The sequence below is a fragment of the Corvus cornix genome, chromosome 9, assembly GCF_000738735.6.
Source record: "Corvus cornix cornix isolate S_Up_H32 chromosome 9, ASM73873v5, whole genome shotgun sequence".
Lineage (NCBI taxonomy): Eukaryota > Metazoa > Chordata > Aves > Passeriformes > Corvidae > Corvus > Corvus cornix.
The window spans coordinates 20639809-21201390 of NC_046339.1; the positions used below are offsets into that span (position 1 = coordinate 20639809).

At 42.7% G+C, this 561582-nt stretch overlaps 5 protein-coding genes and 1 long non-coding RNA gene across 10 annotated transcripts; 2 read left to right on the forward strand and 4 right to left on the reverse strand.

The window, feature by feature from the left end:
• Positions 1-21264: 21264 nt before the first annotated feature.
• On the forward strand, positions 21265-27746 carry ADIPOQ (adiponectin, C1Q and collagen domain containing). The gene is made up of 3 exons (XM_010405440.3): positions 21265-21677; positions 25293-25512; positions 25939-27746. The coding sequence occupies exons 1-3, from the start codon at positions 21561-21563 to the stop codon at positions 26463-26465; spliced, it is 864 nt and encodes a 287-aa protein (XP_010403742.3). The 5' UTR covers positions 21265-21560; the 3' UTR covers positions 26466-27746.
• A 7054-nt stretch (positions 27747-34800) lies between these two features.
• COPS9 (COP9 signalosome subunit 9) lies at positions 34801-37305 on the reverse strand. The gene is made up of 3 exons (XM_019289467.1): positions 37196-37305; positions 37047-37119; positions 34801-35110 (listed from the first exon to the last, which is right to left on the reverse strand). Exons 1-3 carry the CDS (start codon positions 37256-37258, stop codon positions 35073-35075), a joined length of 174 nt encoding a protein of 57 aa, XP_019145012.1. The 5' UTR covers positions 37259-37305; the 3' UTR covers positions 34801-35072.
• A 298-nt stretch (positions 37306-37603) lies between these two features.
• Positions 37604-44092, reverse strand: OTOS (otospiralin). The gene is made up of 5 exons (XM_010405442.4): positions 42447-44092; positions 40909-40980; positions 40516-40606; positions 40143-40169; positions 37604-38112 (listed from the first exon to the last, which is right to left on the reverse strand). Exons 3-5 carry the CDS (start codon positions 40565-40567, stop codon positions 37928-37930), a joined length of 264 nt encoding a protein of 87 aa, XP_010403744.1. The 5' UTR covers positions 40568-40606; positions 40909-40980; positions 42447-44092; the 3' UTR covers positions 37604-37927.
• A 6349-nt stretch (positions 44093-50441) lies between these two features.
• LOC104693054 (syncytin-1-like) lies at positions 50442-58203 on the reverse strand. Of its 2 annotated transcripts, none has more exons than XM_019289470.3 (2): positions 57898-58203; positions 50442-53288 (listed from the first exon to the last, which is right to left on the reverse strand). In XM_019289470.3, exon 2 carries the CDS (start codon positions 53034-53036, stop codon positions 51891-51893), a length of 1146 nt encoding a protein of 381 aa, XP_019145015.1. In that variant the 5' UTR covers positions 53037-53288; positions 57898-58203; the 3' UTR covers positions 50442-51890. The 2 variants fall into 2 exon arrangements, with proteins under 2 accessions (XP_019145015.1, XP_019145016.1); XM_019289471.3 differs by having other exon boundaries at positions 50442-53301.
• Positions 58204-120595: 62392 nt separating this feature from the next.
• LOC104693055 (glypican-5-like) lies at positions 120596-459420 on the forward strand. 4 transcript variants are annotated; one of them, XM_039556826.1, is made up of 10 exons: positions 120596-120829; positions 144094-144255; positions 196924-197618; positions 230538-230668; positions 234983-235042; positions 236577-236702; positions 312114-312234; positions 364291-364441; positions 450107-450284; positions 450960-451046. In XM_039556826.1, the coding sequence occupies exons 1-9, from the start codon at positions 120664-120666 to the stop codon at positions 450265-450267; spliced, it is 1773 nt and encodes a 590-aa protein (XP_039412760.1). In that variant the 5' UTR covers positions 120596-120663; the 3' UTR covers positions 450268-450284; positions 450960-451046. The 4 variants fall into 4 exon arrangements, with proteins under 4 accessions (XP_039412760.1, XP_039412759.1, XP_039412762.1 ...); XM_039556825.1 differs by lacking the exon at positions 450107-450284 and having other exon boundaries at positions 120599-120829; positions 450960-459420; XM_039556828.1 differs by lacking the exons at positions 144094-144255; positions 450107-450284 and having other exon boundaries at positions 120599-120829; positions 450960-459420.
• A 5547-nt stretch (positions 459421-464967) lies between these two features.
• Positions 464968-466697, reverse strand: LOC120410456. Its single transcript, XR_005602605.1, has 3 exons — positions 466578-466697; positions 466007-466105; positions 464968-465107 (listed from the first exon to the last, which is right to left on the reverse strand). It is a non-coding gene; the product is annotated as an uncharacterized LOC120410456 (long non-coding RNA).
• Positions 466698-561582: the final 94885 nt, after the last annotated feature.

Consider the following 561582-nt stretch of genomic DNA (forward strand, 5'->3'; position numbering starts at 1 on the left):
TAACTTGTCTCCCTAGTCCTCCTTCCTCATTAACCAATGCCAGTTCACTCCACCTGTTCTCACAGGTTATGTTTCCAAGTCCTCCAGTCTTCCTTGCTGCCCATCTCTGGTTCTTCCCCAGTCAGGTTTTATCTTTTGGCATCTATCCTGAAGCCTGCCCTGAGCAGGGGGAAAGTTTTGCATGGTATGTACAAGTGCACTTTTGTCTGTATTCTTCATTTCATTTATTCTTCTCATAGTGGGAGTGTTGTTAGAGGCTTGTGTTCAGCTTGCTGTGCTCTGCCCTGACCAAGGAATTTTTGGTAAGACCAATGCCCTCCAGCCCCTGGCCAGGCTCCTCAGGCAGCAGCAGCAGCCAGACCCCTCCTCAGAGAGGGACACTGAGCAGAGAGGAGCACGATGCCACTTAGCCCTCTTGGCCCCTGCACATGCTTTTCCTCCTGGCCCATTTATGATCCTTGGATTCTTACACAGGCAGGATGAGTATTGTTTTCTGAATCCCCATGGGTGCACTTTCCAGGCAAAAGTGAAGAAAACAAGAGTTAGACCACGGTGTTTCATCCCTTGGCCTGTTCCAGTCTCCTGGGACTAAGCAAGTCCACCAGAGCCTGTGATTCATTATGCCTGTGTTGTATTTCTCTCTTTGGTTGGGACGTTGCTATTCAATAAAAATATGACACATTTAACTATGGCAGAAACAGCACACCCCAGGCAGCAGGAGCAAGGAGAAGGGAGGATGTATAATCCATGCTGGCACACATGCAGCATATACACACAGCAACAATTAGGCAGGTTCAATTGTCTCAGATCGCAGTTGCAGACATTACAAATGCAAGTCTACACACAGCCCAAGCTAAAACAGACACATCCCATCTTTTTGGCTTGAAAATTCTGTGTCACTGAGTTGCCTCCCATAGAAGAAAGCAAAATCTCACTCTGAGCTAGGATTCTGCTTGCAAATGAATGGGTCAGCACAAATCCCAGCAGCCTGTGGGCCATGGTATCTTCTCCAATTCTACCAGCACAAGCACAGAGTTTAGGATGGCACAGCAGCTCATCCTCCCTTCATCTGTCAGAGGAGGGAGAAGGGGCCAGACCCTGAGCCAGGATGTGGCTCACCAGGGATGCCCCTGTGCTCAGCTCCCTGTCAGAGCAGCCCAGGTTTGTCTCTGTGCACAGCCGTGTGGTCAGGGCAGTGAGGAAGGGTGTGAGGCTAAGTACACAGCACATCTTAAACACAGCAGTCACTCTTTGCTCTGCCCAGGCACTGCATTTACCAGGGCCTGGCAGGGTGTTGGATTCTTTGCACAATCCGGCCCCTCCCCAGCAGAATGAGTGAAACCCAGTGTGGCAGGTCACGGCAGCTGGGCCTTTCTCAGATGTGGTTTTTGGTCACGGGGGTTGACCACGTTGCTCCTCTACCTCCGGGGCGCCAGGCCGTGCTCTGGGCACAGCACAACCCCATGTACACTGTTTTATAACCTCCCAGGGCTGTGATTATTATTTTACAGCAGTGGGGCAGAACAGCATGTGCACAGACACAGATAACACAGCCCCACTCACCACCCACTTCCTCCCATGCTGGCACTGGAGGAGGTTGCTCTGGAGCCAGATCATGAGATGCCAATGAGAAAAAAGCACACCGCTCCCTTTGCTGTTATGCTCCACCCAAGGTAAAAATAAACTGCAGGTAGAATTTTCTTTGTTTCCTTCATATGGTCGAGAAGATTCAAGTCCAAACAATGAAGACCTAGAATGATTCCTGCAACCAGTATCCATGATTATGTACATTGCTGATGTCTTCAGCTCTTTGAGAGTATAAAGTGGGGAAGAAAACGGCATTGAGAGTTATTTAGGTAAGAGAAGAAATCATATATTTTTAAGCTTACTAGAATCAGATTACGAGTGACGTTTTTCCCCTCACCCTTGCACATTATCTTGATCACGGTTAGAAAAAGAAAAAGAGGGGGCATGTTAGCCTTTCTACAAAGAAAATAAGGAAATCCTTTTCTGCGGATCATGGAGGTTACACAACAGCAGCAGGGAGAACTTGAGGCCCTTGCTGTTGCCACAGAACCCACTGTCCTCCAAAGACCAATTTGTAGACTGGTTAAGTTCTGAATGTAACTGAAACATCTTTAAATTACTGCCTGAACATCTAAGGTAACGTCCTAATTATGGAAGAAAGTCCAGTGTCACCTACCCTGTGAGCCATATCCCACTAAGGCAGCAGCAGGAGGCAACTGGGATTTCCCAGGCAAAGCTGTTACCAGCAGAAAGGGATGGGGAGTACTAGTAATTTTTCACTAACTCATTTCCTGGAGGTAAGGCTGCTGCATCCACATCAGTGCTCTGGAGGAGGATGTCTTCTTTGGAGCACAGCCAACAGTCTGGGAGGTCAAGAGATGAGCAAGCGAAATTTCCTTGGACAAGAACAGAGTTCCCCAATCCAGGGTCTTGGTCAAGAGGAGCCCTCATGCAGAGTCTTGTTTCTTTCTCCTGGATGCTTTTTTCTTCAGGCTGGCAGGAAGAGTGCAGTTGACTGCAGCCACTCCATGGTCAGTGTTCATTCCTGACAGTCAGCAGAGGCCAGTGCCCATCCTTGAAAAACCCGGCTGCAGAAGAGCTGCCCTTCCTTCTAGAGATGCAGAGTGCAGCTGTCACAGCCAAGACATGACCATCAGCTGTCCCCAGTCAGCCTTCGGTTGAAGACAGTCCCAAAACTTTGCTTACTTTGTGGTAATCCAGCTTCAGACAGCTTTGGATTATCCCCCTGGCCCAGCTCTGAGAGCAGCAGTTTGCTTCTCCACAAAGCCAGCCCATATCTGCCTGACTTTGCACTTAAGTGCAAAGAGCTTTCACAGGCTCTGTTCTCTTGCTCTCTGGGGTCTCTGAAGTGTTTGGGTTTGTGTTTTGGCACTTTTATTTTAATTTTTTTTTTTGGGGGGGGGGGGGGGGGGCGGGTAGAGGTGGAGAAAGGAATGACTGGGGAGGCAACAGCCTTCCCCATGAAGGTGAACTGCACATCCCTGAAATAGTAACACATCAAACCCTTCTTCTCTCCTGTCTCTACTGTAAACCGTCACAGATCAAAGACAGAAGCACATCTGACACGGTCACAGTGCCCTGAAGTTGTGCAGGGTCTTTCTTTTGTTGTCCAGAGGAATATTCTGAACCACAAGTTGCTTTTACAGGAGTATTATAATTTTGTCCCCTGTGAAATGCAAACAATCCACATGGCTCAAAAATCCAATGAACTTAATCTGGGGCTGGCTGAGTTATCCTGTTTGATTGCCATTCTATAGTAATTAGACTGAGAACAATAAACCATTTCATTATAAGGCAGTCCAGAGTCAGACCCTGAAAAAACACTTCAGCCACTCTGGTCAGCACCTGCCATTAGTGGTAACAGAATGTTTTAATGAAAACCAAAAACTCCAACATGAAAACCACTCAATTCAAAGTGCTTTTATTGATGGAATGTAATAAAATAGTTTTCTTACATTTGTTAGGGGAAAAAAACCCCCACCCGAAACACTCAACAAAAGGTTAGTTAATTGGAAAAATAAATTCAAAAAAACATTTTAAAGTAGTTCTCATCAGGACACCCAACTCCTCAGAATCCTGGACAGATGCAACATCTCCTACAGAGATGTTTCTGCCCAGCCCAGAATTAAGCAACAGCGTATCCAGACTCCCTATTTCACAGCCCATCTGGTGTATGTTTGTGGGGAGTTGCAGAATTAGGAGCTTATCTGAGCTGAACTCAGATACAGTAGGTCTAAGAAACCTTTAAAGATGCATCAAAACAGCACACACTGAACAGAGAAAGGTGGCCTTGGCAGAAACCGCCATTTTCAGTGTCATGTGGACCGTGGAGTGTGTTTGTACCCACCATGTGATCCCAATGTACGCAGGGAATGCTTTGGGTTGGGCCAGAGATTCTGGGCTGTGCTTACCAGAGGGTACCACTTCTCACAGTTCCTGCCTGTCCCTGGCAAAGAGAGGCAGCAATGAGGGGCCCTGCACAGGCTCCATCCACACTTCTGCAGGGTGTTCTCATCTGATTGATGGAGTTGTCTGACTCACTACAGCAGGCCTGAAATTAAAGGATGTATTAGGCAAAATTTAAGAAATTATTACTTACCTTCCTTTTTAGTGAACTCATGATAAGCCAACTCATGTCCAAACATATGCCATTCCTGCCTGCTTCTCCAAACTCTACATTACCCCTTCTTTCCTTTAAATCCAGAACTGTGCTTTGAATTGATGAAAGCGCAACATTTCTTCCTGAAGTGATCAGCTACCTGACATTGAGCAATGCTGAGCTGGAAAGGGAATGGCTTTGCACCACCCCTAGCAGGGAGGCAGCAGGATATTTTTGCCATGTATCACTCACATTAAAAGTTTGCAGCTTCCCCTTGGTTCTCCCGGGTATAGTTTTATTGTCATACATGTACCTGCATTCTTAATACACTCTATACCTTCAGATCCTGAACTCATCATCCTGAGATATGCAAAATAAATAACTGCATTTTCATGTCACAAATATGGAAGTTCAGGGACTGATTTTAAAGCCCTTACCCTGTTGATCCACACTCCTGTGGGAAAGAAGCTCCACCCCACAGTCCCAGCAAGATGTTGCTTAACACTGCAATGTGCAGATTCTGCATTTCTAAGATTTCCAGAGAACTGTCTGGGGTAGTGAGAGGTATTTGGGTTCTCATTTTGTGACAGTTCATTGGAAATTCAAGTGTACTTCCTCCTGATTCTGGAGCCTGCTATTCAGGGGATTTTAAAATCAACAAATAAAATTATTTTGCATTCAGTCTTGATGCGGGTTTCCTGAAGGAGTGCAAGAGAAGGTTATTGTAAGCGTGCTGTAAATGCTGATTACAGCATGTCCTGTGCCCATGCTTTGAATCCTTGTTTGAGAAAAGACAATAGGGGAGGCAAGGTATCCAACAGGATGCAGCTATCTGGTGTGCTGACTTTTTAAACTACGTCCAAAATAGGCTTTAAAAGAGCTCACACAGCACCTACTTCAGCAGTGCCTGAAAAGGCACTTTCCAGGAATGACAATGCTTGTGATACTTGGTTGCATTTGTAGCATCACAGCAAAATTTACTCCAAATGAGCCCTGATGTGACAAACTGGGGACTGGGACTGTGCTCACTCTGAGCCACATAGCTTCATGACTTAATAAAATATCTAGAATTTCTTCTACTAGAAGCATAGCATTGAGATTGTCAGGAAAGCTTGTCAGTCCACTACTATAATTTAACATTAAGATGCATTTTTTGGGGGATGATTTCCAAAATACTCTCAGGAGAAATGTCTGTCACTGCTCCAGTGACTGGCCACCACATGACTCCTGTGTGTCAGACCACTCCATGCAGCCACGGTCCTGCTTGCCTCCTGTCACAGGAATGAGACCTAAGCCCACCAACAGCCACCTCCCCCGTGGTGTCCACTGCCTGCATGGTGCCAATTAGGAATGAAAGAGAATTGGCAGTGGATTTACACAAGGCAGAGGCATCCCCCGAGCCAATGGCTGCTCCTTTCCAGCCTCTTCCCAGAAGCAGATGGAATCTAATGTTTGTCTCGATAGCATTTCGATGCTGCAGCATCACCAGCCAGTTTGGGTATTGCGCTGCCCTGGCTGGTGCCGCAGGAGCAGCTCAGCCCTGCTATTCTCCTACACCAGCAAGAACAGGCTCCTCTCTGCTGCCAGGACTGTCCCTCCTGCCCACTGCTCCCAGAAAATTCCCCAGCACTGCCACTTGTATGACAAGGATAATTAAAGTTTTCTCTCTTTAAAATTCACAGCATGCATGCTGTTTTAGAGAAATTGCTGTCCTTCACCATGTTTCCAGTGGACTCACCCAGCAGCACTAATTACTAGGTGACTGCTGGTTTCTCAGTAAAAAATTGGGAAAGAGAAGGTGCAAAAACAAAATAAAAAAGCAGCACATCCAGGTGGATTTTTAGCCTCGCTGTTGGAAGTGTGGCTCCACTAATGCAGCGCATGTGGTGCAGGACAGACCCAGCATTTCTTTTGAAACTTCAGCAGCGTAACTTGTCAAAGTAACCAAAATAAAATATTTGAACTTTAGGTTATACTGGTTACACCTGTGGGCCAGGATCAAAAAACCCCTTCCCACTGTCCTGCAAAATGCAGGTTCTGATGGCCAGGCTACCTGTGCCTTGGTCCTCCCACATCCTTTGTGCTTCCTGGCACCAAGAGGGACCACTCCCCATGCTGGAACAGGATTCAAGGGTCAGAGGAGAGCTCTGGCTCTGGCTGCAGGGGAGTGCTGTGGAACGCTGCTGACGGCAAACCCTGCTCTGCCGGATGTCCACTAGCACCAGGGCACTTATGTTAAAGCCCAGTGTCCCTAAAAGCACCAGAATTACCCTGGGGACCCACAGCCCACTGGAAAGCATGCAGCTGAGGCAAGAGAGAAGTGATGTTTACACTGCTGAAGGAAAACACATACAGGATTCATCTCTGACCTTGAGATTCCAGATAAATAAAGAGTCAGGGCTAATAAAGATGTCACCGGCTGGTAACATATGTACAGGAATTTCAGACAGTGATTTATACTCACTGGTATATTTAATTACAAAAATACAGTAACAAGCCAAGCAATTGGGAGGCAGCACTCCTTCCTCCTAAGGCCACCCTGCCCATGCCATTTGCTCTGGTTTGCTGTGGAAGTGTTTAAGTGAGGCTGTGGGGGTGCCTCCCAAGCATCCATGCAGAACCATCTTAGCTGGTGGCCCTTGACACCTCGCTGCTTTTGTGCAGAGTACTCAAGAAACTCAGGTACAACCTTCCTGCCTTACCCATGGCTGGTGTGGGTACCAGTTCAAAGTGCCTGATACAAAGAGCTCTCCAGCCCACAGGCTTGACCATCCCTTGGCATAGAGGGTTGTGTTCAAAGCACAGCCTGGATGGCACCCACCTGCCCTGCTGTACAGCACAGCTACCTGCCCGCAGCTGGCCGTGCCTGCAAAGCAGCTGCACACCTGGCTTTGAAGCACCAACCCTTTGCTCTCCGTCCCCTCACTTGCAGCTGCCAGTTGAGCTTTGCCGGACCCGTGGCAGGGTGAGGATGTACCCTGTGTCCCTCTCAGCAGCTTTCACACAGAATGGATGCACCTCTTCAGACAGAGGAGGGACCACCTGATGCAGGAGATTTAAATGCAGTGTAGAAAAATCAAACAAAAACACTGTCTCCTCGTGGCACTGACTTAAAACTGTCACCTCCTTCCCAGCTTGACAAGGAATACAGAAACCTCCCACCCTGCACATGTCTAGGTGATTGCCGCTGCTTTCACTTTAATTTCACTGCTTTGCCTCCTTGCAAAACTAAGAGAGAAATTTACAAAGTTGAGGAAAATGGCAAAAATTTTCCATTCCCTGCTTATTTCCTACCCTGCTTCCCTTTCCAGTCTGCTGAAGCACAAATGGTATATCAGAGGAATTGAGCCTGTTCTTAAAACAGTCTCCGTCTCACCCACTGCTTTCTGCAAGACTGACCCCAGTTACTGTCACCTTGAATTTTTATAGTGCCAACAATAACCCTACTCCTCTAGCATCATTTGGGTGTGTAGGATCATATTTCTTCACAGTTGCTATAACTATTTTCTTTCACAAGTTTTAAGTGCTGCCTGCTTTGCCCATGCTTTCTTGATACATTTTATTTTTAATGCCACGACGATTTTGTCTTTCATGCATTTAACACTTTGTTCCTACAGGTATTACAGCAGCCTTCTCCTCTTTCTTTTCCCATATTTCCCACTTCTAACAAGGAACACTTCAGCCCCCATGCCCACACTGTCTTGCAAGGTGCCTTTCTCATATCTCCAACGCTTGGGCTCTTCTTTTACTTGCTCACCATTACATTCTGAACTGCCTGTGACTTGATCCTGTCTCCATGCCACAAAACCTTTCCACATGTTATTTTTATGCCTACCTGGCTGTGATCGTGGCTTTCTGAAGCATTTCTGGAGCTGCAGGCTTCTCAGCAATGCCTTCCCTGCCCCGTGCAGCCTTTTGCCCACACTTTCCCTGCCAGATTGGCTTCACTGCTTTCTCTTAGCCTATTTCAACCTCAGGAAGGTCCCATTTCCACCTCGGCATGGGCAGATCACTGACACCATTTAGGCCAATGACACAGGCCAAACCCCTCTCTGGTGGGGAGCAGTGACTCTCCAGGCTCAGGCACAGGCATGAGCACTTCACGGCCAGCTCAGAAGCTCAGCATCCTGTGAGCTCCTGCTCTCCTTTGTTTCCACAGTTGTACAGCTGATGCAGAGGTACACAAGCTTCAGGCCCTCTCCTCCTGCTTGTGAGGCTGAGATGGCAGCAAAGGCAGCACCATCTCTGCCCTTCCCCAGGGACTTGTGTGGAGACAGCCCCGAGGCAAGGGAAGGGATGGCATGGATTCTATGTCAGCCATCACCCCCATGGCTGTGGTGCCTTTAAGACCTGCTCAGCTGGTCTTAAAGCCACCACCCAGATTTGGGGGCTGCCATTCCAAGGATGATTTATCTCCTGCCAGGGAGGTGGCCTGTGTGTCCAAAAGGCAGAGGGAGGAGAGCAGTGATACGGATCAATGTGCTGCAGGAAATGTCAAAACATGCAGTGTTTTAACAAAGTGTTAAATGCATGAAAGACAAAATCAGTGAACAGAGGCTCCCCACCAACACTCCCAGGATGTCTGCATTAGCACAGGGTCCCCAGGGACAAGGCTTTCCCTCCAAAGGTAGTGCTGTGATTAATTTTCTAATTAAAGGAGGGGGCAGAACATCTGCCCTTGCAGCCTGCCCAGCTCAGAACACAGGAAACACAGCCCTCCGCTCTCCTGCACCCTTCATCACATTTTCTAAGAATTCTTAGTGTCACCAAATCTATTTACTTAGAACTTCCCCGTGCCAGAGAAGATGATCAAATACATTTTTCTTAACACTTAATGAAATAAAAGCTCAGACTAAGCCTGATAACTCCAGTCTCCATGGGCACCCTCCAGGGTGTCCTTCCACCTGCAAAGGCAAAGGCAGCAGACCCACTGCAGGAGTGGTCTGTCCTTCTGGGGGCACAACACCCACTCCCTGGATGCCAGCAGCCTGACATGTGCTACCCCAGCCCAGGCTCTGCCCCTCCACACACCCATCAATGCACATGCGACTGTTCACAGGCACTGTGCTCTCTGCCTGTTCTGGAGCTTTATCCTTCCATCTGTTTGTGCACAGACAAGGCACCAACTGCAAATCCCCAAACCCCATAGCTCTAAACAGGGGTTACCCTTGGCCTCCCTCAGCCCACATCTCTGGCATCTCTTCTTTTCAAGACACAGCTTCAGAATCAGACGTGACCAGAGAACATTACATAATGGGGTGTGAAGGGGAAGCTGTGAACTGAAAAAAGATCCTGCATAAATGAGGTTCAAAAGGAAGACGACTTCTGCATTACCTACAATAACACAGGAAGCAAAGACTCACTGTTAGTTAAGAATAACAAATAACTCTTCACTTTCTCAATAGCCAACCTAACCCTAAAAAAAAGTTTAGCCTCTTACCATTTCCTGTTTCCGTGGTGGCAAGGTGCATCCCCCGCTGACCTCTGGCAGCAGATTTGGCCCTGGCTTACTGCAGGGCTGGTGAAGCCAAATGTCCCCAAGGGGAAGATGTGTGGTCACCAGCCCTTGCCATGCAGCAGAGGGACGAGCACCAGAGCCCACTCCATGTGTCTGGCTGGAAAGAGGGAGCTGGCCTGGACAGCATCGTCCTTGAAGAAGTCGTCAAGATTTACCCAGGCCTGCTTTGAATGTGTTGGCAGAGGGCCACCTGCAGCCACTGTCCCCTTCCCTCACGCACGAGTATTCACTCCCAGGAGCCCAGGGGCAGGGCCAGGCTCTGCACAGATCCCTAAGTATGGAGCTGGAGGAGGAGGCTGAGGTTTGCAGCCCCATCTGCAAGGGGTTGGGATTGCAAATGCCAGAAAGCTCCAGCTGAAAGGTGGTTTGGGTTTAGAGCAGCTGTTGTTATTTCAGCAGCTGCAACCTGAGAGAAACATGCAAATCTTTCCCTACATTATATTAGTGACTTGTCCAAATCACCTTGCAAAGTCTTTCCTAGAGATCACAATGCTGCAGGGGACAAAAGGTGAGGGTCTAAACAGAACAGGGAACAGGTGGGAAAAGCAGGTATGGAATGTGGAAGAGAGTAGCTATAAAATCTAATCTACCTCAGCCTCTCCAAAATACTTGTGGCAGTTGAAAAAGATTCAAGCAAAAACTTCAGCTTTTCAAGGAGGCAAAGGGAGCCTGGAAGGGGAGATGAATAAAAGCCACATTTTTTATTTAATATGTCTAAATCAGAGGCAGGTCTGCTCAAAAGTTAAATGGAGAAGAGTGAGCAGGTTATTGTAGTGTGCCACAGAGATTTTAAAGATACTGAATTCATAGATCAAACTCCAAAAAATGTTGGATTTAAGAGAAACAAAAGGAGCATGAAACTTGTTAAGAAGCTTTTATACACTGCACAAAACCACCCAAATTATACATTCACTTCTGGAGGACAGGGGAATTCTTCACTCAGGCTCAGAAATTAAAAAGAAGAGATTCCCAGAATATTCCTCCTCAAATATAGAAAAGCACAGCTGGAACAGGGCAGCATGCACAGCACAAGAAGGAGTGGGGCTGCATGGCCGGGTGGGAAAGCAGAGCAATATCACAGCAGACCAGCATGGAAACCACAGGAACGTGCCAAAGGGGGCAGAAATAGGAGCTCTGAGGAAATGCTTCCTGCAAAATTCACACCAAGCAAAAAGGCAGGAGACGGTCAGAAGGAGCATGGAGATGGTAGGAATAAAGAGAGGCCAGAGCAGGGCCAGCCTGTAGGCAGAGCTGCCACGTGGGCAAGGTGCCAGATACAACCTGAGGGAACGGTAAAAGTAATCATCTCAGAAAAGTGAGAGAGACAACAGAGTTGGCTCCTTTTCTATGAAAAACAAAAGATGACAACGCTTGCCTGTGTTCAGAGCTAAACAAGTATGCAGAACAGTAATTTCCCTCTGCTCAGTGTAACAGGTTGTATTTGGTGGTGAGGCAGGCAGCAGATGCTTTTCCACACTGGAGGCTTCAGCTGATTTCCTCCAGGGGTAAGAACAACCAACCTCATCCCACCCTAAGATCTCTCTGTACTCTTAGGAAGGCACTGATTTAGGAAATAGCCATTTGGACTGCACCTTGTGCCTCAGCCCTTCCACAGGCAGGAGGGACACCATAAACCTTAGGGTAATATAAGCAATACACTGATGTGCTGATAAGCAATAGAAAAACACAGCCAAAACTTCAGAAGCCTTATGAAAGACTGCTGGTTTAAAACCCAACAGCAGCACCTTAACAACCTCCTTAGAAAACAGAGTAACCTAGAGATGACTGTGGGTAAAGTCCCGTCCTTTGCAAGGAGTCAGCCACAGGCCTCACCTTCAAAACCAGACTTGCTGGGAAAAGAGAGTTTTGCCATGAAATGCAATATCCCAGTCTCTGCTGCAGCTGCACACTCTCTGGCTTCCCTGCATAAAGCAGAGGGGCAGCTACAGGGGACACTCTGGGGAAAGCACATTCCCAATTCAGGAGCAAGAGAGGCTGCAGAGGAACTGGCAGCCCAGACAGAGAGGATGGAGCTGAGCAATACTGAGAGCAAATCACACTAGAGGTTTCCACACTGCCGCTGACTCACCAGGGCTGTGACAGGCGCTGAACCGCCGGGTTTCACTGCCTGCCTCCAGAAGGAAACAGCAGCAGGGTTTCTGTATGAGGCCAGGCCACCATGCAGCAGCCTCAGCATATGCTGGTGGAGAGGAGCTGCAGCTGAGCCAAGTTCCCACCCACACTCCTTTCCTACCTCTTGTCATCAGCGCTTCCTTACCCACCTGTAGCAAACCTCATCATGTGTAAGGTCTCAACCATAGCCCTGTCATTAGCCATACAGGTTGATTTATGCTTCTGACACTAGCAATGGAAAATGTGATTCCAGTGCTGCCAGGTTCATGTCATGCTCAGGACTGGCTGCAAATAACAAACTGAATGTACAGAGGGTGAGGAAAAAGCAATCACTGGCTGAACAGTGCCAGAAACAAGAGTAACAAACTGATGGAGAGAAGCTGGGTAAAGTTATCAGGACAGGGACAGAAGAATATTTCTTCTGGGCAATGCAACATGGCCAATGCTCCTCTTTGGTAAGCATGAATGAAACCTTCCTGCAGGTGACAAAGCTGCCCTGGGAAGCTGGAGAGCCAAAGCTTTGGACCTATATGGCCAAGGAGAACCCTGTCACCTAGGTGAGATAGCAGAAGCCTGTTGGGACAAGTAGAGAACTTTGTGGTTAATTTAATTGTATTTATTCCTCTTCAAAAATCAAGTAAACTCAGTCTTGGAAAAATGCTTTAGCAATGTCCTTGGGGCTACATTTTATCTCTATTTCAGAGCATCAGAAACACTCTGCATTTGGGAGTCATTGCAGTGCAGCCAGAGCATTCTGTCCCAGAGGGAAGGGCTGGTTTAATACCTTACACTCACAATGTTATCAAGGTAGCAAATGCTTTCCAGGATAGTGGCAGGGTCTGCTGGGGAAATGTCATAACATTTTTAATTGAACCATAAAGACACACACTGTGTGAGCAGCAGTCACCAGGGGACACATGCAGAGATGCTGCTTTCCTACTTTCCAGAAAAAAATACAAAAGAATGACCAAGATGTGAAGTCAATTATTTTCAGAGGTATCAGAAAAGGCACCATGCACTGAGGGCAGAGTGGGAGACAAACAGAGTCCAGAAATAAAAGCAAGAGATGACAGAGTCACCGAGCACAAAAGCACCTGGATTATCTCCAGCACGCACACGCTGGTGCTCGCAGGCTCACAAAAACCCCCACGGCAGAGCTGTGAGCAATTACTTCTGGTTCAGCTGGGTACAAATATTTACAGAGAGCAAACCAAGAGACAACAAACAAACAAGCAGTGGGGTTCAGGGGCTGGATTTTGCCCCTCATGCCTCCAGAAACCCAGCAGGGACAGTGATGGCACTGGCGCAGTCTGGTGCTGGTGCCCACTGGGGCAAGTGACACCTGCATTTTTGGAAGACAGATCAGTGCTGCACAGCCATGCGGGGCAGGTGAGGTCTCAGTGCCCACATGCCACCAGCAGTCCCCTCCAAAGACACTGATGGGAAGTTTGCCCTAGGGTTTCCTTGCCGAGAGAGCCAGTGGGATGAAAAGGGCCTGGGGTCAGCAAGCACCGGTGCCCTGCCCTGCCATGGGAAAATGAGGCAATGCCATTCCTGCCTCCAGTCTGCAGCCTTGATCAAGCACAGGAATGGCTTGTGTGATGATAGGAATTAAATTACTTTTTAGCTGAACCACTTGCCCACTGCAGTCCCAGATTGCAGGCCCTGGGGTGTTTCCCATGAAGAATACCTATACCATATCTCATTTGGATTCTCTGAATTTCCTTACTCTTTCCTCTTTGGCTGTGGGGAAAAAAGCCCCTTTCTCACTCCTCTCCTCCTGTCAGACTCTCTCTGATGTCTCCATCTCCATCTATGAGCCAGCTGTGTGCTTCACTGGCAGAGCCTTGTGGATGCAGGCACATGAAAAGGAAAAATCTAAAGTACTGGGGGGAATTTTCCATGAGGCGGCTATGTGTATCATGAGGTGGATATGTGTAGCTGCCTGGAAAAAGAAAGCATCTAAGCTGTTTCTTTTTGTTTTCTCTCTTTGCTATTCAGAGAACCTCTGTGTCATCTGAGCAGAGACACAGCAGGGAGCTGCTGTTTGCTTTGCCAAAGCAATGAGAAGGAATAGTCTTTGTTAAAGACACCACCCTCGTAGGGATTATAAATACAAAAGGAGATGTAATTATCCAGTTGAACCCAATCCACAGAAAACACTGCAGTGAGGAGCAGGAGGAAGGGGAGTGCCTGGCTGTGGGCGATGGGCCAGGCAGGGACATATGAATCACATTAAAAACCTATAAAGGAGCACCAGAAAATGTGTTTTCTATAGAAATACTTTCACTCCCACCTGCCTGTCTAGCTCTACAGCTTTTGCAGGAGGAGACTCCAATGATGCCAAGATGGCAGGATCTGAGCCCAGCACACCAGGGCACCCTGAGGCTCACGGTCAGTGTACCCATCCTGCCAGGGGGGACAGCCAGGTCATGGCAGGAGCAGGAGGCTGTGTGCAATGGCAGGAGAATTCAGGACATCTGGTTTGCCTGTGAGTTCAGTGCCCAGGGGTCCAGTCCCCCAGGACTGCCATGAGAGCACGGAAGCTGTCTCAAGCCCAGATGAGCAGCACTAAGGGTCTCGTGGCTGCTGTGTGCCCGGAGCAAAGGGTCCTCAGCATGCAGCCATGACTGAGCTCCAGCTTAGGGGCACTGGCACAAAACAACACAAGTTTTGTGCATGCATTTGTAAAGGATTTTTAAAACATCAGGTCATAGCTCTGCCCAGGCCAAGCTGCAAGCATGAAGGAGCAAGCTCTCACTAGGCTGCTGACCACAGCCTACCACAGCTAGCACAACAGCCTGAATATGTCTTATCAGTCCTCCAGAGTTCCTCTAGTTCTTCATATCTGCTGGGACAGGGTGTTGAGGCCCCCAGTGTGCTCCCAGCTGCCAGATCTGCTTATCCAGTTCACATGTACACTCCTGGCAGCCACAAGGCAAGGTGCTGCAGATACAAAGGCTGCTGGGTCAGCCGGCTGCCACCCAAGCTGCCAGAATGGCTTTCCAAAGAAAGGTGCTTTCCAAAGCCAGAAACATATAAAATGTTGTGATGGCTGAGGGAACCACCATTGTTTTTCATGTGGAACAGAGGCAAAGTGGAGGCAAAGTCATCTGATTTCAGAAAAAAACCCGTAATTTACTGCCAGTAACAGTGTGGTTTTGACTGCTCAAGTCAGGAGAACAAGCACTTATGAAAATGAATAATTGAAGATACCATAAGCCTTTATTAGTCCTATGGTAAACATAAACGCCTTCTGCAAAACACAAAGAAATGCCCTATCAAAAGTGTCACGGATGTGTCATTCTCTGTGACTTCCCAAAGAGCACTTTGGAATGATTTACGCCCAAAGTAAAAATGCAGAGTAATAATTTTTTAACAGATTTACAGTTTCTTGGTGAAACATGCATCGCTCAGACTGAGCAATTATATTTCACATTATAGACAATGTAAGATTCCTGATGCCTTTAATTAATCACATTCTCATTTCTAAGTGAATAGATTTTGTAGATGAGAGAAACACGCAAACTTATCCCTTAGCACCTCACTGGTGTTTTCAAAGATTATTGAATTTGAGCACAGACCCTCTGTGCAAGCAGGCAGGGAGCAGTTGCCTGATCTGAGCACACAGTGACTCTGTCTCACTGGCAGCGGAATGACAGTCCAGGAGAGTCTTGCACTGGGAAAAGAGCCCCAGACTCCAGCAGGCCAGCGCCAAATCCCCCCCATGCCCTAACGCCACACCCATCATCATCCAAAGGCGGCGAGCAGCTAATGCACGGCAGAGGTTACCGGGCCGGTGGCTCTGGATCGATACCTCAGTGAATGGAAAAACCTTTATGGCCAAAAATTGTTCTGCTGAATTTGCATAATGCACAGCAAAGTGTGATGGGAAGCAGTCATCTCCCCTGCGGGCTCCTGACTTTCACCCCAGTGCTGGGGTGACCACGGACATGGATCGGTGACCACGGACATGGATCTCTCACAAGGCAGCGCTTCCAAACACAGCCGACGAGGGCTGCGGTTTATGGAGCCATGAGGAGCCCTGCCCGTGCCCTCCCTGTGCCCTGCCTGCGCCTTCTCTGTGCCCTCCCAGTGCCCTGCCGGCTCCCTGCCTGCGCCCTCCCTGTGCCTTCTCTGTGCCCTCCCTGCGCCCTCCCTGTGCCCTCCCTGTGCCTTCTCTGTGCCCTCCCTGCGCCCCTCCCTGTGCCCTGCCTGTGCCTTCTCGGTGCCCTCCCTGCGCCCTCCCTGCGCCCTCCCTGCCTGCGCCCTCCCTGTGCCCTGCCTGCGCCTTCTCTGCGCCCTCCCTGTGCCCTGCCTGTGCCTTCTCTGTGCCCTCTCTGCGCCCTGCCTGTGTCTTTTCTGTGCCTTCCCTGCATCCTCCCTGCACCCTCCCTGCGCCCTCACTGTGCCTTTTCTGTGCCTTCCCTGTGCCCTCCCTGTGCCCTCCCTGCGCCCTCCCTGTGCCCTGCCTGCTCGGGGCGGCACTCGGGAGGGCACCAGCACCCACACACCTGCCTGCAGTGAGAGCAACTGTCCTGTTTGCAGTGGGGGATAACGGGGGGAAGGGACAGAGAGAGGGAAAGAAAATCCCCTTGCGAGGAGTCCTAAATCCCAACTGGCTGCTGTGTGGAGGGCTGGGGGTACTCTGAAATGCCAGTAACAGAAGCTCCAGCATCCCACGGCTCCTTGCTGCCTGCACTGGGCCCTAGTGTGGAGCCACCAACTACCCCCAGGCTCTGCCAAACTGCTTGGGGTTTTGCGGCTCCACATGCTCCCTTTGCCATCAGACCCAGAGCAAATAGACTCCTCTGGTTTGTGCAGTTCCCCCAGACACCCCGGCAACACTGTTACCCCAAATCGAGAGCAGTAGGTATGGCGTCTGAAAGAAGAGATATGTCCAGTGATGTGAAGTGCTGACAAGGGGAGATGATGCCATTCCTGTCCCTCAGCAACCAAAACCGAATAAAAATAGGGGACTGGGACCAGACACCTCTTTTAAAAGGACAAAAGCGTGATGTAGACCGGGAAGACCGTGGAAACTGTGCTGGGATTACCCCCACCACATTGTGCAAATGTTGCAAAGCCCCAGACACAACCCAATTTTCCTCTTCCATTTTGTTTGCTGCTGGCTGGGGTCACGGCTCCCTCACCCCTACTGCCCACCCACCGGCAGAGAGAAGTGCCTGGCTGCCCCCGGAGGGTCTTGGGGCTCTCCTCGAGCTCGGTGGCTCTTTGAGGGTGTCCTCGGTCCAGCAGCCTCGGCCAGGCGTGCGGAGCCAGGGCGGTGAGCTCCATCTATTGTCCAAGCCGCGGAGGGGCTGGCTAGGATAACTCCTCTGCGCGAAGGAAATGCGCTTTTCCTTGCCTGAATGACTCAGAAACGCTCTCCTAATAAATAATTCCTGTACTCTGTAAAAATGCGGTCCCGCTGAACGCAAGCGGGCTGCGGGGGGCTGCGTGGTTAGCAGCTGCCAGCTCTCCTTCCTTGCCTGCGCTGAGCCGCTCATTTCAACAGGCAAGTGGCAATCTCATTAAGTACCTCATTAACAGCTCAGCCCGTGGAGCCGGGCTGAAGAGGGCAGCCGGGCAGAGGTGCGCTCCCAGGTGCCTCGTTGGAAAGATGCGATCTCTGCAGGGAGTGAAAGCTGGGGGGGCCGTTTCGGCTGGGGATGTCACAGGGGAGTGACCCGCATACCAAATCACTGAGGTTATTCTGTTCCCTGCCCAATTTCTTCCCAGCTTAGAGTGAGCCCCCAAACGAGACCAGATTGTGCTGAAAGCCGCCAGTACCTTACTCGGCTGGGGGCTGGCGTGGGAGCGGGGGGGAGGTGGATGCAGTCGTGCAGAACCCCCTCCCCGGGCCCTTGGCTGCCTTCCCCTGGCCAGCCTGGGGAGGCCAACGCAGCACCCTGAACTTGCAGTGCAGAAATGAGCACCCTGGGAACAGCTATGACATTCATAAAAGAAGCATTGAGCAGTGTTTACAGGGCTCCGTTTCCTGGACAAATGCATCTCAATGTCCCTTTCGGCATGAGAAATCCTGCTGTGCCAAGATCCCTTGCCGGGAGCCAAGTGGGGATCCCATGAGGCCAGGGAAATTTATTTGCAATCACCAAGAAGAGAAACACGCTGTTGCTCAAGCCTGGCAAGGAGCTGTTCTGTCCAAGCTGCCCATCACAGGGAAGAAAAGAGCCCGTTTGTGCGTGTGAAATGGGCCGAGAAATCGGTAACCCCAGTGCTGAGCAGGAGGCTGGACTCAAGCAAAGGCAGAGTGTGGCAGTGGGTCCTGTGTCCTGCAGCCAGGGCCAGGCTTCCCCCCAGCCCACCAAGTGGGGTGTGTCACCTTCTCCCTGGACCCAAACACTGCCTCAGCATCCCCTGTCCTGTCCCACTCCACCCATTATCCTGTAGCATGTCCTGTCCCACTCCACCCATTATCACACTACCATGGCCTTGGGGAAGCAGCCACCCTGCACAGCCCAGCTGGGCTTTCACATGGCCACAGAAAGCCACTGTCCCCTGCTGCGGGCTGGCACCCACACACTGGCCTTGGGCACTGCTGCCAGATCTGCCTGTCCCTGTACCTGTGCCACCTCCCCACACTCATGTAGGAAAATCCAGGGGGAACATCAGGGCCAGTAACAGGAAAGGCTGTGCCACACGCCATGTCGATGGCCCTTGTGCCTCCCTTCTGGCACTGCTGGGGACATCAATGGCACACGGTGCACCCACCAGCACAGTTGATCCCACAGGATGCAGCTTCATGGGGAGGGGGCTGAGCAGGCCCCAGGGGCACACAGGACCAGGTTGATACCCTCCAGCCTGGCACAGGGAGAGCTCCCAGTAATAATTAGCCACTAGAGGGAAGTACAAGGCTGTACAGGGAAGGGTTTGGGCATTCAAGGATGCCTGGGATCACAGGGAATTGCAGTTTGGTGAGATGGCAGCACAGGCCATTTTACTGCTTTTTCTTTGGAGCTGGCTCCTCAGCACTCGCTGGTGTCTTGCACCCAATGCAGGTGCCCATGAGGCAGTGGCAGGAGCAGGCACAGGTCTGGCTGGCCACAGGAGTGGACTTGGCCTGAGCTGACTTTGTCCGAGCTGCCTGCGGTGCCCTGAAATGGAGCCAGTAGCACCCTTGGCATGGAGACTGCAGACCCTGGCATAGAGGCCGTGGTCCCTCCAGGGTGCACGGCCTCAGACAGCACCAAAATAGCAGGGAGCAGCCTGCCAGGCCGCCTGCCAGACAGCATCAGCGGTTTTGGCCATTTTTAGCAAAGTGGGGAATGTGTGTTGTTTCTGGGACATGCGGTATCCAGGGCCAGGGGGAAGACAAGGGAATGACCTGGCATCCCGGGGGACAGCAAACTGGAGCACAGTGCTCGGGACAGATCCCAGTGGAGGAACCCCAGCTCTGGACGGGAAGAGCAGTCTCAGGAAGGGACAACCAGGGTGATGAGGGTTCCCATGGAACTGGGCTCCACGGTGGTGCTGGTTTGATCCTGTTGGGAGAAGACAGTGGTGGGCAGCTGAGGGCTCCTGCCCCAGCCCCATGGCACAGACCCTGCCAACAGGGCCTGGACAGTCACCAACCGTCCCAACCTCCCTGGCCAAAGCAGCTTTCTACCCCTGAAACAACACCAGCAGGGATCTGACAGAGCATAGCTGATAATGAGCCTCTGCTCTATTTTATTCCTCTTTATAGATGGCTAAATATAACCTTGTGCTTATTTTTAATTCTTACTGAAAGCTGCGAGCCACAATCCATCAAGTCAGTTTTGTGTTTTTCTTATTGGCTGGCTTGCATCAGATCCAAGAGAGGAAACATCCAGGCTCAGCACGAGGCCTGTAGCCAAGTTAGGTACGTGTCCCACACAGGAGAGCTGTTGACCATGGAGCAAAGCAGAGAAGGCATTGCAGGACTTGTGAGCAGCAGCCTTCTCTGTGCCAAAACACCCCCAGTCCATCCAGAGCTGCTGTCCCTGAGCACCGCTGCTGTGGGCACTGCCAGGACAGCCCACATTTGGTGGCAGGTTTTTCTTGTCGCCAGGCAGAGCCAAAGCATTTGATTTGTTTTCCTATCACAAAGCCAGAAGCAACTCCCTGGATTGTACAATATCTCCCTCTGCAGCAGGAACAGGAGCCAGCACCAATCTGCAAACCAAGTGTGCAACGTAACATAACCGCAAGCAAGTGTGCCAGGGGTTGTATCAGCTGGGTGTACCTCCAGAGATAAACTTCCACCTCTCTCCTGGGAGGCCGGGATAATGTCTGGGAAGATGTTTGATGGACCACTGAAAAATTTATCACTGTGGTATTTCCCTGACAACTGAATTGAAAGACCATGAGGTAATTGCAGCACTACCTGTTAAGCACCTTAGGTCCAGTCCTCAACTCCTGGCAGCCTAATAAATATCCCAATCATATATTTCAGGGTTCAAGCCAAAAGTTGGCAGGGGAACCAGCCTTGTCCTGCTCACACCTGGGGCAGGGGCAGCTGAAAACCTCTCACTCCACAGCAAAAGCTGGTCCAATTTCAGTTCCAAGGTCTTGCTCCTCCATTCATTACTCAGGAGACTTCAACGGAAACATTGGCATTGCATGCACACAAATGCACATGGCTCTAGAAAATCACATTTATAACAAAACAGATCCGACTAGATCACTGTCATATTTTACTGGGGTTGCATGAGAGATTAAGTCTCAACATTGCATGGAAAATCCATCATCCAACAAAAACTAAAAATATTCTTCAAATGCTGGACTAAGGGCTTGACCAAAACAAGGCAGGCAGTATGCAGTTGTCCTGTGGCTCCTCCCTTCTGCACCTTCTCCTCAGTCTTAAAAATTCACTCTTGCTGACTCCCAGCACTACATATAAAATGTTACTTATGTGCTCATTTATACATGTTTTTAGTCTCTCCAGATAGCCAGCTCTTGAAAAGAACTCAGCAATTCAGAATACTGCCATGCTGGCATTCACTTGGATGAGTTTCCCCTCTCACAAGCACACCAGCTCCCCATGCCCAGTTGCAACATCGCACATCACAGTTTTTTCCTGGTATGATTTGGGAGCTCAGGTTTGCCAAGGTTCCACCTAGCTAACTTTGAGCTGCCCCAGAGCAGCTGCAGAGGAAAGCGTCTGCTAGCTAAGGTTCAACCTCTGCTTTGGAAGGAGACAGATACAGGGAGAAAGAGACTTTGTTTTGACCTAAAGCCAAAAAGCTCGATAGGTAGAAAGCCATCCTAGGGCGGAAATTACTCCAGTCATTTACAATAGTGCTGGCATTGGGTGCCTTAAAAAGGAACTCTCCCCCAGTGCTGCCCTCCCCCTCAGGCAGCTTTGCCCTTCTTTGGTGTGGCAGCAGCCTCCAGGCAGGAATGGTTCTTGCAGTTAAAAGGAGAAGCCCAAACTTATTCCACAATAATTCATTTACTAACACACTGAAAGCCCCATGTGCGTGCATTACTGCAAGCTGGACACACTTTCTCCACCAGCCACTAACAACATTTCCCAATTTGCAGAGAGCAGCAGCCGGTGCTGGGCAAGCACAGCCCTGGTTGAACAGGCTCTCACACAGGCTCTCCAGGAAACCACTGCTCTTCCAGTTCCCGTCCAATTCCCAAACCCATCTTTTCCCTGTAAGGCCATCTTCACAAGCTATCCCAGTGGATTATATATGTGTTCCAAAACTTAAGTTATGTCCAGGAAAAATTAATGGGAAAACCCAACTTTTAGGTCAGCATGCGCAATAGCAAATGGAAACAGCAGTGTCTGAGCTGACAGCTCCCCGTGCCCTTAGGGATAGCGATGCGATAGCCAGACCTCATTCTCTAAACAGACTGCAGCAAGCCAACCAGGACTCAAAGCAGCTGGTAAGCATGATTTTTTTTTTCCCTCCTTACTAAGTTCAGGAGTTTCTTTTCTTTTGGGCTGAATTGGACAGACTTTTCTGTTTGCAAGAAGTTATCTTTCTCCGAGTTATTCTTGTAATAGCCAGAGAGTATTTTAAACCAAGAATAGCTGATCTCCTTTAGATTCATGCTCCCCTTTTTGGAAACACTATTTAGAGAACAGAACTCCTAAATCAAAAAGTAGTCAGGAACAACAGTGAAAAACGGCATGGCTGTAACAGTAAATACTGCACTGGCACCTTTCAATTCACCTCTTTCCTCAAAGACTCCAGGAATGATTGGGTTTGCCCCAAATCTCCTTGAGTCACGTAAGTTCCTCACCAGAAACCTGCACCACTCACATTTAAGGTGTGAGCCTCTGGAACAAGCTACTCCTGGAACATCAGCAAAAACTATGCTAGGAGAATTACAAAAAGAAAAACGTTTGACATAAGCCAAAGCCCTGGTTAATACCTTTTGAGGGAAATTCTCTAGTGGGAAAACAGATGGATTTTTTGGTCTGTTTTGCACAGAAAGGTGTGGGGGCTGTATATAATTTTTATATAGTGCTATCTGAAATTTAAATTCTGAATCATTACGTAGCCCTTAGGAATGGCATTGTTCTCACAGATGCTACTCTGGTTTCTACTGATAAATGAATAAGCTTCATATAATGCATATGTGCTTTTAATACAGCAGCTGCCAAGGCAATAACTGAAAGCCACCAGCAGTACAGAGTTCATCTATTTCTTGTTCATCTATTTCTTGCCCGAAAGATTTGACTGACATTCAAATATAGCAGATTATTTCATGTTAAACTGATGCTAAGCATCAAATGGAAAACCAAGACAAAATAGGAAAGACCAAGTAAAGGGATGTCACTTCTAAACCAGAGTTTAAGCTCAGATCTAGTAGACACAGCTTAAAACTTGCCCTTTGTAAGACATGCTTATGCCAGAGAACTGCTTGGCTTCTCAAGCACAGAAATCACCTGTGCTTGAGTTAAACTGTAGGGATAGAAGTAGTTTTCTCCTTGCATATTACAGCACTTTTCTCACGAGAAAGGAGAGCACTGCGTGTGATGAGTGTGCACTGATGCTGGGGAGGGCATGGCTCTGAGCCCTCCAGAGCAAACTGGCCAAGCAGCTGCCAGAAAAGCTCCCTGCAGCCCTGCTTTGGGCTCCTCATACCTGCACTGCTTGTGACCGTATAGGAGAGGGTTATTTTGCACCAGAAGACCTGGCTGTGGGGCACACCACTAAAATTGAAATGATATTTGAGTTCTAGGCAGCACACCAGAAAGCAGAACTAACCCCAACAAAATCACCAAAACATGGCTCAAGAAACACAATTTTGAGCAAGATTTTTATGGCTCATCACCATGTTTTAACAGAGTTAGGTGTCCCCAGGCAGCCTGGGCTGATTTGGAGGGGTACATATACGTGCCCCCAGGCAGGGGGGACGAAGATCCCTCTGCTTGGTGCCAACCACTGGGACATGGCAAGGGGGTCATGTCACAGTGTGATCGCTATGCACACCCTTGCTTAGCAAACCAAGCCACTTTTAGGATTTGTAGACATCAGTTTCACTGGTCCACGCTGGTTCATGGACAATCACTACTACATCCCTTGCTGCAAAGGGGCATTTCACTTCCCAAAGCGCAGGGACACAGGAACACTGCCTAAGGCTCAGGCTGTGCTCACTGGACCCCACAGCACACCCTCAGCACCAAAACTGCCCCCAAGCCAGGGCACTGGCCCCATCTCAGAGTGCTGTGTGGCTGCTGGATGGCTGGAGCCTGGCTGGGTGGGCATGGATTTTGGAGTTTTCTGATTTTAGGTGTTAGGCACTGCCCACCAAAGCCATTAGACAGAGCTTTTAAGTTTTTTTTCAAAGCTCCTTCAATATCCTGCAAAAACTGAAATCATGGCAACCTCTTTGTTACTGTTGTGGTTTAACCCAGCTAGCAGCTGAGCCCCACAGAGCCACTCGCTCACCCCTGCTACAGCAGGATGGGAGAGAGAGAATTGCACCGGTAAAAGTGAGAACACTCATGGGTAGAGATAAGAATAATGCAATAATTGAAATAAAATAGTAATAATAACAAAAAGAAATTGTTGTGGAAAGGAAAATAACAAAGAGAGACAAATAAACCCCAAGAAAGTCAAGTGATGCAAATGGAAACAGTTGCTCCTCACAAACTGACTGATGCCCGGCCAGTCCCCGAGCAGCAGCCTGGGGCCAGCCTTACCCCTGCTTTATAGCTGAGCATGATGCCATGGTATGGAACACCCCTCAGGTCAGTCGGGGTCAGCTGTCCTGAAGGTGTTCCCTCCCAACTCCCCGTGCACTCCCAGCCTCCTCACTGGTGGTGTGAGGAGCAGAAAAAGCCTTGATGCTGTGCAAGCACTGCTCAGCAATAAGAAAAACACCCCTGTGTTATCAACCCTGTGTTCAGCACAAATCCAAAGCACAACCCATGCTACCCAAAGAAAATTAACCCTGCCCCAGCTAAAACCAGCACATTCCTTTAGCTTTCTTTGAAGCAATTACACCAGAGCTAGTAAGACATTATTTAAAGTACGACATTTGAATAGCTTGCCTAGGAAAATCAACCCTGCAAAGAAATTGCTCCAAAATATTATTTTTCTTGAAAATTACAGAGGTAAGGGACTCTAATTGCCATGCTGTTGCTCACTTTTTATTGCCTATTATGCCACTTACAATGCTCCTAACAGGATACTCTTACTGTTCCATAGTATAAACCCTGCCCGGGGAGCAGTATCACACAACAATGGTCATTTTAAAATATCTTATGTTCTAAAAACCTGACCCAAAGCCCACCAAGGCCTGGGAGCACAGGACAAAGCCAGGCTGGCTGCAGGGTGCCACCACCCACCTGATTTTGGGCAGCTGCACTAATTGCTCTGACCAGCAAAGCAGCCAGATTAAAGAGAAATACAGTCCTACAATGCCTCAACACTGTGGAATTTGTCTTCCTGTAATCAAAAAACAATTCAGATGGAAAAAACTCCAGTATCATAATTTTATATGGTGGCTCAGAGGAACTGGGAAGCCTGGCTGTCGTTCCTGTTTGTGTTAGGTAAACCCAGATGAGCACGCTGTTTGTGCAGTGACAAACCACCCCTGCCTGGCTTCAAGGCTGTAGAGGGTTTGAGACAGGCTCTGCCAGACCTGTACCTTCCACTGGCTGCTCATTCACCCGGGGAGGAGTCAGGGCTTATTGCGGCTAATTGAGCAGAGCTTTGCAAGGAGATCAGCCACAGATACCCTCGCATTTGCCATGCTCAGTCCTGAAACATCTGTGCCTGTGCACAGAGCCCGTGAATGCTGGAGTAGCTGGTGTTTGCTCCTCTCTGCACTGGATGTGCCCCCAGGGGTCCAGCTTGGCTCATGGAGCTCACACCAGCAGCACGCTGGATGCAGAGAGGCCCTTGGGGCCAGCAGCACTGCTTTCCTTCAGATGTACTGACTCAAACTTCAGTCTTCTGTGCCTCTCTGTTATTTGGGGGGGGAGAGTGTTCACTTTTTTTCCCTATTAACCTTTAAAGTTAACAAAGCCATTGTCCACATCAGGAACCAACAATGAGGGGCCTGGCAGGCTTCCTGCTGTTCTCGTTGCTGCTGATGGCCCCCCACTCCACAGGGGTGGCTGCCCAGGACACCCAGCCTGACCCCAAAATGCCATGTGCCAACTGGATGGGAGGAGCACCGGGCTACCCTGGCCACAACGGGGTCCCTGGCCGGGATGGGAAAGATGGAAGAGATGGACTAAAGGGAGATAAAGGAGATGAAGGTTGGTGAGGAACAGGTGGTATGTTGGTGCTCGAGTCCACAGGCAGCCCCAGCCCCAGTCCCAGTCCCAACAGGTTTCATGTCTGGTGGGTTCATGCCTGATCTTTATCCAGATGGCTTTTGATTATCTCCTGGGGTGGAGATTCCATAACCTAAATCAAACAGTTTGGTGTGGGGTTTGTTTCCCCAGTTAATGATGTTTTTTCTGACATGCTGCTCTCAGCAGCTCTGCACACAGCCAGGGTGGGGGGTGAGCAGGGTTTCCACTTTCTGCCTCAGTGGAACCTCCTGGGGGCTCTTGAAGTCCCTGAGCCTTTCCTCAGCTCCGTGCTGCCAAGCAGGGCTCACGCTACAGCCTCCTCTGCATTTCAGTAGCAGCCACTAACACAGTGCAAACACAGCTCCCAGTCCCCACTCTGTCCTGCAGGTCCAGCAGGTCCCAAAGGTGAACCAGGCCCAGTAGGAAGCCGAGGCTTTCCCGGACCTCCTGGATCTCCTGGAATTCCTGGAACCCCAGGGCAGAAGGGCAAAGATGCTTTTGTCCACCGCTCTGCCTTCAGCGTAGGGCTGACGGAGCGAAGCCCTGCCCCCAACGTCCCCATCCGCTTCAGCAAGATCTTCTACAACGAGCAGGGCCACTACGACCCCAGCACGGGCAAGTTCCTCTGCAACGTCCCTGGCACCTACTACTTCGCCTACCACCTCACGGTCTACCTGTCGGACGTCAAGGTCAGCCTCTACAGGAAGGACAAGGCCGTGATCTTCACCTATGACCAGTTCCAGAACAACAACGTTGACCAAGCGAGTGGCTCTGTCCTGCTGCACCTCAGCTCCGGGGACGAGGTCTGGCTTCAGGTGTATGGGAATGGGGACAAAAACGGTGTCTATGCTGACAACCTCAATGATTCCACTTTCATGGGCTTCCTCCTGTACCCTGACCCAGATAACTACTAAAGTAGGGGGTGCTGCATGGAAAAGGATCAGGTGGCTTAACCCCAGACGTGTCCTGGGGCACTGGCGCTATAGCTATAATGTATTTACCAGAAAACTGCCTTTTACAGGGGCAACGATTGCCAAGGGGGGACCTTTTCTCCTGTGAAATCAGTGAGATTGTACCAGTACTTCCATGGAACCAAGAGCTCACTCCTACCTCTGCTCTTGCTTTCCTGTGGAAACCTCAGCCCAAAGTCAAATATCACTCCTGCCATGTCATGAAAAAGTAACTCTCAATATGGCTTAACCTTCTTTTAAATTTAAAAGTGAGAAGAGAAAAATTGGTTGCATTTAAATATGACATTCTAAATCTCCCCTTTTTAGCCACCTAAATCAATTTAAACCAATTGTAGAAATTTTAGCCAGCATTTTAAAGTTTGAGTAGAAGAGGGAAAATACTACTCACAAAAGTAGAGTGCTCTTGTTTTCAGCTGAACTGATGGCTCATTTTTTTTAACTCCCCCTTGTTAGGGCCTTTGACTTCCACTCCTGGTTTGTTGTCTCCCTTGTTTTAGCCCAGATCTTTGAATATATTCAGGTTATTAACTTCCACTGATTTTAATCCTTTGATTTTCCTTTTATGTTTATCCCCTATTGTTATCCTTAATGCAGACAGCAGGCTGGTTTAGGGCAGGGATCTTCTCTTGTGATTTATCTGAGAAGCCTTATGAGCACTGGTGAGGCCACACAACAAAAGCAGCCCACTGACTGTGTGATTTCAGGGGCCCTGAGGTGACCACAAAGATCCTGTCCCATCTCCCCTCTAAACAGCTCCCAAGTGCACCCAGAAGTTGAGATCTATCAGCTGTGTTTCTACTTTTCCAGGCCCTAAGTGTGCCATAAGCCATGGTTTGCTCACCAGCTAGGCAGAGCTTCAGGTGGTTTTGAAGCTTCCCACGTGGAGTGGGCTCCTGGGATGAACACCCCCAGGCCTGTCCCCGGCTCTGGGCTGAATGCAGAAGATTTTTAAGGCTGGAATTAGTGTCAATCCCATCAAACTGCTCTCCAAGGAGCTTGCTTGACTTTAGCTGAAAGAGGATTTGATGGTTTCTCAGATACATTCAAGAAGACTCCTGCTACTAAGCTTCAGAACAAGCTAACACAGATCAGAGCTAATGCAGTATTACAAGCACAAAACAGCATTAAGAGCTTCAACTGAAATTACTTGCAACATCATTTTCCACACTCCAGTGAATTACCACACTGCAAATAAAAAACAATAAAAAACTCTCTCAATGAGAATGTTTCCACATTTTTGTGTGAGTTGTTGGGAAGAACTTGAAGAAAGGGATTTACTCCTAGCCTCACCAGGCAGCCCAGGAAATTTTATTTTTTTTCCCAGCAAGGTGGGGGCATTATAGGCTGGCAAACACAGGGGTACCCCCCCTTTTGCTTTCTCAAGGAACACTCCACACTCTAACTTTCATCAAAGCTTCAGCATCTCACCACCTTACACTGTATTGCATCCTTTTTGGATAAAATGAGCTCTGGTTTTCAGACTATTTCCCCAGCCAAATATCCCGAATCCAGCCTAAATGGCCATCCAGAGCAGGGGCCTCTGCTGGCCCTGAGGGCTTCAAGCACACTGGATTTAGCAAGGGTGAAACTGATGCTCAATCTGGTCATGCTAAATTCAGAAATCTGGGAAAAACCCTGCTCTTATCGTGGGAATTAATGGGAAAGGAACAGGGCAAAGGTAAAAAAAAAAACCAAAACAAAACATAAATCCATAAATCCATAAACAAAAGGAGATTTTAAAATGCAGCATTTTCTGGATCAAATGCCGTAAGAGGCTTAAATTGAAAGGAGCAAGTCAGAGCTTTTGCACTGTTTCTTTCAATGTTTTCAGATGGATCTTCAGAAGACAGGGAAAATTGAAACAGCCACAGTACTAAGAGGCATTTGGGATAAACGTTAGGAGGCTATACAAGTTTAAAGACTAGTTCAAGAGGGAGCCAAAACAAATTATTGCTTTCTTTGCTGCCATGCAGCAGGAACAAACATGCTTACAGCTCTATCCAGTACACCAGTACTCAGAGGCTTAGACCCTGGGAAAAATTTTAAAGAAAGCCATTAAGGCACTGCTGTTCCGTGTACTGACTCTTCCCCCTTCTCACAGACACAAATACTGAACTGCAGCTTCACCATGATACTCCAGGAGAGTACCTGCATTGCTCATGCATGTCCCAGCCAGGCACCTCAAAACCCAGCAAACACAGCAGCCCAGGCAGCAGGCTGTGAAGAAGGTAAACACCCACGGCATGGCAACAGGGGTCAAAGCCCACCCTTTAGGGAGTGGGACTGTTTTAAGAAGTCTTCCACCTCAAATCTCGGGAAGATTCTTGCTCAGCTGAGACATGCACTTTCCCAGCAGGCACCAGATTCCAGTTTAAGCCACCTTCCATCTCTCCTATAAGGCACATGCTCCCAACAGAGAGCTCACTCCATCAACAAAGCAAGCACAGACACAGGACAGGCAGAGAAGCACCCCCACCTCTGCCCCACTGCAGCCCCACAGCTGCCCTTTTACCTCTGTTCCTGCCTCCTGAGGCTGCCCAGCCCCTGAAGGGGTCTGCATGGGGGTCTCAGCCAGCCAAAACCTGCTGACAAGCTTTGGGAGCAGCAGCTGAGCATGGCCATCAGTCACCCTGGGGAGTCCTTATAGCCCAGCATATCCAAATTCCTGCATGTGGGATGGATACCAAACCTCCACCTCACCAGCTCTGCCATGTCAAGGCCACATGGCCAGGCTGACCGTGGTAGCCCATGGACAGAGAGCTGCAGGGCACCATGCTGGCCTTGGGCTGCTTTCAAGATAGAGCTGCAAATAGGGTTTGGGGGGATAACAAGGTCCTGGCAGATGAGCTCAGGGGAGTTCCTAAGGAATCTGGCCTTTTTCCAGTATGGAGTTGCTGGGGTTTTACTATCCCTCCATGCTTCATAAACCCATGGGAGAGGAAAACCTGGCCAAGAGAGGCACATCTCCAAGTCCCAGGCTGGCTGCTAAGGATCACACTGCATTGAACACACAATTATGTTGTAACAAAAGAGCAAGAACAACACTGACATGCTGAAAGGGCACAGAATCACCTGCTCTCTTAACAAATTTAAGTGTTTTAGTTTGTGATTTTTAATCAATCCTGACAGTAGATGCCTTGTACGAAGTTATGTCTCACTATTTACTGCCTCTCTGGCTGTGGTAGGTTTAAACGGACGCTCTTCCCTTTAGAGGCTAATATACTCTTAGAGCCAGAAAGCAGGAACACTCCCCAATGAAAGATTGAAGTCACTGCACTAACAATCAGAGAGAACTAACATGGAAAGCTGGAGACAGCTGGAGAGACTGGCCAGTCTCATCCAGCAGGGAAACCATCTGTAAAAGCATCCATAGGCCTTTCAAACACAATTATAGGCTGGTCCTAATTGTACTTCAACCCCATGTAATCACTTGTGCCAGTAATTAATTGGAATACAAATAGCAGCTGCACTAAACCATGAAGAGCTACAAGAAAAAGATAAATTGCTTGCAAGACTTGCATTTCTGAAGTATAAACTCACTAGAGGGTTTTCATCATGGAAGCAGGCAGAGGGATTAGGATCAAGTCTGACATGTGGCTAATCAGCTACTCTTCTTCCATACAAGAAATGCCATCAGGTTTAAAGTCTTTGAAATACTGTGGATGAAACCAGAGCATGCCCAGGCTGCCACATGCTTCTATGACTGTATTTGTGCTGGGTGTAGGTACTTGATGAAAAGACTCAGTCTGCCATGGGACTATGAGTCAGCAAACCCACCCTCAGCTCATCCTAGGATGATCAGCCCAGTCCACTGCTCTTTGAGAACACTGTGAGACTTCCTTACATGGAGGTGCAGTTCATTACCCTCCAGCCAGTCCAGGGGGAAAGAAAGGTTTATTCCAAATGAAATGGATGCATTAAATGTCAATATTTATTTCTTCCTGCAGGGATTCCCACCCTCAAGGAAATCTGTGGGATCCCTCCCATAAAGCAGGACAGATTTATGGAGAGGCATCAGGGAGGGAGGCAGAGAGATCACACTTGAAGACAAATCTTTAATTCCCTTCTGGAGTCAGGCAGGGAAGGAGAGGGGGTATGAACCAACACACCCAGCTCCCTCTGAAAATCTGGGCATCTGTGGAAGTGGAGCTCTGCCTAAAGGAGAGGACAGCACAGCTTCTCTGCTCCTTGACAGGGATTTCCAAAGAAGCCATTCTAGATCTGTACCATGTTTTGGCAAGTGTTGTAAGGCCAAGGTGGATCTGTCATCCTGGATGACGTACAACACAGGGAAGGTGATTCCCACACCACAGCACCTGTACCCCAGTGATGCAGAGGCAGCTCCAAAGCAGTAGATCATCAAAAGGCCACAGTGGGACACTGCTCAGCAAGCTGCACTGGAAGTTGAGGCACACCCTGACTCGGAAGCTCTCTGACAGGACAGAGCCACTGTCCTGTGACAGGAGTTGCCTCCGAAGTGTCCTCGCCAAAGCACCCCCAGCTGGGACTCCCTTGGTGGGACAGCTCCTGTCAGCACCAGGGATGCTTTGTCACATTCCCTTGGCAACAGGTATCCCCTTGCCACATCACCCACCTCATACACAACATTCTCAGCTGTGCATCTGTTTATTCACAATATTCAAAATAGAGCCCTTTCTTCCACCAGGCTTTAAGTTAACATGAGTTCATACAAGATTACCTAAGACTTTTTTCATAAATAAGCAAGCATCATTCACAAAATAGTCCTACTTGTGAATTTTAAAAATGTTAAAAGATACTGCTCCTGTCTCCCTCTGTTCTGAACTCCTTATAGCAGCTTGACTAAAAGGTTTGTAATAAGGGTCAGGATTCTAACCCTGCTGCTTGGCAAAGGCCAATGAGCAAATATAAAAGCCAAACTAAAAAAAAAATAAACCTGAAAGAAAAAACATGGAAGCAAATTTTCATGCTCAAAGCCACCCCTGCTGCCAAGGACTGACTTGTATCATGCTTTTCCAAAATATCCCTGATGTGATGCTGGCATTCCAGCCCCATCACCAACAGGGACACGCAGAGAACAGGGCTGCACTATCATCTGCCCAGCATGTTCTTATGTGCTGAAAAACTGCACATTGAGAGCAGGAAGATGCCTGCCAGCTTCTCAACACCCCAGGGAAGCAGGAAGAAGTCCATTTATTCATCTAAATGAATTCCTTCGTTATCAAGAAAAATACCTTCCACTTCAATTATTGAAATAAAATATTAAAGGGAAAACTTTTAATTCCCCGGAAGTAAACTAAGCAAAAAGCCATCAAGGAAAACCCACTATTGCCACATTAGGTCTGAGCTTGCCTGTTCCTGCTCATATGAAGAACAGTGGAGCACTGGATACTGGATAACCTGGAAACCAGCCCAGAAGCAGCACTGCAGAAATATTATACACAGATGACAGCCAGCTTCCTTTAGCATGGCAACTTTCTCTCCCTCACAATGACTGGATTCTTTTCAGCTCAAAACAGATTGCACATTCTTATTTCCAAAGAATGTACTGGGACAGTCTGCAGTTCCCTACAAACAGAACCCTGGCCTGTTGAGAGTCTTGAAGGGAACAGGCTGACATTTAAGTGTTTTGAAGCAATTACTTTTCATCTGTGCTGCACCACTGGCTACACCCTTCTAAGGCATTTTCAGCACTTGGGACCTCATCCTGCCAAGTCTCAGGCAGATCAGCTTTACAGATTGCCAGCTGTCCCACTGCAGTCACTGGGACAATTCACAAATCTATTCAGACTAGAGCCTTTATCTGGATGTTGAAATACCGAGCAGTACCCAGCAGCTTATAACCTAATACACATCAGTCTAAATGTGTGCTTATTGCTGTTAGAACAGCCTTATTCCCTAAGAAACACCTACTATGAGATGTGTCAATCTCAACAAAAGGGACAGGAATCAGAGCTCAATAAGTGAATTGGCCAAGGCAGTCAAATGCCCTGTACATCAATTTTTATTAGAGATTTTGACATCTTGTGATTATTTCCTGACAACAGGCTGATTGCCCAGACTAATTAGAATGAAAGCCTTGACAAATGGTAACACAGAAACAATGTGAAGCTGAAGGGCATTTTGTTCTTCATCTAACACCATTCCAGAAGGGACCCAAACAAATTACAGCTCCTGCTGGAAGTTTAACACACTCAGAGTCCTCTTTAGAGAGATGATGTGATACACACCCTCAGCCTCACTGTGCAGGAGGGAACTTCACACTCCAGACAGCTACAAGATGCATGTTTGGCAATATCCCATCCCAACTCTGCATGTTCCTCCTATTTCATTCCACCCCAGGAGACCCACACAGGTATCAGATTGAAGGCCAAGCTCAGTTAGCAGGAGAGCAGCTGGGAATACCCAAGAAGCCCCAGTAGCTGCAGCCAGAGCAGCATTAGCTGCACACCCAGGCAGTTAATGAGATTCCACAGCTTTCTTCGTTAGGACTTAAACACTTTTAAACACCCACAGACTAGGTTCCCTCCCTACAGACACACATACCATATTTCCCAGGTGCCAGCAGTACTATTTATGCTGCTTTTCTACATGAAACCCTGAGTTTCTGGGAATCTTCACAAAAAGGTATGTTAGCTATACCTACCTAGAATGGATAGTTATATCCTACCAGGATGAAAACTCCTGCTGGACCCAGGAGCATTATTTGCCCTCTACCCTGTTCCTCAGAGAGAGTTCCATGTTTTGATCAGGTGAGATGTTACAAAACTAGAACCACTCACCTTTAGCACCTTCAAACCAATGTTCACTGAGGTTTTAGACATCTTTAAAGGAGAGAACACCATCCATACTGAAGTGTAACTGTTCAAGGTGGGTTTGTATCACAGAATATACCCTGCTGCTGTGATCAAACTTAATGCTCAAGTTTCTTACAGATTAAGAAAGCAAATGGAAAAACAAAGAACTATGGACAAAACGTGGACAAGGATGTTTTCCAAAACCAAGATGACCATAATGAGGAATCAGCAAAAGTAGATAAAAGAACAGAGGAGAGTTGCTTCTTGAATCTTATTTCTTCTTCTGCACCTGCCCAAAATGCTGCCTCCATTTCCTGGCAGCAACTCATTTCTCAAAACCTAGTTTGGAGAAAGCACAGCACCAAAGCCAGAGACAGTCCAAGCACACTTGCCACCACTCAAATTGTTTTACCTTGGTCTCAATGAGGAAAACTGGAAACCCCAGGCTCTCAGCAAAGCAAGCACTAAGAGGGAAAGGACACTGCCTGAGCAAGGCTGTTCCTTCAGGGACACAGCACAGTGTCAGGCACCAAGCAGAGTAAATGTCAGAATGCTGATTTAGAGTACACTGCATGATGAAACACAGGCTGTTCAGATATCCACAGCAACACAATCAAAAAACGCCTAAACCCTACTGGGTTTATTGTGCTTACAGTTTTAAGTTTATTTAAAAATGGTCAGAACAGTTACTGTTAGATTTAAGATTTCCTTTTTTAAGGCAAACTAAAGAAATAAAAATGTGATAGAAGTATGAAAGGGTTTCCCTGCAGGTACAATTTTAGTGTGAAGTGTTTAAAGAAAGATCAGTCACAGTATTATGTTTGCGATCAATTTATGGAATACAGATTGCATTTGAGATTAGACAGGATTACACTCTTGACTCTGAAAAAATATACTAAAAACTCACCTGTTCTTTTCATTCTGAGATCCAGTTTGGTCACTGAAGGGTAAAAATGAAACATTTCTATGTTCTGAAAAACTTATGTCAAAAATCTGAACTAGTATTTCAACAGCCTGATTCATATACACTATACCTCTAAGCACAAATAAGTGCATTAGCATCTGCAGGAGAAGAAAATAATTTTATGTTTCTTTTTCTATAAAGTACAATTTCAAGAATGAAATTATATTTTTAAATCCAAGCATTCCCATGGTCTGGGGTCAGAACATTTCTCTGCTTAATGTATCAAGGTGTAATTACTTTTTGTTTCTGTGTTCCTTAAATTAAAAGTGAAGTACTGATGGTAGCTCTCTGTCTTGAAACAAAAGACAACCCACACTCTTCTCAGTCCAACCAACAAATGAGTTGGACTATTCAGAACAAGCAACCATCTTATCCCAAGACAATCTTTTACAACAAACTTTTCTAGGCAGCAATGTGCCCTACTGCATATCTTTTACGTAATATCCAAAAGGAACAATGATTATTTAATACCAAAATACTCAGTCTAAGGGAGCTCAGAAGACAGCAATATCTACTTTTAAAGTATAAGCCAGAGAGAGAGGGTTTTCTTCAGTATTTTATTCAATAAGCACATCAGCAAATAAAATTTCCAGGAAAATCTACACACCGCTTCGTAGAAATAACAGTGCACAGTTCCCTCCTTAGTTATCTTTAACCATCTGGTTTTCATATTCCCCAAGCAGCTTATACAGGTTTTTTTCCCCCCCTCTGTGATTTTCCCATTTTGATTTAATTTAATAAATAATGGACTGCACAGGCAATCCTAGAGAAAAATCCACATCTCAGCACTGCATAGCTGGGCAACTAAGTTCACTGGATGTCGTCGTCATCAAAGAGATCTTCAAAATCTAGTCAGAAAAATAAGACAAAAATTAACCTCAAGTTTCCATGTTACAAATGCACATACAAGTACAGTACTTCATTACTTGGATTAAGGACAGAAATAAAGGTGAATTCAGTGAATGAGAGTTACTGCACCATCAGTTATTAGAAACGTGCATCAGGGTGAGAAGAGACAGCAAAGGCAGACAGACCCATGCACACAGTCTGTGGCATGGACAAATTAAACTGCTTCACCTGCACAATACAAGCTTTGCAGGTAAATTCACAAAAGCAAAGCTTCAAAGGAAGGACTTTTATAAAGTTATTAAGTATCCATCACAGAGGGGCTCAAGCATGAATCCCAAAGTTCAGAACTGCGCAAGTACTAGCTTTATGCATGCAGCAAGTCTCAGTGTAGACAATCTTGCAGAATTCTGGCTTTTGGTCATAGCATCCAAGCACACCCCCTCAAATTTTGCAGATTAATGAATTGAAATTTGTGTTAAAAACCCCTTCCTTAAAAATATTTGATTGCTTTAAAGGTGCCAATAACATTTCTGTCTCAGAACACATCTCCCACTAGTGAAATGGTTCTAGGCCCCATTGGAAGCACTCTTAACTACTCAGCTTTGCATCTTCTTTGTATACTGAACATAAACTAACAATCTAACTGAATACAAGTCTTTATCCTTACAGAAAGCAGTTTACAAGTACTGTGCAACGAACTGAGGATGAATCTTCATTTAGAAGAGTCCTAAACTACCACTGGAACACAGTGCCACAGCATGATGTTAAAAATATATGGAAATAGCTACTCCTGAATATGCTGGCTCCAACAGAGCTGGGTGTCCCTCACAACTGCTGAGAGTAGAACTGCCTTTTACTCCTGTATTCTAAGTCTTGAGCAAAATGAGAAACATACTTTATTTTGGAATTAACACCAGTTTGTGATATTAACAGTACCACAGCAATCAGATTTAATAACACCTAAAACTCACTGTTGAAATGTCTAAATGTGTTTCTTCAGAAGTGTAAAAACCCCTTTAGCAACTAAGTGCAGAGTGTTGTATATTCTACCCCTAAGTGGCCTGATACGTAGCTCTTCTCTGTAAAAGCAGCTGTAAATACTTACATATAGGCTGAGAGAATTGAGATTGTTCAGCCTGGAAAAGAGAAGCTTCAGGGTGGCCTAACTGTAGCCTTTTAGTACCTGAGGGAGCCTACAAGAAAGACTGAGAGACTATTTACAAGGGCCTGGAGTGACAGCATAAGAGGGAATAGCCTCAAACTGACAGAATGTAGGCTTAGGTATTTGGGAAAAAGCTCTTCCCCGTGAGGGTGGTGAGGCCCTGGCAGAGGCTGCCCAGAGAAGCTGTGGCTCCCTCATCCCTGGAAGTGTTCAAGGACTTGTGGGATGGGGCTTGGAGCAACCTGGGATAGTGGAAAATGTCCCTGCCCGTGGCAGGGGGTGGAACGAGATATCTTTAAGGTCCCTTCCACCCCAGGCCATTCTGTAAGTCTGTGATTCTATATTCATACAGCTGACTTTCAAATGCAGAAAGTATATCAAAAACAACGTTTTACTTCCATTTGGGTACATATGCACGTATACTTTGAGAGTTAATGAACTACCTGTAAACTACTAACACTCAGAGATAAATTTTTAAAGTCCTGCCCACATTTTTACATGTATTTGCACTGTTTAACATAAGCTATTTGTTATGTGAACAGACGAAGGTATTTTTCCTTGTAACGATTAACACGCTAAACCTTCCAGGAGAGGAAAACCCGCATTTTACCGCTCCCACCGGCATCATTTGGCACTGAAGCGTTCTCACACCGCTCCCCAGATATGGTGAGCGACAAGTTTAGCGAGCACCAGGCACCACAGCCACGAGAGAGAAACCAGGCGAGGTTTGCTGAGATACCCCTCCAGCCCCCCCGGAGCAGGGCGGTCCTTACCGTTGAAGAAGTCAGCGTGCACCGCTTTCTCGTTGGCGGCCAGATCCATCAGCAGCCCCGTGCTTCCCCCTGCCTGCGAAAGCAGCCGCTGAGCGCCTCCGCGCCGTGGCGCCACAGCCCCGCCACCGGCACCAGAGCACCCGCCTCACCTCATCCAGGTCCACGTAGGGGCCGGCTCCCTCCGGGAACATCTCGTCCACCGCCGGCTTCATGGCGTCCCCTCCGCGCCGTCACTTCCGCCGCCGGGGCGGAGCCGCGGCCAATGGCCGCCCCCGCCTGGGGCCGCGCCGTTGCCTTGGCGACCAGCCCTGGGGGCCGCCATCTTGCTCCTCACGCCCTGGTCGCCATGGCGACGGTGGGCCCCGCGCCTCTTCAGGCCTGAGTGAGGCGTCACTTTGCAAAGGATGTGGGTGCGACTGACACTGGCGGCCCTTCCAGCCCCCAAGATGAATAATTCCTGTACACACAGAGCGGTAAATAGCTGTCTACACAGAGAGAAGTTTCCCGAGATGAAGCTGAGAGCATCACCTGTAAAAAAACCCCAAAAAACTCCCAAAACCATGCAGCAGAATGGAGGAGTTTATTGTTTCATACAGAAGCATAAATTGTAAAAAAGAGACTAATTTAAAGCCTGAAGTGCTGCATGTAGCTGCAGTGTCATTTAGTGGCTGAAGCACACTCCAGGTACATTTGCTGGCAGTCAGGTATTCACTCAAACACCCTTACAAGAAACGGTAAAAAAGAGACTCATCAAAACCATAAAATGCTGCACATGACCATGGTATCACGAAGCAGCTGAAGGCAGCCCAGGAGCATTCACTGGCAGACAGCTGCTCACCCAAATACCTGGGCAGCAGCGCTGACGAAGCTGAGCGAGGCACTCAATGCTCATGGTCAGGTACGTGGTAGCCAAGGTGGCTCCCAAAAGGGAACTGGGCAAAGAAGGCTCTGGCCATGTCATTGATCCTGTTGTAGGCTCCCAAGGTCCGGAAATATTCCACATATGACCAGAAATCACTGGATGAGAAGGGCCAGTACGGCAAGGCTGCAGCTTCCTGGTAGAGATCTAAAAAACCCAACCAAAATAAAATATTGCAGATTACTATAACATGAAGTGCTTTTGTTGAACTGTTGGGCCTGGAGCCACCATGGTTTAGGGTTGTGAGTTCCCTTTGGGGGCTGCTGTGCTCTTCTGGCAGGAGAGAGGCAAGGAAAGCCATTGACCCCTCTCTCCATGACCCACTCTGCAGAAAATGGAGCCAGTATTCCTTGTTCCAGATGCATCAGGAGTGACAGAGTGGGACAAGATGAGGAGCAGAAATGAAGGGACACATCCACATTTATGCCAATTAAAGAATTCCTCAGGCTGGCTTAATTTCTAGAAGGCTGCTGGTTATTTAAAAGCAAGGAGCGATTGCAATTGAAAGCCATTTTTCCTCATTCCACATAATTTGCTTTGCCCAATATAAACATAGAAGGAATAAGGCACCACCCTCTATGCCATGCCCCTGTAGCTGACTGCACTGCCCACAGAACTTCCAGGGACTGGGACCATCCTTCCCTGATATTGCCTGGAACTGCAGAGTTGTGCCTCTTGTGAGGGGACTGTAGGAAATGAGGTAAGGGGATGGAGAGGAAAGGCTTTGCCACCTGGGAGACAGCTGCTGCATTTGGGCCTGGTCTAGCAATATCAGAATTTGATATAATCATCGAAACAAGATTTGAAATTCAGCAGGAAAACAAAATCAGTTCTGAAAATGCAGGAGCTGACCACCCATGGGCCCAAATATGGGCCAACATAGCAAAGCATATATAAAATATAAACAGCAGCTGAGACCACAGTCACAAATGTCTTTCTTTGCAGCAAAGCTAAACATAGTATTTTATTTTGATTTAAAGCCCATTTAGATAAATGAAAGTTTTCCACTCAGCTTGGAGCCAGGGTCTTTAGTAGGAATTAAGAGCCTTCAACAATCCTGTTGTCAGACTTAAATTTTATGGAGTAAAGTTTGCAGCATCTGCAGAGAGGGACTCACTGTTTATACCAGCTGACCTTAGATTCACTTTGCAGGCTGCTGTTTGGTCCAGTGTGAAAGAAAACAATAATTGCTGGTAATGAGAGCAACAGGACACTGCCTGAACAGTGTTCTAATTCTAGATTGATGCAGGCTGTCCTGACTGACTCAAAAGTTGCCACAAAAATATTTGCTGTACACAAACAGATGATATATTAAAAATATTTTAGAGGCATAAAGAAATAGAATGGAGCATAGGGAAAAAAAGGTTTGAATTATAAGTAATCATATTATTAGACCTTATTCTGTATTTGTCCTGTTCATATCTGTTATAATACTCTCTGCATATTTGTGCACTGGAGATGCTGCTGGCTGTCCTGCTGGTTAACTGAGATGTACACCAGCAACAGCAGTTACTTGGTTATTGCAGATACTTCTCTGCAACTTTGTTGACAATTCTGTCAACAGAGCCAAAGAGAGGTTAAATAATAGAATCATCAGTAAACCAGTATAAACATCATTAGGGTGTTGAGGGTTTTTTAAATCAAAGGCAAACACTAATCCAATGGACTAATCACACAAAGTGACATGAACCACAGGGTAGCTGTGCTAAGGGATTTAGTCCAACATTTCTTTAATTGGTTTTATGGCAATTTGTAAATTTTAATCTTTTTGTCATGAAAGTCGGTATTTCTTGCCAAAAACCAGATATACATACAGCATTACTGTCCAGGACAGACAAAATTCTCAGATGTCCTATACATTTATCAGTCTGGTGCTTTCCAGTTATCATTCTGTACAACAGAATTAGTGACTTGACTGTAATCCCTTTTCATTTTAAGACTGGATATTAGCTCTACTATTATACATTAATATGTCACCAGCTTTTAATAAATTCTAAAGGATTTTTCTTAAATTTGCTATTCTTTTTCCACCAGAACTAATTGAAAGCTTTTCCATAGTCCACTGAGGTTAATAAGCATTCCTACCAAAGTCACTGCTGGGCATCAAGTCTGGGAGTTACAAATTACTCTCCTAATTATTAGCGATACAAAGGAAATAACGACACATTAGGAATTACCATCTCCATCCTGGATGGATCGGGCATCTGTAAACAAAGAGGAAATGCATCAGTACCAGCTCCTACACCAAAAGACTTTCTGTTAACAAAACATTCTCCGTGTATAACTGGAAGCTGACAAGTTCTTTAGTGCCCACATAGGACCCTCTGTGCAGGCAAAGGATTTTTGTTTCTTGAACAGCAGGGCAAGGAATTCCCCGTTTGCAATCAGTCAGTGCTATGAACCAACTTAGTCTGGCTGTTAGTCATAACTCACAGCCTAAACAGTTAGGATTAATATGTGAGCAATACTAAACAGAAGATACTGTATTTGTAACAATATTTCTGGCAGCTTGCAAAATAAACAAGAATATAAATTCAGTAGTAATCTTACCTGTTAGCATGTTCATCAGCATACAGAAGAAAAATAAGCCAGTAAATGTCATCTTGTCTGCAAGATACTGCTTGTGCTTCTGAAAAGTAATCTGTACAATTGAGGATTATTACAAGAGATTAATAATTATGCAAACTCTATTATTTCTTGTTTTAACAGAATAGACTCCAAGATAGATTCTAGTTACTAATTTAGGCATAAAAAAATGCAATTACATTTCTTACAGCTTCTGAAGTACAACACAATATTAAAAGACCATCAGTCCTGAAATGAGTATTGATATTTTGGTTTTAGATGGCATAAATCCAAAAGGTGCCTCTGAATTGACATGAAATTAAGTGTCTTTGGAAATGTTTGATTTTGTGGTTAATTTAATTTCACTTTAGAAATTACCTCTCTCTTTCTCTTCTTTTCTTCTTCTTGCAGCTCTGAGTCAGCTACAAAACTCCAAAAGGATTTCTATTGCTGTAAAATAGCAGTGCTTTGTAAGGAAGGGTGGGGGGGAAACGTCACTGAGTTACTACACCAATCTGATTTTGTCTTCTTCAGGTATTTTAACTGCTCACATCTGCGTTATACTTCAGCACTGCCCATGGAAGACACAGTGGACAGTTTCTGAGAGGAAATCAGAATTAACTTTGGCAATAAAGCTTGTTTTTGAAAGACAAAGGGAGAAAATCCAGAAGCAAATTCAATGATTATTACAGTTGCTGCCCTCCTGATTTTCTTTCTGTCCCTTCAGAAAAACTGATTTTCAAAAATACTACTTGAGCAAATTGCTAAAAGGTTATTGAGTTCCCTCTCCAGCTCAGTCACAAAACCCAGAAATACTTGACACTGCTTTATGTTCTTACTTAGGATCCTTAAAATCTAGAGCTTAAAATGTACACAGGCACCAAGTGCCCACAAAAATCTGTTGGGTTACAGTATGTAAAGAAGGCAGTCCCCGATGACTGCAGCTATGCTGATGGTGCAGGTACCTTCAGAGGGTCAATAAAGTACATTGAAATGCATTTTCACATTGTACTGATTTCCTGGAAAGACTTCTTTCCCACACCAAGCAGGTGCTTTGGGCTCCAGCCTGTGCAGGTTGCTATATGGATCCAGCACTTTGAAAAGCCTGGAGGGGAGACACAGTTTGGAGAACATTCAATTGACACACACATCTTGATTGATTTTCTTTTAGCACGCAACCCCTGATGGCAGCAGGTGTGGTCAAGGACTAAGATGTAGCAGAAAGTGTTCTGTGACTCACAGGGAGATGTGGGGATTTCCATGCTTCTTGAAGATGTGGCAGTTCAGGTCATCTTGCCAAACCTGGCAGCTACTTCCTGATGGCTCCTCTCTTGAGAGGAGCTACTGAGATGCCAGTGCAGAGCTCACTGTGCATGTTCATGCTGTGAGATCTGACTGTACAGATGCTGATCTGAGCTGCACCCGCTTGCTGGGCATTTTCAGTTGCCTTTATGGTCTACAAAATAATTTCTCTGTGTCAGTTCTAGGCACCTGCATTTCCCAACTGCATGTGTGGGCCCCGACATTGGTGCCTTTGCTGTACCACATCCACCCATCTGCCACAGGAGCGCAGAGAAAATCTACGTACTCACAGAGTCCTGGAGCAGAGAGACCCGGGTGAGTGGCCTTGCAGGAGGACCCAGCTTGGCTGGAGTTTGTTCCTATCTACACACAGAGTTGGATAGTTTTGCCAAGAATTAATTCAAGATGTTCTGAGCAAGGGAAAAAAAGGGTGCTTTGTAGCACACTAAGCTGTGCCAACTCTTGTGGAGGCTGAAAAGAAAAATATTATGAAAGAAGAACCTGTTCCATCTTTGAAAGGCTTTAATCCTCCTGCTTAATATATTTTTCCCAGACCTGTAGGAAGGGTCCCTACCTACATGAGCCACATTCTTCCAGCACCTCAGCCCACTCACCTGGGTTGCAGCAGCTGTGGGTGGGAAAAGGCACTTCCCGGCTTGGAGTCCTGTGGTGCATCCATGTACCTGGGCCCACCCACCAGCACTGCCTGCAGAGCCAAACTTTCCCTTTTACTGCCTAGTCCGCATATCCTGCTGAAATAAAAAATCAGAAGCACTGAGGTGTGCTCATATACACACAAAACAGTTATCAGCTGTAACTGAATAATTGCCATAGAGCTACTTTCACACACATCCAAAAGTAGCTTTTTGTTTTGGCAGTTGATAAGGCAGGTATAGTTCCAAGTGGGAGGTGAGATAACATGTTTTGGATGATGACAAAGGAGAATAATGATACTCCTGATGCAGCCACACCCTGCAGCTCTCCCCTTGGAATATTAACAGTGTTGTAGGAGGATGACAGTCCCAGAAGTTATCAGATTTAGGGTCAAACTAGTCACAATATGGTCTGCTACAACACTGGATGATCTCAGGAGGACTTGCATAGTTATTGGGCTGATATACACCTTTACACCTTCTTATTCTTTCTTGTGAAGCTTGGAGTTACCCATTTCCAGAGCTAGAGGGATCACTGATCTGACATTGTGTGGCAGTCTTGTAACAATTACATGCTTGCAACTTAATTCAAATCAAGTTTTTCCACTTGCTAGTGCACATATTGGAGATGCAAATAAATTATCAAGGTTTCCATGCTAAAGCAGATCTAGGAAATTATAAAAAGGATGAGAATTAGCACTGCAAACAACTTGCATTACACAACACAACCTCTTCTATCAACACTTCTGTTGCTGTACATGAGTACTTGTCCCAGCTGGGTCTGTTTTAAACACAACATTGGACCAGAGAAAACTGATGAGTTTGATGAGCTCTCATCAGCTGCTTGAAGGACTGTGCCTGGTGGGTTCAGTGTGCCAAACAGTGCACAGTGTGCTCTCTGGCTAGTCCCAGAAGACATGTTGCTCTGACTTGCACCATTTGTAACACCCTGCAAGCACATTCATTTCATCCCTTCTCTTTTTTTTTCCTTTTCTTTCTCTAGGAGCACTTTCCTTTTTTCAAACTCAACACTGATACACAGGACTCCTTAAACATATGAATCATACAACTCCTTTAACATAAGTGCTTTAGGATAAAGTATAGATTAATAAAAGTTGGGCGTCAGCTGCTATGCTCAACCCAACTGCTTTTGCAAGACAAGAAGCCTAGCCCTGGAATGGGCTATGATGAAAAGTGAATAGGAGATGCTATGCCTAACACTAACTGCTCTTGAAAAAAACCAAACCTGAGTGGACTAGGATAATAAGGGAATGGAATGCGAGCTAATGGGTTTGGCTAACTGCTTGTCTGCAAAACAAGGGCCTAACCCCTACAGGCTAAGCAATAAGGAGGAAGACACATCCCAACTGCCGTTTTAATGACAGATGGAGGAACTGTCACAAAAGGGCAGAAAAATGTAATAGGAGAATAGGAATATAATCAACACACAACTATAAATGAAGTATAACTAATATAGCAACGAAGTGTGTAATAGTAGAATTAAATGTGTATTAGCAAAATAGATGTGATAACATATTAAGAATAGTGTGCTGTGTTTGTAACCCTAAGATAAGGAAACCACAAGTCATCTAAGACCCCTTAGGACTGTAACTTTAGAGGAAGTGACCAAAACAAGGGCAGATGACAAACTTGTAAACGTATAAAAAAAACCTCTGTAAGATCACCATGGCGGACACACACATGGAGGTGTTAACCCCTGTGTGCATTAAAGGTGTGCTTTACTTTACAGTACCTTGCTGTGGAGTAGATTCCTTTGAATCAACACAGAGGGCAATTAAAATAACAATGCTGGATGTCCAGCACAAGTGCTGGCATGGATCAGTTAGCAGAGCCCTCTTCTAATAGCTGCTGCCCTGCAGGCTTCTTCACTGCTGAGCAGTAGTTGGAGATGCCATGGTGCCCGTAAATGCAAATCTTGCTCAGCAGCAGCCACATTTCAGCAGACACTACAGCACTTAGCAGGGCAGCTGCTTAATGAGTTCAGTGTCTTAATTTCTACTTATTTTGGAAATAAATTCACTGTTCTACTCTTTTTCAGAGCTCAAAATGCTGTTAATCCTGCTGACAAGAAGTTATTTGGATTCTCTACTCTAAAGTTTGCATAAAGTTTTTTAGCTAAGGCCATTCACTCATAAAAGCTTTGCTACACAGTAGAAAGGGCTGTTGTTTTTTCCTACCCACCCATCCCAGGAGGATCCAATCAATATGTACTTTCTGTAGATGGCTCTCAAAGCCAGAAAATCCCACACAGAGCTGTGTCAGAGACAGAAATCAATTGGAGCACAGAGGACATTCCCTTGGGAATAGGGGAATGCAATTTGGGCAGCACACTTGTTTGTGTGACTCGATGGGGAGCAGTCCTGGAGCTGCCAGCCTGCCTTCAGATAGGCCTCTCACTAAAGGGCTGTTTTATCCAGAGCCAACCCCCGTGGAGGAATTCAACTCTCCTTGTCAATTAACTTGAAACAAAGATAAAGGAATACATAAAAGCAAGTTTATGGATGCCTTTGTTTTCTCAATAGCTATGTTAGACTAGGTATCACACACACAAAAATCTATAATCCTCCAGGCACTGAAAAAAACCTTGTACATAATTTTAAAAAACCAGAATCTTTCCTGTTTAATCAATAGGCAAAAGCAAATGCATGCAGAGCTCCATAGGAACGTATTTAAAAACTAAATAGGACTTACAGTTGCCTCTGAAGTGCTTTGCCCTTGGACTGAGCAGATAAATGTTCTCCATAGGGCTACAACACTTTTGTACATCAGAAACAACTAATGACAGTGATATATTGACCATCCCTAAAAACAACAAATGTTTGATTATTTCTTCCAGCAATTTGTCCAAATAATACAGGTCAAAAGGAGATTCCTGTGACTAGAATATGATTTGCTCAGAAAGGTGTAAGGACCTCACAGTACCAACAAGCTGAGTAACAAAGTGGCCAGAAGAAGTAAAAGTAAAATTAGGTACCTGTGTAAATTTCTCCCACTTTCAAGACATGTGGTTTCTGACCATTCCCACTCAAACTAGATTTGGAGCTACAAAAGATAGTAGTGGTATAATATTCTTTAATGCTCAGTCACAGAAAAAGACAAATCAAATAAGAAGACAGGAAACAAAACCCATAAGGCATCACTTCGCCATTGTGCCAGTTGGTCCCATTTTGAGTATTGCCTGTGTTTTTGGTCTCACACAACAAAAGGTCATGACTGAACAAGACAAGATACAAAGAACAGCATAAGGGGAATTAGCAGACAAGGACCAGCTGAAGCTGACTGGGACTCCTCAGGCCAGCAAAAGGATGACCTTGATTTCTACTAAGAGATACCAAATTAGTCTGGCAACAGCTTTTTCAAAACAAAAGGTAGTGGGGTTTGATACAGTTAAGCTGTGGAATGTCTTGTCATGATGTATTATCAACTACACAGTGTCCTGGCTGCAGTGTCTGAGGCTGGCCTGGGAGCAGAACTGCACTGCACTTTTGCTCTGTGGCTCACTCCTCTGATACCCTCTGCTGCTGGGCCAGGTGAGCTCCCAGGCTGACCCTGTGCTTGATCTTACAGTCAGTTTTACTGAAATATTACAAATTTCCAGTTCTTGTGAACAGACAGCTTTCCTGACAGCAAGTGGCTTGATCATCCTGGTAATAGTAGCCCTGGAAGCAATTGAAAGGAGACATAGCAGATGGATTTGGATAGTTACAAAACCATTAACAGAATAAGTGCAGCACAATTAGAGAGAGCCCAGTGAAAATGAGCCACTTTCAGATGTCCTAGAGCTAATTGTGAAGGTCAGAGTTACAAACCATAGGGTTAAGGAGTAGTTCTACACTTAATCACTCTTAAGAGCCAAAAAGCAAGTGCATCTGTCCACATGTATTTCAACTAACCATTTTAACCTCTGTCTGAAGAAAGGTTATATTAGTAGATGCAACTGAGCTTCCAGGGGTTTACAGGTAGCAGGCAGTGCCACATGCAGCAGCGGGTAGTGAAAGCAAAGGAGGGGAGCAATTCTACTGGCATTGGGACTAGTGCAGCTTGCCTCCCAAGGAGATGATCCTGCCAGGTATCCCAATGCCACTCCCCAGGAACATCCCAGGTATCCTTAGCTCTCCCCCACTGTGCCTTTCCCTCTCAGGGCAGCACTGCCAGCTCCAAGCACCAGGTTTGGCTTTCTCCAGCGTCCATGCAAGGCTGCTGGCACAACACAAAAGGCTGGTGCTCCTTCTCACCAGTCAAGCAGATGCTCCTGAGCCAGCAAAGAACAGCTGCAGGCTGACTTCTCCCTTCCTGTCACCACTGACACCAACAAATTTTTTCTACCATCCATTTGCAAATTTTCATATGAATGCCAAGAACCTCCCACCCAGCCTGCCACCCAAGTGGGTTAGGATTTGATAACATTTCAAACTATTTTTGCTATAGGCAGTATTAGAGCCAACAAGTCTACTTGGTTTCTTGCATCTTGTTTCCTCAGGAGACACAGCTGGCAATGCCTGTCAGCATCACAGAAGGTATGGGGCAGTGAGGAGCACCTGCTTCCAAGCAATTCTCCTGCAGGGAGAATAAGAGGCAGCAGCAATGGTATTCGAGTAGCAGGACATCCAGGACTTGTACTCTCCCTTCCTGCACACATATTAGGCCTAAGCTTGTCCAAGGCCCCTTTTTGGATAAATTGGTCAGTTCTTTGCTTTAGCCTTACTCAGCTATTCAGCACAGCCACAGATGACTGAACTCAGGAGGGAATCTAATAAACTGGTCACCAAGTAACAGGTTTATTCAAGAACTCTCAAGAGAGGATATATTTTTCCCATTGCCATTAAGGTTAGATGTATCATAGCAATAACCTCCACCATTTTGAAATAAACTCAATTTTTTCAGATTGACTGAATGCTCCAGCTACACTTAAGCTATTAAGCCATCAGCAGCTGTTTATTGTTTTCATTTCACAGAGATGTTTCTTTACATAAAAGTTCATTAAATATTTCATTACCGAAGTTAAAATTTTAGTAGGATAAATAGAAGCTTCTTTACACCCAGAGTCTCTTCTTCCCTTTGATTCATATTCCAAAGCTACTTCAATATCACCAGTTATACCTGTCCACAAGCAGCTCTGCCCTAGGGACAATAAAATTGATTAACCTGATGGATGAAGAGATGAGCTTGATTACAAAAAATCCATCACAAATGTGAGCAAGTTGCCAGTATATTTGATACCAGCAATCAATGAGACCTGTTAGTGGATGTATCATTGCAGCTGTTACCAGACCAAAAACCACATAGGCAGGGAGAAAGTGCTGCACAGTTCCTTGCCATGCTGGTAGCGACCTGGCTATCCAGAAGCAGGGCTTTAGCACAGGGAGACCATCGAACTGTCAAGAGATTGTTTCAGCTGCAAGTGGAGATGTCTACATGTGAAAGACTTCTACCAAGGAGGCAGGTTCAATATATTCATCTGGGTGGTGTGACTGAGGAGTGCAGTCACCCTGCATGCTCCCTGCTGGAGATGCTGCTCAGCACTGCAAGCAGCACCTAACATCCTACCTCCCCTCAGCCTTCCAGCACTTGGTGAAACAAGCTCAACTTGTTAAAGTTTAACGAGCACATTGATGCACTGGAAGGAACAGCTGAGAAGCAGGGAGGATTTGGGAACCCTCTTCTCTGTTTCCTCAAGGTTAGGAAACCCAAGGAACATCACTGTGGGTCAGGAAAGAATGATTCTGTTTCTCCACCTTACAAAGTTCTGCTGTTTTAAAGACTGGCAGGGTGAGGACTATCAGTCACCAACCCAAAATGAAACAGTGGTTACCTTCTGCCCTAGGTTTTCTGGGTAACAGCAGTCAGTACTAACACTGCAATTGGAGAACAAACCCTGCACAGCTCTAGGAGCTTGTAAATTATGGTTACTCAGATTATTGCCTTGTATATTGAAGGCAGAGATTAGCCTTATAAATTAGTGGTCTTACTAAGCTGTACAAGCTACTTTGCAGAGATAATGTTTGAGGTTCTAGTTTGGACTGCTGTGATAAACTCCAGTGCACTTGAACAAGACTGAACCTGTTATAAAGGGTGACCAAATAAATTAATCTCTAAAACAGCATTGCTGACACTCAAATTCCTTGATGCATACAGTTAAACACAGGGAAAGCAGTTCTTGCCTGCAGCATTTATTGCTATGTAGATCATAAATTGATGATCATAGCCCGTATTTGACACACAACTTTGCAGTCAGTTCGCATCTGACCTTGCCTGGCAGCTCAGACTATGACCTGCCTCACCATTCAGTTTAATACCATTTTTGTTACTGTTACTGAAATTCAGCCATATGCACGGGCAGGGCAGCCTTACCAGGGTCCTGGCACGGACTTCATTCATGTGGGACCACACAACTCACATGAAGCGGGGACAGCTGCAGTTGCTGGCGATGCGGGCTCTGCCCGGGACTTCGCGGTTGCACGGGAGGCTCCCCGGTAGGACCGAGCCCAGCCCGGGGCTGCTGTGCGGGGCTCCGGCTCCCTCTGCTGTCCTGGGCCTGTGATCCCCGCTCAGACACCGAGGCTGCTCACACGGGCAGGGGGGCAGACCATGCTCGGATTTAGTACGCTCGCAATTTGAATAAAGTCGGGGTAAAACTTCAGCTGCATCAGGAGATTGATAAAAAGCAGGACCAAAGTCACAAAGGTGAAAACCCCATTTCAGCAGACTACTTTTGTGAACGAAGGCTACATCAGTTTCTTCCTATGCAAAAAGGAACTAGGAGCACCTTACATCCTCTATGCAGACACCACTCACCTTTATAGCAACAAGGGGGGGGGGGGGGGAACAACCACTGCCACATTCCTAAACCCCCTGCTCCCCCCACTTAGGCTCCATCAGCAATTGCAAGAAAGCAGTACTCAACTCAGCCTGCTATGGATTAGGGTCTCAATTATGCAAGCAGGAGCCATAGAACAGAAACACGCATGAGTCCCGCAGAGCCAAAAACTAACATTCCCACAAAAGAGGGTATAGGATTTGTGGCCCTGGGAAGGGCATAAATGCTTCCTGGGACCATGGGCAGGGGCATGGGAGGGGGCTTCAGGTGAAGCTACTTGAGGCCGTTAGGGTATATTAGTGCCCTCAGCTCCTAGCAACATGTTTGTCACTTAAAGGGAAAACTGCTGAAATTTTTGTAAAGAAGATAATGGATGAATTAGGAGAGGAATTATGAGGGCAGTGTTGCTGGCAAAACTCTAAAGCATTCCTTGGTAAACAGATTCAGCTCCTGGTATTGCTCCTGTCTTCCCACGTGACCCTGGAAAACGATGAGGGTACTTACATGTTTATCAATACATTTAATCTACGGTCATGATCATATCTATTTTTAAACCCTTTAAAATGTGTTGAATTTTAAACTCACCTTGACTTGTGGCTTATAGTGTTGGTGGGAGCTTAAGACAGGAATAATAACTAAACCTGCTACCTAGGGACTGAATCAAGGTGATTTCTTTTTGTTGCCCAAGCTTCTATGCCTGTGATCCTTCCCAAGGCAAATGTCTGTGAATTACATTAGAAGGCAAAGCATACAAAATGCTGCAGCTGCCAGGCATGTGGTGGCTTGTCTCACCCAGCACTAGAGCTGGGCAGCACTTGGGACAGTTGATAGAAACTGGGCAGGCACTGTCAGGCCTTCTTGGGAAAGAAGGGCAGGAGTTTGTCCTTTAATGCTTGATTCTTACCAGTGCTTTGATTTTCTTGGTCTGGACAATGTGCACAGTGGTACATCCCAAACCTCCCTTTCCATGAGCACTGTCTTTTTGTGCAAGGCAGCTGGTGCCTGAGTGCTCTGCTCTCCTTTTCCTTCAGTAAAGGTGTGACTCCTGTACAAGCACATGCAAAGCACAGCTGTCAGGAAAGAGTGTTTTAAGTTGCACAAAGAATCACTGACAAAGGTATCAGCAAAAGCAGGTTTAATGTTAAAATGAAAACATGACAAAGTTCATTGACAAGGTTCACTCTACTGCTTACTAGATGGTTAAAGCACACAGAGAAAAATTGGACTAAAACCTAAAATCAGTCAATTTCAAACTAAAATCAAACTAAAATTATCTACCTGGAGGATGGGATAGGAAAAGGGTAAGGATAAGAAAGAATAAGGGAGACCCTCCTGTTGAGTCACAATATTCAGAGTGAACCCCCTTGCCAAACTTAACCCCAGACTTCACCAACAATTTAGGTCCAAAGGTTTTAATAGACTTAACAGCACTTAATCGAGAGTTTAATTTAAACAGTTTAACAAAATATTCTTATAGGACTTACAGTAGCACAGCAATAACTCACTTATAGGCCTAACTTACTTATGACTCTAAAGCATTTAAGAATCTAGCAGAGCAGCATTGACTGTACATTGGCTATAGCACATTCACACCCACACAGACCTACAGGAGGATGTACAAGGTAAATACCTGTGAAAATTCCCCTCCAGTTGGATGTCTTTGCATCTTCTCAATGGGCAAAGGGTTGAACCTTGAGGAGTTGTCATATGTGGCTTAAAGCTCTTTTACAATAGACCATTATCCCTTTCTATGAATCTATTTGACTTACCCAGTAAGTTTTTCCGTTACTGATATGTAGGGGTGGTGCTTTAGCAGGGTAATCTAACTGTAATTTTAATCTACACTGAGGAAATTCTGTAAGAATAGTTTTACAAGTTTTCCTGCTTAGGCCCCCCCTTTGCTCTGTGCAACAAAATAAAAAGCTTCCTTGCCAGTGTGATCTAATTTCTGATGTAACCATTCTCCCAGTCTATGCCACTCCTGATTTAAGGAATCCTCTGGTTTTATCTCCCTAATTTTAGTTAAGTTGTTGCCTAAATTCAGTAGAAAAACTTTCCAAACAATATTAAAATTGATAACATAAGAGCAGTCTTTTAATGAAAGCTTTCAGGTGCGCACATTATACCTATGCACACACACAGCATCAAATTGTCATGATTTTTATAAGTTTAACTAATTAGCATATCTAGCAAGTAAATCCGGCAGGAGAGTGGTTGCCCTGGTAACCCACCCTTCCATCTGCCCCACTGGAGCCCCCCCCAAGGGTTCTTAGCCCTGTATCTTGTTATGCCCATGAAGTATCTTATTATTTTGGCCAAGATGCTGGTAGAAAGCAGGATATTCTTGTTAGAAATTCTTTTTCTTGAAAATAAGACCAAACAGAATTTCAAGAATGTGGCATAAAATGTGAGAAAGACTACTGCTCCAAAGTGTGAGAAAGTCCTAAAAACTATACAGCTGTATGTTAAAAATCTACAAAGCTACAAATACTTAAAAAGCTAAAAATCTTTAGGCATCATTTCTCCTCTTTAGAGACTTGACAAAAAAATTCTATCTTGTCTAGTCTCTACCACTTATATTTAACATTAATCAATAAAGATGACCAGAAGCTACAGCATCGAAACATACACCAAGTCATTATGCAGACACTAACTACAAATACAACTAGTATGAACAGTTGTATTATCCAAATCAGCTTTGGAAACTGTGAAGTAAGTGTATGGTTATTATTTTCAAAGCCCAATGAGTCGTCTTCGAGAGTTACCTGATCTAAAATTTGAGTTTGTTTCCAAATTTCAGCCAAATCTTTTTTAATTCTTCCAGTCTCATCTATATAAGAACAACAACTAGTGTTAATGACTCTACACATGCCCCCTTGTGAGACCAGTAGAAAATCGAGAACCAGTCTGTTTTGCAGAATCACACGAGCCAAACCCCAAACTTCTTCTCGTGAGGCCATGATTGCATCTGAAATTTGATTCTCAGTATGTTCAATAATGGCCGAAATGTTAACAATTGCTTTTTCCAATTCATTTACTTCTAAAGAAGGAATAGGAGCCATAACTGCACTATGGAAAATCATAGGATGCTCAACAAGGGGATTATTGGGTGTTTTTATCCTTCTTACATTAGTCCACCTCCACCCACTTTGTTCTTTGAGGTGATCAAATACTGTTATGTCTGGGATTATAGCCCCAAGGGCACAGGCCCGGTCTTTATCAAGGGGCAAAACTTTCCATGCTTCATTTTTACATATCCAATACCATCCTGAACCCTGTGGGGGAACCATTCTCCAGGGTGTCTGTGCCAATCCTACTATGGCTTTTGGTACCAGCCTTATTTTAGATTCAGTTTTATGACAATACGGAGGGAGAGTGACCTTTCCTGTGACATTAACCACCACGCAGGGAACCTTATAATTTTCTTGATCAGGAATTAAGCTGCTTAGAGTTACAGGTAGGTAGTCCTTAGTGACCTGTTCCCAACTGTTGTTAAGGTTTGTCTCATTCATTAAAACACCAATTAATGGCCAGTTGTTATCCTCATTAATTCTTGGCATTTGAGTACAAATCCAACAACTGTTTTTATGAAGAGCATTGGACACATTTTGGACTAGAGCCGCATGCAAATTTTGGTTCCAAAGCTGAATCATTGTTACCGACTGTGCAGAGAGTAAACATAGAAAAAACAATTTAAACCACATCATCTTCATTTGTATCCGTCTCTGTTTTTCCAGGTGTTCCAGGAGCAGAGGCCCTCTTAACTCTGGAGTAGTCCAGGGTCCTTTGCCAGCGACTCTGACTGTGGTGAGGGTAGTCAGCAGGACCTGGACTGATCCTCTCCACTCAGCTTGCAGAGGGTCACTGTCCCAGCATTTAACATTCACCCGGTCTCCAGGCTGGAACGGATGAGCAGGGGTGTCCAATCCTATGGGTCTGGATAACACGATGAACCTCTGGAGCTTCTGCAATGCGAAACTTAGAGCCATTAAATACTTTTCTAAGTCAATTTTCCCCCTCCTGTGAATTTCTCCCAGCATATGTGGAATTTGATATGACACACCATACAATACTTCAGGGAGTTATGTTGTCCCTCTGCCTCGGTTGTCTGTGGATTCTCAGTAAGGCTATAGGCAAGGCCCGAACCCAGGTCATGGATGTCTCTTGACAAATTTTGCTGATTTGTGTTTTGAGGGTACTATTCATACGTTCAACTTTGCCACTCACCTGGGGTCTGTAAGACATATAGAGATCCCAAACAATTCCCAGAATTTGACTAACCTCCCCCACAATTGTTGCAACAAAGTGTAGCCCTCTGAGGACAACCCCAAAGGAATCCCAAATACTGGAATTATATGATTGAGCACAATTTATACCACTTCTTTTGCTGTGTAGGTACGACAGGGGTAAGCTTCAGGCCATCCACTGGAGGTGTCAACCAACACCAGTATGTGCCCATATCCTTCTTTGCTTGGTAACTCAGCAAAATCTATTTGCCAACAATCTCCAGGAAGGTCTCTGGCCTTTGTCACCCCTAGCACTACTCTTTTGCTCATATCAGGATTGTGTCAATGGCAGATTTCACATTTGCTTACTATAGATTGCACAATTTCGGTCATTCCCCTTCCTATTACTGTCTTCTCCAAATGTTTCAAGAGATTCTCTGTTCCCCAATGGTACCTTCATGTTCCCACAGAGCAATCTCCTGAAGGAGTAGGGATGGGACTACAGCCTGTCCTTTTGGTGTAACAGCCCACCAACTTCTTTGATTTTAGCCTTAAGGGACTCAATTAACTGGTGGTCTCTCTCATACTTTGATCATACTTTGGGGTAAACCCTGACAGATCGATTTCTCTCTGTGGTATTACTGCTAGGATACCCCTTTTGCCATTTCATCCGCAAAGTGGTTTCCTGCTTTGGGAGTCATGTGCCCCTTTTGATGAGCTTTGCAATATATAATAGCCACCTCTGTAGGCTTCCAAATAACTCTGCAGGAGTGCATGGATCTGGTTGGCATGCTTGATTCCACTGCCCTGAGTGGTTAGCAGCCTTCTTTCCTTCTAGATGGCTCCGTTGGTACACACAACACTAAATGCATATTTAGAATCAGTCCATATATTTACTTTCCTTCCTTTGCTTAGTTCTAGAGCTCTCTCAGTGCAATCAGTTCAGCTTTCTGTGATGATACATCTGGTGGCAGTGTTTGCCTTGATTACCTTGTCCTGGGTTGTCACTGCATGTCCTGTCATTTGTTTACCATCCTGCATGAAGCTACTTCTGTCCATATACAATTCCCAGTCTGGATTTTCTAGAGGCACGTCCTTCAGGTCTGGTCTGCTGGAATAGGCCTCTGCTACGATCTGTGAACAGTCATGCTCGGGCAGGGCACACTGCCAGTCAACGGTGAGGACAGAAACATAGCAGGATTGACAACAGATGTTGTTTTTAGAGTAATATTATCCTGTTCCAACAACACAGCCTGGTACTTAAGCATTCAGCTAGGGGACAACCCATGTCCCCCCTTTTGTTCTAGTACAGTTAGTACTGCATGGGGTACATACACTACAGTGTGCTGCCCAAGGGTGAGTTTCTGGGCTTCCTGGACCAATATAACAGTAGCTGCCACAGCTTTCAAACACCCAGGCCACCCTTGGCTAACATTGGCTAGGTGCCCTCAGATCATGAGGGCACTCAGAACCCTAGTATGGGAATTAAAAACATATCAATCACTGGGATCCATATAACCCCATGATCCTACTACAGCAGAAGGGGTTTTTGCAGAGCATGGTACTTACTGTAACCTCTTTCAAACTGGCCCTGACAGAGCAGAGACCTTTAGTATTTGGCTCAACTGCATTTGAAGAGACAAAACAGAGATCTTTTGAATGCAAAAAGGTACTTTTATCTTTAGCCCAAGCAGTGAAACAAGATGAGAAAATACATCAGGAACATCATGTACAAACCAGAGAACCATTTAATTTGCTGGAATCTCTCTTACAGGGAACTTTTCCCCCTGGAAAAAAGTGACACAAAACTCTACAATATGGAAATAGTATGTCTATGTAATGGCAGCTGCAGAAGGAATTAGCTGAAGAACCTACTAAAGTTTACAAATTACAAATTTCTGTAAATGCAAATCCATTACAATATTACAACAACCTTTCAAACCTTCACCAATTTTAGATGCACCTCCCCTTACTAAGGGGATGTCAAGAGAAGACACTTGGTTTACTGATTCCTCAGCAAAAACGGTAAATGATACATGGCAATATGAAGCTCTTGCAGTTCACTCCAGTGATTTTAAATCTTTGCTATACAGGTTGCACACCCAGCTTTTGGGCATCCTGCTGTGTGAATACTGAAACTTGGGCTCCTGTACATAATAGAAATTTTATTATTGACAATGACAATGAGGAATCAGAATGTATGGGCCATTGTTATCTATCCATTGATGAGCGTTGAGCTGCTGGACTGGCAGGCCCAGGTACTGTCCAGATGTTACTCATTTTTTTGATCCCTGATTTTGGGGAGAGAAAGGGTTATTCTGCCTCCCTGAATCTGATGCTGGTGTTGGTGTCTGAGTGTTCAGAGTATATTCTCTCTGATTGTTGTCATCTTGTCTCAGGAATGCATCAATTAGGCTCTGGATAACACCAATAGGCTGTCTCTGAACTGGAGCTTTTGCAATACCTAATGATAATGCCTGATTATATACCTCTTTCTAGCACCTCTGTTTTCTGGATGGATGACCTGTAGGTCCTGGTTCCTGGGAATAGTCAATTTGTCTAAAATTATGACTTTTATTTTCAGTTTTACTGGATAAATCACTCCATCCTATCTCTCGACTGTAATTTATGCTGTCACTCACTAGTGTTGCCCAGGTGGGGATTTCTCTGTGTTCTAAAATTGCAGCAATACTCCCAGCCAATTCTGCATTAAAGGCTGTGTTTCTTTTAATTTCAATTCATTTTGAAGCCAGGTAGGATTTGAGTATGTCAAGGGCTCCCTTAATTAGCAGCTTTAACATTTCATAGGTTACAGGTGCTGTAATGGGAGCATTAATAGGGCAACGCTTACGCACGGCTTGGACACGGGCAGCTTTCGTAACAGTGAAGAGCTCACTCAGAGATTTAATGGGCGTGATCAGAGGCTCTCCTCTCTCCCTCACATCTATTTCACCAGCCCAGTATGCCATCCTGCTTGTGATCAAATGGGGATCATCTGGGGGGTAGGGACCAGAAGTTAAAAAGACAGCAGGACCCCAAAACCCTTTAGCTTCTTTACCACTTGATAGGACTCTGTCTCCTCCAGATCAACAAACTCGCCATAAATATTCAGTTTCAGTTTCACCCGGCTTATGGCTGTAGTGTTCTTGCAAATTTGCTATCTGAATCCGATCAAACAGAAGTTGGCATTTGGTTATGATTTCTTCATCCACCCTGAGGTCCAGTAGTTACCTCTGTTTTTATAATGGATCTGACTTCATACACAGGGGAGTTTGAAGGAGATAAAAGATCATTTTCCCCTGGTATGTTATCACAGGGATCACCCCATATATTTCCATCCCAGTCTTCAGGGGACGCAATTATCTTTCTGATCTGCACAGTGTCAGGAGGATTTGGAGCTCTTTTTCCTTCAGCTTTTGTTTTCCTTTCTTTTCTTCTTGTAACTGTCTCTGCATCTGTTCTATTTCAAGGACAGTAATAGTTCAGTTCTTTTCCTGCTTTCTATTTCAGTTTTCAGCTCTTGTTTCTCTTTAACTTGATTTTTCCTATACTGGCGGGCAGCTTCGGTGCCTAATATTTTACAAATAATTCCTTTGTTTTTTCCAGCCTTTATATGGCCCCTAGCTGCTTCTAGACATTCCTCCACAGCTTCCCAGTCATGCCAATTATTCCAAGCCCATTCATCTGAGAACTTAGGACTTGGACTTATTCCATGCTTTTTAAGTAGTCAGTGACTTAATTTCCCATCCTGCTGACTACAATAATTTGTCACAAATGAGTATTTTAGGTTGCTCAAAGAATCGCTGGCAAAGGTATCAGCAATAGCAGGTTTAATATTAAAGTGAAAATGTGACAAACTTGTTGGCAAGGTTCACTCTACTGCTTACTAGATGGTTAAAGCACACAGAGAAAAAATGGACTAAAACCTAAAATCAATCAATCTGAAATTAAAATTAAACAAAAATTATCTACCTGGAGGATGGGAATGGGAAAAGGGTAAGGATGGGAAAGGGAAGGATAAGAAGGAATAAGGGACACCCTCCTGTTGAGTCACAACGTACAGAGTGAACCTCCTTGCCAAACTTAGCCCTGGACTTCACCAGCAATTTAGGCCTAAAGGTTTTAATAGCATTTAGACTTAACAGCACTTGGTCGAGAGTTTAATCTAAACAATTTAACAAAAGATTCTTATAGGACTTACAATAGCACAACAATAACTCACTTACAGGCCTAACTTAACTTATGTCTCTAAAGCACTGAAGAATCTAGCAGAGCAACATTCATTGTACATTGGCCATAGCACATTCACACCCACACAGACCTACAGGAACATGTGCAAGGTAAATACCTGTGAAAGATTCCCTTGAGTTCAGTGAAGGACTCACACTGGATGTCTTTGCATCTTCTCGGGGTTGAGCCCTTAGGAGTGGGGGTATTAGCCCAGGCTCTGTTGCTGTCCTTTGGTGATGGTCCTCCAGGAGCAGCAATGCTGAGAGCTCTTTTGCTCTGAGGCCCCACTCAGAGAGAGGTGCTGGTCTCAGCCCGCTGCAGTCCAGGAGAGCTCTAGGGTCTGTCTTTGCACCGCTGTTTATATGGCCATGAGGGAGTGGGCTTTAGTCACAGTAATTTTCCATCCTGGCTGCAATTTAGGTCAGCAAGTAAATTTGATAACAAAAATATTGTTTCACTTGGGTTGTTAAGCAGGCAAGAAAACTAAGTTTTCAAGGCTGTTAGTTAAAACCAGGAGCTTGTTAGACAACACAAGTTCCCGGGAGCAGACAGTGTTTCTGATAAGCTCAAGAAGAGCTGAGTCCAAGTGCTGTTTGTCAAGGCCAAGGCCTAACAAACATTTCTGAGATCACAGTGCAGCCCGAGGAGGGGATAGGATGCTGCACCACTACAGCACTTCGACTACTGACAGCTGTGGCATTTCATAGCTTCAGACAGGAGTGCGTGTAAAGGCAGTGACCCACACGGGCCCACCCAGCTCCCCTCTGAGCAGGGCTGCACCTGCACTGTGCTGTTTCCTGCCTCCTCATACCACTGTGCCCTCCCAGCAGCTCCTCAGTGGCCTGGCCCGTGCTGTGGTCCCCATCCACAACCCACCTGCGCTCAGCCTTGGCCTCACCCAGGGGAGCAGGCATGCACTGACACCCCTGTGCTCCCCTCAGCAGCCCCCCAAACTGGGGACTGGTAACAAGTGGTGATTACTGGTTTTGTAGGCTGTCCATGCTCAAGATCCAGCAGAAAGAGGGTCAATAGGGAAAACAAAAAAGGCACATTGGGAGCCCATTTCCAACCATACTTATTAAACGGGGGCATCTGTCACATGTACGTTGGTTAGGCTTGTTTCCTGATTGCTAGCCCAGGGCCTGGGCTGCTCTGTAAACTGTGTGCTTCCCAGTGTTTGTACGTCCCTGCTGGTGTCTCTGCTCATTTCACCACTTCCATCCTGTCCATTAGCAGGTGTGGAAAAAATTCCCCTACACCACAAATTTCTCCTTTTTAGCATAACCAACCTGCTATGTTAGTTTCTGACTCCCACTTAACAAGGTGCCGGAATACCCCTCACCCTTTGTATAAAACGTCCCTGCTCATTATGCAGCTTTCCTTTTGCTTAGCCTAAGGGCAGAGACTTTTTGTTTTCCTCTCCAGTCCCCAGTGTCCTTCCTCCCCTCATTATCGAGAATTCTTGTATGGGAGATAACAAAGTCTCATCACCTTCTCACTGCCTGAGCCAGCACAATTCCTAATCCCTGTCAAACTGTCAGGGAAGCCAGGGCCTGACACACGTAATCCACTCCTGACCTTGCCAAAACACTGCAGACATGATTAACTATCCCCACCACGCGCACCTCCCTCCCCCAGCCCTCCACTCAGTCAGAACGGCCAAAACTGCTCCACAAACTGCTCCCACTCCTGTCCCTTTGCCAGCAGCTCGTAAATGTGAGCCCCATCAGTGCTTTTCACCTTTGCTTTGAGTCAGGCCCACCTCTCTTCCTTTTTCTTGTTCTCACATGCTTTTTAATGCTTTTATCATCATGCTGATGATTAGATGCCCATTTTCATCTACGTGAAACAGGAGGACCCAGCAATACTGACTATAAATCCTTCAACATTAAGTATTTTTCACTCTGTGTGTGTATGTGCGTGAGCTTGTTTGCATGGGGGTTTTTTTTCCTCATCTGGAAGAGGCACAGCTGTTACTTTTGTATCAACTCTGAGGCAGATAATATTTTACATATTACTTATTAAAAAAAAAAGGCGAGTGCGGACACATCAAACTTCTGGAGGCTCACAGGGTTACATTTTAAAGTTTACAGACATCTCCGTATGTAAACTTTGGCTTCATTGTGCACTGCTTTTCTTCTGAAACCCTCAAGATGCTCTGGAGATACAAAGGGCTCAGCCTCCATGGGGCTGCCTCTGACCTTGCTCCAGCACAGCCCTTACTCACATGCTTAACTCTGAAGACAGGCAGAGGGACTTGCTGAAACCGGTGGGCGGCTCATGAGGGGCGAGAAACACAGCCTCTAAGTGCTCTGCTGGACTGGGGCCAGAGCCCAGAGCATGCGAGGATGGAGCCAAAATTAACTCAGGCTCGCTGTGTGCATTGCTGTGAGAGCTGCCTGAAACAGGGAAATACCCTTCTGTGGGAGATTCTGTTATTTGAATTTTTTTTTGCTAAGGACAATGCAAGTGCGTGAGTACAGGCTTTAAATAAAATGAAAGCCTTTCTTAAAGCTTTAAAATAGAAATTATTTAAATGTGCTCCCCCTCCTTCCCATTACCTGCAGCCTTCTCTTCATCCTTAGCAAAAGATTAAAAGAAATAACAGGAGTTGTTACAATGGAAATAACAGGTTTAATGTAAAACCTTTGACCATCGTATCTGAAGTAAGCTAAGATTTTTGTCAACATATAATCCCTTTCAGGCCCTGTGTTTACATCACAAGGAACTTAGAAGATGATTTATGGACAATAAAGAGGACTAAAAGACAGCCTTGTTAAGAGCAGGTGAGACCTTTTTGAGAGTGCATGAGTGTGTAAGGCAGATGGCAGCAAGGGGGAAATGCCCAGGCTTACAGACACAGGAGAGGTGGGCACGGCTGCCAGAACTAGGAGAGAATGCGACCAGCACAATGGGGACCCAAGAGTCTTCCCATTGCAGTGTGGCCATAAATCTTCATTAATTCTGGAAACAGCTCCACAGTGGTCCAAAGCCCGGCAGAAAAGGTGTGGAGTACTTAGCTCTGGGTAACAGGCAGGCAACAGCTATTCCTGACAAGCCCTGCAAAGCAAGTAAGCTAAACACACATTCACGTGCCTGATTGCCCAGGGATGGGGTAGTGGGAGGTTTTAGTTAAATACATGCTTTAATGTCTACGGAATCATGGCTTCTGCCAGGATTTAAGCCAGAATTCTAGATCTCCAATATCTTCACCCTTTGTGACATCAGGTAACTTATCCAGATGATTGGTTTTAAGCCTTCCAACAACTCCATTCATTTCTGTTGGATTGCTCCTGCCTGCCAAACCCCTTGCAGTCAGCTGTGCCAAGCTCCAGCTAGGGAGGCTGGTGAAGATGGCACTAAGAAGGAAAAAAACAAAATCCAAATGAGACCCAGGAGAGCCAGGCTCTATTTGAGTTCTATCACAGCTTTCCTGGGGAACCAGAGGCATTTCATGCTATTGCTCCTAGAGCATTCAATTTGCATCAGTGTATGTGCTGCAAGATGATGAACATGGCCGAAGACTAATAAATTGTTATTAATAATGCAAGGCAAGGACAGAGCCAGCAGGAACCCAGACTGGGTGGGATTACTTTAGACCTCATTCTGATGTGGAGCTCTGTGCTAGCCTGCAGCAACCACACAAGATTATTTTTAAGGTACTTTTGTTTTGCTTTGGGTCAAGGGTTGATGGTGTACTGAGAGGAGTTTCTCTCAAGTTCTGCAAGGGCAAGGGAAAGCAGCCATGAACGTGATAAAAGGCCAGACAAGGACTAAGCCCCTTGCTGGCTTCAAACATAAACACATCCTTATAAAAATAAGGCCATTTCCTTGTAACTGGAGCGTGCAGGAAGTTTGTTTTTATAAGTAGAAAACAGAATCTGTTCTTAATGAGGAACACTTGTCCATGGCCAAACATCTTGTCAACAATGGTAATTCTTTCAAGTTCCTCTGCGCTTGTGACATCCCAAAAGAATTATCTTCTAAGAAATATGATCAAAAAGTCCATAAAACCCAAACAAGGAATTTACTGGACAAGATTCTAAGAGCAGGAAATAGGAAAAAATGAAAGCATGGTTAAAAAAGAAACCTACCATAAATGCTACTGAGCCATAGCAGCAAAAAGTGCTGTATTGATGCTGACATCAATTACTTAGGGAAGGCTGGGAAACCCTTCCCAACAGGAATACATATGTCTTTCATTATCTGGTTCAGCCATTGAGGAAGACTGAACATCCCAGTGACTGCTTGTGTCCTCCTGATGATGATGTGACCAAATTTGGGAAATGTGAAAAACCAGTCTGAATGCATGTCCAGTGCCAAAGGCAGAGAGGAACAGTTAGAGCTTCTGGGCAGGCTTAGGAGCTGTAGTTTTTCATCCTAGAAAGCTGCACACTGAAAGTTCAAAGTACAAGCAGGAACTCAAGGCAAAGAAGGGGCGCAGGGCAGAGCCCCCAGTCTGTGCTGTCATCCCTTCACTCTTCATCCCCTTGAGGAATGATGCAGCTGTCTTGCTGTGCCACCCAGGTGGCCCACATTTTTGGGGCACAGAACATTCACAGCTCACTGTCTGTGTTAGTGAGGTAAATCACAGGGCCTTTTCTAAAGTCTGTGACTTATGGGTGCAGGCTATAGACCAAAAAGAAGAATGTTCTCATCACATGTGTGGGTAAAATTGGTAATGGGCAGAGTAATTTCAGAAATGATTTATATGATTGATTCTCAAGATTCAACATATTGCTCTGCTATTCCCTTAGAAACTCCTTTCCAGGCCTGAACTCTGCATAAGACCTGCAGAAAAAGGGTAATCTCTGATGCCAAACAAGTGGCTGTGTAGAGGTCTCTAGTTTGCTGCCACTGTGTAACTGGTTACATTTGGGGACTGTGCACTAAAGAATTATCACCTTCTTATTTTTGTTACTCCCTCCTATCTCATTCCCTGGAAGGAAGGACAGACAGAAAGCCTGATTATACTGAAGCCAAAACATTTACCATTAACTTTGCCAAGGCCAGGATTTTGCCTACTGTATGGGTCCAGTGCTTAATTCCGTGTCTGTGCGACCTGGCCAAAGCTCCAAGGTACACTTTTATCAACTGAAGCACACCATATGCCATGGTTGTTTGCTGAAGTAATTTAAATTAGCTACATAATGCAATTCAGGGAGGGAAAGAAAATACAGATTGAAGGTTGCAGCAACTTGAATCAGTTCAGCTACAAAAATGACAAATAGCCCCATCTGACTTGGAACTCTTTGAAAAGGGCAGTTCCTTGTATATTACATTGAAACAGGCTCATTATTATTTCATGAGCTAGCTGGCCACGGTGTCACCATGGATAAACAAACACGGGAAAATCACTCTGACCACTTCTCAGAATCTTATGCTGCAAGCCATTTGTGAATGTAAATATTAAGGGTGGGAAAACCTCAAAGTATCTGACCCCTATTTCCAGGATCTGGCATGTTGTGAGAATTGGTTACATAGTGAGAAATTCAAAGCCTTGACAACTTGGCTTCGAAAGTATTTTTTTAATATACATAGTTTTCCTGTCACTGAGTAGGAGAGAGACAAGCCTCTTCTCCAAAGCACAGTTCAGGATTAAAAAGAACCTCTGTAACCATGGGAAATTGTGGGCCAAAATGCTGCTTTGATTTAAATAGTAATAACTGTAATATTAAAATATAGACTAGGCATTTCTATATTTAGTCATCTCCCTGGATCAAGGATGGGACTTATTCCTGTATTTATGCAGAACTTAGACTCATTTCCCTGGTTTCACCTCAATTGCTGTGTTCTGCTTCTCTTTCTTTAAAACTTTATGCTTCACTTTCTTATTCAAATGCTTTGGGGTTTAATACCTGAGTACAAATCAAATCTTTTGTAGCTTTGGTTCTGCTTAAAAAAATTGAGAGCAACAGAGAGTTAAACATTTCATCAGCAACCGGCAATTTGCTCCAGACTTCACCCAATCTGGAGCACGTGTCTATACGGTAAGACCCTCCTGGAAAGGACAATTGACTGGGCTGTACCAGTGGCATGCTCTGCGCATCTCCCTTCTTGGGAAAGGCACTTTTTTTAGCCTGGTCTGTCATCATAGCAAGTAACATGTGCCACAGTCACAGATCCAATCTTGAAACACATTTTGAAAGCTGCCAAACTGTACTGCATTTCCTTGCTTTCCACTGACAGTCCTAGTTGTGCCCTGCCTATGTGGGACACTTGAAGGTCTTATCTGGATGAAAGAATTTTCTATCATCAGTTAGGATATGATCTTGACAGTTATGATCTGACCTTGAGAAGGAAGGAAGGAAGGAAGGAAGGAAGGAAGGAAGGAAGGAAAAGAAAGAGAGAAAAAAAAGGATTTTACATACTTCAGAAACTGATGCATAGAAATATTCATGATTAATAAGCCTTTGCAGAATTGAGAGCACTTGGGGAGATGCACTTTTGAGCATTTCTTCTGATCTGCTGAGCATTTTGGTGTGATATGGACAAGAAATTTGAGACTTCCAGGTGGCTGAAGGCTGTTCATTGAAGGAGACAGCAACCATGTAAATTATAGCTATAGTCCCCTCCAGCTTTCGGATCTAGTGCACTTGCATGGGATGAGCCGGGGAGCAAAAGGGCTGCTCTGCTGCAGCAGAATGCTGAACAGCTGGGACTAGACCATGTTGAGAAAATGGTCAGGTATTGCCCATCACCTAAGCTGTTCTACTGCTCAGGAATATTTTGTAGATGACAATATTCAGGAGTAAATCGAGCCCACACAGGAGCATAGCCATGCACATGCTTTTGTTTTCCAGCCTGTCTGTGCCTTGGGTACTAATGTGTCCAACAGCACAGGAAAGGGCAGGTAGGGCAGATGCTGTTTCATCTGGCTCCAGCACTATACGATGTGTTATCTCAATGATGTCATACACAGCAATCCATGTAGGCAGTGTGGTTTAAATACAAGCTGGAGCCATGAAGCTTGAGTTTCCTCTCGCATACATTGGCTCCATGCTAGCATTGCTTCATCATTTTCAGTGCAAATTCACACTGGTTTAGATCAGCAGCAATGAGATCAGAGAACAATTATCTTCACCAGATGCATACAGTCTCCTTTCTCCTGGATGTGTGTCAGGCAGCAAGCATTTGCCCTGAGCCTCCGAAAATTCCTGTTTCCCAAAGTGGAATATGGTGGCCAAGGCAGGTGCAGAGCAGAGGGCCAAAGCAGACACTTGGAGGGGTCCATTCCCCTTCAGGGAGGCAGATATGGGGACAAATGGAATTAAACTTGCTGCTCCACAATGGCAAAGAAGGAGTCCTGCACAATAAAGCCCCTTGTGAGCTGCTGTCAGTGACCATCAGTCCCAGGAAAGAGCTGCATTTTTACCCTCTGCAAGATTTCACCTTGTGTTGCTGCAGAGACCTTGTGGCTGCCAGGTACCCTCTGCTCTGAGGACACTTTTAAAAGGTCACAGCTGGGCCTTTCTCTTCACCTGCCTTTCCAGAATGTGGTGGGTGTCCAGGACATCCTTACTGGGCTCACCATGCCCAACATTTGCTCTCACTGAATTCAAGCTGGTGGTGAAATATTTTCCCCTTCCACTTTCAGGCAAAAGGCTGGCTGTGACCCAGTTCCCTGTCCGGGAAATGGGGATAGAAAGCACTCTGTTTGTTGGTATGGAGAGAAAATAGCCTTTGAAGCTGGAGCTGTGTTTTAAAGTCTTTCTGGCTGTAATTGACACAACAGGGTCCAGGCCTTGACTGCAATAATTCTCCCCAATCAAATTCAGAGGCTGCATAAATGCAATTTAATAATTAAGCCATGATTTTGGCTCCATTGACACAGCAAGAAAATCGAGATGCCCAACAGATTGTTTGAAACCTGTTAATTTTGCATAATCTCAAAGTGACACATTTTTCTGTACAGGTATCTCAGGAATACGTGTTTTTGCAAGAACATGGCTCAGCATTTCTGTCCCCTGCTACGTTAATTACAACCAACTGGTATCTGAATAATAAAGCAAATTCCCCATAGGATAAAGCTGACATATGAGAGTTTGAATTCAGCTGACCTGGAAATATCTCAGTCATGGATTCTGACAAGCTGCATTGTCAGAATAAGGCAGAGATAACTGTGGCTCGAACTAAAGGGCAAGGAGGACAAGCAACCATAAGATGGTGAGCATGAAAAGAAATAGCCCTCTGTTACAAGAACAGCCCCATTGAAGGATGCTGATTTTAAACAGGAGAAAGAAACCACTCTAGGATGACTCTGGTTATGTATTAGTTCTCCTCTTCTCATGACCCCCAGAGCTGCTCTCTGGGAAGCCTCCTGCTCCCTGATCCCCCAGCTGGGGCTGGAGAAGTCCCAAGGGCAGCCCTTTGCTGCCCTGAGCAGAACAACCCCCCTGGCACATCCCTCCAGGTCTGCCTCTGGCACTGGCAGTGAGCCTCGGAGCACACACAGCTGGGCACCACCGGAGCAAGTCAGAAGCACAGAGCTGTGGGCTCTGTCCAGCTCCAGTGCACTGGGGTGCCAGGACACTGACACTCCCCTGCTCCTCCACAGCACCATACAACTGACAGTGGAGTTTATTCTGGTGATCCTGCCTTGCCTGCTTCCCCCAGAGCAGGCTGAGAACAGAGGCTGTCACCCCTGGATTATACTGAGCCATGGATCTGCTCAAAAGTGTGAACTACCCCCTCCCTTGCTTTGGGATTGTTACTATCTTTGTTTTCATTTATTAAGTCCTCATTAAGACACTGACTGAGGGCAGGTGTGGCTTCAGGTGCAGCTGCTTAAGGTGTCTCCATTCCCACTGATGGCCTCCCCAGGGCTGCTGGGAACACCAGCCCTTAAAACCAAGGGTAGGACAAAAGGGTTTGTTTCTGCTCCTGGTCTCTGCTTTTGGGGCCTCCACTGTGCTGGGTGAGTACTCAGGAGGGGGTTTCCTGAAAGAGAAAGCCTTTGATCCCTGAAGGGCCAGAAGCTTAAACTCTTCCTGTCTTATGGCTTTGATCCCTGTCTATCTGGGATATAAATGGGTATCTTCCACATGCTGATGTTAGTGGAACGAGCAGAACGAAAGGAGGAATTTGTCTGTTGTGTGGGAGTGCTTAAAGGAAAGAATGTTTCTGGGTGTTTCAGAGTTTTCTGTTGAGTCTTTTGTTTTAAAAAGCAACCAAACAAAAAAGAAGATAATTGAATATTGCTGCTACTTGTGGTAACTTCTGCCCTCACTTTATAGAGGGGATATTCTGAGAAACTAGCAAAACTATTCATTAATCACTGTATGATTAACCTAAAGAGGTGGTTCCCTTCGATGCTTTCAGGGCAGCTGGCTTCAGTTCTTGCTGGAGAAAGCTGCCTGAGGGGAGCTGGAGCTGGGGAGGTTAGGAGAGGCTGAAATGAGCACTTAGCATAGGTGTGTGTGTAAACTTGCAGTCCTGGGAAAGTGGGGGGGTTTTAGCCAGGTGGTCATAGCAGACTGTTCCCTAGAGTTAACTGACTGGCATTTTCAATTTAAAATTCCGTGATTAAATTAATTGATGAAAGCTTTTGATTGTGGAAATTTATTTCCTCTAAGAGATTGACAAAGTAGTCATTTTAAGGTCATTTGCCTTCAGTTAGAGGCAAAATAGAAGTATAAGGGTAAATTCATGGATGGAGAAGGGAAGATGAGAGTGCAGAAACCTTAACTAGGCACTAGACCTTTTTACAGAAAAACACTTTTGTGGATAAGTTATGTTCATTGTGAACTGTGTCCTAAAATGATTTCAGTGTATTTTGTAGGTCTAAGGATAGCAAGTACATGCATGTTTACTGTTGCCTACAGAACTAAGTCGTGTTGGTCCAGTGGACACTGGAATGTAAAGGGAGACATCCTTGTAGCTGTGGGCTGCCCTACATGAACACTCAGGGCTGCTCTTTAGGAGGGTCAGTGACTCTGGGCCCTCTCTAAAGAACTACATCTGAGTCTGGGCAAAGGCACTATTGATTTAAGCACCTTGAATGAAAGACAAGGGGTGTGTTTGCAATTAAATTGTAAGAATTTTTGCAGTTGATGACTTTCAATGCTTGACACCTTTTTGTTTAGACATATGAGAGTTAATATAAACCTCATGTACCACCTACTTGCATTCCAGACTGGCTTGATTTCCAGGGTGTGAAAGGGCTCCCTTAGAAGTCATTAAGCTGAGGGACCTAAGTATGGAGACAAATATTTTTTGGTGGGGACTAATGGAGTGACTCTTATTGCAGAAGTCTGCAATAAAAATATGGGAGGTCTGGCATTTTGTGTTCCTAGAATTTGGCAGGCACTCTCCTTCCAATATTTTAACCCTTCATCGAGGTGCGGCCTCTGCAGCTTTCCCATGCTTAATGGATGTTCTCTAATAAGTGTCTCTGGCTGTGCTCATCAAGGCTGGTGGTCCTGAAGCACATGGTGGGGGCTGGTCTCTGAGAAGGAGCAAATCCCCTCTGCTGGGGTCTCTGAGATGGCACCCTCTGCCAGGGGAGGGCCACAGCACTGCTGCTGGGGCTGGTGGCAGCTGGTACTCCCCACCCCTCACCATGGGTGTTCTGTTTGCCCTTTCACCACAAGGTGTGGCTTTCCTATTTCTTTCATTTTTATTCTTCCCTGGATTTCTCTTTGAGAGTGGTATGGTGTGCTGAGGGGAGGGAGGGCCAGATTAAAGGCCAGCTGACTTCAGCTGGATGTTACTTGAAGACAATTCAAATGTTTAAGTTTTCTCAAGTTCTGGCTTGACAGTAATTCCTCCTTGAGGATCATCTGACTGTGCTTGTAGGAGCCTGGAGGCTGCCATGTTCCCCTCAGTCCCTTGGACCTTCTCAGGCCTTGGGCTTGGAGAGAGCTTCACTGTGTTGGAATGCACTGAGGCTTTATTCATGTTCTGGTGTTATTACCTATATTCTGACATAGAGGGATGGGACTTTGAAGATGCTTTTTTGAACTCTGTATTTCAGCTCTTTGTTTGGGGATCAGCCGGCCAAGCAGGGCAGTGAGGCTTCTCTCCCACACACCCCAGCGTAGCTCAGCTGAGCAGACTGAGGAGCCCAGCCATGCTGCTGCTTTGTAGCCCACTGTATTCCCAAACTGGCATTTCTCAGGGAAACTGGGATATGAGGAAAGGCAGCTGTTCTGGCCTAAGGGAAGGTGCAGGAATGATCAGTGTGACTGGGGGACCAAGGGCTAGGGACTGACTGTCTTTGCCCCTGTTCCATTCCAGCCTGTTCAGCTGATAAAACACATTGGTCTCAGGAAAGAAAGAAGGACCTGGCAAGGGGCTAGTTAATACAAAAAGCACCAATGACTGAGCCTGCAATATAAAACACAAGTTAGAAATTGAAAACTTCCCCAAAGCTTGTCCTGTGTACAGTTCCCCATTGCATCATTCTTTCTCTCATCTCTGGCACAGAGCCCTTGGGAGCAGGGCTGTTTTTCCTGGAGCCACCCTGGCAGGGCAAGGTGGTCTTGGGGGCCAAGGCTGTAATGGCTGGGCCTGAGAGTAAGGTGGGTTTGGAGAGAGAAATGCTGCTAAAGCAACTGAGTGAGCTCATGACGAGGTGGCTGTAATGTTTTAAGGTCCTGTGTTCACTGTCTACCATCTTCTGTTTGTACAGCACTTGCCTAGAGGGTCCCCAGCCTGAACCCCTGGAGGTGATGGTGATACCAGGAATCACAGTCCAGCCTGGACTGGAAAACACGAGCAGCAGCTTTGGGCCTGTGTCCTGTGTGCTCACACAGCGCTTCGGAGGAGGAGGTGTAGATAAATACTGGGCATAAACATATGTTGGAGTATTTTTCTCAAGTTTGACTGGAAGCTGGTTAAGTTATGGAACAAGAACTCCTCTTTCAAAACTTCCTTTGCAGCTTCCCCAGCTCTGTGTAACCTGGGGCTGCACTGGTCCTATGTGATTGTTATTATCATATTATTGTCAGCACCTGAACTCAGAGCAGCTTTGATCGTGACAGCAAGCTCAGTTAGTTAATCATGGGTTCCTTGCTAACCCTGAATTCTGTATGTCTCCTCATGACTTTTTATTCATGAGCACATGTGAAGACTATTTTGTGCTAGTGATTGGGACAGAGTCCTTTAATCAACAACTACATGAGAGTGCTCTTGAAAATTCTGACTTGAAGTTTTGCTTGTGATTACTTGTGTTAGTTGTGGGTATAAGACAGAAAATGTGTAGCTGGGGAGCTAATGTGTAATCAATGTTCATATAATTAATACTGAAGGGACTAATAAGTAGGCCAGTTCTAAAATTCTGCTAGTTTAAAAGTAAAGAATTGGAGATACATGTTTGTGTGTTAAACTGACTTCTGTTTATAGACAGGAGGCAAAGGCACTTTGGTGTAAATACTGAAGTTATGTCTCTGTGAGCTGCTCCTGTGCTGTCTTGACCAGGATTGTGCAGGATACCAATCCTGCACAAATATACAGTGAAACTGCAATGCTCTTTATAGTAAACTTCTGTACAGGCTTTCAACCAGAGAATGATTCTGTCTGGGGCAACGTGTGTATTATCTGTTTTGAAATCTATCACTTGCAGCTACATGTCCTAGTAATAGTTAGCTAGTTCAGGGGGTTAACTCCCAATTCCAGGATAAATTATCCACCACTCTTTAAGTCAAATTCAGAGAGAAATTTCTGGATCTTGGGGACTTTATTTGCATTATTTGTTGGTTGAGGAGAAGTTCTAAAATAATTGAAGGGCTTTTTACTAATCAGAAGTGTTTCAGTTTCCTTTTTATAAGGCTAGGAAGCTTGCAATCCAAATTAAACTGTCTGTTCCTCTGGGAAGCAGGAAGCTTGTTTCCCCAAACATGTTACTCTAAGGAAATCTATACCGAGAGAAAAAAGTTATTCTGTCAATACCTTGTGCTCCTCTGCTATAAAATTACATTTTCAGGTGTATGATTTAACTCATTTCCACACGGTGCTGAAAATAGGTTCTGAAATACCCTGAGTGTCACGATCTAGGCAGGATTTACCAGGCTGTGTGGCTGTTGGTGCCAGGAGAGGGCACCAGACATCAGGGACAGCGCCTGTGTCCTGCTCTGTCACCGCAGAGGCAGCTGCCCCTCCTGGTACCTCTGCAGGGAAGGAATAAGCTTCCCTGGGACGGCGGCTTTTTGTGCAGAGTGACTCTGCCTGTGTCCAGTGTTGGTGCTTATGCAGTATGTTAAACTGCCACACCTGGGGTTTGGGCAATCGGTTCTTGTATGGGTTTTGGGAATGGGTATTTGTGTATGAAGGAATGAGCCAACTCTGAGACTTTCCAAGCAATGTAAAGAAATTGCGAGCTGAGCTCTGCCTGCTGAGGGGACCCGTGTCCTACAGAGCCCCGTGGAAATGCCAGGCTGGGACACAGCTGTGCATGAGTGTGGTGCTGTGCACCTGAATCCTCCTCCCTGGACAGAGCCAGCACCTGGGCAGGAGTCCCCCGGGAGCAGAGAAAGGTGACCCAAGATGAATCCCCAGACTCTGGCCTGGGGAGATATCCCTGCCAGTGGCAGTGCTCTCCCACCTTCCTCTCCCTCCTCTATCCTGAGGCTGCCCTTTGTCTGTTGCTTTGCCGTGTTAAAGTGCATGGGAGCTTGGTGGACTTCTGCTGTAATCCAGTCAATGACTTTTTGAATAAAATAGAGTATCTCTTTAGAACCATATGAATAATTTAACTGTAATTCTGATCCTCTATTAATGGAAAATAAATGCCTACAGAGACATGTCACAGTGGAGCCTTAATTACTGTACCTAGAGAATACTTACAGCTGACTTTTCTCCCCACCTATATAGAAACACATTAACAATATTTAGGCTGAAATACAGAATTTGACTGCCCCTCGTTTCCTCTAATTCTTTGGAATGAACTATTAGCTCCTATTATTGGCTACACTTCCACTCTTCAGAAGCATTAACTAATCAGGATTTCATAACATGGTACTCATCCATTTTCTAATTTACTCTGATCCTGTGCTTTATGGATTCTTTGACTCTCTTGACTTCACTGGGAATTGAGGATAGCCAGCTCTTCAAAGAGTTGGCCTCACAGTTAATTTGCATGCTGAAATTGGCATTTATATTAAATTACAAAAAAGGCTGTCTTGGTGAGACCTGTAAAAGTTCCTGCACTGTGAACAGGGCTTTGAATCAGCTGCAGGACTGAGATCTGATTTTGGGAGCTGATGTAAAAACATGTAAAAATACATTTATGTAGACACTCTTATTCAGAGCTTTCAAATTGTAAAACTGATTGCCAACTGCCAAAATTTCCTTTTGGACATGTTTTTCTATTTCTAAATATTTACTTTGAAATCCTATTCTAACCATTACCCTCTTCATGACTTTGGGTGCAACCTGTGTCTTAGCTGCTTGTTTTGCTTCCTGCATAGCCCCTTCCAGACAGGTGTCACAGAGGAGGTCTGAGTATTCCAGAACCTTCCAGAAACTGGTTAGTCATTCCCTTGGGGATGGACAAGGTCATTGACTGCCTGAATAAAACTTCCACCATATTAAACCAAGTCTAGGGAGCAGCCCAGCAGAAGCTGATGAAGGGTGGCTTGAAAATATACTTTTCCTCTCTCTGTTCTTGAGCAGGTGTGGAAATGTGAGTACAGATGCTGGGAGAAAACCCTCTTTGAGCACCTGAAGCTGGGCTGAGACCAGCTGCTGACCAGGCAGGAGCCTCCTGTGCCTGCAAACCTTGACTTTCATGTCCTCAGAGTAAGACTGTCTTTTGCAGTATTTTTGACCCTTTCAAGTAGGGGCACAATATCTAGTAATGCATTTCTGTAAAGGTTTTTGTACCAGAAGGATTACTGTCATAATCTTTGCTTTGCTTTTGTCCAAATTAGGTGATGGAGTTTCAAGTTGTCAGATAATTATTCCCAAAACTAGGAGTATGTATCAGGCTTAATTTTTATTCTTGAAAGCACCAAGCAACTGAAAGGAAAATTCCACCCCACAAACTCTATTTCTGCTAGCTTGGGAGCCAAAAGCAATGATACCATTACCCCAACCCTTGTTGTGAGCATCCTTTTCAGTCTAAAACAGAGGACTGTGCACTTGCCCTCCCATCCTGATATATTAAAGCTGTCTCTGTTTTCTGTCCTTAAACTAACAGGTACTCCCTGACAGCTTCCCTGTCTTGTCCCCTCCCCAGCCTCTTCTGTGGTCTGGAATTTGTGCAGCAGCTTCAGCTAGCAAAGGCTGAGTAACAGCACTTGCCATGAGTCTTCTTGCATGGAGCTAGTAAAATATTCCTGGCCACAAGTTGTATGAAATACTGCACAGCACCTGCAGAAGGGAATTAAGTTACCCCTCCTGAATTGTGGTTCTTCAATTAATCTTTACACTGGGCACATACATCAATAGCACATAGTTCATACAGGGTGCCAACAATGCTAAGAAATGATAAGAAAATTGGGACTGAAGCTGGACTGAATTTTTATAAAGAGGCATAAAGCCAGGCATGAATATTTACTTGTTTTCTTTTGTATTGTACCTGACCTTGGCCCAAGTTTTGAAAGTCTCCATGAGACCTGAGATTGTCTTGTCAAACCCAAACCTCAGCTTTTGCTGAAGAGTTTGAGAAGGACTTTTGTTCCCTGTCACCTGTCTCAATTTTCTGAAACAACTGCTGGTTTCTTTCATAATATTTTCCTGGCTTTTGTTAGCCACAAGATCCTGAAGGCATCAAATGCTAATTCTGTTTCTGGCCCCAGTCTTCATCTTCAGGCTACAGGGCTAAAGTACTGTAGGAGGTGCAAATGTGTGGTACTGCAGGTTCTGGGGGTCTTGGCTGAGTGTAAAACCAGTGTCAGGGAAGAACTGTGGCATTTAATGTTGATAGATACAAGACTGAAAAGGATGTCTGTGTTTAGCAAAGGCTTTGCATTCCCTGCTTAGAGTGCCAAAATTAAGAATCTTTGATTCACCTGTCTGTTTTCCTTACTGCAAGTGCTGGGCAAGAGCCCCTTCTGTCCACTAAGGGTAAGGATGAAAACTGGTGATGCTATTGCGAAGGGGACAGTCACCCCTGGGGTGACACCCTGAGATATCCTGAAAGAAGCAGCCTTGCTCGTAAGTGTAAGGGCTCTCCTCGGTTTTGCTGCCCAGCCCACGAGCTGCTGAAGGACTGGTGCACAGCTTTATCTGGGTCTGCTGTGCTGAGTAAGCTTTGTCTTGACTTTTGGACAGGTTTTAACCTGAAATACTCCAGGTGATTGCCTTATGCAAACTGCCACTTCAGGGTGATAATGGGAATATGCCGAGGAGCTAGGAGGAAGGTAATCAGCAGAGTGCCTTCCCTGTGTGTTTCCAGATTATCTAGGATCACCTCTACTGCTGTTTTAGAGGGCACAGGTTTAGGAGTTCATTATCCATTCCTTAACCTTCCTGCACCAGCAAAGCCTGGTGTTATGAGGAGAGAGCTCAGCAGTTTCTTGCAGGTTAACAGCCAAGTACAAGGGACAAGGGCAGCGCTTGTTCTTACAGGTACCAAATCAAAATAGATGCAACCTGAACTGCAAGGACTGATGTTCCAGTCCCAGTGCAGCTGGCTGCAGCCTTAGCATGAAATCATGTTGTGCCTTCTGCATGTTAGTTTTTGAAGAATATGCGTAACTCATTGGGGTTTGTCTATCCTTTAAATAAACTTTCTGTGCCTTCAGGGTTTGTGGCAGAATTCATTCCTCATTGACTTCATGAAAGCCTCATTGTTAAAATGGCCATATGTTGTCTGATTATCCAGACTACCTATGTAACTCCCACATGTTTTCTTCCAGCCTGGTTGCTTATTACTCTTCCCTCTGCTGGGTAATAATGTCACCTTAATGCCCATATTAATCTTTTTTCCTCTGCAAGTGTTACTGTTCCTATTCTCACTTTTTTTCATGTGAAGTGCCCCATTAAGTCCTTCCTTTCACCATCAAAATCCTTTCTCAAACACTTGGTTTTTTTGCCAGTAATGCTGAATCCATGTTACCTCTTTATGCACAGGTGCAGGTGTGAGGGCATGGGTGTCAAACCATGACTGTCATTGAGAAGCACGAGAACTGCCTCTCTTGCTCTTGGCTGTCCACAGCAGGGCTGTTCCTAGGGCTGCATTCCCACTAGAGGCTTCGTCTCAGTGTGCCTGCTTCATGTCCAGCAAAAGCTCTATTCCCTTGTCTGATGTGCTGTGGCACTGCTGCTGTGCTCCCCAGAACAGCAACAGCCCTGGGAGAGGAGAGAGGGTCACTGATTTCAGTGGCTGGGTCACTGGGGTGCAGGTGGTGCAAAGCAACTGCAGAGCAAGAGCACTTGTGTTGCATGGTTTGGTGTCAAAGTCTCTTGTTTTGACACCAGGAGATTGTCAAAACCTCCACTTTCAAACAGAGTGAGGAAAAGGTGGGGAATGGCTGCTAAAAGAGAAACGTGCAAAGCTGGTGGTTGATATATCTCATGATGCTTCATGGGCACCTGAGAATGTTATCTTTATTGCAAGCTCCCCAGGGGAAGCTGTGACTGAGCTAAATCAGCATCCCTGAAGGCTGTCCTGGCTGACCAGTGCCCAGGTTTTGCCTTGTCGGCACATGATTGCCACTGACCCAGTGCTGCTGTGTGCCAGGAGGGCTCTTCCCCGTCTGTTAGTGCAGGGTGAGTTACTGGGGAGCCACAGCCCAGGAACAGCTGCCTGAAGGCAGGGTCGTGGTGAGGGGCAGCTGGGGCTATTTTCAGATAAATATTGTTTGCGCTGTCACTTTTGTCCTTGAGAGCCTGACTGAGAAGCCAATTTTTCTGCAGTTGGTTGGAAATCACATTGCATCAAACAAATAAATGTTTTGGCTGTGCTTATTGCTATCCTGAGGGGAGGAAAGTCAATTAGGCAGCACTAAAATAAATGTGGAATACTTTGACCAATCTGGCATGAAACAAGAGCTACCCAAGGTATGTCTGAGTGTGCCTCACAAGCGATGTTAGAACACGTAGCACTGAAGGCATCGGCATTCAAGGTGGGGATGGACAGGCTGACACTGAAGTCTGTGCTCATCCAAAGGCAGATTCCAGGTCCAGCACAGGGCAGGCTGCTTTGCCAGTCCAGCTCAGAAGGCAGGCCTGCAGCATGCATGCAGGCTGTCTGCAGGCTTGCTGTAAGAGTATTTTAAGTATGTTGCCCTTGGTTTTAGTTTCATGGATAATTTTAGAAAGCATATGCCTGGGTCTCTAATTTCCAAATTACTGCTGCTGTTCCATGTGTCAGATGGTATCTGTTCTTTTGTGACAAAATTTTCTCATCATCACCAGTGACACTCAATACTTTTGCTCCAATGTTGCTACTTTTAGTTCCTGGGAAAGCTGCAGAGCTTGCTATGCTGACTGATGTGCCCATGGGGAGGCAGTGGGAGCAGAGGCACTTTTGTGTCACCTTTTTGTCACTTTTTTGCCTGTTTTGTTATTTGTTTAATATCTGTACTTCAGCACAGGATACTTAAGGTGTGGTGGAAACATCAAAAGTGTTGAATTTAAACTTTAAAGTTTGCATGTGTATTTTTAGATGTGTGGTGGACAAATGCAACCCGACATATCGGTGTCCTTTAGTTGCTCATAATCTGTGTGCAGATGTTAATTTGAGTTTATCTGTCTCCCTTTCAGCCCCACTTGCATCTTAGTGCTGACACCACCTCTGTTTCCATAGCAACTGGAACATCTGTGTGTGTGTACAGCCCAGGTGACAGTTTGGGCCCCTGGGATGCCCTGTCAGGCAGCAGTGGGCTTGCTGGGAAGCACTGCTTCCACTTGTTCGTGCTGCAGGGGTTTAAAGAAGATTATCTGCACAGTCAGGGATGGAGCTGCACCTTCAGGTAAAGTGGTCTGTTGCCCCTTCTTCTAAACCTCATCAGACTGTAAGTACAGTGGACTAAAACTTTCCAGTTTGCATATCTACATCAAGGCAGATGTTTCTGGGAAGCTTCAGCAACAATGGCACCTGTATTTATATACTGTTCATTTTATAAACTTTTCTTTATAAAGGTTTAAGACTACTGGGCTGCAGACTAAGCTTTCCAGTACAGAATGCTTTGGTTTAATGGCATAGCCTCTGCTTCTGTGGGGAAGAGCAATCCAAACCTGACCAAGGGAGAGGTCTTAACATGCTTTCCAGTCTTGCAGACTGAAATGATTTGGTTTGGTAGCTGCCTCCCAGTTCATCCTGACAATGCCTGAGCTCGGCTCCTAGGGTGCATAGCCATTTCCCCAGAAATGTGCTTTTCCACATCCTTTTCTGTGGCCACATGACACCCAGGAAATAGAGGATGACTGTGGCTGGTCTGCAGAAAGGATAAAAGCTAAATGGAGAGATGGGAAAAGAAAACTAGGAGTGAAGAGTCTCAAAAGTTGGATATGGAAGAGTAGTTAACTTTAAAACAGTTGTGAAACCACACAAAACCAGGTGAAGTGGTGAGATCTCAGAGGGAGCAGGCAGTGTGTGCTGTGGTGGGATAAAGGTTGCCTCGTGAACCTTTGTTGCCCCTTGAGTGCAGGATTAGGGGATGCCATTTCCAGCAGAGTGCTCACCCCTTCCCTGGCTGTGCCCAGGGAGTGACTGGTCCTTCTGCTTCCTGTGCCTCTGAGTGGGCATGAGGTAAGGGGAGTTCAGGGGAAGCTGAGAACTGCAGGGAGAAGAGGTAAGTTATATGTAAGGGGGGTTGGAGCCTTGCCTTTCAAATGTGCTTATCTGTGCCCACCCTGGGAGGGAGTCAGCACCATCTGATATTTTTATGTCCATTATTTCTCAGTCAGTTTTGCTCAGTGCCCAGAGTCCTGGGCTTCCCCTTAAGCCAGTTTTGACTACGTATTGTTCTGTGTCAAGAACCAAATACCATGTCAAGAGTTCTGAAAGCTGCTGTTAGCTGGCTGAGATGAAGGTCTGGAGTGCATTATCTTAGGTGCAGAGTCTGTTTTGCATACACAGTAGAAGCACCTCATCTCCCTCTTTTATTGTGAAAATAATTTGTTTGAAGTGCTTGGATGCAAGAACTGAGCACTGGAAGAAGCCATAAAGAAATAGTTTTTCTTTAGTGCATGCTCTGAGCAGTGTGCAGTAAAGAGGAGCATAAGGGTAAGTACCAGTCACAGGAGATGAGATGTAATATTGCCATTTTTTGTGTCTTGAATAAGATGGGGAACTTCTGGAGAAAAATAAGATGTGATCGCGTAATTAGACTGTATCATCATACAGGCTTTTCAGGAAGCAACACAAAAGCTTAGCAGATCTCTGAACTATTGAACACCTGGCTTTGCAACCTTGCTAAAGTGTTTTTAATATAGATAGGTATGGTATAACACCTCAGACTCAAATAGCTCTAGTTGCTAGGATTGACCTTTTCATTACTGGTTCAGCATCCCAGCACTAGTTAAATGTGTTACTTCTATAAAAAGATTAAAATAGAGTGAAGAAGCAATTTCCAGAAGGATTTTAAGTGCTTGTTGATAGGGACTTCAGTGCTTCTGGAAAATACTTTTCTCCTTTTTGCAAATACCATGATGCGATGTTTTTGTGCTGTAGAATGATTAGGGCAGTTAATTGCACTCATTTAAGAACCTGATGTAAGCCCACACTCATACAAAAGTTTGCTGGAAACTTCTTTTGTTTAATGTCTTGTGATCAGATATGTGAAAAAAAAGCTGTGGAATGTGGGGTGTCCCAGCATGGGCTGTGTTGTTCGGCTGTGCTGATTAGAAGAGGGTTTATGGATGGTTTGTTGCTGAGCACTCTCCCTGTGTACCAGTTACGGATGCTGTAGGAATTTTCTGAGATGGAGTAGAAGGAAGGGGTGGGCTGAGTTGAGAGAACAGGGTCACAGGGAGGTCTGTAGTGTATGTACAATATATAGCAATGGGTCCCTTCTGGGGAAGAAAAGACTCAGTTGATGACTGCATCTCTAGCAACAGTCCTAAGGGAAGAAAATGTTGGATTCTTTGGGTCCTTCCTTGAATAGTCATTATGGTTTGGGGTTGTGAAAACCCTAAAGCTTGAAAGAAGATTGTTGCAAGGTGGAGTTTCCACCTTTGTTTTTTGAAGTGTATTGAGAGTCACATTAAAAAATGTCCAGTGCCTACATATGTGTAGTATGATCCTCCTCATCATTACAGGGAAAAGCTTTTTTAGTAATTTTTCAAAGAAATAAGGTGAGCTGGCAATATTTTAGTTTCAGGAAGCTCATTATTTTCACTGTTTTCCCTTGTTCCCTGTGAAATTCTGTGTTGCAGTCTAGTGCAGGTCTCATTCTCATATTGTGCCCACCATTTTCAGAGACCCCCACTCTTCCCATGCTTTTATATCTCCCTGCTGTTCTTGAGCCAGCATCAGCATCCTGTAACACCCAGGAACGGGATGAGTCTTATCACCTACTCTTTGGTGCTCAATGACACCATCCCTCAGGGTTGTTCCTGGTTTGCTGTGTTCTCCAAGTTCTCCAAACTGCTGCTCTGTTACCTTGAAATAATTGTCTGACTGTAAATGAGGTTACACTGGTGTAGGTCAGGGTTAATTTTGTGAAAGGCTGGAATGCAAAATCATGACGTGCAGACAGGCCTGGTGGTGCTTGTGTAGTCTTACAGTGCTTTGTACCAGCAAGAGCTGTACTGGGCAGAGGGGGCAGGGGTGCCAGCCCAGCTCTTCTCCCCCCCTCCTGATGGAGGGCAAAGGAGATTCCAGCCTCTTACAGGCTCCCCAGGGCAGTGGTGGAGTCACCATGCCTAGAAGTATTCAAAAGGTGTGCAGATGTGGTGCTTGCAGACAGGGTTTAGTCCGTGGCTTAGGCTTGGCGGTGCTTGGTTAACAGTTGGACTTGATTACCTGAAAGGTCTTTTCCAACTTAAATAATTCTGTGATTCTACCTGAGTGAGGACAAGAGGGCTGAGCTGATGAACTTTTCTGTTGTTATGCAGGCTTGCTGTTCTCTAGGTCCTAGATTTGTGATAACAGATTTACTACACAAGAAGTTGATCTGTTTGCAATTCCTTCTTAATTTGGGTTTGCTAAGACAGTCTTGTATAAGCTCATTCTGACTTTGTGGCTATAAATAATGCTTGGCATTGTAGCTGGCATAGGAAGGACATTACAGCAGAAAAGATGTAACATCGGGTTTTCTGCCAATACGTGACTTTTAGGAAAAACAGCAGGAGCAGAACATTCAGCAGCCCTTAATTGTGACTTTAAAAAGTGCAGATGTTGGGAAGAGCCTTTGGAGGAATGTTTTTGTAATAGTTCTGCACAGTATGAGCTGCATCTGAACTACTGAAAACTTTGTGAGTTTGTTTTGTAATCTAGATGCAGTTCTTCATCTTTTACTGCTACCAGTTAGATTTTTATGTCAGTCTGGCACATTTGAAAGCCTTTCAGACCTCTGCTTGGTCTGACCTCCAAAGATGAGTGCTGTGTGCACAGACAAACCCCAAACATCTCACAAGGCTGGGTTGTCCTCTTCTATCCACCAACTGTGAAACCTGGGAATGGGAGAAGAACTGGGCCCTTACCCCACTGGTTTCTTTTCCCAGTGTGAAAAGGCTGGAAAGGGCTTTCTCTAGCTTTGCATTTGGTTCAAAGTTTTCTCCCAGCTGAGGCTCTGCAAAGGCATCCACAGTCTTAGGTTCCTCTTGGAATTCCAGATTTACAGTGGAAGTAGGGCTGTTGTCAGACCAGCTGATCACATCCCTCCTCATTAGGTGCGCAAGTGAGGCTGCTGTGGCCAGCAGGGTCACCTTGGCCACCCGGGGAGATTTGTGGCAGGCAGGGGCTGGAAGGGTGCACAGCTGACAATCCAGCACAAACGCCCAAGAGCTCAGTGTCCCCTCCTAAGGTCCCAGTGCAGGATCTCCCCAGCAAGACTGGCATGGAACAGGGAGAGGGTGATTTTTTTTTTAAAGCCTGGCAGGAATGTGTGATGTAACAGATAGGAGTTGGGGCTTACAGGCTTTAGCATTTACTGGCTAAGAATGTTGCTGGCTGTTTGAGGGAAGTTACATAGGTCACTGAAAACACCATTTTTTGTGCTTGTTTTCTTTGCTGCTACTAATATTTGAAATCCTGGAATTCAAAACAAAATTTTTCCTAGGTTTGGAATTGTCTGTGTGGTGTGAAGCTGACCACCTGGAGAGCAGAAATTCAGTGCATCAACAGAAAGGGGTGTTTCTTTTTTTCAGTGTCATGAATATTTACCAGTCAGCACATCTGACAGGCTTTTAGTAGTAAATATCACTTGAAACCAACTGCTGGAATCCCTGACTGTAATAACATAAGGGAATGAATGGAAAAGGGAATTCACATTCCAAATCCAGAGTAAGTTATTAAAAATAACAAATTTGGAGTAAGACTAGGAACAGGCTTATCAGCACCTGGAGAATGATGAATTTCATGATTGCTAAAAGCTGTTTGTGCTGTTTTAAGTAATGTTAGTGTCTGGCACATGCTGACCTTGGAAGTGGTCAGTGGTCCCAATAAATATTGGGAGGAAGCGGACTCAGTTCCTTGGGTGTAAAAACCTGGGAATCTCAGCCCTGAACAGTTTTGACAGCAATCATATGCTACCTTCTCTGACTTTACTCTCCACTGTCTTATTTTGTTTCCTTCTGTCAACCTCATGTGAAAATTTATGTGCAGAAATGGTAACAGATAATTTCTATGGTTTTTCAATGGGATAACTACAGATCCTATTGGAGAGAAGAAAAGCCTGTCTGAAGGACTGGCTGGGAGGCAGTTCTTGACTTCAGCCCTGGGCTCAGCTCAGGACTTTTTGAGTAATCTGGGGGCAAACTGTTTAATCTGTCTGTTCCCCACCTATAAGCTCAGGCTAATAATGCTTCCTCTAGACACACAGCATGAGGGATCTGGAGGCCTTGATTTAGCTTGGAAAGCCACTGTACTGCAGGAAAAGCAGCAAGACAAGGTTAACAGATGGACCACACTGTTTCTCAAAGAGGCCTTGACAGGGCAGAGCTTTAGCCCATTTTGGGGCAAAGGAGGAATGAAGGCAAGAGCAAATGCAGTCCCATAATCTCCTTTTTTAGCTCTACTCAATTGTGGCATCAACTGTATCTGCTTCACCTTTGCAGCTGGAGGCTCCTGCTTGAGCTAAGCCAAGTCCCACCAGTTTATCACAGAGGAGTTCTTTGAGGTTGCTCTTCTGTCTGTGTGTCAAGGTGATTGCACTGCAGTGCATCCAGCTGAGATAGGCTTCAGGGAATCAAAAAAGTGTGGGAATAACCACTTTAATACCTGCATCTGGTCTTGACCAGTATGTGCTCCAGTTACTGTTCAGTGTCCTGCAGCTACAGCATTTCAGTAAGTTGGAGCCAGCTTGGTCCATGCTTCAAAATGTCAGATGTGCACTTCCAGGTTTGGGAATTATGTACCTAAAAATCTTAATTTTAGGCTGTGGCTTCCTGCACTGGCTGGAAGTGCAGCAGAATGGAAGGAATCCTGCCCCAGGACTCTTACATGCTATGCCAGCCCCGTTTCCTGTAAGGTAGAGATGCAGAATATGATTATGTATTTATATTTTGATAGTGCTAAAGACCCACATGTTCAATGTTTTTGTACTTGGTGCTGTATAAATGTATTGAAAGCAATGATCTCTGCATGAAGAGCTCTTGATCTCAAGACAAGTCAAAATGAGAATAAAACAGGCAACAAAAATTAACTGTCAGGGAAAAAATTAAGGAAACTGTCTTACTTTGATGAGATCAGTAACTGCAATATATTTGGAAATAGCACAGGTTTCCAACCTCCCCCCCTTAAAAACAGCCTGCTTCCCATAGCAAAACAATAACAAGTGTTTGATCTATAATCTCATGCTGCTGTGGATTAGGCATGTCTGCACTGCAAGAGACTAAACAATTTATTCTTACCCAAGCAAGCTTTAAATGAGCTCCTTTGGAGGCCATTAATAAGCAAGTGAGGACACGCAGATGGCTCCTGCTTCTGGGGAGATGTGTGGGGTTTCTGGGGTGAGCTGTGTGCTGCTGTGAGTTACAGCACAGGCAAAGCCAGCACTGCTCTCTCCTCCTGCACCACGAGCACAGCCTGGCCCATCACACAGGGGCTATTGCTGCTGCAGCCCTGGGGTTGAGGGGCTAAAGAGGTGCTTCTGAGATAGCCAAGAAGGCAAACACAATTGAAGAGAAACTTTGGGCTGTGCAAAAATTGAGGGGGGAAGTTGAAAAGCACTGGGATAAATTGGGGATGGAGGCTGGTGAACTGGAAAAGCTGACTTGAGCTTTCCTTGATGCTGTGTGTGGGGGGTCACTGTCAATGTTTGAAAAGGGACACAACAGCCCTGTGGCTTTCCTAAGGAGAACCAGACCCTCTGAACACTTCCTTGCACTGGAAAATGTGGGAGATCAGGCACTGCTACTGAGTTTTTCTGAGTTGTGCTTGCTTGTGGAATTTAATAGCAAGACTACTCCTAGTTAAGATAAAAGTGTGTGTCTGAGAGAATCACTTTAATCCTCACATCCCTTAGTTCTCAGATTGTCTGTGCTTCCTTTGTAGCAATTGACACTCATTATGTCACAAGTGCAAATTGCCACAGCATGTTTTCTGAAGTTTGATGTAATGAGGAAAGAATTCAGATAGCATAAATACCTCATCATTTTGCACTGATTTAGTGGGAACCAACAAAATCAGATGCAGCTTTTCTGTATTAAGTGTACAAACAATCCATGGGATCAAAACCACTGACTTCAGTCGTGTCAGGTTTCATGATTAAGTCCATGTTTCTAGGACAAAAAGCAACACAGTTGAGAATTTCTGTTCTAAAGGGGCATTGCCACAGTGTGCGGTGTCTGACTGGCCCTGAATTGGTTTGGGAAGGGCTGGGCTGTGCTGGGCACTGCCTTGGTGAGCCCCTTGTGTTAAACCACTGTTTCTCTGCATTTGAGTTCAACTGTTTCCCCACCCTGTTTTGTAGGGAGCTGTGTACCAGGAAATCTTTGAGACGTGCTCTTGTCTGCAGGCAGTCAGTACTTTCCCTGGAAGATATTTCCCCGCAGGGGCTGGGGGAGCACATTCTCCAAACACAGATAGGGAAGGGCATGTGGAGGGCAGCTCTGGCTGTGATCAACAGGCCTGAGCTCTTCAGGAGCTGAGCCTTTGTGGGAATCCCTTCTGCGGTGGTCTCCTGCTCGCAGCTCTCCTGTTGATGTGGCAGCTGCATGCGGAAAGGGTACTGGTAATGGAAACCTCTCCCAGTACAAGATACTGCTTAGTTCGAAAGAGCTAGCCCCGAAACAAAGCTTTTATTTCGGTAGTAGTGCTCTGTAATACTAACAGGAGTCACGAGATGGGGCTATTTTAGCTGAATCGCCCCCAGTTCCGTGTCCCGGGCAGTGGGGTGGCAAAGCCCCGTGCCCGGGAGGATGCGCTTGGCTGGGAGGTGAGCCCGCACCTGCGGGATGCGTGTGCCAGTGTCTCGGCAATCCATCACCCGTTTGTGCAGATACAGCTCTGACAGAGGCTTCCCCCCGTGCAGAAGCCCAAAACAGTGTGTAAGCTCGAGACAGGGATTTTCCTTGTCTCTCATTGCCCCTTTGCACAGGGAGCCCCAGGGCACAGATTTCATCCTCAGCACGGTGTGTAGGGCAGGTGAGTTTTCCTAGGGGAGGTCTTTTGGCTCACTTGGCAGAGGTTTCTGAACACACAGCCAGGAAAAGGTTAAAAGCACATTCATTTGGTGTTCAACATCTTTAAACAGTCATATCTTCTCTTTGAAATGTATAAAATGTAGCTTTAAATAAATCTTCATTCTTCTACACTGTGTGTTCTTAGATGCAAACAAGCTGGACTTTCTCCCCAGGTATTGTGTGCCTCTAAAAAAAGGCTGAAATAAGAGATTCCTGTGACCTGAATCACCTAATTTAAGCTCTGTGGGACTCTGCCATCCAATAAGCTCATTGCTCCAGAGCTCAGAAATAATTTTTAAAAATTGCATTAAAATAGCAGATGTTAAAAATACGCAGTTTGTGAGAGGGAAAGCTCCCCTCCCCCAAGGCACTTCTAGAATAATAGATTACATTAATATGACATCTGAGTCTGTGCCTTTGTGCAGCTGAACATCTCATGGTATCTGGACTAAGTGATGATAAGGAAACCAAATTGAATGTGGCTTGGAAGATTTTGTCTGCATCTGTAATTCATCTCCTGATTTCTTTTTCACTATGAGGGGAAAGGCACAGTGAGTGCTGTAACAAGCACCAGGCACTGTAGGTTGGATTTAGCCCTAACATGGATCCTCTGTGGGCAGTGGAGTTGCATGCTGAGAATGTCCCAGGTCCCTGTTATATGTAGATTAACAGCTAATGATGCTAATTGCATTCCCAGTTGAAGTTCAGAATCGGTCAGTGCTGTTTGTTACTAAGTATCAGCTCATTGAAACAAAAAAGTGTGCTATCTGTGAGGCATGTACAGAGATTTTTTAGAGGATATTCTTAAATTGCTTACACTTGATGGATCATGGTCTTTGCCTTGCACAGCTCCTTGCATGAGGAATGAGCTAACATAGAGTTTACCTAGCTACAGGCTTGATGGCCAGAACAGTAGATGTCCAGATATTAGCAGTGCTGCTGGGGGTTTTATATACATATGTGTGTGTGTAAAAAAGTCCTCTAAACTATAGTGCTTCCAAAATAAGTTGGGGTGAGCTTGTAGCTTTGGTTTGTTTTGAAGTATGGTCATTAATCCATACGAGTTGGGCAGCCACAACTTGTCCTCTGTGTATTGAAAATGGAAGAGGAGAACAAGGCTGTCTCTAAAGCTTTTGGAATGTACAGTACTGTATAGAAGGGAGGCTTGGGCGAGAGGAAATGCTGGATTGAAAACAGGAGGAGACTGGAAACTGGATAACTTGCTGTCTTGGCTTATTGCTTGGGACATGGGAATTGCAGGCTTCTGTCATGGGCATGAGTCATGCTGAAGTATGTGTGGTTATAGCAGAAAAAAGATGCAGACGGTTGCAGAAAATAATGTTTATACAATGCTCACTTAAAAATGCATTCTTTCCAGTCATTACATTGCTTGAAGCATTAGGGCTGAGAAACCTGAACAATCTTCAGGGTTTTTTCACAAATATGTATTGATGGCTCCAGATAAACCCGGGGTCTGGGGTTTTTGCAGTTGGCTACTCTTACAAGAAGCTTGATCGCTGCACTTCTGAGGGAGAGCCCACAGAGAAGAACAGATTCCTCCCATTGTGCCAGCCCAGTCCCACTGAAGCCAGTACAGTCATGCCAATGTAAATGAAGGAAGAATTCAACCTGTGGCTCTTTATAGTGCATCTCAGGACATGGGATGTGGCAAAATAAGATGTGCTGCATGGATGCAAGTGAGCCACTTGTATGCCAGTATCCAGAGCACTTCTGCTTCTGTGCTGTAGCACCCAGAAGCTTCTTGAAACAAGTTACTTAGAATGTTTAGAATAGGGGTTAGGGTTACCCCAGTAACTCAGAAGTACAGCATTTTCATTGCACTAATCTACTTTTCCTGTTAAAACATTAGCAAATGAAATGTTGTGTTTTTATAACTTGAAGCACTAGATGTTTTCTGAAGTTCCCCTCTGACTTAATTGCACTGTCAGGGGTAAAATTTCTATCTGTCATAGAAATCTTCCTAAGAAGCCTATTTTAGTCATTCTTTGCTGCATTTATCCACAGCTGCTATGATAACTCCTAAATGAAAGTAAAACTGACACATTTGTGCTGGAAATCTGGGCTGCTCTTGGATGCATGCTAAGGATCAGATGTGTAACAGCTGCTTGGTTTATGGGTTTTTCTAAAGGTGGCTTTTCAGTGAAGTAATGCATAGTTCATCTTTTAGTGTAACTCTGTCACTGCAAAGCTGAATGTCCTCCACTGCAGGAAGAGATTCCATCTTGGAGCTGAGGGTGGGGCAAGGTAGGAACAAAGGCAGTGCATCCAAGTGCAGGTTGTTCCTAAAAGCTGTATTCAGGTTGAGTTAGCAAGTGATTAGTTTTCAAATTTGATTGATTTTTCCCTCTCTAGGGAAGAGTAGGGTATTGTTTGTGGGGTTTGGCTGTAGTCACTGAAGAGCCCAGAGCCCGAACAGCACGAAGCCTGTCTCCCATGAGCACTCAGCCTTCAGAAACTGTTTGGGCAGATGTTTTGGTGCAATGTGTGTGAAAAGCATGAAAATGAGGTGCTTTATAGATTGCCCCTTTGTAGTAGGGCACAGTCCTGACAGACTGGCACTGGTAAAATCACAGGACAGCTAATTGTGAGCTTAATCAAACCTGTCCTTTAGTATGCCATGAAGAGTGGTAGTGACCTCAAAATTCACTTTTGGGATACTGATGTAGATCTACTCTGACCTTAGAATCATGTAAACCTGAGAAAGTTAAATATTGTTAAATATTACCCTTTAAAATGAGGGTGAAGATAATTAATGTGCATGTGCCCAAAAAATGGTTGTCAAACTATGTTCACTAACACATGAACTATGTTACCAGTTGCTGCCTTGTGGTATGGTAACCACTGGAATTACTCATGGACACCTAACTCAACCTGGCACAAAATACTGCATCTTTTCACAGAGAAAAATTCTCCTACTTGTTCCTGTACAGTTTAAAAGATTTAGAATCACATTTCCTTATAATGTTATATATATAGACGGTAGGCTGAGAAGTTATTTCAGTCCTTTAGGATTCTGGTTGTACAGAAAACTATAGTTAAGAAATGAATTACATGCAAAAAAGATCTTGCGAATGTGACAGTAAAATGGCAGTTCTTGAGCACTGGGGTCAAGAAATGAAAATATTCTGGTTTTCATAGTGGCAGTTCTGTGCATGGTAGTTTATATACCAAGGCTGCCCCTGAGATGGGTCTGCTGTGCTGTAATTAGGACTGTAGCACAAGGGCTGCTCAATAAAGAAGGTAATTTAGGTAGCTCATACAAAAGGTGGGAGGAAAGAAGCAAAATAACCTTGTTTTGCAAGTAAGCTCTCTGAAATTGAGCAAGGACCCCCAAGCATAACAATGAGGATCAGAGCCATGTTCCTTCCTTACTGAGGTAGCAATGCTGCAGCCACATTTCAAGTGCTCATCTCTTAGGAATGTTTTCAGATGAACCTCTTGAGGGAAGTTCTCTCTGTGACTTTAGCTAGAAATAAGAATAAATTTAGTGAATGATATGCAGCTGACTTTTTTTTTTACCTGCACTTAGCAACTTGGCTATTCCTCCTGTGAGCTCTTCCCTGATACACTGTAGGGAATGATTTAGAAACTGGACCACCACTTTTGTAGCAATTGCAATAAATCTCATCTGTAGCTTCCAAAACATACCTTCAAGGGCAGTAAACCAACCCTGACGTTAAAGCCAATTACCCCAGTGTACCCAGGACAGGTTACAGGCCAGGAATTAATTGTTTAAAATCACTGATTATTTGTCCAGGCTAAAGTCCCTTTTGGAAGCTTCCCACCAAGTGGTGAGGGTGTATAGCATGCCTTCCTCCACCTGTTCAGGGGACTTGGAAATCAGCAGAGGGGTTTGAACATGTGTGTCAGGCTTGATACCTATGACATTTACTATGTCTGAGCATTTCCTTTTTTTTTTTTTTCCCTAATCCCAAAGTGTGTTTTAATGATGGTCAGTGAGACTGAAGTGCCTCGAACTGTTGAGCTTTGGCTGTCTTAGGCTCCATGTGTGTAATACAAAATGCAGCATTAGGTGAGCACTGAGGATACTCCAACTGCTGCTTGTAATGCCACATGTAAAAAATTAGTAACAAGAGTTAATCTTGAAAAATAATCTAAACAAATAAGGAAATTTCAGTCTTGTATCTGTTACCTATAAATGTTTCATTCTTCTGTTTTATCATATACTTGCTATCAGGCAATGGAATGAGAAAGGGAAGATATCAGACATTGGCTGTGTGAAGTTTCCAGAAATAATAAGATGACTAAAGTAAATATTTTTGCACTCAAGTCTTATCAAAATATCTTCTAATTAGCAGTGCAGGCTAAATTTTCTGAAGTTTTATTGCCAATTATTTATGCAATAAGTAGGACAAAATATTCTTAGGAACTATCAGCTTCTCTATCCTCTCTGTAGGCTTGCATTCTTGCCTCTTTGCATTTTTTTTCTTCTTGCTCCTAGAAACTGGAGGCATTTTCTGAAGTATCCAGAACGAGCTTTAAAAACTAAAGCCAGACTCCCCTAAGGAAAATTCCCACCCTGAATTAGTCCAGCTGCACTTGCTTTAGAAACTCTCTCAGGACACTGTTTTTCTTAGGAAGGTAGGACAATATTGCCAAGGATATTTTCAATCCTTAAAAAAAGATTTACTGTGGCTCCAGTAAGCAAATGCATGGTTACAGCATGGTTACATTTGTCTCAAGGCAAATTGAAGTAAAGGGGACACTGCAAGCATAAAACCAAGAAATATAAAACCTGTTTCTGAAAATGAGTGGTAAAGTGAGAGGGAGTAACTTACAAATTACCAGACAAAGAATAGCTTACAAATTCCAAAGAATCTGAAGTGAAGTGAACACGAAGTAAATATAAATGCAGAAGCTATTGTGTTTTATACCAGGTGAGGAACTTGTCTTGATATCAAATTATTGTGTACTTCGTATGAAAGCAACCAGATGACATTAACCTCTATGATGTTAATAATTTCCTTTGATCTATGGGAGTTCTAAGCTATCAGGAATGTGTTCCCTAAGAAAAGTTTACCATTTTTAGGTAGATTGTCATCCCCAGAGGAATAATGAAATATTATTTTGGAAACACTTCTGTTTTTGTTGTGTTATCAGTGTTGTCAGAGCACCAAAAGAGCTTGCAGCACAACCAACTATCAAATTACCATTAATGTTCCAGTTCAGAGAAGTGCTTCCAGTTCCCTGCCTGCATGCAGGTATCGGTTCTGCTCCAGAACCTGAGAACCTGCTGCTGCCTTGTGGTGAACAAATGCATCTGAGCCTGGAGCTTGAAAGCAAGACTGTGCTGTGACTCCTGGACTCCCTTTGACTCTAAATCCTCAAAAGCCAGGGCAGTTCTCTGCAGAGACATCTACAACCATGCACTAGGGCACAAATACACTGAAGAAAGTGCATAGACCTGTCCTTTGTGTGATTTGATGAATTCCACATCAGTTTCTGCATTATACTGGAGTCTTTAACAAACAGGAGCAAGCTGGAATAGTTGTGAAGCTTTCTGTGATATGATGCTCCTAAGTTGTTAGCACAGCAGGCAACCCCCAAACTGCTCTGGAAGCTGAGAGCTTTATAGATAAAAGGTTTATCAAGGAAGGCTGAAGGCACTGCAACTGTCTCCACTTTTGACTCTTAGCTCTTCACTATTGTTTTTATCTTTATTCTGATGGAGGTGCTTCCTCAAAGTTTGATGCCTTTCTCACTACATACCTACTGACAGTTATCCCACCCTTATGTTACCATCTATTCCCCTGCCACTGTTGATATTTATGTTAGAGGCCTGATATGCCACCAGGAGAATCCAAGGGTTTGGATATGTCAGAAAAAAATGTTTTCTGTCTTGAAATGATAAAGAGGTATTGTAGTTTCTTGGCTTAAAGATCTGACTACCAGGCTTGGCTCTCTCCCAGGATTACAGCATCCTAAATTGGGATCCCACTAAGTCAGGTGGTCTCTGTAAGCCAGATATGTTTCAACCCTTCTGATTCCTTTAATACAGCAACCAGCTCTCAGTATTTGAGAGGGCTTTCAAGATGTGACTCAAACATGCTCCTTTTAAGTTTTTTATTAGTGTGGCTTTTACTGGCTGGTTTCCTGAGAAGAAAATACTGAAGGGGTTTCCCTTTGGTTAGTGAGTGATTTGCTCTTGATACACCTTTAAAACAGATGTTATCTATCAGTAGTAGTGTTAAGCATTTATCTGATAATGACAGTACCTACTTGAATATATGGAAAGTGTCTTAGACCTGTTACGAGACCAGGCTTAGGCCTTCATTTTCAGGTAAATTATCACCATTAAAACACTTAGAAGGGCAGGAGGGTGTGAGGTGGAACCCTGTTCATAAACGTTTTGTAAGTTCAGTTATACTTCAGAATGGATTGAAAATGACTGTGAGGTGTTTCTTATGGGAAACATGAATGATTTTGAGTGTCCCATGGAGAACATAATTTGCTTCCAGTAGGATACCTTTGCTATAAGCCCACCTAGAAGATACCAGGAAGCAGAACATCTAGGTGTGTATACCTTAATAACTGGGCCTGAGCCGTTCTGGAGGTGGGGGGAGAAATGAGCTGGTTTGTGCCCATGCTGAAGAAGTGAGACCACAACAAAACCAGCCCCTTGGAGATGTCCCAGCTGTAGCAATGAACCCAAGATCTCATCAGTTGGGTTGTTTTGTGCCATGTCCAGTGCCTTCCTGCCAAGTCTCTTTCCCCATGGTGGCCTGAGGTTCGTGGCTCTGGCCATGCCCCTTGGAACGAGCCCTGGTGTTACTCTAGGCTTGCACTGGGCAATCCCAGTATTGATCTTCCACATGCTTAGGAAAATGCATTCCCAGGAGTTGCTCTGGTAAAATTTGAAAGGGGAGTTGTGACTAGAAATAAGCTTTGTTTTTCAAAGAGATGAGGATTTTTGTAATTTAGTTGTATGTTTCCTAGTCTTTAAGAATCAGGTACAGACCTCTGGGACTCTGCATATTTCTTTAGAATTGGTTTTTAAGTGTTTGGAGAAAGCTGCCTAATGTACATAGCAATCTCTTGTTGCAATTTCTGTGAGTGACTAAATTGTATGAAGGAGAATCTGAGACAACATTCAGCTGCAAGCTGAGTTATTGCTTAATGCATCTGCTCTGGGTTTTGGGTTATTACTGGGCTCTGTCTGCTGAAAAAGCACGGTTGTTCCCTGTACAACATCACAGGAGAAGCTGGCAAATAAACCTTGTGCCAACCTATTTGATGCAACCAGTTGAGGAGTTGTGTTTATTGAGCAAAAGTTATAAACAAAATTGGGTTCTCCATAATTTTTTCCATCTATTTAATTTCCAAGTTTAGCAGATGCATTTCCTTCAAACATAGAAGGTACCAGATGATAAAATCCTAGTTAAACTCTGAGGAGGTTTTTTATTTTTAGTGCTAGCTTCCTCTAGATCAGTGGAAACAGCACAAATGAGAATGGATGCATAACATCTTCCAACATGTTCATCATCCTTATTCTCCCTCAATGGGAGTTTCTTCCTGTCACTTTATATAACAGCTCCTCACACTGCTGCTTTTTAATGAGTAGCCAAATTGTTGCAGGCAGTAGGCATGTTGCAGTTTCACTCAATGTGAATATTCCCCACCATGCCATTTTGACCTCTTATATTTTGCTAATCAATTAGCTAAATCAAAATGTCATTGGCTGTTCAAATGGGTTTGCTTAAATGTTAGGTCAGACTCTAAACTTGCTCTGTAAAATCCTTGTAGCACAGCTCCTGCACTGCTTTTTGTTGGCCTTTACCTGGCCCAGAGCTGGTCCAGGCTCCGTGGCAGTACGAGGCCTTTTGTTGTGAAGAGCATCCCAGTTACTTGTGTTGCATCTAGTCTCCTATGTTATTTTTGTTCCATCTTGTTTGATAGGTGCTAAAGGTTGATTTAAGAGCTTTTTCCCAGTAACTTTATTACTAATTTACATCTAGTCATAATAATGTGAATGTGTTGGTGTGGTGGCTCCATGAGGTCAGAGCTGGTCTCACTTCATCTCAGAGCTGGAGGGGTCAGCTCTGGTGTCAGCTCCTGACCTGGTTATTGAGGCTGCAAACAAAACACCTGCAGGCATCACTGTGAAGCTGGTGGTGGCATAGTCACCTCCTCATTAAGAGCTGGACTGACATCCCCTGCCTTGTATCTCAGAGGTGGCCACAGAGCCATCACAAGACAACTTTGAATTTAACTTGGAAAGAGAATTGGAGCCTTACTGGGTGTTCTGTGAACTTCCCAGTGCATCCCAGTTAATGACTGTTGTTACAATGAGGCCCAAATTGGGGGAAGCAACTGCCAGTTGGTAGTAACTACATATTTTTCTTTCAACTTGTTGTTGGCAGTGGACAGAGGGGCTTCAGTAAAGATCCAGAGAGTTGAGTGCTTGATTGCCCCACCTATAGTCACATATTTTGTTCCTCTCTGATGACGTGCCTATAATGAGCACAAAGCTTGGTTTCTGTTGGTGTATTGTAGTGATTTTCTGTACGGCTTGTAACTGTTGTTTCATCTGCAAAGGTAATGATTTGGAGTTTTCCCTTTTTTTAAGGTCTCCTTTTTTTAGTAAGGAAGCATATGTAAAGTGTAGAAGCCCAAATAATACAAATGCTCAGAAGCCCTAAGCATAACTTATCTTTCTAGTTACCTCTAGCCTTTCCTTAAAAGGCTTCTGTCTTATTTGGTCACTGACACTGAGATCTGAAAATTCGATTTTTAAGATAGAGTTGTATTCTGGATTCTTACCTGCTTGCCTTAGGATGAATCTGGGTTCCTAACAGAGGAACTGAGTGTCTGCAGATGGTAATCCCACATGAGATCGGTCAAGGCTGTCATATTGCTGATACCTCAACCTGAAAACTGAGTGGATGATGAAAACTTGAAGGGGTTTTTAAGGTAGATGAGCAGCATAGAAACATGAGTCAGCTCTGCCATGTCAGGATGTTAGAAGGAAACTTCATTAAAGCAGGTTTTGGGGGGGAAAGGTCATTGTAGAAAATGGGTGGGAACCAGTGATAAGTTTAGCATCAGTGTTATGAAGAGGATGGAGCAGGCAGAATGTGAGTTGGTACTTTATCATTCCATGGTGTGAATGTGTGAAGAGGCCATGTGACACAAAGTTAGCTTTGCTAATTTTATATCTTGCCTTTTTCTGTAATAAAATGGTTATCTGCTCCTCTGTCCTTGTGCTGATGTTTCTAACCATTTGTTCATTATGTGCTTATTCAGTCTGCACTAATCGTTTCTGTTTTCTTCAAATAATCTTTCTTTATCCATTAGCAAGTTGTTCTCCCTATTTATATTTTGAGTGGTGTTTTACTCAGATTTGTCCCATTAGTTAGCTGATGGCTTTGAGCCAACACATGTAATAGGGGAAGATAAGGAAACAGATTCATAAAGTCATTGGAGCAGCTAAATGTGGGTAAATTCCTACCAGGGATTTGCACAGTTTAACAAAAGAGGCTGTTTTACAGTGAGGCAAATATTAGCATATTCAGGTAGCTTTTGTAAAATCCATTCAGCATATATGCACGTGTGTATATATGTGGAGTCCAGACCTTAGTCATTACTACCCATGCACAGAGTTCATGGCTGTAAGCTATTTATCCTTCTTGTGTCCATACCTGCAGATTGCAGATGTCAGTTTTTATATATAAAAACCTTGGTGTCCAAGTCCTCATGTACAGAAAGCCTTACCTTTGAATTACATCTGTGACAAGATGAGTTTGACCATGACTTGGGGCAAGAAAGAGATTCTGGAAGTTTTATTTATAACACAAACATTACTGTTTCCTTGATCTATGTGAAATAGAGATGTTGACACATACATTTTAAATTGTGGCATTTGCACTGGATTGTGTTTTTGTTCTTTGTCAAATATGTAGTTTCATTTTTGACTTGTAAAAAATAGGCAGTTTTTCTTTCTGTAGCCCATGTAACCTTAGTCTTGTCTGAGATAAAAGAATTTGCTTTTTTTCCCCACCTTGTGGCTCATTGATTGTGCTGGAATTGCACCCAAGATTAATGTCTAAAGTTTGGGGATAGCTGTTTTCTTAAATTGGACTGCTGAACTTGTGGGAAATTTAAACCACTTTTCAGCATGGGAGCCAGCAAAACAATTAACCCATGTGGTAGCATTCAGATTGAGATCACTGACATGATCTCATTCTGCATGCAACTTTGGATGTTTGGATGTCAGCAAGGAGGCTGAAGAGTAGAGGAATAGATTCAGCATCAGAAAGGAGTTAGTTTTCCTCTTGCTGAGGGTTCTGCAGTGTGAAGAATCCTTCAGCTCCTTCCTTTCCCAGTACAAGTTGTGTCACAAAAGCCAGATGTGAGTAACACCAAGCCTGTTCAGAAGCCATCAGCTCATCCTGATATCAGTTGGCACAATTTGTGCTTGATAATCTGCCGACTTGTCAGCTGTGGTATCTTGCTCCAGGAGTGCTTGTTCTGTCTGATTAGCCACATGAAATGGAATTTGTGAGGACAGGACAAAGAGCAATAGGAGTATGTTGTTCTTCTGTTTATTCTCAGTCTTACAGGTCTGATCATAGCTACTTTTAAAAGACCTCCTTCAAGACCTCAACTTGGTGGTGTGCTGAGCATCCAGATATGATCCTAGTTTCTTGGAAGTCATAAATCAGCCTGGATTGGCAGAGAAGTGGAACAATTCTTGCCAACTGAATGGCATTTTAATGCTTCCCATATTTACCTTCCCTGATCTCAGACCTCTATTGCTGGTTCTTAGCCTCTTTTCTTTCTTCAGACACTTTTCTCAGCTGTTCTTGTGGCCATGGTAGTCCCAAGTGGTTTTCCCTGTTAGATGTTTTGTGGATTTATGTCATGATTGCTGCCCATAGCACACGTAGGTACCTTAGAGTTTGGTTTCTGTATTAGATGTTCACTGCTGCAGTTGCAGTCTGAGCAGTCATCTGTGCTGCTTGTTTGTTTTTAATTCTAGTTTTTGTTTCATGAACTTCAGAAATATAAGGATTAGGTGGTATTTGTATCTGACTCTCCAGGCTGACTTGTTAGAGGGAGGTACAGGATACTTTCCTTCTTCATGAGGAAGCCAGACTTGAGGCTGTGCATGCATCAGTGGCCTACCCAGGGGTTAAGGGCTATTTAATGACTTTAAGGCAATCTATCTTCTAATTTCTCCTGAGTGTATGGTATCCCTCACCGGTGGAAGGGATGGAATAACAGGCCTTCTCCTCACGTGCGATCCTGCCAGAGCTGTGCTGGTGCTGCTGGGTCATGTCCATGCTGTGTGTTTGGCGATCTTCACCTGGCACTCAGTACAGCTCTGCTGTGCTCACATTGAGGACCTAACCCTTGCTTTTATCATCTGCCAAAGTGCTGGAGCATAGCTGGTAGCTGTTACAGATGAATCCCTCTCACTTATTTCTTTGGTTGTTAAATTTTATTTACATTAGTCCTACAGGAACAGTGATGAGACCAAGGTCATGGCACATCAACATCTGTTACCTTTCTATCTTGTCCCCTGAAGATCAGATTCATTTGTTGTCTCCCCCACCCTCCTCCAACTGTACAGCTTAAAGCTGGTTTGTGCTGTCAGCAGCTAATTAATAGTATATTTCACTGAGAATAGCAGCCACCCATCTGGGTTGCAGACCCTGTAACCCTGTAGCTGAAGTATTGGAAAATTTTACAGATAGAAAGCAGCTTTGTAAAGCTATCTATTTGGTAAAGAAATGGATAGTATTAGGGCTGCCAGGGAGAGGGTCCACTGCAATGCTTTTTAACTTCAGCAGGTAGCAAAATGAGTGTGTTGAGCAATCAGTAACAGTCCTTGCCTATTCATATGGCTACAGAGTTTGTGAGCAGCTTTTGAAGTTCAGGCTCTTCACAGTGTGCTCCAGTCAGCACAAAGTGCTCTGAATCTCTATTTCGTTCACCCTGACACGCTTGCATAAACCAGAACTCTGAAACTCTTGGATAGTGATACATGTCCCTGCTGTTTTTTGAGATGGGAAGTCATCAGTGTTATTGAGTACAGCCCTCCTGCTGTTGCAGCCACATCACAAGTATGTGCTCCCAGCTTAGTACTAACCCCAGCTTGTTCAGAGCAGCCATGATGCCACGAGCTCAGAGGAGCCTCACCATGCAGGCTTTCACCAGGTTCTGCAGGAGCTGCCCCAGAGTGTTTGAGCCAAGGGCTTCTGCTGAATTTCTACTGCCAGCCACATCCAGTCCACTCAAGCTACAGAAAACTCAACCTGCCTTTGCAGTTTTGTGAGTTCTTGCTCAGCAGCAGGCATGAGGGGGACGTAGTCAGACCCTGAAGACCAGAGCCATCCCATTTCCCCATGTTCAGTGGGGTGCTATAACCAAGGGAGCACTTAGACATGCATTAGACATCATGGCATTCAGAGGCTCTCAGAATGAGTGCAGCAAGGTTATCACAATGTGATTCGATGAAAAAAGACGAACTTTAAACAATCTTTGTTTCATTTGAAAAATTAAACAAAAAATCTTCTATCTACTTATTTTGCACTCTGTTTTTACCTGAAAGTAGCCTGTGCAAGGTACAATGTGGAACTGTTCTTGTAAGTGAAATTAGGACCTATGGAAAGTCCACTCTCTTGATCAAGGGGGCAAGGAATAAGTGCTACATTAAATGGAGAGGCAATTCATGTTTGTCTTGGTTCTTCAGACAACCTCATAGAAACTCAATGCCTTCTTGCTAGAAAAACTGATTGTCTTCTTCACTTCAACCTGTTTTGATGCATTCTAATAGAAAGGATTAATTTGAAAAGACATTCAAAGCCTGCCTGGATGTGTTCCTGTGTCATGTGCTCTAGGCAGGGGGGATGGACTGGATAATCTCCAGAGGTCCCTTCCAACCCTAATGATTCTGTGACCCTGTGAAATAGCTCTATATTTCTGGAAACTCTTTTTAGACAAACTTTGAAAGGGGCTGGATGTCTCAAAAAGTACATTATTTCATCCTTCCATTTGCAGGGCTGAGCATCTTTCTCACACTGGACAGTAACACAGTAACTCAGACATGTAACACAGAGGTTTTATGACCTAAAAGTATGTGGATGGAGGCACTTTATTCCTATTTTTAAATGACCACAGAGGCATAGAGAGACCTTCAGTGTGATGGTCTGCAGCAGAACTAAAAAGCAAGATGAACTTCAACCTGTCCCTGCTCCTAAAGGTTTCAAGTACTTTACACTTAATATTAGATATCCATAGGAGATATTTAGGTATGCAGATGCTGCCTCTGTGAAACACCCTGTGAGCTCTGTCTAGTGCCCTTCTCCAAGCACAAGTCAATCTGCATAGTGTGGCAGCAGTTCAGCCCTAGAGGAAAGTCTGCAGTCAGGCTGCTGATATAACATCTTTTCCTTTCAATAGAAAAGGAGAACACTGTTTCCTAGGGCATAGTGTCCAACATGCTTCATGTATGAACCAATTTGAGAACATAAAACACTTTTTTGTTTAAATTAATCATTAGGACCATTAGTGACTAAACAGTTGTCTCTATTTTGGCAGAAGGGGGGTTGAATTTAGGCTTTCTTGGACAGCTACAGACTTCCTAGAAGCTGGTTTTGTGGGTTATCTTACTGCCACTTATCTTGTGGATGTTATTGATGATCTGAGATGAGTTCAGAGCCCCTTTTGTCTCAGGCACTGTACTCTGAGGGCCAGGAATAGAGCTTGTGCTGCACAGTTTGGTGAGAAAGGAGCAGGGTGATGAGAACTGTTATCTGTCAATCTCAGTTCACAAACAAAGTCCCACAGAACTGAAGGCAGTGATGCTTTGTGATGACACCTGGCTTTCTATAACTCCTAAAATTCCCATTAAGATCTGTATAGATTTGATTTAAAAGGTTTAAACTAAAGCAACACTTTAATGTATGTCATAGCTGAGTATACTCTTCTACCCTTATCTGCTCCTTTATTCTCTCTTTGAAATGGGCCTTCAAGTCTTTTCCTGTGCTCCAAACTGAATGGAGATCTCTGTTATTCCAGGCTTGGATGTTAGTTTTGGTACTTCAGTTTTGTGTCTTGGCAGATATGACTTATATTCTTCAGCTGAAGTAATTGGCAGTGACTGCTAATGGTGATTAACTTCTACTGATGAATTAGAGAATGTCCTACCAAATAACAATTAAAAGGGATTTTTTTCAGATTACTTTAAGGCTCTTTTTTGGGCCATATTGTAAAGGTTCTGTTCATTTAGGATCTTTCTGGGATGAATTTCTGGATCAGTCTTATCTCTTCTGAGCCACAGTTAGACTATGTTGACACTGCCTCTCCAGAGACTCCTCACTTACACAAATGTATTTCTCTCTTTTGGTCTTGCTACTGATTCTTTGCTGCTGAAATTAATTGCAGCTGCTTTGCCTCCTTTCTGAAACTATGATCTGCCTTCCCTTGTGCCATCATTCTAGTGGAAGAAATACTTAAACCACTCAGACTTGTTTTGTTGTGCATCTGCAGCATTTTTATACTTACCACCTCTTACCATGGCACAGCACGAGGGGAAGCTTGGAGTCTTCAATTCTTACTTGATGGGACAAGCTGTATTCTTCCCTTTTGGCTTCAGGCCCTTACCCTGCACTGTGGTTTTGGAACACATTAACTAAGCAGCCATTTTAAGGACCTTCCAGCTACCACAGATTTAAGCCATTTCTCTTTGCTAGCCCTACTGCTTCTTCCTATATGTTTACCTGTGTTCATCCTAATTTTTCTGGTGGAAGGCAGAAAGTAACACAAGTGTGCTGAAAGCTATACTTTCCTTTCTGATAACTCTCCTTTGCTCTGCCTGCTCCTCTGTCCCTTTGACAAAACAAGTGCTTAAAAGACCAGTCTCCAATAGTAGATAAAGACCAGGGTATCTTGGCAATTCTTCACTATCTGCATGTCTTGAGGTGGTGGTGCGAGATTTTTCCAAGGGTTTTTACTTTGCTTCTTATTTGATTTTACTACTTTTTTTCCATGGCGAGTCTTGGATCTGCTGATCATGGGTGACTTTCAGCCCACAAAAACACAGCATGGTGAGCACAATGTACCCTGCTTGACTTTCAACTCATATTTTTGCCCTCCCCACTGTGACACACACACATCTTACTCTTTGCCAAACAAAGAACGTTTTGCACTTAAGATGAAAATAAGTGAAATGGCAATGGCAGAATGCCCAAACTTGCTGTTTCTGCTTTTTGTGCAATAACAGTGCACAGTGGCGTTTTGGCATCTGATGGGAACAATAGCAAAGCTCTGGGCAGGAGAAATGCATGCAGTTAAGTGATCAAAGAGGAAAGAAACTGATTATGTAAACCTGGAACAAATATAAAGGGGATGCTTTTTATTACAAGGTCAAAGTAATTAAATGCTCAGTTAGAATAGCCTTTGTCATTCACTTAAGTAATAGCTACTCACTCAGATTCATCTTCAGTGTCCTCTCTGTCTGCTGCTTTAAGGTGACTTATGAGCAATGAGGCATCTCTTTATTTAAAGCATTTCTGCAAAAGTGGCTGTTGCCAAGTCTTTTGCCTGCAGGTTCTTCCAGCTGTCCTTAGAACACCTTGGTGGCTCCACTGCTGGAGTGTAGAAAGCTCTGGGGTTAGAAGTCCTGATGTGGGCCCCATTCACAAATAGTGACATGCAGGAGTCCACTTCATTCATTTTGGGAGTCTTGCCTTGGAAAAATGGGGAAGCAAAATCTAAATGACAAAACACTGTCACTGAGCTCTGAGTGCTGTGCAGAGCTGTTCCAGGGGCGTGGTGTGGTTGTGTGCTACCCCCTCAGTGTGCCAGGTGTGGTGCTGAGGGCAGTGGGAGCACCAGCTCTCCTCTGGAAAATGGCTGCTTTCCACCCAAGAGGGGCCTTTCCTCTCTGACTGAGGCCTGTGATGGCCAGGGCCGGCCATGAGGCAGGGTCTGAATTCATTTGAGGGGAATATTGCTAGAAATGGGTGCTGCACTTGCATTTCAATCCCCTAGCACGTGTGTGTGGGTATAGATGGGCAGGCAGCCTTCATCTACCACTGCAGTGTGTGGAACTGAACATGTCAGGGGACACTGTACAACCATCCATCCTTCTGTCCACAAGTCTCTTCCATTATTACTTGTCTTATACAGGAACAGATTATTTCCTTCTTGTTTCTGGAGGACTGGCACAAGCCTGTAAAGAAATGGAGTTGAAAGGATTTTGAGTTTGTTGGGGACTGGCCTTTACCAATAAGCTTAGAGACTGAGCTGTACAGAGAAGGGCACTGTCTTCAGAGCTCTCTGAATAACAGAACTGGCTTTCCAAAATAATCTACACAGACAGACTTGAGGAGATAGACTGTCCAAACTCAGGTGTACAAGCATTCCTAACATGCTAACTCAGGTTATGCAGGGCACCCATGCAGTCTTTCTGGGATGATCACATCTTTGGTTCAGTTTATTTCCACCAATATTTCTCATGATTCAAAAATTAAGTACAATGAACTTCAACTGCAGTCTCATTTTTAAAGTTGGAAATTTAAAAAAAAAAAACCCAAAACAATGATTTGAAAAGAACCTCTGTTAAATACTTCAATCTTCAAATGAAAGTTTAGGAAATAATACAGAAAATAAGTGGGTTTGAACTGAAGAAACTTCAGGTTCTGGTTTCTTTTGCAAGCAAAATAATTTGCTAAGATTAGCAAAAGGCTTTCACCAAAACACCATAGCATTTGTTAGAAGTTTCATCATTTACAAGTAAAAACCCTCTTACCCCACTGCAATCCTTTTCAGTGTTTATCTTGAATTTCATGAGGATCTTGCTACCTGAAGTACCAGTAAATCTGAGTTGCTTTTATCTTACATGACAAAACTAAACCACTATCTTAAAACTCCAATGCAATGATCTTCTTCCAATCTACCTTTCAACAGCTTTCTGTTCAAAAGGATATGCTCAGGAAAATGCGTATTTGGGGCCTTTACCAGTTCCATTTGTTGATTTACTTGAGTTTGACTCCTAGCCTATTTTTCTTTTGAAGTTATACCTTTGATTTTTTAAAATTTTTTTTTAAGTCTTGGTTTTTTTTTTTCTTTTCTTTTTTTACTCTTAAGTGTGATCACATTCCTGTCACTTAGAACTTCAGACACTTTCATGAAATTTTTACTCCTGATGACAAAGAGGAAGATGTCAAAACTCCAGAAACATGACTCTGGGAAATTTGGGTTTAATGGAGTTCTTTAGTTTGTCTGATATCCTACTGCTTTTTGACAGGATACCTCTGGCTTTGTACATTAAGAAGCTTTGGTGGTAATAGTGATAAAGAATGGTTTTATCCCTTTTGTAGAGATGAATGGGACTGAGTTTTCCTGGCATGCTCTAATTCTCCCGAGGGCATTACAGTAATCCTCACATTTGTCACTTGTCTGTACTATAGTGGCCTCCTTGGGGGGACCCTGACTGCATTGTGCAGAGTGGGTTTCATGCAGAGGTGATGAATACACAGCTATTCAGCTGGTGAGCAGCATAAGCAGGAGACATAACAGGTGGCCCAGAGTTTGATGTGAGTATGATGCTGATGGGGAAGAGCAGAATTTCCAACCCACCTTCAGAGCAGCCAGTGGAAACTATCTCGATATCATGCAAAAAAATATTGGTGTTAATTTTTTCTGACTTAAGTCTTGCAGAAGGAAGAATCTTTTCTGATTACCTTGGGTTTCAGGTGTGTTAGTTTATAAAAGCAGGGACAAGGACCATGTTCAGTGCTTCTCTCCTTCAGTTAGCTTAGAACAGAGTGTAACAGATACCAGTTACCTGTACTTTCTTGCTTGTTGGTAATCCTGTGGTCTCTGTCCCTGGTTGAACACAGGCTGCATCTCTGCTGCACAGAACCCTCTGATTATCCCACCTTGGAGTATTGCGGGGTCCCACGTTTGTGAGCTGAGCTGGCAGGGTGGGAGCTGCTTTGTCTTCTCCCATCCTTATTCCTTTAACATGGAGTTGCTGCAGGCAGCAGTAGCGTGGTGGGGGGAGGGTGTTCCTAGTGAAGGATCTCTGAGGGCTGTAAGGGTCTGACAAAAATAAAAGTATAAATAGGCACGTGGGTAGGTGACTGCAGTTCACTTTGTCACACCCTGGAAGTGAACCTTTCTCAGGTCACAGGTGAAGTGGATTTCTGAAACTGGCTGCCTTGTGCTTGGTGGCCTCATTGTTGGCTCTCTAAAGAACGGCTGGACCTTGGAAAGGCTTTGCCCAGGGCAGCAGTGTGAGGAGACCAGTGTCCTTCCATACACTGACCTCTAGGCTGGATCCTCCTTGAGGCCAAGCAAGTTTTGCTCCCATAAAGGTTGTGCAGCCCCTGGCAGTGGGGCAAGCAGGAGAGGACTCCCATGGAAGGGGGGTGCACAGGAATTAGATGGGTGAAAGCCAGGTTGAGCAGAGACATGGGATATTTCCACAGCCCCTGGACCCACTCCTCTCTGTAGTGCTAGGTCATGGGGTATCCTGGCACATCCCAACTCTATGCAGGTTTATAACAACCTTGGTGTTTAAAACCAAATTCCTGCAGCATGTATGCCAAATTTTAGCTTGAAGCTCATTTTTACAGCCAAGTTATAAATCTTGAAAGTAAGGATTTGTAATAAAAACACTGGTACAATCTTGAAGCCCAACAGTGCTAGTGGCAGCTGCTGCTGTGGTGCAGTTTGAAAAAAATAATAGTGTGTGGAATAGCTTGTGTTAATTACTCTTAAACCTGTTAGAGTGTTGTGCCTGGCAAACCCTGAGAAGCTCAGCTCTCTGTGACAGGAATGGTGTTTAGTTTGGGGTTTACTTATTTATAAAATGCAAACAAAGAAAAGATTAGACACTTTAATGATTTCATGGTTTAAAATCTCTGTGCTAGAAACAAGCTAATTAAATTCCTGACATCATCAGTTTTATTAGTAAATAGTAACCATGGATGCAGAAGAGTCTTGCATCTCATTACATTCAGCATAGGATTTCAATACAACAGCCATTAGATGTGGTGTGGAAATGGAAAAACAAAGGAAAAGTATGGGACACATTTTTTTTTTTCTCCCATTGATCCAGAACACAGTCCTGGAAGAATATCTGTAATTAACTAGCAGGGCTTTAATGTAGGGCAGTAGGCCATAGGCTTCCTCAAGTGAATTTAGTAAGTGGCAGTACATTGCACAAGATAGAGGAGACAGAATATATAAGAACTACTTGAACTGCAGGAAATCAGTAATTGAACAGTGTAGTTAAAGCAAGTGCGTATTATACACTGACTTATGATGGTGTTTGTGGATGTCTCTATCTCTGGAACAATGTGATCCAGATGAATAAATCATTTACTGCACCTGTCTTAATGTGGTTTAGTAAAAAAAAAAAAAATCTAGATTTACTTGGGTAAGTGGTGACAACACTGCATGTTTAAGCAAGGGTGAATTAGCATGCAGACAGCAAACATGGGCAGAAGGGAAACAGGCTTTCTCATAAAGGAACTGATTAGAATTACTCAATGCCACTCTTTCTTTAACAGGAGATGTACTAGTTAGCACTTCATTTCAATACAAACAACAAACAAATGATGTTCAGTTACCAGGGTTTGGCATAAGACTGGTGTCTTCAAAGGAAGTGAGGCTGATTCAATGCAGTTAGAACAGATTTTGGTTTGGACTGGTGAATAAATTGGTGCACTGAGTCTGAAAGCTGCTGTGAGTGTATTTGTCCACTCTGCAGGCCTGGGGATTTATGCTCAGCCTTGCAAGTAGTAGAAATGGTTCCAAAGCCAGTAACAGGGTCCTCAATGAGCATATATGCAGGTGTCAAACAGACTTTAGTGTTTGTTAGTAAATGAGCTCATCTTATCAACAAAGGTGCATTGCAGATTGATTTGACAATCACATGTGGAAATAATGCAAAACCCACAGCACAACCCTGTTCAGGTATCAGTGACTTATTTTTCATCAGTTTCCAAAGGGAGATTTTCCTTGAAAACAGTGGCACAGGGCTGATCATCTTTCTTGCTGTTTTTCCTAATGGATCTGTCTTGTAAGTTCAGGCACAGTCACAGAGGGACATTCCCTTCTTCCTTAGGACAAGATGAACACTGTGCAGCATTCTGTTAAATGGTAGTGCCCCTTTGCTTGTAAGGAAAATGGGATGATCTGCAGTAGATTGTGACTTGGTAATGAAATTCCCATGACTTTTAATGGGAAGGGTCAGAGGCTGCTCTGTGATTCCTTGCACACAACTCAGTTTTCAAAAGACTGTTTAGGTCTCTCCTGTTGTGTGGGATTCCTTTACTGGTGGATGGAGTCAAAGTACACTTCACGAGCAAGGATGTTTTAGAAACCTAGCAGAGTACAACTTTTTTAATATGAGAAAGGGTTTGCAGAAACTTTGTCATTGTTTAGGAGTGTTTTAACTGTCAGTGAATGGAAGAAAAAGACAAACAGGAAAAAAAAAATCTCTCTGTCAAAGCTACAAACTATATGTTAGGGGATAAAGGGGCCTGCATTGGAAGCTGCTATCAATCAGAGTGTACCTAGCACATAATACTGCTCAGGAGACCTCTTAAACGTGGAACTTTGTGCAATAAATCCATTCCTGCAACATGTTTATTCCTTTATTACATTTGTGGGAAGAGGAGATTTCACTGCATATTCTGTATAGTGATGCATAAAATCCATATTTATAATCCTGCTGTATATATTCCACATGTTTCATCAACAGCATATTAATTTGTTATATGGATTTGTTCTTTTCAGCCAGGCCCTCTTTTAATGAGAAATTTCAGTGTCCTTGGAGAAATTCTGAAAATAAATATTTAGTATTTTTTTTTCTGATTTATTTGTATATCATGGGTTTATGTCATCTTGGTGCCCACAAAAGGACTTACTAAATCTAATGGGGAAATTACATAGCTGTATTGGTATCTTAAAGCATTGTTAAGCTGATTTCATTTGAAATTAATCATTAACACTTGAGAACTGTCTTTTTATAAGCAGAAATTCTGTTCTTTTTCTAACACGTCTTTACTATATCAGAATGCCTTTCATCAACCAATTGGAATAACTCCTCTGAATGGAGGTTTCTTTTCTTATACATTATTTTTGGTTCATTAGCTACAGTGTTTTGTCATCTGGAGAGAGGGTTTGGCTTTAGAAAGGAAAAACTTATTTTGTTTTAACCACAAAAAAAGTGAAAAGAAACAAATAGAAACCAGTGACATTCTCTAAAAATGGGAGATGCTCAAGAATTCCTGCAGAGCATCCAGCCAGAGATACCGATGCTTATTTTTTTTAACTGCAGAAAAATCTGCTTTCTTGTTAAAGTACTAAATAGCAGTAAAATACCATGTTTAGAATGTGAAGTTTGTAGTACCAAGGGTTTTGGCTCTAGTCCAGCTCTGCTTTTGTTGGTATAGACCCTGTTATTCAGCTGGCAGTGCAGTGGATTGATGGCTGAGGCTGGATCTGTTACCGCACAGAGAAATTACCCTCCCAAAGTGATCTGATCCAAATGATTTGCTAGTCAAGAAGTGTTGAGGGGTAAGTACATCCTCCAGGTGCTGCCACAGCTGAGAGAGAACTGTGGTCCTCAGAAGATACAAGGTGTTAGAGCTTGATTATTTTTTTCTCTCTCCATATGAAATACTTTGAGCTGGCTTTGCCTTTAATAGTAAGTTTTATGTTTCTATTTGAAGTTTTACCTCCTCTGGAGATTTGTCCCAACTTGCTGAAATCTTACATTTTATGTGAAATTCCTAGCCTTTTCCAGGTGGAATTCTAAATTAGTGACAGTGCCTTTTTCTGCAGGGTGTCTCCTAACAGAGAGAGGCTCCCTCTGAAGAGGGCAATGCCCTGAAAACAAGAGGCAGCCCTTGGGTGCCCGTTTCTGTCAGCTAATTGCAATTCCACCGATGCCTGGCCATTGCAGAGACCTCCAAGCCCCATGTGCTCTGCCAAAGCTGGGGTTTTTTTCCTTATAGTCAGACAGTAAGGATGAGAGCTTGTTCTGTTGGCTCTGGCAGCTGCAGTGAACTCCACTGTCCTTGCAGCAGGGGAAGTGGGAATGCAGATTTATCCTAGTGTAACAAGGGGCACAGGAGGGAGTCGTTTGTATGATTTTCCTGTTACAGTGAACAGCTGTGGAAGTCCTGATTGCAAATTTCTCTAGATGTTTATCTTTCCTTTGTTATGAAACAAGGACTGGGGAAAAGGTGTCTTTCCAGAAAGGAAATAAAATGAGGAAAAATTATTCTGTGCAGGCAGTTTGACATAAAGAATACCTTTGTTTCAGAAAAAGTGCTACATTCCTATGGAGGAATGTAGCACCTAAAAAGTGCTTCGTGCCTATTTTCTCATGGGTGAACTGAGGTATCTTTCCTAGTAAAAGAAATTCTTCAGTCAGAAGAATTTGGCGTGGGCATGATTGTAGGTCACAGAATTTTTAGCCTGGGGATTAAAAAATACATTTAGATTTTTCAAGAGTTTATAGGAAGGGACTTGAAAGCATGAACTGATCAGGTATCAGGAGGACCTTAAATGCCTCGAAAGAGCATATCTGCCATGAACATCAGTTAGCAGGGTGGATTATCTCCCATTCCTGTTTCCAGCAAGATGTTTCCCTTGAGAACATTTTCAGAATATTTTTTTGGCTGTTCTCCTTTCTTCAAAAGCACTGGTGCTAAGGAGATTAAAAAAAAAAAAAAATCAAAAAACAAGTGCCCCACTGATGAGGTACAGAAAGGAGGATCCCTTCTGGCCACAAGCTTGACATGGTACTGAAAACAGTGGGGAAAATAGAATGAAAAGAAATTTGTCAAGTTCTTGTTGCCAGTTGTGGGAAGGGTTTTCTGTTGCATTGGGAAGAGAGTTTCTTTAAGTCAAATAGCAACCTCTGATGTGTTATTGCTACCAGATGCTCCTAGATGCTGCCAAGTTGGGCAGGTTTCCCTCTTCTATCACCTCTATGTAAGCATCTGCTCTCAGCTCCTCTGAATGAATTTACTGAATGAAGAAAGAAATCCATAGGAAAATTCCTGGTGGTGGAGTGTGGTGTAACTTGAAATAACACTGACCCTGGTTATGACAGGTCAACAAAAATATGAAAAAACCCCTTGAGTTCCTGTCTCCTGTAGTTCAGAGCTCAGTCTTGTAAAGTAGATTGGATATCTTGGAGGTGGGGCTGTCTCAGCTCCTGTGCTGAGCTATGATAGATCGAAACAGGCTTGCCAAAAAGATGTTTTGTTGTCACAGCGTACCTGTGGAGCCCTGTGTGCACAGTGGTAGTGATTCAGATCAGCTAATTAGACAATTAATTACTGCCTTGCTAAGGCAGCCCACACCCATTGCACAGCCACCTCACACTTTTGAGGAATTGCATCAGCTTTTTGCATTTGTTCTGTTTGGAAGAGGGGCTGGAAATTGGCCCAGAGAGAAATCCCAAGTGGCTTAGGGCTGTAAGTGTCAAAGGTAGATACCCCAAAATGTTGGCCCTAGGACAAAGATAAGAGCAGTTGTCTTTCCTCAGGAGGAAATGAAATGTAACAGTCTGCATGAGTCATGCATTTTTAGCCCATCAGCTTTCACTCTATTGCCAGAAAATGTACTAAATACATAAAATTGTGTTTGTCTTAAGTAAAGACATATTTCAAAGCTCTGGCAGTGGAAGTGCTAACACACTGGACTGTCAGTGCTATTGCTCTCCAAGCACCTCACAGTTCCTGCTTGGCTCTTCTTCATGCCTTCCTCCTGCATTTAATAGAAGCATCCTCTGAATATCAGAAAAGAGATGCTCAGCCCTATCTTGAATAGGGTCAAAAAGAGCCAGGTGTCCATTTGCAACAGCTTGGATTTGTTGTCCCCATGTCATCGCCTTTAAAAAGGTCTACTGTCTGTGCCTCTCCTGGACTGAATGTTGCTGTGTATGAGGTTTCTGGATACTTGCAACTCACCAGAGCATTCTCCCCTGCTTTGGTGACAAACCATTTTCTGTGTGACCTCTGTAGCACATGTTCACGAATCCTGTCCAGACTCACAGGGAGCCAATACCTTGTTCTGTGATCACCATTTCCAGGTAAAATCTTCTGAGTACTGATGTGAGTTGGTGAGTATGGCATGGATAATGGAGAAAGGAGAGAACTGGTTGTATCAAACAGCTTGAAAAATTCACTTAGCCAAATAAAACAAAAAGGAAAGACTCATTTTGGGTAGAAAAACATTCCTAGTTAAAACTTGGATCAAACTTTTACTTTCAACTAGCATCTTTGTTGGAGTTATTAACTTGGTGTCTTTTAAATCCAAGCTGCCCTCCAACATCAGATGATACAAAGGAAATTACAAAAGATCGATTTCACACTGTAAAGCTTGACCTTTTTTAAACACAAATCATGCAGGCTCATAGCTGGATGATCATATTGTTTCAAAGAATGTTGCAAAAACAAATGATCTTGCTGAATCATTGTAAATAATTTGAATATTAAAGGTTCTGTACACAGAAAAATAGTGTGCTGCATAAAAACCCCCAGCTACCAGAAGGAATATTAAGGAAGATTGTCAAAGGTCTATTAGGCAACTAAGGCAACTCCCCTTTTTATTCTCACTTTGTGCCCTTGGAAAATATCCCCATAGTGCAAGATGTATTGTTAATTATTGCCTTGCAACAGGCAGGTTCAGGTGGCCATTGATGCAGATGAGCTGCTTGTGAGCTCTTCAGCCTGATGTACTTTGGTTAGCACATCAGGCTAGAACAGTGAAGCTGTGCTCCATGCATCACACACTTACCTAAAAAACAATACACGAGGAATAGGTTTAAGCTCGGAATATTCTTGGTCTTTGCTGGCACAAACAGTGTATAAAGGCTGATTAATAGTGGTTCTATAGAGCCTTATGCCTCTTGCCTCGGGTGCAGATATCAGAGTGTAAAATCTAGCAGAGAGGGCCATGGAATGGATTTGTAATGGTCTCTGAAGGGTCTTTGGCTCCTTAAGCCAGTTAATGGATTGCATGCAGCCATATGCAGCACTTCCATTTCTTATGGCTATAATGGAATAATAGTTTTCATTTAATAACCAACCCAAGTATAATTCAATACAAAGACATATTATATTCCATTTCAGCAAATGAAGCATGCCACAGCTTAAGTGGTATATTGGAGCTAAAAAAACCCCCACTCATACTCTGTTATCCTTCACAACAAAGCTTGCCACATATCAACATTTTTAAGTGCAAATTCTAGTTGTGACTATATACTTAGTATCCAGTTTGTTGATGACTTTTAAGGCTTTATTTTGGATATATCTATGCCTGTATGTCATAGCTTAAAGGGATAAATTCTTGTATGCTGACTTCAGTCATTGAGAAGAGCTGTGGTTAATACACCAGCCTCAGGCTGAGGTTCTCCCAGTGAGCTGGAACTGCTGACTTGGACGGCAAAGATTGTGTAGATCTTTCCTGATGGGTCAGTCTGAAAACAGCAGAAAAGTGGGTGTGTTATCCTTAGGAGCCACAGCATGGCACCAGCCCTTGTCTCTGAGTGCTCAGAGATAAACATGTACAGAGGGCACCAGGCCACAGCAGACCTGTCCCAAAACTCACTGGGGTCACAGGAGTTTTGCACTGGTTTTGAGGAGTCTTGGATCACACGCACGCACAGTTGCCATTAGGTAGAAAATCCTGATTCATTCAACTCTCCAATTGTGTGAAGGACTTGGGGATAACAGGTGTCATGCCTTGGGGCCCACATTTGTCCCAGATTTACTGTGCAGGGCAGAGACCCACTTATAACCAGCCCTGGACTTGGTTTTGAAGAAAGAAAATGAGCTGTGTGGAATAGGTAGTGCTATCACCACTGAGTAATCTGTACTTCAAAGTCAAACAAAGCTTGCCTGTTACTTTGTGAAGTATGGGTGGGATTTATCCTCAATCCTGTCACTAAAAATTGCCTGTAAGGAATCTCGGCAGTCAGTGAGAATAGATGGCTCAGAACCCAGCTATGGCTCTAGGGACCATCACAAATCTCAGGATGTCTCCCAAGTGCTTGATTTGTGCAGATGATGCTCTGATTTAGCAGAAAGTTGCATATAAACTCGTGTCGCCAGCAGCCTCTATTGGCGTCATAGATGTAGAGGCTCGGGAGAGTACATTATTCCAGCAAATGTCAGCATTAATTTATACTTGCTCAGGGCTCATCTGCTTTTTCCTGCAGTCTCTTGCAGAAGAGAGATTAGTCATGTGCATGAAAAATTCAGTGTCCAGCAGAGGAGGCCAGGACCTGCTCAGCATCCTGGAGAGCGGTGTGTGCTGAGGGAGGGATGGCAGCAGCCTGATTCCCAAACAGAGGTGTTGTGTCATTGTTCCACCCTCTGTTAGTGAAACCACCATGAAACTCATGGCATTAAGGAGCTGCAGCGATGTGTCCCCAGATGAGTTGCAATTGAAACTCTGATCTGCTGGCAAGAAGTATGAGTACAGGGAAAAAACTTTAACTGAAATTGGTGGACATTGAGGGTTGTTCCCACAGCAGGACTGGAGTTAAAGGGGTTGAACAGCCCTGTTTTACTTATGTGAAGAACTGCAGCAATTGCTGTGCTACTCATGAGCAAAACCAACTAGGAAAAGTTTGCACTCACACACAAGGTTTAACTGAGCTGTTGCATTCAGGTTCTCTCACTTTGAAATGCACTTTTCAGCTCCAGGATTACTTGTTGCATTAGATCTAGAAGTCACTTTATGATGTGATGTGAAAACAGCAAAAGATGATTTTCAATATTTAAACAAAAGAAACCGGTTGCAGCGGTACATGTAGCATATATCATACATTGAAATATAACCCAGTGTGCTTACTCTTTATTCTTCTGATTTTGTATCACAGTTGCTCAGTTTGCAAAGGTGTTGAGCATTTGCACTAACAATGATCCTACAGAAGAAGTTATGCCAGAGACTTTCCCAATTCTGCTATTCCCAGCTCCTACTCTGAGGGATACCTCTACAAGTCCATTTGCAGTGAATGCACTGGGCAGTTGCTGAACCAAAAAGAAACTGAGCTTCTTGTTTCCAGCCCTGTGGAACCAGGAAGTTTTTCCCAATTTTCTTGAAGTGTGGACTTCCACTCCAGAATTCTCCTATTGGAAATGTTTATCACAAAGTCTTCTGCAGTGAGATCTTTAGCAAGAGTGTTTGTCTAAAACCGACAGCAGTGAATGCCAATTAGAAAAAGCTCTTCACAAAGTGTATTTTTTATGAATAGCATGTTTTAACCAAATCTGCTTCAGACAGCACAGGCAAACTTCCCAGGCATATTTCAACAGTGACTTGTGCCTGTTCTCCTACTGCTGATCCAGTCTCGAGGCAGTCAAGCTGCTGTTGCCTTTCATAATGAAGTGGAGCAGGGATATTGTATGAATCTAACATCTGGAAGTTGGACTTAGTGAAATGTGGTGTTTTTTTCATGTCTATCACTTTGTGCATCCCTCCACTGCAGATTGTACTGGTAAATGATGGTCTGTCTCCATGCCAGCAAATTTTAACACAGTCCTGCCCTACAGCCCAGTGGGTCTCTCTATGCAGATCGTGGATGACTTGTGCTGAGCAGCTTTGCAGAGGCTCTTGTCCAAAAGTGCAAGGCAAGCTGAAGGCTGTCTGCAGAGCCAATTGTCTGTCTCATTTGACCACCACCTGACCTCTGGAGCTGGGCTTGAATAGGAGTCTTGGCAGTTGGGATGGGTTTGGGCAGGATTTGACTTCAGGGAATGAGGCAAGTTTGTGGTTGTTAAATTTAATTTTGAAGGCATGTTCTTAGGCTGGAAAATATAATTACACAGCATCTGGTCCTCTAGAACATATTTTCTATAGCAACAAAAGTTACCTCCAGGACCTACTCCAGCTCCCTACTGGTTACTGGTGCCAGTGATGCTGTGTGCTGACTGGAACATGCTTTGTTTAAGGGCAGGTGCTATGTGGAAAACGTCACCAGGGTTGTTGTTGGATCTATTGGGTTAATTCCCACAACCAAACCACAGGGAAAGGAGTGATTGCCGTACTGTGGCCAGAGCTTCCCATGGAGCCTGTATTGCCACCAGCATCAGGCTTTGCTGGTGGGATGCCAGAAAGCTGACTCTGCCCTAGAAATCTGGTCCTAGCACCCTTTGCAGATGTCAGGTGGGGGAAGTAGGTGAGTTGAAGGTATGTGTGCTGCCACCGGCTGAAGTGAGCAGGTGAGCATGCCATGCTGTGCATCAGTGTGGTGGCAGCCAGCCTGATTTTGTCACAGTTCCAGGAAGGGCTGTGCTTTGTCACTAGATTCAGCCTGTGCCATGAGAAATCCAGAGCACTCTCCTCCTCCTCTGTTTCTCGTACTCCTGACAGACATAGTCCCCTGGTGCTGCTGCAGTCCTGCAGCCCCTCATGCTGGAGGGCAGCTGCAGAAACTTGTGCCTGGCCATGTCTGCCCCTATTTAACCCTGGCACCCTTCACAGCCTCCCCATGAAGGAGGAGGTACTACCATTTTGTGTGATCCAGCACATGGAGACTTCACTCTGGACACACGAAGTTGAATGGGTCCGTGTGCATGTGGGAGCAGCAGCAAGGCTTTTTGGGTGCACGTGTTCTCAGTGAAGAGGTTTATATTGCACCCGTGTGGTAAAGATAACAAATGCTGCCCTACCAGTGCAGCAGTTCTGAGCTATAAAGTTTTGCTACAAAGCTGAGCACATAAACAAATATTCAGAGGACAGAGAGTGGTGTGTCATACATGAAATCCCTATTTGTGCTTGGTCTTTGCATATTAAGTGCTTTAATTAATTAATTTTGAGTTAATTATTTCTAAATTGAATGTTACAATTAACCCATCAGCCCAGGTACAAAAATCCAGTTCCATTATCAGTGTTTTCATTTGTTTAAAGTAGTTTATTAATAGAGTTGCACCCTTCCCAGTTAAAATTTTCCCAGTTAAAAATCACAAACTTGCCCCTTCTCAAACTTCAAACCACCTATACACCATAAGAGTTACCTTTCCTGTGTTTACTGTATACTTTTACAAGTGTTTTGAGGTGTGTTGGATGTATTTTAATACTTTTTGTAGGCGTTTCACTTGCATTTTGATTCCAAGGCCAAAACCCCACCCAGTCTTAATAGCCAGCAGCTATTTTTAGCTACAGACCCATTACTCTGTAGGCAAGTTCCATGGCAACCTGAAGACCTGAATTTTAATGAAAGTATTGTATTCCCTTATCTCAAACTGATACCCCCCCACCCCGACAACGATGAGCCATTGGTGGACAGAGATGATCCATCAAAGGGAAAGCACCAATTGCTTTGGACCGAAGGGGCAGGCTGTGGGCGGACTGGGGGCAGAGCAAAAACTATAAAAAGGACGAAGCCGAGAGGTGGGGTCTCTCCTCTCTTCCCCTCTTGCTCTCTCCAGACTAGCTGTGGGAGACATCGGTGCTGGGCATTAAAAGCCTTACCCCTTTTTAAGGGGCTTTTAGTAATTTTTTTTAAAGTCAGCCCAGCACTGCAAGTTCTTTTTCTCTACCTGAGGTCTAGTGCTGTCTCAGCCAGAAAATCTCAAATCACTGCGCTCCTGGGGCATACCATCTACTGAGCCATAGGATCCCAAATTTTTATATTTTTCTGATTTCTGTAATTTTTCCATTTTTCTGTTTTCAATAAATTAATCTTTTTAAGAGTTGTCTCATTTCTCACGTGGTGGCTGGTGGGAATGGTAATGTGAGATGTCAAAGGAGTTCGTTTATTTTGATAAACTGGTTGATATTCTAAGATGCTTTTTCTCATGTTGATAAAGTGTCAATCTTAGTGAGGAACTTTGCTATTGATGACCTTTCAAGTAAAGTTCCACGGCAGAAAGCAAAGATAAACAACTTGAACAATACAATTAAGGCAAACCCAGAATTCAGTCAATGAGAGACATCAGTTTTAAGTAATCATCCCATGGAAACAGAGCTATTTGAAAATGCGGTGGCATTGCTTACAGTACAGTGGGCAATTAGTTTTAATTAACTTCAAATTCTGACACATAGTTAAAAATCAGCTCTTCTGAGTGCCTAGCTAGAAAAGTGAAAGTTGGGGCATTTTGTTCTGCTAGAAAAAGCTATTACATATATTATAATGATGCTATTCGCACTTGTAATAGAAGTTTTATGTGATCTTTTAAATTTTTTATGAAATAGTAGTTTTGGAAGATGATCTTGTTCCATACCATAAGCTTTTGAGTAAGGCCACTATTTTCTAAGAAGAATAAATTGAAATTTTAGAAGCCGTTTTGAATTCAATAATGATGTCTGTTAACGAAGTCCAACATGTTGTGATCTTCACCTGTCAGGGAGAAAACAGCCAGGAGTTCTTGTAAGGTTACCAGAAATTATAGGCAGCTTTTGATGCATATTTTAAAGTTAAATTCAGCACTTTTAAATGTGATGTGTGTCTGTCACTATGGAAGCCCCAAGTACAAATTTTGTGGGTGGTGAGGGGGTGGCTGATCTGCATTACAACCACTCAGAGAAGCGTGAATGCCCTGTCACAGCCTGAGTCCACGCCTCCCTCTTCCCTGTGTATCCCGTCTGTTGGACTATTCTGGAGAGCAAAAAAAATTACTTTCTACAAATATTCCTTAACAGCTTTTTTTTTTTTTTTTTTTTTTTTGAAGTTCAAAGTTTTAAGAGAATGTGGTACTTGTAAGGGCTGTACCTGGAACCAAGTGGCAGTGCTGGGTGTCTGTACAGTGCCAGCACGTCCCTGCTCTTGGGGTGCCTGTCTGGGTCCCCTCGGGGCCTGCTGTGCCCTGAGGGAAAGGCAAGGCAGAGGAGCTGGGGCTCCAGCTGACCCAGGCTTGGATAACCACACAGCCCTCTGGGGCACTCACTGGGGGTTTGTTGTTCTGTGCCGGGTCATTTTCAGACCTGAACTGTTCCCTGAGGGGTGGATGGGATGTCCCTATATTATCATCCTTAGCACTGGGGGTTTGATGCTGGTATTTGTTGAACCAGCTGTGAGTTCTTGGTATTTGCCATGATATTACCCTTCTGTTGTGAGGAGAAATGTCTGAAATGTGCACAATAAGCTACTGACTTTTTAAACATGAAACTTATTTCCATTATTAGTATTTGACGTATGTGAAACTAGAGCTAGATACTTCCGTTGATGTCATGCAGCCTTTACTCCTTGAGTTATTTTCTTGATTTCCCTTGGGCTGTGAGGCAGCTTCTCACATGAGAAAGTTCAGAACCTTCTTGTGTGTCCCAGTAAATTAATTGTATGCTGAGCCATGCAGGTGAGGGCAAAGAGTATATTCATCTTCTCAGCTGCTCAGTGACCAACATGATTGAGGAAGAATTCAGACAGAAAGAGCTGGTATTACTGAGATGGGAAGACTGATCCCATGCAGTCACCTTCCCATGGTGTTCCACTTATCAGCCCTGGGAGGTGCTGTTTTTCTGAGTCATTAAAATCTGTGCCTTTTCCTCCCTTACATTGCCAGTGAGATTTTGAGATAACTATTTTTCAGGGCATATTTTTTATGACCAAAAGAAAAGCTGCTGTTCTGGGAGTTTAGGCTGATGTTCTCAGCTGATGTCAGAGAACAGACACAGCAGTCTCTGGGGGCCAGGATGGGACTTGGAACAGATCTAGAGAGGGAGAACTCTGATATGCTGTACACGGTGTAATCTCTAAATAAGCACAGCAGGTCTGATCTCTGCGACAGGAGATAAGACAAGGTGCTGAAGGATTTTTGGTCTGATGCAAAATAATTGTTATCATGCTGTTGAAACACTGGAAAAAGATGAAAAAGTGGAAGTATCTTCAGCACTGTCTATAGGATGTTTTCTCCTAACTAGTGGCTGTCCTGGCTTGCTGGCTTGTCACATCAATTGTATTTCTTTCACAGATCTTTGATTGGTTGGTGGTCTAGTAATTTTTTTTCAAAATTAGTGTTACAGTACAGTTAACAGCTGTGCTTTTCAGGTATGATGGATTTTTTTCTGGGAAAAACAAGTACCACAGGCACTTCTAAGTATGCATTTCAATAGGTCTGGTAAAGTGGAAAATATCCATGAAATAGTGAGGCAGCACAGGAATACTGCATTCTAACCATCAAAAAGATCTGCACAGACTTTGTCCGTGTGGAGCACATGCAGCACGGGAAACAATTCATGGTATGGCAGCATGATCATTCTCTTTGTGCTCAGTACTTGGAGGGAAGGAGAAGGGAAGGAAATAGGATCTTTAAACAAAAAAGAGAATTGTAGGCATATACTGGTAATTTTTCTAATAGTTTCATAATGTTCATCATTTAACAGGATGAGAAAATTTTGAGTAAAATTACCAGAAATAATTTCCTACCAGTACTTTTTAGTCTTGGCATATTTATGAATATTTCATGCACAACTTTTTTACTATTAAGATCTATATTTAAAATTTCATACTCAGCTTTAAAGTTTGCTCTGACTTGAAATAGTCTTCAGAAAATAAATTTAACTTTCTTAAAAGAAGAAACACCAGAAAATTATAAAACCCTGAAAAAGGAAACTAGTCTTAATTACAGATGGAGGATTTTGTATTTGTTTTGAGGATGATTAAGTTGTTTTTTAAATGAAAATCAGCATGCCATTTGGGCTCATTCTAGTCACTTAAATAGGTTCCTTAATTTTACTTCTGTCCACTGAGTTCCTCAGGTGCTTCAGTGAAACATGTACCTTGAAAAATTGGACCTCCGAAGATAAAATAAGGCTGTAAAGACTGGATTGCTGGCTTTCCTGGAATGGCTGAGACACAAACAGTAAGGCTTTCCTCTGACAGCCGAATTGGCAAGAGCAGACCTTGTGCCCATTAAGTCCCATTGGTGGAAAGTCCAGTTGGAGATGAGCTTATCTTAAACATAAGGGAATTAGTCCAGCTTCCATTTAAATCACTGGCAAAGCTCCAGCTATATTCAACAAGAGAAGGGCTGAGGCAGGAGGCACACAAAACCCTGCTTCTAGGCTTGATCCCAGCTTTTCTTACACATCCAAAGCTCATGCTGAGTATTGTGGTCACTTTAGCAGGATTAGGCTGAGCGGATTGTTTGGGCAGATTTATATGGCCATTCATTGTAAGAAGCACTGATACAGTTCTCAGTGATGTACGGGTAATAAATATTCATTTGTTAAAATACAAGACACCTGTTGACAAGGTAAACTGTGATTGTTCCAAGCAAATTACTCAAGTGTTGTAGAATGTCATGTACAATAATTGGCTAAACAGTTCTTGTGTTATCTGTAGCCCTGTTCCAGCAAAGCAGCACTCAGGTGTGTGTTTGCCATCAAACACCTGCCTACCTCCCCTCCAGTCAGTCTGACTGCCCTGCTGTATGTGGAGCGTGGGTTTTGGAGAAATGGGGGGTAAATTCCTTGGACTCCACTGTATTATGCCTGTGGTGTGTGTCCCCAGTCCTCTGGGAAGGCAGTGGTGCCCAAACATGACACCAGGTTTGAGGATGACTTCATAGGGAGAGATACCTGTCACTTTTCACTTGGTGGGTTTAAGTAGCAATCTTGGATGCTCATTGGTGCCAGAAGGTTCTCATTTGTCACCAAAGTAGTGTCAGGAGGTGTGACAGTTAACTGTCAGCCCTGGGATCCGAGGGCCGGCATTTGCCTGTGGACTGTGTGTGTGCATGCACATCACCTGGGGCTGCTCAGGTGATAACGACTATCTCATTGTTATGGATATAATCAGTGGCAGAAACGTACACCTGAGCAGTGTGTGGAGGGTCTACTTTTTTTTTTTTTTTTGGAAAAGGGATGAAAAAAAAAAAAATCAAATTCCAGCCTGAAAAATGTAACATGCCATCTTTGTTTAATGCTTCTCAATACAGATATCACAAAACCACAGCAAACATAAATGTTTCCTTATGAAATGAAGTAACTAGTATTACATGTATGGACGTTCCAGTTCACTGAGTTTTCTGCTGGGCACAGGAATAATTCTGGTTCCTTAGCAGGATTTTGAGGTGAGGAGGCGAACTGGAGATGATGTAATGGACTGTCCTCTGCTAACAATACGAGGACCAATTAAAAAATACAAATAAGTGACATAACTTAAAAAGACAGGTGACAAATAGAACACCCATCATATAAAGATGAGGCACTAAAATCATTTTAGAAAAGAACTAGGGATTTGAAGTTGCCACCCATGGAAAACAATAGCAAAAACCCCACTGAATTAAATGCCTCAAGCCCTTGCACAGGACTGATTTGATGCTATTCATAGAATAACGTAGATGCCAAATAATGCTGTTATTTGTCAAGTAAATTATTTGTCAGATCCATCATCCTGCCATTTCTTTTCTGGCAGAACTCCCACTGAAGTCAATGGGGGTATTGTCTGAATAAAGTCTTTTAGGATTGGGCCTGAGGTTAAATAAAATGCAACTAAAGGCAACTTGTTCATCTTCCTTGGGTTCATAAACCCCCATGTTGGACAATAGTTTGGCAGCTGGGGTACTGTGCCTTATGATGCTAATTTGTTCTGTCATTGATGCTGATTATTCCCTCATCTCTTTAGTCTACCTGTTGCCACCTCGATTTGTTAATGTGTGTGTGTGTGTGTGTAACCTCAGCCGTGCTGGCTGTATAGCCCGTCTCAGGGGCTCTGGACTTCCTGGGGGGGTCAGCCCTTTTGGTGTGCTGTCTTGCTCTATGGTGTCCTGGGCTCTTGTGTGACCTTGGAAAACTGCAGGATGAGCCAGGGACTGCAGCTCTAAACTGGGTGAGCAGAGGGCTTTCAAGGTGACTTGTTCTCTACTTTTGAATTAAGAAGCCTGATTATATGGCTGGTCTGTTCTTCCACTTTGTTTTTATCTTTTCGTTTACAAGTTAAATGGTCTACATCAAATTGTTTGAGTTTTTTTTTTTTTTCCTCCAAAAAAAGTGGTAATTAATCTCTTGTTGTCTTGATAGGAACAAAGTTAATAGAAGTAAATTGCTTAAAGGATTTGCGTTTCTAGCTATTAAAATACAACTCAGGCAACTTCAGCATTTGAGTTCTGCCTCTCATTACTACCTATGGGAATGTATAATGGTTAAATTAGCTGCAGGTGGACTCCCCCGCTGCTCCAGAAGCACATTAGAAGCATCTTGAGGGTTGCAAGTAACCTTAAAGAAATCAGACATAATGGCCTCAAACAATAGTCATTCTTGTAGCTGGTAACGTGCTCCATATGCCTGAGAGATACTGTGCAAATGGGACTCTTTTGTGGGAGACTGCTTGGGTCTGGCTTCTCTGGAAATTGAGTGTTTTTGTCAAATGGAAAATATTCATAGGTGTTGAGCGTAGTTCTGTGCTCAGACGCGTGGTAAAGCAGTTGACACTGCTGGGGGGTAGTGGAAAGATCGCAGACCACCTTTCTGAAGGTGGTGTTATCCCCAGGAGGGGGCTATGCCCCCCAAACCATATAGGATGGAATTTCTGCTGGCTTTCGTACAAATGAACAATTTGTATCCGCAGTCGGGTGTATAATGATATGTTTCCTCGGGTGAAGTTTCTGTTCTCTGCAGGGACTGTTGGCTGGAGTTAACACTTGTCTCACGAAGACCCTTCCATATCGTCTGCTAGCAATTTCAGGATCGAAACAAACCGCGCACGAGTGTGCAACCTGCAGTGCTTAGGGGCTTTATACCTCCTGCTCTGTTTGCCCTCTGTACCTTGTTCTTAACAACCCAAGGCCGAGAGTGCGCATTTCCCTTGGTGCTGATCTCCCTTCTTCTGGCACTCCTGGGTGCCTTGCATTGACCTGGATGTGCTGCCTGGGTGCGCAGGGACCGCACCGCAGCGATGCTCAGCGCAAACTTCAGTGCGGGCGTCCCGCGGGGCCGGACGGCAGCGGCGCGCCGCTCCCGCTGCCCCCGAGCGCTCCCGCGGCCGCTGCCCGGCCCCCCGCACCCCCCGCCCTGCCGGGGCTCCCTCCCCGCTCCCGGCCCTGCCCCCGCCGCGATCGGGGGGCGGCGGCGCCCCTCGGGCCCCGCGGGGAGGGGCGGGGAGGAGCGGCGGCGGCCGCTCCCGCCGAGGAGGAGCGCGGGCGGCAGGCGGGGGCAGCGCTGCCGCCGCCGGGACCGGCTGAGGGCCCGCGCCCCTCAGCGTTCGGGCCGCCCGCGGCCGTGGCCGGGGTGCGAGATGGCCGCCGGCGGATGCCGCACGGTGCTGGGGCTGTGGCTGCTGGCGGCGGGGCTGTACGGCGCGGTGGCGGCGGGCAGGTCCCCCAGCTGCCACGAAGTGCGGACGGCGTTCCAGCTGCGGCAGATCGGGCCCCTCAAGCTGGTCCCCGACGTGCCCACGGCCGGTCAGTACCGACCCACCCGCGGGTGGCCGCTCCGCGACGGGAGGGTTGCGGGGGCTCGGGGCTGGGGCGCGGGATCCCGCGGTGCCCCCTCTGGTGCCGCTCTTCGCCCGGCTCCCTCCGACCGGCGCGGCTTGCCCGCGGGCTCGGGGAGCGAAGCGCACTGGGCACGCCGCTGGCTAAAATAACTCAACATTTCCCGGGAAAGGAGAGCGGGAATACTTCTGCGCTTTTACATTGTGCAGGTGTTGCTTATCGGTCGCCACCGCAAGCGCCGGGGTTTTCATCCCCGCGTTTCAGACCTGTGCGGTCCCTTTGCTGAGTACCTGAGGCAGAGCGCTCCTCACAGGGAGGGTCCCTTTCGCAGAAGGCTAGTCAGTAGCCGGATAGTTTGGCAGGCTTGTTTTGCTGACCAGATGTGGGATCCTCTGACGGGTGGTGAATTCACCGCTAAGTTCTGACTTGCGAAGAGTCATCGTGCAGCTTAATTCAGGGGAGCTGTCATAAGGGAAGGCAGAGGTGACACCTTGGAGGGATGCAGCCAACAGAACTTGGCTTTTGCTTAGTTAAGTAGTAAGTCTGCAGCACTTGTGAAAGTTGATGAGCAGAGTGTTGTTCCATTTTGCCTTTTCACAGTTCAGAGACAATGCCTGTCAGCACTGAAAGGGAAAAGTAACACAGAGATAATAAGAATAGCCTCTTTTTTATTGCATATTCTACAACCTTACTCTGGTAAGGGGATGAAATACTTCATAATTAAACTCTCATGAACGTATCATATATTTAGATAATGAAGTCACATTCCTCAGTTTTACATGTTTTCCAATCTAAACAATTCAGTGGATCTGTTTTAAGAAAATGTTTACAGGCATTGGAATAAAAGAAACTGTCAACTTCCTAACGCAATTTCTGGCTACCTCATGCCACTGCAATTGCCTGTAGGTGTGTGGTGGTACAAGTTTCAATTTGGGTTGTTGTTTTATTATTTTTTCTTTTTTTCTTTTTCTTTTTTTTTTTTTTTGAGAGCAGTTCAATTCAAAGCCTGCTGAGTTTGATGGAAAGACTTCTTTTCTTAGATGAGTTTTGGATATGTTCTCTGGCACAGGTTTCTGTCTTGGGGATTAAATTTGATAGGCCATTGGGCTGATCTCTTACGGCTGTAATCGATTGCAGAGTGCTGGTGATCTTCACTTTGCATGAGGTAGTTGAGATGACACAGGGGTGTAGAGTTATCTGTGGAGAAGGAAGTATTTGTCATTTTGTGGCAAGAAGAGATTTGCAGGAATGGCATTTTGAAGCTTGGTTATTACTGTTCTGTGCTGATAGAGGTATCAGATGGTGGTTGTTTTGGAGAGCTAAAAGAGAGGCAAAACAAGGCTTTCCATCCATTTTGATGAATGCTTAACCCTCTCTCCTGAGCTTTTCCTGGGAGAAGTTCCTCCAACTTTAAATCGATTCATTTACATTTTCTATAAAACTTTAGTGCTGTAGAGGAATCTTTCTCAAAAAGTTGTCTGCTTTCAGAAGGAAGGTGTAGATCCTGTGATGCAGCAGAAAATCATAGAATGGTTTGGGTTGGGAGGGACCTTAAAGCTCATTTAGTTCCAACCCTCCTGCTGTGGACAGGTTTCATTGTCTTCTTGTGTCCTATTGAACTTTACTGTTGAATAACAAGCTCTCAGAAAAGAAATGGTGAGAGAGAAGGTGAGGGAGGGTAATACGCTTTTAAATTTTAGCTCATAAAGGTTTCCTTTGAAGAGGGTTGGAGCAGCGCTGAGGACAAGTGGTGCATATTGATCTTCCCTGTTCATTGAGTATTACTCTTGCTCCACCAAAACTTGTGTGCTTTAATCCCTTGCCAGGCAGTACTGCCTCCTGTCTTGTGCCCTCTTTTAATTAAATATTGAAGTGTTTTCTGGCATTTTCATGGGCAGCTGTTATCGGTGAATGTATCTTAATACATATACACATTTCTCCTGACACTGAGGCTTATTTTATTATGTATTTTAATGCCACACGAATGTTGAAGCATGTCCCCTGAAGATGTCAGATGTCAGCTAAAGTGGAGTAGTGGTGGGCAGCTGAGGGTGACACTGGGGAACAGCGTGCTCAGCTGAATGGAGCCCTGAGCGAAGTGCCAGGAGCTTCCTGCCCATGGGGGCCAGACCTGCCCCACCCTGGAGTGCTCCTCAGTCACCTGCATGTTGGTTTTGGCTTATTTTCTCTAAAAAGTGAAACTTTTGCAGTCCTGTTGTCTGTTTACTAGATATTTTCAATCATAAGTGTTGAAAGCCCTTGGCTAATCACCAGCCAGTATTCATAGGCTAATAAAACAAATCTGGCAGAGGTTAAAGTCTTAATGATTATTAGGTCCTTAGACCCTTCAGGAAAACCAGCAGTTCAGTCAAGGAGAGAGGCCCAACCCAGCGCCTGGAGAGGGACCAGCAGACAGACTGTCAGGTGTATATTTTCTGTCTCCTCTTATGGGTGCTGTCCATTTCACCTGAAATAAAATGAAATACTTGGGAGAGTTAGTAGCCTACACCCTCCTGTGGCTTTAGCTGTGGTTGCAGTGCTGAAGCTGTAAGGCGGTGGATCTGGGGTACAGCAGTGGATCCTGGATCCAAGCCTCGTAGGGACTGGTGGACTGGGAGCTGCTTCCCCGTGTGCACCTGTCTGCAGACAGGTTCCTGGGGTTGCTGAGTGGGTGTGAAAGCGGTGTTAGCATGGCCTGAAGTGAGGTGAAGAGTTGCTTTGGGCAGGACCTGCCAGCCTCCTGGATAAAATGTGGTGGCAAGGGAAGGAGGAAGACTCCTAAGGGGGAAAAAAAAAAAAGGCTTTTGTTTTAAGGAGTGCTGTGAATCTGGCAGTAGCCTGCCTGAAAATTGTCACCTGAATGAGCTCTTGGAGATGACCAGGATTTGCTTTCAAATTTCTCTTCCACAGCTTCCCCCAAAAGACATGAGGTATTTTTCTTCTCTGAAGTCTAGTCCACTGATGATTGCAGGGCTAAGGACATGTTTGGTTTTGGGATGAGTAAGATACCGAAAGAGGAGGCATTTTTAAACAGCAGATCTCCTTGGTCTTTCTGTAAGACCCCCTTCTCCTCTAGTGGAATCTGTGCTTCTATCTGATACCCTACTTTTTTTGGAACAAAAGGAATGTTTCAAGGGTAATCTGCTGCAAATAGCAAAGATTGGTCAGGTAAAGGTACTGCTGCCTTGGCTGTGATCCACATGAAGGGTTTTTTGTGCCTTCCACAGACTGAAAAATAAGGTAATATGTTCCTGATCTTGTACTTTGATTATCACAGGCTGAGCTGGGATGTTTTTGTAGGAGCTCCTTGGTTAACATTTTGATGAGGGAGGAATTCTAAGCTGTCTCCAAGGGTGAAGGGCTGTGTTAATCCTGCCAAGGGACTAAGCCTTTGGTTCCAGGGAGTCTAGATAGCTCCAACCTGACGTGTGCTGCCACGTCTGGAATGGCTCCCAGACAGGGGCTGCGTTGGCGATACCCTGCGAGCCCTGGGTTGTGTTACAGCGTCCACCGCGCCCTGGCACGGGCTCTGGGAGGAGTTCCGGATACTCATAGGTTTTTCTGGGGCATGGAACATGGTGGTGCCTGCCTGTCACTGCTTTCCAAGTTCTCGGTAGGAAAACTGAATGAACCCAACTGTAATCTGAGACTTGACTGCATTCAGGCAGTGAATCGTAGCAGAACCAGAATAAAAGTCCTCTTGTGATTCCTTTGGTAATCGTGTGACCACGAGAACATCCTACTCATTTACATATGCTCAGTTTTCCCTCTGGCTTATTGACTACTGTCTGAGCATGCAAAAAACCCCAGTCTGTAAACATATGGTAAGTAGAGAGAGAAGAATTAGGCTGATTTCTGGGAAGCATAGAAAATGTCATTTGTGAAAGAATTTTAAGAACTCTTTACCTTGTAAGTAATCATCTTGTAGAAAACTACCAAAGGTATGATTAGCTTTATCTTGCTGTACTACTGCTTTACAAGGAGCATGGAAGATGCCCAGACTGTGTTCAGGAATTTGCTTCTGAAGGGCAGGTTTTGTTTTACTAAAAGCTGCTTTATTCCCCTATGTCATCCTGTAATCAGCAGGAGTGTTCATTGCTGTGTATATATTGAATATCCCATAGTAGAGCTGGACGTGCATTAACAATTACACATTAAAACTGTTTTACTTTCTGATTAATGACAGGTAAGTCCTAGATTGCCACCAGAAGCCCCTTGCTGCATGTGTGCATGCATTAGACCGGATCTCCTCCCATCTCAGCCTGTGGCACAGCTCCCATGTGTGTTGAGAAAGGAGCATGAACTAGGTACTTATTTTGTATATGTCCAAGAATCTCTATTAAATTGTCCATTTTATTATGAAGTGGGTCGTGCCATACTTTATTTTCCTGTTTCTCTTTTATTATCACTCAGCTTTTTAATTCTGTGTTCCTAATGAGAACACCTTGGTTCCCCTGGTAAAGGTGTAGTGCAGAAAGGCATTTTGCTCACAGCAGCATTCTGTCGATGTCTGCTGTGTGCCAGATGAGACATGGACTTGCTGCACTGGCTCTGGGAACTTTGTCCCATCAGAATGAGAGACTCAAATCCTCTGGTGTGAGCTGCAGTTTGTACTTGGGTATTCTGTCCACACCTGTGTGTGTGGTAGTGTGGGGCTGCCTTCAGTAGGGTGGATGAAGGGTACATCTGGGAGGAAAGATTGCTGGATGAGCATAGTTCTGCTTATGCTTAAGAACTGTATAGGGGTGGTTAAGATTTTTAAAAAGGTGCAAAAAATAGTCCTGTTTCCATGAGGTTCCTGTTTCTTTTTGACAAACCTGATTGTTAACACAAGTTTGAAATGTCCTTGGCATTACCTTGCAGCTTGTTACAGCGGAAGGTGTTTTTCCTGTTACACTTTGTATTTGCTTATTTATGAACACACAGGCTTCTTGGTTATTTATATCACAAAGGGGGTGATATACCTGTTGGAGGGGGGTGGATTGATCCAATGTGAGATGGATTCTGTTCCCATCTTTGTCCCTCTCCGAGTAGCCCAGAGCAGTTGTGCCTCAGTTTCCCTGTCTACGGCTTATATCACAGTATATTACTGCGAGCAGCTTTTATTACTGAACAGCTGCCAGGAAAGGGTGGTAGATCGCAGCCAGAAAAAATATCACTGAGCTATACCTTCACTTCTTCAGGCTGACTTTCACTTAATTTTTTCTTTAAATGAAGGAAAAGGCTAGAAGTTATGTTGGTTTCTGAACTGGAAGCTGAACCTGAAAGCTGTCCTACCTTCAGTTCTCTGATACAGCCTCTGAGCAGTCTGGGGCTGTGGTCTGTACTTGCTGAAATAGCTGTTCTGAGTAGAAGGAAAGCTATGCTTTTGCAGCCTGCAGCTCCTCTGGAGTAAAGGATCCTTCCTTCATTAGTCTTTGGATTTTATAGCACTCTTCAGGCTCAGACTGTCAACAGAAGTGTTAACCTAAAGCTGGTGATGACTGTGGATAAAGGCAAGATCTCGCCAGCAGTAACATCTTTTTTTCCCCTTCTTTTCCCATGTCTTAAATTTCTGTTTGACGCAGGACCAGCTGCCCACTCTGTAATGGCCTCTTGGGAGTAATCTATAGGCAGAAAAAATGTGTTTAAACTTACTTAATGCCTCATAAAGATGGAATTGCTGTTCCACTGCCAGACGGAAACCTGTAGTTTTCGTGTCCATAAGCCCCAAAAAACATTGTCCTTGGTGACTTGCATGAGCATTTGGTCCAGGTGAGAAGAAAAATGACTTAGTTACTCAGATCAGCCTTTCCTGTAAATGTCTTGGGAAGGTATCCAAGAGTCAGCAAAGAACCTACTCTCCCCCAGCGCACAATCTTCTTGTCAGACTGAGTCAAGTATTGCTATAATTCACATGGTCTATTTAGTCTCTGAAAAATCTCTGCTGAAAAGAGTATGTAGCAATTTTTTTTTTTTTAATGGTCAGCTCAAGATCTGGTGATTCTGGTGTTGAACTGGATTTTGGAATGGAAAACAAGCTTAGTAAGAAATGACTCATCCTTAAAATACTGGTGGCTCCCAAGAGCTGCCTCTGTAATACTTTTATGTGCCACTGAAGTTTTGCTACCAGATTGTTATCAGAAAATAATATAAAAATAGTGTTCCCACCCCACCATGCCAGTGTGGCAGGTCTGAGCAGACAGTTCTTAACCAAAGAGCAGTACTGATGAAAAGGCACTAATGTGGTAAGTGGAAACAAAGTTAGCACGATAATCACTATATAAATCAATAAAATAAATATATCAAAATAAGTAAGAGCTTTTATAAGGATAAATCATGGAAAAATGGCATAGCCTGAGGATCTGTAAAAAGCAAGGATATGTGTAAAATGCCCTCTGGGTGGTGAAAGGGTTTTGCTTTTAAACCACGTAAAACTAGAGCTAGAGTTCCAAATATTACAAAGTCTTTGTAATTGAATCTTTGTCCCATGAAAGTATAAAATGTCATAAAGAGGCATATATTTCATAATAGTTCAAATGCATACTCATCACATACCAGTTTAGAGCACAGCTTTTGCTTCTAGGGGAAAATACAAATTTTGGTGGACCAGAGTCAATTCCCAGACAGCAGCCAGGCCTGTGACAAAATTTATACTGAGTGTATTAATCTGTTGATTAGGTATCAGTATTTAAGATGATAGCTTCATCCTCATATCCATGGAGATATATTTAAAGGTATTTGCTTTGTTCACATACAAGTAACTTCTGAGCAGCACCAGTGGATGAAATAAGGCATCTACCTAATATTTACTGGTTTATCCTAAGGATAGAATAAGATAGGGAGGAAAGCCTGTTAAATCTTCTACCCAAGCAGTTAAGATTTAGTGTTTTGAGGCAGTATATTATTTGATGGAAAAACAGAAAATATTTCTGCACAGTGTCTTGTGTTTAGATCCACAGAAATAACCAGAGCCTCAAGCTAAGAGCTGGGTGTGCAGGATTACATAGCACAGACCGAGGGGGACAAGGTTTTTTTCCTGTTTTGTGTCCTTCCTGACCCAGGGTGATCTGTAGATCCAGGTGTGCTGGAGACTGAGCCTGGTCTGGACAGGGAACTGCCTGAGTTGTGCCGTGGAGTAGCCATAGCAGGACTGTGCTAACCTGCTCTGGTACTTTTTTATGGCTGCATTTTGTTCCTTACAACAGCTCAGTATTTTTTATAGCAATGCTGATGGTGATGCAGTGAGCCCTTTGTGTCTGAACTGCTGTAGCTGGTCCACTGGACTATCCTGTAGAAGAACCTAAGGACCATGTTTGCCACCCTATTTTAGGATGTGAAATGAAACTCAGGTGGCTTTGCTAATTCCATACTGAGTCCAGTAGTCTTGTGGTGTTTGATGGCAGGTGAAGCTATACAGCTTAGTGCGGTGGCACCCAGAGGATCCCCTCTGGCTCAACAGTGGTCTCCTGTACAAGGTTCTGCCCAAAGGCTTACCCTGGCAGTCTGACAGATGAGTTTTACAGAGTGCTTGCTTGTCCTGGACCCTCCTGGGGCTCTGTGCCATTCTACAGCACCAAGGAGCTCAGCAGTGTTACACAAATGATTTATGATGGAGCAGTTGCAGCTTTGCTTCTTATGGATGCACACTATGCGTACACTTCCAGGAGAATAAATCTGTTTCAGTCTTTTCAGTACATGAGTCTTAAAGGATGTTTATTAATTACCTTCTTGGTGTATTCATACATGCATGATTAATGTGTAAAGTTTTAACTTGTGAAATTTCATGACACAAGCTGGAAGAATACAGAAAGAAATTAAGACAATGGAGGAATTTTGAGTATCACAGATGATACCATTACATTTATTTTGTGGACTCAAAAGTCTCAGGGGAGTTTCACTGATACGTATCCTCAGATTCTGTCTTGCATTTTGATAGCTAAAATATAGAAATAAAGAGCAAGTGTAGCCAGGCAATTGCATGGGAACCTCAGACCTGTAGAGGACAAAATTATTCCCCTGGAAGTAGTCTTTCCACTCTTTTCTTTTGAAATACGGTTTTCAACCTTTTTTTATATAATTCTGTGCTGTATTCTGCCTTTCTCTGCTCTTACTGAGTTTATATTAATACTGACGGCCAGCATATATATGCACTTAAATTATATATATATATATATGGTTTTTTTTTGGTCTTCTGATGACTCTGCTTCCTTCCTGGGGTCATGGTCTTTCTCTCTGTAGAGTTCTTCCATTGCATGGTGGATGTGAAAGCTGTTCTGGAGGCCATCCTTCTGCAAGGAGCTCCTTCTGACAAAGAGCCCCTGCGCAGACCACCGTCACCTCCTTTAAAAACAAATGAGAGACAAATTTCAGAGAGCTGCACTTGCAAACCTGACAATATCAGCTAGGTCACGGTAGCTTTGTTTGGCAGCTAGTTAAATTGGATAGTTGGGCACATCCCTAGATGTTAATGGTTAAATGTATTCATTGTTCCAACAAGGCCCCTATTCATAAGGGGGCTATTCTGTGCTCGTTATGCATGCATAATTCCCATTAATGCTCCTGGGGGTTAAGGGTGTATAGTGGGGGGGAAAACGAAGCTGATGTTTACACACCCGTGTTTGCACTCAGAGAAGAGGTTTCGTAACACAGGAGAAACTGATTGTGTTTCCACAGATCCCTTAACTTTAAGGAAAACTGTAAATCTTTGGTTTAGAGAGGGAATGAGAGTGGAGGAGAAAGTGACACTTGCATAAGCACCTACTTCCTTGCACACCATACTTTGTCAATGACTAGAAATACTACACCAGTGCTATTATTGTAGAAGCTTTTGAAAGTGACTAAGTGCTTGGAACTTCAGGGTTCTTATTTGGGTATCAAAACAGCGACTCTGAATTTTTAACTTCTGGCAAAAACTTTTGCAAACTTTGACTCACATTAATCAGGGTGATGAGATCTTGCAATTTATTATACGATATGGGTGTTTCCATAGAAAACCTTCAGATTTAAGATTCCTCACTCTTAGGTGCACATCAAAGTCGTGTAAAAGCCATAAAGAAGCTAAGCACTGCATAAGAAAGCCTTTCAAGTTCCAGCAAGTGCTTGAACTACTGAAGGTTTTGAAGTGCTCTAATCTCTGACATGGGTGACGTGCTAGGCTAGCACTTTTTTGTTTTGTCACAAATCATCCATGCACATAGTGCAAAGGGACCCTGACAAAGTCATTTTACTTTTGAAAAGGTCTGCTTTTTTTCCTACCATTATGTCTCCTATTCACATCTACATGTTTGCTTCCACTTTGTTCAGGTCTAAGTAGCAGGGCATTTGCATAGTCTTCCCTTTGTTCTCAGTAAATATGGAGTAAAATGAGCAAGATCCGTGCTGTGAAATTAAAGCTCTACTCTTGAGAGATCTTAAGGGCCAAATCCTCACAAAAGGTGCAGCAACGTAGTGCCAAAGGAGCTGGTGTCCAGGAACAGCTTGCTCTGGGTGTTTATGCTAGGAAATGTGAATAAAGGGAGACTAATCTGTTGAAAACTGGATGTAATTAGAAAAATACACTGCTGAGAGCTGCTGAAAGATTAGAATAACAGAAAATAGTACTGAAATAGACCTGAAGTGATCATCTGGTCCATTCCCTCTACTTGTGGCCAGAATAAACTGTTCAAATCAGTGAGAGAAGATCACAGCCTTTTTAGTCTGTTTGTTCCAGTGCTTAATTACCTTACTGTATAGGTTTTTCCTAATGCAAAACCTAACTCTTCCTTGCTAAAATACAGGCCTTTTGCTTCTTACCCTATCCTGAGGACCTTCCTCTTTGCACTAACACTTAATGTGACAACTGCTCTGGTTTGTTCTGCTCTGAAACAATGCTCTGTGCTTTTGCACTGGTCACAGAGCAATAAGCTTGTTGGTGTAAATGAATCTAGCTTAAATGCACCTGGAATGAAGTGAATTCCAGATGTGGTGACTCATTAAGGATTATAACTTGACTTGGTGTTGGAGCCCTAAGAATAGGTTTCGTCCTCCTTTATAAGTTTGAGTATTGTGAAGAAGGAGCAGACGTAGAGTGTGGGGATATGAAATTCCAGGATCAGGAAGGCAAAACAACAAATTCATAGATTTGCTATGTAGTGGTGGACAGGAGCATGCAGAAAAAGCAGTTTTCAAGTGATCAGACTTTGAGCAGCAGTCGAGTTGCAAGGCTGCTAGTGGGAAACTGCATTGTTGTAGCAAGGCATCACGGAGATGCGTGGAGATGTGGAGCATTTGCTCCTAACTTAAATAAAATATTCACCCTAGATTTTGCTGGTGGTAGGCAGTTCACTATATTGCAGGTGTGTAGGTGAGGTGGCAATTAGGCTACTGAAAACAGAAGACAGTTATCAAAATTTTAAGTCTTGCAAATAGACGTGGGATTTCCAGAGCAAGTCTGAGTATCTCTAATTTTCCCACTCAAGGGAAGCTCTGGTCCTTAACCCTCTGGTTTTCAGTGTTTCACTGTTTTGGGGTGTTAATTCTTGAGCACTGTTTTATTGTTACCAATGTAGGGAAATTATTCTTTGTGGCTGAAAAAGGCTCAAAGTTTGTCTCCAGGTTGATTTGGTCTTGCTCCAGATCCCTATAATCCAGTCCTTTGCTGCCAGCAGTGTAGCCATACCTGGCATGATGCTGTGCCCAAATTCAGATCGTGCTCCACTGCTCCAGGTCAGAGCTCATGTCTTGCCTCCCCAAAGCGCACGTCTGTCTGTCTGCATGGCTGGACTTTACGTGGCTTGTCCTGGGACTCTCTCAGAGGTTGAAATCATGGAATGGTTTGGGTTGGAAGGGATCCTAAAGATCATCTCATTCCAAATCCTACCACAGGCAGGGACACCTTCCCCTAGATGAGGTTGCTCAAAGCCCTGTCTAGCCTGGCTTTGAACACTTCCAAGGATGGAACATCTATAACTTCTCTGGGTAACCTGTGGCAGGGCCTCACCACCCTCACAGCAATTAATTTCTTCCTAATATCTAATCTAAGCCTACTCTGAGTTTGAATCTACTCCTCCTTGTCCTGTCACTCCATGCTCTTGGGAATAGTTCCTCTCCTTTTTTTTTTTTTTTTTTTTTTTTTGTTGTTGTTGTTGTTTTGTCTCAGGTACTGGAAGGCTGTAATTAGATCACCCTGAACCCTTCTCTTCTGCAGGCTGAACAATTCCAATTCACTCAGGCTCTCATTGTAGGAGAGGTGCTCCATCCCTCTAATCAAATGTCAAACCATTATGTCCTGTGTTCCTGCCCCATTGTCCTTCCAGAAGGAAACCTAAAAAAGTGGGAGCTGGAAGGATGGAGTGATGGTTTTAGAAGGAACAGGGGCTTGCTAAGTAATATTTGGGGAACAGCACCCAGAGGTTGATATGGTTGCTCTGTGGTGGTGGTGAAAATATTTCCTCCCTGCAACTCACAACAAGAATCCAGCTTTCAGAAGAGCAGTGTTTCTTCTCTTTTTATATGGGTGGTTAAAAGGAGTGGTGTAATGAATGTGAAGGCAAGAGAACAAAGCATATGTAGAAAAACCACTGGCTTCTCAAAACAGAGTAGGGCTTTTAAAAAAGAAATCGGAAGCACAGCTCTCAGAGAAAGGCTTTCAAACTTCTGCTCAGAGAAGGCTTGACTTTAATCTCCTAATCTTAGTTTTGAAGTTTGGGAAAAATATATCTGTTACCATTGGGAGCAGCCCACAGTTGTATTTGGCTAAAGCATTGTATTTTCAGTTTCAAACTGCAATAATTAAATTTACTCTTTCTAATCTGGTTTGCCTTAGATATGTCAGGAAATATAAACATTTGCATTCCCCAAAAAGCAGCTGTGGTTTGGCTGTACCTGGTTGGGATCTAAAGCTTACTGGGAGCTTCCCCCTTACTGGTAACAGACCTGCTGTGCTCTGTGGCCTTCTCTGATAGAAATAAACCCCAACTGGGATGAAAAGTGTTGGTGTCATTTGTTGGCAGGGCTGTTGGCTTACATGTGGAAAGTTTGTTCTAAGTCACTATCACAGGTGCCAAAACATTAGCTGAGTAGCGAGGGCTGCCTGGGGCCAGCTTGTGTCAGCTTGGCTGCTGTGTCTCCGGTGGCTGCCATCCCCAGCCTGGCTGCCTTGTGAACTGCTGGCCTCTGGCTTTTCCAAAGGGAATTGAGTGGAGCCAGCACTGCCTGCCCGTGTGTCCAGCTGGCTTCAGGCAGCTCTGGGACACGGGGGCTGTGCTGGGCACCCCCAGTGGGAAGCTCTGGAGCTCCATGCTGGTGGGTTCTGAGTGGAATAGCACAAGTGGGAAGGGAAGGATAATCAGTTCAGTGTGCTGTGAAGGTGCCTTGTTGGAGTGATGTCAGGGAAGAAACATGATTTCTTAATTTATATAACAGGTGCAGAGGGTCCAAATCAAAAGCAGGCTCCGGGAAGACCCTGAACATGGCACATAGCAAAGGGCACTGTCCACTAGGAATTGCTTACTTGTCTAAGCAAACTAATGGAAGAAGTCTTCCTCTTTTCCATGTCTGAAACAAAGTGTGGAGCCTAAGGGATTGGCCTAAGGTCAAACATACATTTTAATATTGGCAAATGTAGGAGCCCATCAGAGGTTTCCACTCTGGTTTTTCAAAAGTTATTTGCCTGTGGTCCCAGCTTAAAGGCTTTTAGGACATCTTCCTGCTTCCCCTCAGCCTTCGGGAAGCAGCATCTGTTTCAGAATCCAGTATCCTGGCTCAAGAAATCCCAGAAAGGTACAGTTTTCCTGCTGAACACACTGCTGGGGTCCCGGAGAGGATGGTGGAATGTGTCCTGTGCAGTGAGCTCGGCTGCTTTCCAGCTTAGGGTTATGGCTGGTACCCAGAAGTCAGGGAATGGCCCCTTCAGGTGAGATTTCATTGTGGATGGTCTGCAGTTCTCCAGCTCTTCATTCCTGTCTGCTCCTGGTACAATCAGACCATCCTCCATGCTCTACGCAGACAGAACAGAGCACAGCCAAAACAAATGAGAAAGGGCAGAAGGCCAGTCCCATCCTGAGCACTGCCATGTGCTTAAGGGGAAGTACTGTTGTGGCCCTTAATTTCATGGGGGTTAGATTAACTTTGCTGGTGGGCCCTCACTGCTTTTTAGACCACTGAATGCTGTGACCAACTCCATGATGTGTTTGGGGTTTTAGCTTCTTGACCTTCCATTGGTTTTCATTGAATGCATGCAGCTAAAAATCACAAGCAACTGTCTGAAATCAAATGCAAGTTACTCTAAGGTAATGGAAGTTTTTCTAAATTATAATTCTTTGTAGGTTCATTTTTCTCTTTAATTTTGATTTTTCTTATTAAGGGTGAGTTTTCTCAGGTTTCCTGGCTGTGATCCTTGTTCCAGGATCTGCTTAAGAGTTTGAACCAAAGCTCTCTGGGTACAGAGCTTTGTTAGTCTCAAACTGCTAAATCCCACAGAAGCATGAAGCCCAGTGCTGTGTCTAGCTGTGTTTCATTGTATTTTGTATGACTTCATGCCACTGGGTGTCTCCATTGACATCAGGGGGTGCCGAGCCAAGTTCTCTCTGATGCTGCTTACCTTTCCTCTTCCCTGCGCACGTTGTCTAGCGTGGGAGAAGTCATCTGAGCAATCTAGGTTCAAACTAGACTATCAAAACCAGCCTCCTGGTGCCCTGTGTGTGACCAGTGGGGCTGTCAGCTGGTTCCTCTGCGTGGTTATGCTGAATGAGTGCTCCTCTCCAGTTACTGTCACGTATGTTCTCCCTCTCCTGCTGTGGGATGCCTCCCAATGCTTGTGGGTCCAATTGGTGGCATCAAATTCCAGTTTTAGAGCAGTGACAGCACAGTGGCATTGTCTGCATAGGGAACGAGATGCGGAGACCTCGTGATGCTGTAGTCTTGCTGCAGCCTGTTTTAATTAATTACCGTGTCATGGGTGATGAAGTTGAAGAATTGGCCCTAGTGAGGGATGTCTTGTCTAGTAATCAGTTGCATAGTTCTGGTTCAGCTCTGTAAATGATTGCTCTTCTTTTTGTGTAAATAGTATTAAGAGTGCAGTGTGCTTTTCTTAAAATTCTTGGGTATTTCACCTAGGTTTTTGTAGTTCTCCTCTTTCTTCTCCCTAAAAATAAATTATGAAACTGAGAATGGGATCCTAAAGAAATCTGTTCCAATAATGGTAAAAACTGATCAAAACCAGTCATTTCTCATTCTTAAGTCATGCATAAAAATGAAGTTACAGGCTTGCAGGACAAGCTCATTGAAAGCATTAGGATTTGGGTTGTAAAATTAATACTTAGGCACGATCAGTGTGTATTTTTAAAGAGGAGAAAACAGTTGTCTGAGCACTTGGCTTCATGTATGGCTTTCGCAAAACAGAAGTACTCAAATTTTGGGAGGAAAGGGAGTATTGAGGAGTTGCTTTCCTCTCCTCTTGAATACTGTTCTTGCAGTTTCCCTTTCTGAGGCTGTGGCTCAAATGTCCAACAGTCCTATGGTTCCTTTAGGTTTATATTTGCTTTTGTTTCTTCTAGTCTAACCTTCTTACAAATTTTTTATGTTAGCAGATAAAATGAAGAAGAATAGGAAGAACATTTTATCATGAACCTATCAGTATCTTTGAAATTTTCTGTGCTTTGCCACCTTATATGGATTTTACCACAGCAGGTAAAGCATATTAGGAAGTGGTTCCTATTAAAAAGTTGGTAAAACAGTTGTTAACATCTGAATTATCATTAGGGTTTGAAGTTGAGATGAATGAGGTGATTCACACCTCTCATAAAGAATTTTATGTCCTCCCTGTAGGACTAGATAGGCAGCCTGTGTGATTTGCATTCAGAAGGTGTTTTGTCTCACTGTACTGGGCTAGAGACCTGCTTCTTTCATTTATACACAATTCAGTTTTGTTGTAAATGCAGGGCTCTACATGCCTGTGTTCCGGTTTAGGCTTTCCACCTCTTGTGGTTTCTGTGGCTCATTCTTCAGGTAAGGCAGGGTTCTGTGGCAGTGAAATGCTGTCCCCTCTGGACAGCAGAAATGCAGCTGTTAGTTTATTGTTGTCCTTGGATGATACGGAGTAGGAAGGTTATCACTAGACTCCTCTCAAAAATATTTTACATGTGTTTATGGTTTTTTTTTTTGGTGGTGGAGAAAAAATATGGGATTTGCTGCTTGGAATGTGATGAGACACAGTGAAAGATGAGTCATAATAGACTCTAAATTAATGAAAGTTCTTGTGATTTTTCTCTCTCCTCTGCATTCAGTTATATATGCTGTCCCAGGAAAACAGAGGAAGGAGTTGGCATTGCAGTTAATGTAGAAACCCCCTTGTTGAAGATCCACCGATACCTACCAACCTAGGTTGTTTTATAATGTGCTTTACATACATCAGTCTTCATGCTTTTTTTATCAACTGTAGGAGATAAAAGGATGGATCCTTGAGAGTATAAATCTCTTGAATTTGCATGTACTGTGTAATTAGCAAGCTCTTTAGCAGTCAGAGTCTTGCTGCCTTCCAGATAGATCCACATTCAAAGAATATCTCACTTAGCACTGGGCTCCTGGGAAGTTATTAAATGTAATCAGCGTTAAAGAATTTCACCCATTTAAGGAAGTACCAGGCCTGAAGAAGTGGCCACAGTGCAATCCCTGGGCATGGCAGTCAGTGCTTGCCTGCTGCACCTGCACATGTACCAGGCAAGAGTCTCTTCTCAACTGCTCAGCTGTTAAATTTAAGAGTTTGGAGTGAAATTACTGTAAGGTGGGTTTTGTGCCTTCCTACTGAAATTTTGCTGGTTCTGAGATTAGGGCTGGTAGGGGGGAGGACCGGAGGGAGCGGCTGGTGAACTGTGGGAAGTTACTTGCTCTTTGTTCCTTCAAGAGACGATTTCGAGCAGTAGCATTATGGCCATTTGGCATTGATGCCAAAGATGCGTCTTCCAACACCCTACTGAAAATCAGGCTGTTCTGGGAAACACTGGAAATTCTCTAATTGTAGGTGCTTTGTAGATGTGTTACAGGACTTTTTATTCCTGTGTATGTATGTGTTCCATCCCCTATTCCTCCTGTTTATCAGACTGAAGACCCCTTCCCTGGGAGGTGGCTGCGGCAGTGAGCGAGGGGTTTATGGTCCAGCTGCTCTGCATCACCCACTGCTGTGACAGTCCTGTGGTGGAGACTCCTGCCTTGCTCCCCTCCCGTTTAGACCAGTTAAGGCAAATCACCTGTTAAAAGCAACCTGGCTGAAGGTGCCTGGGGCAGGTGGGGGGGCTGCTCTTGGGATCTGTGCCACAGGTCTGGTAACAGGCATGAGGTGAGGAATAGTGACTGCAGCTGCCTTCTTAGCTCTTTGCCTTCAGCCTCCTGGGTGCAGCCAGACTTTCTAAGGAACAGCCTGGAAAACTGAGGATGAGTGACATGATGAGTTCTCTCCCTGCAACAGCTGCTCCTCCTTGCAGGGAAGCTGTGGCCCATGGGCTGAAAATGTGTCCAGCTGCTCTAGGATGTCCCACAGGTGTGCAAGTAATTGGAGGAAGGCAGGGGGAAGGGTAGCTGAGGGGCCCGGGGAGGAACAATAGAAGGGAATCTTGAGTGAGGAGAGGGACTTTGAGGAGTGAAGGGAGTGCCTGGTTTATGCCTGTGTAGGTTCCAGTGAGTTGGAGGGACATTTGGGTTAGGGAACTCAGATGCTTTTTTTGCTCTTTGGGTCCAGGAACAAGAAAGGTTCTGTGGGGTACAAGCCAAGGTGAAAAACCTACCAGGCAGTGATCTATGGAGTAGAGCAAAAGGTGCTTTGCAAAGGACACCAAAAATCAGCATACAAGAGCAGTGAGAACCAGGCAAGCAGCAGAGTGGGGAAAACTTGAACAAGATGCACCTGTGAACAGGCCTAGGAACATTTCATTGTGCAGATGCTGCCCTTAAGAGCTATATATTTGGAAGAGTTCCTGCTCTGGAAGCTGATCAGGGCCAGTGCCTGATCGTCTCCAGCTGTCCTGCAAGCTGTGGCACTTGATGATGCTGCCAGCTCTCTGGAGTCATGACATTTAGTGCTTCTTGCTGTCCCCCCTCCTGTCCCATTCAAGGCTTTTACCACCCTTAGATTTGCAGGTGTAATTCCAGTGCAATCAAGTGGTCCTTCTATTTTGTGGGGTTTTATACCTTTTTTTTTCTGGGTCTAGTCAGGAGCTCTTGAGCAAATGCAAGCTGTTTGACTTGACAGAATTGGAAGTAGCTCCACTTGCTAGTAGTTACATTAGTAGATTATCTAAGCTGTGCTTGATAAAACTTGAGGTGTGTTTATCTTTTAGCCTTGATTGTTTCAACTGGAATAGCACATCTGGTCATGGCTTTAGTCATGTTTCAGTGTATTTCAGAAGAACAGTGAGAAGGCAAAGTCTACTGATCAAGTTAAACAGTATCTCTGTTAATGTACATTATGAAAGAAGGGATGAGGGGAAAGGAAATTTTCATAACTTCTGTTTTGCAAACTGCACTTGTAAGGTTTCTTGCTGGATATATGCATGTTGTCAAGTTGCATGTAGATGGATGGAACAAATTCAGGCTCTGCTTTCATATTTTATGAGCTTTTTGTTTTCAAGGGACCTTTCAATGTGCTGTTTGTCTGTGTGATCTTTATATTAAAGATGATGATAGGATTATTTTAACAAAATAGAGGAAAGAGATTGGAAAGTTCTTTCTGCCTAGTCAGAAAATGTGTGTGGGAGGGCCTGGCAGGAAGAACCTGATGCAGGAAGAAGAGACACCTCTGTTTGACTTAAACTCTGCTCCCTGGAGCTTACCTGGCTTCTTTGCCTAGCCCAGGGAGCAGAAGGTTTCTTGAATTAGCTGCTATTTTATGTCCCAGAGCACTGTGCACTGGCTTGTTGATTTTTGTGCTAATTCCTGGCACTATTCCAAGCATAGTAACTACCATATTTTACACATTGACAGATCAAACTGTAGCTGTTTGACTATGCACATGTTGAGTTGATGAGTTTAAGATACTTTGCTTGTCTTTCTAGTTGAAAGCATTTTATTACTTGTGGTGGGACTGAGCTTGGTGTAAGGCTGTGCAAGGGGAGCTGTGCTCCCTGCTAGGTGAGGGTGGCCCGTGGGTGAGTTTCTTGACAGCAGTCTTGCAGGTGAAGGTGGTGATGGTTTTTGCACTGCTGAAGCACAAGAGCTACATGCAAAAAGAGCCTACAAGCTTGTGGCAGCCTGCAGTGGCTGGGTTCCCTTTTCTTGATGTGGCTGTGCTAGTGTGGGCTCTGCTCATTCCCCAAGTAGTTGCAGGGGGGGAGCCCTGGTTGGAAATAGCTCCTTTTTCCTTTGATTTGGCCTCCTCCCCTGAATTAGTTTGTGTTTAATTGCTGAATTTTCCTCAAGCTGAGGCAGCAGCTATACTAGACAGATGAGTCTCAAGAAGGATGAAGTGTTGGCTCCTGTTCAGCTGGGCCAGGCACAATGCAAGGTACTTTTGGCACCCTTCTCTGTGTTACTAAGGCATAATCAATCTTGGAGTCTTTGAAGACATTTGTACAACACTAAAATCTTGGGCTTTGGACTAAAGCTTTGTTTGGAAATACTGTTGAAATGTTTGTCAAAATACAAAGGCAAAAACTGTTAGAAGACAGATTGCCCTGAGCTCACCCTCTGATTGTGCTTGCTCAGGACTCTTATGTGCAGTGGAAATTAGAGGCTCAGCTTGTTTGGGGAAAAAAAAAAAATCAGCCTGTCTTTGAAAAAGTTGGTGCAGGTAGATCAGTTAGTGTGTGTTAAAGGTTTGGTTTTCTGGTTTCAGAGTATGGCTTTTACAGTGTGTGCAGCATTTTAAAGACAGAACTATTAAACTACACGGTCAGCTAACAAAATGAATATATATTCAGCTTTTGGAAGAAGTTAATGTTGTTTGCTAAACAGGCCTCTCTGCTTTTGGGAAATGATAGTGAATCAGCTAGTTTTAATGGCCAAAGTATTAGATTTTATTTATACCAAAGTTCAGAATGAAGTCCCAAACTTTTTGATTCAAAACAAAAAGCTCTCCAATCACCACATAACAAAATAGTCCACAGCTGATTTTGATAGAGCTGGCCAGATGGATGTCAGGTAAGGATACATAGTTTTCTGTGCATTTAACACTTAAAAGTAATTTATACTTGTGACAGGGAAGTGTCTGAAGGTGTTGCCTTTGGCATGTATTGAGTGCTTTGGGGTTGCAGAGTAGTTTTCAACAGGGGATCATTGATGCATTCCAAAACACACATGCTTTAGACTCAGGTACTTTTTTTCCTGCACTTCTGAATGTGACTGTTTTTCAAAGTGGAGTAAAATACTTTATCCTGTTTCTTATAATAACAGTAAGGATTTAAAGTCTGTAGTTTTTCCTCACTTTAAAAAATAAGCTGGGCCTCAGTTTTAACCAGTACTCAAGGGAAAAAGACGTGAATGGAAAAATAATGTACATAATCAGGAGAGTAATCCTTACATCTGATCTGAAGAAGAAAATTAATTTGTTTTAGGAATGCTTTTAATAAACTTTTTGGAATTGAAGGCCAGGCATGTAGAGTTGAAAGTGTTCTCTGTCAGTAAGTTAATGCATAAGAAAATGAAATGGAGAGGTGCCTTGGGGTGCAGGTGCTTTGCATCTGTGGCATAAAGTAAGAGTCTAGCAGAGGGCTCCCATCATGGTCAGGGGCTGGAACATGTGGGAATGGAGAGCTGGGTTTGTTCCATTGTAGGAAGATTAAGATTAAGGGAGGCCATACTGCTGTCTTCAGCTACCTTTTGGGAGGAAATAGAGAAAGTGGAGTCAGCTTCTTGTAGGTACATGGCTGTATGCTGAAAAACCACAGATGTGAGATGGAACATGGGAAATTATCTTTAGATAGAAATTTTTAATTTACTTATTTTACTGTGAGTGGAGTCAAATGCTGAAACATGTCCTGAGAAGCTGTGGTGTTGTTGATCTTTGTAGACACTTGAAGCTTGACCGGATGAAGCTCTTAGGTAATTAGACCTGCTTTAAGGGGAAGGTTGAGCTTGAGGTGCCTCCCAAACTAAATTACTAGTTAGGAAATGAGAGGCAGCTTGGGGAAAGCTGGTAAGCAAGTCCTAGAGGGAAATTAGCAGGGTGAAATCCTGAAATGATGCTGTTGGTAACTTCTGTCTTTTGGGAATGGTGCTTTCTAAACTCTGGTGTATTGAATGGCTTTGTTCCTTAAAAAAGGGAGGAGTTTTCCCTTAAGGCTGTGTCCCTATGGCTGGTGGGCAGCACACTCTGAGCAGGGCAGATGGGGTGCTCTGTCTCTGGGGTGCTCAGCCCCTTGGCCACCCCTCTGTCACTGCTTCTCCCCTCTTCCTGTTGGAGAGGGTATTTTTCATTAAGATGAAAGAGATGAGAGAAACTAAAATTAGTATCAGAGTTATTAGAGACATTAAGATATTACTAATGAGTTCTAATTTAATCTCGGCACCCAGGCATGTATAGCACTGAAACCTTTTATTAGGTTTCTATAATTGTGTTACAAGTGATACCCTCAGGCTAATGCTGGAGCAAGTGAAATTGCCAGGCTGTGTGCATGACAGCAGTGACCTGACAGTCCTGTGAGGAGAGTGGGGCTTGCTCTTCGCTGTGCTTTCAATGCTCTGTGTTTTACATCAGGCTCCTTAACTGTCAGGGGCTTAGTGCTGTTTCTGTTTAAGAGTGCCTTCTATGTCATTTTGGCTCTGGACCAACAAATCCTAGCCTTCATGCTCTGGGAGTATTCATCAGGGGAGGTAGCTGGGTGGGGAATCCCAGGAGTGCAGTTCCAGCTGAGATAGCCCTATCCTTAAAGCTTTCTGAAGGAGAAGCAGGTTCCCATGTGTCTCGTTTCAGAGGGGAATGCCAGGTGCAGCTCTGATAGCCATGGATTGCCTCCTTGCCAGGGTCAGTGCAGAGCACCTGAGATTTCAGACCTTTTTTGTTACAGGTCTGAGCTTTGCAAAACCCCATCAAACAAAGCTGTGGAGGGCTGCTGTAAGGAGAAATGTTCCGGGTGTCAGCAGCTTGGCAGTGCAGATGCCGAGCAACATTTACAACCCCTCTGCTCAGACACCTATTTGTGCGTGACTGAGTCGCTCTGCAGTCTGTATTACAATTTCACTCATGCTTTGGTGGTGCCAGCTCAAGAGAAGTGGTCCTTCCCTGACCCCCAGTTCCTTGTGAAAGGACAAACATTTGAGGGGGTGAGCTGGATCAGGGAACCCATCCAAGTTAAAATGAGCCTGGCCAAGAAGCTAATTTCAACCTTGGGACAGCTTCTCTGGCAGCCGGGAGCAGACGAGCGTGCCCAGCCGGTGATGAGCGTGCAGCCCTCCCGCTGCTGCTTTTGGCAGCCTGCTGGCTTCAGCCAGGGCCTTCAGCAGGGTCTGGGGCTTCCCACTGGAGTGGGGAGAGTTTTGTTTCCTATATTTGAAATAAGATTGAAGTGTGAAACAAATCTACCCCCAAAATGGTGTCCTGATTCAGCTCAGTCTGTGACAACTTCGATCTTTGTTTGCAAACTTACATAAAAATGTAGCGAATTGAAATATTTTACTTTGGTTTTGACCTTCTTGACATAAATTAGCTGCACTTTCCAATGAGAGTTGCTATATGCTGGAGCAACATTTTCAAGTCAAATAAGGTGTTTTAGCTAACTCAGTGGTTTTATTTTTTTCCCTGGTGAGGGAGATTTATTGAAGCTCCTCCCTGCAGGCTTGGTCTCAGTGAGCTGGTGACCTGGAGCTGGCTCTGAGCAGAGCCCGGTCCTTTGGGGGTGTTTACTGATTTTTCAGTGTGCGTCCTTGTTTTTCCAGTGTGCATCCCCCCTGTTTTTAATCACTGTCAGTTATGTGGAGCATTGCTGTGCATTAACCTGCAAGGCTGCACTACAAGAGGTAGTGCAGGTGATGGTTCATTAATATTTCCATCCCAAGGCCTGGTCTGGGTTCTCTGCAGTGGCCTGGGTGAGAAATCCTCTGCAGGAATTATGGCCCTTTGGAGAATCGGGTCTGTTTTCATCCATGTGTGCCCTCCAGCCCAACTGGTGCTGTGTGGGGAGGGATTGCCAGTGGTGTTTGCAGTGGTTTAAAACAGAGGCCCGCCTTGGGCACAGAGAGGGCAGTGTGGGGGCATACCAGCTCCAGTTCAAAGGGCACATACAGCCAGTTGTGGAGTGGGACTGGGAAACTTGGCCACCTGTATGGCACTGGCCTTCCTGGGAAAGGCTGTCTCCTTCCCTGGAGCCCGAAGGATGGGATGGAGGTGGACACCTGCAGCCCCTTTCCCCCAGGGCATCTGTTTCTGCCTTGAGGTGGAGGGAAGGAAGCCCCTGACACACTGTCACACTTAATACTGTGTGACTGTTTGGGCTCTGGTATTTATGTGTGCCTCTGGTTTTGGATTTACTTGCTTAATAGTCTCTTGCTTTTTTCCTCCCCTTCTAAAACATGTATTTGTGAAGCGTGAGAAAACACTCATCTGCAGTCTGTACCAGATCCTTTCTGGCACTTGCATATCCTGTGCTGTAGAACAAATAGACCCTGAGTGTGTCCATCACAACTCTGTGATGTAGGTTTCCTTATTGAGGATATTAAACTTGCTGAAACACATACAAAGATGGAATGATTAAAAAAACCCCCCATTCTACAAGAATGAAGCTTTTAATCAACTTTCTCTGTAGTTGCAAGGTGAGAGTGATTGCAGTGCCTTTAATTTTTTTTTTTTTTTGTGAGCTGCCCAGGAGCTCAGATTTTTTAAAGAAGGTTCCCCTAGTGTAAGAGGTGAATAGGTGATTCCTTGAGGCACAATCTGGGTGAGTATTGGATCCTAATTTGAGGCATGGTTAACATTCAAGTTAACACACATTCAAATTTTGATACCCTCAGCACCAGATGTATAGTGGGAATGTTGCCCCTTTGATGGTTCATCTTCATGATGATGATTGTTGTGCTGCCACTGACTGTGTTCAGGTAACTTTTGTGCCCAGTGTTCTTAACAGTGTAAAATAACTTATCAGCTGATAATGTAATGTTACTTAAATTTAGATGAAACAATCACAACTTTGTGTCCTTCTGACAACATCTGAGTTTCACATTGTCATTCCTTGTGGGTTTTGTCTTGTTTCAAAATTTAAAATGTGGTGTTTCTGATGTTAAGAAGCATTACTTCGGTAGTGTAAGTTCAAGCGTTTTCTGATTATTGTGTTTTTCTTGTTTGCTTTAAGAGTCAGATTTACAGATCTGTCAACACAGGGCACCAACATGTTGCACCAAAAAAATGGAAGAAAGCTACCAGGCAGCTGTTCGAAGGGAGAGGACTCAGAGTATCCAGGCACTGAACTTTGAACTGAAGTACATGATTGTTGGTCACATCACAGCTTTTCAAGGTAGGAATTTTTGAGTAGTTTATAACAGTATCCTCTGCAAGCCAGAGGAAAGCTCTTATCTTTGTTTTTCATTCCTCTTGCATCACATGCTGTTGTCACTGCCTTATGGTTTGCTTCCCAGTTCTTTGATGATTGTGCTTTTGGATAAAGGTGATGGCACTTAATCTTGTCTGGTATGTTAAGCATCTTCCTGAATCTAATCAGGAATAGATTGAAGCCAAGACTTTGTTCCTGGGGTTAGTGTGGATTTTTAAAGGCATTTTCAAGTGTCTTTTCAGTGCCTGATGGTCTTGCTTTTTGATACTCTCTTGTGTTGCCACACCATTTGCAGGTGTAGAACGTCGCATGAAGGCGCATTTGTTTGTTGATGCTGAAGAATAAGTGCTCTAACTGAGGTGTCAAATGAGAGCACAGCTCTTGCTTCATGTCTAAGTGCAAGAGTACCTTGCTCTAACAGGCACATATGAGACTATTTAGTTCCTTTGTACAGGTGGTTATGGTACTATTACAAGGAGGAAAATGCTTGGGTATAACTGTGCACTGTAGTGTTGAGCACTGGAGACTTTTCTCCAGAAGGGCATTTAAACATAGGCTGTGAACTTTAAACTTATGAGAGTTGAGTGATTAAATCACTCAATGAGTGATGAATCCTGCTTAGTGACCTCTGTGGGACTAATTACATGCTTAATTTTAACACTCTGCTTTGCCATGTTCAGTGCTGAGCACTCTTACGGAATGGGTTCTGAAATGAAGCCAGTAGTTATTAAAATACCAAGTGTTGGGGCCTGGATGATTAAGCCTATTGTTAGAAGGCAGGTTTTATCAAGTAGTATCTTTTTTTGTCTAGTTTCTCCCATTTGAGTGAAAATACTATAAATAAAAGATGAGACTGACAGTTAATAAGAGACAGCATATTATCTTAAATTGACAATAAGTGATGGTGGAAGTCTGAAAGAGACATGAAGGGACAAGAGAAAAATTTTCTTCTGCTTTTGTTTTTTTTATATCTCTTTCCTTTTTTACCCATGAGTGAGAAATAACATTTTGGTTTATTTTACAATTAATTTTTGAAAATGTTTGATACCCCCTTCATTGAAAAATTGGCTTGGAGGGCACTTCAGAGGAGCACTGTAGTGAAAGGGTGGCTGTTGGCATTGTTAAACGCTGGTTATTCATTCAAGCAATCTTTCAGTATTATGATTGAATAAAGGTAAGGTCAGAATAGATTAACCTACCAGCCCTTTTAGGTCAAGCCAGAGGCTTTATTGTCCATTGCTGATGAAGCCTTTTGATGGAATGAAAGCGGTAGTTAGACATTTCACACAGTTTAAATTTACAAGCATTTTCTGGAAGTGGGTAAATAGGTTGTTTGTTGTGACTTGCTATGGCTGGCCTTCTGTCTGCATTAGGTGGGAACACTTGAAAAATGTAACTTTGCTTGCTTGCATTGGGAGCTGCTTTTGTTCTCTGGTTTTGTCCCAGGTGTCAGTGAAAAGCCTCTCTATCTTGTGCTGGATAAACATTCTGTTGCTAAGAGTGGTGCTGTGCGAGACATTTACAGAGCGAGAAGATTGTTGCATTGAATTAACTCTGTCCTTTTGGTCTGCTTTCATGTGTCGCTATTTTCAATGATAAAGTGAGTGTGCCAACAGCACATTTTACAGCCTGAGAAAAGGAAACCCTGATTTTCGAAGCTTTCAGATGCTGTTTAGATTTCATGTTTCTTGCAGCAGTGAGAACTGACTCAGCCTTTCTGAAAAATAGCACTTTATTCATTTGTATGGGGTGGTGTTTACTTGTACAATTTTCATGCACAATTTACTTTTATATATACACATTTTTAGTACTGTTAGTTTAGTCAAAGCAAAGCAGTAGTTAGCCTTGCTGCCTGCTTCTGGGGAAAGGAAGTCTTAACTGCTTTTTATGCACTTAAAGCAGACAATACCACTAATATTATACCAGTACTAGTGAAATAATTCTCAAGATTACTGTGGTGTAAGAAATGGATTTTCAGTAGTCCATCTCTGAGAACATAGTGGTGGGAGTTGAATTTCATTGGGGAAAAAGAGATCAACTTTTTTGGAAGGGGGAGACACCCAAGGAGAATGTGTTTTTGTTTTTTTGGTTTTTTTTAAGTTCTTATCGCCTTAGATTCTTTCAAAGAAGTCAAAAGGCAGTTATGAGGACATTTAAGTGTCACAAGTATTAATAATAAGGAGCTTTCTCACGTGAGTAGAAGTTTTGATATGTGTTTGGTTAAATATTCCTTCTGTACTGCCTCGGTACTGCTGTTGGCTGTGGATATTTTGGACTTGAAGAGATACTTTCTTGAGTTTTCTTCTTGAAATTGAAAATGTTATTTAGTAGCTTTTCCTACAGCTGAAATAAGACAATTTTCACAAGTGCTGGATTTAGCTGTGCAAAATAATTGGTCTGTAAGACCTGATTAAATATATCGCAGCTGTGGGCAGGCTTGTTTTATTTGGGCTAGTGCCCAATCCATATATATGGGCAGCTTTAGCACTAAGGTTCAGTCCCACTGTATTTCCCCATTTAAAGTTTTCAATATTAACAAGCCAGTCTTTTGCTCAAACACTTTACTAAATCAAACTCTTGTTTTTTGTTGTTTTGTTTTGTTTTGTTTTTTCTTTTTGCTTGAATGTCTGTCTTGAGTGCTGAAAGCACTGATAGGAAGAGGCCCACTGGCATCAACTGCAGGCTGCAAAATGTCCTCCCCATGAGTAACAGGACAGGAGGAAGGGAGAGAGGCAGTAATGAAAGTGCCAACTGGCTGTTTGGGAGGCACAGCCTCAGAATTAGCTCCTGCAGAATCATATAGTGACACAAAATGTTCCAGGTGTCTGACACGTTGAAAGCAAACAGGGCCCTGTGGGAGGGTTTCATGGAAAGCTGATGCATTCCGTTTCTCTTCATGTTCTGGTCCATGGTGTGGCCTCAAGGTTATAACCATGGTTTTAGTCCCTCGACAGATGTGTCACTGCTCCACATGGAATCACAGGCAAGGAGGAGTAAGTGCATGAGATGAGTAAGTGATCCAGGCTGTAATAGGAGCAGTGTAATGGAGGAGAATATGCCTGTTGTAATGATCCTCCCGGTCAGCCTTTGTCTCTTCAGAGCTGGCTTTGTTTTGGAGGCATTTTGGAGCAGGTCACTTTGTCCCATCTAAAGATGTGCCTGCCTTTGTGTTTGCTCCTGTGGCTGCAGCCTGAAATGCCCAGCAGAACTTTTAAATGAATGATGAAACAGGACACTTTCATTTTGTATCTCACTTTCTCCTTTGATGATCCAAAGATTCTCTTTTGAACTTATGTTTTCTTTGTCCCAGTGGTTATTTTAGGCTTGCATGTAAACAAATGTATTGTTTTAGATGGATGTCTTTGTGGTGAGGATACATGTTATTTGGCAGTCATCCATTCCTGTCCCAATTTCCTCATGCAGTCCCTCCACTCCATGGGGACACTTCAAGTAAGGCAACTGCTTCATTGTTAGTGGATTAGGAGCGGTGTGGGTGTGCAGGCTGAAAGTTGCTGTCAGAAGAGGTATCAATAGTCTGACGGGAAAGCTTTGTTGTGGTCAGACAGCAGAGAGAACCTGGCCTCCCTTTTCTGTGTCCTTTATGGAGTGCTAACAGGTGCCACATAAGGACCCACAGACAGCTTGGCTCTGCTCCTGTCATCTTGTGCTGAGGCTAATTTGTGGTAATGAGAATCCAAACACTGTTAATTTATTTGTTCTGCCGATGGTCTTTCCAGAGAGGCAGAACAAGATACTTTTAAACCTACATACTTTTCAGCGACCAAATTAGCTATCAGAGATATGGTGAAAAACTTTGAGCTCAGCAGTTTAAAAAAATGACTGTTCTCTGCACTTGTTTTTGCAGCAGGCAATAGGAGTTGTTCACTTAGCCTCTGAAGGGAAAGCTTCCATGAATGAAAACTTCTTGGTCATAAAGCACTAATTTGTCTTGCTTTTCTGAAATAACATTCATTTGACCTTGAGGGTCAGGTGGTGGTCCCAGTTCCAGTGTTCTCCCAGCTACAGGAGGGAAGATGAGCTTTGGAGCACTGTTCCTCTCACTCCTAACCCAAGGGGGTTTGGCAAAGCTGTGCTTACCTTCTGCTTTATATGGAATGGAAAGATGCTAGTTGGGAAAGCACCTTGCTGCAGTTTCTAATAGCTGCAGTTGCTCAGACGTTGCAGTGCCTGCGTATTGTTTGCCTTGTTGCCATCTGATCCAAGCAGGCAACTGGGAAGGACATGACTGATATGAGATGGAAAGGGAAGCTTGTTGTAGCAGGCATGGAGTCCAGGACTTCTGGTTGTCAGTAAAATGCCTGAAAGTTAATGCCTAGTTGATCCATGAAGTCCTTAAGCTCAAATGTTTTCCTCTGAAAGCCTCCATGGGGAGTGGGGATGACTGGGTGGTTTCAGGGGGTCTTGGGATGGATAGCACTAGTGGGCCCATTAATCAACTGATCCAAACTCTCCCAGACATGAATTATACACTGTGCTGCACTCAGAGCTATATGGAGTCAAAAACATTTTCTATTTTCCTTTGGCTCAGTTGCAGTGTTGCTGATACTTCTTTTTACTGAATTTAGGAATATCAGCTTGAAATAGGGGTGTCTGGTTAATGGTGTTGAAGTGCAGTGACATTTACAAAACAAAGACTTGGCTGTAGAAACGCACTCTGGATTGAAGTAAATTACTACATGAAGTGTAGCCACAATGCTGGAGATGGATGCAGTCCAAAATCAATGAGCTTTTTAAAAAAAAGCCAACCATCACCAGCAGAAACTTGCCAAAACTCACCACCAGTGCTTCTGGTTCCTGTTTTTTACTGCTGGATTATAGAAATGCAGAAGTGTTGTTTTTTGAATAGGTTTTTGTAGTCCTGTACTGCTTGGTCATTTACTCAGACAAATTGTTACCCGCCCCTTTCCACTTGTTTTGTACTCTGCTGACCTTTGAGCTGAAAGTTGGCCAGGATGTAGAATTTGGTTTGGCTCGTGGCAAAAATGATTTCCTACAGGAAGAGAGGCTCCGCTAGAGTGTTTCTGTCCCATTCCTGTCCCAGAGGACCACTGGATCTGCGTTCTCCAGCAGGAGTGAGAGTTGGGGTTACGGATGCAGTCCAAGGCTGGAATATCCCTTCTTAGCTGTGAGCTGCCTGCTGGTGGAACACTGCTGGCTGTGTTTGGGGCTGTAGGTACAAGAAGCCTGTTTTCATCCCTGTGACAAAACCAGCCTTATCTTGGCTGCTGCTGGTCTTAGTTGAAATGTAAACTCAGCACTTTATGGGATACTCTTTGTTTACAGACTTCAAGCACTTTTGGAAAGTACCTCAGTGTGGGTGCATTGGTGCTCCAGATAGGTGAAGGGAGGAACATGGAAGGGAAAATGTGTTTCCTAAAGTGGCACATCATATGCCATAGGATCCTTCTAAAAAAAGTATTTTTGATTTCTAGAGACCTTGAAGGGAAAGGAATTTTGTCTGATTTTAGTCTCCTGAGGTGTTTGCTGCAGGAGTAGGAGATGCTCCTTTTGTCCTTGATCTTGGCACGGTTGGGCTACTTTGCCCTAAGTGAGGACCGGGTCAGTGTTCCGGAGCAGGTGCAGTAGGAGAAAAGGGATGGCTTTCATCAACTCTGTGGGAATAAGATTCCTCCTTTGTATTTTGATGCTGCCTGAAAGTTGGTAAATACAGTGTGCCATCCGTTTGGAGACAGGAGTTCCACTAGCTTGCTATCTTGTGTAAAACAGTTTATGTTGGGTGGAGGCAATGGAAGATGAAGAACTGTCGGGCAGGAGAGGCAGAGTCCATCAGAAATAAATCTCCTGTGTGACCAGGAAACTTAGGTGCCATGGTAGTGAAGCATTACCCTGTGGGTAACCAGAGGTGGTCTTCTGGTTCTGCCACCCAGATTTTATCCCCTCTATTGCCACGTGTTTCCATTGCTGCACACAGGACTGTCAGATCAGGTGAGGCTGCAGGGCCACTTCACGCAGTTGTGGGCAGTAAATGAACAGGGAGATCTATCAGAAATATGAACATGCTTCCCTCTTACCCTGGAGACTGATAATACCAGAGCTTGCCAAGTCTAGGCCAAGATGTACCAGTTATCCAGTGGTGCAGTTATCCATTGTTGGGCTCACTGTCCCTTCATTCTTCTTTCCCCAAGTTATCTTTTGGTTGCCACAACAGAATTGTTAATGTTGACTGTGTGCTGATGGCAGCTTTATTACGCTTCAGGTTTCCTGCTTTGAACACGTTGCCTACTTGTTCCATTGTGTCAATTGATCCTGAAATTTTACCATTACAAATGTATTATTTCCCATAAGTTTTTATCTTCTATATGCCACGTATGATTTTAGAGCCCGGGGCTTTGCTAAGACTTCAGTCTTTGTCTGCATGTGGGCTGATGGAAGGGGGTGTTAAATTCTTTCCTGTAATTGTCCTTTTCTCAGCAAAATAAAAAGTTTGCAATGTCCTGCTCCCTAATGCTCTCACCTTTTATCTTCTGAATATTAAAAGAAAATCTTGGTGGTGGTCCAGGGACTGTGAGTAAATATTAACATTACATTGAGAATGGAGATTATTGAACTCACTGTGCAGCTTGTGTATTCTGTCTCTAAACATTCTGAATGGTGTGAGGTGGCTGAAAGACTACCTGTGATGCTTTGGAATAGCATTGTGTGTACACTTTTGTCAGGATTCTAGATTCAGATTGATGCTTTCATGCTGTATGTTACAAAAGAATCAGTAAGTTTCTTCCTTGGTGTCTTGTATTGTTCCATTTTTCATAGATATTGAAATCAGTGGGATGATTTACTATCCACTAATGAGTTAAGAAATTGGGTTTATTTCTATGTACATACAAGTTTAAAATTAAATGTGGAAAGACCCCAAATAAACTCTCACCTTTAAAATTTTCCTGTAGTGCATATTAAACACAAAATGAGCTTGTGCAGAAGTTAATTCCGGCTTCTCATGTCCTCTGAGACTGTGTGCCTCTAGATTTTTTCCATACTGTTTCATTTCCCATAGGATACATAACAGAAAGCAAGTATCTGATGGGTTTTTATGGTTTTCACTGTTTATTCAAGGTTATTTAAATCGTACTGAAAAGATAATTTCCCTAATCAAACTACTGATCCCATTCTGTGTCTCTTTAATAGTGCCACCCTCCTGCATCTAAAAGACACCTTCCATCTTGTATTTTCCAGTGTAATCCATGCTGCTGGTCACCTGTGATCTAAATATCAGGTCCTGTCACAGGCCAGTAATTCCAGCCTTTTCTCTCAGTATAAAAATTCAGATGGGTACAGTTTTGGCTTCTCCTATGCTCCCTTTCGCATTAGAGATGTGTGAGCTGTAAAGATGCTCTGTGCCTTCACTGCCTTCCTTTACATGCTGTTCTTAAAACTCTCCTTAAGGTCATGGTAAACAAAATACTTGTGAAAGGCCAACCCAAACTCTGATGCATCTGCTGCCTCTTGCACTGACCAGGTTTCTCATGCTTTTGCCCCCTTCTGTCCTTCCTGCCTGTGTATCAGCTGTTGTCTGCCTTGACTCTTACTGGCAGCCCTGAGAGAGGCACCAGGATTTATCCTGGATCTCTACAGCACCTGTGACCCTGGTGTTTCATCAGCATCTCTGACTCCAACAGAATGTAAATAACTGATGATCTTGGTAATTTCTGTGTGCTTCTGATTGCATTAATATATCCCTTGGCTGCTTCTTGTCATTTGGGCAGCTTAAGAAGAAGAAATTACAAGTCTTTAAAAGAATGCAGGAAAAGCCAGAGGAATAATGGAGGAAATAACAAAATTCTGATGGCTTTTTTCCCACTTGATTTGAAAGCATACAAAACCTAGGAAGGACACTTAATTCTAGCCATAGAATGGAAATCGCTGTCCTGCAAACCATATCTAGCAAGGATCATGTCCACATAAGTCTTTATAGGATAACTACAGCTAGGGACTGTATTGTTAATAGTGGGTTTCACCTTAAACATAGGAAAACTCTACATTAAGTCTCACCTATTACACTAAAATGACCTTTTATCCAGTGGCAATCAGCAGTCACACTTGGGAGTCACCAGCACTGTGAGTAGCTTGCTGTTACGAGAGTTCCTGTGCGTTGTATGCAGGTTTGGCTTCTGAAATGGTGCAGTTCTTTCTGAGGAATGCATATGCAGAATGGTGCTTGTGGATAACTGGATAATATTGCCAGAAGCTTATACTGGCAATCATTATATACTTACAAGTGTTGAAGTTTTTGGCTTATTTCTGGAATTGCAATGCTTTGACTGCCAAGCAAAAGTGCTGTATTGTTTAGGTATCTTTGTAACATTCAATTTATTAAATACAGATTTTACAGAACTTTGGCCTGAGGCTTTGAAAGGACAGGATAATTCCATGTGAAGTGCTGAGAGAAATAAACATTAAATACATTTAAAAGGAAACAGCAAATCATCTAGATAAGATATCATCCATTTAGCCTTGATAATCATCATGTAAACTTGCTTCCTGAGCTTGTCTGGCTGTGACTGCCATTTGATGCCTAGAATGTCAGCAATTTGGGGCAGGGACAGTCTCTTCATCATCTATTTATAACTGTTGTTCAGGCAATGTGGGTAGGGCATCTTGGTGCTCCAAGAAGAAATGTAATGAGCGCACACACGTATCATGTGAAGCGTGTATTTGGTTATCTTCTATCCCTGTCCGTATTTCACCTGTTGGTGTTCGTATTTCTTTTTTTTCCTCTTCATTCTTCCCAGTACCTTGTCAGGCTGTTGGCTTTATTTTCAGAGTAGAAAAGCATGGTGGAGCTGTAGCCCAATAAACTAATGGTATGTTAGTGGAGATACAAAACACAAAGATGGCTGGAGACAAAGTGTTCATTCATTTAAAAAAAAAAAAAAATACCAAAAAGCCTGCAAAAGCAAAGTGAGCAAATGAATCTGAGGGCTTGGCTACCTGGTATCTCCTTTAGTGTCCTTTCTTCTGGAGTTACACACTTAATTCACAACAGTGTTGTGAAATTTCTGTCATCTCCTTCCTGTGGACTAGAAGGTGGGTGGTTTTCTCCTGTTATTTCCCTTTTGTTCTCAACGTGGCATTTCCATCAGGTGTCATTACTGCTCAGTCTGATTTCATCAAGTCCCTCAACCCAGTGATTCTGCTGCTGGCTCTGGGAGTGCTTCAGGAAATCTGAAATCAAATTCTTCTCCATGCAATCGAGTCCAAGTTCCTGCTTGCCAAAGTTGGTCTGACATTTTGTGAAAAAAGTGGGTGAAGATCTGAGAAAACAATGTGTTCTGACAAAGTTTTGAGTAAGAGTGTGAGTGTATGAAGATCCTGCACAAAACGTTTTTGGAATAAAATGGTTACTGTCTGTCAGTTTGGGGGTATTTCAATGATAATTCAGCTTTTTATTACACATCCTTCTCTCCCAAAGATGATCAGTTGTTTAAAACTCCTTTTGTTGTTTTATTAGTCCTTTTCATGTGAATTTGAAAACAGGAGAGACATTTTCTTAGGCCAATTCTGGATCCAAAATTGTAGATCTTTTTTGAGCAATAGTGTTGGTACTGCAATATTGTAAATTTTGGGCAGCTCAATAAAAATAGGAGTAAAACCCTTGTAGATAGTTTAGTGCAAAAGGAGTAATTTACAGGAAATTCTTCATTTTCACCATTGCGTTTTCAGACTTAAAAAGAAAATGACTGAGAGTGCAAGGTTAAGAGAGCAGAATTTCAAAGCAAGTATGTTCAGAGGAACACAGAAAATATAAATAGCTCCTTGCCCCAGTGATGGTGGCATTTCAGTTTGCAGTGTGCCAACTGTAGACTTGAGTGGATGAATATTGTACTCAGAAAATTAAATATTTTTTTTAGGTTTACAGATACACACTGCCATTGGGGTTTTTTTTCCCTTGGTTTAGAAGGCAAATGTAGAATGACTTAGATTATTTTGCGTTTTTTAGACAAATTAATGAATCTGTTATGTAGATGTAATCTGTTTTCCTTTTAGAGTAATTTGATTATATGCCTTTTAATAATGCTGTGTACCATAACACATTACTGATCTAAACTGTTAGGTGTGAATAAAGTTTTTCTTTTCAGCCAGTTATTAACAGAAAATGACTTGTTGCTGTTGTGGGGTATTTTATTTATGGGCTGGGGCTGCTTAAGAAGCCCTAAGACACTGTAATAAGAAGCAATTGATGGGTCCCAGGCAGATTGCAGTTCCTGTAACACAGGTGACAGGACTACAGACAGATGGAGGGGGTGTGAAAGCAACAGGCTCATGTTTTTCAGTGTAAGAGCAAGCATTCTGAGTTACATTGGGATTTTTAGGTCAGATTTCAGAATTTGCGTTTGATCTTAGTTTGTAATTTTCTTGGTACTGTGGAATGTCGTGGCTTCCTTGGTCACCCATCAGTTGAGAGCACTGGGGTTGGCAGGCTTGGAGGATACTTTAGTTTAAAAAGAGGTGTACTTGATTTTAAGTGAGCTTATTCATTCATGTTCAAAAGTTTTTAGAATTGTAGCAGACTATGGAAGTAAGGAAAGTAGAACTGCTGTTACGCTTGTTTTGTGATTGTGTGCTGGTGTGTTTCAACCCCCCATAGCACAAATGGACAAGTACATAGGTCAGTCCTTTTTCACCTCTTTGTCACTTCAGCTTTTCCCCCTTTATCCTCCATGCTTTTCCCTTAGGTGTCTCTCTAGGGGAGGAAGAATGTATGTGCAGAGCAGGGAAATCCTTGTTGAATGCTGTCCCTGTACTGACTGGGCACTAGTGTAGGATCCCTGATTTGGAGTTGGACAGGTGCTCTTCCCCATGGCAAGGCTGTCAGAGCTGCTTTGAAGCAGCGCTTGGGCCAGTCCTGTGTACACCAGTGTGGGGAGACTGGCATTTCTAAGGATGCAGGGATGAGGTGACATCAAAGTAGCTGCTGTGCTATAACCATGTAGAGGTGTCTGCTCAAATCCATGGTGTGTGAACATGATTCTCACTGAAACTGACTCCTCCCTATGACTTTTAATGGGCATGGCTTTTCATCTCTCCTCAGAAATATCTGTGAAATGACACATGCAACATACCAGATTTGGAGTTAATGTGGATTCCTGGTCCTGTGCCTTTTTCATGGACATCTGTTTGGATTGCATTTCTATACTTTGGGCCATGCAGATGGAGTGTAAATATTTTGGAAGCAGCTATTGGATTATGCCTTTTATTTGCTATTTTCCTGAGAGTTGGGGTTTACTTGATGAAGTACTGAATCTCTTAATTGTTACCGGCCTTACAAAAAGCTCAAGACATTTTCTGTAAACTCAGATATCTTAGATTTCAGAATTAGGAAGATCTGTGTGGTTATAGAAAAAATCTGCTGCATTATTTCCTATCCATTTCAGTGGGGAAAGGATTGGTGCTGCTACCTAGCAGCTTCCCACTGACCCTCCCACTGTTCTTCAGGCATTGTGTGGAGGAGCTCTTGGCTTTGGTGTGAATCTGAATGAAAGCAGTGTGAGAATAGGACTTGGAAGTAAGGAACTGATGAGTTATGTCTTTCCAGCATACTCCCAGATCTTTCCCGCAGTCTTACAGGCCTATTTACAACAATTGAAGGGTGGTTTTTGTCAGATGTGAGAGGATCCAGCAGCTTTGTCCTGCTGAGAATAACTTCATCTGCTCTGAATCTTTTAATTGGAAAGGGAAAGGCTTGAGGTTGGCTCCGTTCATTTTCCTGTATTGAGACTTTTGTCTTTGTACCATGCTAAAGGTAGAATCTCTGCAGATGTTTGTATTTGGAATGTAAGTATTGATGCAAACCTTCATGGATTCTTAATAGAAAGAAGAGCTTTAACAGTTCTCACACTTTGCCATGACTGTTTTGCAGTTGTGTAGCATCTTTTCTGATTTGTGCTGTGAAATGCTTTTGAGAACTTCCTTTAGCCTGTTTTAGATTGCTGTGGGAAAGAGGTATGTCTGTAGGGGATATAATAATTTCTCTACCTTTTCTATTGCTGTTTTTGTTGGGTTTCATAGTGTTCATTGTAAACAGGTGGCCATGGACAGGAATAGAGGCTTTTTATAACGATACGTTGTATGTCTCTGCTACCAGGATTTTAGAGATGCGTATGTAGAAACATGGAACTTTTAAATCTCTTTTCCTCTTTTAGTTGTGTTCTCAGAAGGCTTCTTTGTGCTATCAGCATTTTCCATATGTGACCAGTGATTCCTGGAATGTTTGATGCCCTGTTCCTCACTGGCACCTTGTGTAGAAGTCACTGCTATGGGAACCACTCCTCATTTCTTCTCTCCATGACCAGGCTTAGCTTGCCCTAGCCCAGCTGCAGAGTCCTGTTTCACCCAACAGTGCTCATATAGCTGGGAAGGCAGTAATTTTGGGTGGACAAACAGCACTCTGAGAAGTACAGCTGTCAAGCAGACAGAAACCAGTTATCTAAGCTAGAACGTCTGTTCTACGTGCATTTAATCACTTCCTCATGTGTTATATCTTCCTTTTTTCTCTTAGTAGTTTTGGGCCAGGTGGTTGTGTGAAAGTCATAACAGAAAATGTGGTCTAATCTCTCTGGAAAACCTTCCCTCTGTTTCTACCCATGCAGGTTGCTCTGAGGAGAAGTTTTGGTGTGTGGCAAAGAGCTGATTTTTTTTTTTTTTTTTCTCCTGTGGACTAGAAGTCAGAAATCAGGGCAATTTTTGCATCTGACTCAGCAGGAAATGATCCAGGTGCCAGTCATATAGGTGTGCAGTTAACATTAGATGTGAGAATTTTTTGTGTTTTAAAGGCACAGAGATGCATAGGTCTCTGAAATGCTCTTAAGAGTCTGCTAAATCTGAGGCACTTCTTTTTGTACAGCGAATGGGGTAAAAACAGGTTATTGGGGTTTGGCAGGACTCACCTCCTGTAGCACACTGCATCCTTCTTTTGTCACTAAACTTGGCAGAAAAGGAGGACGTGGTAGTTGTAAATACGAAGTATGAAATGCTGGAGCACTGCAGATAAAATAATGGCACATGGAATGGGGAGCAGGTTTAAAGGTACAAATATAAAAACGAATTTAAGGAATAGTTTTAATTTTTTTAATGCTTTACACTTCAGAAATACTAACTTCTTCAAGTATAGTCAGCTGGAAAAAAATGGTCAGAAAAAATGAAAGCCACCAAATTGATTGCCAAAAACGTTAACATTTTGGGGGCACTAGCAAATGAGTGGGAAATTAAAGAAACAGCAGACCACCTGCAGGAGGGTGAATCCTTTTAACCCAGACTGCTTTTCTGTGGATTTTTTTGGTTAGTTATGAATATATCCATCTTCATGTATGTAACTAATTTCAGTACCCTTGGGAATAATGAGTGTATCTGTGCCCTGGGAGTAAAGTGAATGTTAGTAATTCAGAAGTGTTTCCTTGAGAAGTTCCTACTGAAGCCACTGCTGTCCTGGAGTCACTGTAAGGATTTATGCACTGCTAAGGTGAGAGTTTTCAGGCATGCAGGTTCTGTCCCTGAGTATGGCACTACTGAGTAGTGCTGGCAGATGTTATTAGGTGGATATAGTACCAGCGAGTGATGAAGTAGCTCTTACCAAGATGAATATTGTTTCTTACCTGAAAACACAGGAATGAGAAAGTCTTCTCTGATTTAAATGTATGTAGCCTTTACAAAACAGAATATAGCATTCACCTTGGCTTTAGTCCAAAAGGAGTTAAAAACCCTGATAATCTTTGCACTGATTTCATTGAGCTTGGGCCCTGCCTCCAAGGATAGAATGAAACTAAAGCTTTTCAATTATGATGCTAAAGAAAAGGGCAGGGTTGTTTCCCCAGTGAGGATTGCTTTATTGGGATGTGCCATGGAATATATTGTTAAGTGGCAAATGAGTGAACTGCAATGGGTACGAGCCAGCTTGAACTCATTACTGAAAATCCTCCTCCTGGCTGCCTGCAAAAATGGATTCCTGAGAGAAGGATCGTTCATGGAGTCTTGCTGGGGGACAGGAGAAAGTCAGGAAGTGCCAAAAGAACATATGAGATACAAAAAATGTTAAGTACTGACATATACATATGCAAAGAGAGGCGAGCACATGCTCTTTTTTATTTGGATTTAATAATTCAACTTATGGAGATTTAGTCCTGCAGAAGAAGTAAATGTATAAAGAACCAAAACCCACTGTAGTTAATTCTTGTTGAAAACAAAATTACTCTTACATGACCTCCTAAGGTTTTAACTTGCATGCTAAATATAGCAGCAAAAATACTCTTTCACCACCACCCCCCTCCAGATTTTAAGACTGTTTATCCCACCTTCCTCACTCTGGCTGCTTCTATATGTGGTGGCAAAATTTGGAAAAGATGGAGGAAGAGGACCAATGCTTTGGTACTCAGATGTGCAGAGTAACTTCTTCAAAGGGTATGAGAGAAGGTTAGGGTTCAAACAAAGCAGAGGTATTTTGTTTCACTGGCTGTACCAATATAGTGGGGAAGGAAAAGGGAATATTTTTCTGTGAGACCTTCAGAGTTCTGTGTCCAGAGTATCAAATCATGTAATAACAGATGCCATCCTTCCCTATTAACCTTTCATTTGCCAGTATCCTCAGTCTGGCTTCCTTACAGCAAAGCTGTTACTGTTCAATACCAAATCTGTTTTGAGGCATTTGTGGCTGTTGTGCAGTAACACACCTGACATCCAACTCATCCAGCCAAGCACACGAGCTCAGGCACACCCAGAGTTTGCTTCTGCAGCAGATGAGTCTGGAGCTGGGGGCATTGATTTAAGGGGGAAGAAAAGTCATCTTATTTCAGTCTGTCCTGCTGGTGGGGAGCTCTTGTGTGCGTGTGGATCCTGAGGGTCAGTCATTCTCTTTCTTGCACACCTTAACCCTGTGCATGTGGCCTTTCACAGCATGAGCCGTCATTTCTTCTGAGTGTACAATTAATTAACTTCAGAGTGGAGGGGAGTTTTTCAATGAGTCGGGTACACTTCAGTTGGAGAACAGGAAATGTCATTTCAGTGGTTTAAATCAGAATTTGTTGTAATTTTTTTCTTTGTAATCTAGACATTGTCTAATGGGCTATGAAGTTTGTCATGTCATTTTTTTTAAAGTGTTCACCAAACTTCCTTCCTTCTTTTTTTTCCTAAGTATGTTCATTAGGTCTAAGCAGCAAGACTAGCCTCAACAATGATTTTACTTTTGCAGAAAGAAATACCCAAGAATTCAAGGACAAATAAAACATGTAGAAAAAGCTATATGAAAAGAAGTACCTGCACATCTACCCACTGTAGGCTTAGAAATAATGTGCTGATGAGTAGCAAAGATAAAATAAGGCTGGGGATGGCACAGCTTCAAGGAAAATGCAAAGAACTAATGAAGATTTCAAAGATTTTTAAGTTATCTCTCTGTCTGAAAACTGATTCTCCTCATGGCTACTTGCAGGTGGAGTAACTTGAGTGAAGGCTTTTGAGTTACACCAGGTGTAACTGGTGTAAATTACAGCAGCATGAGACTCACGGTGATTTATCTTGTGATGGCAGAGGCAAATCTTACCTGAAGATTCCTGATTCTGTAGAGGATGAAACATTCATTTTCCTGTCATCACTCAAGGCAATAGATAGTTTGATCTAATTTTATAATCTGTCTGAACAGAGCCGTTTTGAGGCTATAAACATTATTTAAGGATGTGCTTTCTTGTATTTCTGAAACCATCATCAAGGTCTTTTCCTCAAGCAGACATCTTTTCAATAGGTCTACTTTTGATCTTATTTTATGACTGATTGGCTTTATAGCAAGTTTTAGTGAGTTTTTATTTCAAGATCAATAAAACTGAAATACCAAAAGCAAAGTGCAGGCTTCCAGCCCACTCACTCTTCCCACCACACACTGTGACACACCTTCTGGGATTGCTGTCATATCAGGTGCCACCAGAACATGTGCTGGGTTTGGTGGTGCAGCACAAGGCCCTGTCTAAGCAGAAATCAGAATGGAGCTGATCTGGCCTTTGCATGTTGCTTAAAAATGTGTGTGGTAAGATTACAGGCCTGACAGGATGGAAGCACAGTCAAATGGGAATATACTAATCTGCATTGCTGAAAGTTACAAAACCAGGCACGTCATCCAGTACCTCAGAGTTCTGAGGACTCGGGGTACACTTGCAGTGGGTGAGACTGCTAGATAAGGAGAGGATTAGGGAAGGCAGTTCCCTCTGTTAGTGTGGTATCCAAGCACTTCTCCTGCGTGAAGTGCTGGGGAGCAGCCCCACACGTCTGCACTGAGGCCCGGGAAGAGGCTGCATTGTCTTTCGATGTCCGCTCCTGAGAGAAGGGATGTGCTGTTGCTGCATCAGCATCACTGCCTGCTTGTCCTGACCAAAGATCACTGCAATGTGAACCCAAGATGAGTTTCTGAAGACAATCCCCTTCTCCTGACGAAGATGTCTGCACTGGCACTATCCTGGATGGTGTCTCAGAAGACTTGAAGTTCTTCCAGAGTCTTAAAACAGCCTTCCTTCCTTGGAGGCAGCTGTATGATTGCAAACAGCTACTGCCTCTTGACTCCTAATTGTACAGGCTCCTTTTCTTTAGTGAGTATCTGTGGGTTTATTTTGTGCATCAGAGCAGCCACCTTAAAGCCAGCTTTGCTCTAACACAGCTGTCATTTTTTGTTTTCATGCTTCATGCAGTGCTGTCCAGGCACGTGCCATGAGTGGGGAGTGGGCTTGGTTGGCCACCCCCTCCCTGTGGTGTCTCTCCTCACAGCCTTGTTTGGCTTTCCGTCTCCTGAGAGCATTTCCACACAGTTGTCCAGTTTTCTTTGTGACCCTTCAGTAGTGTCACCGCAGCTGGAGTCATCCTGGGCTGGGCCCAGCCTCAGCAGGGGCAGAGTGCTCCACTTGGTGTCTGCAGCACATCAGCTCAAGATGCTTGGGGTCTTCCAGCTTAGGAGGGCTGTGCTGCACAGTACAGGTTGTCTAAAAAAGAATTTGAACACTCAATATATTGTTGTTCTGTCAAATAAGTTTCTTGATGCCTCAGGACAACTCCTCATTCTCATCTTCTTTCCACAGCCATTTGTTGTGACTTTGCTGACTGCACAAGTCAGGGTCAGCCCTGGATTCATGTGCTTTAAAGATAGACACACACATGCTTAGGTTCTTTATTGGCTTGGGACCAAAGAATGTAGCATTCTGTAGATCAAGCATTTTGATTTTGTGCAAGTTTTATTGGTCTGCCAGGATATGAGTTTCAACAGCCTGAGGGCTCTTGAGTGAAGTAACTCAAGTCTATTTACAGGCTAACCTTTGAATTTCTCAGATTCACATGCATGATAATTTGTTTAAATAAAAAATTGTATATAAAAATGGAATTAAACCTTTATGATGACCTTTAGAGTAATTTGGACACATTCTCATCTTGGCTTGCTATTTAAAACTGATGCAGTTACTGATCCATGATGTGGGAAATGCAACTTTATCTGAAACTGTTCTAAGATTGTGTTGAGCTGTAAGTGACAAAAGGCTTTTTCTTGTTAGTATTTGGATGCTATTTCTGGTTGGTTGTTTTTGTTTCCAGTGTAGCTTATAAGCGTGAGAGCTGTGGATGTCTTCATTCTTTTATCTTCAAATTTGGACTTCATTTAGATTCTGTCTTTGGTTTTATCTCTCATTGTGCTCATTGCATGGGGGGAGGAGGATCTTGACATTTTCGTTATTAAAGTGTTTTACTCTTCAGCTTAAAACCAAAATCTATTAAATATGCATCCTGTATGAAACAAAATTCCAAATATTTTTCATCCCACTTTGTTTTGAGAACCATTTGATGTTGTTGGGTTAAATTGTATTAATTAAAGCATAGATCTACATGTGATGTTTTAGAAGTGGCAGTTATAGAGAAGTAGCATGAAGATCCTTTACAGTGGAAAACCATGTGATAACTTCAGCTCTATGGGGTTTTTTTTGTTTTGTTTTTTAAAACCTTGTAACAGAGAACAAGTCCCAGAATTTATTTCAAAAACATTCTGAGTTAGGACACTGGTCAGTCAACATAAAATTATAGATCGAATTGAAATGTATGGGAGTGTCACACCAAACCATTCTCAGAAGAATAAAAAAAAAAAGTGTGAGAATCACTTATATTCTCTTTAAAGTCTGTTTTGAAAATGTAAGTAGTAATTCTGACACCAGCCAGTCTGAACCCATATAGTCTGTTAACTGAAAAGAGTGTGCCTTGTGATTTCATTTCCACCAGGAGATTGCCACCTGCAACATCTTTACTCTCAAGGCCTGTGCAATGACCTTGTGTGATCTGTTAAATAGCTGGAAAAACACACAGTGATAAAGCACATTAAAATTGGGTAATGTGGACACATAATATTGCTTATAAATTGAGGAACAGAATTCATCAAAACTGTTTGTATATCTTTGGCTGGTGCCAGGGAGAATTCAAAAAAAGTAAAAGCCCTCTTGTTTTTTTGTGGAAAATGAAATCTTTTTCAATCAGCATTCTTGAAGTGTGGCATTCCTTTCTAAAAGAACCCATTCAGCACATCAGAGGGGCTCTGGGAGTTCCCTGCTGTCACTGGGTGGGATTTAGAGTGTTTCTATTTACAATTCATCAACTTGATTCAAATCAGAACCAGACAGAATCTTAGCTCTGTGAATGTTCTTCAGCATCTCTGGCTAAATGCATCTGTTTTACCCTGGAACAGAACCCGTGTGCTTTGCAGTTACACCTGCAGTAGAAAGACTCCTGTTGATAATGTTAGAATTCCAGAATAACAGAGCTAAAAATCCCACCTAGATCAGCATTAGCAGCACTTGGCATTCATTGCATTTTCAAATCCAAATGCTGTTGTTGAGGTATCAAAAGTCACGTGCCTGGTGCCTTGTTAGTGAGAAAACCCAGCCCAAAACATCATAATATGTGCACATGTCAATGTCTCAAACTAACCTTGGATAGCTTCTCATGTAGGCAGCAGAATCTCCTGGTGAAAAATAATGTTTATTAACTACTTTCCCAGTCATGTTATTATTAAATCCATATTGGACATGTTTGCCAGCTGAACAAAATGATTTTGGCTATATGGCATAACAATGAGCTATTCCAAAAAAATTTAAAAGGAAAAGGCAGAAAAAAGCTACTTTTAATAAAAGAAGCCAGATGCTGACTTCATGTATTCTGGGTAAAGAAACCCCATGTAAATTCCATGCTCCTTGTTGATTCCCCTTAGTGAAATTATATCTAGTGTTTTGATCCAGTGCAATTTTTAAGGCACTAGCATCTCTTGGCTCGAGAGGCTCCTTATTCTTTCCAGACCGATAAATCTGTGACTGCTGCACTAGGTTGGTTTTAGTGTTTTTTGCAGTATGGTAACTCATGTTGCCTATTGATGATTTCTTTAGGTTTTTTAGTACCTTCTGACATATTCTCTTCATTCAGTACATCTTCTAATAAAAGAAAGTGATGTCTTTCTTTGTTTTCATAAATTTTGAAGTGTATTTTCAAATAAAACTGTTTAGGTCCCAGGGAGAAAGAGAACATAAGCAATAAGATAGTTATTATAGTACTGTCAAGTTCTAGAGCTTTAAATACAGGTATGACAAGTGTGTGTTATGGCCATGATTTAAATCTGTCAGCAGAGATCTTGTACTGTTCCTGCAGGCTCTGATCTGCAAACACACAGTGTTCTTGACCGGCAGAATTAGAAGCACAAAGGTAAGACCTCAGGAACAGGATTTAGTGCCATGTCTGTTCCTGTTGTTGTCCACTCCAGTCCCAATTTTCAGTTAAAACATGTTCTCCTCTAAACTGGATAAAGTTATTGGATGGCAGTGGACAGAGTTGAGTTTCACACTTTTTTCCTGTGGGATGTCTTGAAATAAAGGTGACAAGGTCATCTAAGGAATGCTCAGAAAGAAATCTGCTCAGAAATGCTCTGGGGAATGTTTTTAGAGCTTTACCTCTCCCAGGTTTTCTATGTGCCATGTCAGTGATTTACATCTTTACTGTAGGTCTTCCAGGTCAAATTCCATGGTAGTGAAAAATTGAGCTTTCCAGCAGCAGAGCAGTTTTTGGCTGTGTTTTCAGTTGTGTATGTAGAGGATAGAGTGTTGGAAGTGCAGTTAGAATTGCATGGAACACTCCAGATTTACTGCATTAGCAAGTGGCTGCTCACAGCAACATTATGGGATAGTGGCTTTCGGGACAGAGGATGGACTGCATGATACTTTGAGTCTTCAGGGAAAGAGGAGGAAATCTCAGGTCTCCCTAGTGAAGCTTTGGATGAAATAGGTGAAACTACATTTCTGAAGGTGAACAGTCAGTGGTAGGTGAGATCTTTTAGAAGAGGAAAAAGTTGCTGAGCAAAGAGGGGCTTGGACTCTGGGAATTGAGGGCATTGCAGTTTGTAGAAGAGGGAAGGATTTTTCTACTGCAGATGTAGAGGATTGTGGAGCAGAAAAAGAAAGGCTGGAAAGATTCAGTGTGTGTGTTAATGATGTCCCTGAAGAGGAAACCAGCAGTAATCCCATTCTCCTCTTTCAGGAGCTTCTTATTCAAGAGTGAGAGCTTCCTGGCAAGGAGATTTTGGAGGAAAGGTGCTGACTTCTGAAGCTTGGGATTTTGATAGGAGTCTAAAGGATTTAGGCTCTTTTTTTTTTAGTAGGAGCAGCTTAGGCAATAGCGTGGTGAATACTCCACCTTGATTTCAAGTGACATAATTTAATTTCATCCTCAGAAGGTAGTTCTGTGCATATGGAGGAGAGAATATTGTCAGGAGCTTGTTTGAGATGTGCAGTGCAGCCCAGAGGTAACAGACAAGCTGATCTATCGAGGCCAAGATACCCTGAACAAAACCAGGGTTTTCTAATGAAGCTTTGTAATGAGAAAGTTTTTGCTTGACTTTGATTTGCATACTGATAATATCACCAAGTCTGGACTGCAGTATTGGTTTTCATGGATCTTGCTTTTTTGCCTTCCTTTTAAGAGGACTCAGCACTTTCTATACAGAAAAAGGAAATCAAGTGCTCCTATTGATAGCATCTCGTGACTCTAAAACGAGGGGCTATCCGTATTGGAAAATGGGCATCTTCAAAATTCTTCTGTGTAGGAGAAGTTATATTGTGGCAGTAATGCTGTAAGCTGTGTTAGTATGGCCAAATGTGTGTGACGATTCAAGGATTTTTCAGTATTCTGTATATCTTGTAGAGCATGACTTACAATGGGCAATATTTTTTAAAAAAGTGAGTTCATTTTTCAATATAATATTTCTTGTTTCTGTAAAACTCAGATGCATGCAGTGGTTCTAAATGGACCAGTACTCCCTGCAGCATGGCCATTTTCCCTGCTCCCAGCCTCCTATATTTCTGTTTTAATAGCCTATAGAAATTGAACTGTTCTCCACTTTGCACATCATTTACTTTATGCAGTGAATCACTCAAAGCAGCAAAACTGAAAAGTAATGAGCCATTCACATGATTTTTACTGAAATTAAGACTTCAATACTGTGCTGTTAGTTTCTTGTGATAGCCAGTTGAATGCTTTTCTGATCAGAACAATAATCTTAAGAATGGAATGTCCAGAGAAGGGAAGGGAGCTGGGGAAGGGTCTGGAGCACCAGGAGCAAATGGGGGAGCTGGAGGGGGCTCAGCCTGAAGAAAAAGAGGCTTGGGGGGACCTTCTTGCTCTTCACAACTCTCTGGGAGGAGGCTGGTGAGCATGTAGTGAGATGGGAATCAGTCTCTTCTCCCACGTAACAAGGGACAAGAGGAAATGGCCTCAAGTTGTGCCAGAGGAGGCTTAGATTGGATATTAGGAAACATTTAGTCGTTGTCAAGCATTGGAGCAGGAATATTTTCATGGGAAGTCATTGAGGGAACAGGAGAGCACGAAGACATTGCCAGTGAGACCAAAGAATTGCTTCAGGCAGGAAGCTGTGGTGGGTGCTTTTTTTAAGAAAAAGATGTAAGAAAAAGGAAACTATCTTAGTCAAAATCACCTTTGCTAAATACTGGAGAGCTTAGTGACAGGTATGAATTATGATTAAAGTAGATACTATTGAAATTAATTCCAGCTTTTGTAATACGGCGGTAGCTTCAGAGGAAGCTTATCTGTAGAAAGCCTTGGATTTAATCTCTAGTGATTGTATGAAGACCTGAGATTTATGTAGAGTAATGCACTCAGGTAAAGTATCTAAACAATCCAGTGTGGTGTAAGTTTTTACTTGTTTTGAATTATGTGCAGAAATTTGGTATTAAAAAAATGTATTCCCCAAATGTCTGTCATGTATGTAGAGAAAGCATGGGCTAAAAGCAATAACAGAAGATTCCCAGGGTCCTGAAAGACCAGAATGTGCTTAATTTAAAGAGCATTTTCATCTGGTCCCAAGAGATTATTTACATTCTCAAAATCAAATGCAAGCTTATATTTATATAATAAAATTAAATACAAACTTACATCTATTTGACATAAGCTAAAGCAAAAATTAAGAGAAATCAGTCTGTCCTGGTACAGTAAACTCAGTGCTCTTTCTCCTTTAAATGATTCAATGCAAGTTGTACATGCAGCTTACTCGAGGGAGACTTGAGTATTTACAGTAGGTCAATAGGAGGTGCTTGTATACTTATGAGTTTGATAAATGGGCATGAATGAACATTCATTCCAGAGTATCTGTTCTTCATAATGCTTACCTGTGAGGCATAGTACAACTGAAGTTCAAACATTCAAGGGATTCCCAGAAAAACAAACACTGCTTTCTCTTCCAAATATTCTCATCACAGTGTTGTTTTCCAACACTGTTGTGTTCCAACACAGCAGATGTTTAACAAAAGGACTGAAAGTGTTACTCTTTGCTAGTGATACTGTGCAAACAACAAGGTCTGTTTGCAAGATCTTGTCTTAAGCCATGTAATTGACTACAAGTCAACACGTGAATGTGTCTAATATCCAGGATTTTTGATGAAAATCCAGCCTTTCAGAAAGACTTCTGTAGAGGTATTACATCCTTGTAATGCTATGCAAGAGAATGTCAGGGCTCAGAGGTCTGAAAGCAGTGCCTGCTTGATTCCAGGCTTGTGGTTCCTTTCTGTTCTGAGCCCATGGCACACTCACAGGGAGCAGTTCTGTTTCCTGTCCCTGGGCTGCTGGTTCTGGTCACTGCCACCTCCACTGGGCTTGCACAGGTGTTTGTGCACGTGGACTGTGAACCTCTTACTAAACTGGCAGAACAGGTGGTTCTCTTGAAGCTGCACAGGGACCTTGGAGGGGGTTGCTGTGGCCTGGGTCTCCTCACAGGCAAACAGAGTGGTTTCCTGAAGCCTTGGTGTAGATGTGCAATGTGCTGGGATGAGTTCCTTGCCAGGAACTTGCTCAGCTCCAAGCAGGTTAAGAATCATCAGTGTGACGAGTGTTCCCTCAGAAGGCTGAGATACCATGGCTGATGTATCTTGAGTTCACCCTATACCGTGCTGTGTGCTGAGTTCTCTGTTCAAAACCTTAATCTGCTGAGGTGGAACAGTTTAAACTAATTTCTCTAATTACTTTTCTAGCATCTAGTTGAGTTTCAGATGTGACCTACGTGAGTTTTTCCTAAGAGGTTTTGGATTCATAAAATCTTCATGTCTCTAATAAAAGACAAGCCAGGAGCCTCATTAATATTATTGCCATGACCACAAGGCAGATTCTCAGGCAAAGCTCACATCCAACAGCCCCTGCTTACTTTGGAGCCAGCATTCTTTCCTGAAATGCTCAGTATGATCATGAAAGGCAGGATACCCCAAGGAGGCTGGTAGGATCTGCAGTCTGTGGTCTTGAGAAATTTCCTAAATCAATATAGTGGGTATGAAAATTTATCTTAAATGTCAAAACTTATCTTAAAAATGCATTTTCATTTCAATTGTGACAGTTTAATCTAAAATATATGGTCAATGACATTTTCCTCAGTGTTTAGAAAATGCACAGGTTTTTCCAGGTAATATTGAAGTAATAATTTTTAAAAGCAGAAGATTTAATGCCACTTTAATGCCTGTAATTTTATCCCAGTTACTGTGTATTCTTATGAAACACACACGCTTTCGTGTGTGGAGGTGAGCAAAATACCTGCTTTTTAACACTTAGGATAAGGGCCTCAATTCTGAATATTGTCAGCTTTTGATTATTCCAGGTGGTAAAAGGATAAGTTTATTACCCAGATAGGACAGATTATTCAAAACACATGTAGCTGAGGTTGTGAGAATATCCATGGAGGATGAAATGGAGAGAAGAAAGGTCAGTGACACTTGCCTTTGGTTCAGAGATCTCTCAGCTTGTACTGACCTGATCAAGTCAGTCTGGCAGCATGGCGACAAAATAAATGCAGCTGTATTGCTTCCAGACATGAACTGTCTTGTGCTGAGTGACCTTGGGTGTCGTTCTACTCCTGGCACGAGGGAGCTGCAACCTTGAGAAGCCACAAAAGGATGATTGAAGACCAGTTTTTTTCTCGTGTAGACGCTTAAAAGCTTTGTGGAGGTACCTCATCATCAGCTGTGGGATGAAATAGAAGTTAGTTCCTTGCAACAGTTGAATGTGATTTCCCAGCCCATCAGTTTCCTAATTAGTCTTTTGCAAAACTTCAAAATAATTTAAAGCAGTAATTTAAAGTTATGTAAGTATCAGTTGCTTGAAATCAGCATTTTGAATTCTTTAAGTATGTGTTCAGACTAGGGCATGCAGCCACTTGAACTGCAGCATTTGGTTTGCACAGTGCCCTGATTCCCAGAGAGTGGGTTAAATTCTGCTTTCCAGGCAGCCTGCAGAGCTGGGGTGCTGCACATGGGCAGGGTGGAATGGGAACATGCATTCCCTTGGTGGAGGAAGTGTGGAGCTGTAACTTCTAACATGTTCTCTCAGCTGGAGTCAACAGCACAGACTGCTGTGCAGGGCCATCACTGCTTCTTTCATCAAGAAGATTTTTAAGTCATGACTTTTAAATACAGTTTTGGGAGAAATACCTGAATTCTTTCAACTTTATGACTGTGCTGATGAGTTTAGTTTGTTTTAGGCCTTTGCTTTTTGCAGTAGAGGTTTGCCAAGGTTAAGTTCTGTATGTGTGGATTAAATTCAGTGCTGTCTTCTCTATTTTGCCCCCTCATAAGAAAATGTGCTCTGGCTTGGCAGTTGTTACTGTCCTGTGTTTCTATCCTATTCTCTCCCTTTCTGCTTCTATATCTCTGTGAATCTCCTGCGTTGTTTTTCTTATTATTTCTGTCCTGTGACAACTCCAGCCCAGCCTATCTGGCATCAGCCCACAGTCCTGTGTTAAAGAGAGGTGGTTCTGTTCATGGTGTTGGTACCCAGACACTGTCACGGGCTCCAGCTTTTCTACTGCAGACCTTGGAGGGGAGCATAAACTCAATGTCTTCAAGCCTTTGTGTCAGGCTGTGTGTAGATGTGATAATTGTGTGCTCTTCAATGTAGGCAAGGTTCTCCTTTATTCCCATGGAGGCTGGGAATGATGCAGAAATGGTTAGATACTGGAAAATAAGGATGATGGCACAAAATCCATATTCACAGGAACCATGTTCCTCTGAAACGTAGTGTTAAGCAAACATAGATTTTGATGAATGTTCAAAATCAGGTGAAATAATTGTGGAATTAGTGTCTTTAGTTGATGCATATCCCATTATTTCTGCTTAAGATGTGATTTGGTGCAGACTATTTGCTTGCAACCTGCTCTCTGTATCCTGTGAACCTGGTACAGGCTTTCATCCTCCTTTCAAACGCCTGTCAGCAGAGCTACATGTCCTGGTGACATTCTGCCCACAAAACGAGCAGCATTTCATTATATTGGTTTTCAAGTAAATGCTGGATATCAGCAATGCCACTAAATGGTACTGCAGGGTGATGTGCCTGGTGTCCTGTTGTGCATGGCATAATGTGACAGTGTTCAGTGAGGAGCCTGAGATGAGCAGGGTGTCACGATGGGAAAGATCACGTAGCTGCTCATGGCATGAGCTCACTGCATGACACGGGTTCATGGGCCACAAAGACATTGTTTCACACAGACCAGCTGTGGTATTTCCTAAACTCTGGATTCTGGCAGTGCCTTGCCAGTTGGGGGGAATAAACCAACCAAAAACCTGACATGAAAACCATGTCATAGTGCACAGTGAGGGGAACAGTGTAGAGCTCAGGAGCTGTGTTTTTCTGGATTCAGCACTGAGGTGTGCAGTTGAGCAATGTGGGTCATGGCCAGAGGTGCCTGAGTTTAAAGGAGGGGACTGCTGAACTGGGTGTCCCCACAAAGTACCTCCTTGTTTCACACCATCACTGGAGTGTGTGGCCAAAAGCCAGCCCCTCATCTGGTGCAGATCAGCCTTGCACCCCAGAAATCAATGCTGCCACTGAGATCTGCTGCCAGGCTCTGAAGCTGCATTCACGTTTTGCCTTGTATTTAGAGAAAAAAAATACCTTTCTATGAAGCATGATCTCGTCATCTTTGCTAAGGCTGCAGCTGAATTAATTGTGTATTATTGATGTAATTAGCTTAACTAGATGATTGGTTTTGTTTATGTTATACTTCAGAAACAGTACAGATGAAAAATATTTTTAAGCTTGGCATGCTTCCAAAACATTTTATTTAACTTTCTCAGCTTTCAAAATCTCCCCCTTTTCTGTCTAAGAACTACTGTTTTTCTGTCTTTAAACCTTTTATTTACAGCCTGCCTTAAGTGTGTGTTAAATTGGGGTCTTTATTACTACTAATGTTGATCTTTCATTGTAAACCCTTAGGAAATCCAAGTTGCATTTTTAACCCTTTTTCAAGCTATCAACATGCAACTCTCTAGACACTTGTGAATGAAACAGTTTTATTAAGTAACTTCTAAGAACTGTTGTAGAACCCTTCAGGTCATTTGTTAAAGATTTGCTGTGTGTGTCATTGGTAATGGGGGAGAGTGATATGATCCTGAGAAATGCTGGAGGAGGAAATTAAAAGTTTATTGTTATGTTAGAAATGGGTCATGTGGAGGTCTAAGATCTGTTTGAAGTAAAGCACTCTGACCAAGGTGGGTTTTTTTTACATAATGAGTGCTTCTTTCAGTTTTTCTCCCTGTTAAGGAGTATATTATCTATAGAAGAGAGAGACTGTATTTACACAATACTGAGATTGCCCAGATAAAACCTGGTAAACATAAGAAATACAAAGAGTAATGGGTTCCCAAAACATTAATTTGGTAGTATTTCACAGCATCTGAACTGTGTTTTATCAGCATTACAACGTGAGCAGGAATATATTGTGCTCTCCTTCAGATATTCAACATTCCTGTTGCTTACCTGGAGCTGGGTGGAGCTACATAACCCTAATCTCAGTGCTATTTAAATATGCTTCTCTGGCATAATCAAACTGTTTAGGTAGTTTATTTTTCATGCTGGGTTGGGATCGATCCTTCAGGACTTGATTTGTGAGCTCTGCCAGGTGTACTGTCAGGAAACAGATTATTAATCTATAAAAGGAACTGGCAACAGTGAAGTCTCCTCTGGAGCAGGGTTTTTCTGAAGGTGTAACCAGCCGTACGGTGATCCCAGTGCTGGAGTGTGTGTCCATAGTCCAGTCCAAGGAGTCCATCCGGTTCGCTCCAGCTCAGATGGACGCAAGGGCGTCACCCTGCAGCAGGATGGGATCCCTTCTGTGGGCTGGCTCAGTGGCTGCCTCACCCACAGCTCTGCAGTTTGGGACTGAGCCATGTGCTCAGGAGGTTGAACAGCCCTGGAGTTCGGGTACACAGTTCTGCCTGGATTCTGGATTACAGCTTTGGCAGTTTAGGATAGTTGACCCTACTTTAATGGTGCTACCAGACAGCTGAGCAGTTGTTCTGATTGAGTCTGGCTCCCATTAATTTACTGAGGACAAGATTTTGTGACAAGTAAAGTTGACATGGGATTAATTATTAAATGTGAAGTTTTTTAAAATGGGCCTAAGGGAATTAAGTGCCTTGTTTCATTAATCAACTTTTAAATAATCCCAACAGAAAAGCCTAGATAATTCTCTTTTCTTAAATTCTCTCAAAACCTATGGATTCAGTTGAAGAATAGCATCTCTGCAAAGGCTTTGCAGATGCTTTTGCTTGACACTCGCTTTACACACAAGGTCTTTGAGTTTGTTCTAATCAAAACATCCAGTTAGATAGCAGGAAATAAAACACCTATTCTATTGTATGCATTTGTACAACTGAAAACAAGAGAAAAATGTGCCTGGGAAAGGAGTAAGTGGTGACAGGCCCCCTCCATACGGAGGGAGCGGAATGATGGGGTCAGGATGAGATGGGTAATGACTCTCATTGCCACACTGATAATGCAAGATGAATGAAGGAAAAATCTAATTCCTAGACTGAAATTAGTGAAGTTAGAGAAGGGTTGGATTTTTCTAAGCTTCATTAAGTGAGGGGAAGAAAGTAGGATGCAAGTGTAAGTAGTGCAATTAAAATGAAAATTTATCAAATGCATGAAGAAGTTCCTGTATCCCCCCATGCAGTGTTGCCAGGTAACTTTTGTGCGCAGTTTGCAGAAGCCATTTTGGTTATTGCGTAATTTGTGTCAGAGCAGTGAATGTCAGTCTGTGATGCTCCCTCTGCTCCTTGCCCGGTTATGGTACCGCAGTGGCCACCACAGGAGCAGACAGGCTGATGCCAGCAGCAGGGCATTCCCTTTTCCAGCTCACTCAGCCTCACCTGGGTCAGCTATTGCCATTTACAGCTCCAGCTTCGTTTCCTGAAGAGATCAGTTCCATTTGCTTCTCACCAGACTCATCACAGGTAATGTTGTGAATCCAGCACTGTTATGAGAAAGAGACAATCCAGTGTGGAGCTGGCTGAGGCAATTCCCCCCACAATTCACTTCCAGTGGATGTGGGTTGTTTTATTGTTGGGTTCTTCCTCCCAGTACTCGTAAGCAGGTCAACCACAGATGGGAGGGAGATACATTTCTTCTTCATGGGTTTCTTGGGGTTAAAGACCCCCTGAAATTGGAGAAACCATCTGGTGTGAGGAGTTGCCCAGCAAATACCAGTAGGTAATGTGAGGATGCCCACTGTACAGTTTTAAAAATCTATGGCTGGGAGATGATTAATTGCAGTTGCCCCCTGTTTCTTAGATAGGTTTTAATGCAAAATTAAAGCCAGCAAACATTGCCAGGTCCCTCACACCAGAATGATTGTTTTCCAAAACAATGTTTTACCATTTTTCATGGAGGACCAAAGAGGGAATGAGGGTTCTTTGCCAAAGAATTACATTTTGTGAAACAATTTACTCACTAGATTGCTCTTCTGGTTTCATAATAAAATTTCAAAACCTTGTAAAGCCTTAAAGTAATTTAATATAGCTTGAAAAGGGGAAGAAAAAGGGTGGAATACTTGAAATAAGTATGGTGAACACTATATACATCCAATTGGATTAATCCAGCTAATCCAGTAGTGATTAGAAAAGATTATGTATTTGTTTGGACCCATTAATGGATTAACCTGGCCAGTTGAGGTTGATCAATTTAGACATTGTTCTTCTAACTGGTCCTTCCTACATCCATAACAGATGGACAATATTCTCCTTAATTAGAACATAGCCTTTTAGTTACCATTTTAAGGTATCAGCTGAGCTTCCTCTAACAGGAAACCATGAAAATTATAGAAGATGTGCTTTTGAAAAATATTAGTGAAATCTTTATCTACTTTCATGAGAATTGAAGTTCTTTTGTGAGAGGTGATTCTTTTTCTGTTGAGGGTGCTTAGAAGTTACACAGGCTCCCTAATTTAGTCTAGTCCTCTCGTGTGGAAAGCACACCAGTTAATGCAATACTAGTATTTCAGTTGTGAGTGCTTGTAAATCTCAGTACTTTAGAGCATCTTCTCTAGTCTTTTGGGTAATAAAACGGTGTTTTTTTGATTGGTTAACCCTTTTCCTCAGAGGCTGTGCTGAGTGCCCTGTTCTTCTCTCTCTGGATCATGTGGTTTCTCTGCAGGCTTCCTCTGCCAGATTCTTGGCTTGGTGTGGCCCCGAGTTGCCCTGACTTCTTTCTTGTCATCCGTGTGATGTTCAGGCCCTTGTCTTTGTTCCTGGTTTTATCACTGCTGCAGACCTTGGCCGTGGCATCCAAGGTTATGAACTCAGTGGGTAAAATTCCTGGAAATGTCCATCACATTGTGTCAGGAGGTGGGGAAGTTAACTGAGCAATGTTTTGAAATATGCTTGTTTCTTTGCAAAGTTTTGTGACCCTAAATGGGTAGATATTTGGTAGCTTGCTTTGAGGTACTGTCCATTTGTAGTTTTGCAGAGGTAATTTCCCTAATGGGATTTTCATCATAGCCTAAAAATAAACTAAAAAAAAAAAAAAAAAAAAAAAAAAAAAAAAAAATCCTTCTTTTATGTGCTTGTTCAACAGCAAGTAACTCCTAGTAGTACCAGTAAGCATTGTGTGCTTACAGGGCACAGTTTTCATTTCCATGACAGTGAACTGACATCCTGGGACCAATTCTTTAAGTCATAACTCTGCTTTTACTCAACCGTCATTCACAAGAGCTTGACTAATTTCAGTTGGGAATCAATGACTGACTGTGCATTAAGTAAAAACTGGCTGAGCACCGCTGGGATTAAACCACTGGGATTAGTAGAAGCTTGTAAATGGCAGTTGTGTCTCATTAACTTGGTAATTTTTAAACATTTCTCACTCCTGACAGTTCTCTAGTGCAGGTGTAGGTTTCTCAGGAGTGAACTTGAATGCATCTGATAATAGACATTTTCTTATTTAAACTTTTGGACTCCTGAAGTGGGTTCATCAGTTCTCTTCTCTTGCCCTCTTTCCAGTGTTCTGTGGATCTATAGGAATTTTTCCTGTAGGCAGATACATCTGGGGAATTTTCATTTGTGCTGTTCTAAGGGATAGAAATCACATGGCATTCCTGGAACATGTTTTCTGTGCAGGAGAGAGCTTTACCTGCCTCCTGTCTCAGATTTTCTACAAGAGAGCAGGGGACAGGATGGGATCAGCAGTTTAATGCAGTGTTTGTCACTGGTATAATCTGACAGCTGCATCATTAGGGCTATCCAAAGTTTTTCTCCCATTTCTGGTTAGGATTTATTACTCTGGGGGCTTTGCTGGCTGCCTCCTGGGTCTCCTGTGTTGTGTGGAGTTTGCGTGTGCCTTACCCCTTCTCCATGGATGCAGTCCCTGTGTTGGTGCCTGTTCTGTCTGAAATAAACTGGTTGTGTTTAAGCTAAATAAGCCAGGCTGCTTTCACTCAAGCAGGTGTCTATTATATTCATGAGAGATAGCCTAGAGTTACAATTCAGATCCCCCAATCTGTTACTTGAATGGTGAGTGCTTTAAACCTCTCAGGTGACACAAAGGAAACCAACTCTTTTCACAAAGGAATTTCAACTTACATATATAAATATGTATTTTTCTGGCATCTGTCAGACTGGCTTAGTGACTTCTAGCCCATCATCTAACTATTTTTAACTGTTGGTTTTTGGTTTTTTTTGGTTTTTTTTTTAATTTGTGCAGGGAGATGCTTATTGAGAGTGTCTTAGGTGATTCTTGTATGCAGGTACAATTTGTGAAGTGTAATGGTTAGAGGTAGGTGAGGTGAAAGCAAACATTCCACAGCCAGCGTGCACCATCCTGCCTGGGGCCTTGGGGTTCTTCCTTGGGATAAATGCTTGAGAGAGGTTGGAGCAGCTGCTGGGAAAGTTCCCCAGCGCAGGCAGCTTGGCCACACAGGACTGGATCCAGGGCTGGATCCACTCAGTGCATCCAGGCAAGTGTTCCTCACTGGTACCATGGCACAGCAGGTGATACCACCCTGTGTCTGTAAAGCATTTGTGCTGCTTGGATGGCAGGCTCCTGTAGAAGGGAGTCATTTCCAGAAATAGGAAAGTGTAAAAGAAGTGATGAATTGTGTTAAGGTTTTTTGTCAAAATATTTTTCAATGAACAGTGGCATTTGAATCAGCATGTGAAAATGTTGTTTTCTGCTTAAGATGTTTATGAACATAAGTGTTTGCAAAGCCAAAATAAATTCTGTTGGATGCTTTGAGCTTTGTCATTGAGGAGGCAGAAATGTTAGTAAGAAATTAAAATAACCAAACAAAAGCCAACACCAGCCACTCAGTTTTCTGAGGAGAAAAAAAAGTAACTGGGATTTCAAAGCTGGTTCAGTTTCACTTGGGATTGGGGAGAAAGGAGATGAACCTTTTGTTACTCCTGGTTTATCAACTAAGGTGAAGTACAAGATCTGTGTAGTGACTTTGATTTCAATTTTTCATTCTCTGCTTTCCTTCCTACTTGCATCTCAAGTGCTGAGGAGGAAATTAAATCCTGAGATTGAAGTAATAACTGAACAACAGTGGATTTGTACAGGAGAAACTATATGACCATAGGGAAAAGAACCTTAATTGAAGCAATGCTGTTTCTAGATTTCTCTGTGATACCTATGATGAATCTTTCCTTTTTCACATTTTGTTTTACTCTGTTATTCTTTTGTGGCAGCAGGTTAATTGCTAGCCTGTCAGTAGAAAAGTATCCCACCTGTCAGGAAGCTGGTGGTAGGGGAATAAGGCTGCAGAAAAAATACAGGAAAGCTCAGAGTACAGTTTCATATCTATACAGTAGCATATTCCAGTTAAATTACAGAATTTTTGGAAGCATTTAAGGAGAATTTGACCTCAGGTTTTATATCTTAAGTCTCTGCTTTTCAGTCCAAATCGTGGTGGTACTCACAAACACTTTCAGTTGTGTGCACGTGGGTACTCCTTTGAGCTCAGTAAGGGTAACTATAAATAAATTAAGGTTGCTCAATTTCTTAAGCAGTTCTTAATGGCTTAATTTCTTAATTGCTTGATAAAGATTGCTTTTTTTATTTTACAGTTTGGGACTGTATAATATAGGTGTTTATAGTAAGCAAACATTGTGAACTCAAAAGTTGTTCATTAACTTTGTGCATAAGACAAACAGCATTGAGTATAAGGGATTTTGCTTCATAGCAGAGGGAGACCTGAGCTGAGAGATGAAAAAGATGTGTTTTACCCCAGTTTTAAGGAAATTCAGACCCTGCTGACCTCGAGGTATAACTTGTGTATCAAAGGAAATACAGAAGGATAATGGAAATGTGTAGGTAAATCAGTGCTGGACCTGTGATGTAGGAACAGCTCTGCAGGCTTTCCTTTCTGCCAGCACAGATAACAGACACCTCGTAAAATGCTCACTTGTATTCACTGTGGCCAGATCAGAATTTCACACTTGCCCTCAAAAAACATCTTTCCTTACGTGGTATTGGAGTCAGATTTCCAGTCAATCAAGTGCAGATGTGGCCATACTGCAGGGAATCTTTGGGAATGCTCCCTTAGGTATTTGCTGCTTTTGGTATACTTGCTTGGCTCTGGATAACGTGAAAGGATCTGTGACCTTATTCCTGTGTAAGAGTATGCTCTCTGAAGAGACAAGTAGTTACAATCAGTTGATTTTAGATGATAGCTTATTCCATGCTGATGCTTGCTCCTCTTTTTAGAGTGTTTTCTATTTAACGATTCATATTTTGGTACTGTTTCTGTGTTCTTGAAAAAACCATTTTTTCAGGAAAGCAGGAAAAAATGGTTGGTGTATCAATTTATCATCAGAAGATGAGTTTAGTTTTGTGGGTTTTGAGTGAAGATGTTAAGGAATGCCTCAGAAAGAAGAAAAAGAACTTTTGAAGGCATTACCATATTTTACCCCTAAAGCCAGTTATGCTTTCTAAATTCCTGAGAATGATGATAATGTTCAGACTCTGGGGCTGAACTTCAAGCTAACACCACTGTATTCCTGTGTTTGGATACAAATGTCCTGTTGCTGGAGTCCTGAATATTTTGGGAAATGTCCTTTATTACAAATGTCTAGGCCAGTTGCACAGCAGTGATTTTAGAAATGTCTGATGCTTTTTGGTAGATTTAGCCCTTGTGCTCAGCAGAGCAGCACTAATGCAGTTTTCCCTGGATTATTACACACAGCAGAGGGAAACAGCTCGAGGCACATGTGTGGAGCTCGGAGCTGCAGTACATCAGTGCTTCTCAGCAGCTCAAGGAAAGCCTGCTGGATCTAAGGGATGTGGGGGAAAAAACTTGGACGAATCTAACTCTTAAATTCAGACTTAAGAGGAGGAGGAGATGTCTGGAGGAATGATACTCCAGCCTCTGATTTCAGTGATCTCTGAACTGGACGCTTCAAAAAAGTTGAAACTTGGTTCTTTTATTGGTGTGTGGGATGGTGTGGTGGTTTGTGTTCTTTTTTTTTAATATAGAAATCTGTATTCATCAGCTAGTCTGTCCTCAGAAAAAGGAGAGGATGTTACCCCCTGATCTGACAGGAAAGGTTTAGGCTGATGTTCCAGGAATCCCTCCTTGCAAAGTGGCTCCTGACAGAAGGGAGACAATCTCATGGTGGGAAGCAGCTAGAAAGACACAGAAAGAAAGGCAGCTTTTACCATGCTGTCTTGGACACTGTGCTTCCCCCTGTCACTGGTACATTCCCAGTTAAATGTCCTTGATCTTCCTGAAAATGGTTATGATTGGTCAATAGTCAAGATTGTGAAAGTACTGTGCAGTATGTGAAATATGTAGGCTGATGGCTGGATAAAGCCAGAGTAGTAATTTGTATTGTTGAGTATGACCTTTCTCATATGTAAATTGCATAGAGCATTAATAATCTAATAATTCCTTAGAAACTGCAGAATTACCTGCAGTTGTTTTCTCTAAGCCACCTAAGTGAATGCAGTTTTCAATGACTTTTGTTTGCATGTCCACTCCAGAATTTTTGATGTATTCCTGAGGAGTTTCTCCTCAGTGCTGGAGGTGTATCAGCCAGCAAATGCAGCTGTGAGATGCTCAGGTGTTGGGGCAGTGCAGGGTGCTGGTGTTGCTCTGTGCTTGCAGAAGTGTCCCTGACCAGCAGCTTTTTCAGCTGTTCTCTGGGAAACCCCCGCCTCCCCTTCTGGCCTACCAAGGGCTTGCCTGGCACTGTTCCATGGGAGCCAGGCTGTACAGGACATTTTTGTGTTTGCTGATAGGTGTGACAGTCTTTCAATAGAAGCTCCTTCCTCTCTCTGGTACAACGTGGGAAGTCTTTATTACTCACTGTAGAGCTTTGTCATGCTTGTGTTTAGCAGGCAGCTGTATTTGGTTTTTATGTGCAACACTAAGTTGTAGAAAAATAATTTTTTTTTTCCAGAGGTAGCTGTAAAATGGGCAGGATTTCATGGTTTTGTCTTTGTCTTCACTGCAACTGTGCTGCCCTTCCCTCCTACATTTACTACATATGTGGGACTGAAATAGGCAGTACATCTTTAAGACTTAGCAAGAACCAGTACTACTGTCTTTGTTCAGTAAGATTGCAGAAGATCTATTAAATATTGTTCACTGATGGTAAAAAAATATAATGTTGATATAAATGAAATTTTACTATTTGCTTGCATCTTGAAGATCTTTATTTCAATCTTTTTGCCATGATATAGTTATTTTATGTGCTGATCAGTGTATTCCAAAGTGCTTTCTAAAGCAAATGTACATTTAAAAGATGGCATGATAAATTACCTTTTTATTTACAAGTTTCATATAAAAGGTCTAATCCCCAATAAGTGCATTTCAGCCTATTTGCAGCTGTACAGCTCGGTCGGGTAAGCAGTATGAATTTACTGCTTTTTATTGTATGTGTAACTTCTGTGTTGTTCAGTAGCTGAACACAAAGGAATGCGAAATGACAAAATGCTGTTAGGAAAAGACTTGTGGAGGTCATCTGGCTGTAGGGAGAATCATCTGGAGATAGGGATTAGCAGAGTTCAGGAAGCTGTTCCAAAATTTGACTGCAACAGAGATGAAAGACAGTCTGTGGTATAAGGAGATAGGGAATCAGAGTGGGAAAGAACATGATGGATGGTCTGGAAAAGCGGAGGGGATTAATTCATAGAGGCTGAAGGAGGTAAATCCATGGAGGATACTGAAGATGTGAGAGGGATGATATATTGCAATTTACTTTTGTCATTAATCTGTGGATGAAGTGATTGATTGAGGGAGACCCCTGAAACCAACCATGCAGTGGTGGGGGGACAAATTTCAATATTCTTTGTTGGAGAAGGACTTTCCTCTCAGAGCTGCCCTGCTGAAAGGAATTGGATGATTTTTGTAGCAAGGAAATCAGTCTCTAATTAATTTTTAACTTTGTGTTGTCATGTTAGTTGAAATGGAAAGCAAGTCCCAGATGCCTAAGAACTCTGGGCTGAGACGTCTGCCAGCATCTCAGGAAATAGAAAGTTTTTTAAAGTTGTATTTGTCACTTACATGCAAACTTCTAAGATCTTGATGGCAAACCTTGCCCAGAAGTTTTAATAAGCAGTATTTCCAGAGATGCTGTGGTTTTCAGAGCCTAGGGCACTTAGAGACTTCCGTTATTTGAACTTTTGCACAAATACACATAGCTAAAACAACCCACTGCTTATCCATATGATATGGGCAGACTTTGTGGATGCCACTGCTATATTTGATTGAGATCCCAATATTACTTGCCACCTTTATTGCTTCAGTTAGCTGAAGACTAGGTCTGGTTTATGGAGGCTTGCATTTAAACATGCAGGTCGTCTCATACTCAGAGTTTTACAGATGAAGTTCAACATAGATCATACAGAGACTGGAAAACATAATGACCAACATTTTTGGGGTCCCCTCTTGATTACTAGAACAGTGTGAACATTGTTTAAATATATGGCTGTGATTAAGTATAGAAATTAAAATCTTGGTTTAGGCATAGTAGCTACTTAAGAACCCCGCAGCCTGTCACTGCAAATAGGAACAGCACCCTTTGAGAAAAGGAGCAGAAAGGCAAATGAATCCATATGCTTAAACACAAAGTTCAGGAGGTTATTCGAGCAAAAGAAATAGCTGTCAGAAACTGGAAATCCAACACTAGTGAATCCTAAAGACAGGGGCACAGACCAAAGTGGGCACTGTGAGAAGGAAACTGAAGAGCTTGAAATGGAATTTGAAGAGCAAAGAGTCAAAGACATGAAAACAAACAACAAGAAATTCTTGTGGTATATTAAAGACAGGAAAAGGACTGTGAGGGATTGGGCAGGTCCCCTGGGCACATTGCCCTATACCCTGGAGCTGTCAACTGCAGGGCTCCATCAGCTTTGTGTGAGGCAGCTGAGGGGAGCTATCAGACCTGGGACTGCATCCACCTCTGTTTCTTCCTGTCTGGCAGTTCCTTCGTGATGACTGCTTCGTCTCCCAAAAGTCCGTGCCATTGCATCCCACTTAACCACCAGATCCAGAAATAATTTCTGAATAGTCCCTGGATATTTCTGTGATATTTAAGCAGCTTTCAATGAAATCAAATGTCACATTCTGAGGAGCAATGGGTGTACATTTTTGCATTGCTCAAGGGCCCACTGTAATACCAGGCTGAGGAAGAGGTAGATGGATGTTTGTCTTGGCCAGTGGGACAGACTGCTTGGTTTTTGTTCTCTGTCTGCATGGTGTGATCAGCATTGGGAAACAAGCACTCAGGTACTGTAGAGAAATTTATAATGTTCCTGAGCCTGCTCTAAGAACCAGCATTTCCTAAAGTATATTAAACAACTTCAGATTTTATAAGGCTTGTAAATAGTGATTTGTTCTGTCCTGCTGAGAGTCAGATTAAGGGCTCCTATGAAGTTCTCCTTTGCTGAGTGCTCTGCTCCTTCATTATGTTGAAATTCCCCAAGTGGCAAATCTCCAGCACCTGGTCTCTGAAGAAGAGATTGAAAGCCAGTCCTCAAGGTCATGTCCTCTAAACTGGGAAACACCTTCACATGATGCCACTTTTATTTTGATGGTTTGTGTCTCTTGCTCTGTGTGTGTTTGCTAAATTACTGTTTGGTGTGTTGTCTCTAGCTGTGCCTCACTAAATTACAGTGCAGGCTTTTCAGCCTCAGTGAGTTGCCATTTAAGGGGTGCTTTGACAGTCTCTAGAGCTGGGAAACTCTTGGTTCTTACAGAGCTTCCCTCCATTAGGATGGGGTAAAAACATGTGCTAGGGCATGGTATTTCCACAGGATGGGAGAATTTTTGATCAAAAAATTGGTTCAAAGCTGTGCCAGGTGAGGTTTTGGCTGGACATTAGGAAGCCTTTCTCTACCAAAGAGGGTGGCCAGACCCTGGAATAGGCATTCTGTAGGGTGCTTGGTGCCCCAAGCCTGCCAGTGTTTTAAGAGGTGTTTGGACAATGCCCTTATCAAAATGATTTAACCTGATGAGCCCTAAATTGGTCCAGCAGCTGGACTAGATGTAGTCACTGTAGGTCCCTTCTAACTGAAATATTCTATTACAAGGGAGCTGGTTCATAATGTTTCCCAGAATAGATTAATCAAGTCAACATTTTGTTTCATAATCTTGTGAAGAGTATCATTATATAAGATTGATCTAAAAGACTTGAAAGAGGAAACTCTTCCACGAACTGACCTTTGTGGAACAAGAAGGCAGGAGATTTGTCAGAGGAACAGAAAGGGCCTTACAGAATTCAAATGATTTTGCAAAGTTGAAGGCCCCTTTTTACAAATCTGCTTTCTTGGCAGAAAACTTAAGCGAGCACTGAAGTTCCGTGGGGATTTTGTGGATCAAGAACAGTACTGCAGAACTAAGATAAACCTCGTGTATGTCAAAATGTTTTTTTGAACTGGGTCTGAAATGCAGAAATGTGCTTTTCTTCAGGGCCCAGGATTTCTTAGGCATTATCTGTTACCCTCTCATTTTCAGCCTGTAATTTCCTTTTTGATTGGGCGGTTGTTCCTCTCTTGGTTTCTTTCAGTGCTTCTGAAGGGCTTGATCCCATTTACAGAGTTACACAGATAAAGTTTCATGCCAAAGGGTCTCTTTTAAAATAAGCAATCAATTCTAGGGCTTCAGAGAGTAGAACTTAAACAGTGGGAGTTGTCTTAAATTTAAAGAGACAGAAAAAAAGTGGAGAATTTACTTGCTCATGAAAATAGCGGAATCTTGAAATTTCTCCTGAAGCAAAACCAACAAAATATCTGTCAGAATATTTCACAGTTATTCTCCCACCACCACCACCTTTCTAAAATGTAATGTTTACGTTTTATATCTGTTTAGGCTAGAAATGTGATACCTAAATGAGCAAGGTACAAAAAATTATTTATTTTTACTGATTCCATGTGACCTTGAAATGAAGATAGGCATTTTAAGAAGATATAAATCCTTCTTAAACTTTACCTTCTAGTTAAGCGTCTGTTTGCTCTCTGTATTAAGTATTAATGTAGTATGAATTATGCAAATTTAGGACAGTACTCAGTGATTAAAATCAACTGAGTTTATAGGATAGAAGAGCAAGTGACCATAGTGTGAAACTCTCTGTCGAGAATTAACTTTTTTGTCTCAATGAGAGAAACTAACTGATTTGCTTTGGTGTGTTAAAAAAACGTGCTGTTGAAAGGCTGGGACTGTCATGAGTTTTAAAGAGACTCCTGACTTGGCTGGGGCTTGTCAAAGCTTATGGTACCATTTATGTAGATCATAGTTTTGGTGCTTTAGTTCTGAATACTTGTTTGCTGAACTTCCTCTAAAGCTCCCGGAAAGGGAAGCTTGGAATTGGAATTCAGGAGAGCATTACGTTATATTGCTGCAGTCAATCTCAGCATACTCATTCGTGTTGGAATTCTGCTGGAGCAGAATGGCTAATTTGCTTTCATTACCAGACTGATTTATCTGCAACCTTTGTTTTTCATTAAGTTGTTGAGTCAAAGATTGCAAAACTTTAAACAGAACTGTAAAAGCTGCAGATATTTGAGAGGTTTTAACAATTGCCTATTAAAACTTCAGTGTGACAGATGTGATAGATGCTTTGGCCCTTGATTCCAAGTCTAACATTTCTGCAGTTGAGTTCCCATCACTAATGACCCGTATTTAACCAAAAATCCTCAATAATTCACAAAATAACCCTAAGCAATGGAGGAAGCAATGTAATGATTACTTTGATAATACAATGTGAGAAAGCAGAAGGAAATGAATGCATTTCCACAAAAAACTGCCCTTGAATTCTTTTGTGATGCCAATCCTGAGAGCACTGCCACATGTAGTGGCTAAGCCACTGTCCATCATACTAGAGAAATCTTGGCAGTCTGGTAAAGTTCCCACTGACTGGAAAAGGAGAAACCCATTTTTAAAAAGGAAAAAAAGGAAGACCGAGGGAGCTACAGGCCAGTCATCTCACTTCAAAGTTAGGGGATGGATAAGCAAGCACGAGGTTGCAGTTGTGCAACTTCTTGAATATAAGCAAATTCTATGATCTTGTGAACCCTGCTCATCTGTAAAGGTGTCTGGGTATGTGTGGCAATGTTGAAATGCAGTGTCACCGTGGTTTTATTTTGATCAAGGACTGTGCAGTTTTCTGCACATAAGTTTCTCTGCTTTGGTCTTTGTCGGTGTGACGGGAACGTTCCCTGTAAAATGTCTGTAGTTGGTGTGATTGGAAAAAACTTACCTTTGTGTATTTTCTAAGGAAGGAATTTCAGGAGAAAAATAGGTGTTCTGATTTATTAGTGCTAACGGGTTTCACATGCCTTCCCTTAGGAATAGCTGGAGCTAGTTCTCCACAAACATCTGGTCAGCTATCAAATCACCAGCATATGTACTTCTGCCAGCTCTGACCCATGTGTTGAACACATGCCAGTTGCTTTACTTGAAGGAATTTGGAGGATAAATTGAGGGGAAATTATTCACCATAAAGAAATATATGTTCCATTTTTGCAGGATTATTTTAGCTATTGATCCGTCTTTAATTTTTTCCATTGAGTGGGGTTTTGTAAGCATGGGAAATTTTAAAAAGCAATATCCTGAATATTTGCCTAAATTTACCATGATTTGGATTCAGTCTCCATTGAAATCAGTCATGGAAGTCTTGTCCACTGTTTTTCTTCAATAGTCTAGTGAAATTCTTTGTACAGACTGGAACGAAAGTCCATGAACAAGGTCAAATTCTTCAAGTAAACATATCCTTTCAATTACCTTACAGTGTTATGGTACCAAATATGTCTTCAGAGTAACCTACAAGAGGACACAGCCAAAAATAGATGCTGCAGGAGTGGTTTCTGTTTTTCAGGCATTGCTTGCCTGTGTCTTTTCTCCAAGGGCAGTACCTCTGCCTTTAATCTTAGATGAGTTAAGTGTGTTTTTGGGGCACTGCTGAGGAGCCCTCACCCTGCTTGCCCGCACATTGGCCACACTGGCTTGCAGCTGGTCTGTGCCGCAACGCCAAAGGGTGTTTCCAGCTCAGATTTGGGAGAGGATACTTCGTGCTGGTCTGCTGCTAGTTTTTGTGGGTAGGAGTTGTCCAAGGGCCTGAAAAACACAAAAGCCACTTAATTAAACTGTTTGCAGAAGATGACTTGTACGAAAGACAGCCCCTGCACCATTCTTAGCTACGGTACTTTTATGTTTTCCTTAGTTTGCTTTGCCAAGGCTTCCCTACATAGAGAAAGAAGGCTGGGTGAAGTTGGTCCTGGGAAATGAGGTCAGTGCTGGTCAATCCAGAATCAGAAGAAACAGCAACAGGGTTCTGTGGCCCATGCTTTTGGACACATGGGCAGTACACCGTGCTTGTGCAGGCTGGTGTCTGGGTGTCCTGGAGAGCCGTGCTCCTGTTCGCTGGGCAGCTGAAGGATGTGCCCACACGCACTCAGTGTGGGCACAGGGAGCGCAGTGCTCGAGCCAGCTGGCACGTCTGGGCTGGAGAGGCTCCACTGCTGATCCCACGGGGCTACATTATCGCTGCTCTCCACTTAGACAGTTTTAAATTTGTTGATAAATACAGATTTAGTCTAGATTTTAAGAACTTTTTTAGTCTTATTTTATGACCTTAGCTCTTTAACAAAACTTGGACATAACTTCCTATGTTAACACAATTCCTATGTTAGTACCTAATCAAAAAGGGAAAAAACCCAAACATGAAAAATAAGCCATCTCCCCTCATATTTCATCTTTGTTAAATTAATCCTGCCTCTTGTAGCTATTTTTTGCTTAGATTTTTAGAAATGGATCTTAATGGACCACCTAACTAATTCAGCTGGAAATCATGAAATAGTTCATGATCTTATGAAACTAACGTATTAGTTTTCCTGCTCCCAGTTGAACTCCTTAATCAGAGGGTCGAGAAAATTCTCTCTAGAGACCCCTGTCTGGTTGCTTTTCTGTTAATGAAAAGATTCGCAGAAGAATGAAAAGTCTTCTGCATCTTCCTGCTTTCTCCTAATTAACTCATAAGATGGATTTTTGGTTCTTTTTTCTTAACTACTGCAGGTCTTATACTATTTTTTACTTTCCATTCTTGGTAGTATTTACTACATCAGATACATACAAATAAATATCTCAATTTCTCCTGTTTGCCAGAGTTACTGGCACCTATGAAGTGTGTTTCTGAAGAAACATGAGCCCGCAGTGCAGCAGTGTTCCAGAGTTTTAGAACGTCCTGGGTACCCTGGTCACCTCTGGATTCTAAAGATAGGTTTTGTATTTTACACTTCTCCATAGGTAAATCCCAGTGCCCGGTCCCTCAGGGATCATTAGTGCCACTGTGCAAGTCAAGCAACAGAGAGAAGTCTGTCTGCAGTGTTTTTGGCAGGCCTGGCTGGCTCGCTGGCCAAGCCCAATTGTGTCACTGTGTGGTGCCTGAGCTTCAAGAGACCACCAGCATTAAATGCCCTGTCTTTCTCTAGCCATGGCATCTGCTCTCCCTGGTATTAGTACCTGGCACAGGGCACAGTTGGCACAGCTTTTACTTTCTCTATGGTTTCCAATTGCAGTAAGGCTGCAGAAGCAATTTTTGGCCTTTTTTTTGCCTGTTATTTATTTGAACAGTCCCTCTCCTCAGGCAGTGTAAACCAGCAATATCAACCAGCAACATCTCTACGCAGCTACATTTTACTTGTATATTAGCTGTGTCCACAGTTGCATTTTGGATTTTCTGGCCATAGCCCACTTGCTTGCTTCTGAATATTTGTGTGTGTATGTTGTCACACGTTATTTAAATGTTGTCCTCACCCTTACCTAGGCACAGGTTCCAGGTAAGAGGATTTTTTGCTCCATAAAGGCCCAGAGCATTTGGAGTGCCACAATAAAGGATGTGCTGCCTCAGACACTCCAGCCAGCCCAAACAGTAGTCAGGAATGTGCAGAGATTCTCCCACAAGTCTGGTTTAATTCTGGAAACTACACTATTGACACTAAATAGTTCATTCCAACAGTCCTTCTGATAAGAGTAGTTTGGGAACTCCAAGGAGAAGTGATACCCTTTTGTTCTGTCCAGCAGTGTGTGGGAAGAGATTACCTGAAAAATCACAATCCTAGAGATTGCAATAAAGGCATTATTTTCACTTATCAACTAGCCCTGTGCTGGCATGTGTAGTGCAGTGATTCTCAGCTCTGAAAAATTGCTTAACACATGGAAAAATAATTGCTATGGAACCCCAGGAAGAACGAGGTAAGGGTTTTGCACCGTCTCCCAGCAACAGCAGCATTTTTGGGTGCCAGTGTGTGACACGTGTTGTCCCCAGTAGCAGTGTCACCCCTCATCTCACCCCAGAATCAGACATGCCCTGATGATACCTGGAGCTCCATCCTTCATTGGGCGCTTGGGTAACAACCCGGTGAGCTTTGAGAAATGTACAGTTATGGCTGAATAACCAAACCGTTGGGTACTGAAAATAGGAACAGAAATTGTGCAGGTCTTTGGCACTGGAGGTTCTGCAGGTTCAGAGGAACTGCAGCCACAGATACCAGGTGTCTACTCCAAAGGCACCAAACTGTGGGCAGTCCATCTTTTAGAGCCAGTATGCATCCTGTCTGGGGCCATGCAAGTCCTGGATTTTTAGGCCAACATACTTTTTAGGGCTGTGTTTTTATAATAGTGGTAAAATTTGGGAAAAATCCAAACCCACCCCACCCCACAGCAAGATGGTTACTTGCAAATACACCAGGGGTTTACCTCATCCCCTGATGATCCACAGTTCAAATTTCTAAGAAAATACTGTTCAAGATGTTTCTTTTTACCAGAAAAATTTATTTTATAAGGGAAAATGTTGTTCTCAGTTGACGGTGCATCTTCGCAACAGTACACAGGGTTTTAGCCTGGAAAAACAAAACTGGTTGCTTTTTTTATGTGGCAAAAACTTCGTTCATTAGACTAATTAGATCAGCCCTAATTTAAGCAATGTAGACTGTTCCTGTGGGTCTGTCTTGAAAGAAACACTAATGGTTACAGAGTTGCCATTCAAAGCTATTTTGCAAGTGCTTTGTGCTGTAATCCATCCTGGGAATTGTGTGCTACTTGCTGTAGCTGTGGCTTCCAGTCATCGTTGTCTGTGTGACTGATCAAATAAATAGGGTAACTCTGTTTCTGCTCCACTAGCTGTTGAACCTCCAAATAACTTCAGATGATTATAGTTATGTGATGAGCTGGCTACCTACAGATACACAACTGCTTGTGGGTTTCCCCTCATAGATTGTGAGAAGTGTTTTTTATAAATTACTTGTCCTTGGAAAGCAAATGAAGGGCACAGATGTTGTTGTTGAAGCACGGCCGTAGTTCTTTCTTCAGTTATCTTGGTCCAAATCCTTAGAACTGTGAATTGATATTATTAAGTAACAGCTGACAGGTTTGAACTTGGTAGATAAGAACTACATGAACCATCCTTTAGAGTTCTGTTTTGACAAGAGGGGAATAAGAGCAATAGCCACGGCTTTATGCTGTATCCAGTTGGTCTCTCAGGGCTTTTACTGCTCTTCTAGATCATCTTACCATGGGGATGGTAGGTGTCCATCAGCCTGCTACTGCAGTTATATTCCCAGAGAGCTCCTTGCTTTATTTATCTGTCAGCAGAAGCCCAGCAGTGTCATAAAAGGTTAATTCCACATCTGGTCTCCAGCTTTCTGCCAGCCAACTGACTCAGTTTTACTTGAGACTGCTCACTTGAAAAAAGCATAAGTAATTTTACCCTATAATTACAGTGTATAAAATAATGTACAACTGTACTGAAATCAAGTATGCAGAAGTAATAAACAGCTAAATTTAGTTACTAGCTCATTCATTGTATTCACAAAAAAGTTTGAAGGTGAAATATGTAGTGAACAGTCAAAGTCAAGCCAGCAAACTGTAACTGATTCTGTGAAGTGTAACAACTTAATTAAACTCTTCCATGTAGTGTTTTCTTCAAAAAGGGCGGTTTTGGTTTGGGGCAGCAGAGTGCAGAGCTGTCTCTAGTCTGTTTTTGGCCAATGGTTTTGCAGTTAGTTGTAACTTGTTAAGCATTGCTGGTTTGTAAGTTATAAAGCCAAGGCCATTAAGTCTGAAGAATATGTGCACTCTGGTTTCCACCTCCAGTAATTTGGATATATTCCCCAGCACAGTCTACAGAAACCATTATCTGTGATTTCATGGCAAACTGACCAGAGCAGAACAAAAGATTGTATTTATTGCTGGCTCATTCTCTTGTTATTAAGGCATCTCCTGAGCTTGTGCATCTACTGCCTGTTTTCCCCTTGCCCCCCCCAGCCTCTGAAGCAGTTGGCCTATTTTAAACCTGGTGTTATTTCTATTGTCAATAGAATCAAATACTAAAATAAGCCAAAGTTAGTGTACATCAGTGTCACCAAAATGAGCTGCATATTCACCCCCTTTCTCCCTGTGCAAGAATGTGTAACAAAGAAACTGCTTAAACTTACAAAAAAGGAGAAGAAGAAATAGTAAAATAAGAAAGTGTCCTGTAAGACTGTGTGGTTGAGCAAAGGGCGTGGGTTTGCTGCCTGGGGCAGCAGTCTGAGGGGGGTGGTTGTTTCCTATGCAACTGCAACGCTGTGCCAAGGCTGCCAGAGTAGACTTGTGCTTCTAAAACAAGCAAGACTAATCTTCATCCCAAGACAGCAGTTTTCAGATGGTCCTTCAGTGGTGTGTTTCCTGTTGCTGCTCTTGGAAGTCAGTCTTCCAACAGAACGTTTGGAAATGGGTTTTCCCAAGTGTCATGGTTTTGCCCACATTCCCAAATTCCAGCAGTGGGTCAGCTGCTCTGACGCTCACATTGCATGAGGCTTTCTCATGTCCAGTGTTTCCTGTGGCAAACCACTGTTGTAGCTCCCAGCACTGGAGGAAAGGCCAGGAAGGAAAGTGGTTTTATGCTCCCAAAGTCTCACTTCTAGAACTTTTTAAAGCCCTAACAACTTTTCATAAGTTTTTTAAAGTTAAAAACAGTATTGAATTACATTTAGAATTGAGCAGTGGATTAAAGGAGGTAATAGAAGCCTGTAAATAATTCTACTTGTTGATTTTTGGTTAATCAGCAGTGTCTGTAGCTGTTTGGTATAAACAGAGAAGGAGGCACAGACTTCTTTCCAGCTTGGGCAGAAGTTTCTATCAACAGGTACACAATGGGATATTTATCTGATGTTGTCAATGTAGACAAGTTCATGGGGAGACTGTTAAATAAAGACTTTGCCCCTATACAAAGTAATGGAAAGCTCTTTTTTCCCCATCTGGTCTATATTCTGAAGGACTGATAAACTCTAAAGACTGTCAAGGTGAGCAAATTCAAACTTCCTTTTCTCCCCTCTTCCAAAACTGACTTTGCTTTCTTAATTCTGAAACTGTTTTGGCCCCTGTCTTGTTAAAAGCAGCTACAGGAGGCGAGTAGGAAGCAGGAGATGCTTCTGCTCAGCCCGGATTCTGAGCACTTTTAGGGTTTCTCTGGCCCAAAATGGTTTTGGAGCAAGGTTGCAATGTTTCTTGCAAGTGTTGATGATGTGTCAACCAGGATGTAGTGGACACTGTTGTCTCATTAGACATGTTTATTAACATGTCATTTCTCATCAGTTTCATCAAGAGCAACTGTGCTTGTTTATAGGAAGACTGCCGTTCTAAAACCAGTAAGGCAGATGGGAAGTTAGGGTATTAATAAAGAGCTTTGGGCCTGTGTTCTGCAGAGGGGTAAATGAGGAGGATAAGAAGAAAACTTCAAATGCTTGGAAATTTTGCTCCTAGCAAAATGTCACAGAATTGAAATGAAGCTGAAAGTTATATGAAGTTGTTTGCAAAAGCAGTTGAATGAATGAATGGATTTTGGGTTCTGTCTTTGCAAACATGATACAATTTCCTCTGCACTTACATCCTTTTTTAAAGTAATCTGAAAAAAAACTTAAACAAACCCAACCACTTGTTCATCTTGTTTAATGATGCTTTTTAAGCACTCTTTGTTCATATTCTTTTAAACATGTTTTGAGATCGTTGTACACCCTAAAAGCAGAGTGATAAATTTTATCATTTATGTGTCATGTCTGGGTGTGATTTTTCTGCTTTGTGCATTGTTCTCCCTGTATTACATTGCAAACACTCTGTACTTAAATTCTACTACTGCAAAATATTAATATGTTGTCCTCTATTTTGGCAAGCCATAAAGATGTAGAAATCTTAATGGACATGAAAGCATGAGAAGGAAGCCATTGTTCAACCAAGTCTAGCTTTCATTCATTCTGTAACTCTATAATAAATGCAAGATGTTGAAAGGAAAGCAGCCAATGTTAGTGTGGTCCTAAGAGACCAAACAAATAATGGAGCTACTTAAATTTGTCATTCTTCTTTCATGATTACAGTCAAAATCTAAAATGTACACAGATGTTATTTTTGTATAGATTCTGTATAGATAGTTTCGGGTTTTGAGCATTGTTAAAATCTTTTTGTAATGTTTATAATAGAATGGTTTCCTTTTTTCTTTTTCTGAGGAGTTTGTGGATTTTTAAAACTGAAGTCCAGAAGGCCGTTAGTAACTGCAGAGTCCAAGGAGTCACTGATGTAGTGGAGAGCTGCTGCATTAGCCCAGGGGTCTTACATGGTCAGTTCTGTGAGCAAGAGCTGCCAGCTTGCAGTGGCACACACAAGTCTGGTGACAGTGGCAGTAACCTCCCTTTCACACAGGCATGTCATGGTTTGCACTGGGTTTTGGGACTCTGGTTTTTGAAGACATGGGAGTTCATTAATATCTGAGGCTCAGCTACTCTGGGGCAGAAATAATCCTCTGTGAGCAGAGGTATCTGGTGTTTAGGTTGACTTCATTTTGGTGAAATTGTTTCCATGCTAATATTGCTGGGTTGGACCTCTGGAAAGAAAAGAATGTAGGTTTGGGCAGATTCATAATCCAGCAAGTTGGAGGTTGCTTAACCTTGCCTAATGCTCTCCATCTGAACCCCACAGCTGCTTACAGAGTAAGAATCTCAATGGCATGTGAGGGTCTTGTAGGAGTGAGGAAAGCAAATGAACCTACTCTAAGCATGGCTATCATATGCCAGTCCAGATCTTCTTGGAAAACTCCTATCTGTGTGGGTTCCCTGAGACCACATCTGCTGCCTTCCATGTACTGTAAGAAATCTGGGGCTTATGAGATGAAGGCAACCCTGAATGCAGGCTCTCACACCACCATGTATGCACCAGCTCTGTGCCCTTTGCTGAATCCTCCGCTCACGTATTTCCTTGAGCTGATGTTGCTGTTTGTCTTGGAGCCTGACAAACACACCCAGAAAGATTTTTGTGGCAGAAAGAGTGGCAAATTGATGTGTGGTACTTCTGCATCTTTGGTTCTTGTCTGGAGGATAAGGCTGCAGGAGAAAAGGTGGTGGCCTGGAGACAAACTTGGAGAGCTGTTGCACTTGGTTGGACTAAAATAGAGGTGACAGCAGTTTAAAAACTCAAGCAGCTATTCCTGCTGAAGGGAGGTTGTGCAAGTTGGTGAATGCAGTGTTTATGTGACATGAGACACTTAATACCTACCTGTTTTTCCGCAAATAGATCCCCAGGTGGTGGAAAAATAGAGGAGATATTTGGAAAATGCTGGTACACCAGCATTGAGCAGATTGACACCTTCATCCTACATCTATTTCTCCCTGTAGCACTATTCTTTAGCAGAAACACTTCCATTCTTGCAGCATTTTGTGATATGCAGTGGGTTTAAATCAGGATTAAATCCCACTGAAGGAGTCAGTGGTGTTACAGTGCAGAAGCTGGTGTGAGATAAGTCAGGAATCCTTTGTTATGCTCGTTGCATGAGGTATGGGAGGTGTAGCTGCTGGCTGAAGAGAAGGGAAACGTACTTGTGTCAGGGTGGATGTATTTCTGTCAGAAGGGAGCCTGTGCTCCAAACCAAGCTGTGCCATGCTCGGGATGAATAAGCATGAATGCTATACAGGCAGAGCAATGTTTGTCCATCTGTGTGTGTCAGACTGACCATAATCCAGTTCTAGTGCACGTGAGGGCTGGGGAGCAGGCTGGAGGCCCAGCATGTGGACCAGGTTGGCTGCTTGGCCCGGCAGGCTCGGTGCTGCCGCTGGAGCAGCAAACCCAGCATGGCATCTTGTCAGAACTGGGCTTGTCTCCAGGAGCTCATTCCATAACCCTGGCAGTTGAGATGGGAAGTTTGCAGAGGTGAGCTGTGTTTGATCAGCTGTGTTTGAGTGTCCAGGCACATCAGTGCTGGAGTCAAGTGTTCTCTGAGCACATGATGAACGGTTTGAACAAAATTCTCCCCGTGGAAGGTGATGCTGCCTGACTTTCATTAAGTAGTCACCACTGTGTGTGTTCAAAATTCAAAACTAACTGGTGTTTCACTTTTCCTGTAGTCTTAAATCAAAAAGGGGCTTCTCAGCAACATGGGAACAAACCTTGTTCTCCACCTTCCTATTTGTTTTAATATGAGTGGAAGACGAAAAACCTCCAAATTTGATTTCTTCATCAGATGTTGGATTATTTCAGTTAAGGCTTATTTCTGTTCAGAATTGATATATTTGCAATATATTTCCATGCTGCTGGTAGGGTTTTGTTGAAGCCAAAGGCAGTGAAAGATGATCAAATAATTCTCCAAGTGTATCTTTAGGCTTAGAATTCAGCTTTTTGTGAGTTCATAACTGTCTGAAGTTTGCTGTATTTGACAGCATAAATGAGAAATCTGGTCTTGCAGATAGTGGTAAACCTTCCTTGGGGTTTAGAAACTTTGTACAAAGTACCACACAAAGTGCACTGAAAGGCACATGATTAATCACTTCAGCAGCTCCTGCTCTGCAGAGTCACAACTCAAGCTGTCCATTGTTGCCACATCATTTGACTGCATGAAGCCCCGTTATTTCTGATTTAAAGGTCTAAGAACAGTAATTTGATTGTCTCAAACATCTCTTAATGCCTTAGCAATGAAAAAGCACCTACATACTTCCTTCTGAAATGTAATTGACTGCAGGCATGAGTCACTTTTTGTGTCTGACCAGTGGTGATAAGGAAGCACATGATACCTTACAGGGGTTTGCAGCACATCTATAATCACCAGCAATATTTTTGTGCCATGTTTTTGATGTTAGGGCTCTTTTTGCAGGAGGAATGAAGCTATATGCCATTACAATTTTTCCCTTATGTAATGAAAAATAAATGTCATTATTACATATCATGATTTCACACTTGTCTCAGAATAATGCACAATTTTATTTAATAGCATGCAGAATTTTCACAGTTACGAGGTTTGAAAATAAAATGCTACATGGTTTTCTAACCTAGTATCCCAGGAATCTGCTGAAATCTCTTTTTTTGGGGTATATGTTGTCAGTGGATGTTTTGCTCTTTTGTTTCACTGGGGCTTTTTTTTTCTCAGAAAAATAAGGGCATTAGCACATTCATGAATGAATTTCATTTAGTTTTCAGGTAAGGAGAGCAATGCCTGCAGTTCTGCCTTTGTGGATATGGAAGGTAAAGGAAAAGTGTAAGATTGATGGCATTGTAGACAACAGTCCCTGCTCCCATAATTTAATGATAAGCTGAATGTCTGTAAGGGAGCATGCATAGGGAGGAAACTTAAACACCTGTTTTTATGTTTTGTAATACTTCTATTGAGTTTTGTAGTATGATAAAAGTGATGTTTCGGTTTCCTTTAGAAATAAAGATAAACACATAGGAGTGATGTGGCAAACAAAAAACCCTTTTAATAGTATGCAGTAGCCCACAACAAACTGCACTACTGTTTAAGTTGCGTCAAGATTTCTATCCTGGATCCAATTTTCAGAATTGTCGTCAGCTCTGAAAGTCTGCTTCAGTCTGAAACTTGGCAAGGTGTTTCTCTGCCAAGAATGTACTGTCATCTTTTTCAACTGAAGTGTATCTGGTTTTTTAATTTCTAGGATTTTATAAGCACTTCCAAAGTATTAGTTGCTGTAATACCAGTGGGAGTGCTGAAGTGATTTTTCTGGCAGGAGGATGCAGCGTGTGTGTGCAAAATACTGATGATTTAATGTACAATGAGATATGCTGTATTATCTGTTTAGCTAAAGCACACTTTGTGGTAAAAGGGATTGTAATGCTTATCATAACAGGCAAGTCAGTTGCCCAGGGAGCTGTCACAGGGAAGACACGGTGCAGGCTTTGCTGCAGAACTTTGCCAGTGTGTGCTAATCTTGAGTTCTGTATTGTGTCTGCTCCTTTGTGGGGCTGATCTCTGAGCGACTTTGGGCTGTGCTGCAGAGCAGTGAATCGCATGGTGATGTTGTGATGAATGGAGAGTAGGATTAGACCAAAACCCCATTATCTGGCCAGTCCTCAGGAGGTATGGAGTGACAGGTCTCCTGCCTTGACTGGAACTACTTGCTACCCAGAGGAGTGCAAGGATGATTTATGTCAGAGGCTTTTTGTTGGAGAGCTTCCAAAGAAAGCAGTGGGAATGGTGTGGATTACTGTCTTCTGTGTCATTAAAAATAGTCTGGGAAGCTGATCCCTTCCTTGTCCTGTCCATGAATTCTAGCACCCCAATCAGTTCTTTGGGTGTATAATACTTACCATGTGCCATTTAAAATGTGTTAACTGTGACACTCCTTAAATACTATTTTTTCTTAGGCCACTCAAAAATGGTGTAGTTAAAGGAGATAATGTTTTCCTGATTTGTTTGTTTCACTTTGGTTTTGGGTCATAGTGGACATGATGTCAAGTCCTCCCCAACCACCGGTTGGTGTCCAGACATGGGCAGTGTTAATGGGGAGAGAATTTATTCACCCAGCATCTTTTCCTTCATCTTAGAGTTGTACTTTGCAAGAAGTGCCTCTCAGCCACCTACTCAAGCACTGTGAAACAAAAGTTTCAGCTTCTGTTTGTAGTGGGTTACCTCACAGTTGAGCTGAGGGATGCTTTGGAAGTGTAAGCAGCTGAACTGCCCAAATGCAGTATGAGTTCTAAAAACCATCTTACACAGCCCTGGCTGGTGCTCCAGCCCTAGCCTGGAATCAGTGTGAGTCCTTTGTGGACTGTGAAGTGTGGATCAGGGTCTGGCTAGGGGGAACACAGTCACCTTTTTAAAGAAAAACTATTGTGTGTTATGTGTTGCCTTTATTATGCACAAGCAATACTTCGGGGTCTCTTTAATCACATTACTGCAGAAAGCTGTATTATCTATTACTGCATTCATATTGCAGATTTCATGTGACTACTGATGTTCCTGTTCAGGACAATGTTATTCCTGTGACTGAGATGTCAGGTGCCTGCCATTAACCTCTAGTTCTTTCTCTCCCCTGCCCCTTTTTTAGAGGCCTTTGAGTCTTTGCTTCGCTTTGCTGAAAACCGCACAAGTTCCCTGTTTGAGACAGCTTACAGACCTATGGCAAAAGAAGCAGCAGAGCCTGTTAAGGAGCTTTTTACAGACATCTCTCTCTACATTCTGGGCGCAGAGACCACAGTGGAAAGTGCAGTACTGCGGTTCTTTGACAGTCTCTTTCCTCTGGTGTATAGCCGGCTAATAAACCCAGGAATTACAGATCTGTCAGAGGACTATACAGAGTGTCTGCGGCTTACAAGGCAAGACATAAATCCTTTTGGACACTATTCTAAAAACATGGTTACAGAGCTGTCAAAATCTCTTTGGGCCAGTAGGATGCTGAGCCAGGCCCTGAGCCTGGGCATTGAAGTGATAAATACTACTGAACACGCCGCTCTGACGAAGGAGTGCAGCAGAGCCCTGGTGAAGATGCAGTACTGCCCACACTGCCAGGGCCTGACGCTCATCAGGCCCTGTGTGGGATATTGTCTCAATGTAATGAGGGGCTGCCTGGCCAGCGTGTCTGAACTGGATGCACAATGGAGGGAGTTTATCTCCACGCTGGAATATCTGACTAATGAAATGGCTGCCTCACACGATCTGGAAATTGCTCTGTCGGGGATCTGGAACTCCATCAACGAGGCCATCCTGCACGCACAGCTGAATGGACCACAGCTCTCTGCTACAGTAAGTGCTCTCTAATTGTTTGCTACTCCCATTTATCAGTTTCCTCATTCAGTGGATAAACATTCAAACAAGTTGGTGTTGTCTTTGCATCAGTTTTTAGTCTTTCACTAGATCTGTGTTTAATAATCCATGCAAACTTTACAGAGAATTATGATGGGGTTCAACAGAGTCTGCTTTGAAATGAAAGGGTTGGGGGGGATTTGTTTCTTTAGAAGGAACCCTACACAGCAGAGAGCTCTGCCTTGTCTGCACAGTTTTCTAAACAAAAATTTGGGGTGGTCTTTGATAGTAGATATCAATCAAGTGTTACCCTGGCATGTAATTGTAGTGTGTGGGGACATTCTACGGGATTTGGTATAAGGGGTTAGAAGAGTGAGCTTTTAAATAAAGGCAAAAGAATTGACTTCCACAATTTTACAGTCCCTTTATTTTTGTGCTGAGACATCAGGAAGGTAGTACAGTTCTGTAATAAGTACACCTATCATACAGAAGTTGGGAAAGGAGCATGAAAAAATTCAAACCGATTTGGCAGCATTTACATAAGTAAAGGATAAAAATACACTTGAAGTGGAAACGGCTTTGTGAGTGGTGTAAATTAAGGAGGAAAGAACTAGGATGGTAGAACTGTCACATAAATAATAGCAGCATATGACTGGCAGGTGTTCTCTCAAGGTGTTGAAGATTAGACTAGCAATTACTGAAATGATTAATGATGCAGCTGACTACAACTGTATAAAGTTAGCACAACTGTCAGTGGAAAAACACGTAGCAATGTGGCCTTAAGAAGGGTATAAAGACTAATCTAAAAAATGCAGATAGATCTGCCTGTCTTGAAAGTAAGGGAATTCTTGGAGACAACAAATGAGACAGAAATGCACAAATCTAAATATGTAATTTCTGTGTAGAACTTCGATCACCGCATTCTGTAAGAGCAAAAGTAGTCTGGAGGGTCCACAGAAAGAACCTGTGTCAGAGTCTATTCTAAATGAAGGATGTTTTTTTAATAGGAGAAAAATGCTTCTACGTTTGCAGCCTTCCAAAATCCCTAATATTGCAGCTCCCTTCACTGTAGAACACCTGACTGAGCAAGACTTAGTCAGTATAATAAATAAATTATAAAAAACCCTCAACCACTTGTTGTAATCTGATAGAATTTCACTTGTTATGTTTAGTTACAACTCAGTTCATATTGCCTCGGTTTTCCTTTCCTTTTCATGAATGACAAACTTGCTAGTTTATCTGACATGGAAAGATAAACATGAAAAACCTCTAGGAAATACGTCCAGGTTCTTGAGCAGTGGATAGTGGGCACTGGAGCCTGCGTGTGCTGCAGGTCTGCATTGTGCTAAAGTCTAGTTGGTGATGTCACGATGTACCCCATAGAGCAGTGTTAAACTTAGAATGTGTCATGAACAGTGTTTCTGCATCTGCCCCTATTTTCATGCAGAAGTTGTTTTTATATGAGTCTAGAAGGGAACCAGAAATCAAAGTACACTACTGCTGTATATTGGTTTTATCTGACTATAGATGGATACCGCTAAAGTCATTGTAGAGCTTCACTGCTGATTACACAGACAAAATGCTAAAACATAACTCTGAATTGCATTTATCAGCCTCATAATTAACGTGCACTTCCTTAGCTTACTGAGGGGTAAAATTCATGATCCAGGTGAATACTGGATAATTATGGATGAACTCAATGAGTGTATTGCTTTTAGGTGATTTGGAAGTAGAATTCTCTCTACAGTGTCTTTCCATGCTCAGGATTCTCTTTAAAGATTATTCAAGTAATTTTATTTGGGGACTTCCTAGTTCCCTGGCAATACCTTTAAACAGCTTCCTTCTTCGAAGCATTTGGAATAAGTTCAGAAGATGCTGTTGTGTTTGAAACTCCATTAATTCTTTTTTCCCTGAAGTTATCTTTGCTTTCTCTCATTGGCAGAATCTCCATGTGCAGAAGAAGGTTGTGTATTGTTCTAGGGGCTGCTCAGTAGAATGGCAAAGGATGTTTTCTGTTTGAAAATAAAAACTATGCTTCAGTGTGTGTTACCCTCGATCCTTTCAGTTGTCTGTAGAGTAAGATTATATTTGGAAGACAGAGCATGTTTCACTACTTAAACGAGCATTCATCTGATCCTGGTTTAAAATTTTCCTGATTAGTTACAGAGGGATAACCATTATTTAGAAAATTGAGCCTAATTAAGCCGTATTTTCTTCTCTGAAGAAGTGGAAAGGAGTTCAATCCCCAGGTTCAGGATTTCTGGCTGGAGATGGGTTCTGAAAATGCAGGCTGTGGTTCTCAATTACTCTGGGGCCGTTTGATTTGTACCCAATGTGTTTACGGGATTCTTTCTTTTCCCCAGAAAAGATATCTTCTCTTTTCCTTTCCTAAGTGTTTGGAGACCTTTTTTTGCTCATGCAGTGTACTCTCCAGCTTCTGCAAAAGTGGAAATGTTCAACTTAGGTACAGTTTCCATTACAAATGCAGTAATTGGTTTCATTCAATTATAATGGAAAACTCATCCAGGAAAACAGAGCACTCCTAGTCATCTTCATTTGTCCCGAGGCAGCCTTAATTAATGCGCCTGCCCTTTTAGGAAACATTTTACATTTTTAATAGACAATATGGCTAAAAATTAGGGTTCTTTTTTTCTCTTGTTGCCTGCCTGGATGATAATGAATAATGGAAAGTTAGATTATGTTTTCTTTAAAATGGGGAAGGGGTGAAATAAACCAATAAAGCACTTAGGATACTTTGCTCAAATGAGGTGCAGTCAATTGATATTAAATCTAAAAATAAAAATCCTATTTGTATGAGGAGTGCATAACTTAAGGAGAGTGGCCTCTGCTGATCTCGTCCATTACAGCCAAGAGAATTGCCTGATTTGTTGGGATAGCAAGTGTGAAAGGTCACCTTTAAGATATTGGTAATCTCTCCTCAGATTCCTGGGGAATGTGCCATGCCATTTGTTCAATGATGCTGGCTTGCATCCAGCTTACTTAACCTAATGCAAGCCAGCCCCAGTCTGCAGCACCAGCAATCATCATCATTGCTTTCATCTGCTCAATCTAATTGTCTTTCTCCTGGTAGGAGCCCTGACTGCCTCGTGGTGCCAGCTACACACACACCAACTTGGTTTAACCTTCCTTACAATTTTCCTCTTTGTTTATTTCTTTTTCTGTCTTTGTGTTTTAAAGCTGATCTCCTTTTTCATGTGTTCAGTTTACTTTATTGCTGTACAAACTCTGTATTTATGCATCATTTCTGATGTTTTCAAAGTGAAAGTAAACTATTCTCAACTAAAATGCAGAGAGGAGCAGGAGAAGAGGCATGTGTGTGGTTGCTGGCACTTCAGGCAGATGTATCAGCAGGTGGGGTAACAAACACTGCCCACACTCCCTGGAGCCAAATCCCAGTGAGGTGTTCCCATTGCTTGTGTAGGGCCAGCATGGACTTGCAGTCCAACTCCAGCAGGTTGTGTATGGGGATGGGTGTTGGAAACAGAGTAAGAGGTAAGGACGATTTCTGTTGGGTCAGAAATGGCTGGAATCTGACCAGTCCCACCAACTACAGGTGTGCACCTCTGCTGATACACAGGACATATCTGAGTGCTTCAGTTTGGGCCTTCAGTGAGGCTTGGCCATCTTGCCCCCACAGTGACACTGCTGCTTCTGACAGGCACCCATGATCTGTGGGATGGGTTTCCTGCTGGACCAATGGGCACTCACGAGTTGCTGCCCTGCTCAGGCACAGACTTCCTTTAGCTTTGCCAGCTCATGGTTACAGAGATTCCCCTTTCCTGTCTCTGGAACAGAATCCCTTTGCCTGCCTGCCTGCATGGTGGGAAATGCAAAGGGGATGTGTGTTAGCAGAATATTTGGAATGTGGGAAGGGACATACTTCTCTCTGTTCTTGCTGCAAGAAGTTCATAAGAATAAAGTATTTATCTTGTTGCTAATGTTGTAATGGCTGAAAAAGCATTAAATGAGGAGAATGTAAAAAGCCACAGACCTGTTATTTTTAGAATGGATAACTGTTAGGCAAGAGCGGAGTCCAACATACTGTGTTTTGTGATTTTAGGAGTAATAAAAGCAAAACCTAATAAAAGGCTTGATAGGGATTATAAAACCGAGATATGATCAGAGATTAAGCATTAGGAGAAAGCAGAAAGATGTGCCTTGAGGCAGTTAATTTCTTGGAGACAAGCTCACCAGTTAATGTGATAAAAATGATATAAAAAAGTGATAGAAGAATAAACTTTGGGAAGAGGAGCAGATAGAGGAAGGAGAGAAATACAGGAAGGGAGGGGTGTTTAAGATGCAAGATGCACAGAATTGCAGGAGTGTCAGGAAGCACAGAAATAGTGGTTGTGATCAAAATCAGATCAAAATCAATGACAACCTTTCTACAAGTTGTGAAGACATCAAGGAGAAGGATGGATAATATTGAGAAAAGATCCACTAAATACCAGTTGTATTTTAAAGGGACTGGTTTCAGGTTGTAATGAAAGAGACTCTCTGACGCCTATTTTTGGCAGATCATTTGAGTGTTGTTTCTTAAAAGTTCGTGTGGCTCAGAAGAAATGCAAGAAAGGCATGAGAAGGTAAAAGCTTCTAGCAAGGACTCTTGTCCTCACTGACAAAGAAAATTATAGACAAAGGAGTTGGGCTTGCCATGCCTGTCCAACCATTTCTGCTGTGGTCCTTTGCAATTAGGGATGTCATTGGGACCTGGGAGGCAAATTACACAGAATTAACACCAAACTAGAACTTAGGGGAGTTTAAAAAAAAAAAGAACAGAAAATACATATAGATAGATGGTTGTTCTTGGTGGCTGGTTGATCAATCTCCTCCCATCAGTGGGTTTAAATGTTGCATTTAACCAGATGATGATCTGCTGAGAAGCAGCACAAAGTACCTTTACACTGAACAAGCAAACCATATAGATATTTCCTAGATTCAGGTTAAGGATAGAAGGGGGCATCTGCCTGTGAAAGAATATACTTGGGGTGTCCTGGAACGCCTGTGTTACTGCAGTGGCCTTGAGCCAGAACTTACAGGGGAGGGGCCTTTGGGGAAAACAAATATTAAAAGCTTACTATAAATTTTCTGGTAAAAATTCAACAGCATCAGGAAGGCTTATGGAAAATAACTCAGTTGTCTTAAATTATTAGGAGTGCAGGGGAAAAAAAAATCCTGAACAATAAAAGACTCAAGATCTGTTAAACAGTCACCTTTAGGGAAAGAAAAGCTTAGAGAAAAGAGTGCCAAATTTGCAGCAGCAGGAGATTGATGCACAGTAACCTTACAAATTTGAAAGGGAAGCAGCAGTACTATGAACAAAATAACTTTGTGCTGAGTGAGTTCACAGCAACAAAGAGTTTCTGCCAGCCAGTAATGAACTACTTGATTAATGACATTGAATGGCATCATAAAACACTCCTGGAGACTTTGGAGAACACTCAGAGCTGAACTCAGGTGCTTCCTTCCTGCAAGTTTTCCAATTCAAATGATCAACACCAGCTGTCAATAAGTATAAAAACTGTACTTAGCAGAGGTTAAAGCAGTATATTCAATTCCTTGTGGTTAGATTGCAGAAAACAACTGTAAAAATGGACAGGGAAAGTTATGTTTGTGCAGTATTTGCACTAGAAATGTTCTTTTAAATGGCATTTTGCTTTTTCTAAGCACTTAGCAGGAAACCTCCTCTGAAAACAGAAACCGGAAGAACAGTCAGCTGTGATGAGGTTTCTGTTCAAGGTCTCCAAGCAGCCCTGTCTGATTTAGCAGCAATTTTAGCAGTCCTGGTATGTTTGGTTCTCATGAACCCGGGTTATGTGATTGTACATCAGGTTCAAATCCTTTGTGAATCCTAGGGCAGGAGGAGACCCTTTAGAAGCCAGGGGAATTGCCCCAAGGGCACACCTTGTAATGACCTATTTCTGTGGGAAAGGTAAGAGGATGGCTTTCACAGTGCTGTAAAACATGCAAAAATAAGTCTGCATTAAATTTTTGGTTTATTTCTCTTGGGCTTTATACTCGTTAAGATACTGCTCTCATCTTATGGGCAGTTACGGGTGAGTTTTTAAAAAGCAGCAGTGGGACTACGTATCTGGAATCAACTGAATTTCATGGAGTGTAAGCATCTAATTCTTGCAGTCAGCTTTGTAAGTCTTGCCACGTGCAATTTGCTTGATTTAAAAGCATTTCGACACTTGAGTACTGTAGAAGTATTTCTGGAAATAATCATCTAAATTGTTTAATGCATTTGCCTTATTTCCATCTGTTACAGAAGTCCTCTGGAGAATTACAGCTCATGTAGCCTTGAGCAGCTCTCTAAGGGGACACAAGGAGCTTTCTGGCCCCTGTTTGTTAATGACAGTTCTCTTCCATGCAGGTGTTTGATAGCACAGAGTAGCCTGATTTCCTGGTGGTAAGGATCATCTCATCTGTAGCGATGGAACTGCTTGAAATTTAGTATTTGTGTCAAAATGAAGTAGGTTAAATTGAAATACATATTTCCAAAAATATTATTATCAAGTGGAGCAGGAATGAAGAAACACCATGTAATTACAATTGAGTTAGTTCTGAGAATATTTACTGGGTATTATTCAGCTGTCATGTTGTTTGACTAAACATGTAGCTAAGAATTTGATGTGATGTAAACTGTACAGCCTTAAGTTGCTTTTGCAGAAGTGATGATTCATTTGCATGGATGTGTCTCTTCATCCCCAAAAGCATTCCTTCACAAGGCCCATCTTGCCTCCCAACGGGCTGCTGACTTGCTGATAGTGCTTAACCACACTATTAATGAGTTGTTAATCTGTAGTAAGATAAAAAGCTCTTTTCTGCCTGGTGGAGCGGTATTCAAGTTCTACTTTTCATCCCCTAAATCTTGGATTTTGTGTAAACACATAACCTAAAGGGCTTATGTTAAACATTGATATCAGTGGAACTGATGGATGTTGCTTTTTACCTGCTTTTGATCTGAGACCAGCTTTATCTGTGATTAACCCTTTGTGGTTAATTACTGTGATTAAGGTTTTGGGAATGATAGTGACTTAGGGGTAGTGTCTTTTGACAAAGGCTTCTGTCTTTGAGAGGGATGACAGCATCGTTATTTTTCCTGCTTACAATCAAGATACACTTGTTTGGCCTAATCTTATTGCCAGAGTGTTTGTAGAAAATGTGTGAGGTATTTGTGTATGTTTGTGGGGTCCCAGAAACGCTGTTAAGTGAGTGTTTTCCGGAGATGTGCATGCATGCTGGTTCAAACCAGATGAAATTGTGCATGATTCAGGTGCTTCTTCTGCGTTACATATGCTCATGTATGCTGTAGGGCCAGATGTAGAGAGTAAGGACAGTGGGTTAATGATAAGGCCAAGAAACAGTGTTGTAAAAAATGAATTTGAAAAAAAGAAAATCACTCCATATTATGGATACTGTCTGTATTTAGGGAAGATAATTTAGGGGTGATAGATTCCTGAAAGATAAGTTTTATTACTTCCTTGTTGTTTTCTTTAAGCTTGAAAACAATGATACCCCATTGATGTTCATTCTAAATACATCCTTAAAAGTGCATGGTTGATGAAGCAAGTGTCCTTGGCCGTTGCAGGGCTGTTCAGCCTGTCCCTCTGTGATGTTCAGTGCTGTCAAGACTAACACAGGCATCCACAAGCACTTGTGCACACACTGACAAACACAGCCCACTGCTTTTCTTCATACCTTCAAAGCTGTGTCTTTTCTAGTGTGGATAATCAACTCAGCTCTAAAAGTTCAGCCGCTATTTTTGTTTAGTAAGAATGAACTCATGAGTTCTACTATGAACTTGAGTTTACTTTTTCTCAGGGCCGTGTATCAGCATGATATGGCCACTTTTTCTCAAAGCAGCTGCTTTGCTTCACTTTGTTTTACAAATCGAGGCTCTGGAATTTTTCAGCACCACCTTATGGTTCCTAGAGAATTAGGTCCTGGGAACTTCAGCAGCAAGTATAATTAAAAGTAAACCCTAGAGTCATAAGCTGTGTTAAATATGGTGAGAATGATGCTTGTTTTCCTCCCAAAGCTGAAAATGCTAAAGGATACCTTCACGCTAATGTGTGTCCTGTTTGACTTTAGCTCCATGCTGTAGAAGAGGAGGATGTGCCCAAGGCAGGATATGAGCTCCAGAATACAAGGCCTGTCAGAGCCATAATCATAAACCTGCCAAGAAAGAACAGTTGTAATTTCACAGAGCCAGGGTTGTCACTGAGCACTCTCTATCTTCCCTGGAATATGAGTCTGGTGTCAGCGCTTCACCATTATTAGAGTTGAAAGATGAAGGACGTAAATATGGTAAGAGTCCAGGATTTTGCTTGAAGCACAGCACTGAGCAAGGCAATCAATGGTTGGGATAATATTTATGGAAATGATGATACTCAAGATGACAGATGATGTGCTTAGTGTTTCAACAAGAGTTGTGTACACTTTATTCATTGTTTCTACTTCTTTCTTTTTTATTCTATGCACTTATTGTAAGCCTCCCCAGATAGTGGAAGTCGTCTGCTGAAATTGTTATTTTCTATTATGAAATCAATTTAAACTACTAAAGAGAAATTAGATGTGCAGGTTCTTTTTACAAACCTGACTTTCTGTATTGTGGTTTGTTAAATATGATGAATTTTGTAGCTGCATTGCTTTAGAATTTTGGTACTTCTGTTTGTTGTGGTTAATTTTTTGTCTTATAAATTAACAAGGCATCAAACAATGAAGTTGGAGTGTTGCCGGGTTGGGGTCCAGACCCTGGTAAAAAATGCAGCTCGAGCATATTGGCAGCGAGGCTGCTTGTTATTCATTGTAAGGCGTCTGGCTATGGGGGTGTTAGATGTTTGACAGCATTGAATAGATTCCAGTCAGCCATACAAACTACCTCCACTGAAGTGGAAAGGACCATAAAATTGTTTTAGCAACAGCTAATTCTCCTGAGTCTTTTAAGGCTTTTTTTTCCCCTTATTTTTTCTTTAACCATTTGGTTGCCAGTAGAGGATTTGCCAATTTAAACAATAAATCTTCCCGGATTCGTTTCATTTTTAAGATAGTTAAGAAAGCTTTTCATTGATTTTGCATTTAGCATAATTTAGATTTTGGGGGAAAAATGACCAAAAACCCCAAACAAACACCAGCCATCTAAAGTATACCTTGAGCAATGTTACATTTCTTTGAATATAAAAACTGAACTATAACGTAACTCTTAGCACTGTTTTTTCTACCAGTAACTTCAGGTCCTGTTTTTATCAACAAGGTATTTGAGGGCTAATCTGTTAACTTGTAGGTATTTGTTTCATGTCCCTGCTCACCTTTTAGGTGCTGCAGTGCCACACAAGCTTGGTGCTGCAGGTTCTTGTATAAACAGCTTGGGGCGTTGTCTTTTCAATCTCCAGCTGAAGATGTCTGTTAATTCTTCTATCTTTACTTTGAATTCCTTTGATTTTTTTCTTCTAAGTAACTTAGTCTGTGGATTCGGTGTGTGAAAGAACATAAAAATGATTTTACCTGTCAAATATTTCATACTGTAAGTGCTGGCTGCCTCACAGTGTGCCATAGTTCAGTCGTGAACTGTAGTCATGTCTGGCAGAACAGTGACAATAGTATTGGATTATACCAAGGGAAGATGAAGAGTGAGGATCCTCAGCTGTTACAGCTTCATTGAAGGGACTTACAGGAACCTGGGGATAATGTTCAGTTTTTCCATTTATCTGAGTGCAAGGCTGCAACCTTCTGACATTAGATGGGGCATGAGATTCGAGTGAAAAGCCAGTTGGTTCTCTTGTGACCTTCTGCCCCAGAAGAGGCTGCCCCTTGTGAAGACCTGTGTCTTGTACACCGGGAAAAACGACAGATTTCATCCAGCTGAGTACAAACTTTCCTTTTCCTCTCCTGTTTCCCTGTAATTATTCAGTTAGGTTAACATTAATTGGAAAAGTTGAGAAAAAACCGCCATTACCAGCATTTGGTCTTACACTTGAAATGCTGTAGTGCTTCCTAGCTGTCCTAGGGAGGCACTGGGGAGAAGCAGCAGCATCAGCACATGGTGCTGCTCTGGCTCAGGGCTGAAATGGTCATATTGTGAATAAACCTAGGGCACAGCCTGGAAACAGGAGCCTGGTGACTCATGAGCTGTTGTCCCCTTCTGTGGTAGACAAGGTGGAAAGCCCTGGTGATTTTGTTGTGCTTCTCTAGGCTTTTATGAATTGTAGTGAAGCTTTACTTATTTTTTATTCTTCTAGTCCATCTATACAAAACCTTCACTGAGTTTTCCTTTAGTCCACCTCTGACTATATAAACCAGAGAAGTCAGCATAGTTTATATAAGGGAAAATGGAACTATAAATGGTAGTTATTGAATTTGTTGTACCTGCATTTAGAGAAGACCTGCCTTTCCTTTTAAATACTTGAAGCCCAGAGAGATATGTGGCCTTTTTAAGGCTTCATCCCTCACGTGCTGCAGCCAAGTGCTTTCTGCAGCCATGGGACCAAGCGGAGCAAGTGTCTGCCCTGACCAGCTTAAGGGGACTCTGCTCAGAGCAAAATTTACCATTTATATGGAAAGGGACACAAATTTTGTTGTCTGTGATATCAAGCAAGTGTTGGCTCATATGTCACTAACTGGACATACTATAAAATACCTGATTTTTCAAGTTGGGACAGGGCCTGAACATTCTGACAGCTGTGTTACGTCTGAGTTACTGGCAGTCACCAACACAACTTCCAAAGCTTATTTTTTACAATGGTAGGAGCCTCTGTCTCCTTACCTGAAGGGTATATTGGTACCTCTAATCTCTGTTTCTTTGCAAACCTCCTCTGCTCTACACTATCCCCTGTAGTCGTTTTCTGGGAGATCAAACAGTTTTAATCCTCTCTAATGAAATTGTGTTGCTTTATTGCAGACCTGTGGCTCATGAGCTTGTGAGCCATGGCAACATGTGAATCCTCATTTTCCCAGAGGTGAGCCTCATTGTTGCAGAGTTCCCTAGAAGGCATTTACTGCTGGAAATACTAATAAGGAGTGGAGGATAGGGGAAAGAGAAAAAATACAGTAATTTCTAGACTGTCTGTTTCAAGCGTTCAAGTCTGTGCTTTGTTCTGTGTAGTTGGAGTGGAATCAGGAGTGGAGTTTGAAAGATGAGCACAGGGCCCTGGTGTGTTGGACTGGCAGGAGGCAGCAGGAAACTGGATGTACAGGAAGAGGATTGAGGGGCAGACGTCTGTCTGGATAGTGAAGAGGAGATTGGGGCATTTCTGTCCGTCGGTGTGCCCTTACAGAAGGACACTTCTTTGCTCACGTGGTATCACAGTGGAAGTAATCAAAGATGTGCCCATATTTGTTTGAAAGGTCCATTGGCCCTTTTTAGAGAGATGTCCATACTTTTCCCCGTTTTCTTTCTTTGCCAATGCTTTTTTTTTAAAAACTTCACTCAGTAAGACAGTTTGCTTTGACTCACTGCTGTACTTGATGTATGGAGTTTACCCTTGGTTCTCATTCCTAATATGCTCTCTATATTTTAATTACATACTTTCCCCCATTTTTTTCTAGTGAGTGAGTGTGACACTGCTGCCTTCTGTGGAGGCAAGAGGAAATAATCCCTTTGTGCTTTGTACTAACCCAGGCTGTCACACTCGAATGTGGCACTAGAGCAGGGACATGCAGAGCTTGATGGATTTTTACCTTCTCATTTTTACGTACCAAGAGTTGGAACTCATCTGCCAGCAGCAGAATGGGCAACAAACATTTCCAGACAAGCAGCAGAGAACAGCCCTGGGCCTGGGGGCAGCTGGAATTGGCTGTGTCTGGGGCACAGGGCAGCCCCTTCCCCTCACAGAGACCCTCCCACCACCCCCAGCCAGCGCTGGGCACTGGCACCTGACACAGATGGAAATTTGGGGAGAAGGAGCTCAGACTCGAGGAGCACATCTTCTAGGGAATAGAAGATTGCAGGAAGAAGTTAAGGCAAATTCTCAGGAATTGTACATCATGTCTGGGAAAGCCTTTGTTTGTGACAGGAATTTGTCATTTGTGTTTCTGAACTGCCGGACATTGGCAGAAGGGGGGAGAGGCACATACGAACAACTGAAACAGGGATTTGAAGTAATAGACAAATTACACTATTCATAGAATGAGACAGGCAGTGGTTTTGGGAGAATCTTGTTTGTGTGGAAAGAAAAAAGGGCTAACCCAGGAGAAAGAGATGTAGAAGAATATGGAAGCAAAGCAGTGGGAAAGGAATGTACGAAATTGAGACAAAAGACATGGAAAAGAGCTAGAAAAACAATTATGGAAACCCTTCCCCTTCCTCCCTGTATTTGTAGAGTCAAAGAACTGGAATGTGTTTTAAGATTATATAAATGATAGTTTTTGCTGACTGGAGGAAGGTGTCAATAGATGGTCTGGCCTGGCTGGTCTTACAAGCCATGAAGCAATATAAACTGGTTTCACTTGGGCTGTTCTGAGAAAACGGGTTCAACACAACAGGGGAGACAGTTCCAGCAGCAGCACGGCCATGTTTACAGGTCTCCTCCTCAACCAGGCTTAGCAACCTGACCCGTGTTATACAGAGAGAGTTGTGCAAAGTTATGGGAGCAGAGCACTGCTCTGTTGTCCCCTCACTGTGATGGCACCCCAGGCAGTGGTTTTCCTTTCCCAGTGCTGCTTGGCTGCAGTGCTGGGTTTTCCAGTAAGGCACAAGACATTCTATGTGATGGATTTCCTTTTAAACCCTGGGGGAAAGGGTGTCACATCAGCCAGCTCTCGGGGTGCACAGATTCATCTAGAGAAGTCTTTTCAGTGCTTGTATTCCAGTTACTTGCCTCCTTTTTTGTCAATTTGGAGTGCTGGTGAGGACTTAACCTCAGTATTGTCTGTCTTGCCGTTAGTGTCCTGCTTGGTTAATCCTACCATTTCAAGCTGGTTTTAGCCATATTTTGCCTATGCTAGAGGATGCTTGGCTGGATTAATCTGTGTGTGAGTTCTCCAGAGCAGTCAGCCTGACCTTCTCGGGTGTGCCCTTCCATGCTGCTGATAGCTGGGGAGGGACAGGAGTGTGTGAATGACCACACACGCCCTTGCACACCCACACAGCGGCAGATCTTCAGGGCTTTTGGTCAGTTTCTTTTGCTCTTCTCCCATTAATTGGTTCTATGTGTTCTACAAAAAAGGCACTTTGTGTTTTGTTGGTTTTTTTGTGAGGTATGTGATGCATTACTCTGCAAGCTTTAATCATTAAGTATATACAATTTATACTTCTCCATGTCTAAACTTGCCCAGAATATGTCCTCAATTGTGGGGCTTCATCCTTGATGGAATTATGAAGTCAGCTTCTTGCAGGATCTGAGCTGCTCCATTGATAGATGCTGAATTTTGATATGAGCTTAATTCTTCATGATAATTAGTTGAACTGACATTTATCATGATCTGAAAGTGAAAAAGAATGGCTTGTTCATTATAATTAACTATGAAAATGTGTAATCAGTCCATGATTCTATTTTGAGGCTACATGTAGTGACCCAGGATTTCCAAGTCATAAGATGTGATACACTTAAAAAAGTCTTTTCATGTTTCTCCCCAGTGCATATGATCCCATGAAAATGTTTCATCACTTCTTTACAGTATTCTATAGAATAAATACAATTTTTTGACATCAGACTCCAAAGAAGTTGACTTTGTCCCATCATTACTTTGTGCACTAAAGAGTGAGTGAGACTTGAAGTACTAGCTTGTCATTGCAAGGTCTGAGTGGTTCCAGTTTTCCTTGTGTACACTGTAAAACGCTTTTTTGAAAGGTTAGGGACAGAAAAATAAAGTCTATGCCTCACTGGTTTGTTGGCAAAGATCTCATGACCACTTTTGCTTTTGAGCATCTAAATTTTATTGAGCTAAGCCATAAGACAGTAAATTCTTTATCATTTTTGGGTTGGTTTGTTTTTTCCCTCCACATTTCTTAAATTTCTGAGGAAAATTTCTCCAACGAAGTACACTTGCTCAAGCAGCAGAAGGGAAAATAAGATTTTAAATTTTGCTGGATTTCATAACCTTCAAGGCTGTTGTGGCCTTGCAGAGGGTGTGGGATAGAGCCCAGTCCTGCTCCGTTCCCCACCTGCCCTTGTGGGTATCCTCCACATGGCCACAGTGGCCACTGTGTCCCCTCTTCAGCCTTGTCCCACCCAGCCATTGCTACCAACTGGGAATGGTGGGAAGGTGTGATATACAGACGGCTTTCCCACAAAATTCCTGAACCCAAACTATCTCTTGCTTTGTTTTTTGAAGCTGATTATCTTTGGGTATAAAAATTTAGGGTTATTCTAGGGTCATTTCTCGCCGACACATTGGTCATGATTAGAAAAATAATCTCTTTTTGAGTGATTTGAGTGGTTTTGCTCAAGTGTTTGCTTCTGAAGTTTTTTTTCCAAGTACTCCCTTATTTTCCTTTTTTTTTCATCTTAGAGTTTTAGATTTTTAAAATATACGGAGAAAAATTACATACTGAAAGTGTAAACGATCCAATGCTGTGTTACTTGTACTTGGCATTATTTAATTTACTTTTTCATCTGTGTACTGTCTGTTCTTTCACAGATTGAATCGAGAGCCCTACTTTCACTTATCCCTGTGCTGCTTTGCTTGTCCCATGCAGAGATAGGGACTAATAAAGTGAGCATACTTTATAACTGCCTTTTCAGTATAAAGTGCCTTCAACATATATGGCAATCAGGCCATTGTACTTGAGGTTAACCCCCAGCCCTCTCTGAGCTCAATCCTGAAAAATAAACAAAACTCTGGGAAAAGAGGTTTACTTGGCAGAAGGATTGAGCTAACATTATGGATATAAAAACATTTCTGCAAGAAACCGAGCATTCTGGCCCCAGTCCCATAAAGCACTTAAGCCCAGGCTTCGTTTTCAAGTGAGTAGCAGACTGACTGACAGCTAGAAAGGCTGAACTCCTAATCCCTGACCCTACGTGTGCAGCAGGACTCAGGTTGCTTGCGCAGTCGTGCCCCAGCCAGGGCTGCTCCTCCATGCCCAGGTGGGATGGCAGGTCCCAGGTGACAGCACTGGGGTTTTTGGGAATGGGCACCTGGGCAGGTGTCAGGTTGTGCTGCCAAAGCCTGGTGCCTTGCACGGGGTGGGCAGAGCTGCAGAGCTCTCCCTTGCCGGGGAGAGGAAGGAAAATGTGAGGAAATGCTCCCTTACACCCGACAAGAAATTTCCACCACCCAGCAAATTCCCAGCTGTCATGTGAGGGCTTTTGTGCTCAGTCTGTCCCCTTTTTCCTGAGCTAAGCTCTTGCTTGCAGCCACTGTGCACATGATTTGTGCTGTCCAGGAGGAACAGACACATCGAATCACAGGGGCTCCTCTGCAAGGGGAGCAGGAGTGAGCAGAGGGCTGATCTGTCACTCAGCTGTCAGGCATCCTGGCATTTTCATGATGAATTAGGCTCTGTAGATGCTTTGTGGCTTGGCTAACAAAGAGATATTTTTTCTTTACCGGATTCCCCAGTGCTACCCCTACAGTATATGATTTTACCAAGATGATTTTTAATAATTTGAAAATGTAATACACAGCATTGAATGAAAAGAGAAACCGTAAACATTTATAATTTTATCATGTATTTTTTTTTTGTTTAAGATTGTGATAAAGCTGCATTCTTGATACATCACCAGTGTCTGCTTAATAAGGTTTTCTAATTTTATATGCTTTCTGGTTTTGTGTGCTTTTCCTTCAGAGACCATGGGTTGATTTTTTGCATTGCAGTGTACTTTTGTGTGTGTTTATAGTTTTATATGCATTTATGATGTTTAGTGAGCAAGTACTAATTTTGTGTGTGTGGTGTAAGTTACAGGTACTTATTCCTTCAGAATATTTCTTTTCTGTAAAGTGAAGTGAGTACTGTAGTCATCAATCTTCTTTTGATCTCCTTAGCGTGTTTATACGTATCACAGGTGCTGATTGTTATTATGACCTTTCTTCTTTCTGAAACTGATTTGCTGTCTGAATCTTGCTATTCAGTTGGTATTGATGAGTAATGGGACTCAGTCTTCTGGTCTTTAATTTTTGGACCCTGGTATAAGTTGGTGTTGGAGTATGAGATGACATTCCCTTTATTTTTGCATTGATGAGCATTCACAAAGTGGAGGTGACAAACTTAAGGCCAGACATTCCTGTGTTCTGCAGAAAGTCTGTATTGGCTTTCCACAAAACCATGAAACTTTCTTACTTTGAACCAGCTTGGAAGTGTTGTTACCTAAAAGGCAACAAGGCTTCAAAAGTATATTTTTTTGAGGTGGCTACTGATGGCAGAAAGTTGCAGAGAAAATAAGTGGAACAAAAGGTTAGTTCTGATTCGATAGACATGGCTGGCATTGCAAGCAGACTTACCTCCCACACCGCATAGCAATGAGCAGGCAGCTTGGTGAGAAAGTTCAAACTGCAGAAGATTATCCTTTCACAAATGAATTCTTTTAACAGGCCCCTGTTGAAAAGGGTAAGATTATACCTCTGAGGAGAAGTACCTCTCTGAAGAAGTGCTTATGCCACTTACAGCTTATGGAAACTCTTAAATCTTTTTGAGTAAAAGTAACAAACTTTTCTTCCTTTAACAAGATACACATTTTCTGTCAAGAGCAGGCCTATTAATTGTGAATTACTTAGGGACCTAATACTCTGTGGAGGAAAAAAATACTGAGATTTGCATAGCAAAATACTCCCTTTTTATTGCTGTGCTTTTTCAGTGCCTGAAAGTTTCTTCAGCTTCCAAGCCATCATATCTAGCACATTTTTGTATTTCAGCTCATTTGCTTGTTATGAGTGTGCACTTTGCGTTCTTTTGACACAAAGCATTGAGTTACAGTGCCACATTCAAAATTATGGACTGGGAATATCCAAATAAAGGTTGTCACAGTAACTTGTTCACTACTCCACTGTAAATACAGAAGCTCTCGAAATACACTGAACATGGGCAAGATCATATTCCTAGAGTTTACTAAAAGTGGAGATGTAAAAATTTTGGTTAAATGAAATTATTTTGATCTGTTTCAAACACATCATCTAAAGAAAGCAGTAAGACTTAAGTGTGACAGTGATGATGATATGCCCAAAGCATATGTATTGCATTTAAGTACAAATTTGGAAATTGGTGTAATGTTATTTACACCTTGGAAACTTAAATTAGGTCCCAGTTCTGCTCCAGGTAATGAATCAAGAGTGAAGTATGGTGAACCCCAGTCGTAGGAGCCATGGTGGATGTGTTTTCTGGGATACTTTGGTGATGTGATGTCAAACATCCATATTTTTCTGTGTAACTGATCAGTTTGATGTTTATGTGACTTTTCTAAATTCGCTTGTGCGAATTATGTCCATTTACTTAGGGCAACTGAACTTTTTTGAATGTGAAGATATTTTAAGAGAAAACAAGCCCCTCTTATATTTAAAAATCAGAACTAATAATTTTAATTTTCTGCAATTTTTCATCTTTTGTCAAGGAAAACGTAACATGTTTCTAATAAAACATGCTGACATGGTTGGTATTGTGCTCTTGCACATTTTTTTTTACTGGAAATTGTCTTGCTTGCTGCTTTCATAAAATTTGCAGTCTTTTGATTCCAAGGTCAGATTCTTGATGACCTTGACATTATTTAGATTTTATTTAATAAGTAGATTCTGATACTGATATATGAGTAAAACGCCCATAATAAACTATGGAAAAACATGGAGAAAATGACAAAGAAGGGAGGATTTTCTGTGACATTTCACCTGAGCTTTTTGATCTCCATGTGGTTGCAAAGGTTGGAGGGGGAGCTTGTGTCTGTCAGATGTTGCTGCTGTGATTGGGCATGAGCTCTGGTGCTTTGCTACATGAAGATTTTGCCCTGTGTGGTGAAGGCAGTGCTGTCCTGCACGTCTGAAAAACTGGATCTTGTTGTGAGTTGCAGGGAGGGAATATTTTCACCACCATCACAGGGCACCCATATAAGAGTCTGGGTGCTGCTAAATATTACTTAGCAAGCCCCTGTTCCTTCTAAAACCATCACTCCATCCTTCCAGTTCCCACTTTTTTGTGTTTCTTTATGGAAGGACGGTGGGGCCGTCAGAGGCCAGCAGGTCCTTCAGCAAGTCAGGGTGTCAGAGGGAAGGTTGAGGAGTGAAACTAATGCTTAATGGGTCATAAAAGAGTAATCTGAAATTCTGGAGTTGCATCAATCCCAACTCCTGTAGCCAAATTAGGTGAAGGCACTGGGATTTTGAGGAGGCAGGCAGCTGTTGGAGCTGCAGTATTTACTCCTGAGGATTATGAGCAAATAAAGCTCCATTTCCTCTCTTGTCGTCTGTGTGCCATGGCTGTCACGGACAACTTTATGCATAACTTGGTTACATGAAACCCTTGAGAATTATTCCTTGCAAAAAACAATGAAAGCTTATCTTTGTGCTGGGAGGCATTTTCAGGAGTGCAGCATGGGGACTGTGTTGGGGTTTGGTTTTGATTTTTCCCCAGAATGCATGGAAATCTTTTCCTACTGTCTCCATTTGATGGCATTTCAGATTTATGGATAGATTCTAAAAATGATCTTCTGGTGTTTAGGTATAGTTAATATTGCCTTATTTTAGCAATGGTTATGGGCTTTCAGATTTTAGGCTAAAGAAGACATCTGTCTTTTCACTCTAAGTGTTTTCTTTAGACATGCAGATGCTACAAGGAGATTAAAACAGGGTGAGAAAGGTTTTCATAGGAATGGCTTTTTTAGGATGTGGGTTCATTTTTTAAGATATCCAGGTTTTAAAGGTAAATGAATTGGGGACAGACAACTGCTTTTTGACCACTGTGAAATTAATTGCTCAAATTTTTGCTGTCTTCCTGCCAAGTACAAAGGAAACAACACATATACGTGGTTTATAGTTTTATCAACAAAAACATGGCAAGTATGAAAGCTTATTCAATTCACAGTGCTGTGGAATGCTCTGTGTTTTGTATCCCTCTTGAATTTCCACGGAATCTGGTAGATTTGGGAATAGAGGTTCAGATTTCCAAATAAATGGTATTTCAAAGTTTATTTGATTAGGGCATTTCCACTGTGATGTGGATATCTTTTGTTTGGTAATTCAGTCACAAGTGGAAGTGAATTCTATACGTCTTGTTAATTTTGCCCTCTGGCCTGCTGTGCTGGAATAAGTCTTTTTCATGTGTATCGGTAATAGAAGTAATTTCTTCTCCTGTGTCGCTTTCTCCTATATTGTTCCCCTGTTTCTCAAGCAGAAAAAAATTAATTTTTTTAATGGGACAAATCCTTTTCATACAGGAAAATTCTCTTAGGAATGTGTCTTTTTTTTTTTTTTCAGATTAACTCTTAGGGAAATTAATTAGCAATCTGTCTTTTTTCCATATGATTATTTGGCTTTGAGGGTTGCCATCAGAGCAGGAGGGGGAAGTTCATGAACCTTAACGATGCATGTATTTCTCTTAGGCCCTGTTGCACACAGAATTGCAGCTACCAGAGTGAATAAATTCATTTGGTGGTATAATCCTTCACCAGTGGAAGTAGCAGTGGTTCTGAGTTGTCAGGCAAACATCTATAAAATTAGATTGGCTTAACTAAATGCCAGCAGTAGCTACTGTACTTTGCTTCGTACTGGAGTTGAATATAGTGAATGCCAGTGAAGTTTTAAAATCTAAAAGAAAATAGCCAAAAGCAGCACACGTTCAGATGAGGAATTTGGTCATGCATGTTTTCCAGCAGCTGTTTTTATTTTAGGTTTAATTTAAAATACATTCAGCTTAATTCCATCTTCAGAATCATCAAAGCCTACCAAAAATCCTCAGATTTTGTTTCACAGAGATCATTATCAAGTTCTGAGCAATTGTATGTTTATTACTTTCATATTTTGCATTTCTGGGGTTTTGTATACTACCCAAGGGCATGGTCTAACTCAAAGAATAACAGGAATCAGCATGCTTTTCATTTACCCTTTTTCATTATTACAGGCATCCTGTATTAAGACCTGTTTTAGTAACAAGCCAGGTTTACTTTTTAACCTTTCATGTGCTTTATTAGGTTGCTGAGATTTTAATTTTTTATTTTTTACTGGTTATGAAAATAAACGAGTTTTGGTCTTGATTCCTATTCATGCTATTGCCTTTCTAAAAAGTTTTGTCATACGAAAGTTGTGTATACAGATCTTTTCAGCAGCTGATCAGAGCAGCAGGAAGGCCACAGTATAAATGAGAGGAGCCCTTTGTGTCTGGTTCTTTTCCTAGGAGATTGTTGCACCCTGTGGACAACTGTCCTCAGCACGGGCTTCACCCACTCCAACAAGCACTTGAGCCCCACTTTGCTTCTCATCAAATGTTCTGTGCTGCAGGGTAGTTCAGAGTGGCAGTGACCAGGCAGACAACTTCATATAAAGGCAGCAAAAGGTGTTTGCTACAAAACACTGCCCTCCTATCCCAAATTATATTTCTTACATTAAATAATCTCAACCCAAGACATCTGAGATCTGGGCTCCAGGAGACACTGAAACGCCCTGAATTCAGGAGAGAGTTTTCTCTCCATCATTGTTCAGTCCTCTTCCTCCGTCTTGTTATGGTGACAAGTTTTGTCATGTCAGTTCTTACCAACCAGAAAAAAAGTGGGACTAACAGTTTTTAACAGTTTTTGCTTAGGGAAACAAATAGCAGCCTGCTGTTTGCTGGTGTTTGATAAACTGTGGCTGAAGGGTTTGAGTGAGCTGGTTGCTGTAGTCTAGTTGTTATTCTATTTGTCCTGCATGCATACTGAATAGTGAAAGTGGTCCTGTTTACAAGACTCTCAAGATGCTTTCAGCATATTTTAATAACCAGTTCCAATTAGCACAACACTGGGCCAAACTGGGCCCCAAGTGTACAAGATTTTACAAGTAAGTGTCTTGCCTCTATCTAATCACATTTCCTTGCAAAAGTCTAAAATTGAAAATGAAGCTGTAACTCAGGTAGATTATGTGGTAATTAATTGACCCCAGGTATGTGTATATTCCCCAGCTTTAACTTTTTTCTGCAACCAGATGATGACTTTTATTCTCACTGGTCTACCATGCTCTTGCATCAAGAACTTGCTCCTAAACAAGACCTTCAGTTCTATCCCAGTAGATGCTGAAATTGAACTTTTGGCTGATTCATTGGCTACGTTTGGGAGAATGTACCCCAGGATCTGCAAGATCAAAACCTTGCTGGATCCTTTTAAGTAATTTTTATCATCACCCTACTTAAATGAGGAGGTGAAAGGATGGAAGCTGGGTGAGCTGTGGGCACCAGGCTATGAGGATGGAATAACTGCGCTGCTGGTTTGCAGTAAGCATCTGCAAATGACCATTTTGTTGGATGTGCCACTGAGGATGCTGTAGAGAAGGCAAGGCTAGGGCTCTCCAAAATTGTCAGTTCACAGGGAAGTTACTAAAGAAGTTGCAACCCCTGTTAGAGCTGTGTGAGTGGAGTGGGTGCAGCAGTGGGAGCAGTGTGCTGTGCATGTCTGAGGTGCACGGCAGCCTGGGGTGTGTGACCTGCAGCTCTGTGTCCCAGACAGGACCTGCTGCCCCCCGACCACGAGTGCAGCTCGCTAGCTACAGAGAGATGGGCTTCAGACTAAGCCACCTAAACACTACATTACTTTTTCCTTTTCCTTCATTTTATGTTGTTGTGGGCCAGCTTTTTGAGGGCAGTGTCTCTTGGCACATGTATTGAAAGGACCAGCGGCTTAATTTAGCGTCAGTTTGAGCCAGTAGTGCTTTCTTCTGGCTGGAGAAAAAGGGATATTAAGCTCCTTTCTGCTGTACTGAAGGAAGTAAAGAAATAGATGTTATTAATGAAAAAATTTGGTGCATGTTTTGAAAAGCAGATGAGCACAGACCATGTGGCTGAAATCAGCTGCTTCCAGTTCCTGTTTTGGGCAAGTAAAACAGTGAATGAAACAAGTTTGTGTTTTCAGGGCAGTTTAATTACAGCCTTAAACAGTAAGTTGGGTTGCAGTGGTGACTGCCAACTCCTGTTGCTATGCTGGGCTGCTGGGTGGTCTTGGACATGAACTGGATGCATCGTGCCTGCATTATCTATCTGCACATTCGGGTCTGCAGGGCAGCTGTGGACCCAGTCGGATGTTTGTGAGACCATGCTCTTGAGATGTGTAGCCCAAATCCACAAGTTAGAGACAGGCAAGTACCTAAACATGCAGGCAGTTTGCCAAGGCTTTGGACCTCAGAATGTGATTTAATTGTCAAAGAAGTAAACTGGTTGTCAGGAGTTGGTCAGTTCCAAGCCTGCCTATGTGGTTTTTTTCTCAGATTTGTTAATCTTGCTGCCTTAGCCTCCTTGTCTGAGAAATGGGGACAAAAATAAAGGTACTGCCTGCCGTGAGGTGGCTGTAAGATGGGAAGGGTGCAGTGTTGATAAATGCTACGCAAGACTGGAAGTGAACAGATGGCTTCCCAGAAGCATAGTGGTCTCATGGAGCATGTAATTGTCCTGGGAATGCTACACTATGGTGTTTGCTAGGCAGGCAAGTTCTGGCAGGGAACTTTTACTGTGCTTTTAGATAGTGCTTTGCTTAATTTTTTTTTCTGTCTGAATTGAACTGTTATTTTCCCTTCTAAAATTCAAATATATTTTTCTTCTCTTTGGAAGTGCTTAGAACAGGTGTTGAACAATAGCAATTTGACTACACCAAATGTCCATCGGCCTTGGGAGTTCTCTTGCCTCCAGTTTTTGTCTGGTATGTTATCATGTTGCAGTGGCTTAAGCAGTCAGTGTGCTGTAAGGAAGGGAAGCCCTGTGTAACTTCTAGAGGTGGGAAACAAACGCACTGAGTCTTAATCTTCCGTTGTTGACTTCAACAGGGGTGAGATGAATCTTTAGTAAAGTACATAAACATGAGAGAAAATGTAGAGGTTTGTCGATGATTATGTACCTTTTGTTGTCTTCTGCTTTGGGTGTTTGCTTGGTTTGGGTCCCTTTCTGACATTTCTTGTGCTGCAGTTGAGGATCCACATCTCCAGCAGGAACATCCAGTTTTTAAATTTCCTGCTCTTAAATGTCCTTTGGAATGTCATCTAGTCCAACCCCCATGCTCGAACAGGGTCATGCAGTGCTCAGAACAGGACACGGCCCTGCCAGTGCTGAATAGAAGGGAAGATCATCACTTCTAAAATACTCTGGGCTACTACTAGCCTTCGCCTGTAGGGCTGGCTCGGTTAAAATTTTCTGATCCCCAATCCAATGCCCTTTTGGGACATCTTTTCCATGCAAATTCAGGTTCTGTGCTGAGAATCCAGATTTTCTGTCAGTTTTCCATATGCATTCAGTGGGCTGTGAAGTTTCACACATGTTCACCGTGCTGCTTTTGATATGATATGATGTCTAATGTGCTGCTTTACTGCATGGTTGATAAAGCATGATTGATTCTTGACAACACTGCTGACATTAATTCTGCCTGTAGTCAGAGCTTGTAACTCTTTTCCAGTCAGTTACTAGCAAAAGGTTTTTGGGAAATGAATGCAATTACAGTTGGTGGAGTGACTGTAACTCACTGTTGACTACACTCCATGTCCCTTCTTGAATTTGTCTCTCTTTAAGTATGACTCCATTGTAAAAGGAGACTTACTTTGGATTATGATGTGTTTCTAAAAGTAAAAACATTAAGTTTTCACTACCCTCCAGCTCAAAAACATCCTGTCTGGTTTCCTTCATGTTTTTTGAGATTGTATAGAAAGTCTGGGGAATCTCAAGTTGAAAGAAAGGCTATTATTTGTTTGCTCTTACTGCAGAACTACATCAGAAAAGGTTCAGAGAGGTACATGAACACATCTCAGAAACTTCAGTGCGACATCAGTGAGGAAATCATTCCTAGGCTTGTGAATAATGGCAAAACTCCTTGGCTATATAGAAAAATATATAGAATGGTTTAAAGTAAATCCTTCTGTTGATTTTGTTTTAAGAAAGCATGGATCAGAAATAAAGTTTAGAATTAAAAAGGCCTGACAACCATAAATGAGGAGTCGTGGTCTTGGATGCTGTTCTAAGCATCTTTATTCCTTGTTTTCACGCTGTTGCTGTGCTCTAACACAGATCTGCCATAATGGGGCCATTCCTGCACCTGAGCACAGTCAGAATGAATTCTGCAGAGCAGCCAGTCTCAGACAGAGTTTTCTTGGGACTGTGTTTCCTTTATTTATCAATTGGTTCTTGACTCTTTAAGTTGAAAACAAGATGCCCTTACTAGTAAATAAGTTGTTGTCTTGCTAGAAAGATCTCTGTCCTGATATTCAAAGGTACAGTCTCAAAGGTCTGATCTGAGCTTTGCACTTAAACTTGCAGATTTGGTATCTTCACAGGTTTCAGCTGCAGAACTGCTCAGCCAGTGAAATGACATGACTGGTTTAATAGTCCAAATAGATCCCCATTTTAATTAATCACTGTAGTGAATGCTCAAAGCATCCATCCTTTCCCCACGTGAGCAAGGTGAGTCTGCCTGCCACATGTGCTCAGAAATCAAAGCCTGGTGATACAGGTGAGGCCCAGGAGATGTGATAATTCAGGTCCCCAGGGGCGGCTCCACGTTTTAACTCGTGCAGGGTCCCAGTCCTCTTTGCTAGTGAACCTACCTGAGGTCCTAAGGTAAAGGAGCAAAAAAAGTGGCTGTTTTGGTACCCACTATAAGCAAAACATCTCTACTGCCCAAGGAGGGATTTCCTTGGGAGACAGGGGAAATGTCTGACAATTTGCTGATAAATGTAATGTGTTTGTCTCAGCGGGAAAAATGTCTTCTAAATATTTTTTTAAAAGGGTGGCTGCCTGCTTGCCTGATAATTGTGCTGCCTACTTTGCTACAGGCCTTGGATAGTTACTCAAGTCTTCAGTCATCTAAAGTTACTTATTTGTGTTCAGAAAAAAGGCATGCGAGGATATATTTATTTTGACAGCAAATGTCAGCAAATCATAATTGAAATATCCCATGAAAAAAGAAGAATTGAATGTGTTTATCAGTCTTTTCTAATTATTATGTTTGTTAAATGCAAAATGGAAGGTTATTCTTTCGCTGCAGGTCTTGACATTATTTTTGACATGTTTATTTAAGGACTGCATGAACTTACAGCATTATTTCGTCTAATAGGACAATGTGAAAATCTAATGACCTTCTGGCTTCCTACATATTTTTGTTAGGTAACATTCATGATGTTATTTGGAGGAGAAAGCTCAGGCATTTTGCCTATCCAATGAAATGCTTGCAGTAATGATGAACAGAAAAAAATAATCATAGAAGGATTTAAAATTTTTTGCTGAAAATTGATTTTTTTCTGCTCTTGATTGCTATCTTTGGCAAATGTTTTCAGGATTGATTTGTAAGTGCTCTTATAAATACATAGGATAGGCATGACTTCATGTATCTTAAAATCTGGTTTCCATTTGCACCATCAGCCGTCCCTACGAGGGATGCTCCCTTCCCTCTTTTATGCATATGTATGTATGTAATGACACATTTTTTATTTGTATAACATATTTAATTATCCCCTGAACATACTCGGATGTCAGTTTAAAGTAACAGAAGAAGTTAAGAGATTTGGAGTAAACTCTTTTACTTAGGGAATGTTTCCCCCATTTATTTTCCTGACACTTGGTTCTTAGGCTGTCTCTACCTGCAAAGAAAAGGGAGATTTTGTCCAGGAGCTGTCAGACCTGTGAGCCTGAGGACATTTCTCTTCTGTGTGGACATTCTGCTTGTCCCTTCACCACTCTAGAGCTTGTCCCAGCTCATGCAACTTCCAAGCACCCTGCAGGGGAAGAGGGACCCACGCAGAACACACACTGGTTTTGAGAGGCATTTCAGATTGTCTGAGAGCCTCTAGTACAAAGTTATGTAGCCTATTTGCATGATTAAATATCTAAGTAATGTACTGTTTTACAGACACCAAATCACTGTAAGTCATGGAGTGAGCAAAAATAGATTTTGCTCTGTGTTGCTGTTTATTGTCTTCTTTTGGATATTCTGTAGAATGCCAGCCACATAAAAACTGCTAAGAAGCAGTTCTGCTTGCGTTATACAAAGCCTGGAGACAAAACACTTCACTGAAAGCTGTCTGTTGTACCAAAAGGCCTTTTAGGATGTTTGTTTTGCATGTCTGGGCTTGTGCCTGAATACCTGAGTGGTGATGGCCACCTACAAAAGTGTGTTAATCTGAAAATGAAGCTGAATTGCATGTTCAGAGAACTATGTGACTGAGTTGTCCATGGATCAAATCTGGCTCAGGGTCCTAGTAATTCACTGCAAATTACTATTTTTTCATATATGAAAAATGAGTGTCTGCAGTCAACTCAGCCAGTTATTTAAAATCATAATTCCTGCAATTCTGGTGTAATTATGATTGCAGTAAGTATGTGTAGAGGAACATGAGACTCCAGGTGGGTCAGACTAATGGTCTTTCCTACCCAGTTGTCTTTGGCCATACCAAAAGGAGATGCTGTTTATAGGGAGAAACACCCCCTCTTTCAGTAACCTCCCATTAGTGTCGGTTCCTTACGGCACTGGGCCATCCTGTGAATTCTGCTGCTGGGCAGCTGAAACAAAGGGGACTGACTGTGCTGGGGTGGTGATCAAACTGGCTATATTTAGTGAAAAGGATACTGGAGAGAGATCTTGTCTTGGGGAGCTCTTGGGCGTCATCAGCAGGTCATGTATGCCTCAACATGGCTAAAATTAATTGGAGAAGAATGTGACTTACCTATAGGGACTAGAAGGGTGACACGCTCGGTTTTGGCTAAAGGTGTGTAGGGAGGTACCTGAGCCTAAGGAAAGATGTTGATTTTTGGAGTTGCCAGCTGGTGAACTGCCTGAACCATGGGTACGATCCCTCCTGCCTGTCAGCCCCGCCCTGCAGCTCTCTCTAGCTGGGCCAGTTCACAATGAGCCTGGGTAGCCCAGCTGAGCCCTCATACTGACATTGGGCTGCTGTGGCTTGCAGGGGGCCAAGGAATGTCCCCAGTGGAGGTGCTGGTGCCAGCCCTTGCTGCTGGGCAGGGACAGCTGGTGCCATGGGGAGCCAGTCTGTGCCAGGGACCATCAGCAGGGATTGCTGCTGATGTTTGGGTGCACTCTGTGCACCACTGGGGCAGCCCTAAAAGGATTTCCTTATTTTATGTATGTGTACGTGTGTGTATTTGTACAATTTCTCTCTGCTACTTTTTGTACTTGGTTATTGAACCTTTGAAGAACAAACTGTGAAGGGTTTTTCTTTGTTACATTTTAAGATTGCAGTGATAAAAGAAATTCCAGGAATATTTGGATAATTGCTTTCCCTTAGGAATGGGTATAAATAGTAAACATGGTAACAGGCAATACCATTTTGATATACTTTAAGTAATTTGAAAAGTGATTAAAGGGAAATTTGAATAAAACCTTTTAATTGATTTTGTTATGTTATCTTTAAAGTCACCTCATTTTTCTGAGAGCTCTTAAAGTGGCTCACTTGGATTGGCTCCCAATGGAATATTCTTTTAATACTAGATTATTGTAATTAATTACAAAATTTAGCTTAACCTTTGTAGGTTTTCAATATCGAAAGACAAATGTCACAAGTAACAAAGGCCAGGGAAGATTAGTCCTGAATCTAGGGGGGTTGTGGAGGTGAAGGGGAGATACATTTGACCTCTCAGGTGTTGCTGGTATTTCGTTTTGGCTTTGTAAATAATTACCACTTCTCTTTTCAGCTGGACAAATATATATACAGTTAGAACAAAAAGGTTTTGAAAAAATTCTAAAAAGACAAAGTTACTGACTTATGTGTGCTTAAAAGATTGTGGATGTGGAGGTGCACTGTGGATAGTTTGATACACTGACCAGTATATGCAATTTTAAAAGCCAGTGGGAGCAGAAAATAACAGCAATGTAATTTATGGTAAACGTTTGTTAGATACAAACTCTGTAGAATTCTTGAAATGCCTGATGTCATGTAAGGTATTTCTTTATTTTACGTTTTTCCAGGGATTCTTGACTACTCTTTCTGTGAACAAAGGCTGTGCATGTGCATTTAGATGCAGTTTTGTGGACAGGTTATCTCCCACTCTTTCTTAATGGTGTTATAGAATAAGGCTCCAAATTCTCATCATCTGCACTTTTATCTGGGATAAGGTCTTGTAGAATTTGATTCATTTGGATAACTGCTGCAGAATTTGACCTTTCCCTTGCCCAGTGTTGCTACCTGAAAGGATCTCTTCTGCCCTAGACAGAACACATAGAACTGTATTTTTTATGGATCTAAATTCTGTGGCTGAATTCTTTGATGTCTAAGTGTGAAGTCTGACAGAAGGTTTTTCTGCCCCTGAGGAATTCATAATGCTATTCTCCTTGGAGGAATTTCTACTATCTAGTAAGGGTCAACTTCTCTAGCTGCCAGATTTCAGAAGATTTGTAGGAAATTAATTTAAATTGAACTATTCAGTAGACTCAAGATGAGAGAGAAGAGAATGCTCCCATCCCAAGTGAAAGCCAACATATTCCTGTAGGAAAATGAATTTAATAATCCCTTAGTTTGTTTATGGATTGCTGAACTCTGCTACCAGCAAAATGCTCATAATAGAAAACATAATCCATAGGGAGAGAATATTTAAAAGAAGGCGAAGTCAGAGGTTATTTGCTCTCTTGTCTGATTTTGTTCAGTAAGATAAAGGCAGTAGCAATGAGCCATGATCCCTGACTTGCATTTTATCATATGGGCTCCCACTCAGCTTTTGAGCACTGGAAATTAATGTTTTACAGCAATACTCTAGTAGCAGATGACAGCCATTGCAAGGAGGGGATTCTGTGTTTCCATCATAAACTCTGGTTGGTGCTTGGACAGCATAAAATGACCAATGATGGTTTCTTTCACCATGGGTAATCAAGTGATACAAGGATATGTCTGACCCTGAGGAAGTGAGACCTCCTGGTGAACATGCAAGTCTGAAAACTCAAGCCTGATTTCCCCATATTTCAGTGTTTTTTGCTTCCCTCATTTCACTTCAAACTTGGCAGCTGGAACCTGAATTGGAGCAAACTCCAATTCTGCTTTGAAGAATGTTTGTGGCACTTGCAAGGCCCAGCAATTGGGCAATGCAATGGAATGGAATGGGGGCTGGGAGATGCAATTTGTCACAGGTGTTTTACAGAGCTGGCTTGGGTGGGGGACAGATTGGCAGACAGAAACCTGCAGGCAAATGTATCAGTGTTTTAATAATAACTCAAAACCCAATCACTGGAAAAATCTTGTATTTTAAAACACTAATCTTCCCATTACGAAATCAGAGAAAATTACTGTTCCGAACTAGTGAAAAGGTCTCCTGCTTTAGAGAGATAAGATTCTCTTGGTATCCAGAAGGGCATGACATTTTTCCCATGTTTGATTATATCAAATATATTAAATATGACCTCAATGTTTAAGGTTACTCAAGCTGTTAGAGTTCAAAAAGATTCTGGATGAGAATTTTTCGATTTATTTTGTTAAGCCTCTGTAATAATTGTAAATAGTCATTCTTTTTAATGACAAATAGTAAGAGGTCAAAAAATGTGTATATATATGATTCTGTACTTCATTACCATGAAAAGTTCACAGCAGAAAAAATGTAGCTATGGCTAGAAAAACAGATCTTTTAAGAGGAATCATTGGTGTATAAAAAAAGCTTTAATATGAATAAAAATGTCGGAATTATGAAACATGATTGATTATTCAGAAGATAACGAGGTATGGGGAATACCAGTTTTCAGCTGTAGGTGTTCGCTGGTGGAAGACAGACTTGCTTCAATATCATGGCAGAGACGAGCAGAAAGGCCTTAGGCTTAGGGTCTCACCATCAACAAGGGATGATTTTCTGTCAGTTTGTAATTTAAGAGTGGCAGACTTATTTTGGGTTTAAAAATCAAAGAACTGGGCTCAGTCATTCTTTATGTTGATTCCTGATTATTCAGAGTACTGGACCTTGAAATTAGGGTAAGAGCTTTAAGATTCCAGTCACCATTTCCAGGTGCACTGTTTCTCCTGTGGGTGGTGAGGATTGATTCACCATCTCTGGGTTAAACTGACAGTGAAGTTGTCCGGTGCCCTTAGGATGGGAGGGAAACTCTGTGTCCCTCACTGTTGTTAACACCCAGGGAACTTGTAGATTGCAGGTGTTGCAGTTCCAGAAAACACCTTTTTGGCTTTTTTATGGCATGCCTCATGCTTTTCAGTTCACACAACATTATCTTATTTTTCATAAATGTCCCATCTGGAAATTTAGGTGGTTTTTAATACATGAGTTGTTCTCATTTGTGCCATCAGCTTTGTGACTGCTCAAATTAGCTAGCAAAATTCAGGCTTTTCTGGTGTTTAATTTTGCAGAAAAATACACGTGTCGGAGAGGTGTGAAAATGAGTCCACATGAAAAAGAAAATTTGGAAGTCAGGTTTCTGTTTTACTCATTCAAAATCTGAAATGAATATGCCTAACAGGGATAACTCAAGAATCATGGGAGTCTCCTGGGAGGGAGTTTATTTAGACTCTGCATCCATCCAAAGGTGTAGGGTACACCCACATTCATGGAATTAAGTTTTCAAACCACCTGCATGTGCTGCAGGAGCAGTGGTGGGCTGAAATCCTCCATCCTTGCATGCCCCAAAGAGGTTGGGAATGAAGAGAAGCTGGTGATCCATGCTAACTTTCAGGGCATGTCCTGTAGGAAGGGGTTTGAGTAGAAGAGGTGATGAGTGGCCAGCCTGGGGCTACTGGGACTGCCTGGCCTGGGACCAGATGGGGGAGCTGGACTGAGAAGAAAGGCACTGAAAGCCTGTGTAACACAAAAGATGTGATTTGCCCTTTTATGTAACAAATTACTTTATTCTTAATGGACTAGAACTGGTTAAAATTTTCCACTGAGAAGAATTTTTCCTTCGAATAATGTGGTTTTGTTTGATATGCAGGAAACTGTTATTACTGCTTAAAAAGAGAGCCCTGAAGCATAAGTTTGGCATAGAAAATACTGAAACCTGGGCAATCTAAAGAGTCATTTCTATAGTATCAAAGATTCTAATCAAAACAAAGGTTTTTTTTTTCAGTTGGATGCTTAAACTGTTGATTCACAACAAAAATGATGACTTAAATATCTTTGAATCTTCTTTCAGGAAGAACAAAAAACTTAGGTGTTCTTCATTGCTTATGTGTATGAGAACAACATTGCTTTTGTGAACCACTCTGATTTTAGTTGGTAAAAACTGTCTCAAATGCATAGTGACATGATTTGAGGTGTATGTAATTTGAAAACATGAACTTTAGTGACATGATGTAATCTAAGATGGATTTTGCAGAGACCTGTGCTGGAAATTTGGGTCTGTGTGCTGTAGGAGACCTGGGAAGCCTGGGGTGGAGGGGAGAAAGCATCCTGTCCAGGAATGTGGTCCAGCTGTGTTATACCCTCTGTCCAGCTCTAGAGGGTTCAAAAGGCTTTTTTGTTTGGTATTTTCATTTGCATAGAGTGGGTTTTTTTCTTTTCAGAAGTTTAGAAGGGACTGAAATAGACTATTTTATTTCACAAAGTTGTGTTTTAGAACAGTGCTGTGCTAGTCCCTGGTGAGACCAGAACAATATACACAGTGCGTGGTGTTGAGTGAGGCAGCTGGCTCCCACCCTGGCTGCTGGAGATGTGTCAGGATTAATCCAGTATGTTCCCATTCAATTGCTTCAGTTTTAGGTTCTTCACAGCATATTATACTGCATTGGGCTGTAACTCATATAACTAAAGCTGACAGTGTAACTGTCATGCTTATAGTTTCCAATTCTCCATATTCAGTTTGCTGTTTTTTTCAGAGGAGAATGTCTTAGCTTCACATAGTAGTGGTTTTCCTGGAGGAAATGGCTAAGGCAGAGAAAATTGTCCTGTGCTTGTGCTGACACCTGCATCATAGTGGTGCAAAGGGACAGAGAAAGTTATCGGAAGTCATCTGTGGACAGAGTCTTCAGCAGACTCGTAAGGGTTCTAAAGATGCAGGAAAGTGCACAGAGCAGTAAGATTCCATCTCACCCTGGTTACTGTGGACGATTGAAGAAGGGATACCAAATCCAGTGCAGTGTGGGATGATGGATTCTGTGTGATTCAGGTCACTGGTAGCACCATGCCCACAGTAGGATTTCCTTTGTGGTCTCTTTGTGTTTGCTTGGGGATTTAAGTGTAGGTTAAACATTACTGGTTACTCATTTGTGGATTAGAAAGGGAAGAGACTTGTCTTACTGTTGTCACTTACAGCTGTTACAGCAAATAAACATGTCAGGATACATGAGCAGTGTCAGATTCACAGTGCATAAAGGATAAACACAAGCTTGCTTTCTCCTGGGCTGATACTAAATCCCTGATGAGAGGCTTCGGGAAGGGCAGTGAGGACTGAGTGATGTCACATGGCCTGGTTAAAGGCTGGAAGAATTGGTTATCTTCTGATTACAAGCCCCTTCAAACTCCAGATAGACTCTGCTCTTTGTACATGGGGCAGATGTTCCACCAAAATTCACGTACCTTGAAACTCCTTTATGTTATGTTTCTAAAGAAAAGCTTGGTTTGCCAATACTTCGTCAGTCACTGCTTCAGCCTGTTTCCAAGTGTGCTGTAGTCCAGGTAGCCACTGACAAATCCATGACTGCTGGATTTGACTGATGGAACATCCATTTCTGGTGTTCTTTGCCCTGCCTCGTAATTTGGTCCTTCTTTTGCAAGGCATTTGTTTCCAGCTCCTTGAAGGAAGAATCCTTCCTAATCTTTCTCTCACCCAGACGCTGTCTCGTGCACTGAACACCAACTGCAAGGAACAGGCAGACTTTTGTAGGGTTGTAAATGCATTTCTCCATTCACACCCTGTTTTCCTTTCCCTCCCGTTCTTACAGGTTGATAAAGTGTGTGGACAGCCCAGACAGCAAGAAGGGAACCTGTCATCAGCCAATATTGTGCCAGTGAAGGAAGTGACTGAAACCCAGACATTCATGATGGCTCACACCAGCCTGAACAATAAAAGAAGGTAACCCTAGGCTGCAGTTGCTTTGAAACAAACCCTCTGCCTCATAATCTGCACTACTGGTTCTTTGCCCTGTAGTGTTTAAGCCAAAGCCACAGCTCTGCCACCTTCTCTGTGTGCTTTCCAGCCACTGCCATCCCTGGCAGTTGCACAGGTGACTTCGTAGCATCACATTGTGGGTCTCTCCAAGAAAGGCCAGACTAGGTATCATTGCTTAACACCAAGGTGTTTGTTATTTCCAGAATCTTTCCGTGAAAATGGTGAAAGCTTTTCCTCGACAAAGTCTGAGGAAACTGATTTGCACAGTTGAGTCTAAGTACTTAAAATGTAACTGCCCGGGTCTGTAAGGACGTGAGCTTATCCAGGGGCAGAAGTGGGAAGGAGGAAGGGGTGAAAAGGAAAGATTCATTGCCCTGACACCAAGTCAGCTCCGATTCCACTGGACTGGGGAGGAGTGATAAGATCCTTTGGAATCTCCTTGATTTGTTACATAACAGAGAAGGAGCTGATGGAGTTTTTTAGGCTTGTTGTGTCCATCTTGGCTCCTGTTCTTCAGCTGTGCCTCATCTGAGACACCTACAGCTGAGTTACTGCTACTGGCCTAGACAGGAGTATCCCTGCTCCCAGATCTCCTGATTTCTTCTGTCACTTTACCTTGTGTAGCTCCTGAATTGGCTTTCTATACATTCTAATGGAATCCCACTCATGCTACACGAGTAGATGTCAAAGCAAGCTGCCCATACAGTCACAGTGCCTGTTTCTGGCTGACACATTGCCCTCTGTAACAGCATCATTAATCTGGAACAAGCCACGTCAGTGGGGCTGTGCTGGGCTTCCACCTCTGTCCAATACCAGCATCTAAACCACCCAGGCAGTCCATGTGTATCTCTGTCTGTTGGACAAGTGGATGACAGACAGCAATGTTAACATTTCCATAGCCTGGGTTCTGGAGTTTCAGTTGGGAAGATGAGATTTTTATCTATTTCTGATTTAATTCTCAGCTTGCATGAATGGAACAAACACTGCTTTAAAAGATAAAAGTAGTAACAGCAAGCGAAGTTTTTTGAGTGATGGTGATAATTTTATCCTTTTGTAATTTAAAATCAAACCATAACAGCTTGTGCTAGTGCTTGGAGTTAATCAATTTTTACCATGCAAATCAGAAAAAAAGAGCTTTAAAGAAATTAGTAAGTTCAGCAGCAAAAGTCCAAAGAACAGTTGTAGTACAATTATTGAAATAGGCTTTTAACAGCACAGAGCCCTGGGCCATCTTCTGTGTAACTCACTGACTTGGCTGGGGCTTAACACTGGCAGCCCAAAAGCCAGAGTTGCCAACCTGTAAACAGGTGACCTCTTAAATAGGTGCGAATTTGTGTCTTTCATGGCATGACAGGCATTCTTTCTCACCTGAGGATCTACTTCCTCTCCTTCCTAACCATCTAGAATTATTTGGATATTGGCTTTTCAAAATGTAAGGCTTGTAGATGGAAAAGAAAATAAACTAATGCACTGTAAATTAGACAGTTTGCCAGAATTGGTCTGTAGACTGAGTCCCTGCTTATATAATTAGCATGAAAAATTACTGAATTACGGTGTTGACAGGTATTGTGGAGAGCCTGTGCACCAAAAATGAATGATGGAAATATGCCATAAATAGTAAGAAGTGGAAAATTTGAAGCTATTCTCCACAACTTCCTATAAAACACATGGCCTGAAGCTTGTACTTCTGCTTCTTGAAAACAATTGTGAAACCATAGAGTAAAAGACACAGTGATTGGCTGCATCACTGCATTGTTCATTCTCCATCATTTAATCACATATAATATCAATAAAAAGCAATTTAAGGTAATAAAAATCTATAATACATGGGTGAAATAATTTCTGCAGTGGGTTGTGTAAAATGCACTTAGAGTGATAGATAACTGCTACAGGGGAACCAGATTATGAGAGCAATTATGTCAATCTTTTGTGATGCCCTTCCTTCTGGTGATTTTAAGAAATGAAGAGCAATAATGTCAGCTGCCTGTCAGTTCAGGTGCAAGGTCAGACTGAGCCTGTCTGTTGATCCGGTCTGGTCCTGGTTCCAAGTGATCCTTTAATTCAAGGGGAGTATGGAGTGTGACACCAGCCTTTTAGAGTAAGGAAAGAAAAAGAGAAGGAATGAGCCAACACTCTCCAAGTGAACAGAAAAGCTGTGGCTCATTCCCTAATGTGTTGGAGCATTCCTGAGCTCAAAGAAAAGAACCTCTCTGGTTGGCACATCTGTAGGAGAAACCACAGTCAAGTGGGCTCTCCTCTCTTGTATACCACCTGCTCAGAGATGCCCTTAAAACTCCAATGCCAGACAGCTACAGATGGATATTTGCTCCAGAGGTATTGAGTCTCTGCTAGGACACATAAAAAATCAGGCTCCTTTTCTGAGGAGTTTGAGAACCTCTGGTTTCAGCTGTTGTGCAGAGCCAGGGCTGCTGGTGCAGTGGGTTGTTAAATGGTGTCCCTTGGCCTGACATGGTTCTTCCGGGGGAGGTGTTTAGGGTCTGACTGGAGCCAGCCCTTCTCACCCTTCACTCTTCTGCACAGCAAGATCTGCAAGGTCCTCAAATGCACAGAGCAACTGGATCCTCTTTTGCAGTAGTTGAACCTTTTTCTTCTCCTCTTACTCTCATGGGTTCCTGGGAGATTTCCTATCTCTCTTTATTTTACTCTGCATTCCATTCCTGCATATTTTTTGTTGTGCATCACTTAAGTGTCGGGGACAATAATGAAAGAAGCTGAAACTTGAATAAATGTTGCACGATCTTGCAAGAAACCATTTCCTATGATTAAACTGGAAAGCATAAAATTGATTATTAATTTTTTTTACCATTACACAATCGTAGTTGGGGATTAACTGAAACTGGCAGCATTGCTGCTGTAGTCATTTTTTAATGTGGAGGTTACTATAACATGTAATAGAGATGACAAGAAAATTGAAACCATATGATGGTACAGGGAATGTAAATGGCGTGTACAGAATCTCAGTAAATAGGAATGTTATTGCTGAGTTCAGCACAAAGAACTGTTCTGGTCAGGGTCTGGTCTCCTAGCAAAGTTGAATACCTGCCTTTTAGCATCTCTGCTCCATGGAACAGTTCAAACCACTAAACACAGACTGGTTACAGAGCTATATATAAAATATGTTTCACAAGGAACTGTAGCATATTAGGTCCCTAATTGGAGGAAGAAGGTTTTGAAATTATATTTTGTTGGGATTTCTTTATTATGCTGTGAGTTTACAGATGTTTTATACATCTTAAAATTAACAACTTAGGCATTCCTTTGGGAATGCTTGAGGTCAATGATATCTATTTCATTTAAAATAAACTATCTATTGGGTCAGACATCACATGATTTTATTAAAATTTGGGTAATAAAGAGCTAGTAAGAACAGATTATTAATGTCAGATGCACGTTAACCACTGGCCAGGGCCGATGTTTCAGCCGATCCAGATTTTCCCTGTTAGAAATTTTCATTTGGCTTTTTGAGTGGCTGTGTTGGAATTACTGCTGGCAGGTGCCACTCACCTGATGGTCAGTGAAGGTCCCTCCTGTCCTGTGGCCACTCCTGCTAGAACTGCTGCCAGAACATGTGATGGCAAAGCTGCACCTCAGGCTGCTGAAGGTGGTGCTTGCTCTCCCCAGTAAGAGCACTAAATAATTACCAGGGTTATTTCCACAGTTCTTCCTCCAATATGGCCTCAAAGTCTGTATCTCCAGTTTTGCAAAGTTGGGTGTTTTTTCAGTGGTGCAATCCCAGAACAGCAAAAAATACCTGTATTTATATTATTTATTAACAGGCTGTAAATTGCTCGTTGTACCAGAATATGAATGCTACTTGATTGTATCCCCCTTCCCATGGCTCTTAACTGTTTGCTGATGTTTTCTTGTACAGCTTCATGTATTTCCAGTGCTTCCATTTGGTATCAGTTACAGTTGATTTAAGTACCACTGAATTTACTTTCAGCTTTCTGCTGTGTGCGCTGCATTTGTAATTCTGCTCTTATTTGAAAATGATTGGGACAATCTCTGTTGTACTTCTTTCCAGTATTGAATTGACATTTTTGATTGCATGTATACTTTGCAAAAATCTCGTGATAATTTTCCTCCTTATTTATTTTCTTATGTTGTCCTATGCATGTGCTCGATGACCTTTCTTTCAAATAATTTTTACTTTTCTCTTTTGTTTCTCATTTCTTTTCCTCATTTGCCTGAATTCCTGCTTCTCCCCTACTCCCCAACCTCTCCTGATTGATGCTTATTCTCCCCGGGCTATTCCAGTTCTCTGCCTCTGAAAGCTTCAAAGAATGACAAATCAAGAAGTTTGAAAAAAATCTCTCGGTAAGAATGAAAACAAGGTGACATGCTTTGTTGTCTTTACACCTAGCTCATCTCCAGCTGTAATCTAGGAGCTGGCATACTTTTGATTGCTGCTTTTACATTGTGGGGCACTGGGAAGCTACATTTTCTACCTTAGTGTGTTTAGTTTTATAGTGATGAAAAGTGAATATTTTCACTCAGTAAGATGGAGAGTTGGACACAGAATTCTGCATTTGCTAAAATACTACTTTGAAATCAGAGCCCCACTCTGATGAGAATGCAAATGAGTTTAAACCTCTGGGGTGAGCTGAGTAAGGCAAGCTTTAGACTCTTAAAAGGGTGCTAGTTTCCTCCTTCAAAGAAGATTCTGATTTAGAACCTGTAGAATCTTTGGCATCTGTGTTTCCTTTTGGAACTGATCCTCTTAGGCTGTTCTGTCAGGCAGCCTTCTGGCTGGACCTGGCTCTACTCTATAAATACTCAGAGCTCATGTTTGTAAGTTGGTGCTCAAGAGGTGGAAATGCTGATTACCTCCTTGTAAGCCCCCAAATTCCTGCTTTTTTCTTTGCTTTAAATACCAGCTTTCCTGCTCAGTCAGGCTAAGTTAGTTTCTTAGGATCATGTGATGACTGATTTATCTAGAGCAGGATTTCATCACAGAAGGTAAATGGGATGGTTAAGCACTTTTGAGAAAGTATAAAGATAGCTCTGGGGAGAGATGACCACTGCCTCAGCCTTGTAGGGATAGATATTTACCAGTGGATTTGATGTTGTTTAAAGCGCTTGTTGCTCCTAAGGGGTGATAAATCCTGACTGGTGGTGTGCCGAGCTCCATCCAGCTGTACCCCAGGCACCTCTTCAGTGCAGTGTCCCCTCACAGCCTGCCAGGCTCAAACACTGGAAACTAGAATGAGTCCTTTGGCCTCCCCGGTGGAGCTGCTGAGGGAGTTCTGAGCCAAGCACAGAGCTGTGATAGCTCGAGCTCAATCTGTGTCCGGCATCTTGTTCTCTGTATCTTTAACATATCAAAATGGAGCTTCTAAAGCAGTGGAGTAGGGTAATTTCTCATTCTGCAACACTCTCAGTTGTGTGCTGAATTAACACTTGTTTTGTTAGTTTGTTTTTATGGCTACCTCAGCCAGGTATATATTAGAGGTATAATCAGATTATAAAAGAGGCAGCAATTTGCCCTCAAGGCAATTTTCCATAAACAGTCATCAGAAATACACTGTCTGTACTGGCCATGCCTTTAATGATGATGTTTTCTCAATGTTTTTTAATCTGTTTATAAAGAATAGGTGTAGCCTTTTTCAAATTTTGTGAGAGACCTGTTAACACAATGTGTTAAAAGCACCCCTTATGTGTGTAATTACGTGTATTGACACTGGACTAATTAAAACTGGATGATTTATAAGGAGTAGAAATACACTAGAAATAGAAATTACTCAGATTACTTATTTTCTAAAGTCTTGCTCTGGTGGAGGGTTAGGCTGGCAGGGGGTTTAGCTGCTAAGTTTACTGTTGTGTTGTTAAATGTGTTCTTCCTACGTTACAGAGAGTTCATCAATTACATGAAGCGGTCCCGAACCTTTTATGCCTCTATAGCAGAAAGGCTTTGTGATGGAGACCTGGTGATGAGAGACAGCTCAACCTGCTGGAATGGAGAGGATGTTGTAGAAAGGTAAAGTTACAAGTAAAAGCTTGCTGTAATGGTGAAAAAGGTGTCTTCACATCCTTCTGATGGTTCAGCAGCATTCTAAGACACTGTTGCCATCGTACGTTTTTTCATCGCAGTGAACTTAGTGAATTGAACTTGTTTAATTGAAGAGAGGGTTTTGTTGAAGTAGAAGCTTGTAATTCCTGAGTTTTAGGTATCTGTATTAGATACAGTGAATGGCTTTCTTGAAAGGCTCCATTGCAGGTCCTGTCCTCTCCCAGCTGAGACAGCTCTGTCTGTAGGATCCTGCCCTGTGTGGCTCAGTGAGGGAGCAGCACCTCTGGGACTGGCTGGAGGCCCCTCACAGGGTGCTCTGGATGGGCTCAGCAGTGCAGAGCTGAGCATCATGTTGGGCCTTGATTAGATAATATGAAGCTCTTCCTGTAGAGGTGTCAGAAAAACACAGTGACCAGACCATTGTGTTTTTAAAGAATTTCCCTTCTCAGAATTTCTGCCATAGCACTGTGAATAACAGCTGCTCTTAGAATTGCCCAGCATCCTTATCAGAGCAAGTTCTGCAGGCATTCTTAGAAAGTAACAACATTACATTGTTCCAGGTTGGTAGAGCACCTGGAAGCTATGTAGGGTGAAAAGACCTTTCTAGTTTCTCAGCTAATTTTTTTCCCCTCTGTATTTTATCAGTGTCTTTCCCATTACCCTTTAGACTCTAAACTGGAATATACACTTGCATTTCCAGAAGCCAAACTTGTTGCTGTCATTTCTTTTACTCTGTATAACATGAGGCAACATTGCCCTAAGGAGAAAGAGATGTTTAGAACACAACTGTATCTTTACTATCACTGTCAAAGTATACATCAGTTTTTGCAGCAGAGCTGGTTGGAAGTGTGCCAGTGAATGTTCTCCAAAAAATTTCTTTTTTGTCAAAACAGAGAAGTTCCATGGGATTGTGTTGGCTTTCGTGATGTTTCTTTTTGAAGTGGATTTTGTGGTCTGTAGCAGTTATAAAAGATAAATTTCTAGTGTTCCATTTTCTTGCTTTAAAGCAATTTTCATGATTGCAGATTGTTTTGTAGGAGCTTACTGAATATTTCCGACATGGAGCAAAGATATGGCACTTACTGTCTGTCCCATTAATGGGGGTTCCGACTCCCACATAGCTCTGTTTAGTTTTCTCATGTGTAAATAACTTCAGCTTAATTACATCCGAGATACTTGGAGATAAATGCATCTCTAACACATGCAACGAACTTTAATATTTCAATAGATACTGTCATTACAAAAGAATTGTAGAGCATATGTTTGAAGATTTTGGCAACAAAGCAGTATTCTAAATATTGTTGTATACTGATTGCAATACTGGTTGAAGTTTTTACTGTAAAAATAATGGAGAGGAAACAGGAAGAATATCAATATTTCTAATCAATATTTCCATATCAGAATCTCTTTTGCTTGTGACAAGTTGCTGGATGCACAGTTAACTTTTAGAACAAACAGCTTTTTGGCCAAAAGAAAAACAAGAAAAGCCAAACAAATGAAAACAAACATTTTCTGTATCATTTTTCTGGGAAAAAAAAAAGTTACATTTAATTTTTATCTTTGTTTAAAAAAAAAAATCCAAACCACTCAAATTGCTGATATACATGTTTTAGAAAGGCATGAAGGGGAAAGCTGTTGTTACGTTCCTTTGTCAATCTGTAACTTCCCAGAGCTGAAGACTCATGGAAAAGTTTCAAGTTTGAAAGGAATAGGAAGCTGAGAAAAGTAGCAGGGAAGAGACTAACAAGATCCCTCATATTTTGAATAACAAAGCAAAAATAAAGGAAAAAGGAAACCTAAACAACCTACCCCCAAAGATGACAGCAGCAAAAAACCCAGCCCCAACACCAAACCTAGACAGATGTTTGTAGTTAACATATTAAATGGGCAAAAAGGAAAACAAAAAGGTTAAATTGATGTGTTTAACCAGACAGCTATAGGTAGATAAATAATATAAAATACAATAATATATAAATGTTATACATTTATATGTTCTCTCCCAGTATTGATTACCTTAAGAGGAGGAGACTTTCTGGGCAGCCTGAGCTGCCAGCAGTGCCACACCAGCAGCACAAACAGGGCTCCTGCTTGCTGGCACATTCTGCTCCTTTCATCACCTATTTTATAGGCTGGACTTGTCACAGCTCTCCCCACGTGAGACATAAACCTGTCCTCGTGATGCCTGAAGATGCATTCCTCTTTGCTCTTTCTCCTTTCCCAGGGCACCAGGGCATTAAATAGCAGCAGTAGTAAACAGCTCTGAACTCAAAATAGAGCCTTTTTATTAACTGTGGGTCAGCAAATAGATCACCCCTGATGGGTCTGGGCGAACCCGAGTTTAAGGTTACTGGGGCTGTGGAGCTGGCACAGCTGCAGGTCCTGTTTCCTCCACACTGCTTGCATTTCATAATGCTGCTGGAAAGCTGAGCATTATTTATGCTCTGTGTTAATTGGCATGCAGGCTCTTTAGGAAAAACAAACTTGAGCTTTAAAAACAATTTGACACACAAATGCAGCCTGAAACAATATGAAACTATTACTCAGAAATGAGAATAGTGCATTCAATTAGTAGACAGGGCACTTGAGGTCTGATAAACAGGATTAGTGTTGTACCTTTTTATTTTAGTTTAGTTCTTTGGATTGGATTATGCCATATTTAAATCATTGTGTTTGCAGAAAAAAGAAGTTTGAGCTGCCAGTTAAATTCATCGTAAAAAGAGTCAGATTCCCACTGGTTTCTGACTATGCTTCTGGCCTGCTCTTCAGAGAACAGGAAGAGATGGCTTTGCTAGGAATCCTCCAGTGTCAGTTCAGGACAAAATTAGGAATACTTGCACCAGGAGTACTGTCTTTCTCTTAATTGCTCTTTTGAGCAGCTTATTCCTGAAGCAAGACATTCATCATCCATGCACTAATGAATGGTCTCAGCTTAATGATTGTTGAGCTATAGACATTTCTAACTTGGATCCTACACAGAATTTTTGGATTAGAAGATCAAACTTAGATTTATTTGGAGTGAAGGAAGAAAAACCACTCTAAAAATCACTCCAGGGAGTTTTGTGTTTGTTGCCTCTCCATTTCAAGAGGAAATTTTCTGAGTTTCCAAATGAAATGGTCTTTTTGTTATTGCCAGTTAGCTTTGTCTGAAATATCATTAGTGATGGTAGAAGTAGAAAGATTGTGCTGGTCAGACACAGCTTTCCATTGCATAGGTGTCTCCTCAGGTGTGCATAGGTGGATTTTAGCTGGAATGGGTTGCTCTGAATGTGGCAGACCTCGAGGCTGGTATTGCATAAACATATGAGATGCTAAAGTTGTCATTCTCCTTTGTCCATATCTGCTGTGATTTTGTAGTGCTATGAGGAGTTAAAAGGTATAAATACACACTCATATCACTGCAGTGTACAGGTTTGATGTGTAGTACCCTGATTTGGTGGGGGACGGGGAGGAGATCTTTTACAGCAACTGTTTTTCCACTTGGTGTCACTTTCTCAGGAACCTTCAGCTGTAGGGTTAAAAACTTGGACATGTAAATGGTTTTTAAACCAGGTTACCTGGAACAGAGAAGAAGGATGTTTTTTAACAGCCAATAGGGACCCACATTTCATTTCCTTCTTTCTCTCCTTCGTTCCTTAACTTGTTTTTGTTGGGATTTTGCATTGAGTGGGGGGATTAGGGGACACCTGTTCACAGGCTTGAACAGATCATGTCATGGGTTGTTAGGCTCTCAGGGCCTGTGAGAGCTGGCTGAGGAAGGAAGTGGCAAATCACAGTGACTTTGTTTTCTCAAAATGTGTTCCTTTAGGGACTTTCAATTTTTATGAGTTTAGCACTTTCATTGTCCCCTTTCTCATTTCCTTAGGCTCTAGTAAGCAGCCATCTGCATATGGAAAACAGAGATAATCATTTAGCCTTAGCATACTTAAAGCATGTTTAACTCTGTTGTTCTTGTGCCATCAGTGTAAACAATTTCTAGAGATATACTTGTGACTGTAAACAGCAAAATTCTCTCTCTCTTTTTGCAGTATTTTTCAGGTTTTAGGGTATTTTCCAGGACTTGGGATGGTTTTGTTGGTGTTTGTTCAGTTTGGGGTTTTTTTTGCAGAGAGAGGGTGAGTTCTTTGGTTAGTTTTTTAAATTTTAAGCCCCACAGAATAAACCAAATACACACTGTCAGAAGTGACCATTTAAGACACAAATTTGCCTGAGTTTACCCTTCAGAATGATGCAGAGCTCTGACAGGCTTGGAGTGGCAGACTGTCCTTCTGTCAGGATGGTTGAGGAGTGAGTGCTAAAATTCCTTGCCATGAAAGCATGTAAATGTTAATAAGGCTGCTAATTACCTCCTGAATTGTGAAGGCAAATCACTTAGCAGCAAAGGACAGCACTGGGCCCTGTTCTCCCAGTTCACTTCTCTCAGATGGAAAAATAAGTCCTGTGGTTTTGGTTACTGAAAATGAGACATTTTGCAGAAGTAAAGACAGAAGGGTTTCATACAGAAACTGGTTACCTTTGTTAGACACATACCTCATCTGTTCCACGAAATACATCCATGTGAGCATGGTCAGATTCCCAAGGGACAGTGCCAAGCCACAGAATAAGAAGGAAGGAGGAAGAGTTTGTAGGGAAATCGATCAGGGAGCATAGGTGGGGGTATATGGAGGTCAGCTGTGTAAGAGGGGAGGAAATAGGAGTAATGCTCAGTCCAGAGATGCTGGAAGGAGAACAGCTGAGGGTGCTGAGCTGCCTGGAGAAGTCTTTGCTGGGATACCCTGTTTCAGAGCTCCCACCCTTGGGCAGCAAAGACTGATCTCTGTCTCACAGATCAGCAGCACAGAGGCTTTGTTCACTTCTGGGGAATACTCTGGCTCATGCTTGATTGACAAGAAGGTTCTGGAATTAGAGCTCTGGGATTGGTCACATAAAGGAGGATGGAAAAGGCAATGTTCATTGTAGTGGTTCTGCTCTCTCCTGCTTTGCTTGGGAATGGTGTGCAAATTCCAGTGTATCACAGTAGTATGGTACAGACTGCAGCGTAATACCTGAGACTCTTGAAGGCCTTGTTAACAGCAGTCCAGCGTGCACCAGTGCTTAGCAGCTTCTAACAGCTGAGATGCAGAGACATGCAGCAATCTGCACTATTTTCTGTGTTTACAAGGTGAGAGGCTTCACTGATGATGGAAAGAAGCAATTACATTTTAAACACAGAGCATTATGCACATAATTAGATTAGAAGTGTTCTTACTCTCAGCCACTAACCTGTAGTACATAGATAAAAATATATATGCTGTAGGTAGTGCCACCACAGGGGAGTGTACTAGGTTTTAAAAGATGCTTATAAAAGAAAATCTGTTCAACTAGGAAAACAGCAATATAAGGAAATAAGTGCTTCAGTAAGGATATAATATTTGTCCTTGTTTCTAACAGGAATAAATGCAATTTCAGTTTGATTTAAGAGAGGATTTCTTGAAAGTGTTAGGCAGCTTGTGGTTATGAACAGAAAATGTCCAAATGAATTGGTAATAGACTGTGAAAGTGAAGCTGTTTGGTTGCATTTCAGCAATTTCAGCAAACAGAAAAAGAACTGGTTAGCACTGGATGTTCGGTGTGTCTATAACCCATGTGAAGTGATTCCTTATGAAAAAGAAGCACACAAATTCAACCAACAAGCTCTGTTCCATCTGCTGGAGTTACTAAATGCCACATAATAACACCTGCATGACTTTTCTTCTGCAGGATCACAGAGGGCAGCATAGTAGGCTGATACTAATTGAAGGAATTATTAGTAGTGCCAGAAAGGATGTCCCTAAAATATCTCCCAGGGGTTACGGGAATACACAGATGTAGAAAGGGGTGACTTCTGTGGTGGTTTGAGATTAGTGCCACATAGGATCCTGTGGCTAGGTAACTCTTCTGCCTCTGGTTCTGCCTCTGTGAAAACCACGAGCTGTTCTATCCTCAATCACTTGGAGACTATCTTTCTGACAATCAACAGGGACGTTACAATGCCAGTAAATAATTAGCAGAGAGTTCCTTTACCCTGTTTGTTTGATGACAGTCTCACTCTAACTAAAACAGAGTGGGCAAAAATGGAATTGGGAAGTCTCCTTCCTACTTGTAAAACTGTTCATAGTGAGGCTCAGTGCTTTAGAGATTTTTGAACACATGGACAGCAGGAAGGGGTGAGTGTCTCAAAATCCGTTACCATCACAGGACTTCCCAGCTGTGAGAATACATTAAAGTTGGCCATTGGTTACTACAGGACTTATTTTTCTCCGTAGATTGGGAAGATACATTCACTTCTTTGGTCAAGAGCCATTTCTAATATTGCAAAACATTAAGCTGTGAGACACAAGCTTTCTGCCCCAGTTTTCTGTTCTGTCAGAAGGGTCACTATTACACTTTTGGGACCATTTGCAATGAAATGGTCATGAAATACTTTATATGTATCCCATAACTACCTGTGAGTAAGGTGCCTCCTCTGCTGAGCTGCCAAGATCACAGAGAGTGTGGCCCACAGCTGCTGTGCTGTGTGCTGAGACCTTTGGAATTCCAGACAGAAGCTTTTTAAGTACAAATGCAAGGCTGTCCCCAGAGAACCCTTCAGAACCGAGATGCTGCAGGCAGTTGGTGCAGTCTGGGTTCAGATTTGCTGTGTGACTGTGCTGTGGGTGGGGGCAGCAGCACCCTCAAGTGCAGGCTGGGTTGAAGCCATGTGCTTGAGGACAGGCATCATTTCACACCCTACATATGGACACAATCTTTCTCCTTATGCTATAAAAGAAACCTCTGTAAGCCTTCGTCCTGAATTTTAGTAACAATCCTTCCCTCTCTCCCCCTCCATTGAGCAAGGAATGGTTGCACACATGCCCCTCTGCCACATTGTATTTAAAGTTGCTTCTCGTGGCACTTCAGTGCCTTTATTTAAGGATTTTCTGTTAAGTAGTAAAATCATGACTAAATTAAGAAGGAATGATTTGCTTCTGAATTGCATGACTTCTGAAAATTAATGTTTGGGTTTGAAAATACAGATTGAATTTCCATTCTTCAGGAAAGATTTATGAGTTTGGTCATAAACATAAGAAATTTTTTTATGGTTTTGCCTAGAAATCATGTTTTCTGGTGACGCTTTTTGTTAGGAACAAGGTTATTTTAATATCCTTCTCCTCACCATGAATTTCAAAAAGGTCAAGGCGCATCTTCACTATGATCCATGTTGGAAAAAGGGTGTGAAGAAAAGTGACAGAAGTCAGTGATGTTTGTACATGGTGTCTAACCCATAGATACTTGTATCAGACCATTTGGCTGAATTTCACCTTGGTAAGATAAACTGATAAGTCTGTATGCTTAATAGCTTTATTTTTGTTGGTGGTGATGAAGGGGTTTGTTTGATTTTTTGTTTGGTGGGTTTTTTTAATGCAATTGTCAAGGAAAGACAATTTTAAGTATTTCAGTCCTGGAAACTATCAACAGATTGATCTCAGTGTGGGTAATTCATTACATGTAATTATGTGCTGGCTATTGGGAGAAAATTTAACACCAGGAAGGAGTAATGTGTTGAATTATCCAGGACAGCTACAGATGAGAAGCTGATGTGAGTCAGGAGGCAAGTCTGGTATGAAGGTACAGAGAGAGCCAGGAGCAAGCTGGGAGTTCTTCATGTGGCACAAAAAGAGCAGGAGAAGCCCAGCTCAAGGCATGAGGAACTGCTCAGCCAAGGCCTGTTGGTGAAGTTTGATAAAATGATTGTGTCCTCCTGGGCTGGACTGCTGAGGGCTTTGGATGACAGATCTTGGTGCACATTGTGCATGACCTGGTGGGCAGCAGGAGCTCCTGGTGCTCAGGCTGGGTTTGGGGTCACTTGGGGAACTCTGCTGGCAGCTTCACTAAACCTTTTACAGTCAGCCTTGAGGAGGAGCACAGAATTAAGTCCAGTATTTTGGTGCTTCTCTCTAAAGATGGGGTTTTTTTCCCCTTTTGTTTTAAAATTGTGCTTTGGGTTGTGTTCTGTGCATAGTATAGTTATAAATCACACTGATGTAGTGAATGCAGTTCTGGGGATTGACTCATGAGAGCCCATGCCACTGCTGGTGAAGAAGGACCTAATTGTTGGAAACAATCCTCCTGCTGTGAGATCACCCTCTCATCTTACTTGCAGTGGTAGACTTTTTTCTTAGTTTATGTTGTTACTGTGGTATGTCCAGGCAATTGAAATGAATGGCTTAGGTCAGTACTTGAAAAACATTTCTGTAAATGCAAATGGACATTTGACTTGCAAAGGCATTTTTTGGACACTGCAGCACTCAACATTTTCTTTCTGGTTCAGGGACATGAACACAAATAATTAATACTTGATTTCAGAGTTTCTTGGGGGATACCTCTGCATTTGGTATCTACTCAATATCTATTTCACTCCCTTGAGCAGAATTCATGGAAGAGTAAATCTTGTCATACAGTCACCAGCTTGCTCCAGTGGGACAGTATTTTTCAGATGCAATGTAACAGGGACTAACTTGATAGTATCATAATATGTCTTTTATTGTGGCAAGTTTGGGATATTTTTTATTGAAGAGTAAAAAGGAGTGATGGGCAGGTACTCTTTCTTCTGTATGCTATTTTTTTTTTTTTAATTCAGAAGGAAAGAACAGCCCTTATTTAGTCAGAAAACGGAAACTTTCCAGTTAAAATACTACAGTAATAATATAGCAGTGCTCCAATCATTGAAACTCTTCTAACACAAACAATCCAGACATGGTTAAAGTCTGTGGAAAATATCCAAGGTAAAGTTTATTTTCTCGTGCAGGGTCCAACACAGTGACTTTATACCTACTCCTCTTAGGAAAGGTCACCCTCAAAGTCCTATTGAAAAGATAGAAAGTGAAAGTCTTATCTGATCCTTCTTTGTCTTAGCCAATGATTCTTCCTGGAGGGAAGTAAAATTCATTTTCTTTCATTTGCAATGGGTGTGCAATACAACAATATAAACAAGGAGGAGAAATTCTATCAAGGCCTGGAGATATTGGACTGAAAATGTATTCTTGAGATTATCAGTTAAATGAGATACCAGTAAGAGTGTTTTTAATACTGATACAGCTAATCCTTTCGCCTAAAACTATTGGGTAGGGTTGGAAGTGGGGTGCTTTTGTCTGTTAGATGAAAAGGATTACCATATGATGTTTGGATTTTGGTATTTTTCAGAACACTGAATTTTTGACCTGATTTCAAGTCGAAATTGAAGACTTAAAAGTAACAGTGTATTTAAAAAAAAGTAGTTGGAAGCGAATTTTCTTATTTTCCTTTCCTAGTCTTCTGTCCCAGCAGTGATGAAAACAGAATTTGTAGACTATGGAATGAGCAGGTCAGTGAAAAAAAAAAACCATGCATTAAATTCTCTGGACTTTGAAGCAGGAATCCGTCAGTGTTTTGAGCCGATCAAATAATAAATTTTATATTTTTCAAATGGAAGGGAATTACGTGAGGAAGGTGTTGCTGAGATAAAACCTGTAGTTGCTTAACTGAAAACCTTTTAGTGGAAATGCAAAAAAAATCACTGCATAGTTCTCCAGCCTTCCTCCCACCCTGGTGCCATGTTCAGTGGAATTGCTCTGTGTGAATTAATTTAGATATAAGTTGAACTGTATATATATGCCCCTGGCAGTTCGATGCAGGTTTTACTGTGCTAGTGGGATGATCTCGCTGTAAATTGTCATGAAGGTAAATTAGCCCTTCAGGCTGGTTTTATTTGTGTTATAGGTACTTTGTATCTAAAGAGTGGAGGAGCAGTCTGTTTCTGCTGCTCTCCAAGCGTAAGTGCCAAAAGACACAAAATAATCTCCTTTTTGCTGGTTTGTATTCCTTCTTGAGGCTTGGGGTAGATGCTGGCAAAATATCTTTGGTCTAGTGTAAGGTGTGTATGATTTAACACATCCAGCTGCAGCCAACTTCTTAGAGAAATTGCTGTGGCAAGGCAGGGTAGACTCCAGAGTTAGAGCTGGAGTCAGGGAGAGGCATTTTTCTTGTATTGAACTGGTTTTCACTGGAAACATGTTGATTCATTGAAATGGGGGGGAAAAAAATCTAGATTCTGGCTGGGAAGGCTGAAGAGTCTCCCAGATTGCCAAGAAACCTGTTCTGCTGTGGGGAGATGGTCACTCTCTCCTGCTGGGCCTGCTCTGGGTGTTAGGGATAAAACATTCACCACACCACTGAAGGGTGCCCAGTGTGGAGCTCTGCATTGGGGGATCAGCTGCACTGGGGTTGGCTGGGCTATCAATCTCAGCTTTAATAAGCGAGGATGTGGAGTGGACTGACATTATTCTCCTGTGTGAAAGGTTTTGTGTTTTCCCAACACAGAACAGGTAAACTTCTGAAATGCTGATATTTTTGGCAGAATAAACCCCATGCTGCTGCCTCTTTCTAGCCCCAAACTGATGTCCCAGTAACACAGGGTTATCTCAGCATGTTTGCTGCCTCCAGTAGGATTCAGAGCCATGGCTTGTGGTTAGAGGCAGATTTGCCTAGATTAGATGAGTAGACACAAAGATCGTTTGAGAAATGTTAAGTATCATTTAAAAGTAGTCTAAATTTGTACATTGTTTATCCCACAGCCTCTCCAGATTATTGACACAAACCCATCTTGCTGGCGCTGTCCCTGCCTGGTGTGTACTTTCACTGACCTCCCCAGTAATGCTTTTTAGAACAGATGAGCTCTTCTGTGCTGAGACTTGGTGGTTTACACGGCCACAGAAAGAACCCAGTGGATTGATGGGAATAACGAAAAAACGAGCTTTGATGGAAGTTTTGCCTTGCTCAGCTGATGAATCCAACCTGAGCCTCCCCTGTTCTGTCCAGGCAGTCTCTTGCCAGCTGAGTGTAGTGGTGAGGGTGAACTGTGATTGCATTTTCAAAGTGTTTTCTCACCCACGGTGCTACCAGAGACCTTGAGCAAATAAGACCCATTAATAACCCAGTAGCTTTTTGCATTGATCAGTTAATACACAGGAATGACACCCAACTTGTCAAAGTGATTGCTGCAAATATTTCACAACTTAGTAACTGTCTGGCTCATCTCTGTGTTATTCAGAATAAAAAAATACAAATATTTGAAATGATGCCCAGCATTTAAAGGTATTACCAACACCATTTTTTCCATGTGCTAGGTTTAAATTAATTTCTTAGAATGCTTAAGTAGGGAATGTTACATCTTTCTCAGTTCTCTGCTGCACTTACTTCTTGACCCGGATTTGTGTTTCTTTGTGTCTTTGCTTTACTTGCTGCAGAAATAATTCTGTTTGTAGAGGTGTTCCTGGCATCCCTACTCACTTGAGCTTTGATTTGATTAGAGAAAGGGGAACATGGGGTCTGCAAACATCTCGGTGTCTTTATTGGCAGCACTTACTGTAGAAACATTTGAAATGCTCTTGAAAGCCGTGCTGATGCTGGAAAAGCATATTTGAGCAGGATGAAAACTTTCCAAAGCTGGCTTTGAAAACCACCAAAACCCCCAACTCTCTTATTTTCTAGGCCAAAAGGCACTGCATGAGCTTTCCTGAATATGAAAGAATTCTCAAGGCTGTTCGTAAATTTACTTCATTCTTTGAGCAGAATGTTGTCAAGTAATTATCTGTGGAAGAGTTTATTGCTTTGTAAACTCTTCTGACATGAATGTTATCCTTTAATTAGAATAAATATGACTAAACATCGAAGTGCATGTTTGTTAAATGTGAAAAATCAGAAGTCTTTTTTTAGTGAAAATTGGTCCAATATTGCAGATAGTTTAGGAGGCTCTGATGAACTTCACTACCTGAAGAGACAGAGATGTTGATAAAGGCCCATCTCAGACGTGCCTTTGATTTCTTATTTATTGCAATAATTCAATTTCAAAGTATATTTTAAATACAAAATGAATGCTTGAGAGTGAATTGCTAAAACTCACAAGTGAACAGAGGAGTTAACTTCGCCTTTCAGGTCACGGATTCACCCTTGAATGAATTAGTTTTACAGTGAATAATAAAATGTGTCAGTGGTCTGGACTGTGACCTCATAGTTTTCCCAGGGTTATTGTCCAGATAATAATTAAGTTATTTATAAACACATTTATTAACAGAAAATGTTTATCTATAAATTTTCAGTTATTATTTCTGTTCATACCCAGGACTTGGCAGTTTACTTACTCTGAAGAATTTGGGGCATGATTTGAACAATATGTTTGTGGAAACTTAATGTAAAAAAGGCAAATCATCACTTCTGGTTTTAATAAATACACAATTTCCACATACAGAAATTTAAAGCAAGTTATGTATTCCTTGCCCCACTGTGGGAGTCCCTTCGAGTTCCTTGTACTAAACTCCTTGGGACAAACGCTGTAAGTTAACTTGAAAAATACAAGTTCATGTTGACTATTAACCTCTAACCTTTGCAGGCTCTTTGTCTAAAATCAGAATTTCACCTTGCTTACTTCAGAAACACAGAGGTAGACTTGCATTTTGAGACTCAGGATTAGCAGGCTTGTTCTAAGGAAATGCATTTGAAATGTTATCCCTGAAGTGCTACGGAAATTCAGTGTACGTACTGGGATTTTGAGTGCACGTTAGGAGATTGGATTTCACTAAGGAAAACCAGCAGACCTTGCAGTATCTTAAATGTCTGTGGTTGATTCGTGATCATGGAGTCTTCATTAGCTAATTAGAAAATGCTTTAGCTAAAGCAAGACAAAAAGTGATACACTGCTGCAAAAACACCTGGGGCCAAACCAAAAACAGCTGCAGTTTTATTTTCTGTTTTTGCAGAGGCAGGACAGTCGAGCACAATTAGTGGGATGTAGCACACTGCCATGGTTACTGCAGCATTTTTCATATCTCCTCAACCTCCTACCGATGTGCAGGAGAAGGAAAGCCACCAAAACCTCTTAACAGACTCAAAAAAAAAAAAAAAAGGAACAACTGGAATCTACTGGTGCTCCAGTCACAGCTTCTCTTTAGCTGTGTTTGCAATACCTGGAATACAGAACTGGCATCCTTTAAGCTGTTTTAATTTAAATAGAACTGTGCCATTTTAAACCAGAGACAGATTTGATCCTTGATAATTGATTGCTTCTAGTAGCCACGTCCCTTGGGGATAGACTGCTCTGTGGGAAGGCTTGGGTGGCTGCACTGCCTGCACTGCTAAACCCAGAAGAATGGACACTTCTGTGTAGGGTTACCATGGCCGAGATAGTTTTAGAGAAGTTCAGTTGAGTACAGCAGATGTTCAAGCACATCTGTTTCCCTGGCATGGCTGTCTCCTGTGGGTATACTCTGACACCTTGTCTGGTTTTATTGGAGAGGCTGGGTGAGTTTATTTGCAGCTAGACTGGAAGGAGAAAGGATTGAGGTCTTTGCTATGTGGTGTCAGACAGTTCACCCAAGATGTTTGAGTGGGTGTTACAAACCGTGCTGTTTAGGGAGAACTTAACTACAGGGCAAAGACAATAAAAGGAAAGTTGTAATCCAGAGATTTCTAAGAGAGAGTGAAGATTGTGGACAACAGCAAATACTGCTGAAGTGTGACTCTGCCAGCAGCCTGTCAGAACATCTCCATGGTTTGGCTGTGAGGACTCAGCTCCAGCAATCCCTCCAAGAGTTTGTTAGGCTGTGTTGTTGTACCTTTATAATGTTCTTGGGAACATGGCTCCAACATGCAAAAAAAAGCTGGACCTGGCAGAAAACACAGGGCACGTGTCAGAGTCATCTTGCTCCGAAAGCCCAGCGTTCAGAACTGGCAGCCAGGAGTTAGGGAACTTGAAGGCAGGGTTTGAAAACCTGAAGCAACAGTGCTGTGAAACGGCAGTGATACCCTGTCACTGATGTTTTGGGGTTAAGAAGTTGAATTCTGTTCTTATTGCAGAGCGTATGAGATCTGCTGGGACTCTGCAAAGGTGTGAGCTGTGTAACTGCTGTTTTTGGTGTCATACAGGCAGAGCTGGAGAAAACCAGACGTTTTTGAGGGGACAGAATGTCCTTATGCTTAGGGATGTTTGCTTCCTAGTGTGGTAATTCCAGAAGCACAGCCCTCCTGTTGCTGTTGAGTTGCAACAGTCCATGCTACCGCAACAGTAAAGTGCTCTCTTACCTGGAGGAATGAATTCTTCTGTCAATGAAAGTCTTGGCAAAAACTGATCTTTCTAAGCCTAATATGTAAGTTCTGTTTCAGTTTTGTGTGACTTCTGAAAATCTCTCATTTCTTTGGGGAAGGGAATTACCTCCCATGCTGCCCTCAATATCCGTCAGGAGCAGGCCAGGGCACGTTGCAAGCGAGAACTCTGCTCTCCTGTGAGAAACTACTGTCTTTCTGTCGGTCCCAGCCCCAGCTCTTCATGCAGCCCTTCCAGCTGAGCATTCAGCTGTGAGCATTCCTGAGAGGAATGGACCATGGGAACAGTGTCTATGCTTGGTGAGTTCAAAATGCATCATCTGTGCTGGGGGCATCCCAGGTGTCCCACTGGCACCCACTGGCCAGTGCTGCCTCATCAGCACTAGCACTGGAGTTGGGGGTATAAAAAAGCAGAGTTCTCTGATGAAGTAAATGTTTAAAACTTCCTGCTGTACTAATTTCAACTATGTGGAACTAATGTTGCTTTTGCTGATCAAAACCACAGGAAAAATGCTTTCTAGCTGATTCTGTAGGACTGGTCTGTCTCATGTTTTTCTTCCTGAAGATAAAGAAGTACTCAGGCGATTTAAAAAATTTTTTTCTTTTGCATTCAGTAAGTAGACTCTTACAATTGAGAATTCATGTTTAATTACAAACTGTACTGGGCTGTTAGCTGTGTTTTAATCTCTTCCATTTTAATTCTTGGAAATCCATTTAATAATGTGTTCTCTGGAGTTTCTTTGTTATTCTTGTATTAGCAATGAGTTCTGTCTAGAAAGCCTTTTCAATAGATTTCAAAATACAGTAGCATGCTCTAAAATTCCAGGTGAAGTGCTACAGACCAAATGTCTTCTACAAAACCCTCTGCTGATTCCTTGTCTGTTGCCTTGGCTAAGCTCTGTGTTATTCACTGGGTAATGCAGCAAAAACTGAGTATCATCTAACATTCAGTACTTTTAATTTTAAAGCACATTTGGTTAACTGCCCATGAGAGTTTTCATCAGAATTTATGGTGAGACAGACTGGGCTGGAAACAGGCTGGATGTAGAACTGCTGTGGGTTTTTTCCATGGCTCTGACCCCAAGTTTAGAGAAAATGATGCTAAGCTTCTGTCAGTCCCCAGTGGATCGTGTTGCTTGGTGTGGAAGACACATCACAAAGTGGTGTCCATCAGCTCCCTGCACATGGGCCCAGAATGTGTCAGCTGTCATGTGATGAATTGCACAGGTCACGAAAAGAAATTTAAAACAAAAACATAAAAACGTGAAGAAAGTAGTAGCATTATTGAAAAACAGAGAATGGATATGTTTGTACCTGAATTTTCTTCCTGGGGCAGAGGCGCTTCCTCTGCAAGTAGAGGGCTGCTAAATCAGATCCTCTTTCGCTGCCACCAGCGGGCTTGGGTTATGAAATTTTTATTCCTGGTTCTTTGCTGATACACAGAACACTTGGAAAACTTTCCCAGACCCTCCCTAAGTGGCCTCCCTTGCAGCATTCCCTGTTAGCATCCAGTTTGTTCCCCTGGGGTGGTTGTCGGCTGTGGTGTCACTTACGTGGGTCAGCCCAAGCAGGACTGATGGGGAGAAAACTGCAGCTGCTCGAGTGCTGGAAAACTCTGGGAGCTGCTGCTTGAGCTGCCCATGGCGCAGTTGTCTTTCACAAGCCATTGAGTGCCCGAACAGGCAGGTGTGGCTGGAAACATTTGGGTTTCTCCACTAGCATTACACTCTGAGGGGTGTTCTGCGACTGCAGGGTGATGGTGAGGAGTAATGGTAGGTGAGCACTGAAGCTCTCTCCACACCTGTGGAGTACAGGTGTTGCTGGGTGCTACATCAATTGAAGCAGTGAGTTAAATGTTTCACAGCCTTTCATAACTCCTGCTGGAATTAGCACTGAGCACAGCTGATGCTGACATACCAAAAAGTTAAATGTGAACTGAATTAGGTGGAATAGATATAAAAACTAAGAAAAATAGAAACTGATGTAATGCGCATTTTTCTACATATATATTAACTACATCTGAGTCAGGCAAGTTCTTTGGAAAATTAACTATCCTGAGAATTCCAAGTGTATTGATTTAGTCAATTTTATGGAATGACCACACATTGAGATTTGGCAAAGGACCTAAACCATCTTATTGCCTACAAAGAACTGCTGATTGCAAGCAGACTTGGAACATAATGAAGTTCCTTTCTAATAGGAAGGGGGTTTTTGAGTTGCATTTTCACAGGCTGATGAGAATTATTTAGAGTTAATAGAAGTTCTCTATATAAGGGTCTGTGTTAGGTAATAGAACTTGATCCAGCTTAAAAATAAAACTATATTCAGTTTGTATGACAACTTGTGTGTGTGGTTTCTAAGTATTTCCAGAGAATTGTGTGTAAATCAGTGCTTTTTAATTAATCAAGATGCTCACATTGTATTAATAATACTCTTCTCAGCTTTTCTGTGTGGCAGAGTTAATAGCTATTAAGTCTAAGTTGTTCTCAAAATAGCAGTGTGTGTGTCAGTAGTGCTGGATGATGTTAACTGACTGTTCATACAGCATAAAGCATCTCAAGCAGTTCAGGTAACTTGTTATAAGAAGAGTGGGAGCAGGAAAAGGCTTTATTTAAATAGTTTAGGTGAACCTTTTAGATTATTAAAGTGGTTTTTTAAGTGATCACATACCAAACATATTTTAATGTATCAACAGAATGAGAGGGAAGAATGAGATACACATGGTTATTGGACAACTCTCATTATAAATCTTCAGTTTGTAAAAAAAGAAAACCCAATCATTAGAATTTACTTCCATCACCTTTTTTGCAGTAAGATCTATTAAGTAGCAGTGAGATTTCCACCCAAGCTTTATCTGGTGTAGCTCACACAGGTTTTGGTGAAGGCTGTCTATAGTTCCAATGTTCTGAACTAGAGCTTTTTGGGAGCCACTGTCCACTGCAGTCTCTGTCACTTTAGCTGCTGCAGCATCTGCATCAGTGGAACTGCACAGTCTCACACCAGCAGAAAATGGAATTGTTTTTAGTACATGATTGCTGTTATGGAGTAGCTGTTTGTTTTGACAGATGTTGGTTTCGTTTCTTGTCTACCAAGTATTCAAAAACTTGTACTTCACTGCAAAGTAATGCCATAGGCTGCTTCATTTTATTAAATAGACATGAAGAGGTTCAGAAATCAAACTAAGACTCTAAATTTTTATTTTAGCTTGTTTTCCAGTATCTAACTAAAAATAATTTGAACAATCAAAGATTTTTTCATTGCAATTCATTCTTCCTAAACCTTTGAGTCAGAGTTCTAAATTTTTGCAGAATTCTGGTTTGACTTTGTCTCATCCCATAGTGGTAGTTTCTGAATTTCCTTTCTCTGTTCATAAACAGAGAAACTCAGAAAAAAGCAGCATGGGTATTATACCTCTGGAATGATAGCTGCAAAGAATAATGTGTCTTCACTTTCTCAGCCCTCCTAGCATGCACACAGGACAGAACAAAGTTGCTAGGAAAGTTTTGAGTTTGCTGTAATTAACTGAACCATTCACCAGTGTGCTTGTGAATGCCTGTTGTCTGATGGTTCTTGTCTGGAGCTTTGTTTACTCCTGTTGTGAGCTTTGGGGAAGGTTAAATTTATTCTAAATAGCAGCAACTTTGTGTTTCCTGCAGTTTATGAGAATGGTGTTGCATTGCTCAGAACCTTTTCCAAATCTGGGGCCAGGGTTGTGCAGGTTGGTAGTAGAGCTCCAGATGAAATTCCTTTCTGCAACTGAAGCATTTGGGTTTTAAACAACAGGTGAAGCCAGAGATTGTGTTCTCATTTGGGCTAGAATGATCATCTTTTGAGTGAAAGGAAGTGTCTGACAGTGCCAGTATTTACTGGGCTCATTTCTGAGGCTCTGATCTTGAAGGCTATATCCTCAAGAGTTTTTACTGTTGTATTTTTAACCAGCATTGGGTTTTAGAGCCACCTCAGTCTGCATTTTCTTGCTGCTGTATTTGTTTTCTGAAACATGATGAAAATGCTGTGTGATCTCTCTCTAGAGATAGTTTGGTACATAAAACCAAAAGAAAAAAAAAAAAAGCCCCTAAGCTCTCTTGATGGAACAATAACGTGTCATTACTGCTGGTTTCCTCTTTTTAAAAACCACTATATTTTGTCTGATGGGACAAACTGGAAGTGTCAGGGCTGGCACGTTAGGTAAAAACCTATCTTAATAATAGAATTCAAACACCATTCATGATCATCTGTAGTAAAAAATGGCCTGAGTCTAGTTTATTAGCTGTTGTCAACACATATGCATGAGCATGTGTGAATGCCCAGGCTGATCCCGAGGCTGCTGAATGCAGTATTTACAGAAGTGCTGTAATTAATGGGGGGACAGTGCTGAGCCCAGCTAGGGACGTGGGTATGGTCAGCAGCAAGCCAATGAACTGGGAACAAAGCAGGGAGGGCTGTGAACGCTCCCTGTGTTCCATGGAGGTGGAGATAACAGAGCAGAAACGTGGCAGAGCAGCAGGCAGGGCTCAGGGAAGTGGGAAGTGTAGGGCTGGGAGGCACTGTACATTAGACTCCAGTCATATGTAGTGAAGCTTGGGGATGTGTGGATAAAGTTGGTGATGCTCCTCTGTGCAAGAGAAAATAGCACAGAGAAGCATTAATGGAGCCAGGGCAAAACTCGGTGACTGAGCAAGTCAGCTCTGGCTGAATTCAGGCTGGGGACAGAGGCAGAGCCTGGCTCACAAAAGGCATCAGGGAGAGCATGGCTTGGGCAGCTGAACAGAGCGAGGGCACTGAGGGGCTGCAATTGCTCTCTCTCAATGCCTCACCCTAGAGGGAGAAGAGTTATTTAAGTGGAAAAGATTGTTGGCAAAGGTACATAAGTGGGTATGAACTGCAGACGGTAAATTTAGTCTGGGAATTAGATGTCAGTCCATTGGAGAACCAAACTGCTGGAACAGTTTATTAAGAGGAGTAGGGAGGAGGTCAACTAACCCATATTGTTTTAATATGAACCATTTTAAGCATGGCTATAGCCTAGGCCTTGGGGCTCAGGAGTTCAGTTTCCATCCTGTGTCCTAGAAGGAGTGCTGTCATCTGAAAGAGCCTCCATTATAAGGCTGGATATAGGAGAGCAGAGATTTCTGAGTTACTCTTGTGGGACAGAAGTCCTGATCTCATCCACTCTCCTGGTTTCATGTGCAGATCCTGGAAAGGAAGGAGGAATGTGAGGCAAAACCCACCAGGACGTCACTAGCCATTGCTGTAGAGTCTTGTAGGAAGTCTAATAACCAAGAAATTTTCTCTGGAAGACTTTTATCCCCCGCTCTACTGCACTCAGGTTTATTCCCTGTTTATTAGTACTTCAGCAGCTCCGTACGGTTAATTTGCCATCACGGTCTTTTGTATTTCCCTTGCTCAAAGGACAACAAAGCTTAACATTTCTGCTGATTCTTGTGCTGTAAGATATCTGTAGTTGGTCCTATCTAGTGTTTCCTGTCCCAGCAAGGACCCCTAAACCTCACCTTTTGCTGCCCTGTGCTGACAGAAGAGAAACCAGTGAAAAAAATACTCTTCCCCCTCTTTCCCTTAGCACAGATTTACTTCCTATGGGAACTGCTGACTGTAGATCTCAAATAGCTTGTTAAAGTGATCAATGGTTTCCCTTATTGAAATGAAAATCTGGTTATAGGATGAAGTGTGGGTTTGTCAGATTTACTATGGTGATAACCCACAGAAATGTTTATGAGATGGTTGTACCAATTCATTTTCTTTTATAGCATAACCTTGTGGAAGTTGACAGTTACCATGGTTTCACAATGCTCAACATTAGTTCCCCTGGAAAACAAAAACAACTTGTCTTGCCTTTTCATAGCGAATGAGGTATTGTTGTGTAAATTGAAATTTGAATTTAAAAGGAATTTCAACAAAAATATTGAAGAGAGGGCAGGAGGAGACATGATATTTTGCAGAAACAAACTAACTTGGAAATCGGAACTTCAGTAAATTCCTTAGAGCAGCACAGATGTGTTTGCAATGACAGGGCTTTTCCACCTGCCAGCTCTCAGGTAAATCTCACTGCTTGAGATGGCTCCTGCCAGGGGAAATTAGTGTCGAGGCAAATTACTCAGTTGGAAAGACCGCATTGTGTTTGTCTTCATTGGATGTTTTCCCTAGAAGGAAATAGCTGCTCTATCTCATGCAGAAGAAGTGATTATTTATACAGTTTAAATGAAAGGAGCAAAAACAAACAAGAAGAGTGATCTGTCTGGGAAGAAAACACCACTTGATTGTGTTGTAATTGCACTGCATGGTTTGAGAAAATGCTGCACCTTGTGTTTGTTGTGCTGGCTTGGTAAAGGAGCCCCTTTGCTTTTGTGGATCCCTGTGGGTGTTCTCAGCTGCTTGAGCCCCTCGCTGCCCATCCACCTGCTCCTGAGTGTGCCATTGCCCAGAGGGTTTGGCAGTGGCCAGGGCTCTGCTTAAAGTGGAGGAGAGGGGGTGGAGGCATTAACTGTCTGTCTGTCTGTCTATCTATCTGTGATTTACCAGATCTGACACAATGTGTTGTACTGACCCTTTCCCCAGGGGCTCCCAGGGTGTGGGGGTGTGTGTGTGTCTGCAGAGCTCTGAGGAGATCAGTCACTCACCCCTAAGCCGAGGGGACAGGAACACCCACCCTCCTGGATTGCTGTTTTCCCTGACTGCCTTTTTCCCATTAGACATTCCTGGCAGTGCAGGTCACAGGGCTGGGCATCGAGAGGCCTTGAGCTAATAAACAGTGTTGGAATTGATGCCTTCTAATTGATCTGCTGTTGGCAAAAGGTGAATTGCACTGCTGAGTCACGCTGGAAATAATGATACAAATCTTCAGGCTGTTTTAATCATTAAGGTTAAAGGTGTAATTTTAAAAAATAAGAATATTTTTTGAATGGAAAACTCGAAATGGGCACTGCGTGGTATATATTTTAGATATAACAGGGTCTGAAAATTAGTTGAATGTTTTGGTAACACCAGGTGGACCAATTATGAGTGGATACTTAAAATCCTTTTGAAAGTCAGCCTTGTAATCTATTTATAGATTTATTCTCTTGGGTTTTATGGTACATCATCTTAATGTACTAATTACTAATTCAAATTCAAGAGTTGCCTAAAGTACAGTAGAAATTGTGACACGCTGCTTGTCGTTTTTTTCCTCTGGCCTTTATAAGAAGATAAAGTACAGGGAGTTGTGTTGCTAGATGTAACAAGTACATACACAGCATCTGGATACAGATCTGTTAAATACTGGTTGATTCATGATTATAGTTGTAGGTAGTAAAAATCAGCATTGTTATTAGCAGACATAAACACAAACAGTGTGTGTTTGAATGGGCTGGCTGTGTGTGTGCAAGATGGTGTGTATTTGATAGCACTGCACAGGAGAGACTGGAGCTCTGTGCCATTTGCAGTGGCCCTGATCTGGGAAAGTACAACTCTTGGGGTGTTTGACTTGTACTAACCCTCTCTGTCCTGGGGCTATCATTAAGTAGAAGCTGTTGAACCTGAAGTCAGACTTTCAGTAGAAAAGTAGGAATACCACTGAAAAAACCCAATTGTTACTTTGTCGTAGCCCCTGGAATTGCTGTTGGAGGTTCAAAGTGCTGTAAAAAAGAAAAACCCAATGCAGGTATGCATGTATAGGCATAGCTGCCTTGTAAAAATAGCCCTGTCCACTGCCATTTGGAGAGAGTGGTGTCAGCAGGAGGGGTAAAACATGTTTCTGTGAGCAAGTTCAAGTGCTGCTGTTCAGAGGAGGCATCTTTTCCACTTCGATGGTTGCCAGAGCCTGCAGCTCTCTGTGAGGAGAGCTGACATTGTCAGCCCATGACTGGGACACAAGTGGTGTCCACTTCCATGTGCAGACAGAGTGGTATTTCTGGGTGAAACTGGATTGAGAGGATTGTTTCCACTGCAGCAATCTTGGCTGAGGTGTTGTCTGAGTCTTTGGGTGTTAGCTCATAGCAGCCTTTAGTACGTGTGTGTGTTAGGAATTACTCACTCTCTTGGTCTCTACATGGTAGCAGTGGTGCCAATATATGTGATATAATGAAATATATTCGTGTTTTAACCCTGCTATCTGATAGCTTAATTTAATGTCCTGTTCCTCCACAATCACCCTGAGACTGTGTAAAAACCAAATTTCCTCCTTTTACAGGCCATTCATGGATTTTATTGACTTTAATCATACCACTCACAACTATCTAGTTCCCACATTAAAGAACCTTTATGTATTTAGCCTGTCCTAGTATTCCAGCTAGGCCACATCTTTAAAATATTTATTGCCATTTTTATACCTCTCTGTGCTCTAGCAGTGTCCTCTTTGAGGTGGGATAACCAGAATTCTGTGGAGTGTCCAAGACACAGGATTACTATGGCTTTGTAGTGGAAAAAAAAAAAAATTATATGGGGGGGGAAACGGCTGGGAAGAAATCTAAGAAAGAAAATCTAAGAAGAAATCATGTTTGTCCTTTCTGACAGTGGCAGAACAGTGAGCTGATGTTCCCAAACTGACCATAATAGTCCTCTGCTCTGTCCTGAGTAGTGGTGGCTGATTGTGTGTCCCACAATGTGCTGGTATGTAGGGCAGCTTTTCTCTGGCTGCATCTGGTGATGTCGAACTTAATCCATCAGTTCTGTGGCCCAGTCACTCAATATCATGAAATCCTCCCCATCGCTCTTCTAGGACAGCTGTGATTTTCCACACGCTGAATAATTTTGTATTATTAGTAAATTCTGTTATTTCAGCAGAGCTTAAATCTAAACATGTTCTTGAGCTGGTTCGGAAGAGGAGGTCAGAGTCTGTCTCAGTGTCGTATTTCTCCCATGTTCTTTTGCAAGAACAATTAACTGTGAAATTGGTAAATTTAAAGATGGTGTCACTCAGGGAAGTTTTGTTGTTTTCTGTGATTACAGAATGGTGTCAGTGCCAGCGTCCCCAGTCTGAACTGATGACTCTGTTCAGTGGGGACAGTTAACTCAAGAAATTATTCCCTTACTCAAACACTTGCATGCATATTTTTTTTTAGCTAACTTAACAAAAAACCAGAAGAGCAGAAAAGAAGTTGCTTCTAATGCTTTCAATTCTTTGAGCAGTTCTGTTTCCTTCCATTCTGCAAAGAATTCTGTGTTGACAGCATGGCTGACATCCTTTTTGTAGTTTGCTTGCCTGTATATAGATTCAGATTGCCTCTTGCTGTGTGGACAGGCACATAAACACGTGCATGCACATACACCTCCCCTTGGTCAGTAGTTCTCTTCTCTTTGGCAAAATCAGCAAGTTGTCCCCTTAAAATGATGGCTCTTGGTTGGTTACAAGATGGGCTCATAGAAAGCCCAAATGTGCTGCTTGTAGGACAAACTCAACCCGTTTAGTCCCCTGGGCAGTTCCAGCCAGCTCAGGCTTGCTGGACTCCACCTCTGGCAGAGCCTTTGGGATCTGTGTGGCCGAGCACCTTCAGTACAGAGTCTGCCACAATCCTTCTGAGCTGGTAGGTGGGGTTGTGACTTGAAAAATTGTCTGTCTTAGCCAGAAAAGGGAAAAATATTTCCTTTCTACATCTCGTAAATATTGACTTAATCTTTCTTGTAGTGCAGTAATTGTGAGAGTATCATAACAGCACTGACCATTTGGAATGTATTACAGAGCTCAGCATATTTAGCCACAGGCATTTAAGGAGACATGAACAACCAACTTGAAAATCACTGAATTTAAAGTAATGCTTTGTTAACTCTGTACTTTGAAAATAGGCATACATCCTCCCACCTCACTTTTTTTTGCTCCATCAGAGAACTGTAAAATACAGCATTCAATGTTTCCAAAGCTGAATTCTCTTAAAATTTAATTGAGGAAACTGTGATCCCATAAAAAAAAAGTTCCCGCCTTACTTGGTTGTTAAAACTAAATTTTATACATCTGGAAAGAGCTGTTCATTTCTTGTGTTACACAAAATTAGCACGTCAGCTGAATGGAAAAGAAAACACGGGATGACACACTCTGCCAGTTACATTTATACTGTGCTGCTTGTATCAAATATAAAGAAAAAACCCAACACAAGACATGTAGGAACACAACAAACGCAAAAGTAATAGATCATTGAGTTTATCCGGGCTGCATTTGTTACTGCAATCTTTTCTGGTAAAGATCAGGTTTCCCAGCAAAGAGGGATACTTATTCTGCATCCCACTCCCTGGAAGTTACGGCTGTTTGGACATAAACCTCTTCTCATGACCCATTGAACAGGTGGATGATGAATTGGAGGTGCTTACTATAAATACACAGTCATTAGGCATGGACCATTTGTTTATGTTTTGTGCCACCTTTCTGCTTGTAGGATTTGTTCATAATATTGCAAGCAGCTCAGCTGAATGGAGTGAACATGTAGCAGTGTCTGCACGATGGTTATTTGGCATTGTTCCAAAGAGCGATGCTTTTTCTCTTCTGCTAACAGAGATCCTAGCAAAAATAGCAGTAAGCTTTTTAAAAGAAAAGCCATGTGTCACTGGAAGCATGAATTGTGAGAGAAAAAAGCAGAGAGGACTCTGTTTAGTGCCTTTGTGCTGGGGCTGGATGGATCACAATCCATAAGCCTTTGGCACCTTTTGAAGTGTAATAGCAGTGACAGATACTTCGTGCAGAAGTTTAATGCTGTTATAGATAAGCTCCCACTATTCATCAGCTACCGAGGCACAGAGCATCCCGTGCCTGTACCAGGCAGTCTCCTGACCCAAACCAGACCCAGCCAAGCCCCCCAGAGAACAGCACTGAAGTATTAGCATTGGAGGCAAGATGTAAGGCTGATGCAGTTTCTCCACAGAAAAGGAGCAAACAGAAAAGGGAAGATGATGGGATGGCTGATTCTGCTGTTCATGGTTCTAGATTTAGGGCACTTGAAGCAATAAGGGAGTCAGATTCAATGAAGTCCAGTCTAGTGTGATTCATAGTATGTTTTCTACTGAAAATGATCTTTATGCTTCTGTCCTGTCACTGGTGGGCCATTTGGGAGTGAAAAGATTTCTTTTGTGTTCCTGCTTTTGCCACAACCTAACTGCTACCGTAGTCAGATAACTTAATTCTCCTATCTGTCTCTCATTTCCAAAGCTTGAACTGCAGGAAATTCTTTTCCCCAGTACATGTTTATACTGTGCCTTACCAGGTATGGCCATGATCTCTTGATAGAGTCTGCTCATTGCAGAAGTGATGCATTGCTGCTGTTAGAAATGGCAATAACACTTATGGGGGAGCAGTATCCAAAAATCCCCTCTTCCACACTGGAACACTCATTCAGCTGCTTAGAATGCTGTTGCTTGCTCTGGTTGTTATTTCTAGTTTCAAAGTTGATTCATATGGTTTTAGTATAAATCTTTTGAGATGTCTTTGCTGTTGTATTATTGCAACAAGAAATTCATCCTTGTGAAGTTCACAAATTTTGTGTGTATAAAACCATTTAGCTTTCTGTTAAGGGTATAGGATTTAAGTAAACGGAATAGTAGTTTTAGGAAGTGGTGGCAAAACACACCCTGTAGGATCAGGGACTGCATCTGAGCTTAACTGATATTTAATAAATCATCCTTACTATCAATATTCCTTGCTCTAGCCTATGATTGTTCTGAAGAAGTTTATGCCTCTTTGTAACACTTCACACGATGTCTGAAAATATCTTTTGTGTCAATGCAGAAGAAAATAGGTCATTATACTGATGGAATTGCTGCACAGCAGAACAGGCTTAGCAAAAGATGAGGTGTTCAGGTTTCCAGCTGGGATTCAGTTGAGTGATTTTCAAAAGCCCTGCTGCTCCTTTGCTGCTCTCCAAACACTGGCTGCGGCGGTAGAGCCAGCATGGAGTAATTAGAAAAACTTCTGAGGGAGTTTTAGGAAAGGCTCTGGATACTGGGCATGCTGTAACACAAGAACAGCACAGAGAGGTGGGTGCTGTTGTCTTCTTCAGTTGTGTGAGTCTGAGAACAGATAAATGCAAAAAGGGCTTCTATTACTTTTCATTTTCTGTTAGCACCTGGGGGGTGCACTACACTTGTAAACATGCAGATTAAAATTCAGTCAGTTATGAAGTGTAAGAAATGTATGACAGGGAATATTTGAAGCAGTATTTTGTAACATTTGTTAGGAGAAAAAGCTTCCTCAGAAGAAACAACAGTATTTAGAAGTGCACACATGGTCCTTTCATGATTTTCTTGGTTGTCTCTGTCAGTGTATTGTTTTTTCCTTACTGCAGCTGACAGAAAAGAAATTGAGGGTTTTTTCTATCTTTTCAGTATGATCCTGTGCAGTGTAAGTGAGCAGAAAGAATTGTGTCTGCAATTTTCTGCAAGCTTGATTAAGCTGGGGTTGTGGCTACCAAGAAGCCAGAGAGCAGTGGAAGTGGAGGGTCTCACACCAGCCCCCTAGAGTGAGTCTGGCTATTTGGGAGTCTTTCAGCAGTGGAAAAGTAGTTCCATTTCTTTTTGCTATGTTAGTTGGACACACATTTATGGGTAAAGCATGGTTTTAGTCTAAAAGAATAGGCAAAATGCTGCAAATGGCATCAAATGTCCCAAAATGTGTAATCTGACAGCACTGGCCAGGAGTTAGTGTGTGAGGTGAAATGGCATTCAGCTGAAAGCAAATTTTGAAAAATGTCTGCACACTTCTGCATCTGTGAAAAGTTAGGTAAAACGAAACAGTTTTGTCAAATAATCTGAACTTTTCCTTCCATAAAATATTTTTCTCATGTTGCATGCTTCTAAAGGCAGAAGCTCTGGTACACTGGCAGCATCCGTGCCCACAAAGGCTGGCGTTCTACGTGCTCTCCGCAGCTGGCATTGCAGAGAGAGCACTGCCACCCCTGACAAGGCTTGCTCTGACTTAGCAACGTACAAATTTATAGACCTCAGGAGTCCTTAGAGATAAGTAATTATATTTCATCCCTTTTTTATGAAGAATGAACCTCGAGCTTTCAAAGAAATACAATGCTAAGCATTTTCTCTGGCAGGAAGGGCTGATGCTAACCCTGGCTTTGGCAGTGAGGGGTTGTAGCCTTGGGCGAGTCACTTCACTTCTGGGAGTATCAGTTTCTCAGTAAAATGGGAGGTTGTTGTGTTTACCTTAGAGATGCACTTTGAAGTATAACCAAATAGTCTTGATTCAGTTCTAATTAAGTGCAATGTGTTACTCAGGCCAGTGAAGTGGCTGGCCTAAAGTAGAACATGCAGAAATTCCTGGTCCACCATATGCTTTTAATCCATACTAACACTTCTCTTGGATTGAGACAGTACTGCACTGAGGGAAGACTGCTGTCATTGAACAACCAACATTAGATTTTTAGTAAGATCAAAAATCTGGTTTGGGGGGGAAAAAAATCAAAAGAAATGGTAATTTCTGTGATATAAAAAAAACCTGATATGAATTGTCAGAATGAGATACAGATCTTTTTTTGAGATTGTTTCCATTAGATTTGGGCTGACAGTATTTATTGGACACCCTGTCTGGAAAGGGATCAAATGAACTCCAGCTCCCATCTTTCCAACAGACCAGAAGTCAAGATTTCCCAGAGCAGAGGTGTTCTAAATGATCCTCAGACAAAGCAGTATTTGGCATTTCTTTCACTTATGAGTTGACAAATAGAAACTTTGTTCATTTTTCCAGTTAATAAGTTTAGCTCTGGCAAGATATATGTGTGTGTGTGTGTATATATATGCTAATGGCAAATGTTAACTGTCACTATGAGAAGGTGATGGTGGAAAATATCTTGGTTTTGAGCAACTTCATTTGTTTAAAAATAACCAATCCAACAAACAGATCAAACCAAAGCACAAAACCAAAAGTGTATGGGAGTTTTAAGGATTTTTAAAAAAACTTGGCTATTTTATTTTCAGTTATAATCCGGTGTTTTATTAATGCTTGTGCATATTGTAGAGTTAAGCTTTTTAATAAAAGTATGCTTCAGGCCAAATCGTATTTTATCAAAAATCTTTTATGCATTATATTAGGCACTAATGATATGCCAGATCCAAAAGGGAAATAACTGTTCTTGTACTTCAGGAGAGAAGTGAGAGCTGATGGGAAAGGCTGACACATTTCTTTGCTCCTAGTGAGAATTTCTGTGGGATGTGCCAACGAAAAGGGAAACTGGAGGTTGAACGTGGTGCATGTAGAAAGTGCCTCCTAATGACCCCTCTGGAGTGAGGCTGCACAGGCTCCTTGGGGAGTCAGAGGAACTGGGAATCCTGGGAGTTGCAGCCTCATCCAGCTCAGCTCCTTGCTGTGGAGAGGAGCCAGCACCATGGCCTCACTTATCTGGCCTTGCTGGGAAGCAGAGGGCTGACTCTCCTCGCAGCCTCCAGCCCACAGAGCCCCTCTCAGCCATCCCACTCACACCTTCCTGCGCAGAGCCTCCCACTGGGAAGGGCTGCAGTGCTTCTAGAGCAGCTTGGCCTCATTAGCACCATCCTCTTCCTGGGTTCATCCTCACCCAAGCGCTCGTTTTTATTTAGAAGGACTCGTGCTCCATGTCCCATTGCTCATGCTCCAGAAAATAATCCCCTTGGCAGGTAGCTCCTGCCATGTGGGGGGTGTTGATGATGTTGCTGTTTCCTGTGCACAGCCATCAAGCAGAGTTGGGATCACTGGAGATATTAATGCGTGATTTGTGCGACCATCCCCTTGGCTCCTCCTTCAACACGGGTTTTTTCCAGTAGCCACTGAGGGAATGGATGAAACTATCAAATGTGTTTGTCCAGGAGTTCATGCTGTTCCCTTCTTGTGAAGAGCTTTAAGACTCCTTTGGCCTGGAATATTTCAGCAACTGGGAAGGCATGTCTGCCATCATTTTGTGCCATGCAAGGCCAGGTTTCGTGCCTGAAAGACTGCAGCAGTGTTCTTCTGTCCTGGATGTAGCCTCAATTCCCCTTTCCTAATTTTAGCTGCTTATCTGAGGCGAGTGATTTAGGAGCCTGTTGGCCCTGGTCACTGTTTGCTGTCAGCAGAGAGCATCAGGCACTTCGAGGGGGTGATTCAGCTCTGCAGTTGGGCTGTGCTGGCTGCCAAAAATGCCTCCTCCCCTAAATGAGAGGCCAGCCTCGGTTTTATCCCTGGCTCCATCCCACCCTGCCATATGACTGCTCCTACAGGGGAGGAGGAGTCCTCTGTCTGGCTAACGAGTAACTGAAGAATTGCCATCCTCTCAGATGTCTGTCTTTACTTTGGCCTTTTTTAGCTGTGTGTGAAAGGGGATATTTAAATACAGGGTACCATGAGGACTGTAAGACCTTAAGAAAAGAGAAAAAACCCTCCTTTTCTTTTGTGCTTGTACCTGCTTTTGATTCTGTTAGAGACAAGAAATAGTTAAAAGTAAATCAAACAAGAAAACCTCCCTCCAAACCCCCAAAACAAAGCCCCAAACAATAATAAGAACCCCCCCAACAAAACACAAAACCAATTCCTCATTTTTCCATCTGTATTGGATATTTTGCTTTAAAAGCTGGATTACTGTTTGTCTTCCATATATTGGCTCCCTAGCTTCCAGGTGAGCAGGGCACATTTTATGTTGTTACCTTTGTAAGCAAACACATAAATTGATTTCTCAGCAGTTCCACCAGAACATGGAACCTGCCTGAATGTGGCACTTCATCCTGACACTTTCAGGCATCTTTGTCATGTGCCATACAGTCAGATTCTGCCTTAATATAATTTACAAATCTGTTGTGTATTTAAGAAAAAAAATTACCTTTTTTTATTAAGGTTTCTTATTTGATAAAACATTTACCCACACCTCTTTCATATTTTCTTTGTTTCCTTTTTCCTCTTTTCCTAATTTCCCTTCTTTCATCAGGGTCCAATATGCTCTTTGCTTCCAGTCTGTGTAAAAGCTGTGTCATCTGGTGCAGAACACATGCTTTCAACATGAATTGTCAATATTGGTTAATATTGTTGTTGTTGTCAGCAACATCTTAAGGCTACTTGCACCAGAATCAAGTACCCTTTCAGTAAACTTTGGCATCCATTTACATTTTCCAGCTTGCTTATGCTGGAAAATGCAAAGTAAGGAGAGAGAAGTTAGAAAAATACTCCTAGAAATGTTTGGCCTCTGCAATTACTTCATGATTTTTCTTTTTATATTGTTTGCCTTTTCTCCCCCTAAAGTCTGGTGTGTTTATAAACCACAATTTTAGTCTCTATTTCCATTCAGGCAAATTGCCTCACATTAGCAGGCCCACTCAACAGTGACCTACAAGACCTGAGGAGAAAGACCTACTCAAAATTACCGTTTATGTTTAATTACCATTAATTTAATCTGTGATGTTTTGCAAATCTCACGGACTAGTGCTTTGAAAGAGTCAGTAACATTAAGAGGATGGTGATTTTTTGCAGATATTCCCTAGCAACTGAATCAGTTGACTTAAGTTATCAGAAATGAGTTAGCTGATGGAGTTTAATGAGAACAGTTTTTCATTACAGCCCATTTTATCTGAAGCCTCACATGCACAGAGTTCTGCAATCTTGGGTTGCAAACCACATTCTAGTACTCAATTCCAACCCAAAAACTCTTTCCTGTCACTCTTTAATTAAAATTTTTGGCATTCTCTATTGATAATGTTACAGGTTCCAGAGACAAAACAGAAAAGAAAAGGACAACTGCAAAGTCCCAGTAAAGAGTAGGAGGACATTTTTACTTCTCTTCAGTTGCATGGAGTCAGCTCTGCTCCACAAAATGCCTGTAGGTCAGTTCCCTGGGTGTGTAAGTGTACAGTGCACTAAAAAATCTGAAAAAATCACCTACCTGTGCTTCACACTAACCTCCTTTGTGCAGAATTTTCCTGGAAGCACATCCAGGTCTATACCAATGCTTAATCTGGTCATAAGTAATTCCTGAACTTCCTCTGCACAGCAGCACCTAAATACTTGTTGTATCTTGTGAGTACAGCTGGTTGTTTTCATTGCTTGCACAAAGGTGAGTACTTTGCTCTTGCTCTTCCTGTGAGGCTGGTGTGAGAAGAGGGGCTGAGGGCAGTGGTGCTGAGCCCTGTCCCAGGCAGCCCCAACAGAAGCAGTCATGTTAAAGCCCTGTTGTGGCTGTCAGGAAGTAGCACAGTGTTCTTCTCAGTCTCAGAAGGAGGTCACAAATTCAGAAAGGCTGAATGAAAGCATTACCTTCTGTTGGGTTTTAAAGTTTTGATGTTTTGTTTTCAGTATTTGGTTCAGCTCTTATGAGAGAGAAAAACAAAAATAGATGATTCTTTACAGTATCAAACCACAACTTTCAGAAGAAAATGTTCCAAAGAATGAGCTATTCAGGCTGTATTGGCTGTGTTTTAAGAAGTCACAAACATTATGACCTAAATAATTCCATTTTGCTGATTTTTATGCTGGAAGTGTGTTTCATTTGTGAATGTGAAAGAGAGAAGCAAAAACCTTAAGGACAAGAAATACTGAAACGATTTCTGTTTTAGCTTATTTAGCATTCACTAATTTTCTGAAAGATGTCAAAGCATCACTTTGTCCATCCATCTGCTCGTAGAATACTGTCACCTGGTTTAAATGTACCTCAGCAGAGTTTGAAAAGATTGTATTATTTGTGAACTGGAAAGCAAAGCAGAACTCTTACTCAGCAACTGAAATGTTGGATAAATCTTTGTAACATGCTGTTAGAACTGCTTCTAGATTTCACCAGTAAGAATTGCCTAGCCCTCACAACCTAAAGTTTATTTTCCATGGCCCAAAACAAGAGCTGTAAATCAATGTTTCCCTGCTCACTTCAGAACAGCGATGTTGATTTATTTGGTTGGGAAGGTGACCTCATTAGCCCAGCTGGGCAGAGGTCAGTTGCCACAAAGATTGAAATCAAGAGCAGTATTTTTCAGTAGGAACTTTAAGAAGCTTTTCTTCAGGAACATCAGAACTTTAAAGCCTGATTGTATGGACTTTTCTGAGGCTGGCAGTGTGTTCTGGGACATGTTTGGCAAGTCAGAAAAATCTCTCCAGTCATATCAACCTCGTATTTTTTATACCATTCACTTTAAGGTGAAAGGTTGTAGAGTTTGGTTTTGTTGTTTTTCTCCCGGAAGATTTGTCAAGGAGTCTATAAATCCTTGTCTACTTTTTGGCCATAGCCAAAGATGACCTAAAGTCTACTGTTTATCTATTTTTCTTAAAAATTCAGCAGTAAAGGCTTGTAATGGCAGGGGGGTTGGAGCTAGATGTTCTTTAAGGTTCTTTTGACCCCATTCTGTGATTGTATGTTAGAATGAATTGTTGTGAGGTGAATTGGTCAGGACCTAGTGCTTTTCTAGTTTGTTCTGTTTCTCATCATCCAGTACAGTGTCTGTGGCTTCTTAGGGTTCAGCTGTGCTATGTGGCAGCACCAGGCAGGGCAGAGGGGATAGGCCCATGGGCAGCAGGAAGGCACCCATTGCCTCCTCACTCACTGCCTCTGCACTGAGAGTCAACACCACCTTTTCCACTTCCAGCCTTTCCACACTGATTCCTTGGCAAATAGTCTCTGGTGCTGTGTTGCCTCAAATCAGATTATTTTTTTCTGTTGATCCTCCCTAGTGTATAAAAGCTAATGTAAAAAGTGTAGACGTGGTGCTTCGGGACGTGGTTCAGTGAGGGACTTTGTTTTAGATTAATGGTTCGACTTGATGATCTTCGGGGTCTTTTCCAACCTAAATATTTCTCTGATTCTCTGGGTTTGGTTTTTAGGTGGAATATCTGATGCACAGCTATGGATTATGAGTTACTGGTGGGACATCAGAGGAGCCAGAGCAGGCATCAGGAGTAGTGCAGAGCGGACTGACCTCACCCTTTCCATTTCCTCGAGTTTCTCATGAGCTCAGGAAATGTGGTAATTGGGAATTTCAGTAAGGTAGCGAGCAGTACAAAAGAAAACAAACTGCACCACCAGTGCCTTTGCCTACCCGACCCTAAAGTCCACAAAGGACTTAAGCCCTTCTCCATCAGAGCTCCCAAAACACACACGGCCTGGGACGGGAATGGCGTGAGTTGGAGACGCTCTTTGTGCTCATTACTTGCAGAGTCAGCCACCCTTGTGGGAGCCCTTTCACAAGCTCTGAGCGTTGCTGTGACCCTTCCACAAGGCTCTCTGGAGGAATCCTACCCTCCCTGTTACCTAACAGTTCATAAGTAATTGTTGGTTAACCAGGAATTTTACCCCATGCTTCACATCCAGGAACAGATTGGAAACCGCTATGTCCATAATAGGAGGGAGAGGCTCAGAGTTTTATGGAATGCATGGTAATAAAAAGCAAAGCAATTGTCACATGTATTTTGGCTTGAATCATGACAAGAAGCAGATGTGTGGCATGCCTTTTCCTTTGCTTGTATGCATGCCAAATGGTGCAAAATTCTTAAATGTTTTCTGCTTTTTGTTGCAATTTAATCTTCTCCTGAATAAACTGAGCATGACAGTGAGTCCATCCAGAGCGGTTGCACAGTTTGACATTTCTGTGACTTTTCAGAAAGTGCTTGATTTACATCTATTTTGAAGGAAAGTAGGGGAAGGATTATATTTGTTCTGTGTTGAAAAGATAAGTATGTTTTCAGGTTAGAAACCATGAAAAGCATACTCGCTGCTTACAAGTAATGACTCTGTATTTTAGCAGCTCAGAGACACTGAACTCTCTTGTACAACTCTCAGCTTTAGTTGTTGGTGTGTTTGGATGCACAGAAGTGTGTTCAAAAATACAGGTTTTGTTAAATCCAGTGAATCCAATGTGAAGGTTGTGGCATGTGCACATCCACCTGTGGGTGGGGACAGAGCTGTCTGGAGGATGTGTTCCTGAGGAGTGCCTGCCCCATTCCTGCTGGGTTTTTCAGACAAGTTACAGCGAGTGCACATTTCCACTGCTGTGTAAATGTGTTATCCTGGTCAGAGCCCTCCCAGGCGCTTGTACTCTGTGGTAGTGAGTTCTCCAAGCTGTTTGTGCATGGTGAAGAAGCTCATTTCCAGTCTAATCCTGTGATAAACAGGGTATGGGGCTCACCCTCATGCCAAAACCTGCACGGCCCTTTTGCAGACAGTCATGTGATGATGAGGCCAGCCCTCAGCTCTTAAGAAACTTTGTAGATATAGCCCACAATTTAGGCAAGTGAGTCCATTAACTGAGAGAACTTCCTTTAATGAAATAAAGCTGGGTAATAAACTTGGAATAATTTTCAAGATGCCTCTTTTGAGATAGTTGTATAAAAGATGTTCTATTTAAAATATCCAAAGCAGACTTGTAAAATGGCTGTAAAGCTGCAAAGTGTTTTTGAGCCTGAACTACATTTCAAAAGAAAACAGCCTTTCTGCAAACACAGTATGTGTAATTGCCACTGCTTTCAGTGCATCTCTTACTTTCCTAGGCAATAAAAGTAAACTGTGGTTCTCTCTATCCTCTGGCTTCAATGATTGCCTGAGATTCAAAAAGCAGTGCAGAGATCAGCTTAGCTTCTTGTATGCGGGGGTTTGAGCAAATGCAGTTAAAAAGGGAAGATCTCAAAATCAGGAGGAAGAGAAATGTCACTAAATATTGTAATGCTTGACTGGGAGTGGTCCAGCTAAAACTTGCTGATAAAGAAAGGTTACCAGAATTCTTCCTCCCTTTAACCTTTCTCTCCATGACCTTTTATTGATAATAGCAATAATATAACAAGGTGGTTTTCAGTCATCTAGGAAGGGCTCCTTATCACTGTGTAAAGCCACAGTAAGGGGTGGATTTCATCACAAGCAGCAGACAGACTCAGCTTTTTGAGAACTATTTTAAATGCTGTTCATCCCAGCACACCTGGAAGCATTAGATTTGTCTCTGGCTATTGCTGGTACATGTCTCAACTGCTTACATAACTCTGAGAGATGCTGAAGAATCCTTAACATATGTTAAATGTTCTTAATGTTCATTTTTTAGTAAGATTAATGATTTGAGGCTTCTCTACTGAAAACCATGAAATAGAATTTCAAATAGAAGTCTTGCTTTAATCAAATTACCAAGCTAAACAGAAGTTTTTAGAGACTCCAGTAGTGTTAAAGTAGCATTAAATTCTGTTCTACTGGGGAATATAGATATTTTGTGACAGCTCCATGTGGGGACTAGAGCTGGTTTCCTCTTTTGAGTTCATTAATACCTGTTGTAACTTCTTTTTGTGGTCTAGGTGACCTAGTTCTTCAGACAATTCAGGAGAAGAAATTGAAAAAAACCAAAACTACACCACTTGAGGCATTTTATATTGTAAAATGTTGTCTTTGTGGTGTTGTATAAGATTTTTCCATTCTGATTCTCTTAATTAAAAAGTATCCTAGCCTCCACAAATAATTCCAAGAAAATGGGGGGACCATGAGCAGAATTTACTGCACACAGAATGATCATTTATATAATCAGTTACATACACCAGTATATTCTATTACTGAGGAGAGCAAAGATGCAAATTCAAGATTAGCTGAATGGCTCCTTTTGAGCAGTGTAAAGGTGATTGATTGAGGAGGCATTGTATGGCTGTGGGGAAATGGCTGCATCTTTTAATTGCTCAAGGCCAGGCTTTTTTTCTGTACAGTTCTTTTTAAGGGATGAATTTTTGTAGGTATAACGGAATGCCACTGAAATTCTTAATGTAGAGCACTCAAACATGATCTCCTGGTCAGGTGAGAAATCCTGTAGGAATAACAAAATACATTAAGCAGTTATTTAAAGTAAGCACAAGATTTGTTAATTGCATTCCCTACAGAAATGGTGATAAGGATTTCTTATTCCTTGTTCACAGAAATAGTGAAATTATAGCTTGTTTTGTGAGAACCTGTAAGAATAATTGTCTGAAAAAAATCTCCCTGGAAAAGAAAAGATTGCACATTACTCCTGTACTTCTCAGCTCTGGAGCAGCTCAGCAATCCCACCAGAGCCACCAGGGCTGAGAAAGATGTGGAGATTAGGCAGCCAGCAATATTTCACACTGATGAGAGATGTGTGTTTAGTGTTAAGTATTCAAACCTGAATTGTGTGAATGTGCTGCCCTAGAACAAGAAACCATTTGCTGGTGGAAGATGTTTGGGAGTTACAAAGTTTAGATTGCTTTTCCCCACTTTATTCCCACCACACGTTGCAGTTTAATATTGTTCAGATGGGTTTGGGTTGGGTTTTTTTTCTGCAGGATGTGCACAATTTTGCAGTGGTTTTTTTTCAGGGACTAAAAATGCCACTTCTGAAAAAAAAAAAACCAAAGCCCTAAATCTAAAAGCAGCTTACTTGATGAATAAGAGCAATCTGTAAATTCCTGAGGTTTTTGCAGAGGGGGCAAGTACTGACCTGAACTTTTGTCTGCCCCATGCCTTCCCCCTCTGCCTTGCACTGAGGATGGAGGATGGATGTAGCAGGTGAGCTCCTGTGGCATCTGGAGTGTTCTCTGTGGTACCAGTCACCCTCCAGGCTGTCTGAGAAGGAGGGAGAAATCAGTGCTAAGTACCTCCCAGAAATCCTTCCATTTTTATCCCAAATACCTTTAATTTTTCACCTGAGAAGCTTCTTAAAAAAATTATCTGCATATGGAACAACTTTTCCCCCTTAACTAGAATGCTGTTTTAGATGAAAATAAAGAGCTGTTGTCATACACTCTTTTTAGCAAGCAGTCAGCTGGGTACATGTGCAGTATGATACGATAGCAACTAAATATGTTTCTTGCAGAAATTACTTCTGCAAGTGGGCATCTTAAGGTTATTTCTTAAGTTTGTTCTCATTTGCCTTGTTCTTAGTGTGAATTGTTTCAGAATTTGTCTGAAGTTTCCAGCATTTAGCAGCTCTGACTGTTTAATAATGATCACTAATTACACAAACACAAGTTGCCCCTCTTCCACGTGGAAAAGTCAAGTGCTGCATTTTTCCTGTTGCCTTGGAGTTATCAGTGCTCTGTGTTTCCCCACTTACACAAAAAGTGTTCTCCCCTCACCTCCCTGGTGCTCCTGCAAAGCAGAGAGTGCAGCCAAAGATGTTCCCTGGCCAGCCCTTTCTGAGTCACATTTGTTAAGTATTCTAAGAGAGCATCTCACGTCAGATTAAGCCTGTGGGCTTTGAAGTTTGGTCACTGGCTGGCTTAATGCTGAATCAGAAATTCCGTCTTGCTGTTGTGGTAGAAAATGCAGTGATCCCCTTAACACAGCTTCCATCTGACACGTTGGCAAGCGAGCTCTTACTTCTGCTTCTTGATGCACATTCCACTTGTCTCTCAAAGGAATGGGAGACTAATATCTTGTCAGTGCTTTGATTTATGATTAATTGTTAAAGGACCACATTTTCTGCAGTAACATAAGATTTGAGAGTGGAAGTATAAATTACTGTATTGTTGTCTTTGACGCAAATAGCTGCTTTGGCTTCAGGGAGTTTTATCTTGCCGTGTTTAAGTCTCTTAATGATACTAGCAGGTACTTTTTCCTGCAGAAGATTTATTACTTTCCAGTGAAGAAAGGGATGACAAAAGTATTAAAAAACCCCAAGACAAACACAAACCTCTCTCCTGTTTTTGCTCTGGGGCTTCCTACCTTTTTTTCCCCCGTAGGTCTGGAGATCTGTGTGGAGCTGTTGCTGAAGCAGCTGTGCTGTTGCAGTTTTGCACACAAGTTACCTTTTAAATTGTTTAAAATGGTTTCCTTTTTTGTTTGTTTAATTGATGGTTTTGCTTGGGTTTTTTTTAAGACAAGCATCCTTTTAATTGCCAGAACTTTCTTCTTCCACTTTGACATGCATGGGAAGGAGAAAGAACAGTGAGACTGTGCACTGGGAGGTGTAATGCCCTAAAACTTACGGGCATAAATTTCACATTCCTCTTTCCTTCATGTCTGCTCTGTAACATTTTCCTCTGCCTTGACAGAATGAACTGTGTGTTCATAGCCTTAGAAGCTCTAGCAGGCAGCCCGCAAAGGCACAGACAGGTAGATAACTTGTGGTGACATTGATAGAGGTAGCAAATGAGCATCTGTGTCACTTTGCCTATTGACATGGCACTGGGCTACAAGCAGTTGTGGCAATTAAGAATTAAGAAAAACACTGAAGAATTAAAATTCATCTTGTGGGAAGGCTCTCTAAAGGTTACATGTGTGCTGGCTGGAGAAAACGTACTGAGGGACTTTTAGCAAATGGGAAGATGAATCCAATTCGTTCTACTCAATGGAACAGCATCGTTTTGATAAACTAATTAGCAGTGACAGACTCTGTCTTTGGGGAGACTCTTAACCAAGTCCTGGATCATTTCTTTGAGTCAGCCCCAGAAAATGTTTGGCTGTCAGCTCCATCCTGATTGCTGCCAATCAGCAGATTTCCTTCCAATAAATTAATTCCAGGCACACCCTGTTGGCTTGGCTGTTCTCTTTCAGGCTCACTGCTAACATTGGTCTTTGAATAAAAAACACCTACAGCTTCATAGGGATATCTTTGCTACTTCTCAAGCCTGCTGCAGTGTTTGGGATGGCATGCAGTGCAACCCTTACAAGACTTTTCCCATATACTTGCAAACTCTTGACTGTTTTGGCATTCCTGCAGGGTTCTTAATTAACTGCTCTTTCATGAGGAAAAAAAAAACCATTGCGCTTTAATGTATAAGATTTTTCTTGGGGTTTGTTTGGGGTTGGTGGGGTTTTTTTTGTTTTTTTGGGGTTTTTTTGGTGTGTGTTTTTTTAATCTGAAAGGAAACTCGAAAGTCCTTAAAATGTTGATGCGAGAGAAGTTACTTCTCACTTTTGTTGACCATCTGTTTAGTTCCCTGTGTAATTCTCAATTTTACATATGGCTTGAAATGCGGGTTTATGCAGTTCCACACTTAGAAAGACTTAGGTTAGTTTTGCACACAGAAAGGTGTTTGTATGATTTTTTGGCTTTCCTCATAGTTCTGAAGGCAGAACATCAAATTACTCAGAGGTACAGAGAGCAGGAGTGGGTATTCTTTGCACGAATGATACAGTAAGGTTCCTCAGACCAGTAGATCTATATATATATAAAAATATATATGCACACACCTTCCATGGAACCCGTAGTTTGAAATGACTGCTTCCCTGACCCACCATGCAAGGCAAGCTCTCCACAGCCCCTTGAAAACGGATATGAGAACATTTCCCAAAGCGCCACTTAATGAGCTGTAAAATGTTTTGTATTTACCAAATCCCAGCAACCCAGTCACAGCCTGAACAATATAACCAGCTCCCTGCTCCCTAGAGCTTTGAAGTTTTTACTGTACATAGAAAACAGGTTTTTAAGAGAGAATTCCTCACCCTCTGCTCTCTTGGGGCTGCATCTTCCCCCTTTTCCCCACAAGCCCAAATAGCTGTGCTGTCGTGTGTGGGGCCCTGCCACGCTGGAGGGAAAAGGCTTTTCCTCCCTAACCAGTGGGTCTGCTGTGTGATTGTTGCCATGATCCTTAGTCTTCAGTAGCCCTTATTCCTGAGGGACATTAACAAGAAAGATTTCTATTACACGCATGCTTTGTCTGTGCCAGATACAACAATGGTGAGGGAGGAATGCCAGGCATTTTTGGATCAGTGTGAGTTTTGGTTCTCAAAGAGCTCAATTCTTGTCCCAGTTGCACCAGTCATGAGTAATAATATCTGCACTGAAGCTCACCAGACCCTTTTTCAACTGCTGTAAATTAGTGTCTCCATGACAGGCACACACTCCTCCTGGTTGGTGTTTTATGCCCACTGATGAGTTGGTAGAAGGACTGTGAGTCTCTTGAAATGAAAACTGAGTCAGGTCCTGTAGTTTTAGAATGGATCATCCTATTCCACATGTGTAAGCTTGGAGTCAGCAGTGAGTGCACCAAAGGCTCTGCATTGTGATTCCGTGAAGGAATTGCTGGGAAAGCAGTGAGTGTGTCTCTGAGCACTGTCCCAGATACTTCTCTCACTCAGAGCAGTGTTGCTGCCTGTAAACATGGGCAAAGTGAGAGCCTGAGAGTGAGTGAGGGTGCCATATTGTGAGGATAACATATTCTCTGGTCACAATTCAAGTTGGAAAAGAGGCTGATAATCCTTTTGAAAGTTGCTTGCCATTGGTAGAATTGAAGAAAATAGGTTGGCAGAGGACCCAAAGAAATCAGATCACTTTTTCTAGAGGTACTTAATGGTACTCAGTACAGTATTTTCAGTAAAATTAATGCATTTAGTGCCAAGGACTTTTCTGATCTTTACCTTCAGCTTTGAAAAGTTCCTACTGGAAAGAGTTTGAGACTTATTTTGGCTACTTTGATGGTTTATGATGCACATGCCTTTTCTAATATTCCAGCAGGAGCATCAAGGTAGGAGAAACAATATATGCCCTAGTATTGCATTAGTGTAAGTCATGATGGAGTTATCAATAATTCATGGATATGAACTTTTGCTCAGATCACAGTGTGTTGTGAAGTGGTGCTGGGCTGTCCATCACTCTCAGTGGCGTCAGCAGCTACATTCACACCATTAAATGACTGCAAAACAGTGCAGAAGCCATACTGATAACATATTCTTCAACTCTATATTTTGGAATTCTGGTCCTATTGGATAAAATTACTCAAACTGATCATCTGATTTTAGATCCTGTTAGGAGAATGACACCCAGGGCCTGATGCTGACACCCAGCAGGGTGTGTGAGCACAGAGCTGAGCAAGGCTGGGGGATGAAACTAGAGGGTGTGTGGACCTTGCCTGGTGTAGAGAAAAGGCAGAGGGGAGGGTGGGGAGGTGGTGGTGCAGGGTGGTAACTCCCCATAGTCAAAGAGGCTCAGAAAAACCAACAAAGATTGTGTTTCTTCCTTCTATGGGAAGAAGAAGGAGGATTTGACAAGTCTAATGTTCAAAGTGTGGATCTGAGGAGGTATATGAGTTAAGCTACAATTCCTGCTCACAAACATGACTTAGTCTCCCTTTGTCTCAGTTTCTTGTCAGTGAAACAAGGATAACAACCTTGCTTTTCTCCCAGTTTTGATTTCTGTTTCCATCTAAACCATTTCAGACAAAATGAGGTCGAAAAAAATTTCAGTGGGAACCAGCTCAGATGGTGGAACCCACAACCACTGCTTCTCCAGGTGAGGAGTCACTTGTGGCAGGAGGGGTGCAGGTTGGAGAGCCAGGAAGAAACCACTGGAAGCATCATACTCTTGTCTGTAGCCTTGCTGGTTTATTTTGTTCAGATGCTTCCAGTTTCCTCAGAGTTAAACAACTTCACTGTTGCCAGTAATAGAGTTGCTGGGTGATAGAGAGTTGTATTCTAACTCAGAGGTGTCTTTGAGGTGTGTACTTCTCCATGCCATCTGAGCCAGCACACAACCCATGAACGTGCTCCAGTAATTTATTGCTGCTTTTCAGGAATGCTTAAATTGTTACCCCTGTTCAGGGGCCTTTTTTCAGGACAAAGAGATGGCTTCTTCCTAGAAGTTGAATAAGCAGCTCTGACCGTGTCTGGAGGTGCTCGTTTTCTCCCCTTTCTCCCCCTGTGCTATGTGTTAGTTTTCCTCCTGTGCATTTCACTGGTTTGGATTGCTTGTGCTGTCTGGTTTGAACTCTGCCAACACAATCAGGGTGTGTTTTCAAATACTCACTCCAACACCTTTGCTTTGGGAAGGGGCTGAAGTGAATGCGCTCAGGAGGATTGTACTGAATCCACTCAGGAGACACTGTGGTGTCTGGCATCTCCTGTTGAGCCCATCCTCTGGCCAGCCATTCATTTGTGTTCCCCCAAGAGCCCGTGAACACTTTGCTTTTGCATCACTGGTGGTGTCCATCTCTGTTGTATTTTCTCATCTCAGGAAGAAAAAGAATGTTAAAATTCTCACTTCTGATCTGTTTCTAAAATCTCAACAATAACTTCCCTTACACAACTTCAGTGCAGCTTTCAAACAATATTGGTAGTTCCTGAGAGAAAGGAAGGAAAAGGTCATCTCCCAATCACCTGCACCAGCAGAAAATCTGCACAAGGTGCAACCACAGTTTTTTAATTACACGTTTGCCTACTTTGGAGAAGCGTAAATGATTACACATGGTACAAGGTGATGGAATGGGGCCTTGGATATGTGCTGGGATAACTGAGATAAAACGCACCTACGTGACTTCATCTGTTATATAAAGCCCCTCAGAATTTATTGGTGCCAGTTCAGAAGTTCATAACTTGGGTGGCTGCGGAAGATGAGGAGTTCAGACATCATGGTGAGAGCACATTGAATCCACTTGACCTGGATCACTCCCTGAAATCTGTGGCCCTTTCGAACAAGCTGAGCTCCCTTTGCTTTCCCACAAATGGTGCTGTTCCCCAGCTGGTGGAAAGTTGATAAACTCTTACAGTCAGTGGTACTGTGATCATTTATTCCAGTTCAGCAGCTCAGCCACCATTTTTCCTCCCAAGACCATAAATACTTTCTCAGCATCATCCTGATTTTCAACTTTTCTTTAATATATACTTTTCTCACCCAAGGCCAGCCCTAATTTTCTCATTCTTCAGTGGACAGGGAAAAAATTTGGCAGATCTTGCTGTCAGCTTTTTCCTCTGCCTGTTGCTTCTATTAAATATGTACTATACACCCATAGCACAAATACAGAATGTGTGGGAGGAGGAGCCAGAGGTTCAGGTGCCTGAACTGAGTCAAAGGGCTCCTTATGTGTGAAAGGCCTTTAGTGAAGGAAAGGAGACTTCCAGAAGAAAGAGAAAATTGTCCACCTTCCAGGAGAGCAGCAATCTGGAGAGAAGCTGCCCTACACCCCTTTTTTTCTGTAATTGCCCCTCTCAGTTCTGCTGTTCCTCATTCAGAAGTAAAAAAGTAGTAACCAATGGCCTGTTGAGTGTGACAGGCACATGAGCAGGACCTAAATGCATTGTAGTACATCACCTCTGTGTTGGCTCATCCACGTGCCCCTTTTCCTCCTTCCCACAGCTCTGAGAAGAATTTTGTAGCTCACAAATAAATGATTAAAGCCTTTAGGCTGGCAGCAGTCAGGTGAGAACACTTTTAGAACAGGTGTACAAGGACTAAGCCATCTATTTTCATAAAAGTAATTCCATTGAATAATACGTGCACTGATTGAGGGCTTGGTTGTTCTGTTATCTGTATGTGTGTGGGGTGGTGCTTTACTAAAAATAAAATAAATAAAAGCAATTTCTTCATCCAAAATATTCTTGGCATTAGCATAGCCCCCCACCCCTCCATGTTGGTACTTCCATCTTCTTACTGGTTTTCTTGTATAAAATCCCTGTTCATTGATAAGTACAAGCAAATTCTCCCATTTAAAATCATTTGTCAAGCCTAAAATGTGCTAAAAATGTCCCTGTGGTGATGCAGCCTTGACCTCAAAGGCTGGTTTTCACACACTGTTCCTTGACCTGGCCTGAAGACACTAAAATCTTTAATCAAACATTTCAGAAGGAGAAATCCTAACACAGTCTCCCAATTATTAAATGTTTGGAACAAATGTGTGTTTAAAACCTGAACAGAACTATCCAGGCATTTACAAGGATCCCAACTGAATTGGGTTTTTTCCCTGCAGTTAAATATTATAAAAAAAGCCTTTTCTTCTTTTTATTGGCATAGTTTCCTATACAACAAGGTGTCTGCAGTCACAGTGTTCTCCTCTGCTCTTAACTTCTCAGTTCTTGGATAACTTCAGTGAAATTTGAACTAGTCTAAGCCCATTTGATGGAAAGGAAGAGCTCTCAACAATATTAGCTTTACAACTCCTGCAAGAATAGGAAGCACAGAGAAACCACATTAATATTTCCATTCATTGAAAAACTGTAAGGTGAGTGCAGCTTTATTAAACATGAAAAAATCCCCAAAGGAAAGGCTTCATTAGTTCTGCTGCTCACAGAAGTACCTGTGTATGTAGCAAGAACACCTGAAATACTTAGTCACAATTTTCATAACTAGAGTGTGATGCAGCAAGTGGCAAGGCTGTGACAGTCACTCTGGATTGCAACTTCTGGAGTCCAGAAGTTCCTGATGTGCACTGAGATACAGGTGTTTAAACTGTTTTGCTACAGAGGTGAGCATTAAGTATTCCTGATGGGTTTGGAAATTCTACCCTAAATTGTTTAAACAGAGGAAACAGACAGTAGAAAAGGGATTTATATGCAGAATTCATGTATAAACTCATTTCCTTGACTTTGATTAAATGACCAAAATAAAATTTTGCCTAATGAGACCACTTGCTTGCATGAGAGATCACTTTCAGTTGACAGCCCTTTGCAATTCACTATCTAATAAATATCTTTTTGTAGGACATTTCTATGGAAAACATAAGCTCCCATTAGTAAGGGACTCTCAATTTCTCTTCAGTCAGGCAGAGTCCAGGGAAATCAACATTTGCAGTGGATTTATTGCCTGACAGTTCCAAGTCCAGTCCAGAACATGTCATCACTTTTTATTCTCTTTGAAGGACGTAGGAGACATGGCATTTGGGCTCTGACTCCAGCCAGTAGCAAACCTGTGAGATTTCTGGTTCCTTTTTACACATTTCTACTTTGGGTGTAACATCCTTCAGGGTGCAAAAAAAGGAGGCTAAAATCTTGCTGTCTTCAACAGCGTAGGGCTGTGTGGATTGTAATTGTGTATGTCTAAAAGGCAGGGCTGTTCTTAGCGTTAGAAATTCTGTTTCTCAGTAAAAAGGTCAGCAGAAAGGTGGTATTTGCACACTCAAAAAAATAAATTGCTACCGAGGGTTCCCTTGTGTTTAATATTTTTCTCTTATAGACTCCATTGGGTGACAATGCTGGTTTGAACATAACAGTCTAAGCTGTTCTGCCTCTTGCTGTTTGTACATTGTTTTGCCTTTTGCTTTTAATTCCTAGAAATTGCAGGGGTTTTCCTTCATGCCTCGAGGGCCAAACTTCTACACTGTGTACAACCAGCCTTTTCCTGGAGCCATTACATGCTGTTCCTAAAGTAAATCCATCACATCATTGTGGTGGGAGCCAAGACCCAGGGTGGCTGTTTCCTCCTTTCTGGAATGAAACTGCTTTTGATTCACCAGGGATCTCCCACGTAGCCTTTTATTTTTCAGCCTCATTCCTTCTGACTGGATTTTGACCAGAGCTGAGCTAACAGTTTTGAAGCACACAATTCTCTCAGTGTAATCAAGATCCATGTAATTCGTGGTTTGATTTTTCTGTGTATCATGCCCGAAGGAATTATTTTCCCCAAGAAAAGATCTTTCCCTTTTAATAGCACTTGGGCTTTCTAGATTACTTCTCAAACTGCACAGATCACACCAGAATGAAGGCAGCACTATTGTTCTGGCTCCTGGGGTGCCATTGTAAAAACTTCTTTTTTTCCCCGAATATTAAAGGCGCCTTCTGCCAAACTTTGTTTCTTAAAGATGTAGGGATAAAATCAAAATGCAAGAATCAGGAGTATTTTATTAACTGTAAATATGTGCAGCGCTGGGGAGGGACAGGTTTTTCACTTCTTTTACCAATAGGTAGGTGGGTACATGGAGGTATTTTTAAATGAGTGTCATTTAGGTTTTTAGGAAGGATCACCTTTGTGAAGAATATCTTACCTGTCCTAGCATGTAGTAAATAATGAGTCTATTGAGAGCCTCTAGGTGCGGCTTGGTTTGGTGGGTCAGAGCTGGGCAGTGCCACTCAGCGTCTCTCGGATTCATGATGAAGGAGCTTCCGTGCTCCCCACAAACCTACCCAGGAATGAGATTCTTAGTGGAGATATTCCCTGGGTCTCTGGAAAAACCCTCCAGGCTCTGTGCATGCTGTTCCCCACTCTCTAGGGGAGGGGGCAGACAGTGACTTGGGGCCGTGTGACCTCCCCCAGCCCTTGCTGGAACTCCTTGTGGTAAAGAGCCAGGGATATTGTGGAAATCCATGGAGTGGAAGGAGCTTTCCATGGACAGGACTGGGAGGGGGCACAGCCATTGTCCTCATTTGTCTCCTTCATCCCATCAGTCTCCACCAACAGGAGGAATGTCAGAAAATTTGGTGTAATATTCCATGTTGAGAAGATGTTTGGTAGTAGTTCTGTGGTAATGTGAGCTGGCACAGCTGTGTGGGTCCATTTTGGCAGAATTAACTGGGATCTTTTCTTGTCATGTTTTCAAATAGACCATTTCCCTGTGCCACCTGCCCTCAGCTGAACCTAAGACCACTAATGGGGGACCTGCAGAGCTGCTCAGAAGGGATCTGCCAGCAGTGCCCTTTCTGCCTATGGTATCCTGCAGAAATACATTGGATTTAATTTATTTGGTTAGGACATCTGGTTTCTGTCTGCTATAACCAATTTCTCTGACTAACCACATCTGGTCTAAGCAACATGCACTATATTTATGTGGCTACAGCAATTTCACCCTGGTTCTAAGATTGCAGAATTTTGTTCATTTATGAACAAATGCTCAGAATTCTTTTGCTAGCACTTCTGTGGAATGGTTTTTGCTCAGGTTACCTTGATAGACACTCAGACACTGTATGCCAAGAACTGGCTTTTAACATGAGTCAGACTTGTTCTTTGGCAGCCTTATTTAATTAAAGATCCATCCTAAAACTTGCTTTGTCCTCACTGGAGAATTCATTTCTGAAGGTAGCAGAAGAAGCTCTGGAAGATTTAATGACTTTGTAAAGAGGTGTTCATTTCCATGGTGAGACTTGGCCTCAAGTGATCCTTCAGGGACTCTGTTCTCAGCCTGGGAATATTTCACTCAGTTTTATTTGCAGATTCTAGAAGTTATCATTGATGTTTGATACTGTGTCAGACTGCCCCAGTGACAAGTAGGTATTAATGTACTGTCTCCCCAAAACAGCCAGTCTGGGATGACAAGGCTCTGCAGTTTGTTTTCCGGTCCCTCTGACACCCAGGGCTCCAGATCGAGGCCCTTTGCAGAGCTTGGCCTGTAACTCTTGTGACTACAATAAATACAGCACTGGCAGGCAGCCAGCATTCATAAAGCAGGGTGTGTGTTTCCTCATAAATAATATTAGTATTTTGAAATACTACCACCTTCTGGCAGCTAGAGGAGAGGATATTCAGACCATTTCTTGGTGAAAAACATTACAGTGTCTTACGTTATGAGAAGATGTACTTTCCAGTGTTAACTTTGAATTCTGCATTCCATTTTGAATCATAGAATATTTTGAGTTGGAAAGGACCCACGAGGATCACTGAGTCCAACTCCTGGCCCTTCACAAGTCACACCATGTGTCTGAGAGCATTGTCCAAACCCTTCTTGAACTCAGACCGGTTTGGTGCTCTGCCCACTGCCCTGGGGAGCCTGTTCTGGTGCCCAACCACCCTCTGGGTGAAGAACCTTTTCCTGCTATCCAGCCTAAACCTCTCCTGAGGTAATTTTCTGCAGGAGTTCTGCTCTCAAAGGCCTATTGGTATGGATTTCCAGTGTGTTCTGTCAGGGAAAATGTCATGTGCTGCTTCTCCTTCATTTTCCAGCTTAGATGTTTGTTTCAGCAGGTGCCCTCAGTCTTAACCAAGTGTCATTGGGAAGGAGGTATTCCTTCCATGCCTCCTTTTTCCATTTCCCCTCCAGTATTGGTACAGAGTTTTTGTAAATACAAGATGAATAAAGCATTAACATCTTACTAATTTTACCCACCTTTGAGGCTAACAGTTCAGTTTTTGATAGTTTAGATGCTGGTATAGCTTCCTTGAGTGGATCCTCAGTGTGTGTTTGACCTCAGAGACTCAGTCAAGGAGATTGCTTTATTTTGCAGTGCAGAAGGAAATGGATTATGTTCTCCTTGTGCAAATCCATCCAATGGATTCCCAAAAGGTGCTGCTCTTCTGTAGGCCCCTGCAGGGGCTTTGAGATAGACATAAGGCTCCATTTCGCCACAAGGGCCTGGAGGGATCAGCTGAATTGTCATGGCGGAGCTGCACCTCTCTGCTATGGGGGACAGAGGAAGAAATTCTTTCCCCTTGGTCATTTATTGCAATCTGAAATACAAAGGTATTAGATAACCAACCTTCAGGAAAGGGGAAGATTCTGTCTCAGGTTTCTGATCCTGTGGCCGGAGAGAAGTCCACTTACTGGATTCACATAAAAATTCACAGCTGGAAGTCCTTGTTTCATGGGGAGAAATTGATACGTGTTACGTATTTGTTTGGACTTGAGGGTTTCTTTTGTGTGTGTCTTGGTTTAAAAAGACAGGTTAATCTGCTAAGGAAGGTGGGAACCTCCCTTGGAATGGTAAAAATATGACCCCCTTCCCTCCCAATGTAACTTTCAAATTAAGGGGCTTTCAGGCAGAGATATGAGAAAAGGAATAAAGTGTGTATGTGTGTAACGAGGCAAACAAACAACCACAACGGCAGCAACAACAAACAAGAAGAGACAGCTGGTGCCAGCTGCTCTCGGCCTCAGGCCCTTTTCCCTCGGTGCAGTTCCGCTCACGGCCGCCAGGGGCGCTGGTGGCTCCCGGCCGGGCAGGGCGGCTGTGATGGTTCCCCGCCTGCAGGGGGCGCTGGGCCGCGAGCGCAGCCGTGTCTCTCCCTCACACGGCGATGGCGGGTGGCGAGCACGGGCTGCAGCAGGAGCCTCGGAGCGGCGGCTGGAACGAGCAGACCCTAGAGTGGCAAACGAAATGTATCAAACGCTCCATAGTTATAGCTGGAGCTGTGGAGCATCCTGGTGGGCGGGGGTGCTGGGCTACAGTGTAGTGAGAAGCCTGCAGCAGTGACAGAGGAGCGGCGGGGCTGGGCAGTGGTAGCCCAGTTCCCAAACAGGGCTGGGAGAGGCTCCCTGGGAGGGGGAAGGGGCTTGGGGTCCCTTGGTTTACTCTGAGGCACCTGAGTAGATGGTGAGGGTCTTTCCAGTGAGGTCGGGTATTAATAAGGTCCAAGTGCAATGGCTGCTCCCATGAGCAGAGCTTCACTCGCAGTAGGAGAAGGCAGCAGGAGATGGAGCCTCGCAGTGGTGGCAAATTCTCCCCACAGTGACCACAGCCTTTCTCTGCTCCCATGCCAACAGCGAGAGAGAGTGAGGAGCTACACCCCGCCCCTTCCCTCCAGCCCAAAATCTCAAGGTGTCTCTGCCCTTCCCAAGAGAAAACCCTGCCGGTAAGAGAGTATCCAGCTGCACCCTTCCCCTACCTTGGCCATTACTTTTGTCTCTCTCTAGTACTGGATGTTATTGTCTCTTAGGAACAGATGGGACAAAATTCCATGAGAGAAGGAAACAAAAGGAAAAATCCTAACCCCCAACAGTCTGTTTGGTTTTTTTTCCCCCAAAAAATGTTTCTTGTATAACAGTACAAGAAGTTGTATTTATATATTGTTGGGGTTTACATTTTCTGCTCTGGACAGCCTTATAGAAATATATGTTCATTTTTTAATCAGGCATCTCTGTAAATAATCAATTTCTAAACATCATTTTATTTTTTTTATGCTAAGCAAGAAGGCAGCGCAAAACTCTGTACTTCATATGTAGAAGTTGCAGGGTTCTGCACAAAAGGCATTGGATAAGTCACCTGAATTTTTAAGAAGGTGCTTGAAATACAGGGACAGGCATATAGAATGGCCACTGTAAAACTGGAAGGAGAATCCAGGTGGTCTGCCTGCAGTTGCTCATTCTTACTATAACACAATCTGGTAGCACAGCAATTTAACTTTAAACATTGTGATAACTTGTTTATTCCATTTGGCTTTAATGGTGAATATAATCGTGTCTTCATCTGATAAAAAATGTAGATATTTCCATGCTGCTGAGGTATAAAGATGGTGACTGTTTTCTCAGAGTTGAATAATGGCATTTCAGTGTTGTGATTATGCTGACTATGAAAGGTGCAGGTCCCTGTGTAAGTAATTAACAACAAAAGAAAAAGATGCACTCCAGGAAACTAATTATCTTTATTCCTATCTGGCAGTGATTAATTTATAGTTGAACAGATGCTACACAATGTCTAACTGCAGTAAATTCTGTCTTGAGCTGATAGGCCCAGTGCAGGAGACAATCAGAATGTAAGTTTACTGAGAGAGGAATTCAATCCGTTTGAATTCGAATGGGTGTGAATTTGAGTGTCACATGGGAAGTAAGCTGAGAGTTGGCATGAGAAGGCAGCCCAAAATTAGGGATCCTTGAACAGATCTGGTTACCTGAATGGAAAGAGGTCTGTTTGCCATCTTGGGCACTGAGGTTTTGTCAGCTTTCTGGATTTTCTGAGTTTTGAATGGTGTGTGAATGCCGCAGTCATATCAGCAGGACCAAGAAAAGAATTACTCTTTTAAGCTCTCCATACCTTAGAACATTTTTCTCTCAACTTTCTAAGTCCAGAAGGAGAGGAGGAGTGGAATATAGCATTTCCCCACTTCACAAGTCCTGCTTTTTTTTTTTTTTTTTTTTTTTTACTTTTCCCGGGGGGGGGATATAATGGACTTGAAAACCTATCACTATTTTAGAGACCCCTTGATGGGATTTGTGTTTTCAGTGCTTTCTTACACAGAACTGGGGCTCAAATTCCAAGATTACTTAAATTTTAGCCTATTATTGCAAATTTCAGGAACAAACATTATTGATGTCCCACTGAGTCTAACCATTTATAAGAGCATACCTGGAGAAGGGGCACCTGTAGATCTGTTGTCCTCAGCTGGTGATTTCATTAGAATTTCAGGTGAGAAATGTAGAAGTCAAAGCAGGCTGTGATCCATTGCAGTTATGTGACTGTGTCAGTCTCCTGGGTTACTCAGTTGGGTTTTGTCCAGGAGACTTTGCTGAAATGCCTGGTGAACTGGGCCTGTAAGAACAGTGGCTTATCCTGTAAATTAAAACAAGCACTCTGGGACTGCAATCAATGGGGTCATTGCCAGCAATCTGAGGAGGTTCTTTTGAACAGTAATTGTTCTTTGCTAGTGGTTGCTGATGCAGGTGTGGAAAGGCAGGTGCTGCTCTGTTGGTCAGCACATAGGCAGTGTGGGCAAGACAGGACAGGGAGAAGTTGTTTTCAGGGAAGTAAGGTAGGATGAGAGAGGTCAACTAACTCATTCCAGGGGGTAACCCTGAAAGTGGGAAAAGCTGCTCAGGGTCATAGGGAGCTGGTGGAAATTTAAAATGGCCCCAAATGCAACTTGATGACTTCAGTAGAATATGTCTCAAACTCAGCTCCCTCGTGGTCACTCTCACTTGCTGTGTTGCATCTGGCTTTGAGACATGGAGGAGACAAGGCTGTGTTTTATCTGCTGGCAGCCCAGACCTCATTAGAAAAGGGTCTGCACACGTGAGTAACCGGGAAGAAAGAAACAAAGGAACACGGTGCAAGATGGCTCCATTTGCTCTGCTGGGATGAAGGCATTATTATGTGGAGTAGTTTGATGGGCAATGTCTGCTGCTCCGGGGTGACTGCCTTAAACAGAGCAAAGGCCCAGAATGTCATACACAATCACTCTGTTATGTAAATCAGCTGAACTGCTGGGAGGAAGGTTGTAGCTCTGAAATGGAGGCAGGTGGAGGAGGGGGTTGTTGCCTGTGGGGAGTTCCAGAGGCAGAGAGAAAAGAGGAGACAGGTCGTTCATAGTTTGCAGCTTGTGAAGATGGGGAAATAGAACATTCTGTGGAACCACTGTGTATAAACTGAGACTGATTTATTTGGGTTCTTTAACGTCCATCAGAGTTACGAATTTTAGTTCCAAGGCTTGTGTTTTAGAACTGTTTTTGAAGATCCCTCGTAAGGGGTGAGAGGTCAGAGATGCACTGGTTGGTTGTGAATTATGTTCTCCCATGGGTATCTGGGGTTTTGTCTGTTATTAGGAATCTGAGTGATCTCTTGGTGAAGAGAGATTGTTTAGTTGCTAAGAGAGCATTTAATGCACTGGATATAATATACTACATGTAGAATATATGTCCAAGATCCAGAGAATTTAATGCTGTTACTGTGAGGCATTTAGTGTAGTGGTTTCCTGCTAAACTTGATGAGTTCAGCAAGATTGGAGGATATACTTGAGAGTTCATTGGACATTTTTCAGTGGAAAAGCTGCTTTTAGAATAGCCTGAAATTGCTTAATGATTGTTGCATAGGTTACAGCCTAAGGGTCGTTCTTTATTTGATCTGCCTTTTATATTAAAACTGGCGTGTTGGCATTTTGTTGTTTTACACAGGCAAAACACCCAGGAGATGTGGGAGCAAGTGGCAGTTCAGTGTTGAGAGGAAAACTGAAATATAATTGTAAAAATTCTCAACAAAGACATTCACCCATAACCCCCTCCTTCTTTTTTAATAAAACCTTGTCTCTTCCCCTGGGACAAAGGGGAGGCTTATTCTTCTTTTGATAGATTGCTTTTTAGGGTTCGCCCATATGTGAGATTGCGTTATTGAGCCGGCAAGACCAGTTGCTAGCAGTTCTCCACTTCATCACTGCCTGCAATTATCAGCAGATAGCACAAAAAGTAACAGTCCAGAGGAGCTCATAAAAGGGCCAAGAACAATAGGAGAGAAGGCTGAAGAAAATTAGTAAATGAAAGCAAAAAATTCCATTTGGTGTCCGTTTCCTAGTGGTCTTGGTCCTTTTAATCCACTGTTTCTGTAACTCTTTGGTCAGTTTGTGCTAAGTGTGGCTTTACCAGTGCCCAGTGTAGAGCAGAAGGACATAAAGTGACACCACTGAGACACTCCTGCATGCCTGTTCCCAGCAGCATGGGCTGTGCATGCACACAGAGGTGGTCTGTGGGGTTATCTCTGTTCCCCACTTCCCTGAAATGTGGGATGGTCAATCACTGCCTTGTTGGGGGCTGCTAAAGTCTGCCAGAAGTGTCGGACAGGCCCCACACCGTGTGCAGTTCGATCTTTCCTGGTCATAACAGAGTCTTGTGGGAAGTGGTGAGTGGAGGGGAGCATCCCCTACACGCAGGCAGGCAGCTGTGCCCACCTGCACTGTTTCACCCGCAAGGTGTGGGGCACTGTTTTGGGACAGGTAAACTACAGGTGCTATGTAAACTTGTTTTCTGATACAGGAGGGTGGCATAGTCACTGTATGTTCATAGGCAGTGATTTGATGTAGGGTTGGTGCCATTTTCCTTTTCAGACTTAAGGCGCTACAGTGCAATGACAGGCAGAAATATGCAGATGCATTAAAAATGTCTAAATGCACCTGCTCTGTAGCTTAAAAATATCAAAAAGGGGCCAGTATGCAAATATGAAGGTAAGCTATTAGACTTGGTGTGGAAAGGTGCAATGTCTGCCCGGTTTCAGGTTTAATGTTAATTTTCATTACTTTCCTCAGATCCACCATGAAAGCCTTTTGCATTGTGCTGAGAATAAATTTCTTACACAATACTTATGGTAGTAATTCCTGCCAGCCAAGGATTTATAATCAGGCTTTGAAAAATGTATTCTTTAAAGTAAGAATAATAAAAAAGATTTTTCCATCTACTCAATTCCTAGTGCATAGTAGTGAAGCTGTGTAGTCTAATCCAAAGAGCTGATGAAATAAGAGAGAGATAACAATAGATTAACTTTGATTTGTTATAATGTATTACATGTTTATCTCCCAGAAACACACACTCTCGAGCTGAAGTTTCACAAGTTTAATTTAAGTTTGTGTGTCCAGGCCATCTAATGGTCAGCCTTTTGCTGTGGTCTTTTTAGAAAGCAGGGGTGCTTGATCATGTATTTTTCTTTTTTTGTCATAAAACAGATGTCTGAAAACTAGCATACATCTTCAAGAGAAGAGATAAACGTGCTCACAAAATGGTGGTTCTTCTTAATTCACAGATGTGCAAGCCCAATCAACAACAACAGCAAAAAAATCCCAGTTTTGGAGTTCTTCATGACAAGGTTTTGAGGGTTTATTTTTCATTTAGCATTGAACAAGAGAGAGGACAGAAAATGTAAAAAAAATATTTTATCTAACTTTTTTTTTCTCTGGTTATGCAAGCACTTCTATTTTTTTTTTTCTTCTCTGTCTCTACTTTGCTATGGAAAATAAGGAAGGAGAAGATTTTTTTTTAAAATCTAAGTATTCTAAAATTTTCAAAATATATTCTCCTGATCTTTTATCGCTGTAAACAGTGATTGACAAACTCCAGTTGTGAAGGCAGAATGAGCTGTGGGAAAAGTTGTGGCATGTGGGAGCTAAGACATTCTTCCTTATGATGCTTAAAGGGTAAGAGGAGGGAGGAGTGTGCTGGTTATATTTAAATATTTAAATCTGCACATTCATCAGGCTTCTTGAAACTTGTGGCAGTGAGTGTGTCATCAAACTATTTTTGCAGTGCTGACCACAGCACCCAAAGAATGGTCATGCTTAGGAATTGAGGGTTGCCTGGTCCTGATCTCTCCTGGAGATAGCATGTGGGAACACAGAAACATTCAAATTTCAGCTATTTCCCCCCTAAGGACAAGAGGCTCAGGTACACACATCCCAGGGAAGAGTAGAGAAAAAGGTAAAATCAATCAGGTTTAGCCTGGTGCCCTCCTGATACCAATGCAAGTCTGACTATCTGAATTTTTATAGTAGCAGAATTAGGCTAGAATTACATTATTTTGAAGAAATGCAACAAATTTGTTTTACAAGACAAAGGGAAACAGCAGTTTCATGTGCAGTAGATATGATCCTGACAGAGGTTGCTTTGATTTGCTGAGGGTGTAAAAGATGGGTAGAAGGGAACCCAATTCCTGCAAATACAGGGCAGCCTTTGATTGCCACGAAAAGTGGTTGCTTTTACTCTCTCCTTTGTTTCTATACACAAAGTGTGCCACCACATGCACAGTTTAGGCTTGAAGTACAAATGTAATTGTTGAAGGGTGGAGCAGGGTCTAACCCTGGTGGGTGCTGTGTCTCTCCAGGGGCTGCACCTGTGCAGTCTGTGTGGTGAAATTCTGTCTGTAAGGTCACAGAAATGGTTTCACTTGTCAAACACTGCTTGGAAACCTGGGAGGAAAATCTCATGGCATGTCACTGTTCCAGAATCACTGAGTGGGTTGTTTCAAGCAGTTGATAATTGCAGTTAGGAAGGATCATATGGGACCTAGAGGCGGAAACATAATTCCAGGGAACGCTGGTTTCTAAACAGGATCTTAACAGACAATCTTGATGCCGGATTTTTGTTGGCATTCACAAAAGTTTGATAAAGTTAACTCTGTTAATACATTTAGATTTCTGTAGGGCATTTGACATAGTGCCAGGCAACATCCTGAGTAAAACCATGTGTGATTATTAAATCCATATTGCCCATATCCACTGGATTAAGGCTGCCTGAAAGATCACCAAAAAACCCCAAACTGGAAATGAGGAATCCTCATCTAATGAAGCTGCTTAATTAGTGCACATTCCGTGGGGATCTGCATGCAGCCCAGTGCAAATCAAGTACCTGTAACTGGGAAAAAATATAAAATCATTGTCATAGAAAATGATGGGAAAATTAGGGGAATTATTATAACAAAACAAAAAAACTCACTCAAAACCTAGGAGGATATCCGAAGGCTACTCATGTCAACTCCTTGCTTTTGTGCTGGGAGCCCCTGGTTCAGAAAGCAGGGCAGGAGAGTGGAATCAGTCTCAGGAAAAGCAGCTTTACAGCAGCCCTGTGCAGAGCTGTGCTTGAAGGCCCAGCAAAACATCAGACCACAGACTTCTAATAAACACAGCTCCTCCATATTTCAGTATAAATGCAAGTGCTAGTGTAATTCCTCCTTGGTTGTAAGGTGAGCAGCATTTCATCTTGATATAACCTCTGGTGCAAGGAAAGTTCTTGATACACATTTTTAAGATGTATTTTATATGTGCATTAGTTTGGTTTTTAAGCAGTGTCACCTTTAAGTGGTTTTTATTTGTATGGGGTTTATAAGCTAAACTCAGTTACAGGCACAGATTTTCCTCATGAGAAAACCAGAAATATTTCAAACAGGGAACTTTGCTTGAAGAAACACTTTCCTGTTAGTGAAATGGATGATTGTAATTCTTGGAGCGCTCAGGTGTCAGCATTAGTTACCCACAGTGTAGTAGAACTAATGTAACCAACCTTTATCTTCCTTACCAAGTCATAGATGAGCTATTACTTTAGAGTAAAAGAATAGATCTTGAATAAGGGTTTAGAATGACTGGCCTGAAAGACTGTCTTTGAAGCAGTCTAATTTGTTGTCTACATAGTTATTGCCTGTGGTGGTCTCTGTCTTTAAAACATTAGACTGGCTCAGGTTGGAGGTGACACTTGGTTTTTCAGAGGCTGTTTTTGTGTAGCACTATATACCTCAGATTATGTGGATTCAGGGAAAAACTATTCATTGAAAAGTGTGTTACAAACAGCATTTTGGTCAAAATGAAGGAATCCATGAAGAGAGTGAATCTGGATCCTACGTTTTGCATGTCACATGTATCATGTGTATTAAGCTGCAGCTGCATTTTGATGTGTCAATAGCATTATGAGATATTCATACTTTTGTGGCCTGAGCACAAGTATAAGCCATTGTTCTTACCTACCCTTAGTCATTTTCCCAGTCAGGTTCTATATGTGTGATATTAACCACTCGTGTGGGGATGGGCTGGATCCACTCTCCCACCAGCCAAGGCAGTAAAGGAAACCCCAATTACTCTATTCGTAATTTGGTTGCATGACACAAGGGGGAGCTCAAGGTTCAAATTGCTGTTGAATATTCATAGATTGTGCAGAACATCCCCAGCCAGGTTCTGTTGTAAATTGCTCAGTGTATTAGACTTAACGATAAAATTACGATTTCAAGAATATAATAGTTTAATGGAACTGAAACTACTTGATTTTTTCAGTAGAATCCATGCAGACTGGCTTTTTCCTCTCTGCTGAGTTAACACAGTAATTCACAAAGGGTTGCTTTTTTATAAACCCGCTCAGCTCTAACAATGATGTGTGTACAGGGAGTCACTCTCCTCACTGAATGCAGTGTAAGAACTTTAGAGATTCTGTAGGAGCGATCGCTCCACAAGCTTTAGTAGAGAGCTGAACTTCAGCAGTAATATTGTGCTACTTAGCTTGTGATGGAAGTGCTGGTACTAATCACTCTTCAGCAATAATGTGCTGTTGTTATTCGAAATTACATTAAAATGGAAATATGGTTCCTCACCTGTTGTGATTGGCATGTCAAATGAGCACAGGGAAGTGACAGAAAATTACTGCACTGGCTTTTAAATTAGAACTGAGAAGTCTTGAGCTTCTTTCGTACCCAAAATCAGTATTTAGTGATATATAATTATCAGTATGAGTGTGCTTCACTCACTTTCAGTGTGCTGAAGCAGCAGCAGTATGTTTGCAGTGCTGTCTGTGTAGTGGCTGTAGGAATGTCACAGGCATCCAGGGGAGCAGACCAGCTGCTGTCCCTGGCCCTCCTGAGGTGCCTTGGGCACTTTGGAGGTGGGATTGGTGCTCTGTCACAAAAACTAGAAGTGGATTTTATTTGGATATTGCCAAGCTTAAAGATTTTTTTTTTATAATCAGAAATTTCTGCTTGTTTGCTTTGTAAGGAAATGTGGTAATAAGCTCCTTTTAAATAAAACCGTGGGCAAGGCCAGGAGTTTGGTAGAGAATTACAGCTGTAGGTGTAATTTCAGTCACTGGGTGCTTTGGGTCTCTCTTCAGTGGCTGTCTGTAACTCCTAGAAGACATCCCAGCCTTCTGAACCCTGGGATCTGCCTCATGACGTCTTTCTTGTTGGGGAAGAAATTCCTTCTGTGTCTTGTTTTTGGGAAAGCCAGTGAAAGGTACACCAGCATAACTAGAGTGTAAGGGACAATGTATATCTTTGGGAGGAAAGATGGGGGCAAGATGTAAACTTAAAGGTTGAGGCTACAAGCTGACATCCTGGTTCAGAAAAATACCTTTGTTAGCTTTACAGTGCAAGTTAGAAGTCAGGCAGTTGCCAGAGGCAGGAATTCAGGGCTAAATGTGCTGGAGAGCTGATCTTCTCTGGCAATTCCAGTGTACCTCCTGCAGTTGGGAGAAATCAGAAATGAGACAGATTAGAGCTGCTGGAGACTAACCAAGTAAAGCTGCAGAAATAATTTAAGCAACAGCTCTCCCTTTCCCATCTCCCTGAAAAGTACAGAGTGGGTAAAGGTTTGTTTAATTCTGTATTGGATTTAACTATGCCATTGCATTTCCAATTTCCTTTATACTTGGGGGCTAACTGAAGAGATACTAGGACATCTGTAAAAGGGGCAGTGAATTTACCTCCTCTTTGTAAAAATAAAATCTGGGGGCAGTTTATGGCACACTGGGCTCTAATTATCACTAAATGATGAGGATGCCAATAAAAGGCTTTTCATTTCCACTCCCACGGCATACAGCTGTGTGATTAATCACTGCCTCTTACTGGAGGTACAGCATTTGTACTCCTGAGGTCCTTGCTTGTGAGTTCAGGTCGCTGCTGGGGGGTCCCCAGAGTCCTTGCAGGGCTGTGTGGTGTCTGCATTGCTGGTGCCTGTTCCATGGAGCATGGGCTGGGCTCTGCCGTGGTCCCAGCTGGGACCCTGAGCTTCCCTGCCCTGGGACAGCTTGGAGCTGTATTTACATGCCCGCCTGTTGTGCTGGCAGCCTCTGATTGCTACTCTGACTAGTTTGAAGGAAGCACACAGCAGGTTTTCAGTGAGGCAAGTGAAAACAGGTTTTATGATTAAAGTACTTCCTCTGCATTAAAGAAAAAAAAAGAAAAAAAAAGAAGCCTGCATGGAACAGGTACAGAAACATAGGGATGGTGTGGTCTCCAGAGCTGCTCTCAGGCAGAGAGACTCTGCAAGTGATGTTCAGCCTTTTGTTGTGTCCTATAGCTACCAAACACTCTGAGATACTGTCCCTGCTGTACCATCAACGTGTGTGACAGCCGCTGCTCTTTTCCTGCAGGGACAACTACTGCTACTAAGAGCTGCTGCTTTCATTTCCATATCTTGCAAAGGTTTTTTTTCAGCAGTGACAAGCTGGAAAACCACCCCATAAACCTGGGGGTCCCTGAAACACAGCAAAGTGAAACACTGCCCCGGGCTGGAGGGGTTCTCTAGCTGTGGTAGTATCAGCTATCTCACTGCAGGCTTGTCACAGGCTCCAGCCACTCTGCTCTGCCCAAGCTGACAATCAGATTGCAATGGGAGAGGAGTTAAACATCTTTATGTGGGATAGGTGAAGTAAGCTGGACTTACCTGTTGGCTTTCAGCTGTTTTCTTAAACTAGTTACTTTCTTTTCAGTCTTTTTTCCTCCTTTGATTGATTCACAGAGGTTTTAGAAATTTAAGAGGGGCATAAGACATGGGGTTCTCATTCCCTTCTAAGATCTCCATGTGCTAAGTAAAGTAATAAACTAGGATGACAGATGTGCAGAAATTTGCTCTGCCTCCTCAGCAAGGCAGTCCTGCCATTGCTCCTCCACTCTCCTCTTGTGCCCAGGCTGAAATGGCTACTGAAGGGCTGGGTTGGGATACCTGTTAGGGCTTTGGATGGAGCTTTCAGCATTCAGCAGAGATCCTGGACTGCTCCTGAGAGCAGCCTGTGCTCCCAGACTTTGTTGTGTTAAAGGTGAGAATGATACCTCTCAGAAACACCGCACAGACCCTCTGCTTGGTTCCTCATTAATGTGCATGGTGAGCCAGGAGCATCATAACATCATCCTACAGCTTCTGTGAATGGGATGTCCATCAAGAGCTTTAACTTGCTGATTGTACTAATGGATTTGATGTGTCTCTAACTGCATTCTAACACAGGCTCTACTCCTGCAAACTGTCTGTGTGTGTCTAGCTCTAAATCCATGAGTATTCCCCACACAAGATTTTTGCACACACAAGACCAAGACTACAGTTTCCAGCCTGCAGTCCAGTCCATGAGTGTGGGAACTCAACTGTGCAAGAGCAGACAGGTTTGTGAAGGAGAAAGTGTCCGCTGGGAGACAAGTCCCTGGCACTCAGGTGGCGGAAGATATGGCTGCACAAGAGCAAAGGAATGCAGTTCACAGCTCTGCTCAGAGCTGCAGTTCCTTTGGATACATGCTGGGCAGGGAGGCTGGATCCTCATGGTGTGACCGTCCTGTTGTGCTCTCACAAGTGGCTCTTAGTTCTGCTTCTACAAGTTCCAGGCTCGTCCCTTGTAGAGCAGTGGCATTAAGTCACAGACTTTGATTGCCTAACAAATTTGGCCTGTGCTGGGCTTATCATCCAGTAATTCGTAATAGTTTATCTTACCTTTTTTTGTGGATCATGTATTGCTCTCTTCAAGATGAAAACCAGTAAAACACTGATTAAATGTTTTTTTCCCTAAGCAATTTGCTGTGTTTGCACCATTTGCCAGGGGGAGAGCTGTCATTAGAGTTTCAGATGCTTTTCCAAAGTAAATGAGAGACCATTATTGCTGAGCATTACTGTCTACATGGAGGCAAGTCATTTCTGGTGGTATTTAGTCTCATGCCAAGGCAATATCCAAACAGAAACTTTTTAAATGTATGTAAAACTAGACAGACACATTGGAATATCCTGTACACCACAGGGATTAATAGACTCTTAGTTTAGACACTAAGAGAGAAAATCAGGTGAAATAATTTACCTTTTTCCAAATTTATCCTTATTTTTTTGATTAATTTTTTGCCCTGTAAAAAGAGGTGATTCATCTAAAATGCAAGCAATAAACTACCTCTTCACCCCCTGCATTTCTTTTGATTAATTTTAATCTAATTTAAAAACCTTTTACCATTAATTGTTCTTTAAATGCAATCTCAAAGTAGAGGATTGACATGTCTAATAGATGTCTGCAGAAAATACTTTGCCATTCCTGATAGGAAACACTTGGTTTGAAGTCAGTAAAACAAGACAACTTGGTTCATAGCTTGTTAACCCAGTTGCTTTGTTAGAAGATTTTCTGTGCACTAGTAGGACATGAAAGTCAATGCTTCCTCTTCTCTTGCTCCTATTGCCTTTGTCCAGCATAACTTTCAAAGCTCCTGGATTTGTGCATGTAGTAATTTCTCTGTAAATCTCTGTGAAACAGACTCAGACATAATTTCTTGCTCACATTTTAAGACAGTCCTTAACTGGTGAAAACCTTTCAATTAATGATGACAAACATGTAAGACTCTTCAGCCACTCCCTAAACAGAGTATTCTTGTGTTTACTGCCACATCACGGCCTTGTGCAGGATGATGATCACAGACAGAAATTTGTCCATGCAGATATTGCTCAGATCTGAGTAGTGACTGTGGGTGTAGGGTTGTCTCTGTACTTTCAGCTGCTTTAAATTGTCTGTGTGTGATCCAGAGTTTCTACAGGTTTTGGTGTGACCCGTCCTTGCCCTTATCATGTTAATGGAGGGCACAGCAGTGGGTGGTTCCATGGGGCAGGTGACCGGGCTGGGGCTGTCCCCTGCTGCTATGGGGACACACGAGGACACACATGGACACCCCCTGTGCTGGCTGCCCTTTGGGTCCTCATGCTCTGCTTGGCCTGGAAGGCCTCAGAGGTCCAGAGAAAGGGCTCAAGGAAGGATATACATCCTTTGCCTGTACTGTGCTGCTGTGAGTGTGACCAGGTTGGTTCTGATGTGGTACAGGAAAGAGGCTGGGAGGTCTGCCTCTGTTCAGGGAGAGGTGTGGGATTGTCCCTTCTCTATGCTGGAGCCAGAGCAGGGCATGTGGCAAGAGGTACAGACAGGCTGCAAAAGCCCTGGGTTTGTGTGTGTCTCTACCCTTCATGGTGTAAGAAGGGCCATCATACAAGTCAGTCTCTGCCAGCTGCTCAGCAAAGGAAGTGTCACAGGTGACTGTCCCTGCTTCATCTCCAATTGCAGAAGCTGGGGCCTGGGCTGGTGCTGCCTTGCCAGTTGATGTGGTGTTCAAATGGGACCTTCCCAGGGTCACTCCAGTGGTACCATGGCAACCCAGGCCTGTGTCCATCCCCTCCTCCTGCTCAGGCATGCCTGTGTAAGCCTATGCCATAATTAAAGAAGTTAGTGACCTGAAGGGGACAGAAATTCTCTTTTATCCTGCTAAAAGGTGCCAGCCCTACCAGCAGTCAGCCTGCCTGGAACTTCCTGAGCACAGACAGGCTCTCCAACGTTCCTCACAACTGTCCCCAGGGAAGTGTCCCCAGGGGCTGCTGAGGAGCCAGCCAGCACGGCAGACGCTCGGGGAAGAATTTGAGCTCAAAGCCTCAGCACAAAAAATTGTCCATTGTTGGGGTCCCTCCCCCGCCGTGTAGCCCTGGGAGAGGGGCCCTGAGGGCACAGACACGGGGCTTCCCTGTCCCTGCTCAGCCTCGTTCCCATTGGTTGGTTTGTGTTCCCTGCGCGGGCAGAAGGACCCTTGGGCCCGTGACTGGGACAGTTCCTGAGCAGAGCCCCGGCCATGCGGCTGGAGAAATAAACATCCCTGAAACAGCTAGCAAGAATCTGTCTGTCCATATATATTTCCTTTCCACGGGACTCCTGGTTTGATATATGCGTGTTGCAGTATCCCCACTGCAACAGTCCATCACGAGTGTCCTTGTGCTGTGCTCGCCATCATATTCAAAATAGGAATTCAGTATCCAATGGTGTTAGCTGTGTAGACTTGCAGAGTTTTTTCCCATACTGAAAATCAGTTGTAATATTTGTGTGCTGTTCATAGTGACTAATGTCTGTTCCATTTGCCTTCGGTCACAGTAGTACCAGCCCAACCCACCCTCTGTACAGTTCTTCAGGATACCTCAAACATGGATGATGCTACAGACAACTGAAGTCTGTTCAGATCCTATTGTAAATGTTGAAATGTCACATGCTTTCTTTTTTTTAACATCATTACATCATTTATTCTTCTATTATTTGTTTTTTCCTTGGTCCTTGCTGTTAATCATCACAGTATTTTTAGCACACAGATAACAAGTGGTGCTTTGTAGCTGATAGTTGTGCTGCAACAAACTGCCTGCTATTCTCTCATTCCTTTTGTCTTGTGTTCAGAATGACTTTGGTTCTCTGTGTTCTTTGATACTGTACACAGCTTAAAAAAAGAAAGAGGAAAAAAGAGACTTCCTGTCTATTTTTTTTTCTTTTTCCCTCCTGATTTTTTGGCAGAAAAGCAAAGTCAGTTCTCTTCTTGTGGTTTTTTTTCCTCCCTGGTATTTGTAGGCCTCTCCTTATGGTTGAGCACAGGCCGGTCTGTACTTCCCATGCTGAGGGGTGTCAGCTTTGCCATGTGTGGTGGGCAAAAACTCTCAGCATCTCAGGAAAGACTCAAAAAACACACAGGTCAGGGCAGCTGTTGAGCTTGAGGAAAGAATGCTGTGTCTGCTCAGCCAGTGGCAGCCACTTGAAACGATCAGCTCCTTTTTTACTGTGGGTGGTCACACTCAAGCTCTCAAGTGCTTTGTGTTGCACCTTATGTCCACAGAAAAGATAAGGAGCTGCTGGATAGCTCCTCACCTCTGTCCCTTGCTCTGGGAAGTGCCTGGGCTGTGCAGTGAAGTGCCAGGAGTGTTCTCTAGGAGCACTCAGTAAAAGGCAGCTCGTTCACTCCTCCTGCAGGCAAGTAGGGATTGCTCTGCCTGGGCCATGGCAGCCCTGCCCATGGGTACTGCCTGTTCAGGTGTCCCCTTGGCCTTGTGCTGGGAGGGCAGTCCTGGGTACTGCATCTTGATCTTCACAGGGGGCCAGGAGGGCTGAGGAGAAATTCCAGTTGCACCTCTGCACCTGGAGGCGAGTATTCCAGCAATGTATTGGTGACAGAGCAGTTGGATTGGTGTGCCTTTGCCTGGGAGGGTGGAAGAGACACCTGTTTTTCATGTTGCTCTGAACCAGAGAGGATCAAGAGGGATGTAGTGGGTGGGTGATGGCAGGAGAGCGTTTGGTTCCTTGCCCACTGGAATCTTTCAAGTATGAACTTACGTTTTTTAGGCCCAGATGATCAATGGGAACTGGATGGAACAGGGTCCTTTTAAGATTTCTGCTTAAGGCACCATTACATCATCCCCTGAATATAAACTGAGTATAATGTTATTACTAAACAGATTATTTGTGATTATACTTACATGCAAAGAAAAGGTCAAGTCAACTTGGGCTTTCTGTAGGGGAGGGCTGTAGGGCCATCACTGCAGCATCAGGACCTTGTTGAAGGGGCTTTCTCTGTTGTGTTTAGCTCAATGTCCTGTCAGGCTTGGGTTTTTCTGTATTATGTCATTCATTCTATTTATTTGTCTGTTTTCAGTTGTCTGCACCTTTTAGCTGAAAAGTAAAAAATGCATGTTTGTGAGTGTGCTAAATTATATGTGTGATGGGCAGGTTGCTTGAGTTTACCTGTCCTTGGTGAGCCTCGTGATCTGCCTTGTGTTTCCTTACTTGGGGGTTTTATGCTGAGGATTTTGATTTGTCTGCATCTAACACAGAGGTGTTGGAGCTCTTGCAGAGGTTTAAGGAAAGGGAATCTCTGCAACAGAAATCAAAACTGTAGGGGAAACATGCCACTAACTTGCAACTATGTCAGAAGTAGTTACTCTTCCCATTTGCTATGGTCTAGCTTAAAAGTAACTGTCAAAAGTAAGATTGCGTATCCCACGATTGAACTGGCAACTTGGTTTTTCAAGAAGAGGACTTTTGTAGCATGGGGAAAGGGATTCCCTGCCCTTATTTTTTTCTTAGGTCTTCTTCTGCACACAATATTTTGTGGTGCATGCATTTGTGTGCATTAAATATATTTTCCCCAACAATGTGGTTCTTGCTGTTGTTTATCCTGCAGCGAACTTGTGCTGAATTTGTGTTGCTGTTTGTCTCTGTGGCAGCAAAGTATAAAATCATGAACTCAGGACTGTGACCTTTCTGCAAAATCAAGCGGGAGAGACGCTGAATTGCAGAAGGGAACAGTTTTAACCAGACATAAATCTCCAGCAGTATTAGCAGAAAAATTGAACAGTGTAGGTCAAGTAAATTGATTTTTGTATAAGTATTCTCTGTTCCAGATTTGTGATGACAGGAAAATCTTTCTACATTTGACCTCTCTTCTAGTGCAGCTATTTTGTGAGAAGTACCAAACACTTGAGGAGGAAAACAATGCTTTGTATTTAATGACAAAAACATGAATAGGGGCTGCTCAGTTTCCCACATTTCTCTCCAGCTCTTCAACCTTGACCTGGGTAAACATTTGTCTTGGATAACTGCAAAGACATTGTGGTCTCCATAACTAGGCCCTACTTGCTCTTTATTACTACTAACATTTTCTGCAGTGTTTTCAGGAGCAATAAAAACAGTGATTTTTGCTACATACTGAAATACTGCATCAAATACTGAGTTAGGTAAACTCTAGAACAAATTAAAAGCACTACTTTTAACAGTGCTTCCAAACCATGAAGCTGGCACCAAAAAGGTCTGTGTTGAGCACATCCCCCTGTGGTGCCAGTGTGGCAGAGGCTTTGGTGTGCCTGTGAGGAATTCCAGCAGTGAGGATGTCTCCAGGCTGAGCCCAGTCTGGTGCCTGTAGCCGTCATCAGTGGCACAGGATTAGCTGAGTGCAGTTGGGCTGTTGTTTTACTGTTAGGGGGACAGTAAGCATTAATTGTCCTGATCCATGTCAGGCGGTTTCAAAGGAAGGAGTTGAATGAAGTGTATAAGTCTGGTAGTGAGATGAACAGGTAGCTTCTGCAATAAAATACATGTTCCTCTCTGAAGAATAAAACTTGGATGCTTTGGAATAATGAATTCAGCTAGCCTTCTTGCTGGGGGAAAAGAAGAAGCAAAAGGGAAGGAGTTTAACAACCCTTAAGTCAGGAGATTTGGAAATCTTAGTGTCTGATCTCTTTCTGTACAGCACTAAGGTCTCCTGTTTACTTTTTACTTACATAAAACTTAGCATCACCATCCTCGTGATGAAGTTTTAACCTGGAAATAGGAATAAATTGGAACTATGTACCTTGGCAGCCCAGAAAGGTAAATAACCTTTTCATCTGTGACTCAAGGACCAAACACCTGCTCTAACACATTAAGACCTGGGCAAAAGTGGAGACACTGGAGCAGATAAGAATTGCAGCGAATATATTGCATAAATACATTGGGAAAACAGTATAAAGGAATGAAATAGAATGTATGTGCATTAGTGCATGTTCAGAATCCATAATGGTCAGAGACATCCCTAAGGAGCCACAGGAAGCCACAGTGCTTCAGAAAGTGCAGATCTCAGCTGCCTTATGCTTGAGCTTGGGAGAGAGAGTGGGCTGGACTATTCAAATACCTCCTTGGCATAAGATGGGAGGGAATGGTGTATCTGGTGTGCTCCATCTGCCCAGTGCACACCCAGGGCTGCTGGGGCAGGAGCTGCAGGCGGAGCGAGAATGGTGCGGTGCCGAAGCCAGGGGGATTAGCAAAGACTGTTGGAGGGCAGAGTTCAGTCCCTGAGTTGAGTTCATACAGAGCTGAGTTCATGTACTCATTATTGACATCTGTTCTTTAATCTCCCATGTGTATCTAAGTGCATTTGGAGAAACTGGCTTCTGAGGAAAGCTGGAATTTTGACCTCAGTATTAATCTGTTTCTGTTTTGTTTTGTTTTGCTTTTAATGAGCCACAGGCAAGTTCTTCTCCCTGTGACATATGTCAGATAGTGTGCAAATTAGGACATTTTCCATTTTGCTTCATAGAAATTCCTATGCTGGGAATATCCTTTTGTATAACCATGGTCATCTGTCAAGACTAATTGTTAAGTATCTGCAACCAGGGTTTTCAGAAAGGCAATTGGATTGTTGCTGCCCTGGCCTGTCAAAAGTCCTGTCAACCAAGAACTGTGAGTCCTTGCTTGGTGCTCATTCTCTCTCCACTGCTAAGTTTATTTCGTCTGCTTTTCCTATTTTCTTGTAAGAGTTCAAGTCCTCTCCTCTCCTAAGACTGTATTTTCTGCTGAGTCAGTCGTGTTTTTCCACCAGTGTCTTCCGTCTGGCAGTTACAAAAGTTAGGCAGTCATCTGTCTCCATTTGCTTTGCCCAGCCCTTGGAACAGAGTGGAAGCTGCCAGTCTGCAAGAGGGGCAGCATTAGTTTCTCTGTCAGGATTTATCTTGGCTCTGTTTTGTTTTTACTCAAAGAAGGCTCTCTCCTGGCCTGGGAGTTGCTGAGAAAAGGTGTTTCAGATTAGCTTTACTTTTCCCTTAGGAATGGCCACAGATGTTACTTTGATAGGTATATAGTTTTTGTTTACTGTTCTATTTTCTATTCTGTTTCTCGAGTCATTATAATGGGGAATGCTCTTTATGCCTCCACTTCCCAGTTAGGATATCAGCTTTTGGGTTTGTATCATTTTCATTGCTCATTATATTCAGTTTCACAGGTATAGAGGTACCATTTGTGTGTCCTGAAGAGCTTATTTCACTTGAAACTAAAGAGTTTCCTATCTGATGGTATTCCAGGCAAGTACCTTCTTTCCCTTGGCATAATAAAGATTGTCCAATTAACTTCTACAAATTTCTTTGGTGCCCTCAGTGTGCCTTAAGGTAGTATTAACTTCTCATACACCATGAAGGCTGTTTCACCAACAATCTGTAATAACTTCTTCTGCAGCACTCTCAAGCATTTTGCAGTATTCTGTGAAGCTCCAGTCAATACATTTTCAGCATGACTTTGGACAAACTGATGAACACATCTTTTTTGAGGCTGAGATCTCTTACATGTATGCTCTCTCTTTGTTTTTCACTCATTCTCAGGGTGTTCACGGGCTGGCATCATCCAGTCACTTGAAGCCATCTGGTAACTTGTTTTGTAGCTGCAGTCTTAAAACTGTCTATAATCTAGATTACAGGAAGTCTTTTTTAGCCCTGTAGAAGTGGAGAAAGACCATTATAAATGCTATTCGGCTTTGTGATTTTCCTTTTCTAATTATCCCATTAGCACACTGTATTTGTCTCATCATTTTCCATAATTGCTAATAAATAAGATTATTTGTGAAACTTCCACTGGAGCCCAGTTCTGGCAGAGATGGAATTCACATTGTGTCAGTTCTGCTTCACAAAATCTTCAGGGCCGCTAAACTCATTATGTGCCAGACTTGAGCTTTCTTGTAGTCTGTTGGCAGTTACTTAATCATTTCAAAATGAACTCTTTGCATAGGTATTTTTCAAAAGAGAAGCCTTTCTCTTGGAGAATGTTGCAGCAGTTGTGCTCAGCTGATTGTGTAGAATACATGAAATTGTTTTCCTTCGTGCATCCAGATTTTACCCTGGTGACTCCATCTCCTTCGGTAGAATTGTACACTGGCATAGATGCAATGATTCTTTCCTTAAAAACAAACCGAATTCCTTGCTGGCTTTCAGGTTTCCTGAGAAGCATTAAGATGTGACTTTCAGCAGTCTCACAGGAGCCTGCAGTCTCCATGCAAGGGCTTGGCACCTCTGCAGCCCTGAGGATTTCCCAGCATGTGCCCTTGCCTGGTGTCACTTGCCAGAGTTCACCGGTGTCAGGGGCTCCTGCTGCAGTTCTGCCCTGAGGAGAGGCCTGACTGAAACCTTCCTTGCAAACAAGGATCAGATCCACTCAAGTGAAGGCAGTTAATTACAGAGTGACCTAATGAATCAGGCTACTGAATAAATGTTGAAGTCATGAAGATCCTCTGAGATTTAGTTCTACGAAGCACTCACACACTGAATCTTCAAGGGGTGGGTGAAAAGAAAAAATTGTAAGACAACAGCAAAATCTGCAAACTGTTGCAGTTTTTTTCTGTCATGGCTACTGATTGTGACAGTAAACTTATCAAGATGTATTTATTTTCTATTTTATTTTTTTCTCTTTTTTTTTTTTTTGGTTGTTTGTGGGGTTTTTGTTTAAATAAAGTGTTTATTTTGGCAGCTTAGTTCCTTAGAGAGCAGTACTGGTCATGGGTTGATCATCCCTTTCTTGGAGATCTATCAGCCATGTGATGCTCAGTGACTGTAACCAGATTTGCTAAGCTGGTACAGAAATGACAAAATGTGTGATACGAGACATTTTTGTGAGCAGTGCTGTTGTGGGAGTTGCTCAGAGATGAAGCACAGCCTGTCTGTTGGTCACTTTTAGTGACAAAGCTCAGGAGGAGTTGAGGGGACTCACCCCTCTCTAGTTCATTGTGCAGAGCAGCTTAAGGAAAGCTGAGTCTGAGGGGGGTCCTGCTCTGGCTGGCTTTTCCTCATGGAGAGTCGTGCTCAGAAACACTTCAGGGAAATGGCATTTTCTTTCCTTCCTTGAAGTTACTCACTGAGTGACAAGCAACTGTGATAACCTGGCAAGGGATATGCATTTGCCATGTGTTGTGCTTGTTCTTGCCACTTTGTGAAGAAGTGGGCAGAGGGGTTAATGAGATCAAAGCTGATAATCCTGATGAATTATGTCACAGTCTGCAACTACACAGTTTTTGTTACTGCTCTTACTAGTTGGTGCACATTTCTGTGTTCCTTGAATTGGGAGAAAACCAAGGATTGCAGAGCCCTGAAGGTCAGAGGGTCACACACTCCAAGGGCTGCATCTGAAAACTGCAAGGGAAAAGTCCAAAAATTAATCTGGGGACAACACAGGCTGCTGTAGATCAGCAGTGGATTCACATTATTGAACTTCAGGCAAACCATTCCAACCCAAGGGTCAAATTATGAATAAATATAAGACAAAACACACCATCTGGTGAACCATCCCTAATGTAACTGAATTAGTTTTTCAGTGGATCTCAAGACCAGTTAAGTAGCTTATCCATGTTTCTCATTGTTTCTTACTAAATGGCACATTCAGAGCTCTTCCCTTCCTTCTCCCCCATCACCCTTTAACCTCCGAGTCACTCAGTGGTGGGTGGTGTCTGCTCTGGTGCTGTGCTGAGTATTTTGCTGAGGTAAACTGGCTGCTGCAGTCAATGCCTCCCTGTCAAACACATGGGCTGAGAAAAGCACAGTTTCAATTCCCTGTAGTTCTGTCCGCACAGTGCCGTCTACTTCTGGGAGGGCTTGCAGACAGCATGGATCTCTGGGATGATTTCTTGCTTAATGAGTTATGCACAAAGATGAAAGAAGCAAAGCTGGATGTGAAATGAATGCTGTAAACTCTCACTTTGTCTCAACACTTTATGATTTTGCTAGAAAATGAGTGGCTTACTCTAGAGCTCTCTGGCTTTAGCAGGCTGCTGGGCAACTGCTGAGTTTTAGAAGACTGCGAATCCAGATATTTCCTTTCACGTGGTCCTGTCTGTAGATTTCCAATGTGTTCTTCTCTTGGGGGGGGGGGGGGGGGGTTGTGTGCTGGTTTCTTACAGAATAGTTTGTACATTTGTACAGAAAACAGGACAGTCATATTTTATAATGCCAAAGAAATAAATGGTGAAGTGTGATTTTTAGTCTCAGGAAGAGTTTGTACTTCCTAGTATGTCTCAGAAAGGTGTTGCTGTTTTAGCCCTTGTTGATCATAGTGGAATTATTCAATCAGTACCAACAATACTGATGAAAAAAATACATGGCAGATGACAAAATATTTGTGCTTAGGTATTGCTGTCTTGATGATATATAGCGTGTAATTAATTTTTTAAAAATGTGATTACAAAATTAGAAACGTCTCAGCAAAATAGATTCAATTTCTTAGACAGTAAATTTTATTCGTCTTCTACATATATGGCAACTCTTAAGATTGTATGACAAATGATTTTGTCAAAAGCAGTTTTTGTCCCATAGAGATGTTTACTGCACTTCCTGAATTCCTATGAACTGAATATAAGACTCAGATTTTCAGCTTTGCCATGTGATGTTTGATGTTCCATTTATCCCACAATTAAATAAAAATTTTGATGCCTCTTGCACAGCTGTGTTGGGTCAAATACTCACGTGGAGAACAGAAAACTAAAATTAAGAGAACTGCATTGAGATGAAGTTCAGGTTCCAGGTATCCTGAATTTCCAATGTAGATAATCCTGAAATGCTCAGTACATGTTCCCAAGCATGTGGAATATGCTGGGGTCTTGCTCCATAATCCCTGGGGTGAGTGGATGTGGTGGAGCTGTTTTAATTCAGGAAAGAGAGGCCATTGGACACAGCAGCACGGCACTGTGGCTGCTGATGGCACAGCTCAGGGTAATCCCTGAGGAATGTGGTGCAGTGGAAGCCGTCTCCCAGCTGGAGGTGATCAATAAGCTGCCTGCAGCATCCTGACTGCTGTGGTCTCCTGCAGGGAGGCAGCAAGGAAGTGGTGTGAAAACAGCACCCTGTTTCTTGGGCTTTTGTGGCTAAATATCACTACTGGTTAGATCTGTCTCTAAGGCAGCTCCTGCAGTCATTTGCTGGAATTTGAAGTTATTTCTATTTTATATGGGCGTTTTTTTGGCTTTTTTTAAAGGCATATTTGACTTTGAGAAAACCCTGTCCCTTGATTCCTTTTACCATTAGGAGCTGAAAAAGACACATTTCAGAAGAGTATCAGGCTTTTTAAAATAGGTGTTTTTACTCAAATATCTTAATTTATCTTTATTTATTTATGAAATAAAAACATATATCTTCAGTTGAAATGCAATCCCATATGTAAACAGTATTTCACTTTTTACCTTTTTTTAAACTTGAGATGAGCCTTACCTAAGATCTAAAATAATTGATACTGTTCTTCTGAAATACTGAGAAGCTGGGTTTGGGAGGTTGTTGTTTTTATAATTTGCTTTTGGTTTTTTAAAGTATCATAGCTTAGCCTGATCAATCAGTGGAATAGCATTGGCCTGAGGCTTGAGATCTAGATGAAAATTCTGTCTGCAGAAGCTGTTCATTGGGCTCCAGTGTAACAGTTACTTTCAGGATTGCTCCAGTGACAATATTTTAATACAACTTTCCTGGCCATTCCTGCTGACATTTCTGGGTTTAGTTTGAATAAAGTACTAGAGCTGTAACCAGAGTTAGCAATTCTGTACTACAATATTTCAGTTAAATTGCAGGTTATTAAATAAAGCAAGCCAATTTCTGATCTCACTTAATGTACATTTCCAGTAATTCAGGATCTGATGTCAACAAAAAAAATGGTTTAGATAGTGCAAAGAAATAAAGTAATCAGATTATCTTTCAGGAAATGTATAGTGTTTATTTCAAAGTATTCTAACATGGTACAGAGATAGTAGAAGGATCTGTAGTTTGCAGGGTGGTGGTTTGGGTCAGATGGACATAATGTCTGCTTCTAGAGCAGGCTTTGGTTCTTGGCTGGGATGGACTGGGGGAATTACTCCCTCCTTGCTGGGTGCGCAATTCTCCTGCTGTTCTCTGCCCTGTCTCCTTCCCCTCAAGAGCTGTGGCCCCTTTTCTCTGAAATCACCATCTCCTAATTCCTCTGAGTCTTTCCAGGCTCAGGTTTGTTCTAATGGTGATCTCCCAGTGAGAACACCCAGGACAAGCAGAGCTCGTAGCAGGTTATTATGGGAAAACCCAAGAGCTGGCTTTGTGCTCTGGAAGTCTTTTGCCTTCTTTTACACCAGCTTTTTACCTTATTCATAGGGCAGATCACATCTGTTTCACCTCTCCAGTTGGTTTTCTGGGGTTTTCCAGTTGGTCAGGACACGTTCCAGACCAGACCTGGGCCAGTTGTGATGCGCTTGGCAGTGGCACCAGGGAGATAAAGGATCTGAAGCAGGATTCACACAGGTCATGTGTGAATGCAGTCTCTGACACGTGGAATTTAGTTAAGCTGCGTTATGAATCTAACTGTAAACAATCTAGGCAACAGAAATGTCTGTGCATAATGTATGCTTATCTCCAGAGCTTTAAAGAGTGACTCCTTAAACATGGGTGGAACTCGAAGGATACGGGCACCCACTTTGTCTCCATGGACTGTGAACTCATTCATTCCAAGTGGGCCTATTTTCCTGGTAATTCTGTATGTAGAAGAGAGTATGTATTTAGCAACAGCAGTAAGTATGAGTTGGCTGAGACTGACTTTCCCCATTCTGGGTCGCTTTGAGGATTCTGGCATTAATGCTGCTGCTGCTGTCTCTGAACTGGTGGTGTTTATGCAAACTCCAAGCAGTGCTGTAGGTTTGTAATACTACTTAGGGGCAGTTAATGGAGGCTTGTGATTCATGGGGAAAAACTTAATGTCATTTGCCAAAAAACACCCCAGCCAACCCAGAGGTTTCTTTATCCAGTATTATAGTGACATAAACCTCTAGAGAAATTCCAGTAGCTCTAACCAGGAGTTGAATGGAGAGCAGTCAAAAGCAGGGAAAAGGAAAACCCTTGCATTTTGCTGCTGTTGATGAGTTTCTGATGAGACAAAGCAGCACACTCGGGGAATCCCCAAACAGACTGGTAGAGGCCAGGAGCTGTCCCATTAAGTTAAATTTCTCTTGTATCGGAACTAGATGATCTCAGGAAGCTGTGTCACGTGTCCCTGTACTTCTACAGTGGGTCACCATGTGTTTGTTTTCGCATGAATGAACTATGTTGAGCATTCAGCAAATAATATGATTTGTGAACAAAGGTAAAGGCAGGTAAGATGCAGCAGTGTTGTTCTGTTGTCCAGATGAATTGATGTAGATGGATACAGTCCATACCAGCCTTGGCTTCAAAGCAGTACTTAAGCTGGATTCTTCCTGGGGACATCCGTCCATCTGGGTCTGCTTCTAAGATCTGAGCCCTACCATCATTTTGGGTGTGCCATTGCATTGTGAAAATTTATACTTTAGATTAGTTTATACATATATGAGTTACATATCAAGAAAAAATAGAACATTGTCTTTAAAAGGCTCAGTGAACAAAAAAAATACCATCTCAGTGAAAAAGGTTTTCCTTAACATTTGTCCTCTAAATACTATCTGGCTATTCGGGCAAAACATTGATTTTTCTCAATTTTCTGTTTTAAACAATTTTTTTCTTTTTTTTTTCCCTGAGAAGTGACATTTATTGAGTTTACTGAAAAAGCAGGCCATTCTCAGTTAGTTTTTTCTAAGCCACACCTTTAGCAGCAGTGTACTACAGTGTCTTCTGCCAGCAGTTTGCACAAATTTGTGGTTCATCCTAAATAAAACTAAGATAGGATGAATATATTTGGAGAGCTTGGTCTCCCCCCAATTCATTCTGTTGCCTTTCTACTATAGAATTTGGGCCTTTTTTTCTACTCAGAAGTGCTGTCCTCAGCTTCAGCACAAATTGGTTTACAGTGAAGAATTCACTGATAGGAGAACATCGGGCATATCCAAGTGTGTAGGGATGATCAAAGTGAAAGATGTAGCAGGATATGTCTCTCGACATTTCAGTCCAAAGGAGCAGAGCCAGTGGCTCCCTCACTTACAAAGATTCCAATTTTGAATCTTTAATGAGATCCTCCCTGGTGTGTGTTTGAGTCTGGGAGAGTTTGGTATGTGAACAGTCATTGTCCAGTTCAAAGCTGGTCATGCAAAACATCCCTGATCACCTTTGTTACAAATGAGTGCTGAGCTGAGGGTTTCATACAACCATAAAAACCATAACTCTCAAAAAAACGGCTGCTCTGTAGCTCTGTGCAACCTGCAGTCTGGTTGGAGGGGTTGAATTTAAACTGTACACGGATAAATGCTGGAGCAAATATGAAGGAGTCTGGATACTTCTAAGAAGCACTGCATTCAGCAAACACGTGCCGATGAATTCACCTCCTCAGCTGTGGTATAGATGTGTAGAGAAGGAGAGACCAGGTGTGCACAACCCTAGGATTTTCCGCATGAGGGTGCCTGGGTGGAGCCCCAGCCCAAGCAGGATTGAGAATACCTTGTGGGGTGTTCCTAGAAAAGACTGGCAGGAACTGTTCAGTCAACAATCAGTGAGAGAAGTGGGTGAGACAGATCTGTTGTTCCTCAGAAAAAGCAGGGCTTGGTCAGAGAGAATTGCTGTGTGTGGCCCATGGCAGGTGAGGCTCCATGGGGAACTATGGTAGAGCAGCACCTGCTGCTTTATAGTGTCCCCAGAGAGTTTTTCCCCAGTGTCCCCAGCTGGTCTGACAAGAGGACTCCAATTCACACTTTGATTATGAATCTTTTTCAAACCAGACTCCCCTTTCACTGGAATTTGCTTCAATCTCGTGCAATGTAATTTCCGTCTTAAATTCCCTGAGTTTCTGAAATAACAAAAGAGTGAATTTTTGGAAGCTATCAGCCTTGACTGCTGTATTGAAGAACTTGAGAATGTTAGTTACAAAGGTTCAAATATTAAATTATGAATGAAACAAACCTCTCTGTGATTTATGAAATTGCTGTTGGTTCATGACTTGAATAGTTTGAAGTGGTAAATGATGCTGCAAGAAACATTGACTGTTATTCTGGTTGGTGTATTTAAAAACATAAATATTTATTAAAAAATTTATTCCCACTTACAAAATATTTTCTTTTTGTAAGTCACCTGTAATACGGTTTTTGATTCTGGTGGACATGGTTCCAGTCACTGATGTGGTATTTTTCTGTTTTTCAGTTACACCAGCAGAGTTGTTTCCAATGGACTGAAGGCACAAATTAATAATCCAGAACTGAAAGTCAGAGGATTGGACCCACTCATCAACAATTTAATTGAAAAACTTCAGCACTTTAATCAAGTAAGTAATTTTCCAAGATAAAAGCATTTTATCATGCAGCTGAAGGTAAAATCTCTTAAGTGGTACTGCTCATCATATTCCATCTTCCAGGATTATAGGCCTGAAGTAGCTATGGTGTGTGTGGATTTGTACAAAAGGCAGCTGAAGATTCCATTGTCCCAGCTGGGTTGTGAACTCCAGCGAGGCAGAGTGACTTCCCTTGAAGTTGCTCCCTAGCTGTTGATGAACTGTCCTATAGCCCACAGCCCCAGGAGCACGGAGGAACTCCTGCTCCCCACAGTTCACACGGAGCCTGGGACTGCAGGCAGGCCATGCTGGTGCCTTTAGGAGTCCTGGGATACTCCTGGGTTGGAGGACTATCCTTTGTTTGTGCAGCTTCCTGCTCTTCAGTGGTGGAGATACAAACAGATCAAACCCAAAATGAGTCTGTAAGGGCATGACAATGGAATTACAGGGAATGCTGAAGTCAGGACGGAGGGTGCTCCAAGATGAATTAACCTTGTGCCTTGGAAAACATTTCCTTGACAGGCCTTTTTCTCAAGCCCCTCAGTCCAAAAGGAAAGATAACCTTCCAATGGGTTTTTCAGAGATGTGATTAACCTGTGTCTGCCTCTGGCATGTATTTGGGTCCCTCAGATGCAGTTGGCATTCCTGGTGCTCCTGACATCTTCCAAAGCTGAATGTGTGATCCTCCTGCTAAGCACAGCTCTTTGTGAGCTCTAAAGCAGCGCCAGTCCAAGCGAGCTGGAGCGAACAGATTTAACAGAGATTGATTTTCATTTAGAGCAGGTGTGTTTTCTTGTCAGCCTGGAAGAATGCTTACAGCAGTGTGTTCACAGCAGAGGTGTTTGCACATCAGTCTGCTCGTCATCTTTCACCATTAAAAGCGATGGAGCATGGGGATATAAATAGTAGGAAACCCACCCTTGTGGGTGGGGTGTGCAAAAAGAAGAATAATCTGCACAGGTAAAACTGAGAAGGAATTTCTTAGTCAGGATGTGGGAGGTTGTTAAGGCTATGGCTGTGCCTGGGAGTCAGGGATTCATCTACTTGCTTTTGAAAAAGTCCAATCCTCCCTTACCTCTCATCAACCAACGGTGGTAAATCCATAATCTAAGCAGTAATTGTGTTTTTGTTAAATCTTGCTTGGCTCTAATGTTTTTCTCCTGTTCTGAAGGCTGCAGTTTAGGGATTCTTTGTATCACACCCTTTGATTTAACTCACCATGGGGGATTACAACAACCAGTCTGGTGCAGTATTCAATATTACAATGAAATAGACATTATGTGGTCAGATTGATGAAAAGGATAATTCATTATTTATCTGTCTTTGCATGTTATAAAGTAGAGTGTTAATTTACTTTATAAATATTAGATATATCCATCTGTGTAATAGTCCTCTATAAACACTGACAATAGGAAGTAGTTAGAAATAGATTAAATTAAAAGTAGTTGCATATTGGAAATTCTATTTCTTTGTCTGCTGTAGAAAAATAAAAATCTGCCTGGTCTGAGCTGCATACCAATTTTCTTAAGTTACATACATTTTAAAAACAGCTTTAAAAAGCACTTTTTAGCCAGAAGAATAAAATCCAGCTCTTGGCTCTAAGTTGGAAGTGTTGCTTTCTGGTGCTTCTAACTCTGTGTTAGGAGAATATCATCATTAAGTAAATGCAACTCCCATCAGATTGAGGTGCTTAGCAATAATGGATTCCAAGGGTGAAGGATTAAACAGAATACTGATTATTGCCCTAAGATGGTTCGTTCTTAAGTACTTAGAATAATATAAAATCCTTTGATCATAATTTTAGTAAGATTTCTTTGGAGATCAAAGCATCAAAGAAGTTGCTAAATATCTAAGGCTTTCACATACAACATCAAACACATGTAGCTGTTTTCTACTTCTTGGATTTTTGTTTCAGTTGTGATATAATTGTACAAATAAAAACTGACACTGAGAAGCCGATTAAATCAGGAGTTTAAAGTGTCATCAATAGGGTGTGTAGACTGTAGAGTTGTACAGAATTCCATTACTAATTTTATGGACAAATTGATTTTTTTCATAAAAATATATTTTAAAAATTTTTTTTAGCAATGTGTGGGGTGAAATTTAAACACTGCTAAAATAAGGTGTTGTCTTTGTATCTTCTTAAGCACTTTGCATTTGCAGCACTGTTTGGAGCAGTACTTGCACACTGTGCACACAGAAGCAATCCCAGAGGGGCGGGAAGCCTGGGGAGCAGAGAGCAAAGCAGTGCCCAGAATGTGCATCATACGGGATTCGGTGTGTCTGGGCCCCAGCAATCTTCTACAACTTAAGTAATATTGCTAAACTATCCAGAAGAAAGCATATTCTTGGATAAGAGAAAGGTGTGATGAAATTTTTAAAGGAATAACATTTTTGTCTCAAGAAAACAAGCTCCAGCTGTGCTGCATCTTTCCCTCAGGGAGCTTGGACCTGTTGGCTTTCCCTCTCTCCCTCTGTTTTGCAAAGGTGTTTGGAATCAGAATAACCTGCTGCTGGCTCAGTTTGCTGAGGTTGGAGAGTGCTGTCAACTACAGCTACGTTCAAATCAACAGGATTAATTTTCCTAAAAGATTTGCCTTAGCTCAGCAACTCTTAATGATTTCTGGATCAAATCTAATCGCTGCTGTCTGTGATAGTTTCTTCTCTGCCTTCTTCTTCCACTGCTGGAGCCCAGCTCCTCCTCATCCCTGAGCAGCCTCAGCTGCAGCTGGGCCAGCAGGGTTTGGCCACTGTGAGCAGGAGAGGCGTGGCACTGGCCAGGCAGAAGTGGCAAACAATTCCCTCATTCAAATCCCAGCCTGACAGGCTTTGGTGTACAGCAGCCCTTTCTTTGTTAGCTCCATATTACAACTTGTCCACAAAGGTAAAAGACCTAATAACTTCATTGATCCTAAACCCTGTGGATGTGAACAAAGCTGTTGTCCTGCTCTTGCTCTAGTTGGTGCATCCTAGCTCCAGCATGTTACAAATAATCTGTATGCAAGGCATCTTCCATTTCTGCTGTCATTTAGGCTGAAATGCCAGTTTGTTGGAGATTATAGCAGCTCCTCATTTTTTTTTCATCTGGGACTTAAATCCTCACCACATAGTTGTTGTTTTTTTATAAAGTGATTATGCAAATAGCAGGCTATTTTATATCCACTTGGCAAAGCTGAAAGTAAAGTGAAATTTAGAGAATATTATTCAACAATTACTGTTATTTGCATCCCTGACAGATAAGGTGGTTGAAGGGTTTATTGTAGTGGCTGATTCACATATCAATAGAGGTACTGAACTACAATTTATGGTAACTTTTAGTAATGCAGAAACAGGTCAAGTGAAGTCCCAGGTGTATTTGGAAAAAATAGCAGAAATAACATCTTTTCCTCCCTCTTTTTTATGAATAGAACAGATGGGAACCCAAACTGCTGGTAAACACAAAAATCACCCATTGCAACTTCTTTGAGTACTACTTCTTGCCACAAAATCACACTTAAATGTTTTAATGTTTTTCTTCAGCTTAATGCTTTTCATAGTTCAAATTAAAATGGTTCTTAGGCCAAGGTTAAAAATCCTCAAGGATCAATTGCTCTAAAAAGAAATGAGAATGCTGGGAAAAGTGTGACTATACCTTTACTAGCAGAGAGGTATCAACATTCTCAAAGGATTATAATTCAATAAGTATTATACAAGTTTGACTTATTTGGTTTTTGTCAGCCTAAATCTACTCTTGACAGGTTTTGTGAATCAGTGTGTTTTGCTGTTGTCAGAGATGAATGCTTAGGGCATGGCTGTAGTTCAAGACACTGCAATAACCTAGTGCAGAAAATAAGAGTAATGTCAAAGCAAATCTTCCTGAATGGGGACCCATGTATTTTATTTTTTTTTCTCTGCCAAAGTCTCACGGATCTGCCAGCTGAACTAAGAAATGCATGTAAGTTAATTCCTTTTCAGACTTCTATACAGAGGATTCCATTAGAGCCGAGTTCAAAGCAACAGCACTGAGATGTTTCATACCAATAATATGAGCCAGCCATAATTTAATCCTGAAAGTGAATTTAGTTGAGTTATACAATAGGGAATAATACAATAAATAATTTAAATAGTACTTAATTTAAAAGTGTGTATTTTTTTAGACATCTATAAAATTTATTACATTGTAGAGTTTTTAATGAGATATGAGTGAAGACAAGTTGGTTTGATTTTTAGCCAAAGTTGTAGCTGACTTGGAGTAGGATTCAGAATTTTCTGTTCTTCGTTTCATCCAGTGAAAGCAAGGAAGGAAAGGCAGTCACCTGAGAAAGACTGTTGCTTTCCTACTTCTATCCCCTGGTATTTCAAAGCCCCAGGAGGCTTAGAGGTAACACTGCTTGTCCCCCCCATTCCTCCCCAAACCAGCCCTGTCACTCTCACAAAAAAGGACATTTTCACCCTGCTCAGCCAGTGAAAGCTGCTCAGAATACAGCAGAGATGTAAGTTCTCCAGGGCAGCTTTTCCACACTCTGGGGCAGAGAAGCCTCAAAGATGAATCTTGCCTCGGCTTGTCTGCAGCCCAGGTAAAAGGGACATTTTCACTGAAGCAAACACCTGTGCAGCTGTGATGGTCCTTTTTGAATTCACATCACTGTGTAGGCATTAACAGCCCTCACCACCCTTGTCTCCTAAAGCAAACAGCAGTGATAATTTAATTAATACCACAGTTACTGGCTGATTAATGAACAGCACCAAGACAGGCATATACTAGAATAAAATAAAGATAGAATTAATGAAGCCTGAAACAATTATGTTTAAGATCTTGTGAAGACCAGGAAAGACCAAATGAACTATATGGTTTTGTTTTCTTCTATTTCCTGCCCTGCTGTATAAAATTTTGTTCACCCTTATAAGTCAAACTATCACTTCAGATTACTTCATCAGTTACACAAAGTTTTTCATCCTGTTTTTTGGGGGTTTTTTTCCAAAATGTTTGTTCTTAATAGATTCATGGGTAGTTTTTCTTCTCCCCTGATAAGTCAAACGTGTCTTTGCTCCCAGATATAGATTGTGAATGCTCAGGTCTGAGATAAGTTATGATCTTTTTCATAATCCATGTGCAATGAAACAATTCATCCCAATGCTTGAAACAATCCAGCTTACTCAAAGACTGAGAATAATCTTTCTCAGTGTGGTCTCTTCTGTATGGTTTTCTGTTTCTTAGGAAATATATATGTATTTATATATGTATACAAGCAGAGCAGATGACAGTGATTCAGTCACTGGGCTGTTCATCTGGAGATGTTGGATCTCCTCATTCAGGGCTGGGCAGCTCCAACCTGTGGTTTTCTTCTCTCCAATCCTCTTAGATTTTAAAAAGGAAAGTAGTTTGGAAGCTCTAACCTTCGTTCTGTTGTGGTACTAAAACTCCTGTCAAACCCAGAATTTTGTCCATGAATCAGAACAGGAGAGTTCTTTCTAGTCCAGCACACTGAAAAAACATCACTGGAACACTGTTTTATGGGCAGCTGTGTTAACATTGTAATTTGTTGCTAATGGAGGTATATATCATCCCTGGCTGAAATCAGTGAACTTTTGCTGGTATGAGGTCTGCAGGTTATCTGTTTGGTTTTGTTAAATATAGTGACTTGAGACATAATTAAATAATTTTCATTAGAATTGAGAAATTAGCTTTTAATTGGAATTGAGAAATTGAGAAAGTACCTCTTCCTGGTACTAGAACCAGCATCAGGATTTCAGTTGAAACAGTAATGTGAAATACTGGCTCCACTAAAGTAGAATTTAGCATTTTAAAACAAGACAAATCTAAATCTCAGTGTAAATCCAGCATATCTTATTATATGCTAGCAAATATATAATGCTAAAATGGCCTTTTATTATTCATGTGTTGTGTCTCAGAGTGTGCTGTGCTATTTGTCTTGCAAGCCTTCTCAGAAATTATTTGCCCAGATGGACCATTGTATGTGTTTTGTTTTGCTCATTGCAGGAAATTAGTCTTAATAAATCAAAATCACATCTTGAATCACAGTAGTGACTTGAGCCAAGTGGGGGAGAGGAGGGCAGAGCTACTGTTTCAATCTAGAGCTGAGCCAAAGCATTTCACATACAGAAAAACCCAGCTTGAAGAGTCTTATTCTAAAAAAAATAAATCTGGGGTCTGTCTCTTGGTGTGGGTGCCCAGTTCTTCTTGCAGCTGTGAAGTGCAACCTGAGCCCTGGAAGTGTTTTGGATGCTCTGGTGGAATTACTGAGGAGAGGATGGTGGAGGGATCTGCTGTGACCTGACCAGGGGAAGGTGGGAACATGAGGGCTGGAGTGAGCACCCCAGGCCAGGCAGAGATGCGAGCATGAGGCATCTGGGGCATGAGGGAGAACCGGCAGGTTTTGGAGCATGGGATTGCTGCCCAGGGCAGGGAGGCAGCCAAAAGGAAGCTTTTCCACCACTAATGGAGATGCTTTGGTTTCTTGCCACCCCACAAGCAATGCATCACTCTGGTAACTGCTCTCTCTGTGGTGTGGGGTGCTAACCAAAGTCTGCTGTGTTATTGTTCAACGACTGCTAGGAATTGTTACTGCTCTTGACCAGCACTGCCCCTTCCTGCGGGTCACAGAGGGGAGGACACATGGAGCTGGCCTATTGGTTTGGATGGTAGTTGATATTTTTATAGACAGAAAGTCAGCAGTCATCGTTGAATTAATTAACTGAAATTACAAATTCTCTTTTATGTAAATACTTCTTTTGTTCTTTTAACCATATTTTTCTGATCACTCTGGTAATTGTGAGTTACGTACATTGTTCAAGTAATTATCATTAGAAGTGTGATCATGGTATTTACTTTTGATCTAATTCCTGAAGTACAATAACATGCTTATTTTTGGAGGTGGTAAGTTTAGCATAATAGGAAAGGAAAGCAGAGATTTATTGTTTTCTTTAGGGTAAAGGTCTTCAAACAATTGATTGATCATTGTCCAAAAGCACGAAAAGGGTCATTTTCCTCTCTTTCTGTTCCACTACTGAAGGGAGCAGACAGGCAGAAAAAACAGTGTAAGAGAATAGGACTAAAGGCCATCTAAAGCCCAGACTTTTTCTGTAAAGCTCAAGTGGAGCTGTACTGCTGGTGACAAGTGGATTAATGAATACTAAATACTGAAGTATTCATCCACTTACCAGCTAAAGCAAACAGTGTGGTTCCAGCAATAATTTGGGTTGTGTTGTAGCACAACTTGATGAGTCAGACCTGGACTGGAGAAGCACTGGAGAAGCCCCAGCTCAGGTGTCGCTCTGAAAGGTTTCCATTACCTGGATGCCCAATGTTGCTGCCCAGTGCCAGCCTCAGAAGCTCCCTGCACAACCCAGCAGCTCAGGAGCAGGTCATGGACAGCACCTGCAGCCCTCTGATTTGTGTTGCTTAACTGTGACAGCTTCATGTGAGTTGTTTCTTACTTGTCTGCCCAGGCAAGCACTCTTTCAATCCATCTCCTCAGTGTAACTGCAGTGTGTAGGGAGTTAAAACCTGTGGATGTTTGGTGCCATGTGTGTTCATGTGATCAGTTATGTACTTCTTGGAGAGCAAAGGAAGAGCTAATGGTGTGAGGTGAGGTTGTCCACACTTTCCAGTGTCCCTGTGTGGTCTCTGAAGGAGAAAATAGGGCCATGAGCAAGGTAGAGGAATTCTTGATCTACCTTGCTCTTCTTCAGTGTCTACTGCCTTACACTTGGAATTTAGAAAGCAAGCCTGTATACTGGAGAGAGGCCATGTCAGGAAGAGCTTTTCTCTTCTGCTAAGGGAAACATTCACAAGTAATGAGTAAATAGGAAAGACTAAAGGAAACAATCTTTGTTTCAGGCAGAACCACTGCTGTGAAACAGCATTATTTGTCAATCTAAAGAAATTCAGTCTTAAAATAGGCCTGTTTTGCTTCTGACACTCTTGCACTGTTTTGGTGTTGTGCACAGTACTTGTAAAGGTTTGAGTATATTACATCTCACACAGCCCTTAGCCAGGCTGAGAGGAGTTCACCAAAGTGAGAATCAATCCTAGGTTGTCAGACTTGTTTTCCCCATCTCTTGATGAGTTCCTCTGCCAAGTTGGAATCAAAAAAGCAAGATGTGTGTAGGTGCATCAACCCAATTAGTAAAATCAAAAAATGCCAGTTTGGCACGATCACTGTTGCTACTGCTCTTTTATCAAAAGCATGGTGCAATTCTGTAATGGCCACAGACCTCCTTGAGCTTCATTTCAGTGTGTTCCCCAAAACAAGGGGCATCTCAGTGTTCTGGGTGCTGAGCAGGATGGTTGGCTGGGCTCTGCTACTGCAGGGAGGTCCCGTCCTGCCCTCTGCCCACAGGCAGGCTTGGGAGGCCATCCTGACACGGAGACATCTCTCCTCAAGTGTAGTTATTTGTGCTTCTCCAGGGAAACACTCCTCCATCAGTAGCATTAATTCTGTGTGGCTGACATCCTGTTTTCTCTCATTTCACTCATCAGAATTCCCACAATGAGCTTCCCATCAGATACCAGAGGCTGAGTGTTACCTGCCAGCCTTACCTGCCTGCTGGCTAGCACTAAATGCAAGAGAACCATCTAGTAGGGAGTATCACTTCTCTTTATAACTGTTTGTTTCTTATTTTTGTCTCCTTGCTTTTGTGTCAAGACTTGGAGATTTGCAAAGAACATGAGTTCAGCTAATACAAAAAGGTTTAGTAGGAATTTTACAAACCTTACCACACTCTAGTTTTCACACTCTGTTACTTTTAGGAGCATATAGCTAGTCTTTAACTTCCTTACTTTTTTACTGGCCTTTCTTACCCATATTGAAATGTTTTGTTTCTGAAAATCAGCCTCGTTTGAGTCCATTTTAAAATAATTTGGTTAGTTTTATTATTTAAAGGCACAATAAACTGAGTGTATCAGCTGATTTCATTCTACTCCAGACAGTCTGTGCAGTTTGCTCCTAACTCAATTCAGTCCTGTGCAGGTACAAGGCCAGCATGTGGGCTGAAGAGGAAAACGTAGCAAGGAATGTCTTTGGTCATAGGAGACTATGGCATAGTTTTCCATAAACAGTGTTCTATCTGAATAGTTAGAAATCATGAAAATCAGCCCTTCCTCAGACTTCAGTAGAAGTCTAGGTCCCAGCCAGCATTGTATGGGCTGGCTTACATGGTGCTTAAATGACAAAATGCAGAGACCCCCACAGAGCACTGATGGGAACGGCTGTCATGTAATAGTCAGTTGAGATTAAAGACTTTTTTTTCAAAGTGCATTAGCAATAAAACTATTTTTAGAGGCATATATTTTAATTCTGAGTCTTCTATCATCTTGTACCAGCATTTACCAGACTGTAAAAGTTACTACAGAGTAATAGATAATTTGAGATTGGAAGGGACAGTCTGGAGACAATCCAGCCTTCTGTTGAAAGCAGGGCTTTAGATTAGGTTATCCAAGGCCCTGTAAAAACAGGTCCTGCATAATTCCAGAGGGAGAGGTTCTATCTCTTCCCTGGTGCCCCTCTGCTTTGTGTTTGTTTGCTTGCTTATCTCTATGAAAATAAGTACACTAGTCTTAAATGCCTCAGTTCTTTCTGTTTATTGTGTGTATAGGGTTCGGCTTGAATTCAAGGACAATAAGTCTTGGGCACAGAATAGGCATTTTATACCTTTATACACTGAAATATGTTCTAGTGTATAAAGCAGGAGCATTTATGTGACTTAATAGTGGGATACCTGGAAGTTCCTGCTTCCTGTAGGAAAACATCCAAAGGAAATGACAACCAAAGCAGACAGTATGTCTCCGTACCTTGCATGAAGCAGATTCCTGTTGCAAGTCCAACCTGCCTGGATTCCCTCCAGCAAGGTGGACATAAATAAATGGAGAGTACTGATTAAGCAGCAGCAACCTCATTTTCAGAGCACAGAATTTGCATACACTGGCGGGTTGGAAGAAAATTTACTGTGCACATGGTGCTGGGAAAAGCCTGGGGTATTACAGCGAGAAGCCATTTGCTCATTACTGTGCTTTTGAATAGCAATGAGGTGTGTGTGTAAGAGCCTGTGTGCCACAGCTCTGGTGGGTTTGCAGACATCTCTGCCTCCTGAACACAAATGGGACTTCTACCTTTGATTGTGATTTCATGGTGGAAAATGCTGCTTAAAGATTTGAGCTCTGTAGTCCTGAAAACGTCCAGGCCCTCAGTTTCTATGCCCCTAACCACCTCAGGCTTTGGCTAGCTGAAGTGTCTTGCATTGCAAATACGATTTATTTACTATGCACTGTTCAGTGACACCTCCAATCTATCCTGCTTCCTGGGACTGTATGCATTTTAAATGAGATAATACATTTATTTCATTTGCCTTTTTCCTGCATCTGAAATGAGCCTGTGCCTCAGTGCAGTTATGTGGGACTGGGTCTATTTGGGGCTGAGTATTCCCAGTCCCAGATGTCATGGATGAACTTGTCATTATGCAGAACAGCCACCCAGGAGACCACTGAGTTCCTTCAGAGATGGGGAGCCTTAGTGTTGCCTTAACACCAATAGCAAAGTGAGAAATGAGAGGCAGTGAATAAGACAGTGCCACTTCACGTGTAGAAATTGCACACCTCCATCACAGTTTTGTCAGGCTGGCTTTTGAGCTGTGCAGAGACACCAGGTGTCACTCTGGAGGAAAGTCAGCCTTTCCTCAGGGAGGAAAGATGAGTCTGTTACCACATAAATCTCACACAAGTGCTTCCCCCATCCCAAAGGTTTGACAGCTGCCAGTGCTCAGTAAGCATGAGCCTCTCACAGACAAATGCAGAAGGTACCTGCCATGTTGCAAGGCGGCTGTGGAGTTCTCCGCCTCTTGCAGCAACTGAGAGCTCTCAAGAAGTTTATGTAGAAACGTTGGTGAGTGTTTGCAAAAGGTAACATTGGTCTAGTAAAGCAAACAAGACCCAGCATGTGTAACCATGCTCAAGCCCAGAATCAATCTTTACCTGTGTCCCTAACTTTAAAGATGTAAATAGTTCCACTGGCTATTCACACTGTGTGTAATTACAATTATATGCCTGCTCAGAAATAAAAAGAGACGCAGGGCTTGTGAGCCTTCTGAAGTTTGACTCTTGGTGTATTTGTTGGAGCAGATGCTTTCTTTGAGAGGATAAATGTAAATCCTGGGGCTTTTACTCCATCACCCTTCTCCATTAACAAGAAAGGGAATCTGGGGAGGGTCCTTTGGCAAGGCTCACAGTAACCTGTGCCAGCCCACTCTCATTCAACCCCCGCAGTTTCCTCCTCATCAGAAGCCTTTATTCAGCATGGCATTTAAACACACAGCTCACTCAGCCATCCTGTGTCAGTGTGTGAAGAAGTGTTTGCTTTACTGATGCCGGGTGTGCTCCTGCCCAAGTGTTTGTGTGTGTCAGGCTTATGGGAGTGTGCAAACCACATCACACAGACACCCCCAGAGAGATAGGTAACGGGCTTGAATTGTTTTGAAGCAGCCACAACGTGTCCTCAGTCTTACACAGTTTGGTCATATCTGAAGATGAATTTAAGTTGGCCACATGATTTTAACATATGTAACTAAAAGAAAAAAAAAAACTGATGTACACAATCTGTTGTTTCCAACATTTAGAAAAGGTTTCCAGCTCTAATTTATTAATAATTCTGATATGGAAGATTTTTTTTCTATGTGATGAGGACTTTTTCACAGTTATAAAATATGTCTGATAACCAATTGCAGTGGATTCAAGTGATAGTCAAATTTGAACAGAGCTTTTAATAGCCAGAAGCAAATAACTAGAATGTAGCCTGCTGATAAGGAAGCACAGAGTGTTTTGAATGCTGCCGTATGTCCAGATACAAGTAATCAGCCTTGCAAACAGAATCAGAAAGTGCTCAGCACCGTTTCAGGGCTATGTCTTATTTGCTTTCAGGACCTATAAGAGGAGTCTCTCACGGCAGTTTTTCAAAGTGACATGTTCATGGGAGTGAACTGGAGACAAACAATGTCATTATTGGATAACATAATGAAATATGGCTTGTGCTTCACTGCAGTAAAATGACACTGAGCCATATTTGATGTGGCATTTGGAATAAGAGAATCTAATAATATTGAATGGATTTCAGAAGGGTAAATGGAAAGCTTGAGATTTGTCTTAGGCCTTATAATTGGGGCTGGGTGAAGTCATAAAGAGAGGGGAGAGGGCCGGGGGCTGTGGCAAGCTGCAGGCACTTTGAACCCCTTGATGAAGCTGACCATTTGTGCCAGTCCCTCAAATAAAAGTTTAATGTTTAAGAGCTGTGTTGCATGAAGTTCTAGTCTCAAGGGTAATTCTGAGTCGTGCAGCACCATACAGAAGTTCTAACTGAGGTGTATAAAATTAATCACTTTGAGTATTAAAGTTCAATTTTGGACTTCAGTTAGAGTGTTTGTGAACCATATGAAGCACTATTATACTTCCTTATTATAAAGATTATTTCAGTTATTGGTTAAAATACTTTTTGAGGGTTTTTTTGTCTAGCTTTGCTAATCACTTCCTAGCACTTGGTAGACTACAAATTGCACACCAGTAATCAGCCATATAGATACTTTGTGTGTTGTTAATATGATATATTAACTAATAATCCAAACAAAATACAATAAATTGCTATTTAATTCTGAGACAGTCAAGCAGAACTAAATATATTGCATTACTTTGAAAATGTGAATAATTTCTTTTGGAAATAAGAAGTTTCTCTTTAGCTTCTAAGCGTAATGGTAAAAGCCAGAAAGTCATGAGTGCACATTCAGGAAACGGGGTTAGCTGGTCATAAACCATCTCAGGTCAGTGGCAAAGGAAAAGCACTTTACAATCTCAAAGGCAGCAAAAGTAAGAAAAGAAAAATACTGAAGAGAATGAAGGAGAAATTACGATATGTAAAATTCAATAAGGAAAGCTAAATGGTGCAATGTAAAACCTGTGACAGCTAGGGCCCAGGACAGCAAGAAAGTCCCTTATTTAATAAGGAGGCAAAAAGTAGCTCTGTGCAACATATCAATTCTAGAAAAGGTTTTGAAATTTTTGGGCTCTGTTCTTTTAGGCAGCCCAAGCTGTCCTGCCTGTCGGCTCACCAGCCTGCTCCTCCAGCAGCATTTGAAAGTGATGGAGTCCAACCACATTTCCACAGCTGGTTTTAGCTGGCAGGAGGTTTCTCTCCTTGCCCATTCCTCCTGTTTCAAAAGGTTTTGGACTGCACTGACACATTAGCACATATTGCAGCTTGATTCCTGAGAAAAGATTCTTGGAAGAAATGCCTGAGAGTGATGCACTCTGAGCATGTGAACAGGGGCAAAGGATGCAGGGCATTGTGTTCTGCTTGGGAATTTCCTGAGCACAGACTTTCAGCCGAGACTCTGGCCTGGTGCTGTTTTGATTAACTGAGAACAGGTTTATGTTTGGATGCTTTTTTTTTTATCAGTTCAGGCAGGGAAAAACTTGAATGACTGTAATCTGGGGTGAGCTAAAATAGTTCTATATGAACTGTCAAGCTGGAGTTAAACCGGTGAGCAGGAGGTAAAGCGTGTGCAGTTGCTGTGCTGCCTGCTGTTAGGCTCTGGCAATTTCAGAGAGTTCATACGATCAAATACATTAGTTCCTTCTGGCTGGTACACAGAGGAACAATAAGATCATTTGCTGGAACCTCAAATCCAAGGAAATTTTGGTCTGTGGAGAATACCTGAGGAGATTGGTTGCATCCCAGGGCAGATTTCAGCCACATTTTTTATAGGGGATTAGAAGGTAGCCTAAAAGAGAAAGTCTGGCCTGGTCTCTATTGATATTGTGGTTCTGGGTGTCAGAGAACGTTCCCAGGGTGATCTAACTGTGGAGTAAAAATGGCTGTGGACAGACCGTAGAGAATAAGAGGAAGCACTGGTTCTCTCCTATTCTCATTTTTTCTCTCTCCCTTCTTCTCAATCCCTGCTGTAAATGAAATGTTTAATTTTGCCCATGGTAAGTGGGTGACAGGAGCAGGGTGGAGCAGAAGCCCCATGTGTGTGAAGCAGCCCATCTGCCTGTGGGGGTGTGGGTGAGCCCATGGACATGCTTCTCCAGGGAAGATTCAAGTGCGCGGAGGATGCAGTTTGGGGATGTGGTAATTCACTGCAAGCCCCAGAATTCAGGTCAGTCTCAGCATCCCTCTGTTCTGGTTGTATCAGCCATTCAAAGTGGTCAATAATAGGAATTTAGCAGAGTTGAAACCTCAGTATGTGTCAGAGGGAAGAGCAGTAAGAGGGAGATTTAGCAAATTCACAGTTAGTCCCTGGCTTCTGCCTTGGATTTGGGTTAAACCCTTGACAACAACAGCCACAAGCCCATAACAGTTACATTGCTGCAGTTAAATCAGCCAAGTTTCTCCCACCATTTTGGAAGCCCTATAAGAGAGGTGGGAGAAAGCAGTGTTAGTCTGGCTCCTGAAGAAAAAATGGCATTGATTTCTTAAAGAACACAAAATCCTGAAAATTCAAACATGCTGTATTTTCATGTTCCAGTCTAGGACTAAACAGAAAATAGCAACATGAGTCCTGACAACATGAGGAACTGAGGTTGAATTTTGTCTTTTTCCTCCCAGTCCCTCCCTCACCCCAAAATGCTCATTAGCACCTGCAGATCTGCAGTGCTTGGTGGCAGTTAAGTCTGTGATTTTAGGGTGCTGTTCCTCACTGTGGCTTTATACAGAGTTTTAGATGAGACAGAAATCAGATTAAATATCTCCAACAGCTTGAACAGGCTTCCATCATATCTGGACTTTGGTGGCTTTCAGAGAGGCTGTCAGCTGTAATCTGCTGTGTTGGCATCTGTGTATGTGTGTATATGTATGGGTATAGCTTTGAGCATCACAGATTGAAAACAGCAGAATCAAAAGCTGCTTGCTCAGTTGGATGCTTACATGCCATTGCAAACTGTCAGTAGGTGGTTACCTGTGGCTGTCACACTGAGAGAATTTTTTTTCTCCCTTTGTCTCTGAATGAAGACAAGTGGCTGGTTATCCACAAAGTACCTTTTTCGATCATCTGCTACGCTTATTTCTCACACAGAGGGTTCACTCTGGACAGCAGCATCTCCCATATGAATCCTCTAGGCCCACTGCAGTTCCATGGTTGGTACTTTATCCTTAAAAAGCATCTTATACCTTCTACCCTGCCCTCTGCTCATCTTCATGTATAGTTTATAATAACTATTACTTGAAATTCTAGGCAAGACAACATCCTCTCTTTAGGGTTTCTAAGCTCATTGAGGGTTTTGGCTGGATGTCACCTTTTGGAGCACTGCTCTAACGTGAGACAAAAGTCTGAGCTGCATCTGATGGCGTTGCTCAGGTTCATTTGTTGCCAGGGTAATTTAGCTCCTAAGACAGAGGTCAGAAATGCCTGTTCATGTTTTTAGATTAAAACATGACTTCCCAAACCTAATTTTGCTATGGCTTTGTGGACCTGCGTCTGTAGGAGACACAGGACTGTACGTGACTGTACAGGCAGATAGGTTTTGGCTCAAAGCTGCCCTTTGTACATGGACTAGGAGAGGGTAACTCCCTCCAGCACCTCCAAAGCAGCAGCTGAGTTCTGGGTGTTTCTTTGTGAATACTGTTTGAATTAATACACAAAGTGCTCTGCACATCCCAATGGAAAGACCCAGTATAACTGGTCTTATGGCATTTTAATATAATTTAGTGGATATTTTCAATCTACAAGCAAGAATTTATGTTGTTGAGTGTTTTGGGATGCCAAGTTTCTACACGCTTCTGTAACTTTAAATTTTACCCTTGCAAAGTGTGACCTTCACAAGGGTGCAGGTCTGAAAAGGATTTTCTGTCCTTGAGATCTATATTTTTCAGGTCTTTTGGGAGTTTTTGTAGACACACTCATTGTTCTGGATTCTTTTAATTAAAAAAATATCGAGAGCTGCCCATTAATTCCTTGCTATTCTCTGTTGGCCTGCCCTATCCGATATTCATTGTGCAGTAAGATTGTACTATTTAAATTCAGATCTGTGCTGCATCCTTGGAGCTGGTTCCTCTCCAAAAATGAGAATTATGTGGCTAATTTTGTGTGGTATCTTTAAATAGAGGCATCTTGCCGCTCATTATTTTCTTTGAAGATAAAGGTTGCCTTCCATCTCTGCTCAGATTGTAAGGGTATAACTTCAGGCAAATGAGTGTCTTTCAAAGGGTTGGGTGGTTAGATTGTTTTGTTGGGTTTTTTTCCTCTCACCATTGCAGAAAATGTCGGATTGTTGCTGCTGTTAGAAAGCGGATAATCTTCTCCTATAGTTGCAAATTCTTTGTGTTCTTTTAATAAAAATTGAAAAAGCTGGAAAGAGGAGAAATGGTTGCATCAGAAATAACAGGGAAAGTTCACTGGTCAAAATGCTGCTCCCATGCCATATCCATGTGTCAGAAGCTCAAGTGTTTCTTCTGGAAGCCAGGGCATAGGCCTGGGAAGTCTTTGCAGCAGATGCCCAGACTGGAGCGTAGGGGAACTTCCCTTCACTCCTGGTCATGCCTTGTAAGCAGTGGGTGAAGCCTGAGAACTGCAGGGATTGCAATTTGTCCCCTCCATGGGACTGGCATCCAGGTGCAGGGAGGGTCAGCGCGCCCTGCTCAGCATCAGGGAGTGAGCAGCTTGGTACATTGCTCATCCTCCCAGAAACTCTTGAACCTGTCAGTCATTTCAACCACTGTTTCAGCCTCAAAAAAAAAAAAAGTTGAGACCATGGAAGTTGGCGAATAGGTGTTTGGAGAGTGAGATCCTGCTCAGTGCCCTGCTAACACAGAGGCTGAAAGGCTGGCAGGGTGGGCTGTGTTTTATATCCCAAAGAATCCACATTAAGGGGAAGGAATGAGGAGGTCTCCACATGGCTCCACTGTGAGAAGAGCCTCACTCAGGTCTCCTGCTTCAATACAGGTGAGGTACTCCAGCCATGAACACAAAACCAAAGGTACTCAGGCTGCATTCTGCTTCCCACAGAACGTCTTGTTCCATTTGTGCCTGTGTGTTCAGTTGGGCTTTCCCTGTTACACTCGGCAGTTTGGTGAACAAAAATGTGGATAAACTTGGCTGTTTTCTGGGCTAGAGAGTGAGAACAGTTAAACTCCTTACTGTCAAATATGTAAACTCTACGTGCCTGTTCTTACCCTTTCCAGGCATTGCTTTCTGCTGTCTCTTCTGGGGGAGTGTAGATTGATCTGCAGCCCGAAACACTGAAGATTTGAGTGTTGGTTTTTGTATTTGCATAACTAACACAGTAATGAATAAGAATTGTTAAGAGCTTCACTTCCTTGAAAGGAAAATGTTATCTCTGTATTTTTCATAGCAGAATTTGACTTTCTCACATAGTGTACAGTAGCCTAATACATGATCTTGGACCATTATGAGGTAATGGCTACGTGCTGAAAGTTAATGTCATTTCAGAAAGGCCTTGCTGTGCTGAGAACTGCACATTCCTACTGTTTCCAGAAACTCTAAATTAACAGCTCAGGAGGGAATTCTCCCTTGGATGTCACCTTTAAGTTTCTGTGCTTTTCTGTGAATTGTTCATTTTATTGAACACATTAGACTGTAAGTTATTATATTGTATAATTGAGGGGTGATGTCATACATTTGACAGCTGTCAGTCACGTGTCGTGTTTTTTGGACTGAAGGACTCTGAATTATTAATGTTTCAGATGCCACAGAGCCTCTTTAATGCTTCATATGCAAGAGAGCTTTGTTAGAGAACTCTCAAAAATATAGCTACTGTTTTTCACATAAACCAGCAACATGGCAACAATTAGCAGTGACGGATGATTACTATACACACTGAAAATGATCTTCAGAAAGCCAATCCCATGTAAGTGCAGTTCCCAGCTTAAAATAAAGGAAAGCTGAGGTGTTCAGGCGGGCAGGAAAACGACCAAAGAAACCCAACAGAAATCCCCCCAAGCTTTCAGCTTGTGATCAAGAAACCAGTTACTGTAGCCTGTAACTTTTGGGACAGATTTGTCCAACAAATTGTGCAAAATTGCAACTTTTGAAGAAGCCCAAAATGGGAAGAAGGGGAATGTGTCTGAAGCAGCCTTCAAAATCTAAGCAAATATATCTGTTTGCCAGTCAAAACATGATTGTTTCTGTAAGTTCATGTGCCTGATATTTGGATGCATCCACCTGAACACTGATTTAATGGCTGGAGAATAGAAACCCGTTCATTCCACAGGGTTTTCATGAGGGAGTTTGTCACTGTACAGAGCCAGAGCAAGCCTGTGGTGGGGAACATGATTCCTGAGCCTCCAGTCCTCCTTGCAGGCTGGCTCCTGGTCAATGGGGGCAGACTTTGCTGTCTGGCAGGGCAGCTCTGGCTGGGATTCAGTGGTGTGGCATATCCACATCCCGGCCTGGGAAGCTGTGATGGGCTCTGGGAAAACTCTGTCTCTGTTTGGAGGAAGTAATCACTTGGTCTCTCAGGTCTCCTTAACACTCCTTAATCTGTGGCAGTAGCAAATCCATGAAGTCAGCGAAGTAACTCAGGGCTAAATTAGGAGTAAGATCAGGGCATGAGAACAATTTTGGTTCTGGAAAATAGCTCAAAAAGTGCCTCCTTTCTACACAACTAATAAGAGATATCAAGATACCCACTGTAATCACGGTTTAACTGGAAGCTGTATGTACGTGACACGTTGCTTCATAACATGATATACTGAAAAATTCAGAATTCACAAAAGTTGCACTCTGATTTTCTTGTGCCATTTTTTTGAACATGTCTCTGGATACTTAAATAGAGGCTTAGGACACGTAGATGCTAGAGCTCAAAACCAAATGCTGGTAGTTTGAACTCGTTTGGGTTTAGAATTCCATTTCTTTAGAGAAGAGTTGTTCTGACTCATGCTGAAAATCAGAGCCATGTATTTGATAGATAGATAAATATGAAAGAAAACAAAGAAAAGAAAGAGAGCGAAAGAGGAGAGAAACAAAGAAAATTCAAGCCTGCTGTAATTACATTTTGGGTGTTGCTGACATTTGACAAGTTTGCCTATTGCAGATTAATGGCAAAGGTAAAGAGTTGGAGAAGAGGCAAAAGGTTACCCATAAAGAAAAGAAGAAAATAAAGAAACAAAAAACCTTTTCAAGGAGGGGAAAAGCTCTAAGTTTTGATGGATGAACTGCCAAAGTTTCAGGAGTTCACATTGCTGAACATGCCCGGGTTGGGAATGCACGTAGGAACTGTCCACTGCGTTTGCACCCACAGCCCTCTATTAGGAGTCTTGTGTAAACAGGTTTCCTCATGAAGTTTCAATACCTCTGTTTCTGACAATGATCCAGCAGGGGGAAATGCCAAGGAAGCAATGGGAACACGTGTTACCTGCATCTATGTGTTTGGTCCTCCCAAGATTTTCGGCTTCCTTCACATTTTTGGGAATCATTTGCCACTTGCCAGTGGAACAGGGGCTCTTTTCAGGATGCAGTGGTATTGAAGCCCTATATTTAAACCTGTTTCAAAGATTATATTCATTGTTTGTCCTAGGAAAAGGAAATGCTTCAGAGAAATATATAGTTCTGTTAAAAAGGGGGGTTCCTTCCTTTTTGTTTGGTAGCTATTGTTTCATTAATCATTCAGTGCCAAGCCTTTGCACAGAGCATTGAGTGCCAGCTCCCATTCCCATGTGGAAGTGGAAGGAGCCTCTCTGTGTAAAGGCCCTGAAATCTCTGTTCACGTCCCACAGAGAGGAGAAAAGTCATGTCACTGAAATAGTGTTTTCTTCTTACTCTGTGTTCTGCGGGAGAGGGGGAAGGGTCAAGAACTCCCTGCTGGCCTTGCCTAAGGAGAGACACATGTCCTACATTAAGTTGTACAAGGTACTTTTAAATGTATTGTATGGAAGGTGTGTAAACTGGTATGGAAAGGGAGGGGGAGAAAATGCAAAGCCTCAGTTGAAGCAGTTTCATGCTTCAAAGATTGTGCTGTCAGATGGTAAATGCTGTTAAGTGTAAACAAAGAAGACTCTCTAATTATAATTTTGCTAATCCAGACAGAAATAGTTGATCTTTCCCAGTCCCTGAGAAAGGCTGAATAGGTTAGTAGTGAAATTTCTCATCATCACTGCTCATGATTATTATTACAAAATATTGCATAGGAGCTTGCTGAGGCTGAGCATCTAACAGCCCATTTACTACCAAGGTGATCAAATAAGGCTAGGAACTCCATAGCCTGACTTTTTTTATAGAAGTCCATTTATTTCATCATGAGCATCTCTCTCAGCATTCAGCTTGAGGAAGGCAGCCTTACAGGAATTGGGGAAGTCACATGGAAGCCAAGGATGATTCTGTGGCAGAGATGGAGAAGTTTTCAGGGTGGATATAGAAGACAAATGAGAACTCAGTTTTAATTTCCATCTTGGAGACAAACCCCTGGTGTTCCCAAGGACATGTCTGTCTTTCACAGTATTTCTTATTTGGTAACAGACAGACAGTCCCTTCCTCCTGTGGTGTTCTAAGGGTGAGTGATTGTGCAAGACCAGCTGTTGTGTGGAAGGAGAACTGGAAATGCTCAGGCTGTCCTGCTGATGGGGCTGCTCAGAGCACCAGCTGTCAGATCTGAGCAGGGGCTGGGGACTGAGCACAGGATTCCTTCCTGCCACTCCCCCGAATCTCCCACCACACTGGAATTAGGCTGAACATGTCACAGCCTCACTGGGAGTGAGTATAAATTGATGGCATCCTCAGGTCTCCTGGGAGCAAGGAACATGACATGAACGTGATGGAAGTATAGCTTCCTTCCTTCCCCTGGGGTGCTGGGGATGAGACTGTAAGTGTTCACGGGCAGAATACTGTAGCAACAAGGCAGTAGAGGTTTCTAAGGCTGAAACCTGAGACATATTGAAAGGGAAACCAGATTTCATGGGAGTTTGAGTGTCTCTGCTTGGGCAAAATGGGGTTTTTCTAAGTTTATTGAGAGGGTCATCAAATACATCTCACTTCGGTCTTACTGAAGGCTTTTGTAAAAAGTAAGTTGGACAAAAAGCTATAATCAAAAAAATTGAGAGTAAATAGAGAATTACGAATCATCGTTTTTCACAGGAGTATCATTAGATCACCTGTTGGAAATGCAGGTGAAGTAAGGGATAATGGTCATTGGAAAGACAGCTGCCTTTGTTTCTGGGTTAGAAAGCAGTAGTGGACATTGTGATGGATGAGGAACACTGGACTGGAAAGACGAGAGAACATATGTTTCATAGAAATCACCTTTTCTTTGCCAGAATTTCTGACCTTGCAAAATTCTAAGCTTTCCTTGAAAACTGGGAATTAGAGGAGTGACTGCAACTTCCTAATTCACAGTGCAGTATGGTTCCCTCTGGACCACTTGAGGGAGGGGACTCTTTGTACTAATTATACTGTCTTCTACTATTTTGTAATCCCATTGTTTCAAAATGTTTCTTCTAAAGAAAATTTATTTCAAAATACAGATTTATTTAGAGAAAAGTGTCCCCTAGAAATGAGCAAACTTGCTGCCAGTTCAAGATTTTTCTTCATCTCGCTTTCCTCATAACAATGATAAATTCAGCAACAATTAAAAGCAGAATTTTTTTTTTTTTTAAATGGTACAGGTAGAACAATGCTGTACAATGGCTATTCTGTGTACACAACATATTTTTAGCACTAGAATATATTTTAAAAGACTCACTGAGATTCTTCTGTGCTGTCTATACCTGAAAAAACTGAAGGGCATCTGTCAGGATAATATAATGGATAGATAGTGATAATTAATGCTTGTTGCAAGAAACATGCTAAAATGAAGAACTTAAGCAAAAACATTGTGATCTCCTTTTTTCTTCTAGGTGGATAGAAAGTAGAAATAAATGAACCATATCTTTGAAATGCCATTCAAAGCTATTTATTTTGTACAATGTCTGTTTATCAGGTGGAAGCATCTCATAGTGCTTTGGACAATGGGAGTATATGTTTGCAAATAAATTTTGTTAGCATCAGGAGGACAGATCTCATTCATTATCTAGACAAATATTAATGAAGCTTGATAATGGTAACTGAATTCATTATTACACAGAATCTGTTCTTTAAAACGTACTTTTGATTTACTTTTCTCAACTAGCTTTTTCTTAACTAGCTTCAGGATTTATAATAATGGATTCACAGAATATTTTTTATGTTCTGAACATTTTACCTTGGTGAATAATCCAATACCTGCCCAGGTGGGTGATCTCAGCCTGCAGTGAGGTGTGTAGCCTGCCTTAGTGCTGCTCCAGCTGGCACCTCCAGGGCTGCTTTGGTGTGCAGGGGAGGATCAGGAGCTCTCTGTGGCCCTGGAAGGAGCTGGGTGACCTGAAGGTTGCCCTGCAGTGCCTCAGAACTCTGTTAAAGCCCTTTTATGCATGTCTGGATGGGGACCTGGGACCGACTGACAACTATCTCAGGGTCAGAGGTTAATTCCAACTGGCAGTCCTTTGCTCCTCCAGAGGCTTTAGTATAGCAAAGAAATTGGTGCTCTCTCTTACTCCCTTTAATCAAGGCTGCTTCCATACTAATGGATCCTGGGTGGGGAAGCTCAGCTTTGTACAGCTGTACCCAGAAAGGCACATTCTGCTTCACACAGGAGTTCTGCTGAAGCTGTTGCTGATTGCAGGAAACAGAGCCTGGAATTTCATAGCCTTTTAAAATCAACGCACTGCAGTTGATAATGCAACATTCAGGATATTTTAGCTGACAGATTAAATTGCAGTGTAGAGCAAACTGGGTAGTACTTGAAATACGCTGATTTACTCTTCACCAGCAGAGCCCGTTAATTCCTGTGGGGTCCAAGGTGTTCCAGCTGTGGTGTACCTGCTGAAGGGGATTTTATCATCGTGTGCTGTTTATTGTTGTCACTCTCCCTGTTCACAGCAGAACCTGAGTTACTTAAGATTTTAATTAGATGTAACAGTAGTGTAGAAGCATAAACTCAGTAACTGTATTTACATGTATTACACCTTCAGTTGTGATTGTGTTTTATGAGGTACCCTAAGAAAACAAGAGCCAAGACAAGTCTGGCTAGAAGGAAATGCAGAGCAAAGCTGATCTATATATTCTTGCTTAGGTGATTTCTAATGGCTGTGTCAGATACATCTATCTCAGGTAATTGCATATCCCTTTTAAAGTATCTGTACAAAGAAGGGCTCTGCTCATTGGTTCTGTTGTTTTCTAGGCCTGGTTGGAAGGAAGATGCTTCATTCCATTCTTTTCAGCAAAGGACTTAAAATAATCTAATTTTTATCAGTGGCTAGAGGTGGGATGTAACATCTGCTTAACAGTAAAGGAGATTGAAGACTGAAGTGCTTCAATGCTAATTCATTGCCTGATCCAGGTAGCCTTAAAAACCTACATGGATTTCCAAGGACGTTTGATCCTAGGTGTGTTATGTAACAACAAAATGTAAGCCATCTGTAGTATGGTTCAAAGAGATTGGAGATGGAAAAGAATACTGTGTGGAGGGATTTTTTAAGTTAAAATCATGATCAATAAAATGAAGCATAGAAAGGTTAGCAGAGGTTCCCTCCAGTGCTTAAAATTGTGATGCTAAACCCTTCCTAATCTTCTAAAGTTCCTAACAAGGCATGAATGTTTCCTAGGAGCAGCCAGGTTTTCCTATAAGCATTTAATCTGGTTAGAGTTTGTTGCTAATGCTTCCTAGCGCTTTCAGCACTTCCACGTTTCAACTTGCCTGCAGATGACCCACAGCAAAGTTCATCCTCTGTTCAACTTACTTAGTGCCTTACTGACTGCTTCTTAAAAAGTTGTAATCAGCAGCTTTTTTCTAAGAAGTGTTTCATGTTGGAAATAAATCAGTTCCTGAAACAAGCCCCGATATCTCTCAGGCATGCTCTCTTCATGTCAGCGAGGATCAGCTGTGGGTTTGCAGTGCTTTGAACTCTTACTTTGATAAAATTGCGTTCAGCATTTATCATTCTTCCGTCAGAGTCAAGTTACTTTTTAATTTAGATTTTTTTAATATTACTTAAATGTTAAGATCCATCTAAATAACGTCAGTTACTCCATTTGTAGAACGAGAAAGAAAAATAGTTTGTATTTACCTCATATTAATGTTATGAAGTTCGTTTTGTGAATATTTGTAGTAAATTTTGAACTTGGAGTCACTTCAGACATTTTCATCTAATCTCTTTGATGAGGAGATACAGGAATGCTGTAAAGGCCAATTTTAGTCCTTTTTAGTGTCCACAGAATCCTTCTATGTTTAGGGTAGAGGAAGAGAAATTCTAGAAGAGATTCAGAGCCCTTTGAGTTAGGTTCCTGCTTCGGCATCTCCCTGTGAGGAAGGAGCCCCTCTCTCCCTTGGCTGTGCCAGCACCTTCATCTTCATGATCATCTCCTGTCTCTTGGGCTTGTAGAGGACCCAAAGACCCAAATCTTCACAGAAGCCTTTAGTATCATTAAGTATTAAATCCCCTTAAACAGGTAGAAGCCATACCAGTTGTGATATATTAAGATAAAGGAGGGGGGGAAGTATTTTCTTCCACGTGCCAATAAAGACATACAGAATGCGTTATGAAATAGGGGAGCTATGTGCTGGACCACAAGGTGTGTCACAGCAAACAGCATTCCCACCCATTTCTGTGCACTGCTTTAGAGGACATGAAACTGTGCTCCATGTGAGCAGATTGTGGGTTCAGTTGTTCTGAATGGGGCACTTCTCCAACACAGCCAGATTAAAAAAATAATACAGTGTAGTAATGCTGCCTTGCTACACTGGAACAGGTCAGCCTAAATGCTTCTGTTACAGATGCCAGTTACAATGTAAGAGTGCAATATTATTTATAAGGAGCACTCCTAATATGCTATGGCATGTTTTATATAGTCATTTTAATCGATGCTGTTATTGCTGCTGTTGTGTTGTTTTGTGACAGTAACCCTCTCTGAAACTATCCAGTCAATTTTACATTTTGAGAAATAAACCCATTCCTTTTATTGCAGCTGACAGAGTGCTCTAAGTTCCACTTAAAGAGAACTCCTTCAACCCACCTGCAACAAGTAGTGTCTCCTTCCATACATGAATATTGATTTGGGCAGCTAAAGCAGGATGTAGGTGCTTTATTTAGGTCACCAGTGCAGATTTATGTTGTGTTTTGAAGGACTCCGACTCTCCTGGAGTATATTTAATATTTTGTACCGTTCAATGCTAGAGCCTGAGCAATTTGCAGTGGTTTCTTTGTGGACAGGGTTTCAAGCAGGACAGCTTGTTGTCATTTTGCAAATGCTGGATACAAATGCTGGTAGAGTGTAACCGACACCTCACCCAACAGAGTCATTGCAGTCCCAGCTGGACACGTGTTCCCATCCAGGCTGCCCCCACAGGCAGTGTCATGGGGAGGGGAATGGGCTCGGAGGCGGCACCGGTGCTGCTGGGGAAATCCCACACAATACCCGCCCTGTGGTCTGATCAGACCCAGCTATTGATACATGTTCTTGAGATCTGGGAGCTCAAAGAGGTGAAAACTTAAAAAATTAATAACTTGGTTTGTGAGAACAGACTTCTCTAAGTTTCTCACGATTCCAGTTGGAATTAGGTAGTTGTCACTTTGGAGGCTGGATTAGTGCAGCATATCAGAAATGCCCCCTCAGTTTTCCTTTCTCTGTCACGATTCCAATGCTGAATTGTCAAGTAGCTTTTTTTCCTTCCCTCCCAGGGTTGCATGTGTTTAAAAAAATACCGAACACCAATTAATTTGTCTAATTTACATGAAAAAGTGCAGAAGATGTCTTTTTTCCATAATTAACTATATTTTGCAATTCATTAAAATTCTGCAGCTCTCCACATAATGGAGCCCTATTCACTCCATAGGAGATAAGTGCTTAATTCCAAAAGGGGCAGACGGAGAAGGCAGAAAGGAAGTGGAGGAGGGCAAGATTAGCATTTTCTATATTAGTTATGCATATTCATGAGGGAAAATGAAGCCCTGCCAATTCATGTTGGCTTTAAGTTTATTTTGTGGGGGTATTCACAACACCTCAACAAATGGTTCGTGTGGATTTTTCCTGGTTTTAATTGAGCAGGAAGACGGTGACAGGCTTTTTAGTGAACCCAAAGTACACAAGGCACAGGAGGAGCAGATGGAGGTTGTGTGTCAGAGCATGGCCTGTTCCCCAGTGTTATCTTTCCCTGTGGTACCACCGTGCAGAGAAACTGGAAGAGCAGGATGGGAGCCTGGAGCCTCCAAATGGACCCTGGATCCCTCAAATACTGCTCAATTATCTTTGCACAACGAATTAGTAGATTTAGACTCAATAATAGGTGCCTACACATTTTTCTCACTTTGGGATTAAATCAGCCCATCATGCAGTTTGTGGTTTTTTCATCAAACAAGAGCATCATCACCTTCTCTTGCAGCCAACTGCTGGGTGAGCCCTGACAGCTGGCTGTGACAAAAGTTTGCCCTGCATTTTGCTCTTCACCTCCGTCCTGGCTCTGTCTCTCTCTCAGATTTCTCATTAAAGAGTTTTTCTTTTGTAAATTAGCTCTGTTGTCAGATGAGCCTCCACTGTGCACATCAGCTGGTTGAAGTCCCCTTCTAAGTGGAATGTTGCTTGTTACCACTGAGTTGGCAGAACAGTTTTCCTTGCCCATCAGGCCTATCCCAGGTGGTGCTGAGCATCTGTTCTGCTGTCCCAATGTCTTCAAAGCAGTTTACAAGCAGAAGATTAAATAATAAACTGAGATATCAGTAGTGCTTAATGAAAACAATGTAGCTGTTTACATGCTTTGCACAATTTATGTCTATGTTTGAAAGAAAGTCCCAGTAGAAAAGTCCAAGCAATATGAGAGAAAATAGTTGTTTTAATGACAGGGTTGATGATAATAATTGGCGTTAACTTAAAGCCACACTGCACAAAATGCTAACTAATATCTAATGCTAGAGTTCCAACACCGAACTCTGTCTCCAAAAATTGTCTTAATGACTCACTTTGCGATTTTCTACACAATATTTAGTTAGCATTTCACATTTCAGAATATGTTACCCTGCAAATCATGGGGTTTTTTAATTCAACCCATGGTGTGTTGTGCGTTTCTATCTCAGTGTGTGTATGTATACCTGTGCAGAGGATGGCTGGAATAAGGGGGAGATGAAAGGAAGAGGGAAAATTGGAGAGGGGAAATGAAATCCAGAAAGCTTCAACCAGGTGTAAATGGCAAGGTATTTATATCCCTTCAGCTGGCTCTGGAGGAGAGGGAATCTTGAAATCTGATGGGGGAGAGGGAGTTCATTTTGACCAAGTCACACCATTTACTTTGGCTGCTCCATTAATTTCCCCTCACATCTGTTTTATTTCATCTGGAGATCAGGAGGCGAGCCAGTGCTATAGACACAACTTTGGGAGCCACTAATTTAATTGAGTTCCCTTTTTATTTTGTTCCCCTGCATCTGAGGTTCCTGAATGCCAAAACTTGAAGCAGTAACATAAAAGAGAAATTAAATTTGAAACAATATTGCTTTTCCTAAAAGCTTACAAGTTCAGACTGTCACCCCAAAATAAATTGTAAAGCTGCTGACTTCTGTCTACCCCACAACTTTGCAGGCATGATCACACATAGTAAGAGAAGCACAGGTCTCTGTCACTACTACAAAATGTGCAATTTAAAACATCTCTGGAGGCATCTGGGTTCAAAAGGATCAATACATAACTAGGAAGAAGCCTGTTCTACAGAGTTATGATCTGGAAATGAGAGGTTTCCTAAGGAACAGTAATGCATGGCAAGCACAGTAATTAGAAGCAGGAGCTGTGGGCTGTGTCTGGCTCCCAGCAGCAGCCGGGGCTGCAGAGCTGGCTCTGGAGGGGACCAGCGCGTTGCCGTCTGTCCCAGTGTGTCACTGCAAGCCCTGGGCAGCTCCTGCCGGGACAGAGTGTGATAAATGTGTCACTGCTCCGGTTCCTGAGGTGACAGCACACCTTGGGAGTGTGGCAGTGCTCACGGGGCTCTCAGGCCTCTCTGGTGTGCACTGCGGTTCCCAGTTGGCTCCGGTACAGCGTGTCCCTGCTGCAGGGTGCTCTCACCTCGTGCCAGTTGCTCCAGAGGAGGCAGTGTCTCAAGAGCACTTGAGACACGTGCTAGTGCTGCCTTTAATCCTGCAAGTAATGCTTGTTGCTGGGCTGGTTTTGTCCTTTCTCTTCATAAAGACATAATTTGGTGGGTTTTCCTCACCTTTTTCTTTTTTGTTTTTGATTGTTTGTTTGTTTTGTGATACACAAACCTTTGGAATGTAATTCCTAAACAGAAAATTTACAAAGAATGTGAACAGTTGTAGTGTGGTCCTGAGTGTCAGCGTTCTTGTTTAGCTTGTGCTCGCTCAGCTGGCTAATGAGTGGAGTTCCCTGTATGCGTTCTGAAAACCAAATTATCTGCTCAGTTTTGGTTGGAAGCACTGTAAGTGAGAAGAACAGAATTTTGTATTTTCACAAAATTAGGCTCCGTCTTACCGCCATTGCTGTGCTTGGACAAGTTACTTGCTCTCAGTCTTTCAGGTGATAAATAGCATCTCCTGTCTAATTAGGGGCATTATGAGGGAAAACCTCACAGGAATCATGGAGAGGTGAACCCCCTACAGTGGTGGAGCTGTGCCATCACCCAAGAGAGGCTGTAATGCCAGTCGTGTTTTGAGCACCTAAACTACACAAACAGTAAAACACAATTCCCTCTGCTTTGAGGAAGTTACATCTGCTCCTTTGAGAGCAAACTTATTCTCCTTGCATAAACCCAGTTATTCTTCCTAGGAGTAAGGGAGGATATGGGGAACAGGCAAAGCCCAACCACGTCCTCCTTCTGCTCCAGTGCCTTCCTTGGCTAGCAGCTGGTGATGGAGAATACCTAAGAGACCCCCCACTCTATGCAGGATAACCAGGCAAAGCAGAGTGACAAGGAATGAAAGCCTTTGCTTTCTTTTACTCCTTAAACAACCCAAGAAAAGGCATGACCCCTGAGCCCTGTGGAGCTGGAAGCCACAGCTAGTAGCAGGAGAAGATGCACTGAAGAGAAGTGATCCATCTTCAGATGACAGCATGGCTTCCAGCAGTGTGAGCGGCTCTGCCATCAGGATCACAGCTTTAAGTTTCCGGAGACTTCACTGTGTTCTGCTAAACCAAAGGCTGAAGAGCACTTGCAGCAGAGGGAGCAGAAAGCAGAAAGAGCAAAACAGCTGAAGATTTGTCATCTGCTTCCTGCTGAGGACAGGCCAAAGTGATGTGCAGAACAAGGGGTGTCAGGGGTGCAGAGCTGGGAGAAGCAGTGGGGGGCAGGGGTGAACCTTCCCAAGAGCAGCTGGGGGGAGCATCCCTGGCTCCCAGGGCTGGTTGCAACTCCTGTGTGCTTCCCAGAGCTCAGGGAGGCAGATTGATTTGGTGCTCACTGGTTAGCTTGATCATGAAATATTAAATGGATATTGACTGGGATTGAGGAGTACATGAGGATTATTGAGCCAAGAGTTAAATACTGACTGTTGCAAAAGCAAGCTAATACTTGTACAAGTGACCATTTGACCAGTCTAACATTTGGTACATGTCTTGCTGCTTCCATTTTGGGTATCTTCAGTTAAGTGTCCAAAGAAGACATTCAGGGCAGAATTATATATATAGATATATTATTTGTGTAAAGTACGGGCTTGCCAAGAAGCGAAAGAGAGAAAGAGAAAGAGTCAGGGGCTGGGATTAACATTAGAAGAAATACAGCAGTCACTGGTGTGCAAAAAAGTTGTGAGTGTGGTGACAGTGAGCACAAAAAGAGATGCTTTTAACCATCTCTCCTGAGATAGCAAATCTTTTAGTTTCTGTGTGGGACAGAACAATGCTCACAACTAGATTTCGAGATCTCAGATACATCCTGTGGGACACCCCTGCTGCCCCACTGAATGTGACATGTGGAGGAATCCAGGGAGCCTAGGGGAGAAGCCAGGAATTCATGAATGCCTCATGAAGCACTGTTGTGTGCTGGATTGAGAAGATTGCGCCAGAACTTCCATAGCTGCAAGGAGCTAAAATGATCTCTCCTACATGGAATGGATGTTGAGCTTATCCATCTAGTAAATTAGAACATTAGTAAGGAAATGATTACACGTGTTTCTATTTAGTTTTCATTCCATTCCCAGCTAGGATAATTGCATGTTCTTGAAAAACATTTTAAAGCACTGTTTGAAAAGACAGGAATATTTTTTATTTGTATTGGTTTTTCCAGGGATTTAGTATTACTAATGAGAGCGAGATGGTCCAGAGTTCCACATAAGAAGCTCATGTGCAGCTCTTATATGAATACTTTAAAATATTTACTTGCAGGGAAAGCAAGTACTTCATTAGGTCCTGTATCATACTATGTAGCTCTGCCTGACTTAGATGCTGAACTCAAGGGTTCTTGTTCTGTCAGATTTGTTTAATATCCTGGTGATTTATAATATAGATATTCTTATCATAGAGTGGTTTGGGTTGAAAGGGACCTTAAAGATCATCTCATTCTTTATTTGGGTTTTTTTTTGTTTGCTGTAGTTTTTTGTTGTTCTGCAGTTTGTTGCAGCGCCATTTAAGTATTCTGTTCAGGTCAGTGTCCTGCTGACATCTTTATCTGCCACAATTAACATGTATTATATTTAGGAAAAAGCTACATTTATGGTGTTATGATGTAGATATCATGGGATTTTATCTAGCAAAATGGAGTTGAGGCCATGGATCTGCATTTATAGTCCTAGCTGTGCTTAGTATGCGTCAAGGTCACATGCCAGCATTTTGTTAAATTTAAACACTCTTACTGCATTTCCAAAAATGTAAGATAACTTTTGTGCTGAAAATTGTGGTTTATGTTAGTCACAACAAATGACTTCCCATTTAGCTCACATCCCAAACATGCCACTGCTGTACCTTTCACAGCACAGCCACGCAGTGCTACCATAGGAAGGGAATATCAGCACTTCCCTCCCACCCTCCCTCCCTGCGTGGCTCAGAATTCAACTGTAAAATCTCATTCAAAGCAGAAGCTAAATGGACCAGGTGTTAACACAATTTGAGGGGGTTACTTTCATCAGCTGTTCCATTTAAGCAGAGCAGCTTTTTGCATGAAATACAATTTTCATTTCTGCAGATAGTGATAAAAACAAGCACTGCTTCTTGTAAGACTTGAAAAGCCAGTGTAGGGGCGTCCTGAAGTCACCAGGCACTAACGTTCATCTTTAGTCTGCTTTCACTGATCTAACCTTTGAGTGGGTTTCTTTTCAGTGTCTGGCTTGTTTTGGGCAAACTTTTTATGGTGATGAGGGGCTGCTCAATCCTGAGTAATGAAGAGAGCAAAAGGCAATGTTTCACATGCTTTTCTCCTGCTACCTGACCCCGTCTTCTCGCTGTACTTGTACTTGCCCTGCTCTCATGTCTGTGAGAGCTGCCATCTGTGTAGCTGCGGTGGGGTTGTGCCTCCCAAAATGCTGTGCTGGACACAAGAGAGTAAAGGGGTGTCAGCTGCATGGTAAGAGGCAGGTTCACAAAGGATTGCTGCTCCTAGCTCTGCTCAGGACTAGGGAAGGTGCATTGGATTCATCCCAAAGAGAGGCAGTTCTACACTCCCAGGGTTGAGCACTCAAAGTCCAGAGGCATCCGCTTGTCTTGAAAGACCTTAGGAAAATTTTGCTGTGGTAATTTTGAGTCCTTGCTCATTGTGCACGCACAGCTCAAGTGATACGTGTTGCCCAGTGCTTTTGCTGCCACTGCAAGTTTGTCTGTAGCATCATTTTGTACACTCTCTAGGGCAGGAAACCTCATTTCCTTTATTTCTTGCAGCTTTGTGCATATTTATGGATAGACGGTTAATGATTCATACAGATGAGCCACTTTGCTTCTTTTGAAAATATTATTACCTCTTTTGATAATGAAAATAACCAAATAAACTATATTTCATGTTAAAAGAAAGGTAATTCCTCCACTGCCATCCCTTTATCTCAGGTGTGCTCCATAATTGCAACTGGGAAGAATCTCCCTTAGGAAGATTTCCCATAAATCTAATTAAAATAGGCTTGTATCATTTTTGAAGCAGGTAGTATAAGCACCATATGTTCGATAGTATGAATCCTTTGGAAGTTTAAGACAGAAAAGAAAGCTGAGCAGCAGAAATGAAACCCCTTAATGCCTCTTGGAAAAGGCATCATCTTACAGGACAGTGCAGTAAGTGGACAGTTTGCAGGGTAGTTGCAAATCAGTGTGGGAAGCTCTGAGATGTAGAAGTGCTCGTCTCAGCACCATTGATCCGGCCTAACAGTGCTGGTTCTCAGCGTAATTAAGTCATAAACTTGAATGTACTCTGCATGTTTGAGCCTGCCTCCAACTCTGCCCTGCCTGATGGCACACAGGTGCAGAGCAGCTGAGTGTTGGAAATTTCCTGACCACTTATCCCATTACCTCTGCTGTTCCGTGCAGTCCTGAGCAAGGAGATATTTTCTACAAGGAGAAGTAAGAAAGCTTTCAGTCTTGCTTTAATACCATATTTTGCACTTAGTATTGAAGTCTGACGAATGAGTGCTGATTTAGAATTCCTTTCCACTTCCTGCCACAGCTTGCTCCATAAATCAGATAGATAGGACCTCAAATGGAATGAAGAGAAACAGGACTCAGGAGTCACATAATGATAGGCAATGGGGGAAAAGCATCACTGAGTCTAGTGCTCATTTTTAATGTTTAGTTACATTCTAATGGAGTCTAGTGGAAATAAAAAATCAGATTAATATTCAGTCAGCAGCTATGAAAGATGTCTCTTTAACTATGTCATAGTTAAAATTTTACTGGCAAAATACGATCAGTGTAAAAAACTTACTGACTAGCTAAAGTTTTCCAGCAGTTTAAGTAACGACATACCGTAATCAAGAGGATGCTGAATGATCTTAAATGAAGAGTGTGCTGGTTCTGCTTAAGAAATAATTTAGTAGCTCAGAGGCTTAGGGTTAGCTTCAAAAAACAGTCAATGCTTTCAGGCCTAAATTTCACACTCCCTGATAGAGCAGCCCTCTGGAAAATATAAAATGAAAAGAAATAATATGTCACTGTATGTAGAGATTGTCCTGATGAACTAAACATGAAATTCAGAAAAACATTGAATGAATATATTTTCTGGGAAATAGGTTGGCTTTAAGAGTACTGCAAGAATTACCATTCTTTATTAAATTACTCCCTCAGGGTTTTTGGGGTTTTTTTGCAAGGAGTACTCTAAAAATGCCTTTTTATCATTTGGGGAAGCCAGCAGGTTTGTAGATGTGTAGGGGTAGACCCTCTCAGTGAAGCAGTATAGCCAAGGTCATATCAGGAAAGGAGGAGTTGCACTGGGTCTCACTTCCAGATTAATCTCTCACTTCAGAAAGAATGAAGCCCCCCAGGGAGTCAAATGAAGAATCAACTACATTGATGGGAAGTTTTATGCTTTACCTGCCTCACTGAGAGACACCACAATCACCTTTCCCAGGATGGGGCTGGCACCTCTGACACTCCTAAAATAACAGCATCTTACTATTAAAAATTTTGTCTATTGGTTGAGATGCAAGGGAGGAAATCAGCCACATGTGTATGCAGAGGGTTAAAATTGTAAAAATATGCGCAGAAGAAGCAGGGGTGAGAAACTCAACATCTTTGCATAACAGCCTTGAATGAAGTGAATATCCCTCCAGCTCTGGAATCCAGTGATTTGGTTTTCTTGGATCATGGCATTGGTTTCCTGAAGGTAACGTAGCATCGGGATCAGTTCCTAAAATTAAATGCTCTTGTGACTGAATAGATTGATTAATAATAAGGAAAGAGGAAAGCAAGAAGAAAATGAAAAAAGCCCCGTGTAATAGCATGCCAAAAATATTAAATCTCCTCAACTGGTTGAGGACTGTTGCATAGTAATTGGCAAAATTATATACAAAATGATATTTGTGTGCTTTCTTGTCCACCCTCTCTCTTTCATTCATCAAATTGCCCGTTCAGGCTTCAAATAAATAATTGAAATAGAAAAGCTAAGGCAGATCTGTAAAAACCGAATGAGCCTTTCAGACTCACAAAAGCTTGAAGTACTGGAATTTTGTTCCATGAAAGGGCTAAACATTAAGATCATGAACAAATCATTTTGTCCAACTAGTGTGAGCTTCAAACACACAGCTGCATGATCCAGGGAAGTGACATATCTTCAAAGAATAGAGCAGCCTGAGTGATGAAAATCAGCCTGCCAGTCTGTACACATTTACATGAGTGCTTACACTATCAGTCAGGCATTTCCTCTACACCCGTGGTTTTATTTAATGTGAGCTATCAAGGATTACAAATGGACAGTTTGCATTGCATTTCCTCCCAGCTCCCAGCCATGTGCTGTGAGCAGGACTCAGGCACATCCAAGGCGCTCTCTGGTCTCAGTGTGTGCCCTTTGGTGGGGGCTCTTTGCAGGGTCAGCAGGACCAGATATGAAGCTGTGATGCTTAAAGCTTGTAAGGAGCTCTGTAGGAGGCACCCTGGCATGTTCGGGACATGGAGACACCTGACCTGGTGCTGCAGCGCTGTAGAGCTATCTGGCCCTGCCTGACAGCCCTCGTGGAGCTCTGCACTGCAGTGCCAGATATGCCCACTGGGAATACGGGAAACTGGCCGCGGGAAGACTCGGGAATGCAGCAATGCAGTGTGACAGGCTCAGCTGCACATACTCACCTGTAGGTTTCCAAGAGCCGTGTTGTTAAAAACCTTATTGGAGGTATTGGACTGCAACCTGCAGTTCCCTCATGGTCTTCAGCTCTACCCAGCATGTCCAGTCCATCCTGGTCTACAGAGTCCCACAGTGGGGAGGAATCCCTCAGGCAGACCTGAATGCTGGGAGAGCAGTAGGTTAGTGAGGAGGAAGATGCAGTCTGGCCACAGGCTCCTGAAGTCTTGCTGTCACTCATCCCTCTGATTCCACTGCACTCGCCCCATCCAGAGGCCCCTGAGGCTGTCATACCTCCTGGTCCGGCCAATGTCCCACAGCGCTCACCACCAGCTACAGTTCAGCTCCTCAAGGAGTGAGTCAGTGAATTCCTTTGCCTGCTGTCATCAGGATGATGAACACACTTTGCCTGAAGGGAGACAGAGCAGTATCAGGTTTGTGCCACCATCAGGAGCAGGATACTAGGCTGGATGAACTCCTGTCTCAACCTGTAGGGCCATTTTTATTGCATACTGATCATTTTGATCCCGAGCCAGCTATCCTGCAATTCACTCTGGCTCTGAGGACTTGTAGTACATTATCATACACTTTGAAATTCATGCAGGGAGGATGTGATATTGCAAGTATAAATCAGGAGGTGACAATTCTCTTTTTGGAAGGTCATGTTATGTGGGGCTGTGCTTTGCGTTCAGAAAGCCTCTAGCTTGAGAAGTTTGGTGTGTTTATTGTTTTATGAAGAATGGATGTTGTTTATCTCCTTTTTGTGCTTGACACCTCCAAGATTCAAAAGTTTTTTTTAAATTCTCTACTTGGGACAAAAGCCTAGCCCTGCAAAGGTGGCCTTACACTGCCAGACAGCGATGTGGAAGCTTGTCAGGGGGGTATTTTGCAGCCATGCCTGTGTAGTTCCTCATTTCCTTGATCTAGCCCTTCCTCCTGCAGGAGTACGGAGGGCAGAGAGGTCCTCATGAACCTTGATGTGAATGGGAGCAGAGTACAAGGATCTGGACTGTGGCACTCAGGGTGGACATGGCCAAAGTTAGATGATGTGGTCCTGGGCTTGTGGAAAGAAAGGGGAGGAGAGGAAACTTCGGGACATGGGGGAGAGGTCCAGTGAAACTCTCTACATTGTGTGAATGGTACTTGTAAGAGAGAGAACAAATCCTCTTCTCTCTGCCAGAGGCACTCTTGACCTACACAAAATGTGGGAGATCAGCTGCTGTCAGATGGCTGGGGGCAGAGGGCAGTGGTGTCCTGCAGCTCCCTGCCTGCTGCACAATGGCGGTGAGGATAAACGCCCACACGTGCCAAGATTAATGCTGCGATAAGAAAGCAAACACTTCTGTAGGTAATTCACACAAGTCATGATGTGTCTTTTGCTTTGTGTTAGTGTCCCCTGAGAGCATTTCCTCCTTAACATCAGCTTTTTTGTCTTCTGACTAACTCTCTTACCTGTCCATGCTATATGATATGGGCACGTTTTTGAACAAGTATTCCCAGTACGTTTCAGAATTGCTTAAGAGCTTAACTAAATCCTCCAAGTTCTGTGCACAGCCAGTGATGAAATAATCTACTTAATTGTCCAAATAAATAAAGCAGAATTTTGGTTTAAAAATTAAGAATGTAAGTGATAGGAAATAGTAGATATGTCTGCTTATTTCTTTTCAGTGGGTTCTTGGCTCCCCCTCAGCTGTCTGTGATGGTCATGGTATTTGCTCTAATTCCAAGTTTATGTCATCCATTTTACTTATTAGGCCTTGCCCAGTATTACTGCCCAGTGAGATCACTTTAAAGCATAAAGTTAGTGAGGAGTGAGAGTGGGAGTTGTTACCACATTTTGTTGGTTTGGTCTGCACTTCTCAGTTGTTTGCAAGACTGTGGTGTCCACAATTGTAACAGTGAGGACACGATCTGAGGATACTTCTGTCTTCACTCATCTAAACCTGCCCTGATAACCATTATGGAACTTGGCCTTTGGTGAAGATAGGTGTCCTGCTTCAGGGTAGGAGTCTTTCTTGAGGATAAAACCTTCAATTTTAGCGAAAATACTGACAGCAGAGAATTGTGGACAGAAGCCTGATGGCAGAGACACATCTGTAATGCTCCATCCACCTAATGATACTCAAGCTTTGTGGAACAGTTTGCTGAAAATGAGGTGGTATTGCTGTGGTGTTAACCAGTCTGACATTCCTGGCTCATTAAAGCTCAGGAAAATCAGAGCAAGAATTTTGAGCCATAATGGGAATGTGCTGCCCAAATGTTAACAAGAATCCCAGTAGGAACTTAGGAGGATTCCAGTGGATGTAGACAGTAAGTTGTGCTCCGTCACATTTTTATGGAGATGTCATTTTGCATACAGAATGATCGTCTTCACATGCATGCCACTGTCTATCGGATTAATTTATTCTGGAGAAGTTGGAACTAAGAAGGAAACCATGTCTGAATGTGTTGCTAGAAGACATCAGTTGCCTTTGATGGAAAAAACGGAGTTAAACATAGTGTACTAAACTGTGAGAAACAAATGTGACGTCTCTATAGAGGAGTGAATGGTTTCCATTAAGCTTGCTAAATCTGTCTTTCTCAGAATACCCAATATAACCTCATACACTCTTGATTTTAACAGGCTTTATTATACTGCACCTCAACTACATAAATATAAAGCTAAAATATCTAAAATATTTAACAGATGTGGAACAGTAGAGAGAGACCTCTATGGCATACAGTATGGGATTGGTCCAAATTAAATAGTGATCATGGACCATTAAATATTAAACTCTGTTCTGGAGGTAGATCATTATTCCTCACCTTCTGTTGGCAGTTCTGGCACTTAAACGAGAAATGAAAAAACTCTTGACTAATACGATCTGTGAAAATGAGTAGCCTGAGAGTGGTTAGTTCTGATGTTGCAGGCTGCACTAACTTCTGAAGAGTTAAACGGGATTAAATCATGCTCCCAGTATCAGGTACACCACGATTTAGAAGACACTGTACAAAGGGAGTTGTAGTCCAAAGAAAGTTAACAAAGGCAGCAACTCCAGATCAACACCCTGAGTACTTCCACTCTTTCACAGCTGAATAAAGGGACTAGCAGTAGATGTGAGAAGCAAACTGCAGTGATGGAGGCTTTGCAGGCAGCAAGAGGAGGGAGAATAAAGTATCTGTGTGAGATCAGGTAAAGGGGCAAGAAATAAACCTAGAGTGGTGTGAGAGGGAAATGGAGACATATGCTTGTGGGAGCACAGCAGGGGCGGGATGAATGTCTGAGGAGAAGCCCTAGGGTGTTTATCTAGGATGTGTATTACTCATCAGAAGGGTGTGGGAGAAATGTAATAGGGAGGAGGGAGACATCATGAAAATTATAGCAAAATATGGTTCAGTCAGTTTCCCCTTCCTTATAAACAATAAGTGAGCAGTGACTTGGTCTGCTCTACACTGGCCACTTATTTTCAGTATGGACATAATATAGGCATGATTTATTATTAATATAAAATAAACATTTATTAAAGTTTTCTGCTCCAGTGGTAGTCCCACTCCTGTTGTGACATAAATTCCCTTTTTTGATGGAATAAGAAGAATCAGAGGGTATAATCAACTATTGCTGCGTATTTCCCTTTTAGAGACGTCTTAAAAATGGGAACTTCTGAAAGAGGCCACTAATGTAAAACATCCACTGTAGATCCAAAGAAAGGATATAGAAAACACATGGATGTAGCCCATAGTAACCATTTCTTTGGAGGTAATAAACTGCCTTTTTCTAGAAAGCATTAGAGTAGAGGATCTGTTGAAAAAAACCTCCCTGGCTTCTGGCTAACGAACAGAAGAGAGATAAATAAAACATAATAAAATAGCAAAACACCACCTTACGATGTTTTATCAAACGTCATTGTAACTGTTTTCATTCCTTTGTTAATATTCATTCTTTCATTTCCCATTCTTAAACATTTAAATATCAGTGGCTCTAATATCTGACAGAAGACAAAACATTTCTTCATTACAAGACAAAGAATAGCTGATCAGCAAAGCAGCACACACCGTGCTGAACACCTTCACAAATAGATCTGAGAGGCACAACAGATTGCAGCAATTAAAAAGTCTCTCAAGCCCTTCAAAACACAGATACCTCAGCTGTGTGCTTCACATTAATCCAACCTCCTTGAAGATAAAATTTGACAAGTTAGTCCTTCATTATGGTTCCATATTGCCATCTCTTTTAACAAAAACCAGGTGAAGTGAGTAAGAATCGGGACACCATGTATTTAGATAATCACAACAAGACTTACAATATGTGTTGTCATGGTATAACTGATATAACTGGTATAACTCCGTCTTACCTGGAGTGTGTAATGTGTCAAATGAAGGGGGGTAAGAGGAAATATGATTTATAAAAATGGGCACAATTAAGCACCATTCACCTTATTAAAATTTCACTTATTTGACTGATGTGTACCTACATTGCAATGGAGAGGTGGTGAGATCAGACTTGAAAGAAAAACCCAGCATAGGAAAGAAAACAGAAAAAAACCACCTACCATCTGTACAGCAATAAAAGAACAAAAAGCAGGGAGATATCCTTTTAATTATTACAATTAATCATGTTTATTACACATGGAATAAGGGACTAGCTAAGAACAGCTCCCTGTAGTAGTAAATCCAAAAGAGTAGGCAGTCCCTGCAGAGCTTGCAAATACAGGAGGCCAGGTAAAGCTCTGGGGAGGGTGACAGCACAAGAGAGAGCTTTGTGATGGAGGTGGATCTTAACACAATTCCCACCATGGCTTTTTGCCCACTTTTCTACATAAAAAGGCTTGTAGCACCATTCTCTTTGTGTCCCTTTGAGTGCTGTGTCTCTGTCTTGAGCCCTATGACAGCATGGGGAGGGCTGGGGACTGAGGAGGGAAAATTTTTTGAGCGATGACCTTGAGTGAAATCGGTGAGCAGGCTTTGATTTGGTAGTCAGTCATTCAGGGCATCAGAGTAATTGGAATGAATAGCACAGGCCTGCCCCATAACTTACACACCAGCCAGGGAGGAGAGAGAGAGGGAGCATTAGTGCTGCTGAGCCTTTCCAGCTGCCTTAGATTTCCCTGCGGGTGTGTGCCCCCGCAGTTGTAATCACAGCCGATCACTGTGAGTCCTACCTGCCTGACAGTAAGAAGCATGGCCTCGGCTTTGAAGTTAAACTAAAGATAGATTCCTTCTTTTTCATGCCTGATTTGGATCAGATGACCAAATACACAGTGGGGTTCTTGCTATACTTCATGTTATGTTTCAGCAGCTAAATATAGCTGTATTACCTCAGAAATACTTAAAAGACCCAGACTAAACAACTCCCCCAGATACAGTAGTGGTGCTGGGGTTCTTTGGGGACTGCTGTTCCTTCCCAGTTGGGTTACAGCCAGCACTGGTTTGTATGGCTGCTGCCAGAGCAACCAGTGCTCAGGGCTCAGCACAGCCATGTCTAAGCTCCAGGGAAGGAGAGGAAGCCACAGTGCCAGAAGGGTAAATTCTTCATAGTCTCTTTATGCCATCTCTGCCTTGTATATTGTGGTTCATGGTTAGGAAAATGCCCAAGGCAGAATGAAGGCTCTGTAATGTGATTACTCAGGCATCAGGTGAGAAGACAAGGGCACAGGAGTCTGCCTTTGTTTGCTTAGATCATCCTTTGTCACCACAAATAATCGTTCCTCCCAGAGCTGCGTGTGAACACACCAGCCTTGTGGGGCTGGAGTGAGGCTATTGTGAGCTGGTGGAAGTGACAATGCCACAACTCGTTCTTCACTGCAGCAAGAGTGCCTTGCCAGGAAGGAAAATTGACAGGCTCAGTGTTTGCTGTCAGTTCTGAAATCCAGGACCTCTCACCCTTAGCTTTTTGTTCTGAAGCAATAGCTTATCCAGCTGTGTGTTTCCTGGTATTTGCTGCTGTCTCAAGTCGAAGTTAAGTGGGAGCAAAACAGGACATCGGTACAGAACCAGCACGTGATGCGTGATGCAATCTCAACTCTCACTCAGAGGAGGCCGGAGGCAGCAGGGAGCCGGGGCTGGCAGGGCAGGTACCCCACATGGGATGCTTGACAAGCAGGATATAAGCTTTCCTAGAGCCATCTTACCTTGAATAACATCCCTGTCCATGAAAATGTATGAGCTTTTCCAGCCTACATTTCTCCCCTAGAGCACTGTATTGCGGAGAAGCTCATCTAGAATTTCCCGGACAGTGGGGAAACTTGCTGGTGGTCAGTGGTGAGATCCCTGGGGTTGATTCCTCCTTGTTTCCACTGAGAATCCCTGCATAAAGGAAGATTCTGAGTGGTATAAAAGCTGTGAGAGAGCAAAATTTAAAGGTAGGCCAGCCTTATTCTCCAGAGGTCTAAGGCAGGGAAGAGACACAGGTGAGAGGATGGAACGGTCCTCGCAGGCCTTCAGTGTGTATCTGCTGGGCAGAGCTGCTGCAGTCCACAAGGGACTGGTCTCCAGGGGAAGAAGAGCTTCCACATGTAAAACCTAATGATGCATTCAAATAGAAGTGACCAAGAATCCTCATGCTCAGCTGAATAGATGACTGCATTTAGGCAGGAAAGAGAATGCTGCTCCATGAGAAGGCAAAAATGACAGGGGTGGGTCACAAGTAAGCAGTGAAGAGGACCGGGCAAGAAAGATTAAATACAAATGAAATGGAGAGCATCTTGCTGAGAAGGAGGAAAACAATATCAGTAGAATGTTTTGTTTTCCACTGACTGTCTTATACTGGTGGTTCTCAGGTCATTTTTCTGGATTTTCACCTATTCCAAACTAGGTCTTAACAGTAACAGAAGCCAGCTCCAGTCCAGAATTCTCTCTTGTCTTTAGCAGAGCTGACATCTTTCCTTCGCTCTTTTTGAGCACTGCTTGAAATTTAGGTGAAGTCTACAGAGCTGTACAAGAGTAGAATCTAATTGAGACCCATCAATGGAGAAAATAGGATGATTGTTTTAATTAAATGAAGAATTAAATTTTTTGTGAAATAAAAAATGGAATGGAGAAACTTCAGAAATCTCAGAAGATACATCAGTGAAAATTATTCTGTTTGATTAAGTGGGAACTTAGTCACTTGTCAAGAAAACATTCTGAATTAATAAGTATAAAATATAAGTGTAAAACATCAGGGCAAATGATGGTTGCTTGGATGTGCTGAAATGGCTTAAATGAGTCCTGCAGTAAAGTGCTGGTAGCACAAGTCTGGAGCCCTGTTCTGAACATTCCTATTCTCTCCCTGGAAATACCTTTATATAGTGTGAATGAGAGATAAAGACAGACTTTCAAAGCCACTTTACATCTTTGGTAAATGTGGGCCAGTTCCCAGCTCTGAATTATAGGATATCCAGCATAGGAGGATGCAGTTATCAATTTCCCCAGTGCACCACAAGAGAGCTTTTGATCTTTGTGATCAGATTATCTTGTTAGTGGCTCTCAAAAGGCAGTAGGAGCAGATGATATTCCGTGAAGACCGATGCACTGACCTTTTTCCATTTACTGTGCCTGTCTGAGCCTGAACAGAATTTAAACCTGTGAGGGGAAAAGCAGAGCTGCATCAGACAAAGAACTCTTCCTGCTCTCCAGAAATTTCACTGGTGATCTGCCAAGGGCAGTTGGTTGTTTGCCCTTATGTTGTATTTTAACCTGGTTTCATAAACAAACACGGCTTATGTAATGTGCTCTGCTGCGTCCCTGCCTCTCAGCCTTGCCACTCCTGCTGTAGCTTTTCTACTCTTTAGCCAATTTTAATCAAATTTAACGGATCCTGAGTTCTGTGAGGAGAGAGACTCACTGGTAAAAACACAGTATTGTGAACTCAATCTTTGTGACGGCACAGAACCTCCATGGAAGCCATCAGTGAAAAGCTGTAGGAAAAACCATAAGAAAAAAGCTGCAGTGACAGCTGCTGCTTGCAGAAGTATATTTTCTTCCCTCTTCTTCCCTTTTTAAATAAAAATGATTTAGCAAAAGCATTCAATCATGTCCTCAGATGTTACCATGAAACCATGGGAGTACAACATCTGGAAAGAGAGTCTTTTCTTCTGTCAAACTTATGCAACATGAAATGCATTTTTCTGTTCTGTTACAACACCATGCTTTTCCAAACAGAAAAAATCTGGGCTGGCCCTTCATGTGGAACCAACTGGAGCAGCTCCACAGAATTCAGTTTGCTGATTCATAGCAGCATAGGCTCCAATCCTTTTTTTTTCCTCTTTCTTTTCCTGTACATGTGGCACTTTCTAAATAATTCGACATATTTATGATATTCAAGATTTCAGAGAAGTGTGGTGGCCCTGAGACAGTGGGATTATTTTTATATGTGAGTTTGGGTTGCAGTGTCATTAAAGCTAGTTAGCTTATGTAATAAATAGCTGGTGATTTATCTCCCACATTGATACATGTTAAATGGATGACAAACATCGTTACCCATCTTCTTACCATATTTTCCATACTTCATTCCATATTGTATTTTAGTGCTTCGTTGCTGTGATTTAGTGTGGAGGAGACTAAGCAGATCCCTGTTTCTGTCATGTTTTCACACGAAATGTCAAATCCGAAGCCTGGGTCCATTGAGTGCTACCAAGTAATGAGAGACTTTGATGGTTCACAAGTCTTTCCAATGAAATGTCAAACTTTTCATACTAAGAAAATTATGTTCCCCAACATAGAGCTTGAAAATAGATAATTATCCAAGAACATGGAACAGTATTAACATGCACTGGAGCATGTCATGAACATTTCCCTCAGTAAATAACAAAGGTAATTGCTGTCAGAGTACAAAGCAAGGAGGAAGGTTGGCTCTGCTCCTTAGACAATTTAGATTGGCCACTGTTTACTCACTTAGCCCATAAAAACGTGCAGCCTATCAGAAGGGTGCCATTTCAGGGCTGATGGAGTGTGACCAGCCTGCTGATTGCGGGCACTTGTCATTTCACACTTCCCGAGTCTGATCAGACAGAAGGTCCTTGGCTATTATTAGACATCTAAACCCTGATGAGTCAGAGCTCATTTGTAAACCATATTAAGCCCCAGTAATAATTAATACATTTTTTGAACCACATTTTGACTTCAGGCACAATTAAGAGGTTTCATTCTTAGCCTAGAGGAGAGAAAGAATGGACATAATTTGCTAGGTGGACAGAATTCTCCCATATAGAAGTCAGAGAAGCAAGGAAAAAAACCCACTCCTAATTGCTAATGGGGCTAGTTCTGGTTTGGGATTTTACAAATCAATTTTCTAATATTAGAAACTAGTGGAGTGTAGAGATACAGCATAGAAGTCTGGAAGACATCTTCTAAAATACCACGTGTAGCTCATTGACATCACAGGCATCTCTCCTCATGGATTTATTCATCCAGGTCTTGCAAATGCTTGAGAATTTTTGTCCTCACCTTCATCATGGGAAGCTGCTCCCAGAACTCATCACTCTGATAGTTAAAATGCTTGTTTCCACCTTTTTTTTTTTTTTCTATGCTTCTTTTATTCTCAGAGATGTCTCTGCATTTAAGGGAAAGGCAAGATACCTTTTACCAACAATAACCAGATGCTCCCAGTCATCTTTGGGCTATGGTCTTTTCAGGGAAGGCTCTTAGTATATTGTGTCTATACAAAACTTGGAATTTGAGCCATACTGTGGTGAATATCGTGCACAGACAGCTGAGGGGGAAGCAAGAACCCACTGAAAAGAGACAGACGTACCTACTATTTCCTATCATTTACATTCTTAATCTTTAAACCAAACTTCTGGTTTATTTATGTCATTCTCAGTACCTTGTGGGCACTCACAGCAACCCTCTGCCTCTGAAGTTGTTGTATCAAACAGACCCTGTCCCCAATAATGAACTATTTTGAAGGGTCAAGGGTCTCCTGTAAGCAACTAGTACTAGATTTTATTTTTGGGAAAGAGTACACTATGCTGTCTAAAGGTGATTTTTTCTTCCTCAAAGTGAACTACTTTGAAGAGTCAGAGGTCTTTGTAAGCAACTACTGCCTATTCCTCACCAATAATTGTTTATGTTACATATTTATTACCATTTATTACAATTTTATTGTAATTGTTTACCTTTTTTTTTTACCTTAACAAGATGCAGAGAGTCTTCAATGTAACACGACAGATTTTTCGGCCATATGCTCTCTTTTCAAACTACATGTACTGCAACTTAAAAAGCCAGTTATGTTTTTGGGCAACACTACACTACATTTTATGTCTAAAGGTGAAATTCATACCTGTGACAGAGAGTAACCCAACATCTATGTCTGAGTTAGGCATATTAGATACCAGATCAGAAGGATTTTCTTTAGTGCATCATGTAATACCAAAAAGTTACAGTCCAACACCGAGACAAGACATCAAGGAGAGGTGTCTGCTGCTTCCTTGCCCCAGTTGACTTGTTGAATTTAAATCAGATTTTCTTTCTTCTCTTTAAACATCTGTTTAAGCACATTATGAACTAGAATAAGTTGAGGTTTTTTAATTTGTGCTCACTTCACATCAGTCACAATTAATACTTTTTAGGTGACAGTTTACCTAAGCTGTTACTATGAAGCTCTTGCTAATGGCGATAAGATTCTGTGAGTGCACACTCTGGTTGCTCCTTCACAGTGTCATCAGTAAATATGAGAACATATGTAGCTTGTGTAATTTAATTCAGTGAATATTAAGCTGCTCCTGGTGCTAGCACTTTCCTAGAAACAAGCTCACCTTGAAGAAGCAGTTGGAAAACAAAAACCGTAAACTATAAAAATAGAAGCATTAATTGTGCAGTATAACAAAGTGAATCTCTAAAAACCATCTTCAGATTCCTGCTGAAACATTTGTAATCCAACCAGAAAGAAATACTTTTAGTTCCTCTGCTGTGGGGTATGGATCTGCAGTGGACTATCCAGGAAATCAGAGAGACAGAGCCAGATTGGAGGAAGGACTCAGAGGAGAAGTGAAAAGTAGTCAAAGATAAGTGAAAGTGTGGATTTGTAGGTATACAGTGTGTCATCTGGCAACAAAAATATCATGGAGAGGGTAATGAGTCAACCTGCATAAACCAAGAGAAAAAAAAGAATCACAGATAGAGACAGACTTGGGCAAATACAAAGCCTCAGTGACAGAGGATTTGAAAGTGTGTGTGGAGAAGCTAGGGCTCTAAAATCAGGAGAAAAACATACAGAGAAAATAAAGGAATGTTTACAAGAAGCTTCCACTGAAACCATAAGAATCTAAAGCAATTGTAGGAATACAGATGTTGTTTTTCTGAAAGCAGTAATTTAGTGATTTGATGTGAATAAAAGCAAGTCAGAACAAACAAAAACACCAATTCCAACAGCTTTTTGGCTTTAAAAAGTTGGATAAAGTCAGAAAACAAGTCCTGACCTTCCCAAAAGATGTACACCTCATACTAAAGATGCTCAGAAACAGTGGGAGGGTTGGTCAAATAATAGACATACTTGGAACAAAATAATTCTAGAATGAAGCAGAAGATGAAAAACAGCATGTAAAAGACATTAGAAGCAGCTGTGTCATTTCCCCTGCCACATGTAGTGATCCCAAGGAAACTTTCTGTTACTGTGACCCTTCTGCTGCTGGATCTTGTAAGCCTGTCCTGCTCAACCAGAAGTTTGTGCCATTTATCCAAAAGGTGGCTCTGTGGGGAGCTGCAATGTCACAAACCAAGACAGAGCAGGTAGGGTTATCCTGAGAAACTTGATGGGAGAACAAAGCAAAAAAAATCTGGAAAAAAAATATCAAAAATGGAAAAAGAACTTTGAAATTGCTGTGTAGCTTGAGTGGAGAGACACTGAGGCGGAGGGCAAAAGAAAGGTGTCAGGCCCCACTTTCTGAGACTTGCACTTGGCACGTTCCCATGTGCTTGAAGAGAGCCTTCCCCTTCAGTGTGTGTATGTATTATTGTCTATGCCGGTGCTCCTAGCATATAAAAATACAGCATATTTATATGTGCTAGGAGCACCAGCATAGACAACAAATACAAATATCAGTGGATGTAAATGTGAGGTGCTTAGGCTGGAGAGAAAACCACGGAACAAAGGAATCCACCAGTGTTGGTCCAGTTCCCAAGCTGAAAAGGTCTGGTCTGGAGGGATGTGAATAAAATTCTAAAGCCATTGTCAGCCCATAACTGTGTCCCATAAATTATGTATAGCTGTTCAATTAAATTACTGTAATGTGTCCAGGTGACTTGTAAAGCAGGATGTGTCATGCAAAGGTTATTGTAAGGACCTGAATAAACACAGCAGAAGGAAGGCTGGGGGTGTTGGTTGCTACAGAAGGTTGGATGTCTGTTCCCTTCAGGTAGAAAGGGGATTTAGGAGTTACCTCCTTGAGTTGTTCTACTTCCTGAAGAAACTAGAAGGGGATAATGCATCAGGCCTTTTTGGGGTTCTGTGAAATAGAGACAAGGGAAGAACAAACCAAAGAAAATGTCTGACAAAGTTGAAGCTAAGTAAGTTTATTTTTCTTACTTACGTTGTAATATATGAGTGCTAGATAACATGAAGAAACAAAAGCAACTGCCAAATGCTTTTATAAAAGAGCTATGAGCATATTTGGAGAAAAATTAACCATAAATGTTATCTCAGAGGAGAGGTCCCACTTGGAATAAGCATATATATGGCAGTTATGTCTAAAATTTGTTATGCTGCTATTGTTTTGTGAAATGACAGAACATCTGCTCAGTCACAAGGCCCCAGTAAAATGCAGCTTTATGCCTAAAGCAGTATGTCAGTTCCTAACAAAAAATGTATATAACAGGCTGAAAACAAAGGCACATTGTCTTTTCCAGTTGTAGTCATTTCTGACCTAATAATGGTTTAGAAAGGATTTTTTATTTTTAAATAAATGAGTGGAAGGATTGAGTCATTTATGACTCTTTTCAAGATTAGGCTTTGTGCATTATTTGTGCATAAGCTGGAAAAAATGCTTTGTCTCTGCAAATCATATTTGTGTCACTAGGGCACTTTTAAAAAGGCAGCTACTTGTAAGTACCTTGAGAAAAGACATGCTTAGCTTACAATTTCTAAATGCAGCGTATAATCAGCTGATTTTTCCTCCCACTGGAAACACCAGCAAGTGATACAAGTGCTCACATGGCGAGTGGACACAAGTCACATTTCACCTCAAAGCTGACTCTTCAGAGGGAAAAAGCATTCACAGTGCAATCTGTCATGTAGAAAACTAGTTAACAAATCCCTCAGGAACAATTATTCTATGGAATTTGTTTCTGAATATTACAAGCACACAAGTTTTAGGTGGCTTTATTCAATGAGAGTATTTTCATTGTTGTGTTCACTGACCTGAGAAGTCTGAAACTGTGGTGTAAAATACAGTTTTAAAACCTATTTTCTGATTAATTGGGGTTATTATCCTACAGCTTGAAGTCATCCCCTCAGATACACATGCATATATGACCCCTCAGAAAACAGACTGATCGATGAAACAGATAGAAATTGGCACCTTTTTATAGAATGGTTTTCATGCAGTGAAACAGTTATTATTTAATTAAGGTGTGGAAGTATTCAAGTGGAACATGCCTTCATGAGAAACTGTGAGAATGAATTTGTATTGTGACACACGTGTGTTCAGAGTGAGAATTAGGGTTAGACTCATTGTGGAGAGCTCAGGGGTTGTGTGTCACGGACTCTTTGAAGCCTCTGAAGTCTGAAGGACTCTTTTATGTGACTGGGAGTGCGTGTGCTACATCATGAAGTATTAATAGGGGAGAAATACAGGAGCCACTCTCATATGAATTCTTTCTTCTCCAGAAAACCTTATGTCAGCAGAACTTTTTTTTTAATATCACTTAAGGTTGGGGCCTTTGCTGGAATAAATAAAATCCATGCGGGAGAGTCATCTGTGTCTGACTCAGAGCTGAATAGTAATATGTGATTTTTACCTTTAAGCTGAGTCAGATACAGATACTAAAACTTTCCCACAGAAGCAGTATATAGTTTCTCAGAAACCCTTCAGAGGTTTATGAACCTGATCCAAAGCTTATTGCAGTTGGGAAAATTCCTGATTTAAGTCAGTTTCCAGTTGGACTGTACAAATCTTATTGATCTATTTATATAACCTTTTCAAGAGGAAAAAAAAAATTATCTTTCACATATGGCAAAAACTTGAAGACTTAATTTTTAAGCTGTTAAGATTCTAGTATTCCCTGGAATCTTAGGCAGCAGGTATCTTGTGCTTTGTGAAGGTAAAGGCACAAGCTCCAGGGCCCGGCCTGCAATTCATTGCAATTATTTAACCAAGGCATCAATTCTCAGCCCCAGAACAGGACGCTTCCAGGCAGGAGCTGTTGTGCAGAGCTGCCAGAGGTGGCTGGGTGGCATCATTTGTCAGCTGGCAGGGAAAGAGTCACCAGAATAAGGCGGGTTTAAGAGTGGCTCTTAAGCAATGATAGAAATGCCACAACTGACTCCAATCTCTGCTCCTCAGTGTTAAATACGAGCAAGGGACTGTGGTTCTCCCTACAGCCATCTGGGGAAGCAGGGAGATTTGTGCTTGGTGGCAGTGGCCTGGAGAATTGTTGGGGGGTCTTTTAACAGATCTGTGTCTGCCAGTGTGTCTCAGAAGATGACCTGAACCTTCAGGTGACCACCAGGTTCTCTGCTGGGGACCTCCCAGTCCCACAGCCACAAAGTACAGCAGGCATCCCCTGCCCATACCCACCCCCTGGACCCAGAGAGTAAAAAGTGATGGTTAATGTCTTGCATTATGATCTTCTAAAGCCTGCACCATCCCAGTCCAACCTGATGCAGTCTGTGCTATTTTGGTGCAGTTTCAGGCCTTTAGGACAGGTTTCTATTATTCTGTGAAAAAAAGGAGATTGGCACATGCTGGCATGAGCTTTGCTATTGCACTGAAACACGGATCTCACTGAAGTCCTGTGGCAGTAGCCAAAGGACAGCTGTGCCTTCAGAATCTGAAAATGAGAAGGGTGCTGGGTCACAAGTCACTATGAAATGATGACATTGCCTACTCAACAGAGTTGCATGGTGTGTCTGAAGCTCCTCACTGATGTGGCTACACTATTCCATCTCCTGGAATGATTTATTTGTAGATAAACCATTACTGATGCACAAAGTCAGGCTCTGGTCCATCGTTCTAGGTGAGTGGTAGCCACAGGACATAAAAGCTCTGTTGTAAAGAGGCTGGGAAAGGGTATCCAAGGTGAAAAGGGTTGGTAGATTGCACCTGAGTTGATGTGAAGTGGTCATGGTGAACCTGGATATCAGGGCTCTGGGTAATTTGGTGGCCCTCTCTGCTGACAAGCCAAGAAAGGGCTGGATGTGCCTTCAGAGATGCGGAGGAGATGCAGATCTGGGCTACAGCTCCTCTCTTGCTGCAGTGAAGGCACTAGAACCCAGAAATGCTGCAGTGCACCATGCTGGAAAGTTCAGCTTCTTGTTTGGAGGTGGGGCCTATTTGGTTCAAGTATTACTTGTTTTGAGCAGAGGTCAGGATTTGGACCATGGGCAATGAATGAAATCAAATTTTTGAAAAGGAGTGCCTTAACAGGCAGTAAACATTTCTGCTCTGACTGGGAAACAGTCATTAAAAGCTTTTATTAAATTTTGTGTCTGTTCTGTGTGCCACTCAGCCATTTCTTTTCATTCTGAAGAATTATAACTAAGAATGAATGAGTCTTTTCTAATATGGTCAGGACCCAATAAATTTGTGAAAGAGCTGAGTTATCTTTCACCCTCGTAGGCAAAATTTTCCAATTGTTTAAGAAAATGTTGTTTTGTATTGCCATGACATCAGTCTTCATGGCTGTGAGTAACAAGGCTCAACATTAAGCAACTGGTTTATAAAAAACAGACATGCAGTAACAATTAGAGAGTGTACAGTGCGCTTCCCCACTGGAGTCCATACCCTCTCCTCCCACTTACTGATCTTCCCACTGCACTGTGGAGTTACTTGTGTCTTCAGAAGGAGCAAACTGATCTCTTCAGTGAAAGGCTGCAAAGTTTCCTGAGTTCTGCCATGTAGAAGTTGGCATCTGTTGTTCCACAGAACTGGATCTCTGCCGCACTGCTCCAAGCATTTGTCAGCCCCGGAGTGGAGGATGGCAGCTCCCAGCATCTGAAGAAGAAAGAGACTGTGACACAAAGCTTCCCAGTACAGAGAAATTGCTGCATCCATCACCATCCTTTCAGTCCAGTTAATACAGCTGTATTAGCCTTGTGCTGCAGTTCACCCACAGCTCCCAGAACACCTCCTTTTAGTGTTTGAATCTCCAAAGTGTTACATTTCAAAATACGTTTTGCTCAGTACCAAGAATAATCAGTCCTCTGGGATGAAGCAGATCACAAAGCCTGAAATGGATCTGGAATTCTTTAGGAGGAAGATACTTGTGATTGAGGGTACTGGATAGATCCACAATCTGACAGCAGCGCAGAGTCTCTGAGGGCAGTACAGAGTCTTCCCATTTGGTCAGTGCTCCTCAGGTGTGGGGGAAAGGTTCAGGCTTCTCCTGGACCATCCTTGCTTGACGAATATTTGCCTTATAACACGGTTTATTAGTCTGAGCCATTTGGGTTTTTTTTTTTTAACCAGATAGTTCTGCTCTTGGTGTGCCCTGCACAGGCTGGATTTAGATTCACTCCCAAGGAAATAGGATTTTTCATCTTTTGGAACTACCAGTGAGCTGAAAAATCATTTATTTCCACAGTGCTAATAGTAGGCAGCTGTTTGTGGTGACAGCAGGAGAAAGAGTTACCTAAAGATCAAACAGCTGAGTTTGGGGGGTAAATATGTTGTTGGAGCAAGCATGACCTAGTATGACATATTTAGATTTATTTTAGAAAAGGTTTTCTTATTCTATACTCAGTCCTAAAAACATATTTTAAGTGAAATCTAATGAACAACATGCAGTTGGTACAGGCATCTTAAATGGCACCATCTTAAAGGTCATATCCAGGGACAAGGTCTCCAAGTGACCAAGCCCATCATGAAAAGTAGCAAATGCCCTCAGCTGTGAAGTTTATCATGGTCTTCAACTGTAATCACTCAAAACAAGTACTTGGACAGCTGGCAGATTGTACCATCATTAGCAAGTGTTCCCCAAACTGTGGTTGGCAAAGGAAAAGGTGTAGGAACAGCACTGGTAGATGTGATGTTTTCAATTAAAAGTTGCTAAGTGCCCCTGGTCATCTACGGTGGAGAACATTTGGTTGCATAATCTGTTATTCCAAAATATTTGAATGCCATTGCCAGAAACAGCCTCCAGCTTGAGGAGCTGCTCTTGAAAGTACATGAGAAAGTGTTTGTTGCTTTACAAACCAGGTCGCCAGGGGTAGGAACTGTGTAAATAGTCTGACCATTGTTGGTTTGCCACTTCTTCCATTTCAGCTGGATGCTGAGAAGGCAAAATTGAAGCTGGAGAGATGGAGTCCCCGAGACGCTGGCAGTGGGGGTGGAAGAAGTGAGGAGATGGAGTCAAGCGGAGATTGTGATGATGAGGATGGCTGCCAAGGATCCGGTGACAGGATACACACAGCAGGTAAATACAGCTTCTGTGGGCACTTAGAGAGCTTAGAAATGCACGTGTCACAATTAGGTGGACAGAGCTAAGACTTATGCTGCTTGAATTGCTGTTAAAATCCTACTAAATTCAAAGGATTTGAATCTTAATCTGTGAAGAGCTGCAGTAAAAATATAATGATACAGGCAGTAACCCAATATTATTTAACACTTGGCAGACAGATAAAAGACTTAAATTTGGAGTGAATAATGTCTGCAATGAAATCTGGATCACAAGAATACTGAAAAGCCTTCCTAGATAATGTGGGCTCTTCAGATAAATAGAAAATCGATGACCTTATAGAGTATGCTAAGTGTTAACATAAACATTTATTTATTGCATAATGATACTGAAGGATGATCCAGAGTTGGCTGAAAGCATATATTCTTGAAAAAAACATAGGATGTACTGTGAGGTTTTTCCCTAGTGGTGAGCTGCTGGTTAAATGAAATTTCTTGATAGTTTTCAGATATTGCATTCTGCAATATTTATTCATGAAATTACTTGGATAATATGCCATCAAGTGTAGAATCAACTTCAGAATCTGACAACTTCCACCAACATACTGGCAATATAATATGTAGTTAAATCCTTTCAGTAACTTGTTAAGAAGTAAAGTGTTTCTAAATACTTGATATTACTGTTTTACTTCATCTCTAAGTTGTGATTCATTTTAACTCACCAAAATGTAACTGGTTTAATTTACCTTAGTGTATGTAAATGTAATGTGGATTGGATCATAAATACATGAAATACAGGTATAAGAGTGTTGAAAACAATGTTCATTGATATGGCTGGAGCTCAGGTAGGTTTTAAACTGCTGCTTGGTTCGGCTGAGATAAACAAATGCCTTTTACTTGTCTCTTTGCCACTGAGTGGAGAGGGGGAAGAGGTATCCCATACTCAGGTAAGGTTTGCAAACATGCTGTGATAAGCCTGTGGTCAAGACTTCATTTGTCCCTATTGTGAATATTTGTTCGGGAAAATCAAGCTTAAAGATGTACTTTGAAATGTGTGCAGCGTGTTACAGCTAATTTGCAGTATCAGCTTATAAATACTTGAATTATAGTTTGCATTGATGGCCTGTATGATCAAGGTATCATCACATAGGGACACTGTTTTTAAAAGTTAAGTAATTAAAACTGTCAGATCAAACAGAGGTTTTCACCATCTACACCAATATTTTTGAACAGAGGAATTTTGATACAATGTTATTTTAAAACTCATTGCTTAGCTTTTTATTGTTTACTGTATTTGATCCATAAGCAAAGACAAGACTTTTAGACGTTTTCAACCCTGGGGATTTAGGAAGATAAATACTGTAATATGATTTCCTCTCTGCGTGGAGTAATGGAAACAAAAGCCAGGTGCTAGGTAGTCTTCAATGAACAATCAAACTATTAATACAGCATTTGGGGAGGATGTGTATCCATGCTTCCATGGACAATGGCAGAGTTCAAAAATAAAACCTTGAATACTTTCAAGACTTGACTTTCAGCTGGCTTTAGTAATGGAAAGCTACTTAATGTCATTTTTTCTCCTTTTTTGCAATCTATTTAATTAAAATATTTTATGCTGATATCATCCTGGATTTAAAAGAATTGTATTTATATAACTGGCTGTTTCAGAATTTAGCAGGGTGTATATCCAGTTAAAAATGTAATTACAATAAATTTTAGAAAATGATATTGATTCATAACAGTAGAATAAGTATTTCATTGTGTGACAATAGTAATGCTCTATCATAATTAGCTTTAAAATATTGTACTGTATACAAGCCACTAGCTGTAAATCTCTTTTCCATATCTGGATACAATTAAGAGATAAAACGCAGTAATCTCATTATGGAGCTGCTTTGCTTTAATAGAATGTTAAAGAAAAACAAACATCAGATGAGTTGAATTTCCTCTTTCTGCATGTCTGTGAGATGATGTTGGCAGTTGTACAGCCTGTGAACTTGTATTTCCTAAGCTTAAAACCTGTCCAGTACATCTAACCATTGTTTTGTGGAAGTAGAACATGACAACATTGCCTGTTCCCTGCTTGCCTGGAAATTGAGTCGTGAATTGGCACTAAAGCTAGATCCCAAATCGAGCCCTGATTTGAAGCGTGGTGAAGTCAGTGGGAACGTCCTTACAGGTGTGGGTGAGACACAAATGAGAGCTGTAAAATGCCACTAAGCTCTTCAGGGCATGCTGGAGCACAGAGTCATACAGCAGAACAAAAGGAATAAAAAAGGAATAAAAGCCTTTCCAAACACAGACTTTTTGGCAGAGCAGTCATGTTTCTAACAACAAGCCTATGAAAACGAGAGGAAAGTATTTCAATGTCAACCTCTAAAATGCAGAATTGAAAATGTAGTAAATATGTACTACATCTGTCATTTATTCAAAACATAGATGAAAATTATATTTACTGCTCTATGTGTGTTGAGAGCATTGCAAAGGACTGAGATTGCTTTTAGTTTTTGAAAACCTACCAAATGCTCATTTCTTTCCACCTCCCAGAAAAAAAAACCCTTTTCCTTACCGATAAGTGGCCAGGAATTTCATCAATATATGGGTTACTGTCATGAAACATTTCTGTTCATAGCTATTAGTAAAGATCTCCCCAGACAGGGTCCATTGCTTTCTCCCCATGTTGCTTTTCCCAGCTGCTGACAGAGGGCTGGGCTCCTGGGTTTTAGATTTCAGCATGTCCTGAGTGGGTGAGCACAAATGTGAATCTATGTGTGTATATTCCAGCCAGGTCATTGTATAAACCCTTTTCCCTCTGTTTGTTTATTTTAATTCCCTTTTGCTTGGGGATTTCAATCTCTGTAGTTCACCTCATCCTGCAATGGACAGTACAATCCTGTCCTTTTGTTTGCCACCTTCTAGCCTTTGAGACTCATGCCTGCCTATCAGTCAATAGTTTTATTTAATGTCTGTAATTAAGATACATGGCTATCTATTAGCTGGGGTTTTGTTTATCTTTGTTTCAAATAAGTCTTTGTTTGACACATGCGCTATTACCTGAAAAGATCAACACTTCTTTAATGATAGTGGGCTTAATTATCTATTCTCTATCATGTGTGTTTATCCAAATGATTTTATATGAACAAGATAAATTCTCAGGAAACCAGCATTGTCTTCAAAAATTATGGATGGTAGAAGAGGCTTTATAATGTCGTATTCTCACAGGCTTTACCAATTACCACGAGTACCTCTTCTTGGGGAAAGCTGTGGGAACAGCAGTTTCTCAAGCAGGCCCATGTGTTATTTGTTGGCAAGTACCAACTTTTTAATGACAACATCTGTGAATCATCTTTGAACAAAGTTTTGTCAGGAGAGATTCAAGAAGAGGAAAGCAAGCCATATAAATCTTGAGCGTGGATGGGGAAGTCGCTCTGTGGTTTGCCCTGCTGCAGTCCTGCAGGTTTCTAGGCAGAAGGGCAAAGCAGCATCTCAGGCTGAGCCTTGCTGAGCCCAGCCTGCTCGCAGAATCACAGTCTTAACATGGACCTGATCACAGCGTGAGTCCACTGGTGTAAGTCCGTGTTCTTCAGCCCTTACATGAAGGTGGTGGTGCTGGAGAAGAGCAGGGACTGCTCAGTGCCCTGCAGGATTGAGGGAGAGAGATGAGTGTCATGCTGCTCATGAAAATAGAGCAGCAACAGATTCACATTGTGCCCTGCCTCTGCTGTTCAGGGGGCAAAATGTTTTGGCCTGTTTGGTGAAAAGTGGGAAAGAAGTTTATGCAAGGAATTCTGATTGCCAGCTCTGTGTTGTGATGAGGCCCCACCCAAGCAATGACAACCAACATTAGGTTTCAGTTCAGGGAAATCATCAGGTGATTCGCTGCTAAACAAAGGTGGAGGAATTGTTTAGGCCACAGATAGGGGCCTGCTTTTAGTGCAAGCCCAAAGCCAGCTGTGTGGAGCTCTGGGCTGTGTGGAAGTTGTGAAGCATTGTGGTGAAGAAGGTGGTGCTGATACCACTCTGGGCATGAGTCCATGAGCACACCTGCATGCACGGGGGACCCAGCTATTCCTGTATCACTGTATATGAGGCTGGATGTCTCACACAGCCAGTGCAAGACAGAAATTAATCCAAGCTTCTGTCTAGAGGAGCCTGATACAACATCATGCAAAGTCCCAGGGAGTGTAGCTCATGCTGGACTACAGCGGTCCTCTGGCTGGAAGGGCAAGCAAACAGCACAGGTTAAGGAAAATACAGTTCAGTCCATCCTTGGGCCGTCCTCCACTGAACAGAATAGACAACCCCAAATGTCTGGTGTACTTGAACTGCAGTCTTTGCACCAGATTCACCTCTCTGAGGTTAGAATCTATATATTGCTCAAAAAGCTCAGCCCTCAGGTGGGACAGGTGTTAACCCCACTCCTTTTGACATTCCTTGAAACTTGAGATCATTGTGAAATGGAAATGCAGAACTTTGCTTTCTCCTGGCTCACTGCCTTGCTCTACACAGAGATGGTCTTCTGCTTTGTCCCCATTGCAAAAGCAGTGGGTTTCCATGGAATAAGAAGAAGTGACTGACCACTGCTGACCATCAGGCACAGCAGATTTTATACAATACTTTAAATCGTGTCTGTCAGTGCAGGCATTCAGTAAGCAAACATCCTGGGACATCCCAGGCAGACTTTGACCATGACTGTGGGTTAAATGGTTTTTTATTACTGTGATGTTTGCCAAATGCTTACCTAATCCCAGTAACAGTTTTCTTCTGTACTTCTTCCTAATTCCTTCATGAAGCTCCCTCCCTTTAACAAGAACTTTCAGATTTCAGACATCCCTGTTGAATATCTTGCCTGTTGTCACAGTTCATTGCCTGGGTAGGAATTTGTAACAAATCTACTTAGAACACTCAGATGACATGATTCCAACCTTTGGCTTTCTTCTTGGCTGTGTGGACAATCCCCATCTTTCTGCTTATCTTTCAGAGTATCTGAAGAGATTATCCTGGTTGTAGATTTCTTATTTAGGGCTTATGAGAAGGATGCATTTTTGTCCCAATATGCCTTTACAGACAAGTAAATTTTCTTTTTTCTTATTGTCTTCTGTCTGATCTGTATCTGCTCTCAACAGCAATGGAAATTTAATGTGTTTCTCTGACTGCTTATGAATGTTTTCATTATCAGTTTTTTCCTTTTGAATATCAATATCCTTTAATGCTTTACTGTGTTATCATTCTCCCAGCTTGTCTGTCGTTTTTTGGCATCAGTATTACTGTATGACCTATCATTTTAGTCATACTTCATTTCCATTCACCGTGTCACAGGATGCACTTACACTTGTATTTATCCAAATATGCAGTTGTACAGCTGCTGATTTTGTAATTATTAGTACAAAACATCAATATTCTGAGATCATAATATCTGCTGGCAGTCAGCCATGCTCATCAGCTTCTCATCGCCACACGTCCTCACAGATGATCCTGGCTCACAGAAATGCTGCATTTTCAGTGTCTTCTATCTTCCTGCCTAGAGAAACCTCTCCATCACACCTCCTCCCCATCCTGCTGCCTTGAATAGCCATTTTTCTACATCCTTTGTTGCTCAAGATATTTCATCTCCAACTCTGTTTTTAGAGAACCTATAAATTCCAAGATTGCCCTCAGTGTAAATGCCTCATTCTGTCCACAAAACAGCACAGTAGCAGGTTAAATAGAAGTTTGATTTTTCAAGAAAACTCAACCTTATGCTTGCCATTTGGGGTGGTAGAGAGACATGAGCCTCTGTCAGGAGGAGCATAAGCAAACCCTGCCAGGGCCTTCAGCACATGTGGGGGAGAGTGACTGGTAGTTCCATAGCTGGTGAATTTCTGGCTTTGGCTTCTGTTTAGGATACAGTTTGGGAAGAGACATAGGAGCAGAGAAAACCAGAGAAACCTAAACAATCAAGATGAAAAGTACAGATTTTTGATTATTAATTTGAACTTGGTAAGATCTGGTCCTGAGATCAGTTACTTTGATCTCATAGTGGTGCCCCACTCTTCCCTTCTGGGTACACTTTGCTGAGAGATTCTCTGGGTGACAGTGGCATTTCCTGCAGGCTCTGCTCTGTGCAGCTGGGATCAGAGGGCAGCTCAGAGGGGCTTCAGAGAAGGGAAGAGAGTGTTGCAAGGGCAGAGAAAAAAAAAAGACAGAAGGAGGTTTCCTCATCTCTTTCCCTGGATAAATCTATGTTATAATCTGCCAATACAGGAATAAGGTGTTTTTTTTTTGTTTAGTGTTCTGCATTACACAGTATAATTTTAACTGGAATGAACAGGAGAAGAATATTAGTATGATTCCTCATTCTTCCTCAGCCTCAGCATTTGCATGACAGTTCAAGGTGTAAAGGAATGGGATTTCAGTTCCTTCAGATTCTGACTCCTAGACGTGAGGTGAGAGTTCCCAGTACCATCAGAGCCCCTGCTTAGATCCATTCAAGACAGGAGTTTTTGCCAGGTTGTAGAAATTACTTTCTGCACAACCAGATAAACATGTTCCCTGCAGGAATTTCTCCTAATGCTAATCAGAGCAGTAGCCAGAGGAATAACAGACCGTGTGCCAGCTCTGTGACTCTCTGAACAGCTTTGGAACTATCTCTGGTGCCTTCAAAGAGGTAAAATGGTAATTGGGGAAATGCAATTTTACCATTTCACCAGAGAAATTTAAATTACAGCACATTTCTGATCATCTTAGCACCATTTAGGCAAATTTAAAAGGTAAAGCATTTTAGTTGCTTAGGGTACCCTAAGCCTTCCAATGCATGTTCTGTAGGAAGAAACTAAACATTGGAGAGATCAAGATAAAGACATTTGGGGCTTAAGTGTTTGCAGTAGTTCTGTATAAGCAGTCATCAGAGACTGCATTGGGGATCACTGAAGGGTAATGCGCTTTTACCAACTTCCTATTAAAAATATTACCAGTAATCTCTGTCCCTTGAACACACTTATTACAGCAGAACAATTTTCACTGCCGTTGTCAGCAGTATTTTATCTAGTTACTTTCCACAGGAGCAACTCCATGTGTACATATGTTTCTGAGATGAGTTTTAAAAACAGTCCTAAACTGAAAACTCATTGATCTCATTTTCCAGTGAGTTCCCACTCAGTAGCATTTCTCACAGGTATTAATAAAATGGACTTCTTTTAAACAGAAGTATCAGAAAGCTGAATGGTCCCAAACAGGACAATAGTCAAACCACCAAGAGCATGAACAAAAATAAGCAACTTGGTGATTGATGGCTAAAATATGAAAGACAGGTTTCCAAGAAAAATTGTATTGCTAAACACATGAAACAGAACATCTTGATTCAGGCTATAAGAGCAGTCTGCAGGTGCATACTTAGACCCTACAGTCGTGGTGGTTTTTTTCTGAGAATGTCATTTGCAAGGAGCAGGCTGGCACCCGGAGTTCAGAGGCCAAAGCTAAAGGGAGAGTAAAACCTTCACATGGAGCTTTCATGAGCTGTGTCGTTTAGGTCCTTCTGAAGAGAAATTCACCTAAGAGCTCTCGCGGTCATGCCACATAGTGATAGGATAAATGTGAAGGCTAAGGCAATTTGCCCCCAAAATACCATAAAGCCAAAATTAATTAAGAGGAGTTAACAATGAAAGGTCCTTCAAATTGCTCCAGAATAGATAACTCATATAACTTAAGGGAAGCGCCCTTTAAAATAGTGATGCCATTAGATTATAAATTGTCCAAACAATCCTGTAAGCCCCAGGTAAATGGTCACCTGCGAGTTGCTCTTTGTGCCACACAAGGGAAGAATACCTGGCCAGAGCCAAGTGACAGGGACGTTGGTTCCTGCTCCTTGTGCTGCACCCATGTCACCTCTGCCACCTCTGCTCCTCCGTGGAGGCCTTGCTGCTCACTGGAGAGAGCAGAGGGTGAGGAACTGAACACAGGGAATGGCTGTGCCATTTCCACCCCACACTGGTTTGGAGCATTTGCTGCGCTCCACTGTTTCAGGAGTTCAGTCCTATCCACAGCTCTTGCTGTGAGAAGCAATGTGTTTGCACATGGGGATATCCAGGGGAAAAACACCCACACATTTCTCCAAGGAAAGAAGATACTAAAATCAAACCCTGGGCCTTGTTTCTTCCAATGGTAAATTCTTCCAGGTTAATTAAGGTGAGGTTATGAATTACTGCAACCTTGAAGGCTTTAAGAAGCCCTCTGTCATCTGTCATTGCACATAGCAAGTGTAAGGCAGGTAGTGCAGCTGTTTGGCAGTGGAAATAGAACTGAAAGTTACTGACAAATGAAAATGCACTTTCTGTTTCTCCGTGCTTGATGTCTTCCCTTGTTTTATGATTCATAAGGAAAGCCTAAGCAGTTGCTGTTCTTTTAGAACAGGAAAGAGCTGCTCTGGTTTGTTTTTTCCCTCCCTCCCTTTCTTGAACCAATGTTTCTTGGGGTGTTTTGTGTTTACTTTTGGGAAGAAGCTGCCTTGAGTACACCAGGTGCACATTTTGAGGTTTTCTATTCCTTGACTGTCCATTTTATGGTAAAACAATACTCCTTAAAAGAGTTCTGTTGTGCCTGAGGCCAGCAGATACGCCATCAGAATGTCTCAGCTGAGAAATTTAGGACCAAACAATACCCTGAAAGAAAGCACAGTTTAGTTTTGCAGTAATAGAGAGCGCAGCACAACTGCTCTGTACTCTATACTTGATTTACTACAAAAAGAACAGAACTTCAGGCTAAAGTATGTGACATATCAACAGGATCAAGAATTTACAGGGCTGGATCTGGCTCCCTTGAGATCAAGGTACTTTAAAAGAACTTAAACCAGCTGATGATCTTGCATGTACTTAAATACCTTCCCTGAAAAGTGTTTGAAGATTAAGCACATTATTCCTCAGCGGGTGATTTTGCATCTGGTTTATCCCACAGTGTCTCCTGTCTGCTGGTTTTTAAGAGTGTTTATTTCTGTCCTCTGATCCTGAAAGCAGTCAAGTAACATTTCCCTGAAATTTCCAGGATGGACAGGACAGTTGACACCTTTCAGAGGCCTTTTAGGGTGTGTTAGGCTGTAATATCATCCAGTAGTCCCATACTCAGGAGCCAGATATAACTTGCAAAAGAGGGAAGTTAGAAACCTTTTTGGATTTATATGACATGCTGAAGTGTGGACCCTGATTCTCTACAAACAGGGTGAAGTCTCTAAATTATGGATGACTAAGGGTCATCAGCATAGTTCTCAATGATGGAAAAGTCAGCTGGATACAAGATCCTACAGCACTTCTTCTAACACCGTTGTTAGTCTGGTTTCCTCTATTTGCCTCCAGTAATTGCCCCTCATATTTACTTGTATCAGAAGCTTTTATTTTTCCGAATTACATTCTATTCCTAGTTCAGGCTCCTAAATATCACAATCAGAAAATGTTTTCTTTCCTTGTCTTCTTGTCTTTTAGGATTTAGACAGATTGTCTAACCTTCTTTAGGCTGTCTTCTTTAATCAGTTTCTCAGCCCCCTATTGTGCTTGTTCTTCTCTGAACGCCTAATAGTTTGTCAAGCCAAATTTGAATTATTTCTTAAATAAAATGCCACAAGGAACCAACCAAACTTTGAATATGACAAAAAAGTATTTTGAAATTAAGAAAATGTTCTTAGTTTGGGGTTTTTTAATCTCTTGAGGTATCTTGTGTCACATTAGTTTGTTCATCTTCTAAATAAACAATTCTGTCAAGTTTGCAGATTAGTCTTCATTTCAGTGAGATTTAAGTCTGTTTCCTGCTTTAATGCTTTCTGAAATGATGCACATTCTTGAGCCAGGTGTGATTTGCACAAGCAAACCTTCCTTGCACCAGCAACCTGCATGGGCAGCTACATTTCCCAGAAAGGGTGAGACACATTGGTCTGGTGCCTTTCAGGAGAAACGTCATTAGCATTTTGGAGGAGGTGAAAGCAGTAACTGTATATTCTGGGGAGCAAACTCCTACTTTTGAATATGCAGACAGTACAATCTGTCTCACTGTGCAGATCATAAACTCTCATGTGGAGTCCAGATGAGGTAGGAATGTTAAACAGTGATGAGGCAGGTAGCATGTGAGGGTAACAACTACTCCTTCACAGTTTATTCAATTTAGTTGTAAAAGTCGTTTAACATTCTCACCATCACAGCTTTAGCCCATTTACCATGGAATTGCTGCCCACAGTTAGCAGTTAATTCAGAGATAAGCAGGATTGGGTCAGTGTGGGCATGAAAACCTCTTGGAATCACTAGAAGGTGGAGGGAGACATTGAAATCAACTGATCAAGCTGTTACTTGCATGGAGAACCTTAGAAGTTCTCAGCTTTCAAAACTATTTGCCATTCATCTCAAAATTAAAGACATTAAAGAGAATTTGCTCCTCCAGTATTGCAACTGCCTAGTTAAATCATCATCTGATATTTATAGCCCAGAATTAAGACTGGTGACTCAGACACGCTGCTGACCATTTAGTAGTGAAGTCCTAATAATCCAATCTGGAGCAGCAGGGAAAGGAATAGCTTTCTGATGTGAAGTCAGACAAGTAATTTCCTATTTAAAATTTGATTAGATAAAATCTTTTGAACATGTGCTTGTAAAGCAACAGCCTGTTTAAATATGTATGGAGCTGCAGTGCACGCAGGACGCTGCTACAACGACAGCCAGCACAAAGAACATTTGCAGTAACCTGAACATGGAGGGGCAAGCACAGCGCCTTGGGCTAAACTCTATCAGGATAAATCTCTTCCACAATAGAAAAACAGTAGAGCTGATGGGGGGAAAACAGTTTTCTTCCTATTAAAAAACCCACAAATTTGTTTCTGTATTGAAAAGAGATCATTTTCCAAAATGGAAACATTTGTTGTACATATGCAATTGGAAGAACGTTAATTTAAGGGGATATTTTTGTAGGTTTTGAACACAAAAGGGAAAATATCGATTCAAGCTGGAATATTTTGCCCCCTGTGTATAATATATAGTTTTTATTACAATAATAATAATAATAATAGTAATATTATATAGCAAGCTTGATGTTTTTAGCCAGAAAGTTCTTGATTTAAAGGCGTTATATTCTGAAATTCACAAGAAAGATTATAAAGGCCAGAAAAAAAAGAGATGAGAGAGTTTGGCCTGATTCTGACCCGGTTATTATCACCGGGGATTTTGCTTTTGACTTAATGAGACAAAAGCTTGAGCCAACAAAGGGTTGGATTCTGCTGCCCTCCTCCTTCCTGTCCAGGTTAGTAACCCTAAGGCTACTGCAAAGGTACTGCCCAGGGTGATCTGCAGCAATGAGCTTGGCCTGTGCCAAAGCACAGAAATTACATTGGTTCCAGTTAAACAACACTGACACCGTCTTTTTTTAATATTCTGATTTACAGAGGTCATGGCCGCATTTCAAACTATTGGTAGTAAAGTATCCTCCCAAAAGTGGGATACAGCTCCATTGCAAGTTCAGACAGAGAATTTCATTACAGTAGTTTAGTACAATTGCATCCAAGCAGGAACATTTTATCACTCATCATAAAAAGTACTTGCAGAATAGTCCTGGGAATTGAAATATTCATGTTATATTCACACATTATAAAAATTACTATTTTTGAAAGTGACCAGCTACTCGTGTTCACTGGAAGTTAGTTTTTCTCTTTCTGTCTTCAGGGAGCTCTTTATTTTTTTATTAAATCTGTGGGAACTTCTTTCCTTTTATTGGGTCTGCGGTGTGAGAAACATCCACATGTTCCTGGCAACCTGGTCAATACCTGCTGCAGTTGTGTTCATTCCATGGACCTTAGATGGGGGATTTTTCTTCAAAGTTCTTTGCCTAGACCCTGCCTTCCAGGGTCTCTCCAACCACTGTCCTTGCAGATTTCATTCCAGCCCTCCAAGGGATGAACTGGAGCATGAAACCAGCCAGGTACTGCCTGGATTTTGCTTTTCCAAAGCAGAAGAAAAGCCCTGAGCATCAGCAGAGGCTCTGAGTCATGAGGCTTAGTCATATTCAAAGCCTCATATTTGGAGGCTTTTCTTGTAGTTGCAGAGCAGTTCTGTGGTTGGCACTATCACATGTTTATATGTTTTTCCCCTCCGACAGGGTGGAATATGGCACTGCCCTGTAAGAAAGCCAGACAGCTTCTCAGCAATCTGACCTACTACACTCCAGTCATTGCCGCCACAGTTTCAGTGTCTGCACATGGAAGAACTCCCTCCTTTCTCTCTCCAACCCACAGACACTGGTGTGTGTTGTTCCCTGTGGCCTCCTGATCCCATGGGGTTGGGAATGCAGATTTTCATAGAGCAGTGTTTCCTGCTCAGGTCCCTTGGTGCTGAGAGGGGATTCCTGCACTGGTGAGCAGCATGTGAGATTCCTCTGAAAGCAGCATCCCCGTGTGGTTCTCACCTGTTCCCAGGGATTCTGCTGGATGTGCAGTCCTACACACTTGAGTAGGAAGGTACTGGCTGTCTCCAAGCTGCCTTAAGCTTTGACATAAACTCTGCATGGATATCAGGAACTGAAAAGAGCTTTATCAAAAAACCCCCACTTTAATCATGTTCCAGAGTCCTATGACATGTTAGCAGGTCCTTGACATCTTGTCAGTAAATGAAAAAGATGCGTGACACTAATGGGGACATAGCAGGGGTTCGGTATCATACCCAAATGCATCACTGGGAAATGCCCAGTGGGAGCCTCCCCATTAATCTAAGAAAAGCCCCAAGTAATCAGTGTCCATCCATGGGTCTATAAACCCCCAATCCTTTTGAGTTCACACAGCAACCTGGGCACTGTCAGCTGAACTTCTGCTTTAAAATCACTTTGCATCCTCTTTGTTGAGCACATTTGCATAATCTGTGTCACAACAAAAATTGGAAGTATGTTGTATCAAAGAAGATTGGAAATGAATTTTTTAAACTGCAGATAAATCATAAGCTTATTTTTGCAAACTATATGAAAATGTATTGCAAACTGTAAAGAAATCTATTCAAAGGAGCAAATACACAACCACAGAAAATATTTTTATATCTGTATAAATACACTGAAACCCTATCAGTCTGCAGAATACATCAAAAGAAGGCTTTATAAGGAATAAGCGAATTATAAATTCCTAGAGTGCCAATTTTCTTCCACAGATTATGCAAACATTATGTGTGCTTCAAGTAAAGTTGCATTTTATTAAAAATGTAACTCGTGATAAAATAGATGTAACACTTGAATAACGATTTAAAATTTATATTATTCTCACCTTATAAAATAATATTGAAAAAGTGTATTGCGCTAACACAAGTGTATTCATTATGCATGAAATCTCTGTTTAGTCTGTGAAGTGCAGAGCAGATAGATAGTGGCCATTTTCTGGTGCTGTAATTACTGTGTCACCATTTGTGAAGCATTTATGTAAAGTACAATGCTTCTGACTAACCATGGACAAAATCTGTGCATCTTGTTAAAAATCAAATCACTGTTTTCAAATGCTTTATGTTCTGCTGACACTGGAGTGCAGCGTAATCTATCACCAGTTATATTTTATATCATCAAACACAATCCCTTTCTTTCATGTGCATTCTTTTTAGATGGATTTATGGATTATACACCTTAATAATGTAATTTTTTAAAAGCAGAATACTATTATAAAATAGAGATTCTTCTTTATTTGTTCCCTTGTGTTACAAACACTGGCACAGGTGTGTCTTTACTTAAGGGTTCCTTCTCCTGTTTTGCAGATATGTGCCTTGGTTTTGGTGTGGATAACTTTTCTGTGTTTGCTGTGTTCCCCTGAAAGAGCCTTGCGGTTAAGTCTTTGCAATGATCCTTTTCCATGGTGGTCACAGCCGCTGGGTAAATGCCAGCAAGTTTAGAAGGTAAATAGTCAAAAATCCTCCTCTGGTGAGCGTTCAGGTCCTCTGCTCTTTTCACTTCACCCATGCGTTGCACATCTCATTGATTCCTGAGATTTGGGATGTGGTCATAAATCACCTTCCGAGACAGAAGGCTTTCCCATGGCAGTCTCCTCTTTGGGAGTCTCCATGTGCAGGGCCACACCAAGCCCCAGCAGTGCCCGTGGAGCTGTGTGGCCGTGGCAGAGCCGCACCTGCCAGGGCTGTGTGGCCGTGGCAGAGCTGTGTAGCCATGGCAGATCAGGCACTCTCTGCCTGCCTGGCCTCTCTACCTGGCCCCTGCAGATCTATTTTCTCCTGAGGTCTCATGCAAGTTAGTTCTCATAAATGTGCCCTAGACAAACTGCATTAACGTTGCTTGCTTAGAATGTAAGGCTTTTGTTCTTGGAAAGCATTAAGATATTACGAGCTTAAGGAGATTTGTCCTGAAAGGAATTTTGAGAAAATTGCCCAGCATTAATGCCTTAAAATGCCCATCATCAAAAGCTTGACAGCTAAACTCCCAGGCTGTAGGTGTTAATGTAATAATTGATGCATCCCTGGGAAGCTCACACCTTTTTCATGAAAATGCTGCATTAATACTTCTTTTTAAATTCTTTATTGGGCTAAGGTAGTGCAAATGTGTTAGTCTGTGCTAAGGAAAACTGGTTGTTACAGGTTGTAGATAAATTCATTTTGATGATTGCGTTAATATTTTTTAGGAAAAATACACAAATATTATGAAGTTAAATGACTGCAGGTTAATAATGCAGTGCACCAAGAGTGATGTTTGGCTTATTTTTAACGTATTTATTAGAGTTGGAGACATCAATAATATAACTTAACAAAGCAAAAGTATCATTTCAAAATGGACAACAGGAGGCATTTTCGAGAAATCCAAATTGTGCCTGTAAATTACCAAAGGCTGTGCATGAGAATTGGTCAGATACTTTTAATTTTATGTAGCTGCTAAAGCAGCTGTCTGTACATTAAACCAGCTACATGGTTGCACTCATCTTTTATCCAGTTCAGTCTAATAGCTTGTTAAATAATGTTGGGAGTAAATCTCAGGAAGTGGTGAGATGCATGTGGTTAGGATTTTCTTGGGGGCTTCACTTGAGACAGTTTCTTGAGGAAGAAGACTAATTGGATCTGTTGACTGGAACCAGATGTGTGAGCACGTGTGGATTAATGGCACTGAGAACAGTTATATTTTGAATACTGGCTGAAATTATCAAGGTTTAAGATTAAGGCATGTCTAAATTTCTGTTTAATGAAATAAATCACCTTTGAGCTGACTATAATGAGAGTTTCAGAGTAGCTCTGTGGACTAGCTGGAGGTACTAAACACCTATGGCATTTTTAGGTCACAGGGTAGTTCTAATTCCGCATGGAACACTCCCAAGCAATGGTACAAAGGGGTTGTATTCCCTCCAGCACCAGAGAAATGGGGAGCCCCATACATACCCCGTGATCCTTCCAAAATAACATTCTCCTTCTGCTGTCAACTATAAGTAAGAATCCCGTGGAGATCTCCCACAGTCATTGTTTCTCATGATGCCTTGTGGAAATTGCTGAGAAATACCAATAATTAAGAAAAAATTATGCTGAATTCTTCTCTTTTTCAAAGACTCTTCCTCAAATCTTCCCCTTTACTACAGTCAGTCAAAAAATTCCAGACTCTTAGTGTGCCAATATGTTAATACAGCTCCACAGGATCTGTCATCTTAGTTAACATCACCTAAGTACCTGCCTTTAGTGTCTCCACCTCTTGAATATGTATTAAAAATATCAGACAAGTTTTCAATGCAATGGTATATTAGCAAAAAAAATTAATTGCTGTATGTAATGAAGAACGTACATTGGTATTATGTGCTCTATTTAAATAAAATTATCTTCAACTTTAAATAATATTTATTTTAAAATTTAAAGCAGGTCATCTTTGAAGATGAACAGGCATGGCCCCTTGCCAAAAGAACAATCAGATTTTCTGCTGCAGAATATATAGAAAATTATAACAAACTTAATTACCTGTACGACTGCTAAAGGCCCTTCATATCTTAGCACTCTTGAGATTTAGCAGATTGTATCACATTTTCCTGATTAGCAATTGTGACTGAGAAATGAAACTTTCTGACTTACTGAAATTTAAAAAAAAAAGGTTCCATTTTAAAAGAAGACAATCTGTGAGCAGCCTCGATTTTAAAAGTATAACGTCTACAGAAGTGTTTAAATTTCAGTGCATTTTCTCAAACTACCTTAATTGTGCCATGTGGATAAATGCCCCCATAGTTCTTGTTTTCTCAGATCTCATCTCTTCTGACCTCTTTAGAGGTCAGTATCTCGGCCTGAGGATTTGGGGAATTTTTTGTTATTATTATTTCTTTTTAGGTTTTTCTCACAGAAAACTTAGTACAATGATCCATTTTCACAATTTTTAGATAACAAGAATCCATGCAGTATTCAAAATCTCTTATTTTATCTGAAAGTCCTGGGCGCTTTTGTCAGATGAGTATGTCTGAAGATCTCAGAAGTCTCAAACGTGAACTTTCTCTGAGGGATATTAGAGGAACGCCCAGGTGCTGGACAGGTTACCTTGGAAGGAAGACCTTCCTGGTTGAGCTGAGGGAAGGAGCCAGGACAGCATTTGTTGCACAGTGCAGAGGTGTGGGGAGTAGCTGAACATTTCAAAGGGAAGGGCTCTTTTTGTGGCTGTGAGTTGTGAACCCATGTTTTGCTTTCTGTTCTGTATTAACATTCCCTTGGTATTGCTTATGGGTAAAAACTTAAGTACTGATTTTCTGGCATATTCTCAGAAGCTGTCAATGCCTTTGGATGCAGATATTGGCATTTTTTATAGGCAGAAAAGAATGTATTCAACGGGAGCTTGGTGTGTGGAGAAAATCACCAGAGTCCCTTTGCCACTCACGTAGCTTCGGAGGTTCACAGAACCAGCTGTCCCTGCTCCTCATTTTCCCAGTCCCCTTTGGCATCTCTCTCCAAGCTCTTGGTTTCCCCGTGCTGGGCTCTGCTGATAGCATGTGTTGCCTTTTCTCCACCTGTGCCCAGGCTCATGCTCCATGGCTTGGCTGATGCCTGCCTTCCTTAAACATTCTTTCCTGGAAGTGCTGCAGCCTGATCACACCCATTTGAGCATGGTAACTCCATTTCAGCCTAATTCTCTACTAATTCTTTGCAAGCTTTCAGTGCCTATCAGAAATATCTTTCCAACATCTTCCAGACACTGTCCTCTCTCTCAGCTTGAGAAATTCCAGTTTCTGCAGCCCGGCAGCCTGGAATCCACAAAGGAGATCCTTCACCCAGCTCCTCTGGCTCAGCCTCAGCCGGCTCCAGCTGCAGCTCGGCTTGCCAAGGCCAAATGTAGAGCATGGACAGAGGCAGCTGATCAGGGCAGGAGTCCTGAACTCCTCTGGACTTTGGCTTGGTAACAGGAACAGTCATCAGGGGCATTCTCTTTGTTTGGTAGTGATTTTGGATGAGAGGAGAAATGACATCTCAGTAGTGTGGAGAAAGCATGCGATGCTGATCTTACCGTTGGGCAGTGCCCGTGAGTGGCTCATGGGGAGAGCAAGAGCAGCGCTCTGGGTGTTTGCCTTCCAGAGGCTCTGACCCACAGAAAACCTACTGCAAATACTTACATCTCTCTCCTTTACAGTTAGGGCTATTCGTGTGCCTAATTTCAGCTGATTTGTTGGGTCTAGAGCAGATAAGAATAGGCTTTGTTCCTTCTGAGCTTTCTCTTGCACCACACCAGGTTTCCATAGTGTTTCCATCTGTGCAGTGAGAGAATCACAAGGGATTGTCCCCGCTGCCTGCCTGTGTAGCTCCCTGCTCTGCAGAGCTGTTGTGTGCTAGGGTCTGGTTCTCCTGCCACTTACCCTGATATGAAGTGAGAGAGGTGATGGACAGGGAGAGGGGGGCTTTTTTTCTTGACTGATAACTCTAAGGTGGTAACTCTAAGGCAAGCCCTACAGTCAGTCTGCTACCTAGGGTGATGAGATATCTGGTCATGTCACATCAGAAGTCAGATTATCCTTCCAAATCACTTGCTTTTCTAATCAGATGGCATTCTGAGGAGAGCCTCTCACTGAGCTGCAGCTCTGGCCCCAGTCTGGCTGTGTCAGGCCTTGCTGGATGCACATGTACTCACTCACGTGTGCATGCACACCCCCCCACTATTCTGAGTGTTTGCATCATGTGGGATCCCAGTTAATATCCTCCTTTTACTTGTCTTCAGCATGTGTTTATCAGCTGAACTAAATGTCTGTTTGCTTTCCCAGCTGCTTGTTACAGACTCAGATTACTCTTCACTTTAAAAATCAACACTGGTTTAATTAAAAGTAATTTCCAAACTGTCACTGGAGTGCCAGATGCAACAACAGGAATCATCCTGCCCCTCACTTCTTTTCTTCTCTCCTCTCTAAAATACCCAATACTAATCAAAAAGAAATTGGCAATATTAATCATATGAAAGGAAAAAAAAATAGCCAGAGAAAAGCAGCATTTACAGGTATGTCAGCCCCACAGAATGAGCTGCAGTATATCAACCCACCTTGAAGAACTGAACCCAGAACTTGTCCCTGCTTCATTTGCCATCATATTCATAAGTGTCATATTTATTGCTCCGTATTATTTGAAGTTGTATTTTTAATGTTGAGGAAACTATCATAAAATGTATTGCAGTACTTAAACATCACTATGAAAGTGAAAAATTGATTTTTCCATGAAAGTATACTCTCCTGTGGAATCATGCCCTAGTGAAAATGTACTCCCTGCTCTAAGGTGTGCTTCTTGGATAGTGTGCTAATATTCTACCTAGATGTATTGTCTGCAGGCACTGGACACAATCCTCTGGGTATGCAGAAATTAGATAAGGATTAATTCATTTGTATAATAGCATCCCTTGTGTAGTCTCCTGTGCAATACTGTAAAATTAATTCAGGTTCTCTCCATAGAGCTTATCTACTGTCCCAGCATTGGAGTGTTCTTCTCCTGCGGTTTACCTGGGCAACAACTATTTTCTTACTTCATTCTGTTAGAAAATTCAGCATGGGTCATTTACAGAGCAGCTCTGATCCTGGAGTCAGCCTGTATCATCCTAAGTACTTTTGCAACAGGTGGCTTCTGGATTAAGTTGAAGAGTTAAAAATAAATGTGCCCCGAAGCAGGGTGATCTGTGCCTGGTGTATGATGGAGGGTGGTCATCCTGCCTGTGTCAGGGTACATTCTGGAGCCCTGCTCAGAAGCTTGGACCCCCATCCTTAGGAGAGCTCCTGTGCATGCCCTGGGTTATTTACAGTGCTGCTGACCTGTAATTCAAATACCCTATTACTCATGAGACTGTGTCTGTGTATTTTTAAATATAAATTACCATTTAGCGTTCTCTTTGGGGGATTCATGCAGTTAAGGCCTGGTTGGAAAGAGGAGAATCTCTGCTGCTTGCTTTGAGCTGAAAAGTTCATTGTCCAGTGCTGGAAATTTGATTCACCTTTCCCCTGTTGCAGAAAATAACTTTAAGCCCTTGCTAGCAAGGTTTATACCAGAGAAGCCCTTAGCAATACAATCTGTCTCTTGGTCTAAAAAGTTTTGAGGGCCAGAGCGCTAATCAGTCCCATGGGTTTCTACCCTTACTCCCCTGGAGATACTTGCTGTCCTCAGCCAGAGTTTGTTACAGCCTTTGATATAATCACAGTTAGACCTGGAGTTACGGACTGTTGTGGTTTTCCATCAGAGGTATTACCATGGATGACTGCTTATGGTGTCTCTCTGTCTTCCAGTGCTTCTTCCAGGTGGAACATGGGACATTGGACCATTCCCATATGTATTTCCTACTAAGACATTCTGGTCTCTGTTTCCAGTTGCACATATTCACTGGCATAATCACAAATAATCCCAAAGCTGAGGGATTGTGTAGCCACATAGTGAACAGTGTGGCAGCTTCTCTTTTGCTTTACTGTTCTCTTTTAACAAATACAGCTGCAGAACATCTGTGTCATGGGCTTTCACATCTGTAGCCGAGTCTCAGGTTGACTTTTGGTATCTCACATTCTGCTCTTACACTCCTTGGTCACTGTAATCTGCTTAGTCATCCCCTTTTCCATTCTTTGCAATATCCCACTTATTTTGGGTGCTCAGCTGGGGTGATGTTTTTTCCTTGGTGCTGCCAGAGATTCTCAAGTGACACCAGACCGTGAGTGTGTGCAGAGCCATGAACACCTCCCGTGAGTCCTGTGCTGTTAAACCCACACTGCAAAGTACAGTCCTGCTTCTTTGAAAGTGTGCAATGATGAGGAAATACAGCACAATATTTAGAGCTTTGTGGAGGAGAGAACGCTTAGGTCCCTTTAATAGAAATAGGAAAAACCACTGGGAATGTGGGGCCTGGGGAAGGGTTCACACAGAGCACTCATTTTGGTAATATCTAAATGAGTTGTTACAGCTTTTACTGTATTGATGTTTTCTAACTATTGCTATTGTGAATTTTAAGATGAAAGGTCATTTTGAACAGAGTGGGTTTGAGTGGAGTGGGCTTTAAGGCAAAAAAACTTACAGAAAGGCTTGTGGCCAGCGCTGCCATTTCATCAGTTGAAATGGCACATTGCCTCTCAGCGGGCTGTGACTGAGCCCCAGCTATTCTGCTCTCCATCTCCTGTGGCAGGTTCTTTCATCACAGTGGATTTCCATGGAGATGTACCTTGCTCAAGCAGGGCTTCCCATCAATCTCACAGTTCTCCTGGTAGAAGCTGAAGATGAGCTGAGTGCTTCAGAGGGCCATATACACCTTGTGTAGCTGACAGTAAACGATGACAGTCTCTCTTCTCAGCATCTCAAACCAGCAGATATTGTCAATCTTTTCTCCCTTATGTGTGCAACGTACTTTGATTCATGTGTGTTCCATATACTTGGTGTAAAATACCCTGTCTGGTGCAGCTTAGGAGCATGTCACAGCCTTATTTATTTCTGTCTGCTCAAAGCTCAAGAAGAAGGAGCATTTTGGTAGCCCAGATCTCACAGGATGCAGTGAGTAGGTGACAGTGGCCTCATGGCTGTGGGTAGGCAGTGTCAGTGTTCTACAGAGGGTTTGGTGTGGCAGGGGGAGCGGTAGAACTCTCAATATGTCACAGAAGGTGGGAGCGAGCTGAAGGGTGTTGGACTTCCTGAGTGAATCTGCACTTGCGGACTGGATGGCCACAAGTCCTCTTCTAGTATTTGTGGTATTTCCTTCCAAACAAACACAATTTTGTAGTACTTGGATAGTGATCTCTAGCCCTACTAGATCTCTAGCCTACTTACATGGTATCAATTACAGCTCTACTGGAGTTCTTTAGTTTTTCATCTTTTTTTTCCTCATTATGCCCCCAAGACTTGTTTTCTTAATTTTACAGCCGGAGAACTGGCGTAGGGAGGCAATGGGAAGTAGGCCAGTCATTCCACATGAGTTATGTTTTGCATTGGTTTTAACTGAGACTCTTTAAAATATAATTAAAAGCTTTATTGTTCCTTGATTAATATGCTGCTCTGTTTCTAGTATAATGCCACATTATCCGTAGTGCTCCTCAGCTATTTTACAAATATTTCTCTGCTGTGTTTATTTTGGCAACTGCTGCCAGATGTTGACTCTATGAAATCTTGCCAGCTTTTTAAAAGCTGCATTGCTGTTCTGTCTGGAAGATGCATCCATGCCAGTGTATTGTGACACAAGGAATTGCACTTTCACCTGGGAGACCTGGCCTCTGCCCCAGGTGTGCCAGGCTGAAGGGATGGGGAGCAGGAAGGGGGTCAGAACAGGGTTTAGATTCGTGCTGCCGTCACCTAGCCCCAGGATTGGCAACGAAGCCAGGGTCTCCTGATCCCTGGCTGCCACCCCACTGTGCTGCTGGTCACTGAAGGTTTTTTTTGAGGGGAGGCACAAGGAGGGAAGGTGATAAAGCGAGCAGAATGACCAGCTGCACCCATTTCAGAGTCTGATAGGTAATGAATGACCAGCTGCACCCTCTTCTGACTCTGATAGATGATGAGGGCTGAAACAAACTGGGAAGGTGACCGAGGGACTTTAAGTGTGTGTTTTAGTCTTGGAGAGCTCCAGGTGGAAATGGGCCTCTGTAGAAGTAGCATGGGGTGTGACCCAGCCTGCCATACCAACCTCTGTACAGCATTCATGGAGTTACAGGCTTTAGAAATCCAAGAAGTAGCAGGACTGTGCAGTGTTTGTGGTGCTGTGTGGATCCTTGAGCACTGGTTTGAATTCTACACAATAAACCTCCATGGAAATACATGGCTCAGGCCAAGTTTTTGAGTGATGTTCATTGGCAGCACTCACACAACCAGATACAAATCTGGGCCAGACCTTGTAGTTCAAGGTATGTATTAGATGTATGACTCCATGCTTCTGAAGTTTTTGGGGAAACAACTGGTTTGTGTTGCATTCTGTGGCTTACATAATCTTGTTCAGTGTTCTGTGTGCCAGCTGCACGTCAGGAGTTGGAACCTCGTTTGTTCTGGGTGAAGGATAGTTTCCCCCTGGAAAAGGGAAGGGAAAAAACAAGCAGCGACTTAACTTCTGTAGATTTTATTTTTCTTTTTCCACAGACCTTTTGCTCTGAGTTTCAAGACAGAGAATCTATCACAAATGCTTTCTGTTCAGATCTGGGCATAGAAAAAATGTCTGGAAAATCTGAAATATGGGGCTACTGCAAATATTGATGCCCTTCACAGGCTCCATCATATTTTAAATGACCTGTCTGGAGCCAGTGGGAAATCTGAGGCTGCCAGGCAAAACAAATGGGACAAAACCAGCAGTGTCATCCCTTCCAGATATCTTCCATGGTGTGGCTGTCACTTTTGGGGTTTCAAGGCATGAAGCATGTCCCAGCGATCCTGTGGCTCTCTGACCCTACATCAAGCATTTCACTCCTTCTCACTGCTTTAGGTAACAGAACTTAGAGTAAATAAAGAAGTCATCTGCTGCAGTATGTTCATCTGGAACAGGCTTTTCCACTGCATGTAATATTAGAAAGTATAATTTGATTGTTACCAATTAGCAGACCAGCCATGCCTCTGGTAGTTGCAGGGATTAGCAGTCTTTATTCTGCATCATCATCTGAGACCTTTCTGTGGCTGACAGGCTGTGCCATGGAGGACCAGACAGCCCATCTGAGTGCTGCAAAGCACTTTCATGTTAAGAGATCATTGTTCTGTTGAAGTCAGGTATGTAAAATAAATCATCTAAGGTTTTGCAGGCCATAATACAGTGATCAAATACCATAACCCTCATTTTATTAGAACAGGGGGCTGATTAACAGGCATCCTACAACATCTCTGAACGGACTGGAAAACATCTCAACAGAAATGTAGATTTTACAGCCGAATGAACAGACCACAGTAATTCAGGTTTAAGGATGTGACCCCTGTAGGTAGTTGTAAATGCTGAAATCCACATGATTTCAGGTTTTAGGCCCATCCATGTCCCCTTTGAGTTTTATATTGCCAAGTTACTCTGAGTTTTTTTCTCTAAGTCAAGCTAACATTAATAAACAGCAGTTTGTTCTTTTCCTGCAGTGGTTTAAAAAACAAAAACCACAGTACAAAATCAGCCTAAAATATCCTTATCTTTGGCCATGTGTGTTGTAAGCAATGTTACATTATTTAAGGGTCCTTTAAAGATTAGCCTAAACAATTCCCCATTTCCTTTATATACAACCTCCAGTTATATTATTACCAGTCACTGTTTTGTTGTTGTTGTTTAGGAGGAAGTCTTTAAAAATACAACATGTTTAAACAGGTTGTGGTCTTAAGTTTTGGCTTTGACATGAGCCCCATGTGTGACAGTGCATGTACTCACCGAGCTTTTGGAGCTGTGCCGGGGCTGAGCCCTGCCCTTGTCAGACACCAGGGTAATGCTTTTCCCTCACTGCTCTTGTTGGGAGGAAAGTCTGTGTCTGAGAACGCTAGAGGAATTATCTTCAGATAATTCATGATACCTGAGCCTGTCTGTGATTGGGTACCCTGCACCTTCCTCCCATCCTCTCTGGCCACACTGAATCAGCCCTGGCACAGGGTCTTGCTTGTTGAGGGTACTTTATCCAGAGCAGAATCTTTTGTGTGCAGGCCTCTGTAGATTAATGATTTACTCTGGGGGACTGGAACCTTTAAAGCTTCCTTCCAAGCCAAACTAGTCTGTGATTCCATGACTTTGGAAGGGGGTGTGTAGAGGAAGCCGGTGATCTGTAACACCTGGGTGGCAAGAATTCGTGCATTTCACCTGCTTTGAATCTTTTGTGTGCAGGCCTCTGTAGATTAATGATTTACTCTGGGGGACTGGAACCTTTAAAGCTTCCTTCCAAGCCAAACTAGTCTGTGATTCCATGACTTTGGAAGGGGGTGTGTAGAGGAAGCCGGTGATCTGTAACACCTGGGTGGCAAGAATTCGTGCATTTCACCTGCTTTGACTCAGTAGCTGTTTTTCTCGCAGAGCTCCTGAGATCTGAGGAGGGGAAAAAAGATGCCCAGCCACTTTTTCAGTGTGCTACTAGTTTGCATACGCTGCACATTTTCTTCAAAATTAAGTGCATTCATTTGCAATGTTTCTCTTCCTTAATTAGGTTTACCGATTGCCAACGTGAAGAAATGTGGTCTTTGGTTTTGAGGATAGTTTATGAAAACAGCCTGTGCAATACATCTCTTAGCATGGGGGCTGGTTCACAGCATTGCTTTCAGGACTCAGCTGCTCTAAAGGAACAGGGCTAAACTGCAATAAATATTATTTCTTTGGATCAGTTCTGGCATCTGAAGGAAGGTTCTTATTTTCTTATTATGATAATGAGTTGATATCAGAGAGATGCAGGGATAGTGTGAGAGTGTTGTACATGCCTGTCTTTTGTTGTTGCAGATCTTTTTGCACTCTAACCAACTCCATGGAGCCAGTTCCTAAACATATACCCATTTTAGCCATCAGTAAAAGCTCTTTGTGGAGATTCAGTTTAAGAAATAATGATTTCATCAGAAATGAGTAAACATTATTGTATTGGGAAGATACTGTATCAACAAAGCTAGCAGCTTCTAAATCTACTTTTACTGGTTACTATTTTGGGGCTTCATCAGTTTATTTTAAGCATCTCTGGATGTATTAGGAGTTCTTTAGCTTCCTTCTAAAGTACATTTGTTCTCTTGCTTGGTTTACAGTGCAGGGCTTTTTCCTGGGTACTCAATCAACTCAGGAAAGGAAGTGACTCTGTGATGGATGCTGTGGCCAAGGCTTGAGCACAGCTAATCAGGGCCTGTTTCCTTATCACTGCCTCTGGCAGTAAATGAGGCTGCTCTTCCCCTCCCTGCAGGCAATCCCAAGCGCTGGGAACAGGTAGGGGTTGCTGATGTGTCCCAGGCTCCCTTCTAGCCAAACCAGACAGGCAGCTCTGCTGATTCAGAAGAAACACATTGAAAGTCAGAAAGGCGAAGGAAAAAAGACTAAACTCAATGCACAAATCAGGAGCGGAAGCCAACACTACTGGTCTTTGGAATTCCTAAATGTAGAGCCTTCAGGACACCCTTTAGGATGGGGTGGTTATAGTATCAGCCCGGTTAGAAGCTGTGATGTTTTTCATTTCCCCTGGGGTGTAATGATACCACGATAACAGAACAGATGAGATGCCCCAGTGACATCCTGTGTACTCTAAGGCAGAGTGTCCAGAATGTGGTGCCTGGCCCTCAGACCCCTTGCCACCAGCCCAGGAAGGGCTGGCTGCAGTTTAGGTGCTGAATTTGCCGTCTCAGAAGTGTAAGTGGAACAAGGAACTTCCCTGATGTCTGAGACCCTGCAATTGCGAGCAGGCTTGTGCTTTCCGCTGTGGAGGAGGAAGTCTAGGAACCTGGAAATGCAAGGATTCTGGATCTCCAGCCAGGTTCTCTGTTAAATGGATGCCACTCTTTTGGACTAAACTATTCCAGTTCCCTAAACAAAAAAGCAGAACAAATAAGCCTCAAACAAACAAAAAACCAACACCAAAACATAAAACCCCTTTGTAATGGTCAAGAAACTAAAGGGTGTTGGCTCAGAGAACGCTGCTGAGTAGCCAGCTGGGTTGACCTTTCAGTGCCAGAACCATTTTCAGTCCTATAAATGAAGATAAAGAGTTGCACTTGTTTTTTATGATGCATCTTCTTTTAACTAGGGACAGTGAATGTTTCAGATTGCGTCCTTATGCCAACTGAAATTAAACTACCAAAGGCATTTTCAGTAGGGTTGGGTATCCTTGAATGTAATGCTGGAAGAAATGGTGTGGGAGCCCTGGCAGTGCTCTGGTGTCAGGAACTGAAGCTGTGCCTGGGGTTTAGGTAGGATGGGGAGCAGGAGGTGTTGGTTGACCTCAGAATGTGAGCTGAGTGCTTCTACTTGCAGGTGGACGTCTGTGCTCCCCTTGAGGGGAAAATGTGAAGGGGGAATTTATTCCTCACTCCACAGGAGAAATTACCTGAGGAGATGTCTCCTGCCCTTTGGCTATGGAACAGTGCAGAACAGGGCTTACTCTGCTGAGGGCTGCTTTACTGATGGTAGGGGAAGGAATGCCTCCCTCCAAGTGGGAAACAGGGATCCTATTAACTTCATTTGCTGATTGTTGGGAGAATAGTGAAATCCATCCTTAACTTGGCTATGTTCCGAACAAAGCCAGATAAACAGTAATTCTGTTTTTACCAAACATGCCCAGAGGAGAGAGGAAAAGCTCTGCAGTGTAGGAATGATTTTGAGGCCAGCACAGGTTACTGTTGGAAGGAGATTATTCCAGTGCATTGACCAGAGGCAAAACCATGTCTCATTCCACCAGTGCTGAAATTCTGAGTGCTGGAAGGGGGTTTGACAGAAACAGGTTATACCTTTATGGTGACAATGATACTTTCCTTGTTTAGCTCTTTGTACCAAAGACATTCAATTATTGCCTAAGAAAGCATTTGGGTTTATTAGCTTAGCTCTATTAGCTGAAATTATGTGTTTTAGTCCGAGTTCTGTTGGTGCGGCATTAAGTTGCATCCTATAGTTTAACTCTTTAAATACGTTCAAGCATCCAGCAGATGTTACCAGGCAAAAGGGATTCCATATCAGGGTTGTTACAACAAGGATACTTGATGTGTATTTTTATCTGGTAGGAAGGAGCAGTTGTAGTGCTGCATGTTGAGTCAGGCTTTCCTCAGGGTGGGTTTCAGTCCGCAAACCGAGCCAGGGAGAACTGCCCGTGTGAGTGTGCCCCAGCTCCAGGGGAAGAGCTGGGGGCAGCGCCTCAGCCCCGGGGCTGTCTGTGGATCTCACGATTGAGGATGTGACCTTGAAAATAGGCAAAAAGTGCAGAATGCTGCAGTGCTGTCTGGCCCAGCCTGTGGGCACACAGGGGCAAAATCACAGCGGGGGAGCCCATCCAGCTGTGCTGGAGGCTGCCCTGGTACCCAGGCATAGACTCCTCTCACAGAAACAGTTCTGCCATTGCCAAGGAGTCTGTGCATTCCCAGCTCTGTCTGTAAGGCCAGGGCACTGAGCTGTGCCCTTTGCTGGCACTGGCATCGTGCAAGGGCCTCTGAGCAGGCTTATTTAATACAGATTGACACCCCTGGCCAGCAAAGTGTTAGCAGCAAAAGGTGGGTATAGAGCAGCTTTGAGAAATAGCATCCCTCTTTTGCAGTCTGTTGTATGAATGGTGGAGAAAGCCTCTCAGTTTTGTCACAATCGGTGTCTTTTCTAATAACTTACAGGGTTGAATTACTTACATGTGGGGCTAAAATAGCTCTAAGTGCGTTTTTATTGCCTGGCTCTGGAGCTGCCATTTACAGGTTTAACAGCCCTAATGCTTTTAAATAAAAGGATAAGGAGTATATGTGGTAGAGTGTTCAAAAATGATATATGTCTTGTTATTTGGACACAAGTACAGCACTAAAAGTCCTGTTCTGTTTTCTACAGAATATTTTTCTTTTGCAGACCCTGGTTTTAAATATCCTACAATGGACCAGTAAACATTGAGAGGCTTTGTAAAAAATGTTGTTATATAAATCTTATGGTTAAGAAAATTAAGTTACTCGTGTACAGCCATCTACTGAAAATATACCAATTTTGTGGACTGTTTTAACACCCAGAGTTAGTTTTCTACTGTCTGTGAAATTAATATTATTTTTGCTTTCTGCTTCTTCCCTCTTGTTTTGGTGTATTTAAGAAACTAAAGTCAGGGAAATAGCACACTGGAGGAGCAGAAAGCTCCAGTATGTTCTGCATCTGGAAAACCAGAAGAGGTGCTAAAATAGCAGCACATTATTATTTTTTTTTTTAATTACTCAAAAAAGGAAAGACTGACATTCACAGGCTGCTCAACTTCCTTTATATTCATAAATACCAGGGTAATTCAGCAGAGATAAGGGTGATAATCTCCCTTCTATAGATAAGGAGAGTGAGGCACGGTGGTTTTCAGTTCACACAAAGTTAATTGTGCAGAGATCCCAGATCTGTCCATCTGCATCCTTCATTACTGGGCTTCGTCCTGCCTCTCCTGCAGGCTTGTGGTTGCCCCCTAAGAGCACAGGGGCTGTGGCAAGAGGCTCTGGCCGTTCTGACTCCAGCATGCAGTGGCTGCTGCAGAGTGCAGTTACTCACAAAAACTTACAGCCTGAGCTTTGAGCAAGTGCTGTTGATTTTTTTTTTTTAATACAATTAAAAGCATTCACTGGTCTTTCTTGTAGGTACCTCCTTAAAACTTCATATTCTTCTTTTTAGATACAGAGCACGTTTCATACCTCTGACAGGTTGGCAGATGCGTTGCTTTTAGGCTTTAACTGACCCCCATAAAATTAGTGAATAAGCAAAACCCTGGAAGGCAAAATCAAAAACTTTCTATATCAAATGTTCCATGATGCCTCAGGAGTGGTGTCATGTGCACTTACCTTCTGTCAAGCGGCACCTGGTCTAGATTCTTGCATATTCAGGATGCCATTTCTTTTCTATAGAGAGTTTTTAATAAACCTCGTCGGAATAGGCTTTGAGTAAATTCAGCATCTTATGCAAAACAATTGTTTTTGGTGGAAGATGTGGATGGCATTCTGAATCTACAGTGATGAGCTTTCAAGAAGTATCATCTATTTGCCTGTTCATCCAAGTGTGCTGTGTTTAATATTTTTATAGGTCCCTGATTCAGTGTTGTGACTTGAGGTTTTTTTGCACTTTACTTATTATGAAAGAGTGTCTTAAAACTGTGAAATTAGCACTGCACGTACACTGACTAGAGCTGAGCCTAGCACTGCACTATTCTCTGTGAGGAAGGAGAATTATAGCAGAAACAAGCTTTTTTCTCTTGTATCTCCCTTTGCAAGAAGTCACCTCTGCTGTGCTGATGTGCTAATCATTCTTCTCTGTAGTGTAATTCCTAGAGTATTCTAGCCTTTCCCATTTCCTCCAGCAAAACCTTAATCATGATGTATTTTGCTTTTCTGTTAGCCATTAGATGTATAATTGTTCTTCCTTAAGTCATATTAAATTATCCAGCTGATTACGTGCTGGAGCAGATTGTCTGGATCATCTTGCACTTTACCCACCATGAGTCCCTTCTCTGCAGCTCTAAAAAGGGAAGCATGTGCAGATTCTTCCTAACAAGTATCTTGCAGCATTTTCAGATTACCAGGCATTTATTCAAACTCTAGATGACTCCACGTTTTTTATTCTCACTCATGAAGTTGTATTCTCTTAATGACTGCACAGTTAAACCCCTACAATTTACTTTCCCACTGCAGAACTCACAGAGGATGCTCTGCCAGGGAGGTGTTAAGTTGGGCAAAGAACAAGCTCTTTGAAACTGCAGTGCAATGGTCACCATCTCGCGACCTTTTCTAGTGCCTGCTCTGCTCTCTTGCCCGATGTTCATGACCCACCAGTTGAGAAACAGTATCATGGACAGTTCACACAACCAATAAAGAGAATTTTTCAAGTTTATTGAGCCTCAGGGCATATTCCATTTGACACTGTTTTCCACGAGCTTTTGCTGCTTATTAGGGAGAGAGCCTTTGATTGTGATTTCATATAATATTCCTTATAGAGAAGCCAGGGTTTCAGTGAATTTTTCGGGGAGTCTAATATAGTCCCCTACAATTCAGACTTCTCCCCACACTCCTAAGATGTTTGGCCAAGGCATGGCTTGGTCTCTGTTTGGTCCCTGCCATGTCAGATAAACATTTTTAAAGGTGCTAAAGCATCCTCATCACCTTCCACCATGAGGCTTCCACTCATTTTCCCCGTGGTTCATCTCCAGTGCTTAGCTGGTCTCAGTGGGGGTCATGAGGGTGTAGACGCAAGTCTGTTGTTTTGAAACAAAAGGGGGGAAGGAGCAGCTCAGAGTTTCTCAGGTGGGTGAGCCACGGTCCAGCAATACCTTCCAGTGCTGTGCAGGCTGTAGGTGATGGGCTGAATTAAGAGATCAGATTCGTGCCTTGAGTGAGGAAGGGTAAAACAATTCACAAGGGGCAGAGCCCACATGGTGAATATTTTATTTATATGCTACCTGTGCTGAGCTGAGCAGAGCAGAACAGACTGGGATTCTTTTCTGCCTTACACTTCTAAATCTTACTGTGGCTGTTCCTGAGCAGAGAGGCAGTGCAGAGACAACGAGCTGGGCCAAATTCATGGCTGGTGGAAGACAGATTGTGCTGTCTGAGAAGTTCAGTTTTCTTCAGTAATGTTCACAGTCATCTGAAACAACATTGCTCAGGATGCTTTCCCATGCCTCTTACTTTCACTGCCTCTTTCTCCCTTGCACTAACCAGTATTTTAAAACCCTTCCTTCCTCTTCAGGACCTGGTCTGTAAGTGAGCCCCCCAAAGCCAAGCTGTCTCACAGTTGGCTCAGCCTGTCCTGTGAGGAGTGTGTGGAGCTACCATGGCTGAGCCAAAGCTGAGTTTGACCGCACATGTAAACTCCAGGTTTTTGGTACAGCTGATGAGGGCTTCAGTATTTTTTCTTCTCAGCCTTGCCATATCAGCCAGGCATCAGAGGTCCCAGCAGCATTCACTGCCCCAGCTCTTGACCCAGAAGGATGCCTGTATATCCCTCTTCCTGGAATGCTGTTCCTTGTCCCCACACCTTGCACGGCTCTTGCTGCTTTCAGGTTCCCACTTGACTTTCTCTGAAACCTTCCTCTCCCTGGAAAAGATCACAGCTCTACTGCTGTGATTGAGTGTGTGCCAGGTTCTTCCCTGGGGCCTTTCAGGTGGTACAAACTGCCTGAGCAAATGCTTCTCTTTATGTCATATAGGGCTTGTTCACTGCCTTTTTGTAAACTTTCTCTCACGTTATGTGGCTAAGAAAACGTGCAGTTTGAATTCCTTATTCTGATAAAACATTCCTTGGTTCTCTGTGTGTGTGTGTGTGTGTGTGTTGCAATTCAGAGGGTAAACCTAAGGAAACAGGCAGACAGACAGATTCTTGTGCTGAAATCCTGTGTTAGGCACCTGGGTTAGCTAAAGGCTGCACTGTGTTCTAGCTCCAGAATTTCAGTCTGTGCAAGTGACAGTTTGGGTTGTAACACCCTGGAGAAGCAGGATTTAACCTGGTAGTGAAGCACCACTCTTCTCTTGTGTAGGTGATGAAGGCTGACTGTTACTGAAGAACAGCAGACTTTGTTTTCTCTTCTGGGGGAAGTGTCAAAGCTGGTTTGCTTTCCATACCTGGTCTTGCTTGCAATTTTAGTTACTTTTGTGTTCTGTAGTAGTATATTTACAGACAGGAATACATTAGAAAATGCTTGTTCACCTATGTGAGGTGTTTTGAAAGTTCATTAGACAACAGAGATTGGGAGGCAATCCATGGTGCTATAAAAATAGAATCACAAAAGCTATTACAAGGATATAATGTACAAAGAAATTTATTTCCTTCAGTTATTAATAGAAAGGTTTGGGTTTATGCCTTTGTGCTTTTGCAAGCCACAGACACTTTCCTCAGCCTGAAGCATGGTTTTGGCCACAGCACGTTTTCATCCACAGCTGAAAAACACCTAAGGAAGGAAAAAGGAGAGGGGAGGGAAAAAATCCCAGTGCTCATGTTAAGTCGTTGAGGGCTGAAGCAAACTCAGTGTTTCCTTTCCTCCAGTCAAACAAGGTTTTGCAAAGGGCAGGATATTTTCTGAGCAGCAGCTACAGGGATGTGTTGGGGAGTCCTGCTGGGATCAGAACTCGCCGCCAGTCCTAGTCCTAAATTGGCCCACTTGAATTCCACAGTTTAATTTCACAGGTTTGATGCACAAGGAACATCAAGTGTCACTTGCTCAAGTTTCACACAAATTTTTCTGCAGAGGCTGCTCTTAGGTAGCAGTAAAACAATGCTTCAACCTGACAGACTTACTCAGCTCCTCTCCTGGGTGCAGGGTGGGCACCACCAACCCTTTGGCAAAGTCCCAGGAGTGCCAGTCCTGCCCAAGGATATTTGTGGTTCAGGGTTCCTAATTCCTTTGGTGTGTCTGTGATGTGTGTGCTTTCTGGAGAGGGATTCCTCAGCTGCCCTGGTTATCAGGTTGTGCTGTGGAGTGCAGAATTTGGTACTGGCTATGGGGAGTGGCTTCCAGGGTTTGGAGCATCCTCGCAGTTCCGCGTGTTTGCTGGCTCTGCCTGCTCGGAGATGACACGCTCCAGAAACTGTTAGGGATCTTTCCAATGTAGATCATGTAATGCTTTCCACATTGAGTAAAATGACTTTGGTTTATATTGCTTGTTTTAGAAAACATAAATGCACTAGTGGTGTGGCTTCCTATGGAAACCTTTGCTTGTTGGATAGGGAGCCTGTCTGTGACCCCACCAAGCAACTTCTGTCAGAGGAGTGGCAGCTTGAGGTCACAGGCAGAGCTTCTTTGCAGCTGCAGGAGACACCTCCATGGTCAGGGGTTTCTGCATGTTGGGAACAGTGAAATCCATTAATGCACAACATGGGGGTTATTTATGGATTCGCTGTTTGTGGTGGATGTGCTCGTGGGGGAAGAAGGAAAGGTTGTGTTCAGTGTTGAGAACATTCTATTTATAATTCTATTTCCTTGCTAAGGTTTCCATGCCCAACACAAGAACCAAGAATGTCAATTCCTTTGCACGAGAAGCAGTTTTCCCTCTCTTTGCCTGATGTACTAATTACACCAAATTTGTGCCTATTCCTGTGGTATTAAATGCATCTCTTTTCAACAGGAAAATTCATCCATATTCTAAAAATATTTAAGTAGTTTTATTCTGTTATTTTCATAGATAAGACTGCTTCTCAATACTAATAATTCAAGCAGTAACCCAGCTTAGACTAGGTTGCCCTCATAAATTGTATCTTCCTAGGAGGGAGAGAAAATCAGAAGTAATATAAGAGCTTTAGCTAGGGAAAAGGCTAATAATGTCACTAACCTCATGATTTCAAGTATGGAAATTGTCTTGCAATGTGAAATTTATTATGTTTAACATTCATGATACTGTTGGACCATTTAATTAGATACAGCATAATTGATTTTCCATAATGAGCCATCTACCAAAAATATTGGGGGGAGAATTGTTTGTTGGCCCTTCAAAGAATTTTCTGAAACACAGTTTTGGTGCTATTGAAATAAGGAACTTAACCTTAGAAAGATTTAAAAAAAAAAAAAAATTAGAAAATTAGATGGTATTGCAATTAAATTTGGAAATTAAAAGTGGATGAGTTAATATAGGCAGCTCTCTGAATTTCAAGCTTTACATCAGAAGCTCAAATACTTACCAGCCCCTGCCCCCCCATAATAAGTGTTATTTGAATTAAAATCCCATTTTGGTGTTTAGTGGTTGGTTTCATTGATAGCATGTAATGGTGTTCAGCCCCTTTGTGTTTGTGGATGCAATGTCCATGTGATGGCTTGGTGTCCACGTGGTGGATCACCATTCAAAGGGCTCAGGCCCAGGCACTGCTGGGCCTGTGTCACTTATTCCAGTTGCAGTATGTGCTGTGACCCACACATGCTGGGAGACACCCAAAATCTCACCTGTGTGCCTGGGAACAGGATCATGCTCAGCTGCCCGTGTGGGGAACCTGATAAAAGGAGCCCTCAGGGCAAAACAACTTTCTTGGTGATGTTCTGTCCTGTTTGTCACTCTGAACAACGATAGGATCAGCAGTACAAAACGCACTCAGATGCCCCATACCAGTTTCTGCTTTAAAGCATGGTTCAGAGCTGCACGTCCAGGGGCTCCTCATGTCCAGAGTCCCATCTCTGTGAAACTACACCTAAATTTAGGTGTTTATTCCTAAACCAGCTTATAATCTGCAAAACTTCCTGGAAAGATTTAGTGGCCAAACCATACAAAGGGCATGAGCCTGGAGGCCTTGGAGAGCCTGGGAGTCTCCATTACCCTGACCTGCCGTGCTGGATGCTGGGCACGGAGCAGGAAGCTTTTCCTGCCCTACAAAGCACGTAAAGTGCATACCCAGAAGGCAGAGGGACTGTAATAGGGCTAGCAGACTTCAGAAGAGCTTTTTAGTGCACATTAAGATGCTTTATAGGCATTTAGGTCTGCCATTTGATATTGATGAACAGTCCTCTAGTAGCCATTAGTAAAGGAAGGGCTCAGTCCTGATGGCCCTCTGACACCTCAGTCCTGTTCATGCTCAGGCTACCACTCACACGTCCAAGGAGACTCATTTTTTCCCACCAATATGATTTTGAAGCTTGGGCAAGATCTGCCTCCAGTAGGCTGGAATTTCACTACCTGACACTTCTTTAAAAATTGATACGATTTAAGATTAATACTCCTTTTCATTGATTGATTTTGGAAGTAATATACTAAATACCTCTATAATGCAGTGGGTCTGTTCCATTATGTTTCATTCCTTTGTTGAATTCCATGTTTTATTGCTGCTGAAGTTATCTGAAAGTGAATCCTATGAATATCTTTGGACCAAGTTCCCTGAACTCTTCCACTGGACAGATGATGTCTGGACAGTCACTAGAAAAAGTCAGAAAAAATGCTGCTTGAAACCCCTTCAAATAACTTCAAGCATTGCTTTAGTAGTCTCCAGCGTATTGCCCATGGAGGCTGGCTTCCCTCACTGACACAGTACAACCCGGTCATTCCACTGGATGGGAACATAAAAGAGGATTTTGGGAAAAGCATGTTTCTGAAGGAAATACTCAGCATACCAGCCACTAGCACTCTCCAATACTGAGTTTTATGCAGCCATATTCAGCAGTGGCCTCATGATTATACTAAAATAAAATGTTCTGGTTAAATTGTTTCATCCTTGAAATAGTTCTGAACTGAAAGCCCTTGGGGGAAAACGAGTGTGTAATTTTCTAGCTATTTTAAACCACGTAAGCACCAAGAAAAATAGTATGATTCATTTATTTTGGAGTATGTTGATTAACTAGCAATTAAAGCTTTATACTATTTTCTTTATGGAACAACAAAGGACAGTTTAATGCTTTTACTTTAGTTTCAGCTCATCGGACTGGCTTCATACCTGGTACAGACAGATTAATGCTCTGAAAGCATATGAAGTACCTTCATGCAGCTGAACATGGCCCACTTAGCTCAAAAATATGATGGGTCTTCACAGGAGGAACTTTCATTCATTCACAGCATCTGGTTCCATTACATTCAGCCCAATCAAGCCATGAAATTGAAATTAAATTACTTTTGACAGTGGTGGTGGTAGTGTAAGAATGAAAGCAAGGTGGGGGGAAGGAAATATCTGCATGGCAGAAGAGGCTCTAAGTGAGGACAAGCTGTGTAAAAGTGACTTTAAATTTTCAAGTAAGTGACTGGGTACGTGGGAAGATGAACTTGGAACTATTCAGTCTTTCCAAAGTGCATTTCACCTGCTCTTTAGAATTTAGGTTGTGTCTGTGTAACACGGCAGTGTAGCATAACCCTTTCCGGCACAGGTTCTGCTGCCCACCTCCAGGTCCCTTTGGTGGGTGACAGGGGAGCACCCCTCACCCGCAGCAGCCTCTCCAGCACCCCTCTGTGCTGCAAACCCTGTTGCTGCCCAGCATTGGTCCATGTGGATACGAGTCCTGCTGCTGCTGCCGCCTTCCTCAGCTGTCCTGGGGCAGCAGCATGGAAGGAAGGGCTGGAGGGGAGCAGGCAGACAGAGGTGGGTGGGATGGGCTGTGCAGGAGGATGGAGGGAGGGAGGATGGGAAAATTCAAGCAGGAGGAAAAGGTGGGTAAAGAATAGGGGCATTATGCAGAAGCTGAATAGAATCAGCATCGGAAAACGGGCTGTGTTTTCTGTCCTGAGGGCTCTGGCACCTCGTGTGTCACATGTGAGCAGGGGGAGGGTGGGCTCTGTGTGTGTGGCTGTTGGGAAGCATCAGGTGATAGTGTTGCTTGCTGCTTTGAGGTCTGTGGTGATCTCTGCACTCGATAAAAACTTGGTGCAGCTTCTAAGCCACCATTACAATAATCTCCACTCACCACAACTTGCCAGCGAATTGTCTGCAGAAGGGTAGGAACCTATGCAAAGTAACCTGTAATGCATTATATGAGGGGTTTGTGCTTAGTGTATGCACATTACACAGTTACAATGTCTGTTTTTAAGCATCCAGGTTCAGAAAGGTGCTCCCAGCTCTGTGGGCAGTTGGCACTCAGCACCTCAGGGCTATGGCTTGTTCTCAGTGACACTGCCTGGGACAGCTTTGAGGCCTGTGGAGAGGAGCTCTGTTCAGACACACCTGTGCCAACCTCTTACACCAGGTAGGTGCTCTCAGATTGTTTCCCAGGCTGAGCTGCTGTGTCTGTGGGAGGACTGGACTCCATTTAGGGAAATAGCGATGTGCTGAAGGCTATGGAAACACTTCCCAGCTTACAGGTGTGGCTGTGGTTTGTGCTCTGCACAAGCTGTCCCTGCATGACATCTCAGTGCCGTAGTTTTCCATCAGTACAATGGCCATGTCCTGTGTCTGAGGGCTCATTTCCAAGGTGTTGGTAATGGGGATCACAGTCCTGACAGCCTGGGCCAGGCTCCATGCCGGTGTCCCTGGGGCAGCTGAAGGCTGGGGCTGTCCAGCCTGCCCGGGGTACCCAGTGGAATCGGGGCTGTGGAAGGAAGCTTGTGTGTGAGCTGCTCCCTCCTTTAGTGCTGAGCTTGTTGCAGAGAACAAGTGCTTCGTTTGGTTTCTCTAAATACCTCATTACCTCTGATGAGTAGCTGCATTTTCCCTGCAGTTTCCGTGGTCCTGAACCGAGCCTCCTGCAGCTGTTGTGTATCCTGTTTGTGCTCAGTCACCACATTAGTCACCTCCACAGATTTTTTCTGTACAGTTTCTATACTGTTGTTTTTTAAACTGGCTTCTGAATGTTTCTGTGATTGTAAGGGAAGGATTTATTAAGCATTAATCCATCTGGGCTTGCATGTACCCACCTCAGGCTGGCTGGTTGGGTCACTGCCACAGCTCTCAAGTGAGGTGGCTTCTGTCTGCTGCAGGGGCTGGGGTTCTACCCTCAAACCTGGATATGCTTTTTACTCCCTCCTTCAAGCACTATAGAAGAAAGGTACCCACAGGTGGAAATGTTGGACATCCTATGCGTGCTGCCCCATTGGTGAGTCAGGACTTTACTGAATGTTTTGATAAGTATAAAAAATGATGAAGACATGTCAAGGAAGGAGAGAATGCCAGTGTTTCTGTTGATGTGTTGAGTTTCTCTCTTTGACAAGGGTATGTTGCTGTTTTGGAGGAATTGTTGGTTTTGGTTTTGTGTTCTTTTTTCCTATTGTATTAGAATACACCATTTATTTTTCTAGGTTAGTGGGTAAGATCTCATGCAAATTGTTCCTGAAAACAGCTTGCTTTCCTTGTCTATGAACAGTGTGCCTTTTCATTACTATATTTAGCCTTCTCATAAACATGGATAGTTCCTAAAGCCAGTGTCTTTCTCGTTACACATCCAAGTCTGCCAGAAACCAGTCCAGAGAAAGCAATTTTTATTTACCACAGCATTTCTCCAGCCTCACTATTTTTGGAGGTGTTTTCAAAGGCAAATGTACAGAAAGCAGCAGCTGTTTTAGTCACACACATGAAAATCAAGTTAGCTGAGGAATGAATTTTACAACACATCACTTTTACTGTCATACCTGAAATGAATGATTTAACTGATGACTATAATTTAAATCAAAATATTGCAGGCTTCATTCAGGAAAAGTAGGTGATATTTAAATGAGGAAATAAATCAGGATTGAAACTTGAGACTTTGTTTTCTGATGCTAATTTTGAAAATAATGAACACAGTTCATCTTGTTGCACACATTGCACAGCACCACTCCCCTGAGGCTCGTTGTGCTGTGCTGGTGTCACTGGCTGGTCCTGCCAGGGCTGTCCTCAGCACCTTGCCAAGCTGACAGTGCTGTGCCAGGGTGGATTTTGTGTGACTGCAGCCCACCCTGGTGTGTGTAATTGAACAGGCCTTTTCCTGGCAGGAGTAAATACTCGAGTGGTTACAGAGACACGGAGAACAGATCAGCTGATAAGGCTGGGGATGAGTGGTGGGGTAGGAGCATTCTGTATGTGAATGACAGCTGGCCAGAAATCCAGCAGGAGCAAGGTGAATCCCTGCTTGGTATATGTGGAGAAAAAGACCGATCTGTTAGGATCTAAAAGGGATAAAGACTGGTGCAAAGGAAGCCAGCTGGGCTAAGGCTGCCTGGGTGGAAAGGCAGGGCAGCAGCTCCCACACTTACCTGGGATACACCCCAGGTGTGATGTGTATGTGAGGCATGGTGCCGTGTCCATGGTGCTGTTCCTGCCAGGACAGGAATCTTCCCTTCCCAGCTGAACATATTTGTGTTTCAGTGAAGAGAATACATCTCATCAAAAGAAGATGAAGATTATCTTAAACCAGCAGGAAGAGATTTCGAAACAAAACCCCCCAGAAATGGGATAGAACCTGTGAGTCTCTGTGCAACTTCAAATGCACTGCAAACAAAAGTGCCTCTGGGTACCCTGAGCTCTGAAGAATATCATTAAAGGAAAGTAAAAGAGATCATTGCTTGAAAAGGAAATTCAGGAGTGGCACAAACCCTTCATAATTTCAAATATGAAGTCTCTTCTGGGAGAACAGTAACTCGGGGATCCTGAAAGATCAACGAGGCTTTTGTGAACTTAGGATTTTTCTGTGTGTTTTTGTGTTGGGGTTTGGTGGGGATTTTTTGTGGCTTCTTTTTTTTCCTAAAAAAAAAGGCTGTATGCTTCATCCCTTCTCTATAACCCAGAGGTGATTAGAGACCTCCTGTGGAGTATCAAACTGCTATACTGAGATGATAGAAAAGTTGTGACTAACCATATCTTGGGAAAAATCTTTGAGCTTTGCCTAAAAAAAAAAGAGAGTAGTAAGGACAAATCTGCCAGAGAGGTAAATGTGTGCAAGGAAGAGTTTTATCACCTGAGATAGAAACTGAATCCTGTGCTCCTTAAAAATAAATAAATAACTAAGTAAAAGTATGTTTAATCATTCCCTGGAAGTGAGATCCCTGCTGTAACAATTAATTCATAAAGCTGCCAGGGCCTCGCAGGCCTGTGGGAGCCTGGCTGGCATCGGTGATTAATGCTGCCTGCAGGTGTGTGGCTGGGAACCAGCCGTGGGGAGGGATCACAAATTACTTAATCCTGCCCAAGCGGGCTTTGTCAGGAGCCCCCTATGAACAGGTAACAAGAGGGGAAACTGTAATTTAACAGCAATTCAACAGCAGCTGTCAGATGCCTCTCGGGATGGGTTTTTCTTTGGCAGACGAAAGGCCTTAGATAGGATGGAAGGGCCCTCTCAGTGTCACAAGGCTGGAGTGACTCGGCAGAGCCTGCAGAGGGAATGCCCAGAGCTGCTGTGCTGGGCTGCCCTGGGCAGCTGCACCTGAGGGAACCCGAAGAGCTCCTCTGCTCCTGTTGTCTGTTACAGCCGTCCCCTGGCAGAGCCAGCAGTGTGGGGATGTCCGGGAGGTGCCTCAGTGACTGCAGCCTGGGGAGAGGCCTGGCCAGAGCCTGGCTGGGCTGGGTCAGGGCTGTGTGGGCAGCACCTGCTCCAGGAGCAGCTCTCCCTCCAGGAGAAGGGAGGACAGCCGGGGGCTCTGGACATGATCACCATTTCCTTAGGAGGGAAGCAGCAGTTCTGTTTAATGAGGGAAACAGGCACTTTGCTAATATAACTGTGGCATAACTAGACTAAGAGGAGGTTTCTTCTTCTCTTTTTTTATGTTTTTGTGACTTCTCTAAACAAATGTACCTGTGCTGTCTGTCCTAGACAGTTTGGCTTTTTGTTACCTTAATGTGGACTATTGATACTTAAGATTAACAAATCATTTTTAAATTTGATATGGCAGATCCATAAACTAGATTTTTTTCAACTCAAGGAGTTTAGCAACTGCTCCAACTCTGCAGCACATCCATGGGGATACATCCATGGTATCCAAAGGCTCCTGAGCCCTTGCAGCAGGGAAAGCCCTGGGAGAGGAGCACAAGTCCTGGTTTGGTGGTTCTGCTCAGTGCTTCCATTCTGGAAGATCAGCGGTGTGCATTACACTGTCCATAGGAAGGTGCTGATACCAGAGGAATCTTATTCAGCAAGGTGTGTGATGCTCCTCAGGAGCAGCCCCTCCTGGGCTTTCCTAGAGGGCAGAAGATGTATGGCCCCTGACTTTTTTAGAGAGGAGGCTGTGTGGAGCTTGGGAGGAGTATTTGTCTGGAAGGGGAGCCTGGCACAGTAGGTCCCATGTGGAGCAGGGAGAGGCCATTGAATTGACCTTGAGTTGCTGAGAGAAGCATGGCCAGATCTTGGAAAGAGAAGCACAGTCACTCAATTGTCTGAAAATTTCTCACAAGGAATTAAATGCCAGCTCCCGAGGGGTGCAGTACAGAGTGCCAGGCATTTTAGGTTGGAGTTCTGATTTTGACGTGGCTGGCAGCATCCCCACATCAGTGTGTACCTCTCTTTCCCTTGCTACCCAAAGGCTTCAATTCACTGTAGTCTGCCTCGTTAATAAAAGAAATGTTCTTCCAAAAAGTCTGTGCCAGTTCACCACAGACTCTCACAGGCTGTGCAGCTCCCCTGGGAGTGAAGTCTGATTTGTAAAGACTTGGGGAGTTCCTGGATTCCCTGTGCAGGGCACAGCAGACTGAAGGCAGGTGTTTGAGAGTGAAAGGCAAGGTCCCCACCACTCCCCAACCCGTGTGAGGAGGGCTTGTGTTGTTTGCATGGTCAGGTACTTCATATGAAGAGACTAGCTTTCTTTAGTTCAAACACTAAGTAATTTGAGAGAGCATCTAGCTTTTTCCATGTTGATACAGATCTGGTTTTATGTTGGCATTAAACAAGATTAGGTGTAGTTTTGTGTTTAATGCATATTTTAAATGTACTGTGATAATGGAGTGCTATACTTTTCAGTCAGTCTAACCTGAAGAGAAATGAAGAGTTTATACTGAAATGGGAGGACTGCTTAGTTTTGGTAAATTTTTCTTAAAGCATCAGCAAAATAAAGAGGCTGATGTCTAATGAAGCTCTTTGTGTGCCTCGGAATTCACGACAGCTAAAACAATTCTGTTAGCTCACAGATTAGATTAGAAATGTAAAAATGAAATAAAATGTCATCTGGGTAGATGATCTACTACCACAGGTGTTGAAAAACAATCCCAAGTAGGAATGGTGTAGGCAGCAAGTAATTAAATTACAATGACAGATGGTAGTTTAATAAGGTGATTGTTATGAGACTTGTTGGTGCGCCTGCCATCCTGAGCGCTTCTCAGCAGCACTGGCTGGCATGTTTGGAGGGTGGCAGCACAGAGGATTTGCAGTGAAATTTCCATATGATGACTCTCAGGTTTGCAGGGAGAACTGCATCATTTGTTTCCCATAATACTGTCTCTCTGGACGTGGTAAGCAGCTTCTTCACGTGACATAGCCTTAGTGGGTTCAAATGTTTATTTTCAAGGGCTGTAAAACAGGTTTATCACTCCTTTTTAATAGATTAAGAGGGCAGTGCGTAACAATTAAGAACCAGTCCTGTAACTACTGAGCACATTCAAATCTGATTCTCAGCATCTGTGGAGATTGACAGAGTAACACAAGCTGACCAAAAGAACTCCTATTAAATGAGAGGAAGTGAGGCGTTTGCTCTGCCTTCAGCAACACTGAGTTCTCACACTGCAAGCCAGCAAACCTTTCCTCTGAGCTAGGTGAGCTTTCATGCAAGAGGAGGAAAAAGCAGTTGCTGTCCTTCAGGCTGACAGAAGTGTTTCTTTCCTGACAGAGGTGTTTGGGCTCAGAGCCCCAGTCTGTTTGCTGGAGGCACTGCAGAACCAGCAGACAGCAGTGCACATTAAATACTTGATAACCCAGGCCAGTGCCTGTGGTCAGATTAGAGGCAGAAAGTGCCCTGATATCACTCTGCTGTTGACACTCATTCGAGTGTTCCCTGGTTTTCCAAAGATGGGTCACAGGGCACAGGAGACAGGGTGAAAGGGAAAAACTTGGTCTTACAATGCAACATGGAGCCCATAGTAAGTGTTTTCTTGGGGGAAAGCCAAGCTTTAAAAGACCCAAACAAACAATAAAACCCCAAACTGTGTTTGTTTTGGAGTGTCATGTATTTCCTGTCTTTGTGTTTCTGCAGTAGCACATGTTCTGGCATCAACTGGCTCACCTGGGCAGCCGTGTGGGTGGGCCCATTGGAGGCAGCTCTAGGAGGCCACTGCTGGCACCAGCACAGGAGCTGTGCTTGCAGCATCTCAGGACATAAATCACTCTCTAAAGAGCAGTTCAGTTCTAAAAGACCTTCGTTTCCCACTGAGGCCGGACAGGTTGCAGCAGGGGCAGCTCTACTGCCATAAATCAAGCATCAGAGTGGTTTGGGGTTCACAGTTGCTCTCTTGTTCACTCAGGGGAAGAAGGGGATGAGTTAGAGATGTCACAGAAGGTGTGAGTCGGGCGAATATGGCTTCACTGGTGAGCTTTGCTTTCACGGGAGAATTTATTTGGATTGTCCTGCTGCCTCTCACGATTGGAATGTAGTAGATGTAACTGTACAACCTTGAACACTAAGGCAAATGTTGGAACCAGGGGAAAGCCTCTCTGTTAGATGGCAGAGTAATTGTTACCGATTTTCATGAGCCTTACTGATTTGAGTGTAGAACATATTAGTTGGTCTATCTAACACTTTGTAGTGTTAAAATTCATCAATACTCATAAATGCCAATATTTAACAGTAGGTGCTGCTGTGATTTAGTGAATCATTTGGATTTCTCTTTAGTAAATCAGTTGCCATCGCCGTTAATGTTTAATTTGTAAGTTAGTGCATCACCCAGCAGTACAGGAGGGATGAGGCTGCAAACACATTTTCAGTAAATATGATATAAATACCGTGACTTCTGCTATTCAGTGCAGCCCATATGTTAGCTGTTGATAACGATGATTTTTCTATAAATACAGCATTGTACCCTGACCTTTAAAAGGATGAGATGTAAAATTGAGAAATTTACCGTGATAAATATCTTTTGAAGGAAAGTGAAAAGGATCTGAATTTAGGATAGAGCAAGCCAAATGGTTATTAGAGATAAGTGTGTGCTTCTCTTAATGAGTTCTTAGGTGTTAACCTGGGTTAAACAGGAAATTCTGGTCTTGAGCACATGTTTGATCAGGAGCAGTATTTCTCCTGACATGAGCAAAAATGCCAAGTCTTGGTGTGTTTTGATGGGATTCCGAGGGCTCCCAAGTATCTGGTAGTGTTGTCACCCCAAGGTAAGACTGTGAGAGTTCCCGGGAAGGAGGGCGGCAGAGGACACCTCAGTCCAAGGGAAGTGCAGTGGCAAACTTCCCCCATACTGCAGCCACCCTTGTCCCAGAGGGGTCACACCATTGTGCCTCCAGTTCAGTAAGTCAGTGATAATTACTCACTGCCTTGCTTCAGATGGGCTGCTGATATTGAAAAACCTGCATCAACATAATCCCTCTTGAAGCTTGTTTTAAGATGGCTGGGGTCATGGCATGGGTGTCAGTACTGCCCATATCAGGGGCTCTAAACGAGTGAGCAGTGAACAAAGGGTCTCAGACTTCTGAAAGTCAGAACACACCATTCCACAGCAGGGCCTGTGGTAAGCACTGCCTTGAGTATTCACATCTCAGTCAAAAAATCCAGAGGGATTCTTACTTCTCTGTTGGAAAAAACACTTTGAGTGGGTTTTGATCCCTGAAAGGTGAGAGGTTTTAAAGATGATACCTGAGTAAATGGGGAAACTTCCCCCAGTGTGGCCAAGGTTTTCCTGTCCAGTTCAGAATCCTGGCCATCTTCTGACCTGGCTAAAGGAGAAAGCACGTCCTCTGCACCAGGTGAAGGGATGCAGAGATCTGACTGGCAATGAGCAGGAATGTTTCCCAGAGGGATAACCCATCCTTCCTCTCAGGCCCCTCTGCCTCCTGGGCCCTGCAGTGTCAGAGTGAACTTCGGGGCAAGTGCAGCCACCTGATGAACTGTTTGCAGCACAGGAGCCCTGACTTCGGGTGTGTGGGTTGAGTATTCAGTCTGGGCCTGGTTTTTGAGACATTCAGGGGTATTTAACCCAAGACTAGCATAGAAATAAGCAATGTTCTGCCAAGCATATTTTGTAAGTCGGAGGGGGAGTCAAACATTTAACAGACACTGAATCACTTTAGAAGCAGCCAGGATTCAGTTTTCAGAGATAAATCAAGGGCTGCCAGAACTTCTCCTCAGTTCCATACTGACTGTCTTATCATTGCTATCCACATTTCCATAGATTTATAGAGAGTCTGACGTTTAAATAAGCTATTTTACTAGTCACTGCCCAGCTTTCACACTGGACAGTGACTAGTCACTTTGGGGCTTTCCACACAGGGGGGTGCCATATCCGTTAGTCTTCAGTACAATTTTACTGTAATTCCTGTCATCCTAAACCCCCTCCTTCCTCACCCATGAAGAATCTGCCTGGTGTTTGTTCTTTCTCTCCAAGTGCAATAAATGGCATGGAAAATAGGCTGGAGTATCTAGATATTTTATTGCTAGCTATTTGCAAATTCTGTCAACTTAATCCAGAGAAGTTTGTTTATGGTCTTTTTGTTGCAATTTTTTTTTTTATGCTGAGGTATAAAGAGAAGTCCAGTATTTGCCAGAATATGTCCCCTTTGGAGTTATCTGTGCGGATACAGGCAGAGGTGAAAGGTGCTTTAGCCTTGTTGTTCTTGCTGTTGAGCTGCACAAGACACTGGCAGCTTCTCTTATACTGAAGGTTCCCTGAGCTCTCCTGCTGAGCCTTCGATTTGTGCTGACAACATAATTTTGTCTGGGTGATTCATCATTTCCCAATCATAAACCCTTATACAAAGGAAACTACTTCAGCAATGAGCCCCCATCATGCTGTGAGGTGCTCTCCCATCTGGATTGAGAACTCCCAAAAAGGGTATTTCCTTCCATTCAGGAGGGTGTCTCTACATGTGCCTGGCAATAGGAGGAATGGCAGCATGGCATCCTGTCTCCACTGAGGGAGAGTGACTTGGGTTCATCCCAAAGAAATCCCCTTACCTTTCTTTCTTTTCTCTGTCCCTCAGAAATGCTTCTCCCAGAAATCCATTGCAACAAATAACAAAATACTGCTGTCATTTTTGAAGTGAGCTACTTGTGGTGCCCAATCTTGCAGCATGTTACCGAGATAAAAAAGTACTCAAACAGAATTAAAACCACCTTCTTCAGGTTAAGATCTTATCATTGAAGAGTCAAAAAAAAAAAGGCCGAATTGTCTGATTCTGATTGTTTCAGTTAAAAATACTTCTTTCCGGTATGCTTCCTGCTAAGTAAGCCTGCTAAAATAACTACATGAAACTCAACTGGGGTGGTGGGGTGAAAACTCCTATTTCATTTGCTGCTTTTTCTGCCCTTAAGGCAAAATTCATAACATACAATATGGAAATGCTGGTTCCAGTGACATGTTTTATACCACTATCCAATCTGGTTACAATTTTAATATAAGCATCACATTAGCAAGTGTTTCATCTCCCTAAAATATCTCCCCAGTTTTTTTTAATTGTAGCTCCTTAAAGCTTCCACGACAGTTCACGTATGTATTATTTCTTCTTTCCCCATTCTTTCCACCTCCTGCCTCCCTCACCAGCTTGGCAATGTTTCCTTGGCCCTTTGGTGACCGAACTTTCTCTCACTGGTACAAAATTATAGCTCAGCCTGTTTTCTCCCAGTCCACAGGAGGCGGGAAGAAACCTCACATATCATGACTAAGTGACATTTAGCACATTGGGTATAATCAGTTTCAGCCCTCTTCGAGCAGGCACTGGTAGATTTAAGAAGTCAACACAGTAGGAAGTGTCTTACCGACAACAATCTGCCTACTCAGAAACAGCAAGTTGGACTTTATTTAATCTGTAGTTCCTCTAAAGTGACAGGGTTGGTAAATGGGATGCTCGTTTGCATCTCTATTTCTGGAAAGCCTCTTGCTGGTTCTGCTCCGTGGTGCGTTGCTGATCCGGAGAGCTGGGATGGCAGGGATAATGTTATTACCAGCAACTCGCACATCTCCAAGGAACTGCTGTGGGTTGTGCTTTCAGGAGACCCTTAACAATTCTTCCTGCACCCTGGAGGCACCAATCAATACCTGCCTTGCTCTCGCTGGTGTCATCTGCACAGGATATTGGCAGCATCTCTTGCAGCAGGTGCTCATTAAGAACACACAAGCTTTCCCTGCTCAGACCTCCATTCACACAGCATTTTGTGCTCTGCATAATTCCTCATGCTTAACATTTTCCAGCAGAGCAAATGAGATCATAGAATCGGGGAAATGTGCTTGTGGAAACTCCCCCTGGGGACCTGGCTACGGGCTACCCCCAGCTCACGTGGTCAAACTGTGTGTATGGTTTATTGTTCACATGCTTATGTGTGCGTGGCCTTCTTTGGAGGTAAAATGTACAACAGATAACTTAGTGAAGCTGTTCTGAGGGTACAGCGTGGGGGAGTACAAGATAAGGGATAAGGAGGATGGAGAGATTTGAGACATGGGTTAATGGAGGAAAGGAAGGCAACAGAATCAAAATCTTACTGTATTTAACAATTTCCATAGCAGTCATATCCCCAAACAAGTCAGGCCACATGCTGCTCTTAATTATACAGCTTTCAGGCAACAGAGAACAAGTGATGAACTCTAACAGTGACAACTTGTGTAGTTAGAGGGTTAGAACAATTAAAGGAGTGGGAAAGAGATCTCCAAGTTGCACATTGAACTGGAGAGGGGCACATGAACACACTCCCATGGGGCAGCACAGGTAACAAAGGCTCACTGCTGGCAGCAGCTTGAAGGAGCAGAAGGCATGTGAGAAAGCAGAAATAAATGATGAGAGGCAGGAGGATTTCCTTTGTCAGGCATCGCTGCAGCCATTTACACTGGACTGCAGACATTTACACTGCACAGCAATGTGCAGTACAAAATGTGCAATAATGTTTTTCATGACTCAGATTGCTTTCCCTGACAGTCCTTTGGTATTGGGAATTACATATCTGAGTGGGTCAGTGCACTTAATGTTGGAATAGTAAACTATAAACTGCAAAAGCCAGACACAAACTTGTTTTTACTGGGCCTCTCCTCCGAGTAGCTGCCATGTTTGAAGTTGTTTGAAGGCCAGAGGAAGTAGTGAACTGCAGGTAGTTTAAAATGCAGATCAGGATGATTAACATGTTCAGGCATGTTTACCCGGTCACATTTGATTCTGTTCAAGTTTGTTTTCTGTAACTGAGATGGGTGATCTGGATTCCTTAGTATAGACACCCTTTTTTCTTTATTTACCTATGTTACCCCCAGGTTTTCCTAGCAGTTAAAATGTATTTCCATCTGAAGCATGGGTGAAAGTGTTGGAAAATACAGGGAGACTAGTAACAATTCATTAGGAAGCCCCATTAGAAATTTCTTTTAATGATGATCCTTTGGCAAGCTAGCACTTTAATTTTTTTCAGTTGACTTGTTATAATGTGTTTTTAACCAGAATATTATGCTGCACTAAATCCAACCCAATATAAAACCTTATCACAATGGTGAAATGATCATTACTAATCAAACATGGTCTTGTAACGGAGGGTAACCAGGGAATTTCCTTTCTTTTTATTTTGTTACTGACAACACCTATTTTCCATAAAAATATTAGCTGACTTTAATTGTGCTTACCTACTCCACAGCTTCATCCTGTGCATTACTTGCAGTCTTGCAGGTTGCTTGCAGTGTAAAAGTAACACTTGTCCTCATGATCTAATCTGTGTCTAAGAGCTGAGGCCGTGCTATGCCACTAGAAAGATGTGCTGTGTAGATTATTGATGTCAAAGCAAGTCTTTATTTGCTGTGGAAAATATGAGTATTTCATCTTACTGTGGTTATCACAGGAAGTGAGAGATCCCTCAGTGACACTCACTGCTTTCTGTGTTTCTCTCACAATCTCTAATTTCTGCTTTGGTTTCTGTGTGCATTTCCTGCTCTGTGTTGTCTTTTTTTCCTAAGTGGGAAACAAAGTACAAGGACAGTGAAAACCAATCTGTGACTCATACCTTAAGCCGTTAAATATTGTCAAATACATTTTACATATGGTATCACTCCTGTCCATGCCTCAGGGGCAGCTGCTCCTCTGCATCTTTCAGGCTCCCTGTGCTGGCTTTGTCTGGGCTGGATATGTTGCACTGTTCTGCCCTCCTTTGTCTCAGCTCTTCCATTCTGGAGATGCAACTGAGTTTTGGGAATCCACACACCAACAAAGCCTGTAGTGACCTAGGCACATTTCCACATTGGTCTTCCTAAAACGAGCAAGCCATGAAGAGTTAAAGGGTTTTGAAAAGGCAGTTTGCATTACTGTCTCCTGTTTACTTCTGTCCTGTTCCTCCTTTTCCATTATTTCCATGTAACTCTGCCTGTGCACATGCGATGAAATTTGAAGAACTGATCTGGGTTGAAAACTTGTCATTTCTCCCATCCTGCTTATCATGATGGCACATAGGTGCACTGGGATGGGAAGGGATTGTCCATGGGATACAAGCTTAGGGCACAGGGGACACTCAGTCTGGCTCTGCCCCCAGGAGCTTCCAAATCTGTCAGCTCTACTGTAGAAACTCAGACCTTTTGGGAAGCCACAACTGCGGCTGTGGTTGGGCCTTTTGCTGTGGCAGGTTTGGGAGTGGGTTTCAAGGCTGTACCTTGAGGAATGGTATAAAATAGGGATGTGGATTCTAGTTTCAGTATTTCTTAAGGGACCTTCTGAAAACAGGCTCTCAAGTGCATTTTCCTTTGTTTACTAATCAATAGATACTTCTTTGGCTTGCAGTTATTTCCAGTCCTCTCCTTGAGTGGTCACAGATCACTAACCCTGGCTCACGCTGTGCAGCTCAGCTGCGTGCCCAAGTGGCTGCGAACGCTGGGACCTGATCGATGGGGCTGTGGTAGCACTGACAATAGGAGTTATGCTTATTACATTGATTCTGGATGGGTTTTTTCCTAAAATGTTTACCACTGCTAGCTTTGATCTCCTCTGATGAGCTGTTAAAGGTATCTTTCCAGGAGAAGTGTGTGAAAAACAAGTCATGACTTCTTTTATCAGTGCTGGGGCACTGGTAGCAATGTTGATGGGAAGGTGATACTGCCAATAATGTTCACACTCAGCTCCGTCCCAGCTACCAGCACCACACCTGAGGCTTTTGGCCAATGCCTGATGAAAATCATCTGCCTTAGGGAAAAGGCATTTGTCCTAGATCCAGAGTGAAGTTAAGTTACATTTGTGTTTCAGAAACTTAATGTACAGTGTCAAGGCTCAGGAAGTTGAAAAAGAAGTATCTCTGCCTTCAGAGCCTGATCCAAATGCTTTTTCTTATGGAGAGTGTTTATGCAGTCAGATTTTCACATGAAAGGTCCCCAAAGCATTGTTGAGCATTACCAGCATATAGTCAGTCACATGTGAAATTCCTTATGTTCTATATTGACATATTGAAGACTTACTGCTCATTTTCAAACTGACGGAGAGTCCCTGTCCCCCAGTGCTGTAAATACTCCATGATGCAAGGTATACCCTCATCTGAGGTTTAGTTACACTGAAATCATCAAAACTGGTGCTTGTGAGTGGTGACTTCTGGAGATTACAGACTGGGGTCCCACACGGGAATGAGGAACTGTAGAGCCAGTTCAGTGCAGGTAGGAGCAGCATGGGTACCTTAGCAAAGCTGGTGGTTTTCCACCCTCTCTTCCTCATACTAAATGAAGACAGGATGGAATGTGCAAACCAGAAACATGTCCTTGCTAAAAAACTATTAAGTGTAAATTTCAATATTCTCTACCTCTAGATATTAGTGGGACTAATTTGAAAGGGAGATGTGGGAACTGCTAATTTAAATGAAATTTTAAAAAGAGCAATCAGTGTTTGATCTTCTATTAAATATTTTGCCACTTGTGCTGAAGAAACAGTTGGTAGTTTTTCAAGTAGAAAGTTGCCACTTTGCAGAGGAAAAACACACTTGACTGTGAAATGTACAGAAATGGTGACAGGAGCAGTCATGGTGGGAGCAGGGTGAAATCTGATCTTCAGTCTAACATGATTAACAAAGTAATTTATTTTTCATAAGTGTATATGCAGGGTTTTTGTGGTTCTGTTTCAAAGCTTTGTTTGTGTTTCCAAATGGGGTGGAGGGTAATTTAGTGCAGAAGGATGGAAATGACCTCTGATTGCACCTTACCCTGTTGGTTTATATTCTGGTGCAGCAGTGAGTAACTTGTTAATATGGTGTATTTCACACCTCATTGCTGGCCATATTAAAAGTTTTTATCCTAATTCCTTAGTAAATATTAATGTACAGTATTCACTAGTATCTGTCTGTTTCATTTACTTTCCCCATTCTTCTTTGTAATTCTTTTTTATTCCCTTTATTCTATGGTGATTCTAATCAAAGCCAAATCCAGTTGTTTTAATGATCGGTTTTTATTAGTCCTTCAGGCAAACTGTACTGCAGAGATACAACATTGGAGCCCAGTATTATTATGCTTCAACAGAAATGATTAATTTAACGTTTTTGCATATTGCAAGAATTAAAAACATAATAAATCAGCAGAGGTTGATTATACTAAGTGATGTATGTAACCTATTAGCCATTGTGTTTGTTTTAACTGTTCAGTATTTATCAAAATTTCTTTAAAATCATCATTTATGCTCCTGATCCAAAGGCTGCTGAGGCTGATGCGTACATTGCTGTGTTAGCTGACTGATCTCGGCTGCTCAGTTATGAGACTGACAGTAAAGAAAATTAAAAAAATATGAAGTTAAACCCAGAATTTCCAGAGACTTCAGCTGGGCTAACATTGCGGAAAGTTTGGATTTTCTTAACAATGAGGCTTGGTTAGTTTTTTTCAAATCAGTGAATATAAAAGCTCCAATGTGCACATATAATGATACGTATTAGGGGCTACTTGTTTCTCAGATCTCTGCTGTCAACAGTGCTGTGGACAAAACCATTTGGACAAGTGGCTCTCGTGTCATTCCTGTCACTGCAAAATGCAGGAGCTGTTGTCATGGATCACAGCACTGGACAAACACTGATCCCTCCTCCAAAAAACCAAAAGTTTTTACTCAAGTGCAGCAACTTCCATTCCAGCAAACAGTGCCGGCATCAGGAGAGGCAGAGGATGAGGACCTGTCCAGGGCACCAGCTCTTGGCAGTGATCTGAACCCACCCTCCTGGGACTCGTCTATGCCCTGGCTGCCTGGGCCACTGGCATTGTTCCCAGGGAATTACTTTGGCAAATAGACGCTGGTCATTCAGTTAAAATAATTGGTGGTAGATTGAGTAAGAATGCTGCATCTCACATGAGTAAACATGGAGCCGGTGGGTGAGTCCCAGAGAAGTGAGCCAGGGCAGGACATGGTGACTGTCCCTCCAGCCTGCCCCCACAGCCGGTGTGGCCAGGAGGGGATCCCAGCAGGCAGAGTAGCATGAGTGACACTCATGTTCTTGGTACTCTCATCATGCCAGGGAGGGCAAACAAAACATTTTCATTGGTTTGCAGTTCCAAAATGTCTCATTAACACCAGACTTCGGTAACTTTCCAGTGCTCCTGAAAGGTCCCAAATGTGAGTGCAAGAGGGAGGCTGGAGTGCAGTGAGTGGGACAGCCCGGCTGCTGCCTCACTGGCCACAGGGCAGCTGCTCACCTACCTAGCCCAGGGCTTGCTCAGAGGCTCTCACTGGTGTCTGCACGTTCTCTTGACTTGCTTTTTCCTTAAAAACCCTTTTTGTTCAATGGTGTTTGACCAGCCCTTCTCTCCTGTGCTCGCTGGTCCTGGCCGCTGCAAGAGTGGCTTGTCACAGGGAGAGGGGCTTTTCCAAAGGATGTGGATTTTGGACCTGCCTGCTCATGTGTTTGAGAGGCTGATCTTGAAGGTTTGATCTTTGAAGGTTCACCTTTCTGTGGCAGGTGCTGGAGGTTCATTCTTGACCAGCAGGAGCAGTGAGGAGACAGAGTGCTCCCCTGAGCCAGCACATGGTGTGGGATGGAGCAGTGCAAGGGGAGGAGGAAAGTAGACAGCAGGAGAAGCCCAGGACAGTCAGAGGGAAGTTGACCTGGGCTCTGCCAACCACAGTCTGAATGTGTACATGCAAAAAAGACACTGGTTTTTGGCAAGTCGAAGGGGAAAAAATGACTGTCAGGGTGTTAGATCTTTCCAGAAGCCCCTGGGAGATGGCAGGACCCCTGCAGCCACACCTGGGGTCAGTGCACTTCATAAAGCCTGGAGTGAAGCTGAAGGGAAGTACAGGGTTCCTCTTCCCCAGCCCAGCAGGAGGGAAGCCAGGGGCAACCCTGCTCCTCTGCTCACTGGAAAGGACAGGAAGTCATCAAAAAAGAGAGACAACCTCTTGGGAAATTGGACATGTTGATGAAGGACAGCAAGGCATTGAAAGGCACATGCTGTAAAGGGGCCTGACTTGCAGCCCCTGTGCTGTGAAAGACTCTGCCCTATCATGTCCCCACAGCATTCTGGGGACAGGTGCAGGGGTGGAGGTGTGCCCAGCACAGGGAGGGAGGAGTGGGGCAGCCAGGGGAGTCCAGTTGCCAGGACATCTCCTATTGCCTTTCCTTCCTTTCTCTTCCCCTCTCTCCTTTCTTTGCCTGCAGCACTGAGCTAACCCAGGTGAAAGTTTTAAGGAACTTTCTTCCATAGGCCTGGAAGAGCAATGGGGGTACCTGAAACTGCTCCTCCAGGTCTGAGAGGGGCAGCTCAAATAAAGGGAGCAGGTGAGAGGAGACAATCAAGGCTGGGGGAGGAGCAGCCTAAGCTGTGACCCTGGGGCCTGGAGGGGCTTGGGAAGCTGAGCTCCAGAGCTGCTGCTCAATGGGATGAGTAAAAGGAGTGCTCAAGGACACACAGTGGGAGCAGGTGTTGGTGGAGATTGGGAGTGTGTAAAGTGCGTATGCAGATACATATGTACCATTAAGGACACTAGTATAAATTCTTCCAAATGAAGCTGAAGAAACAAATGAAGCAAAAAAGATTGTGTCTTGCATAAAAAGACTTCAGTTTTACTTAAAGAAAGAAGCAAATGAAGCTTTTGAGTACTGATTTGTACTCAAAGTAGAAAGGAATAGATTTTGGAGAGGTAAAATGAGCTAGAAACAACATGCATGACATTGAGGCTTTTTTATTGAATCAAACAACATTTGTTGAATGCTACAAAGAGAGGAGATGAAAAATCAAAAGGCTAATAGAATTACATTTTATTCTAGGCTTTTTCAACTTTGGGAGCTAGCCAAAATTTTACTCTGTGGTATAGCATATCTTTTAAAGAAACATCCATTTATAATTCTAAAATTATCAGGAATTCTTCCAGTGGTTTATTCCTCTGTTATTAAAAGTGTGTGGCTTTTGCCTGCCTAAATTTGTCTGGTTTCATGTTCTGCCTCTGGGACTGTTGCACCTCTGCTAGGATGAAAAGGCTCTTCTTATCAGTTTCCCTTTCCCCAAGTAAGTATTTACTTGGTGATCAGACATGCCTTAACCTAATCTTTGATAAACTAAATAAATTGAACTCCTTGAGACTGTCACTGTAAGATGTGTTTTCCCATCCTTTAATCAGTCTCAGGACTTGGAGCCATACAAAATTTATCATGCTCTCCCCTGATGTGTGAACACCAATGCTGAATGTGGGATTTTGCTGGCAGCAGTGGCAGTGCTGCAGTGGTAATATAATTTATTTGGTTTTCCCCTGCTCTATGCCTGAGCCACTGTGGTCCCTGCAGCCATAAAGCAGCTCAGATCATGGGCTGCTGGGGTGCTGCAGTGGGGCTGGAGGCTTTGCAGGTGTGTGCCTGGCTCTCTCTGCCTGCTGCCAGGCTCCTCAGGTGATCCAGCGCATGCAGGGCCTGGTGGGTGTTTCCCAATGTCTATTCTTCGCTATTTATCATGGACATGATGCCCCAGACAGTTCTCACTGTGCTGATCACGGCTCACGCAGACCATTAACCAGCAGAGATGGGGTTTGCCACCATTGCTGTGCTAGTAGCTCTTCTGATTATATCAAAAGATGGTGTTCTAACATCAAAACACTTCGGTTTTACTCGAGGAAGGGAGCATTTGCTCTGTCAGCAGTTCCTAAAGACTTTTCTTTCTTCTTCGTGCTACTCTGTAGCTGTCCAGAAAGATTTTGCACAGCCACGGACAGAGCTGCCTGAACAATCCCTTTGCACTGACCATGACATGCCTGCTGTGGGAATTCCCATTATAAAAATCCCTTCGCCAGTCATAGACTGGAAGGAAGGAAGTGATTAGGTTTGTTTGTTTGGGGGCTTTTTTTGCTGGTTGGTTTGTTTTTCTTCTGTGGGATCAGGGGCTGGGGAAGGAGGAGGGGGCTGGGGCTGGGGGGTCGAGGTTAAAAGGTAATTATTTTTGTAACAGAATTAAAACCTGAAATACATTGAACCGACTTCTAATACAAACAGGATCAGCATTAGCTTTTAAAGGATTGCTATTATCATTTCAGGACTGCAATGTGATTTAAACTGTAATAGATATTGATTTCTATATTAGTGTTCTTGCTCCTTGTATTGCGTTTCTGCTGCCATCTGCTAAAACAGGAATGGCATTTTTCACTTTATTGACTGGACAATGAGTTGGAATACTGTATTCCTGCATTCACCAGGATGACCACATGCTTACAGAGGTTGGGACAAGGCAGCTGCTGGGACACTTGCGTTTTAAAGTTACAGGAACCAATTAGTAAGTGTATATACAAAGAGCTCTTAAAGGTCTTCTAAATCACTTATGGAAAGGCAGAAATTTACTCTAAAGAGCATCACAGCTGTTCCACAGGACACTTAGTTGTAAAGGAGAAGTAATTACTGCAGTGTCCTGTGCTGGTGGTCTAAAGCAGCATGGGCAGGATTTCCCAGGCGGTCAGGTTGGCCTTAGCTGAGCTCCCACAAAAGCAGCAGAAATCTCATCCATGTGGGCAGAGGCAAATGCTACCATATGCTGGTAACCCACAGATCTTCCTCCCCAGCTCAGACCAGTATCAGACTGAGAATCTCATTCTCCTCACTGAGCCCAGCTTAACCAATCTCACTCAGATGCCTTCTCTCCTCTTTCCCAATTCCCCCATCTGTCTTCTCATTCAGCATTGTCCTCATACTCCTCAAGGGCAGTTGTCTCATGCTTTTGCCAGACATACAGGGGTCTCCTTTGAGAGCTCTTAAGATTCAAACTGTGGCTCGGTCCTGTGGCCCTGCCTCTTGTCTTTCACCCCCAGTGATGTGGCAGCTCCAGAGCAGCCTCCTGCTACATCTGCAGGCACATCTGGGACGGTCTCTCCTGTCACTCCCCGTGCTGGGGACGAGTTGCACTTTGTCACTTCCTCTCCTCAGCAGACCTTGCTGTGGTCCCCCTCAGGGGAAGCTGTGCCCAGATAACAAATGTGCTGTTTGTGCTTTCTGCGGCACAGACAGGCTCTTTGTTGCTGGTGTCCCATGGCCCTTTAAAAAGGGCTGCCCCATTCCCTGATCCTCTGCCTTCCCAGGGCTCCGTGCTGGACGCTGCCCTTGGCTGCACACAGAATTTTGGTGAAATGCTGGTGGTGAGGAGCTCTATAAATGAACTTTATTACAACATGCTGTTCAGAGTTGGAACACTCTGAAATGAAGTTTCCTCTTGATTATGACTTTTCCCAGAAAACTGATTTTGCCTAATGATAGAGAATGGTGTTAAGCAGTACTTGATTAGCATAAATTAAGTTTAATGGGAACAAATTTTGTTAGTGCCAAGTAGTTAAGAGCTGTTTAATAGAACTGAAATTCTGAGAGTTAATTTTACACTACCTGAAGGTGCCAACTAAAGATCTGTGTTCTCCAGGGCATTCAGGAGTCCTCTGTCAAGTGTGCAACTATTGGTGGCCTTAATTCAGGGAGAGCTGGCCAAATCATTCAATTTCATGAAACAAACTTGTGTAGGAGAATTTTTTTATTATCTATTTTTTTAAGGTAAACATAGAAATTTATTTTAAAATTTAGAATCAGAATATACAAGTATAAGGGTAGTTTCATTTTGCCAGAGATCTGTCTCTGGCAAAAAAACCCTTGCAAATGTATAAGTGACAATTCCCTTGGTGTATTCTCACAGTTTCCATCAGTCTGTATCTTAGGGACTTCGTAGGATTACTTCTGTATTATGAGAAACTTTATTTTAAATTTTTCTCTCTTTCTAGTCGCTCTTGGACAGAAATCAGAGTGTATGGCAAAAGCCTAAAATTGAAGACAGTAAATTTTCCACCTTCTGTCTACATTTCCTGATCCCTGAGTGCTCCATTTCTCAAACTTCAGTTACATTTTTGCATGTAGTTAATTACAAGGGTGAAACATCAGTTTTCCCGAGTGAACGAGACACACTGTGTTCCTCCTCACCAAGTCCTGGGGGACATGAATTAGGAGCTTTGGGAAAGGTACCCTACTGTTGTGCTGTGTCCACATCAGGCTGGTGCTACTGACACCACATGGCAACAAGGAACAGGGAGCTGGAGGAATCAATTCCAGAAAAAAAATGGAATATTCTAAAAATATCAGTCATGGGAAGTGTAGAAGCAAATAAATTTAAATACTACACACTTTTTAAACAAAAAATAAGTTAGGATTGGTGTGGGTTTTGGTTGTGGTGGTTTCTTGGGGGTTTTTTGGTTTTGTTTTTGGGTTGGTTTTTTGGGGGGGGGGGAGGGTTGTTTTATTTTGGTTTTGGGTTTTTTTTATCTAAGAAAGATAAAAATCTTTGTCTTAAGACTCTAATAATTTCTAAGCTGTTCAGAAAGGTCAGGGAGAGGCCATCCCACAAGCGCCACACCTTGCCCCATGTGTCAGGAGTTCTGCTGGAAGGAAGGAAGGGTGTCTCTGCATCTGTAGGTGGGAACTTGAGTGTGAGCATGAGTTCAGTGCCAGGGGAACACAGCCCTGGGGCAGAACCAGGGTATCATCTAATGAACAGCATAAACCCACAGGATTACAAAAAGGGAATGTGGTTTTACTTAATTTGTCACTGTGTTTTTGGGCAGACTAGGTCTAAACTTGGCCTCTTATATGCTGTGCTTACCTAAAGCAGACTGATCTATTCCCTGGTCAGCTCTAACCATGCTGGTTCAACTTCCTTCTGCAGCTTTTGTCTTTTTTCTTGTCCTTTTTTTGTCCTGACTTAGACTAAAAGCTTTAGTGTACCAAGTCTGAACTTTGCTCACCTTCCACGAGGCTGGCTGCAGCAGTCTGCTGGCATTACTACAGTCCCTCTGGCATTCTCTGAATAAATCCCCTATTTGTTCTTCAGATTAGGAGCAAGTTTTTTAACTGTGTGCTTGTAAAGTACATAAGCTTGATGTTTTTTTAGCTCAGGACTTGGCCTTGTGGCTACTATTAAAGGTTGCTTTGAGCTCTGTGTGGATAGTAAATAACTTGCCCATGTTTGCTGTGAAAGCTTCTAATTTATAGGCAAATATGTGAGTAATTCATATTTGGATTTTTAAGCAATTAATTTTCAAGTTGAGCACAAAGGGAGTACATGGAGGCAGCTGAACACTACGTGTGTTTTTGCACCTCGCACTGAACGTATTCTCCAAACGGGGGCATGTCTGCAGCTGCTGCTTTGGGGTGGGGGAGTTTATTACACAAAGCAGGCTCTGGGCCTGAGCTGCGTGTTTGGGTGTGTGAACAGTGTGCCACGGGCCTGGGGCGAGGGGATGGGGTTTGATCCTCTCTGCGTTGGGCCATGTCAGAGTCTAATGAAGCCCAGCTCCCCAGTTTCTCAAGAGTCCCCAGCAAACAGCTCCACTTCCCCAAAGCATGGCAATATCTCCTCATACCCTTTATGGAAGCTAAATGAAAATTCTTAGAAAACCAGGATTGCTGTTACATTTATGGCATAAATCCTTAACACTCTGAAGATGTTTTTGTGGCCAGTTGCTGTAATAAAAGAGGGCCTCATAGTCCTCCTCTGCATTTGTTCTCCCGTATGCAGGCTGGGAATGGAGAGACAGAGCAAAAGGTTCATTTTTCCAAGGCTACGGGGAAATCTTTCAAGGGCAGGGGATGGAATGCACCTCCTGGGAATTCCAGCCTGAGGTCCTTGCCCTGCAGTATGGCCAGGCACTGTGTGCTGTGTCACTGAGCTGCTGCTGAAGTGTAGCTCCTGTTCAGTAGCTGCTGCTGAAACAGAGCCTGCAGTTGGGAATGTTTTATCATCCCGCTCATAATGAAGCCATTACACTGCAGTCACAACTCTGAATTGCAGCTAATAGATTTTCATTTTGTTTTCTCAGTTAAGTCATGTTTGATAAATGCAGAAACGTGTAGGGAGCAGCTTATCTCAAGTAGACAGTTTCTCTTTAAATAGGTGGCTCGAATGTGCTTTGCATGAAGATTTTTGGAAAGAAAAAAGGGGTTCTGCAGGAAATCTTTACAGATATTAAATGGCAAACCCAGAGTATCCACTTGCTGAGTATAAGTCTTCTACCTTTTAGGGGTGTGTTAACTTGGCAGCTGTTGAAGATAAACATTATTTTCTTTGTGCATGTGTACCTGTACTCGTGTACTTGTGCTTATATGCAAAAATTTTATGAGGTATGTAATCCTGTGCAATGCATTCTGTGGGGTCTAAAAGATTTGCTTTAATGGATCTTACTCAGGTTCTTTTTTAGGAAACAAAACACCATTACTTGCTTCTCAGCAGACAAACGCATAAGGACGTAGTTCTTCTCTAATGTTTTATCTTTTTCTCTTATTTTGAGCTGAAGTGGAACAGGGTAGTTTGTAGCATAGCAGTAGTCTGGCAAATGACAGCACCAGCATGTGGCATATCGTTGCCCTGGGTTGTCCTTCCAGAACTACTCTGAAAAAGTTCTCGTTACAAAGTACCTCAGCATATGTTATACAGGGAGCTGGAGGTAATTTTTTTTTTAAATCCTGGCTCGAAAGGTTCTTAGCAGAATTAAGCCAGCATTCCTCGATATACTGAAGCTAAGCTGGTCTCCCAGCACTGTCCTGGGCAGCTTGGTCAACACTTTGAGGCTGGAACACAGCCATGCAAATCTGTGTTTGGGGTGAATTTTCAAAGGACTTTTCTAGCTGTAGAGGGGGTGTTCAGAAGTACCCAAGCTAATCCACAGCAGACTTTTTGCAGAAATGATAAAATCATGAAGAAAAATCCATCCAGTGGGCATTTCAGATACCATGAATTTCTGAGGTGCTGAGATCCCACGGTGGCAGTGAGCCTGGCACGGCGGTGGGGTCCATCCCAGTGCAGGGGAGCCGCCAGCCGTTCCCAGAGGCGCCGTTCCCAGGGCAGGCGTGTGGCAGGTTGCAAATCAGGCCCTGTGTGTCTGCCCTGGCCCTGTGCCCAGCTCTGGCTACACAAGGCGAGTCTCTGAATGCTGTTAACGGGATCAAAAGGCTGAAGTGTTTCTGTCACAGCCACCCCTCTTTGGCAACAGTTGCCCCATTGTTGGTGACGCTCTTGTCACCCTTTTTTCTTTTTGCCTCCCTCCACTTTTGTCCCCTCCATTTGCCTTCTGGGCCTTCTCCTCTCACCCCTGTGCTGCCCCATGTGCTTTCCCATGGTTTTCTTTCTCAGTTCTTTCTTCTGCCTCCGCCACTTGTTTCGTTGCTGGAATTCTCTCTGCCACAGTTTCTGCTGCAGGAGATGAGTTTGGAAAGCACATCTCTCCTTATCTGGGGTTTGGGTTTCCTGTGCCTTCACCCACGTGCCACATTTGTGCTCTGTCCAGCTTCTCCTTTGCCCCATTCCCATACGGCTGTGTGTCTGCAGGCTGCTGCCTTCTGTCCATCTGTCCCTCCCTCAGTCACTGCCACCAGAACTGCAGACCCGGCCCCAGTCTGTCTCCTGCAGCTGACCTTCACCCCAGCCCAGCCCAGACATATAAAACAAAATTAGCCACTATCGCATATTTCGATAAACAAGGCAGCCAGCAGATCGTGTAAACTGTGAGCTGTGCACCTACAGTAACATGACCTCAGACCATTAAAATCACATACTTTGGTCTGGTTTAGGATTTGTATATAAATGTTGTACAGAGACACTTTATTAGAGCTTAGTGAAGCAAAATCTGGTCTTGGATTTCCATAGTACAGGGTTTAAGAAAAACGAATTAGAAGTTTGAAAGAGTGTTTGTTGAAAGTCCTGATGAATTGCACAAAGTCAGTCTGTTTATCAGAGCACTGTCATCTTTGTAAGACTAAATGACGGGAAAAATACACTCGGTGAAAAATCCCACATCATTAAAAAATTGATTAATCTCTTAAACTGTTCTTTCAAATGTTTTGTTGGAGCAAGATGTACAGAAAATCAACCTTTGGAGGATGTTGTTGTTAACTTGAGAGAGCTCTCGCTTACCTGAGAGCTTCTGCAGTCACAGACCATTACTTCACATTGCAGCACTGCTAAGAGGAAAAAGGGCACATGTTGAGTTCAAGTAGATGGTATGAAAACGGTGGTGAATGCTTTCAGCAGATTCTTACACTGAAGTTGCATTTCTCTGTATTTGTGATGGTAAAAGTAAACAGCAGTTGCCTTGTCGGAGCCGTCCGGTTTCTCCACCTCAGAAACTGCCAGCATGTGCTTGCAAAAGGGCACTGTTTCCCCAGGCTGCTTGTTGAGTCAGTTGCTGCTTCTCTGCCAGATTTGTGTCTGAACTCCGAATCACTGCTTTCTAGGTCACTGGAGACCAGCAGTGAGGGAGGAGTGATGTGTTAGAGATGTTTTGTTGGCATTCCAGGCTTCAGAAATGTATGGGCACAATCCTGACAGGTGCTGAGATCCTGCTGGCCTTGCTGGCCATGGGGCTGATGCCTCTGAAGACAATCTGTTTTCTTCCAGCCTGCATGGCCTGGGCAGGAAGATGTGTGAAAGCATCAGGCACACTCGGGGGTGCTGTTCAGCCCCTTTGAGATGTGCTGTGCTGCCCTGAGGTTCTGGTGCTCCCACAGTGATGTCCAGTCCATCATGGGCACACACAGTGGTGACAAACTCAGAGTGGCAGAGAGCAGCCACCTCCTCAGTAACAAGGGAGAGAAAAGTTGGCTGTCTGAAAAGAAAGCATGCAAAAGTCCAAGGAATTGTATATTCACACCCAAGAAAATCCTAAAATCTTTGATTCAAAGCTAAGTGGCAAGAGTCTTTTCATTGAAGCCAGTAAAGCTGGCTTGAAACAAATGAGAGGTAATTCAGCCTAAAACTGTCCAATTCTTCTTTTACTTTCCTCATACAACACAGGCACTAACATTTTTAGGGAGTGCAGTCAAATGCCTTTTGTTTCTGTGTAGAAGTTAATTTTGTCCATGCAAATAGTTGCAACTGCAATATTTTATTATCAGTTGTTTTGCACTTTCCATGGAATTCAAAATTCCTTTGTGCACTCCCATTTTTTTCTTTAATTCTTCTGTTTCATTAAGAGTAGCTTCCTGAGACTTCAGACCCATCCATCCATTTTCTAATGATTACATAAGAGCCGTACTCTGTCAGCAGCAAAACAAAAGACAGTTATTTATTTGCTTGGATTTAAGTAAAATATACCCCCTGTCCAATGGAGCCTTCCCTTTTCACTTGTACAAGTGCCTCTAGCACTCCCAAGGTGGATGCCTGGGGCCAGAACAAGCTGTTCTGGCTTTCCATGTGGATCACCTTTCTGCTGGAATGGCTCACACCAACTGTGTGAAGGAAATCCAGGTACTGAGGGTCATTTGCTCTATGATTTCCTTCTTAGAATGGGTCTCTTGGGTCCTTTCTCCAGCTTCTGTACATAGACATGGCCAAGTTTCATCTTCCTCAGGAGATTAAAGCACCCAACCTCGTAACTCTGGGCTGAAACAGCCCCATATGCTGAGCCCCTTTCTCCTCTGACAAGCCTTCCAGGCAGTCCTGGTGGCCATCCCTGTCACAGTGTGAGAGCCAGAGGTGCAGCCCTGTCCCCAGGGAGCTGTGTGGCTGTGACCTAGCCGGGAGAGCCAGGGCTACAAGGTGCTGACATGGTCGTGGGTCCAAGGGGAGGGCAGCCCTCACCAGGGCATGGGTCACTCATGTCACCATGGGCTGTCTCCACCCTGGAGAGCCACAGAGAGGCCCCCTGCCCACTTCCTACCTTCCCAGAGTTGGGCAGTCCCATTGAGGGGTTGTGTGGGAGGCTGGCTGTGTGGTGACTGCTCATTTGGATGTCTCCAGAGACAGAAGGACAGGTGGGACAGAGCTCTGTGTCACTCCCAGTGTGACTGTGTGGAGATATCCCAGCAGCACTTCTGCAGGGGAGTAACCTGCTCGTGTCTCTCAGTGTTCCTCCAGCACTGGGACAAGCTGTCAGGAGATTCCTCTGGAGCTGGCAGAAGCTGATTCGTGGCAAATATGTCCTAAAATGACCAGACTGTCCCTATTCAGCAGGGCATTGAAGTGTATCTCTTTGATGTTAATAGGATGTAAATATTGACTTGAGGTGTTTGGTGCAGTAAGAATTTTAATTAAAATATGCTTTCTTCAGTAATGTGGCTTAGATAAAATCAAGCTCTTGGACAACTTCAGTAAAGAAATGTTTCTCACAACAGTTGTAAATTTGTGGTGGAACTGGTTTTGATTTTTAGTGCAGATGCAAACCTTAATTTATTTTCTTGTTTTCACTATGTTAGCAAATCTCTGAAAAAAATTTTTGGAAGAGTTTTCTGTTGCCTTCATTCATTCATTCAAGTTTATCATCACTTTGATGTCTTTCACAACAAAGAATCAAATCCATGAGATTTTTTGGTGTATTGATGAATGTTTGCTTTCAGTTGAGAAGTAATTAAGACTTCTCAGCTAGCAGGTCTATTTACATACAGTAAATATGCTGCAACAATATTTTCCTGTTAAGGCTAACTTTTTAAAAAAAACACAGAAGTTTTAAGGCACCAAACTTTCCAAATTTCCTTGAGGCTTATGAAATTGCTAGAAAATGGGATTTTTCTCTTACAAGTTTGATACAAGCATTGAAGAATCATACCTCCCTAAATATGAAATTACCTTTAACAAAAAATACAGGATTTATCCCCTATTAGTATAGAAAAGTAACCTTTTGATCAAATGCTAACATGAATAATTTGGGGGGAAATTCAGTAAGACCCTCATCAATCATCACCAAACACCAAGAATCTCTCCTGTGCTTTTTCTATTTTTTAAGGAGGAAAAGGAATGCTATTTAGATTAGTTCATTGTCAGTCCCTCGGGATTAATCTGTTTCCTATGCAGAAGGATGTAGGACATACTTAAAAGAACTGAGTTGACTTGTCACTGGAGCATCTACACTTACACAGTGATTTTATTCCCTCGCCAACCTTGTGAAGAAGATAAATCGCTTCCACAATACTGGAATTGGGATGCAGAAGAGATTTGATTTGCCAGATTGTGTCTGTGACTGGAGCTACCCCGGGCTGAGCCAGAGGCTCTGCCCTACTTGTCTTGTCCCCAGAATCCACAAACATAAGAACGACCTACAGGTCGCTGTGAGACACTGGTGAGACACAGCACATCTCCTGTAGTCTCATTTGGAATGTTCACCACATTATTGGAAGAGTTTGGGCTTTATTTCACTGCTGCTGTGTAATCATTTAGCAAAGCAGAGTAGTAGTTACTGGATCACAGCAGTGGGGTCCAGCCAGGCCAACAAACTCCCTGTCACCACACACTCCTTCTGAGCAGGCCTGGAGAGGAGTGTTCCCTCAAACACACCTGAAACATTTGACATTTGGTTTGAAATAGCTCTGGCGATTTGCAAGGATGATTTTCTTACTAGCTGGCAGGAGGAGGTGCCAGTTAGGGATGTTTGTTTGGGGAATTGCTTTGCTTTGAAGTCTGATTTTCTAGGGCAGTGTTTGGGGTACAGGAAATGTTTCTAGGGAGAATGAGTTTCCAGTCCTTTTGCCTGTGTTCTGTGGCCTTGTTTGTGACATGTCCATGCTGGGTGACAGCTTCCTTCTGTCAGAGGTGTCATCTTTGGAAGCAGGTCTAGCACACAGCACTCTTTAGGAGATCCTTCACAGCCTGGCTTTTCTGTGTTTCCCACACAACACTGAAGAAGACATCACCAGAGATGATGCTATCACAGTTTACAGGACTTCTTTTCTCATCACCTCTGTACCCACAGACTTGTGAGAGAAAGACCAGAGTGCTGCCCTTCATGGGAAGTTACAGATAAATCCCAACAGGGATGGCAGCAAGCAGGGAAGAGAGCAGTGTGGCTTCTCAGCTGCAGCTGCAGCCCCCTTGCATGGTTCACCTGGGCTCACAGTGCTCCTGTGGCATGTGGAATTGTGCAGGATGACACTTCCCAGTGCCACTTCCCAGCTGGGGGTCAAGCAGCAGCGTTCCCCTCAAGATGTGCGTGTTGTGTTCTGCTGTGCACTCACAGATCTCGTCCTGTTAATCCCTGAGGTCTGGGGACACCGTGGCCATGTGAGTTATTGGATCCTATCACATGGAAAGGGATGTGTGAGCTACCAGGGGGGAAACCATTGATGTCAAGTCAAACTACTGATCAGTTCATTTCTAATGAATGCTCAGGCAAGTCATCCAGGCAAGTTTGCTGTAGAGGCAGGTGGCAGATTCAGGACAGAATATAATCCCTGCTATCAAATGGTAATTACGAGAGCAAATACCTGTCTGTACTCATTTTGAGCTGGATGCTGAGCAGGTAGTACCACTGTGCAGGATTGCCCAGGGAATACAGAGAACTGCAGGATCTCATAACATCCTTAAAGGCCGTAGAACTGAGAGGTTCCATCTGCTTTACTAATGTGTTCATTTCTGAGCCAGACCAAGATGCAAATTGTATTTCTGATAGAGAGAAATAAGCAATAGAGGTTCTAAATGTGGTTGGTTTGAGGATTTTCTTGCTGGTGGCACATTCCCACAGGAAACTGAAACCCACCAAGGTTTGTCAGAGGGACAGCTTGTCATGTTGGGGCACATGTTGTTGTCAGGGATATTTTGGTATGTGTGCTTCTCCTCCCCATTGTCCCCATTCTTTTCCTGCTTGGCACTCTAGGTTGTATTTAAAGAAGGAATAAATGCATTGGAGCTTCTATCCGGAGGATTCTGAAGGTTTATTTCCCCACAGGGACTCTTTTGAGCTGATAAGTGACTACTTCAAGAGGGGGTAGAAATCTCCTTTCAAATCTCTTTTATTTCTGAGGTTCTGTTAAAGGACCGGGCTTCTCTGTGCTCTCTTTTGTGCTCATGCATAACACAATGTGATACCTATCAGACTGCATAGAAAAGTTGCTGGGTACAAGCAAAAAGTGCCCTCAGCTTTTCTCTCGACAATGTTTTTAACTTGGAGCAAGTCACAGGCCCTTATTTCTCCCCAGATTATTCCAGGCAGCTCTCCAGTAAAAATAAGTAATTCATATTTTGAGATGCCAGAAGTCTCAAGGGAAAGATTTTTCCATCAGGCCTTTCTTTTGATTTAGGCGTTGCTCCCGTTTTCCTCTCTCTTTGGTTTTCCACTTTGTCACCAAATGAAATCACCTAGAAGGAAGTAAGCAGAAGATTATCAAGGGGTGGAGTTGGGTATCATGTGAAGTTCTGTAATTCCTTTGCTTTTGGAGTGAAAAGAAGCACATAACAGGGTGCAGCTATCCTTCACTCTGTTGTGCTGCAGCCCAGGCAGTGCTTGCTGTGAGCTGCCTTTGCTCTTGCTCTGACAGCTGGAGGTGCTGAGGGCTCTTCAGCAGGCCTGGGGTTACAGCTGCTGGGTGGGGGGACTCAGTGCCCTGTGGGCACCCCCATGGCCTGGCAGGTGGTCACAGGGGGACAGGCAGCTTTGCCCTCCCAGCAGCTGCCTCCTCACAGGTTTGTGCCCTGTGCCTGAGTGTAGGAACAGCCCCACACTGCTTCCTGCACAGAGAGGGACGAGCAACCCCTCGCTCTCCATATTCAACCTCAGCATGGCATCCACCTCTTCTTCACTGGGTGACTGATTACCTGGGTTCTGACAGTGCTAACATACCCAGCTGCCAAATAAACTTGAGCAAAGGAGACAGCAGTAATGTACTGGTTTGTTCACTTGATTTACATCAGAGCAGGTTTATAATGACCATAAATGATTATTTTTACAAGAGGTACATAAGTAAAATTGAAATGATTGCTCTGCGTGCTACTGCACATTCCTAATGCTGCATTTCTATGTGTACAAATGAATTCTTTCACTTCCAGTGGCTGATTACTGCAAGAAAGAACCTGTGGCTGTGCAGGATGGCAGTCCTTCCTGTGGTGTGTGTATATGGGGAAGGCCATTCCATTCACTTCCACAGAGAGGGGATATGAATGAGAGGTTTGGCGTTGCACAGCCTCCCTCTAAAGCTTAACCGTCTTTTGTCTTTTAAAACAGATGATACTCAATATTTTTGTGCATTAATCAGTGTTCTCTCCTGTTCTGGATGCAAGGCAGTTGTAAAGGTTTTACATGCCAGTAGTCCATGAAGGTCCCTTTGTGCCATGACAGTGCACTCCAGCAGAGCTCCCTACACAGATAGCCAGTCCCAGATAAAGGCTGAGCTCTGTTTCTACACAGGTGTTATTGTTGATTTAGTGTCAGGCTGTATCCTCCCTGTCAGAGAACTTGTGCTGTTCCCTTTAGCACACAGGGCACCCAAAAATGTTTGGAGCAAACAGGACAAATAGCACTTTGACGAGGGGAAGCAATCAGGATGTGCGGAAAGGCAGAAATGTCAGAGGAAAAAGCAAATTGCTTAGAGATACCTAAGGAAAGAATCTTCATTTCCTTCCAGAAGCTTGGGGCAAGTGTTCTATGCCCTCAGCATCTCCTGGAAAGTACCATGGTTTCATGCAGGTGAAAGGCAAAACAGGCTGGGATGTGAAGAGAGAGAAGCACAGCCAAAGGCTGACAGCTGGATTGGATCTGTACCACACATGACAGCGGGAGAAGCCCTCAGTGCCTGTTGTGGCTCACAAACATCAGCACTGTCACTGCCCCATTGTTGCTGCAGTGGAAGCACCCCTTCAGCTCTGAGCAAGGAACATATCTGTCGTCTTTAATCCTTTCTTTATCCAGCATAGTACTAAGCAAAGTGTCACACTTGGAGATTCAGGTGGCTTCTGGCTGCTTCAGGTGTGTGGGAGCAGAGGAGAATATTGCAGCTGTGATGAGCACAAAGCCCCTTGGAGAGGTTTAGGTCCAGGTCTCTCCATTCTCTTGTCTCTCACAGAATCTAGCCCATAATTATGAACATGGGATGAACATTTATGGACGTTGTTTCCATTTCATAGTGATATTTGTGGCCCACCCTTCACCTCATACCCATGTGCTTCTCCCTGTGTCTGAGCCAGCTGGAAAGGAGCTGGAAAGGGATTTGATAGCTCGCTGTAGGCCAAGGCAAAAACAAGTAAATAAGTATTTGTCAGTACAGGAACAGGGACAAAGATGAAGACAGCAGTAAGATTAGACATGTACCAAATGGCTTTAAAATGTTAATTGCTTTGCACTGCATACTTGGTCAAGCATGAAGTTCTCTTTACATAATCATTCGGTGTATTTCAAGGATAATAATCTAACAATGCAGCAGGTGGGACAAAAAGCAAACTACTGCCTATCTCAGCCTGTGCAAGCAAGGTTTGATGTGTGTGCTGCATGGTGATTTCCAGATGCTGAGGCATATGTTGTCATTGGATACCTTTCTTTTTTAGAGGCAGGTTGGATGGCTTTGTAACTTCTCACAGGTGCTGAGAATGTCTGAATTAAATAGATGTTTGTAGTAAGTCTGTCAAATTGTGCTTCAGGAACCTGGTACTGTTCATTTCCACTGTAGGAAGTAAAACCCAAATCATACACACACACACACAGAGAAATACTGAACTTACTGCACCTTCACTGTATCACATGCGATAATCTGTATCACATCACATGTGAAACTTCTAGTATGCTGCATGATTTGGGGAAAGCTATTTCATCTTTCACTGTTTCATGTCTGTTTGCTGACAGCTTTCTCCATTGTAACTCTGCCTTTGATACTTCCAGCTTGTACTTCACTGCACCTCACAAGAGCAGCAGCTGTTGTGTACTTCTGTCATCACATCTGATTATCACTGTTTATTTTTCATTCTGCATTTTTTATTTTTGATGCCCATCTTGTTTTCAGCAAGGACAGGCATTCAGTTATGGTACACCCTAGCTAATTACAATAAATGAATGATCCTGTTCCAGATACTCCTGGAGCCCCAGTGTTAGATCAGACTGTACCAACAGAACAAAGACAATCCAATCCCTCATCAGCTCTTGTTGGCTAAGAGCCATGGGCTATGAGCAACAGGCTTGAAAGCTAGTGTATCATTACATACAGTTTGATTTTGATTTGGACATACAGTAAATTACCTTTTAGTAAATGGCCACATTTGGAATGAAATGACATTTGGCTGCATCAGTTTCTGGATTGAAGGATGGAAGTGTAGTGCTGACTCTGAAGGCCGTTGCAGGTTTCTGCTGTGACCACCACCTGGATCATTTTAGCCACTTCATGTCTGTTACCGCACCTGAAAAATGGGAATAATACTTCCCAGGAGTGCTGCCATATTTGCTGTTTGTAATATCTGTTAAGACTCCGGAACGAAAGACTTTATAAGAATGTAAAAAGTTACTTCTTCCATTGATTATTCCGAAATTACTGTCAAGACAGTCATGCTTTGATTTAAGAACTGACAGGGTCTCTTGTTACCTGCTTTAGGGAGTCAAAACACTTGGCAGCTACTGAAATGGTTTTCCATCTGCCCAGGTCTCTTTAACACATGTATTGTAGTGGTGAGTAACTCTATTCATTTCAGCTTATGTCATCTTGGATCTTTCTTCAGGCCAAACTGAAACACTCCTGCTCACAATGAGTAGTACCACACTCCATAAAAAGTCTCATTGATTTCAGAAAGGCTTTCACTGATATGTTGTACTATTCATTGTTAAGTAAGGGAATAAATATCACAGTCTCTCTCTGTACACTGAGAGCAAGAGCAACTGGAGGATGGGGAGTGGGAATTACAGAGACAAGGAAACCTTTTATTTAAAAAAGATGCAAAGAAAATGTGATTCATCTGAACGTCTTAACTTTAAAGAAAAGCTTTCACTGGCAAATGATAGAATATAGTATAGAGGCTGACATCCGTAGTAAAGCAGAATTTAGAAATCTCATTCCAAACAAGAATATAAATCACTTGGCTGTTGCATCATAAATTTTACCTAAACAGTGGAAATTCAGCTGAAGTATGACTTTAACCACTGAAGAATTCCAGGATGTAAAAGATAAGGTGTTTCTGGGAGTGAGGCAGGGGTTTGTTTGGGTTTAGTTGCATTCATTTTCTGTCACATTTTACAGGCAGTTCCTTCCGAAGTCACATAATACACTTGCAGCACAGCTTCAGAACTATTGAAAAAAACAAGGGGTTTTGTGGTTTTAAAGCCTACCTAAGGGCACAATAACACCTGAGCCGAAAGTGTTTTATACCTCTAAATGTTTTGACCTTAGTTGCTCAGAGCCCTGCAAGAGTAGACCTGACTCTCCTGGTACACACAGTGGTGAGCAGTGCTTGGCAGCAGGCTGGCAGATGTAGCTGTAGGAGGATGTAAAGAAGTGGAAGAACCCCCCACCTGCATGTGCAAGATGCCATGCTGGTTTAGTGCAAAATACAGGTCATACTGGGAAGGTGCGGAAAACAGCTGTACCTTTCCCTCCCATCCTAATGCCATCCCCACACACTCTTTCACGATCCCCTTCTTGTTCCACTCCACACAGGAAGAGTAAAAACGTTGCCATTCACATCTGTCCCTAAGTGCTGATGTTAATCTGTGCTTAACACTCTGGCAGCTGCAAAGTGTGAGATGGTCTGTGGTGAGGGCAGGATGGGCTCTCCAAGGAAAGCTGTCCCAGGTACTGACCTGGCTGAAACAAGTGGTGTTCATTTGCTGCTGTGTGTGCCCTGTTAGAAGATGCAGTGGAACACACTGGGAAGCGTTTCTGGGCACGGAGTTGCTGCTGCTTTGCTTTGGCGATGCACGGCAGCGAAAACTGCTCAGCCGTGCTCCCTGGCCCCACCACAGCACCACAGGGGGATTTTCTTGGAGATGCATTTCAAGGTCCTGATTTTGGTGGGAGTTACAGAGACTCAGTTTGTGTGAAAACAAGACAATTACTTAGACACGCCCTTGGAATAGCATTTGGCTGTTGTTTGCAATTACCTATTTCCAGTTATTTTTGACTGTAGGGTGATGAAGTAAGTTGATGAAAGTTCAACAATCAAAATCTCATGCATGCTTTATTACTTCCATTGCTGCTGCACCTAGAATCCCCAATTAAAGCAGTTACGTTTGTCGTTTTGGGGGGGGGGGATGTCTTCCTTTTCAATAGGTAAGCAAAAAGACAGTAATGAATTTTTTACCAGGCTACTTCTGCCTACTCACCTTTCATTTAAAGTAGACCATCTCAGAAAAGGGAAAAATTAAAGCACTAGTAATTTTCAAATGGACAGGTAAATCAGACATTTAGTCATGTTTGTGATTTTGCTGTCTTGAAGTTTTCCTGGAGAACTGGTAAAGCAGAGTATAGTCTTCCAATACAAGCCCTGAGCTTAATCAGTCCCTTTGTGACTCTAAGCCAAGCTCATCTTTCAGTTACATCAAATTCAGTCCAATTAATTTTTCCTTGGCACAAGCCATTATTAACAGTACTCAAATAATTCATATTTTCATAAAATCATAGAATAGCTTGGGTTGGAAGGGACCTTTGTTAAAGGTCATCTAGTCCAAGCTCCTGCCCCAGAGCTTAGGGACATAGTTTAGTGGTAGACTTGGCAGTGCTGGGTTAGTGGTTGGACTTCGTGATGTTAAAGGTCTTCTCCAGTTTAAACAATTCTATGGCTCTTGAGATGACCAGAAAATCATTTGTTTCTTCTCTAGTTAGTAGGTTAAAGAGCAAGGCTCCATTGTATTTAATTAGGAGGAAATAGGAAGAAGGAATGCCTTGAGAAAACCCAGGAAGTGAAAAATAAATAAAAATCAGGCTCCTGGGTTTAAAGAAAATCAACAGCTGTTGGGCTTCTGAGGTCTTACGGCTATCACCTCCCTCTAAGGTTACAAATGTACGGGGTAAGGTGTTTAGCCTTAGTACAGCCCCAGCAGCAGAGCCTCCAAATGTCACACACTCGAGGTGCCAGTGACGCACAGTACATCCAGCCACGCGCCCGGCGTATTCCTCGCGGGGGAGTTCAGGAGCTGGGCCTTTCAAGTCTCCCTCTTTGGCATTTAGCCAAGAGTACTGAGGCTTTGAAAAGCAGGATTGTTCTGAAAGGGGGATGGCAGTTCCAAGCAGCCATTTGCCATGGTACTGCACATCCATCATCTCCCTGTAATACACACTACGTGTGCTCACATCACAGACAGTGCTCTTTTCACTGGCTGAGCGGCTGCAACGCCTGCCAGAGAATTAGGAGGAACTGGCCAGCCTTCAAGATTTCTTCACAAGGACTTCTTAATCAGCTCCCATGCCTCTGTGCTCTCATGGCTGTGTGTCTGGTAATTTGTTGTACTTTATGTACACTCTGTTCATCATACAGATTGGCTTTTTACTTTCTGCAGCAATTCCTCTCACTTTGCCAACACCTTGCCATTTGCAGCTTTAATGCCTATCGATAGCACTTCATCAGCAATAGCTGCCAGTGTATATTCTTTTTACAAGATGTTTACCCTTGGTTTTTATAGATAGTTACAAATTTAGTCACAAACTGATTGAATACTTCGTTTTCATTTGCTTTTTGCATGGACTAGATTCATCAAAATGAATGGATCATTGGAAGATTGAGAACAGCGATGGAGAAGCTTCTCTAGGATGGATTAGTGTCCCAGGCCAAAGTCAGCTCTGCCAAACCCATCCCTGTGTGCCTCGTCTGGGTTTTAAAACCTTCACCGAGAGAGTTTTCACAGCATCCCATAGGCAGCTGCCTGCATAGCCCTAACGCTGGTCCTCATCCCACTGCCAACACACAGTCCCTAATTTGATTTTCCTCTGCCCTGGTAATCTTCACTCCCCAGGCTGAGCCACAGGAACCTGAGCAATCGCCCTATTAGCGAAGCCAGAGCAGAGAAGGCATTTAATACCTCAGGTTTTGTAGTGTCCTCTGTCACCCTGACATTTATCACATTTCTCCCCGTCTCCCTTTCACTGGTGATGGGCCTTTCCTGTGGCCCTTCACATCCGTGCCACTTTCAGTGCAATTAGAGGTTTGGCTCTCCTGTTTGTCACCATGTGCCCTATCCCACCATCCTGTACCTCTCCTTTTCCTGTCTGGCTCAACAGGGGGACACCTGGTTGAGCTGTGTGGGGCCACTTCTTCTATGCCTGCCCATGCTCTGCCACACTAATTGGAGACAGTTTGGTAAAATTATTTCTCTCTGACAGTTTTAAGCAAAACCTATTACCAAAAAGGATCCCTGTGTAACTGGATAGTGAGAGTAAAGTCCAGAGCAAACTTCAGGCATTTCTCCCAGCTGAGTTTCAAGCGCACATTGGTGTAAGGATTGTAACTCATAAGTCAAGCAATTTGCTTCTAATTTTTTAATGGAAACTGGTGGAAATGTGGGGTGGGGAAGAGATTGTGCATCAGCCCATGTACAAGGAATTTTTTTGCTGCTAAGGGATGATACTACAGTAATCCTTGCACAAACAAGGCTTGGTATTTTAAAAGGAAACTGTGACATTAGTTCCATTAAAGTTGCATAGAGTTGCGTGACCACTGTCACTCCACAGCAATTTTTTTCATTTACTATCAATGGCAGAACTAAACTGTCTTTTGATATTCAGTGAGGTACAACAATTTGTTGCAGAGAAACAGATACAAGATTGTATCTTCTCCTGCCTTCTCTTCTCCCACTCCCTGTCTAGAAATAAATGCTCTGAGTGTTGCAAGGTCTCATCTCACAGTATCTTCTGCTTTTTGGAATAGCCATGGCAGAACTGAGGGGTTCTTATGGCTGGGTGACACATCACAGGAGTACTTCTGTTTCCTGTTACAACAGCCTTGACTTTCTTTCAGCTTTGGAGATGTCAGGAGCCTGTACTTCTTGAGTGTGATGGAGGGATGTCATTCAGTGCACATCCCAGCACTTGGATACACAGTTGGTCAGTTGGAGAAGATTCAGTGAAATGATTAGTTCTGTCTCTTCTAATTGTTTTGAATGGTTCTAATCTGAATTTGTAACTAGAGGGCTGTGTATCTGTGGGGTTTCTAGTTTAGGGTTTGATGGCAGCCTTATGGATGTCTGGTAACTTGGTAACTGTTCTGGATACCAGTAAATGTTGGGGTTTAATTGAATTTTAAAGTGTCCACTGTTGTTCTTTACTGTCCTTTAATTATCACTGTTTGTATTTTCCCATTTTTAATTTGACAGTAGTGCAGGAATGCCCCAGTCAAGATCCTGACCTTGGCTACTGTAGGTGCACAGAAATGGTTGTCCATGTCCTGAAGAGCCTACACAGGCCAGTAAAGAAAACTGAATGGTTGCAAATCACCTTCTAAGCTCCTTTTCTTTTTATAGTTCATGGCTCAGGGAATACTACTCAGCAACAGTGGATAGAAAGACTCTTCCATTCACCTTGTACTGTCTCTGCCTGTCTGGGAAATCATTACCTCTGCTTTGTAACACACCAGTCTTTATGAACCTGTGTTTCAGATCTCTAATCTGTCCTTAAATTAGGTATTTTTCCTGGATGCCTCAGTTTGCAGCGCTTTCTCCATCAGCTGGCTCCAATTATATGACCCTCACATGCTATCTCTGAATAAATGGTCTTTGAAGTTATAAAGCAGAAAGATGCCCTTGGTAAGCTGCTTTGATTCAGCTGCTTCAAGCAGGAGGAGCATAGTTGAGGTATGAAGGTTAATTTCACTGATCTCAACTCAAGTTAAATAAGAATTTAATGAAGTCCAACAGATGCTCAGTTTACTATTCCTGAAACCTAGTTTCTCCAAATTCTTTACCCAAGTACACAGTCTATGATGTTTTCTTTTCCAGCAAAGAATATATTACTTGGCCTAGATTTTTGTAAGATGTCAGATGACAGGAATGGGCCTACTGAGACCAATCCAAGATGCTTAGTGTTCTCTGGGAAAAAAAAAATCCAACTGCTTGTCCAGTTTTCAGATGGGATAGAGTTAATTTTCATCTTAGTAGCTGGTACAGTGCTGTGTTTTGAATTCAGTATGAGAATAATGTTGATAAGACACTGATGTTTTGATTGTCGTTAAACAGAGCTTACCCTGAGTCAAGGACTTCTCTGTTTCCCATGCTCTGCCAGTGAGGAAATGCAGAGGGAGCTGGGAGAGAGCATGGCCAGGACACCTGACCTGAACTGGCCAAAGGGGTATTCCATGCCACATGCCCAGTATATAAACTGGGAGGAGGTGGCCAGGAGGCATCAGTCACTGTTCAGGGATGGGCTGGGCATTGGCCATCTGGTGGGGAGCAACTGTGTAGTGCATCACTGACTTGTCTTGGGTTTTATTCCTCTCTCCTTTTCATTACAATTATTGTTAGGTTTACTTTTTCTTTTTCTGGTTCTCCTGCCCTCAAAGACAGGGGCAGGGGACTGAGCCAGCAGCTGATTCTGGGTACTACATGGTTTAACCCCAGTTGGGGTACTTAGCTGCCAACTGGGGTTAAACCACAACACTGCTTGACCTGGTTCCTGAATGGGAGCCCTGAGGAGTAGACCTCTATCTACTGTGCCAAACCTGTGACCTGGGCTCGTGGTCTAGCCCAAAGTCCTGTTTGTCTGTGCTGGTTATGACTCAGGTCTCACCCAGGGCCAGGAGCAGATTGGAGGGGTGGAGAACCAGCACTCAAACCCTTGCCCCCACAGAAGGACGAGCCACCTGCCATCATGCAGGCGTGTGGATGTTTGGCGTACATCAAAGAAAAATCAAATTCTTAATTAAAAAAGAAGATCCTTTGTAATCCTGAATGAACAAGTATATACCTGAATTCCAGATGGGATGTTATGGAGCCCTTCTGCAACAGTAAATTCAAGGATCTCTTATAACCTGTGGTGTCAGTGAAATGTGGCTTAAGTAGATTATGACACAGTCAACTTTGACTGCAAATCTCTTCTTACCAAGATGGAATCTGCATGTGAAATAAGGTTTGCTCGGCCTAGACATCCACAGGCTGGCCTGACTTGCACAGCAATCCCGAGTACAGGTTCACATCAGAGATCTTAATTATTGTCTCCAAACATCAGGCAAGTAATCTGCATTTTGAAAAGTCTCTAAATGGGTGTTTACATAATTTATGTTTTACGAAGTCCACTGATGTGTATTTGCATAATAGACTACAGCAGTGCCAACAGATCCATCACAGCATACAGTGTCAGATCTTATGAACTTTTTTCATAAGATAAGGTTTTTCCCTTTATTGGAGCTCCTGTGACAGAAAGAAATGGCAGTAACTGATATACCTCAGAGCAGACTGAGTGCCTGTCAGAGCTTCTTTGGCTGGCTGGAAACAATGGAAGTCAAGCTGCCTGCTCAGTCACCTGAGAAGTGCTCTATGTATGTTCATGCCAGTTCTGTGCATAGAAACAGCAGAGATGGTCCTTCACGTTCATCAAAGTCCATTGAATTCCCTGATCTGGGGTCCCCATTGCTCTCCACATGCTTCCAGCAACACCCTGATGCTTGCATGCTGTCCAGCTTCCTCCTCCTTAAAAACAAGTACTTTTTCACACCACCACCCTAAGCCCCTTGTCATGAGCCACTGGATCCATTCACAGGTGCCTGCAGAAGGACCATGGGCTTTGTCACTGGTGTCACCTGGGCAGTCAAGCTTGAGCACATCAGTGCAGAGAGAAGCCAGACCTTTGAGTTCCAATGCAGGGTTTATCACTCTCCAAATGGTGTTTCTACCATTCTCATGATGGAGATAATGCCTTGAGGAGGGTTTAGCCCATGTGGGCTAGTGGCAGAAGTGTTTTTTCGTTTTGGCCAAGTGAGAGAACCCTGGCCAATGTAAAGTTGAGCGGTGCTGTTACGCAAAAAAGGGGGATGATCTGTAGCCCTCAGTCTGTTATGTACCAGTGTTGGCAGACTAGTTAAACTCAAGTCTGGTGCTTTTTCTTTAGGTGACTCCATGAAAATTGGAGGGAGCAGTTCACATCCTTACAAAAACAGAACAGGGAAAGGGGTCGTTGCCAGCTCCAAACAAGAATTTCCTTCCTTTAATTTGCCCCACAGTCTGAACACTGACAGAACATAGCCTTATGCATATCCTAATGGATGGGACTTCATTTTGTAAGACTTTCTACTAGAAAAGTTTATTTTTTACCCTGGTTGTATATGTCCTTTCCATTTGTGTTGATTTGGGTATTCATCATCCTGCTGACTGTGATAAGGGTTCATCAGTTTCACTGCATGCTACTAATAAGATAATGCTTTTAAGCCATTTGGTATTTTCACATGAAACATGTTCTTCCTGCTGCAGATCCTCAGCAGAGTGATGGCTCTAATCATCCTCCCCGTCAATAACTGTCAGCTGTGATGGAGCTGGGGTTCTGGCTGGCCGGATAAACCAGCAATGTGAAATAAAGCCTATGCAATGCTGAAGAGTTGCCAGGCTAGAGCAGGAGAAAAGACTAATTTAAGCTTCCCATACCAGTGCTGAAGCAAGCCTAATGCCATGATGTTTTTCTGTACTACTCCTGATGTTCAGGCTAAAATGATTAATCCAGGATAGTATCTTGCCACAGTTTCTTTTGATTTCAGTTCTGAGCGAAATTAAATACTGGAAAGATTCAATAAACAGACATTTCCTACTGATTGATACAAGGACTAGAACTACTGTTTGGCATTACAACTAATCCTTTTTATCATCTGTGGAGGGCTGTGAGCCCTTGGCACAAGAGCCCTCTGCACTCCCTTGGAGGAGAGAGGCCTGAGGGCAAAAAGACCTTCCCCAGAGATAAGCAACCTTCCTCTGGGTCATGGTGACAAAGTGAACCACCCCCAGCATGCCTTGCTTCTATATGGCAATAGCCTGTACCCAGTTGGCTAGTTGGTTTCTACCCCACCCCCTGCCTTTCCCATAAAAAGCCCCTGTTTCTGCCCCAGACTAGAGAGCCTTTGTCCCTGGCCTTTCTTCACAGGGGCTGCTGGACAATAAAGGCTACCTCTGTGGAACTGCCACATGAAGCTCCTGTCTCTCTGTCCCCGAACTTGGGTGATTTCACAAAGAGGTGAATCACAAGAGCTGATATCACTTGTAGCAGAGTAGTTGCTACACTTGCTGAAATCACCTGCTGCCCAGGGAGGCCTGCCATCACCCCTGGAAGAGTTGTTCTTTGCAGGATGCTCTCTCTAGGAAGGTTGTGGCATACAGATGCTGACCAGCATCGGACCCCCTGAGATAATAATCTAGATTAAAAGAAGTCAGATGCTATGTAGATTGAAGTGATTTCAGTGTTTATTCTATAATTAAACATCTATTATTATTATTATATCCTATTTGAACCTCTTTAAAAGATTTTTAGGATAAGGTTCTATGGCTGCTCAAGAAATGACAAATACAGGAAGCATTTTAAACCCTCACGGCTGCCATTGAGATCTGGGGACTTCAGAATCTTAAAGCAGGAATTGTATCTGCCCAAGTTTCTAAGGGAGCAGTGGGAATAACTGGAGGAATTTGACTGGCTTTTAAAGGATGAGGACTGATGAGAGCAGCCTGCTTGCAGGGTGAAAAGACCCTTTCAGATATCTTTTAGAGATACTTGTGATTATTTTCCTGTGCCTGCCATGCTGGAAGTTGATGTGAGTTATTCACTCCGGGTTTGGCTGAGCTGCCTGCAGTGCCTGTGTTGAGTTCTCCCTGCCTCCTTTTAAAGGCTGCTGAGCTAAAAGGGCTCTGCCCTGAGTCCCAGATCTCTGGTGGGAGGGGAGTTCTGCAGTGGCTTATTTTCTCCTGCTTGCTCCTTACAGATACGAGAGCTGCTTATGCTGTAATGTGAGAGGATGGCTTCCTAAGCAGAGAGCAGTCTGGGCTCCTGCCCCTCACTGCCATCTTCTTGGGGAGGCATGAACAGACCTCATGCAGTGGCACAGAGCAGATTCTGTTGTCCCTTCTCTTTTGGCTGACAACCTGTTAGTTAATTTGAGTAGTTCTTTCCAGTGTATTTTGTGCCAGTTTGCTTCCAGGGTAGACCCAGGTAGTTCAAGCAGAGCCTGCTTCAGGCTGAGATATACCTCCTCTGACTGGACAGGGCACGAGAGACCTGGGTTCAAGCACCCTTTCTGAATCACTCACAGGAAGGATCTGAGCCTGGTATCATCTGTCATGGGAGCACAACTGAGCTGCTGCCCCAGCTGGCAGATTCCTCTCTGCTCTCTTACCACTTGGTGTGATCCCACAGGCCTGTGCTGGCAAGGTCTGGCCAAGGAGAGCAGACCTGCAGAGCATCCTCCACCTCCAGCACAGCTCCCCAGGGCTCATGTGCACAGCCAGCTGCAGAAACACAAACAGTGCAGGGCTTTTGGAGATGGAGAAGGATCTAGAGAATCCTTCTGCCCCTATGGCTAGGCAACAGCCTAGACTGGGAGAGTTGAGAATCTCAGTGGTGCATGAACACAGCTCGGGCAGCGGGCCTGGCACATGGAAGACTGAACTTCCTTGGGGATTGTGTTGCTGTACAAAGGTTGTAGCCTACTCAAACCTGACCTTACTCTCAAGCTATGTGATTGTCTTCTCATGGCATGATGAAATTGTAAATGCTGCTTAGGTAGGACCTGTGAGTGTTTTCAGTATGAGTTTTCAGTTCTAGACCTGAAGGCTGAGAGACCTGTGCCTAACTTCAGCACGTGGGGCAATAGTATTTATCTTGGTGCTACAAGTTTTGTTTAAAGTTAAACAAAGGTTAAGGTAAGTTCCAATCCTGGTTGTAAGTTGAACTTACACTGCTGAAGTATAAGATCATATCCAGGCTTTTTACAAAATGGAGCTCTCTTGTGTTTAGAGCAGCAGAGCTAAATTAAAATCCTCATTACAAATTTCAATTTCAAGTACAATTAGCAGGTTATGAAAAGGTTGGATATTTGTAACATGTAAATTTTGAAGCCAGAAAAGGTGCAGTTTCTCCTTAAGGAAAAGAGTGCCAACAACACATGCTCCTTTTCTTCCCAAGAAATTAAGGAGTGTCTGGGGGAGAGGAGTTGGGATGGCTTTAAATATTTTTGTACTCCCTTCCAAAATAAGTTTATAGTTTCCCCACATACAATTTAATTAAACCTTCGATTTGACCTTTGTATTGAGCAATAAAAGTTAACTGGGAAAGATGTGGGTAGAAGGAGAGCACAAACAAAGCATGCCCCATGTCAGCCAGTGTGAGAACTGTTTCTGTAACCAAAACTAATGAGATCATCAGGACAAAAGCAAAAGCCAAAGCATTTTCAATTATTACTAATATTTTTCTTCCTCGAGCCAGTTTATATTTTTCCTAATTACAGCTTTGAGCTGTGGTGTGATATTTAGCAGATGCCTTCAGCACTTGGCGTGCTGATCACTTGCACGCTCCAGACTGGCAGGGGCACCTAATCTTTGAAGTCTGGAGCTCACATTCATCTTTAACCATAAAGGTCAGCCCTGCATTCCTCGCATCCCCCCAAACTCCCATTAAGTTTAATAGGAGTTTGGAGCATGCAAGGCATGCGGCATCAGGATCGCTCTCAGTCTTCCTGATATTGCCAGTGAGGCATGTACACAATTTCTAAACTTAGCTAATTAATTGCACCATACAGTGAAGGCAGAAGGCTGTCACAGGGCTTTTTAGTTGTTTCTTTTATTACAAGAAAGTTACAACAAATGTTCAACAGATTTACTGGGAACATCATGTTTTACAGATACTTCCATGCTGTGTTTCAGGATATCATGTCAGCTGTGCTGCACTACGTATGAGGTATCTGGCAAACTAAACAAGCATAAACATGCAACCACAAACATGTGCCTAGGACTAGACTAAAAACAGATGTTTCCAGGAAATGTAAAAGATGTTTGGCATGTTTTAAGCTTATACTTTCAGCTTGTCTCCATTTGAATAAGTCCCATATTAATAAAAACAAAATGACAAGACCTCTTCTTGCAAATGACTGATTGATTAATGGAAGTACTTCTGAATCACGTGAGCTTTGTTAGGTTAGATTATTTCTTCCCAATAAAAAGATGGATTGTTCCTGCTTGACATTTACCATGGCAGGAGCTGAGGCAGTTCTACGTGCGGGTTTACTTTTTAACCCCCAGAACTAATACAGTTGTATTGTGGCTCCTGAAAATCGTGCAAGGTTTGCTATGGCCACTGTATATCACAAGCCAAACACATACAGTGACAGGTTTCCTTAGAGCAGGACAGATGAGATAATGTCCTGTTCTCTCTATACACATATATATTGCATTCAGATGTATGTGGACTAAAAGATTGCTTGGGAAATGGGGAAGGAGTTGGCCATTTCATGTACGTGTGGCTTCTAGGCACCTGACATCTCAAACTGTCTCATGGTTGTTCCTGCCTTTTCTTGATTGCATTTGAATGAGTTCCTTAAAGTTCCAGCCAATGTTATTTCTTGAGGAGAGTGGGTATGGCTCTCAGATGGAAGAGTTTGCATCCAGAGTGCACAAAATGTGCAGGAAATAAAGTAGTTCTCTCACTGGTTCACACGGAAAGGCGACCTGCCAAAGATCACACAGAGCTTAATATAGAATTAAAACCCAGACACAGATAATCCTGGTCCCAATTTATGATTATCCCCCCACTCATTCCTTAAAAAAGAGAAACTTCTTAAAAAGAGAAATGGGAAGATCTCCAAATCAAACTGGGACACATCAGCTTACCCCCATAATCTTGTCCCACAGGTCTTCTGGAAAGGCTGGCCTGAACCTAATGCCACTTAGGAGTTCAGTGGGGAGAGTGCTCTATGCACTTGAAACTCCTGGAGTTCTTCCTTTTTCTGCTTAAAGATTTTTTTTCCTCCTAACACCAGGTTTCCATAAAAAGGTGTGTGGGGCAAAGGCTTCTGTAGACGCCACGTTCTCAGGCTGAAACAGAAAATGGTAGAACAGTACATACATGGGAGGATGCAGAGCTTTTCATTGCTCCCTCCTTCTGGCTCCAAAAAAGCATACATTACACCCACCTTTTACTGACTGGTATTATATAGATGACAATAATAGACTCCAGAATTTGGAGAATTGCATCACAAGTTATCATACTTCAGGACTTCTCACATTCCCATTTCCACAGCATTCCTGTTTCCATTTGTTTGCTGCAGCTGTAACTGGAAATAATTAGTGCTGGTCTTAATGTCAGGATAATGGATTATTTGGAAATGGTTGGTACATTTTATGGCGACAGCATTGTTTTGCAATTTCAGAGCTTCTTCCTTTGAATATGTAAAAGTAATTTCAGCTTTTGCTACCCGAGGTGATAAAAAGCTAATAATAACACTGCAGCATCTACTGTAATTTAAGAGCCTGTTCCACCAAGTTGCACCTAGCTTTAATTTTCTTATGAAGCTGTCAGGCAAACCCAAGCCCGTGATCGAAGGGAAATTTATCACGCAACTGAGCTCCAACGTGGAGAGTAACTGCAGGTGCTGACCAGTTCACTTCAGACCTGCATTATAAGTGTCATTACATCCATGATGAGGCATTCAAAACCAAGGCATTAATTTGCTATCATAGATGCTGACAGTCTGTCTTCTCAAAGCACAGTGTTTGCATGAAAGTCTGGAAAGAAATGGACAGGTCTGACTTGATGTAATTAATGTGGGGAAAGCAGAAATAAACAATCTCTACTTCTTTTGTCTCCCGAAATAGCTGGGTTGAAAGTTCTCTCTAGCAGCTCATGGTTAAAACTGATGGAAATGTGTCCAGAATCCCCACTTTGTTAAGGGCACGGTGGATTGATGAGCACGGATTCTCTGCTGTCAGTGCCCCACTCCATTAGAAACCAGGCTGCTGTAATTAACATTTACAGGACTGGTCTGGCAAATCTCTCTGCTTTGTTTTTATTCAGCATCCCCTCACAGGGGCTGTACCCCTGTCTGGTGAGAGGATCTGTAGCCTCAGAGGCACGCAGGCTGTTGGGCAGTCACAAGTGTAGTGCCTGACGAGCAGAGGTCCAGTCATTTACAATCACAGAGAAAGGACTGAGCTCAAATCAGATCAAAGAGAACGACAGAAAAGGAAGGAGGTTTCTATTAAGTAGCTGAATGAGTTCATCCCTTGGCAGGACAGTAATGAACAGATTAAAGCAGACCATGCTGATAGCGCTCACTAGAGAGCAATAGCATGCAAATACACCAATAAATAGTTTTATCTTTGACAATCCCTAGCAGTAGCAAACTGCAAATCATTTGGCCTAGGAAGGGGGAACTGACAGCTTGGGTGCCAGTATGACTTTAACTTCTGTCTGATGACCCGGTAATAACATAAAAAAATCATAATTGCATTGTTTTGCCCCGGTATCTTTACTGACTCCAGTTAAGGTGTACTTCAACATACGATTCACTGAATGCATTTGAAAGGCGTAATCAGACCTCACTATAGGGGAGGTTTCCTGTTCCTAAATTAGATGTCAGTGACAGTTTTGGTTCTCCCTGTCATCCTAAGCTGGTCTCTCTGAGGAACAGTATTGATCCATAGAAGTATTTATGAGTAGCTCGGTGCCATCGGAGTGGCACGCGCATTACTGAGCAGCAATCTGCGGTTACATCTCGGAGGTGAAGATAATCCTGTATGCTCTAAACAGCGAGGTCAAGTCATTTTCTTTATGTGTTTTGTTTGTACTGTCAAGATGTGAATTTAGCAGCAGTTAACACAGATAAGAGTTCAGCTAAGGAAGTGGACTCAATCCCCTGGACTAACTGAGCTGTAATCACGGGGCCTGGAGGAAACTCTGAGCCATCTTCACTGACCCCAGCAGACCCTGTCCTCAGCAAGAGTCCCGAAAGGCTGCTCAGAAAGGCTGCTTTGGCAGTCAGCTGCCTTCACTAAGCACCCGTTTTGGCAGGATTTGAATATTCTCACTGAGAGCCTGGATGAGGGAACAGCACAGTAGCTACTGCAGTGGCTGTATCACCATCGTGGTGCAGTGGTAAATAAACAGCATAGAACAATATTTATATGCCAGTGTCCAAAGGTCATCACATTGTCAGGCTGAGGTTAGCTGAAGCCTTCAGAGAGTTTAACCACTCCATTTCTGGAAAGGAGAGAGGGACTGATGGTGAAAGGAAGTTTCTAGCAATGGCGAAAGCTTCTAGTTGGGAACCATAAAGCCTTTAAAACGCAGAAGGTAAATAGGAGAACAAACCAAAGCTGTGGGGTTTGGTTGGTTGGTTTTATGAAGTCATGCTCTGGAGGCTGGATTCATGGGTGCTGAACATCTGGGGTTTTCTGTGTTGAGACTGAAGTTTCATTTCTGTGCTAGTCTTCACACTAACACTTTTTTCTTTCCTAGCATGATCAGTACTTTTTGCCTTTTGAATGTCAGTAGTAGACTGAACATAACCATCTCTGACTCAGAGAAAAAAGATTTAAGAGGAAAAACTCATTTAACTCAGAGTCTCTCAGCCAAAATCATGGAGTGAGTAAGCAACAGGAACTCTGAGGAAACTGTAATAAAACATGAAATCTTTATACTGCTGAAATTTGTGCCTTAAAAACTAAATACAGGATTGAAAACGATTTTGAACGGAATTGAAAGTTAAGCTATTTTTGTTTATTTTTTAGAAAGGAGAAAACAGAGCATTTTAAATAAAATGCCAATTTTGCACAATTAGATCCCAAATTAGAATTGGCTATGAATAGCATCAGAAGATCCTCTGCTGTGAAGACAGAGAGAGAATTCAGAATGTAGTCCTTCCCCTGGAAAGGATGAAGGCAGAATTTTCTAATGTATTATTTAACGCTTGTTATGTAGTGCATTAAGCACTCACTGAGAGGAAAGCTTTTAAAAACCAGCAGTCTCTCTGATAGCATTAAATCTTACCTTAGATTTTTGGTTAAGTCAATAGTTAGAAAATAAACGAATTAATACATTTCAGTCTGCCCGATTTATAGACGCCAATCAAGTTACAATGCTGGACATGGCCAGCTGAAAGAGGGGAATAGATTTACCTGAGTGAGGTCTTAATTTAATCAGCTGGCCCCAGAGAGCTGAAGTCAGCAGGCTGGGTTGATATAAGAGGCAGCAGAGAAATAGTGCCTTTACTGCAGTTGCAAAGGAGAGTGACAGTGATGGAAAGGACTCTAGGCAGTGTCAGAACACACCTATTTCCATGATTTATTCTTAATTTACTTTAATGACAGTCTGAAGGTTGTCCATTTTTCTTTAAATGTCCTCAGAATACTGATATTTTCTAAACATTTAGAGCATGCTTTTTCTCGCCCTCCTTTCTGTGAGCTCCATTGCAAGTTGGAATCAAAGAGGAGACTATGCCTGCACTTTGCCATAAGGAATTTTGAGCACAATGTCAGACTACCCTTTCCCCAAAGTATTCCTTGCCAGCTGGTGTCCCTTCACTGCAGTCGCTCTTGAGTCAGGTGTAGGAATCACACGTTCCTCCAGGATTAATGTTGATATTATGGTAAAATGGAGGAATTCATTGTATTTCTCTTACAGTTTATTCTGGCAAAAGAACAATGTGTGCTTTCCCAATACAATAGCTCATTTTTAGTATCAAGTGAATTTATTGATGGTTGTTCAGAACTACTGACGTGCAGACAATGATCTCAGATTGCATTTACATTTCTGGAATACTTTCCATCTTTCCAGTTTCTGCCAGGAACTTGCTTCTGTGATTCAGAGTTTTCATTTTAAGATTGGACTGCTGTTTCATCTGCATTACAAATCTATGCCTTTTGCTTTCTTTTTTATGTGCACTGCATTCATTAGTATCGCAAATCCTTTAAACTTGGACCTGAACGTTTATTGTTAATTATAAATTCTTCCAGGTAGGCATTTTTTCTTTCCAAGCACTCAGGTATGCTTTTACAGATTGACTATAAAATCATCATCCCTTCAGCAGGTGAAATAGTTTGGTTGGTTGGTTGGTTGGTTTTTTCTCCACAATGCCAGTGAGAGGGTTTAAGGGCAATATGGTCTCAGTAATATTTGCAAATGGCTTGGAAATGTCTTCATAACCAAAGATTTATTATTTTCTCTCTTTTAAAAAAATCCATGTTTTTGCAATAAAGAGCTACTCCTACTTTCTTCGGAATCCAATTCTTTATATAAAAATACATGGAATTGCCTCAAAATGCATCTGAAGGGAGAAGCCTTCCAGTGCTTAAAGGAGACAAATAAAGGAGGGAGAGTGAACCTTTACACAGGAGACACTGAAAAGGACAAGGGGTAATGATTTTACATGAAAAGGTGAGAGATTTAGTTTAGATACTTGGAAGAAGTTCTTTACTCAGAGGGTGGAGAGGCCCTGGCATAGGTTGCCCAGAGAAGCTGTGGATGCCCCATCCATGGAAGTGTTCAAGACCAGGTTGGGCAGGGCTTGGAGCAACCTAGGATAGTGTCAGGTGTTCCTGCCCATGGCAGGGGGGTGGAACAAGGTGGTCTTTTAGGTCCCTTCCAACCCAAACCAGTCTGAGATTCTATTAAGTCAATATCCAATCTCCTGCAGCAAACCACCAGCCTGAAGGGTGTTTCCCTGTGACATGTTACAAAATCACTCAATCCTAAAACCGTGTTTTAAAGCATGAGCTGGTTCCCATCCCAGGTGAAACTGAAGGTACTTTCTGTGAGAGAAGATCATGTTCTGAGCCCAGCCACTGCAATGCAGAATACCTATTATTCTGCTCAGGCTGTGTCTGCAAGTAGCCAAGGGGAGCCAGGCAGGCAGAGAAGGCTTTTTGTGCGGAACAGTGGGTGCTGAGGACAGAGTAGCCATGCTGAGCCCAACTAAAACATTAGTGCAAGTGCCTCATCAGTCTCCATACATGTTTCAGTTACTCAGTGTGAGTGTACAACAATGGAAAGAACTTAAAGCTCTATTTAAAAGATGTGTGATTAATCTCATGTTTACTTTCATGTTTTCAGATATACTCAAGGACAAGAAAACCCATCCAGAAAACAGAAATGAACCAAAACCAACCGTGAAAAAGATTGACAGCACAACCACCACAAGCACTGTCAAGTCATCCTCCAAACACAGTGTAACTGGAAATGGGAGCAGTCCAGCCCTGAGTCCCTCCCTTGCTGTTCTGGCAGCACTAGCAGTTCTGTGGCACTGTCCCCTGTAGCGGTATTGCCCTGCAGATGCTGTGCTAGTGCTCCTGTTCACTGTCATTTATACCTGCAGCCTTACCTGACTGGAAACAAATGGAAATGGCTCTCTCAGTGATGTGATATGTTAGAATAAATAAGAAGTGATATGCTGGAGTTGGCAGATACCAAGTGTCATCACTTAACAATGTCTGAAGATAGCCTTTGGCAAAGCCCATCCAAGGTACAGCAAGGATGATCACAAGGGTCTGAATAGCTTAAGTTATGGGGTAGAAATAATTGAAAACACAGAAATTGTGTATGTGTGTGTTAACTGTTTTTATCAATTTCATTTGCTAGAATCTGACTGGCTGTTGTTTATTTGTTTAGTTTTTCTGATAAGTTATATGAATGGTCACTCTTCAAATTCAAGGCAATCCATACTTTGGTTTTTTTAGTGAACAGCTAACAAGCTGTGCTACAGTTCATAGAATCATAGAATGTTATGGGGTTGGAATGGACCTTAAAGTTCAGCTAGTCCCAACCCCCCTGCCATGGGCAGGGACACCTCCCACCAGAGCAGGTACCAGGTTGCTCCCCTGTACAGTGAAGTGCTCTCTACCAGCCTGATCAAATTCCTGAGCGGTCAAGAAGATCAAAGCATGTTTGAAACTTCTTTTCACTCTTACTGTTTAGATTGTAGGAAGCAACATAAAAACATATGGTGTGTCTAATATATCAGTATAGTTGCCTTAACTGTGGAAAAAAATAGAACCACTTTGTTTACTGAGTGACATAGATAGTGAGTTTCCCTGCCCCACAAAATGTCATTACCAGATGCTTAAGCATATGCTCAAGGCTTATTGGATGAATGTCCAGCAAAGGGAAACATAAATAAATACAATAATGTTTTATCCACTTGAATGCAGCTCTGTACAGAAAAAAAAAGAAAGATAATTCGCTTCAAACTTACTTTGCCTATGAGATGTTACACAGAAACCAACTTAAGTTTTCCATAAAGGTCCCAGAGATATGAATTATTGGGCACTCCCATTAGACACTAACTAGATTTTGTGCATTATGGATCTCTGAAACCAACTGTTTCATAAACTGTGTATTATTTAATTACATTTAATGTTTAAAATTTTGTATCACGTTAGGTGTAAATGTAAAACATTCTGAAATCTAGAACATTCTCTGTTATGCTTCATCTTGATTGCTACCCTAGAAAATGTCAAATGTGCATTGTATTACAAGGCTATTTTTTTTTAATCAATGATACATTGATGCATTTTAACTTTTTGGATGAAAAAGTACTATAATAACTTCTAATGGGTTAAGAGTTAATGTGTGTTTTCCAACAACTGTTTACAGTGCCATTGAATATATGTGTACAAACACAACTGTATGAATACAGTGATTAATATGATAAATATATGAAACATTAGAATTGTTATATTTACTACATTTCATAACTATTACAACTGTTTAATGGCCATTTTCATGTTGTAGACTATTATTATGTACAGTTTTGTAAGATTTAATGTAAAACACTTGACTTTGGTTTTTTGTAAAACATCTCTTTGATACTTGGCGTTACACAGTCACTGAGATTACTCAAAAGAAGAGCCCTGTATCTCACTAACCAGCTTCAGGCATTTTATTGGCAGCTTTGATTTTAAAAGCCTGACTCAAAGAAGGTGCCATGGGCCAGTATTACTGCTGGATGTCATCACACAGGAGGTGACAAGAGCCCAGAACAAGCAGACAGTAAGTGAACAAAGGCTCGCTACACTTGCACATTTCCAGACAACTATTAGTGAACATGTCTAATTATGTTTGCAAAGGTGGGGCTTGAGTTTAATTTCCAGTTTTGGCTCCTAGATCATATTTACGACATAAAGGTATGATCAGAGCTATGGACTCACCCAGCTGCAAAGGCAGCGTCTCTAAAGTGACAGCAGCTAAGTTTTCTAAAAGATAATTCAATCTTAATGTTGAAACAAGGAGATAAGGAGATACTTACATTAATATCAAGTATTTTATATTTTAAATCTGATTTTTCACAATGGTAAGGATATTAATATCCTTAAGGAGTGCTTCCCAGTCCGATCAGTGAAAATCGGTTTTCCCACAAGTGTTTAAATGGCTGTCCTGTGTTTTCCAGGGTTTGTGAGCTGCACCAATCTATGGAACCATAATTAAAAATGCTGCTTCTTGTATTCATTTTCAGTGCCCTTTGGAAAAGTGCTGTTTTACCTGAGGAGGTGCGCAGGTCCTGTCATTTGTACAGTGGAAGGACTCTGTAATGCCTGGCAGTCTTAGAGAATCCTGCACTCTGATGGCTGCGTCAGACAGGCAGCTCTGTGCGCACACACAGAAATGTACACTGGGTGCTCACACTCACCACCTGCCCCTCAGCTCACACCAATCACTCTGGCTTCACTGGAGCAATTCATGTCTGATGCTTGGCAGCCTGACTCCTGATTTAGTGTTCTCACGCTTAACAATGCTTTGTCATCATTCAGGCAAGTGCATCCAGTTCACACACTGAAGTTTCCGTCAGGATTCCTATGGATAGAGGTTTCAGGGCTGGGCTCTGATCCTGCCAGATGTCAGCTGTGCAGTTTGGAGATTTCAGATTTTTCTCACCTGCAGAGAGGGAACTTGAAGGCCCAGAGCCAGGTGTGTTTCTGAGGTCTGTTCTGTAAAAGGTTTTAGCAGCAATCCCGCCAGCCGCATGTTCAGCTGTAGCAGAGGGAGCTGCAGATGCCCTGCAGGAGGCAAGTATGCAATAATTCACCCAGGGGGTTATTTGTTGTTGCTAAATGTCATAATTCTTCCAAACAGAAACCTCTGAAAAATCAAGTGTTGGAATTTGGGGACTGGACAGCAAATATTTGTATTCATCTCTCAAACTAAACAAGACAGCCCTTTAAAAATTTCTGTAACAAAACACAACAAGTTCAAATCATGGGGTGAGATAGAATCAACTCATTTCATTGGATTCAACCAATATTTTGATAGACAAAAACTGTTGCAGAATGAGGCAAGAGGGCTCTACATCAATTAATACATTTTCATGCAAAACCACTTGTACACTGTAAGAAGAGTTCTGGTCAAACCAGCGTGAAATATGTTCACAATGAGCGTCAAAAATGGTGCCATTTTAAAGGGCAGTGCATTTAATTTTTACTGGTGGTTTATGATACTTTTTTTCCTCAGGATCAGTTGCATTTACATATACAAAAAAGAATGTTTTCCATCAAACAAACCATCTATACCAGCAAAGGCAAAACCAATTGGCTGTGTCAGATAAAGGAAGCATTCATTTTCAGATGAAAAAGATACCTGTTTTACAAAGTCTTAATTTGTTATCCAGGACACTGTAATTACAATGTAATTACAAATGTCTACATTCAAAATACTTTGGAACTTGTGTATGTAATCTCAGTGTAAAATAAGGTACCAGTCTAAGAGCATTGCTGTAGCCTTGCCTAACAGTTATGAATTGTATTTAGCCACTGCTTTCTGATTGTTTATTGTTTTGCTATGACTTTCTTTGAATATTTTGCTGTGCCCACTTTTGTGAATGCCAGCATTGGAAAGTAACTGCTGTTACACATTTGTGAGTAAAATCAATGTACAATTTTCTGTTGGTAGTGATGCAGGCTTTTTACCAAATAAGACAAAGCTGCCATGGGCATAGTGTCAGTTCTTAGTGTTTCACTGCTCTTCAGGCTGTGTGTTCCTGTAGGAGGCTCAGGATGTCTGTGTGTCCCCAGTCCCCTTCCTGGCTACGAAAGCACCAGGGAAAGGGTGAGTGTGGGTGGGCAGAGGCGTGTGTGGCTGCAGGGTGCCAGGGCCTGGCAGCCTCCAGCTGGCTTCTCTGGGGCCCTGAGCCCAATGTTCTCAGCTAATTTCAAGCAGCTTTTACACCTCTCCAAATCATCTCTTGGAGACTGGCCAGGCAAAGAGCAGCAGAGAATCAAGAGACTGCACTTTCAGACAACTTCACAGCCACCTGCTAGGAATTGGACTTTTTTTGCAGTTTAGATGCTTTACACAGTCTGGCCTCTCGCACTTTTTTCTGGCTTGCATATTGCCAGTGCTGTGCCCTGGCTTCTAGTGCAACTTTGTCATTGCATAAGGAACTGTGATTCTGATCTCTCAGTAATGAACCTTTTGAGGTAAAAATGTCTGTCAGAGCTTGATAAGGGAACACAAATAATACTGTCCAGCTGCATTGACTTTAGAAGCTCTGTGCATGGGTATCTGGCTGTGAGATTCACATCTCTCTGATCTCTTAAATCAGATCTGTATTTAAAACAGCTCTATTCCCTTTTGGTACCAAGACTGCAACATATATAATAATTTTAAATTTGACTCTCTAATCCTGTATGAGTCCTCTCAATGTTGTCCCAAAGGATGTTGTGCACAGATTTGATTTTAATGTTAGTCAAGCCTTTTTGCCCATATTTACTGAGATATTCAGTATTGCACATTATTAGGTTTAGGCAAGGTCTGTTTAAGTGAAAGGAGATGAAGCACACATTGAAGTGAGATACTGAGTAGGACAAAAAATCCAGAAAGTTCCTACGTTCCTGAATGGAACCCTTCACATTGAACAGTTTACAGTCAAAATTTCCTAGCTAGCGTGGTGTCAGAGGGATTTCAGCTTTTTATTGGAAATCAATAAACGGTCTACCCATTTTTAAGTGGAAATCAGTTGATGTACAATGCTTTCCTCATGTCTCCTCACGTGCTCAAGTTTAGCTCTGTAGGAGACATTCCCTATCTTGCACATTGAGCATCACAGCTTTGTAAGTGCTTAAGGTTACAACTGGCCATAAGTACAAAGCATTTATTTTCATTTATAGCATTTTACTACTCTCGGTGCTTCTTGTAATGACATATGGCATATGTGTCAGTGAAAAGTGAAACATCTTATAGTCAATGTCAGAGTCAAAAAGAACACAGTTATGTCTTCCATTGCCTCAGAAGTCTAGAATTATTCTCAATACTGAATTATCTTCTGTTTTCCACTGTCACTCTCTAAATAACTACATTTGAATTGTATTAAATATTAAGCCACCAAAAAAAAAAAAAAAATACTGGCCGAGAGATGGTAATAAATAGAGAATAAATTCAGAAAAAGATCCTGGACTTAAAACAGAGGATACTCCTAGGAAACAAACCACTCATGGACTAGAACAATTTTTCAAGTCCCTCTCCCTTCTCCAGGTTCATCACCATTCCACCTTCATACAGCACAATAAGAAGTGTGCATGCAGGAAGCTGGTACTGAATTCAGCAAGTGAATTAAAACTATTGCATAGTAATATTTCCAAGTATCTTGCTTGCAGTGGATGTCCTTTTGCTGTTTGCAAGGAATGCACTCCAACTGCAACTGCTTCAGTCCTTACTCAGGAAGCAGCTGCAGTTGCTGCAGCTTTCAGAAGAGGCTGCTGGACACAGACCATGATGCAATATTTTTGTGTCACTCCATGTCACTGAGATCAAACTCAGTCCTTGAAATGGACTGGTTTAGGCATTCTGGTCATTATCAACACTACAATGATTTCCCCCAGTGGAAATCCTGTAATACCCTTTCAGGAGAAGGGCACATCAAAGGCCACTGATGGTCTCACGATGTGCTTGAAGTACTTCATTAAATAGCTGCTAACAGCCACGTTGGTCTCTTTTTTTCCATGCAGAAAGTACTATTACCACCTTGCAAAATTATGCTGTTTGCACTTAATAATTTCAATTAATCTTTAGTAAATTACCCAGTACTTTGTAATTATAATATTTGCAGTTAATTTAGTGCCATCCTGAAAATAATTAGTTGCATAGTGTAAGCAATTAATATTTATTCAGGGGTTTTTTCTCTTGCAGGGGATATATAAATTATCCTCAGTGGCCTTTCTGTACACCTAATTAGCACCTGTTTGAATTATACTACAGGCTATGGACATTTCATTTGAAAAATAAATGCACTGCTGGTTTTGTGAACTCCTTGCAAATACACAGTTGTAAAAATTACTTTTCAAGGGAATGCAAAAGCACATTTTCATACATCTTCTGGTTTATGAGCTGGGCTAGGCTTTTAGGCTATTGCACCTAAAATAGTTACTGACATTTTAAATGCAGTTAAAATGGAAGAAGTCTGATACCACTTTCCCATAATTAAGTACAGTATCCCAGATTTGTAGCCTGTTTTAATCAGTAGTGAAAAAGGAAAGCAGTAAAACTTCAAGAATATCAATACTAGTGTAATTTTTGTATTTCTGTATATGCATATACAGTTTAGAAGTTTTACTAATCAGGCTATCAAAAGCCCTGCTGTGCTGGAGTGTTGAGGACACTGGGTTAAACTTGTGGAAATTAAACCAGATTGCTTCAATCTTGTAAGGAAGCTTCTAGGTAAATAGTAATTTTCTATTTAAATGCACAGAATATTGAGAAAAATAATTTGATTTTTCTAAAAAGGAAATTGAAAAAAGTGTTTATACTCTCCACAAATACAAAATTGAGAAATCAAAAAATAAGAGACTTTTCTGGAGGTATGAATTGTTGGAACAGACTTTTCAGCTCCTATTAATCAGTGCAGTTCCTTTGATTTCAGTTTAACAATGTAAATTTACCCAGACCTACATATCTAGCCCAAGAATGGCAATTCCTGCCCATCATTTTGCAGGTACAGAAAATCAAGAGTAACTGCAGAGATTACAAAATTTTCTTAAGTTTTGCATTGTCCCAGCCACTGATCAGACAGTATGTCATGCCTGAAAAAACAAATCTGGAAGACATGGGATGCCGCAAGTCTTCTGGCATTTTCCCTTTCCAGGGGCACAGCAGGGGCCTTTTCCAGAAGCAGTTGGTTCAACACCTTGTAGCTGGGCTACAAGGAGATTATTTATTCTGTGAGTGTCTCCTAGGGTAGAAATTCTTTCTCAGAGGTCTGCTGATACAGATCAGGCTTTGAGGCAGATGAAGTTTGATTTTCCTATTTCATGTTAAAACAGGATCCTAAACTGGTCTCAAAAACTAAGAGACACTTGTTGGAGAAGACTGATGGTGGCTTTGATGTCTTCAGGGAAGCTTACACAGCAGAGAGGACAAGCAGCTGTGTTCTGCCTCAGCTGAAGCTTGTGTGGCTTTGCATTCAGTTCCAGGTAAATTACCCAGGAGTTTCCAGATTAGCAAAATGACAAATTCCTGAGTTACTGCAGCCCAGTGTTCTATAGAGAAGAAATGAAATTTCCTCCTAAGCAGAAACAAACTTTATTCTGTATTGTGCTAAACATCCAACTTGGAAGGACACCAAAGCAGGATGTTAGGCCTCCCAAAGACATAGATCCCCCTCTGAGTGCGGATGGGTTTGGTGCAAGAGTCAGAGTTTACCTGGTTGTCATGGAAGAGCACATCTACCCTTTGGTTCTGTTTTGGGGCTGGAAAAAAGCTAAGGTTTATGGCTCACAGGTGAAAAGCCATGTATAGGCAAAAGCTGTAGACCAGTCCACAAAACAGTGAAGAAAGCAGGCATTCAGTGGGGGGCTCACTGAAAAAATGAGAAGATGCATTTTACTGACTTAATTGAGCTTTTGCATTAGGGACAGGCAACAGGGTTGAAACCTCCTCCCAAAACCCTGCAGCTGCAAATGGGAGCAGGCTATTAGAGCAGCAATACTACAGAAAGTGTTTATTGTATCCCACTTATTCTATGGAGCCATATTGGAATACAAATGGAAGCCAGAACACTAAACCTTACAGTTTGTGTTGCATAATACAACTACTTACTGTACTTTGGTATCCAAACTAACACAGCATGAATGTTTACACTACACTGGCATAGAAATTCTAGTAAAATATGTGCTTTGCCATTTAGCTTTTTAAATAACTAGTTTATGGCCTCCTAGTCTGTTTTAGTTCATTTTACTTCACAGGAATTAATAGGCTGCTCCATTTGTATCTTGCATTAGTTGCATCTTGGGTATTTTAAGTTCCAAAATAGATTGGTTTTGCCTTAAGCTGTATTCAAGCTCTAATACATATTTCTGTTTCCCAAGCATGTGTTTTATTTGCAGTATATCTGCTTATATTTTTATTGCATAAATTTGTCAATTTTCTTCAGTTTGTTTTCAGCATTGAATACAATAAAGGCAATTTAAAGAAACAGTCTGAAAACAATGTCTTAAAAGACGAACAAGGCTACTTTGAAAAGGTAAACAGGGTGCTTTGTAAAGGACAGTGAACTGTGATTTGGAATAACAATAAATACTCCAATACAGCAGGAAATTGTCATTGTCTATTAAAATTTCTGTTCTTTTTCTCGGAATGATTTTCATCATCAGTGATGTAAGTTACAGAGCTTATAAAATTTTAAATATCTTTTAATCTGTTCAGATGATGCTTTGATTAAAGGATGCAGACCTTGGGAACTGCTGAGGAACTCTTAGTATTTTGGCCACAGTCTGGCAAGGAAAGGTCTGTTTCTTCAGCACATAACTATGTTATTGTTCTTCTTCCTTTCTTGGAATAAACACAGTGAGGTGTAAAGGTACCTGCTCTCCTGGGAGCTCTCAATACCCCTGAAGAGATGCAATACTTGCAGTGGTCTCCTGGGTAAAAGCCACACACCTCTCACAACAGGTAGGACTTCTCCAAAAAACTTCCATTCCTACATAGATCTGAGTTCTCTATTGACCAAGTTCTTACAATCACTGTGTGCCCTATTAAAAGCCTTTTCCCCGGTTTTGATTAGGAGCACGTTACTACTCTGTCTTCATATACGCCAGTGTACTAGACAAGGGAACTCCCCTCTCTTAGTGTTCTCATCACTTGTCAGTTACAAACTTTGCAGTTTTCCTTCATTTGAGGTGGGGAAAAACCAAATCTTTTTTTTTTTTTTTTTCCCCAGATGCCTCTACCTTAAGTGACACAGCAGAGACCTTTGCTCTTACAAGCATTTCTTAAAGCTCGTTTCCATGAGCTTCTCTTCACTGCTCTGTCAAAACAGCTGGGGTTTTTTCCTGATTAGAAGTTGGTGGGAAAGGTTTTTTCTCTTTTCTTTCCTGTTCTGGTACTATTGGTTGAAGACTGTAGGACAGACCACTGAAGTACAATCATGAAAAAAATGTTCCTTGACTGTGTTTACATGACTGTGTGCCTCCTGTCTACCTACCCATTTTTTTCTTAACTCTATTTGTTTTTTGATTCCATAATGATTTGCGTGTTGCCTCCTAAAGCATCCATGACTCCAGCTGTCCCTGATTCTTCCAAAATGTTTCCTATTTGAGGTCCAGGAATTGCATACAACTCATCCCACCATGTATGGAGAGTGCTTTTTTCTAATACATTCGGTTTTGACCCAGCTCCAAAGATAACAGCCAACAGCTCTTCTCTGCTGATGCTAAGGGGATGCTTGTTCTCTGAAGTGCTGCCTCATAAAAGCCTTTTAAGGATTTCACATTCATCCTCTAATTAAGCAGGTGTCTAAATCTGCAAAGCTGCTTCATTCTGAAATCCAACCTTCCTCCGCTTCAAAAGATGTTGTTTCTTTTCCCAGAGATGCTTAAAAAGTGCTTCTTTGACACTTCAAATTTGTAGGGTTATTTAAAGGCTTTGCTTCTCACCTGATTCAGTAAGTATTTTCCAAAAATACACAGAATACATTAGATCTGATGAGGTGCCTCAAGGACATTCTTTAATAGTGGCACTGGAGTTCATATCTTGGACTGAAGATCTTTAATTGCAGTGAGTAACTGGCTCTTCTGCTTAGCCTAATGACATGTGGTTGCAACTGTATTCATGTTTCTCCCATCAGGAATCTAAATCTTTCCTCTTTAGTTTTTTTTGTTCTTCTTGTTGTTGTTGTTTGGTTTTAGTTATGAGCAATATATCAGTTTGGCTTTGAAACATCTAGAATTTGTCCTACCCAAACCCTGGGTAAAGAAGAATGCATTTAGCCTACCTTGTCCCAGGGGTTCCAATGCGGAACAGCTCCAAATACAACCACTGACTTACCAGAATGATGTTTTGCCTTATGATACTGAGAGAGGCACTGTGACTTCAGTGTAGGAAGTCTTCCTACACTTCAGTTTTACATCTGAAAATAAACAATCTTTTTTTGGAAAGAACGCCTGTGAAGTCATGATTAACTCAGGATCCAACATGAACTACCACCATCCTAAAAGAGCAAACTGAAAATGCTCCTGCTTGTGTAAGAAAAAGACAGGTTTTATTTGCATTTATTATGTCCTCAAGGAGATTCAGAATTAACTTTAGAAGAAACAAGGAATTCCAAAGGAAGAGAAACCCATGTCCTACACCTACAGGATTATGTCCTGTAACCACAGATTACTACTTTCCCATCTTGCATATTTTCAAGAAAACAACATATGGATTAAAGGAATTTGCCAGAGCAAGCAGAAGGAGATTACACCAGATGTGTGAGCCCTGTTCACTCAAAGTGGTTACTCAGTGTTTTCTTGTGCATTTTTGGCTCTGTAGTCACTTATCCAAGGTAACATCTAGAACCTGAAAACCTCCAGAGAAGACAGAAGACTCAATCCTTATGGTGTTGCCTGCCCTTGTCCCACAGGCATTGTACTGTGATCCCTAGGGGGTAAGGACACAGGGTACCTCTCACAGCAGGACCCCATGCTTTTCCCCAGAGCTCATGGTGGGTCCCACATCATGCTGCTGTTCCTTTTTTTAAGGTACATGCAGACAACATTATGAATGCTCCACAGGTAGTCCACAAGGCATGAAGAAAGGGAGAAGAGTTGATGCTGATCTTCCTCTACCCAAGAGCAGGAAGGAATGAATTATGCATGAGACAACCCTTCAGTTTCAGAGCTATCCTTTAAAAACTAAAGGCAAGTTTTTTTCCATGACTCATTATTCGTTGATTCAAGCGAGTGCTGGGGCAGTAGGAGGCTGCTCCCTTATCCTATTGCACAAACTGTTACGGTGCCTGCCCTCTTTTCTCAGCCAGCAGTGGGTAGACTTTCTAGCTGCAAAAGCAACATTTTTCATTACAGAGTAACTTGGTCTGCAGAACTAGAAAGTATCCTGGTCCTACTGGGTCTAAAATGTGAACTACCTCAGATCTTTTTGGAATTAGAAACTTCTAAGAGTGGCAGTGGCTTTGCTTTTTCCTGGAAAGTATCCATGATATGCACACACCTGGTATGCACTGCTGTGTTTCTCTGAGGTGAGGTCACAGTTCAGCACTTGTCTTTCTCAGTTCCACCTTAAATTGGATGTAAAATTCTTGAGACACATTTGGTGCATCAATTTCCTCAGGGCATTTCTTTAATTTAAGGAAAGGTGCAGAAACTCCAATTAACCTCAGATGAAGAGCCCCATAGTTCATTGTCTGTCTGGGAAAATGAACCTCAGGGAACAGCACTCTTACCTTGCAAGTGCATGTCAGAACCACAATGAGAACTCATGGTTTTGGCTCCTACTCTGGCATGTAACCTATTAGAACAGTGTGAACAAACAAGTTCATTAACCTCCCAGAGCCTTAAGTTTTTTCCTATGCAAAGAAGAAATTATATTTGTCATGGGTGCAATCTGGAAAAAAAAAATCAACACAAATTGAGATCATCAGCATGTGCTAACTGACTACACAGTGGTAACTACCCTGACCTTTTCTTACAGGCAGAACAGGAATTCTTAGGGGTAAATGGACTAGTAAATACTGACTTTTTGATGTTACTCACAGGATAATATTCCTACCCACAGATAGGCAACTAAGAGTAGCAGCTTGTTTTGTCTGAACAGGCAGTCAAAAGCACAAGGCTGTACTTGCCAAGAGCAAAATGAGCTAATAGGAATATGATTCCTCCTGTTCAATGCTCCCTGCTAACTCCAGATCACTCATCCCTGGGCAAAGCAGAACCTACAAATGTGCTCCATCCTTACAGAAACACATGGCAGCACATGCAACAACAGCAAGATTCAAACCTGTATTGGCTGAAAAACCTGTCAAGTCACCTGCTTTGCCCCAGTAAACAGCTACAGTCAAAACTGAGGGCCCCAAAACTATTTTACTAATACTGGAGTAAAAGGTGGCCCCAAGATGATGCAGAGCACACCTATAGGGTCATTCTCCCTTTACCTTTTTTCCATGCTGGCAGCCAGGAGACATCTCCAGCCCTGCTATTACTCAGTACTCAGCTCTGCCTCAGAAATTAGGTTTGTCTTGCAGGTGGGCAGATCAGCAGAAGTCTTGCACTATTACCAATTTCTTTTTCCATATATAGACAACTAGCTGTGCAGAAACACCTGTATGTACCTGCAAGTTTCTTTGGGTCCTTTTGTAAGAAAAGCTGCTTCATCCAATAGACTCCAGAGGGTTGGCTCACACGGAAATTTCAAAAGGAAAAAAGTATTAAATTTAAAAATAATAATGCCACTAAAACAAGTGGAATATCCCTCTCAGTGAAAGAGCTAATTAGACACACCTGAGCTTCCCATTTGAGGCAGTCCCTTGGGGTATGTTTCTGGGCACGCCTCTTGCTGCTCGGACAGCAGAGGACCGTGGGATCTCACAGAAGGTACGACAAGAGACAGTCGTGCTCACTGCTGCCTGTTTTCTTCTCCTGAAAAACAACACAGAAATCACTTCAGGCCATGATTTAAACAGCCAAAAGCACAAACCACTGTGGAACATTTCATACTGGCCAGCTACAGAGGGCACTCCTCTGTGGATACCTAAGCTTGTAGTCCTCAACATGTCTGGGGCTTATTCTAGGGAGAAATACAAAACAGAGTATTTCTGCTAGCATTTCTGGGGAGCCAGACTTGGGGCATGAGGCTGCAGAAAATGTGAAAGTGGCTGAATTACAGACTCTGGTTTAGATATAAAAGGGCTTAATTAATCATTTCCTGAGAACAAAACAAGGCAGTGATATAATAATTGATTTCAAGGTGCTTCACTTTAATGATGGTAGAAGATGGTGCTTTGTGTTGTCACATGAGCAAAGGTCAGTGAACTGTCAGCCCTCATTACTTGGGCAGATGTCTTTCTGTGAACTCCCAAGTGACTTCATGGTATACAGAAATGACTACATGTCTTTAATGGTTATCTTCAGAAATCAATAAGCATAAAGTTTAGAAAGAAGGCAAATCAGTAAATGGAAGGAATGATAATTAAAAGGTGCAAAAAAATGCAAAGCTTAAAAAGAACACCAAAAAAAGCACAACTCAGAGAGTCCCATGAGAGAAGAGTTAAAGAGTTAAGCATCACCTTTCCTGAGTGAACTGGTGGCTCATCTCTGTCTAAAATACCCTGTCTCAGAAAAGATACCCTGTCTCAGAAAAGAAAGTAGAAAAGACAAAGGTATGAGGAAAGTTCAAAAAACTTGCAAACTCATAAAGGAGAATAATGGAATCAGTCATGCATGGTGTATATTTCATCTACCTGCAGGATTTATTCACTTCATGCTCTGAATTTGCTCTAACCATGGACCCAGAGTCCCCAACATCCTTATTCCACCCCATGCAGGGCACATTTTCCTGAACAATTGCAAAACCCCAAGCTGGTTTTGATATGCCTTTTGCTTTGTAAACATTTCCATTTCCATTTATCATGTTGAACTGCCTACCATCATACTCCTAGATCCAAGCTGTCTTCCTGAACGTATTTTTTTTTCTCATATTCATTGTTAGAATATCAATAGATATTCATTAACCTTTTGCATGCTATTTACTAATCATTCTATCTTTACAATATCCTCTTACTAAAATAATCACTCTAAATCTCTTTTTCAGTTCCACTCCAAGAGGAGATTTCCTTCTGCCTCTTACCAGTATTTAGCACCTGCCTTTGAAGGGAGGTCTACAAATGAGCAAAGTCATTCAGGAGGGAGAGCACCACCAGCTTTTGATAGCAGTCTTCATCCAGGCTCTTAAGCAGGGTTATGGAGTATGCACAGCAAGTGTGAGGCAGGTGAAATATTCCCTTACCTAAGCAACAAAAAAAGAGGTGGTGTTTTCCCCTCTCCCAGTTTCAACCTCTCGCTTAAATTCATCACCACCAAATTCCATATATTGGTTGCCCCAGACTTCTCTATTCTGGAGGGAAGAAGAAGGAATAAAATAAGTGCAGCAGATCATAATAACAGAAGAAAGCAAACTGCACAAAGTCATCCTTTTTCATTTGTTTGCCCTGGATAGGAAAAAAACCAGACTTGGTCTGATTAAACTAAGCAGGAAGTTGTAAAATGTCATTTGTGGAGCAAAAGGGAGGTTATACTCTTAACACCAGAGAAAAGTCACAGGGCAAAAGCATTCTCATATGTTACTCCTGTTATTGACACCATATATTATTACATATGAAGGAAAATTCACAATCTATCAGGAAAATTCACAATACACAGAAAAATATGAAATTCTTTGTGTTATTGAAGGGTAAATATTTTCTCTTAAGACTACTTTATATTGGGTTTGCTCCTCTGTTAAACTTCACCTTTTCTTTCTTACTTTCCTTCCAGTACAAATTATACAGAGGAACAAATTTATTATTCCATTCAAAAGGCAGTTATGAGTATATTTAACTCATGAGCTGAGGTGCAGGCTTAAGTTTATCTTTAACCTATGCTTTATTGTATAAAGAATATTTGATAGTGCTTTCACCAAAGAGAGACTATCCATGGGAAATAGGGATGTGGTGCCGGTTGGACTTGATGGCCTTTGTGGAGATGACTAATTGATCAATGAAAAAAACAGATTACACAGTCCTCCAGTTAAGGAATAAGTGCTTTTTTTCCTGTCTGGGACCTAATGAGAGAAGGATCCCCAAGAGTCATCCACTAAGGAAGAAACAAGCAGTACATATAGTATAATGATGTGAATTCAATACTCACCCAATTTATTTTAAAATACATCTGTGCACATCCTTTGAAGATATCCTCTGGAAGAAATTCCTTTGTAATCTGTCATGTTCCACTGGGGTTGGCAAACATCTGTGTGTGCAGCGGGGGAGAAGATGGGGGAATTCATTTTATCAGGTTTTCTCTAGCGAGGTTTAACCTTCCTTAGAGTCTTTCTCTCTCCTAATGGCTTCCCTCAGACATTTCCTTTTAAGCAGTTCTACTATGTGCAAGATCCACATTTGACTTAGATACTTCATTCAAGCAATTTATACCAAGGGTTTTTCTAATGCCAGGCAGCTGGACCAAGCCCACTTCCATATTAAGGCAGATGCATATGCCCAAACCCCTTTGATCCTGCTTCTCATCTTCTTCCAGATGACCTAATCAACAGCCAGCAGCAAAGCAACTGCTAAATAATATTAGTTTATCTTTTGCTTCTTCAGCAATAAACCCTCGCATTTGCTACCAAAGGCAAAGATAAGTCTTGTAAACAAGTCAGAAACCCCAGCATCTGTTGCACTGATTTATTCCCACATGGAATAAAATAATTTATTTGACGTACCTTATTAGACAGTTGCATCATGTGGCATTTTTCTTCTTCTAGAAGAAGATAGGAGATGATGAACACAGAGAGAAAGAAGATATGTACAACAGTGAGCAGTGGCAAAAGCACATGGCAAAGCAAAGAACGTACAGGGGAAAGGAAGGTGAGCTGAGGAAACAGGAGTGGAAAATGATAGTGAAAAAATACTTAGTAAACTCTGATTTCCAGGACTAGGCTTGCTGAGCTCTTTCCACACAAAATTTCACAATAACATCAATAAAGACTGGAATACTTAAAAAGTACTGAAATAGAGCAGGTGTACAGACCCTGTGAGAGCTTCACAGCAATATGGTTTGAGTCTGCTATGTATAAAAAAGCCTGTCTAGAGAGTTTGGCCTATTTGAGTGATTGTCAAGTGGAGAAGAAAGAGGTTGCTTTTAATGATAGTTTGGGGCTCAAATATAGATTAGAAAACAGACTGGCTTTGTCCCACCCTTCAAAAAGGTTGGCTGCTCCTAAGGCACAGGTGCCTGATTAGCACCTTACATGTGTTTTTGTACACTTTCCATGGGTTCAGGAGAGAATGTCTCTCCCTCATGGACCTGGCCCACATGTGGAAGGAAAGGCCATGGCAAGTGTTGTCCCCATATGGTGGCTGACCCCAGGGGCTGGGGTTGGACACAGGGCCTGACAGTGCCCAGGTATGTGGCCCAAGAGCCCTGGGCACTCCAGCCCTCTCAGGAGGAGCTGGGCAGGTGGCCATGTCCCCCTCAGAGGAGCTCAGGAGTCCAGATCACTGCTGCCAGCACAACTCCAGCAGCCCAAAACACACCCTGCACGAGGCACCCCTGTCCGTGACAGGAGGGTGGGGGGGACACGGCCCCGGCCGTCCTAGCGAAGGGAGGGAGAGAGGGGAAGGCTCCGCGCTGCCCGGCACATGGAGCTCATGTGCCGGGCAGCCTGAGAACCTGTGCACCTGAGAACTGGTGCACACCTGGGGCTCGTTAGGCGCATTATCGACTCTACCACCACCCTCCGGTATAACAGGGTGGCTCTTGGTGCTCACAGGGAGTAGGTGGAGTTGTGTGAGGGACGTGGCTGCCACAGCTCCAGCCTCGGCTACCTAAGGAAAAACAGGAGTGTCCTGAACAGACAGCAAAGGTAGGGGGGCGGTATCGGGGAGCGCCGGTGCCTGCTCGGCTCCTGGGGACTGAGGGAAGGAGTGCCGGAGAGCGGCTCCTCCAGCCCGGCCCCTCTGCCCATCACGGGGCTTTGCTGTGGGCTGGTTCTGGTCCGTTTGAGTTGTTTGCCCCGTCCTTGCAGTTGCGTCGGCGAGAGCTCGGCCTGGGGCGGCCGGCGGTGGCTCTGGGGGTTTTGCTTTGGGCCGGGACACCTCCCTTCCCTCCCGCTCCCGCCAGGGCCGGCAGGTTCCTCTGTGCCTCTGACCGGGTGTTTTGCCTGCTCGGTTTGACACCTGTGGTGTGGGGTCGCGGCACAGCTTGGCACGCTCGGTGCTGTGTCCCTGGGGCGAGCAGGCTCGGGAGCGGCAATGTCGGGGTTATCTCCCTTCTGGGTGTTCGCCGTGGGGGGCTAAACATCTCCTGCAGGCTCTCCCTCTGCTCCGCTCCACCCTTCTGGTTCCCTCACGTCTTCCCTCACTTTTCACCACAAGCCCCTTATTAAAAGTGGGTAAAACAGAAACATAAGTATAAAGTGCTGCATTGTGCATCGATGACTTGTAATGCACTCTTGGGCATGCATTGTTCCAGCTCTAAACCTAACATGAGAAAAGCTCTTGTGAATCTAAAGAGGCAATGTGAAATCTCTCTTATACCACATCTTCTCTAATTTCTGAGACCTTTATCATCGTTTGCTGTCAGTACTTACTGCTTTGAAATGAGAGATCCACAGTGGTATGTGCTGTGCCTATTCACACACAGGCCCTTCCTAAAGATGATAAATTCCAAGTAAAAATAGAGGGGAAGTGGAAGAAAGAGAAAACAGCTTGTGCAAGGTCATGCAGAGGTCATTGGCAAAAAAAAGGTTAAAAAAAAAAATCTGATCACTCCAGTGTTTTCCACCTTGCTCCCTACATCACTGGCAGTGATGACATAGCAGTGTGTCCCGAGTAGATGTCAGTGATCTAGTGTCATCACTAGATCTGGTGTCACAGGCTTGAAGGCTTCTCTGACATAACTCAAATGATTTTTCAGAAATAGAAATTTTTGGGGAAGAGCTACTTGGACTGTGCATGTGCTGGCAAATGCAAAAAGAAAAGCAATGCTCATGGTTATGTGTATCTGTGTATTTTTAATCTAATGGACAGAAAGTTGAAGAGAATTTAGAGTGGTAATCAGAAGCAGTGTAGAAGCATGAAATATGCAAGGAAGCTTTCAGTCAAGGCAGACTTTTTTTTTAAGACCTCTTAATGAAAGCTAAAGCTGTGTTATGGTACTCCAGACAATAAATAAGAGAGAACAACTAAGTAAGAGTCCACAAACCCCAAGCACAAAACTTGATAATGGAAATTCACTGAATATGCACTTGGAGATACCTTCATCCCTTGGTTGTTGATTTGAACCTGAGCAAGACAGAAGAATGAAAATAATTTTATCTCAGACACCCCACTAAAAGTGCAGAATGCCAACATTCTTTAGTTTGTCCCTTGTTTACAGGTCTCCCTGTTTCCGTCTTCTCTTTCTTTCCTCTGTATGCAGACATATACAGAAAATAAAATTAATTAGAGAATTTGTATTAACCCTTAGCTGCAAAGTTATCTTGACTTTTTGAGAGTTAAAGACAAATTTACTCCTCCACAAACATCTAAATAATGTTCACTGTCTAGTCCCTTGTCTCTTCATGAAAATTTACTTTGTTGGTTCTTTTTAAAATTAGTCTTAGCAACTCACCAATGCATTTTTAAACCATGGTGTAAATATGACTGACTTTTAGTAGGAGTGGTGTCTCCTGAAAGGCTACAGAGGCAAACCTAGAGCCAAAACCAGGGTAAAATCCTAACTAATTGGCTGCTCTCTTAATGCATAATCAGATTCCCTAGCTCCAGTGATTTTTGTCGGTACACCATGCTCACTATATAATGTTTTAGATCCATCCCCCAAATGCTTCATTCACACTATTCAACATTCCAAGTACCATTCCTCCCACCCATCTGCCTGACACATTAATTGCCAAACACCTTTCCTTAGCTGGGTCTTTGAAAAGTTCATGCAAAAAGAGATTCAAGGTGGTTCTTGCTGAAGTCCTGCACAGCCCCCAGGACCATGTGCTGGAGGAGTAAAATCCTCAGAGCTCGCCTTGGAGTCCAGCAAGCAACACCAGGGTTTGGTTCAGTGGAACCAGTGCTGCCGTCTCCCTGGCAGATCTGGAGATCTTCAAGCTACATGAAATTCTTTCACCACAAGGTAATGCATGTCCTTTTCTAACTTTGAAATGTGCTTTTATGTAACCGTTTTTTTTATTGTGTACTGGATGTGTTTTATCCTCCTACTTTTCAGCTTCCTTTTTTTTCATTTGTAGTAGTCTGAAATGAAATTAAAAATAAAATAGCAGTATTCAACCAGCAGATGGTCAGTGGGCCACCAGTACCAATTGCTTTTTTTAACAGCCCTTGTTCAAGTAACGAGTGGCCCAGTTACTCTGGTCATAGGTCCAGAGGCTCAGCAGTTGGCTCAAGTGGATCAGAGACAGCACATTGAGCCAATCCTTAAAAAATCCGTTGCTTTATTGCCTGCTTCGTATGGATTATAAAATGAAATAAGGCAAAACTGATCTTATGCTGATGGTTAAGTTCTGCCACTGAGCTCTAAAGAGAAGGTTGATAGATCAGCTTTTGAAGATGCTGTGTGAGTAACCTGGAAATGCAGGCATGGTCTGGCAGAGGGAGGTTCTATATTCTTGACTTTGTATTGATTTTGATTGCCAGTGCAGGTACTATTTAAGCAAGAAACTATTCCTCTAGGGCCCTCAACTTAATACAGTTATTGTAGCCTCCTTATCCCGTTAAAATGAAGAGAATCAGATTGCTCTGGGTTGAACAGCTGCTTGAAGTCAATCTCTGTGGCCACCGTTAAGGAAAACAATGTTAGTGAAGGGAAGCAGAAGGCAGCATATCAAAATGATATCCTCAAAGCATTTTCTGCAGATGTCTTGAGAGTTCATGGGCTATTATGAAGCATAGAAGACATCTGGTCACATTTTTATAATCTCATCAGTATATATAGAAAAGTCTTCTCCTGTTTACCTTGTCAAGAGCCGTGAAAGGCTTATATATTTTTTTATATGCTTATTTATCTTATTGCTATGGGAACATACTGATTCTTAACTATCCAAATCAGCTTAATGTGTCATTAAGTCACCAAGTTCTTTCGCTGTAACATCTGACTCTCTCCTGCTTATTTATAGCTCTTCATTGAATCACTTGGTGAAGCAGGAGGCTTGGGGATATTTTTATACTGTGTTATGGGGTGTGTTGTCTTTCATCTGCAAGTGCTGTGAAATCACTCTTTCCTGCTCAAGAGTACTATTGTACTTTTGTTCAGTGTTAATGACACTGCACTGTGGTTTGTGGGAACACTTTACTTCTCCCCTGGAAGGAGAATACTGAATTGACTGGTTCTGCAGGCAGCACTGCTGCTTCCAAAATCCAGGCATGATGAATTGTTTCTAGTGCCTTGCTCCCACAGGTTAACATGGGCTGTCCAGCCAGGTTTACTGGGTGCTGTGGAATTCCAATTAGACCAAAAACATATTGCAAGCCTAATTTTGATGAACCAACATGGCAGGCTTTGTTTACTGTGATTTGTCATTTTGACCTAGTTTGATGTGGACATTTCTTTCCTAAGAATTAATTAAAGCATAAAAATAGAAAAATATTTCAGTCAAGTCAATATGGCTTTGTTTTGCCTGGAGGACGGCATATTGTACGCTGTTGTGACTATATTTCTAAAACCAAGACTTTTTGTTTGAATTGCCAGCATACTGGACAATTTATTTCATTTACATGACCACATAAGCTGTGCTTCTACCCCTGAGGAGTGTTTTTGCTGTCTGCCTCTCATTACCTGTTTAGACAGGTCTGTATGAAATGTCTTTGTTTATCTGCATAACTAGTCAAGTCTGGTTTTTTCTTCAGTCTTCCCTTCCACTTCCAGACCAACCCCAGACCTGTATGTGATGTCCCATCTCTGTCCTCTTCCGTCTCTGCCAGGGATACAAGCAGTTCCTTTGGAGACTGTCTTTGGAGAATGACATGGTGTTGCATGTCAGTGCTCACTAACACTATTTGCTGTAGTGTGAGGGGGTTTGTCTGAGCAAGGGCCAATTTTCTGCTACCTAAAGTCTGCATAAAGAAAAGCAGTTACTTTATAGCTGTACCATTAGATTAAAGTCTCAGACCTGCCTCATGCTATTCCAATTGTTGGGTCATACCCACAAAATAAAATAAGCTATGTCCTTTACAAAGCAAAGTTGCTCTGCCTTCTCACCCTGAATTCCAAAGAGACAGGATGTCTTCTAATGTGTTGTATTCTTCCTAAAGGAACAGAGGAATTGGATCCATTCGTAAAGGAGGTCGCTCCTTTGGCGGTAACATACAATGCCTCCTTCACAAACACTGGTAATGGAGCCTAAGTGGTAATGCACTGGTTCCAGGGCTGGCCTGAGATGCTTGCAGGTGGTTTGTCACATTTTCCCTGGAGAGAGCAAGCTGTGCTCAAGTACTTGGTGCAGCAGGAGCTGCCAGGAAGCTGCCACAGTTCAGTGAAAAGCATCAGCTGATGATTGCTCCATAAAGGCATGCAACTGGATGCAGTATCCAGGATCTGCTAGATCCTTCCAGATGTGTCTCTGCCTTGTGTCTCCCTTCAGCAGGAGATCAGGCAGTTGCAGCCTTCCTGGCCTAGGACTCTGCACCACTTCCCTTGGCAACAGCCTGGAGTGGATACTAGATGATGGTGGCTACTTGCCTAAGGGTCTTGGAGAACAGGCTTCTTCTGCAAGAGATAGGTGGGAGTGGCTTCTTTGCTTGGGGTGTGAGGATAGACACTAATTGGAGTTGAAGGGTTGCTTGCAGAAGGAGGAGTGTTTGGCCGCAGCTCACGAGAAAAGTGTGAGAAACCACTGAGGTGAATTGAGACACTGGAGGGAGAAAAGAAATCAAGCTTAAAGAACGTTCACCCCTGTTGTTGTACTGCGGTTTAGTCTCACAAGAGCTTACAGTTTAGTTATAAGCAGTTCAGCATCTTGAAAATTCAAATATGTGGATCTGACCTTTCAGCCTTAATACACCTGTTGTGCCTGGAGTATTGCAAGAATAATTGTTGTTCAGCCTGGAGAAAATGAGGCTTAGTGGGACCTTACTGCTCTCTACAACTACCTGAAAAGAGATTGTAGCAAGGTGGGGATTGGTCTCTTCTAAAAAACAGAACAAGAAGAAATGGCCTCAGGTAGCTCCAAGGGAGATTTAGATTAGATACTGGGAAAAAATTTCTTCAATGAGAGGGTGTTCAGGCATTGGAACAGGTTGCCAGGGCAGGGCAGTGGTGGAGTCACCATCTCTGGAGGGATTTAAAGGACACGTAGCTGTGGTACTTGGGGACACAATTTAGTGGTGGGCTTGGCAGTGCTGGATTAATGGTCAGGCTTGATGATTTTAGATGGTTTTTTCCAACCACAGTGATTATATGATTCTGTGAAGATCCAAAGTCAAACTGAGTTTAGAGCATATTTCTTGCCATCCTCTCACACAAAGACTAAGCTAAAGCAGCCAAATGACGCAGCTTTTTGCTCATAGTGAGCAAGGCATCTAGTGTTTTAATGAGAGCTGTGCTACTCCAGAAATGTCTCGTCTCCTCCCCAGTGCATTGGCTCTATTGCCAGCCCTGCAGCACAGACACATCATTGAAATGGTGTTGGAGATGAGGCCAGAGTCGGTGGTGTGTTCTGAGAAAGGGAAGTTCCCAACCATCCAGTGGTAATTGGCTCATGCTGTCCACAGTGAGAAGAATGCTTTGCTCCCTTTCTCCACAGGTGGTGGCGGCACCATCTGTGAAGTATTTTGTTACTAAATGAAAAATAATGACCTGTTTTGTCACAGTGGGATTTTATTTTTTTTTCTGCTTGTCTCTGTGTATGCCTGTATGTCCATTGCAAAGGGACAGTGCCCTGTGGGGATCAGTGGCTGTTCCTGGAAGGAGGGCCACTCAGGCCAGCTGAAGCAGAGCTGTTGATATTAGGTGTGTGCTGTGTGTATGTGTTTCATCTCCAGGGTTTTCATGTCAGTACTTGAAAACTGTGTTTTGCTGGAGGGATGCCATCTGCAACTCCCAAAAGAGCAGCTAATGAATGTGCCAGTTCCTTCCTGAAGTGGTGCAGGAGAGCCTGTCCCACCTGGGTAAACAGGGGCTGTGCTCCCACCAAGCACAGGCCCCTGCTGGCATGCAGCTCTGACTGTGGAAAGCGCTTGGACAGTGAAGGGACCTGGCACGGGTGACTTTTGGGGAACGTGTTGGTTTCCAGGTTTTAGGTGCCTTATTTTTCCAAGGCTAACACACCCTCACAACTCACACAAGTTACATATTTGTCAGTGTGAGAAGGCAATAAATTTCTCCTTCTAACTTACCTGTAGCAAGAATAGTAAAGCTTTGACATGAGGTGTGAAATCATAGTGGAGTGCTTTTATTGATGCTCACCCTAGAGCTAAATTACATTTTTCCAGGACTTCAAATGGAGCAATTTTAATCTTGTTCTGATTTGATAGTGCAGTCTGTTTTCAGTTCCTTGAAATGGGTTTTTCCAGCCGTGTTCTTTGTTTTTCCAACACTGCTCTCTGCTTAGCCACCAATTGAACTTAGCACTAGTAGGGAGCTTGTCTTGAAAAAGCAGAAGAGAGCAGGAAATCCAGTCATTCACTGAAAAGAGCAACTCTCTCATGTTTTAAGAAATCAGATAATTGTATCCTTGCAAGGGGTGACCTACAGGTGAATTTGCTTAGTTCAGGTTCCTTGTGGGCAAGGAACCACAGGGGAGAGCTCCATTATAAGCAGAGGATATTTACTCAAGAACTACTTAAATACCTTTAAGAACATACTATTTTTCTATTAAAAGATTCAAGCTTTTCTTAAAAACAAAGGGAAAAATCCAAGTAGCCTTTAAATGCCAGCTTTTTTGTTGCTATGGTTGCTAAAGCAGTCTTTGTGTGGTTCCCCCCAATAAATCATATACTTTTTTTTTTTTTTTTTCCAGAAAAGCCTTGAAAAAATAGTTCAACATTACCCTGTTATGTCAGCATGGTCAGTATCTTTTTTTTTAATGCTAGTATGTTCTCAGGGTTACCTCTTGTGTCAACCCCATTAAAAAAAAAATCTGTTGCAGAAATGCCCATTCTCTCATATTCTGTGTTCCAAAGTCAGCTGTCCATCCTGGCCCACGCTCGCTGAGGGATGGGAAGGTGCTGGATACTCTTGATTCCTTAATGGAGTGCTTCGCATGGAGTCCTGGTTAATTTCCTGCACAGCACAAGTGTGAGAGTTTCCCATCTCACTTCTGTCTCAAAAGTTTCACAGACGTCAGGCTGAGAATAGAGCTGTGCTTTGTTGTTCCTGTGCTGTTCAGTCATCCAATGTGTTTTTCTGGTTGAAGTGTTTTTAAGAGCCATTGAGGGATTCTGTGGCCATGTTATGTAAAAGAGCTTTAAAGAGCAATCTGTTTCTCTCACTTGAACTTCCCCCAACCCACACACACAGGTGCTGCTTTTGTGGCCGTAGTGATTCTCCCTTCAGAAAGGGGGATACAGAAGTTAAAACACAGGCAAAACTCTTTAAAGCCGTTTGGGAGAGTTCTTCACCTCTATCAATCCCCTCTTCTCATTATCCCATGGATGTTCCTTTTGTTCCTCTGCTTAGAGCAGAGCTGCTACAGTGTTTTGGGGGGACAAGGTGAGAGGTGGAGTTTCTAGGCACTGAGTGCTAGAGGCAGGTGCTGGCCTGGTGGTGGTGCCCTTAGCAGGAGTGTGTGTATTGGCTCTGTGCCCTGGCCCTGTTTTTCCTGTGCTTGGTGTGTTATGAGTGGTGCACCTGCAGTTTCAGTAGGACCAGTGGTGGTCTCTTTCCAGCCCTATGTGTTGTGCAGAGTTGCCATATACTTTGAAGAAGGTGCTGTCTTCCCGCATGAAATTCCCCAGGTGAGCCACTGAAATGCAGGTAAGAGGGATGCACCATCAGGTTGGAGTGGTCCTGCATTGCACTGGATGTTTAAACACAAAGATGGCATAATTCAGTGGCCACAACTGGGGAGCTGTGGTGATTTGTGTGTGTGTGTGTGTGTAGGAAGAATGGGATGACATATCGAAGTCATCACTCCCAGGAAAATGTGGCTACAGGATGACTTTTAATTTCTTTGGAAATGTAGGCAGGGAGGCAGCATATGTGAAAGTTACTTTCCCCCCCTTCCCCCCCCCCCCCCCCTTATTTCTGGCACACAAACAGGGAAAGTCAGTTTAAAAATGCCTGGGTGCCTGTAATTCCTCCTATCTGATTTGACTGCTTCTTTACTGCTGGTGAGGAAACACTTTCCTTTGCTGCTCTATAAAATACCATCTAATGCATATATTTAAAGCAGTGACTAGGTGTTCTCTGCAGTCTCTCATTTGATGTGCCCTGTCAGTTTACTGGTCTTCCTTTCTGTGTCTGGTGTAGCCCAATGCTAACTGCCTGGTTCATGGGCAGTTCAAGTAGTAAAGTTTGGTAAAATCCTTATTTTGTCTATTTTGTTTGCTTCTGTGTCTAGCTTCTGCCAAATGACTTTGGGTCCAACCCCAGAACAAGGAGGACTTTTAATATGAATATAAAATTTGCAAACTCAAAGTTCCCAAAGGTAACCAAAGGGGATTGCTTGTATCCTAACAGAGAGTGAACATCTGTTTTCCTGCTGCCTTGCTGGTGCTGGGAGACTCAAGAACTCACAGTTGAAGTGCGGGTGCTGTGGGGGGGCTGTTGAGATGTTTGGGACATTCAGTCCACCAGAGAAGAGCAGTGAGGTGCTTTGACCAGAGAGCTGAAGAATATGATCTGTTCTGTGAGATCCATTCTGGGTCTGGAGTGGGATGCTGCTGAGTGAGGGAAGCTGTGCCTGTGTCAGGTACTGTCAGGTAGGACATTAAAGACCAGAGGTACATTTGTAAGACTGATCTGCTCCCCAAGGGTCCAGTTGAGCAGGGAGGGACGTCCATGGCAAAGAGCATAATTCTGATTCTTTGGTGAGAGCTACAGATATTGTACCTGCTGCTGGTCACTTCACTTTAATCCATTGCCACTATCTCCTCTGCTCAAATGCTGGCAAACTCCACCATACCGCTAACCTGTGGCAATTGCTGTTTCATGGCCTTTTCTTCAGTGGTTATAATTGCTAGTTCCATCCTACATTTTTAGAAATCATTTTAGTGTAACTAAGGCAGTGATTCCACCTCCTGAAGATGACAAAGGGTTGTCCTAGCCATTGTTAGGTTTAAAGACACTGCTGCTAAATGACAAGCTGTGATTCTGTGAGGAGATTGCACCTTCCTAGGGCGCAATGATGTATAAAACTGGAAGAGAGCAAAGTTCATAATCACTTTAGTAATTCTGTTAGTGAACTTCTGTCTGCAAAGGTGTCTTGTGCTGTTATTGTTAGGTCATTAACCTTACCAGTACTACTTGGTATGCAGTCTGCCTGAGCAAAATATGTCAGAGCATCTCTAAACTCAGCAGAACTCCACAACCTGCTGACATTTAGTGAGGAGACATCGTATTTTGAAGAGCAGGTAGAAAGTGTGTAAAAGTGATTGTGGATTCAGGAGTACTGAGTCTCTTGTGGTGAGCATAATCCTTTTAATACTCACTCTACTGCAGCCCTGAGATTCATTCATTTAATCTGAAACATCTTGAGGGAAATGAATGCAGGCAAGTTCAGATCAATTATCACACCAAAAAAAAGAAGAAAAAGCTTGCACTTCTCTGGGCAATCTGTGTGCGCTGTAATGTCAAGCTGTGCATGAGACTGTTGCCACAAAGGAAGGTAGTATGCTCTAATTAGCAGTCACAAAAATGAAATATCAAGGTGTTATTTTGGTGACTAAGAGCCAGACATGTACAGATTGTGGTACAGGAATGTTATGTAGATATGCCACACTCTGAGGTGCTTTTTCCCAGGAGGATATTACGTGCTATTAGACACTCAGCACATGCGTTTGTACTTCTTTTTTTGTAAGGTTCATATAAATTAAGCTTGAAATGGCTTTAAATGCAGTGCTATTTCTGTAGGTGTATATCACAAGTACAGTTGGATGGGAACTTTCCAAGAATGGGGGGGTTTTTCCCTGCTAGAAGAGAGAGTCTGCTGGAAAATGTCACTTATGTCAAAACCAAAATGTTTGAGGAAACCTGGCTGTTTGACAACCTATTGCTGACACATTTGTGAGTTTTTAATAGAGAGCTGTGTGGTTTCTTGTTGCCTTGTTGATGCTGGGGAGCTGAGGGACTCAGTTCAAGTGTAGACTCCATGTGTGGTCTGAGAGCTTTGGGATCTCCTGGCTTCCTGGGTTTGCAGATATGGGGTCTAGAAAGGAGGAGCTTTGGGCCCCCTGGCTTCAGTGTGAGGTGGCTTACTGGAATCTCCTTGGCAGAGACCCTCAAAGGCGTATTCTGTGTAGAATCCCACTGATGACTTCAAGGACTCGTGAAGTCCCTCAGAGTAAGAAAGCAGGCAGAAAATCCTCCAGAGCTGGGAGCAATCAACTGTTCTGTTTCCTTTTAGGGGAGGGGGGACGGGGGGGGGACCAAACCAAACTGGTTTTTCTTCTCTACTTTTCTTTTTTTCTTCCACAGTGTCCTTAAATCTGGATTTTTCTAAATTTCTTCTTGTTCTAATTCAGAACAAAGTTCTCACAAAATACCAGAATTTCCCATAGGAAAGAAATCCTGAGCTTTTTCAGTCTGTATACAGTGTCTTTGGATTTGGTCCCTGTGGGAATGGTGCTTGCAAAGAAGATAAGGCTTCAGCAGGCCACTAACTGGGTCTTTCCTTTTTAAGAACCATTTCTGGACCCACTGTTGAGATGAATTGAAAACATTGGTGTTCCTGCTTTTGCTTAATTCCCTCACAGCACTCTGAAGCCGTCATTAGAACTGCATCCTGTTACCCCTTCATATGTACTTTGTGGTGCACATTAGCCTCATTTGACTTCATTATTCCATCATAGGAATGTCTCATATTTTACTTGATTTTTTTTTTTTAATTAAACTATTTCTAGAATTAGAGTTCATACAGAAAAAATTAAAACACAGAACACACAATAAATCCTTTCATTGCATTAGACCCTGTCTGATTTCTCATTGCCTGTCAGGTCTAGTACTTAATGATTTTAGATGTTGTTGTGGGCTGAGCTGACAGCAAACCCCTAGCTAAAGCTATTGCCTATAAGGCACAGGGTAGTATTTCTTCTGTGATGAAACTGAGCAGTTGTTGCTTTTGTCTCTGCCGTGTATTTGCTCTGTTTTTCCTGGTCTGCATGCATCTGGAGTGTGTTATTCACGCTGGATTCTCACAATATTCTTGTCGCAGGAATGGCTGCTAAACAGAGCTGGCATTTGGGAAGGAGGAGCAAAGAGGAAACTGCCCAGTCCACTTTATTACTTATTGCCTCACTAAATTTTAAAATTTGAAAATAAAACTGATTTTGCAACATTTAATTATCGAGGTCAACAATATCAGTTTTCCAAACTACATATAGTTTATGCAATGGAATATGAGGTGTCTGAAATAACCCATGAGTACAATTAATCCCCTTTGATGTCTTATCTGATAAATAGTTTCAAGGGCAACTAATCCATGTAATCCAGAGGAAAGGCAGGACCACAGAACCAAAATTCATTCATTGAACATTCATTTAGCCTCTAGCTGAAGTTCATAGTGCTGAAAAATTAGGTCCTCCTCATGTAAAGGTTTTTTGAATTGAAGACTGTGGAAGCATCTTTCTAATTTAGGCTTCCGCAAAAATGAATGAAATTGTTCAGCCAAACCCTTGTTTAGGGACCGCAGCAAAACACGGGTCTGCACGGGGCAACATTAGTGTTGCATCTCATCAGCAGTGCTGGCTATGGCTGAGAGTTTCTCTCTGGTGGACAAATGCTTGACATGAGCAAGAAGAAAAAATTCCCTTGATTCCTGTTGGACACAGTAAACAGCATAACTAGGAATAGGTTTGGTCGGTTTGATCTGTTACCTGAGGCAGGAGGAGAAGGCACTGAGGAATGTCAGCTTTCAGATCAGCTGGGGCCACCTCGCACATCAGAGCCAGTGAACACTTTTGTCGACCTTCTGAGAGGTTTGGAGCTGACACACGTGTGAAAACCAGTGTAGGATCCATGCTCAGCAAAGGAGAAAACACTGAAATAGATGTCAATAAGCTCCACTAACAGCTTTAAAGCATCAGTGTCAGATGTACTCAGCTGAGTGTAACAGGCTTCAAAATACGAACCCCCTGGAAGGCAGGTAGTAAGCACAGTTCATTGCTGACAGGCTTGCAAAATCCTTCTGCCCTGGAAAAAATGAGAAGGCTGCCAGCACATTAGTTTCCTGGGAGACTTCTGTTGCTGGCATTCACTTCTCCAGAGGCTAAACTTTATGTAAATGGAAGAACTAACTTTTCAGCCCATGCTAAGAAACTCTTCTGAGCATGAATGTTGGCAACTGCTTGACAGCGTACAAATGGTTTCTAAATCTGTCTCAGTTCAGCAGTGAAATAAGTAGTGATATTTCAGTAGCCACTTCTGCAGGTTTTTATTTTGAAGGACTCTACAGAGGGAACCATAGCATGGGCTATTCCAGTTCCCTTTTCTCCTTGGAAACACTCATGGGGTTTGTTCTGCACTTTAGCAGCAGCAGAACTTCGAAGGTTTGGTGTTTCCAGCCCAGGATGTTTCCAGGCTTTTCCAAAGGACTTGAGAGGGAAGTATCTCTCCAGGAACAGACAAAATGACCCTGTGGCTTTGCTGTGGTAAGTAAGCAGACTTAAGCATGTGGAGTATCTGCTTATTGAGTGCAGGCTCCAGAAGGGATTTAAGAAAAAAAAAAGTTTGGGAGCACCTTGCTCTTCAGATGAAGAATGGTTGGAGGCTGTGCAAGGGTGATTGCATGCCCCCTGCTTCTCCCAGAGAAAACTGGGGAATCATTTCTAGTTCCTGCAAATAAATCTTCACTTCAGATTTTATAATGATTCATTGAGCACATGGAGCTGAGAGAATGCTCTGGCATTAGTGAAATGTCATATGTAGGTGACACATGTCTATGGTGTGTCAGGAGCAGAAAAAGGTAAAAAAACAAAAATACTGTAATTATTATAAATAAATTGTTGTTCACATGGTGTAATGCCTGTTGGAACTGTAATGTAGTGGCTGTTTTTCTCCCTTTATACTTTCTTCCTATTGCTTTGCAAATTTTGCTGATAAGGGGAACCATGCGTCGCTTTCTCTTAAGTCCTTCAAAACAAAGCCATTTCTTCCATGTGGCTTTTTACTTCTTTCTTCACAACATGATTATCAATCATGGCACATTTTCCTCCATACCTGTGTGTCCACAACTCTCCATCCCTTTTCTGTTCACAGTTGCTTGTTGGGCTAAAGTACTGGCCTTTCATTTCTACTCTTGCTAACCATTCTGCCCAGCAGTAGCAGGATTATAATAATTTATAATTTCTAATCCCAGTAGGAGTGTGTTTGACTTTTAGTCATTCACAACATGCATCGGAGCAGGGTGAAATGAAACATTAGCAGTGTGGTTTTTCTCTACTCTGTGAACCCTCTGAAGCATTGGGAACAATGGGAATGAGCCCTTGCCGGGTGTGGATTGGTTAACTAGAACAAAAGAATTATTTCATGAAACAAAAGATCTTAATATACAAGGTACTTAATTTCTTCCAACTCAAAAGCAGCAGGTGCGTGTTTGCCCTGTGGCAAGATCCTTTTGTCTTTTCTGTTTGCTGTGGGAGTTTAACAAATAATTCAGCCCTGCATGTGAAAATGAGGGGTTTTAACGCTTCCTAAGGCCTTGTCCTTTGTTGGCATCTCAGGACTCAGCCTGATGGAGGGCTGTAAGCCCTCAGTGCTGTCTGTGTGGCTGCTACCCCTCCTGTAACCTGTGCTGTAAAACCTGATAGAGGAGCACAATATAGTGGAACAATGGTTCTTAGCAGATTGATTCATGCTTTTTGAAAGGTTTGGTAGAGTGATGGTAAAAAACAAGTGATAATTTACAAAAACCTGAAAAATATTTTTCTGGGTTCAGGTGTTCAGCGCTCTGTTCTGAATTTTGCCTGAGTAGCACAGGTTGTCCGTCTGCCGCTGCTGGGAAGCGTGCAGAGTCATGATTTCCTGTTACTGCTGACGTAATGGAGCCTGGAACTGGTGTTTACAAGCAAGTGTGAGGAACTTACTTGCAAGGATAGGCTTTCTTTCCTCCCTGCCTTGCCAGCAGGTTGCTCAGATGTGCTCTGTAGGGGAAGTGGACAGCTCTGGCAGCACCAACATAGCACTTCATTTTCTTCCTGTTTAGCCTCTAGTACCAATCTCTGGCCATTCTAGAGACAGAACTGGCACACAACGTTTCTTACACAGAGCAGGGAAAACAGCACAGCATTGAAAGGAAGACACAAGGAATCTTCCTTTCAATAAATCCTCTGCTGTTATGATCATTGATACGCTATATTTCATTCATAGCAAGCTTACTGCATGTTGTACCCCACGCTGTCTTATGGGGTGAGAAAACAGGCACAAGCCCCTTCGCTTCATGTGGTATTAGTCATTGCATTTGGTACTCAGAGACAGGTATGGCTAATGGGCCCTAAAGGTGTGTGTCTTTTTAACTCTGGAAGTACGTGCAATTTAGCTTATCTTTCCTTCTTGCTGTGTGTTTGCTGCCTTGAATGCTTTTTGTTGCCTTCCAGGTTGTGGTAGTAACATTGCAGTCATATATGAGCAGTGCTTGTAGCTGAAGCAAGGTCTGTATGGAGAGGAAATGAAATCCATAGCTCTGAACATTAAACAAAGATGCTAACGGGCACTAATGCCCTTTTACAGGGCTGGACAGAGATGGAAAGGAAGTCAAATTGGCACTGGAAGCCATGTCTCCCAATCCCCATTCGTGTGCTTGGTGATTTCTTTTCAGTCTTCATCTCTGGATAAGTGAGCAGGAGGTACTGACATAAATTCAATAAAAGCTGGATACAAAGTGAATGTCATCCTATAGTTAATTTCCAAAAACTAATGGTCTGGTATTCGCATCTTCAAATATTAATCCTCAAAGCACACATTAGTAATAATGACTGATTAGAATCCTAAAAGGATCCTTTCCTTAATTCTGTTGTCTTTGACTGTCATTTTTCATTCCTTGGATGCACACATGTATTTTGTGCCTCAGCAAGTGTACAACCCACGTTGCCTTGCCAGATGGTAACTTCATAGTCGAGATGATGAAGATATGGACAAGGCAAGAATTAAGTGGGCTGAATGTGAGACAACAGTAGGTTGTGCTGAAGGGGGGAGTAAAGGTCAGAGGAGATTCATGGATGGATTGATCTTGGTTAATATGTTTGTTAATGGCATGGTTAGGTGAGAGTACACATATAAAACTGATCAAAAATTTAGCAGATCAAAGCATACAGGAAAAGCAGGAGAACTCTAATAACTGAACTTTAAAAAGTGAGCAGTAATTCCACAGTGCCCAGGGCAAGTCTGTGCTGCTAGGGACCAGTAATAAGTTTATTACATGCTGTTGGAGCTCTACATTTGAAAAGGAAGAAAAAGGAGAAGCAAGGCATAAATATATTCATTGGCCAGAAGATGCCTATCACTGTAAGCAAGATGAGTGTGAACCTAAAATATCAGGCCATATTATTCCACAGGAGATAGTACAGAGCCATAGGTTCTCTGTTAACTGCATCTTCAACAGTGTGAATGATTTCAGGTATTTGTGTTAGAAGGGATTCATTCACAGGTACAGGAAAAAGCTACAGTGACACTAGGGGGTGGAAAGCCTATCCCTTAAGTGGAGACTAAGCATACTTAGCTGACTTACTTTGGCAAAATAACTGTTCTCCAGGTATATGCTGTGGGGTGATATCAGAGGCAGGGTGTAGAACCAGTTCTATAAAGCAAAAAACCAGGATTTGATGGCTGATGTCTAGAACTTAGAGGAAAAACCTGAATGTAGTAGTAGTGTAGGCATAGTAATAGTAAAAACTGTAAAAGAAAGGAAGCCTGATCAGTTTGTGGAAAGATTTGGTGATGGGGTCAGATGCTGTAGCCTGTAATTCCAATCGATATTATTTAAGGCGAAGGGAGACTCACAGGATTTATTTTTAAGTGACTTGAAACTACTGGGTTGTCAGATAGTCCTATAAACCCTAAAGTTCCTGAGAAGTCTGTGAAATAAAGTTCTGTGCTTTGGAGTAAAGTCAGAATGGCTTAATCAGATTGCTTCTGGCTGTCACCAAAGACCTGCATGCTCAGATTTAATGTGAAATTCTGTTGCACTGTGGTTAATAGTTGGATCATCTTCTAAAGTCAGTTGGTATAATTCCTCTGGTTTCAGTGGAGTTACGCTGATTTCCAACAGCCCAGTAATTTGAAGTAATGGGATTTAATGAATTTTACATTAAGTCAAAGAAAATATTATAGCTAGGGCTCCCTGTGCTATCTGGAGGATTATAGTAAAGAGCATTTTAAAAAAAGTTCCTATCAACCTGTCATTGTAGAACTTCGTGATATATAGAGACCACTCAAAAATTTAGAAGTCTGGGATTTTAAGTTGTCTTGCCAGTTCTCGGAGCTTGTTGGCAAGAATCACAGCATCACAAAATTCTAGAAAAGAAAGCAGTAAACAAGGTCAGGAAGGGACGGACCACATAGGTCACATCTAACTTCTTCCTTGCAATTATGTGTACCTTGTGTTCATGGGGGAAAAAAAACTGTTTTGGAAAAAGGTAATCTTCCGTTTGATAGTCCATAATGCAGACCTTTCAAATCTAAGGTCTTCAGACTTGAAGATCATAAGAGATTTGAAAGGAACTTTCAAATCTTCAGACAGTCTGCTAGGAAAATAAATCCAGGAGAATCTAGTCTGAACTAAAGTGTCCAGGTTAAACACAAAACCAGAATCACACAAAATCACAGAATCCTGGACTTTGGAAGCAACCTCTATAAAGTAGATTGTTCAGAACAATGTCTGTTTGGGTCTTCAGTATTTTAGAGAATGGAGGCTCCATAAACAACTTGTTTCAGGGTTTGACCATCTTCATAGTAAAAGACGTGTTTGGGGTCTTTTTTCTTGTATTTAGTAGGGTTTCATCTATTCAGTTTGTGTTCATTGCTTCTTGTCCTTTCACTGGGTGCCCCTGAGAAGCATCTGGCTCATTTTCTTTATACTCTTTCACGAGGTATTTATACACACAGGTAAAGCCCCACTAAGCCTTTCCTTCTCCAGGATGAACAGTCCCAACTCTTTCAGCCTCTCTGCACCTGAGACACTTCAGTCCCTCAATCATCTTTGTGACTCTTCCCTGGATTTGCTCCTTCCCAGGGATCAACATGAGACTGACTGGCCTGTAGATCCCTGGATCCTCTTCCTTAGAAGGAGCATAAAAGGAAGATTTGCTTTTCTAATTCTGAGAAAAATCCCCTGATCACTTTCAAAGATAATTGAGTGTGGCCTCACAGTGACATTGGCAGCTTCCTCAGTGCTTGGAGCACATTCCATCAGGCCCCACAGATTTGGATATGGCCAGATTGTTTAAATGCTTCCAAGCCAGCTTCCGCACTACAGAGCACAAATCTTCTTTTTGACAGCACCAAACTGAAGGAAAGCATCGAGGAAGCTGTTGTCCTTGCAGCCATTGACCTCACAGCAGGATTTCCCCAGAACTGTGCCAAGTGCTTGCAGGGATGTGCTGTACAGAAGTAGGTGGGAAGCCACAGTACTCTTGCAGAAGGAAGTTTCCCAGTACAAACCAGTGGCTTAGTGCCCATACATGGAGCAATATTGTTCCATGGGTAACTCCACAGCAAGCTGTGAGCTGTTTTTGAAAACTTACTAAAGGAACTTATCAATTGAGATGGATTTGATGAATAAGGGAAAGGAACAACATGCAAGCAAACCATTAAATGGATTATTTTCTCACTTGCACTTTTATCAATTTAAATATCTATATGTAGTCAATGTGCTGTCTGACATAATCACCAACTAAATTTTCCTTCTATCAGCCATGTGTGTTTTCCTTTCAGAAGAGTCTTCCAATGCCACTTTATATTTTCTGGTATCTTTACTTGTTTTAATCCCTGTTACATCTGGAGGTGAAATCCAGTACTCTCATAGATTTCTTGTTGTAGGTGACCCTTTTGAGTGCCAGCTGCAGACTCACAGCTCAACAGACTTTGACCTGATGTGGCTTTTTTCCCTCTGAAACTTATTTCTAAATCACATTTCAGTGAGATCTCTGCATGCCTGCTCTGTTTTTTCCATTGCTTGGTTCAGCTAATATTTTTGGTTCAGTATTTGAAACCACCCCATCAGACTGCTGAATTACATACCTCTTAACAGCAGTGGATGATCAGCAAGAGTCTCTGAAAAGGAAAATAAATAAATTAACTTTCATAGGTTTGGAGAGTGATTCTTGGTATGACTCACACTTGTTCTAACCATGAAATCTGACTCACTGTGTAGTGTAGCAGTGAAAAGTTATGATAGAAATAGCAAAAAATCTGTAGTCAGTCATATCTAGTCAGTCTAATCCAGGCATACCTCAGGCTGTATATGGTGATTCCCGGCATCTGGAGTTCACCCATCCCACCATGAGACCAGGAGATGATTATTTTTGGAAGCTCTAGGCTCCAGTACTCAGTATCTGCTACTTGTTTTCTCCCCTGGGCTTCATGCACAGGGGTTTCAGTATGGCTGGGCTGCTCCAGGCTGTGAACCCGAGTGTGAACAAGACTTCTCTTGTGATGCCTTTTGAGTGAATGTGGGGATGCCGCTACAGCAGGTGGGGAGGTAATTTTGGGACTACTGTGTAATAACCAGGCTTTCTGGTGTGTTTCTGCTACACACCTTTGTCCTCTCAGATTCCCAGTCAGACTTTGTCTCATGGGCGAGCCAGAATAAACAGTGCAAGCCACTTCACTAATAATAATAATAAGGATAAAAGAAGGAAGAAAACACCCTACCTTCATTTTAAGTGTTAGTGCCCTTCTGTTAGGTATGAGAATGCACATGTGGTATAAATTATCTTGGAGAAAATGATATAAATTTCACTATGTCAATGTGTCTCAGCATCCTACCAAGTTAGCATACAATAAATTTATTTTAGTTTGACTGTAAGGCTTCATACTTTGATGTTTTAGTCTTGTCTAGATGCTGGTTTACCATTTTCCTTCTTCAGTATCTTACGTGTACAACCTCTGTATCTACTTTAACCTTGCAGCAACCTTTCTGTATTGCCCAGTTTCAGAAGAGCTGGGCAGCCAGCACTGCCCTGATTCCTTTCAGAGGAGTGGCCACTCTGGCCCATTCCCATTGGCGCTGCTGGAGCCTTCGGCAGTGTGCCTTTGGATACTGCCCAGGCCTCTCTTGGGTCCCTTCTGTGTTTCTGTCTCTTGCTCCTGCTGGTCTGTAGCTTGCTGCTGCACCAGTATATCCACCAGGATAACTTCAGGCTTCTGTTCCTCCGGCGGAAATAAATGGGTACAAATAGATGGTCACTGACAGTTTGTCCTAGAATCTGAGCTCTCTGGTTTTACTCTACGGGGTCCATTGATTACTTTGACTTCTCTTTCATGCAATATTGCACTAGGCTCCTAGTCCACATCATTCCCGAGGTAGCATAAGTGACTTGTGCTAACTAAACAATCCCAGTTTTTGAGGAGATGCTTCTAATACTTTAATAACCAGTTTGTCAGCTGTGTTCAATGTAATGTGATGCTGCAAGCAAATACTAAGCAGCTTGGTGGTTTGACCACAGCAACAATTAACTCAGGAGTGACTCCCTGCTATAGGCAGTCACTTCATTAAGTATTTATGAAACTGAAATGTTTCTGTTAATAAAACACAACTGTAGCTTCTTAGGGAAAGATTGATATAAGTGCTTTGCTTCCTATATAATTTAATGTATTCACTGACTGGTACTGTCTCTGGGACAAAGAATAAAACAAGATCAAAATGAGAAATAGAAGCAGCAGCTTTGAGCTCAGTGATACCTCTTAGGAGAAGAACAAGCAATAATTGCCACTCCATTGTTTCAGCCTCTGTCCAGTGGCATGCGATCCCATGAGCTCACAGCGCCTACTGTGTTGGCAGCCGGAGTCATACAAGTTCTGTGAACTCAGCTGCAGCCTGGGCTTGTGGTCTTGTGTGAGCAGGGCCATGCAGCAGCTGCCAGCCAGCATCCTGTCCTCATAAAACCACCCATCTCACAGTACAGCTGGTCCTGGGAGCCTCGGACAGCACTTAATGGGCAAGGCGCAGGATTCCCATTAGATGCCAGATAGTTTTGTATACTGCTGACAAAGGGAAAAGAATGCATGTAACAAATCAAATCCCCTTTGGATTAATACTGAGATATTGGGGTCACTTCCTGTCTAGTTTTTAGTGTTTAACAAGTGTTCTTTCCTATGAACATAAGCAATAGAAGGGACCTAAAGACTTGGGCCAGCTGCAGACTTCATGTTATGGTGGGGTGTGGCAGTCGAGGGGATGAGAGCAGCCAAGGGGCACAAGGCACGGCTCACAGCTTTAAATAGAGAGCAGCAGAGGAAGAGAAATGGAGTCATGAAGTGAGTGGTTCACTAAGACTTGGGCAATTGGGACCTACCCTAGTGGAAGAAATTCCCTGTTTCCCTGGATTAATTAAAAGCACTGCTGCCTAACCCGGAGGAAGAGAGAATGTCTTTTTCTTTCTTCAAAGGCTAAATTTCTCTCAGCCTTTGAAGAAAGTGAAGTGTCAATTTTTTTAATGTAGTCTGGCTGAGAGCCTGCCATGGGTATGGCAGTCAGTGCTCAGGCTGTCAGGAAGCAAGACTAGTTTATACAAAACCATAATTGCTTGAGCTAATTTTAAGCAAAATGAGCTCAAACAAAGCAATGGTATACTCCAACAGCTTCCACCTTCCTCCTGCTTCTGCAAAAGAAAACCAGATGAATCTGTAGCTCTGTGATCAGCAGGCATGCTGGGCCTTGATCGGGTAGGGATGTCTGAACTGATCTTTATGCACTCAACCAGCCTTTGGACTTAAATGTGGCTACTGCACATCCATGCGCTTGCCTGGTTGGGGAGCTTGGGTGACTTTAGCTTTGCTTCTGCTGTAATCTGTAGGAGTGTTTGTCTTTCACCAGAATGCAGAAGGGCCTGGCATCACTTCAGTCTTCTCACCCCATGGCAGGGTAACAACACAGCAAGGGAAAAAAAAAAAAAATTACAGTCCAACTGGTTACAGCAATAAAACACCATGTGAGTAGGTTTATCCTTTTATGAGGTTTATAGAGTCAAATATGGACAAGCAAGATGTGCTTCACAGGGCAGAATGTCACCATTTAGTCAGGATCATTTCAGTTATCTGATGTAGTTACAAGTATTTCCTTAAGGAAAAGAGCAGTAGCCAAGGAAGAAGAAAACTAGATTCAATAGTAGTACTTTTTCTGTATTAAAAGATGATTTGATAAATATTTCCCATGTTCCTTGCAGCACCAAAGCTATAAAAAGTACTGATTGTAAAGTAGAGGTCTTAAAAGTCACTAAAAATTATTCCTTCCAAAAATAAGCAAGTAAATGAAATGAGAATTCAACCCACATTGCATTTTCTCCTTTTAGCTTTAGGTAAATACAGCCAGAAATTCAGTTCTCTATTTATTTGCAAACACTGCATAGTAAACGTAGATGTACTGCTGTTAAGAATAATAATGCAATGCTAATGATTCTGAAAAGTAAGAAGGGAATAAAAAAACCATCTGAAGGAAAGGGATCAGGTAATTAGGCAAAGCAGGGAGATGAAATGGTAGACAGGTACCTAAGAAAATTACACAGTAAAGGCGATTAAAAATAAAGGAGTATAAACTGTACGTTATATACTAGAACAGAAAATACAAAAAGTGCTGGCAAGGATGAGCTGTGAAAGGTGAATCTAAACTGCAAGGGTTAAGGATATGAAATGTAGCTGTCCCCTAGATCATCTGATCAGAGAATTCACTCTTTTCAAAATAACTGGGGTGAGACCCTGCATTACAACAGAGAACATTGGCCACAGATAGAAGCAGAGCAAGCACAAAGGTTTTTCTCCCCAGATCTGGTGCAGACCTTTGGCTGTGCTGACAGCTCCAGCTCTCACAGCTCCTCCCTCCCAACTCCCTTTTGCATTTTGGCCTAGCAGGAGCTCCACTCCTTGCTGTGTGCTGATGCTCAGCCGTGGTTTTTCACTCGTGGCCCATTTCCTGCAATGTAGTTGGCCAAGAAGATTTCCATCTCCTCTTGGATGGACTCCCAGTAAATGGAAATTTAAGGGATGCCACCTGGATCAACACATCCAGGCTAAAAATATGAGGCTTTTGCATATGCGTGAATGAGGATGGTTCTCAGGCTGACGATTGCAAGACATTAAAAATCCCAGTGGATCAGCACAAGGGAAGGAGGGATCCTAATATGTAGTGACCAGGAGAGTACAAGAATTAATCATGATTTTAAGTAAATTTTTGGTCCTGCTCCCCTCTGTACCATTTTTTTCCATTGCTTTTGGTGGAATGACCTTATTTCTGTTTCCCAGGACTATATCTGGAAGAATACAGACAACTACAGGTGTTATGGAGATGTCAAGAGAAAAAAAAGTACAGAGCATTCAAGTCTTGAAAAGCTATTGTTAATTTTATTAGTAACCATAAAAATATTCTAAGTTTAATTTTAATGCTTCTCTTTCTTGTGGTCAACAATCAAAACTGGATTACTTCCCATTTGGGGCACTATAGTTTGTAATATTTTTTCTGCTGAGAACCAGCTCCCTTTGTAATCAGTTGCTACGGAGATGTTGCTGAGGAACAATAGTATGGCCAATGAATGTCTCTGATTGAAGGAAGCTTTAATCAGAAGTTACATCTTGAAAGAACAGTAAAATTGTAGAACTTTAGCTTTTCCCTGAAAAAAAGCTCTGGCTCAGCTGCCTGGAGCAGTGATGGTAAGCTCTGACTCCTTGAGTGCATTGCTGTTGTGTGCAGTGACAATTGCCAGTTTCCTCCTGAGGAAGGAGTGTCTGTGCAAGGACAGCAGCATGCAGGTGTTATCTGATACACAGAGGTGCAGAGAGCAAATGAAATGGGAAGTGGAGCCATACAGTGGCACTGTTTCATGAGAAAAACATCACATTTTTCCTGCTGCTAATGACAGTAGTTCATCTGTTCTCAGACTTGATTCCTCTGACCATTTTTCCCTGGCTATTGGTCTGCTATACATGCCTTTCCTTTCAATTTTTTTGGCAGTAAAATGATTCTGACCAGCCACCTTTATATTTAATAATCACCTTTATGTATCCCAAGCACACCACAGAGAACAACTAAATAGCTGTAAGCACTCAAATGAAGGGTTCTCTGTGAAGTATCAGATAAAAGGTCAGAAGATTAGGCCTCATGAAAACCACTGGTTGCTTTGGAAGGTGTGTGCTGCAGGGCATTGCTTTCCCACCTGTGAAATGGTTAAGGGCATGTGATACTTATTTAGTATTTATTGAAGGTAAAGTGGTAAATATATCTAAACTACACTTTTCACAGCTGAATGAGTACTTTCCTCTACAGGAGTGCAAACTTGACTTTTGTCTAAGATTAATGCTGAAGATGTTTTGTGTGGTTTAATGTCACTTTAATTTGGCTCCACCAACCAACCGTTGTTATTAGAATTACTTTAACATTTCTAACCAGATGTCACCTGCACTCCTTTAGCACATCATGGTAATGAAAATTCAGTTGATTTAGTGATTAATTGAGTTGATTTTATTATCTTAGGTAAATAATATTAAATGCTAATGTAAGGTAACATTTCTTTTTAATCTCTTAGAACCGTATATGCTGCAATCAGATTCTTTAAATATTTACTGAAGCGCTTAGATGTAATAAATCTGATAGAATTATTCTGGAATGACATGATGCTAGTGCCAGCATAAGTTCCTTCCCTGAGCATTTATGGAAAAGATAAGTAAAATGTTCCCGCTATGTTAGAAATGGAGGGAAATTTGTTTTTGAGGCATTCCCAGGCTCTCATTCATACTCTGAAGTTGCCTTTGTAGTTGCCTGGCCAGGGAAGCTGTTCCCACCAGAGCTGGCCTCCCTTCTTCCAGCCAGCATTCCCACAGCTCCCCTTGGGCAGAGAGGAAAGTGGGAGCAAGGGCAGCTGGCTTGGGCGAGGGAAGAGCGGTTGGTGATGCAATGGTGGCAGTGGGAGGAGGTCACAGGATGCAATGGGACAAAGTGTGCTGGGGATTTCCTTTGGGAGCATGGTGTTTGGAGTCAGAGCAGAAGCTCAGCATCACTTCTGGCTCTGCTACTCCACCGACTGTCCTGATTTCCACAAACATGACAGAACAGTGTGTGTCTCCAGCCAAGTGCTATATATCCGAGTCTTGTTGCATCTTGCTCCATTTTATTCCTGTTAACATTTATAAAGAAAATGAAATATTTACTGCTTTAATACACACGAGTCTTAGGAGTCTCATAAAAAAATCTCTGTTGATTCAGTTCTTTACTAAATTATTATATAAAACTCCAGAGATCCACAAAGTTTCTAATTACAGGGAAGGTTTTATAAGTCTGTGTTTGCCTTTTATAGCATTTTGAATGTAGTTGTTGCAGGCTACCTGGGCATTTTGTTAGGCAGGCCTTTGCATTCTCAGAGGTGTCCTGAGACTGACAGTGTGTTGTGGCTTCAGCTACAGCTTAAGTCTCCATTTCAGCTAGGGGAGACCATTTAAACTGGACAAGATCTGAACAACAAGAGTAAGGTGTTGATGGCTGTAGTAGCTGCTGGTGATGAGCTGTTCTGAAATTCAGACCATTTCAAGCAGGTACTTGTGTGAACATCAAGCCCGTTTAAAATGTCTGTCCATCTTTGTGGGCTGAATATTTGAAATTTTGACTCAACATCCACAAAGAATTCATAGAACAGTTTCAGAGTTACTATATGACTTTCATGAATTGTAGTGGCAGTGTTCTTAGAAGTAGCAAAACTTGTATGAATGTATTTAATGGCTCCGGTCAGTAGCAGATTTTCAAATATGCAGACATTTGAAGTGTCCCTTTTCTCAAAAATGGGTAAAAACATTTAGAGGCCTTGCAGTCTCCATAGTGATGAAGTACATGCTTTCCCTTTTCCCCATCTTGAGTAACAGACTAACCTCACTGAACAGGGAATACTAATAGCAATCTGAGTTACATGCACATCTAAATGTATCACCAAATATTTATTTCATCAACTTAATAGAGATTATAAAAGCTAAAAGTAATGATTAAAATTCTTATAATTAATAAAATTACTAGAAGTAAGATTGGAGATGAGATCCATAAAAATCAAGATGTAATATTCTTGAACAATATTTAGAAGAAACCCCAAAGGCAACACTTAAACCACTGACCTTTTTTACATATTTTCATGGTTTGCTAAATGCGGGAAAACCCCCAAACTGGAGAACATCATCAGGATGTGAGCCATCCCTAACTGCTGACTAAGGACTGATACGAACAACACTAACGGAGTGGTCAGCCTATTCAGCATTGATGTCCACAGAAATCCTATCACACTTGGATGTCAGGCCTGGTTGTATATCCTACAGGTAACTCATTTTCAGGCCTGGGCTCTGAAAAATGTGCAACACGTGATAATGGAAGTTACAAAATACTCTAATCTGCTGCTTCTGAGGCAAAAGAGAGTTCTATAACATATATTAGGCAGCCATTCCCAGGCACTAAGCTGTGACAGTGATAAGCCCACATGCACTGCTTTCAGCTTTGCACTATAATGACAGCTTATTGATATTTATATCATATTTTAAAGCATCAGGGTTCTTCACATTATTTACAATATGCATACCTCTATAGCACCATCCAGTCACTTGCAGATATAACTAGATGCACAGTGGAAACCAAAGCTGGTTTCTGATTTGTGTGCAGAGAATTTAGACTGGTGGTTGCCTATTTTGGGGGCCGAGCAGCCAATTCACACTAGTAGATCTTTATAGCTTCCATATATCCTATTCTTGGAGGTGGCTTATTTTTAATTTCTTCACAGCTGAGCCAGGCAAATTTTTGGGCAAGGGTAGCCTGTGTTCAGATTTTGAAAATGTTTCCCAGAAGCAGAAGTCAGAACAACTCACATGCAGGGTCCTGGGAAGACACAAGTTTGGTTGGCTGGGGTGGGAAGTTAGAACATGGCAGTGAATGCAGGAGGGATGTCAGAGCTTGGATGAGGGACAGCAGAGGCCACAGAATCGAGTCAATAGCTGGCATAAGTAGAACAGCTGGGCCACCAGCAGGGCTTGTGGCGCCGAGGTAGGGAGTGGGTATGGATGGAGTCATTCAGAGTGAAGGGATGATTTGGTGGGTACAGAGCCAGACAGGAGGGTGCCTGGGGGAGAGAGCAAGTGGAGATGTGGGACAGAAGCACTGAGGAGCTCAGGTCTGTGGCATAAGGGAGGCTTTTGGGTACAATTTGGAAGTATTGGCAAAAAAGAGGAAGACATGGGCTGGAGTAGATTTGGGACAAGAAGTCAGGGAACAGGAGTTCTGTACTGGGAGAGTGGAGGAGCTCAGGGCTTGGAGACAAACTCCAAGTATGAGAGGCCTGGACACTGTGAAGCACTGTGGGGCATGAGGGTGTAAGGTATCACAAACACTTCCCACCTGGGTATCTTTGCCAGGGATTCTGGCTTGGGAGCAGGCACAGTTCTCCCACCCTTTCCCCATGCTGCCTTCCCTGCCTGATGCATGGGCACAGTGTGAGAACTCAAGGCGCAGAATCTGCTTTGGGTTAAATTGTGCTCTTTCTGCATTAAGGCTTTTGTCTGAATTTAGGGGCTGTTCATGCACATAGGCCTGTCAGCTTAGTATCTAATCTTTAACATCCACATTTCATTCTCTCTGAACAGCAGAGAACAGTTAATTCACTTTAGCCCTTGGTTGCCTAAAGCTTTAAGGTGCAGTATAAAGTAACAGCATAAACAGAGCTTTACTTTACTAGGAATTGCAAACTGAATTTATGAAATAGTGGTGGGAACTGGAAATCTTTCTCTTGTACCAGTAGGAAGATGTGCCTTTTCAGTCCAGGAAGCATGTATTTTGAATTGAGGGAGACAAAAACAAATATTCAAATAGTACTTTTTTTAGACATAAAGAAAACACAGAGCAGTTCTCTTTGTAACCTCCTGCATATAAAACACCTGACATGAAACATTGAATGGCAGCTAGAAGACAAGGTATGCAGGCAAATGAATTCATTTTCTCTTCCTCTACCTGTCATTTCAGACTGTCAAGTCAAAATCTGGCCCCAGATCAGAGCTTAGGTCAGAGAGGGGCTTCAGTGCCTGCCTGCCGCCGAGCTGCTGGAATCTGAGATGAAGAGTCCTCTGCCTGGGTGCTGAGGCTGTCTCTCAGCACTTGTAGATGTGCATTGTTTTGACAGTTTTGGGGGTAGGTAGGCACTTCCCTTGCATTTAATCCTTGCCAGGCTTCACAACCTGAGAGTCTGTCTTCATTTTCCCAAAGGATCCTGAGCCTCAGAGCAAATCTAGTGGTTTGGTCTTAGCACCAAATACAGCTGACAAAAGAGGTAATACTGGTTTTTCCCTGCTATCCAGCAACTTAGCAGTTAGGATTTGCTTAGGATGCAGAAGACCTGGATTCACTTTTGCTTTTGTTGTGCCACATGAATTTGTAAGTTTGGGCTACCCTGGGCTATGTGAGGACCCTCAAGTCCCTCTACTCAAGCTGTTCCACTTTGCCTGACATAATTAAATATTAATTGGGCCAGACTGAAGGAGTAAATGACTTTTTATAGCCTGGCAACTAGGCCACTCACCCAGGAGAAGAAAATCTCAAGTCCTAGCACTCATATATTACAGCTGGAAGCATAAAGCTATATTTGACCATGTGAATGTTAGATTTATGTTTTTAAAAAACGTTTAAATGTTGCTTCTTTAAACTTTTTGAGGACCAAGCCATCTTATTTGCGTGCCTAATGTAAGGATGTGCCTTGAAGCTCATGGCCCCATTAAAACCAAACCAAACAACGGAACAAAATAAACAAAAAACCACTCCACACCTTTCAGCTGACTTTGAAGAATCTGAGAACAAATGTCAGGTCAGACTGATGCTGCAGGAGATGATTCTCCTTGGAGTTTTTTGAAGAAAATACCATGAATTTCTACTAATCACTGCCTCAATTGCCCAGTTCAAAACAAGGGGGTTGCTGTTTCTGGAAGCCTCATTGAGAACACTTATGTTTCCAGACAAATCTTATCATAAATTTCAAGAAAAAAGTTACAGTTTCTTAGAAGATTCAAGCCTGTATTTCCTGCCATTCTGAATAACTGATGAATTAGGGTAGGCTTTCCAAGGTGTATGTTTGTGCCAGACATGGGTCGAGTTTAACCCCCAAGCTGCAAATCACACCAAGCCCTTGTCCTGCTGTGATGCCACAGCAGTGTCCAGAGCTGTGTTTGGAGGGCTCTGTGTCACACCTGAGCCCTTCAGCCTCAACTCCTAGGCTGGAGCAGCAGGAGCCGGCACAGGGAGCTGTGGTGTCAGGTTTGTCACAGCTAACCCACGCTCCTGCTGAGCACATCCTTTGGATTCTGGCAAGGTCCAAGCACAAGCTTTCGCTTTCCAGGGGCTGGGAGCCATGGGGGAACGCAGCGAGCACTGACACAGCACTTCACACCCAGCTGGTTCGGTGTCTCCTCGGTGACCCAGGGCTGTGGAGGTGTGAGAGGTGACCGGCCTGGAGAGCAGGGCTGGGACAGACTGCCCTGCACACAGGGAGTGCCACCTCCCTGCAGGGCAGAGGTGCTCTGGGCACACACTGTGCAGCTGGAATTGGGGGTGAAAAAGAGCACCCAGCCCCCAACGGGGCTCCCAGACACCCTGTTCTGGAACTGACCAGCCAACAGGAGTCTTTCAGAGTTTAAATAATTGAACCAGCAATGCTGAATAATGAATGATCTTAAACATTTCATAAAATTTAGTTATTAAACATTAATTTTTTTAAACTTTCAATATCTTTTATCTGCAAAGCATTTCTATTCACTGGTTTGCTCTAAAAGCACAATATCAATTATCTCTTCACTGAAAAACACTTTTAACTCACATGAAGTATATAAAAACATAGCTCCTCTAGTTATTGTAGATGCTTACAGTAGATGAAAGTGGGTAATATTTTTGTTTATGAAATTAGATGCTACAATGTCTGTCTTGTTAAAATGAAAAACTGAGATCCTTGAAAGGGAGGGGATTTTGTTCTTCACCTTCAGAAATTAACTAGTGTCATACACAATTTCTAGGCTATCTCAAGCATTCTGTAAATATTCTATGCACTTCAGAATTCCCATGCTGAAAATCTGACAGTAAAAACAATGCTGAGCTCACTTTATTCTTAGTGTTTCAGAAACGTACAGACTGGTATCAAGTGAGATGTTAATTTTATGATTTCTCTCTCTAATAAAATGTTCTGTATTTGAATAGCATTAGGGAAGGCCTTTGCAAATGACACAATTTCATGTCCAGTTGTTTTTTTTCTTTTGCTACAGAGATTCTTCATTAAAGATTCACAAGACATACCTGAATAATTTACATTGCCTTAATTCACTGGGCACAATAGTTAAGGTAAAAGAGACCGCAGTCATTCAGGCAACAGAAGGAATATGTTAAAAAAAAAAAAAAAAAAGAGCTTTATTAGAGCCACTGGCTTTGAATAGCAGGTCTGTGTGTGTATGTATCTACATTGTAATGTTGGCTCGTACTGGTCTGTTTTCTGTAGGTGGTTTCCCATTTTAAGATGCTAGATTGATAGTGGAATTGTCTGCTATTTAATAATCTCTGAACTATTTCCACTCAAATCCGTGTAAAAGGAGCCTTTGGTATTTTACATGCTTCCCTTATGTTAAAGTGAAGGGTCACAGAGGAATGTACTCTTGACCCTGAAGGAGAGAACCTTATACATTTTCTCAGTGAGTCTCACAGTGATTTATGACAATGCAGAGTACTTAATACAATATGGTTTTCAGACAGTCATATAATAAAATATATAGCTCATAAAATTTAGCTCTATAAACAGAGGTCACTGCCTTGTGGGAACTCCCATGATTTAAGTGTGTGACAATACTGCTGTGTATTGTAGATTTGACATAGCCCTTACCAGGACTTTGTACAGAGGACAGTCCCCAGCCACAGAGGTGAAAAGCTTAAATAGTGAGATTATCCATACAGTTGCATACAAACAGTGGAAGAGAGTTTTCAGATCCCATGAGAACCCTCACTGCTTTACAGCAAACGTGACTGTGTGGAAGATAATGTACATACATGCATGCTCAGCCAATGCGTTATGTGCAAATCTGGTCATCAAATTGCTGGCTGCTGCACAAAAAAGGGGAAAAAAATAGCAGAGAGCAATGCTGAAATCTGAAACTTTAAATTGAGACCTTAAAATTTAAACTTTATGATGCCTCACTGATTTCCAAGTTGGAAACAAGCCTGGCAACTTTTGTTTAGGATAAAGCATTGTGATTTTCCTACAAAATGTGTGCTGTAATGTTGCAGTCTGTGCTTCCAGGTGTAATCATGTCTACAAAGTATATTTGTCAAAGTTAATATTTGATGTTCAGTGTGAAAACAGTGGCTAGCACACTCTATTTAAAGACAGCAAAATGATTAAGTAAATGCCTTGACAGACAGCAGTACCTGTGCAGATGTACCTTGTAATCTTCACTGAAGTACAGGGGAATATGTTGACATATTCCAAACAAGAGTGACAGTATTTTGCCTAATATATGAATTTCTAAATGAAAGTAGAGCGAGCTTGTTATTCATGCAAGAGTTTTCTTGTCCGTTTCGTACTGCTGATATATGAGTACAGCCAGATGCAAAGTCCACACAGACACAGGTTTCCCTTTAGCTAAATTCTAATGTTACTGTGTCTACAGAAAATATTACAGCACTGAATGAAGGCTGACTTCTGTTTATATTATGTTCAAGTGTTATCTCTCAGATAAGCAAATCTTATTAAAAATATCCTTTGTTAATTCCATCACAGTAATTATAGAAGAAAACAATAACAATTACATTGTAATTTCTCTGAAAAGTAATAACCCAGAACTTTGTTTGACATCTAAATTAGATTATTGCAAGAAATTGCAAATGAATTAAAGTCAGCCCTTCAGGCTTTCTACTCTGAAAGTCTGAAACCAAAAATTTCTCTTTCATAAGTCACTGGTGCTTTAAAGGCTGGTAAAGTCTCAGTCTATCTCCCATGTTCTTTCAGCTTTCCAAAAAATATTTTCTGCATTTCCAGAAGATGAACCTCAGATTCTTAATCACACTGGATGTGGAACTGAAAAATACCTATGTTTGGGGTTTTTTGGGTGGGCATGTAAATTCAGTGTCAGCATCTTTTGGAAGGAAGCAATGCACTGAATCCGTGGTCGCTCATTCTTTTCCACCGACTCGTGAAATACTTCTCTTCAAAGTGGAAGGTCAAGGCCAACACCTTCACAGCTTTTTGATGCTCAGGGCTGAATCCACCCACAGGGATAAACCCCTCCAGCCTGCAGGCAGCAGCAGCAAGCCCTGTGCCCATGTCCCTCGTGCAGGGTGTGGAGAGACTCCCAGGGCTGGGAGCAGGTTGGAGGCAAGGGCCTGCCTTGGACCAATAACGTGGGCAACTCCTGCAGCCTGGTCTTCTGCAGGACATCACAGCTGGATTCAGAGAAGTCTGCTGTGAAGGTAGCCTTGGGAAATGCCAAGTCCAGGAGCATTTGCTGGACAGGGGCTGCCCCCTGAATGGGAGCAGGTGAGCGTTTTGCCACCTCCCCAGGATTGCTTGGCTTCTGCTGAGCCACCACATTCAGGCTGCCACTGTTCGTCTGTTCCCAAATGAGGCATCCTGCTCTTCAAAACTGCTGAGCATCCAGAAATTCTTAGTCATCACAGTGGGAGATGTGGGATAAGTGGTCTGGAAAATGATGTGATACGTCTCTTTTCTTGAAATAGCATCTCAGGAACTAGTTTTGAAATGCTTGTCTGAAATCCTTCTCTTTCTCCTTGAATGTGTCTGAACTGCTCCTCAATTTAGGAACTTCTGATTCAGTTGATTGGTGTCCTGACTATAATCCTGCCCAGAGCACCGTGTAAATCTTCCAGTGGACCGTTCTTCAGGCAGGAAGTAGAGGTATGCAGTGAAATAAAGGCACTCTGTTGGAACACACTTGGGGTTTTATTCACAATTCTCCAATGGGAACAGTTCCTTGTCAATCCATTTGTCTTCCCAGCAGTCTGCTGCTGGATTGACAGCCTGTTGGAGGACATCCTAAATGCTCTTACGACAGTGGCTGCAGGCCCCAGTGGAGCTGGCTGGTGTTCCCAGGGTTTTCCTACTCTGGAATCTTGAAAACAGGCACCAAGTCCTGACTCTGGAAAACTCTCCTCAGTGTGCTAGTCAGTGATGTGCTTGGAGTTTTCTTCAATTCAAATCCCTTTCTGTAGTAAAATTTAAGGATTATTTAAACAGGAGAATTCTTTCCAATGACATTGTGTCTGTGGACTTTAGTGGGAATTCTGAGCTCCTGTGAGCTGTAGGCCTGTGTCTTGTGCTTTCTGCAGCAAGTTATGATTGCTATTGCTGTAATTTCTTGTTTCTGCAAATGAAGGGTTGATCTTCCTTCCATTTACCCACTAACCCAAGCAAAGTCTTATCCATCCATTTGCAGCAGAGAATACCATTTCTCCCACTTCCTGGCTTTTCTGGCAGCTGCAGACAAATGACTGTCCTGTTAATAGTCCCTCTGTTCCAGAGATTAGTGCTTTAAGCATGTGAAAACAGTATTTCTCAATTTATTTTGAAGGAGTTTTATTTGTCAAGTTTACAGAAAGCTTAACCAAGTCATGCTGTGACACCCCTTCCAAAATCATCTTTAACCAGTTCCAGCAAAGAATCTGGGATTTGCTCACCACTCATAGTGTTCTGTCTCCCTGTGCATCCTTGCTGGTATTTTAACCTTCCACCTACCTAGCACCAGTCACACTGGATTAAAAAAATATTTTTTATCCTTTTCTTCCGTGATACAGCCATCTTATTGTATTAGAAAAAAGATTAACTACTAACTATATCTGACTGCTGCACAATTATATAGCACCAGAGGTGACTTAGGCAGGAAAATGTTAGAAAGTTCTCCTTTGTAACCATTTAAACCTAAATTTTTCATGCTTAAGGGAGAGAAACAAATAGGCCTTAACCAAATATAAATTCTGGAGTGTAGATGGAAGTTTTTAGTGTAAGCATGGTGAGCTATAGGGCAACTCCCAACATGACTGATGAAGGGATCTGATTGTCAGGTGGAAGAGATCACTTGGTGAACCTCCTTGGATGGTGTGGTTGTGTGCAGGAGCAGGGCAGACATGGTGATGAGCTTGGTGATAATGGCAGTTCCTTCTCTGTCACTGTGCAGGTGCTATGACAACAGCCTCTAAAAGCCACTGTGCCTGACTGGCTGTGGTGCTCAGTGCTGCGGAAGGTGCCGGGGGAGGTGGGGAGGTGAAAAGGTGAGTGACTGCAGGTATCCCTGTGGATTCCTGCATGCATGTCTGGGCTTGTCTGGGAACACAACAGGTATGGAAGCAAAATCCAAACCCTCTGGAAATCAGTTCTATCCTTTAAGTTTATGTAAACATCCAGGAGCTCTGTTTGAGCCTATCAGAAAGCAAGAAACAGCCTCAGGGGAAAGAGTAGCAGAAGAGAAGCACTGAGGACTACAGCAGTGAGCACAGCAAGCCCTGCTCCATCCTCCCGCGCACCGGCTCCCTGGAGTACACGAGGCCGATCCCCTGCCGTGCTGAGGGATGAGCAGTGACAGCCTGAGGAATGAGATGTCTTCCTGCAGCAGCAGAAAAATCAGGCCCTGTGCATAAAGACTAATGCTGACACCCTCCCCATAAAAGGGCAGGCAAAGCAGCAAGGGCCTTCCTACAGGGAATAATGCTGTGTGGAGACTAATGGAGCAGTCATTAGCAGTATCTCTGTGGTGTATAATAGCAAAAAGCATTCACAAACATTTAATTAAAATGAATTTAATGGCCGGATTTAAGCTGTTATTCCAGAAGTTAAATGCCAGTTACCAATGTGTTAAAATGCACAATCAGCACTGCATACATAAATACATCCCTTGGTCTAATCTGTAACTATAATAATGTTGTGCACTTGCTAGAATTGTGCCAGGGGCCCTGGCTTTCAGCTGCTATTGCAAGAGCTGTCATCTATCACATTTTCTTGTCATGTTCATACTTCCGTTGTTGTTCACTGGTTAAGAAGGAGGCCCTTTTTGTATTCTGAGAAACTCTCGGAATTAGGGAGACAGGAGAAACTAGAAGCCAAAATTTTAATGTTCTAGGTGATCATCATCGTTAGGCTAAAAAGACATATCTGTGGATTTTTTAGTTTGGAAGTTAATTTAGACTCTAGAATTTTGATTTAAAAAGGAAAGCAAGACCATTTGGATCCATAGAGCTCACTGCAGGCTACAGGGCTTTGCAGGAATTCCTTCATATTTGTTGGTGCTGTAGAAACGACCTTAGTAAAGCAACTGTCATGTCTGTCCAGTCTGGCATCTTGTCTGCAGGAAGGGCTGACACTGAACGTGTCAGAAGATACATGTGCTGTACTTCTTTGTTAAAAAGATTTAATTCTCAACGTAAAGAAGCATGAAACTTATTTTGCAAATGTTCTGAGGGTGTTGTCAAACAGAAGGGAATTTTTAAAGAGAAGACATCCAAATTTTTACGGAATATTTTATCAGAAAAAGCCAATTTAAGGAAGCACTTCAATGACTAAGCATTTCTGAATAAAGACCAGAGCTCCATAAACAGTGTTAAAGCTTCCAAAATTCCTTGGACAGTGCTGAGGAGTCCACCTTGCTTGCCAGTCTCTTACGTTAGGTACGCATTTTTCCAAGGTTTTGTTCTTCCTTGAAGATGTAAAATTTATTATGAAGTGAAATCACTGTGAAACATTATGTTATGCAAACTTTAATTAATTTCTTTCTGTTACTTGTTAACCTTGCAGGTTTCTCTTTAACTCTGAACTAAGCACTAGGCACAAAACTGTTCTGTTGATTCAAGATGCTGTAACATCCTGACATGGATGAAATTTGACCTGGTAAGCTCCACTTGGGTCATCAATGGTCCAGCTTTTAGTCTAGTATGGAAAAAAAAACCCCAAACAAACAGAAAATGAGTGACTTGAAGTACATCATATGTAATATTAAAGAGATGCAAAGCCAATTTAGCAAATGTTTTCCCTTCAGTGGCTGAGTGCTTTGTCTGTAGCTGGGGCACTTTCCCTGAGGAATCTACTGAGACCATCCCATGGTACCACTGCTGAGGCTGGGGTCCCACCTCAGTGCTGGGAATCACCCCCTCCCTCGCCCCTTCCCACCAACACTGCCTGTGGGCCACTGGAATTAGGCTCTGTAACACCCAGGTACCCTGAGCTGACTGTCAGTACCTCCCATCCCATCTGCCACGGCCACTATGCCCAGGGAAGGAGCCCACCATACCCCACAGGCAAAGCTGTCCCACAGAGCAGTTGGAAATGTTGAGAAACAGACCTGGAAGAAGAAAGTGGGCTTCTGTGATGTCTGCCTATCCCAAAGGGGACAGTCAGGTTTTTAAAGCATATTGGTGTGAGAACTCTGCCACACATAGGTATGAGAACAGTGAATTGGCACATTTTATGAGTCCAGAAAGAAATGGGGTCAGTCAACCTTTTTGGCTCCTTCAGCATATCTTTCTACTGTACTGGTTGTGTTTTGTTCCTTCCCATGCTTATTTAAGTAATAGCTGATTGAAATGAATTTGAAAAGGACTGCAGACCTCAGGTATCATTACGTGTTGGCCTTTGACACCAACAGACAGCGTGTTTGACATGCAGATAGACTTCATGGGCTCTAAGCTAAATCATTTCCTGTATTACGATTCTTGGATGGCAGAAGATCTGATGGAGGTCACTTCAGCCTCTGAGCATTGCCCGTTAAACTGGGGACAGGAGGAGGGAGAACATAAACAGTGTTCATCTGTACGTGAAAAGGTCATTTTAGAGAAACAGGGTCAGAGGCTTCATCTGCAGCAAAGAATTGTTCTGTTACTGAGTTTTTAAAAGAAAGAGCCTAAATTGGCACCCCAGTTAACCAAACTGGAGAATCCAGGTGGTCACTTTAGCTGCACTCAGTCCCCAGGGAGAGGTGTGACCCTGAGCTGCAGTCACTGCCGCACCCTCCAGCACACGGCTGGTGCTTCCCACTCCACAGCAGGCCTTCCAGCCCAGGGTCCCTGGGGTGCTGTGAGCAGGGAAAATGAGGCAGGGGGATGTGACAGTGTGTTATGCCCATCCACTCCTAAGTGTGTGCCTGTGAGCAGCCTGTTGGGGAGGTTTGAATGAAGGTTTTGATCGTGTGTAGCTCCAAAGGGCCTTGTAATAGATTGCGAACGAGGCTGCAAGAGCATCCCAAATCCAATTCCAGTTACTGCACTGTGCCCATCTAAATCCCCCCGACATGTTATTTGGATATTGTGCTGCCTTATAGATTCTCCATAAACTGCCAGGCAGGGCTGCTGTGTGCAGCTAAATTATTGCTGTGCTGTAACATAGAAACTGCCCAGAAACTGCCTGTGCACAGCAATATACAATTTTATACAGAGTTTGTTTTTTAACGAGAGAGGTTGTCTATGCTTTTATGTTCGTATATGGGTTCCAGGTCTGGGCATCTTCATTAATTTTACTCTGTCTTCTACTGAACATACCATATATTGCATTTATTGGTTGTCCATTGTGATTGATTGTGACTGTGACTTGGAGAGATGTAGATATTTTTTTATTTTAATTCTGTGCAAGTCTTCACCCAAGAGCAGATTCGTTCTGAAGAGCAGGTGTGCTGGAAGTGAAGCACTTGAATTTCAGGAGATTGGGAAGTGGTGCTTTATTGTCAGAGCTCTTCCGTGTCTCTTCTCATCACACCTTGGCAGTGTGCTTCTACTTGGAGGCTCATCAGTATCATAACAAATTTGTATCCTCATGTCTTGCTCCAGACCAGTTTCTTTCCAGTTACTGATATTGATCTGATAAGTGCTGGGAAGAAATTCAGAGTGCTATTACAATATGTAGTCACTGGCTGCTTTTAAATCTTTTGTCCTGCCATGGATGAGGAAGATTTCACTGAAGTAAATATAATGTAATCATATTGCAGATATAGATGACATATTATACATTATGTTGTTATAATTGGCTGTGGCTAATCAACAAAACCTGCCATATAGTCTTTAATTTAGGCCAGGAAAGAAAAGACCTTATCTGGCAAGAAGAAAACAATAAAATCCCTTAGGATACCCTCAAGAAAGCAAGAGACCAAATGAAGAAGCTGAACAGCTTTAATATAATTCAATATTATTCCTTTGGATTATTCAGGACTTTGCAAATGACTATCCAGGCTTAATGGCATTCACTGACATTGTGACAACAGGGGATGCTCTGCAGACAGAAAGGGGAATTAGAAGTATGTGAGGTTAACTGAAATGATGCTGCTGGTAATGAGTCAGTGGAACTAGACTGTCACTCATCCTCTCCTTCTGCTTCTGGATCCTGATTATCCTGTCAGTTGTTCGTATGCTTCTTCCATCAGCTTCAGTAAGAGGAAGGTGTGAAAAAGATGGACAAGACGGACATACAATCAAATAAAATATACTAAATACTGTAAATATAGGGTGTGACATGTCCCAGATTATGTAGATGTTATGACATATCATTTTCCTGCCAAATTATATGAGATGATACAGGCTAATGCAATGTGAAATGACACAGCCTAACTACAAGTGCCATTTGATACAGAAAGATGCATTTAAAAAGCAATGTGGTGAATCCACCATGCATGAGGATTTTTAACAGGGTATCCAGCCTTCTTGTGCTCAGTTGTGAAGCTGCTGGACTCTCCTACTTTGGATTTCCTGGGGCTCTCTTCACAACTGCTAGCCTGTCTTGGTCTGGCTTATGGCTGCAAGCTGGTGCTTCATCTCACTGGTCTTGGACAGGGTGACATGTTTCAACTGAGTGCTGGAAGCCACTTGTGATCCATTACCATAATTAAGGTTGGATATACAGACTTTTTCCTGTGCAATTTTTTTTCTTCCCTTGTTTTTCAAAGCTCTTGAAAAAATGAGACAGTAGCTAATGTTTGCTGGGAGGTCCTTCCCGCTTCTTTCCCCCAGAAAGTTGACTATACATCTTCCTTCTATGCATCCCTTACATGTTTTCTTTCCATCCCATAACTGCAGGTAACTGTGTTTTCCATAGCATAGCAGTGGAAACAGAGGAGAAGAGAGCTGGAACAGCTTTGCTTGCAGAGGTAGAGCCCATCTCATGAAGCACTGCTAGAAACACGTAGGACCACACACACACACAAAGTAGAAGTGCCCACAGGAATCTGAACGGTTTAACAGCAGCAAAAAGCACCCAAATTCTCATGTGCTACTTACCTGACTTCACTGCCAGGCTGTTTTTCTTGGTCTGGTACTTGGGGAGGAGAACTACATGCACTGCAGATGTTCTGTCACGTCATGTCTCTCTCAGGCAGCCATGGTAACTAAAAGGAAAAAGATCATAGTGACATGTCCCAAAACAAACTTAACCAAGTTCTCTAAAGCCAAGTGAAAGTGGGATTCAAACTGGGTTTTTCTTCTGTGTATTTCAGGCCAAGAGTGAGAACAAGGCTCCCCATCACATACGGGAAGGTGAAGCGTTCAGGCAGCTTGGCAGAAACTCAAGGGAACAGAAGAATTAAGTGTATTTTTTTTGGTGAAGTTTTGAGATCCCTGTACAAAGTTTTGGATTTGAGGTGAGTCAGTGGGGCTAATAAGGAAGTCTTAACAGAGTTTTGAGCTCTGGTATTTTCCTAAGTGTTAACAGCCAGACAGCTTGGAAGAGGACTGTAAGTGGTACATGCTGACTATGGGATGTAAGAGTCCTACAGCTCTGCTGCTGTGTCCTTCAAAACATGAAAGATTACATCTAGGAGAGTTAAAATTGTCAGCACACATTTGCAACATGAATAGGAGCAAGCAAATTTCCATTCTGCCTCTGACTGACTACCTGAACATACATTGTTTTCTGGTAGTTTTCAGTCAGCTGCTGTGAAGTTTTCATGCAGTTGCTGTTAGTTATGAGAGTGCTGTACACACTGACAGTGACCGAGGGCAGAACAATAATGTTTAAGGAATCATACAATGAAAGTTGACAGTAATCCATGCATTGAAAATTTGTGTAGGGGGCTGGAGACACTGGGCACTGCTCTGTACTTCCCATCCCACCTCTCTGCCTCCTGTGCTTAGGCCTGACACAGTGCAGGATCCCAGACAAAGCCCTGCTTTTCCAGAGGCTCTCAGAAAGTGTTATGCAGAGCTAAGTAAATGTCAGTGCTGGTTTATATAAATTAACTGCATGTGGAAGAAAGCAACACAATCCCTGCTGTCAGGCACCAGTCTGGGGTGCCAGGGAACATGCTGTAGCTGGGACACATCTGGGTGTCTCTAGCTGAAGCCTGAATACATTCAGGCCTGAAGCAGAGCCAGTGGGAGCTGCAAGACTGAGCTGACTCTGAGAGCCCTCCCAGGGTGTCCTTGCATTGCTGGGGTGGGCAGAGAGCTGCCAACAGTGCTGACCTGAGCCTGGAAACTGAAGATACATAGCTGTGTGTAGTTATATATCAAGGGAAAAGAAAAATGGCGACTGCCATTACAGGCAGTGCTTTGCCTTTCCTCCTTCAAATGTCTTTGGCTTTATCTATCTGTAGGAAACGGGAGGCAATGAAGTCTTGGTATTTTCATCACAGGCCAGGCTTGCCAGGATTTTCATTTCCAGTGATGACCAGGACAGTGCTTCTGCCTGCTGCAGTGTGAGAGCAGCCCTGCAGCTCCCCACTGCATTGGGGCGGCAGAGACATGGGCGGTTGAGTGTCCATTGGGCTGGGCCTGCAATCTCCCTTAGTTTGGGTGCCAAGAAGCTGTAATACCAGGCAGTAGTTTGAGTCTGACTTGTGCCATGGGCTTTTTGCCTGTGGTTGCTGCTTCTAAGATGTTAAATTAAGCCTTTTTTCATACTGCTGAATGACAGAGCTACTGCCCTTCCATTTTTCAATCAGTCTATGTCCTATACTTCTCAAATTATTACCAAGGTGTGCCTAAATCTGTGGCTCTAGTTGGAGGGAGGTGTTTAAGTATGTCTTTAATAGATTTACTGTCATTTACTTACACAGTCCATTGTTGCTGTAGACATCAACAGCACTGATCTGTGTACACAGCATTGTGTAAAAAAGGCACGGCTGTCTCCACAAACACTGTGTTGGCCAATCCCTGCTGGAGGGTAGTTTTGGGTGGAGCAAGGGAAGGGGGGTGAGTCTTTTTGAACTCATTTCTTAAGCAGTGACTTCTGCTGAAGTTTGAGGACAGGGGTAAAGTCTCCCTACATAACCAATCCTGCTCTGAACAAGAAAAACTTACGTGCTGCTCGTGACTTTAAAAATAACTGTCTCCTTGGCTAATGGTGCACTTTAGCAAGATAGAGCCTGAAAATGGAGCCGTTTTCAGGTTTCCTTCATACCTGATTCTTCCTTTAAATTTTGTTCTTAAAGTCTTGCTTCATTAACATTCAGTTAATCATTTGGCAATTAATTTAGCAGACATCTGTCGTTCTGCATATTTTGTAATGTAATAACAGCTGCAGCCATTGGACGAGACCATTTGCCAATGAGTCTGAGATAATATGATGGTGTCAGAAAAACAAACAGAGACTGCACTTTCATCCTTGAGAGGAATCTTTCAAGTGCATCCAAGAATTCCACAGGGCAAACGCCAAGTTTCTGCATCTGTGTCTCCAAGCTGTACTCAGACTTTTTTCCATTTCTTTTTTCCTCTGGGGATCCAGTAGCCACAGTACGTCTGAATTGATCACTTACCACCAGCATCATCTCTGTTTTGGATATCTTTGATATCTTCAGCTCATCCCTCCCAGCAATATCTGAGGCAAGACTCTAATTAAGGACTGTTGTCTCTTCTCTTGGAGGTTAGTATTCTTGTACTTCTGTGGCCTCTGCTTTGAGACTCCCTGACTAATGTCAAGGACTGAGCAAATTACTCAGAGCTTCTTGTCAGCGATGTTCGTTTTCAAAAGTTTAATTAGCAGAGAATAGCACAGTTTGAAATAAATGTGGCCAAACCAAAAGCCAGCTCCTGTGAAGGGCTTAGCTTGTTAGCAGTAAGGCTCTTAGGACTATATCTCTTTTTGAATGGTGCAAGCTTAAGACTGGTTGGAGAGCTCCATAATCAATGAGTCCCAGAACTGCTTTTACACACACCTGCAGACAAGCTAAAAATATAGAACATCTGGTTTGTGTGTATGCATGTATAAAATGAGCTTTTATTTTTTCCTTTGCACTGAGTGCTGCTATGTGGGCTAAACCAACATAATGTTGCTAGTGTACTTTAGAACTAAATCAGTCCAAAAGTGTGATTAATTCTTTGATCTTGGAGACTTACAAGACATTCTGTGGGACTCTGGAGTTCCCATGTCTGGAACAGGGACTACGTATGTATTTTTATTGTTACCTTGTGATGTGGCAGGAATTATTGCTTGAATCCCTTCAAGTGTTCACAAACCTCAGTGGAGCTGGTAAGAAAAGTTTAAAACAGATAAAAGAAAGTGCTTCTTTAAGCAGTGGGTGGTGAACTTCTGGATCTTGTGGCCATAGGTGTTTGTAGGTATAAAAAGGGATTAGACATTCAAGGACCAAGAGTCTAGAAATGGATACTAAGAGGACTGAGCAAGACACTCTGTGTATTGCTATGTACCCCACCTCCTTGGTACAACAGCTTTGGGAGAGTGAAAAGTAAATGGAGAGCAGAGGGAGACCATGTTGACAGGGTCTCTCTGAATAGCTTCTCCTGCTGCCACTGAGTCAGGAAGCTGGGCCCGAGGATCCATCAGTCTCACCTGGGAAGCAGTTCCTAAGTCCTCCTGTTCATGTAACTTGTACTTGAGCAGTGCAAGTTGTCAGGTTCAGCCTTGGCTCTAGAGGCCCATTCCTTGTCAAATCTGCAATCAGAAGGGGCCTCTCTCTGACTGCCCTCTTGCTAGCACAGGGAGCACAGGCTGTTTCAGAACACAGCTGAAGTGTGTTGGTGAGTCTCCCTAGGGAAATGGTTACCTTGACTTTTCCAAAGCAGCTATACTTCATCATGCAAATAGCAAGGATCATTTCTCACCAGGCCTCTTACTTTCAGAGGTAATATATCTCTAGCCATTTCCATTAGTTCATTGTCCTTCCCCAGCACTGTCCTTTGGCTCAGTTGCTTGGCTTCAGAGGGAGGCAAGATGGATCTGAGTGGCATTTGGCTAACATGCTCTGAAACACTCAGTTCATCTGAAAGTCTCCGCAAGTACCAGCTATTTCTACAGCCACTTCAGTTGGAATTAGGAGGACAAATCAAGGGCAGTGAAAGCCTAAGCAAAGGGCTCTTTTTCCCTTATGTAGAGACAATACATAGAATTTATGAGACCCACGTCTTGGATTTCATTTTCCCTCTTGTATCCCTTCCGTGCTGCAAAATACTGCTTGCTTTGAATGAGAATTATCTTTCTGCATTCCCATGGCTTCATACTGTGCATTCTGTGATATCCATTTTTGCTTTCACAGAGCTTATGCAGTCAGAAATCTCTGTTTAGGGTCAGATCATCAGCTGACAGGCACGTGCCACTCAGGCTTCAGTGGAGCTATATTGACATTCTTTGGCTATAGAAAGTTGGGCAAGTATCTCTGGGAACACCATGTAAAGTACTTCATATTTCTTTTGCTGGTTCAATGCTTGGAAGAAATCCAGCCAAAAAACAATGTGAATTAAAAATGGAAACATCTTCTCCAGCCCTCTCTGCATGCTGGCTTAGTGATCATATGAATTACCTGGGCATGCCTTTTGCTTAGTACAGGGCAAACATCTCCTCACGTGCAACTCCGTGTTAAAATGTGAAAAATCAGTGTTGATCCTGCCTTCTTATGATCCTGTCCCCAGAGCTGCATGTATTTTATCAGAGAGAATACCTTTTAGGTGATTGTACCCCAATAAAACTCTCACAGGCTGTCCTTCTTTTCCATTAGCTTGCTCTGTTGCATTGATTTCATCATTTGTAAAGTGCAGATCGAAGGCATCTCAGCACATCTAACACACAATGCAGACCATTAAGAAGTGTGAAAGAAAAACCAGCTAGTTCATACACAAACTCAGTGTAATAAACCTAAGAACCTGGCACACAAGCAAACCCAGTAACTCTCAGAGAAACCACTTGTGTAGTAAAAGGGCGCTTCAGATATTTAGAAAATACTGTTCCTAAAGCCTATTTAGGCACAAAGCATTCTTGTCACACTTTGCAACAGCTGTGATTAAAAACTATTTGAGGGTAAATGTGTTTTCTGGTATTTATCAGTGGGTCATTAACCTTAACAATATCAACATTTCAATTGTCAGCAAGATTAAAAAAGCCTATTATAGCAAAATGAGCACATTGTATGTAGAGATATTGGAGTGCTGATGAATTACTAGCTCTGCTCAGATACAGACTTCAATAAAGGTACAGCCTTCAGTGTAGTGAGAAATAGAGGATGAATTAATTGTTGTGTGAAATATAATGCTGAAGAGTTAGCAGCAAACCAAATGAGATGGCTTAGCACATGGAAGGACTTAGAAGTTTTATCCACAAAAAAGGAATATACATAAGCTTTTAGTTTTTGTAGGTGATGGCAGTAATGGTGGTGCAGACTTGAGTAATGAAGTCTGGGGATTCAGGCCCTTATTTACATACAGATGGGGGAAGAAGTCCAGGCAGGAAACAGGCTGATACCACACACAGGAATGAGCAGAGTGACACAGTAACAGGGCAATGAGTATCAAAGAGGAGAGGACCTGACAAGCAACACTGTACTGCATCTACCTGGTCCCTTGTTCAAGGGATTCCTGAGGAGGATAACCCAAAGGACCATCTGGGCCTCTAAATTTTGGGGTTGGAAATGAGTGCACGACATGCCGAATTTAGGGCCCATATGACAGGAATTGCTAATTGCTACCTGGCAATGCAATGCAGGTATAACCCACTGAAACCTGCTCTATAGAGAACCATGGGCACAAAGCTTCTCTGAGAGGAAGTCTTCTCATTTCAAAGCCAGTGCCAGTGCTCCTGGGTGAATGCAATGGAATGGAGAGCTCAGAGGGGAGCAGGCTGTGTAGGGAAAGTGGTGGTTAGGGTAGGAAATATAAAGGCTGACTGCATGTTTGCTTGGTATACTGAGGTAGAAGGGGGACCTGAACCTTGCTGTGACAAGATCTTTACCATCCTCCCGGTGACAGAGCCATGATGAGCTTGGTTGGAAGGAAAGCATTAGGAGGGAGCTCGTTCCTGCATCACAGGGCCACATCTCCACTTGACACTTGCTTCCTGTGCAAGGGACTCTGCAGGATGCAGAAACAGCAAGCTCTTGTGCGCTGCAAGGCGAGGAAGGCCAGGAAACAAAGGTCATGCCCCAAACCCAGGCCCTCCGACTGTTTTGCTCTCTAGTACAGTTTTTAAGTTATAAAAGTAAAAACATAACAGAAGCCTTTGAGAAAGGGGCTTTTTTTGTTGCTCTCTTTTCCCTCTGCTGGTTATTTTTCTAAGTTTGTGTGCACACAAGAATGTTCTTAGGGGTTCATTTATTCCTGTCAGATAACTTCCATTACTGTAATAAAATTCCAGTGTCTGACAGCTTTTATTTCTGGATTCTGAGTTGTCACGCTTTTCTGAGGTTTCCCTCTGACCTCTAGGATGTGTAAGGTGAGGGAGAGACATGTCTAGCATTTGTGAATGTTTTAGAGATACCAGAGCTCAAAAAGCTTGGCAGTTCCTGTCTGGTAGATCTAATTTCAAGCTCTAGGAAGACCATGGAAAGAAACTGAAGGTCAGCTCAGAAGGCAGCACTAGGAGCAGGTTGATTCTCTTTAAAGTAAGCCTCAGTGCTGAGGTGACCAGAAAGGTCAGTCACACCTGACAATTACAGATTCTCCAAAAACAGGTGGAGGTCTGACATCCAGAAGCCTCCTCTCCCTTTTTATATTTTCCTTCGGTCTGCTGCCAACATAGGCACCCAGTCCCTTCTCCAACAGCAGAGACAGACTTGTTCTGCTAAGGAAACTCCAGGGACAGAGACAGGTTGGTAGAAAGTTCTGTTCTTGTACAGGGAGGGCTGAAATACTTTTTTTTGGGTCTTCCAAATGAAAACAAAAGCATATGCCAACCCTCTGCAAGGTGTCCTGCAGATGTGTAGTATGTCTGATGCTTTTTGAACAGTTACTGTGTAGGATTTGCCCTACCATCATCTGGGTACGCGTTCAACACTTTCCTGGCAGTTCTGGTGAATCCCAGGAGAGGAGTGTGTGTATATGCAAGGACACATGGCATGTGTGTGTGGGCTGTTTGTGCAATCCAGCCAGCAGGAGTTATAGCTCTGATGGAGCTGCCGCTCCCACTCCAGCCATGCCTGCAAACCTCAAACAAGTAGCCAGTGCTCAGAGGGAATGCACAAAAGTGTCCCTACATGCAGGGATGCCTGCTCCTCCTTTCCTGCTCTCCTCCTATCACAGGCCCCTGTTGGAAAGTGGGACTGATCTCTCCTTTTCCAGTAGCTGGGGTTTCCATGTGAGACTGCTCAGGTATCTTGCACAGCACCCACTGCAAAGTCATAAACATGTGCCTTGTGCTGGGCTGTAAGAGTGAAACATGACCTGAAAACTGGATTGTTGTGAATGAAAAGACTTGACTTGATACTAATGTGGTTTCTGGTGAAATCTTAAGCATAAAATTTAATTTTGAAATATTTTGGAATTCATAAGTGTCTTTTGGTTGCTAACAGACAGAAAGGAAAGAAACAATTAGAAATAAAAGCAGGGGGTTGATGAAGATGATATCTAATGAAAATTGCCACATTCATATGAGATCCATTATTGCCTAACATGTTTTCTGTAAATAAGAGGAACATTGGTGGCATTTGAAACCAGATATGATGCCAGAGTGGACTTGGTATGGATGCTGCTCAAGATGAAGGAAAGATAAAGCAGAAAGGATAGGCACTAGAAATATGACCTAAATGCCACTGAATAAGAATCTGCTTAGGAAAAAAACAACCTGGAGGACATCTGGGAGGAAAAATAATTCCAGACCCAGAGATTCAGTGTCATGGAGGGAAATGTGCAGTCCAAAAATGATAGTGGGCAGCAAGTGAACTTGTAGTGCAGTGCAAAGTGGCAGGTACGTCAGGCAATGGTCAGCTCTGGAAGCACGGATGCCATGTCATCAGAGGCAACAGCCTTTCTCCAGGTGTGCCCAGGAGGGAGAACAGCAGCTAAAGGAATGGTAATAGGAGACAGTGTTGGCAACTCAGAGTAATGCCAAAGACAGGAACAATTAATGGGATAGAAATCCACAGTTAAAGAATAGAAACTGAAAAATGGTATATGGCTTTCGCACTACTTTTCAGCTGTAAAGAGAACTGTTCAGATTCTCCTGCCCTACACCTTTCGAATTGCAAGATAATGTTTGGAGCTTGGACATAGCCATAGACTCTCCAAAAAGGCATGGTATCAATGCCAGCACCTGCTATAGATTAAGCCAGAGGAGACAACATTTTAGGTTAAGAGAAATCCATCATTCCCAAAGATTATAGGCCAAATTTGACTCTCTTCATGTCTCTGCACTTCAACTAAGGTAAATTGAGGTATTAAATGAACTATTCTGATTTACAACAGACAGAACCCTTGATGAAGGCACCATTCATAACAATTAAAAAGCCTGAACAATTAACAGTATGGATAATTGAGAGTGTAGTGTCTGATTGATTTATATATAAATGCATCATTATCTGTCAAAACATTTATTGTTGGCAATACAATATTCATGGCATAGCATTGATAATGTTCTGTAAAATATCTGCTATTCAAACAGTGCCCATTTATCACCTCGCAAGATCTGTTGAATCATATCTCATTAAATAGTTTGAAAATATTTTTCAGTGTCCTCCATGATGCCTGAATATCTATTGTCAAATACTCCACTAGCTTTGCTCTTTGCACAGCTTGACTTACTGAAATTAGATTGCTTGAACCTAATGACTGCCAATCTACCAATGGAAATGACTGAGCAGATCTGATACATGCAAATGTGAACACTGAACAATTTTCTGGAAACAAAACCTATTTTAAGGAATACATTTAACAAGTATCTTGGGAAAAGTCATCTTCTCATATTTCTCTTGCTATTTTTAGTTGACTTGAAACAGAGAGGAAGAAATACAAGAAGAAAAGATAATAGGGAGGTGTGAAACCGAGTTCCTCTGTGACTATGTTTTATAAATATTTGATATAACCCTCTGCCTGAATGGAGCTTTGTTTGGGGGAATCAGGCAGCAGATGTTTGGCCTTACCTGATAGCTATTTGGCAGCACGTTTTACTTCCCTGTTGTGTGTGACACGGTGCTGAGGCCGTGTTTTGTATTTATAGTCTTGTGGGGCATCCAGGCCAGATTCAAAAGCTGCAGAAGTGACAGAAAGACTTGCACTGACACAGTTGGCTCTGGTTCAGCCTTGCTCTTTCTCTGAGCAAGGAAGGGACAAATGCTGTGTTTTGCCATGTGACTATTATATGAAAATACTGCTTCTCATCTTTATCGTCTTTCAAATAACAGAGTGCCATCCCTACCGTAATATCATGATTCTATATTAAAACTAAAAACTTAGGAGAGGTTTGAACTTACATCTGCATGTTTTCAAAGCAAACATGGAAATCTGATCATTTTAACTAGAATGTAGTTCTTGTAGCAGCTACTAAAATATTTGTATTGCTTTTGCATTCCCAGGTTTGAACTAATATTGTTTTAAGTACTGTGTGTTCATAACAGAGCTGGCCATTCTTGTAGAGAGCTATGCAGTGCCAAAGAACATTTCTTAGTGCTATTTGTTAGTGTCTGCTGGCTAGTTAAGCACCACTGCAGATGTACGATAGCCTGAATTTGCTAGAACTTAACCTCCAGAAATAAATCCCTGCTCTAAACAAAACTTGGCCAAAATAGTTGCTCACAATGAGCTATAAGCTAGTAAGGAGAGCAGTAGAGAGAGGAGAGATTTCGCTATCACAAATGCAGGGTGGAAGAGGTGTTTCAGCAATATTAAATACCTTAGAACAGGAGCTGTCATTTGACAGCAATTTGACAATAATTGTCGTATGCACACACCCATGTGCCATACTCTACCCTAGCAAAAGATAAAAATTCCTCAGCACTTCTCTGGTCATTTCTCCTGGAGTCTTAGCCTGCTTATGGTCTTGTGTGGGTTGTAACTTTAAAAGGAAGAGCTGGCAGCAAATGAGCCAGTCACTTGCAGGTTTTTTTCCTCAGAAAGCCTTCTGACCTTGAAAAGCCTTAAAGCTGCATTCCTCATGAAAAATAACTTCTACTTAGTGCTGAGCACGTGTATTGTTGCACAGACAAATAGACAAATAACAACATGAGTACATGCCTTGATCATTTATCCTCCTCAGAGAGCCATAAACCATGAGTAAATGCAACAAAAGCAGAAGATTAATAGTGGCTGCATAATGCTTTGTATTTTTCATAATGATTCTCTACAGATATAATCAGTAAGTGTCACTAATTGGTAGGCACTTGTTCTGCAGGGGGGCCCAATCCTCCTGGTGGAGTTGTAGGCCAGTGCCTGGTCCTGGTGTGGGGAGAGCAGGAGCAGGCTCCTCAGGAGCTGCACGGGCTGCGCCTTTCCCGATGCCGTAACTCAGGCAGGGGCTGTGCAATGCAGAGAAAGCCTGGCAGCCTGGCTGTGCAGGGCAGCTCCTGCAAACACACTGGTGGCTGTTCAGGCCTGGGGAGAAAGAGATGGTTGGCCCCAAGCCAGCTGCTGAATTTAACATGTATTCAGCTGAATGACTGGGCTGGCATAATAATATAATCCTGCAGTGTCCTGCTGATCTCCTTCAGATCTTGTTGGTTTGTTGGCTGCCCCTGATCCTTGTTCCCTGTGGATGCAGGGGTGGTGTGTGGGAAACTGCTGGAAAGATTACCTATCCAGTGTTGTCCAAACACTGTCCAAAGCAGCAAGTCCATGCAGGGGTATCCATCCCAGGAAAAACACTATCATCAAACTTTTATCAAATTTGCTTTGTTGCTTGAATTGATTTTTTTTTTTTTTAAAGGCTTACATAAAGAATAAGAACATATTGTGTCTATTCTAATACTCTAACTCTGAAATTAGAGATCTGCATGTATCCAGTATTATGCCAAGTAGAGGTACCCAGGCTTCCTCCTTGGAATGGTGCTGTGTTTGGGCAGGAAGCTCTGCCAATGCAGCTGTGCTGCTCCCAGTGCCCAGGCAGATTTGGCTCTTTCTGTGTAGTTTGAGTGTAGTGTATGGGCTCAGGGAGTGATCATAAAATTGGTGCTCTGAGAGGCGAGCTGGTACCACCCAGCACTGCAGAGTCCTCCCTCAGACCTCCCACACTGAGATGATGATGGGCCCAAAAGCCATGAGCTCTGGTTTGCGTTGGCCGCTTGACTTCTGAAATTGCCACACACACATATTGCAAGGCTGTTCCTGTTGCCAGCTCTCTGAAATGTAAAGCCCAATGATTTGGGCTATGCAGCCAGAATTTCCCCAAGTGAACTCAGAGAACATAATCTTATACAGATTTATCTAAAAAGCTGCCTGGTGGTGTGGATCTTCTTACGTTTCTCACATTCTCCATAATGCCATTTAGTGTCTTCTTGCTCTCATGTACCTCCAGGGATCTGTCCTGCTCCAGTCTGAGAATGCCACTGGAAGGGCATCTCCTCTGCAAAAGGGAGGATGTGGGACAGATGGAGACACAGAGGGGGAGGGTATATGTGGCTTTCCAACCTCTTTTTCTCTGCACCTCCCTTAAGGAAGTAGACTTTGTCCCTTTGTCTTCTCCCCACTCCTAGTTAAGCTCTTAGCTTCCTGTGTCCTATAAAAACCTCGATTGTCTGTTCTCCTCAAGAAGGCAGGAAAATAGGAAAAGCAACTTGTTAAGCAAGGTATGGCTCAGAGGAGCGTCACTCCACAAATGGCTCTGGCAGAGGACAAGCCCATTAGGGAAAAGCTGTCAGTGTTTTAAGTGCTCCTGCTGACCAGGCATGTGCTCTCTTACTTGTTGTTTTACCTATTGCTGATCCTCTTCATCTCTCTCCTTTTCCTCTTTTGGTTATTTGTACTTTTGTCTCTGTGCAGTGCATTGAACACAATATGGTTTCAGTCTGGCTTCTGGGCTCTGCTGTAACAGAGGTATTTCTGTTACTAAGAGCAGTCAAATAAAATCCAGCAGTCTTGGGATGTGAACATTTGTGGTCGGCCTCAAAACCAAAACCAAAGTAGCAGCTTTGTTCTTTTCAGGCAGATCATCAATTAGGGCCAAAATTGGTAACGTGTCAGTATGACTTACTGACTCCAGGCTGCTTTTTAAAAAGCGTCCAAGATACATAGACCATTACTTGACATGATATAGATATTTGTACAACATTTACCCTAGAATTATTGGGAAGCTTCTGAACTCTCTGGGATGTCTAGCTTCAGAGCTTCCTCAGTTTACTATTTATTTATGGCAGCAGCAAGCAAACCACTATTCCTTATGTGAGGCAAAGATTTGTAAGAAAAGAATACAGAATATCATGAAATGCCATCCATTTCAGGAGAGTTGCTGCCTGAATGAGAATGACTGGAGCCTTCATTACTAAACTGTGCTATCAGGTACTTTTGGGGTAATCAAAGATTACCACCTCTGGAAAAACTGCCTCTGAAAGGAGAGCCTGGCTGCCAGACAGGCATCTCTAAAGGGGAAGGAGCTTCTCTGCTGCAAACCAAGGAACATATACTCTTCTCTCCATGTGGCACTGTATGGTAATGAACAGGAGCAGGGCTCTTAGCAGAGCTGTCCTGGCACACCAAACATGCATTTGATGTTCAGTGGCCCAACACGAGTGGAAGAGGAGAGCTTGGATGGGAAACACATGAAAAGGTGTTACCTGAGGCCACCAATGCACTGTGGATTGGAGCTTGACTATATTGCTTGAAAAAAAAAAATCCCACAAAACCCTGTTCCCTTTTTATTCAATGTCTCATTTTCTGTTATTTACTGGTGCCTTCTGTAATTTGCACCACTACGTGTTGGGACTTGCTGACAATGAAAGGTGAGCTTGAGAGAGCAGATTTCAACTGGTATGTCATATCCAGGCAAGTTTCCTTGATAAGAACTTTCCAAAATTTCTGGACCTGACTGTATTTATCTTGGGAACAGTTTGCCAATGCCTGTATACCTGCTGCAGATCCAGGGGACTGAGAACCTTTCTCTCCTTGTAGCTTGTTAAAACTGTACCTCTGTGAGCTGAGAAGTGCATCTTCACAGTTAAAATAATCTTTGGCCAATGGAGTTTCAGTACTCTTTCTGAAAACCTCTGCCTACAAACATGTATCTGTAAGAAGGAAACATCTGAATCCTCCTTTAGGCATAAGCATAGTAGGCTCTTTTTTTAGGTAACATGCTGTGGGGGCAGGGAAACAGCCATTATCCCATGGTTTTAATTTGCCATGTGTCAAAGCTCTGGGGAGTCAAGGTGGCTGCTGCTGTCATTGATGGGAAAGAATTTCAGACATTGCAGGGTGATAAATCAGAAATGATACCCCATAGGTAAGCAAGGCCCCAGAACAATGTGAACCCGAACGTGGATGTGGTAACTCACTGGAAATCAGGAACTGACCTGAAAGCCTCAGTTGACTGGGCTTACTATGCAATTGGAATCAGCTGGGTAGGATTGGCAGAGGATTTGCCTTCTGAGGGGTTGTTTTATTGCTGCATGATAGGATGCACCTGGAGCAGGAAGGGCGTTTGTCTGGCAGTTGGGAGAATAGGCCACACCTGAAAATTCTGGCTTGAGTTTTTTAGCTGGGATGGCAGTGCTACATAGCAGACCAAGATGAAGGGAAGATTTGAGGCTGTGGCTGCAGCCACACATTCCTAGGAATTCAGGGGTGAGTCTTTTCTGTAATCTGTCTTTGTCTGACTCAAGGAGAAGTGATTTATAAAAGCAGTATCATGGGGATTTTTGTGGCAAAGTGTGTGCTGTACTCTGAAGGTGTTTTATTGTCTAAAGAGGGCTTTTTTTGAAAGTGTATTTTTAATCTCTAATTAAAACATGGCTGAAAGTAAATCTCTAGAAGTAAAAGTAGGATTAAAACTTAGTTTGATTTTTTGAAGTAATTAGAATGGCATTCATAAAGCCTGTGGCCAGATCAAAAATGCAGTTTTATCCAAAGCACATCTGCTGTATCTTTTCTTATTAAAGAACTTTGACCTTCTACTGCGATCAGCAGAAGGTTTGGCAGGTGATATGATGTGTTCTAATCAAAAAAGTAGGAGAGAGTTGCAATAACCCTGGAGTTCATGGAGTTTTGCTTCCAGAGAGCTTGTTATGATTTTCACTTGTCCCAATAAAAACTTTGCACTGAGAGCAGATTTTGTGTGAGCTTAGAAAGAAAACAACCTAAATGGTCATGTTTGCATATCTCTTTCTTCCATGGCTAACCTGGGCTCAGGCTTATCCTAAATTTACCTATTTTTACCTATTTACCTCTTTTATCTAGATTAGACAGAAAAAAAACCCCTTTTATACTCGAGAACCTGTTTTATTTTTTTTCCTATCAAAGATACTACATTTTCCCACTAGCTTTGCCTCGTTAAGATCCTCCCTAAAATACCACAGTGGCTGTGAACAGTTATTTTATGCTTTCTGCAAGTTGGCCAAAGCTAGGATTAGCTTGTTGCTAAATGATGCCAGAGGTTGTCCTTGCACCTCCTGTCTGCAGTGTTATCCCAAAATGCAGTTTTCTGCACAAGGTAGAAGTTGGTCACCTGGATCTGTGAGAGCAGCAGAGAGAATCCTATGAGCTGGAAGGGCAACAGTTGTATTAGATGGTGGACAGGCTTCTCGGAATTTTCTTTAGAGCCTGTGAAGAAGAAGAGATGATTTTTTGGTTAGGGTTTTAGCATCAAAGCTTGGCGGGGGGGTTGCTTCCAGCTCTCTCTGACAGAGATCCCACACTTGTGCTGATTTTCTTCCTGCCTCTGTTCTGACACGTGGCCCAGCTCTGAACAAAGGTAGAAATTTGCACCCTCAAGTTAGAATATTAAGTATTTCCAGTAGAGCATAGAGAAATTATGTGGAGACAGGTCTACAGGAGAGATTCTTGAACAGAATAGTCACAGGTGAGGTATCCTGTACCCTGGCACAGGGCATGGGGCTCCTTCCCCCTCTGTTCCTTCTGTGTGTTGCTAGCACAGCTGCAATTATGAGCATGGGTTCTAATCTTTCCTTTATAGTTCAAACCTTTACTGATGATAACTCTCCACTCCGTGGACATCCCTAAAATTTCCTTTTGAAACATCTTATAGAGACTCTCTGAAAAGAATGAAAAGCTATCCTGACAAAGCAGATCTTTGATAGAATATTGCCAATGGGGAAACCCCAGACTGTAAGCCACATCTGAAGAAAATATGGATGGTTTTCAAAAGAAAATGTGGATTTTATTTTCTTTCTATAAAGATAAGATATTGAACTAAGTAGGACCCTAAATAATGTGGTATTAAGTCATTGCAATCAGGAAAACATACTGATTTTCTGTCTTTTGTATTTTTCATGCAAAGCTTCTTCATATGAGAGCTTTGCTTGGCAGCTTAGCTTTCCATGGAAATGGGGTGTGGTGACAGTACAAAGTTTCCTTGTCTTTTCCAAGTATTTATCTGGTCCCAGGGGGTCAAGTTCAGGCCTTAGACAAAAACACAGACCCACCCTTGTCAAACCATCGAGGGATGGAGCCCAGCTGTGCATGTGGGGGTTGCTTCTGCTGTAGAGTCCTCTGCTAAAGGTAAGGGAGAGAGACTACTGCTGCTCAAAGGCTTCAAAGGTTAGAAAAAAAACTTGGTTTCTTTAAAAACAGTTGAATCTGATTTGACTCCCATTACTTTTTCATTCATTAGCCTGGGCTGCAGGAAATGGCATGGCTTGTATTCACACTGGAACGAAGATCTGTGTAGAGACACCTTGAGAAGGGTCTCATATGCAGTTATACTCACCTGAAGCATGAAGATGCTCTCAGTTCATGTCCTGCAGGTCCAGGCTGGCCAAAAAACACCTTCCCAGGCCCTTGCCTGAGCTAAGGCAGCAGAGGCTCAACCTGCAGTTAAAAGTGTTGTTGGCCGTGCTGTGGGACTGCTCGATGGTGCCTTTGATTCCAATTACAACAGTGGGAAATCAGAGGGACTAAGCATGTTCAGAGTGGGGGATGTTTTGGTTTGTTTTCCACCACTGCTTGATTCCTGTTGTAACCCAGCCTCCTATCAGCTTTTACTGAGAAATGTCCAAAGCTGTTCTGGCTGCTTTTTTGGTAGTTACAGAATTAAGCAGAGTGGGACCTCCTCCACTGCAGGTGTTTGTAGAAGCCAGGGTTGCAGAGATAGCTGTGCTGCACAGAGCCACAGCTGTGCTTGGGCCAGCTGCTCTGTGTTGTTCCAGGTGCTGTCAGACTGTGCCCAGGCAGGAGCAGGCTGAGCAGTGCCCTGGTGCGTGGTGGTGCCCATTCCCCAAAGCTGTGCTCATGGAGAGTGGCTGCCTCTTGAAGGATACTGGTCAGGTAGCAGCAGCAGTGCTTAGCAACTCTGCTACCCTGAGAAATCCCATCTGGCAGTGGGATGGGCAAACACAGGGTTTTACTCCATTGTTAATAGTTCTTGTAAATGAAACAGCCTGCTGGAGAACTTAAAATTCAGGTCCTTGTATTTAAAAGAAAATTCTTTCATTTTAGTGCTCTGTAGTCAAGAAAGTGAAAATAGTCCCCGCCCTGTTCTCTGCCTTCCAGGCTCTATGTGAATGGAGAGGGAAGGACAGAAACTGCTTGAAACAGACACTAATGGCACCAAAACGTGACAGAACTGACTCTGTTTGAATCCTGTTTGAAGTCCTTCAGATCTGTCATTGGGATGGCTTTCCACCATCTTCAGTCAGATCTAGCTGCAAGCACTGTTTTCCAACCCTCATCTGTCATTTAGGCACTGCCACAAAGGATGTATGAAAGCAAAATAGGAGGGCTGTCCTTCTTGCAGAAGTGGTTTCACATGTGTCTAATTACCACAAAGTATCAGGGAAAGGGGATAATATGGCTCCAACACAGTGCATTCGAAACACATCACGAGTCTTTGGTAACAGGTGACCACAGGGACATTGATCAGTGCTTGATTTGTTTTGCTGTTGTAGTAATGCTTTTCTGTGCTGCCCTGAACACAGGGGTTTTTTTCTACTTTTTTTTTTTTAATTAGAGAATTGTCCCAGGTATAGAGTGCTGAGTTATTAACCCCTTCGATGCCAAATTCACCAGGATCGTGCTTGGTTTTTTTGCTAAAGCATTATCTTATGAGTTGCTTTATTTCCACCAATATATATATCTGTCTTTGGAAGAGAACACAGTGGCTTATTATGGTTTTATTTTTATTTATTTATTTAAAAATTAAGACACGTTCAAAGGTGTAAACTGACTTGTCATCTTTCTCTGGCTTCATCATAAAAATTAGGGGTATAATATTTATGTAGTAAAATGGCAAGGATTAAACATCATTCTCTTGAGATTACCATATTCTTCCAACAGCAGGACTTTCCCAGAATTTATTTTCATTCTGTGTATTGGGACAGGTACATAGGTGTGAAACAAATAAATAATATGGAAAAAAGTTTCCATATAGAGAGAGAAAATACATTCTGAGATGGTTATCTTGGACAAAGTGAATTTCTGTACAGTCTCTGCAACTGATGAATAAACCCAGCTGCAGAACCTCATAGAAGTTGTTAATCTCTCATTCTGTTTATGCTTTAATCGAAAACTTTCATTGCATATTCAGAGGTAATATCTTATATAGCAGTGATACTGAATGTACAGCACTGTATGTTAAATCATTCTTACAGGTTTAGAGATTGTTCCCTTTAAAGGACAGTCTGGGTTTATTAAGGCTTTGTTTAGCATCTGGAAGCAGCTCAGGGTGAAGGGAGTTTGTTTTGCCAGCAGCAGTTGTGTCATTAACATACAATCTGTTGGAAAATGTTTTGCTGTTCAAAAATCCAGCATATAGTCGTGGTGAAGTGGACCTGCATCATTTGTATGCATTCAAAGCTGTTCTCTTGATTATTGATTAAGGCATTGTTCTGTGAAAGTCAAGTATTCAACAGAACAGTTGTGCTTGCAGGGTTTCTTCCATTGGAGAAATACTATGGAATTTTTTCTCAAGTTTACAAAGGTGAAACTGAGGCAGCACATGTTGACAGGGTTTTCATGGGTGGCCAGTGGGATCTACAGAATTAGATGAGATAGCTTTCTGTTTCTCTCTGGCTTTTACACAATCAGCTATTTGAAGGCCTTTTCTAAAGGTGTTAAAAATCAGCCCTTGCAGTTTTAGTGAACATGTCTGAGCTGGCCTGCAGAAAATGCATTTCCAGCTCAGACTGAAAATACCACCATGGATCCAGACACAGGCTGAGGTTCAGCCCAGCCAGTGCCTGAATAGGTAATGCAAAAGCATAAAGCTCTGCTGGCAGCGCTGAGGAGCTCAATTCAGGCACATTTTGTCCTGTAAGTGCCCTCTGTGTATGCCCTTGCTGTGGGCAGAGATGCAGGCCTGCTGCTGGCCCCTGTCTGCTCCTGCAGCACTGAGTGTTTCACACCCACTGCACAGAGAGGCTCCTGCAGGCTGCTGCAAACCCTCATCCTTCCTGAGAGTGAGCAGCTCAGATTTACTATTGCCCTGCCCTCCAAGTGATCCAAACTCTTAGGAAAAATGGGGTGGACTTTTTTCTTTTTTCATTCACTTTCTCTGTACTACTGAAAAGAAAGAGAGAATATTATGAAAGCAAATGTTTCTCATTTTGGGGGTGTCAAAATTGCTTTAAAAAGTAGTTGCAAAGAATATTTCACACTTTTGCCTTACAAGTTAATCTTCTGTCTCTTCTTGCTTTTTAAAGCTGTAAAATATGCATCATTGTGTGGACCAAGATAAAATTTATTAGTTCTTACTTTGCCAAAGCTTATTTTTTTTTTAAAACAAGTGTGAGTTTTGTTTCTAATTAATTGGTAACTAACCAGTCTGCTGAGGCTTCAAATGCTCAGCCAGACCCCCCTCCCCCCCCCCCCCCCAAATCTCATCTTTCAGCAGTCTGATCTATTCATGTCACCAAGCTTGCTGGAGCTGTGCAGTAGTCAGCCAGCAGGAAAGTCTCTTCCATCTCATATCTGTGTGTGGATAGGGAAGCAGTGACTGGAGAGGACTGAGGGGATTCAGCGTGGTCTGCTGTGTCTCAGAAACACTGTTTTCCTTGGAAGGAAGTATTGCTGTTGCTTGTCTTTCCAGGGAAGTGGATCCATTTAGTGAATCATGCCAAATCCTCAATGCCTTGCATTAATAGCAAACAAACAGACCAATATCAGCAGGCCCTGGGAAATGGGAGGTGACAGCCAGCCAGGCTGGGTAGTGGTACACAATGAAGACAAGGCTCTTGTGTAACGTGGGCACGTGAGCCCGGCGTTACTCCACTGTGCAGTGAATTTCCTGGTCACTGCACAGAGCACCCCACGTGTTGTTCATCCTTCCCCTGGCCTGTGGATGGGATTGTCTTGTAATCAGTGACAGACGTGGGCATGGTTTTCTGTCTCTTGATCTTGGGGGGATAACCACAATGGAAGGAGAGGGGTGTGCATCATTTCTGGAGTTAGACAGACGATGGTTAAGCTGGATGGCTAAAATAAGATCCAGCCCAGGCATACTGTTGACAGCACTCGGGAAAATTCCCAGGGACAGATTCCAGCTAACCCTGGTGCAGCCTACCCGCCCTAACTGCAAATCTAGCTGTTAGCAGCTCGAGATGTGTGCAGAGCACTGAGCTCTCCTGTCTCCTTTATTTTTCCCCAGATATTTATTTTAAATAGCCTTTTCCTCTTGCATGTGTCTGGTTCCACATGTTCCCATGTTAAAGTCAACATAAGGTTCCAAATAAATCCCTGATGCAACTGGGAGAGCTTCACTGAACTTAGTGACAACTGTGGTGAGCTACAGAGGATGGTGACTTCATTGGAAACTACAGCAGGAGGAGGAAGACTGGATGGAAAAAGGAGGTCTGGTTTTGAATTCTTCTCATGTAGGCTTAGGGTTGAGTATCCAGAGATCCCAAGAACACTTAATCCACATTAATTTCTAATGTGAATTATTTCAAATGAAGGAATCTAAACTTTGGAAATGAAGTTTCATAATATGTTGTGACTCTTCATTTTTGTTGCTTTCTTTTTACAAGTGTTTAGACAGTGTGCTTAATGGACTTTACTGAATAGAGCACCCCTAGCATTGTGTACCACAGGCTCTTAAAGCCTTAGAAAGAAAGCAGGTACATGTTTACACACACATTATACATGACATCCCTCTTGCTGGGGGCTAAGCGTAGAAACATGTGCTTGTTTTGTTTAGGCATGATTTTTATCCATAGGATTTGTGGAATTCTTTCCAGGTGTTGCTCCTCCCTGAGTTTACAGTTGTTGAATTGCAAATATTGGGAATCAATGACAGAGCCTTTAATTTCTTTTCAAGGTCAATCTGTGCTCTTTCTCCTGGGAAATCCCTGAAAAGAGTTGTAGGGCTATAATCTCCAAAGATGAAAATCCATTGGTTTTAATGGACTTGCCTGTGTCAGCAGGGAACTTGCCTGTTGGATTTGGCAGAGCAATGGAGACAGCCTGATGGCAGTAGCTTCTGTTGTTGTCCCTGCAGAGGGGAATGAGGACATGGATAATCCTCTTCAAAAAGGACTGGGAATCTCTCTGGATTCCTCACACAGAATTTCAGAATGAGTTTCATGCCGCATCTGTATTTCTCTGTAGCAAAAAAAAAAATAGTAGTTGAAGTCTGAATAACTGAAGTTGCTTAAAAATACATATATATATTCACACAGAATCACTGGTTGGGACTCAGGAACAGAACACGAGTAGGAAATCAGGTATCAGCAGTAACTTGCTATAACATGCAGTCTGGGGCAGGACGCTTCTCCCATGAGAAGAAGCCTGGCTTTCTGTTTGAGGAGCCCAGCAGTAAACACCATCTTGGGCCTTGTGTGCTTTGGTGTCGAACCATGGTTCAGCCCTAGGCTCTGGCTGGAGATCTGTTTTCCAAGTGGGCTGTTGGATGGGGCAGACACCAGGCACAGGCCTGTCAGGGCAGCACCCTCGGTGACAGGGCCCACAGTGCCTCTCAGCTGACTCTGCTCTCTGCTGCTGCAGCAAGGCTGCTCTGGCTTCCACTTAGGTTGTGTGAAATGGCTCAGGTGTGTTTACACTGTCCTGCAGCACTGACACAGCCTCACCCTCCTGCTCCTTATCAAAGCAGGGTTTGCACACTGGGATTGATCAAAGCTTTGGGATGCTGTATCACAGAACCGTTCTCTCTGTCCCTGCTGCAGAAATTCTGTAGATCAGAAGCAGTACTTTAAATATCTGTTATTTTGCTTTAATACTGACAGATTTCTAGGACCTTCTGAATACCTATGCCTTCCTCTTGGGTGGAATACAGTGGACTTTGTGGTATATCTTTATTAAGTACTCCAACATAATCCTACACAATTTTTATGAAATAAAACTAGATCGCAGTCCAGTTTAATGTATCTGCATACATACATGTCAGTTCCTACCTGTAGGAACCCAAATATGTGTTTTGCATATAGTTTACATGTAGGCATATGTACATAAAATCACACATGCACCTTGTATGGAGAGTTTGTGGATATCCATAATGTGCATGTGTTTGCCTGTATAAAATACTTGAAAAAATAAATTAGAATGTATTTATTATAGTATATATTTATTCTGTAATACTGGTAAGTTCTAAGAAGGATAAAGCCTGTCAAAATTACCTCACAAGATGTCTGGAAAAAATGTCTTTTAAACATCTTCAATATCCCACTATATTTGCAGAAAAGCCAAATGAAGTGGTGACCTCACAGGAGTGATCCAGAAAACTGGAGATACCAGGTATAATGTCCATATGCTGTAAGTTAGTATGAATACAATCACACATGCTTTCCATGCACATGTGTGTGCTAGTCCTCCAAACTTCATTCTGCAGACTCAGCCATGGCTTCATGGAGCTTCTCCAGCTTCACTTTTAGTTTTCTTCTGAATACTGAGAGGGTCTCAGTGAACTTTGTCTACGTTAATTGAAATAAATTATATTTTTCTTCAGGCCCTAGATGGTTACAGACAGCAAACTGATAACCCTTTTTGTAGGAGAGACAGGGCAAAAGAGCAAACAGTGCTTTCCTCATGTTCATGTGAACTAACTGCTGCTGTACAATCCCACGAAAGCTCTCAAGCCAGTAACCCCAACCCCTATTAATCTTTCATGCAACCGGCAACAGAAGGGTGCAGCAAAACAGCAACTGCAACCTGAGGGCATGGCCAGTGGCTTTATATGAGTAAAAGGAGGTCAGTTCAGTAATGTTTCTGCTGCCTAGAAATTATTCGTGCCAAATATATTTTCATTAGTGTTTATTTTTTAAAAAAATCCAGAAAAAAGTAAGACTGAGGGCCTTTCAAAAAGCTGCCTTCACTTCTCTTTTTTTATCCCAACTGGAGAATATTGACTTGCTTCAGTTAGAGGCTGGGAGTTGTGAAGGCTTATTGCTGCATTTTCTGATAAGCTAAATCCGCTAATGGTAGGTAACACTGGGAGAAAATTAAACACTACTTCTGTGAGAAGTATAAACTCTAGCCACTGACTATATTAGCAAACACTGAATGATAATAGGCTCCTGTGCTAAAGCATCAATTAAGCTTTCTGTAAGGAGTGCTTATTGTAAATCAGGACCACAGTTCTGTAATGGAAAAGTACATGGGGGTGTTTTTTTAAATTAATAGAATAATATAGTTATGCCTTAAATGAAAAATATATTTGCATATGTTTACTTTTACAGGAGAAACAAAGTGCCAAGTAAGTTTGAACAAATGTGTTCAAGAGGAAAGGAGGCTTTTGTATGAACAGTCAAACAAAATTCCTCTAAAAAATTCTTATTTGTTGAGTTACTGAATGACTGTTAGAGAGTAGAGTCTGGTAAGCACTTAGATGAAACCTTCCCATAAGGAGGAAGGAGGAGAAAACAGATGCCCATTTGACTAGAAGCGTGAAAAGTGTGTACAGGGGGTCAGAGACTGTCAGGACAGAGAAGAAGATGAGATGCGTGGTCTACCAAGACACACCACCTGTCTGAAGCAGCAGAACAGATTGTAAAAGCACTGGTGGGGGGGGGAGAAAGATATGCTAATGCTTAGTACTTTAAACAAAGAGTATGGTGTAAGGAACCAAAATAACAGGGAAGTCAAGCAACTGGGGAGAGAAGGTGAAGTGTTTGACAGCTACTTTGTTCAGCTTAATAGAGACAGAGTGAAACGAGAGCTTTACATGGGGGCAGTGCTGCTGAGCTCAGAGGGCTTATCACAGCTCAGCAGTGCCCATCCTGCACAGGTCCATCAGCAACTGTGAATGTCATCACCCAGGGACCCTGGTTCTGCCATGAACCAGGCTTTGGTTCAGATGTTAAAGCTGTAGGTGTTTGGAAGGCCCCAGTCTCTCTCAACAGGAAAGGTGACTCTCTCAAGCTGGTGTGTCTTCACATTACATTTAGGAGTACAGCTCTGAAACAGGAGATTTACTTCTTAATCCAGGTACTGAGAAGTACAGAGCACCTGGTTGGTAGCTGAGCAGGCTTGCTGAGCTTGTGTGGGCACCTGCCTGCAGTGTGAGCTGTGCGAGGCAGGAGGAAGGGCAAACTCCAGCCAAGGCTCCACTGCCAATGAAGCATCGATCATCTGCTGCACAAACCACACTGACAGCACTGCCTGGGGACAGGGAGAGGAGTTTAGGGATATTGCTTCTCCTTTTCTGGTTGTTTAAATGCACCTATGAGTCTCATAGTTTCTGTTGTACAATGAAGATCTGGGATTGCGGATGACTCCACATTCTTTAAGGATTCTTTTCTCTGAAATTCCTGGTGCTTGCTCTTTACCCTAACTCCAGTTTAACTGCCTTGCCTGACTGACTGAGGAACTAGCTGATAGCCAGGATGAACTTTGTCTGTTTAAATGCTTGTGGCTTTGGTGTATAATGTAATACGATGCTGTCCTCTGGGACATCGTGGGAAAATGTAAAAAACAATTCCATACGCATGTTTACAATATTAGAAAGGCAGCTTGATCAGGTTGGACAGGCTTGGATTCTTTTTATAGTAGGACAAGTAAAACAAGACCGTTTCTCAAACTCTTTGGATTAAGGATTTCTTTCACATGAGTAAATATTTATGGAACTTATATTTAATGGTTTCTTCACTGCAGAAGGATAGCTTATTTTATTTTTTAATGAGGCAGCTTTACCCAACTTTCTCCTCATTTAACTGTGTATACCAGGGTAAACAAAAAAAAAAATTCCAAAATCCACTTCAGTTCTGGTAGTCTCAATTGCTTAAAAAGGTTTATATGGATACTTAGGTAGATATTCATTCAATTACACACCTGCCTTTTGCTACATAAAGTAAAATTGCATGTTTCCTGTATGCAACAGAAAATACTTTCCCAGAAGTTGTGCAGACAAGACCAACTTCTATTTTACTGTTCTTAAAGAAAGGATGATGCTCAAGTGTTTCTTTTGCCAAATTATTAGTGATTTATAGGGGAAAGTAACTTCAGACACTACTCTAAGGTGACTGAAGGTTAGCTGTGATGCCAGTGGGGCACATGGCAGACTGTGTCCCTGCAAAGGCATCAGGAGCAGCTCTGGTCCCAGAGCCCTTCCCATGCCTGTGAGAGTCCCCTCCACAGGAGGACCTCAGGCACAGCCTCACGTTCTCCCTGTATATCAGGAAGCAGTTTGCAGAGGAGTGTGATCTTGATCCTGTAAGGTGTCCCAAGCTACAAGCATGTGGAACCTGTCCCAGGGAAAGCATCAAGAACAGTGGCATGTGGAGGTAATGCAGCCAAGTTTGAACTGTGAAGCTATTTCAGAGTGAACAGAAATAAGTTACAAGATCCTTGCACGCTCACTTCCCTGGTCATAAACAGTGAAATTAGACATTCGTCTGGAGACAAGAAAGAAAAAGCGATCCTCGGTGCCCTGGGCATGGGACCGTTCTGGTCCTGAAAAGCTTTAAGAGGTTCCTCTTCATTCAGTCCCAGTTACTTCTGCCTATCTGAACACAAACTTCTGCAGCCTCTTCCCAGGCTTCTTGTTCCTGAAACAAAGCCGTTTCCATTTAGAGCCCTCGAAGCCCCATCCACCATAAGCTTTTCTTTGACCTGCTGGGTGTGGACATTTTCCCCAGAGCACACTGTCCTGCCCACCCTCCCTTTACTAGACATGGCCAACAATTAAGCTAATTAAGCTATATGCAGGATTAAGTCTATAGGGCCAGATTCACAAAAGGACTTTGGTGTGTGAAATGGGAATTAAGCTGATTATCAGCATATCACTCTCATTATACAGTCTTTGAAACCTTCATAGCCTTGTGCTTGTGCACGTTTCCTCTCGGAAAGTTCCTATGTACTCAGAGAGGGAACAGAATTCCCTTTATGTTCTTCCCTCAGTGAGAACTGCCCCAGGGTGAGTCCTGGGCTGGGGGTAGGCAGCCCCCACCTCACCCATCCAGTCCTTAGGATCCATGAAAAGCTATCTTCCCCACATCCCTGCAATAGGCTCTCCTTGCTCCATGTCACAGGAAAGCCTGTTTGAGCCGTCTCGTTTCACACCTTTATGTACGAAGTCGTCAGAGAACAAAAGACATTTCTGTTTGGAGAGGCTCACAGAGCTTTTCTTTCATGTGTGACAGATGCTTTCAGAATCCGTTTGAGGGAATCTGCATAATTGATACACAACACCAGTGACCCAGCCTGAATGACTTAAAGTCTGTTTTCATCTCGGGTGGTTCAGAAGCAGCCAGAGGAATTTGTAAGGCTCCATTAAGATGTTCAGGTCTTCAGGCTCTCTGGCAATGGGGACCATGTGAATACCTGAGGACAAATACCCTGGGTTTCATTAGCAAGATAAAATCCGCAGGGCGAAACATGGGAAATCAAATGCAATAAGGAAGTGATTGTGAGCTGGTTATGCATAATGTCAGCCACAGCGGGCTGAGGAATAATGAAAGGAGGGAAAAATGATGAGCTCTAAACTGCAACAATTGCCCTGTGAGCCTTGACTGCTGCAAGACATTTCCTTCTCTATGTCAGTCCTAGAAAGACTTAGCAAGCTTTTTAATAAAAAGCCAACACAGAGGTTTTTTTGATAATGTACACCACTCAAAGTGGTGTTTCTGTCAGCTGAGTGCTATACTACCAACCTCTCTTTGGATTTTTATCTTCATCAGGCACAAAGGCTCATCCCAAAATGAGGAGAGCTCAGGTGGGTTATTTTCCTCTCATTGGACAGAAAGTGCTTGAATTCCCCAGGCTGAGAGCTTGGCGATTCTGGTCAAGACTTTTGAAGAGGCCAAAAGTTTTCCAAGGATGAGATTTAGATAAACACTCTTTCATTTTAAAGACATTTTGCAGATCATTACTTTGCTCATTAGTGGTTCCCTCTTTTATTCTCTGATTTTTGTTCTCATTCCCTAAACCCCATGAATTACTATAGTGACCATGCTTTGGTTTCCAGGGTATGTAGGACTGCAGCCCTTATGGGCTACTGGAGTTCTGCTTGGGATCCATAGCAAGGTCTGGCCTACCAGAGGGTCCCTAATAGTAGAGACTTCAGCAATGTTCAAAAGGAGCTGAGTGTTCTAAAAGTAATACACCCAATCATACAATACTCATTTCCAACACAGTGGGTTTATCCCATGTTCAGCTCCCTGAGTCACTGCAAATCATTGGATCTGTTGCTCTCTGTGTCACTGTCCTCCATTTAAATTTGGGATCAAGTGTAGTATTTCTTCACCTGCCAGGAACACCGGCTTTGCACTGATGACTTTATGTTCCAAAATAAAGATCAATATAAACATGTAGTTTCCCCAACCTCCCTGTGCAGTTTCGGGTGTCTCTGCATGAAGGGCTCGTGTGGGACACCTGTGAGAGATGGGCTGCAAGACCATCTGGCTCAGAAGGAGCAGGGCAGGTCCCAAGTCCCTGAACACGGCGTGGCAGCACGGTGATAGTACCTGTTCTCTGTCAAGTATCAGCATGGCGAGCAGTGCCAGTCTCCAAGACAACATTTGTTCCCTTTCCCGCTCCCGTTGCAATAGTGTTTGCAAACACAATTGTAGATTTTCTTCTGTTCCAGTTCTCTGTGTAATGACAGAGTAAAGATGTCTCACAGAGAGACTGCATAAAAAAGCTTGGGGAAGTATGGAAATCACATTAAAAATTATCGTTATTGGGAACCCATGAATAAACTGTCAGCACCATTCAGCCTAACATTATAATCACTATAAAACATTTTAAGACACGTTTGTGTTTAGTGGCTAGTGAGGGAGGATGCTTGCAATTCAGTTCTGATTGGCACAGTAGGTGCCTCGTCACCAAGTGCCCTGGTTCACAGGGGTCTGCGTTACTTGCAGCCCCCATTGCCTAAGGAAGCACTGATACACTCTCTCTGTGGCTGCTTCAGCCAGCCAGCTGGGTTTGTACCAGTGAACCCAGCGTGCATCACTTAAACAGAGACCAGAATCCAACCGCCAAAGGCCACTGGAAGCCTGAGCTCTGAGTTTCAGGTCTTCACTTTACTCTTGCCATTGGTATAGCCCCTCTTCCCATTCCAACCCAAGCTATTCTGTGATTCCCTACAAATGGGCAAGGTGTGTTAAACTCCTACAACAAACTTTTGCAGCTCCAGCATAGGCTTCTCCAGACCTTCAAAAGATTCCCACCCCCCTATCCAGTGGGATGGCACACGCCAGGAATTGGGCAGGGCCCCCTTGAGTAACAAATTGGCATTTCCCTGAAGGAACAGTGTAATGCTCTTCTATCTGTAAATTACTAGAGAACCAGCTTTATTGCTTGCTACAGGAATGTACATTGGGATAATTAGACTAAATTACAAAGAAAAGAAACTACAGAGCATGTTATCCGAGTTACTACTGAATAAGAGAGATACTCTCTAACTTCTGCAGCCTATTACTTGCTCCTGAGGAGGCTAGTTAGCTATTTGAACCTCGCCCAGGCTTCATGTGTCCTGGAGAACTCCTGCTGGAATGTCTTTCCTACTCTTGTTTGAAGTTGGGTCTGTGCTACCCAGACCACAAGATTATTTGCTCTTTTCTATAAACCAAATGGAAAGATCCAGCTTTATTTTCTTGCCCATTCACGATTCTTCTGTTTGGAAAGTTAGGACATCATATGACCCTGAAGATGTTTGGGTCCTTTGTCTCCTCCCCTAACACTTTGATGAATATGCCTATTCCTATTCTTTTTCTAGATTACATATTACCTTCATCTTTGTGCTCTTTCTTGTTGATTACTGGAGCCTTCAGACACAGAAGAAAGATTTTATAAATCTTGTATCACAACACTTTATAATTCTACATGCATTTTAACAAGACAAGTAAAATTTACTACTAGCAATCCTTTGAGTTAAAAAACCCTATTCAAACATGAAGGAATTAAAAAATGGAGATGACACCTCTTATAATTGTCACAAGATCACACTTAGAGTCACCATAGCATGGCGTGTACAGGAAAATGTGTTACTTTGGCTGGGAAACAGTGCAGCTGCATAATTTTTTGTTCAAATCTGCTGCAATATTAGTCGAGGTTCTCGTATTACAAAAAAATTCACTGTGATTAAATGGAATTAGTGGATGATACAGTACTTAATGCAGAGGTAATAATATGATTTCCCTCATTAGCGCAGGACTGCTATAGCTTCTTAATTGATTTTAATCGGCATTTAATTAGAAAATGTGAATCCCCTGTGGCTAGTTCATATTTTACACTATTCCAAGGTAGACTATTATTTTTTTTTCCCACAAGTGGCATCCCAATTTCAGGTTAGGAAAAATATGAAATCTTGTATTTGGCCTGTGACTTTTGAGGGTGTCTATGTCACAGACTTGGGCTGTTTATCAGCTCTGAGCCTCTAAAGGTCACTATCACCTGTCTCAGGAGAGAATCCCCTTTTCTGTCTCAGCTTTTCTTCTGGAGTAGAGTTTCCTAGTGCCAAAGTACCTCACAGACTGTTATAAAGCATGTGTCCAAATATTTCTTAGGGAAATAATGCAAAGACTCTGTGTTCAGAACTTGTGAGAAGATGCAGACAGGAGTTTTATCATTTCTGTAAGACTGAAAACACCTGTGAGCCCATATATTGAAAGGGTGGTGACAGGTACTCGGTGTAATCCCATATTGTTTCAGTTCCAGAAATGATGACTTGAAACAGAGAGCGAGAATATCCCGCTCTTTGAATGAATAGCACAAAGAAATCCCTGTGCTAGCATGATATGAAAGTTTTATTGCATTCTGGATTTTCAATTGTGCTGTATTAAATCATATTATTATTTGGTTTTTCTAGGGCAGTCAAAAATCATTGGTAATGTTGAATTTTTCATTTACACTAGTGCCAAATGATCAGCCTTAGTGCTCCAAGGTCAGTGAATCATTCCCCTCTGGTGGAACATTTCTGCCTTTAAGGCAAATGAAACTTTTTTCTCTCAATCTCAAGTGCAGATAATTTATGGGACAAACTCACTAATAGTTCGTGGTGTGTGCCATGGCTGTTGCCCTATGATCCATCAACATACCCAAAATGAAAAGTGATTTCCCTGGAGACTCAGGGTAGAGCTGCTCACGGCTTTTTTTTTTGTGTACCTGAATTTGAGTAGATTCCCTATTAAGCATCCAGATGAAGCAGAGTCTCTCTACCCAGCCATGTTGTGACTTGCTAAGAAGGAAAAAGATCCCTAGAGTCTGATCCAAAACTGGGTTTAATATTTGGAGATCCTGATTCCAAGGGCATTCAGAATAGTAATCATTCCCACCACTGGAACAACGTGAGTTCATGCTGAAGCAAAATTGCATTTAAATAAAATGATCTCTGAAAACATTAATCCTAATAGTCCATTTTGTAATGGAAACCTACAGGGCTATTGCCTGAATTGTGGTTTTGCTGTGAGTTGATGTACAGTGTAGGTTTAACAGTCATTTGCCTCGTACAGCAAAGGAGAAGGCAGGTGTGGCCGGCCTTAAACCCTGCTTACAACATCACATCCAAACAAAAGCATCTGACCCTTTGGTTTCTGGCTTTATGTGGCACAGAAGTGTAACCACAGAGATTTTTCAGTGAAATTCACTCATTTTGTCTTTCTTTTAATATTGCTGCTCTGAGATTGCTGGTATATGGAAACTTGAGTAATTATATCTGTCTGCACAGTGTATTTAGCCTTACAACACAATATTCCTTTCTTTGCTCTATGTCATTTTTTATTGCCTCTGTTCTGAAGCCTTTGAATTTAGCTCAGACTGTAAGGTTGAAGGCTGTTGATTTCTGAAAGGTAAAAATGAACAAACAAGACCTCCTCTAAAGCTCACTAAATCAACATATTTGTTTCCAAACCGGAACCAACAAAAATGTTGCTGAAGAGACCTGTTTGAATCTGCTTCCTGCAGCATGCCAATCCTGCTTTTCCCCTTTTAATTTCTTTTTTAACAGTGTGTCTTTGTTGCTTCTTTCCCACCTGCTATTGCATTTTTTGTCTGCCTTCTGTATTTGTCTCCTGTACCATCTTCAAGTTTCTCTCCTGAGCCAGCTTCCATCCTGAAGATAGTATTTTTTGAGAAAATGTCTTCCAGTGAATTATCATCAGACTGGGTTCTTAGATGCCCTGTAGAGGTGGAAATCAGACATCCTCCATGGTGAGCAGGATTGACCAGAAACTGTATTCTTTTTCTACTAGCATTTGAGTTTTGTACTACCCCACTTAAGCTGGCAGGAATAATTCCAGTGAAAGGCATGACATGAAGTGTAGTTGGATTTCAGGTTGGTTTAGGAAGGTAATCCTACAGATCCACTCCAGCTCCAGGTTGGTTGTTTTGGACTTTCAGAGAGAGCAGAACACCATTTTGAGTCCATCTCTGTGGTGCTTCAATGAGCAAGGTGCCCGAATCTGAGGTCATGTAATCTGCAGTTGTCATTGTTGGTGTCTGCACAAGCAGTGTTCATTTTGTATCTGCATTACCAGTTGTGTGTGGACATCTTAGGCATTTGAAAGCACTTAGCACTGGTCTAATTACGCTGTTACTGGGGGCACTGCTAGAACTGCTGTTGACCACACTGGAAAGAAGTCTGACAAATGCAAGTGGTTTTGAAAAGCCCAGTGAAGTGTTCTGCAGTTGTCCTGCTCTTCTGGAGGATGTTAAGAGCACTCCCTAATGGCCCTTTCAGGCCTCTCCTGCAGTGACGGCCGCTGCTTTTGCCAAAGCCAAGGCGGAGAGTGAGCATTGCACAGGAGCTGCGCTACATGACCTAGCCCTGCTCACACAGCGATTCTACTCAACATGAGACCTTTCAGATTTACTTTTAAAAGTGCTTATAAACGTTGTTTGGGAGTGCGTGTGTCCAAGGGGAAGTTAGAGTCACCCATCAGTTCTGTGTTGTTCTGCAGCAAAGACAACAGGCATGAGAAGCACATGGCAAGTTGAATAAAAATGCAGTGCTTGAATCTGCTCTTGAGACAAACTTGTGAAGTGGCCGCTTCATGTTTCTTAACAATGAGGATCTCTTACTAGCCCAAAGTGGAAAAATACATTATGTTTGTATGTAATAAAATGTGTATGTCTTTGAAAAATCTATTTATAGGCCTTGTCGATGGCAGCCGTTCAGCCCACTGCCTCACTGCTACCTGCCAATTTTCTCTTTATGCTTCTATTAACTAGAGCTTTGGGATTCACAGTTTATTCTAACTCATTCTAAAGGATAGTAAGCCAAAGTCTCTTGTGTACTCAGTACTTATGAGATACACTGAAGCACTAGAGTCAAACTCCTTATGAAAAGGGAATTTTTGAAAAATTTATTTCTCTATACTTCTGGATGATTTTTGCAGTGATACATTGTGAGTATCAGGATCAAGACTGGTGTCAGAACAGAATGTGTCAGTAAAAATAAAGTTCTGCAATCTGCATTGTCTTAAAGAATTTTGACCCTGATCATCTATGTCTAATTTCCTGGTCTCAGGAATATTCTCTAGTCTTTTAGATAGGAGCTAAATGAAGGCTTCTGACACTTTTACTGAGGCAAGCTTTATATATTTGAGATGTGATTCCCTTAAAGGTGTTACAGACACTGATGGGAAGTCTGTAAGTGAGTTCAGCACACTCAGAGCAGGCTGAAAAAGTTCATGTGGGTCAGGAAAAACTTTACTCTTGAAATATCCTTTTCCTTTATGTGTCTCAGTAGCAAGTGCTGTTGCCCGCTCTGTATGTGAGAGGGTAGAGATGAGTGCATTTTTGTAATATTTAGTTGATCCATTTCAACAAACTTGGCTTCATTTCCTCCACACGGACAGCAAGTCCAAGGTAGATGTATTTAGCAAGAGGCATCCTACTTAAGTCAAAAGTTATAAAAAGAACTAATGCTTTGAGTTAGGAAGACAAAACAATCCTTTATTTTCCCAATGTGGCTGAAGCATGGCAGAAATGAAGGCTCAGTACAAATGAGTTGATAACAAGATCTAGTGGCTTGCCATGTTCTCAGAGCTGTTTAAGGGTACTGAAGGAGAAAATACAGTCTCAGGTCATATCATGATAATAATAGGTGCACTATGCACTAGTGTCCAAGGGAATTGTGCTGTTTGTGCCAGGACTGAATTGAAAACTTCATGGCTGTTTTTTTTCAGATAAATGCAGTAACAGAAGACTGTCGGAAAATTATCAGAAAAATTATCAGTGGTTATCAAGACTACAAGCACTTCTGTCCTGATTGTATTACCCTTGGGCGGCCAAGAAAGCTATAAAAGAAAACAAATTGTCTTCTGTAGAAAACCGACTGCTTTAATTTCTACTTTCATTTAGAGATGGATATTGGAAAAATATTAAATGTTTCTAAGCTGTAAAAAACCACCACTTCAGTTAACCCCAAAGGAAGAGCAAGAACAATAGGTGCAAAAGCAGTGGACTCAAAGAGAGAAATTAAATTGAGGTCCTGGAAAAATAAACACAGATCAGGGAATCCTCTCACTGATCAGTGCCCAGAAATCACAGATGCATAAAATGCTCAAATACTCCTTTTATCCCCTTCCCTCCTTTTTAACCTGAATTTTAAAAGTTCTATGTATGAGATTATTTTTCTTCTTTCTCCATACTGAGGGTTTTTGTGGAAGTGCAGTAAAAATATGGAAAGGAAATAGAGAGTCTGCTGAGGACAAGTGACCTAATTTATGGCTTTATGTCCCAAGTCTCACCAAAATAGCCAAGGATAACAGCAGCTAGCCTGCTCACAGTCAGTAATTATGAGAAAGCTTGGCAGGGAGACCTGAACCTTTTTATTAGACTAAGTAATATAGCTGTGGAGAAAAGGAAAATACCTGGAGTAAATAAGAGCTTCTACAAGTTCATTAAAAATGCATGGTTTAGACTGTTGGAAGATGCACGTCGTCCTGACAAGACCATGTTGGTTACCATGCAAACCTTCCAGATGCCATTAATGTATGCACAGCAGCTTTGGATAATTTATTTGTTCCTGTTCCAGGATGCAGGGCTTTGAATGGACATGATTTCCAGAAGTTACCTGATAATTGTGGGGGACATATGGCGAACTCTGAGACAATTTGGAGTGGGTTTGCCAGAGTCACTGGAATTGGTTCTGTGTATGCTGGTTGAGAAGCTGGCCAATACACAGATTTGGGGGAGAAAGAAGGAAAAGGTGGAAATGTGAGTGAAGTTGCTCTGAAAATGAGTAGTTAAAATAGATCAAGAAAATTATCTGAGGGGAGGGGAAGCAGAGAAGGCACTGTGACCTTTTCAACGCAAAAGAAAGCTCTGAATCAACGCTGAAAAAACAAATGGCAAGGTCATTAGATTGACAATGAATAATAGAGCAGCTAAGAAAGGCAATTGTGTGCTTCCATTCTTAAGAAAGCCATTTCTTCTGGCAACCAACCATCCCAACCAGAGACTGGAGTCTTATTAGAGTAGGAAATGAGTTGTTCTGCTGACTTCACGCATGTAGTGAATTGGCTGCAGAACTTCTACAACAAAGTTCTTTTAAAACAAGTAGCGAATTACAGATGAGATTCGTTAATATGCCTCATGGCACTCAGCTGTGCTAATACATACCAGAATGCACACAACATATGGAGCCTAGGTATAGATTGAGACATGTTAAATTTGACTCTCAAATTAGATTGATTATGTTAGTGTTAGACAAATATTATCTGAAGGGACACAAACACAGCAGTTGTCAAAACAGAGCACCAAGCAGAAAGATGGATGTGGCATGCCCAGGCTTAGCTGGTTCCTGTACTGAACTTTATCAGGAACTGAAGCTGCGCTGATTTCTCACTTGTGTGAAGTGATTGCTCTGTGTGATGGCAGCAAAGTCCCAAAGATCTGATTGCAAAGATTAGTGAAAGGCTCGCTGTTACTAAGCCTCTGTCATTCTTCCTCCATTCTCCACAAGCACGAAGGAAGTGTGTTTTGAGGTATAATAAGAAGAGACAATTAAAACTTCTGTTTCCCGTTCAGGGAGAGTACAGGATATGCCATAACTCTTGGTGTATCAGGTTCATGTGAGGCGATCCACCCAGAAAGGCAGAATGCCTGCTGAGAGAACTAACAAAAGACCATTCACTGACAAAGCACCAGCAATTAATCCTGGAGTTATACAGGGTTGTAGGCTAGTTAGAGGCCTGGTGTAAATGAGCATAGTCTAATGGTACCCTAATTTACACACAGGTCCTATGGCATTTAAAGCTATTTACAGTATAAGCATTAGTTTCTATAATTTGTCCAGTCAGAGGAGAGATTCTCTTCTATATTGCAGCGTGTAAGTGCTGGTTTCAGCATGTGCTGGTTTCAGCATTTGCTGGGAGAAAAACAGTCAGGTCAGCTTTTCCGGCTGGAAACTGTTGTTCTATTGAAAGTAATTGCAGTTTTCATGATAAAAATGTTGTATGTATTATATTAAATGTATTCCTATACTCTTGTATTGAGCAATGGTGTAATTAAGGGATATACCAGGGATTCCCACTGTAGAAACCAACCACCTATTCTGAAGACTTTAATATGGCTGTAAAAGCTGATTATACGTTGGAGTGTGAGTGTAGAGATCTTGGAGAAAGAGCTCTTTATCGCACATAAAAGACATCTCTGTATAATGGCTTATAAACATCTTCCCTCAAAACCTGACAATATTGAAGGGAGATGATGAAGAGCTACTCAAAAATCCATTTAACTGATAAGCTGAATGCTCCTAATAAGCCAATTTCAGGCATCGCAGTGAAATAAGTGAAAACACAGTCTGAAGCAAGAGTCTCAGCCATAAGAAATCCTGCCCTTGCAGGACAGTTTCTACACAGAGTGTGTTCCTTAGAACTCGTGTCATGTTGACAATGTCAGCCCCCTCAATTGGCACCCGCTGCCAGTCTCTCAGTGCCAGGTACAGTAGGAGTAGGTGCTGTGTACCAGAGACTCTGGGGCAGCTGATCCCATCAATCACTGAGAGGTTGTTCTTAAAAATGGCAGAACTCTATTTAATTTCTGGACAGGAGCAGCACCCACCTCCTGTGGGACAAGCATGTGGCCCAACAGGCCGTAATGCTGAGGGTCTGTCTCTGCCTGAGTTTCTCCAGACTGGAAGTTGTTCTTTGCCTGTCACACAGCAACCTCATTCCTTTTCAGTGTATTCTTCAGAGATTTTTGGCAGTAGTTTATTCAGTAACTAAAATTTTCTGCTTAGCAATTCAGTTTCAGAATAGGAATAGAAAACCAAACAGAGGGTACAGATGGGAACAGCAGCTGAACAGGGCAGGGTGAACCTCAAGTGAATGACAGTTCCTAAGCAAAATGCTCTACATTTCTTAAACTCTTGGATTTTTGCTATTCTGGCACAGCCTGTCTAGAAATAGCACTGCCTGGGATCAGCTCTCCTTGCAGCAGTGGGTGATGTGGCAGAGAGCAGCACTTGTGCAGTGAGGGGCAGCGTGAGCACTGTGCACAGGGAGCTGTGCAGCCCATCCCCATGAGTGCAGGCACCTTGGGTGTGAGCCGAGGGAGCCCTGGAACCTGCAAGATCAGAGCAGTTTTCATGTGCCATAACCAGGCTTTGTTTTCAAAATAAGGGGCTCTGGCCATAAGGCTGAGCTCTGTGCTCATCTGAGTCTGAAACTGCCTGTTACTCTCCAGTCCTACATCATCCTCTTCTTGCTTCTGCCTCTTTAAGGACAGACCTTCAGGCCATAATTTGTATATATGGCTGATGTAATTATGCATGTAAATTAGACATGCTCTTTTAACTTCATCGCTTATTTGACTACCCCATTAAAGAGATTTAAGGGCACCTCTGGTCAGTGAAGGTGACTTAAAACTAGGTTGTTTCACACCAGGTGAGTACACTTTGTTTCAGCTGGGTCCTGACCAGCAGAAACATCTTAAACCATTCAAGGTTTGTTCTCAGCTCATGTCTGATGGGTCCCTTAGGGCCATTATATTTATATATACAAGTATATATTCATGTCCATATCTATATATAACCTCATTTTTAATCTAAATTCACTTAGATAAAATAAAGGATTTCAAAAATTTAGAAAAGAAAGGAAAGGACAAGTTTCTTTCTTGTGAGAAGAACTGAGTCTTCCTTGAAGACTGAGCACTTTGACAATTTTCTGCAGCAGTTATCTTCAACACCAGATTTTGGCAGAACAGGATTGAATTAGGGCCTGAGGGTAAAAATTCTGTTTCGGGAGTGTGTTGGAAGAAGGAGTCTGCCAGCACAAGGACAGAGACAGTATCTCCAGTGTAAAACTTTGGGAACAGAAGGGGTAAGGTCAGAAGAAGGGGGCATGGTGGGAGACTTGACTGGTGAGGGGGTAGCAGACAGAAAGCCTTGGCCAAAGTCCCCTTTGCAGTCCGTGGCAGAGCCAGTCTGGGGCCAAGACACCTCAGTACAGGTGAGGGAGGCTGCAGGCAGAGCTGTGCACTTCACTCCCCCGGTGGGAAAGCACACCCTGTATGGGCTGAGGGTAAGGTGGATTTCTCTGATCCTAGCCCAATATTTCAACAAAATCCTTCCCCATCCCCGTACGTTTTTTTTACATGTGACTTTATTTTGCCCTAGCTATGGGATGAGAATGTTGGCAGTAAGTGCCAATGAGCACTTTCTTCCTTGTGGTTGAAGACCATACCATCAAAAACAGGACCAGGGACGTTGGTGTTATGCACAAGCTTAACTTAATCCACCCCTGAACTTCAGCTACTTGCATTGTGCCTTTTTTGTTTGTTTTAAATCACTGTGACAATTACATTATTGTTGAGGCTGGCAACATTTTATTTAATGAAGAGCAGTCACTTAATTCATTCTCAGTTTCTAGAGCACATATCTGTGACGGGGTAAGAGCTGGTTACAAACAGCTTCATTGAGAGTGAGCGGCCCAACTCCTCCCACCCAGCACAGCAAAGTTCAAACTTATGGAAAGCCTGGAGCAAACTCCAGCAGAGGTACATGTCTGGTTGGGTGGAATTGCCTATAAATGTCAGGGGCAATGGCATCCTGCAGCACTGTGCGGTGCTCCAGGACAAATCCTGTGTGCAGACAGTGGAAAGGGAAGAAAGCGAGAGAACAACTGATAGTTTTAAGTAACTGAGGGAATTTTTGGAAAAAGAATAGTTTTTTTAAAGTAAATTAAATATGAAAATTTCCATGTCAATAGATGGAGTGTAAGAAAATAAGGTGCTGCTTTACCCCAGTGTCTTATCAAGCCAGGGTAAGCATCTTGCTTTGAGGACATGCACTGGGGGAACTGTGACTGCTGCCTCCAGTAAGCTGGACTGCAGGAGCTGCGTGTCTGCTGAGCAAACTGCAGGAGAATGAACAAGTATTAACCTTTCTCTCAGGGGTCAGAGCGCAATCAAAATGCCCTTCCACAGAAAGTAACAGAATGAGATTAATTTTACATGCTGCAGCTATGATTGTCCAAGTGTTATGGGTAAGGCAGTATAAATCCAGGCAGACAGGGTTTCATTAATTGAGGGAATTTCCAGGCTAATTTCTAGGTGTTTAGGGACCTGACCTATTTCAATTTGAATAATAGCTGATGACAGAGTTTGATATGCACCAGCCTTCTATTTAAACAGATGGGAGAGAATTGTTTTGGGTTGGGGCTTCTAAATTAGTATTCCACAAATATGGCATCGTTTTGCTAAATGCAGCTAGCATGTCAGATTTAAACTTAAAGGAAAATCAGTGCATTTAACTTTGCTCTATGTACAAGATTTTTTTTAAAAAGCCAAAAAGCAAAACTAAAACACAATCTTGCGCTACACCTGGTTATTGATTTAGGTTTTAATCTGAAATAGAGGGAAAAAATAAACCAAAAAAGCTCTCAGATACTCTTCAAACTCTTCCTTTGATAATTAGACTCTAATTTCAAGTTTCATTTAGTTAACGGACAACTATGTTGGCCATTAACTTTATCTAAAGTGGTGCTAATTAATGCTAAATTACACTTCCTAAGGTACTACATGTTATACCCACCTGACTACCACCAGTCACTCACCATTCACTGTGTCAGTAAGAGGGGAACAATGAAAGAGAGGATGACCAGAAGCCAGGGAAGACAATTCTATTATCAGCTCTGGTCTTCCAATTATTTACTGTAACTTGAAGTTACTTGCTGAGTTGTAAAATTTCAGCTATAATTTTTAACTGTAGGGTTTTTAGCCTATTTAGAAAGAAATAATCTCTAAACCTCTGAGGAATCAGTTAATATATAATGCTCTTTTACTCTGACGTCAAAATTTCATGAGTAGGTAAGAAAGAAATGTGTTTAGCTCACAAATTCCTTGAAGCACAGCACAGTATGGACTACACACCTCTAATACTGGGTTAATTCAGCTGTTTTCAATGTCAGTTTTAAGTTAATACAAAACATTATACTTGCCTAAGGTAACAGTGGCACTGAGCAGCTGCCTCCTGGTAACTGTTGTTTGTATTTCATTAGGGTCCTGAGCGCCTGACAAAGATACTTCTGGTCCTGCACGCTGTGTAAATACTTAGAAGAGGAAAGACCCCATCTCTGGGATGTTTGCAGTCTCCTAGATGTAATCAAAAGGCAACCCACTGATTTTGTAGATTGGTGTAATAAGCTTTAAGTAGAGCAGGGTGCTTTAAATGTGTAGTCTCTCACTTAAAACCAGGTTTAACCTGGAGTAGGGTACTGCCTGGCAGAGCCAGATATCCCTTAAATCACTTAGATTTCCTGCTGATTGGTTTCCATCCATTTACATTTCTCTGCTCTGACTTCTCCTGGCTGTAGGGGGAATACAGTATTTCTCACTGCCTGGCCCAAAATTTTGGCATAAATACTCCTGAGAGTTTGGGATTCAGCGTGCAGCAAGGTTTAGAAGTAAACTTGTGCTAACGGCAATCCGACTCCTAAAAACAAGAGCAGTAGTAAAATGAGGCAGCCCCAAATGTCACCATCAGATTAATGACAGATATGCACTAGACAACCCAGGGGATATTGGTTCCTGAGAATAACTCCTGTTCTCTATGCCATCCTCTCAGAAACTGAGCACAGAATGTTGAGCACAGACATCTGTGAATGGCACTCCTCCATGTCGGGGTGAAGCGTGCGCACTCACGCCCTGTTCTCACAGACTGCATCACACACGGTACCTGTGGCTGGGGAATGCTGGTTCTGTGATGCTCAGTACTTCCCACAGTTCTTCCCAAGATACATTGTCTTGGAATTTGTGAAATATTAAGTTTATAAAGAATAGTGACTTCTTGTTCAAGAAATAGCATTAAGCTCTCCCGTGTCATTTTATTGGTGCTCATTCTCATGAAGGCTAATAATCTTGTTTAGTTCCTTGTCTCTGCTGTGAAGTACATTTGCAGCTTCTTTAATCTTTTCAGGATAAGCAAGCCAGCCAGAGGCTAAATACTTACTGACAGCTGCTAGGTACTGTCTGTCCTATTAGATGTGTTAATCAAATTTTGTAACAGTATAGAAACATCGGCATTAGCAGAGCAAGGTAGCTTTGTCTTTTTTTCACCAGATTCATCCAGAACGGTGTATTCTGCACATTTTTTCTACACAGTTTCTCAGAATCACAGTGTGAGTTGGAAGGCACCTTAAAGATCATCTACTTCCAAGCCCTCTGCATGGGCAGGGACCCTTCCACTGTACCAGCTTACTCAGAGTCCCATCCATCCTTGCTCCCACCAGTGCTCTTGGGCTTCTGGTGTCCTCTGGGTCCCCAAGCCATCCCCAAACTGACTGTGATTCCTGCAGTGCAGGAGTGGGACCCAGAGTGGCTCCATGTGCAAAAGGAGTGAGAATGACATATCCCTTTATTCATGCAGCATCTCCCAATACAGTAAGTGTAAAATTAGATTTTGGATGTAGGACACAGCAGAGATTAATATTATGGGTTCTGGCCAGAAAAATGTACTCTAGGCAGATGTGGTCTAATGGGTTTAGTAGAAGCATGCTGTGCATGTGTAGGTATATCACCAGGCCAAGTCCCTTGTGCTGTAACTGCTGCTTTCAAAAGCTAATGAGACAAAAATGTTAATTTAATGACCCATCTCCAGGAGTTCTCACAGACCTCCCTCTCCCTTGGGATTTGGGAGCAAATTGAGATTTAAGGTCAGGCTGCTGTGGAAGCCTTATGTGTTGGACTGGAGTAGAGAAGAACAAAGCCATTGCTTACAGTGGGTGGCTACTATTTATGTGCAGTGACTAAAATAGGTCCTCTTTGCATTTGTCCTGGTGTCCCCAGGCAGGTAGAGCACAAAGAGCCTGGGCCTTGAACTGTCTCCGTGGTCAGATTCCTGTGCACAGAGGGAGCTGCCCCAAGGGGTCCCCCAGCCCTGTCCCTGATAGCCCAGTGGAGGCTTGGGGCCACAGCCTCAAACCTTTCCTGACACACTAATGAGCCTTCAGTCGGTCAGCAAAACTGATCTGCTGCTGTCTCTGCCTGGTTCCTCCCTACCATCACATTCAGTCAGATTTTCTCAGACCCACTGGCCTTCCTTGAAGCCTTCCCCTTCCCCCCAGTAATATGTATCTGTTGCTTTAGGTTTAGGAAATAAGTACAAGCCTAATGGTTATCAAATAATCCCAGCAAAACTGAGATTCCTCTGAGTACTGGGTCTAAACTAGTCATATTTCTATACCAGAGATCACAGAAAGGAGTAAAACCAAAATACCTGTTTATTCCTATTTCATCTCAAGGAATGCTGAACGTGAAATCAGATCTCAGGGAGAAAACCTGGTCACTGCCACTTGTTCCGCTGTCACTTGTCAATTCTGAGCTCTTCCTGCAGCATCTCTGTGCCTCGCTGTGTCAGTTTTGCTGTGCTCCTTGTCAGCTTCACAATAAGGAGCAATGGGAAAAAATTGGCAACTGGCACACGGGAATCAGAGGTGGAATAAATTGATAAGGAGTGGTTAGAGAGGCATGAAGGCCTTGGAGCTCAAGAATACTGAAAATCCAGCAAGGAATTACAGATGTATTTTAGGCATGCAGTTAAAAACCACACAAGACATCAGGAATGGTTCTGAACTAGAACAAAAGGTGAAGAATCTGTAAACAGTGCCAAAAAAAGGTAAAATATAAGAGATGGTGCTAAACTCCAGCAAAAGGAAGCCATAAGAGGCAGAAGTTATGGTAATCAAACTGAAAAACAGATTGCAAGTTTTTGGCCTTCTGCTCTGGTTAGTACTGAAGCAGGAGCTTTGGGACACCAGGAAGTTTTGCAGAATAACTGCTGCGTGTCTGTCTGTGATTGTAGAGGCATGGACAAAATTTTGGGAAGCCAATGGGTTTTGAGTGCACAGTTTAAGCACATACTAAGCTCATACTCACTAGAACTGTTCTGAAGGCTCGGTAGGCAACCTCTGCTGCACCCTTGTCTTGTGGGGATCAGCTGCTGTCATGGCATCGCTCCTAGGAAAAGGAGAGGTTTGGTGTGCAAACTAAAAGGAGAAAAATAATTTAAAGACCTCCAACTACCCAAAAAGCAATAGGCATAGGTTTCAGAACAAAAAAATCTCATGCACTTGACAAGATAGTCATGGTAATTCAGTGTGTTCACTGTATGAAGAGGAGCATTTGGGGGCAAAAGGAATTCTGTAGCCTGCCATCCTACACAGCTCTGGCCACTGCACTGGAAGATTCCGGCACTGATCTCCCAGCATCTGTTGGAACCAATGTATTTTTAGTTGTATGTCTGCTGGGGATTCTAAGACTTCAAGAAATGGAAATTTTAACACATCCCTGAATGGGCTGCTCTCATATCTACTTCGCTGGTGGTTAAAAAAAGAAGAATCCTATCTCATCTGAATCGCTGCCATTTAGAGGTTTTTGTTACACCTGTATCTCTCAGGTAATGAAGATCCTTCTCTGCTTTGAGGAATTCCCTCTCCACACACACACTTAGGACTAAACTCACTCTTTAACAGCCTAGGCGATATATATAATGGTTGCTCCATGCTTCTCACTGTAGGATTCTTTTCTTACCAATTGCTTATCATTTTGCCAAAGTGGAACCATTAGGTTCATTTTCCAGTCAGGGTTATTTTCATTCCAAAGTAAGGAAATACTTGTAGTGGTTTTTGGTTTTTGTTTTGTTTTTCTTGTAAGTTTCAGCCAAAATGATCCAGTTTGTGCAAGAATAAGGAGAGGGAAGGGTTGTTTTTACCAGTTTAAAAAAAAAAAAAAGGCAGCCTGGATGAGCATTTGGTATCTTTGTTGTGGAAATACATTCTGTGATGCTTTGAAGTGTTCTGATACCATCTTGCCACTTAAAAAAACCAATAAAAATTAAGTGTTCTATATTCATAGCTGGGCTTGGTGAAAGTACAGCGAACAAGGCAGCATTTAGGGCCTTGCTTGGAAGAACAGTGCTAAAGCAGAATGTTGAATAATGCCCCCATGAGTGTGCCCTGGTATGCCCTGTCCCTTTTATGCCCCAGCTGAAGGAGGTGATGAATACACCCAAGTATACACAGCTGAAGGCTATGGCAGAATGCATCGCAGAGCTTCAAGGTATAACCATTCCAGCATTCTCAGTGTCTCCATTTGGCCCTTTAAATGGTCTTGTTTTCATGTTGTATTTTGAATGCAATGAGCCACAGGTTCGCTTTATTTAGTCTGTCAGGGTCAGGCAGGTTTCCAGCCTCTGAGCCAGAGCTGTAGCACTTCTGCATCCCCCTTCAGTCTTGCCAGCGTCCTTTCTCTGAAGGAGGCCGTGGAGTTCCAGTAATGCTCACACAAATAGTTGCTCTGTAATTGCCATCATTCCCGTGGTATGTTTTATTGGCAAACATCAAGTGTGTCTGAGGCCCGCTCTCCATGCCAAGGGCTTTTTAAGATGTACTGAGCACCTCTCTGCCTCTCTGAGTTCAGCTGGCGTTGACAGCTCCAAATACCTTGCAAGAGTAAGCACTTGGCATATAGGGCAAGTGAGACAATCAGCATTTTATGCATGTCAGGATGTGATCATGCTTGTTTTAATCCACTCCCCAGTAAGCTTCCTTGCAGAAAAACAGCTCTTGCACTTAATAAAGCCTGTGCCATCAACCAAACAGCAGCAGCAAGTGTAATTACAGACTGTTTATGAGAAGGCTTTTGCATGAGAGGGTTATCTTTTGCTTTAGCCATGTTCGTAGCCTATTAAGTTTTAGATGACTCAAATAAGATTTTCTTTCTTGTTCATGTAAAAATGTGCCCCATCTTTTCATGCAGGTAATTGCATTATCTAAACACATGGGCTCTTCACACGTTTTCTTAGAGAGGCACTCCTGATGCCAGGTCAGTGTCCCAGTGTGTCTGTGCATGGAACAGATTTTTATGACAGTGCATCACACTGACCATGGGCTGAGCATTACAGGATTTTGGAATACTGTAATATGGTGTTTCCCATCATAAGGAAGGGGAACAAGGGTTGAGGTCTCTGTTAATGGCGCTTTCACCCATTTTCTGCTGACAAAGCACGTGTGGTATTGATAGAAGAGGAGGAAAGGAATGACCATCTGAAGTGAAAATGTGAGGAGACAGAGCTATTCAATCCCAAATCATATAATCTGTCCCTAAAACAAGCATTTTGGGTTGGAACACCACACAAAAGTGCTCCACTGATGTTCCACACACCAAGTCTTTCCATGTTAGCAACAGACCCCTGTGATCAGTGAAAAATAAATACATTTTTCAGTTTAGTTCTCCTTGGCACCAGAGAATCATTTGTATCACCCCACCATGGCAAGGCTGTGCTAGCAACCCTGGCTGTGTGTAGAGAGCATTTTATTATTTATCACCTTAAAGTGTGTTCTTCTCTGGAGAACTGCTGCTTTTAATGATAGATTTTTGGTGATGTGAATGTAAAATACATCACAGTTTTGGGTATCTTTTTAATTTTATGGATGGCACAGCTTAAAACCAGGTACATCAAATAAAATAACTACTGCTGAGAGTGAATAAAAGTTGGCAGGTATGGCAGTTGAAAATAACCCTATTTTCACCCTAAATATAGCCTGGTTTAATTGAAATCTAGTGGTAGCTATGAGACAGCTGCTATATCAAAGACCAGTGACAGCCTGCTGAGGTTAAAAGAATACAGGCTGCCTGTGTCTCTGCTGAGATAAAGTGGCATCACAGAGAGCAGAGCAGCAGTTAGATTGATGAAAAGTTAAGTTTTTAAAGCACTGATTTGTAAAGTCCTTATGCAGTTTTATTTATAGTTTGTTTGTCTCTGTCCTCCTAATAAAACAGGTTTCATTCTGAAACCAGAAATGTGATGCAGATCCCGAGCTGATGTTAACTGATTTAGCTCAGCTGGGAAGGAACCCACGGATACAGCAGGTCAGTCACGTGTCCCCCTAAAATTCTGCCAGTGTAGGAGCAACAATGATAGAATTTTGACTTTTTTCCATGAGAGGGTTTCTTAGAAATGGGTATTTCAGATTCATGAGGTCAGCCTAAAACCACCACATGGTCTAGGGGAGAAGGGTACATTAAGGCACAATCTGATGCTTCCGTATCATTAAGTAAGTGATCTAACAGTGATGATGTTGGTACTCCACTCTAACAGCACCATGTACAGAAAGACCAGCAACTTAATTCTAGGAAGGAGTTGTCTCCATTGTCACAGGTGAAAAGTGGACATTTGTTATTATCCCACTGCTTTCAATATTCTCTAATTAACAAGCAGTTTGTTTAATTCCTATGCTTTCTGGTTATTATTTTTTTACAGTCTAAACCCCAGTCTCTCAGACTTATCCTCCCTGGTCGCTATTGATATTCTTTTTAGTCGCTAGTACTTAATTAATATTTGCCATGTTCTTACTAAGGTAAGTCCATACTTTCTCATTATATGAAATTAAAAGTAGATGAGCTTAGTTCCCAAATAAGAGAAGCTTTAGAAAGATATAGAGCACCCTCACATATGGATTTTTCTTTTGATTTTGATTCTCAGGAGAGCCCTTAAGACCTTCTATCAACCCTGTCAATCAAATAAATTGATGAATCATTCAGAGCTAAGGCTACAAGCAGTCCTGCATAGCAACTTCTGAGGTGAGTTCCTGGCTTTCTTGATTACTGCATGCAGACAAAACCTCTTCATGGCTGTGGGTCACTGCTGATGGAATTCAAAACAAGGGAAATTAAAGCTCTTCCACCTCAGCTTTTGTGATTGCTCTTAGGAAGATGTGAGTTCAGTTCCCCTTCTGAGCCTCGTGCTCCCAGGACTGGCAGGACCAGAAGGAGCATTAGAAAGGCAAAACAATCTGCCCAAACAGGAAGAAAAGCATCCTAAAGTAGCCCCTCTAGCTGAGTACAGGACAAAACCAGCAGGCAGGGAAAGCAGGGAGATTCATGGAGTGTGGGAGAAGAGAAAGGTTATGTACGGTGTTACTGGAGGGTTTGCACAGACGTGCTGAGAGGTTTCATCAGGATGGATGAGTGAAGTGTTCTTATGAACTTTCCCGGGTAGCTGTAACCTGTGTTCTTTGTTGGCATCATTATATGTATGTGGTACAAAAAAATATCAAACTGGAAAGGGGACCACACCAAAGACATTAACAAAACTCAGAGGGTTTTTGTACCTGTTACTGCCCAAAGTATTCCTAAGTATCACATGACACAGCACACTTCTCTGGACTGCCCTGAGAGTGAAGACTGCACAGCCATTCACAGGAGGCTCCTGGCACACTGCAGGACAGGACAAAGGGTAGGAGTCTGTCCTCAGCATCCCTCTCCAGGCATACAGAAGCCCTGGAGCTAATCTGCTTGGTCCTGGGAATGATGTGCTGCTCTGGAGGCATCTAAGTGCACAAAGAGCCTCTCTGGGAGGCTGAATCCTTTATGCTGTTCTTCGTGCAGCTGTAATTTGAAATGGTTTCAGATAACCACATTAGTAAATTGAGAGTCTGCAAAGTGCATGTGAGAGAGGGGCAGAGCACAGGGCTGACTTTGGCAATGGCCACTAGTGAAGAGCATACAACAGTGCTTCCACACGGACCCTCTGAGCTTCCAGCACTCTGTGCCTCAGGATCTCTCCAGCCAAGAGTGGTATCTGGGATAAACAGCAGTGTGACATTCCCACTAATGTTAAGGAGAGTTTGAGCAAAGAGGTTCCAGTCATCCCTACTGAGCTGACAAAAATAATTTTGTGGTTTTACCTCTGCATTTGGCTATCTCAAATTTTGTTTTTCATATACAAAAGCAGCGACTAAAAGAATCGCATCAAAACTTTCAAATCCACATGAACAGAACACTTAATCAAGCCCCATAAATGGAGAATAAGAGGACTTTCTCTGGCAGGCTATGCTGCATCTCTTGAAGAATGAAGAGTACATTCATTATGCTTCTTTTTGGAAGGGAAGGATTTTCATCTCCTTTTCAATAGATAGCTTTGAACAGTTCATTTCACAAAACATTAAGAAGGAAAGATTTGGGGAAAATTGTATTTCTCTGCCTTAAAATTGAATTATGGGCAGGGTGTTTGCCAGCTCATTTTTCTTGTTTGTGTGAAACAGACATTTGTGAGTTGTGGAAAATGAGCAATGGGAGGAGGGAGGAAATTGTCCAAGCCTACATAAGAAGGTTAGATAGTATAGTGGTATAATTTATAAGGATTTACAGACACTGCTGTGCTTCCATACCCAAGAAGGCCATTGTGGACACACTGCACGGTGTTTTTGCCTTGTGACCCATCAAATCAATGGCAGCCATTGATGGGTCAGCTTTTGTCTGCCTTGAGGTCATGGGAGCAGCTATTAAATGAACAGCTCTAAATTCTCATACTGGCATTGGTAATTGAACCCGAGCTATCAGGCTGATGCCAATCACACAGGTGTTGGAGCCTGCAGCGTGTATGGGAACAGGGTGTCACGCTGCAAGGCAGGTTACAAGTTCATTACAGCCAAGCACTTCATGAGCTTCTTATGTCAAGAGAGTCAGAAGGGAGTCTCCTGTTCCCACCAGGCTGGAGTTAGGAAGGACAGGCAGTTAGAGATTTCAAAAAGCTCTCTCCTGTGACACTGGGTCAGTCTCCTTCTAAGCAGAGAACTCTGCATACGCTGGTATCCAGTACAAGTCCTTCCCTGGCTAAGCAAATCCATGCAGTTTCTGATAGTGTGGTAAATTCTTCTCACTGCTCAGCAAGCTTCACAGGGGACTTGGTTACCTCAGACTTTATGGACCTTGTTAATGTTATAAAAACAAGAAAGCACAGAAATTAAGCATTTTATTATGCAAGTTTGAGAGGACAGCAAGGATAAAATACAGTGTTTCATTGTAGGAGCCAGTCTTTATTTTTTTAATATCTGAAAACATGAAAGAGTAATCTCTTATCAGTTGCATGTTCCATTAGGAAACCACTTTGTCTTTTTCATTTTGAGCAGCTATAGTTATGAAAGCACTCTGTGCCTAATTGGTTTAATAGCAAATTCTCATACTTAGGATATAGGAACTATATATATTGTATCAACAAATAATATTTGTTAGCTGCTGCGCTGGAAGGAAGAGGGAACACAGCACATTAGGCCTCCTTTGTTTTTGCAAACTCGTTTTGATTTCCCACATTAACATTTCCAAATTTCTTTATAAAGGAAAGGATGCTCTGTTTCACTTGGAAACTGAAAGAGTCTCAATTAGACTGTAATTAGTTTTATATTCACATAATACTGGGAAGAAACTAACAGAGTCCTCTTTTGGGGAAGAAAAAAAAGGAATACTTTGTGAGCTAGCAGTCATTGAAAGGACTCAAAGCCAGAATATCTGGCCCTGATTTTAGTCTCAAACCTGAATCTGTGTTAAAGTCTGTTGAAGGTGCAAACATCAGTCACATCACTATGGATGCAAGTTTATTATATTGTAAGCTTTTTTTGGTTTATCTTTTCCTTTAAATCTGACGGGAAAAATAGGGGAGACTGGAAAAAGGAAAAGAATGGTGTGGATAGATCAGAACAGAACAGCCACAAATAATCCAATATTTCATAATTTAATTTCACACTCACTAGGCTGCAGAGTCCCCACTAGACTGTGGGGAAAATAATCTAAGAAGGGTATTGGCTTAACAATGGTAACGTCAGGGCTTAAAGAGAGGTCTGGCAGCTTTCTAAAAGTAAATGTGTGTCCTTCTTTCTCCCTCTATTTCTCTACTCAATATAGATTAAAGTGACCTCTGGAGATAAACTCTACTGAACCCCCCCAAGTAGTTCTGCAGTGTAGTTTTTATTTGTACAGTATGTGAAAGAAGAGTTCAGATTAAATTCCTGGCCTTTCAGAAAAGTTTTCTCTTCCTTAAAAGAAGGAAACAAAAAGAAAAAAGGGTATTTTATTTTAAAGCCAAAGCCTCTTTCATGGTCCCATGATCTCACGAGTTCTTTGGCTGGCCTGTGACCTTTCAACCTTGCACTACATGTTTCTTTTCTAAATTAGCTAGTGTTGAGACATCAATGGAGGAATATCAATGTTATTATAAAAGGCATCATTCTCTCCCAAAAATGTCAGTGTGAGTGAGTCATTGCACCTAACTGCTTAGCTTTTGTAAGGCAGCAAGGAAGATTTGAAAGTGTGCTCCAGGGTCCCCCAGTCCACTAACTTCTATTTAAAATGCTTTAAAAAGCGATGTCCCTGGCATCTGCTACAATAGAGGCAAGGGAACTAAGCTTTGCTCCTTCAGCCACAGAAGAAAAGTCCTTCCTAACACAAAACTATGTCTGTGGTGTGAAAATACATAGCTATTACAAACAATTTATTTTGAAGGCTATACTCAAAAGTAGCACTGTAAAAACAAACCAACCAACAAACTGAAAACTTGGTGGGAAAGAACTGAGTGTCCTGGTGAGTTTCTAACACCCCATGTCTCTGCATCTCCTTGTATTCATGCTCTCTGGCTTCTAGCAGGTTGAGGAAATGAAATCAGATTAAGAGCTCTATTTTTAATCTTAAGAAGATGGGTTTGTGTTGTCTGGCATCTTGAAAAATCCAACTCTGGATGTTTATGTGGTGCTGATCAAAGAAACAGTGATATTACACGAGGATGTGTAATTATAAGGGTACTTAATCTTCAGCCAGGATGAACTGCTGTACCTACACTGGCATCACACTGTCTTCTGAAGGCTTGGTCCTGGAGCACCTTTAAAATGCTGTAGCCATAGACACAAAGACATTCACTGTCTTTGTGTTACAAAATGCATAGATCTCAAAATGAAAAACACACTGGCCCAAATTCATTCCAGCTGTAACTCTGCTCATGTACAGTTACATCGGAAGTGAAGCTGGCACACATTAAACATGTGTGTCACCTGGTAATTATCTCACTAACAGTGCAGAGAAAAAGGCATGGGAAGGACACATTTCCAAACTCCAGGTCAGATTTTCTCCCCTGTGTGTGGAAAGCTGCCCAACATTTGCTGTGAGCTGTCCTCCCAGCTACCTGGTGATAACCCAGGTTTACCTGCTCCACAGGCTGACACCCGCTCGGCGCTGGGTGTTTCCTGTAGCACAGACATAGCCTGGAGTGGGAGAGCCTCTGCTCCCAGCTGGAGGTGTTGGGTGCTTTTAATACAGTGCTGTCAGTGTTTCCTCACAGTCAGTTTCCCTAGAAAAACAGGTTATGTTGTACCTAACTGAATGTGAGGGGAAAAAAATAAACACTTGAGCAGAATGCAAGATAATTGTATTAATTCATCTAAGTGCTTTAGTCTGTAGTGTTTAATGTAGCAACAGCTGAGGATAAAGTGCCAGCTGAGAAGTTCCATTAGGGATGCCAGATGCCCGTATGGTGAGTCCACACATCTTTCTTCATGGCCGTAAGTTTTTCTTCTCAAAGAAGTCTGGGATGCTTATCCCACACCAATTTACCTTGGACTAGTGCTCAGGAACGCGCTGTTGAGCTGGCATTCCTAGGAACAGAGTGTGTTCCTGCTCGTGTTTTTCTTAGGTCAGTGCCACGTACAGATAACAATGAGAATGAGGGGAGATTTTTACCTGAAAAATCTCTTTCAAAAGCAGTTAGGTTCAGGACATAATCTCTTGAATTATAAGAGGAAGTCATCTGATTGCAACTTTTGCAGGAAGTGGGAGGAATCTTCTGTACATCATCATAGGAGCATGCTGAAAGGACACGTTTCTCATCTAATTTTGGGAGAAATTTTGAGCCATTTCATACCATCCAGGCAAGCTCTGCTTATCCAGCATAAACCAAATTCAAGTCCCATGTCCATCTTCTTTGTTCATTACTGCAAATGTTTTGGAGAGTGGGAAAAGCTTTACTGAAAGTGTCCAGAAAGGATGAAATGTACTTCCTGGGGCAGACCAAATTAGCAGCAGTTTCTCTAACAAGTTTATGGCATTTATTTATTTTTTGGCCTTTTAGACTTCTTTCTGCTGAGAAATCTCTGACTCATATATAATACAAGTACAGTCTAGCAGGCTGGAGTCATTGGTAAGAGGTCATTAAGCAATACATTCCTTTAAGTTGCTGCTGTAAAATTGGGTGGTTCAATTCAAAACACAGCACAGAGTGGCAATTACCTGCATTAGCCAGATTCTCTGTCTGATATTACTTAGTTGTTCCTAATATTCTTAGTACTAGCCAAACTGGGGAAATACAGCATTCCATTTAAAGGGAATTGGTCTGTTCCACCAAAGGCTCAAACAGGAGCTTGGCCCAGCCTTGGCGTACACTGCTGCACTTGTCCTCTGTGCAGCCCCTCTTCCTGTATTACTCGGCAGCCAGAATTGTGATTGTCCTTGCCCTGGGGCCTCAGTCTGGTTCCCTCAAGACCTGGGAAGGGTCCCCAACTCTGTACATCTTCTGAACACTATCCTTGGTTAATTAATCTGGGCACACAAATCCCAGAAGGTCTTAGTATTTTGGGAAGGCAAATGGTGTCTTACAAAGTCAGCTGAGATCAAGCTGGATTTGTCGGTTGTACATAGATGCCCCAGCAATTCAAGGGGATTGATCTGATATTTTTGGTGTTCAAAACAACCAGACACATGCTGTTTGCGCATGTCAGAAAGGCTTCTTGGGGGAATGTGAGCAGAGGGGAGGAGAAGATGCCAGATTTCCAATGAAGGGAGAACGGTGAAGAAGTAAGTAGCTGCAGATAGCAAGGTGTAATCTAGTAAATCCTCTGAATAACTTAATTAGATTTGATTCAGCAAAACACATGTCCAGCTTCTGCTGAACACCAGCCAGTGTTGGGGGGCAGGGACCAGCAGGGGCTTTCATGAATCCCGCAGGAAACAGCTATTTCAGAGATTAAAGGAATTGGGCAGAAGAGGTACTAAAATACTCTTGCTTTGATGAAGATTTTTAATCTAAAGGTGCCAGATTTGCTGATGCTGCCAGAGAATCAAAAGTATCATAAAACTGGCTAAGGGGAAAGGGGCAAAGGGTTTCATTACATGAGGTTGGTAAGAGCGAGGAAGCTTTAGCTCAGTTAGGCTTTGCCCATCTCTCTTCCTTCCCTACTCCCCATTCTGAGTGAACTTTGCACTTGATGCATAGGGAAAAAAGTAGAAACACCACTGAATTCAAATGAGAATGCACTATTCTTTTATGTGGCATCAAGGATACACTGCAATTTAATATGGCTATCTGGGTTTTTTCCTGTTTCGGTTTTGCTGTCAAACTCCAGGTTGCTGTAAATGTAACTCAGCATAGGTCCATTTTGGAACCAGCTGGAAGTCTGGTGGGTGTAATTGCATTGCTGCCTGTACAGTTCTTGACTTGTATCAAGGTGAAAAAGAGAGGCATGTCCACTGCATTGCAAAAGTTTTGGAAAGTGCTAGAGAAACAAAGACATCTCTGTGAAAATGGAGGTTGTAGAAAGCTTCTTTGTTCACTTCTTGTTTTTAAAGGGTAGCTTTCCCCACTTGTGCCAGATGATTTGGCTCTTCATCATTCTTGCTTCATAATGCTTGGATCAGCTTTTCAGTGGACAGTGCTTTTTGTCAGGACTGTCAAGAGGTGATCTCCAGAGCAGGATGGATTTTCTGTCTTCCTCTGGCTATCTTGCTGGCTGGCTGTGTGCTTTTTGCCTCCTCTGCATTTTGTCTACTCATCTTTGTGTTTTACCCTGCCTTTTCTTATCTTTACCAGTTCTGGCTCTTTCTGCCTCTTTCTGGACAATCTTTTGTTTACTTTTTGCCAAGTTCCATTCTTTTAGCTGAGGATGTTCAGAAACTGGATCTGGTCCTCAGATATATACACAATCCAATTTATAATGGATGCCAAAAATACATTTTCATCATGACACTTTGAAGATGTTTATTTCAATTTGCTTAAAATGTACCTAGGTCAAATCCTGCATGTGCATACAAACTTAACAGCAAAATGAGATGTGCCTCACCATTTAAGATTTGTTTGCTCAGGATAGGATCCTGTACAGACTTGCAGGTATCTTCTCCGTTGAAGAGCTCGTATCAGCTTGGGTTTATTTTAAATTTGTCTACTTACAAGCGTCTCATTATGATAGCATGTGAGCATCTCAAAGGCAGGTGGTTAGATAAGAAACACTCTTGCCACTGTTTAGGAGATAAATGACCTGCTGATGGTCACTTAATCCTGGAGGTTTGCAGCAGAACTTGTAGTTCAGCTGTAGCTCCTGAGAAGAGCCTGGGAGCTGGCAGTGTGATCTGTGCTGGGGCTGGCAGCCTGGTGTCTCACCAGGGAACAGCAGAGTGCATATGAATAAGCAGAGTGCGTGCTGTGGTCTCCCAGGATTTTATCGGGAATGACATGACTTTAGTCCCTGCCGCAGGCACTGTCACCCATCTGGGGGAAGTGAGATGTATATGAAGAAGGGAAATACTTTGGCCTGTGAAATGATCTATAGCTCAGGGGATGGTTCCAAGGCCAGAACTCAAGGGTTTCATTCCCAGTTCTTTCTCTGCCAGCAGTTGGTGTCTCAGTGCACTTCAGTAGCTGTATGAGTGCAGAGAGCTCTTCGCTCACAGAGAGCTTTCCCAAAGTCACTACAGGCAGAGCACTCAATATACAACAGCAACAAGTATCCAATCCCAGGCTTTGAGAAGGAAAAAAGGAAGTTAGGTACTGCTTTTGTCCCTCATGTCACCCATCCCAAGTAATTCTGTAGCAGCCAGACCAGGTAAAAGGTTTATGACTCTGCCTTTCTTCTCTATCAAGTGCTTTGTCTCTTTGGAGTTTGCATTCCTGGAGTTCATTCCCCTCAACAGACCCAAGTGAGACTGTTGTTACCTGTGTGTCTGCAAGTATTTGATTTTCACTCGTTGATTTTCCTCCAGTCACAGCAATATATGTACAGATTCCTCTGCTGCTTGTTTTTTCTGTCGTTATTGTAGTCAGGTTAGTTAGATGAAATGTCTGACACAGGTCTTCAAGTGATATGTTCAAAGCCTGGGGAGAGGAAAGGGCTATGGCTATAAAATTAAAATAAATCCCCAGGAGTACAGGCTGAAATAACCTCATGCCACATAACCTACTTGGTAACCTCTTAAGTGTGCAGTATTTTTGCATTTACAAAAGACTTCTCATTTAAAAACAGGGTAGGTCAGACTCCATCCATGGCAGATTCCTCCCCCGCCCCCCTCCCTTCCCCCCCCCCCCCGCCCAATATTTCCAGGAACAGTATTTCCACACTCCAGAAAGCTCCCAAAGCAAGCTCCAAGATGAAGTGTACCAAGATTTGGGACTCTGTGAGCCTTGGGTTTCTAAACTGTGCATCACTGAGAGATGATGCAAGAGGCCAAAAGGCGCAATGTCATCAGGGAAAGAATTAAGATTTGGACCGTATGGGGTGTATCTGACTCATAGCTATTAACTTTTGGTGGTAATGATGTGTCACCTTAGTCATGATCTTCATTACAAAATTCTCCCTGTCTTTGCAGGGATTTTCCCTGTCCTCTTAATCTGCTTTGCCGTATCTCATAGATGAATCTAATTAGGAAGATTTAATAGGAAATCATTAGGTGATTTCATAGGAAAGAAGCAACTTTTCCCTACTGCCATCCTTCCTCTCCCCGTGGCTCCTACTTTGCAGTCACTTCTCCCTTACTCATTTCTCAGGAGAACAAGCAGTTCTGAAGCAATGAGATGAACGACACCAGTTTCCCATGTATTCCTGCATATCTGGGTGACTGACTAGTCCAAAAGCTACAGTTTCTGATAAATTTTGCTAGGTTTTTAGGAGGCACAGTGATGGTGTTTATGTGTGGGGTTTCTGCTATCTTGTAAGGTTTAAGTGCACACAAGTGCTCCAGCTGAGGCATGGGCAGATTCCCTCCCCTTTTTTCACAGAGAACAACTGCTCTCCAAAGGCTCAGGAGTGATCACGGGGTCTTCTGTCTGTCGTGAAGCAAGTTAGATGCTGGCCAAGAGCCTGCAAGCTCGTTTGGGGGAAGCACACGGGCATTGCCTTGACACACAGGTGATCACAGATGCCTCATTTCTGTGGGAAGCAGCTTAAGACGCGGCTGGCAGAGCTGCAGAGCACCAGTTTCAGGAGCTGGCAGGCTGTTGTAGGATATAAACTCCAAAGCTGACAATCTGTCGTAGAAAATTGCCTCTCTTCCCACATCTGCTCTTAAAAGGGCACTTTCAGCCTCCCCGGGACCTTGCTGGCACTCTCCGGCTGTCAGCTGAACTGCTTTCTCCTCGCCGGTCTAAGTGTGGAATGATTTAAGTCTTCTACACGGCTGTTTTCCCACCACGCTGGCGGAACTCGGGCTCCTCAGGTTAAGCACCCGGGCCGCGCCGCAGACAAAGAAGGGTTCGATGCGCGTTGTCACCGCATCCTTCCCAAAG

Excerpts from the sequence above, each read along its gene's own strand:
- ADIPOQ (XM_010405440.3), top strand. The coding sequence starts at position 21,561 with ATGGAAACAGCAGTGTCTGAGCTGACAGCTCCCCGTGCCCTTAGGGAT. Across the intron at positions 21,678-25,292 it reads ACCAGGACTCAAAGCAGCTG|GAACCAACAATGAGGGGCCT; the intron begins GTAAGCATGATT and ends TGTCCACATCAG. Across the intron at positions 25,513-25,938 it reads GGGAGATAAAGGAGATGAAG|GTCCAGCAGGTCCCAAAGGT; the intron begins GTTGGTGAGGAA and ends TCTGTCCTGCAG.
- COPS9 (XM_019289467.1), bottom strand. The coding sequence starts at position 37,258 with ATGAAGCCGGCGGTGGACGAGATGTTCCCGGAGGGAGCCGGCCCCTAC. Across the intron at positions 37,120-37,195 it reads CCTACGTGGACCTGGATGAG|GCAGGGGGAAGCACGGGGCT; the intron begins GTGAGGCGGGTG and ends CTGCTTTCGCAG. Across the intron at positions 35,111-37,046 it reads GCACGCTGACTTCTTCAACG|ATTTTGAAGATCTCTTTGAT; the intron begins GTAAGGACCGCC and ends TTTTCTGACTAG.
- OTOS (XM_010405442.4), bottom strand. The coding sequence starts at position 40,567 with ATGACATTTACTGGCTTATTTTTCTTCTGTATGCTGATGAACATGCTA. Across the intron at positions 40,170-40,515 it reads GCTGATGAACATGCTAACAG|ATGCCCGATCCATCCAGGAT; the intron begins GTAAGATTACTA and ends CTTTGTTTACAG. Across the intron at positions 38,113-40,142 it reads ATCCATCCAGGATGGAGATG|ATCTCTACCAGGAAGCTGCA; the intron begins GTAATTCCTAAT and ends TGGGTTTTTTAG.
- LOC104693054 (XM_019289470.3), bottom strand. The coding sequence starts at position 53,036 with ATGAAGATGATGTGGTTTAAATTGTTTTTTCTATGTTTACTCTCTGCA.
- LOC104693055 (XM_039556825.1), top strand. The coding sequence starts at position 120,664 with ATGGCCGCCGGCGGATGCCGCACGGTGCTGGGGCTGTGGCTGCTGGCG. Across the intron at positions 120,830-144,093 it reads CCCCGACGTGCCCACGGCCG|AGTCAGATTTACAGATCTGT; the intron begins GTCAGTACCGAC and ends GTTTGCTTTAAG. Across the intron at positions 144,256-196,923 it reads TCACATCACAGCTTTTCAAG|AGGCCTTTGAGTCTTTGCTT; the intron begins GTAGGAATTTTT and ends CCCCTTTTTTAG.